The sequence below is a fragment of the Chiloscyllium plagiosum genome, unplaced genomic scaffold (genome assembly GCF_037043375.1).
Source record: "Chiloscyllium plagiosum isolate Xiang-an unplaced genomic scaffold, Cpla_swu_hap1 HiC_scaffold_26, whole genome shotgun sequence".
Classification (NCBI taxonomy): domain Eukaryota; kingdom Metazoa; phylum Chordata; class Chondrichthyes; order Orectolobiformes; family Hemiscylliidae; genus Chiloscyllium; species Chiloscyllium plagiosum.
In genome coordinates, this window is record NW_028270164.1 from 48,698,477 (window position 1) to 49,189,620 (window position 491,144).

The window sequence follows — 491,144 nt, forward strand, 5'->3', positions numbered from 1 at the left end:
CTGTATTGTAACCAGTACACCGCTGTACTCTTCACACTCTGTATTGTAATCAGTTCACCGCTGTATCCTTCACACTCTGTACTGTAACCAGTACACCGCTGTACCCTTCACACTCTGTACTGTAACCAGTACACCGCTGCACCCTTCACACTCTGTACTGTAACCAATACACCGCTGTACCCTTCACACTCTGTATTGTAACCAGTACACCGCTGTACTCTTCACACTCTGTATTGTAATCAGTTCACCGCTGTATCCTTCACACTCTGTACTGTAACCAGTACACCACTGTACCCTTCACACTCTGCACTATAACCAGTACACCATTGTACTCTTCACATTCTGTACTGTAACCAGTAGACCGCTGTACTCTTCACAGTCTGTACTGTAACCCGTACACCGCTGTACCCTTCACACTATGTACTGTAACCAGTACACCACTGTACTCTTCACACTCTGTACTGTTACCAGTACACCGCTGTACTCTTCACACTCTGTACTGTAACCAGTACACCGCTGTACCCTTCAAACTCTGTACTGTAACCAGTACACCGCTGCACCCTTCACACTCTGTACTGTAACCAATACACCGCTGTACCCTTCACACTCTGTATTGTAACCAGTACACCGCTGTACTCTTCACACTCTGTATTGTAATCAGTTCACCGCTGTATCCTTCACACTCTGTACTGTAACCAGTACACCACTGTACCCTTCACACTCTGCACTATAACCAGTACACCATTGTACTCTTCACATTCTGTACTGTAACCCGTACACCGCTGTACCCTTCAAACTCTGTACTGTAACCAGTAGACAGCTTTAGTGTTCACAATCTGTCATGTAACCAGTACACCGCTGTACTCTTCACACTTTGTATTGTAACCAGAACACCGCTGTACTCTTCACTCTCTGTATTGTAACCAGTACACCGCTGTACTCTTCACTCTCTGTATTGTAACCAGAACACCGCTGTACTCTTCACACTCTGTATTGTAACCAGTACACCGCTGTACTCTTCACTCTCTGTATTGTAACCAGTACACCGCTGTACTCTTCACTCTCTGTACTGTAACCAGAACACCGCTGTACTCTTCACACTCTGTACTGTAACCAGTACACCGCTGTACCCTTCACACTCTGTACTGTAACCAGTACACCGCTGTACCCTTCACACTCTGTACTGTAACTAGTACACCACTGTACTCTTCACACTCTGTACTGTAACCAGTACACCGCTGTACCCTTCACACTGTGTCCTGTTCCCAGTACACCTCTGTATCCTTCACACTCTGTAGTGTAATGAGTATGCCGCTGTACCCTTTACACTCTGTACTTAAACCAGTACACAGTACACTGCTGTACTCTTCACACTCTGTATTGTAACCAGAACACCGCTGTACTCTTCACTCTCTGTACTGTAACCAGTAGACAGCTTTAGTGTTCACAATCTGTCATGTAACCAGTACACCGCTGTACTCTTCACTCTCTGTACTGTAACCAGTACACCGCTGTACCCTTCACACTGTGTCCTGTTCCCAGTACACCTCTGTATCCTTCACACTCTGTAGTGTAATGAGTATGCCGCTGTATCCTTTACACTCTGTACTTAAACCAGTACACAGTACACTGCTGTACTCTTCACACTCTGTACTGTAACCAGTACACCTCTGTATCCTTCACACTCTGTAGTGTACTGTTTTACTTTTTAGTCTGTAATATCACCAGTACCTTGCTGAATGAGTCTTTCTGGTCATCATTTAATAAATGAAACACAACTTACGCAGAAAGGTCCAGACACAACCACCATCAAATATTTATTGCTTTGTTTTGTTATTTTGTTTTAAGGATCTGGGCACTGAAGGCACCAAGGTTAAGTTGATGGACATATGCAATGGATATATAATAAAACCCCCTCACAGTTCAGAAAAAATATTATACATAAAAACAATATCATCACACATTAACACATCTTTACTGTTTCAAATTACCTTTCCACCATGTGACAAAATATGGTTTAAGGAATAAAAACAAAAATGTACTGTACTTCATCAAGAATACACAATTTCGGGGTTGCCATTAAAGGGCACTGACCCTTGTTTTTGTAAGTACCTGCATGTTAAAGTCCTTCACGGTTACCATAACAATACAAATGTTTCTTAAAGCCTTTATTTTTACTCCTTCAGCTAAGTCTTACAACAGTGGGTCTCACTTTGTTGCTTATGCTGAACTCCTCTTAGTTTTCCCACCGGGATTGGGTTATTGGGATTGCTGTACAAAGGTGGCAGGGCTCAGCTTGGCTGGAAACGCCCCTTCGCTCAATTACAAAGGCACCTTGTTGAAAATCAGTTGTGGAAAAGCTATAGCGAATGGACAAGGTGTCATGGAAGACAATGTATTTGAAATGAGTAGCTCGACATTGTATATAATGATCCGATCTAATGAAGATTAGGTTGTAAAGACTGTGTAGGAGGTGAAAGGAAGGAATACTGAGGACAGAAGAACTCCATTTTTAAATGTTTAGTAAAGAAAAGGCACTGATTGGAGTGATCTAAGTTTTTTGTCCTTTATGGGTCAGATGGATGTTATTAGGAATCATACTTACCGGTTACGGCTATGCCCCCACACATAGCTCAAGCTGTTGATCCTAACACTGCTTGGCAGTTTAATTCACACTTGTTGAAAGGCTACAGTTTCCCAACCTCTGCCCACAGATTTCCAGCTAATTAAAGCTCTAGGTGCAAATAGGAGAAAGAGATGGCTTTGGGGTTCAAGGCAAGATGCCCAGGATTGCATGGGGCTCAGTTCAGATCCAGTTTGATGAGTCCAGGCCCCATCCCGATGAGGATGTGAGGAGGAGAGCAAAGACAATGTCTTCCATTATATTTAGAACTTGACAAGGAATAGCGAGGAATTCTAAGAAGTTGAAAGTGATGAGGATTGATCCGGTCCGCTCGTTTTCTTGCTAGTGTTGCAAAACATACAAAAATTCTGGTTTTTCTCAGGAGGAATTAACAAACTTAAATGCATGCAAATTCAACAAGTGCATGAAAACAGAATTGCTGCAATTTTGTGTGCTGTTATTCTGCAGCGAATTTGTAAAACTGGTTCCACAAATTTTGCAACGAATAATTTCTGGAGAAAGCAATTCACAGACAAGTGCGACCCACTGAGAAAGCTTACAATGACAAACTACATCCCCCACATCCCATGACACGGTGACCCCACTCTGCTTGTCCAGACTTGGTATGGACTCATGCCTTTGTGAACTCAAGCCCCGTGCTAGAATGTGGAGCACGATACTGGGAGTTAAAGATAGTCACGTTTTGCCTGTGCACCCTAATATCATGAGAGGAAATAATAATGAAAACAAACAGTCCATTGCTATTGGCCAAGGAGGTAATGTTCCTATACAATACAATGATCAAGAAGGACATTTTTTTTTTCCAAAACAGAGTGTCCTTTTTGTCAGCCTTCACAGGTAGTATTACAAAGATTCTTCAAAATATATATCTACAAAAAAAATCCTATTGACATATCCTGTTGTCCTGATTTTAAATATTAAAGAGAAGCACAGCACTTGCAGAAAACCAAGGGTTGAATAATTTCCAATCACCTGAAGCCAGAGAGAGAGAGAGAGACCCCATGGTAGAAATGTTTCAGGCCATTATGTGCAATGACATTTCAAATGTCATTGTATTTCCAGTGAAATTGCCAATCTCTCAATGTCACTACATACAGTGGCCAGATGAGTCCTTACCTCCATCCATCCTTTTCATATTAAATATTTTATAGGGTTGTTTTCAAAAGGAGTAGGGATTGAGCAACACATTTTGAGGAGGGAGCTATTCCCTGTTTCTTGATTTCACGGTATTGAACAGTTAACCTTGAGCACGGTGGACATTAAACAGAGATGCCAAGTTTCCAGAGGAACGGGCAGCATGGGAATCGATGAATCCGAGCTCTTGGATGGATTCTACTGTGTTGCTACTGAATCATGTACTCAGTCAGATTCTGGGTGCAATATCAACCTTGCACTTTCGACTGGGGCCTGTAGTTCCTAAACTGAAGAGGCTGAGAGTGTTCTCCAAAGGATTGGACTTTGACCAGGCTCCCCACTCTCTCTGTGATGGGAGTTTCCAATTGCCTGGACATCCTCTGACTGTCCTGAGTAATACGGCCAGGCAAACAAGCAGAAACTTAGTGCTCAGCAGAAACCAGAGAGGTCTCCCAAAAAAAAAAGGCTAACCAACTCTAGATTCTTTACAGCTGCCAATTCAGAAAGACTTTCACCCAGGCTTTGCATGTTGGGCTTGAGCCCCTCTTCCCGAGACATGGATCTGAAGTACTTTGAGATATAAATGTACCTATTTCCTTACAAAAACGCGAAACAAAAACTGGAGTATATTACAGGAAGGAACAGCATACTGACTGTCCAGGCTAACAAAAAGGCTTTAATAACTGGAGTAAATGTGAATGTGGTAGCACAACCACAATAAGAAATATTGTGTACATGATATTTACAGCAGAGTTAAGTGCTAGGTGATATCACTAACAAATTAGGTTTCGATACTCAAATGCAACAATGCCCTGAATATCGTCTCTGAGTGCCTTTTATATGTCATATATATAATATACATATAGAATATATATATATAGAAAAGAACCCACTACTTTTCTAAAATTCCTCCACTCCCACTATTTGTTACATCCTTAAAAATAAGAAAATGTTAATTCCGGTGTGAAAGAAATTAAATTACAAAGCAAGCCAATTCTCTGCCAGTACACAGACTCTCAACTGCTTCCGTCCCTTCTGCTGTCTGGGATGCTTTGTTCATGCTCATGTTTCCAGAGGTAGTCATTCACGGACGTTGCTTGTGTTCGGGGGTTGGGGGAGGCTTTGCCAAGTCTGAGAAGAATAGATGGATGCTCGTATGGGCCGAACCTCGGGCAGGGGAGAGCTACCGTTTCTTGGATTTGTTCTGAGTAGTGCCTGGGTGGGTAAAGTGACTTAAAAATACGGTTGACTTTACTTCCCCTTGTCTCCAATTTTTTTCCCCAGTTTCTGAAGGTACTGATTTTTTTTTCCCCCTGGAATACAGAGCGCCAACTCACATGACCCCGTGCCCATTTTCCTCACATGTGACCTGAGCCACTGAATGATGATAAACTATCACAGGCAACTGTGGTTCTATTCTCATTCTGCCTTTACCCACCAACACACTGTGATGGGATTTCAAACAGAAGCTCCCTAACCATGGCATCGTGGCAAGCTCACTATCCCTTTTGCTGAGGCTGGTTGGCACAACAGCACAGTGCAGTGACTGAAACTTGGGCCCACTAGTCATAATGTAACCATCAACTAAACTGCATGGGATCTTCAGGGAAGCTACTGAATGACACTGACAGAGTGACTCATCCAAAAATGGCGGCATTTATTGTTGATGTTACTACAGGTGAGAGGGGAGCAAACTCTATATTCCTTTAATATCTTCATGTCAGCTCCTAAAGTGACTCCTGAAAATCCTCACATGCTCAGTATCAGCTACTTTCTATACAAAAGGCCAGGCCATCATGATTGGCTGAACTCATGGCAGGGAAAGTTGGGGGGAGGGGTACAATGGAGTGCCAACTGAAAATGGTTGCTGCTAAAATCATCCCAAAAGAAAACAAAAGGGTAGTCTTGAGCATGACCCTAACTTCCATTTCTGAAACGAATGGGGAAGTAGAGGTTGTCACCACTAAATGGGAATAACTCTGGAGATGTCCTATATCTCTGACTTCAACAACATCTTTGATTGCACAGCTCCTATTTCACTCTGTTACAGTCATGGCCACTGCATTATATTGTATTAGTCGTAAAGGGGAAGAGGGGAAGTGACAAAAGTGGGCGGCTGGCGGTCTCTGTTATTCTGGGTTCAGACAAGGTGGGACTGGATGTGGTCAGCAACATGCATCTTAAAACCCAATCTCTATACTAAAGAACTCTTAAGAACATGCAGAAATACAATACTCCAATCTCCTACCACAATCCACCCCCAATCACAAAGGTGCACAAAGCAGCAGTTATGGTTAGTGAAGGGGCACAACGAAGGAAGAATTAGATCAAGTAGACACTGACAGTTGCTGAAAGTTGAGGGAAGGACTGGGCCCAGCTGGCGAAAACCGACTTTCAGAAGTCACTCTTGATGCAACGGTCTAATCAATCAGCTGTGTAACCCCTGAACACCGATCATGGGTCCTTTTGATTCAGATACCAGGAGTAAGCTGACTTAATCCCCCAGGTACTTTCTCCAATGGGATTTGAAAACGTGGGAAGGAAGTGGAGCAGGAAAGACACTTTCTCCTCAGCCAAAACATACCAGACAACACAGTGTTAACCGTTGCATTCAAACATGGCCTCTTTCCACCAATCAACAATCCCCACACACTATCCCATTGATTAGAATGAAGCCGTTGAGTCAGGACTGTAACCTCCTCCTCAGACTCTACTCATCTTCCTGCCTCCCTCCCTGTTAGGAACTGAGGCTGTTTGGAGATGAAGGTGGGAGACACGGCAGATAGTTCCTGAAATTCCTGTTTCCTTTCACTTGTCCCCATCTCCATTACCTACCCACGTTCCAGTGTAGTCTCCAGCCTTAAAGGTCAGTACATTACAAGCCCCTCTTACCATCTTTTCAAATACAACAATGTTCGAACCTGTTCCCCTGCAACAATACAAGGGGAAGACATTGGATAGAACAGATCCTTTATCACACTCCAACAACCCCTACAGTCAACTGGAATCTCTAGGGTGTAGTACAGCCATTTAGTGGCATTCAGAAGGCACCTCTTCAGTCTTTTGCAACTCAGCCCAAACACCAATCCACCATACCCACTGCCAACAGAGCCCCAATCAGCATGATCTGCCGACCTGCCAACTCAATAGATGATCTGCTCAGTATCACTTTGCTATTTATCAAATTTGCAGTGTGCACATCGGCTGCCACATTCAATACACTACAACAGGCACTGCACTTCAAAAGTACTTTAGTGCATTGGGATTCGAAAGCTATAAAAGACACTATATAAATGTAGGCCCTTTCTATCTTTCACTGGTTGAATCATCACAGTAAGTAATCCAGAAGAGAGTGTTTCGACTGTGTATCTTCTGACATGAAAAGTTTTTGAACTCCAGGGTAAGGGCAGGACCAGTCACAGTAGTTCAGAACAGTAGCCTCTTTTTAGCTACTACAGACAAACTCACTCAGCTGGAGGTGCCTTATCTCTGCTTTGAGAATACTGGCCAAAACTGAGGCAGGTAATATATACATCTTTCCTGCACTTCATTAGTTTGCTTTCATATACCCAAAGTCAGTACCTGCCATCATAAAGAGTCGAACTGCTTTGCGGAGAACTGATCATAATCTCTCAACTGGATTTGCAGTTCCACTATGGTTGAAACTGTGCCCATGTTCACACTGTAGAAGCACAAATGAACAATGATCATGTAATTCAGCTACAAGGGGGCAGCTATTGTCTATGGAACTGAGCCAGTGCCCTCAGAAGGGGAGTATCAGATGGGGAAAAGCTGTCCTACTTTTGCATTCTAACCTTACAAATACTGGAGGCGAGAACACACCTGGGGGGGAAAAGCAAGTCACTAGTTTCACGTGAAATTGAAACCTGAAGGGAAATGGGGCACCGGTGGAAACCTGCCCTTTATAATGCCAGCCTCCACTTTAACCAGCACATCTTTTAAACCCATTATGTCTACCTTCTATTATGTAATCAGGTCTGTCAGAAAGGAGAAGTGCAAACTGGGAAGGGAGCCTTCTAATTAACTCCCATTATCCTGGAACTTTGACACAAGTCACCTGCCCTCCCATCACCCATAAAGAATTGTTTTGAGAAATTGAAGGGGTGATGATATCAAACTTCCACCAAGCACCTTGACGGATGGCAATGACTACAAAGGCGCGGCCGTCATTTTGTGATCAGAAGCAAACAAAATGGAGGCGTTTTACTCTCTGTACCCCTCCCTCCAACAAACTATGGTAAGAAGGCAACGTTCCTACGTACAAGCCCCCATTAACAATTACTTTCTGAAAGTGATCCTTATCCAATGCTTACTATCCCTGAAGTGTAAATATTATTCTCTTTTTTAAAAAAAGGAAGAAAAACCGTACCATTACCTCTCACTGAGCTCGAGTTCTGGAGAGAGGAAATTAAAACACACACACACACATACATGACCCTCACAGAAGTAGTGCAGTATATTGTTCTTTTGACTTCACAACAGTTCTTTTTTTTTTGCATTTTTTTTTACATTTGTTCGAATGTAAAAATATCTGTATTTCTGTGAAAAATAGATTTTTTTTGCGTTTGGTAAAAATGAGCAGGCACCAAGGTGTGTAGATTAATGGCAGGCAGTAGCACCCACTGTGTAGGGGAGGTTTTGGGGGGGTGGGGGGTGAGCTCCTAGTCCTTCACCAGCCGGTAAACGTGATGTTGTGCACCATGTTCGCTTGTCGACACCTCAAATACAAACGCTATACACAGCAGGGTCTCCTGGGTGTCCCGGTTGGTCACAACCTGGCAAAAAAAAGAGAGAGGGGAGAGCTTGAACTGAAACGCAGTTGTGCAGCACAAAAGTCACCTCACAGCACCTTCCCAGCATCACCTTGGAGTCAGAGAATGGACCAGGAACAGGGGCAAAGGTGAAGGGTGGAACATCAAGGTCAAGTGCCAGAGGGAAACAGTCATCAACTGATTAGCCATGTTCAACAACAACTTACACCGACAGTCATACAGCACAGAAACAGACCCTTCAGTCCAACCAGTCCGTGCTGAACCATGTTCCCAAACTAAACTAATTCCATTGCCTGCATTTGGCCCATATCCCTCCAAACCTTCCCTATTCATGTACCTGTCCAAATATCTTTTAAATGTTATGATTGTACCTACATTCACCAATTCCTCTGCCGCACACGAACCACTCTCTGGGTGAAAAAGTTGCCCCTGATTACCTTTTTAAAACTTTCTTTCATCTTAAAAATATGCCCCCTTGTTTTGAACTCACCCACCTTCAGGAAAAGACCCTTGCTGTCTACCTTACCTATCCCTCCCTTATGATTTTATAAACCTCTATAACTTACATAAATCTTTAACATCCTGTCCCAAGATTTGACACTGATTATTCACACTCATTGCTGCTACACCAACTTCATTCATTTGACCTCAGTAGGACGCATCATTGAGATAATGGAATTACATGGAAACCCAGCCTTGGGCTAAAGGGTCAAATTCTGTTTGGCTTAAGCTGTGTGATAATGGCAAGTGCAGTCTGGTCATTATTTTGTGTTATCAAAACATTTCTCCTTCGGAGAGTTTGAAGAAGAGCACGTGAGAAAGTGACATTATATGTAAAAAATGGTTCAGGTCAGAAGGTTACCTCAGATTACAACGGGATCTTGATCAGATGGGCCAATGGGCTGAGGAGTGGCAGATGGAGTTAAATTCAGATAAATGCGAGATGCTGCATTTTGGGAAAGCAAATTTTAGCAGGACTTATACACTTCATGGTAACTTCCTAGGGAGTGTTGCTGAACAACTAGACCTTGGAGTGCAGGTTCATAGCTCCTTGAAAGTGGAGTCGCAGGTAGATAGGATAGTGAAGAAGGCGTTTGGTATGCTTTCCCTAGACAATATTACAGTCATTGCTCTGTATCCACAGGGTTCCATTTCTGAGGACTCCCATGAGTGATGAAATACATCCGTGCGGAGCTCATTTTAAAATAGATTAAAAATTGCAGATTTTGCCCACAAATGTTGAGTTTTGTCGTTACTTAAATTTTGGCAGGGATAGGCAAATTTGAGATTTGGCGAAAAAAGGGGATCTACTGGATGGTTTAAAGGACATCGAGGATCAACTCCAATCTGAATGTGACAGTCTCAGGTTGTTTATGGTAATGACCAGCAAAACAGAACCCAGCAAGTTATCAATGGCAGACGCGAATCTGAACTTTTCTGGTCCTGAACATTACCACCCAAGGTAGATATTTAAGCCCTTGAGGCAATTCAGGAAGAGCCGGAAGCCAGCGGCCTGAGGTAGCAGGGAGCATTAGAATAGGACAAAGGCCACTGTAGAAACTTCTAGAAATGACCTCTTTTTCCAGGCAAGTGAGGAGTATTCCATGACACTCCTGACTTGTGCCTAATAGACAGTGAACAGACTCTGGGGAGGCAAGAGGGGAGTTATTCACTGCTGTGTTCCCTAGTCTCTGACCCGCTTTTGTAGTCACTGTATTTATAAGGCCAAACCAGTTCAGTTTCTGTTCAATGGTAACACCTCTAGGATGTTGATAGTAATGAGGTGAAAAATCCCAGAAATAACATTTGAATACAAAATGCAATTGTAGATTCTTTCTGGTTGGATGAGTTAGTTTTGGGGCTGAATGGCCTCTTTCATGCAAAGGGTCAGCCATTGACCCACGAGAGAAATCAGCCATAATGAATAAGCCATAACATTGTGGTGCTTTGATTTAAAAGGGACAGGTCAGGTGGAAACCCCTGATCTCAGTAATGACTTTTTTTTTCAAAAAGGAGTGGTTTTACCAAGCAGATTCATGCAGTGTAATATTTTAATTCCTGAAATAATATTAGTGCGTGAGGGATAGGGGATGTGAGTTTATGTCTGGACACCATGTTGAATACACCATCGACGAGGTGTTCACAAGTTGGGACACATTAGTAAGTTTGAAGATGACACCAAAATTGGAGGTGTAGTGGACAGTGAAGAAGGTTACCTCAGATTACAACAGGATCTGGACTGATGGGCCAATGGGCTGAGGAGTGGCAGATGGAGTTTAATTTAGATAAATGCGAGATGCTGCATTTTGGGAAAGCAAATTTTAGCAGGACTTATACACTTAATGGTAAGGTCCTAGGGAGTGTTGCTGAACAACTAGACCTTGGAGTGCAAGTTCATAGCTCCTTGAAAGTGGAGTCGCAGGTAGATAGGATAGTGAAGAAGGCGTTTGGTATGCTTTCCTTTATTGGTCAGAGTATTGAGTACAGGAGTTGGGAGGTCATGTTGTGGCTGTACAGGACATTGGTTAGGCCACTGTTGGAATATTGTGTGCAATTCTGGTCTCCCTGCTATAGGAAGGATGTTGTGAAAGTTCAAAGGGTTCAGAAAACATTTACAAGGATGTTGCCAGGGTTGGAGGATTTGAGCTACAGGGAGAGGTTGAATAGTCTGGGGCTGTTTTTCCGGGAGCATTGGAGGCTGAGGGGGTGACCTTATAGAGGTTTATAAAATTATGAGGGGCATGGATAAGGTAAATAGACAAGGTATTTTCCCTGGGGTGGGGGAGTCCAGAACTAGAGGGCATAGGTTTAGGGTGAGAGGGGAAAGAAATAAAAGAGACCTAAGGGGCAACTTTTTCCACACAGAGGATAGTGTGTGAGGAATGGCCTGCCAGAGGAAGTGGTGGAGGCCAGTACAATTTCAAAATTTAAAAGACATCTGGATGGTTATGTGAATAGGAACGGTTTGGAGGGATGCTGACAAGTGGGACTAGATTAGGTTGGGATATCTGGTGGGCATGGACGAGTTGGACTGAAGGGTCTATTTCCGTGCTGTACAACTCTATGACTCTATGACTATTATTTGGGGAAGTGGGGGTAAGCTCATTCAGTCATAATGTTGCAGGCTTGACCACTGCAGTCTCCATCTCCTGCATTCACAGATCAGGTATTTGTTTGTGTGCATGTTAGTACCTGAAAGAGTTAATTGGCATCACAAGATAAGCTCTGACCCATTGGGAGAAAGAGGACCTTTCTAGGAGGAGTTAGATAGAGTTCCAGTATTCTATATACAGTAGTAAGTTCCATGTAGCTAAACAGTGATATGTACTTACTCTCGAGTTTAGCCGGTGGTCTTATAAGAGATTTTCATGTCACGCTGTTATAACTTGCTGTTTAGTATTAGATAATAAACCCACCCTGTTCAACAAGACTTGCATCTGTCAAAGACTTTGTGTGGGCGTTTTCCCTCATTGGTACCACTAAGTTATATTAATACTAATACGAAGGGTTGGTGGCAGTGAATGAGTGGTGTGGGTGCAGATGACCAGACTGGTGCATACCTGCAGGATAGTGAAGTTCTCTAGCACACTGTTCATCATGTACTTCTCTGGTAAATGCTTGAGTTTGTGGATGAAGTTGATCATGTATTCACACATTGGGGAGCGGTGGATCCGATACACAAACCTTCCATTCTCCAGCCTGGCATATTCTGTCTGTGGAGCAACAGGAAACAGAAGACACAAAGCATTATAGAACCGGTGATTCTATGAAGCTGAGATCTACCTGTAGTGTAAGAAACAGTAAATCACATCTGAAGGATGCAGGATCTGGTTTGGTCCCACAACAGGCCGCACGGTGGCACAGTGGTTAACACTGCTGCCTCACAGCGCTAGAGACCCGGGTTCAATTCCTGCCTCAGGCGACTGTCTGTGTGGAGTTTGCACATTCTCCCCGTGTCTGCGTGAGTTTCCTCCGGGTGCTCCGGTTTCCTCCCACAATTCAAAAATGTGCAGGTTAGGTGAATTGGCCATGCTAAATTGCCCGTAGTGTTAGGTGAAGGGGTAAATGTAGGGGAATGGGTCTGGGTGGGTTGCTGTTCGGCGGGTCGGTGTGGACTTGTTGGGCCAAAGGACCTGTTTCCACACTTTAAGTAATCTAACCTAATCTTGATGATTAATTAGCCTTTGTTGAAGCACTTGCACTGGAGGGGACTGAATTTTACACAGAAAGCTGCTGTTGATCTGCAGAGTGACACATCATCCCTGAAGAAACTGGCTCGATTATCAGACCAGTATCATCATCACCAAACAATGCTTCTGGTCGCACTTAAAGGGGTTTTGTTTAATTTCTTCCCTCTTTGTCCAGCCAGCCAACACCACAGAGTTACCCCTTACTGGGAACAATGGTAATCTCCCGAAGAGAGGGTCTGTCAATGGCTGTTATTGGAAATGGAGATGGTATATTGCTCCTGTACAATAGTGGGGTGGGGGGAGGCAGCAGCACCTTGGACAGAATAAGGTAAGGTTTGTAGTTCTCAATGAGGAGACAATGCTGTGTCTGACGGTCACTGGAGGACCCAGTGATCCAGACGTGTAAAACAAAGAAGTCCTGCTCCTCAACCTCACCATCCCCTCACGTCTCTAAGAACACACTGCTTCCCTTTAACTCATTTCTTGGGTGTTGTTTTTATGCTCGAATAGCCGCTCACCTCCACTTTCTCCACGACTTGTTTTCCAAAAGAGCAGACTTTAGTGGAGCAGGTGATGGTCATGTTCTCAGAGCTGGTGTACTGGCTGCTGACTCCGTAGAAAGCTCCTGGCCCATCCTGGATGTTGCTGTTAAGGTCCGCCTGAGGAGACAGAGGCACAGAATGAGGCACTGGATAACACCAACAACAACTCCCATTCAGACAGCACTTTCACTGCCCCAGCATCTTTCACAGGACCGTTTCCAAACAAAGTTTGACACCGAACCATGTGAGGAAGATATGATGAAAGGTGGTGAACACTTTTGATAAAAGAGATCAGTTTTAAGGAACAAACTGGTTGCATCCCACAGTTAGGGAAACAGGTTACAAATGCAAAAAAATTTTCATAGATTTGTCATACGCAATTTTCCTTCTATAAGTCAATGTCTATGCTGAATCCTTTACAGTTTTCCAAGTTCCCTGTTACTGTGTCCTCAATAGTGGATTATAATTCCTTTCTTACTACTGGCATCAGGTTGACTGGCCTGTAGTTTCAATTTTTCCTCTCTTCCTTCCTTCTTGAGCAGTGGAATTTGATCTTTGATAAGTCTTTAGAGAGGCTGAGATGAGGTTGCAACACATGAGCTCCTACAAAGTGGGACTAATCTGTTTATTTGCTATCGCCAGTGTTTCAGTCTGCAATCTTACACATGAGCGCCACCTGTTGATATACTGAACATAGTACAACAGACCATTCCACCTTGATCCTTACATTTATAGGAAAAGGTAGGACAACCCATGGATGTGGGTCCCCCAGAGATTCTGTTGGTTTTCGACCACTTTCAAATCCTTTTGCTCCATTTCCCAACTGGCAGCCAGAGATTGAGGGCCTGACTGATATAGGATTACAAAGTTGGAACTTCCGTTATTTCTTCACTTTTCTGCGTTTATGTTCTTCATTTTGGTCTTTCTTCTGTGTTTAAAGATGGGGCTGGAGACTGGTGACACTGTATAATATTTTTCACTGTATCTTGTAACAAGATACGTGCGACAATAAATAAATAAATCAAACGATTGCACCAGGCTCTATTCTGGGAGGAGGGAGGGAGAGATTGTGGGTCAGGGCGACGCCATATTGGTTGAGGAGTGGAAAGTGGTGGTGGGTTGGCGAGATGACAGGCTGTTCATAAAAAAAATTTCTGGGATTTGGTGGCAAAGTGGGTTATGATTTTCTGGATGGTCAGAGAGTAAGAGAGACAGACAGAGAGATTGATCAGAAGAAAGGCAGGTTAGCTTTGGGAACCTGCAAGATTATTGCTTCTCTAGGCCCAGAAGTATTGTTGGAAAGGGTGGTCTCTTTCACATGACTTTAGCTACCAGGTTCTTGTGCCCTGGCAAGTTCCAGCCCAGGCACTTGAATTAAATTTGAATATGAAAAATTTAATTTCAATATGAAAATATCAAACACACCTTGGGAATATAACTCAGTCCCTTGTTAAAGCCAAAAACTGAAGGAGGATTGGGTCAGATTTTCACTGCCACCGTCTGATATTCCTGTCAAGGTGGTCTTTGGCAGGAAGCAATGAGGTTTCCTCCATTGTCTCGGTCACTAACACTTCACCCGCAGATGCCAGACATTGTAACCTCATTGTTGCATTGCTGGGGGCTTGATTCACAATCTGAAAATGAGACTAGATCCATTGCTGACAGCAGGAAGAGAGTTACTCGGGAAGCAGGGTGGGAATTCAGTGCTAAGTTTGATGAATTACGCTTTAGTGGAGCTTCCTGCAATGTTGCACCATGTAAAAGGCACTAATTAAATACAAATTGTTGTTGCTAATTCATGCTGTTCCTTTGCCCAGTGATGTTTCATGTCAGCACGAACCCAACTGAAATCAGGCGGCTCAGTGGTTAGCACTGCTGCCTCACAGTGCCAGGGACACAGGTTTGATTCCGCCCTCTGGCGAATGTCTGTGTGGAATTTCCACATTCTCCCTGTGTCTACGTGGGTTTCCCCCAGGTGCTCTAGTTTCCTGCCACAGTCCAATGATGTGCAGGTCAGGTGAATTGGCCAAGCTAAATTGCCCATTGTGCCAACAGACGTGCAGGCTAGGTGGGTTAACCTTGGGAAATGCAGGGTTACAGGGATGGTGTGGGTCTGGGTACATGCTTTTCGGAGGGTCATTGTGGACTCAATGGGCCGAAAAGCGTTGTTCCACACTATAGGAATTCTACAGATGTTAAGAAAGGAGCCATAGACGATAAAGGCATCCCTCTGCAGAGTGATAAATAGTTATGTACAGCTTGAGGTGAGCCACTTCACAAACGTAGAGTAAAATGAGGAGGCAGGCCTTTCTAAACTACCACAGCTGGGATAGAGACTGAACCCACACTATGGCTTTATTTTTCACCACATGTGTCAGCTGTAGCCAACTGAGGTAACTGACACCACCCCCCACCCAACCAAAACTGATTAAAACAGGGTTGTTCAGGTCCACAACACCAACCAAGTCTCACTTTGAGTCCATAAGATCAACAGATCAGAAGGTAACAGCAACCATACAGTCCACACAAACAGAGACAGAGGGTGAGAAGGAAGGGAAGCCTTACCCAGAACTTTACTAAGAAGAAGGCGTTCTGTGGTCCTTTCTCAAACAACTCCTTCAACCCGCCCTTTTTCTCTGGGAATTTGTCGTAGATCTGACGGATATCCACGGCTTCCAGTAATGGGTCGCTGTAGGATGGGTTTGTCTGACCAATGTGAACGAAGAGGTGCTTGTTATACTGCAAACAAAGAAAGGAAGTGAGTTACTTCATCACTTCCTGCCAAAGACCACCTTGACCTCCATTCCGTTGTGGCTCATTCAGTGAACCCACATGCCTGAATTGGAGGCTCCTGGGCTCAGGGGCACTCCAGACACTTGCAGACATATTTGCGACTGACAGATTAAACCAAAGCCTCAAACTTTCCCCTCAGGTAAACATAAAAAGGTCCCAGAGTGGTACAAGCCATATTCATAAGTGCAACTCGGGATGAGCACTATATGTTGACGTAGCCAGTGATGTCCACATCCTGTGATTCTACTTAAAAAAGAAAGTGCTTTCCCAGATGTCTTGGCCAACATTTCAACCCCGGACCAGTACTTTAACCAGATTCCCTGGTCATTGATCTTACTGCTGTACAAATGGGTGCTGGTGTTACTGACTAGACCAAACCCGATCAAAACATATCAAAGAGATAGCCTGGACCCTAAATATTTCTTATTTAAAGGCAAGTGCATTCCAGATGCAATTTGATTGGTCAAACTACCAGTCTTGAAGCAAAACACACTGTACTCACACACTACAGTTAAAAGACAACAAAAGAAAGAATAAATTGGAATAACCTAACTCTATTGGGAAAGGTAACAGCATAATAGATTAGTTTACTCATACACAGTAACTGTTCCAACATTGTAACATCCCAGAAGCATAGCCTTGGCAAAAGGCAAATACAGTAAAATAGATTGTCTCACTTGTAATTCTAGCAGTGGGAACAGAACCCCAGCTTTTAACTGTAACAGAGAGAGGAAAAACAGCTTCCGAGCCCAGCAGCAACTGCCACTGAAAACTAAAAATAAAAATCCTGGTTATTTGGGAGTTTGACTCCACCCATTCAGGCTGCTTCTACTGTTGTGAATTTAGGACAAAAAACTGCAAGGCCTCACTGCTTTGGAGCAGACTGCTCGGCACCTCTTTCTCAACCATTTTTCATACAAAAAAAACAGGACAGAATACTGTATACTTCTTAAATCCACAAAATCATAATACTGCATCTTCCTGCGTGACTGCAATGATTACACTTTTGAAAAATGTCTTTCACAGCAAAGTGTTTTGGGGTGGTCAGAAGGTGCCACTTATGTGAAAGTCATTCTCTCTAATGCTCATTTGTCTTTTTACATTGTACAGGTACAAAATAGTCTCAAGAGTTTCTGCAACTCAAGAAATGGGAGGAAGAAACTGGAGATAAATGGTGGCAAAATCAAGGTTGGAAATACTAATTAAGGTTGGGTTTTGAGATAAAGCAGGGTGAAGTTCTGCTTGCACACAAACTGAAAGCAGGTACACAGACATGACACTGAGAAAGCACAGTCAGGTCGAGAGTAGTGGGTCATCCGAAGCATAGTGGGCCTTGGTGAATTTCACAGCTAATTCCCAGCAGAATTCAAAGGCAAATTCTTGTTTCAGGGAGAATTTTCAAAAGGATGTTCAGTATGTAACAAAAAATCAGGAGCATTCAGGAAAGTACATAAGCACTGTACAAGCATTTCAATTCAATCAAGTTGCGTGGGAAATCATGTCTTACTAACTTGATTTGAGTTTTTAAAAAAAGTAACAAAGGTGACTGATGAGGGCAGAGTGGTAGACATGATCTGTATGGACTTCAGCAAGGCATTCGACAAGTTCCTCATGGTGGACTGGTTAGCATGGTTAGACACATGGAATACAAGGAGAACATTTGGATACAGAACTGGCCTAAAAGGTAGAAGGTGGTGGGGGAGGGTTTTTCAGACTGGACGCCTGTGACCAGTGGAGTGCCACAAGGATTGGTGCTGGGTTCACTACTTTTTGTCATTTATATAAAGGATTTGGATGTACAGTAGTTAAGTTTGCAGGTGACTCTAAAATTGGAGGTGTAGTGGACAGCGAAGAAGGTTACCTCAGCGTACAATGAGATGTTGATCAGATGGGCCAATGGGCTGAGGAGTGACAGATGGAGTTTAATTTAGATAAATGTGAGGTGCTGCATTTTGGAAAGGCAAATCAGGGCAGGACTGATCCACTTAATGGTAAGGTCTTTGGGGGGGGTGTTGCTGAAAGAAGAGACCTTGGAGCGCAGGTTCATAGCTCCTTGAAAGTGGAGTCGCAGGTAGATAGAACAGTGAAGAAGGCGTTTGGTATGCTTTCCGTTATTAGTCAGAGCATTGAGTATAGGAGTTGGGAGGTCATGTTGCAGCTGTACAGGACATTGATTAGGCTACTTTTGGAATATTGTGTGCCATTCTGGTCCCCCTGCTATAGGAAGGATGTTGTGCAAGTTCAAAGGGTTCAGAAAAGATTTATAAGGATCTTTCCAGGGTTGGAGGGTTTCATCTATAGGGAGGGGCTGTTTTCCCTGGAATGTTAGAGGCTGAGGGGTGACCTTATAGAGGTCTAAAAAATCATGAGGGGCATGGATAAGTCTTTTCCCTGGGATGGGGGAGTCCAAAACTAGATGGCACAGTTTTAGAGTGAGAGGAGAAAGATTAAAAGGGACCTAAGGGGCAACATTTGCTCACAGAGGGTGGTGTGTGTATGGAATGAGGTGCCAGAGAAAGTGGGGGAGGCTGTACAATTACAACATTTAAAAGGCATCTGGATGTGTGTATGAATAGGAAGGGTTTAGAGGGATATGGGCCAAATGCTGACAAATGGGACTAGATTAATTTAGGATATCTGGTTGGCATGAACGAGTTGGACTGTAGGGTCTGTTTCCATGCTGTACATCTGTATTGCTCTACATCCCCCAACACAGTACTTGGGACAGGATAATAATTTGAGGCATTAGTTTGAGAGTGGGTGAGGACAGGGAGGATCTGGGTCAAGGCCATTGAGCTCAAGTCAGGGACAGTGTCGCTCTGTGTGTGTGTGTGTGTGTCGGGGCACTATTGCTGTGTGTGAGAGTGGGACAGAGTGAGTGAGTGAGTGTATGAGAGGCAGGATATTAAGATCGCAGTAATGGCTCAGTGAGCAACCCTCTCACCCCGAAGTGAGGAGGCTGAGACTGAACACAGCCTCAAGGCTGCCAGTCTAGTGAGGCAGTGACAGTGTCATGTTTCCAAGGCTCTGTCTGATCTCTCAGCTCACTGTAAAAGATCTCTGTGGATAAATGGCTGGGGACCTCTTCCCTTTGGGTCCCAGCCAATGTTCAATGCTCAACCCACATCAGTAAGAAACAGACAATCTGCTCACAGTCACACTGCGGTTTATGGATTCTTGTGTACATTCCGACTGTGCAACTTCCAAAGAACTCCATTGCCCGTTTGTGTTTGAGGAATCCAGAGGTTGGAAACAGTGCTATAGAAACACACTCTTTCTCTCAACCTGGGTAGAGGGAGTGCCTTTGACAAGGACCGGTGACCTCCTCCTTCCAGTGAGGGAACCAGAAAAAAGCTCTGCCTATCGACATACAGTAATCGAAGAATTTGGGGGGGATTGAGAGGCGGCTGCCTACCGTGTCTGGGTCTCGCTGCACCTCCACAAAAGCAGAGTACTCCAGCAATCTGAGTTTAGTGGAGGCGATGGTTCGGTCCTGCCACACTGGGATAGTCGCAGGTGGTGAGAGAGGGCCCAACGGTTCATAACCTGCTGAAGAAACAAAACAATGAAGTTAAGCCCCACATTGTTTCAGTGTTAACTTTCAGTTGAGCAGAACTTTCTTTTCTTGCCACGTTCCAAATGACCTTAGAAATCTTCAACATTCACTCTGCCCATCACCAATGCAGAAAGGCAGCAGTGTGTACCATCTACTTGATACACAGCAGCAGTGCACCAAGGCTCCTTAGACAACACCTTCCAAAACGCATGACCACTTCCACCTAGAAGGACAAGGGCAGCAGACACATGGGAACATCACCCTCTGCAAGTTCCCCTCCAAGCCACACACCATCCTGACTTTAATAGAAGTATATAGGATCCCTAAAGTGTAGAAACAGGCCCTTTGGCCCAACATGTCCACACCGACCCTCCGAAGAGTAACCCACCCAGACCCGTTCCCTGACCCTATATTTACCTCTGACTAATGCATCTAACCTACACATCCCTGAACACTATGGGCAACTTAGCATGGACAGTTGCACATCTTTGGATTGTGGGAGGAAACCAGAGCACCCAGGGGAAACCCACGCAAACACAGGAGAACATGCAAACTTCGCACAGTCACCCAAGGCTGGAATCGAACCTGGGAACTTGGCGCTGTGAGGCAGCAGTGCTAACCATTGATACAGTGCCAGCCCCAAAGTCTCTTCTCCAAACTCACAGCTGATCTTGGAAATACATTGCTGTTCCGTCAGTGTCACTGAGTCATAATCCTAGAATTTCCTCTCTAAGGGCATTGTGGGTCAACCTACAGCACATGGACTGCAGTGGTTTGCGAAGATAGCTCACCACCCCCTTCTCAAGGGCGATAAGTGCTGGCCCAGCCAGCGACACCCCTATCCTGTGAATGAATTATTTAGTTAGAAAACATATTTGGAAGGCCCAACAGCAAAGTGTGACTGCAGCAATTTTCTTGTTGTCCATGATCGGTTCATCTATTCCCATGTCTTTGAGAATGCAACAGTGCTGGTGCTTTGAAATAGGTGGTGCTGTAACACCGTTAGAGGTAAGCTCTCTCACTGTCACCTCCAAAAGGACTGGATCGCAGGACATCCTGGAGGGCTGGTCAATACCAAAACCTTGTGGTGTTTTCTGGTTCCCTAGAGATTGGAAACTAAGGCTGAGGGGATAAATACAGCACATATTGGCTCCTGCTGGTGGTCAGTATCAGAATAGTGTTTCTGACACTATCAAGGAAGAATCACCAGACCAAAACGTTAACTCTGGCTTCTCTTCACAGATGCTGCCAGACCTGCTGAGCTTTTCCAGCAATTTCTGTCTTTTTTCCTGACATTGGCTGTTCAGGCTGACATGGTCTCACAGCCTGGGAAATCTTGACCCTCCAAGGTAGACAGGCAATTAATGTCGCTAAGAGCCTTGTTAAGGGTAAAGTTAGGAAACTGACTGTGATGGGAGGAGTGCCAAGACCCAAGAAACTGCCCTTCATGTTGGTTTGGGAAGAGGTAAAGCCTAAAGTCAGCAGCTAGGGGGGGGGTCCCAGAACTCAGGCCCAACCCGAGGGAGTTAGCTGGCTGTTCTCTCTCTACTTCTTATCAGAGTTTGTGAAAGGGGTCTTCATCTTCTTGGGGCAGTGTCTGTGTTGTTTACCTTGTCCTGCTGCTATCGGGACCTGCAAGGTTCATGGGCCCTCTAGCTTCAAAACCCCACTATTCCTGTGCACAGGAACCTTCTCCATGCCCATTATGGGCTCAAACACACTCAAATCATTTGTTTAATCAATTCCCCACTGGAAGCAGATGCAAGACCCAAATAAACACCCAGGTCCCATTTTGCATCTTCTTGCAAACATTAAGCCTTTTTTTTGTGACAGTCAAATGGATCATGGCTGATCTATATCTTGACCACATTTACCCACCTTCGACTTGTAATTCTCATCACAATGAAACATCTTCTTTTTGACACTTATAATTGACCCAGCTTAGTTAGTCTGGTAACATTGTGGTTAATCTACATTCCATCCCTTCCAAGGTGTCACACCATGGATCATGAACCTGGGTCACCTACAGACATATTAAACATTTAACTTCCAACATTTTGTTGAGGTGCAGCCAAAATGACAGTGTATGTAAATCTGTGGCTGTCTGGAGAGGAATGTTGGAAAGTCACAACAGTTGATATGACAAAAGCAGAAACTGAACTGTAATTTCCTGTAAGCATCTAATAAGGGGGAAAAAATGACCACAGTCTGTGTGAGAGAATATTTGCATTTTCCCCTTTCAAGAATAGACAGGCAGAGGCTGAAGAGCGAGCTTTAACCCTGGGCTGGGCAGTTTTGTAGCTTGGTGCCCAAATGTGGGGGCTAGTGTGGTGTGAAGGTTACAGCTTTGAGTACTACCATCAAACACCTCTGCACTGTAGGTAAGGAAAGGTGCAGAAACTCTCTCATTATGAGAGGTTCCATCCAAACAATGTCGAAAGGAACCAGGACAAAGGACTTCAAACAATCTGTAAAATCAAATCTCAAAAGCAACCACACAAAGTTCACCAAAACCCAAGACCTTTTGAATCTTATCGGTCCTTGGGCTGACTTCTCATTACTAGTCTATGTGTTTGCATGTTGCATTATTATTTCTTCTTCAAATAAACTCACTTTTAAAACTCACAAAAGCCTGGTTACATCGGCTCTTTTGAAAAGATAAATTCATTTGGTCTGGGACAAAGGCCCCCACAAGGGACAGAATCCTTCATAAAGCAACCTGGTGACCAACAGAAGGGTTGGGTGATTGAAGAAGGGGAGACAGTTGATCCCCCCTCAGCCAGGTGCCTGATAATGTGGGGGTTTCTCATTTGAATCACTCATAACTGGGGAACGTCGCCTTGGGTCTGTCATACCAATGCCCAACATACCTCCTTGAAGGGCAGCTTCCAGATCTCAATAGAGTCATAGAGTAACAGAGATATACAGCACGAAAATAGACCCCTTGGATCCAACTCATCCACGCCGACCAAATATTCTAAACTAATCTAGTCCCATTTGCCAGCACTTGGTCCATTCCTCTAAAGCCTTCCTATTCATGTATCCATCCAGATGCCTTGTAAATGTTGTCTTTGTACCAGCCTCCACCACCTTCTCTCTCTCTTTCTCTGGCAGTTCATTCCATACACGCACCACCCTCTGTGTGAAAAGGTTGCCCCTTAGGTCCCAATTATTCTTTCCCCTCTCGCCCAAAACCTATGCCCCTCTAGTTTTGGACTCCCCTATCCCTACCTTGGCCATTTACCCTATCCATGCCCCTTCATGATTTTATAAACCCCTATCAGGTGACCCCTTCAGCCTCTGACAGGAGAGAGAAAATAGCCCCAGTGTATTCAGCCTTTCCCTAAAACTCAAACTCTCCAACCCTGGCAATATCCTGGTGAATCTTTTCTGAACCCAACTAGCAATCTAGTCTCTAGCTGAAGTTGCACATAATATAATTTCTTCCCCCTTTGTATTCCAACCCAATGACATTTGTTCAACATCCAAATGGTTTAAATTTATCCCACATTTGTATTCTGCACCCAACCCATTCCAAAATGTATAGACCAATAGATTCAGAGTACAGGATGAGAAAGAGATTGAACTCTTCAGAAAACTGTGCACACAAGGAACATGGATGAAATCTTCCGAACCTGCTTGCTGGGACAAATCTGGCTTCAAGACTCTGCACCTTAACACATATGGCTCATGGTGTACTCACTTGCGATGGATGGTGGTACTGCTGGCTGAATGGGGTATGATGGTTGGGCGAATGGCTTCACACTGCAAAAGGAATGAAACGAGACAAGTGGGTTAGTGCCTGCAAACAGTCCTGGTGGTGGTGGTGGTGAGGAACAGCACAGTTCAACAACAGAATAGCCCAATGCTCCAGACATTCTCCATGGCCCAATCCAAGAGGACTCAGGCATCTTGGGTCAGTTTCTGATCTCAGCTGTAAGGCAGACCTCCTGACCTTCGACCTTTGGACATCCTTACCTACCATTGAGAGGCTTCAGTCTGCTACAATTTTGAATGAATAATGAATTGAGGTGTTTGATGGGATTGGAGAAATTATAGCTTGAGATGATTGGCCTTTAATCCTTGAAAGACTGGTAGAGTGACTGGAACCAGAACCAAGTGGATCTCTTTGACTATGAGATCCCTGATTGGGGTTGTTAACAAGGGAGCCCTGGCTGACAGATATAAACAGGAGATTGAGAGAGTCTCCTCAGTGTAGGGACTGATCGGAGCCCATGTACAGTGCACATGTAAATAACGGGTGACTTAGTGACGGGATACCAGCCTCAGTGTAGTTATTTAAACTGGAATCAGCTTTTAGGTAAAATAAATGAGACAGTAAGTTTTTTAGGCCAAAGGTCGCAAAGGTCAGGTTTTACATGACTCTGTACTTTCACATGGAATCAAATCCCAGACCTGGGGAGCAAGGAGAATGGCAAATAGAATTAAGGAGAATCCAAAGGGTTTTTACAAATACATTAAGGACAAAAGGGTAACTAGGGAGAGAATAGGGCCCCTCAAAGATCAGCAAGGCGGCCTTTGTGTGGAGCCACTGAAATGGGGGAGATACTAAATGAGTATTTTGCATCAGGATTTACTGTGGAAAAGGATATGGAAGATATAGACTGTAGGGAAATAGATGGTCACATCTTGCAAAATGTCAAGATTACAGAGGAGGAAGTGCTAGATGTCTTGAAACGGTTAAAGGTGGATAAATCCCCAGGACCTAATCAGGTGTACCCGAGAACTCTGTGGGAAGCTAGGGAAGTGATTGCTGGGCCTCTTGCTGAGATATTTGTATCATAGATAGTCACAGGTAAGGTGCCGGAAGACTGGAGGTTGGATAACACGGTGCCACTGTTTAAGAAGGGTGGTAAGGACAAGCCAGGAACTATAGACCGTTGAGCCTGACCTCAGTGGTGGGCAAGTTGTTGAAGGGAATCCTGAGGGACAGGAAGTAAATGTATTTGGAAAGGCAAGGACTGATTAGGGATAGTCAACATGATTTTGTGCTTGGGAAATCATGTCTCACAAACTTGATTGAGTTTTTTGAAGAAGTAACAAAGAAGATTGATGAGGGCAAAGCGGTAGATGTGATCTATATGGACTTCAGTAAGGCATTCGACAAGGTTCCCCATGGGAGACTGATTAGCAAGGTTAGATCTCATGGAATAAAGAGAGAACTAGCCATTTGGATACAGAACTGGCTTAAAGGTAGAAGACAGAGGGTGCTGGTGGAGGGTTGTTTTTCAGACTGGAGGCCTGTGACCAGTGGAGTGCCACAAGGATCGGTGCTGGGCCCTCTACTTTTTGTCAATTACATAAATGATTTGGATGCGAGCATAAGAGGTACAGTTAGTAGGTTTGCAGATGACACCAAACTTGGAGGTGTAGTGGACAACGAAGAGGGTTACCTCCAGATTACAACAGGATCTTGACCAGATGGGCCAATAGGCTGAGAAGTGGCAGATGGAGTTTAATTCAGATAAATGCGAGGTGCTGCATTTTGGGAAAGCAAATCTTAGCAGGACTTATACACTTAATGGTAAGGTCCTAGGGAGTGTTGCTGAACAACTAGACCTTGGAGTGCAGGTTCATAGCTCCTTGAAAGTGGAGTCGCAGGTAGATAGGATAGTGAAAAAGGCGTTTGGTATGCTTTCCTTTATTGGTCAGAGTTTTGAGTACAGGAGTTGGGAGGTCATGTTGCGGCTGTACAGGACATTAGTTAGACCATTGTTGGAATATTGTGTGCAATTCTGGTCTCCTTCCTATCAGAAAGATGTTGTGAAACTTGAAAGGGTTCAGAAAAGATTTGCAAGGATGTTGCCAGGGTTGGAGGAACTGAGCAATGGGAGATGCTGAACAGGCTGGGGCTGTTTTCCCTGGAGCGTCAGAGACTGAGGGGTGACCTTATAGAGTCTTTTCCCTGGTGTTGGGGAGTCCAGAACTAGAGGGCATAGGTTTAGGGTGAGAGGGGAAAGATATAAAAGAGACCTAAGGGGCAACGTTTTCACGCAGATGGTGGTACGTGTATGGAATGAACTGCCAGAGGCTGGTACATTTGCAACATTTAAGAGGCATTTGGATGGGTATATGAATAGGAAGGGTTTGGAGGGATATGGGCCGGGTGCTGGCAGGTGGGACTAGATTGGGTTGGGATATCTGGTTGGCATGGACGGGTTGGACCGAAGGGTCTGTTTCCATGCTGTACATCTCTATGACTCTGTAAGTGATCCCGAATTAGAGAAAGATTTATTGATAAATGCATCAAGGTTTTTGCTCTTGCCAATTCAATGCTATTTACCAGCGATCTTTAATGTGAGTGTAAGTGTTTGGAGTGAATGAGTGTCAGCAATAGAGCTGCAGTCTAGCAAAATCAGCACTACAATTTTCGGATAAATTGTAAGGGAAAGATAAGAAAAGTAGGGGGATGGAGAAATTAAAAGGAACCCCAAGCTGAATCACGACACAACAGAAAACAATCCAACAAAGACAGTACAGAAGATTTTGTGTAAATATTCGATCTTTCAGTCCAGACTTTCACTTTGAAACAATTCACAAATGCCTCCAGCCACACTGGGAAGCTGTCAAACATCAGCAGTCTCTCAGTTACATTAAACCGTGGAGCTCAACAGGTTAAACAGTTATCCATCACTTGCTCAGTGAGGACAGCCCTCACACAACTTAAAATGTAGGCCCTACATCGAACATCGCTCAGCACTTTCCTTTCTAAAGGAAAGAAAGTGCAAATACAAGTGATGACTGGCCTTTTATGCTGCTGTGAGAGATTCTCCACCTGTCCCCACCCACTTCATGTTGATGCCAGTCTCCACGTTGCTATTACTTAATCCACCAGTTAATCTGCATTCTCTCTCCAGCCTTCTGTTAACCCTTACTGACCACGCTCTCACCTATAGCAAAGGAACAGGAGAATTTAAGAGCTCTCAAAAGACCCATTCGAAGTTGGGAGTGACAGACAAATAATAATCAGTCAATGTTTTGAAGTTGCACTAACAATGGGAAGCAGTTTTTAAAGAGGACATGCAGGAAATACAGAGAGTGCAGGATTTGTAAGAAAATTGAAAAGTGGTAATGTCACTGGACGAGTAATCCAGAAGCCCAGCTAATGCTGTGAGGGTAGCATGGTGGCTCAGTGGTTAGCACTGCTGCCTCACAGCACCAGGGACCCCGGTTCAATTCCAGCCTCGGGAGACTGTCTGTATGGTATTTGCACATTCTCCCCGTATCTGCATGGGTTTCTACCAGGTGCTCTGCTTTCCTGCCACAGTCCAAAGATGTGCCGGTTAAGTGGATTAGTCATGGGAAATGCAGGGTTACAGTGATAGAATGGCAGTAGGGGGTGAGTCTGAGTGCGACGCTCTTTGGAGGGTCGGTGTGGACTTGATGGGCCAAATATTCCACACTGTAGGGATTCTATGCCTCTATAAATATAGATTTGAATCTCCTATTAAAATAATAGAACACAGCGCAGTACAGGCCCTTCAGCCCTCGATGAAATAAAATCTGGAATTGAAAGCTAGTTTCAGTGATGAAACTATCATTGCATAAACCTAGCTGGGTCCTTCAGGGAAGGAAATCTGCCATCCTTACTTGATCTAGCTGACATACATCTTCACTGCCTCAGTTCACCAGCAGTTTAGGATGGGCAGAAAATATTGTCCTCACCAGTGATACCCACATCAACATGAAAGAATTAAAATAACACTTCAGCCTGCAGAGCTAACTATTGGAGTGGACACTGGCTTCCAACCAATGGTTAACCATGGATTGTCACCTCACACAGTGAATACTCAGCCCTACCAATCAACAACAAACAAGGAAAGATGAACATTGCACCCAGCCCTAGAAAAGGCTGCTCCTGGAAACTGGCCAACACATCTGTTCCCCTTTACGATAGTTGAATTTGCACAGCACGTTATTCTCCAGAGCCTTCACTTCAGAACATTTTCTCGTTCATTTTTGGGAGCGTTCCAGTGGAAAATCAAACGCTAGGTGTTTAGACAGTTTTAAAAGAAAATCAGATGTTGCTATGAGCTCACCCGACAGTCAGGATCCAAGCTCATGGCAAATGGGGTAGGGTCAGCTCTAAACATGAATGCAGTGCTAAACTCACATAAACTGAAAAGAAGGAAGATGAAACATATTCACCCATACCCACTCCACCCACCTCACCCATACCCTCCTCACCCACACCCACCTCACCCACACCCAACTCACCCACACCCACACCCACCCACCTTACCCACACCCTCCTCACACATACCCACCTCACCCACACCCTCCTCACCCACACCCACACCCGCCTCACCCACACCCACATCCACCCACCTCACCCACACCCACCTCACCCATACCCACTCCACCCACCTCACCCACACCCTCCTCACCCACACCCACACCCTCCTCACCCACACCCACCTCACCCACACCCACATCCACCCACCTCACCCACACCCACCTCACCCATACCCACTCCACCCACCTCACTCACACCCTCCTCACCCACACCCACCTCACCCACACCCACCTCACCCACACCCACCCACCTCACCCACACCCTCCTCACACATACCCACCTCACCCACACCCTCCTCACCCACACCCACCTCACCCACACCCTCCTCACCCACACCCACCTCACCCACACCCACCTCACCCACACCCACACCCTCCTCACCCACACCAACTTCACCCTCACCCACACCCTCCTCACCCTCACCCACCTCACCCACACCCACCTCACCCACACCCACACCCTCCTCACCCACTCACCTCACCCATACCTACCTCACCCATACCCATACCCACCTCACCCACAGCCACCCCAACACCCACCTCACCCACACCCATTTCACCCACACCCACCTCGACGATAAACATTACATATGCACAAGATTAGGAGCAGGAGTAGCCATTCAGGCCGTTAAAATTGATGAGCCATTTAAAAATTCACAGAATCATTGAGTCATACAGCACTGAAACTGACCCTTCGTTCCAACCAGACAGTGCTGACCATAATCCCAAACTAAACCCGTCCTGCCCACCTGCCTGCTCCTGACCCATATTCCTCCAAACCTTTTCTATTCATGTATTTATCCAATTGTCTTTTAGATGTCGTAACTGTACCTGCATTGAGCACTTTCTCTTGCAGTTCATTCCACAACCGAACCACCCTCTCCTGCCCCTCAGGTCCCTTTTAAGTCTTTCCCCTCTCACCTTAAAAATATGCCTCCTTGTTCTGAACTCCACAAGCCTGGGGAAAAGACCTTTGCTGTTTACCTTATCAATACACCTCATGATTTTATAAACCACAAAAAGATCACCTCTCAACCTCCTATACTCCAGTGAAAAAAGTCCCAGTCTCAAACTCTCCATTCCTGGCAACACCCTGGTGAAGTTTTTTGGAACCCTCTCCAGCTTACCGCATACTTTCCATAACAGATCAATTGACTCTCCTTATCAATCAATCATGAAATCTATTCAAAGAAGAGTGAACACCAGTATGTCAATAGATAACAACCAGAATGTTTTTGCTCCAAGAGGTCCATTCATTTAGCCCCAAGTACAGATGCAATGCACTCAAATGTTATCCAATATCACATGCTCAGCCTTCTACACCCAAATAAATTTCAATCTGTATCTTTGTTAATTGGTGGCCACTTTAGCATGAGATGAGGTGAAATTAAGGGCTGGGTCAGTCAGGCTGTGGTACAGAGTGGGACTGGGATACAGAGTGGGACTGGGATACAGAGTGGGACTGGGATACGGAGCGGGACTGGGATATGGAGTGGGACTGGGATAGGGAGCGGGACTGTGGTACGGAGTGGGACTGGGATACGGAGCGGGACTGGGATACGAAGTGGGACTTTGGTACAGAGTGGGCCTGGGATACGGAGTGGGACTGGGATACGAAATGGGACTGGGATACGGAGCGGGGCTGGGGTATGGAGCGGGACTGGGGTATGGAGTGGGCCTGGGATACGAAGTGGGACTGGGATATGAAGTGGGACTGGGACACGGAGCGAGACTGGGATATGGAGCGGGACTGGGACACGGAGTGGGACTGGGACACGGAGCGGGACTGGGACACGGAGCGAGACTGGGATATGGAGTGGGACTGGGACAAGGAGTGGGACTGGGATACGGAGTGGGACTGGGATACGGAGTGGGACTGGGACAAGGAGTGGGACTGGGATACGGAGTGGGACTGGGATACGGAGTGGGATTGGGGTACGGAGCGGGACTGGGGTACGGAGTGGGATTGGGGTACGGAGCAGGACTGGGGTATGGAGTGGGACTGGGACACGGAGTGGGACTGGGATACGGAGCGGGACTGGGATACGGAGTGGAACTGGGATACGGAGCGGGACTGGGATATGGAGTGGGACTGGGGAATGGAGTAGGACTGGGATATGGAGTGGGACTGGGATACGGAGCGGGACTGGGATACGGTGTGGGACTGGGACACGGAGTGGGATTGGAGTACGGAGCGGGACTGGGGTACGGAGCGGGATTGGGATACGGAGTGGGACTGGGACATGGAGTGGGACTGGGATACGGAGTGGGACTGGGGTACGGAGTGGGACTGGGGTATGGAGTGGGATTGGGATACGGAGTGGGACTGGGGTACGGAGTGGGACTGGGGTACGGAGTGGGACTGAGATACGGAATGGGACTAGGGTACGGAGCGGGACTGGGATACGGAGTGGGACTGAGATACGGAGTGGGACTGAGATACGGAGTGGGACTGGGATACGGAGTGGGACTGGGGTACGGAGCGGGACTGGGATACGGAGTGGGACTGGGGTACGGAGTGGGACTGGGACATGGAGTGGGATTGGGATACGGAGTGGGACTGGGGTACGGAGTGGGACTGGGGTACGGAGTGGGACTGAGATACGGAATGGGACTAGGGTACGGAGCGGGACTGGGATACGGAGTGGGACTGAGATACGGAGTGGGACTGAGATACGGAGTGGGACTGGGATACGGAGTGGGACTGGGGTACGGAGTGGGACTGGGGTACGGAGTGGGACTGGGGTACGGAGCGGGACTGGGATACGGAGTGGGACTGAGATACGGAGTGGGACTGGGGTACGGAGTGGGACTGGGGTACGGAGTGGGACTGGGGTACGGAGCGGGATTGGGATACGGAGTGGGACTGGGGTACGGAGTGGGACTGGGGTACGGAGTGGGACTGAGATACGGAATGGGACTAGGGTACGGAGCGGGACTGGGATACGGAGTGGGACTGAGATACGGAGTGGGACTGGGATACGGAGTGGGACTGGGGTACGGAGTGGGACTGGGATACGGAGTGGGACTGGGGTACGGAGCGGGACTGGGATACGGAGTGGGACTGGGGTACGGAGTGGGACTGGGACATGGAGTGGGACTGGGGTACGGAGCGGGACTGGGATACGGAGTGGGACTGGGGTACGGAGCGTGACTGGGGTACGGAGCGGGATTGGGATACGGAGTGGGACTGGGATACGGAGTGGGACTGAGATACGAAGTGGGACTGGAATATGGAGTGGGACTGGACGAGGTGCTGCCCCCTTTCAGGGCCCGGTGGCGATTGTGGACGGGGGCAGTGGGCCTTGCCCTTCCTGTGGATCGCCTCGGCTGCGGGGCCTGTCGTCCTTCCACAGCAGGCAGGTGGTCTCGCCTGGGGCCCAGCAGCTGACCTCAAACTGGGGACCTGGGAACCCCAACTGTTTAATTAAAACAAAGCATCACGAAGTCCACAGGCTGTAGGCTCGTTGTGGATCCCTGTGAATTGTGTAACTCAGTGACCCGTGAGGCCGAGTCACTGAATATGTTTAAGAAAGAAACAGATTTCTAGAAGCTCAAGATGTTACGAGGACTCGGGAGAAAATGGGAGGTTGGTGTTGAGATTGTGGATCAGCCATGATTATTTTGAATGGGCAAGCAGTCTTGATGGGTTGAACAGCCTTCTCCTGCACCTACTTCCTATCTGTCTATGCTTCAGCTAGCCTCAACCCTGCTGAGGCTGTAGGTGCTATGGGATATGGAGAGGAACAAGTTCTGGGCCTAAATTAGAACCGTTTTTGACAACAGACAAAGTTCAACACCACAGAATATTCGACATTGGAACTAAATCAATTGAAATATTTGTCACTGTGATGTGAAAACACCACAGGGAAATGTGAATTTAAAGGATTTCTCAGCAGATGTCTCGGCCAGAGTTATTTACAATCATGCTGCTTTTCCCTGTGTTCCGTTCAGTGGCTCTCATGAGTCTATAGTTAGTTTGGGGTTTGGGAGTACAGCTGCAAAACTCCATAGCAACTAAACCCACCTGTGTCAGGAGTGGGATAATGCCCACAAATTGATTTTTTTTTTGTACATGAAACAAGAATGCATTTTTGAAACGTTATTGTGCAAATTCAGAAGTTAACTGTGATTTCAATATTTTCGGCACTAATTTTAATGGCTGTGGCTGTGTTAGAGTGTGTGAAATGCTTGGGAGGCTTAGTGCTGTTCTGCGAGTAGTATCCCCCGTGATCCTTTATTAAAAGGTACAGTAAAATAAGTTTGCTATAATTATAAAGACAAATTTCTACATACTTATAAAGCCCAGGAATCTATTGGTTTCACAACCTGCCTTGCCACCACTTAATCAACTATCTTTACATGTAGAAATCGCATAGAATTGTACACATTACTTTTATATTCCCTCTTTCTAACAAAATGTTAGAAAGGTTAAGGTCCCAGTCTCCATCTTGCTGAGTCCCCTTGCAGCATGACATGCTGAGGGAAGTGTATCTATGATGCATACAAATTGTTTAGCTTCAGCCCAGCCATGCAAGTGCCTGTAACTGCAGTGTTCCTAGGTAAATGCTGAAATAAAGGTTTAATTGGATTCCATAGAAACACGTGATCCACGTCTCATTCATTTGTTATGGGTGCTTACATAAATATCACATCACAATAGTTGAAGATTACCAGCAACATCCTCACTTCACAGTTCTCAGCATCCACTTTCACCTGCCTCACCACCTTCTCTTTCAACTCCTTCACTGTTGCTACATTATCAAACTGCTTATCTGAGGTACAGTAGTGGATGAACAGAAGTTTTCTCCAACTGAACACTGAGAAGACTGAAATCATTGCTCTTGTTCCAAATTCCATTCCCTAGTTACCACTCCATCCCTATCCCAACAACAGTCTGTGATTAAATCCGTCCTTTGGTGTCATAATGGGACCCAAGGTAATCTTACATCTCAAAACCATGCTGTCTTTAAGACTATGTCTTAAGTTGCAGCAAGACCCGTTCTCCCATCTCCCCTGTGCTCACAGGCTGATGGTCAAACAACACCTTGATTTTAAAATTTGCATCCTTGTTTCCAACTCCTTCTTAGCCTTTCCCTACTTTTCTTTGTAATTCCTGCCAGCCTTGCAACGCTCTTCATTGTCTGCACCCCTCCCATTCTGGCCTCTTCCCTATTATAATTCTTCCACCATCAGAGGCAGTGGATTCAGATGCCTGGGCCCCAACGCCTCACTACATCTCCATGCCTCACCTTCCTCCTTTAATACACTTCTTAAAGCCTCCATCTTTGACCTAATATCACATTATGTGGCATTGTACCACATGTTGTTTTATAATCTTGCTGTGAAACACCTTGGGATGTTTCATTGTATTAAAGGCTCTATACTAGTTATGTTAAAGGCCCCGTCCATCCAGTCCTACATTCCCTTTAAATTTTATTTAACACAGATTGCTCAAATTCGATAGAGCCTTCCCACAGATAATCATCATAAAGTTGTCTGATGGCTTCCTTTTGTGATGCCATTATTGCTGGACCTGCATTTCAACTGAATGCCACCTACTTTCAGCAAGTTCATTATACAATGATATTTTGAGCCACACCTAAAACCATACCTGAGTGTCCCTGGTGGTCATTTCCCCCAATTTCCTGTCACCTGCTACAATTGACAGAGGTGTCTCTATCCCTATCCTCACTCCTTTTAGTTACAATTCCCCTTTTGTATTGGCACCGTGTCAGCAATCTGGGAACAGGGGAATTAATATTTCCCCAGGAATCTTTTCAAGTTTCTAACATCTGTTCCAAAAGCATTTTGTTCTGAAAATGTCAGTCCAGTTAATACTAACAGACTACCTTGTTTGACATCTTAGTGCAGTTCAACAGTTCAAAGGCAAGTACGGAGTTAGGAATCTTCAAGTATAATATAGTCCACCAAGTTTCATTAGATATTTTTTCCATAGAATATCCATCTTGCTACCAATGTCCGATCATGCCTCATATGCTTTTAATATGTCATCCTCCGTACAATTCCTCCATAAATTTTAATACCGTTTCCAAGCCATCTTCAATGTCCAAGTGTTGAGCCTCTAGATCTGAGAATATTTATCACCAGACCTTGGTATGAGCAATACGTGACAATGCTAAGGCCATACCTTCTCTTCTCGTGGCAAAGACATAACCTGTGCTTATTTATTCACTTCATTTTCCATTTATTGTGATGTGGAACTTCATATTGGTTTCACCTGTTCTTCAAAGTAACTCTGGTTACAATCCTCTATCTGAAAAGAATGCTTAGTTTCCAATCTTCACCTTTAGGCAACTAATCACAAGCTACTCCCCATGACAACCTGGACCCAAGCCGGTTATGAACCAGGAACCAAGACCCTTTTCTTTGTGGATAGTTTATTAACTACTCGGTCTTACAGCTCCTTTTACACATCAGTCCCACCAGTTCTCATCTGTTTTTAAACCACCACCAAAATCACCAATTAAAACAACTACACAGTGAACAGTTTACAAATAGCTCACCAGAGGCAGTACAATGACAAAAACACAAAAACGTGGGGTCAGCAAGGGAGGGGCTAAATCAAAATCAACTGGAAGAGGAAATAATGCACCCCAGCCCCCACAGTGCCCAGCCCTGTCAAATAGCCTTGAGAGTGTGGGTGAACACTAACTGGTCCCTTTCCAAGGATACTCGGCCATAAACATAGCTGCTTTGGCCAGGCCCACAAGGAGGTTCTCAAACTTAACTGTCCCTTCTGCATTGAGTGCCCAAAGATCAGAAGTACAAACCCATGCCCTTCTTATATCTACCCAATCAATTAATCAAATCAACATCAGGGAGCTCTGGAGAGTGTTGCTGCATCACCGCACTGAAGCCATCGGAGTAGGTCACTTGTCCACTGAAGACTTGTAGGTAAGGGTCTCTGTAACATGACGAGCAGGTAGAATAAAGGCAGTGGAGAGTGCCCTCTGCCAACCTGGAGCTAGGTTTCTTCTTGCTTCTGGGCGTGACAGGTTCCAATACATCCAGTCTCTTACTGTTACACACCCGTGATCTCCATGAACACTCTCCTGTGTGTGATCCCCATTGAAGTCTTTGAGGAAATTCTCCACAGCAGAACCCACCTGCGCCCTTGCCTTTTGATGAACTGGCTAAGAGGCAATCTTCCACTTGCTTCGTCTCCTACAACTTGATATCCAACTCTGGACAAGCACCCAGAGTCCCTTCCTGTTTCCTGGGCTGAGCAGCTTTTGTGTCAGAAATTGGAAACAGATAAAGTTCATGTGGGGAAATGGGATGTGGATGGAAAGCTAGAGGTCCATGGGAACACCATTATAGCAAAAAGTAGGATATGGGTGAACTGGAAGCTGAGAAGTACCATAAGGCAGGAATATAGTATCATCTTGAATGTTCTCTGTAATGCTGGGTGCTGTGGGCCCTATCTCATGATACAGAGAGCTATCTCCTTCAAAGAGCCCAGGAGTTGCAGAAGTCTCAGGTCCTCATTGGTTTTCATCTGCTTCTTGCTAATGTGTACTAAGAGGGAAGACAGAATGGAGCATTGCTTCAGGCTGGAGGGATGTGGAACCAGTGCAGAATGGCTGAGAAAGCAGTCGCGTGTGTAGGCATGTGAGGCTGAGGTGGGCTATCTGGAAGTTAAGGTGCATGGCCTCTGTGCCAGGCTGTGTGCTGGGAAGGTGTTGGGGATATGGTGCATTGAGAGGTGTAAGGGGAGGGGTATGCGGCAGTGGTGTAAAAATGCCAGTTGCAGATACATTCACTGGCCACGACCACCAGTATATGGTCACATATCAACACAGAGGGCAGTTAGTTCTGGTCATCGAGTCCAGACAACTGCAGTTTCTGACCATCTCCTCCCCCGTCCTTCCACTGACACCCCCTGTGGAACCATGGTGTCTCACTTCCTGCCCATCTACTCCACGACTGCCAACATCATCCTGCAATTCCCCGTCTTCCGTTACAGGTCTTTTAAATTCCGGTGATACCATTCATACCATTTCCCTTGAAGGAGGACAGGTCACCTTTAAGAATGATGCAGCGTGCTGTTCTGCCCCCTGCTGGGTGAAGAGCCAGCCAACAGTGCAGTGGGCACAGCCAACAGTGTGGAAACCACTTGCCATCTTGCTGTCACTGTGCAAATGTCGGTGTGCCAAGTTTCAGAAGCAGGGTGCACATGTTTTGCACGGATTGCGACCCCTGCGCCCAAGAAAACATGGTAGGTGAATATTTAGCCAGATCTACTCTGTTTAGAACAAAACGCGGGCAGAGTTTCTGCTTACTATTAGGAAGAACAAGCTGCAGATGTTGTGAGCTATTATATCCATTGTGCCAGGAACAATGCAATGTTCCAGACAGCCTGTGTGATTACTGATCAGTGTGACTGAATTGGAGAAAGGTAGGTTCAGGGTCTATGGCTGTTAATGACTTTTTCTCTGTCCTTCCTCCTGTCACTTTTTTTCAATCCTTCCTCTCTCTTCATGGTGCCAACCTTGTTTTCCGTCTGAGACACAAATACCACCCCCAGGATCCTGTATGTGATCCTGGGAGTGTTAGCTTCCTGTGGAACCCCAGCTTTACTTTCCTTTGTCAAATATTCCCTTCTGCCTTGGCTGGGCCATAGGCCCACTAGCTCAGTCATAGGCCCACTGGCTCAGTCATAGGCCCACTGGCTCAGCCATAGGCCCACTGGCTCAGTCATAGGCCCACTGGCTCAGCCATAGGCCCACTGGCTCAGTCATAGGCCCACTGGCTCAGCCATAGGCCCACTGGCTCAGTCATAGGCCCACTGGCTCAGCCATAGGCCCACTAGCTCAGTCATAGGCCCACTAGCTCAGTCATAGGCCCACTGGCTCAGTCATAGGCCCACTGGCTCAGCCATAGGCCCACTGGCTCCTTGTCCAGTGATCAATCCTCGTGTCCTTCTCTTGACTTTTTGATTGCTGAGGGAACCGCAGGCAAACCCACTCCGCCCTCATTCTGCCCCATTAGGCTCACTGGTGGGGACTGAGATTGGGGCACTTTGGCATATCCTCGCTCTCTAACCCAGGTCAAAGCTCGCAGATGAAACTGGCTTATCCCTGCGCACTGTGTGTCAAATCATCATATACACCTTACAGTGTGGAAGCAGGCCATTCAGCCCATTGAGTTCACACTGACCCAATGAAGAGCATCCCAACCAGATCCACCCTCCTTCCCTGTAGCCCTGCATTTCCCAAGGCTATTCCACCTAATCTGCACATCCCTGTACACTACGGGCATTTTCCCATAGCCAATCCACCCCATCTGCCCATCCTTGGACCATGGGAGAAAACCAGAGCACCCAGAGGAAACCTACACAGATACGGGGAGAACGTGCAAACTCCGCACAGACAGTTGCCCGAGGGTGTGAATCAAATCCGGGTCTCTGGCGCTGCGAGGCAGCGGTGCTAACCACTGGACCACTGTGCCACCCACAATGTGTTTGGTTCAACCACTGACTGGGTAAACAGACTGAATCATGGGCTGAGGGGATTAGTTGAGCGAATTAAGTTAATGTGGTTGACAAGGTTGGATTGAGAGCTGCTGATTTAACTCCAGAGTCTGCCATTGCCACTGCCAGAAGAGAATGAATTAGTCTCCAGGGATGAACAATGTTAACAACGGTATGGAATTGTAGATTTGCAAGCATTTTCCAAAGAACAGAACTTCATCTTCAGTAAGAGATATGGCACAGGCTTTTTTTATTTAAATCAAATACACTAAGACAGTGAGTCTGTAAATGGGGAATCCTCTCCGAAACCTACCCATAGTATCAGTGGATGTAAGTGAACAAGATGCTGATATAATGTTGACATAATGTCGATGGGAATTTCCCTCAGTATTGTTGACTGGCAATGCAAATTACTAACTTTAATTGATAGATATTTTAGTCACAAATAGAAAAATACACACTATACTGAGAGTGTGTTGAATCCAACCTGATTATCATCTACCAAAGACAAAGTAAGTATGAAATGTCACACTGCTAACAGTGTGCACCTTCCTCACTACAGTACCATCAGTGCCCAGCTTGGGATGGTACAGAGAGGGAGGGGGTATCAGAGATGGAAGCGGGGGAAAAGCACAGCACAGGGTGACAGACACAGGAACAATATATGCCAGAGGCATTGCCAATGCAGCACAGGGCCAGTTACAGCTCATGTCATCCTCACCTGGGGCCCTCAGGGGGTGTGCTGCTCCATTTGTCTCGGGACCTCCATACACAGCCTGCCAGCTCTGGGATGTTGCTGGCGCCAGATATATATAGAAAAAAAATATAGAGCGAGAAAAAGACATTGGCCCAAAATAATATGATTTTGATAACATCAGTTAAACCAGGCTTCTCCCCCCAAATCCCCTTCCTCATCCCGAGTCAATAAATTCAGAAAGGGACATGGATAGGGTGAATAGGCAAGGTCTTTTCCCTGGCGTGGGGGATTCCAAAACAAGAGGGCATACATTTGAGGTGAGAGGGGAATGATTTAAAAGGGACCTGAGGGTTAACTTTTTCATGCAGAGGGCAGTGCATGTATAGAATGAGCTGTCAGAGGAAGTAGTAGAGGCTGGTACAATTACAACATTTAAAAGGCATCAGGATGGGGACATGAATAGGAAGGGGTTAGAGGGGTATGGGCCAAAGGCTGGCAAATGGGACTTGATTAATTTCGGATATCTGGCTGGCATGGATGAGTTGGACCAAAGGATCTGTGTCCGTGCTGTACAGCCCTATGACTCTAAGCTCTGCAACATGACCAGATAATGGAGACATGGGCATCTCAATGAAGCTGCTCCTTTTTTAAAAGAAACACTCAACCTTTGATTTCACTTGGAACAAAATAATGCCTTTTTTACAAAAAGACAGGGTTTTAAACAAGACATCAGGTTTTAACAAGCGCTTAAAGTAAAACAGATCCCTCACTCATTGGCAAACCCACCAATCAGAAACTTCGGGGCCCATCAAGGTTTCCCACCAGGATCAAATCAACAAGCAGAAGGGGTTAACCCTACAGACGTTAAACATGTGTGACAGGACAAAGACTGTCCTTTGTGAATGGCCAAGTTCATAAAATCAGTGTTTGGATTATGTCAAAGAATTTCTGATCACAGTTTACAACTAGCGAAACTGATGTTGGAAAAATTCACTCATCCTTCCTCACAATCAGGTGGACATTCACCACAAATTCAGATCAACTGCACAACTGGATCGAAGCCAGCTGAACAATGTTATTGACAACAGAGGTTGAAGTTGCTAGGACAACACACAGATACTTACTCTTGAGAGGACCCAGGCTGTCCAGGAAGGGAACCAGGCCAAAACTGCAAAAGATAACAAAGATTCCACAATTAATAAATTTCCATGCTTGATTTATTAAGCATTAGATTCCTTCCAGTTTCATGTGAGATTCATTTCAGACAATTACATTTTGAGATATAGCACGTGAGTAATTTAAAATGTGAACTCCAGTAAATGTAGTGTGTTTGGAGGTGGAAAAGGTGACATTGGACAAAACTCTTCAACCATTTGAGGTTTTATTGATCAGCATAGTCTAAGTGATGGAATTTGATTGTCCGGATTACAAACAACTCCTGTAACAGGTGATTCCTAAAATGGCAGGAAACAATGTCATTGAGCTATTCTTTCCTATTGTAATTCCGACATTCCAATGAAAACATTTGAACTTGTCAGTCTGGAACTCCAGCTGAATTCTTTCAGTTAGAAACTTTCAGTTCACCAATTTAGCACCTGCCTTGCTGTTAAATTCACAATACTTTGCTCGCTCTGCTAGGTTCCATAATAATTCTACGTCATGGTCTGTGACTTTTCTGAAAGAGTAAGTAGAAATGTAGATAAAGGGGAACAAGTAGATGTAAAATACTTGGATTTTCAAAAAAAAAATATTCAATACATTGCTGCACAAACAGTTAATACACAAGATAAGGAAACATGGAAATGTTGGTAATGCATTACCTTGAATGGAGGATTTTTTAATGTACAGAAAGTGGACAGGAGGGATAAATGAGGTATATTCAAGTTGGCAGGCTGTGTCCATTGTTATAAGGCTTAGTACTAGGGCTTCAGCTATTTACAATCTCCAGTATATCAAGGACTGAGACAGAGTGACAGAGAGGAATGTATCTAAATGTGCTTATGATATAAAGCTTCATAAGAATGCAAACTGTGAAGATGTCACAAGAGGCTGCAAAGAGACATCAGGTTATTCACTTTGGTAACAAAATATTTGTGAAACATACATTAAATATAAATTATCAAGGGACTTGGATGGAACAGAAACAAAGCAAGCGTTCAGCAAACAAATAGGCCGTTATTGCAAGGGAATTGGGGTAAATGATTAATGAGGTCTCATTCCAACTGCCCTACTGTCCTTTTTGTTCCAGTGATGTACCTGTGACATTGCATTTTGCCGGCAATGCCCAAACTGAATAAAAGAAAAATTTCCACTGGATTGGCACGGCTACAGCTTGATCCCAGTAGCTTTGGCTCGGAAAGCAGGGCAGATAAAAATTAACTAGAGTTTCTACTCCTTGCACTAGTCCAGAATCAGGTCAACAGATACCAAGGCTTTGGATTCGATGGCCTATGTTGGAACACCATGCCAAAATAGACATTTGTACACATACGGAAAGGGTGCCTATACCTCAGCAAGTATCACCCACATCAGGAGCAAAAGGGAAACTAAAAATCAAAAATATAAGGTCTTGGGCATAATACAAGTTTTTTCTGCTGCGTTCTGAACTCCTGCTCTGAAGAATTCACATTGCAGTAACTTTGAATGCTGTCTGTATTATTTACCGATCAATCCATAACTGCTTCCCCAGGCATATGAAATCAGACCTTCTGTGCAAACTTCCCTATAACAATGAATAATAAATACCCTAATTGGCACACTCATCCCATACCCTCAGCCATTCATCATCACTGTTGAATATCACAGAACCGCAATGAAGGAGCACTGGCTAAATCACAGTGACATGAGAATGGGAAATTCTCTTCAAGTCTTCAACTGGTGACAAGTCTTTCATTCAAACTGATTACTGGCAGAAGGAGTACAGATGCACTCTGATCCATGGCATGCAAGTCCATTAAGAAAGTAGTGGGGCATGGGAGATGAGTTGGGTCTTGATTCCTGCTTCACTCCATTCAGAATAAAGTCAGCAAATGGCACGGGGTAGTGGAATAAGTATCCAAAGGCAGAAGAGCAACATATGTTCTGAAGAGTGTGATGTTAACACTTCATTTGTAAAACCATGTAACACTGATCCAAACAGAGTACCACAAATCATGAGATGACATTTTCATCTTGATGAGATTCATATAATCCCTCCTGTGTGGAAACAGACCATTTGATCCATCGAGTCCACATTAAACCTTTGAATAGCCATCCCATCCTGACCCAACCTCACTATCCTATCCCTGTAACCCTGCATTTCCTATAGCTAATCCATGTAGTTTGCACGTCCCTGGACACTGTGGGAAATTTAGCATGGCCAATCCACCTAACCTGCACGTATTTGGACTGTGGAAGGAAACCGGAGCACCTAGAGGAAACCCACACAGACATAGGGCAATGTGCAAACTGCACACAGACAGTCACTGAGGGTTGAATCAAACCTGGGACCCTGGCACCATGTGGCAGCAGTGCTAACCACTGAGCCATTGTACCGTCCCAGATTGACGTTGGGTTGCTGACATACCCAGAGTACATAGTTCTGGAGACGAAACTGCACACACCTCTGAAGAAAAGCCATGGGATCAATATAAACATCAATTGTAAATAAACAAAATCTGCAAAATGAACGAAAAAAACCATTTTAGCTTTGTTTTTACTGCACAATTTTGTTGATAAATTTAAAAAATATTGCGTGTGGGGAAAAGACTATTTGATCATCAGTCAATAATCATTCAAACAATAATGAAAGACCACAATCCTCTCACACTGCCATCTGAAGACACTGACAATGGAGGGTCTTGTGACTAGTGAAGAGATGAAAGCTCAGAGTTGACATCTCTATGGTGGCTGCTTTCGGGATGTCATATTTGTACATCTGGTTTTTTTAACAAATAAAATCAAGACAGTGAGCAGCTTCAGTCTTTGTCTCATGTCTTGTGACTGGGAATGGGAATGGGAATTCTAGAGATCCTTTACCCCTTTGCTGCCCCAGAACACCAGTGCACACCTTAGCTTTTTTTGCTACAGAATTACCCATTAGCTGTGAGCTCACAGTACAGCCCAGAAACTTGAACCTTCCCTAATCTGTTTCACTTTGCTTTTTGTCATTTTGGGCACCTGGGCTGAAGGGAGCCCAATGACCAACTTACAACGATGCAGTTTCAGACTATGTTGACTTGATGCCTTTTGTGGTGGAATCTGGCAAGAACCTCTTCATAGAAGGAAAGACTTATTTCTTGCCTCAGAGGGCTGTTGATGGTGCACTGTCTAATACATTTAAGCTGCAGTACGCACGTTTCTCAGGAAATCAAAGGATATGGCAGGGTGATAGGAACACTCAGCCATGATTGTACCGAATGTTAAGTTAGCTTGACAATCCACTTCCACTCTTAGTGCTAATGTTCATGATACTCCTGTACAGCGGACAAAGTGACCTTTTCAAGTGTAATCACTACCTCAGAATAGGAAATAGGAAATGAGGCTGGGTTCTCAGCTTCATTTGGCCTCTTGGGATAAGCATCATTTCTCAACCTTACTTTCAATAGTTTAATTTTTGGGTCACCATTTCAGCCACTTCACACCGGTCTGGGAAGCTCATGACATTACAAGGGGCAGCGCTATCTCTCTGTGTCATTCACAAACACTTGCCACTATCTGTCTAGAACCATCATTCTAATAGTCACAAACCATTGACCATCTTTAGATCTGATGCCTAGCTGCTGTACAATACAGAATTATCGGCTGACATCTGTCTGGTAACCATTTTACAGACCAGCTTTGTGTCTTTCTTGATAAACGTTGGTGTGTGAAGTTTTTTTTGTGTCTTGTGGTTACAGCACACGGTTCCCTACACTGGTCATACTATCTTTTCTTTTAAGTGGTGTCCTCCACAGTATTTATATCCCACCCTTGATCTTTCTGCGGACTCTTCTGTAAATGTTTCTTCCTCGCTTTCCAATATGTTACATGCAAGCATATGAATGAGGAGGAGAAGTAGGCCCCACTGTCTGTAAAGCCTGCTCACCATTCAATGGGATCATGGCTGATCTGATGATCCCACATTATTCCCACCTACCTTTGAGAACCATTCACCCCACAGCAAAAACATTCAAAGACCCTGCTTTACCGCTTTTCAAGGAAACAAATTCTAAAGACTCAACCCCCTCTCTGGGGAAGAAAATTGTCCTCAGTTCTATATTAAGTGGTCAACCCTTTCTTTTTAAACAGTAATTTCCAGCTCGAGGTTCTCCCACTAAAGAAAACATTCTTTCACATCCAGCCAAGGTTAAGACTCCCTCAGAATCTTAGGTTTCAGTCAAGTCACCTCCTTGCTGTCTAAATTCCAGGAGAGACAGGCTTACCCTGCGCAACCTTTCTGCATAAGACAATCCACCCATTTCGAGCTTTAGGCTGGTAAACCTTCTCTGAACTGCTTCCAGTGCATTTACATCCTTCCTAGATAAGGAGACCAAAAGTGTGTGACACAATATTTTAGATGTGGTCAGATCAATGTCCTGTTTAACTGAAACACAACCTCCTTAATTTTGTATTCCATTCCTATGACAATGAGCATTCTATTTGCTTTCCTAATTACTTGAATACTTACACTTTGTGGCTCATGCTCTTGACATTCAGAACCTCTGTCTCCAAAGCTCTGTAACCTTTCACCATTTAGATAATATTCTTCTTTTTCATCCTCCATAAGAAAAAGGACAATTTCACATTTTCCCCCATTAGCCAGAATTACATTTACTCACGTAATTCTATCTAGATTTCTTTGTAACCTCCATATTCCTCTTCACAACTTACTGATCTACGTAGCATTGTGTGTCACCAACAAATTTAGTAACCAAAGTTTTGGTCCCTACATCCACGTCACTTCTGTGTAAATTGTAAACATTAGGGGTCCCAGCACTGATCCCTGAGGCACACCACTCCTTCCATTTTGGAAACCAGGAAATGACCCATTGATGCTGACTCTCAATTCCTTGTTCGTCTTTCAATTTCTCACTCTTTGCAATATGTTACCCCCTAAAACAAGAGCTTCCATTTTCTGAAATACCATTTCATTTCCTTTGGGAAATCCAGGTATAGTCATGTCCACTGGCTCCCCTTTATTCACAGCACATTACTTCCTGAAAGAACTCCAAGAGATTGGTTAAAAATGATTTCCCATTCAAAAAACCATGTTGACTTTGTCTGAATACCGGATTTTTTTTTCCAAGTTTCCTGCTTTTCCAGCTTTAATCATAGCTTCTAACATCTTCCCTTTGACAGATGATAAGTGGCCTGTAGTTTCCTGCTTTCTATCTCCCTCCTTTTTTGAATAAAGGAGTTACATTCATTAATTTCCAACTGATTGGAATCTTCTCTGAATCTGGTGAATTTTTCAAAATAAAACCAACTCTTCCACTATCTCACTAGCCCCTTCCTTTAAGGCTCTATGATAAAGCTAATTAGGACCCAAAGATTTCTCAGTCTGACATTCCAATAAATTATTCTTGTTTGGCCTGGAGGGTCTCTCAACTGTTTTCCCATTAATACACTCTCACTAATGACTGGTATCCTCAGAGTTTCTAGGGATGTTGACATGTTTCTTGAGAATCAGATTCTCCACCCTCAGCAGATGTGCTTTCATGTCAGGGTCTCTAATGCCTAGGTCAGTCTTATCTCTGATGATATCATCTTTTGATTGTTCCAACTCAGGTATTAGCTGGATGGATTAATGTGGTCGCAGACTGATCAATAGTCACCCTTTCCTCCTGCATTCAATACTGTTCATAATTAAAGAAATAGAGTGTTCAAAGTAAATTTTCAAAGCCTTCAAATTTTTTCCTGTATGAATTATCTGCTCTTCGGTAATGTTTAGTCTATAATGTAGCTTGTAGCAATCTTCCCCAGAGTGGATTACATGGCAACATAAAATATAGGAGCAGGAATAGGCCATTCAGCCCGCATCCCCACTCCAGCATTCAACACCATCATGGCTGATCATCCCAGCCTGGTCCTGCTTTTTGAAAACATTCAATATTTTGGCCTCAATCATTTTCTGTGGCAGAGAATTCTCCAGGCTCACCACTAGCTGGGTGAAAACATTTCTCCTCATCTCAGTCCTAAGTGGTCTACCCCATATCCACAGACTGTGACCCTTGGTTCTGGACTCCATGGTCATTGGAAACAGTTGTCTAAACTCCCATGAATATAGCCCTAACTGATCCAGTCTCCTTCCATTTGTCAGACCTGCCACCCCAGGAATCAGAATGGGGTCAATCTTTGTTACATTCCGTCCACAGGTTGAACATCCTTCCTCAGATAAAGAGTCCAAAACTGCACACAAATCTCCAGGTGTGGTCACACCAAGACCCTGTATAATTGCAGCAAGACATCCCTGCTCCTGGATTCGAATCCCCACTATGAAGCCAACATACCATTTGTCTTCTTCACCACCTGCTGCACCTGCAATGTTTACTTTCAGTGACTGGTGTACAAGGGCATCATTGCACCTCCCCATTTCCTAATCTATCACTATTCAGATAATGATATGCCTTTCAGTTTTTGCTCACACACATCCACATTTGTTCTTTATCGTCATGCATTCTGTCCAAATCACATTGAAGCATCTCTGCACCCTCCTTATAGTCGTTCGCCCTTTGTGTCATCTGCAAACTTGGGGATATTACATTTTGTTCCCTCATCTAAAATCATTAATATATATCGCGAATAGCTGGGCTCCAAGCAATGGTCACTACGGTACGCACAATTCACTGGGTGCCACTGAGAAAATGACCCATTTATGCCTACTCTTTGTTTCCGGTCTGCCAGTCCATTCTCTATCCACGTTAGTACAATACCCCCAATCCCTAGCACCATAACTTTGCATGCTAATCTATGTGGGCCCTCCTGAACACCTTTCACAAGTCCAAATAAATCACATCTGCTTGTTATTCCGATAACTACTAATTATGTCCCAAAAAATTCCAAAGGATTTTTCAAGCATGATTTTCCTTTTGTAAATCCATGTTAGCCCTGTCCTACCCTGTCACTCTTTCCAATGCTCTGCTGTGAAATCATTTATAACAGACTCTAACACTTTTCTGACCACCGATATTAGGCTAACCAGTAATAGGGAAAAATAAAGTTGCTACACTTCAGTTTTTTTATTCAGTTCTGTAGTTGATTCATTGTTTTCTCAGAGAAATGCTCTTTGACATTTCCTTTCAATCACAGGAAGTGGGAAATTCACAGCCACTCTGCCTCCCCTAGTGTTTCAAAGTTGCTGACTGCCAATTTAAAACTTCCTTGGTGTTTTTTCTTTAAAATGTGGCTGGCTCATTTATAGCTCTGGAAATTCCATCAATCACAGCTTCATTTTTCTGACATTGTGCTCCAAGTAATGGAGTTAATGACTGCCCAAAACTAAGGTGGAAGCAAGTCACAGCAGAGGAAGCAGTGATATGATTACAGCAAGCTAGCCAGTACATCACATCCAATGGACTTTCTCTGAACAGATAGTGTAGCACTCACCCAGTACCACCATACTGTCAGCCTGGACTCAATGCTTAAATCTTTTAACCTGTACGTGAACCTAAAACCTTTTGACTAACTACCCACCTCGGGGAGGTAACAGCCTTGTAGCATTATGACTGACATTTAATCCAGAGAGTAGGGCAATGTTCTGGGAGCCTGGGGACAGAACCCACCACACGAAATGGTGGAATTTAAATTCAACAAAAAATCTGGAATTAAGAGTCTAATGATGACCATGAATCCATTGTCTATTGACAGAAAAATCCATCTGGTTCACTCTTGTCCTTTAGTGAAGAAAATCTGCCACCCTGACCCGGTCTGGCCTACATGTGACTCCAGACTCATAGCAATGTGGTCAGCTCTCAACTGCTCTCTAAGCAATTAGAAATAGGAAATAAATGTTGGCCTAGTCAGCGGTGCCCTCATCTCAAGAAAGGACATTAAAAAAAAAGCTATACCTGACACCTAAGATCCCACTATAGTCAGCAGGAGCTAGGGAGAAAGATTTACATTTCTGGCTTGGCACATGTTAACACAGAGCATTAAGTGATTCAATGACACTTACCCTGGCCGCTGCTGGATAGGGAGCTTGAGGGATGGGCGTTATCCCCAATTTGTTCTGCATTGCGGTTGCTGAAACGATCTGTGCTGAAGACATGGCGGCCATATTCTGCAGGGCCTTGTCTTTCGAGGCCTGATCCTTTGAAAATAGAGAAAGAGGGATGAGCAAAGCCAGGTGGAAGGACAGACAGAAAAAAAGAAGAGCATGGGCAGTGAATCTGAAGAGAAGCAAAGGTGTCAGAAAACAGACAGTGGGAGTGATTGGTTAAAGCAGCCAGGTTATCTTGCATGAAGCGTAGTTAGTGGCCGTGCACATTTCACCCACCTGATGGTATCGTGGCACATCACCCTTGACCCAAGAAAATCAATCCCTCTCAAGCAGTCAGGAAATGGTTTCTCCCAGTCTGCTGTTTGAAAAAGAAGGCTCACTTTTCAGATGATTAACACTCGGGGCAGCACAGTGAGAAAGACCCCAGTGTGTTTTCTGTCAATAGAGCAGATTAGGGGCTTCTGTTTGATTCACAATTCTAACAGTGTCATAGTGAGCCAGAAAGGGAGGGGAAACCACTATCTCAGGATTTTCCTGAAGATTTTTCTCGTGACCAGTGAATTCCAGCAGTGCATCAGTGAGATAGCGACTCTTCAGTCTGCCCCATTGCAGGTAAAGAAAAGGTATGGTGCAGGAGACTTTGGAAAGCTATTAAAATCGGCAAAATATCATTTCTATCTTAAACTTCACAGCCCCTCTAGCAGCTTATTTTATAATGGATTGTCCATGCTGTGACTGCTCAGTGCTCAAGACTGGTTTTGAAATGATCCTGAAAGTGACAGCAGCAATGATTGGTCAGGGTTCATTTCCTTCCTTCACTTTCCCCATGGACATGTTAAACTGCTTCCAGGAACCCTGACTTAGGCCAATCAGAATTCTCAAGTGTCAAGTGGTCTCAGTTCACACACAGATCAAAAACACCGATACAAGTCACATCATGGAACACAGAGCAACGAGGGAGATAGTGGCAGTACAGCAGGCAATGAAGAGACATGTTAGTTATTGCATGAATTTGAAAGCCCTCAGGCCATGGGAGTTAAGGCCTTGTTGTAGGCTTTGATATTTAGATGGCAGGATCATGTGCAAAAACACTTGATGACATAGGCTATTTCACGGAGATACCAGAGTTGAGAACAGAAGCCATAGTAAATTATGATATGTTCAATTATTGCTCACCATGTCATATATTCAGAATGAGTAACTGATATTGTTTATATCTTATGAATGATATTGGCTACATCTCACAAGTGAACTAACCAGGTTCAAGGTATTTCATGGTTAATCTCCTATTTGCTAATTTTTACAAATGTCGTTGCCTTTACCCAACATTACTGGCAATTGAGGTATTGAGGTACTTATCCCAAGGCTCCTGATTTTTATCAAGGCCCACTTAGAAGTGATTGGCCCTCCCCCGAGTTGGACCAGTCCAGCTCAGTCTGACAGGATGGGAGTCTGCCAACCCACTTTGTAAATTGCAAAGTGCTTTCTACGAAATGAGTTTGGAACATTCTTAATTCAGTCGCACTAGAGCAGATTGCTGCCCGTCTCTTTCAGAGAGATAACAAAGGGTAATTGGCACAGAAAGGTAAGTGTCACACTGGTGCATTCAGCTGGCTGGCCTTCCCATGTCTGGATATGCTGTATTGGAGCATCTGGAAGTTATGGTTTTGCAGAAACGTCTTTCACATGACTGGAGAGTGCTGCTACCTGAGCTCTGAAGATGTCAAAGTGCTCCCTTTACCTCAACTGAATACCTATACCTCAAAGAGTAAAACAAGAAAAGGTAACTTTAAAAACCTGTGCAAAGAAAGTGAGTTAGGCTACTGCACAAGGCAAGTTATTACACAAGTTAAAGTAAAGAACGATTTTCACTTTGGCACATAGAAGAGAAGAGAAGGTGGAAGGAAATCTCCAATGTAATCAATGCTATGCAGGAATTGTGCTCATAGCCTCTGCATTACCAGTGGTCACCACATGGAGAGGAAGATGCTGAACAGCACCAGTAGTTTTTTCATCCATATCACTATTCGTTTATAAACTGTGAAATTTCTAAATCCTTCAAGTTCTAACGAAAAGGTCATGAAATTGAAAGATTAACTCAGTTCCTTTCTTTCATTCCTCTTGCCCACACATGTTGCCTGACCTCCTGATTGCTTCGAGTATTTTCTGTTATTTTACCATCAGAACTTGAATTCCTGCTCTCAGCCTTCCTCCTGCACAGGGGGCTGCCGAAACAAGCTGGGAATGAGAGCGTTACCTTCTGAAAGGCAGTCAAAGTCTGGGGGCAGTCCTACCATACAACAAGAAGAGAAAAGACTGCAGACTATCAGGATTCAGGGGGAAAAAAAAAGTTGACTCATGGCTCACCATATCTCAGTGAACTCTTCAAATTTAATTTCAGTTAAATGCTAACCGAAGACCAAGAATGTTTCAGAACTTACATAACCTTGGGATATTGTGAACACTCTTAAAGCACACAGGCTTCAACAGATAACTCTCTCCTGAATATTCTAGATACTTTCTAATCAGAAGTGCTGTTACTGCACCTCTAAAGCAAATGGGATTTAAACCCATCCCCCCCAGGTCAGAGGTAGGGACACTACCACTGCCGAAAACCCTAGAGACCCACTACTCTAGGTTCAATTCTTGCTTTCCAGACCTCAGCTTCAGTTATTACTTAAGCCTGTTACCTCTGAACTACACACCACTGACAGGGACTTTGCAGCGAGAACATTGAGTGTAAAATGTAGCAAAATTCAATCGCTGCTAGCACTGTCGGGAAAAATACATTTAAAACATAACTAACGTCTCAAAGATGGGAGGATTTGCACAATAAAGAACTTGCTCGATGAATCAACCAGGATGGTTTTGGGCTCAATTTCTAGGTTGCGCTCAATTAATTCCCAACTCATGGGTTTGCTAAATACCTAGGCCCCCTAGTGGCAATAGGAGAACACTGCCTTCTGTACCAGTGTGATCCTGCCAGCCACCCTACTGCTGCTGTTGAACAGTATTGTTAGCTTAGGGTCAATTTAGGAATAACTCCACACTCTTCCAAACGACTACTTTCAAGAGCAAATTCTGAAGCAGTTCAGTTAGGTCTGCATGAAAAGGGAAATCCGAAAGAAATGGCATTATTCTATTTGTTAACTTTAATAGTGTAAGGATTATCTGTTTGCAGTTAGAACCAGTGCTACATTATGCTCACACTCTAGTGAGTGGTGGTGCATTTTTTAGTTCAGTCTGATGGAACAATACTCCATTTTAAGCAGAAAATATAAGATGCAGATTTGATTCTGATAAAAAGAAACTTGCTGATTATCAACTTCCTAAGTTGAGGAGGATGTCTTATTACTCAGCATTTCTATAGGATTAGTTCCTCATCAAATGGTAATTCATTAGCACTAATAGGTAGAATCTTAGGGGGCAGTCATGGATTAGCAAGCGATCTATACATTTAAAAGGTTGTTGAATCGACTCCCTTTAATTCAAACTGGATCAGTAAAGGCACTGTTCAGGATAGTTATCCATAATCAGGTGATGAAATTATTGCCACAAGGATATTAAGAAGATGGGATTGTGAAAGGGAAGACTGGGTGTGAAAAGTGGTGATCAGTTGAAAAATACCCTGACTTCTCTTAGCATTTGTGTAAGCATTATTGTTTTTCTTTTATAATTTTTTTTTAATGGGGAGGTGTAGGCAAGGTTCCTTTTAAAGATAAGGAAAAACCTCTCACCAAAACTTTACGTATTCCCAACCAAATATTGCAGAACCCAGCTGGCTATTGGATTTAAATTGTAAGGTAGCCTATTGTCCATGAACCACTACTCTGAAGTGATTGTCTGCATTTAATAACTTAATGCAGATTGTAGTTCCCTTCCCAAGCTTGTCATCAATTGCAACAATTCATAGAATCCCTACAGTGTGGAAACAGGCCGACCCTTCGAAGAGTAACCCACCTAGACCCATTCCCGTACCCTATCACTTTACATTTAACCCTGACTAATGCACCTAGTTGACCCATCCCTGAACACTGTAGACAATTTAGCATAGCCAATCACCTAACCTCCACATCTTTTGGATTGTGGGAAGAAACCCACGCAGACACAGGGAGAATGTGCAAACTCCACACAGACAGTCACCCGAGGCTGGAATTGAACCTGGGTCACTGGTGCTGTAAGCCTCCGTACTGTATCCTTTCAGCTATTAAATTTAGGTCAAGTTCTCATTAGATTATAATTATTCAAACAGTACTAAGGGTTTCACCTAAACTACCTGACTTTGTTTACAATCATTCTAACTCTGTTAAACTAGTTGTTTCTGTCTTGTGATGCCTTTTATATATGTCTTTTTTTGTTCAACCATCATGGTTTTAAGTAAACTGTTCTATCTTTATCTTCTCTGCACCTGTAATGTTGTGTTTCCCATTGCTTTTATCCTCTTCCTTCGCAAATACTGGCTGGTGCACCCCTGGAGAATTGGTTATAATCACCCATTATTGTCATCAGTTTTAGATCGTGTGGCACATCATTCACCAGTCCAACTACTGTTGCTCTCTAATCTGGTTTGAGACTAATCCTATTCAACTACTTCCATTTTTTTTATTTGTCTACTTTCAGCCATAGGGTAAAGAGCCAAGACCAAAGAAATGACCTCTTCCAGCCCAGGTTAAATTGATGATTTTTTTTTGTTGGGACTTGCTGACTGCTCAATAATATTTTGTTCCTTTTAAGGCAAATTGAGAATAATTGCTTTTTCAATCCTATCAGGAATGACTGGGGAGGAAGATTTGAGTTTTCCACCCACCTTGAAGAAATTGGGACTATTTGACTCTGGTAGTACTTTGCAACTAAAAAGTAATTGTTCCAATTGAGTTAAAATTAAACGCTGGGAATAGAGTCAAATCCCAGTATATCTATTAAATGGGAATACATTTGAGAAAGTAACTCCCAGGCTGGAGTTAGGAGCCAGTTACACAGGTCAGTGAAGTTGTCCATGACACTTTGCAAATGGCTTGGTCTTGAAAGCAATCTTGGAAGCAGCCTGGGCAGGAAAGGGTTAAAAAGAACCATGCACAAGCATGCACACAGAAATGGACAATATAATTCATTAGATACTTACCACATTCATTGCCTGGATTCAAGAAAAGCACATCATTAATGGGATTGAACACAGTTTTCATTCAGTTAATCACAACAGTGAAACCTGCCCAGGTCACCTTGTTTCAACAACCTTGCTTTGCCAAGTCAGTTGTTCAAATGAGCCCAAGCCCTAGTTGTGGAAATTGACTCAAAGTGAGCCTGTACCTTGATGGAGGAGAGACCTGCAAACACAGCCATGAGATCTGGTCATAGCCCCTGTTTAAGAATAAAGAATGCTTGCGTTCGGGTCACACTGAAGTTTGAATTAGTTTAGTGCTTTAATTGATGCTACCAACCCATGTTTGCTTGGATTTAACTTTATGAAAAGTTTGCCTTGTATATCATTCAGTGACCGCTCCTATTCATTCATCCTTATTCCATGTTTAGACAATGGGTTGTCAAAAATCATGGGAATTCCTGGTAATAAGTGATGCTATGCTCCATAAAGGACAAGCTACCACAGTACAGTGAGAGAACAAATAATCCAATCATGGTTTTTCATATTGCCTTTTAAAGATTTAAAGGCTTATTTATACTTTTTAATCCTCACTGTTCTGATGTATGTACTGTTTTAAAATATGGAATAAAGCAGATTTTGTTAGCCTGTAGCAGATTTAGAGTAGAAATGACTTTGCTATCAAGTCTTCTTCACAATGTAAATTAACCTGTTTTTTCCTTCTATTGAATAATATTGTATTGTGGTGTTTTTGAATGGGATGTTAATGATTAATGGTGGAAGGCCATTGGAAAGATGAAGTGGTCTGCTGATTGAAATGGTCCATGACACAGTATGATATAGGAGCAGAATTAGACCATTTGGCCCATCTAGTCTGGCCCACCATTCAATCATGGCTGATATGTTTCTCAACCCCATTCTCCTGCCTTCTCCCTGTCGCCTTTTATCCCCTTACCAATCAAAACCTCTCAGGGCTCAGTGGCTTGAGTTGTTGATGGAAACTTGTTAAGGAACAGCTGTGTGTTTGGAGGTGAATATTTCTAAGCAGGTTTCACTAGAGACAAGCAAAACAAAATGCAATCAACGGTGAGAGAACTTTTGATTGACATGCACTATATATTATCTTTGGGCGTCCCATTAATTCAGTTCAAATACTTCTTTTGAAAACTGGCCAGAGTTGAGTGGAAAATTAAAAAGCAGGGAGCTGGCATAAACTAGACCAAAATGAGGACTGACCGACTCTGAAGCACAACTTTTCCAAACTCACTCAAGTTTCTCGAAAACGATTATGTGTACATTATACTGTTCAGATCATTCATGATGCTCAAAGCAGCTCAAAACAGTCAGCCCATGTGCATCCTGGTCACTAGCCTTTGGATGAAAAGCAGATTCTGCTATTCATTCACTACCTCAACAAGACACTGCAGCACTGGTGATGCAGCACTGGTGATGACTGCATTGTTAAATGGAATAGATGCAGAACAGACTGAGCTGCTCAAACATGGTGTTCTAGGAGCCATCAGCTGCAGCAGCAGCATCATAGCTGTCCCCAGTCAGTGACCTCACTGACTGGCAAAATCCCCCCAACCCTGCCATTGGCATCAATCCAGGGACCAATTTTTGTTTAATGAAAAGTGAGGGAGGATATGCCAGAAGCAACACCAGGAATACCTAAAAGTGACATGCCCACCTGGTGAAGGTACCATGCATGCCAAACACCAAAATCCAATAGACAGGGCAATGCCATCCCACAACCAACTGATCAGATCAAATCTTTGTAGTCCTTCCACACCCTGTTGTGAATGGGGGTGGGCAATTAAACAACAAATTGGGGGAAAGAAGCTTCCAAAATATCGTTAATGACAAGGCAGCCTAGTCTAAGTAAAAGATCAGACTGAAGCATTTGCAACTATCTTCAGCCAGAAGTTCCAAGTGGATGATCCATTTCAGCCTCTTCCAGCGGTCCCCAGCATTACAGCTACCAATCTTCAGCCAATTTAATTCATTCTTGTCAAGTCAAGAAAACATTGAAGGCATTGGATACTGCAAAGGCTAACATCCCTGATAGTTTTCTGGCAACAGCACTGAAGACTTTTTCCAGACCTTGCCAGACCCCTAAACAAGCTGTTGCGTTACCACTATAATGTGGAAAATTGTCTAGATATTTCCCATACACAAAAAGCAGGACAAATCCAACCTGGCTAATTCCTGCCCCATCAGTCTACTCTCCATCATCAGTGAAGTGATGGAAGGTGTCATCAACAGAGCTAACCTACTCAGCAATAACCTGCTCAGTGACATCCAGTTTGGTTTCCACCAGGGCCATTGAGCTCCTGATCTCATTACAGCCTTGGTTCACACATGGTCAAATGAGCTGAATTCCAGAGGGGGGGGGTGGGGCTACAGTTAAGCCAATGTGGCATCAAGGAGCCTTTGCAAAACTGGAGTCATTGGGAATCAGGACAAACCCTCCGCTGGTTGGAGTCAAACCTGGCGCATAGGAAGATGTTCGTGGTTGTTTGAAGTCAGTCATCTCAGCTGCAGGACATCTCTGCAGGAGTTCCTCAGGGTAGTGTCCAGTAAGGAGGTCTGAAATGGGGACCCTCCTTGAGAGGTTCTGAACAGTGTATATTCATAACTCCTCAGATATCAAAGCAGCCTGCACCAATGCGCAGCAAGGACAGTATTTTCACCTGGGCTGATAAGTGCCAAGAATTTGGATAAAAGAAGATGGAGGCATAACATTAATGTCATTGGTCTAGTTATCCACAACTCAGGAGAGCAAGGCAGCTCATGGGATTTGAATTCAATTAATTAATCAGTGATTGAGACTGTGACAAGTGTCATTGCTGTAAAAGCCCATTTTAGTAGTTTTATCCAGTCTGGGCTACATGTGACTTCAGCCTCAGAGTAATGTGACTGACTCTTAACGGCTTTCTGTAATAGCTGAGACAACCACTCAGTTCAAGGGAAACAGGGGGATTGGAAACAAATGCTGGCTTTGCCAATGATGTCCACATCCCCCTGACAGAAGGAAACAAAACTGAGGAAATCACCCTCGTGCTAGCAGCTGGCTTAAAAGCAGAATAGTATCCAGATTCACAGAAGGTGTTACTCCTGCTACCTCTGTTCTCACTGTCCAAGGTGAAGCTGGGACTGGCATGTACTGGTCCAATGATTCACTCCTCCACACTGGAGATACCAAATACAGATTGAGTGACTGCTCTGTGGAACCTCCATTCAGCCCACCTTCCAGTGTTGGAATTCTCCACCTTCCTCTCACACTGACACTTCACTCTTTGGACCCCTTTCAGTTTCACTTTTCGTGCAGTTCACAGCACACCCACTCCAGGCATATTCTTTACTTCTTTCCTTGGCCCATCACTATTCTCATTAGCTCAGGAGGACTTGTTTTTCTGTCACTCGACCTCTCCTGTATTCCATAGAGCTTCTTTTTAGATATGTCCCACCTATCTCTTGCTTAAAATCCCTTACATCTCAAACTTTTCTCTTTGGCATTAACTTTAAATGTTAACTCTTGTTTCTCTCCACGGATGCTGTCTGATGTCCTGAGCATTTGCAGCACTTCTTTTTATTTTTGCTTTCCAGCATTCGCCGTGTGCTGCTTATCAACTAATGCAGAGATGCAAATTGTTGAATTTACTTCCGAAAATGGTTTCATTTTGTACTGATCAGTGCAAGCACATCAATTGGACTAACTCTAAAACTGATGTGAAACAGCACAAACTCCAGGGAGTGTAAATCCTGCTGTGGAGTCTGCTTGATGGGAAGGCATTTGCTTGGCTCAACAATGAAAGAACTTGCATTTATATAGCAGCCATCTAAGAAAATGGAGCAACTTTTTTTTGTGTTAGTTCAGTCACTTGTGTTGGTGAACATGGCAACTTTTTTTAATGTACAGCAAGATCCCACAAACAAATCAATAACCAACACCGAGCAAAGAATGATTGATCTCTAGGACTGGTCTTCAAATCCCAGCGCTGTAGATGGTGGAATTTGATTTTTTTTAAAATCTGGAATTAAAAAATCTAACAATGACCATGAAACCATTGTTGATTGTTGGAAAAACCCATCTGGGTTCACTGTAGTCCTTTAGGGAAGGAAACTGCCATCCTTACCTGCAAACCAGAAATCAATTGTTTTGCCTTTACCGTTAACATCTCATCTGAAGGATGGTTCACCCAGTGATGCAGGGTCCCATTGAAGTGGAGGATCAGCCTAAATTATGTGGTCAGCTGGTGGGGGGTGGGAGTGTTTGAACTCATCAGCATGGTGTCATGGTTACTCCCAAGGTTAAGCTCTTAACATAGCTATTTTGTGGGATACGACAAACAGAGCTGGAGGGTTTTATACAGGATTCACTGTCTGCATAATGGAGAGACAGTGGCTGACTGGTATTGTTGCTGGACCCTATTAATCCAGATAATATTCCGAGGACCTGGGTTCAAATCCCAGTGCCAGAGATGGTGGCATTTGATTCAAATTTTCTTTTTAAATCTGGAATTAAAAATCTAACAATGACCGTGAAACCACTGTTGATTGTTGGAAAAGTCCCATCTGGTTCACTAACGTCCTTTTAGGGAAGAAAACTGCCATACTTACCTGGTCTGGCCCGCATGTGACTCCAGACCCACAGCAATGGGGTTGACTCTTCACTGCCCTCTGATAATTAGGGATGGGCAATAAATGCTGCCGAGCCAGCAATGCTTTCATCCCGTGAACAAATAAAGAAAAAAAAATTCACATCTTCAAATATTAACATTGATGGTCACTACAGACAAGGATGAATGATGATTTTTCTTCAGGGTTCAGAAACTGACTTCATTGCTATCTCCACGAGATAGCTCATTCTACCAAGAATGCTCACGAAAGCGATAGCATTTGATCCTGCACAAGGCTTCTGAAAGCATCGCTGGCCTTTTCCACACTTATGTGATGCATTGCTTGGCGATGGACCCATTACCACAGGGGTTATAAATAAATAAATGCCACTTGCCCTGTTGTGCTCCAGTGGGCACCCATGCAGTGTTCTCAATTGGATGGGAATGTCAGGACAAATCAAAGGTGTTGTCGGGGGTTGGATTGGGGCGGGGGAGGGGAGAGGTGAAGTGGTGAAGAAATGAACTTGTGGTGATGGTCATGGCTCATATCTGACCCAGTTCCCTGTTCCCACTTTCTTCCCATACCCTTTGATCCCTTAGAACTATATCCAACAACTTCTTGAAAACAAAGGGGAAAAACAAATGAAATTTGTAATCAATCTGTTCACAGAATCCCTACAGAGCAGAAAGAGGCCATTTGGCCCATCCAGTCTGCATCGACCCTCTGAACAGCATTCCACCCACACCAAACCCCTCCACCAAATCTCCCGGATGCTGCAGTGAATGAAGTTGTGATTGCAGAACTTTGACTCTTATTACCCTATGCAGCCAGTCACATGCTGAAACCCTGATCACCAGCATAGGTGATCCAGTATTCTTGCAAGATGCTCATCATACCAATTGAAAAGGGGGTGATGGGTTTTTTTGACTTTAGATATGTAGGTTCACACTATATAAAATTTATCTGCATATGTGTATTTCAAAATACTGAGAGTTACAATCCAATTTCAATTTCACAAAGTGGCCAGCATGTTCATATAGTGGCTCCAGTTAAACTGCTGATTCTTGTCCCTCCAGGATGTTGATGGCTGGACAGTGACCTTGCCTACGGGCATGGGTTAAGCAGTGAAGAGGGTACTCCAGCTTCTCTCGAAGAATAGCAGAGATGCATGTAAAGGGAACCTAGGTAACTATATTTCTATTCATTCATGTGAAGTAGGGATAACTGGCAAGGCCAGTGTTGATTGTTGCTCAGCCCTGAGTGTCCACTGAATGGCTTCCTAGGGTCATTTAGAGGGTAGCTAGGAGTCAACCACATTTCTGTGGGTCTGGAGTCACATGTATGCCAGAGCAGATAAGGATGGCAGTTTCCATCCATAACGACCATGAGTGAACCACGATGACTTTTCATATTAAGTGATTCAGGGTCACTTTCAATTCTTCATTTTATTGATTGAATTTTAAATGCCACTAGATGCTATGGTGAGTTTGGAACCCATGTTGCCAGAGCATTAACCTGGGCCCAGTGATAGTGACAGTGTGGTACTCTGTCATATGAGGAAGGTAGGAACAGAGAGAAATATACTGATAAAATGGGAGGAGACTGATGCAGAGCATCCGTTTGTCAAAGGATTTGGTTCAGAAATTTCCAGGGAAGGCTGAGACGGGTAATCTAATGGCACCCTCGTCCACACACAGCCTGCCTTGAGGCCTTTCAGTAAAGGCAGTGCAGCTGTCAGGGCTGGTGCTGTGCTGTTGTTGAAAGTTTCCCACTACTTCAGAGACACCAGCTGTGCTATTCCTGTGACAGCTGGTATCGGCCCAGTGAGATAGTGCCTTGTAAGGCAAATATTGCCCATTCAACACACTGCAGTGTATTTATTGAAACAAGTGTAGTTTTTGTTTATACAAGATAAAGTTACAGGCCAAATAAATCACAGACAACTGTGTTTGGTTTGCAAAAATAACTCCAACGTAGTGCTTTGAATTGGATAATGCATTAACCCTTAGTGTGCCTTTTCGAATGATGTCACGTTTGGTGCAGTTAGTTTTTTTTTCAAATGGAAACGGAGGGTGGGATTAACTGTGATGGGTAAGAATATCCAAACTCCTAATCCATGGGTTATCTATAGACCTTGATCTTTGGGAATTTAGTTGCTGTTTCTGCTTTGCACTTCTTTTCAAGTTTTGGTGACTTGGAGATTTGAGACAGAGCAGGTCAAAGCTGCTGAGTGCTAGGTGATAACAGTGCCACACAAGGCTTGGTGGGACTTTAATGTCTTAATTAATATGTTGGATGTCTGGCTCTAAACCTAGGAAGCCATGGAATGGAACTGGGATTTCAGGTTGCTCCTGGGCACAAGCCTTGGCACTGGAGTGGGCAGTGGGTAAGTGGACAGGTGGTCTGAGAGCAGAGTGATGTGCAGACAAGGTCCCAAACAGAATGGCAGGACAGCCCAAGTATATCCTTGGACAGAGAAAGCTTGAGGTTCACTTGTAACTTTCAGAAGCTGTTTGAACCTACATGGAAACCATGTTAAAAACGTTTGTACTTGCTCACCAACCCGGGCTGTGTGGCTGTCCCATCTGCACCACCTGATGGAGTCCATCAGAAGTCATGGTGTCATCAAGACTGTTATCAAATTGCGAGGTTCTCTCAGGTCCACTGCTAAAACGCTAGCACATGAGAACAGGACGAGTGAGTGCCTGCTGTTTTAACCTGTTGGTCAGGCAAGATTAAAGTTGGAGCTGAAGATTCCTACCCACCCTCCTCTTCCAGTAGGTTTCTAGCCTCCTCTACCAATGCAGGATCACTCAAATCAACCTCCAACATTGCAGGCAAGGCCCCAGACAGAGGTGGGGGTAGATGCTGTAGCACCTGGACATTTAATTACAATTTCAGGAGCCCATGCAGGTGAACTGGAGACTAAATATAGCAGGTAGGTCTTGAACCTGGATGGTTCAGTCTCGCCAACCAATTTTCTGATAGTCATTGCTCTTGTACAATTTGAAAAATTCAAATTAAGAATGCAGTGATTTATAGATTACACAAGGTTAATAAACCCACTGCCTACTCTTCTTTCTCTCACTTAAAGCCATTTTACTGTTTCTGTGGAAATGTCCAAATTTGAAAGGAATATAAGACTTTTTATTTGAAGACAAGTTAAATTTAAATGTTAAAATCTATTTCTCATTTAGAGTGCAGTTCTAAACCATTTTTTAAAAAAAAAACAGCAACAGATTATAGCTTGAATGCTGAGTGAATCCTTGAAGATTTATTACTTATTTGAACCTGGGGCTGACCTTTCAGTCTTCATGCTTTTCCACAGAATTAAATTATGCCGTAAAGTTCAAGTAAGAAGCCCCTTCATTATCTTGTTAATAACCCTCGGTTTTTAACCTGCGCTTTGGAGTCTTTCTTCAAGCTGACATCCACACAGGATAAATGACTCTGACCTCAACCATGATGGGTTTATAAAATATAATGATATTTTTGTGTGTAAACATGCCATGGCGCTAACCAGCTGTCTCTGTCCAATCCGCTACTGTAGAAATCAGTTGGACACTGGGTAGGAAGTAGAAATGTAAATTTGCAATCAATCTGTTCCATGTTAATGTGTCTCTCAGGAGAACTAAGTTATACAAATAAATTCAAGAAAAGATGAATCTGGGAGATTGTAGTGAACTCCACATAATGACTTTGCCTTTGAATGATTACTCAGTGATAATCTATAAATGTGTAAAGGCTATCAGATTTATTCATCTTTCTGTGCCTACACTTCTCTGTAACTATATCTGTTAGGCAGAGGCATTTAGAATGGGAGCTTTGGACTTTGAAAGGATTTGTTTCTTATCCCTCAGAGTCCGTATTTGCAAGTATCTTTTCTTCCCACTCCATGTGGAAAAGCTGCAGATCCACTAGTGGAACACAACTTGGGAACACATTATGAAACTGAACTCTACAGATACTTTAGACATGCTGATGTGGGACTTTGAAAAACTTAATACACATGTACATGATCCAATTTCTATTTCACAGAAGACCCATCCAGAAATATTCTACAATCTCAATGTCTTTCATCTATACTGCCTGGATTGCAATCCAGTGTTTCATTACTTGTAAGATAGTAGGCAGAATTTTATTTTCTTGTTTTGAAGCAGTAGTAGGGTACCTTCTTTGTTTAGTATTGAATTTAACCTCCATCAATGATTCTCAATCCTTTCCCAGCCATCCTCTTTTGCGTATGGGATTGATATTGTTCTCTGCATTTCATTTAGGACCTTCATCACATCTTTGTGATATCATGTCCATAATTAATGCAGCATTCCTACTATGAACTACAGTCTATTGTAGAGGCTTGTTTATATGTTTTTTTTAAATCAAGTCATTAGGGCCTCCTTTAATAGGCTTTACCAGGACAATTCTATTCATGGTCTACTTGGCTACATCTTCAAAGCAGCGTACTGTAACACTTATCCATGGTAAATGGTTTATGTCAGACCAACACATTTCCAATCAAAGTTCTTCAAGCTTCTATTTCAGTGTCATCCACAAATTTATATAAGTTTATATTTGTTTCTCAGGTCATTAATTCATCATGAAGGGTCAGTCCTAATCTCCACTTAACAACTGGCTCTTTGAGTCTGTAACACGATGCCTTGTTTCTTATTTAACAACTTTAATTCATTTCCCTGTTCTACTCTGGATACTTACAGGCTGCAGTTCAATTAGAAACCGGTCATGTGGAACTTTGGAAAAACATTGAGGGAGCAGTTGGTGCAAAAACTCACCGTAAGAGCTGCAACTTTCGACTTAATTTAAAACTTGTCAAAGAACTTAAACATTATTCCTTCTTTCAGAATGGTACTTCCCACTGCATATATTCCGCATAGTTTCTAAGTTATCTTTTTAAATATGCCCCATCCAAGATCGCCCATTCTACACACTGCTCAAAATTATTTACTTCCCCATGTTTAGTGGTTGTGGCTCACGTGGAGCAGCTGTTGCACCAGGACACAAAGTTCTTAGTTCAAGTCTCAGTTCGTAAATTCCAATCTGATGCCACACATTGGTGCTGCTTTACAGGAGATGCCATCTTTACAGTCAGACATTAAAGATCAGATGGATGTAAGAGGGCCTTTCACAATCTTCAAAGATGTAAGTTTGAAAATAAGTTATCTGGCTGCTGTTTGTTCTTCAACCACCATTAAACAAAACTCTGATCATTGATGCCTTGTGGAGTGTGGGGTTTTGACTTACACAATATAGCTGCTATGTTTTCTACACTTAGTTTTGAAAACTAACTCATTGCCCGATGACCTAAGGGAACGAAAGACACTATAGAATTGTAAACTCATTCATTCTTCCTATCTATTAACTAGTTTTCTTTCTTCTCATTCTGCATCTCCTCTAACATTGAGCAAAGATTCCTTCGTTCCAATGGCTAATGCCCTAACATTTAACTCTCCACCATGAAAGTAGGGTTGGGATCAGGGACTTGTTTAGGGTATCATCACACTCTCCAAGTGCTGGAAAAATTGCCCTAGAGCGATTAGCCATGAGATGGGGCAGCAACTACTCCACTGACTATTTGGCGTGGAATTCAGAAGAATGATGACTTTTTAAAATTCCACATAAATTCTGCAATAAAGTTGCAAAATCAGCTCGGAGTCAGGTTTTATGTGACATGCCACACTGCAGCAGTGACTACACAAAATCAAATGGAATACAGGCTGAGCTAGCCCTTCGGATACAAAGTTGGCTTGAAGGTAGAAGACAGAAGGTGCTGGTGGTGGAGGCCTGTGACCAGCAGCGTGCCACAAGGATCAGTGCTGGGTCCACTGCTTTTTGCCATTTATTTAAAATGATTTAGATGTGAATCGAGGAGGTATGGTTGGTACGTTTGCAGATAACACAAAAATTGGTGGTGTAGTTCACAGCAAAGGAGACTATCTCAGAGTACAACTAGACCTTGACCAGATGGGCAAGTGCACTGAGGAGTGGCAGATGGAGTTTAATTTAGATAAATGTGAGGAGCTGCATTTTGGAAAGGCAAATCAGGGCAGGACTTATACACTTCATGGTTTTATCCTGGTAGTGTTGCTGAACAAAGAGACCTTGGAGTGCAGGTTCATTGTTCCTTGAAAATGGAGTCGCAGGTAGTTAGGATAGTGAAGAAGATGTTTGATTTCCTTTATTGGTCAGTGCATTGAGTATTGGAGTTGGGAGGTCATGTTGAGGCTGTACAGGACATTGGTTAAGCCATTTTTGGTTAAGCTATAGGAAGGATGTTGTGAAACTTGAAAGGGTTCAGAAAAGATTTACAAGGATGTTGCCAGGATTGGATACTTTGAGCTATAGGGAGAGGTTGAATAGGCTGGGACTGTTTTCACTGGATGGAAAGCTGAGATCTTAGAGGCTTATAAAATCATGAGGGGCATGGATAGGATGAATTGTCAAGGTCTTTTCCCAGGGTCAGGAAGTCCAAAACTAGAGGGCATAGCTTTAAGGCGAGAGGGGAAAGATTTACAAAGGTACCTAAGGGGCAACTTTTTCATGCAGAGGGTGGTGCGTGTATGGAGTGAGCTGCCAGAGGAAGTGGTGGAGGCTGGTACAATTACAGCATTTAAAAGGCAGCTGGATGGATATATGAATAGGAAGGGATGAGAGGAATGTGGGCCAAATGCTGGCAAATGGGACTAGATTAATTTAGGATATCTGGTCAGCACGGAGACGAGCTGGACCAAAGGAGGGGTCTATTTTTGTGCTGTACATCTCTATGACTCTACTTTGCTAGCTGTAATGTGCTCTGTAGGTTCTCGGTTTTGCTTGACAGGGATGTTACTTACACTCCTCCTTTTGCAACTTGCTAGTATAATGCAGCAATACATAACTCCCCCCAATGAATTGAGGTGTTACGATGTTGGAAGTGTTTTTAAAAATAACTCCTCTGCTGGTACCACATAATGTAATGCTTTACAAAAAAAACACTACTGGGAAGAATCTATGTAGCAATCCACACTGGAATTTAACAGAAAATAGTGATTTTGTACATCTCAGTACGACAGGTTATGTTTGTGATTAATGGCATTTACAGCAATTGTTAGTGTAAAGTAATTTAGATAAAAATTAATCTGTCTTTCTCCCTAGTGTCTTCCCCAATATTTAACCCTCAATCAATAGATAACTAACAAATTATCTGGCAGTCATCATCTGTAGAGTCCTGTGTCCAAACTGATAATCAAATTTTCTATGTAACAACAGTTTATACTTCACAAAGTTCTGTTTTTACTATAAATCGCTATTGGACATGGTGAAATGTGCTATATAAATGCAAGTCTGTATTTTCAGATTTCATTAGCGTTGTGTTCTGGGTTTCCACAAGAATTACATGGGGAAGAATTAACTCTGGCGTACAGAGTCCACAAGAAAACAGCTTGTTTTCCAACCTCCTCCATCTTTTCTCAGTGTCCCCCACCTTTTTTTTAAAAAAGTGAATTGTATTCCCTTTCACTGCTCTAACTGCCTAAGCTACTTCTAAGCCTTACAGCTACTGCTGTTTCTTTATGAGCTACTATAATGGGAAATTCAGGAAGGCATTATGCAGGAAAGGTACAAACGACAGCATTTTACATAGCACTTAAAGTGAGTGGCTCAAGAACTTCCTCTCCCTATTCCTGAGAGCTAGTTATCCCTATGTAATACAACAGTTTGATGGATCAGTATGGGAAGCTAATAAGCAATGTGGTGCATAACCAAGACTATGAGTCCTCTTAAAACACCAGCAAACATCAATTTCGAACAATCAAAATGAACTCTTTCACTCACAAAGTCAACTTGTGCTACCACTGGTCAGTCAATTAGAAAGCTGCTTGAAATTAGGGAACTTGGCTCCATAGAATCATCTTCATCTAGAGGTGGGCATATTTATTTGGGAAAGAGGAAATGACCAAAAGCGATCAAAACCTCACTTATTTAATTCCTTCTGCTTTGCTGAACACCTTCATTACATCAGCAATTGTAACTTGGAATGTCCTTGGGCAATTTTACATTTTGGCAAATGAAAATTCCACTAGACGTAGAGGCAGAAGGAGGTCATTCAGCTCATCAAGAGGCTTCTTTGTTCAATGAAATCATGGCTGATGTGTTCATCCTCTAATTCAGGTCAAAGGGCAAACAATTTCTCCAAGAGTTCAGAATCTGCTGTAATAGCGCATTTTATTTCACCACTAGTGCATTGCACCTCAATTCTAGGAAGCTTGGCAAAACACTGGACCCTTGGCAGCAATTTGAACACCAAATTGCAAGCTGGACAGTGAAGCACCTTAACCTGGCTTATTCATATTGCCAGAAGATTGCTTAAATGGAAAAACTAAACTTACTCTGGAAAATGACACACCTGGAGAGGAAAGACCTTTTATTTTGAAATGGCATCTCAGGTTTAAGTGTATAAATAGAACTGTCAGTGACCTTGAAGTGGGTCTTGGTGGTTAATTTCATAGACAGGACACTGATTAATTAGAATACAGAGTCCAATTGGTATCAACACGCTTCAAATTATACTGAGATCCACTGAATGCAGATAATTCATTATTAGGGTACCCCAAAAGATTTGTTCACTTTTTAAAAAATCTCCTTTCTGTTTATTTCTCCATCATCTGCTGTCCTCAATTCCAAGGTTTAACACACAATCAGCCTCAGTTATTGTTACTGGAGAATATTTTAGAAGATGGACAAGCCCGGAAAATGAAAACAGGCCAAAAGTTCAGAAGCAGCCTTTTAGTCATGCAACATGCTGGATGTGTTTGGGGAGCAAATGAAGCAGTAGGAGGGAGGGATTAACAGCACAAACATGCTTACAGCAGCACAGCAAAGAGAGAGGTCACCTGCAAAGTGAGTATACACCCCAACCCAAAGTCAGTATTGTTGACTCTTCCTGGACAAGGAAGAAGTCACATGAATTTGAATTCAAACATGAGAATTGTTAAATTCACTGACTGGTTAGTTGTTGAAGTGTGTGGTTCCAGTGCAGATGCAGGGACATTAGGAGTAACAGAAAACGCAGGGGTTGCTTCATGTCAAGAAAGGTTTATCACGACTTATGGACTGTAATAATGAGATGTACACTCCAGTGAGCAAACACCAACAGGCTTCAGACCAGAACTGCATGGCGTGAAGACCAGAAAGCCCATCAGCCATCTAGCTGGGAGATGAGATGCCAAATGCATCCTTGAGTCTACAATCACTTTGTAGGAAAAAAAAACCCCATGGCCCTTAGAAACTGCAACAAAGATGCTTGTTTATAAGTGATGGGAGGGAGGTCACTGGGGTTTGCTGGGGATGTCAATAAGGTTGTCAGGAATGAAGTAGAATCCATAGGCACCATTGTCACTGATCCCTCCTGGTCTTAGAAGTCTATTACAATAGTTTGAATGATAGTTCCAACTCTTAAAACGCTAATCACATACTGGATTACAAATAAAGGTTGGTTTAAGAAGTGGCGCCATTTGACTGTTTATCTCCTGACTGGTTGCCAACTAAAAGAGGCCTAGCTACTCCATTCAGATGGACATGTTCAGCTAGGAGTTCATTCAAACATCGGTTCCATTGTGTTTTCTCAGCATTATTTTTCGTGTTTCTTTCAACTATGAATTCTCTGTTTCTCACGTTTGCATGATGACCATCAGTTAGGAGCAACTAATGTCAATGGAAGTCATGGCCTTCGATTCTGTGGATAGAGGCCTAAATGAGGAGCTTAGTAATAGGGGCTCAGTTGAGGAAATCAGATTGCAAAAAATAGTATGCAACAGAGCTTTCAGTTCAGTCTGAACACAAACTCATATCATTGTGGGTTCAAATGAAAGGGAAGCCCTATGATCCAAAGTAAGGCAATGTCAACACCCTAGTTGGCTCAAGATAAGTCTTGAAACTTCTTCTAGCTACACAAGGGAAAATATGGTAAAATAGTTAACCTGGTCATTTCTTAATAACCAGCCACTTGGATCTTTGGTATAAATATTGAAGCGTTTCACTTCATTGAGGCAAGGAGGAGTGAGAGAGGCTGGAAGCAACTACTGTGGTGGACCCATGGTAAAGTAATCCCAAACGGCAGCTTCAGACATCACACAGCTCCTGCTCGAGACTGGAGTTAATGGGCCGATTCATGGCAATATAGGAGAAGCAAAATATCTTCTTGGAGATGAGAGCCAAGCCTGAATAGGATCTTATTTCCAATGATGGTGGGGAGGGATGACTGTGTCTCTCTACATTATTTTATGGCCTCTCCTGACTGAAAGAGGGAGAGAGAATACTGTGGAGTGTTTTGATGGAGTCATGCTTTCACAGTCAAACTATTGTTCTAAGATTTAGCTTCTCCAAGATCACTATTGTCTAAGAGCTGTGGGTGTAATGGAGAGTGGCCACACTCGTGTTGTATACCCAGAAACCTTGCCCGGGTGAGTCCGGACAGTGCTCCCCTAAGCCCCGGACATACTCCAATACTGGGCAGTTATTCCATTCTCTTCATGTGGTAATGACTTGATCAAGGCAGGTATCCTATGAGCATTGTACCTATGTCAGCTGCTCACACTGTCTCCTTGCTCCACCAGTGGTATTATAAGCACTTTGATTGGATCAGCAGCTTAAAGTAGCCTCTCCCCCCCCCATGTCTTGCATTGAGCTGTGTTTACCTCAGTTGCTTAGTGGACTAGGCAGTGCAAAGCTAAGTGACACCAACTAGGAAAGTCATCAGCCAGTGCTCCAAGTTTTTCCCCAATGTGGACCCCGTTTGGAGTCTTGAAGACCATAATGGCCACCCAATGAGTGGCGGGTGAGGAGCAGCAGACTGGAACTGAACTCTGACCTTGAGAGAGGCAGAGGTAAAGCAGTCTGGAACTGGAGGTAGTGTGTGAATGGACACTGGAGAAGCACAACACTGGGCTCAGTACTGATGTACCTCATGGGCCTGTTCTCACAAATTACGCCTGATAAACTGCTGCTTCAGGACATACAGAGGCTATTAATGTTCTTAGAATGGTTAAAAGAAACAGGAAGCACTCTATACAAGGAGCTGAGTGGAACGAGCCAGTTAAATGAGAGGGGTGGGGAAGGATCTAGAGATTGCACAAGCTTCCCCACTAACTAAATCATTCTACATTGAGGAAAAAAGGACCAACTTTTACTTGAGTAGACTCTGGTTGCACATGGTAATGATTATTCCTGGAGCCTGGAGTCTACACAAACTGCCTGGTGTGGAATTTGAACAAAAGGTCTGTGTTTCCAAACTATTTAATTTTGTTTAAACATAAATTGGATTCTGTTGCTTATTTCTAGCCTTCCACCACAACTAAGGAATCCTTAAAAGTCTTTGGTGGGATGCACACAATGATTTTTAACTTTTCTCGTTGCTTTCCCTCCTGCCAATAAGGGCCACCAGTCAGAAATCTCCAGGATGAATGTGTCACATCTGTGCTATGAGACTGGAAGAGGAGATTGTGATAGTACCTAATTTGATGGGAGGGTTCCACATTTCACTTTCCCTGCCCCTGATCTGTGCTGATCTCAGCTGAGCTGAGCTGTTGGCATGAGGAATGAGAGTTACCTCAGAGGAGAAGTTGACTGACAAATTCCAGAAGTAGTCGTGAGGCAGGATATGAAATTCTGCTGACTAAACCAAGGAGAGGTTTCTCACCCGCGTGTGTCCTAAAGTACAGACGCATTGTATCCTTTTCTAAGGATAGAGGAGCAGTAGGCCAATCAGTCCATCAATGGTTATGGTGGAGCTCAGAAACTCAGGTGCCCCCCAGCACTGACCACACTCATTTAGCTCAGGAATGCGTTATAATAAAGGAGGCTGTGTTCGCCAAAGAGGAACACGCATCATTTTCTTTGTCTTTGTTTATTCTTTCATGGGATGTGGGCTAGGCTGGGGTGGGCTGAATGCCCATCCCTAATCGCTCTTCAGGAGGTGCTCATGAGCTGTCTCCTTGAACTGTTGCAGTCCATGTGGTGTAGATAGACACTGAGTGCTGTGTCCCCTTCAAGGACTACCCCATTCTCAAACTATTGGCGGTTTGATCAGAAAAATACAGGGTACAATTTCTGAACTAATATAACAGAGGCAGACTATTCATCAACAGAGCCAATGGCAAGACCTCCTTAAAGTGATCTACTTAGATTAGATTAGATTTACTTAGATTACTTACAGTGTGGAAACAGGCTCTTCGCCCCATCAAGTCCACACTGACCCGCCGAAGCGCAACCCACCCAGACCCATTCTCCTACATTTACCCCTTCACCTAACACTACGGGCAATTTAGCATGGCCAATTCACCTAACCTGCACATTTTTTTTTGGATTGTGGGAGGAAACCCACGCAGACATGGGGAGAATGTGCAAACTCCACACAGAGAGTTGCCTGAGGCGGGAATTGAACCTGGGTCTCTGGCGCTGTGAGGCAGCAGTGCTAACCACTGTGCCACTGTGCCGCCCAGAAAGTGTATCCTTCTCCCACACTCACCCTCACGCCACCACTCAAGCAATTCTCTCTCTCTCTCCCCCCATTTTGAGCACCCCAAGGTCATTCTGCATTCATTATCTGGTGCAATACATTCCTGTTCTCGCACCTTGCTGAATGTTGTCCCACATTTTCATTGAGTGGGCTTTTTTTTGAATGCCAAGGTCGTACACTTCCTGCCCACCTAGTCTGACCTCGCTGTGCCAGTTTGTATTTGTTGCTACCTTTAGTAGCTCACCCACCACGTCAGAAGCAAAAGCACCACTCACTGTTTCGAGAGACGGAAGTAATTCACTTGTCTATGGAATAACATCACATAACATGCGTCCCCTGTACATCAGCAACAATAATAGGGAGGAAATCAGGTTTAAACACAGCCGGGATTCAATGAAGGGAAGACCTACTCTGATGGAAGGAATTGAAGAAATAAAGAGGATGTAAGGAAGCCTCTGGAAATGGATGTTGCAAAGCGAAGGGGTGGCAGGGGCGGGGGGTGGGGAGTGGGGCAAGTGTTCAGTTAGTAAAGCACAGGAAGTGGATTAGCTTGCAATTTCACTGCACACTGCCATACAGCCAAAATAAAAAAAATAGTCACCCCATAATTAGCCAGAGAGAAGCTGAGGCCTGAACCTCGAGTATAGCACAGTTCTGATAACACCGTGGGAAGTTCAATGAAAAGGTGACATGCAAATTCAGCCCTGCCTGGGCTAGTATTCTTGCTGCTGTCTTTCAGTTAGACACGCAGGTTCTTCAAAGTGAATGTGTGTGTCACCGGTTCATAGAATGAGATCACAAAGTTTCCTTTGCACCTCTTAGCGAGCGGAGAGTATAGGTTCAGCAGCTTAGTGCTTAGCTTCAGTGTCAATGCATTTTTCCAAATGCCCTGAACGTTCATCTTCCTGAGAGCCAGTGGGTTCCTCGCCAATGCTGACGTGTATTTATTTAGAACACTGAGTCACAGCAACATTTAATTTGTGACTATAACATACCACTCAAATGTTTGTACACACTCCTGATCTCTCTTCGAAATAACATCTGGCATGCCCTCAATGCAGATTAATCTTGATCGAGACCGGCCTGTTGGTCATTGCTGTTGGGCTGGGAACGAGCTTGCTTTGTACATTATATAGAGTTGAAGGACAGAAATAGGCCATTCAGCCCAAGTGGTTTATATTTTGTAGTATTATCCTTCTGTAGTATTATTCCAGATAACCATAGCTGGCACCTTGTGCAAGTTGGCACCTTCTCCAGTTGGTGATACTGGACCAGGGTTGTTTAAAGATAGCTCACTGCCATCAATTCCCCTTTCATCGTTGCTTTGGCATGGGCTTATCTGTTGATTAGTGGTAGAGGACACACCAGTGTAGAATATCGACAGAAGAGGCACTGTTCTGGCATAACCTGAAGGTTTATAATACGAACAGAAATGAGCACACCTACATTTGATCAGGTATAATGACTAGGGCCTTAAGGACTGTCACTGATCCATTTGATTCCTCTAAACGGTGGAGTGGAACTCCCTGCTTCACCCAGTGTGCATGACATTGAGTGGGTGGAGCCAATCCAACATTAACCCTTTCAGAACCATTACCTAATGACTGATCTCACTTTCTTATTCCTACCTCAGTCACCTGCTTATCGAGCTTTCCCTTAAATCTATTTTTGCTGTTGAACACAATTCCTCCACCCAGCAGGGAGTTTGGAACCATTCTCCTTTGTGTTATATTTGTGAGGTCTCAGTTTCAGTATCAGGAAGTGGGGGGGGTGGCGAGAGATGGCTTCTCTACATCCACCTTAGCAAACCTCAAGACCTTTCACAATCGTTTTTAGGACAACCCTCAACCTCTCCTTTTCAAAGAGAAGGGTTGCAACGTGGGATCAATCCCACCTAGAATCATTCTCTTCTCCCTTCCTCTCCTCAGGGACTGAAGAGGGTAAAGGGGATGTCGTTAATCTCAAACCCAACGGTAAATTGTGGCGAGTACTCACTCGCACCGTGTTTTTGCATTAACCGAGGAGCAAGACTGTGCGTCGAGCAGACTTTGACAAATTAGCCTTGCACTTTGTGAAAAGGATGGCTTTTTTTCACCAAGGTATTATCAGCCATGAACCTGTAACCTGGTTCAACCATGAAATGGAACCAAGGATGGGAATTGGATGACGGAGGATCGTTCAGGCTGCATTTGGAACATTACCAGGTTTTCACACTGCAGGTCATGTCTGCTTAAAGTGACAATGGTTTGGCTGCCATCCACATTTCAGTCTGAACCCCAACGGTGAGGGAAGCTCCCACTGCAAAGCTGTGATGGCTTGGAGGGGTGAGCAAGCTGGCATTACACATTCTCCTCATGATAAACCAGAGGCATGTCCAGTGAGGCACTCCTCTTCATCAGCCGACTTACTCAAAGGGCTCTGACACGTGTGGCAGACTTGCTAGGTTTGGTTTACTCCTGTGTGTTAAAAGTCCCTGATTGTAACAAGTAATGCATGGTTTACATAAGATCAGGATCGTTAAGAGAAGATTTTCTGACACTATTGGCAGTGGGATACCCCAGATTAAAGCAGATTTGCTGAACTCCCTACTTTGTCCACAAAATCCCTGCACTGTGGAAGCAGGCCATTCGGCCCATCAAGTCCTACGCCAAACCTCCAAAGAGCATCCCACTCAAACCCACTACCCTATTCCTGTAACCCTGCATTTCCCCATGGTTAATCCACCTAACCTACACATCCCTGCATACTATGTACAATTTACCATGGCCAATTCACCTGACCTGCACAGCTTTGGACTGTCGGAGGAAACCGGAGCACCCGGAGGAAACCCCCATGGGGAGAACGTACAAAATCCACACAGTCGCCCAAGGCTGGAATTGAACCTGGGACCCTGGCACTGTGAGGCAGCAGTGCTAACCAATGAGTCACTGTGCTGCCATTAGCAGTCACCAATGGTCATGTTGGAGTTATTGTAACACATGAGGAGATCACTGGCTCATCAAGCCCATGTTGGTGCTCTTTCGAGCACTCCAGCCAGTCCCCTTCCCACAATGCATTGATTTCCTGTCTTGTGCATATCCAATTTGCTTTTGAAATAATTGATTATTTCTGTAATAGATGGTGAGTTCCAGGACCCTACTGAACATTGTTTAAAATTCTTGGTTACTCCTGTATCAGTTCGGCCTACAGCTTGTGCCCTTCAGTAGTTTGGAAGGTTTTATTTTTCAGGCTGGTTGCTGCAGGAACTGACGTGGGCCGGAGAAATTTTAACGCTCAGAGAGCTCAGTGCTGGACCCGGTATCAGTTCCACGATGACTCCTTTCTAACGGACGTGAGTGAGGTGGGGTGGGGTGGGATTCGGTGTTATCAGAACTCTGTATGACTGCTGTTCAGTCTCGACCAGCAGCCAAGCACAAGGCTAAAGCAGAGAAGCGCATACCTTCAGCTTGGACTGAATCTCACGAGCTTTCCTTCGGGCAAGAACCTGCATATGACTAGACACCTGCAGGAAAGAGCAAAGGGGAAGAAAAAAGAAGAGCCTGTAACCATGGAGATGAATGTCCCCCGGATTCATGGCGGCTGCACGTACCTTGATGCTTGCTTGGTATTCTCGCACTTTCTTCCTGGCTAACACCTGTATGTGACTAGACACCTAGGTCGATAAGATAATTTGAAGACAAAAAAACACAAATGAAAGACAATGCTTCTGTCACAACTGTACACAGTGCTTACACTATTAATGAGTTAGTTGGTTAGTTCAGGCATGCAGAGAGCCAGGCTTCCCATCACCATCATCAACCACTTTCCCCTCCCTTTCCCCCAAGCCACAGCTGCTAACAGCCATGCAACCGACACTGCTTTATGGCAGGCCATACTCTTCAGCCTCTGCCTTCCCTCACCAGTTCCTGCCAACATCCATTGCCAATGGTGAGCAGTGATGAGCATTCTGAGTTAACAGTGGCCTCAATGAGAAACAACCAAATCCTCTTTCTTGTCAGCTCAAGCTGCAGAAGCCAAACATTCACTCTAGCCCTCTGGAATGTCTGCGATTTTAATTCGGTTGTAAATAATTAGGCGATGATGGTTTCAGTCCAGCGGACAGTGGGATCTGGCCTGACCTAAACGAGTCTGGTGTTTTGTCACAGTAACTCAGCAACTGGAGGCCATTCCAGTACATCCATCGTAACTCTACCGAGCCCTTTCTGAACCACTGCTGCACATGCACTGCCAGTTCTCTCATACTCAAGCAACATTTTGCAAAGTGCTCTTTTATCAAGAACACTGCTACCCCCAATGCTGCCCATGCTAGATTTTTCGGAAGTAGTCCCAATTAGTCCCCTTTAACTTTCTCTCCACAGCCTTGGGGTGTAGGTGCTGTAAATGTTTACCTTCCCTCTCCCTCCAGTCCATTATGCAGAAGGTTTGTGAGCGATTTGAATTTATTAGGGAATTGGTTAAGTCGGGAGCAGATCCAATTGGGAATTTAACCTCTCCAATGATGGCTTTATACTGGAACACATCTATTTGAAGGTCATAATCCAATTATGGTAGCCATAAACACAATTTTGAACTTTCAATACTGGAGCTGGATTGTTTTCCACAGTAGTTGAGGTTGGACACTTTTTTTTTTAAGAAGAATTGCTGCCATCATTGCAGGTTTGACATAATGATTACAGAATGGATTCCTCAATTCATGGCTGAGGAGATCTGAGGTCTATAACTCTAAATGGCTACAATAAGAGTAGAACACTGCAGTTGCTGGAAATTGGAAATGGAAACAAAGCAGATTCGGAATACAGTTCCAAAGAAGAGTCATGCTGAACTTGAAACGTTATCTCAGCTTCTCTCTCCACTGACATTGACAGACCGGCTGAGTTTCTCCTGTGTTTTGTCGTTATTTCACGAAGTGACTATCCATTTTCATGCATCTCCATCAGGAGTGTTCAATCAAATGGGACATCAACGATTGTAACCTTGATCCCTAAAAACTTCCCCTTGGGAAAGCAGCACAGACTGGGCATCACGCACATGGCTAGACTGTTGGAACATCCATTGTCTAATCTAAAGGGTTATTGGAATGGTCAGTGTTAAGGTACAGTTGGACTAGTCTATGGATCTCAGCCCCATTAAAAAATATTTACTTGTTATATATTTTAAAAATTCAACATAGGAGGGGCAGCCAAAACTCATCCAATCAGATAATGAAGTCTACTTGCTTTCCAATCAGCGTGGGAGGGTGAAGATGGATGTACCAGGTGACCAATGGTAAGCGTACAGAGGGGTGGCACAATCAGAGGTTACAGCATGTCACTGTCAAGAACAGGTCTAACCAGAGTTGACAACTTTAAGTTTCAGGACTTTCCCAGCAGTCGAACAGTTAGCCTGGTGTGTAAAACCCATTGCTTTCTCCTGCAAAGTCTCAAGCCTGGCTCATACAACCAACTCAACAGGTATTCTACTGTATAACATAATAAACAAACAGAGGTGAGGCAGAGGTGATTAAGTATTCTCTTTAACTTCACACTGCAGCAGGGCCAGCTTTGTTGCTCAATTCCATTTAACCTGACTGCACTTGGAGTTCCTGTCCTCTGTTAGCAGATGGTTCAGTAAGATCCACAGGCTGGGAGTAAGATAGGAGACTTTCAAATCACAGTCTTAATCAGAATACCACTTTCAGGTAAGTGATCAGTAAATCCTCTTTTGATTGTCTGTATTGGAATTTCTTGAGCAGCATAGCTCAGAATCAAGGTATTTTGATACAGAAAGGTATCAGAAAGTTCAGAGTTTGGACCAGCTTTCCCAGTGATGGAGAGTATTAAGTGCCATGGCATTGATGTTTTGTACATTAGCAAATGAGAAAGGGCTGTCTTGAAGTAAATGTTTAAGGTGATGGATGGTGCCAATTAAGTGGGCTGCTTTGTTCTGAATGGCATCAAGCTTGAGTGTTTTTGGAGCTGCACCCATCCAGACAAATGAGGAATATCCCATCACACTCCTGGCTTGTGTCCTGGAGATAGTGGACAGACTTGGAGAGTTAGGTGGTGAGTTACTCGCCGCAGTATTCCTAGCTATTGACCTGTTCTTGTAGCCACTGTATTTATATATGGTGAGTCCAGCTGGGTTTCTGGTCAATGGTAACCCCTGGGACATTGATGGGGGTGGGGGGGGGGGGGGGGGCTTCAGTGATGGCAACACCATTGAATATTAAAAGAAGCAGACTAAATTCTCTCGTTAGGAGATGGTCATTATCTGACATTCTGTGACACAAATGTTACTTATCACTCATCAGTCCAAGTCTGAATGTTGTCCAGATCTTGTTGCATTTGAACATGGACTGCTTCAGTATCTGTGGAACCAGAAACAGTGCTGAACATGGCGTAATCATCAGTGAACATCCCCACTTCTGACCTTATAATGGAGGAAAGGTCATTGACAAAGCAGCCGAAGCTGGTTGGGTTTAAGGACACTACCCTGAAGAACTCCCGAGAAATGTCCTGGTGCAGAGATGACTGATCGCCAACTACCATGGCCATGCCAGATATGACGCCAACCAGTTTCTCATCGATTCCCATTGACTTCAGTTTTGCAATAGTTCCTTGATGCCACACTCAAACAAATGATGTGAAAGGCAGTTACTGTTCACATCCCCTCTTTTCAGCGCTTTTGCTCATGTTTGAACTATGGCTGTAATCGGATCAGGAGCTGTATAGTCTCTAGCAGGAATCGAACTGCGCGCAAGTGAGCAGATCATTGTTGAGCAAGTGCTGCTTGATAGCACTGTCAATAATTCCTTCCAACACTTCGCAGCTGAGTGAGAAGACACTGATGGGGTGGCAAATGGCTGGGCGAGATTTCTCCTGCTTTTTGGGTGCAGACAAACCTGGGCAATCTTACACATTGGCATCTACTCGACAATGATGCTGAGGCCTGTTGATCACGGCAGAAATGGATGATCCACTTGGAAGATTGCTGCCAACAATTCAGCTTTATCTTTTGCACTGATGAGCTGGCTTCCCTGTCATTGAGGATGGGGATAACCATGGACCCTCCTCCTCCAGCACTCTTGCTTTAATTGTCCACCACCATTCATACCTGCTTATGGCAGGACCGTAGGGCTTAGTTCTGTTCTGTTGGTTATCACTGTCCATCACTTGCTGAGTTTGCCGTTTGGCATTCATATAGTTCTGTTTTGCAGCTTCACCAGGTTGACCCCTTATCCTTAGATACATCTGGTGCTGCACCCTCCTATACTCTGCACGGTTAATCGACTGGCTTGATGGTGATGGCAGAGCGGGGGGGATATGGTGGGCTCCGGTGATCAAATACAATCCTGTTGATGGTCCACAGCCCTTTTGTGGATCCCCAGCCAAGCTGCTGGATCTGTTCAGAATCTATCCTAGTTATCACCGTGTTAATGTCACACCATGTAATCAAGGGTATCCTCAACATGAAAACAGGAATTTCATCAGCACAAGCACTGTGCAGTGGTCACTTCAATCAATAGTGTCATGGAATGATGAACCGGCGACATATTGGTGAGGACAGGATTTTCTTCCTTGTTGGTTCAGACCCAGTCTAGCATCTACGTCCCTGAGGATTAATCAGTAATGATGCTGTCCAACTACACTATACAGATACTGTACTCCAAGGGAGTACTTCTTTCTGAATCTTAGATAGAGTCAGTGCTTCTTACAACATGGAAGAGTACTGATTCATCAGCTAAAATGCAGGGCTGGAGGTGATCAGGAGTTTGAATTGTTGCCATGACATTCAACAGGGTGCAGAGTACATGTTTTTGAGTACTCCCATGGCCAGTCTCCCTCAACTCTATACTACCTCTGGTTGCCCGGTGCTGCTTGTCAGACAGTTAGTGCTGAGGAATAATGATGGAGTCAGACATTGGCTGTAAGATAGTCATGTTTGCAGAATTGTGTCAGGCTGCTATTTGACTAACCTGTGTAACAGCTCTCCCAAGTCTGGTAAAAGCCTCAATGCTTTGTCCTCCTAAACTCAAGTTGAGTTCTCCTGCTTTCACATGGGCGACGATGCTGCGAGGTTAGCCTAGCCTCCTCAAGGGGCTTGGTTTTGACAATTCAAAAGATGTCAAAGCCTGACCTCAGTGACAAGGCCAATCTATACAGGACTGGAACTCACCAGAATTGCACTGGGAGCCTTTCAGCTGAGGCAAATGTGTTTACATCCGAGCCTTCGGCTAATAGCTGTTGCTTTTCAAAGAGCAGGCTTTGCGCTACAATGAAAGCACCAAATGACAGCAGGAGATTGTTATCTAATGCACTGATCCTCCTGCTTTCCCCCTTCCTTGCCAGGTGTGGTCTTTGTAGCGACTGAGCTCAATCCCCAGCACAAAAGCTTCACTCATTGTCTCCCAAACAGATTGAAAATGGCATAAGTGAGACAAAATGTTTGACCCCACTGCCTCTCTGCTCATGTATTTGAATTAGAAAATTACAGCTGTAGGTAGCAGGTCATCCATCACAGCCTCCCCCTTCAGCAGAGGGGGGGGATTAACGGGGCAGTTTGAAAAGAAAACTGGACGGCACAACTGAACTCTGAATGACAAGGTTTTAGAATAATATCTACATGAGAGCTATTTGTGGGACAACAGAGTAAGAGCAGCTTTGTTGTGATTGAGCAGCTTTCAAAGTTAAAATACCTTCACTGGAATAAAGCTAAGTAACAGGAGGAGGCCATTCAGTCTTTGAACCTGCTCCAGTCAATCAATCCATGCATTAAGTCCACCTATCCACCTTGGTTCTGTAATTCATCTTACCTTTTCCTTAACAAAGGTCTCGCAATCCCAAATGTGAAATATTTAACTGAGCCCAGCTCAGCAGCTTTAACAGGCAGTGTTCCTGATTTTGTTTGTGTCTGTGTGTCTGCGAAAGGATGCACTTCCTAATAGTCCGCCTGAATAGCTTCACTCTAATTTTAATATCTTTATATCTCCTTGCTCTAGATTCCCCCTGTCTGAACAAATTATTTCTCTCTCTCTCAAATTAAATTCATGAATTAACAAGGATTTAGTGATTTGAGAGGACATACTATTGGGAATGATTAGCAGTTGTAGTGTGACTGAAGTCCTTTGGCCTTACCAATTGCAAGGAAGGAGCCTGCCCTTCGTGGTAGTGTCGCTACCCCTGCACTGAGAGGCCTGTGTTCAAGTCCAGAGGTGTGTAATAACATCTCTGAACAAGCTCATTAGGGAAAATAGGTTACTATTAAGAAAAAGCTCATCCTAAATATAAAATTAACCTTGGACTGCTAACCTCTGTCTTTGAATTTTGTAAACCTCCCAACCATTTCACTTTTAACTTGTTGTTTTGTCACGGTTTCTTTTTTTGGCCTGGTGAAAGGATTAACCATTGGAATCATTTTAGCCTGATAGCTGATAAGCTTCTCGATATCAACAGCAAAGGCCCTGGATGAATCAAACATCAGGGCAATCCAAAGCTTCTCACTGACATTGGAGCCATCATACAGCCACCACCTTGCACTTTGGCACCAACTGGCAAGGCCAGTCAGTCAGGTTGAAGGTCTGTCAATATGGAAACTGCAAGGGGCTCACCAGTAGATGTCAGTGTTTTGGAGTGGGGTTAGAGGGAGCTCTCGAATATCTGGACTGAGCCATACCTTACCCCGCCTGGGTTATCCTGATGCTGACACTATATCCGGAATGGAAAAGTATTTCTCATCTCATTAAGTAACACCCCCCTCCCCAGCCATTTCCAATAAAACCTAAATTCTATCCTCTCTGCAGATCTCTGACCAAGTGACTTGCAGGAAATAGTATTTCTGCAGTAAGTTCAATGCAGTTCACACCTGAAAACCTTTCCTGACCGAACAGGTTCTCAAAACAACAAGTTATACCAAGAGCTGAAGATTTGGCCAATCTCTCCTATACCACCTGACCAACCTTGGAATACTGAACTATTCAAGGATGACATGTCAGTGTTGGGTCCTCAGATCCGCAGGAGGTGCCCCCTGCCTCTCATTATCCATCATGCTGCCCCATTACCCATTCACCATGCCAGCCTTAAAAGCAGCAGCAACAGCCAGACTTCAGCACAAGCCACCTCTTTTTGCCCCAAAGCGTAGCTTCCCGGCCAGCTTTACCTGCTTCCTTGTCCGTGTTTTGCCAGTCCGTAGCTTGATATATCTCGCTATCAACTCATTACGGCCTGTGGGAACGGAAACGTTTAATTAAACCAAATCCTTAAACATCCATCTTCATGAAATCCAAATATAACAAGCAGCAGAAACAAGATGCAACCTATTAAACCCATATCCCACATATAAAGACCACGGGGAGAACACCATAAAGATCTTTAGAGTAGAGCCCTGAAGGAAAGTAATGCTTGCTAATGGCAGGAACCTGCATGTAGAGACTTCAAACACGTAGAGATTGATGCATCTTATGGTTGTGGCTGACCAGGAAATTCTCCCACCATCTGCCCCAGGCATATGAAAAGGATTGACAGATTGGTCAACCGTACAGTTTGGTTGTGTTACGACACATCTTCCATAGCCATCAAGACCCAGAGCGAATACTTCAGCCTCTTGACCAGAGTGGGGGGCTGCTGTGACTGCATTTTTGAGACCACCCCACTCTGGGCTCCAGGAGGAGATTGGGGGGGGGGAGATGTGGGGGTGATAAATCAGTTGGTGTTTCCAGTCCTGCTGACTATCCCAATGATTCATGTCAGGATGGTTGTTATGGGCCAGACCCCCTCCTCAAAATATTGCAAGATGGTAGTCTAGACTGTAAGGATTTCTTATTTTAAAGTGAAGTGGGTGTTCCAGGTTTGAGGCAGCTGGTCAAACTGCTCAGCTTTAAGAAAAACAGAAATTTATTTAAACATTACAGTTGAAACACGAACAAAAGAAAGCAGAATTTGGAATAACTTAATTGTCAGAAAATTTAACCAACCCCATACAGTAACTATTACTGATCAACTGTTCCAATACAGTAACATCCCAAAAACAGACTCCTTGGCAAAAAAGGTCAATTCAAACAGATTCTTATGTACAGGAGGGAACAACTTCCGGAGAGAGATTTCAGAAGAGTCAGAAGAATTCTTTAACAAAGCTTGCAACTCCTCCTGGACTCTCATATCTTGTGTCTGCTACAGCTAAAACCAAACTAGAAAAAAACTAAACTGGGAGAATTGGCCACTCCTCTTCCATTGTTAAACTAGACTCTTCTTCACCTCTGCCTTTATGACCTCTCTCCAAAAAAAAAAGCACAAGGACAAAATAACCTTTTTTATAGTGACAGCATCGTCACATGGTGTACAGGTTGGGAGAGGACAGCAACATGCTTGGCAGTGATGAGGACTTCCATTGGCCAAAAACACACTACCTCGATAACATGAATCAGACAGATTTCATTGGCAAAGCTCTCCAGAGTTGACATGTTACCACCTTTCTCCCCCTTGCTCTGGAAGGTGGGTGCCTGAACAGATGGAATTAGCCGAAATCCCAAAGATTTCCAATTCATCCTCAAACTGGATCATTCAAATGTGACAGAGGTTCCACATCGCCATCTGTACATATTCTCCCAAAATGAAAACTAAACATTGGCCTCCTACAGACATCCTGAACATTGGTCCATCAGAGAAGACTGAAGCTCTATTAACAATGGCCCCAGAGCTGAATTCCCAACTTCCACTCGCAAAACTGCAAGAGTAAAAGGATAAATTAAAATGTACCTAAGAACAGTCAGCCAAAGTTCTATGAATACAAACGGGGGAAGATGTGGGAAAAAAATGAATGGGGTGGAAGCCAGAAACAAATTTATCAAATGGTGATATTAATTGGCGGAACCTTTTAATCAAAAACAGTTTCACTCGCACTGTACCATAATCAGGTCAGGTTTAGAGATTTGGATTTAGATACATTTTTATAAGGACTTGTGTTATTGTTGGAACTTACTGATCACATGATCCATCAATCTTGGAGGCAGAGTGATATATTTAGGAATGATTTAGGTTAACAATTCAGAGCTTGCAATCTCGCGGGTACTAAAGCTTCCATGCCAAGGGGTTTCAGTGAGGAAGAGGGCAGTGTGAGCATCTAAACCTGTTCCTGGCTGGCTTTGGGAGACCCTGTTACAGCAAGTCTGTGTGGACCAGGGCTTTCATATGGTCTGAATTTGAAGTAGATCCCAGAAGCTCCTCCCAACCAAATAGTTTGGAGCTGAGTCAATTGGACTCCCAGGGATTCTGCGGTAGCTGCATTATTCGCAGTTCCAGAAGACTCATCTTCAAATGTTGTTATTCTCAGCAACTTTATCCACCTGGTATGTGGTGTTTGCTGAACAATGCTCTTGATTCTGAGACATGTGTATGCAATCATGTACATGGACAGTATATAACAGTGAGCATTCAACACAGAGCAAAGCCAGCTAGTGACAGAACAGTCAGGCAGTTTGAATCGGTGGCTTTGTGACAGTAGCCAAGAGTCTCAACATTGTGCCCTATACCATCAACCAAGGCTGAGCTCAGCTATTCCAAATTGCTTTGCTCTCCATTTAAAACACTTGCTAAAAGATGCCAGCCGTGGCTCAATTGCTAGTAGTTTTACCTCGCATTCAGAAGGTTGTAGGTTCAAGTCCCACTTCAGGACTTCAGTACATGAGTTGGACCGACTCCCCCAGTTCAACGCTGAGGTGTTCTGCACTGCCAAAAGATGCTGTCTTTCAAACATGGCATTCATCCAACAGCCCCTTCATGAATCCCACAGCAGTAGTTTGGAAGAGAATAGGACGTTCCCCTCAGTCTCCTGACCAACACCTAACCCTCAATCAATATCTGCTAAATCACCCACCGCACACTTTTAAAAATACTCTCAATTGGGATGATGGTTCAACTGCATTGACAAGAGCCACTTTGCTGGGTGGCCCTGAGGTTATGGAAGGCACTATGAAAATGCAAGTTATCACAGAAAGACTGCAAAGAGCCTGAAAACACGTGAGTGACGATGCCAAAAAGCAGTGCCAATCTTTCTGATTTACTGCATTCCTCGAATCCCTCCAAATTTAGATCCAGCAGCATCACACTATAAATCTGCCATAAATAGCCTTCAGCAACATCACTTCAAAAGCAGCAAGATATTTGAACCCTTTCTGTCACTAACTAATGAGCTGGTTAAGTTTGACTTTTCTTTTCTTATCACTGGAAAATCCTTCTCCAACCTCCTGAGCCTCACTGGAGGCTGTCCTTATGTAAAATACATGGGCCTGGGATTACTGCAAGATTACACTCACCTCTCTGTCCAGATTCAATATTTCTCTGAACATACAATCCCACTCCAGTCTCAGAACAATAGCTGCAGTTCAGCAAATAACATTCCCCACACTTCTATTGTTGATTGAAAAGAGCAGATCTCCAAATATAAAACCCTCCTCAGTGGGTCAATTTGCCGGTTTCTGTTGGACCTTCACCCCCTGCCCTTTTGCGAGATTGGATTTCAGACCTCTACAATTACTGATCCTACACCTCCTTCAAAAGAAAGCATATCTGTCTCAGCATTCAATTGGCATTCCATTAGATGATTCTGGGACCTCATTCTCCTCTGCAAACTATTGCATTTCTCTAGGAACACATTGGACATAACTCCCAGCAGCTCTTATATTCTACTATCTCATCAGACACCCTTACCTTCAAGGTGACAATGAGGAGGAGCTCTTTGCCATGAATACTGACCCCACATGTTCAGTTGCCTAATCTTCACACCTTTCCATGATTTTCCTTATTAAGTCATGGAATGTTAGCGTCTATGGTTGGCCCAGCATTTATTGTCCATCCCCAGAGGACAGTTAAGAGTTAACCCCATTTCTGTGTATCTGGAGTCACATGTAGACCAAGGAAGGATGGCAGTTTCTTCGCGTCATAGAGATGCACAGCACGGAAACAGACCCTTCAGTCCAACTCGTCCATGCCGACCAGATATCCTAATCTAATCCAAAATTGCTTACATGACCATTTGCCCTTCCCTAGATGTTTACCACCCCTGACAACTGACCACAGTTTCATGGTCAACATTAATTCTTACACTTAATTCCACATTTGTTATTGAATTCAAAATCCAACATCCGCTATGGCAGGATCAGAACCAGAGTCCCCAGACTGCTACTTGGGTCTCTGGATCCTCTGGAAGGATGATACCACCAGGCCATCGCAACTCCCAGTGCCTCCATAACCACTTTCTCAGATCTTCCTCCTAATATTGAAGGCAGTTACTTTTCTCTAGTTCTCTGTTATTGCTTCTCCCAGCTCAATCCTTCCATGAGGAAGCCCTCCAGTTGCTCTTCTCCCCATTCCCACTGACCAGCCAACTTCCCTCACTATCTCCCCCTTGCTGGAATGATTCTACAAATGTCTTAATGTCCTCAAACACCTCCCCCAATGGCTTTGCGAACTTTTGTCATCTATCGCCCGAGTGAGAATGATCCTTTAACCTCACCGACTTTGTAAACTAATGCCACATTTCTAGTCACCCCTGCCGCTCAAGTCTGGAATATATCGTTACTTCCTATCTTTCCTCCTACTCCATATGGAACTTTCCCAACTCCTCCCAACCTGTTTCCCCTATCATGGTGCTGAAATGGCTGAACCAACGCCACAGATGATATGTTCAGTGGCTATGATAGTGGTCGCTTTCACCACACCCTGTCTTTTTACACACAGTCACCCTTCTCCAACACCTTTCCTTTATTGACTGGCTGATTGAGACAGTCCTGTTTCCATATCTACCTACTCCGTTGTAGCTACACCTCTCTCCCCAACCCCTATTCTGTTCACTTGGGAGCCTCTAAAACGATTCCATTCACTCCTCCTCTACTTCCTTGATGAAATAATTGGTAGATGTGAGCTCACAGAAAATAGCAGGACTCTTTCATGTCTTGAAATCTCCAATCTTTCAATATTGTCAGGGAACATGTCTAATGGTCAATCAAGGAGGCACCACAACCTCCTGCAGTTAAATCTTGGAAAGATTGAACTCTCTGCCTTTTAACTCGATATCCTCACCACCAACCTGCCCTGAGGTTGATCCAAATGCATTGCATTTTATTTGAAGCCAAGCTGAACCTTCAGTATGCATACCCTCCCTTTCCCCAATGTACCTCTCTTAACCTCCACATCACCAGTCTCTGCTTTGTTTCAGCTCACCAATGGCTGAAACTCTCTTCGACGTCTTTGTCACCACCAGAGTCGTCCGTTCCAGTGCAACGCTGGCCAACCTCTTTCCCTTCAGGTCAGCCAGAAATGTGCTTTTCAGTTCTCAAAATTCCAAAACATTCTGCTCTTCAACACTATCCTTCTTACCATCAAACCTACATTATATCTTGGTCCTCCAAAACATCCATTTCGTACAATCTGAAATCTCTCCTTAACTTCACCTCTCTCAACCTTTGCATCCTCCTACAAACTACAGCCCCCAACCTTTCTATTGGCCTTTGTTGCATCTTGCTATAATTACTAACTACTTTGTCCTCACAAATACATTTGTTGACAATTGGTACCTGCACATTTTACTATCTGCTCCCCACATTACAAAAACCCCTTCCTAAATTACCCCAACCTCTCTCGCTCCCTTCCTTCAAGACCATCCTTAAAATCTATTTCTTTAAACAAGCTTTCAGTCACACCCCAATGAAATCTCCTCCCTTTCTTCAATATGCATTTAAACTGTTGTCAATACAAAAGTATTTATTTTTTTGAATGCGTCATCTCCACCTTTTAATGCCTTGTTCCTTCAAAGGAACTAGTGAAGTGATTGTTGATCGAGTCTATCAATTACATACCGAATGCCCAGGAAGTTTTACTGGGTCTCCTCTGATCTTCACTCAGGAGGTGAAAATTGGAGGATGGGATCTTTAGGAAACGAGGTCAGATTAGCAAACAGTGACTTTAGCTGAAAAATGTGTTGCTGTAAAAGCGCAGGTCAGGCAGCAGCAAAGGAACAGGAGAATCGACGTTTCGGGCATAAGCCCTTCTTCAGGAATGAGGAGGGTGTGCCAAGCAGGCCAAGATAAAAGGTAGGGAGGAGGGACTTGGGGGAGGGGTGTTGGGAATGCGATAGGTGGAAGGAGGTCAAGGTGAGGGTGATAGGTCACAGAGGGGGTGGGGGCGGAGAGGTCAGGAAGAAGATTGCAGGTCAAGAAGGCGGTGCTGAGTCCCAGGGTTGGGACTGAGATAAGGTGGGGGGAGGGGAAATGAGAAAGCTGGAGAAATCTGCATTCATCCCGTGTGGTTGGAGGGTTCCTAGGCGGAAGATGAGGCGCTCTTCCTCCAGGCGTCGTGCTGCCATGGTCTGGCAATGGAGGAGGCCAACGACCTGCATGTCCTTGGCGGGGTGGGAGGGGGAATTAAAGTGTTCAGCCACAGGGCGGTTGGGTTGGTTTGTGCGGGTGTCCCAGAGGTGTTCTCTGAAACGTTCTGCAAGTAAGCGGCCTGTCTCCCCAATGTAGAGGAGGCCACATCGGGTGCAGCGGATGCAGTAAATGATGTGTGTGGAGGTGCAGGTGAATTTGTGATGGATATGGAAGGATTCCTTGGGGCCTTGGAGGGAAGTGAGGTGGGAGGTGTGGGCGCAAGTTTTGCATTTCTTGCGGTTGCAGGGGAAGGTGCCGGGAGTGGAGGTGGGGTCATGGTCAAGGGGGCAGTAGAAGGAGGTGTCCACCAGCTCACGAACACCTCCTCCTACTGCCCCCTTGACCATGACCCCACCTCCCACCACCAAACCATCATCTCCAAGACCATCCATAACCTCATCACCTCAGGGGACCTCCCATCCACCGCCTCCAACCTCATAGTCCCACAACCCCGCACCGCCCGTTTCTACCTCCTGCCCAAAATCCACAAACCTGACTGCCCCGGCCGACCCATTGTCTCAGCCTGCTCCTGCCCCACCGAACTCATCTCTGCATACCTCAACACGGTCCTGTCCCCCTTAGTCCAAGAACTCCCCAACTACGTTCGGGACACCACCCACGCCCTCCACCTCCTCCATGATTTTCGCTTCTCCGGCCCCCAACACCTTATCTTCACCATGGACATCCAGACCCTGTACACCTCCATCCCCCATCACGAAAGCCTCAAAGCCCTCCGCTTCTTCCTTTCCCGCCGAACCAACCAGTACCCTTCCACTGACACCCTCCTTTAACTGACTGAACTGGTCCTCACTCTGAACAACTTCTCCTTCCAATCCTTCCACTTCCTCCAAACCAAAGGAGTAGCCATGGGCACCGGCATGGGCCCCAGCTATGCCTGCCTCTTCGTCGGATATGTGGAACAGTCCATCTTCCGCAGCTACACTGGCACCACCCCCCACCTTTTCCTCCGTTACATCGATGACTATATCGGCGTTACCCCGTGCTCCCACGAGGAGGTTGGACAGTTCATCCACTTTACTAACACCTTCCACCCCGACCTCAAATTTACCTGGACTGTCTCAGACTCCTCCCTCCCCCTCCGAGACCTCTCCATTTCTATCTCGGATGACCGACTCAACACGGACGTTTCCTATAAACTGACCGACTCCCACAGCTACCTAGATTACACCACCTCCCACCCTGCCCCCTGTAAAAACGCCATCCCATATTCCCAATTCCTTCGCCTCCGTTGCATCTGCTCCCAGGAGGACCAATTCCAATACCGAACAATCCAGATGGCCTCCTTCTTCAAAGACCGCAATTTCCCCTCAGATGTGGTTGACGATGCTCACCACTGCATCTCCTCCACTTACCGCTCCTCTGCCCTTGAACCCCGACCCTCCAACCGCCACCAGGACAGAACCCCACTGGTCCTCACCTACCACCCCACCAACCTCCAGATACATCATATCATCCTTCGTCATTTCTGCCACCTCCAAACAGACCCCACCACCAAGGATATATTTTCCTCCCTTCCCCTATCAGCGTTCCGGAAAGACCACTCCCTCCGTGACTCCCTCGTCAGGTCCACACCCCCCACCAACCCAACCTCCACTCCCGGCACCTTCCCCTAACTGCAAGGGATGCAAAACGTGCATCCACACCTCCCCCCTCACTTCCCTCCAAGGCCCCAAGGGATCCTTCCATATCTGTCACAAATTCACCTGCACCTCCACACACATCATTTACTGCATCCGCTGCACCCGATGTGGCCTCCTCTACATTGGGGAGACAGGCCGCCTACTTGCGGGACGTTTCAGAGAACACCTCTGGGACACCCGCACAAACCAACCCAACCGCCCTGTGGCTGAACATTTTAACTCCCCCTCCCACTCTGCCAAGGACATGCAGGTCCTTGGACTCCTCCATCGCCAGACCATGGCAACACGATGCCTGGAGGAAGAGTGCCTCATCTTCCGCCTAGGAACCCTCCAACCACACGGGATGAATGTAGATTTCTCCAGCTTTCTCATTTCCCCTCCCCCCCACCTTATCTCAGTCCCAACCCTGGGACTCAGCACCGCCTTCTTGACCTGCAATCTTCTTCCTGATCTCTCCGCCCCACCCCCTCTCCGGCCTATCACCCTCACCTGAACCTCCTTCCATCTATCGCATTCCCAACACCCCTCCCCCAAGTCCCTCCTCCATACCTTTTATCTTAGCCTGCTTGGCACACCCTCATTCCTGAAGAAGGGCTTATGCCCAAAACGTCGATTCTCCTGCTCCTTTGATGCCGCCTGACCTGCTGCGCTTTTCCAGCAACACATTTTTCAGATCTCCAGAATCTGCAGTCCTCACTTTCTCCTAAACAGTGACTTTACGAAAGGCGCGAGAGCCTTTGTGAACATGCAGTTGAGATTTCGAACATTAATTTCATGAGACGTCTTGCCGAAGTTAGTCAGCTCAAGACCCGCAACCCTGAACAGGAAAAGTTATTCATGAGCATTTCCTTGAGACCAAGGAGAAATTTTCCAGAATGGTTCCAGTGATAAGGAAATTGAACTACAAAGAGAAGTTGGAAATGTTCCCCTTGGAACAAAAGAAGATTTGAGAGAAAAACAGATTGGATAGAGACACAAAACTATGACAGGTTTAGATAAGATAAATCCTTTAGCTGATGGTACAACAACTAGTGGACACAGATGTGAAGTTTAGGCCAAGCAATACAGGGGTAACAAAGAACTTTAAACAACAGTAGGACCCTGGAACTCACCAACTACTGCAGACATAATTAATGATTTCAAAAGCAAGTTGGATCTGCATTAGACAAATCTACTCATTGTGGAATGGGACTGACTAGAGTGGTCTGTAGGAAGCCATGATGGTCCAGTGGCCTCCTCATGTTTGAGTTACTGTAATACATGACCATTGGTACCTGCCAACGATGGCTCAGTGGTTCGCACTGCTGCCTCACAACACCAGCGACCCAGGTTCAATTCCAGCCTCCGGCAATTATCTATGTGGAGTTTACACATTCTCCCAGTGTCTCGTGGGTTTCCTCCAACAGTCCAAAGATGTGCACATCAGGTGGAGTGGCCCATGGGAAATTGTTCGTGGTATCCAGGATATGCAGCCTAGGTGAGTTAGCCATGAGAAACGCAGGCTTACAGGGATAGGGTGGGTTGCTCTTTGTAGGGTCATTGTAGACTCGAATGGGCCAAGTGGCCTGCTTCCACACTGTAGGGATTGATTGGCTAATGTGTGTTTTTGGAGATAGCTTTAGCACTGCACTGTTGCGATTCAGTCTTTGTGATTTGCTTACGTGGGCCACGTAAGCAGAATATAACTTCTTTGTGCAGTTACAAATGTTAAAACAACGGTCACAGTCTTTAAAAATCCAGTGTAGGGTATGTCTGGAGGGGCTGATAGACAGGATCCCAGGGACTTTCTGATCATTCCCTCTGTTTGTTAATTGTGGGATCTTGCTGTGTCCAAATTGGTGGCCATATTTACCTTATGCAAGAGTACATGGAAGAAAAAATACACAAGAGTGTTGTAAGTTTTGGAATGGTGTTTGAAGCCACTGATCTCTGGCACTGAGGTGACTGGCTGCCCGACGTGCAGGCTCAAGACATCAAACCGTAATCGTTAACACGTGAGCCCCGCTCTGCGTTGCAGCAGATTGAGGAGGAATGGGGCAATGTAGCTTTCAAACCTGCTGCTGGAGCATGGTACACATGCCTGGTTTACAGTTGGCTTTGTAGCTTGTGCATTTGGAAGGCACCAGCCCAATTTATTTATTTATTTTGAAAAATCTCATCCTTATTTACCTTGAGGCAGTTTAGGCAACAAAGTGGGTGTGATGTGAACCACAGGCTCCTGCGGTTACAGCCTCACACGCATGGTTTGACTGATCCCTCCAAAAACAAACAGGCACAAGAAACATTATATTCCCGAACGTGTTCAGCTGGTGGACACAGAGGCCAAAACCAGATTGGTCCATCTTGAGGAAAACCAAGGGGTTTGAAGTGTAAATAATGGTGGTGCAGCAAGGATTGGCTCAGCACAACGTTGAGGGCAAGTGGTTTGTTATCATCAGGTTACTAGCGGCATGGGAAATGAAAGACTTGCTTTAATACAGCACTTTTAACAAATCCCCTCAAAAACACTGAAAAATGCTTACCACACCATCAACTTTGAAGTGAAAGGATTGTGAACATTCAAGTATGGCAGCCATTTTACAAATGGTAAGACCCCATAAACCATGCAGTGAGGGGGAAGATCAATGTCGTGTGAGGGAAAACTTTATCAGCACAGGATACATTGGAACGGGAATGGTGAAATTTTATTTGGACTTCTGGTGCACTTTTCACACACTCATTAGCTCTTTACATCTAATAAAATACTGCGGTAAATTCAGTGTTGCAATGTATAGGAGTGAAATAGACCAAACAGCAAATTACGAAAACAAGACAAAGATAAATAAATAGATCATCTGTTTTATGTTTAGTTGATGGATGGATATGTGCAAAGTTCTGGTCTGGACAACGCTTTCCATCTTCAAACTGACCTCACGGCAGAGGGGCTCTCAGTTTAACATACCATCGGAACAGTGATGAAACATCAGCCTAGATTTTTGCGCTCAGGTTCCAGGAATGGGACTTGGAACCACAAACTTTCTGACTCAGAGATGAGTGTGCAGCCACTGAACTATTATTCAAACATAATGTTAAGGAATCATCGAGAGCAAGAAACAAAGTCAACCCTGTCACTTGTCTACAGGGTGAAATGGTCTGTAAATGTGCCTGTTGGCAAAGAACAGCAATAAAAGTAGGCCAAAAAAGTTCAGAGTTTAAGCTTCGGTCTGCTCTGAGTCAGAAGATCTGACTAGGGACAGATTGTAATGATTACTGGAAATGATCTGTCTTGCCAAGGTTCTTATGACCCATTTCCTCATCAACATGGCTATGATCACCCCCTCTCCGTAGGGGGCTGTCTGACAATCAGAATGGGATTTACGGTGTACGGTGAAGCTTCAGTCAGATCCACCACCCACTACCAGCACATGGACAAACTCAGTAAGGCTGGACAGTGAATCTTGTCAACGCAGGGTTATAGTTTATGGAATGTGTGCACTTGTGATTGCTCATCAAATTCCACATTCACACACAACCATTTTCAAATTCCTCCTGAGTTGAAAAATAAGCCCACAATTAACCCCAACCTGACAATCTGTGTCAGGAGGCACATTCTTGTCATCTCTCATACATCGCTGCTAATTAAAAACAGACTCAGATGGTCCTAATACTCTCCAATCTTAACACCCAGCTCTCTGTCCTCTCAAATTAATCAATCTTCCCTTGGGGTTGTGAAAGGATAACTCAGCTGGCTGGTGTTAGTCTGTCTTATCTAGTTAGGTTTTATGTCTAACTTACTGTTCCCCAATATCCTGCGTTTAAATTTAGACATGTCGTACCCTACAGTCTCAAAACCATTGTGTCTTCCAATAAAGGGACAAGAAAAACTGTTGCAGAACTAAAGTCGTCCATCCTGGCAGTTTATGATATATGGAGAAGGAAAGTATTGATTAATTTCAGTAATCAAATTATTAATTCATTCATAAAGGACACATGAGGTGAAGGAAATCCCGGAGCACAGGGTTTTCTGAACAATTAGTTCCAAATTCAGCTCTTCCTTCAAAACATGTTACACTTGACGTTACTCAAATCATGTACCCAAACATAACGTTCTAAGGGAAATTGTATTTGAATGAATGAATACTGTCTGCTCCCACCACCTCCTGAGGTGGACTGACAACTTGATGAAGATTTCCACTAGATTGTGTTACACTGTGTAATGGGCAGAATAAAATTAACTCCTTCAGGGTGGCACGGTGGTTAGCACTGCTGCCTCACAGTGCCAGGGGACCCGGCTTTGATTTCAGCCTCTGGTGACTCCGTGTGGAGTTTGCACACTCTCTCTCTCTCTCTCTCTTCCTCCCCCTACCCCCCCCCCCCCCCCCAACCACCACCATGTGCTCCAGTTTCCTCCCACAGTCCAAAGATGTGCAGGTTAAGTGGATTGGCCATGTTCAATTGCCCACAGTGTCCAGGGATATGTAGGCTAGGTGGATTAGCCAATGCAGGGTTATAAGGACAGGGTGATAGGATTGGTTCTGGGTGAGGTGCTCTTTGGAAGGATTGGTCTGGATTTGATGGGCTGAACAGCCTGCTTCCACATTGTAGAAATTCTATAATTCTAGAACCCTAAATATCAACGTTGGTTTTCAATCTGTGTCTTCCGAGTGGGAAATTCACCCATTTTATAAAACTACCTTCTAATTCACCATTCCCAGCCTTTGATTATTCAGGTTCTGTCCCAATGACTGGAATTTGTTTTTAAAATGTACAGAAATTGCTGGAAACATTCAGTAGGTCTGGACACATCTACGGAGAGGAACAGAGTAATGTCTTTTCTTCAGTTCTAAATAGCTGTCGTCTTGGATTCGACACACTAACTCTGTTTCTCTCTCCACAGATACTTTCAGACTTGTTGAGTTTCTCCAGCATTCTCGGATTTCATTTCCGGTTTCCAGTATCTGTGGTATTTTGATTTTGATATATGCTATGGATCTCGGTAACCACAATTGTATACAGTAGTATGAATGATTTCGAAAGTGACACGATTAGCTCACTATTTCAGCTCTGTTTGGGCCATTGTGTTTTGAGATTCCTGGCTGTTGGTTATCTATTAAACAAAGACAGCACAAGAGGAATTCCCAGCAGATCCCCTAGGCCCCAACGTCTGTCACTCCTGATGCCAATCCTGTGCCACCGATGGCAGAGTGGGTGGAGAGTTTACGTGTTCGGCCTCCAGGTGGTGGGGTTGTTCAGTGCACATGTCCCAGAGTTGTTCGCTGAAACAATCCCCAAGTTGGTGTACTGTCTACCCAACGTAAAGGAGACCACTTTGGAAGCAATAGACACAGTAGATGACGTGTGTGGAAGTACAGGTAAATCTCAGCTGGTTGTGGAAGGATCCTTTAGGGTCTTGGACGGAGGTGAGGGGGGAGGTGAGAGTACAGGTTTTGCATTTTCTACAGTGGCAGAGGAAGGTGCTGGGAGTGGAGGGAGGCTTTGTGGGGGGTCATGGGCCTAACAAGGGAGTCACAGTGGGACTGACTGTATCGGCACCACCTCGTGCTCTCACGAGGAGGTTGAACAGTTCATCAACTTCATGAACACCTTCCACCCCGACCTCATGTTCACCTGGACCACCATCTCAGACACCTCCCTCCCCTTCCTGGACCTTTCCATCTACATTTTCGGCGACCAACTCAACACGGACATCTACTACAAACCCACCGACCGATCCCACAACCACCTGGACTACTCCTCCTCCCATCCTACCTCCAGTAAAAATGCCATCCCTTATTCCCAATTCCTCCACCTCCGCTGCATCTGTTCCTAAGAGGACCAATTCCACCACAGAACACCCCAGATGGCTTCCTACTTCAAAGATCGCAATTTCCCCTCCCATGTAGTCGACCACGCCCTCCAGCACATCTCCTCCACCTCCCGTACCTCCACCCCTCCAATCGCAACAAGGACATAATGCCCCTGGTCCTCACCTTCCACCCCACCAACCTCTGGATTACATCGCATCATCCTCTGCCATTTCCGCCACCTACAAACAGACCAGGGATATATTTCCCTCTCCACCTGTGTTCTGGAGAGACCATTCCCTCAGCGACTCCCTTGTCAGACTCATGCGCCTGACCAACCCACCCTCCCCTCCCAGCACCTTCCCCTGCCACCGCAGAAAATGCAAAACCTGTGTCCACACCTCCCCACCCCCCCCTTACCTCCGTCCAAGACCCCAAAGCATCCTTCCACATCCAACAGAAAGTTACCTGTACTTCCACACACATCACCTACTGTGTCTATTGCACCCAATGTGGTCTCCTCTACATTGAGGAGGCAGGATGCCAACTTGCAGAACGTTTCAGAGAACATCTCTGCGACACATGCACTAAACACCCCCACTGCCCTGTCGCTGAACACTAACCCCCCCCTCCCACTCTGCCAAGATCACACAAATGTCTCCTGCATCGCTAAACTCTAGCTACTCGGTGCCTGGAGAAAGAACGTCTCATCTTCCGCCTTTGGACCTTCCAACCAAACAGGATCAACATGGCTTTCATCAGTTCCCTCATTTCTCCCCCCACATCCTTTCCCAGTTTCATGTTTCCAACTCAGCAACACCCTCATGACCTACCTGTCCATCTTCTTTCCCAACTATCCATTCCACCCATCGCCATCACCACCCTTCATTTACCTAACGCATTCACAGTTATCCCCCCTCCCATTTATCTCTGAGCCCCTTGGGCCACCCCTTCATTCCTGATGAAGGGCTTTTCTCGAAACGTCAACTCTCCTCTCCTCGGATGCTGCCTGACTGGCTGTGCTTTTCCAGCAACACACTCTCGACTCTGATCTCCAGCATCTGCAGACCTCACTTTCTCCAAGAGAAATATCTTCCAAGGTCCTACTGAATCTGAGTGGGTGTCACAATCTGCCTTAGCCAGATCAAGCTTCTCTGGGACATCCAATAAAAACAGATTGGTATCATCTCCCCTTCACAATTTCATGATTTTCTTGTCACGCACATGTTATGTGATTTTATCGTTAGTAAATTTTAACCCACAATATTGTCAAATCCACTAATCTGGCATTTGTTAGGTCATATTGGTTATCTATATACCATTCTTTCTGTAAATCAATAGTCTTAAAAACCTCCACTTCATAATTACACTAATCTCTCTCCTACATCTAGTCCTTCCCCATTGGTTTCCCAATTATTATAGGGCTTCATATAAATAAAAAAAAACAGTTCAAGATGTATGTTAAATTGGCAAGACCTGCACTTATTCTCAATCCTAGTTTGTGTTTGGTGACGGTGGACTCACTTCCTGAATCATTCATACTGTTTAAAAAAGTTGTATTATCTGGGGGTCCCAAATACAAGGAACAAACTTCAATGAACGTCTGACTCAGGACGATGTGGAACCCAACAGCTATCATGGACGCATGTCACCATTCCTTCATCGTCACTCAGTCAACATCCCAGAATTCCCTGGCATCACTGTGGGAGCGCTATCACCGCACAAGGTTCAGTTAGAAGGTACACCAACTCCTACTCAGGAGCAACCAATCAACTGCCTCATCCACGACTCCTAACATCCCAAGGAGGAAGTTTTAAAATAGCATTGCCGATTCCATCCTCTTTAACATCCTTGTGGTGAAGATGACCACACTCATCCTCTGCGGTGTTTGTTGGGCTCCGGTGAGTACATAGGTGACTGATGACCGACACCTCCCAACGCAAATAAAACTGGCATTCCATAGACGATGAGTTGCTGCCTCAGGATTTCCTTTGAGGTTCTTTCTCTGCTTGTGGCAAGTACTTGTTTTCAGCAGAGGGGAGGTCTCTTTTATTGTTCATGGTTACGTGCACTGAGTGTGGACAAGCCTCTCAGTGTGTCCTTGTTGCATTTTCGCTGACTGCCCCATGAGAGCACAATGGAGCACCAGAGCAATTTGCTTGAGTGAGAGAGAGTGAGAGAGAGTGAGAGAGAGTGAGAGAGAGTGAGAGAGAGTGAGAGAGAGTGAGAGAGAGTGAGAGAGAGTGAGAGAGAGTGAGAGAGAGTGAAGAGAGAGAGCCTGGCATTCTGGGTACATGACCTGGTCCACAGTAGGAAGTGAGAGAGGCATTATTCAAGTCTCTCTGATGAACTGCTCCCATCAATAAATTGCAGCCGGTGCTGGTGAATGTTGTCAGCAAAAGCCAGTCATTGAGGTGCCACGTGAGGAATCCATGTGCAAGATTGTATTAAGAGAGAACCAAAGCACGCCTCAGATAGATATCCAAATGGAAGAAAGTAAGGAGGAAGCAGATAATACGGTCACTTGTACCAAGTCTTTAATGGTTAGGGAGAGGAGAAGCATTGTTCATTCAAAGGTCTGAAAATGTAGCTTTTGCAATGCAAGTAATAGTCACAGATATCCTTGAGAAAGTGCTCTTATGAAAATGTATGGACATTCATTCGTTATCCATTCATAAACCACACACTGGATATTGAATGGTTCAGCTGGTTTACACATCAACCTGACCCCCTTCAGCTTTAGAATTCAATTCTCATTTTTCTGACAGCTGCATGATTCAATAATGTCAAAAATGATAGGCAGTGAGTTCTATTTCCCCAGACAAGAGTCGCTGGAATGAATTGCTACGAGGTTTTAAGTTTGGTACGTGAAAACTAAGTTGACCCAATCTTAGTGTCTCACACACACACACACAGACAATCGTGCCTCATTGTGCTCTTTGCCATTATGATTTGGCACCAATGGTTTCTGGCATTTTTGTGGGCAATGGTGCTTTCCTATTGTACTCATTCATCATAATATTTCAGATGCTGAACTTTTCAGGAAGGTCTCAGTGTGAGATATAAAATTTTTTTAAAAACGTTTTTAAAAAAAACCTTAACATCGAACTCCTTGTTCCGGACTCTCAAACCTGAGAAATGTTTTCTTATCTCCCCCCCTCTAAAAATCCTTCCAAATCCTAAGTTAGCTGGAATCAGGCAATTGAGCAGTTTCTGCTGGGTCAGACGTTCCTAGGATTGGTACGGAGCAGCAGAAGGCTGTTTGTACTAGCTGTGCAAATGAACAATAGACCTAATGTCATTCTATTGCTGGAACAGCACAGCAGGTCAGGCAGCATCCAGGGAACAGGAGATTCGACGTTTCGGGCACAGGCCCTTCTTCAGGAATCCTGAAGAAGGGCCTGTGCCCGAAACGTCGAATCTCCTGTTCCCTGGATGCTGCCTGACCTGCTGTGCTGTTCCAGCAATAAAATTTCAACTTTGTGATCCAACATCTGCAGACCTCACTTTCTCCACCTAATGTCATTCCCCCTGGCATCTTCTCATGACCCTGCAAATTCCTCCTTTTCAGATAATAGTCCAGTCCAATCTTGAAGGCCTCAATTGAACCTGCCTCCACCTGGACTCTGGCAATACATTCCAGACCTTACCCCTTGGAAAAGATGAAAAAGGTAGACCTGTACTAAATCACCTCAACATTTGTTCCTCCAAGGATAACAGTCCCAACTTTCCGTACATAACTAAATGCCCTAGCCCTGGAACCAGTCTTGTGGATCGAGTTAATACTCCTCCTGCTGGCCTGCTCTAGATGATTGTTTTGAGAACTTAGTTGGAAATAAATCATAGCAACTTCTCCTGAAGGTAAGATTGGGCCCCTGCTAGAAAGTGCCACATAGTTGAATAGTCTAGAGACATTCTTTGGTGAAACCAGATCACATAAGGCTTAGTTACTCATGCATAATAACATCTTTGACTGATTCACAGTTATTTGATCTCCAAATCAGATCATTTAAGTCCAGAGGCATTATTCCAGATGACACTGCATTGAGTACTGAGGGGTAATGTTTAATTTACAACTGTCCCTCGAGCAAACACCAGCAGGAAGAGTTCGCATGGGCACAACATGCTGAATTCTGCAAGGGTGTCTGCTCTATTAAATTCCACCAAATAGATGAGAACGTACAGGGACAATGGTTAGGAAAGAAGCATTACAAACTCTACAATTATTCACTCGAGCACGCAGCCATGAGATCTCTGTTCAGTGCTCTGATAATGGACCACTTGTACCACTGCTTTCAGACTCCAGGACCGAGTTACAGCTCTATCCAGCAGTACCATTGGAAGGTCACTTACTAATGGAGTACACCACACTCTCTTAGCACACACACAGCTCACTTTTGGGAGGAGAATTGGACTCAGCTCACTCTCTGAATATTAACCACATTGCTGTGGGTCTGGAGTTGCATGCAGGCCAGGCACGGTAAGGATGGCAAATTTCCTTCCTGAAAGGACATTAGTGAACCGGATGGGTTTTTCCTGACTACTGACAACAGTAGTCATCATTAGACTCTTAATTCCAGATTATTTTTATTTGATTCAAATTCCACCATGTGCTGTAGCAGGATTTGAACCCAGGTCCCCAGAACATGACCGGCGTCTCTATAATACCACTAGGCTGTCACCTCACCAAGCAAACTTTTTTTTTTTTTACAGATATCCCTGCTATCCGAAAGTAGAGCGTTCCCAGGAAACCTTTCGCAAGCTGAAATTGGCGTAAAGTGAAGGTGCATGATCTATAGTATCACAGTTTTTTTATAAAAGCGAAAATCCTCATCAGATTCACAAAAACAGGTACTCGTGTAGGTCTTTAGTAAAAGTGAAATTGGGCAAAGCAAACAGTGGAAAAGTGGAGGATACCTGTATACTCTTGTTCCTTTTTTTTGTTAAGAAAGTTCAATTGTGGGATGTTGGCATCGCTGTCTGAACCAATAGAAAATAATATAATAAATCTCATAATAGTGTAAATGCAGATGTCCCCACGCTGCCCTTGTCCCCAGCCAGTGACTGTTGTCTCCGTAGATTTCTGCCAGCTGAAATGCTTACTAAAAGCCTCCTTGCCAAAGTTACTGATTTGCACCAAATCTACAAGCACACTTGGACTCTGTGCCAACCAAGAGCGAACTTGCAGGCAATTAATGCATTGCTTCCTGAGGCAGGCTGAGAAACATGCTAATAATCGTGTTTCAGTTCAGCAGCAAGACGAGGGGGAAATAGCAAACCTCAAATCCATTCCAGGTTTCCATTTCACCACGGATAAAAAACAAAATCAGTGCACCAATGTAACAAAGCCCAGCTTTATTCAAACCACATGGGTTTGTGATCAAGCCGTACATTGGCTCTTGTTCCCATGGCTGCACTCGCAAACGCAGCATCGCCATCCGAATTGAACATATACAGCTGATCGGGAATGCTCTGAGCTTCCTCCGTGGGGACATGGCTGCATTCCAAAAAAAAAATCACTGTCAGTTTGGGATAAGATTGGGACGGGGAGGTGATGGAGATCGTGTATCTGCAGATTCTCACCATGAACGTGAGCAACAGCTTTAAAGCTGGATAAGTCTCCCAGTGCCCAAATCAGGAGGAAAGCTAATAGTGTCCCTAGGCTCATCAGCTGGAGACTGAGCCGTGTTCCCTATTAAAGGCTGACTGCCATGTTGGTCGTGAGGATTTCTCTTTGATCGTGCCCACACTGTGGAGTTTGCAGAACAAAATGACTCTGAACTGGGATGTTACTGACGGTGGCTTCCACACAATCAGAACAGCACCATTCCCAGAAAGGAATCTCTTATCAACTCAACCACACAAAGCAGAGACAGTTGAGTCACATTAGTAGCATCTGTGCCTGTTCTATCACTGAAATGTGAAGAAAAACAAACATTACAATTGTGAAAGGATGATGAAGGAAGAGGAAAAAACAGAAGAGGGAATATGATGCAAAAGTATCGAATCTCAGAGAGGGTGGGACAGTTCAGAGGTTCTGTATCAATCCAAGAATGAATGTCCAAGCTCCGCACATGCACCATTTTAAAATTCACATCCTTCTTCTCGAAGCTCTTCCCCTCCATCGTGGCCACACCACTCACCTCCTCCACCTCGCTAACTTTGGATCCTCTGCCCAAATGTCTACCTCTGCAGCTCCATGTCAAATTCTGTTCTATGCACCACCTTCTTGTTCGATAATTGAATCATAGAATTGTGGAATCCCTGCAGAATGGAAGCAGGCCATTCAGCCCACAGAGTCCACACCAATCCTCCAAAAGAGCATGCCACCCAGACCCCACCATATCTCTAGAACACTGCGTTGCCCTTGGCCAACTCACCTAACCTGCATATCTTCGGACTGTGGGAGGAATCCAGAGCACCCAGGGGAAACCCAAGCAGACCCTCACGTGGAGAATGTGCAAATTCCACAAAACGTGGAATCAAACCCAGGTCCCTGGTGCTGTGAGGCAGCAGTGCTAAACACTGAGCCACCTTGCTACTATACTGAAATCAGGATGTATCACTTCACAAAAGATAAAGAAAATTGTGAAATTTTCCCTCCTCCCAGTGGCAGACAATGGAGGATTGCTGGAATTTTTTTGGATGAGACTGAATTCCTGTTGGTTACAGATCAGGGTAACGGTGAGGAAGTTCCAATCAGCCATGACTCGATTAAATGATAGCACACACTCAGGGGACTGAATGGCCTCCTCCAGTTCCTGTTAAATACGGTGGGTCGGTTTCCCTGATGGTTTAATGGGAGTAACTCAGTCTTGCTGATGTTAAAATGAGGCCAGGCCTCAGGTGGACCAGTAACGTCCTAGGATAGCTGAAAAGGGGTGGGGTGGGGCGAGGAGGGGGAAGCTGCATGCTTCCTCAGCCCCAACGAAACAGGAGGCTTCCTCATCATCTCTCTGGTGTTGAGGGAAGTTGACCATCTGCAAATTGGCAGCCGCAGTACAACAGTCTGCAGCATGGTGCAGAAGGCCATTCAAGAGGGGGGAGCAAAAAGACAAGTAGTTGTTATAGGGGATTCTATAATTAGGGGGACAGATAGTATCCTTTGCAAGCCGGATCGGGAGTCTCGCATGGTGTGTTGCCTACCCGGTGCCAGGGTTCGGGACATCTCTGACCGGCTTGAAAGGATATTGGAGCGGGAGGGGGAGGATCCAGTTGTTGTGGTCCATGTTGGGACTAACAACATAGGCAAGGCTAGGGTGGAGGACCTGTTTGGGGATTATCAAGCACTAGGAAGGAAATTGAAGTACAGGCCCTCAAGGGTCATAATCTCCGGATTACTGCCCGAGCCACGTGCCAATTGGCATAGGGACAAGAAAATTAGGCAAGTAAACACGTGGCTAAGAGGGATTCCACTTCATGGGGCATTGGCATCAGTTTTGGAACTGGGGGATCTGTACCGTTGGGACAGTCTCCACCTGAACTGATCAGGTACCAATGTTCTAGTGAAGAGGATAAATAGGGTGGTCAGTAGGACTTTAAACTTCTGAGTTGGGGGGAAGGGAAAGTGAAAGCGACAGGGAATATGGAGTTAAATGGAAAGATAAGCGGCAGGATAGCATGTGTGCAGGCAGAGTTAAACTTGAGACAGACTGGGAATGCAGCAAAAAGGAAGGATAACTTAGGACATCTTATGACTTCCAATATCTCTAATGATAAGAAAGTTAGCATTAAGGCACTTTACCTGAATGCTCGTAGCATTCGTAACAAAGCAGACAAACTAATGACACAGATCATCGTGAATGATTATGATGTGGTAGGTATCACAGAGATGTGGTTACAGGGGGGTCAGGGCTGGCAGTTAAACATCCAAGGGTTTTCAACTTATCGAAAAGACAGGGAGGTGGGCAGAGGGGGTGGGGTTGCCTTGTTAGTTAAGAACAAAATTAAATCTATGGCACTGAATGACATAGCGTTGGATGATGTGGAGTCTGTGTGGGTGGAATTGAGGAACCACAAAGGCAAAAAAACCATAATGGGAGTTATGTACAGACCTCCTAACAGTGGTCAGGACCAGGGGCGCAACATGTACCGGGAAATAGAGAAGGCATGTCAGAAAGGCAGGGTCACGGTGATCATGGAAAACTTCAATATGCAGGTGGATTGGGTAAATAATGTTGCCAGTGGATCCAAAGAAAGGGAATTCATGGATTGCTTACAGGATGGCTTTTTGGAACAGCTTGTCATGGAGCCCACAAGGGAGCAGGCTATTCTGGACCTAGTGTTATGTAATGAACCAGACTTTATAAAAAATCTTAAAGTAAGGGAACACTTAGGAAGCAGCGATCATAATATGGTAGAGTTCAGTCTGCAGTTTGAAAGAGAGAAGGCAAAATTGGATGTAATGGTGTTACAGTTAAATAAAGGTAATTATGAGGGCATGAGAGAGGAACTGACGAAAATAGACTGGAAGCAGAGCCTAGCAGGGAAGACAGTAGAACAAAATGGCAGGAGTTTGTGGGTAAAATTGATCATTATATATTAATGATCTGGATGAAGGGACTGGGGGCATTCTAACGAAGTTTGCCGATGATACAAAGTTAGGTGGACAGGCAGGTAGTACTGAGGAAGTGGGGAGGCTGCAGAAGGATCTAGACAGTTTGGAAGAGTGGTCCAGGAAATGGCTGATGGAATTCAATGTGAGCAAATGCGAGGTCTTGCACTTTGGAAAAAAGAATACAAGCATGGACTACTTTCTAAACGGTGAGAAAAAGCCAAAGTACAGAGGGATCTGGGAGTGCTAGTTGAGGATTCTCTAAAGGTAAACATGCAGGTAGAGTCCGTGATTAAGAAAGCGAATGCAATGTTGTCAATTATCTCAAGAGGGTTGGAACATAAAAGCACCGTTCTGCTACTGAGACTTTATAAAGCTCTGGTTAGGCCCCATTTGGAGTACTGTGTCCAGTTTTGGTCCCCACACCTCAGGAAGGACATACTGGCACTGGAGTGTGTCCAGCGGAGATTCACATGGATGATCCCTGGAATGGTAGGTCTAACATATGAGGAACGGCTGAGGATCCTGGGATTGTATTCATTGGAGTTTAGAAGATTAAGGGAAGATCTAATAGAAACTTACAAGATAATACATGGCTTGGAGAGGGTGGATGCTAGGAAATTGTTTCCGTTAGGCGAGGAGACTAGGACCCGTGGACACAGCCTTAGAATTAGAGGGGGTAAATTCAGAACAGAAATGCGGAGACATTTCTTCAGCCAGAGAGTGGTGGGCTTGTGGAATTCAATGCCACAGAGTGCAGTGGAGGCCGGGACGCTAAATGTCTTCAAGGCAGAAATTGATAAATTCTTGATGTCACAAGGAATTAAGGGCTACGGGGAGAATGCGGGTAAGTGGAGTTGAAATGCCCATCAGCCATGATTGAATGGCGGAGTGGACTTGATGGGCCGAATGGCCTTACTTCCACTCCTATGTCTTATGGTCTTATAGTCACTAGGCTTTATTAGTGCTTCATAATCTTTGCTGCAATTTGGGATGTGTGGAGGTTGTGAAAGATGCTCCATTTATGAAAAGCAGACACTCGGTGTGAGGGCTGACAGCATACGTCACCATTTCCATGATTTGGAAGATGCTTTGTCTAAACTCTAACCCTATTTGAATGACTCATGTGCTGTTGTGGAGATAGAAATGAGACCAGCCTACAGGGGGTTTAAATCAGTAATCAGTGTGGTTTATCATTTCTCCAAAAGCCCCTAACATCAGCACAACGACAATGTAATAAACTGGGTGCAGGCAAGCTGTTGGAGTGACTTGGAGCACAGTGGGGTTCGGTGGTGTGGCGGGGGGGGTGTGTGTGTGTGTGGCATTGTGGGCCAGATCCCAAACAAATCATCTACCCCACCCAAAAATAATACACCAGACAACCAAATAACCCACAACATCAGAACACAATGCCAGGTACTCAAAGTGTCATCCGCCTCTAACACTCAATCTTTCACCCACTCCCAGAGTTGAGATGTCTGCTACTAGATATCATGTATTTCGGGTAAGAGGGGGAAAAGTTCAAACAGAGAAGTGAGGGGCAAGTTTTCTTTTTAAAAACAGAAGTCTGGAACACGCTGCCAGAGTTAGAGGTGGAGGCAGAGATCATAGGGACGTTTAAGGGGTTTTTAGATAAGCACATAAACAATTTAAGAGGCATTTGGATGGGTATTTGAATAGGAAGGGTTTGGAGGGATATGGGCCAGGTGCTGGCAGGTGGGACTAGATTGGGTTGGGATATCTGGTCGGCATGGACAGGTTGGACTGAAGGTCTGTTTCCATGCTGTACATCTCTAAGACTCTATAACAAGGAATGGTGGGACATACACCAAGGATGGGCAGAAAGGATCAGTTTAATTTGGCGTCGTCATGCTTAGCACAACACCGTGGGCCGAAGGACCCATTCCTGTGCTGTACTGTTTTATGTTCTATGATTTGTGATTGCAGGGAATGGGCCTTCTCCACTCTGGGAGCCTGCTTTGCAGAGCTTAGTAAGCTTTCCTCCCACAGCAAGGGAGTGCTGCTGGAGTTACCAACAATGCCTTGCTCCCAAACACCCTGCGCAAAACAGGAAGAGCCATTCGAGTATGGGTAATGCAGTTGTTATTAGATTACTGACCCGGACATCTGGATGAGTAAATCAGAGAACTTCAAATCCCAGTTTGGGAATCAAAATTCAGTTTATACCGGCAGGTTCTGATCCAGACTCTTGAGATACCAAGAGCAGGTCAGAGGCTAGGAATATTGCAGGAGTAACTCCCGTCCTGTGTCCCCAAAGCCTGCCCATTGTCTACAAGGCATAAGTCAGGAGTGTGCTGGAATACTCCCCACTTGTCTGGATGGGTGCAGCTCCAACACTCAAGCAGCTTGACATCATCCTGAACAAAGCAGCCCGCTTAATTAGCATCACATCCAGAATCATCCATTCCCTTCACCACTGATGCACAGTACACACTGCTGCTGCTACAATCTACAAGATGCACTGCAGAAATTCACCAAAGATCCTCAGACAGTACCTTCCAAATCCACAACCACTTCCATCTAGAAGGGTAAGGGCAGCAGATACATGGGAACACCAACACTGCAAGATCCCTCCAAGCCACTCACCATCCTGACTTGAAAATATAAACTGTTCCTTCACCGTCGCTGGGTAAAAATCCTTGAATTCCCTCCCTAAGGGCATTGTGGGTCAACCCAGAGCAGGTGGACTGCAGCGGTTCAAGACAGCAGCTCACCATGACCTTCTCAAGGGCAACTCGGGATGGGCAATAAATACTGGCCCCAGCCAGCAATGCCCATGTCCCACATGTGAATAAAACACTTCCTTCATTACCAGTGAGCTCAAAGCTAAAGAGTTAAATGTTTCTTGAGAAGGGAGACCCGAAAATGGTTGACACGTGCCATCTGAATTATCACAGTATGCCACTTAGCTGTATCACAATATTAACCTGCCCATGAGGGATGTTCCTTATCACCAGCACGTTCTCTAAGTCAAACAGGGCTCAGGCCATAAATGCCAACCTTGCCAACAACACCCACCACCGAGTGGAACAAAGCACACCAGTTTGCCAAATGCTCACCCTAGTGATAAAAAAACAAATAGATTGAAAAGACATCAGAGATGAGATTTGGTTGGAAATGCTGCAAAGTGCTCAGCCTGGCCAGCAGATGGCAGCATCTCCCATTTAACATAAAGCCAATTCTTTCCACTCATTAAAGAATCAAAAGGTGATCAAAGATTCTTGCTTAAAAAAACAAGTGGGAGTACTCTACTTTTAATTGATAAAATGTGATTATCCATTTTCTTCGGATTGTAGGGGGTGAAGCAAAACACAAGGGTTTTATTGTGAGGATTGCTTTATAAGGACATGGGCCTAACTTCAAAGCTAATCTGCAGCATGGCACTGTTCCACAGCTCTGTACAGGAATTTAGTGTCTCTGACAATCTCCCTTGCTCTCTCTCTCTCTCTCTCCCCAAACCTTGCTCAGTAGACTAGAAGGAAGCAGCCCAGTTAAACCCAGTTGCTACATCTGAGGGTGGTGGATGAACATGAAACAAGAATCTTTCTGAATGGGATCTGTGGGCAAGGAGAAATTCTGGGGGATGGTGTGGCTGCTGCCAGTCTATTAGCTGGCTGCTCAGCTACATGAGCAGCGCACAATCAACGCACTCTGACCTAAACTACCATCCTTCCCTGGCCATCTTCTCACAGGAGAACCTCTGGCACACTACCCAAGTTTTGGCACCAGGTATGCAGCTGGTGATGCTGACGACAAGGGGACATCCCTCGGTGGCATCCAATCCCATGCTTACTCCCAATGATCATTGGAGCAGGAAGACTGTCTCTCCATACCCTTGCGGCATGGAGACAAACTGTAATGTCTGTCACCCTGCTCAACAAATGAGGGCAGGTTAGGGACAAAACTGGGCATTTTCCTGATCTGTGTACTTTAGCCCTTCACCTTTACAATGGCTACGACATCATGTGCTTCACATACAAAAGGAATGAACAACACAGCAGACAAAAGCAGTGTTCCAGTTGCCCAGGCAGAGATGACCTCCATCTGGATAGTTTCTGGTCACATTTCCCAGGAGGATGTATCCAAAGGAGGGAGTACAATGACAACCATGGCAGTCAAGCAATGGCTCACCACACCAATTCCTATGGGCCTTTCGTTGGGTGCCCTGAGTTAATTGTTTCTTTATTTGGTGGCGTTGCCGTGGCTCTAACAGGGATGTTAAGTCTCACATCTGCTGTACAGGAGAACATTACCCAGTGGTTAACAGTTATGAGTAATCTCCTTAACCAGATCAATGGTATTGAGAGGGCGCAACCCTCTCATCTGAGTAACGAGCCATATCCTTAGGGCAAAGACTCCATGGTGTGAGGAGTTGCCAAGGTGTTGCCGAGGCTTCTGGGACAATGTTCAGCCATTAATCATAATCCATCCATTAACTCTGTGCACGATAACAGCAGCACACATAGTGAGCTAATTGCGTATATGTTGACAAACAGAGCCATCCACACGAGAGAAGGTGCGGGAAGGTATATTAAGGTCAGTCTGGCCTTCACCAGATGCCAGATTATGCAAATCTTGCCGCCGCACATTTTTATGCTAAAAGTACAGTTGGCAGAGCAGGACCTCTGCTGCTGTAGAAGCGCTTAGCAACAACAAAAGAAAATTAAATCAAGTAAAAAAAACCCAAAAAATGTAATACGGCTACAGCTTCACTGAGGAACAGGAATTTTTTAAACAATAAATCCTTCCATCTCGATTCCATTAATGGCTGCACGGACCGTAATTGCCTTAGCTCCAGCCTCGGGCTGATTTTGTTGGTTACTACTGAAGCTTGGCACAAAGCCTGGAAGCAGGCCGAGAAAGGAAATGTTAAACCGGTCCAGCCGCATTCTCGCCAAGTTAACTCTGAAAGAAGTGGAAAAACAAAGAAAGCCAGATAACTGTAATTAAGCTATTATAAATCGATTATCTGACTTTTCACCAGTGAGACACTGCCTGAGCTTGGTTAGAAAAAAATCCAGATAGGGCTGCTGCAGGTACTTCCTCCATCAGGCCCTGCTCCAAGGCCTGTATTAAAAATAAATTAATTAATTCCCAAATGACATCAGTGGATCGGATCGCAGCCTGTGAGAGAGGGGGAACTGCAGTTGTGCATGGGAGACAAATGATTGAACATGTGCCAACTGCACTAACATATTAACCCCTCAGGTCCTGGTTCCACACTTGGCCTTTGATCTCTACTCTCACTCAGCACAGGCTCCAAACCCTCTTGCCAACGGTAACTAACATCTTCCCTTCTCATACTCTCTAAATGTCCTGTATTTAGAGTTTAGATGCATGGAGATGGTCTTATCAAACCTTGCTAAATTCTTAAAAGGAAAGTCAGGAAGATTACTAAGCCCTCACATGGGGTCAGACTCTGTATAAGAGGCAGGCCACCTAGTCATAGAGTTACACAGCACAGAAGCAGACCCTTCAGCCCAACTCATTTCTGCTGAGATGATATCCTGAACCAATCTAGTTCCTTTTACCAGTACTTGGCCTATATCCCTCTAAACCTTTCCTATTCATGTACCCATCCAGATGACTTTTAAATGTTGTAATTGTATCACTTCCTCTGGCAGCTCATTCCATACATGCTTGAAAAGGTTACCCCTCAGGTCACTTTTAAACCTTCTTCCTCTCACCTTAAACCTATGCCCTCTAGTTCTGGACTTTTTTACCTTGGGGAAAAGACCTTAGCCAGTCTTAGGGTGAGGGCGAGGGCGAGGGCGAGGGCGAGGGCGAGGGCGAGGAAGAATTTCTTTAGCCAGAGGATGATAAATCTTTGGAATTCTCAACCCCAGAGGGATGGGGAGATTCGTTCACCGAGCATGTTCAAGTCATGGATCAATGCATTTCCATTCAAGAGAGATATCCAGGAATATAGGGGTGAGTGCAGAAACATGGAGAGGAACTGGACCATCAGCCATGATCTTGTTGAATGGCAGAACAGGTTCAAGGGGCTGAATGGCCATCTTCTGCTCCCAGCATTCCCTCATTTTTTTAATCCAACATATAGGCTTATGAGGCCTATGCAAGGCAGAAACTTTCGGAAACAGAAGGCAATGCCGTGATCAGTGTGCCAGGACAGATCGGAGTGTGGACCATTGCAGCGGCTGTATGTACGTGTACCCGCCCAGCCTAGAGGGAATGCTGCTCCCCTCTTACTTCCCATGTTCTCCAAAAAAGAGTCCACTTCATCCCGAGGTCCAACTCTCGCGGAGCGAGTGACCTATGTTGCTCGCCTCCTCTCAAGGGGCTAAGATGTCAATGTCAACGAGCCAATCAGTGGCCAGATCTCAGCCACAACCACACATGCAGGGGGTGGCATTATCATTTCGATGTTTGATGGCTATTGGTTTACAACTTCCACAGATCATCCCACTCCAACTCCCACAAACCTCAAGGCCCTGAAGATAGCATCATGGCCGACACGGTGGCACAGTGGTTAGCACTGCTGCCTCACAGCGCCAGAGACCTGGGTTCAATTCCCGCCTCAGGCGACTGACTGTGTGGAGTTTGCACGTTCTCCCCGTGTCTGCGTGGGTTTCCTCCGGGTGCTCTGGTTTCCTCCCACAGTCCAAAAATGTGCAGGTCAGGTGAATTGGCCATGCTAAATTGCCCATAGAGTTAGGTAAGGGGTATGGGTGGGTTGCGCTTCTGCAGGGCGGTGTGGACTTGTTGGGCCAAAGGGCCTCTTTCCACACTGTAAGTAATCTAATATAAAAACCTGTTGTAGTCTCAACTTTGCCATCTGACCTTTGATCTCACCCCACTGATCAATCCATCTAATCCACCCTTTCACTGAGCCAGCCTCCACTGAGAAAGAGAATTCCCAGTTAAACAACATTTACAGAAAATAATTCTCAGTCTTAAATAGTAGCCACTACTTTTTAAACCACATCCCCTAGGTAATAGCACCCCCACCTACAAAAGGGAAATATTCTCTCAGCACCCAGATTCATATAATTATAGAATTCTTGCAATGTGGAAGCAGGCGATTTGGCTCATTGAGTCCATGCTGACCCTTCAAAGAGCATCCCACCCAGACTCAGCACCCCCCCCCTCCAACCCTGCATTTCCCATGGCTAATCCACCTGGCCTGCACATCCCCAGACACCATGGGCAATTTAGCATGGTCAGCTTAATCTGCGCGTCTCTGGACTGTGAGAGGAAACCCAGGCAAAACCTGCAAACCCCACACAGACAGTCGCCCGAGGGTGGAATTGAAGCCAGGTCCCTGGCGCTAGTGAGGCTGCAGTGCTAACCACTGAGCCACCATGCCACCCGGATCTCAACATGATGTCATTCATGTTGCTAAACTGCAACAGACTGAGGTGACCTGCTCAACTCTTCCTCATGAGACAGCCCCTAAGTGATCCCAGGAACCATTGGAGTGAGTCTTCTCGGAACCTTTTCCCAAGTAAGGTGGCTAAATCCACAGAATGTTGGCAATCTTCCTGGGTTGTGTGGTGGCCCCATTGCCAACATGACTGATTCTTGGATACCTGTTCCGCAAGAACTTTGTAACCCGGCCCTGGCACACCCTCCTGGGTCAGGTGATCAACTACCTGAGGCCCATAGAGAGCTGCCAAGTGTTGCTAGCACTCCAACGTCACTCCAGAAATTGAAGATTAATTTGGAGGATGCTACTGCAATCAATCTAAAGGGAAGGCCACAGAGAAATCAAGCAAAGAAAAGGTTTTCAAAGAATTTGCTCCAAAAATATTGGAGATGGTGTAGGGAGAAAGGATTGTTTCGCTAATGGCCAGAAATTATCCAATCGGAAGAGTCCCATCAGCCAGTGGAAAGGTTGAATGCTGGGAAGCTGAACCTGATCAACCAATGGTAGTTGGGTATTGGGATGGTGGTTCATGGTCATGTGATGAAATCTTCAGGAATCCATTCGGCCAGAGTTAGCAAACGTGGAACTCACTCCTTAGAACAGTGTCCTTCTGAGAAAACCACATTCTGTAGCTGTGTTTGTGGCACCAAGAAGCGTGCCTCTCAGCTGCCCCGAAAACCACCAGAGCCGAGGGGTGTTTACTCTGTGCACACAGTGGAGTAAAAACCGCTCTCTCTCTCTCTCTCTCTCTCTCTCTCTCTCTCTCTCTCTCTCTCTCTCTCTCTCTCTCTCTCTCTCACTCACTCGCCCCCTCATGTTTGCTCAGATCTGGCCTGCACACTCACTGGAACAGCGCCCACATTTAACCATTTCCACGGCAACATTTACTGAGAGAAAAGGGAAAGAACTGCTACAAATCCACGTGGAATTATAGAAGCTTTACCACCCATTGTCGCTGTGGGGCTGGGATAGGATCCTCAGGTGCTCAGTGACCCAATACCATACAGACTGGGAGCCCTGTGGGTTCCAGCACCTCAAACGCACACCGTCTTAAATCAGTAAGGGAGTCTTTTCTACACGCCTTCAGCACGTGATATCCTGACCCCACCCTCACAGTAAAAAAATAAAGTCCCAACTTTCCTCTAATGCTTCCACCAAATTACTTTTAAATCCATACTTCAGGTTAATGACCTTTCTGGTAAAGGAACCAGTTTGTTCCTATTTATTCATAACTTTGTACATCTCTCCTCAGCCTCCTCTTTTCCAAGGAAAACAACTGCAGCTCATTCAGTCTTCCACCGATGTTAAAATGTTTCTTTAAAACCAACAACATCCTCATAAATCCCATTTGTGTCTTTGCTTATCTGATCATATTGTCCCTGTGAGGCAGTGCCTCACACACTCCGCAGTGCTGGGGCTAGGGTCTAACGTTTGGTTTACACAGTTCTAACATAACTTGCCTATTCTCACCCACAAGGGCATGGCTGAGACAGGAAAGCGTGCCAAAAAATGCTTGTACCAGCTTATCTACATGCCCTGTGATTTCATGGGATCTATGGATCAAGTAATCCCCAAGCTCTCCTGATACTGTCCATTTTAGGCCACCCCCAAAACCTGGTCCCACTATCGTACCATTTTTGAGTGAGAACGATAGGGATAAGGTCGTGAGTATTGGGCTGAGTGGCCTGTGAGGGTGGGGAGTGGATGATGGTGGACAGGGCCTGGCATGTCCTGGCTTTACAATGGGAGCAAAGCTGCCACAAGTCGGTCACGCTTCCAAGGCGGCCATTGTGATCTCAAAATTTCAGCTCATGACCCCTTCTGGGGAAACCCCAGTCTATTCCTTTGTCACGTTTGACCTCCCAATATGCATGACAGTCAGGCCTGATATAACACCATAGTTCCGTTCCTATGCTTTAAGAAGATCGCATAACAGCAGCGCCATTTAAATCAATGGGACCGGGATCACGTTATAGTCAACAGGTAAGGAAGGTTAGTGTTCGATAAATTATAGTCTAAAGCCTTTAATCGTGTTATAGCCAATTCACGTTGAAGAAACATACATAATTGCAGAACCAACTGTACTTCAAACTTCTGATTTGAATGCCACTCGCTATGTTTCCAGTCAAACAGGAAAAGCTTGATATGGGGCAGGAGCAGGCAGCTGGGATGAGATCAGTTTGGGATTCTGGTTGGCATGGAATGGTTGGATAGAAGGGTCTGATTCCACGTTGTTTGACTGCTTTCCTCATGACTGACTAACTAATTTTTTTGTATCAACCGCAAAAATCATGGAGTTAAGGAGAAGCCACTGACATAAGTCACAGAAAGCGATGGATCTCGTACTAACCTGTGTTCTATGTGGAGACTTTAATGGCTGTTGTTCAGATGCCTCAAAACAGGAAGCAGCTACATTAAGGGTCATATGGCTATGGCAAGACATTAGGACAAATGGGTTGCTCTAAAAATCCCCATTTTCTTTAAAACAAATAATACACTATTGTTTGCAGTTGAAAGTCACCCAATCCACACGGTCTCTGAAGAAATGAGCACTCAGGAACAAAACAGTTTGGTCATTCTAGTCTGTCCCTGAACACACAGCACATCCATAAATTGTTCTCTAAAATTGTTCAGTTTTTCTAATACAGCCCGAGACATTGCTGCGTTAGAGCTGTCAGCCAATCAGAATGCCTCGTAGCTCTAAGGAAGGATGTCCCCTCAAGTGAAGTCAAAGTGTGCCGTCTCTAACCTTGCCATCCAAAAAAATCCTGCCTCCTCAGGGAGACAGAACTCAATGTATACTATACATATACACATATCAGCTTGGCAATTATAAATAATGGGGTAAGACGGTGGCCAAGACTGGGTAGTTTGGTACAGAGGAAATGTCCTGTGTCTACTTATAGGATGCACTGCAGGTAAAGTGTAAAAATTACAGAATCAGCATTAGACCATTCAGGTGGCACAGTGGCTCAGTGGTTAGCACTGCTACTTCACAGCACCAGGGACTCGGGTTCAATTCCAGCCTCGGGCGACTGTCTGTGTGGAGTTTTCACATTCTCCCCATGTCTGCGTGGGATTCCTCTGGTGCTCCGGTTTCCTCCTACAGCCCAAAGATGTACAGTTTAGGTGAATTGGCCATGCTAAATTGCCCATAGTGTTCACGGATGTGTGGGTTAGGTGCATTAGTCAGCGATAAATGCAGAGTAATAGGGTAGGGGAATGGGTTGAGGTTGGCCACTCTTTGGAGGGTTAGTGTGGACTTGTTGGGCCGAAGGGCCTGTTTCCACACTGCAGGGATTCTATGATTCAGCCCATTGAGTCTGCTTCGCAATTTGATGACTGATAAGTTTCTGAACTGCATTCTCCTGTCTTCTCGCCATAACCTTTGATCCCTTACTAATCAAGAATCTCTCTGTCTTAGACACTCAATGATCTGGCCTGCACAGCCCTCTGCAACAATAAATCCCACAGATTAATTACCGTCTGGCTGAAGAAATTTCTCCTCATCTCTATTATAAAGATCATTCCTTCACTCTGAGGCTGTGCCTGGGTTTCTAGTGGTGGAAATATCACCTCCATGTCCAATCTATCCAGACTTCCGTATTCGGCAAGTTTCAATCTGATCCCCTCTCATCCTTCTTAAATCTATTCAGTATAGACCCAACATCCTCAACTGCTCCTCATATGACAAGCCCTTCCTCCCCAGGATCATTCCGGGTGACTCCTATGCCAGCACATCAGTCTTTTGATACGGGACCCAAAGTTGCTCACAATATTCCAAATGCTGTGACCAGAGCCTAATACAGCTGCAGCAGTACATCTCTGCTCTTGTATTCTCGCCCTCTCAAAAGGAATGCCCATATTAAATCATACAGTATAACAACACAGAAGCAGACTCTTCAGTCCGACTCATCCACACCCAACAGGTTTCCCAAACTAAACTAGTCCCATTTGCCTGCTTTTGGCCCATGTCCCGCTCAACCCTTCCTATACACATACCTGTCCAAATGTGTTTTCCATGCTCTAACTATACCCACCTCTACCACTTCCTCTGGCAGTTCATTTCATTTACACCATGAAAAGGTTGCCCCAAGGTCCCTTTTAAATCTTTCCCCTCTCACCTTAAACTTAAACCCTCTAGTTTTGGATTTGTCTACCCTAGGCAAAAGACCTTGGCTATTCACCTTATCCATGCCCTTTATAAACATCTCTAAGGTCACTTCCAGGAAAAGCAGCTTCAGCCTCTCCTTAAAACTCAAACCTACTAGCCCTGGTAACATCCTTGTAAATCCAGTTTAATAGCATTGTTCATATAGCAGAGAGACCAGAATTGTAAGAGGTAAAAACAATGACTGCAGATGCTGGAAACCAGGTTCTGGATTAGTGGTGCTGGAAGAGCACAGCAGTTCAGGCAGCATCCAAGGAGCTTCGAAATCGAAGGGCTTTTGCCCGAAACGTCGATTTCAAAGCTCCTTGGATGCTGCCTGAATTGCTGTGCTCTCCCAGCACCACTGATCCAGAGACCAGAATTGTACACAGTTTTCCAAAAGTAGCCTTACTGACATCCTGTATAGCTGCAACATGATGTTCCAACTCCTATCCTCCATGCTCTGACCAACGAAGACAAGTGTGCCAAATGCTTTCTTCACCACCCTGTCTACCTGTGACTCCACTTTCAAGGAACTATGAAGCTGCGCCCCCTACGTCTGTTTGACAACACTTCCCAGGGCGCTACCGTTAATTGTGGAAGTCCAGCCCTTGTTTCGCTTACCATTTGCCTTCCTAACTGCCAACTGAACCTGCACGTGAACTTTAACAGAATCCTAAACTAGGACACCCAAGTCCTTTTCTGCTTCAGACTTCCAAAGTCTTTCCCCCTCTAGAAAATAGTCAATGTCTCTACTCTTCCAACCAAAGTGCATAACCTCTCTCTTTCCCACATTGTATTGCCATCTGCCACCACTTTGCCTACTATCCTAGCCTGTCCAAGTCTTTCTGCAATCTCTCTGCTTCCTCAACATGACCTGCCCCTCTACCTGTTTTTGGTCATCTGTAAACTTAGCAATAATGCCTTCAGTTCCTTCATCCAGATCATTAATGTCTAATGTTTTTGTCTCAACATTGATCCATGTGGAATTCCACTAGTCACCAGCTGCCATCCTGAAAGCACTCCTTTATCCCCACTCTCTGCCTTCTGCCAGTCAGCTAATTTTCTATCCATGCAAATTCCATGTCCCTAACACCATGGGCTCATCTTATTTAGCAGCCTCCTGTGCAGCATCTTGTCCAGAAATCCAAATAAATCATGTCTACTGGCTCCCCTTGGTCTATCTTGCTCGTTACCTCCTCGAAGACTCTTAACAGATTTGTCAAGTAACACTCAGGAAGAGTGACTCTTCTGCTGACTCAGCCCTATTTTACCACGCACTTCCAAGTACTCCACCAATCTCATCCTTAATAATGGACTCGAAAATCTTACCAATGACTGAAGTCAGGCTAAACGGTCTATAGTTTCCTGTCTTCACCTCCCTCCCTCCTTAAACAGGGCTGTTACATTGGCCTACCCTCTGGGACCCTCCCTGACTCCAGTGATTCCTAAAGGATCACCCACCAATGCCTCCACTATCTCCTTCAGAACTTTGGGGTGTAATCCACCTGGTCTGGGTGACTTACCCCACCTTCAGACCTTTCAGATTCCCCAGCACCTTCTCCTTAGTGATGGCCACTACACTCACCTCTACCCCCTGACTCTTGAAGTTCTGGTATGCTACTGGTATCTTCCACTGTGAATGCTGATGCAGACTACCTCTTCAGTTCCTCCACAACTTCTTTATTCTCCTTTACTACTTATAGTTTCCAGTGATCCAATGTCCACTCGTGCCTCCTCTTACCTTTTAGATATCAAAAAAAACTCTGGCAATCCTCTTTTATAATACCAACTAGATTACTCTCATATTTCATCTTCACTGCTTGACTCCCCCAAAACCCTCGATTTAGCTTTTTTAAAAAAAAAGTTATCCTTGTTGGTTTTTAAAGGCTTCCCATTAATTTTCACCACAATATAGGCTTTGCTTTTTTGCATTTCTGCTGTCCCTGCCTTCCCCTGTCAGCCATAGTTGCCTTTCCTCTCCTTCTTCCTTGGGATGAACTCTTCCTGTGCCTCCAAATTACCCCCACAAACTCCTGCCTTTGTTGCCACTGTCTTCCCTGCTGGGCTCCCCTTCCAATCAACTCTGGCCAGCTCTTCTGTCATGTCTTTACAGTTATCTTTTCTCAACTGTAATTCTGTTATATCCGATTCTGCAATTCTGCATGCAATTCTGGTCTCCTTCCTATCGGAAAGATGTTGTGAAACTTGAAAGGGTTCAGAAAAGATTTACAAGGATGTTATTAGGGTTGGAGGATCTGAGCTATAGGGAGAGGCTGAACAGGCTGGGGCTGTTTTCCCTGGAGCGTCAGAGGCTGAGGGGTGACCTTATAAAGGTTTACAAAATCATGAGGGGCATGGATAGGATAAATAGACAAAGTTTTTTTCTCTGGGATCGGGGAGTCCAGAACTAGGGGGGCATAGGTTTAGGGTGAGAGAGAAAGATATAAAAGAGACCTAAGGGGCAACTTTTCATGCAGAGGGTGGTGCGCATATGGAATGAGCTGCCAGAGGAAGTGGTGGAGGCTGGTACAATTGCAACATTTAAAAGGCATCTGGATGGCTATATGAATAGGAAGGGCTTGGAGGGATATGGGCCAGGTGGGACTAGATTGGGTTGGGATATCTGGTCGGCATGGACGGGTTGGACTGAAGGGTCTGTTTCTGTGCTGTACATCTCTATGACTCTATGACTCCAGCTTCTCCCTCTCAAACTACAGGGTGAATTTGATCATATTATGGTCACTAACCCCTGGGCTTCCTTCACCTTAGTTCCCGAATACACATCATTAAATCCAGTATTGTCTCCCACAGCTGGCTTGCCCCTACTCCGAGAAAGTGGCAAACATGTGGAGTATTTCTGAAAAGGCCTGGCACTCAGGTAGTTAATCAGTGAATTTACACAAGAGGCTGCTGATCTTCAGCTGTTCCTGTCGCAGGAGGAGGAGGGGGAGTCAGATTATAGCAGCTGCTTCTGGGTAACTCTGAAATAGAACACAGTCTCCTCTCTGGAGACACTGACCTTGCCTATACCACCAGTCATCCTGGCCTGCTGAAGGCTTGCACACACTTTACATCACCACCATCATTTTGTTCGTCAACGTGGCCACAGAACTATCTACCAAAATGGCAAAAGGAATGTTTACCCTCTCCAAAGAGGGCCTTACCCTGCCAGACACTGTCGAATCTGCATAGCAGCACTAGGGCGTACTCAGTCAGTCCACATCTGCATTCCTCTGCTCTCTCCTCGCTACGCTACAACTCTGGTGCCCACCGCTCTCCCCTGTTCTCTCCACCGATAACTTTCTGTACACTGGGTTGAGAGCACAATCTGGTGTCATACCCACTAGCATATCCGAGACAAATATCGACTGTGCCTGGAGCTCAACTTAGTGAAAGGCACCCTTTAGTCTGTCTGAAACTTGTTGGCCTCCCAGAGCAAGGAGTTGACCTCGACTGAGCTGTGCAGGCTGGCACATTCCAAGGTTCAGGACTGTGCGCTGAGGGACACACTAAACTCTGTCCCTCAGCACATAGTCCTGTAGCTGCCGCCAAGGTACAGTGGGGAAAGACCACCATCTAAGGCCTTTCTACCAAGTTAAATGGGGGTCTGTGCAGTTATCAGACCGTCCTTGTGCCTCCAATGTATATTAATGTAGTCTTGAACAAGAAAGAAAGGCCTTCAGTTTGCTTGTTCCCCATATGTAAAGACTGCAGAGAATTGAACTGCTCTCATGACTGTGTGTGTATATAAAGATTTTTTTGATAATAAAGTAAATTTTTGAAAATATAATTCAATGTTCTCCCTTGTGGTCTTGTAGAACCTTTCCCCAAATAGCTCCCTCTGCTGGTGGCAGACATGACCAAACTCTGTTCTGGATTAGTGGTGCTGGAAGAGCACAGCAGTTCAGGCAGCATCCGAGGAGCAGCGAAATCGACGTTTCGGGCAAAAGCCCTTCATCAGGAATAAAGGCAGAGAGCCTGAAGCGTGGAGAGATAAGCTAGAGGAGGGTGGGGGTGGGGATAAAGTAGCATAGAGTACAATAGGTGAGTGGGGGAGGGGATGAAGGTGATAGGTCAGGGAGGAGAGGGTGGAGTGGATAGGTGGAAAAGGAGATAGGCAGGTAGGACAAGTCCGGACAAGTCATGGGGACAGTGCTGAGCTGGAAGTTTGGAACTAGGGTGAGGTGGGGGAAGGGGAAATGAGGAAACTGTTGAAGTCCACATTGATGCCCTGGGGTTGAAGTGTTCTGAGGCGGAAGATGAGGCATTCTTCCTCCAGGCGTCATGTGGTGAGGGAGCGGCGAAGGAGGCCCAGGACCTCCATGTCCTCAGCAGAGTGGGAGGGGGAGTTGAAATGTTGGGCCACGGGGCGGTGTGGTTGATTGGTGCGGGTGTCTCGGAGATGTTCCCTAAAGCGCTCTGCTAGGAGGCGCCCACTCTCCCCCAATGTAGAGGAGACCGCGGGCCTCCTTCACTGCTGCTCCCTCACCACCAGACGCCTGGAGGAAGAATGCCTCACCAGAATCTGGTTTCCAGCATCTGCAGTCATTGTTTTTACCTCGATGACCAAACTCCAGTCAGCACTCCTGAGAATGGGACAGTCATTCAGGTGGCTCACTCAGAGCAATGCCACTTTCTACAACATCAGGGAAAGGTGTTGAGGTGCCATCTCACTTTATTAATGCAACACTGGATTCGCTGTGTTTTTTAAATAGAGAATGATGGCTCTTTTTCTCCTGATCCATCCCATTTTGACAGTAACTTGTGCTTACAGAGAAGCAAGTCAAGAATGCAAGAGGGGAATGGTAGGCTGGAAAAGAGGAGCCAGAAACTGACCACTGAATTCCTGATCCCAGCCTTCCCAGTGCATGTGTGGATACCACTTGAAAGGGTAGGCCGTTAGCGCTGGTGCGAAGGATTGGTTGGAAGTGGTTACAAATTAGCAACTTGAATGGATCTGCTAAGATGCCAGGATATTAAAGGAAGTAGCTACAGAGAGTATGAATGCACTGGTAGTAATCCTTTAAAGAGTCCCTGAATTCTGGAAAAGTACCAAAGCACTGAAAAACTGCCAAGGTAACATCCTTACTCAAACAGGGTGGGAGACAAATAAAACACAGGTAACTATTGGCCAGGGAAGGGAACCGCCTTCCTTAACTGGTCTGGCCTACAGGTGACTCCAGACCCACAGCAATGTGGTTGACACTTAACTGTCCTCTGGGCAATAAATCCCATAAATGAATAAAGAGGAAAAAAAAGCTTGCTTAACACCACAAACAAGGGCAGGACTTATGCAGTTAATGGTAGGGGCCTAGGTAGTGTTTTAGAACAGAGAATCCTAAGGGTTCAGGTACATAGTTCTTTGAAGTTTGCATCACACAGACAGGGTGGTAAAGAAGACATTTAACACAAATGTCTTAATTGCTTAGTCCTTGGAGTTTAGTATGTAGAATGTCGTGTTGAGGTTATACAGGACATTGGTGAAGCCTCTTCTGGCGTACTGTGTGCAGTTTTGGTCGCCCTTCAATAGGAAGGATATTATTAACATGGGGGAGGGTTCAGAAAAGATTCAGCAGAATGTTGCCAGGAATGGAGGGTTGGAGTTATAAAGACAGGCTGGGACCTTTCTCACTGGAGCAGAGGTGGTGCAGGGGGGACCTTATAGAGGTTTATAAAATCTTGGAGGACATAGATAAGGTGAATGTCAAGGGTTTTTTCCCTTGGGTGGTGGGAGCTCAAAACAAAGGGGCATATTTTTAAAGTGAGAGGAGAAAGATTTGAAAGGGATAAGAGGGCAATTTCCGCCCCCCCCCCCCCCCCCCCCATCCCCCAAATAGAGTGGTTCATATGTGGAATGAACTGCCAGAGAAAGTGGTGAATGCAGATACAGTTACAGCATTTAAAAGAGATTTGGACAAGGACATGAATAGGAGGGGTTTGGAAGGACATGGACCAAAACACAAACATGTGGGACTAGTTTAGTTTGAGAACCTGGTCGACACGGACTGGTTGTACTGTTTCTATGCTGCATGACTATGACCTGTAATTGGGAAGTTGTTACAAAGGGAATGCTCCTAATTTATATGACACAAGTCAGAACACAGCTGAAATACTGTAAACAGTCTTATGCCCTTTAGTAGCATTGGACATAGTCCAGAGAAGGTTCACTTAGCTGATCCCAGGTATGGAGGGACTTATAAGGAGAGGAGAGAATGAGGACTGCAGTTGCTGGAGATCAGAGTCAAAGAGTGTGGTGTTGGAAAAGCACAGCTGGTAAGGCAGCATCGAGGAGCAGGAGAATCGACGTTTCAGGCATAAGTCCTTCATCAGGAATGATAAGCCTAATGAAGGGCTTATGCCTGAAAAGTCAATTGTCCTGCTCCTCGGATGCTGCCTGACCAGCTGCGCTTTTCCAGCACCACACTCTTTGACTCATGTTTGATGAGGAGAGTTGACTAGATTGGGCCTGTGCTCACTGGAATATGAAAGTCTTGAGAGGTGACCTTATTGAAACATACTAGATTCTTAGGGGACTTGACATGGTCAACGCAGAAAGCTTATTTCCCCTTCTGGGGTGAGAGGGCACAATCTCAGAAGGGGTCACACAATTTAAGGCAGAGATGAGGAGGAATTTCTTCTCAGAAGGTAGTGAATCTGTGAAATTCTTTACCAAGGAGGGCTTGAGGGGCTGGAACATTAAGTAGATACAAAGTCGAGATAGACAGATTTATAATCAGGAAGGGAATTGAGGGTTATGGGGAATGAGGCAGGAGAGTGGAATGAGGGTTATTAGTTGAGGTATGATCTCATTCAACAGCAGAGCAGACTGAATGGCCCATTTCTACTCCTTTGTCTTATGATCTCAATACATTAGTGGGCCAGGTAACAGAGAGTGAATTAATTTCAAAAGCAAAAAGATCTGGGAAGAAGCTGGGTATCAGACTGTCTGCTAGTTCGGGTTCAAAGTTCAATTCAAGGTCAAGACCTTTGGACTGTGAATAATAAAGGATTCAGATGAATGAGACTGTGAATGATTGAGTGAACCGAGTGGGAAGTGATTCTTCCGAGAGTCCGGTGAGATATCCAAAGCCCTTTAATCTGACCATTAGGAAAATATACACACCTCTATTTATGTGTGTGCTGTAATTGGCCTGTTGTTTCGCTTTCCACATCTGATTACTTGTTTTGCTCATACAGCAAATGTTAGTTTTGCAAACCACAAACTGCTCAGCAACTCTGCTCCCTTACAATGCTGGTGTCATTTTCAATCTCTCTGACCTATCATTGAATTGCTTCACAATCTCAGCTTGTGCACTCATGTATCTGACTAATCCTTCTTCCGAAACTTCAGGATCGACTGGTTTTGAGGCGGTTGCATTTGGTTTAACTCAAAAGCCCTGTGGCACAAATACCTTGCAACTAAAATTTAGCAGAAGGTTACATTCTTAAGGGAGCTAATAAGTACCTAGGCAGACTACGTTACACAGTTTCAATTCTAATGCAAAAGCCTTAGCAGATTTCAATCATGGTTTTGAATAAACTGTGAAGATTGCCTTGAAATTGCAAGCACAGTCCAACGTATCCTACTTGGCTGGTTTGAGAGTTTTCCTCCTCTCTCTACAAGAATCTCAGGAAGTCCCTCTCCCACTGCAACTCTACTTTCTCCCCACCCCCACCCTCCTCTAGCTTATCTCTCCATGCTTCAGGCTCTCTGCCTTTATTCATGATGAAGGGTTTTTGCCCGAAACGTCGATTTTGCTGCTCGTCGGATGCTGCCTGGTTTGAGAGATTGTACACCACAGAACTTTTGGCAGGGTCTATAATGTGGGCCTCTCCCAGGACAACCACAAGCTGGAGATGGTGAGGACTGCAGATGCAATTGAACAACATGGTAGCCCAGACAAGAAAACCCTTACGCTTCAATCATTGCAGCGACCTTAGGAACAGGAGGACATTAGCTCTTGCCTACAATCATGACTGATCGATACATAATTCAATGCATCCTCCTACAGCCTTAAATCCCTTGATACCTTTGATTAACTAAAACATACCACTATCAGATTTAAAATGAACAATTTCTTTGAACACTGATTAGCAGTTGTGGAAGAGACCTCCAGAAATCCATGTGTGTGGAGATGTACTTCCCAATTTCAATCCTGCAATCTGCCTATAATGTTTAAACTATTGTCCAATGATGACAAATAGTTTCTCTCGCTGCTTAGAAGTTAGATCATAGAATCCCTAGTGTTTGAAAACAGGCCCTTTGGCCCAACAAATCCACACCAACCCTCCAAAGAGTAACCCACCCAGACCCATTCCCCTACCCTATTGTCCTATATTTACCCCTGATTAATGCACCTAACCTATACACCCCTGGACACTATGGGCAATTTAGCTAAACTGCACATCTTTGGACTGTGGGAGAAAACCAGAGCACCTGGAGGAAACCCACGCAGACACAGGGAGACTGTCTGTGTGGAGTTTGCACAGTCTCCCAAGGCTGGAATCGAACCCAGGTCCCTGGCGCTGAGAGGCAGCAGTGCTAACCACTGAGCCACTTGTTCCTCTTAATTGATAGCATTGTTTAATTTGACCTTAACTGTCTATATTCCAGGAAATATAATCGTAAATTGTTTAATCGCTATTCATGACTGAAGTCTGTGTGCCATTTTCCTGATGCTGCTCTGTGCAACCCCCCCCCCCAGGAGGATGTATTCCTCTAAAGACACTGAGCTCAGAGCCGTTCAGAGTACTCTAGGTGTGCCCCGATCAGGTTTTTGCATCGCCGTAGGGGGTGATTAATGTGAACAAATATCCCCAACCAAACGAGTACCCCAAAAGTGAAGGGCAGAACCCTTACCTACTTAAAACTCAGCCCCTGATCTGTGCATGCACATAAGAACTCCCAAGCAGGGTCACAGAGTGGTGACCAGGAGTAGGAACCTGGGTCAGTCTCACACCTCCCTTATCCAGAGATCTTAAACAAGCTATCAGAACTGAAGGATTAGAAACATTAACTCTGCTTTCTCTCGTTAGGGACTGAGTTGAGGAGGAGGAGAAAGTGAGGTCTGCAGATGCTGGAGATCAAAGTTGAAACTTTATTGCTGGAACAGCACAGCAGGTCAGGCAGCATCCAGGGAACAGGAGATTCGACGTTTCGGGCACAGGCCCTTCCTCAGGAATCTTTCCTGAGGAAGGGCCTGTGCCCGAAACGTCGAATCTCCTGAGTTGAGGAGGAACCTCTCCAAGCAGAGGGTTATGAATCTGTGGAATTCCCTATCAGTGAAGAGTTGAGGTTTCCGTTTTGAAAGTTTTCAAAGCAAAGATAGGTAGATTTTTGAACAGTAAAGGAATTAAGGGATAAGGTGAGAGGGCAGGTAAGTGGAGCTAATTCCATGAAAAGATCACCACGATCTTATTGAATGGCGGAGTGGGCTCAATGGGCCAGATGGCTTACTCCTGCTCCAGTTTCTACGTTCTCCGCAGATGCTAGCAGACCTACCGAGGTTCTCAAGGAATTTCTGCTTTTGCTTCTGCTTTTCAGTATCTGTGGTACTTTTTTGTTTTTGCTCAGCTTCTAAAAATCAGATATTCGGTCATTATCTCAATGTTTGTTGCACACGGTTGGTTGCCAAAGTACATCAGTAATTTATGTTACTTATGCGCTTCATTAGTTGGGAATCACTTTGGGATATCTTTGCTAATAGGTCTTAAATAAATGCAAGTTCTTTCATTTCTCAGTAATCAGGTTCAGGAGATCTGACCTTACACATAAGCTGGCACAGATTCTATGCGGGTTTCTCATTGCAAATGTGTCTCCGACAGCTGTTTCACAATAAGGAGAGCCTGTAGTCACTTAGCAACATGCTCCCACACACAGCTCTGTACAACTGAGACCTCTTTGTTGAGTGACTTCACACACACAAGGGATCCCTAAATGGAGGTCCAAAAGACACTGGCTATCCAGGACGACTGGCATACCTGTTGCGACATGCCCAGTTCCAAATTGTTCAGACTTACCAACTCCGAAATGCTGTTTCTCATGCCAGGTATATAAATAGAGAAATCAGTAAAGGTGCCTGGCATCTTAAATCAGTGACAGAAATCGAGAGGCTACTAATGAATGTTCCTACAAAAAGGTCTTGTGCCGTGGTGAGTAATGCCCCTGTCTCTCAGCCAGTTATACAGTCATTGACACGTACAGCACAGAAACAGACCCTTCAGTCCAACTCGTCCAGACTGATCAGATATCCTACATTCATCTACTCCCATTTGCCATCATTTGGCCCATAACCCTCTAAAACCTTCCAATTCATACACCTATCCAGACGCCTTTTAAATGCGGCATTTGTACCAGCCTCTACCATTTCGTCTGGCAACTCATTCCATACACGCACAATCATTTCCATGAACAAGTTGCCCCTTAGGTCCCTTTTATATCTTTCCCCCTCATTTTTACAAAAAACACAATCAAGTTTGCGAGACAAGATTTCCCACGCACAAAGCTATGTTGACTATCCCTAACCAGCCCTTGCCTTTACAAATACATGTAAATTCAGTCCCTCAGGATTTTGTCCAACTTGCCCACCACTGAGGTCAGACTCACTGGTCTATAGTTCCCTGGCTTATCTTTACCACCCTTCTTAAACAGTGGCACCACATTAGCCAACCTCCAGTCTTCCAGCACTTCACCTGTGACTATCAATAATACAAATATCTCAGCAAGAGCCCCAGCAATCACTTCCCTAGCTTCTCAGAGGGTACACTTGAACAGGTCCCAGGGTTTTATCTACTTTTATGCGTTTTAAGGTATCCAGCACATCCTCCTCTGTAATATAGACATTTTTCAAGAGGCTGCTATTATTTCCCCACATTCTCGATCTTCCACGTCCTTCTCTCAGTAAACACTGATGCAAAGTACTTGTTTAGCATCTCCCCCATCTCCTGTGGTTCCATACATAAGTGGCTTTGCTGATCTTTGAGGGGTCCTATTCTCTCCCTAGTTACCCTTTTGTCCTTAATATATCTGTAGAATCCCTTTGGATTCTCCTTAACCCTATTTACCAAAGCTATCGCATGTCCCTTTTTGCCTTCCTGATTTCCCTGTTAAGTATACTCCTACTGCCTTTTTACTCTTTGAGGGAATTACTCTACTTCTTCTGTCTATACCTAATATATGCTTCCTTCATATTCTTAACTCAAACCTCAATTTCCCTAGTCATCCAATATTCCCTATACCTACCAGCCTTGCCTTTCATCCTAACAGGAATATACTGAGTCTGGACTCTCGCTATTTCATTTCTGAAGGCTTCCCATTTTGCAGCCATCCCTTTACCTGCAAACATCCACCCCAATCAACTTTTGAAAGTTCTTGCCTAATACCATCAAAATTAGCCTTCCAATTTTGAACTTCAGCTTTTAGATCTGGTCTATCCTTTTCCATCACTATTTTAAAACAAATAGAATTATGGTCGCTGGTCCCAAACTGCTTCCCCACTAACACCTCAGTCACCTGGCCCGCCTTATTACCCAAGAGTAGGTCAAGTTTTACATCTTCGCTGGTAGGTACATCCACAACTGAATCAGAAAATTTTCTTGTACACACTTAACAAATTTCTCTCCATCCAAGCCCTTAACATGGTGGCCGTCCCAGTCTATGTTTGGAAAGTTAAAATCCCTTACCATAACCACCCTATTATTCTTACAGGTAACCAAGATCTCCTGACAAACTTGTTTCTCAATTTCTCACTGTCTAATTGGGGAGTGGGGGGTGGGGGGTGTCTATAATACAATTACAATCCCGATAAGGTGATCATCCTTTTCTTATTTCTCAGTTCCACTAAATAACTTTCCTGGACATATTCCCAGGAATATCCTCTCTAAATACAGCCGTAACGTTATCCCTAATCAAAAATGCCATAACCCTCCTCTCTTGCCCCCCCCACCCCCACTTTCTATCCTTCCTATAGCATTTGTATCCTGGAACAACAAGCTGCCAGTCCTGCCCATCCCTGAGCCACGTCTCTGCAATTGCTACGATAGCCTAGTCCCTGATCCTAACCGTGCTTGGAGTTCATCTGCCTCCCCTGCTAGGCCTCTTGCATTGAAATAAATGCAGTTTATCAGTCATGCCTTGCTCTCTACTTTGTTCCTGCCTAACCCATCTGTTTGATTGACTCCTTTTATCAACGGTACCAGTCTCAGACTGATCCTGTTCCTCACCAACTCTGGGCTGCCGCACGCCACCTACCCCTTTCCCCCTCCCCTTCTTGTTTAAATCTTCCTTAGCAGTTCTAGCAAATCTCCCAGTCAGTATATTAGTCCTGTTCCAATTCAGGAGCAATCCATCCTTCTTATACAGGTCACTTCTACCCCAGAAGAGATTCCACTGATCCAAAAATGTGAATCCTTCTCCCAGCACCAGCTCCTCAGACATTTGTCTGCTTTATCTTTCTATTCCTACTCCCCCTAGCTCGTAGCGCCAGGAGTTCCTCCAGATTGGAGTCCCATTCCAGGATGTTTTGGCCATAGAAGGGGCATTTATATAAATACAAAAGTAGGTAAGAAGTCATAGCATCAAACAGCACAGAAACAAACCTTTTGACCCAACCAATCCATACTGATCATAATCTCAAACTAAATTCGTCCCACCTGCCTGTGCTTAGCCCTTATCCCTCTAAAATATTTCTTATTCCTGTACTTATCCAAATCCCTGTTAAACATTGTAATTGTATCTGCACCCACTTCCTCTGGAAGTTCATTCCACACACAACCCACTCTTGATGTAAAAGAATTGCCTCTCACCTCGTTTTAAAGTCTTTCTTCTCTCGCCTTAAAAATACGTCCCCTCGTCTTGAAATCCCCTAGCCGAGGGAAAAGACACCTGCCATTAGGCTTATCTATACCCCTCATGATTTTATAAACCTCTCGAAGGTCGCTCCTTAACCTCCTGAGCTCGAGTGAAAAAAGTCCCAGCCCATCCAGCCTCCCGCTAGAGCGCAAACCCTTCATTCCCAGCAAACATCCTGATAAATCTTTTCTGAACCAGTGTTCCAGAAAGGTTCATCGCAGCTTCCTCGCTATATCCTATGTCCCTATTTATGACAGGCAGGACCCAGTGTGCTTTTCTCAACTTGGTCAACCCTCCTTCAATTTGTTTACATACATCTCCAGATCCCTCTGCTCCTGCTCAGAATCATAACTGAAACATACATTTCCCACTTGTATTCAAATCAGCAATTTTCCATTGTCCAAATACCAAAACTTAACCGAAAACAATCAAATGGCTTTTTCAATTGGAATTTGAAATTCTGATGTTCTGTCGTTTATACTCAAGTAGACTCCCAACTTCAAAACTCCCAGCGCAAAAATTCAACGCCGAGTGTTCTAACGATGATTATCAGAGAAGATTGTGACATTTATCATTCTTATACCAGACAGTCCACATCTTTCAATTCATCTGACGTGGATTCCACCCCTGAGCTAGTGTGCCCCTATGTCAAACAGGAACACTATAATCTTTACAGTGAACCAATATTGACCATCAGCCCCTAAAATGTGATATGTCTGTGTGGATTCTGGGCAGAACTGAAAATGTGTTGCTGGAAAAGCGCAGGTCAGGCAGCATCCAAGGAGCAGGAGAATCGACACTTTGGGCATGAGCCCTTCTTCAGGAATGAGGAAAGTGTGTCCAGCAGGCTAAGATAAAAGGTAGGGAGGAGGGACTTGGGGGAGGGGCGTCGGAAATGCGACAGGTGGAAGGAGGTCAAGGTGAGGGTGACAGGCCGGAGTGGGGGTGGGGGCAGAGAAGTCAGGAAGAAGATTGCATGTTAGGAAGGTAGTGCTGAGTTCGAGGGATTTGACTGAGACAAGGTGGGGGGAGGGGAAATGAGGAAACGAGGAAACTGGAGAAATCTGAGTTCATCCCTTGTGGTTGGAGGGTTCCCAGGCAGAAGATGAGGCACTCCTCCTCCAACCTCCTCCTCCTTGCTATGCTCTGGCGATGGAGGAGTCCAAGGAGAGTTGAAGTGTTGAGCCACGCGGTGGTTGGGTTGGTCGGTCCGGGTGTCCCAGAGGTGTTCTCTGAAACGCTCCGCAAGTAGGCGGCCTGTCTCCCCAATATAGAGGAGGCCACATCAGGTGCAGCGGATGCAATAAATGATGTGTGTGGAGGTGCAGGTGAATTTGTGGTGGATGTGGAAGTGTCCCTTGGGGCCTTGGAGGGAAGTGAGGGGGGGGAGGTGTGGGCCCAAGTTTTGCATTTCTTGCGGTTGCAGGGGAAGGTGCCGGGAGTGGAGGTTGGGTTGGTGGGGGGTGTGGACCTGACGAGGGAGTCACGCAGAGTCTTTTCAGAACGCTGATAGGGGAGGGGAGGGAAATATATCCCTGGTGGTTGGGTCCATTTGGAGGTGGCGGAAATGACGACGGATGATACGCTGTATATGGAGATTGGTGGGGTGGTAGGCGAGGACCAGTGGGGTTCTGTCCTGGTGGCGATTGGAGGGGCGGGGCTGAATGGCGGAGGAGCGGGAAGTGGAGGAGATGCGGTGGAGGGCATCGTCGATCACGTCACGGGGGAAATTGCGGTCTTTGAAGAAGGAGGCAGAGCAAGTTAACGCAAACCTTTAACTAATGTGGTTGGAGTGATTAGATTCCCTACAGTAGGGAAACAGGCCCTTCGGGCCAACAAGTCCACACCGACCCTCAGAAGAGCAACCCACCCCAACCCTATATTTACCCCTGACTAATGCACCTAACACTACGGGCAATTTAGCATGGCCAGTTCATCTAACCTGAATATCTTTGGACTGTGGGAGGAAACTGGAGCACCCGGAGGAAACCCACGCAGACACGGGGAGAATGTGCAAACTCCACACAGACAGTCGCCCGACGCGGGAATCGAACCCAGGTACCTGGTGCTGTGAGGCAGCAGTGCTAACCACTGAGCTGTCATTGCACCCTGAGTGAGAGTATGGTGAGAAAGGGCAATACAGGACAGCAACAGTGTGAATGCAAACTAAGGCATGCTGGTGCGTCAGAGGCTGAGGGGTGACCATATAGAGGTTTATAACGTCATGATGAGTGTGGATAGGGTGAATAGTCAAGATCTTTTCCCACCTCCACCCCCGTCCCAAAATAGGGGAATCTAAAACTAGAGGGCATAGGTTTAAGGTGAAGGGGGAAAAATTTAAAAAGGAACCTAAGGGGCAACTTTTCCACACAGAGGCTGGTGCGTGTGTAGAATGAGCTGCAAGAGAAAGTGGTGGAGCCAGGTACATTTAAAAAGCATCTGGATGGGTACATGAGTAGGAAGGGTTTAGAGGGATAGGAGTCAAAATCTGGCAAATGGGAGACTAGATTAATTTACGATATCTGGTTGGCATGGATGGGTTGGACTGAAGGGTCTGTTTTCATGCTGTACATTGAAGGTTGATAAGTCTCCGGGGCCTGATGGTCTGCATCCCAGGGTACTGAAGGAGGTGGCTCGGGAAATCGTGGATGCGTTGGTGATTATTTTCCAGAGTTCAATTATACCACTCTGATTGAGACGTACAAGATTATGAAAGGATTGGACACTCTGGCAGTAGGAAACATATTTCCACTGATGGGTGAGTGCCGAACCAGAGGACACAGCTTAAAAATACGGGGTAGACCATTTAGGACAGAGATGGGGAGAAACTTCTTCACCCAGAGAGTGGTGGCTGTGTGGAATGCTCTGCCCCAGAGGGCAGTGGAGGCCCACTCTCTAGATTCATTTAAGAAGGAGTTGGATAGAGCTCTCAAAGATAGTGGAATCAAGGGTTATGGAGATAAGGCAGGAACAGGATACTGATTAGGAATGATCAGCCATGATTATATTGAATGGCGGTGCAGGCTCGAAGGGCTGAATGGCCTACTCCTGCACCTATTGTCTATTGTCTATTATCTATGACTCTATAGTGCTTTCAGTGAACATTAGCCGTACTGCAGCACTCAGTATGTCATTGGGTAACACTCACCAGTGCACATGCAGTGTGATATGCAAGGACTGACTATAGTAACATGCATAAAATGTGCAAACTTTAGTCGATAAGCATGTGACATAACCCACTGTACATGTAAAATACAATTGCAAAATATTTAATGGGCACTGACTGTAATTCAACATATGATGCAAACTAGCACTATTCCAGTTTAATATGCAGAGTAGGAGGCCATGATAAATTCCTTGGTATCATTTTAGTATTGTTCTCCGCATCCAGCAAAGGCCTTAATTATTCATCAAGTATCAACGTAGGACGTATGCAGGCCGAACAAAAGCAGGATAAACAAGCTGTAAAACTGCGTAACAGTTTGATTTTCTTTCCTGGCAGCTCACTACAGACATCAAATATGGTCAAAACGTTCCCACTTGCAGACAAATGACATCTTTCTATAAACACATGGAAGTGATGGTGACGGCAACGAGAGAAGTTTCCTCGAGAATAATAGTTTCATGCCCTCCTCACCCAAACTACTCAACTCACTTCTCTTCAGAATATTTTCTGCTATTCATTCAGGCATAATCACAGAGTTGCACAGCACAGACACAGACCCTTCAGTCCAACTCATCCCTGTTGACCAGATATCCTAAATTAATCTTGTCCCACCTGCCAGCATTTGACCCATATCCCTCTAAATCCTTCCTATTCACATACCCATCTAAATGCCTTTTAAATGTTGTAATTGTGCCAGCCTCCACCACTTCCTCTTGTTATTTGTTCCAAACAGGCACTACCCTCTGTGAAAAAATTGCCCCTCAGGTTCCTTTTAAATCTTTCCCCTCTCACCTTAAACCTATGCCCTATTGTTTTGGACGTTCCTACCGCAGGAAAAAGACCTTGGCTTTTGACACCATCCATGCCCCTCATGATTTCATAAACTTTTATAAAGTCACTCCTCAGCCTCCGACGCTCCAGGGAAAACAGCCCCAGCCTATTCAGCCTCCCCCATAGCTCAAACCCTCCAACCCCGGTGACATCTTTAGATTAGATTAGATTAGATTAGATTACTTACAGTGTGGAAACAGGCCCTTCGGCCCAACAAGTCCACACCGACCCGCCGAAGCGTAACCCACCCATACCCCTACATTTACCCCTTTACCTAATACTACGGGCAATTTAGCATGGCCAATTCACCTGACTTGCACATCTTTTGGACTGTGGGAGGAAACCGGAGCACCCGGAGGAAACCCACGCAGACACGGGGAGAACGTGCAAACTCCACACAGTCAGTCGCCTGAGTCGGGAATTGAACCCGGGTCTCTGGCGCTGCGAGGCAGCAGTGCTAACCACTGTGCCACCGTGCCGCCCACATCTTTGTAAATCTTACCTGCACCCTTCCAAGTTTAACTTCTTTCCAATAGGAGGGAGACCAGAATTGAACACCGTATTCTAAAAAAGGCCCGACTGCTGTCCTGTACAGCCACACGACATCCTAACTCCTATACTTCAATGCACTGACCAATAATGGCTAGTGTACCAAATGTTACCTTCAGTTGGGCGGCATGGTAGCTCAGTGGCTAGCACTGCTGCCTCATAGTACCAGGGTCCCAGGTTCGATTCCAGCCTCGGGTGACTGGGTGCGGAATTTGCACATTCTCCCTGTGTCTGCGTGGGTTTGGTCTGGTTTCCTCCCACAATCCAAAGATGTGCAGGTCAGGTCATGCTAAATTGCCCATAGTATTAGGTGCATTAGTCAGAGGGAAATGGGACTGGGTGGGTTAATCTTCGGAGGGTCGGTGTGGACTTGATGGGCCTACTTCCATAGCGTAGGGAATCTAATCTACTCTGTCTACATGCGAGTACAGTTTCAAGGAACTATGAATGTTTTTGATTCTTAATGGTGGGTTCTGGGGAGAGTTAAGTGTATAAGTCCTGCACTGATTTGCCTTACCATTGCTTTTTCTCTCTGTTCTTGTCTACTCTGTCTACATGCGAGTACAGTTTCAAGGAACTATGAATGTTTTTGATTCTTAATGGTGGGTTCTGGGGAGAGTTAAGTGTATAAGTCCTGCACTGATTTGCCTTACCATTGCTTTTTCTCTCTGTTCTTGTGTGGGGTATGGGCATCATTGGCATCTTTCGATGCTGATCCCTGGCTGCTCTTTCAGAGTGGCTCCCTTGGTCATTTCAGAGGAAACAAGAAGTCACATGACACCAGGTTATAGTCCAACAGACTTATTTGAAATCACAAGCTTTCGGAGCACTGCTCCTTCGTCACGTCACTGAAAGCTTTTGAGATTTCAGATAAATCTGTGGGACTATAACCTGGTGTCATGTGACTTCTGACACTGTCCACCCCAATCCAACTTGGGCATCTCCATAATCATTTCAGAGGGAGGTTAAGAATCAATCACGTTGTTGTGGAATTTCATATCAGCTAAAACAGATTTCCTTTTCTAGAGGACAGCAGTTTTTTTTAAAAAAATAACAAATCCTAGTTTTAAATTCCAATTTTATTGAATTCAAATTTCACCATCTGCCCTGGTGAGATTCAAATTCACATGCCCAGAATGTTAACTCGGGCTTCTAGTATTACAGGAGAAAGTGAGGTCTGCAGATGCTGGAGATCAGAGCTGAAAATGTGTTGCTGGAAAAGCGCAGCAGGTCAGGCAGCATCCAGGGAACAGGAGAATCGACGTTTCGGGCATAAGCCCTTCTTCAGGAATCTGAAGAATTCTTCAGGATTCCTGAAGAAGGGCTTATGCCCGAAAAGTCGATTCTCCTGTTCCCTGGATGCTGCCTGACCTGCTGCGCTTTTCCAGCAACACATTTTCAGCTTCTAGTACTACAGTGCCACTGTCTCCTTTTACAACCTGGCATTACCAGATTGCTACAGCCTGTAACTAACTCCTTACTATCATATCTTCTCAACAGAAACTCTCAAACATAATCGTGATTCATTTCCAAGCCTTAACCTCGGCCTCTCTGCTGGGCTAAGTATATGTCCTTAAACTGTTGAAACAGAGGGCAGGAATTGACAGAGGCCCCCATCAGCTGCTCGAGTGAGTGTAGAGGAACTGACAACTCCTTGAGAAAAGAACGGGTGAGTTCTGGCTGGTGTCCCAGTCAACATTCCAACCCTTCAGCCACGGCACCCAAATCACATGAACTGCCATCAATGGGATCTTACTCTGCACAGATTGCATGCAGCGTTAGCCTAGATCAGCGACTTTATTTCGAAAGCTGCCTGCTAACTAGAAGGGTCTTAAGCCACCTGGTTAGAAATGCCAGTCCTCGTGGTGCTTTCAAACTGTGGGCAGACTTGGCTTGTTAAGAACAGTGCTGAAAATTCCTGCATGCGGCAGTGGTTAGCACTGCTGCCTCACAGTGCCAGGGACCCGGGTTCAATTCCAGCCTTGGGCAATTATTTGTGTGGAGTTTGCACATTCTCCCAGTGTCTGTGTGGGTTTCCTCCCACAGTCCAAAGATGTGCAGGTCAGGTGGGTTGGACACGCTAAATTGCCCATCGTGCTTCAGTATGTGTAGGTTAGGTGCATTAGTCAGGGGTAAACGTAGAGTAATAGGGTAGGGGAATGGATGTGGGTGGGTTACTCTTTGGAGAGTCGGTGTGGACTTGTTGGGCTGAAGGGCCTGTTTCCATACCACACTGTAGGGATTCCACGTATGTGAGCTACCGGGGTAGAAGGGGCTTGTATAAAAGCGAGATGGTAATGGCAGGACCTGAATGCCTCAGAGAGGCTGACTGCCTTTTATTTTGTCTTTTCAGGGGCTCTCAGCTCAACAACATACACCTGCACCCTCTCTCCTTTCCCAGCTCTTGAATTGGCTAGGGGGGATATGCACCACTTGTTGCTTCGTCTGCCTGAATACAGACACAGGAGTGGTAAGCTGACACTGTCTGAACCCATCTCCCTGCAGTAAAACTTCAGCAAGACAGGAAAGTGGGTTTGTGTACAATACCGTCCACCACAGCCAGTTAACACCTTTGCAAACAGACTGTCTGTCTCAAATACTCCTCGCTCAAAAGCTTTACGGGGGATTTTTCTGGTCAGGATGTTATTTGGCTGCAACAAATTTTGCCAAAGGGAGGCAAAAAAATCTCAGGGAAGGCTAAAACCTGGCCTTGTCCAAGCATCTGCGATAATTTCCTCCTACTTTTGTTTTGTTCAAAGCAATACTGGACAGGATCTGCCAGGCAGATGGATACTCCACGCTGATTTTTAAATAACATTCAATTCTTTTCCTTTAGCTGATGGGGAAGTGCACAGGGCGACTCCATACAAGTGTATAATTTGTTCCCATACCAAAGGCTGCTAATTTATCATTTCTTCACGTAAGCATTTTAACCAATTGTTGAGCTGTATTTACATTAGACCATGGTGATACTGCTTCGGACCAATGGGGAATGAGTTTTCCAGGGACAAGACAACATTCACAAATTCCTCCGACTTGTGAGGAATGTCCAAACCCATCTGACCCACTGATGGATACAGCCCCTCATTGGTGGAACTGGAGAAAGCAGAATCCCGATGGATACAGCCAGCCATTGGTGGAATTGGAAAAAGCAGGATCCTATTTTAGGAACTCCAAATATTATCTTTTAATGGGGGAAATGGCCAACCTCTTGTCTCCCCCAAGTAACAGACATGGAACACTGGGGATTTTTTTTATTAACAGCAGACAAGGAGACCACAGGCTTCTCTTGCTGCCCTGATTTATGGCCACCACCATTAGGCCATAGTTGATATGAAGCAGATACATTATCACTGCACTAATCACTCTTGTTACTTATAAAACCAGAATCAACCTTCAAGTCCAGGATTTCACTGGAATGAGTGTGATTCTGTGTGTTTTGAGTCCAACAATGGATCAAACTGGGATCAGACTGCACAGTGAGTCAGTCTGGGCCCAGGATCAAACAGCACCGACAGAACAAGGATGTGAACAATATGGGCACAGGGTCCAAGAATTGGTGTTCCAGTCTCCATGGAGACATTTAAACAGTGAGACAATTCCTTCATTTTTAATGAGCCTGCCGACAATTCTTCAATCCAAGATATTAACTGTCGTAAATTACAAATATACACTGTTCCAATGTTTGTATCCGTGCCTCCCACAGTTGGGAAATTTTGGGCCTTGAAAACAGAGAGGATCACGTCATTGTTACACGCCATAAGACAAAAGTCATTTTCCTAATATAGTTCAGCAGCAGCTGGAAGGTAGCTAAATGGCCTGGGCTTTCAAAGGTGACTATGGGAGGGGGTGGAAGTAGGCCCATTTTGAGAAGGTTTCTGAAGGTGATGGATGAGGTAGAAAAGCTTAACTTTACAGTTGTAAATAGCTATCTTTTTCCCTCTTCGGACCCTAAAGCAGATGCAGAATTTTTTGAAAACAATTCTCAATAACAGGCAAACTGCCTTTCTGGTTCTACACAAATGCAGAATCAAGACCAGCGATGTTTATTGTCACTGTTGGAGAAAGGATAGGGCTGGGATGGTGGACATGTTATGAAGCACTTTCGTGTAGGTAGGACTTGAACGCAGATTTTCTGCATGAAAGTTAGGAACACTATCAATGTACTGTGAGAGCCTTGATGGGGTACGGCAGAGTTAGAACCATTCAATACAGAAGAGGCCCCTTAGTACATACCAGCAAAAAAACATAATCTATACTGGTCTCACACTAGGCCCAGAGCCTGTTAGGACACTGCAAGTGCTCATCCAAATCCTTTTTAAAAGGTTGTGAAGTTTCCTGCCTCGACCACCCTCCCAGGCAGTGCATTCCAGACCCCCGCCATCCTCTCGATGAAAAGAAACCTTTCCTCAAATCCCCAGACAACCTGCTGCCTTTCACCTGGTTATCGATCCTGCAACTAAGAGGAACAGCTGCTTTCTATCCACCTTGTCCATGCCCTTCATTATCTTTTGCATCTCAAGGTGATCTTCCCCACTCAATTCTTTCTGCTCCAAAGAAAATAACCCGAATCGATCCAGCCTCTCTTCATAGAGAAACTGCTCCACCCCAGGCACCATCCTGGTGAATTTCCTCTCCAGTGGAATCACATCTTTCCTATAATGCAGTAACCTGAACTGCACAGTATTCCAGCTGTGGCCTAACCAAAATTGTGTTTTGCTCTTTACTCTATGCGACATATGATCAAGGCAGGTGTCCCAAATACCTTCTTAACAACTCCCCCATTAACCTGTCTGGCCACCCCTTCAGGGATCTGTGGCCAAGCACCTCTGTGCTTCCCAGTGTCCTGCCATTCTTTAGGTACTCCCTTGACTCGTTACTTCTTCCAAAGTGCATCACCTCATATGCATTATGGTTAAACCTCATCTGGTACTGATCTGCCTATGTGACCAACTGGTTTATATCCTCCTGAAACCCAAAACCTTCCTCCTCACTGTCAACCATCAGGCAAATCTTTGTGCCATCCGTGAACTTACCATCTCCCTGCATTCTCAATACTATTTATATAAATCATCAACAATAAGGGACCCAGTACAGATCCTTATGGGACACCATTGGACACCAGTCTCCAGTCTGAAGAAAGTAACACACAAGGAAAATATCATCACCTGGTCCAATTCAGACTCTTCCCTTCCTTCCCACAAGTTCTCCATCTCCATTTTGGAAAACAGCCTGTTAACTAATATTTACTACAAGCCCACTGACTCCCATAGCCACCTCCCATAGTTATCTCAACTATGCTTCCTCACACATTGTAACTGTGAAACCATTCTCCTGATTTCTCCTTCACAAATGTTCACATGCTGGATTTGCTGCTCACAATGTGGTATCTGCTACATGGGAGGAGACTAAAAGGCAGGCAACAGCTTTGTGGAACACCTCCACTCAGTCCACACGCACGATCGGTCACTTGTCAATTTTAATTTTCCACCTCGGGCCTGCTATGCCCTCAGTCTGATTGAGCTTTATTGGAAAACCAACACAAACCCGTGCACCTCCGTCCAGGTGAAAACAAGGACTGCAGATGCTGGAAACCAGATTCTAGATGAGAGTGGTGCTGGAAAAGCACAGCAGTTCAGGCAGCATCCAAGGAGCAGGAAAGTTGACGTTTCGGGCAAAAGCCTGCTCTCCATTGCAGGTTAGAGACTGACAGAGATATTGATGGTACAGAAGGATCCTTTCACAAATTTCTTGTTTTGCAATGCAATTCAACTGACCGCATTAAAAAGACATCCTTTTGAAAAAACTGCCGCGTTTGTGAAAGTAACAGCCCACAGTGGCTCAAGACCACTTGCATATTGGTCAGCTCACAATTTTATCAGCCTCTGGGCCTTACTGCTGATTACATGTTTCTGGCTAGCTAAGTCGAAATTCCTGGTGCCTTTTTTCCAGAAACACATGCAATGTTTTGCTGGGAAGAACGGGGTGGAGGATGAGAAAAGATGTTGGTGTTCAGAAAGGCGCCAAAAATAAAAAACAAACTCACTTCTGTCCACCACTTTACCACTTCACAGCTTCCTAGACTATGCCTCCAGTTCGGAGCAGATGCAGAGGAGATATATTGGAGTGGACCCAAAGTCGATGGAATTTTAGCCACAGAATTAGGTTGGTGGAATGGAGAAAGACTGCAGAAAGCTAAACAGTCCTTGTGAATGAATCACAGAAAAAACAATTAGTATCAAAGTTCAGTGGGTATTAGGGAAGGCAAATGAAAATGTGTTTTTTTATTTCAAAGGGAATGGAGTATAGAAGTCGGGAAATCTTGCTAAAACTTACAAAAGGCACTAGTTAGACCACAGCTGGAATACAGTGGGCCTCTTGTCTAAGAAAAGATATGCTGACGTTGGAGGGAGTTCTACAGAAAGGTCACTTTCTGGAGGGATTTCCCCACGAGGACAGGTTGAGTAGGCACTCAATGGAGTCAAAATGAACAAGGGACACATACAAAGGTATTCTTAGGAGGTTTGACAGGGTAAGTAGAGAAATGTTGGTTCCCATTATGGGAGAGTCTCGGACCAGAGGGCATAACCCCAGAGTAATGCGGTTAGAACAGTGCAGGAATTTCTTCTCTCAGGTGGTAGTGAATCCGTGGAATTTGACAGCCAGCTTTGACCATTTTCCCCACACCACTGCCCCCAAGGGAACAAGACTCAAGTGGCAGCAATGGCACCATTTTCCAAGATGGTGGCAATGGCCTCTGCGGTACTCCTAGCAGACTGATGGGAGTGGTGGTAGTGTGGTAGGCCCAGTGTGATGCTCCTGGAATGGACTGTGATGCGGGGGCATTGGTGGGCACAGAGCCCATTGTGGAGACCCTCCCCACCCTCAACGTTGAGTGCAGCATGAAGTGAGGAAGAACTCTTTCGAGTTATACCTTAACGTTTTTCGTAACTCAAAATAACGCTGGAGTGTGGCAACATATTACACTTTTCACTATATTTATTTGTTGAATAATTTTTTTTTAAAAAGTCAAAGTGAAATAAATTAAAACAGACATTTAGTCACTCAGTAGTCATACAGACCAGAACCATAGGACAAGGCAGCTTCCCTCTCACCTCCTCAATGGTACTTAACAACAGCTTATATTTACCTAGCATCTTGAACATTATAAAACAGTCCAAGGTGCTCATAGGATTGTTATACATCAGTAACGTTAGTGAGCTAGATAGAGATATTCGGTCTGATGACCAAAAGATGTGGCAATGATGTAGATTGGAGAGTTTGAAAGAAGGAACAAGAGATTTAGAGAGATGGAGATGTCTGTAGAGGGAATTACAGAGCTTTGGAACTCTACTGTCGATAGTGAAGTTATTATAATTAGAAATACAGAAGAGGCCAGAATTGGAGAAGCATAGATATCCCAGGGGTTTGTGTGATTGGGATAGAGCGAGAGAGCGAGAGCGAGAGCGATAGAGAGATAGAGAGCGAGAGAGAGAGAGAGATAGAGAGAGAGTGTGAGTAAAGACTCTGGAGGGAATTGAAAACAAGGATTTTAAAATCAAGCGGCAACTTTTTTTAAAAAAAATCAGTGGTGCATATGTGCAATGAACTGGTAGGATGCAGGTATGGTTACAACATTTAAAAGACATTTGGATAAGTACATGAATAGGAAAGGTTTGGAGAGACATAGATCAAATACAGGCAAGTGAGACCAGTTTAGTTTGGGAACATGGTTGGCGTGGACTAGTTTGACTGAAGGATCTGTTGAAAATGTGTTGCTGGAAAAGCACAGCAGGTCAGGCAGCATCCAAGGAGCAGGAGAATCGACGTTTCGAGCATGAGCCCTTCTTCAGGCTTATGCCCGAAACTCCTGCTCCTTGGATGCTGCCTGACCTGCTGCGCTTTTCCAGCAACACATTTTCAGCTCTGATCTCCAGCATCTGCAGTCCTCACTTTCTCCCTGAAGGATCTGTTTCCATGCTGTATGACTCTATAAGGCAAAGTTTGACTGGGAGCCCAAGTAGATCAGCAAGCACAGGGGATAAACCAGGGAAATGGGGCCTTGTGCAAGACAAGACACAGGCACGAGGGGTTGGGATGACTGTGAGTTTCAAGAAGGGTAGAACATGGGAGGCCAAATTAAAAGTGTGGAGTAGTCTTGTTGATGAGGTGACAAAGGAGCAAAGAAAGGATGTGGGTAACATGAGCTGAGATTGGTTGGGGTGATGGGGTACTGAGGTGAAGATAGGTGGTGTTGGCAATGGCACAAGTTCGACACGGAAAGCTCATCTCAGGGTGAGAGCTCAAGAAGGTCAAGCAAATCTGGAACTGTATGCATCTGCACTACCCTCCACTGCTGGATAACTTAATATCACCTTCTGACATATGAAATACTAGCCACGTGACAAGGGCTGGGGTTATCCCTCATGCCTTTGGATTAACAAATGATATACAGAGAGGGAGCAAGTTAGCAAGAGAACTAATCCCTGCAGATGACAAAAATGACAAGTCTGATGACAATCGACAAAAGCATGCCATATCTCAGGATTGCAGGAACAACTGTTTGCTTGTGTACAGCACAGACTACACCCTCCTGTGGGGGGCTTGTGGAGCAGTGAGAGTGGTTCTACTCTGGGTGCAAAAGGTCTAGGTTCAGGTCCTCCCTGCCCCATAGGTGAGTCATAACAACTTTGAACTGGTCAATTGAAATCACGATGCCCTCCATGACATTTTACTGGGACTGTGATAGGGAACATGGGGAAGGCTATTCAGTCCCTTGAGTCTGATCAGTCAAAGCTGTACAGCACAGAAACAGACCAACTCATCCATATTGACCAGATTAACCTAGACCCATTTGCCAGCACCTGGCCCATATTTCCCTAAACCCTTCCTATTCATATACCCATCCAAATGCCTTTTAAATGCTGTAATTCTATCTGCTTCCATTATTTTCTCTGACAGGTCATTCCTTACACACACCAGCCAATGTGTGAAAAAGTCACTCCTTAGGTCCCTTTTTTAAGTATTTCCCCTCTCACCTTAAGCCTATGCCCTTTAGTGCCGGACTCCCCCACCCCAGGGGATGACGGACAGAAATTCCTGAGTACCCAAAATGTTGACCTGCCACGGGTCCATATGCCTTGCCAGCCATCTCTCAATCTCACTGCTAACACCCAGTAATCCAGCACAAAGCTAACTCTCATTCTCTATGTCCTAGCATGACAGGGGCTGGTTGGTCGGTCAAGGGACTCCATCGCAAACTGAAACAAGTAGTAGTTGGTTACGTACCAATAGAAGCCACATCCCTGCAACTCACAGGCAACTTCTCCAGCCCTGGGCAAGTCAAATCTGGAGTGTAGCCCCCTGACCTTCTCTCAATACGTTACCCTGCAACCCGTGATGCCACAAGCTGCTTTCAAGAGAACTGCCTAGGTGCTGAACATGTGCAACTCTTCCCAACTCCTGTTTTTTTGTCTCTTAAAAAAGCAGTTCATCATTTGGTACGACAGACTCCCACGTCTGCTTTCTTCAAGTTCCAATGAAATGACCTTACACAGTAGTTAGGCCACTATTGGAATACTGTGCAATTCTGGTCTCCCTGCTATGGGAAAAACGTTGTTAAACTTGAAAGGGTTCAGAAACTATTTACAAGGATGTTGCCAGGACTGGAGGGTATGAGCTACAGGGAGATGCTGAATAGGCTGGGGCTGTTTTCTCTGGAGCACCAGAGGCTGAGGGGTGACGTTTTAGAGGTTTATAAAATCATGAGGGGCATGGATAGAGAAAAATAGCCAAGGTCTTTTTTCCAGGACAAGGGGGTCTAAAACTAGAGGGCATAAGTTTAAGGTGAGAGGGGGATGATTTAAAAGGGACCTAAATGGCAACTTTTTCACACACAGAGTGGAATGAGCTACCAGAGGAACTGGTGGAGTCCAATACAATTACAACACTTATCTGGATGGGTATATGAATAGAAAGGGTTTAAGAGGGATATGGGCCAAGAGCTGGGACTAAACTAATTTAGAATATCTGGTCAGTATAGTCAAGTTGGACCAAAGGATCTGTTTCCACATTGTAAAACTCTATGACTCCCTCCACTATGCATTCATACATAGCGAATTTAACATGTTTGACACCAAACCCATGCTTCTTTCCTATGGCCTCCAACTGAGTGGACACTGAGGGAACCATCAGAATGTCAGACAGTCCCCTGCCAATCTCCCACACCGTCCCTCTCTCTCTCGCAGGATGCAACCCCTTTAGGATTAAGGGACTGAGCTGCAAATGGGGGCCAGGCTCAGAAAACAAAAAGGGTCAAAATAGTTACCGGCCGAGGGCTCAAGAGTCACTGTGGGAATCATATGCACTTACTGGGAATCGTACTGATAAACAAGTGCAATATTTCAAGAAGTACTGAAATAAAAATGAACACAAGGGTATCTAATAGAAGGGAGATTGATTATCGGATTAATAATCACCCCAACCTCCTAACACTTCCCTCTGTCTTGCTTTCTCCATTAAATTGTACAATCTTCACAGTCTGACTTGACAGATTTTTTTTCTCATTTGAAGTCTTGCTGATTTCAATTCTGGAAGGGTTCTCACTTTTCACCCACGTTTTTAAAATTAAAATACACAACACAACACGATGGCGAAAGCCCCAGGGAGGACCATGGGGAAGGGTGAATTGGTGGCCCTCGGTCTGGGCTGTACGACACAGGGCCGACATTAAGCGTAATGACCCCACCCAAAATGAGGAGGCAGTCACGGCTCAGTGGGTACTACTCAGAGTCAGAAGGTTCAGACCCTTCCCCAAAAACAAAATCTATGGGCGGCACGGTGGTTAGCACTGCTGCTTCACAGCGCCAGAGACCCGGGTTCAATTCCCGACTCAGGCGACTGACTGTGTGGAGTTTGCACATTCTCCCCGTGTCTGTGTGGGTTTCCTCCGGGTGCTCCGGTTTCCTCCCACAGTCCAAAGATGTGCAGGTTAGGTGAATTGGCCATGCTAAATTGCCTGTAGTGTTAGGTAAAGGGGTAAATGTACGGGAATGGGTGGGTTACGCTTCGACGGGGCGGTGTGGACTTGTTGGGCCGAAGGGCCTGTTTCCACACTGTAAGTAATCTAAACACTCCAGGGCAGTGATGGGGGGGAATACTGCAGTGTTAGATTCTGTCTTTCAGATAAAACATTAACTTCAATTGTATCTGCCCTCTCAGTCAGGTCCCAACACTCAAAGAAGAGCAGGGCAGCTTCTCCTGTGTGTCCTGGCCAATACTTACAGCTAAACTCTACTTTAAAAGTGAAGAATATCGGTCAACTGTTTCAGTGACGTGTGTGGGAACTTGCTTTGTGCAAAGTGACAGTCACAATTCCCTAAAGAACAGCTGTGATAATTGTTCAAAAAACAGCAAAACTCCCAAGATCCTGAGATTTGGTAGATCAGTGCTCGCCTTTAAATGACTTGAGGATTTGTGGAGTGAACAAATTTGCAATTTGCATCCCATTCAGTGAAACCATGCTTTGTAAGTGAACGTATATCGGGGCAGAGGTTTCCCTGATTTTAGCACAGCAGTGGTAGCAGCAAGCTTCCCTCTCTCTCTGGCTTATTCTCACTCCTTCCTTCTTCAGAGTTTGTATTTAAGCTAAGATGGGGTTCCCCACACCCCCAGGACTCACATCCAATTGATATACCAGCAAGCTAGTTCTCAACTGCAAGGTCACACCACTCGGGATATTTTGAGTTAGTGCACAGGTTTGGTTGTTATGCAAAGCTCACATTCAGGCTATTTTAAAAATGAGCTCATTTATCATTGGTGTACAACAAATTGCCACCACAACAAGGTTGTTCCAATCTGGATTGGCTGCTTCAGATCAGTATTCTGTACACCGATTGGCCATTTTAGCCCAGTACTGTGCACATTGATTGGTTGATTCAGTCCAGTATTGTACACAGCGTGTTGTAATTTCATTGACCCTGTATCCCTAGCCTGTACAAATGAAGCGTTCTGGTAATGGACACATAATTCCTTCCAGGGTTTTATTTTATCTCTTTTTGTTTTGTTGTTCCTTCACAAACAAAGCAGTCCAAGGCTCTGACTGCACAGTTCTCAATTTCTCCAGTTGTCCTGTACCCTCAACCCATGCTGTTCTCTGACTGTCTAGAGTGACCTTGACAGGGAAATGCTCAGCACACGCACATAAATATAGCTCAAACAGCCACTTTAATTTGGCTGCTTGTCCTTGAAACAGAGTTTGGAAATATGAGATGTCTGGTTAACTGAAAGACCCTGGAGATGACAGAGGAATGTTATCTTATAAGCTTCATATCTTAGCTTGCCATCAACATGATACTAGCCCCCACACCATCCCCTTCACCCTTCCCTGAAACCCATGAGTAAACCAGGCCCAAATCATATCACTCTGTGACTCAAAGCTCTCTATAATGGGCCATGGGTAAATATTACACTGGAATAATTAACTGCTTCAGGCACACATCTTAACTGTTCCTTCCCCATAAAGACAGTCACAGTTCAGGTAAAGTATAATCATTTTAATCAAACTGACAATGTGTGACACAGCTCCGGGGGGTGTTCTTCGGTTTCAAAAGGTAGATACACTACCACTGGGTTTCAGTTTCGCTCAGTTGGCTAAACGGGTGCTTTGCGAAGCAGTGAGATGCCAACAGCCAATTGATGGGTTCAACTCCCAACACCACTGAGGTTCGGACTCTCCTTCTCTCCCCCTTGCCTGAGGAATGGTGGCCTTCAGGTTAAATCACCGCCAGTCATCTCTCTCTAATGAGAGAGCAGCCCTGTGGCCTGCAAAGAGGCTGTGGCAACTTAGACACTGCCACTGCATCACAAAGGCCCAGCGGCAAGTAACAAAGGCAGTGTTCTCAACTGAACTTATCCCCCGCTGGTCAGTCAGCTAATGTATGCTTTACTGATCTGTTGATCATGCAAATAAAAGCAAAATACGGAAAATCTGAAATAAAAACAACGTGCTGGGGAAACTCAGGTCTGGCAAAATCCGTGGAGAGAAACGTGTCAAGTCTGATAGGTTTCTCCAACACTTAAATGTTAATCACTGGCCTTATGGACCAAGACCCCATCTCCTTCTTTGGGTAAAGAGATCATGGCATTTATTAAAACAATAGGAAGTGTTCCTGATGTGCTGGCCAGTATCAGCCCATACTCCCCACACTCACTTCATTCTATATGCGGGACCTTATTGTACACAAAACATTGCCCTCTGCCTAAACCACTAATGGTTCGACTATAAAATGCAATTGCGTCTAACAGAAGGTATTAGGGTTAGTTTTGAAGGGTACAATGAAGGGTTAATCATACCCTGTAAATCGATCGTTCCTGATCTTGAAAGTTAGCTCCTGCTGGTGTTCATGGATTGAAACCTCAAAAGCAGAGGCCTGAACACGTTCTCCTGGCTCACAGCTCAGCACAGTCTGAAGGAGCACTGTATTGGGATAAGGAAAATACCTTGTGGCACTGTGCTCCTCCCCAATACCCTGGTCAATATTTCACTCCTAGTCAGTATCACTCAAAGAAGATAACTGCTTACTGCTCCTTTTGCTGAGCATGAATAGGGTGCCTTGTTTCGACACCGCAATTGTGACAAACCTTGCTGTAGTATTAGAGCTCCCAGATGAATCTCTTTCATGCTTAAAATTTGAAGCTGAAAGTGCCATTTCTCCTGCCCCCATCATATTCTTGTGAACAATTAGATCTCTGTTCTCAAGTGCGTCACATCACCTCAAATGGCGCGCGTTTGTGGTTTCTGCAAACTCCCCTCAACACAAGCAATGGCTACGGTCTATTAGAGAATCTGCACATGCTCTGGGACAAGTCAACTCAGAAATCACAGGAAAAATCCTCAGCATGAACAGAGGCATTATCCTCGCAGATTACATCTGACGCACAATAGGACTAACATCACGGCAAGCAACGTTCAAGTCAAATTTATTTCAAGCCAGCTTGTGTCACGCACATCTTTGTGGTACTTGATCCATTCCCCCACCTCCAACTCCTCATGCAACAAACAATGCACAGCCAGCCCACAGACTGAACAGAGTCATTTAATCCCATTAAATGCTCCGGGGATCAGAAAATAGTACTTTTGAAATAGCTCCATCAGCGAGGGTAATGTGGCTTTATTGAGCAGAAGATTAAATTCAAGTTCTATGTCCAGATGACTGTCTGGCTCGAGGGGGAGGGGGACCGAGGGAGCACGTATCAATAATGGAATACGCCTTGTTACAATCACAAGAATCTACCAAACACCCACCTTCCCTTCCTGAGAATAAAAGGATGTGAATATTCCTGCTGGAGCCTGGGTAAGAAGAGTTAGTGACCAATCTGTTGGGAGCAGTCCTGCCTCTAGAATCCAATGGACAATTCTAAGCCCTGAACACAGTCCAGGCTTGGGGGCCTTGGGGAAGTGATGCACAGTCAGATGTGCTACCCAGAGAAGTCAGACAGCCCAGAATGCAAAGGAGTTCCCTTTCAGCATACACAAAACAAACTAGGTGGTGATCACTGCATAGTCAGGGCTTTTCCAACAACACACTCGTGACTACTTCATCGACTGAAGTCATAGAGATGTACAGCATGGAAACAGACCCTTTGGTCCAACCCGTCCATGCCGACCAGATATCCCAACCCAATCTAGTCCCACCTGCCAGCAACCGGCCCATATCCCTCCAAACCCTTCCTATTCATATACCCATCCAAATGCCTCTTAAATGTTACAATTGTACCAGCCTCCTCCACTTCCTCTGGCAGCTCATTCCATACACGTACTACCCTCTGTGTGAAAATGTTGCCCCTCAGGTCTCTTTTATATCTTTCCCCTCTCACCCTAAACGTATGCCCTCTAGTTCTGGACTCCCCTCCTCCCCCCTCATCTATGCCCCTCATGATTTTATATACCTCTATAAGGTCACCCCTCAGCCTCCGACGCTCCAGGGAAAACAGCCTTAGCCTATTCAATCTCTCCCTATAGCTCAAATCCTCCAACCCTGGCAACATCCTTGTAAAGCTTTTTCAAACCCTCTCAAGTTTCACAACAGCCTTCAGATAGGAAGGAGACCAGAATTGCACGCATGGACGGGTTGGATTAAAGGGTCTGTTTCTGTGCTGTACATCTCTAATACTCTATATGTTTCTTTCTTTATCTTAACCAAGCCCTCAATTTCTCTCATCATCCAGCATTCCCTATACCCTAGCAGCCTTTCCTTTCACCCTAGCAGGAATATACTGTCTCTGCACTCTCATAATCTTATTTCTGAAGGCTTTCCATTTTTCAACAGTCCTACAGTATCCAAAACAAATATTATCTTCCCAGACACAATCAATCTAATCTACTGAATGAATCAATCCTCTCAGCTTCCACATAATAACCCTTCAGGAATGTGTTTCTGCAGATTAAATCAGGAATATAATGCTCAAGTGCAAGCCATCAGTCAGTCTCAGTTGACAGATCCATTGAAGGATGTCATTGCACCTTTAGAGGAGAGAATTAAAGTTCATGAGCTTGCAGTGTTCTCTAAACAGTGAGCCCAGGGATGTCTCTCTGTACAAGGAAGGGTAGAGAGGTCAAGGCTCAACTCCAATACCTTCTGCAGTCACTATGTCTAGACAGGAAGACTTGTCACCATAGAGTTGCTGAATGACTGTACATGGGTCTCTACATCGAGTAGACACAGCAGCATGAAGAAAGGCCCAGAGAAACTTAGGACACGGAAAGGTGGAAGTCTTGCAAATAAAGAAGAAAAATCCCCATTTTCCATGGAAAGATTTGATGTCTTTAAGGGTCTGCAATTCCAGACTCTGGATGCAAAATTCATTGATGGATGGGGAGGTATTTTGGAAGAGTTTTCAATGTAGCAACAGCAACTTAACTAAAACCTCACGAAAGCCACTAAATAAAACCTTGGAATTCCCCAGCAAGTAGATGGAAAGCCAGAAAGTCTCAGGGACACACAGACATTCTCAGATCCTCACTTGTACGATGTTTGCCCAACATTCTGGGCGACTGCTCACTTAAATATATCCTTTTTAGTCCAATGTCAAACTAAGACTGGTCAGGGGAAAGACAGGCGGGGGAAGGGAAAAACAAAGCTTCTCTCTGAAACACAAGTTGTTCCCATGGGTTTTGCTCCGAGAAGCTCTTTATAGTCAAGCTTTGCAAGACAACTCCTCAAAAGGACAAAAAGCGAAGGGACAGGCAGCCTCCTGAACAATGTCCATTTTTGTCATGACACTTAATGCCTTTCCTGTCACTTCCCCATTTGCTGCAAAGGCCCCAGCACCTCTGGAATGTCTCTCAAAACCCTGAACAAAGAATGTCAGGAATGTGGGCCTGGCTCCAAGCACATTCCACAGAATCACAGGGGTTGGCAACCCATCTGGGAGCCTCCATTTCAGGCCTTTCAGGCACCAGCTTCAGTTGCAGCTTTTATTTTTAAAAACAATAAGAGGAAGATTTCATTACAACCCACCCAGTCACCCTTTCCAGTGCCAGTGACCAGGGAGAAAGGCTTGGGACCAGGGAGTAGGCCCAAGGATCTAGCAATACATTGTTTCTGGCATTCACACATCACAGGCACAGTTACCTTACATCTAGTCATACAAGGCTGACTGCCCAAGTGGAAATGAAAACTTTAAAAACATCGCTTGCAAATAATTCCGAGAGGGAAAAATAGCAAAGATGTAAAGGGGACTGAACCTAAAGAAAGCCAGTCAATCGTTGAGTCCCAGCAGCTTGAAGATCTTACAATAGTCAGACAGACATTCCTGAAATTTTAAGGAGCTCCCCATCTCCTTCAAATCACAGTTCTTTCGAGTAAACAATCAGCTCCAACAGCAGGTGGTGAAAACCCTGGATTACCTGTTTGATATTCCACAAACACTCTGTGGTACAGGCAAGTGCCAGCACCTGGGATTGCTGCTGCTGCTTTTCTTAAAAAAAGGCTGAGAGTGGCAAGATCCAGAGATCAAATCGCTCCTTTTTCAAACAATTCTTGCTCCCCATGTTCTGGCTGGTACTTGACAATTTCAACCTCAAGGACTTGATTTGATTAGATTTATTTATTGTCACACGTATTTTGTTACAAAATACGGTGAAAACTGTTGCAGAGTGTTGCCATGCACCAGCGCCACCTTAAAACACAAAAATAAGCGAAAACATAGAATACAAAAGCAGGAAAATGAAGAACTAAAGAAACAAAATAAAAGCGTTCAACTTTACCGTCCTTATTGTTAAGTGCTCAGTCACTGGCCTGGTGGCCAGGCACAAGTCCACATTGCCGCCGCTGGAAGAAAGGTCACCAATTTTCGACACCATCTTACCTACACTGACACCCTTGCCGGACCTTGCCAATGTAAAACGCCACCAATATTGCTGGGTACCACATGGCCCAAACTCACCACTTTGGGCCCACCTCGCAAATGCAGCCATTGCTGATGTTGCCAGGTCCCATACTGGGCCCAAACTCACCTCTGCCACAGTGGCCAGGAACCCACAATGCTGCGCCCACCAGAGGGCTCGCTGGGCCCACTAGCCACTGTGACAGTTCTTCAAAGAGGGATAAATACTTCTTTTTTTTTAAAAGGAAGAAAAGAAAATGAAACCAAAAAAAAACAGAGTGGATGAGCTCTGGGGCCCAGAAGCCCTACTCCACCACCATCTTACTGGGAAGACTTGGCTTCAAGTCCTTGTTTTCCCAATTTTTCTATAATGTTAATCATGCACAGGAATCAACCAAAACATTTGCTTGTGAAGGGTGGGGGAGGGAAAAACAGAGGGAAGTGCTCATAATGGGTCAGGCCAGCTCTGATCCCAACCAGCACCAACCAGCACCCACCACCCGGGAGTTGTTTCCCAACTTAGAACCAGCTACGTCACTCAGACTGCAAATGGTGTCATGCCACCATATATTCTGGAATTCAAGCCAATTTTTTTATTTTTTGAATAAGAGGCTGAAAAAGAATATGGCCAGCCAAGGATCACTTCATGACTTGTTTCAGGAGGGGACAAAAGGAACTGATGTGGTGTCAATGTGCTTTCCTGAAACTAATTCAAAAGTTTATCAATTTAATGGGGTCTGCCAGCTACAAAAGCAATCACTGTCTCAAGATGTATAATCCACAACAAATTGGTATCAATTGACCTAATCTCATAGCCTTTTTAGAAAAGGACTTTTGATGATGGGACAACCATGGGTCCTGCAGAAAGCAAATGTGACCTGATGTAAATTATCGAAGCTGTCAGAATAATAAACCTTAATAATGGGAGGAAAACTTTAATCAACCTCTTCCAACTTCCCACAATCCAAATACTTGCAGCTTAGACTAAATTTCCCATAGTGTCCGGAGTGTGTAAGTAAGTGGGTTAACCATGCAAAATGTAAAGTTTCAGAGATGGGGTGGGTCTGGGTGAGATGCTCTTCGGAGAGTTGGTGTGGAACTGATGGGCCACAGAGTCATAGAGATGTACAACATGGAAACAGACCCTTCGGTCCAACCCATCCATGCTGATCAGATATCCCAACCCAATCTAGTCCCACCTGCCAGCACCTGGCCCATATCCCTCCAAACCCTTCCTATTCATATACCCATTCAAATACCCATCTTAAAATGTTGCATCTGTACCAGCCTCCACCACTTCCTCTAGCAGCTCATTCGATACACATACCACACTCTGCGTGAAAAAGTTGTCCCTTAGGTCTCTTTTATATCTTTCCCCTCTCACCCTAAACCTATGCCCTCTAGTTCTGGAGTCCCCCACCCCAGGGAAAAGACTTTGCCTATTTACCCTATTCATGCCCCTCATAATTTTGTAAACCTCTATAAGGTCACCCCTCAGCCTCCGACGCTCCAGGGAAAACAGCCCCAACTTGTTTAGCCTCTCCCTATAGATCAAATCCTCCAACCCTGGCAACATCCTTGTAAATCATTTCTGAACCCTTTCACGTTTCACAACATCCTTCCAATAAGAAGGAGATCAGAATTGCACGCAATATTCCAACAATGGCCTAACCAATGTCCTGTACAGCCGCAACATGACCTCCCAACTCCTGTACTCAATACTCTGACCAATAAAGAAAAGCATACCAAACACCTTCTTCACTATCCTATCTACCTGCGACTCCACTTTCAAGGAGCTATGAACCTGCACTCCAAGGTCTTTGTTCAGCAACACTCCCTAGGACCTTACCATTAAGTGTATAAGTCCTGCTAAGATTTGCTTTCCCAAAATGCAGCACCTCGCATTTAATCGGAATTAAACTCCATCTGTCACTTCTCAGCCCACTGGCCCATCTGGTCCAGATCCTGTTGTAATCTGAGGTAACCCTCTTCGCTGTCCACTACACCTCCAATTTTGGTGTCATCTGCAAACTTACTAACCATACTTCTTATGCTTGCATCCAAATCATTTATGTAAATGACAAAAAGTAGAGGACCCAGCACCACATGGCCTGCTTACACATTTTAGGGATTCTATGATTCTTCCAACTATCTCCCTGGATATTCAACTACAAGAAGCCGACTGAAAACTCATTGCATGACAAAACCTTAATTTCAGCTGAGGCATCAACTCATCAAGAGATTCCAGGACTAATGCACAAGAGACTGATAGACAGGTTGTAATTGTATTGCTTTACTTTCCTCTGGATCTAATCTTCATGTGAGCAGTAGTGCATGGGAGACAAGTGCAATTCTAATATCCAGATAAGGTGATAATATATAACCTTCCTTATTTTTAAACTCAAAAAGGCTTCCAGCTCAAATTGTTTAAACAGGAAAATCAGTCTGAGGGTAAGAGGTGAAGCACTAGAGTCATTGAGATGTCCAGCTTGGAAACAGACTTTTCAGTCCAACTCACCCATACCAACCAGGCATTCTGAATTAATCTCATTCCATTTGCCAACCTTTGGCCCATATCTCTCTAAACCCTTCCTATTCATATACCTATCCAGATGCCTTTTAAATACTCTAATTGTACCAGCCTCCACCATTTCCTCTGGCAGCTCATTCCATATACACACCACCGTCTGTGTGAAATAGTTGCCCTATAGGTCCCTTTTACATCTTTCCTCGCTCACACTAAACCTATGCCCTCTTGTTTTGGACTCCCTCACCTTGGGGAACATACCTGGTCTATTCACCCTATCCACACCCCTCATGATTTTATAAACCTCTATCAGGTCACCCCTCAGTGCCCATTGCTCCAGGGAAAACAGCCCCAGCCTGTTCACCCTCTCCTATACCTCAAACCTCCAACCCTGGCAACATCCTTGTAAATCTTTTCTGAACCCTCTCAAGTTTCACAACATTTTTCCTTTAGGAGGGAGACCAGAATTGCACAAAGCATTCAAAAGCTGGCTTAACCGATGTTGTACAGCTGCAACGTGATCTTCCAAGTCCGATACTTAATGCACTGACCAATAAAGGCAAGCATATCAAAGGCCTTCACTATCCTCTACCTGCGAAACCACTTTCAAGGAACTATGAATCTGAACTTCAAAGTCTTTGTTTAGGAACACTCCCCAGAATCTTACCACTAAGTCTTGCCCTGATTTGCCTTTCCAAAATGTAGCACCTCAAATTTATCTAAAGAACATATTCTAACATTATCTGATTTCTATCCATGACAATTATAACAAGGTGTTTACAGCCAGGACAGCACCAAATTCCAAACCCAACTTGATATTTCTACCTGATGCACTGTCAGTCTATAGGCTAGCAAACAGCAATACAAAACAGTCAACACCTAGATCAGAAAAGCAAGTAAGGCACATTTTACACCTTGTCCCTAAGTACTAAGTGAGCAGATAGTCCATTTTTGTGATAAAAGTAAAATCAAAGTTCTGGAGAAACTCTGACAGCATCTGTGGGGAGAGAAAGTTAACACTTCGAGTTCCATTCCAAAGGAGAGAGTCACGAGACTGGAGAGTTTGTTTCACTCTCCACAGATGCTGCCAGACATACTGACTTTCACCAGCACTTTGTTTCCATTTCAGATCTCCAGCATCTACAGTATTCTGCTTTCAGGAATATATTCCTCCCAAATTTTCTTTTAAATAGAGCTAGGAGATCTATCACATCCATCTGAGAAGGCAGATGGGGACATTGGTTTTACTGCACTTGAAAGACTTCCATCTCTGACAGTGCAGCAGTTCTCCACTGAGCTGTCAGCTTCAATCCTTTATACTCAAGTCTCTGATTGCTTCAAGATCTGAATTTGACCCTCCAATTCTAACAGCACAAGAACTACCCCCAGGGCCATGGCTGATGATGAGGTCAAATTGGCATCACTTTCCAAAAATGTAGCAAAGGATAAAAATAGATTCCAAACTTGTGCATTTCATTGAATCACTTAAACAAGATCCTAATGACTAATTCCACTCCTTAATTAGGCAAGAAAATGTTGGACGAATTCCTTTACAGAAAGTGACAATTTTCTAACATTTGGTCATGGGAATGATGCCCCAATCTCATGGAGCCACTTTGATGCAGGAAATAATCTCAGGCCCATGAAAGCAATCACATTTAGACTAAAACACATCCATCCGTCACAAGAGCACGTACAAGGACCAGTGTTTAATTCCACCATCGGACGACTGCCTGCACGGAGTTTGCACATTTGCCCAATGTCTGTGTGGGTTTCCTTCAGGTGCTCCAGTTTCCTCCCCTCATCCAGAGATGAGCAGGTTAGGTGGATTGGCCATGCTAAAGTTGCCCATAGTATCCAAGTGTGAAAAGACTAGGCGGGCTCGCCATGGGAAGTGCAGGGCTAACAGGGATTGGGGAGGGTGGGTTGGATCTGGGTGGGGCAGTCTTCAGAGGGTCAGCATGACCCAATGGGCTGAATGGCCTGCTTCCACACTGTAGGGGTTCCATATACAAATTCCAGTCAAAATACACTTTTAAAAGAATGAGAGATCAGGTTACATTTTTATTCATCCTTACTATCATGTTAACACATTAGACCACATTGAGATCCCATCATATCCAAAGCACCCCATTAACCACATCCCTTCCGTGGATATACCAGAAATACACCGAATATCCTCCACTTCCTGCAAACCTCTCTAACAGGCAAAAGATCAAATTATTGATAGATCAGTAACTCAGGTAAAAATTATTAGTTTGTATTTATTGTAGAGTATAAAACTACAAAAATAAAAATAGCCAGTGATATCATAAATGAGGAGGTCCAAATAACAATATATTAGACAGTCTCCAATTAAACAGTGATTTTCTGAGCATTATACTAAGGGTGTGCATCCAATATTTATGGAGCTCTGCCTCATGCATGTCCTGACTGAATTAAAGATGAATGGTAATCTATCTGAAGGTCTTTATACCAAAAGAAACCTTTCACAGCATTAGGTGTTAATTTGAAACATCTGCTTTCCAAGTAGGATATTCCCTGACAGATACGTCAGCTGTAAAGGTTTCCTATCTGATTATGATGTGCTGGTAAACCTTCTTCAAAGACACCAACCTGTTCTCATGTTAGGGATCTTTCTGTTGTATTCTTCCTTTCAGAAAGTGTAGCCAACTACCTCAGAACTGTACCTGACTGCATCTGCTCCCAAACAAAGAAAGGACAGAGGAAAATGGATCAGTAACAGCCCAGTGTCCCATTCAGAACATCGCAGGGACCTGGGTTCACTCCTATTTCACACGCAGAGGCAGGGAAAGAGCCCAGCCCATTCCAGTCACCGAGTAGCTGCTCTTGAGTTTTTCTCAGGACAAACAAAAGGCACGGGTTTAAATTGAAAGAAGGAACTTGTATCTATATAGGATTCCTATATATCATTAGACTCTTAATCCCAAATTTTTACTGAACTCCTGTACTGGACACTGGATGACTAATGTTGGAATATAGGTCTCCTTCCTATCAGGAAGATGTTGTGAAACTTGAAAGGGTTCAGGGTTGGAGGATTTGAGCTATAGGGAGAGGCTGAATAGGCTGGGGCTGTTTTCCCTGGAGCGTTGGAGGCTGAGGGGTGACCTTATAGACGTTTATAAAAGGGGCATGGATAGCATACTTAGACAAAGTCTTTTCCCTGGGTGAGGGAGTCCAGAACTAGAAGGCATAGGTTTAGGGTGAGTGGGGAAAGATGTAAAAGAGACCCAAGCGGCAACTTTTTCACGTAGAGGGTGGTACGTGTATGGAATGAGCTGCCAGACGAAGTGGTAGAGGCGAGTACAATTGCAACATTTAAAAGGCATCTGGATGGGTATATGAATAGGAAGGGTTCGGAGGGATATGGGCCGGGTGCTGGCAGGTGGGATTAGATTGGCTTGGGATATCTGGTCAGCATGGACAGTTTGGACCGAAGGGTTTATTTCCATGCTGTACATCTCTATGACTCAATATAGCACCATTCATAAACACAGGGCATTCTAAAATGCTTGACAATTGGAGTCATGATTTAGGAAATGATTTAATCAAGTTGCACAAAGCAAAATCTTACAATCAACAATGTGCTAGAGGCCAGGTAATCCATTTTGGTGACATCAGCTGAGCAAAAGAGATCCCACTGTTCTTCAAATAGTGCCTCATCCACATGAGGTGTCAGGGACTCGGGTTAATATTTAACTCCAATGGCAGTACCAGTGACAGTGCAGCATTGCCTCAGTACTGTACTAGTGTGTCAGCCTGGATCATGCTGTCACGGAGCTTGAACATTCTGATTCAAGTGGTGATAGTGTCAGTAATGAACAGCAGCCGGCAACAAAATCAAGACCCTTTATGAAGAGAGTATAGAAGGTTAGACGGAAGTGAAAGGTATCACTCCACGATGGTTTGCAGGTTCAATACACCCATCTGTAGAGTCTCATGCAGAGTTGGGAAGTCCAGCCTGCTGATACAAATGATGGGGAGAAAGTGAGGTCTGCAGATGCTGGAGATCAGAGCTGAAAATGTGTTGCTGGAAAAGCGCAGCAGGTCAGGCAGCATCCAGGGAACAGGAGAATCGACGTTTCGGGCATAAGCCCTTCTTCAGGAAATGAAGGGTCAAATGGTCTCATCCTGTGCTGCCACTGAAGCGGGGGAAAGGGGTAGGAGAAGAAGGAGTATTTTGATTTGATTTATTGTTGTCACATGTACCTAGGTACAGTAAAAACTTTTGTTTTGCATGTAATAATGGCAGAACACAACATATAAATTGCATTAGGATGATAGAACAGGGTGAGGAATATAATGTTATAACTGCAGAGAAGGTGCACAAAGAGCGAGCTCAACATTAAATTTGAAATTTGAGGAGTCCATCCAGAAGTCTCATAACAGCAGGGAACAAGCAGTTCTTGAACCTGTTGGCCCGTAACTTCTGCCTGACGGAAGAGGGTGGAAGAGTGTATAACCGGGGTGGGAGGGGGCTGCTTTCCCAAGGCAGCAGGAAGTGTAGATGGAGTCAGTGGATGAGAAGCTGGTTTGCGTGATGGACTGGACTGTGTTCACAATACCCTGTAGTTTCTTACAGTCCTGGGCAGAGCAGTTGCCGTGCCAAGCCGTGATGCACCTGGAAATAATGCTCTCCGAGGCGGGCATCAATAAAAATGGGTCCGAATCTTTAAGGACATGCCGAATTGCCGAAGCCTCCCAAGGAAGTGGTTATCAGGACACATGCACCCAAACACTTGGCCAAAGGAGCTACTTTCAGGGGATATTTTAAACCAAGGCAGAGGAAGAAGGGATTTGGGAGGGAATTTCAGTGCTTAGGGCCTTTGGAGAGTCTTGTTATATGGCAAGATTCTCAGTCGACTCTAAAAGGCAGACTGCAATGAATACTTCACACTTCTAATGATGAAATCTCAACCCACATCGGTGCCCTTTCATCCCATCGAGTATTCAGACTGCCTGCCACATGTCTTAGTATTCGGACTATTTATAGTATTCCAGCTATGTCCTTGACAGTCACGAGCCTGCATCATCCTGCTTGATGAAGTACTCCAGTTATATTCTGGTTACCTAAATGAGTACCAAAAGCAGAAAGCACAGAAACCATCCAAAGTTCAGCCTCAGGTTCATTGGATGCATGTCGTCCAGGGTGTAATGCAACATAGGCTTTCAAAACAAGTCAAAAACTCTTGGATTCCCCTCTTAGGCCCACTCCGTTTGCTCACTGAAAGGATAAGACACACATCCCCACACCCACACACCACTCGGGTCCTGCACAGTCAGCTGATCCCGACTCCGTCAGCACCCACAAGCGTGGTTTAGGAAAACTGAGCCAAGATGTTGGAAGGTTTGCATGTACACACCCTACATACAGTAAGCTAGAGATTTTTCTGTTGGACTAATGTTGACCAGAGGTCACAAGTTCAATTCTCTGACCTTTGCAGAAGTGTGTGTCATAAATTTGATTGCTGAACAAAATTACTTGGATAAAGGTCTTGAAAACTGCAATAACAACTTGCCAAAAAAGGGAATTAGACAAGTAAGTAGATGAAGCTGCTGTCAACAAGATTCACGTGGAGCTCACTGACTCTTATCCTTATCAATCTTTGATGTCATACTTTGACCAGGACAATGTCACCCTCAATTTCTCACATTTCTTCATAGATCTATTTGTATCAGGCTATTTGTAGGACTATGGGACCAAGTGGATAGATCTTTCAATGTGCCAGTGGATTGAGCCAAATTCCTCCCTTCAGTAGCTTGTCAGTCTAGAGTCCAACTCCACTCATTCTGGTCCTTCAGCGAGCTGGACCTGATTTCGATAGCTGGTCTAGTCCACATGACTCCACTTTGTGCCTCATCTCCAAGGGATGAGTTCCAATTTAATGGCTTCAGATGGAAAGAATCAGGTCAAGCCTTCCCTATTGAATGGTCTTAACTGTGTTATGGAGTGCCGAGAGGAAGTGGGTTGGGGGGGGGGGGGGGTGCATAGAGAAGGGGGCAAGGAGTTGTGTGGTTGGGGTGCAGGGGGAGGATGTGAAAGAGAGGGAGAGTGAGAAAAAAAAAGAGAGAGGGCAGAGCGCCAGACAGAGAGACGGACAGAGGGGGGTGGGGGCAACAGAGAGCGAGCCAGAGCACGAGGGACAGAAAATGGAGGGACTTAGGGAAAAAGAGACAAACCATTCCCTCTGGAGTGGAGGTGCCAGGGTTGGACTGGGCTGGACAAGGTCAAAATTCACACACCAGGTGATAGTCCAAAAGGTGACCTCACCTTCGAAAGCTTGCGATTTCAAATAAACGTGTCGGGCGATAACCTGGTGTCATGTGACTTTTGACCTATTCCCTTTGGAAGGCAAGTCCAGAAGAAAGCAAGGCCTAAATCAAGCCATTCCAAGCTGATAGCCAAGACCCACTTCCTCACAACCATGTGGGGAACAGACAGTGGGAAGTCTCCCCATAAAAATCTTCCTGAGGCCAGCTTACAAACTGAAAATGTGAAATTGGAGCTGGGGACAAATTGTTGTCAGAAAATTGAGCATGTTGGATTAGAGCTGGACACGCAGATCAGACTTGAACTAACCAGACAGAACGGGCTCAAGAGGCAAAGCGGCCTTTCCATTGAAAAAATATCCTGTAATATCAATTCAGACTTAGCATTACAGACAAAATGGGGCGTGTGGCAATTGGCAATTGTTAAGTGTGTGTACAGCAGCAGGCCCATATGGGGACGTGGGTGAGATTTCAATCAGTGTGGGAGATAAAGTGTTGTTGCAGAGTTCTCAGCCCCACCCATTCTCTCCCCCCCCGCCCCCCCCCGAAACAGCCTGTGGGCTGCTTTGTGATCTTGTCTCTATTGTCCTCACTCCCATTTATCACTAACTGATGTGTTTTGTCAACAGAGAAACAGGTTTAACAAGGGCCAGCCAAGCTCTCATTACAGTTTCGAAAGGCCAAGCTGTAAACACAGCCCTGGGGACACAGAGAGAGAAATTAAATGCCTCCCATTTATTTGGTCTTCATTTCCTCTTTCCCTTATTCAGGGCAAACTGGATTCAAACATCCCAGCAACAAAAAAAAACTACACAAGCTCAAGAAAACAGAAACAGAAAAAAAGCATTATGCCATCTCTGCAAAAATACACTCCAATTTACCATGCCCTCCGCCTATTTAATGTCCAGAGGGATAAACGCTGACTACAGGAGTTGGGATGTCATGTGTGTGTGGTTGTACAGGACAATGGGGTCAGACAACTTTTGGAATATTGTATTCAATTCTGGACTCCATGCTGTAGGAAAGACGTTGTGAAACTTGAAAGGGTTCAGAAAAGATTTACAAGGATGTTGTCAGGGTAGGAGGATTTGAGCTACAGGGAGAGGCTGAATAGGCTGGGGCTATTTTCCCTGGAGCATCCGAGGCTGAAGGTGACCTTAGAGGTTTATAAAATCATGAGGGGCATGGATAGGGTAAATAGACAAGGTATTTTTCCCAGCATGGGGGCGTGGGGAGTCCAAAACTACAGGGCATAGGTTTAGTGTGAGAGGAGAAAGATATAAAAGGGACCTAAGGGGTAAGTTTTTCATGCAGAGGGTGGTGCATGTATGGAATGAGCTGCCAGAGGAAGTGGGGGAGGCTGGTACAATTGCAACATTTAAGAGGCATCTGGATGGGTAAATGAATAGGAAGGGTTTGGAGGGAAATGCTGGCAAATGGAACTAGATTAATTTAGGATATCTGGTCGGCATGGACAAGTTGGACCGAAGGGTCTGTTTCCGTGCTGTACATCTCTATGACTCCATGATTCTATGTGGGCCTTGCTGGCCAGTCACAGCATTTACTGCTCATCCCTAATCACACATTATTTGTTACAACTTGTTTTCATGAAATATCAAGCACTAATATTATGCCAAGTCAGCTTCCTCCAGCATTCTGTTCCCATCATTAAGAAAAGGACTACTCCAAGTGCCTTGGGCCAATATACCATTCCTATACCAATACCTGTACTGACCCTTGGTTAGACCACATGTGGAATGTTGCGTGTAGTTCTAGTCACCATTTTGTAAGCAAGAGAGCTGGGGTGATCTCAAGGAGCTAGACAAGGTAGAGGAAATTTGCAAAGATGTTAGAAATGCATGAGGTAGGAAAGGATCAATAGACCGGGTCGCATTTCTCTTGAATGCCAAGGGGTGACCTAAGAGAGATCTTGGCGATTATTGAGGCGTTTTGATGGATTGGATATGGAGCAAATATTCCCTCTTGTGTGAAGAAGCATAACTAGAGGTTGTCGATGTAAGACAGTCACCAATAATTCCTATCTGGAATTCAGAAAGAGAAGTTAATGTGGAATTAGTTATTTCTGGAAGTGCCTGAAGTAAATATTGTCCATCACGAAGTGCCCTTGAGAAGGTGGTGGTGAGCTGCCTTCTTGAACCTCTGCACTGCTTGGGGTGTAGGCATTCCCCCTAAAGCTGTTAGGGAGGGAATTATAGGATTTTGATCCAGCGACAGCGAAGGAACAGTGATGTATTTCCAAGTCAGGATGATGAGTGGCTTGGAGGGGAACTTGCAGCTGGTTTCCCACTTATCCACTGCTCATCCTCCTTGTCGGCAGAAGTCGAGGATTTGGAAGGTGCTGCCGATGGAGCGGAGTTGCTGCAGTGCATCTTGATGGTACATTCTGCTGCTGCTGCTGAGTGTTGGTGATAGAGAGAGTGGATGGCGAAGGCAGTGGATGGGGTGTTAACCAAACAGATTGCCTGACAGTATCAAGTTTCTTGACTTTTGTTGGACAGCACCGATGCATTTAAGCAGAAACTAGGCGAATGCATTTGCTAGAGGGATGGATATTAAAAATAGAAAGGTTATGCTGCCTCTGCATAGGGTGCTGGTGAGGGCACACCTGGAGTTGTGTGTACAGATTTGTTCTCCTTACTTGAGAAAGGATGTATTGGTACGAGAGGAGATTCACTAGGTTGGTTCCACAATTAAGAGGTTTGGCTTAGAAGAGATTGAGTAGACAGGGACTGTACTCATTGGAATGAGGGGGGAACCTTTGAAATGGTAAAGGAATTAAAGTTTATTGTGAGAGGGCAGGTCAATGGAGCTGAATTCACAAAAAGATCAGCCATGATTGTACTGAACAATGGAGAAGGCCCAAGGGGCCAGATGGCCTACTCCTGCTCTTGTTTCATATATTGTGACGTAAAAAGAAGTGAACAGAGGGTTATGATAATAGATAGAAACAAGGAAAGACATAAGGAGCTTTAACTGAAGCAAAAATACCAGCATGGACTGTTTAGGATGATGCTGCATTGTAATGTTACTAACTCCTCAAAAGTTCAGATTAACTGTGTGGAGCTAGACTGTGCTTGCCCATTGCCCATGGACTGTGTCTCAGTGATTGACCTTCTGGGGTAGGGGGAACTGTGGAGTTGTGGCGACCCACGATATAATGAACTGGGGAGCAAGCTCTAAACCTGGTCCTAATCCATATGTATATAATGTTTCCCTCAGCTAACAAGTTGCTATACAAGTGCAGGCTTCTCCATTCATTGCTCTTGGAGGTCTGCGATGACCAGAAACAGCTCTTCTTTCAATGAGGGAGACCATCACTGATTCAGAGATTCCCGAGAAGCTGCACTGAGCCTCCAGCTCTCTCTGACGTCTGTCTTCAGTGTGCACAGCTCCTCACAGAATGTCGTTCTTTAACGACTGAGCCACCATGCCATAGTCTTCCAAAATTTGGTACCAGCTACAGATTTGACAAGTTTGCATGGATCTTTGGAATCCAATTTTTAAAAATTCATTGACAGAGTGAGGGCGTCACTGGCAAGGCTAGTATTTTATTGTCCACCTTTAATTGGCCAGATGGCAATTAAGGGTCAACCATGTTGCTGTGGGTGTGGATTAACATGTGGACCAGACCAGGTGAGGACGGGAGCTTCCTTCCCTAAAGGATCCGAGTGAACCAGTTGGGTTCTTCTGACAATTGACAAATGGTTTCATTGACATCATAGGAGTCTAGACCAAAATCCAGGTTTTTAAAAAAATTGAATTCAAATTCCATGGTACCCAGAACACCAGCTGAGTTTCTGGATTAACAGTCCAGTGATAATACCACTAGGCCATTGTCCCTCTTTGTGTCAAGCAGGAGAGCATTAGGGCATTCCCACTTCAGACAGTCCTCCTTTAGGGTACTCCAAACACAGCCAAGAGTTACCTGCTCAGCATCATCAACCACATTACAACAGGGACCACTGGAGAGCTCCAGCCAGGACAGTGGGCTGCAGCCACAACATGTCACTCACCAACACTTCTGCTGAGTGCTTGGGTCCCGATCTAGCCAGTAAGAATGAAGGAGAGTGGAGGGACATGCTGAAGGCTGAGGAGGAGAGATCAGGAGGCTAACCACCCTCAGAAGCAAATAGGCACTGGATGAGGCTCAAGCTGCTCAATCCCTGGAAAGGAGATGACGTTTACAGTTGGATTGAAACAGTCACCAGGTAAAACACATTGATACTAACTTACAAAGTGATCTTACCTAACAAGATAGATGATTAACTCCTTTTATAACACTGAATGTGTGCATTTCCATAATCTCTCTACAGCTCTGACAATTGGTGGAAAAACGCACTACAGGCAACAAACACGATTGAGTCTTTTGTTCTGGTCTGGTTAGCAACGAGATATCAATGGTATAACTGGGGAGAGGGGTGGGGGAGAAATCAAAAGATTTTGTCTTAAAAAGGCCAGGGACCCATTCCTTCAGCAGAGAGCTCAGCAAACTGGAGCACAAGGAATCCCTTGCTAAAACTGGATCTTAAATCCAATCAGGTAACTGGTCTCAGAGTTTCATTTCTTAGAGAGACAAACACATCTAAACAATTTCAGAAACACTGGACTTTACAGTCCATCTCAGAGCAGTACAATTACCAGCCAAGATTCCAGAATCAAATCAATGAGATTGTCTCAGTGGAGAGAAGGATGGAGATGCGCTGAAACAAGGAAGGATAAAGACTCACTCCTTCAGACCTAAGGAGGCCAAACCCACTCCCAGCAATATCTATTTCAAAGTCTCGACTCTATATTCCAAGACTGAGAAGAGAAATCAGGGGTCTCAATGTCAAAAGAAAACTCAAACGTCAGGGAGCAATGATTCTTACAGTCATGCAGTCAGCACTCACCAGGACAGAATCCCCCAGTTTCAGAACACACACACAGCACTAATACAGCTTCACATCACTGACTGAAAGAACTCCTCTAGCAGGTCATGTCTCCTGACCAGTTTCCAAACCATCGTCTGCAAAAAGCAGACAACTCACATTGATCTGAATAAAACACTGTTTAATATCCTGAACTTCACACTACGACAACGGCGACGAAAACGATGACAACAACAACGGCTAGTTTCACCCACCTTTGTGTTCCTCTTGATCATCTCTCTCTAAAGTAGATCACGGAGACAGACAGCATGAGAAGTACAAGCACATTCTTAAAGTTGAGACTTATAAACCACTTGCGATCTCATTTCTGGATTTAAATTCTCCGTGACAGAACGCTGTGAAACCCAGACTGAAAGCCAAGGGGGTAATTCCTGTCGCTCTTGCTTTGAGAATGAGGAGGTAAATATCTAATGAACAGGGAATCACTGTGGACAAACACAAACAGCATAATCTCACGGCTTCTCTGAAGGTGGGTCCTGTCAAAGGCAGTGCAATATTGCTCCTCCAAAAGGAGACCCTCACATGTACATAGTGTGGACATTACTTGCACTTTGCAATTGCAGTTAGTGATTTTGACAGCTTTCAGGCACACACTTAATTTCTGCAGTCTGCTATTCCTGATGAAGGGCTTATGCCCAAAACATGGACCCTCCTGCTCCTTGACCTGCTGTGAATTTCTAGCACCACACTTTGACTCTGTTCTACATGTATGTCAAATACAAGAGAGTGCAGTCACTACTTGATAAAGGGGACACTCCCTCAATTTCTAACTGCACTACTATCCATGCTCTCCATCTCTGGTCAGTTAGTGTAGAGCAGGGTGAATATGTCTCATTGTGTCTAGAGTGTTGGGCCTGGCTATGGAGGCCTTCCAGAGGATGGACACAGCCTGGGCTGTGTATACTCTGGGAGATTGACCCTCTAATCCAGGTGAACCCAGAGAGGAAGTGGGCTGTTTCTGCCCAGCAAGCTACAGGCTTCCCTAACCATTAGACGCCGTAGCAATTGGAACACACCAGGATTAATTTGATATCACTTCCATTGATCATTTTCTAGTATAGACTCAATACACCAGGAGGAGACTGTCACAGGCACCTACCGTACATCTTGCCCTCATCAGACAGGATAATCTTCCGTCGCCCACAGGGTGGATATATAGCCAATGCTTCCTGAAAGCTCTGCTCAATGTCAGGACTCCATACACCCTCGGCATCATTGTCCAACGATTTTTCCAAGCCGTCTCCCCCATCCTGCCTGCCCTCTCCAGGGCTCCCACTCCCATTCCAATCGTTGGACGCAATTGTGGCAGTTGGTGGGGCTCCAACGAGAGCCGGTGGTCACTGAAGAGAAACCTGCAAAGACAGCGGGGACACAGCACAGTGTTTAAGAGGTCAGCAACCATGCCACACACCCTGGCTGGCACCAATGAACTTCCAGCCTCAGCCACACTACAAACTGGCATGTGCCGAGGGTCATAGACACTACGCACACAAAAGGACTTCCTTTAGGTCAAGTATTTCATCAGAGTTGAATCTTCACTCTGAAGGGGTGCTACATGGTCAGAAGTGCCATTGCTCAGAGGATGCGGCACAGTGGCTCAGTGGTTAGCACTATTCTCTCACACAGAGCTAGGAACCCAGGTTCAATTCCACCCTTGGGCAACTATATGTGGAGCTTTCATATTCTCACAGCGTGGGTTTCCTCCCACAGTCCAAGATGAGCAGGTAGATTGGCCATGTTAAATTGTCCATCGTGCCCAGGGATGTGCAGGCTAGGGGGCCTGGCCATAGGAAATGCAGGGATAGTGAGAGGGTCGCGGGGGGGGGGCTCTGGGCAGGATGCTCTTTGGAGGGTCGGCATGGACTGGATAGACAGAATGACCTGCTTCCACACTAATGGATTTTATGATTCTATGAGTCATAACTTGAAGTCTTGTCCAGGTCAAGGGTTAAAATCCTGCAGTCATTTAAAAAAAAGTGTTTTGTACATTGCTAAGTGTCCATAAACAGATTATCTGCTCATTGTCACAGTGTTGTCTATGGGATCTCCTGCAGCACATGAGCTGCCATGTTTCTCATGTGTCTCGAGTGGGATACTATTCAACAACTATTTCATTGGCTGGAAAACACTTTCGGATGCTAAAAGGTCAAGGAAGGCACTATATAAATGGAGTCCATTCTTTCTTGAAGAACAAGTAAAAACACAAATGCACTTGACATCGTGCCTGAGCTAAGAGGGGATGTGTGATGAATGGAGGACCGGAGAACCAAAACAAAATAAAATGTGATTGGTTTAAGCCTGGTAGGACAAACGGGAATTTTCATGCTGAAAGTGTTAAGCGTGCTTTCTTTGTTTAAAACTACAAACAAATTTGCCTCTGATTATTTGGCATATGATGCTTATAAATTTTGTCTATTTCCGTACTTTTAAAGAACTACATCAGATGTAAAGTACAGCAGAAAGTGGAACGGTCAATACCATTGCAATACTGATCCTTCTGAAGTTGGTACAGGATACAGTACTGTCCAGCGTTAAAGTATTAGGCCCACACTCCTGAAATCTAATGGGATTAGTCTTCAAGCACTGGTTTTGAGTAACAGCTGTGAGGAGTCAACAAGTTGAGAGTTCAAGTTCCAATCCAAAGACTGGAGCACAAAATCTAGGCTGACTCCCATGAGTGTTTTGTCCAAGGCACCTTTTCCAGATTAGACCAAAACCAATCTCCCCAGTGAAATGTTAAAGATTCCTTTCCAAAGAGTGGTTCCCACATGGCAACACTATTGCACATAGGCTGTGCAGAGAGCATGAAAGTTGATGAAGAAATGCACAATTGAGAGTTTTCTATCAATGCTGGATAAAGTGTGCTTGATTGTACCCACATCAAACTCTACTGGGATTAGAAAGCACCTGCCTCCATGCTGGTTGGGATCCACATAATCTTCTGTTTCACAATGGCTGACAGCACAGATAATACAATCCTGCCACCTGTCACCCCTACTCCCCACCGAATGAACACTGTGGAAGCAGCAAAACAATTGCTTCATCAAACTACAATGAGCAATTCACCATGGCATCACCCTGCCTAGAAGGTCAAAGGTCCGGTTTACTCAGACTGGATAGATCAGCTCAGTTGACACCCCCTACCAATGCTTGACCAACATAAATTACTTAGCCACTTTTCTCATTTGATGTCCATGGGATCTTGCTGTGCTCAAACTGCCTCTTGCTGTGCTCTTCCAGCCTCCTGTCTATGACTAATATACAATACTGACCAGACAGATGTTCTGTCTACTCCAGATCAAAGATTGACGGAGAAAACAACATCAAGAGTTTTGAGACACAATAACTGGGTCTCAATACTCCTTCAGATAAGAGGGGGAAGAGAAAAAATAAGCAGGCGTTCCCACTTCGGAGATTCATCTGGACGAGCAAACCCCTTCTCAAGCTTGACAGAAAAATCTGGGTCTTAGCAGCCTCCCTACAGTGTTGCTTCTGCAAAGCTGGGTAGGAAATGTGCATTCACATAGCACCGAGAACATAGTAACGTGACCTATAGCATTACAGTACTATCAGAAACAAAAACTGGGCACTGCATCAAATCAGCACACTATGGGACAGGAGATTAAGTACTTGACTGGGGAAAGGAAAAGTATTGATGAGGATCAGGGTGAAAGGCCTGGAAAAATTAGGGCCCAGACTGAAGGCAAGATGGATCCAATAAAGGATATGGTAGCGGCTAGAGTGGGAGGAATGTGGCATTTTCAGAGCGTTGAGACAGCACACAGAGATGAAGAGGTTATATGGACAAGGCAACAGAGATACTATCTTAGCCAGAGGGTCAGGAACAAAGTGGGGTTTAATCACCCCCTATATTCAAGTGTTACAACAAACAGAATATCAGATATTGCCCAGTAATCCTCCCCAATTATGTGATATCATAGTTAATATGCTCCATATTCATCGTGATAGCTGTGTTACAGCATTAGCAGCAATGACCATTGCGATTACTGTCACACCAGGCAAGAACTTTTCATGGGTCACTCAACATATTGTACAAGTCTTCCATTTTTTCACTGACAGAATTGTATGATGTAAAATATAACAAAATCGAGTGCAGTTAGATACTGCAACGTCAGAGAGGGGTACTGAACAACGTCCTTTCACTGTCCGAGACGAGTAACAAAGTCAACCAGCACCACGGGAAAGATTCTCTGGCTCCAGACTATTTGGATAGTCTCAACTGGATGCTCTCCAGAACAACAAAGCTGCTCTGAACTGACAGGCAGCTAATCTGCCTGCGAGGGACCAGGGACAGCACAAGAGGGAGGGTGGGTGAGGAGAAAGAGCGAGTGAGAGGGGGAGAGAAAAGGGCAGCAAGAGGAGGTCGGAGGGAAGAGAGGGGACAGAGTGGGAGGAGGTGGTGGAGGAGAGGTAAGATAGAGAGGAGAGAGAAACAAAAAAAAAAAGAGGGCAAAAGAGGTGCAACTCAGAAGAATCTTGCAACAGATCATTTTACGATCCTCTGGAGGTTGTTGCTAAGATGTAGATAATTATACAACTGGCCTGACATTGCTCTGAAAATGTAATATTGGCAACACGTTCAACTCCTCTTGATAAGAGCAATAATGTGAAATTTGCTTAGCTATCAAACTAAACTCATTTGTACAAAAGTCTACCTGACTCACTGGCATTTGTATATCAGCCAACAGCCTGTAGACAAGCAGTCCAAATCCACCTCTTCCAACTGGGCAATCTCCAATCTAAAGTTAGGCAGGCTAAGATGGAATGAGGTAGCAAGGTGTTACAAAGCCAATAAACCATTGCCATATCATAAAACTAATCTTTGCAAACGACTCACGTCAACATGAGCGAACTGCAGTGCAACCCAACACTGCCAGCTCTGATAGGAGCATTCCCTGGGAACGACAACTCCACTGCCCTTTGTTTAGGTGCAGTCTCGTATAGATCCACCAGGAATTGTTTACAGCACAAGACATTTTGAGGACTCCAGTCGACATGCATCATGACCCTTTTTTTTTCCCCCAAAAGAGCCCAAGTATTCACACACGTATCAAAGTTACATTGCAATCCATGCATCACGCTCATGTGCAGATCACACCTTTGCAGAGCTGAACAATCCCATCGGCGGGAGCTTCTCTCGGGATCAATGGCTCCTGACGGGAAGGTCCTCCCCCAGTGCCCCAGGACTGTGAGGTGTTCGCTGAATCATTCAGCAGAATAGAGGCAGAACCAAAAAGAGAGGAGCATCCAACACCAAACAGGTCAAGATTTTCCAACGGGCCAGCTTTGAAAGCAGAAACATTGAAAAACAGCAGGAAGCCAAAGGATTGGGAGATTGCGGTATTGTTGCAAACCTATTTGAAGTTAACGTTGGAGGAAAAACTAACCAGGGAGCGATTAATCTGCCTCCTTGTTTCACCCCCTTGGATCCGGAGAACATGGAATCTTCCAAGGGGTCACCAGTTGCAGTGTTGGGGTCAAGCTCCACGCGTTCATTGGGAATGTTGCGTGTGTATATTTGACTGCCAGAATAGACATTCAGTTATAAAATGTCAGCTTGTGAACTTAAAGGCTGCTCTACATTGGTTGGGGGTGACCTAATGGTTTATAAATATAATCTCTCTTTCCTCCAGTTCCCTGCCCCCATACCACCTACCCAAACAAAATATTGTAATCCATCTCAGTTTCTCTAAATAGATAACAAACAGCGGTCTAACAGGAGATCTGTATGGCCTTGGCATTCTCCTCACATAGCTGCTGTATTCTTTCACAGGTCATAGTGCTCATTTTCCACAGCTCCTTCAGGTCTCTCCTAAAGTCCACCATCACCTAGATCACTCCTTCTTTGGTCAGCGGACCCCCCCATGTACTGAAGCCTCACATTCCACTCCATGGGCTGGAGCCCAGAGGTCAGGTGTACTGACACTCCCAGCACACAGCTGGAGGACTGCTGCTCTGCCAGAGGTGCTCAAACAACTTCCTTAGGAGGATAAGGAAATACAGCATTCACAGCATTGACTTTTACCAACTTTTATAGATGCACCATAGAAAGCAACCCATCCAGATGCATCGCAGCCCTGTCAGTCATAAAAACCAAACCTTCCTTTCACTGACCAGCGATATTTCCCACTGCTTCAGGAAAGAAGCCAAAATAATCAAAGATCCTTCGTAGCCCATTATACTCTCTCCCATCAGGCAGAAGATACAGAAGTTTGAAAACATATACCAATGGATTCAGGATTAGCTTCTTTGCAGCTATTAGCAGACTTTAGATTAGATTACATTACAGTGTGGAAACAGGCCCTTCGGCCCAACAAGTCCACACCGACCCGCCGAAGCGCAACCCACCCATTCCCCTACATTTACCCCTTTACCTAACACTACGGGCAATTTAGCATAGCCAATTCACCTGACCTGCACATCTTTGGACTGTGGAAGGAAACTGGAGCACCCGGAGGAAACCACGCAGACACGGGGAGAATGTGCAAACTCCACACAGTTAGTCGCCTGAGTCGGGAACTTATGAACTGACCTCTCATATTAGACTTGATCTTTCTCTGCACCTTCTCCGTAGCTGTAAAACTATATTCTGCACTTTGTTCTATTACCCTATTGTATTTGTGTAAGGTGCGATTTGGCTGGATAGCCTGCAAAACAATACTTTTCAACATATCTCGGTTCACATGACAATAATAAATTAAATCAAAGATCAGGAGCATCCTCCCAATTGTCCTGGCCAATATTTATCTCTCCATCAAAAACACAACTTTCCCGTTTATTATCTCATTGCTATTTGTGGGAGTTTACTTTGCACAAATTTGACTCTTCCATTTCCTAGTCTACACTTCAAAAAGTGTTTCATTGGCTGTAGTGCACTTCGAGATGTCTGATGTTTGGAAAGGTGCTAAGTGCAAGTCTTTGTTTCTAATGGAGTTCAAACCTCAAATCTACATGGATCACAACAGTGCCACATGATTGGCCATGGCAGGTTTACTGGGAAAAGCAAAGGATGCTATAAAATTAGAAAATCTCACGCTTTAAATACAAGATTCATATCAGATACCAAGTGGTGTCTCGCTGCGACACACAGACCAAGAAAATCCCAGTGCAACTCTAGGTCAGTCAAAAATAATCCCAACCAGAGGACCTGTAGTGTTACACGTGGCTTAAAGTTACGGAAGAAAGTTGGGTATATTATACTGTCCCTCATGCATTGTACAAGAGTGTGTGATTGTGCATGCACATGCAGTGAGAAAGCTCCACAGAGGAAATGTACACATCCATTTCTGGAGTTCAGCAGTATAAACATTTCACATTCAGAAGGATTCCCATACAGCCCAATGGCTAATTATACAATCACATTCACCTGGGAAGTAGCAATAGCATCCTCTGTCAACTGGAATAGATACCTACACCACTTACATCTGTGCTGCTTGAATCTCTTTGGAGGTAGACTGATCTATTCTATAAAGGTAATGGTTCTGACAGAGTTCATGCCAAATTTGCATCAAGCTCTGCCTAATCTGAGGACGTTACGCAGCCTCTGGGTAAAGAGTCAGACCACTTTGCACAAGATCCTGACAAGGTCACAAATACCTATCTCTGGCTTCTGTAGCCTTAAATGATTACGCGCAAATAAGCATTTGCATCGATTGCCATCATCCAATAAACTCCCGCTTGTTGCGCAAGACAAATGCCTCAGCTTACCAAGACTCATCAAAGGTGTATCCTCTATCCCTGATAATTACATCGGCTCAGATTGGGAAGAGGGTTTTTCAGGCACTTGTGACAATGGTAGTGACCCTGCCTCTGATCAAGGAGGCCCCAGGTTCAAGTCCCACTTGCTCCAGAGCTGTGTCATATTGTATCTGAACATATTGATTAAAAACAGTTACAATGTATGGGATCTGGTGAGCACATGCTGGTGAGGATGCCTGCCTGAAAAACAGGGTTGTGGTGGTGCATAGGTAGTGTTCCTGACTCTGAGCCAGGAAGCCTGGGTTCAAGTCTCACCCGTTCCAAGTGGTGTGAGATAATAGCATTGACCTGTGGCATGGTGGCTCAGTGGTTAACACTACTGCCGCATAGCGCCAGGGACCTGGCTCGATTCCAGCCTCGGAATGACTGTCTGTGACTGTCTGTGAGGAGTTTGCACATTCTCCCTGTGTCTGCGTGGGTTTCTTTTGGGTGCTCCAGTTTCTTCCCACAATCCAAAGATGTGCAGGTCAGGTGAATTGACCATGTTAAATTGTGCTCAAAGATGTGTAGGTTTGGTGCATTAGTTGGGGATAAATGTAGAGTAATAGGGTAGGAGAATGGGTCTGGGTGGGTTACTCTTCGGAGAGTCAGTGTGGGCTTGTTGGGCCAAATGGCCTGTTTCTACACAGTAGGGATTCTATGCTCAGAGAGACTTTTTGAAATCAAGAAAAGTGGATTGTAAAATGACCTCTTGAGTTTTGTTAGTGTTCCACAGGGGCTGTTTCAAATTTATTTGAAAAAGAAGAGAAAGGAGAATTGGTAGCAGCACCATTTCTCAACTACCTACAGCACAGTACAACATAAACAAGCATTTGACCAGATGAAGCCAGCACAGATAAGATTAGATAAGATTCCTCATTTCAGGAAAATTATGTAGTTTCTTAATGAAGTACAACCAAATAGCAGATAGAGTCAGACTCAGTTACCACAACCAGTGCAAATTACACAAATTAATAAACAGACTATGTTTCCTACATTAGCATCTCATCTCACTTGATTTAAATCGTAACCATTTTCCTGCATTTTAGGCTGGACACACACTTTAGCACTCATTGACCCAGTTTTGCTGTTCTGATCATTAAACCTCGATTGGGATGAGGTAGAGATCAGACTATTTGTGAATGTTAAGATAGGTGAGTTTTGTCTATCACCTTAAGAGCAAGCAATGGTTTTAGGAAATGCCAGACTTTCTGAATGACATTTTGAGACCTCTTGCGGTGGATTGATTCCATTAAAACCTGCCTAAATTTCACACCACAGCATGGGCTTTTAAACCTGTAATCAGAAGGGAGCTCAGGAATGCCATCACAATGGATGAGAGATGTTTAAAATTGTGCCCCGACCCTGGGAGAAAAAGTGAAAAGAGCATTTTTGATTTGAGGAGGAAGTAAATCACACAAAAACGGAGAGAGATATCACAAAAGGTCAAGTTGGCCTCTCTCAGAAAAACTCTCCAAAAACTGTAAAGCTTCTGTGCACACAGTGAGGACTGACATTATTGACAATCTGCTTTGTATCATGACATCGGCATATTTCCCTCCAAAGCGGGAACAGATTCCTCACTGAAAAATAGCTTCTGCATTCAGTATTTTCCTAATCTCCGCCTTGTGATAGATACTTTCGTTTGGCAGAGAAAACTTTTGTTGTTCATTCCCTTGTATCAAGCACTGAGAAGCATGGCTCACACATGCCAGAAGCTAAAGGCTCACCAATGTAATAAGCTTCAACAGCACATTATCTACAACAACTCACCAAGCTTCCTAGACAGTAGCTTCCAAATCTGTGACCTTCACATGGGCAGCCTATACATGGCAACAGCACCACACGCAAGTTCCTCTCCAAGCCGGTCACCATCCTGACTTGGAAATAGATCGCTCTTCCCCCACTGACACGGAGTCAAAAATCATAGTGTCAGAGACGTACAGCATGGAAACAGACTCTTCCATCCAGCTCATTTATGCCAACCAGATATCAGAAACTAATCGCATCCCATTTGCCAGCATTTGGCCCCTATCCCTTGAAACCCTTCCTACTTATGTACCCATCTGATTCCTTTTAAATGTTGTAATTGTACCAGCCTCCACCACTTGCTCTGGCATCACATTCCATACATGCACCACCTTCTACATGAAAAAGTTGCCTTTAGGTCCCTTTTAAATCTTTCCCCTCTCACCCTAAACCTATGCCATCATGTTTTGGACTCCCTCACCCCAGGGAAAAGACCTTGTCTATTTACTCTATCCATACCCCTCATGATTTTAAAAATCTCTATAAAGCTCACTCAGCCCCCAACACTGCAGGGATAACAGTCCCAACCTAATCAGCATCTCCCTATAGCTCAAACCCACCAACCCTGTAAATCTCATCTGCGCCCTTCCCTGGAATTCCCTGAAAGTATTGTGGGCGTATAACTGCGGTACAAGTAGATGACTCACTACCGCCTTCTGGAAGGCATATAAGGGTGGACAATAAGTGTTGGCCAAGTTCCACCAGCGATGCCCAAGTCCCATAGATTAAAGTTGAAGATGAAATCTGACTAGCAATGGGGATTCCCAACAGCATCCTCCCTTGAAATTCGACAGCTTATTGTTTAGGAATTGGGCTGTACCCCAAAACCAGGCTGGCAGAATATCATGACAAACTGGGCCATTTACTGCCAGATGAATCATAGAACCCCGACAGTCCGGAAACGGGTCCTTCAGCCCAACAAGTCCAATCCGAACCTCTGAAGAGCATCCCACCCAAACCCATTCCCCTATCCTATAACTTTACATTTACCTCTGAATAATGCACCTAATCTACACATCCCTGTATACTACGGGCAATTTAGCATGGCCAATTCACCAGACCTGCACATCTTTGGACTGTGGGAGGAAACCAGAGCACCCGGAGGAAACCCACGCCAGGGCGACAGTCACTGAGCCAGAGACTGCTCACCAAACATGGGCCAGCGAGATCGAACTGGTGAGGATGTAGGTCCTCTCACGTTCTGCCCTGAACTTTCACAAAAGGAGACAACACACCTTTCCAAAATGTAGAAAAGCTTTCACTTCAAGGCTTCCCAAATGACACAAATCCAAAACCGGAACGGGAGTAGGCCATTTGCCTTCTTGAACCTGCTCAGTCATCCATTGGACCACAGCTTATCTTCTACCTCACCTTCCAATTCCACATTCAAATATTGACCAACCTCTTACTCGAAAAGGCTCAAAGACTGAGCAGCCATAGCTCTTTGGGGTAGAGACCTTTTCACAATGCCTTGATACAGCTATGATGAGATCCCCTTACTGTTGTATTCCAACATATCAGTAATGAAGGCCAATATGCCATTTACCCACCTAAGTGCTCATTATACCTGCATGCTAATTGAGAGGCTTTTCTACAAGAACAACTATGCCCCTCTGAACGTCAAATGTTCTCGCCTGTCACCATTTTGACAGATGCTTTTCAATTTCCCCAAACAAAGTGGATAACCTCTAATTTCTCCCTTTAGCCAGCAGTCTATCACCTGGTAAACATAAGTAAAAAAACAGGGCGGCAAGGTAGCTCAGTGGTTAGCACTGCTGCCTCACAGCACCAGGGTCCAAAGTTTGATTCCAGCCTCAGGTGACTGTGTGGAGTTTGTACATTCTCCTGGTGTCTGCGTGGGTTTTCTCCAGGTGCTCTGGTTTCCTCTGGTTTAGGTGAATCAGCCATGTTAAATTGCTCATCGTGTTAGGTATATTGGTCAGAAGGAAATGGGTCTGGGTGGGTTACTCTTCGGAGGGTCAGTGTGGACTCGTTGGGCCGAAGGGCCTGTTTCCACACTGTAGGGAATCTAATCTTAAAAAAAAACTAAACTTACTGACACTTACAGCATTTCCCGTCTGGCTTGACACGCGATCACATCGACCAACACGACCAGCACAGGCAGTGGGTAGAGAGAAATCTGCCCATGTTTCCACGCTTCTCTGAAAATAAATCATTTGACGCTTACAGAATGCCACCTTCAATTCCCATTGAGTTGTCCATCTGACTAGACAGAGCTCACAAGTAGAGAGTGGTAGACTGCTATTACCTGTAGGTCACAGCACAAACCAATGTCTTCAGATGAGGAACAAATCCAGAAGTCATCACACTTTTAACAGGCTGACTTAGCAACTGACTTTTGCAAATAGCAATGGATGTCTAGACAGGCAAAAGTTTTCTCAAAACTATTTATGTCAACAGTAGGTGACTTTTGAACAAGAAAAAGCAAACACTGGAGGCTAAATTCTGGTACGTTGTTTGGAGCTGTGGGCTCGAATAACTGAAGCCTTTCAGCTGTTGCAGTTTCACCTCAACCCCCATCTACTTATCCAAAAGCAAAACATTGCGGGTGCTGGAAATCTGAAACAGAAAACACTGAAATATTCAGCAGGGCAAGCAGCCTCTGGAAAGGGGAACAAAGCGAGCAGTTCAGGCAGGTGACCTCATGCAGGTTGGTGTACATCAGAGCACTGTGGAGTATTTCGAGCAGCTTCTGCTTTTTAGCTTGTGCAATGTTTTCCTGAATAGATGTTCCCCTCTCTCCCCCACAGGGGCAAGGGGGGGTTCAGCTTAGACATCACCCCAGCTGCCTCCAAGCCCACCATTAGCAAAAGCAGAAGATGTTTATTTAGTATCATGGCGACACAAGAAGTGGGAGCATAATCTCAAGCATTTCATTATGATTGAGTGGCTTCACATCCCACTCAGTCCCAAAATCCTGAGAGACCAAAAAAATGTACCCCCACCTTAAATCTTTTTAACAATTCTCTGGTGTAGGGAATGGCAAAAAAAGATGCAAACCCCCTCTGAGTGATGGATACTTCTCCCCAGTTCTGTCCGTAATGATTGCCATCTTATCGTGTGAATGTGCGTCTTTGTTCTTGAGGGGAATCAATCTTTTAGCATCCACCCTATCAAGTCTTTGACAAGATCACATGGAAACATAGAATCCCTACAGTGAGGGAGCAGGCCATTCAGTCCATCGAACCCACAGTGACCCTCCAACCATCCAGATCCTCACTCTATCCCCCTAACCCAGCATTTCCCATGGCTAAACCACCTAGCCTGCACACCCCTGAACACTTTGGGCAATTTAACATGGCCACTCCACCTAACCTGCACACCTTTGGTGGGAGGAAACCGGAGCACCCGGAGAAAACCCATGCAGACACTGGGACAACGTGCAAACCCCACACAGACCGACAGTCACCCGAGGTGGGACTTGAACCCGGGTCCCTGACACTGTGAGGCAGCAGTGCTAACCACTGAACAAACGTGCTGTCCTCTCATTCTCAAGCAATAGAGAATACAGACCTAATATCCCCCTCCGTAGGGTAAGCTTTTCAAGCCAGGAAGCAAGTGAGCAAACCTTCACATCACTGCTTCCAAAAGAAAGACTACTGAGAAAGGACAAGAAATTTTGGCCTCGCCAACGCTGGTTAATACTCACTCAGAGCAGATGGGGACTCAAGTTGGGCAGGGAAGGAAAAGGATGAACAGTTAAGCTTGGCTAAGGTATCTCTGTGAGAATCGCTGTCTAAGATTAAATGTGCTGAACAATCCTGGAAGGCTCAATATTGAGGTGTGGTGGTGTCAATGGAAATATGCCACAGCACAAGTCAATATCTCCTGGAGGGGAGTTTGAAAGCTTTGAAAAAATAACCAGTGTGAATAGAGCAGACCAGTGTGCATGGCTGCAGCTGGGGTTATTCTTGGCTCATTTTAACTGGAGCTTATATTTATACAACTTCTTTTTCAGAAAAAAGAAAATCAGACTTCCAAGTTTTTAACCTTTTCCCCGGTTGCCAAGTCAAACTCGGCTCTCCAAACGGAGCCATCCTTAGGCAAGAAACTTGTAATCATTTCCCCTCTCGCTGCCCAACTTATCAGGGAAAAAAAAACCTTTTACATTTTCACTAAATTCTGCACAGGCTCCGATTACGGAATGAAAACCAAACTAACAGGTGAGTGGTAGTGGCTAGGCTGTGTCACGGAGCAGTCTGAGGGAGTACTACACAGAGGAGGGTAGGGACCTCCCCAATGAGCTGTTAAGCCAAAGCTTCGGGCGGGTGTGAAAGATCACCTGGCATCATTTGAGGCAGACCAGGTGGTTGCCAACCTTTCTTCATCAATCATTAACTGGAGTCAGGCATTTAACACCCACCTATAATTTGCATCAAAAAAGATGATAATGAGCCACTGTGATCCACACGGTGTAGTCACATTACAGTGTTATCAGGAAGGGAGTATCTGCACTTTGACTCAAGGATGACGACTATATGGCTGTACAATTCCAAGAGTGGATGATGTGCAACTTGAACGTCAACTTGTCAGTAGGGAGGCATCTGTGCATCTGATGCCTCAACCCAGCTTTGAAGGGTTGGTCTTGTCAAGAGGGAGGTGATGAGTGGCTGCAGTGCATCTTGAAGATGGCAGGCACTGGTGACAGAGAGAGTGAATGTCTAGTTTAGTGGACCAGACACCAATGGATTGGGCTGTTTTGTCCTGGATGATGTTAAATGTCTCAAGGATTGTTGGAGCTAAACTCATCCATTACACTCCTTACTTGTGCCTTGCAGAAGATGAATTTTGGAATTCAGAAGGGGAGTTATTCACCTCAGGTCTGCTCTTGCAGCCAATAGCTGCTGGCCTAGTTAAATCTCTAGTCACAGATGATAGTAAGGAAAGTGAAGCCCATTAGAGACGTGAAAGGGGATTTACATAGTAAAACAGGAGGCCTGGGCTGAGGTTTTAAATGAGTACTTTGCATCTGTTCTCACAAAGGAAGAAGAAACTTGCAAAGTCTTAGGGAAAAGCAAGGTAATGGATATACTGGATAGGGAGACTGGCTGTACACAGAGTTGAAGAGAAAATGAGGTCTGCAGATGCTGGAGATCAGAGATGGAAATGTGTTGCTGGAGAAGCGCAGCAGGTCAGGCAGCATCTAGGGAACAGGAGAATCGACGTTTCGGGCATTAGCCCTTCTTCAGGAATCTCATTCCTGAAGAAGGGCTAATGCCCGAAACGTCGATTCTCCTGTTCCCTAGATGCTGCCTGACCTGCTGCGCTTCTCCAGCAACACATTTCCATCTCTGTACACAGAGTTGATTAGCCACCAGGCCAGGACTGGATTGATGCATCCAAGGATACAGAGGGAAATAAAGGTGGAAATTGCAGAGGCAATAGCCATAAATTTTCCAATCTTCTGTTGAAATGGGCAGTGCCAGAAGACTGGAGAATAGCAAATGTTACACCTTCATACAAAAAAAAAGGTGTAAAGGTAAACCTAGCAACTACAGGTGAGTCAGTTTAACTTCAGTGGTTGGCAAGCTTTTAAACATGACAATGTGGGTCAAGTCATGTAATCTCTTCAACCAGAGTGGATTAATTGCAGAAAGCAAACATAGGATATGCTAAAGGCAATTAAGTTTGAAATGAGTTTCTTGATGACATAACAGAAAGGGTTGGTGAGGGTAATTGCAGTGTACAAAAGGCTTTTTTAAAAAAAAATGCCACATAACAGGCTTACCAGCAAAATTAAAACACTAGGAATAGAAGGGCTGACAACAGCATGAACAGGAAATTGGTAGTTTGACAGGAATGACTGCTTACTCGTCACACTGGAGGGAAGGAATACAAGTGAGGTCCCATAAACAGGCGCTAGGGAATGCACATTGCTTAACGACTATATATGAATGATCTGAATTGTTCCAATGCATCCAGTTCTGGACACCATTCTTTCGAAAGGACAGGAGACACTGGAGGAGTAATGTGACCAGAGATAGTGCAGGCCCCTCCAGTTTCAATTGGAACATTAAAGAAAAAGGCAAAGAGGAGACTTGATTGAGGTTTTCAAAGTTGTGAAGAGCTAGTGGTAGTACAGTCAGATACATTTAGGGACTCTGGGACAGGCACCTGGAAGATAGTACAATGAAGGGTATGTAGGTTAGTCAGATCTTAGAATAGGATAAAAGGTCGGCACAACATTGAAGGCCGAAGGGCCTGTACTGTGCTACATTCTACACAGGGAGAATCATTTCCTCTTGGAGTCGGCAAATTCAAAGTGGTTCACAAAAGCAGCAAAGGGAGAGGAACATTTTCAGGTAGGGAGTGGTTAGAATCTGAAATAAACTGCCTGTGAATGAGGTGGAGACAGGCCCAATTCTCCTTTCAAAGCCATGATTATATCTTCATTGCTCAAGGAGAAATTTGTAGTGCCACCGAATAACAGAGGGCCAGTGGTACTTGTCAGGTCCAGGATAGACACATAGGCGTAATAGCTCCTTCCGTACTATGACCAACCTACGATTCTATTAATTCTGAACAAAACAAAAAAAAAAGTGTGTTGATTTCAGAAAAGTCTTTTCCTTATACAATGCATGGTTTGGTATATTTGATAGAGAAGGGAAGAGTCTGATTAATGCAATTTATTTTTTAGAAAAATATGCACTGTTGGCATATAATTAACACCAACAGGTGGATGATGGTGTGGAATTGTTGAAATCTTACATCTGTAGACTAACAATCTGCAGTCTGTCAGAGAGGAGTTTGTTTACTTTCCTGTGGAGGATGAACTTTAGATGAATTATTTTCCAAGAACCAGATATTTGTCACTATTGATGAAGTGCTCTTCTACAAACTGCTTGACTGCATGAAATCTGGAACTCTTGTGAATAATACCACTGTAGATCTGTCAGTAATACACTCGACACTTTCTGTACATCACATTGACATTGTGGCTAATGGGCAGTATTTAAGCTCCTGCTCCACTCCAGGATTTGAACACCATAATCCGGCTGACATGTTCATGGGCCTCTTGTCGCCCAGCCTAAACGACATTCACAATAGTGGCAGTAAACAGCTGTTTCCAATCCAGCGCAGTTCTTTTATTAAGCCATTTCAGAAAGCAGCTGAATGCCATATTACTGTGGCTCCAGCCACATCTACAGGCCAAACCCATTAAAAATGGCTGACTTCATTCTTTCATGGACATGATGGGCCAAATAGCATCTTCCTGTGCTACAATTGTTGTGAATGACTGTGGTGAACCAGGTGGGTATTTTTTTTTTACAACAATACCTGTACTTCCACGGTCATTTATTTTAAAATGTGTTCACAAGATGGAGGTGACTTTGGCAAGGCTAACTCTTAGTGACCATTCTCAGTAGTTACCTTCTTGAAGCATTTCAGTTTATGCAAGCATACACGCGTAGAAGACCAGATATAGTTGCAGAAGTAGGCCGTTCCACCTATTAAGCCTGCTCTGCCATTTGATCATGCCTGATATATTTCTGAACTGAAAATGTGTTGCTGGAAAAACGCAGTAGGTCAGGCAGCATCCAAGGAACAGGAGAATCGACGTTTCGGGCATAAGCCCTTCTTATTCCTGAAGAAGGGCTTATGCCCGAAACGGCGATTCTCCTGTTCCTTGGATGCTGCCTGACCTACTGCGCTTTTCCAGCAACACATTTTCAACTCTGATCTACAGCATCTGCAGCCCTCACTTTCTCCTCCCTGACATATTTCTGAACCCTATTCTCCTGCCTTTGATATGTGGAGCTTGTTCAAGGAGCAACTATTGAGTGTCCTTGATAAGTATGTACCTGTCAGGCAGGGAGGAAAGGATCATGTGAGGGAGCCGTGGTTTAATAAGGAATGGAATCCCTTGTTAAAGGGAAGAGGGCGGCCTATGTAAAGATGAGGCGTGAAGGTTCAATTGGAGCGATTGAGAGTTATAAGGTAGCCAGGAAGGATCTGAAGAGAGAGCTAAGAGCAGCAAGGAGGGGACATGAAAAGTCCGTAGTTGGTAGAATTAGGAAAAACCCAAAGGCTTTCTATAGGTATGTCAGGAATAAAAGAATGACTAGGGTAGGAATAGGTCCAGTCAAGGATAGTAGTGGGAGGTTACGTGTGGAGGCTGAAGAGATTGGGGAGACACTGAATGAATACTTTTCGTCAGTATTCACTCAGGAACAGGACATTATTGCCGATGTGAATACTGAGTCACAATTAATTAGAACGGACGGCTTTGAGGTATGTAGGGAAGAGGTGTTGGAAATTCTGGAAAGGGTGAAAATAGATATGTCCCCTGGGCCTGATGGCATTTATCCTAGGATTCTCTGGGAAGCAAGGGAGGAGATTGCTGAGCCATTTGCCTTGATTTTTATGTCCTCGTTGTCTACAGGAATAGTGCCAGAAGACTGGAGGATAGATTAGATTACATTACAATGTGGAAACAGGCCCTTCGGCCCAACAAGTCCACACCGACCCGCCGAAGCACAACCCACCCATACTCCCTACATTTACCCCTTACCTAACACTACGGGCAATTTAGCATGGCCAATTCACCTGACCTGCACATCTTTTTGGACTGTGGGAGGAAACCGGAGCACCCGGAGGAAACCCACGCAGACACTGAGAGAACGTGCAAACTCCACACAGTCGGTCGCCTGAGGCGGGAATTGAACCCGGGTCTCTGGCGCTGTGAGGCAGCAGTGCTAACCACTGTGCCACCGTGCTGCCCATAGCAAATGTGGTTCCCTTGTTCAAGAAGGGGAGTAGGGATAACCCTAGTAACTATAGGCCGGTGAGTCTCACTTCTGTTGTGGGCAAAGTCTTAGAGAGAATTGTAAGGGATAGGATTTATGAACATCTGGATAGGAATAATGTGATCAAGGATAGTCAGCATGGTTTTGTGAAGGGCAGGTCGTGCCTCACAAACCTAATTGAATTCTTTGAGAAGGTGACTAAGGAGGTGGACAAGGGGAAAGCGGTAGATGTGGTGTATATGGATTTTAGTAAGGCGTTTGATAAGGTTCCCCATGGTAGGCTACTGCAAAAAATACAGAGGTATGGCATTGAGGGTGAGTTGGAGATTTGGATTAGGAATTGGCTGGCTGGAAGAAGACAGTGGGTAGTAGTTGATGGTAAAGGTTCATCTTGGAGTGCAGTTACTAGCGGTGTTCCGCAAAGATCTGTTTTGGGACCATTGCTGTTTGTCATTTTTATAAATGACATGGAGGAGGGGCTAGAAGGTTGGGTGAGCAAGTTTGCAGATGATACGAAAGTCGGTGGAGTTGTTGACAGTAAGGAAGGATGTGTCAGGTTACAGCGGGATATAGATAAGCTGCAGAGCTGGGCAGAAAGGTGGCAAATGGAGTTCAATGTAGCTAAGTGTGAGGTGATTCACTTTGGTAAGAGTAACAAAAAGACGGGGTACTGGGCTTATGGTCGGATACTTGGTAGTGTGGATAAGCAGAGGGATCTTGGTGTCCATGTACACAGATCTCTGAAAGTTGCCACCCAGGTAAATAGTGCGGTGAAGAAGGCATATGGCGTACTGGCTTTTATTGGTAGAGGAATTGAGTTCCGGAGTCCTGAGGTCATGTTGCAGTTGTATAAGACTCTGGTGGGGCCACATCTGGAGTATTGTGTGCAGTTTTGGTCGCCATACTATAGGAAGGATGTGGAGGCACTGGAACGGGTGCAGAGGAGGTTCACCAGGATGTTGCCTGGTTTGGTAGGAAGATCGTATGAGGAAAGGCTGAGGCACTTGGGGCTGTTTTCATTGGAGAAAAGAAGGTTTAGGGGTGACTTGATAGAGGTGTACAAGATGATTAGGGGTTTAGATAGGGTGGACCATGAGAACTTTTTTCCACGTATGGAGTCAGCTATTACGAGGGGGCATAGCTTTAAATTAAGGGGTGGTAGGTATAGGATAGATGTTAGGGGTAGATTCTTTATTCAGTGAGTCGTGAGTTCATGGAATGCCCTGCCAGTAGCAGTGGTGGACTCTCCCTCTTTATGGGCATTTAAACGGGCATTGGATAGGCATATGGAAGATAGTGAGGAGAAAGTGAGGACTGCAGATGCTGGGCAGAGCTGAAAATGTGTTACTGGAAAAGCGCAGCAGGTCAGGCAGCATCAAAGGAGCAGGAGAATCGACGTTTCGGGCATAAGTCCTTCTTCAGGAATGAGGAAAGTGTGTCCAGCAGGCTAAGATAAAAGGTAGGGAGGAGGGACTTGGGGGAGGGGCGTTGGAATTGCGATAGGTGGAGGGAGGTCAAGGTGAGGGTGATAGGCCGGAGTGGGGTGGGGGCGGAGAGGTCAGGAAGAAGATTGCAGATTAGGAAGGCGGTGCTGAGTTCGAGGGATTTGACTGAGACAAGGTGGGGGGAGGGGAAGTGAGGAAACTGGAGAAATCTGAGTTCATCCCTTGTGGTTGGAGGGTTCCCAGGCAGAAGATGAGGCGCTCTTCCTCCAACTGTCGTGTTGCCATGGTCTGGCGATGGAGGAGTCCAAGGACCTGCATGTCCTTGGTGGAGTGGGAGGGGGAGTTAAAGTGTTGGGCTACAGGGTGTTTGGGTTGGTTGGTTCGGGTGTTCCTGAGGTGTTCTCTGAAACGTTCCGCAAGTAGGCAGCCCGTCTCCCCAATATAGAGGAGGCCACAACAGGTGCAGCGGATGCAATAGATGATGTGTGTGGAGGTGCAGGTGAATTTGTAGCAGATATGGAAGTGTCCCTTGGGGCCTTGGAGGGAAGTAAGGTGGGAGGGGGGGGGAGGAGTTGTGGGCACAAGTTTTGCATTTCTTGCAGTTGCAGGGCAAGGTGCCGGGAGTGGAGGTTGGGTTGGTGGGGGGTGTGGACCTGACGAGGGAGTCACGGAGGGAGTGGTCTTTTCGGAACGCTGATAGGGGAGGGGAGGGAAATATATCCTTGGTGGTGGGGTCCGTTTGGAGGCGGCGGAAATGACGGCGGATGATACGTGTACATGGAGGTTGGTGGGGTGGTAGATAGTGGGCTAGTGTAGGTTAGGTGGGTTTGGATCGGCGCAACATCGGAGGGCCAGAGGGTCTGTACTGCACTGTATTTTTCTATGTTCTATGTTCTATGCCTTATCACTGCTCCCTTTTATCCCCTGACTAATCAAGAACTTGGTCTTAAATACACTCAATGACTTGGCTTCCACAACCTTCTGCAGCAATGAGTTCCACTAATTCACTATTGTCTGGATGAAGAAATTCCTCCTCATCTCAGTTCTAAAGGGTTGTCCCTTCACTCTGAGGCTGTGCCCTGGGTCCTAGTCTCTCCCATTGGGAGGAGAGGTTTCCACATGTCCACTCTATCCAGGGCAAGTTTCAATCAGATCACTGTCCCCCTATCCTTCTAAACTCCATCGAACACAGACCCAGAATCCTTAACCATATGACAAGCCTTTCATCCCTGGAATCATTCTTGTAAACTTCTTCAGACACCTTCCAAAGCCAGCCTGAGAAGCAGCACATTTCTGCTCTTGTATTCTAGCCTCCTTGAAATGAATGCTTACATTACATTTGCCTTCCTACCTGCCGACTGAACCTGCATGTTAACGTGAACAGAATCCTGAACTAGGACTCCTAAGCCCCTTTGTGTTTCAGATTTCTGAAGCCTTTCCCCATTTAGAAAATAATTCATGCCTCTATTCTTCCTACCGAAGCTTACACCTTCCCACATTGTATTCCCATCTGCCACTTCTTTGCCCATTCTCCTAGCTTGTCCAAATCCTATCTGCAAGCTCTCCACACTACCTGATCCGCCACATATCTTCATGTCATGGTAAACTTAGCAACAATGTCCTCCATTTCTTTGTCCAGATCATTAATGTGTAATGTGAATAGTTGTGGTCCCAACACTATGTATATATTGGGGGAGTGTGGGGATAAGATATACCTGTTAGGAAGAAAACTTCAGGATTTTCATCCAGTTTTCTTGATACCACACTCTGCTTTTAAATTTCAGATCAATTTATTTAACTGAATTTAAATTCTCCAATTGCTGTACAGAAATTTGAATTCTCACCTCCAGATCACTGTCAAATATGAAATGTGTTATTGTATCACACAATCCATGTGGTGAACTGACCTCAATATTCATGTTTACATAAACTTTCACCCCAGCACCCTTGCATTGGTACAGCAGGAAATCAAAATGTGGAGCAAGAGAGTACATTCAATTGTCGAGTTATTAACTTCCTTGGTCACCGATTGGTGGTAAATATTTGCTAAGTAAGTATACGTAATGCCCATGCACGTTACACATTAATGTGAGCAATCATTTCAAGGAGGCTAAATACAAGAGCAGAGATGTGCTGCTGGTCAGGCTGGCTTTGGAGGGTGTCTGGAAGAGGTTTACAAGAGCGATCCTGAGGGTGAAGGGCTTTTCATAGGAGGATGGTTGAGGATTCTGGGTCCTTACGTGAGTTTAGAAGGATAGGGGGGGGGGGGGGGGGGGGGGGAAGAGAAAAGAAGAGGGCGATCTGATTGAAACTTCCCCCACCTCCATCTATCCCACTCTCAGCTACCTCCCCCCCCCCCCCCCCCCCCCCCGACCACCTCCATCCATTTATCTCTCCAACCCCTCAGCTCACAGCCTCATTCTTGAATTTTGCTTTTGCCGAAACGTCGACCCCTTCTGCTCCTCGGATGCTGCCTGACCTGCTGTGCTTTTCCAATCCCACACTCTCAACTCTGACATCCAGCACCTGCGGTCCTCACTTTTCCCCTAGTAAAGACCATTTACCAGAGTCACGCCATGGAAGTGTTTTCCAAATCAGTATTGGTTGAGGTCAAAATAGTGGCCTCGTTACCAGGTCAGGGATGTCTTTCGGATTCCACCGACACGCCAACACAGCACTGTGTAACTACTGCCTTTTGGATAAAATATTAAACTGTAGCCTCAGCTACCTTTGTAGCTGGATGTAAATAATTGTTCAAAAGATTGTTCCCGCGTGCCATGGACATTTATATCGGAAACACAACAAAAAGACTGACCACTTATTTAACTAACTTTCCATTGGTGGAATCCAACTGCGTGCAAGTTTCCTTCAAACATAAATGACAATATTTTAGGATTTCTTTTAATTAGCTCATGGCATTTAGGCATTGCTGGCTGGGCCCTGGACCACTGCAGTTCATGCCATGTGGGTACACCCACAATGCTGTTAGGGAGGAGAGTTCCCAGGATTTGGATCCATTGACAGTGAAGCAACGGTGATATATTCCGAAGTCAGGATCATGTATGGCTTGGAGGGAAATCTGCAAGTCATGGTGTTCCTATTTATTATCTGTCTTTGTCCCCTGGGTGCTGGGTTTGGAAGGTACCTTGGCAAGTTGTTGCCATGCACCTTATAGACAGTGCACATTGTCAGAAGTTGATGAGGTGCTAATTAAATGGTGATGGTTAGATACTCTGTTATTGTAGTTAGTCATTGCCTGAGATGTGAGGCACAAATGCAGCAAAACCTGGACAGCATCCAACCTTGGGGCTGACCTGGACACTGACCTCTTCAGTAGGAGAAATCTTGAATGTTGCAGAAGACTGAACAATCTGAGAACATTCCTACTTCTGAGCTTGTCGTGGAAGGTAGGCCATCGATGAAGCAGTTAAAGATGTTTGGCAAAGTACACGACTCTGAGGAGCTCCCGCAGAGATGTCCTGAAGTCGGGATAACCAAACTGTGACAACCCCAACCATCTTCCTATCTGCTGTGTATGACTCGAACCAGGGGAGACTTTCCCTCATTCCCATTGAATCCTGCTTTACAAGTGCCCTTTGATACCACAATTAGTTAAGTGCTACCTTGATGTCAAGGGCAGTCATCTATCATTGTGTCATCTGCAAAGCCCCCATTAGCCCCACACTCATGACGTTTAGTACAGCCATATTTGTAGCTTCACCAATTAACACTTCATTTTTAGATACACCCAATGCTGCTCTTGGCATGCTATCCTGGACTCTTCAATGACCTGGTTAATCCCCTGGCTTGATGGTAAAGATGGAGTTACAATAGGCAAATGCAGGATTCCAAGGTTACAATTTAGAGTTTTCAGTTGAATGTAATCATGATGACCCACAGCCCCTGGATGTCATGGGCTTGAGTTGCTGAATCTATTCAAAATTATCCCAATCCACAAGGGGCTACTGCCACCCAACAGAATGGACAGTATCCTCAACATGAAGACAGAAATTTGTCTCCATGGACCTGTAGAGTAGTCACTCCTACCAACACCAGTGATAGACTGCTGCTCCTGACAGCCAGGTTGGTGGGAACAAGGTAAAGGGGCTGTTCCCTCTTCTTGGTTCCCTTACCATGCACTGCATACCCAGTCCAGCAGGTACATCCTTCAGAAATTAACCAACTCCGTCAGTATCCGATGTTCATTCTGCCTTTGTCACTCACCGGGTTTCTTTCAATTGGCGTTTAATATGAGTGCTAATTCAACCACTGAGGGAGACAAATGGAACAACAGCACCAAGTTTCCTTGCTCATGTTCGAGCTGGAGCCATGAGACTTTGTGGGATCCAGAATCAAGATTGAGGACTTCCAGAGCAAATCCATGGCTGGTTGGTGATGATGGTGCCTGGGATATTGGCTGAAAGGTAGCACTCTGACAGTGTGATTATGTCAAGCTGTTGCTCACCGAGTATTTGGCACAGTTCCCCTAATTTTAGCACAGCACCCTGATATTACTAAGGACAACCTTTGGAAGGGTTGACAGGACTGATTCTCATTGCCATTAGGTTGACACAGACTGACGGTCCAGTTTCATGCCTCGTTTTACATGTTGTAGCAGTTTGATACAGTCAAGTGGTTTGCTGGGCCAAGTCGGAGGGTATTTCAGAGCTGCCCACTTTGCTGTGGATCTGCTGTCAGCCCTTACTCATTGAGACAGAGGGAGGAAAGAGGCACTGACAAGAGAAACGAGGCCAAACCCATTCGGAAGCTTCATTCATTCATTCCTTTTTTCTCAGCCTTCATGCGAGGAGTAAGTTGTGGAGATTCAGTTGAAAGCCCCTGTTCCTCAAACAAGAGAGTGATCAAAGTTGGTTTGCTTTAGCTGAAGAAGGTGGCGTATGGGGGGGGGGGGATGGGAGGGTGGGGGGGAAGAGCCTACACTATGTTTTTTGACAAAATAAAAACATCCAGAGCTTCAGAAGCACAAATAACCCTCAGAGTGGGACCTGAGTAGACTGTACAATCAGAATCTCTTACGTAGCCAAGTTCCACATAAGCCAGACCCGATAAGGATGGCAGATTTCCTTCCTCAAAACATATGGTTTTTAAGCCATCAAAATGGTTTAATTGTCTCCAGCATTAAAATAAAATTAGGAACTAAAAGCTATCCATTAATGAAATTTAAATTCTAGCCTAGGCCTTCAAGTTACTCACCCAGTGAAATTACCACTATGCCACCATCACCAGAAGCCAATCCTTAGAATAGTTCACTGTTATTGACCACATTAATCATAAAATGTATTCTAGCTTATTGATCTGATGGCCTCTCTGAACATATGGTCTCTCAGCAGCCTTTACAGATTTCACTCTATCTTACAACTTCCATGAGCAATGCCACAGAAAGTCAACAAACCATTGCTGTGTGTCCACAGCTCAGCAGAAACAATGCCAATGCAGGCAATGGCTCACTTCAACAACTCAACAGCAAATAGTCAAAGCCAGGGAATTGAGAATACAGCTATTGCACAGCAAATGATGGTGCCCCAAACACACTGCAATATGTATAAATTAGAAATTTAGTTTCAGAGGAGATGTACAGATTAACGTGAGTGAAATTGAGGCACAAAGTTATAAAGTTAAAGCTTCGTGTTAATGGCCTGTGCTATTTCATGCAGGCAATCATTTGCAACATAAAAGGACATCACCCTTCTGCACACCAAACAGTATTTTACAAGCACACAGACATACCTTCAGGCATTAGATCTCTAACCCAAAAGGGTGCCCCCTTGTCCTAACACAATGACTATTGGGGAAGGGGTGAAAATGCAAGTGTCATGAGGGAAAGTCCAGGTAAGAAACAGCCACTAACACATCATTAATGTATTGGCAAACATGGCTCAAAACAGACTTAGCTACTAGTAGTAGTTATTGGAGGCTAGTATATGGTTGGACCTGTTTGGCTTGTAATAAACGTTACCAAGAGGTGGGGCAGGGTTCAGTTATATCTCGCAATTAACCTTTCCCTACACGCACAAGTCATTTCTCATTCCACTCTTAAGACAGTCACTGAAAGGTATGAATAAGACCAATCTCTTCAGTGACCACTTTGTGGGGAATTGAAAGGTCTGGAGGAGTGGAAGGAGCAGCAAACATGGGACTCCTAAATGAGACAATAGAATAAAGTCAAATTTAGTCTTTGATTCGTGTTAGGTGGACTGGGAGTTCATGATTTGGGAGCTGTGTAACGAGGCAGTACATCATTGACGGGCCAGGCCAAGGATAATTGAAGCATAGATAATGGAGTCGTTAAGGAAGTACGTCCTTCCATCAGTTCCAGTTGCGCAGTAGCACCTCCTCAGACAAAAGACGCAAGTGATTTTTGTAAACTAAAAATCCTGAGCTCATCTTCAATCTGTTGGATGTATTCCCTTCATGTGTCAGCCCTTACTCATTGAGAGAGAGAAGGGGAAGAGGCACTGACAAGAGAAACTAAGCCAAACCATTTGGAAACTTCAATCATTCCTTTTCTCTCATCTTTCATGCGTTCATGCAGGAGTAAGTTGTGGAGATTCAATTGGAAAGCCCCTGTTCCTCAAGCAAAAAGAGTGATCAAAAAGTTTGTTTGTTTTAGCTGAAGGTGGAACATTGGACAGAGGGGGGGTGGGGCAGCCTACTCTACGTTTTTTGACAAAAAAACTCAAGAGATTCACAAGCACAAATAATCCCCACAGAGTGGGGACCCAAGCAGATTGTAAACCAGAAACTCTCTTGCAGCCAAGCCCAGCTGTTATTTTAATGACATACAAAGTCTGCTGGACAGGATCATGTGTTTGCTTTATACAGTGATGATTCTGCTGGCTCCCAGCTTTTAGTCAGATGTGTTCCCTTTCAGTAAGAGAACATGACAGCAGCAAGACTCGCATAGATATAGCGCCCTATCACCTCCCAAAAAACTCGTCACACACAGCTCCTGATGAACTGCAGGAGCTCCGCAACGCTCAACTACATTGACATAGCACCTTTAATATGCAAAAACGTTCAAGTAGGGACTCAACAGGTTTGTCAGCAACTGTGGGGATTTCTGTTTTTGTTCATAGCTCCAGCACTGCAGTGCTTTGTTTTATGTTATTGAGTAGGATATGACTCTAACACAGACGAGGGGATAGTGCAAGAGGGTATGAATACCATCTAAAAAGAGCAGAAGATATCACTCTGAGAAGGAAATTCCATGGCTCCTGCAGCCAAAGCAACAGAAGACCCAAACTATCCAATGGTGGAGTGCTGAAAGCTAGGGATGAACAAGGGGCCAGAATTGAAGTGAAAGATTTGGGGAAGTACAGAGATCTGAGAGGCTTGGAGAATGTTGCAAACCAGGGGCGGCTTTGAAAATATTTCTATCCTGTAAAACAAGATCCCAAAAACAAAGCAAAAACGCGGTCTGGTCATCAACTGGTGTTTCCCTCTCCACAGGCTCTGACTGAGCTACTGACCATTTACAACATTCACAACAGCTTACTTTCGTAAAGATCAGTTTGTCTTTCCCAGGGGGAGAAGCCTTAAGCCTGGCATTACTTTCACAAATTGTGCCGAGGGACCGAATCCCTGGGACATAGAATAACACTGCCCCCACTGTAGCACTCCCCTCACTACTACTACTCAATTATAGCTCCACGTGTTCGAAGGCACAACCAGAGACCAGGTACAACATCTTGGTTGGCAAGGTGTGCTGCACTGTCAAGAGAGGCCACCTCGCTGGTGTTTAACCAGCGAGGTTAATAAATGGACATAAATGATCCCACAACACGATTTGAAGAGAAACAGGGAACCTCTTTCCAACGCCCTAGCCATCATTTGTCCCTGAAGCAACTTCACTAAAAACAGATTCTCTCACTGCTGTGAGAAAATTCTCCAGCTGTTTTGAAATAGTTATATCAAAATCGTGATGGGTGCAGCACCCTGGCAGCATTACACCAGGACTGTCTCTTCGATCTAAACTCCCATCGATAACTCTCAGCACTGAAACCTCCACATACCCAAATCATAAAATAAATAAGCGTGTGCGAGAGATACCTTCGATCACACGTCCATCAGGAAGTAGTCAGTACATAGAAACCTTGACACCTGCTGTGAAAGGAGGAAGGTGGATCCTATCGGATTGTTCCCTGAGCAGACCGTCATTTGGCAGAATACCTCATCACCAGAACTTTCCAACAAGCACCAAATGTTTCACTTGCTTGGTGGCGAGAAGGGCACTTGCCCGTCAGATCCTTCGTGTACGCTTGGACAGTGTGCTTCTGCACGCTTCCCTCAAAGTGGCTGCAGTGGGGTGGGGGGTGAGGTGAGACTGCCACCACATCGCCGGTTGGAATGTCCCTTTGCAAAAGGAAGGCAGTCCGGAGAAAGATGCAGTGGTTTTTGTTGTGGTTCTTCCCGAACAACTCCATGACGTGGAACTTTGGGATATACAGGCTGTTCTCTGGGACACACACCTGGAGGACCATCTTCTTGGTGAAAGATGCTCTTCCGTCTGCCCGAATCTTGTTGGTCTCCCAGAGCAAAGAGATGACCCTGACTGAGTGTTGCGGGCCTGGCACATCCCAAGGTCCAGGACTATGTGCTGAGGGACGCACTAAAGCTTGAGGCAGCTGCTGCCAAGGCACAGTGGGAAAAGACCACTGTCTGAGGTCTTTCTGAAGTTAAATAGGGGTCTGTTGAGTTATTGGACCCTCCCAGTGCCTCAAAAGTATGTAAATATGGTCAAGAAAGAAATGCCTTGGGTTGATTTGCTGAACAGAGTCAAACCAGTGTTTATTTCTTCATATGCTATTGTACAGAACAGAACTGCTTTAGGGACTGTATGTAAATAACAGATAATTTCAAAAATATACTTTATTCATAAAGCTAAGTAGCGTGTGTACAGACACCGTGCTAAAGTGTAAGTTGAGACTCTAAAGGCAAGAGTTAAGATCCAGGTCAACCACAAATCTAATAGGAATGCTGGAACCAGCTGGACAGGTTATGCTATACAATTGTGTGTGCAGCTTTGCGTTCAACTAATTAACACAGCCTTACACATGCACAGACAGACTTCCAGCAGAGGTCAGGTGAGTGAACCATGACTGACCATCTCTTCCTCTATTCTGGGTGGCTGACATAGGACAACACAGCGGGAATTGAAGCAGTTACCTTCCTGATGGGTGTGTATCACCCACTCCTGTACCACAACAGTGCCAACATTTGCAGAGCCACGCAGACCCTGAGCACTGTTTGCTCGTGAATTATAAACATTTATATCGAAGTGTTAAATGTAATGGAATGCTCCCACGTGCTCAACAGGACTATCCTAAAACACAATGAGACGCTGAACCACCCAAGGAGAGACGAGGTAAGTAGGTTTTAAGAAGGGTCTTAAAAGGAGAAGGGGGAGGAGGGAAGACTTCAGGATGAAATTTCAAAGCAAAGGGATCAGTTGGCTGAAATCATCGCCACAAAAGGTCGAGAACTCAGAACGGCTCGTGGGCTGAAAGTAGAGGAGTGTACGTACCTGGAGAAGAGATTACAGAGAGAGGGAGGGCGGGTCAGGGTCACGGAAAGATTTCAAAACAAAGATGAGAATTTGAAAATCAAAGCATTATTTAGCAGGGTGCCAAAGTAGGTCAATGAGCAGTGTTGTTGGGTTAAAAACCTAGGGACAGGAGTAGGCCATTCAGTCAGACTCAATGAGATCATAGTTAAGCAGTGGTCTAACTCCCACCTACCCACCTTTGGCCCACATGCCTTAACATATTCGCTCAATTTTTGAAAAATCGCAGATTTAAAATTAACTTAAAATTAGCATCCACGGTTGTTTGTGGAAGAGTGTTCTAAACCGGTGTGTGTAGAAACGCTTCCTAACATCTCCCTTGAACAGTCTGATCCTAATTCGCAAATTATGTCCCCCAATTCTTGAATCCCCACTGAAAATAGTTTAACTTGATTTCCCGCCTTTTCCTGTTAATATCTTGAAGTCTTCAATCAGATCACTTGTTTAGACTTCGGAATTTGAGAGAAAACAGGTCTAATTTGTATAATCTTTCCTTACAACTTAACCCCTGAAAGTCCAGGTATCAGTCTTGTAAGTTTATGTTGTACTGCCTCCAGGGCCAATATATCCTTCTTAACAGCTGGTGCAAATTAGAACACTCTGGATGACCCCAGGTTTACCCAGGGAGACCAGCTAGGAATCCACAAGGGTAATCAGAAAGTAACAAAACGGTATGAACCAGGTGTTAGCAGCAGACAGTGACACATGGATGGAGGTAGACAACATTATGGAACAGGATAGTTCATTCCTGGTCATGGCATGGATATGTCGTTGAAAGCCCATGTTGGGATCCACTATGATAATGGAGTTGTGAACAGCGTGATTCAGCTTCAGAGGTTCGTTAGGGAAAGGACTGGAATTGATAGCAAATGTGCAATTTATTGAGCCTTTTCACAGGCTCAAGAACCTCACAGTCAACTGCATATTTGTGAAGTGTAGCCACCATTGTCTTGTTGAACTACAGCAGCCAATTCACTCATAGCAAGCTCCCCAACACAACAATTGGATAAGTTAATCTTTTGAGACTAATAACAAGTCAGGATACCAGGGAATGCTCTACTTTCAAAATAGTTCCACAGTGAATTTCCTTTTGCGTTAACCCGACGACAGAATTTGTCTTGGTTTACTGTCTCATCCGAAGGACTACATCTCTGATAGTGCAGTGCTCCCTCAGGATTAGATTTTATGCAAAAGTCTTGTCAGCGGGCAATGACCTCATCAATTTCTGACACAGTGCTACCATTGACCGAAGGCTAATATCACTGTGACAGTTCCAAAATGGCCCATAACTGAGGCTGCCTGGTGGCAAAAGGCTTTACGCATTTAAAGCTTTAAATTACACTACAATAGTAAGAGAAAGTTAAAAATCACACAACACCAGGTTATAGTCCAACAGGTTTAATTGGAAGCAGACTAGCTTTCGGAACGACGCTCCTTCATCACCTGATGAAGGAACGTCGCTCCGAAAGCTAGTCTGCTTCCAATTAAACCTGTTGGACTATAACCTGGTGTTGTGTGATTTTTAACTTTGTACACCCCAGTCCAACACCGGCATCTCCAAATCATAGTAAGAGAAAATCAACATAGCACCAAGGACAATGCGGCTGCTTTCTTAACAGACACACACACACGCGGACACACACACACGCACACGCAGACAGAACTAACGATTGGTTTAACACCTCAGCAGAGAGGGGGGCAAGTTTGAGAAAGAGGAATCTTCACGGTAACCTCAGCTGGTGCAAGAATTGAACCCATGTTGCTGGCAATCACAAACCAGCCATCCAGCTAACCCAAGCTAACCGAGACCCACAAAGCACGCTATCATCATGATGATGTGGTAAAAGCAGAGTGTTACAGTCAAAAACGTTATGGTCAAAATTTACAATGAGACAACAGCAGCTGGAGGCCTTAAACAGAAGGCCGATTGAGCCAGTCACAGCTGAACAAGGCCCAAAGGCCTAAATCTCTCTTCCCCCCCCCCCCATGACAGCATCACTAATATGTACTCTGTCACTGGAAAACTTTGTTGGCATTATTGATCAGCTTCCTTACAGAGAAGGATTCAATAACTGGGCTGAGGGAGTGGAAGAGAACAGAGTGAATCAAACATATGATTACGAAAACAGTGACATTTTTGACAGGAGACAATGCTATTCTGGGGGTGTTGTACGTGTAGGTGCAGGGTCCAACAAAAGAATAACAAGTCACCATGGAGACCAGTTTGCAATGTGCATTGAAAACACAAAGACACAAAGCTCAGCAAAATGACTCTGTGATGGAGGCTGTGAACATGTCATGTACAGGCCAATTTGCTTCTCCAACAGTGGGACCAGAACTGCTTCCATTTGGCATGGTGGGCATGGTGACCAAACAACTACATTCAAACAGACTTTTTGTTCTTTTACTGGACTTGAACAAGGCAAACATACATTTCCAAAACCCCTGAGAGCACCTCAAACTGCAGTCAACAGGTAATGTGAGAAACATTGCAAGCCAAGTGCACACCGAAAGATCCCACAAACATGATCAGCCTCGGGAACGGATTTGGTCTTTTATTTTTTGGGGGGGGGGAAAAAGAGAGGGGGGTGAGGACACAGTGATGGATCCATGCAACAGAATTTGCAGGGAAAAATCAAAAATGTAAAAATTTAGAACAATTTCCTTGCTGTCTCTGTAGCAGAGGACAGTATGATGATGTATCTCTCTCCATAATGAATATAAACTCCCTTGAAATCCTGGAGAACATGGACATCAATTCACCTACAGGAATGGGTACACCTAGCCCTTAAAGCAAAATTATTCAACATCTCTTTACACAGTCATCGTTCCTGCTTCCAGCTGCGCCCCAAATTTGCAGCATTAATGCGCCTCTAATTCGCTAAGAGAACAAAAAAAAACATTCAGATCAAAATTTTCAGCAACTGCAATTTACCAAAATTCACCGATCATAGATTTCAGCCAGAATCCTCCCTACTAATCCACAGCTATACGTTGGTACCCTGTTCACTTCTGGTCGGGTATTTGTGTAAAAACTACATCTTTGTAGAACTGACCACACTCTCAGGTTTCAGTATTTTTGCTAGCATTGAACCAACTGGTGGATAGCAACATTCTAATCACACATGCATGTGAACGGGGAAGAACAATTGGGAGACAGCAAATCCTTGTCCTAGAGGAAGTACGTTCAGAGTTAGAGGCAACAGCTGCAAAGTTAGTCACTGTTTGGCTGATTCTGCAAACTCAAAATTAAAGCATTTCACACGGAACTGTGAATGGCATGTTGAAGCAATGCTAACATTACCCGTGCACTGGGGAGTAACAATTCCAGTTACATAACATTTGTATAATTTAGGATATTACTGATTTCAGAATCTCTGCCCTGCCCTCATTTACAGGGAAATGGAACTCAAGTCAACTTCTTAAATGAGACTTGTCCTCTTACTTAATCTGGCTGTGAGTAAACAATATTCAGTTACAACAACAGATCTCCTTTACCAGCTCCATTCCAATGACCAGCGTGATATTTTGCAGTATTACACAGTGATTCTAAAGCAGGTTGACCAAAGCTGGAGTAGGTCGGCACAGTCCATTGTGTCTGCCTTATCATTTCATATTGATTTCAACCTCAACTCCGTTTTCCTAACCACTCCCCATATCCCCACTCCCCATGGGCAGCACGGTGGCTGAGTAGTTAGCACTGCTGCCTTACAGCGCCAGGGACCCGGGTTCCATTCCAGCCTTGGGTGACTGCCTATGTGGAGTTTGCACATTCTCCCAGTGTCTGTGTGGGTTTCCTCTGGGTGCTCTGGTTTCCTCCCACAGTCCAAAAGGTGTGCAAGGTCAGGTGAATTGGCCATGCTAAATTGCCCATAGCGTTAGGTGCATTAGTCAGAGGGAAATGGGTCGGGGTGGGTTACTCTTTGGAGGGTCGGTGTGGACTTGTTGGGCCAAAGGGAATCTAATCTTCCACACTGTAGGGAATCTAATCCCTCAATTACCTGAGAAACCCAAAGTCTGAACCCAAAGTCTGCCTGTTCAGACTTAAATACATTCAACAAATTGAACATCTACATTCCTTTAGTGTAGAGAATTCCAAAAGCTCTCACCACCACATAGCCTCTGAACTGAAAAGCCATTCAATTGTGTTCAGGAGAAACACATACACCTCATGAAGCAAAGCCAAACCCAGATCAAACGTGCCGTCATGTCGCACCAGTCATAAGCTTATCCCAAAACGCTTTATAGCGAAAGCCACAGCTTTGAAATGGTACAATGTGGATTAACTACAACCTCAAAAGGTTCCTGGGCCTTGCATCATACACAGAATGGGACTTTTCCTTTGTCATGCGGGCTCAAGTCTCATTCTATTGAAGAACGGTCAGCAGTCCACCGTGTAAGAGCAAAGTATGAAAAGCAATGAAGAGGAGAGGAAGCAAGGCCAGGCACACAGATTCTAACATTTGACATGGAGGCAAAAGGCCAGGAGTGATGAAATAAGGTGGTGAAGATGCTGGAGTCGTGCGTTGTGGAGAATGATTGAACCAAAAGAGGAGACACTTACAGATCTTGCAATGAAGTGGAATGGGCATACAGAGGGGTAAAAGAACATTTGTCAGTCCAGAAAAAGGTATATGGGATACAAAGCCAAGTCTTGAATTCAAAAGCAAGTGTCCAGGTAGTCCAGTCCTGGAAACAGGAAGAGAATACTATCACAAAGAAAAACAACTTGTCCAGAAAACCTCAAGTTAAAAACAAAGTGCAGGTAATACTCAGCCAGTCAGGATAGATCCAGACACAGAAAATCTCGTTGAAGAGTCAGATGTGAAAAATTAACTCTGCTTCTATCAGCAAAAGTATTCAAGGATTCCCCATTTGTATTTTGACAAATCCTTCAACAACACAAAGTACTATGGGTGGCAAAATAGTGATGATAATTGAGAGAGATTTGCAGGAGAATTGTAATAAGTCAGAGAGTGGGCAGATAGGTGGTAAATGCAGTTAAATAGGAGGGAATAACATTCTGGAAGATTGAAAGAGAAAAAATAATATGATGGGACTTAAAATAAATTGGAGAAACAGAGGGACATTTATGTATAGGTGTGCAAGTGATTAAAAAGCTAATATCAAGAATAGATAAAGGCATAAACATACAACCCTACAGGTCACGTTGGTGGGTCCAGTACAGACATGACTGTGCATGCAAAAATGTTCAGGTTTTGTTCAGAAAGAGCAGAGCCAGATGCTGAAGGGATCCTAAGCACTAAATCCCCTTTCCAAACCTCTCTCCTTATCTCTCCTCCTCTGGAGACTTTCCTCAAAACTTTAACCAAGCATTTTTTTTTTGCCCTGTGCTAATGTTTTGACTTTGTGGTAAAGGATGCAAAAACAACAGGCAGAAATGCCAAATTTAAACAAGACCTTGGTTACATCAGAAAGATGTTGGGGGTTTAGAAAAGATTTACAAGGATGTTGCCAGGGTTGGAGGATTTGAGCTACAAGGGAGAGGTTGAGTAGGATGGGGCTGTTTTCCCTGGAGTGTCAGAGGCTGAGGGGTGACCTTCCAGAGGTTTACAAACCTATGAGGGGCATGGATAGGGTAAAATAGGCAATGTCTTTTCCCTGGGGTCAGGGAGTCCAGAACTAGAGGGTATAGGTTTTGGGTGAGAGGGGAAAGATATAAAAGAGACTCAAGGGACAACTTTTTCACACAGAGGTTGGTACGTATATGGAATGAGCTGCCAGAGGAAGTGGAGGAGGCTGGTACAATTTCAACATTTAAGAGGCATTTGGATGGATATATGAATAGGAAGAGTTTGGAGAGATATGGGCCGGGTGCTGGCAGGTGGGACTAGATTGGGTTGGGATATCTGGTCGGCACGGATGGGTTGGACGGAAGGGTCTGCTTCCATGCTGTACATCTTTATGACTCTAAGTGCTTCAGTCAATGAAGTAGTCACGAGTGTGTTGTTGGAAAAGCCCTGACTATGCAGTGATCACCACCTAATTTGTTTTGTGTATGCTGAAAGGGAACTCCTTTGCATTCTGGGCTGTCTGAATTCTCTGGGTAGCACATCTGACCGTGCATCACTTCCCCAAGGCCCCCAAGCCTGGACTGTGTTCAGGGCTTAGGATTGTTCATTGGATCCCAGAGGCAGGACTGCTCCCAACAGTCACTAACTCTTCTTACCCAGGCTGCAGCAGGAATATTCACATCCTTTTATGACGCTATGACTCTACGTGCACAGAATTGCAGAGGATATGGCACAGAAATAGTCCGTTCAGTCCAACCAGCCAATATTAGCACTCAAGCATCTGCTCGTGATTTTCTTATCTAAACCTACCGCTGTAAGCATCTATTCATTACCACTCTCACTCCTGATGAAAGGCTTATGCCTGAAACATTGACTCTCCAGCTCCTTGGATGCTGCCTGACCGGCTGTGCTTTTTCCATTGCCACACTTGGTGGCTCGGACTCTCCAGCATCTGCAGTCCTCACTTTTTCCGACTCATATGTTTGTCTAGTTTCCCCTTAAAAGCATATTTGCTACTCATTTCACCCATTCTCTGTGGTACAGTGTTTACTAGTTATAGCCACAGTTGAAGTTTTGTATTCTATTCTGGATGCTATGAGAAGGGGAAGGCAGCTATGACCCTGTGGATTCTTGCAGGACAGTGGTAGTGTCCCTATCCCTGAGCCAGGAAACCTGAGTTTAAGTCCCACCTGCTCCCGAGGTGTGTAATAACATCTCTGAACAGATTGATTAGGAAATATTGGCAAGGGGCATGAATAAGGAGCAGTGTTAATTCAGTGGGCTGAAAGATGGGATGCAGAATTCAGACCAAAAAAATTCATTGAGTTAAGAGGTTAAAGAGACATGAGAAAAATGCCTTTGCTCAAAAAGTAAACAAAATATTATTTCGCCAAACTGGCCAGGTTAGATACTTAGTTGGTGCTGTGTTAATTACCAGAGAGGAATCCAGTGGAAAATGGTCACAATCAATTAAATTTTGAGTGTCTGATCTTGTACACATTGTGAAGCGTGGCACAATGACTCAGTGGTGTCTCCCAGTGTCTGTAGGGGTTTCCTTTGGGTGCTCTGGTTTCCTACCCTCAGTCCAAAGGTGTGCAGGTTAGGTGGATTGGCAGTGCTAAATTGCCCATAGTGTCCAGGGATGTGCAGGCTAGGTGGGTTAGCCATGGGAAATGCAAGGTTACAGGGATAGGGTAACGGGATGCTCTTCAGGAGGGTGGTTATGGCCTCAAATAGGCCAAGAGGCCTGCTTCCACACTGTAGGGATTCTATGACTCTTGGATCTGATGTTCTCCATAATCTATGGATCTGCCCACATGCACCGTCTAGGTTCTCATGTGCCTGGATAAGGTAATCAGGGATGACTTAAGGAACTCTATGAACTTACCTTTAGGAAAAGGAGGGAAGATGGCGTACAGTAGATGTTACGATGACCAGCAAAGATGGCCACTGCTTACCCAGTCATCTCCGGGAAAGCCATTAGTCTCAGCAACACGGAACAAACTGGAGTCACAATTTACATAAAGGAAATGGAAGTTGGAAACATTTTGGATTTGAATCACACCTGTGTGAGATTTCTATGCAAATTCTCAGCTCAGCGGTTCAAATTTGATTCAGAAACTGGAGTTTCCAATCTGAGAAGTTTAAAATATCAACAAACTGTAAATGAAGTATTTCACTGGTGCTGTATCCAAAGCAGGAGAGCTGAAAATGTTTTGCTGGAAAAGCGCAGCAGGTCAGGCAGCATCCAAGGAGCAGGAGAATCGACGTTTCGGGCATGAGCCCTTCTTCAGGAATGAGGATCTGCAGCCCTCTGCATCAGCAGTCCTCACTTTCTCCAAAGCAGGAGAGCCATTCATGAAAAATCTGACAGTGATTTTTGTGGTGTTAGAAATAGCAATTATACAAGATTCACCTGACCACTCTGCACAAACCTACAGGTGACTTTTAAACAATTCACAGACAAAACCCTTTTTGTAAAAATCTGCATTTATAGAGTATTTTTCAATAATATAAAATACACTCCATAGGAGCTTAAGTCTGACAAGAATTGACATCTGAAATAGACAGGCAGGAAGCTGGAAGAACACAGCAGGCCAGGCAATGGAGGAGGCCAAGGATGGTCATGTTGGAAAGGGACATGACCATTCTTGGCCTCCTCCATTGACAAAATGAACCACAGTGCAAATTGGAGGAACAACACCTCAACTTCTGCCTGGGCAACCTACAGCCCGGAGGACTCCACATTGAGTTCTCCACTTTCAAATAACCCACCTCCCCATCCCCCGACTCCCTTTCCAGCCCCCCCCACCTCCTCCATTTCACCAACTGGATTCATTCCTCCCATTGACCAGTCAGGACTTGCCCTCTACCTGTCTTCGCCTATCCCCACTTCATCACCCTGCCCCCACCACCCCCTTTATCTGCAGCTCCTCCCACACCCAGCCCCAGTTCAGAAGAAGGGTTACACCTGAAACTTCAACTTCTGCACCTCCTGATGCTGCCTGGACTGCTGTGTTCCTCCAGACTCCTGCCTGCCTATTTTGTCTCTAACCAAGAGCTGACATCAGACCAGGAGAGGAGACAACATTAGAGAAGTTGGGCAATAAGAGCTTGGTCAAAGTGATGGTTTGTTAAACAAAAAGCCCAACAGTAGATGTTTAGGAGGAAAATTCCACAAAGTTTAAGGCTCAGGTAGCAAAGGAATTTTCTTTCCCCACCCCCCAGCTTATGGTGCAGAGAGAACAACCTTGCTCTCAATAACAACAAAACCAAGGAACTCATTATTGACTTTCGTCGGGATGTTACTCATGCCCCCCCCCTAAACACTAACAGCACAGAGGTGGAACAACTGGAGAGTGTCAAGCTCCTGGGAGTGGTCATCCACAACAAGCTTTCTTGGACTCTTCATGTGGACGCACTGGTTACAAAGGCCCAACAACATCTCTTCTTCCTCAGGTAGCTGAGAAAATTTGGCATGACGGCGAATACCCTTGCCAACTTTTATAGGTGCGCCATCGAGAGCATTCTGTCTGGGTGTATCACTACCTGGTATGGCAACTGTACCATTCAAGATCAGAGACGGTTACAGAGAGTGGTGAACTCGGCCCGGACAATCACAAAGGCCAACCTCCCATCTATAGACTCCACCTACTAGGCCCGCTGTTAAGGAAAGGCCGCCAGCATTCTAAAAGATCCATCCCACCCTGGCAATGCTTTTCTACAACCTCTACCATCGAGGAGAAGGTACAGAAGCCTAAACACACGCACCAGCTGGTTTCGCAACAGTTCCTACACTACTGTTGTTCGAGTACTGAATGGAATCACAAACTCTTAGCATTTGCCTGTACCTGTGTTTTGTTTTTGCCGCTGTTTACCTATTACTTACTATCTATGCTACTTAATTCCATGATCTGCCTCTATTGCTCACAAGACAAAGCTTTTCACTGTGCCTTGGTACACATGACAGTAAGTTCAATTCAATTTGGATCCACCTGGAGCCATTTTGTCTGTACCTGTTGACTCCATATTGGATAAATCATTTATCAAGGCAACCTTTAGGGAGTTTGGCTTAATTTTTGAACTGACAGATGCCCCTTTTTCAGCCTTCAGTGCTGGAAATACAAAACCCACAATACATCCGGGAAGACAGAAAAAAAACAAACTGCTCAGATGGAGTACTGTTGGAGGAATGCTTGGAAGCACAGCTTAACTCATACACTCCTGGCAATAAGACATAGAGGAGAGGTTCAATTCCCTTTTGCAGTCATTTCTGGGGAAGAGGTGGAAACTTTATCATTGTTTTCAAAAGGGGAGTAGAGGGGTATGTGCAGACAGGGCACCTGCCAACATCCCCCCAACCTCGCCCCTACAAAGGCCTTCAGAATGAGCATGTATACAAAGTAGCCACTCCTGTCAGCTAAATCAGTGCAGGGAGGAGAGGTTATTCTCTCATCCCAACTATCACCCAGTCTCAATTTAAAAAAAAACAAGAGGTGGGCAGGAGGAAGAAAGATGGTCTTGGATGGAGCTTTCTACCCATGAATACAATAGGCAGTTAGGATTACATGTCAGACATGTCTGTTGTGTTTGATCACACTGACTATTATAATTCCAGCTTTGTGTATGTAGGCTCCACAAGGTGCCCTAATTATGATTTACGATAGAGCAGGGAACAAACACTCAGTCTTCTGAAGCCTTACAGATGCGTAAACTCCATGTTCTTTGAACACTCAAAAAAAACTGTAGATGGAGGTATTAAATCACAAGACTGGAGAACAAAGCTCAGATTCCCCACACAAGACAGACATTGCCATTTTAAGAAACTGGAACACTGATTTTTTTTTCTCTCTCTCAGCCTTGATCTCACCCAGCCGCCTCTTTTCTGGTGAAACCACTCAGTCCAAATAAGGAGAACAGCTGTACAGTCTGATCTCTGTCTCTGTGTGTGTCTCTCTCTCTCTCTCTGTGTGTCTTTCTGTGTGTCTCTGTGTGTGTGTCTCTGTGTGTGCGCGTGTCTCTGTCTGTGTCTGTGTGTGTGTGCCTCTCTGTCTGTGTCTCTCTCTCTCTCTGTGTCTGTGTGTGTGTGTGTGTCTGTCTGTGTGCGCATCTCTCTCTCTCTCTGTGTCTGTGTGTGTCTCTGTCTGTGTGCGCATCTCTCGGTCTATGTGGTGGGGGGGAGAACGGGTGTGGGTTGGGAGCTGGAGGGAGGGGATTGAAGGCAAGAGGGAGGGAGGGTAGGAGGGAGGGAGGGTAGGAGGGAGAGAGGGGGATGGGTCTAGGCTACAGCTTGTTTGTACCAACTGCAACACCAGTGAACAACTAGGCTTGGCAACGCCCTCGGTCTGATTTTATTCTGTGAATGGCATTGAAGCAGGACTACCGGTAAATAAAAATGAATAAAATGTTTGATTCAAGCGACCCAGCACATCTGGGCTTTCAGGGAGTTCAGCCACAACGGAAAGATCCAACAAAATAAAACTCTTTTCAAGATGCAGCCGAAGCTTATTTAGATTGAGAACTGCTCACAAAATAAAAGTTTCCACCTACACCAACCACCTCTGGTCCCTGCGGCAGAGGGCAAACCTGCCAGGGACAAAAACAAAACTCCGTCCTCACATTCGTACTCGTCTGTTCTCAGGATCAGGGGTTACCACATCCCATATCCCTCACGTTTAAATACATGTGGATTAAGCAGAAAATGTCAAGCGAAAAACATCATTGTTCTCCCACTAAGTGGGAAGGGGGGGGGGGGGGGGGAGAGGAAGAGAGCAGGGCAACCTTGAACAATTCAGTTATTACAATGCACAAGAGAAGGGAGACACCACAGAGAAAGAGAGGCAGAGACACAGGCAGAGGCACAGGCAGACTCCATTGAGAGGATCAAGAGGCAGCAACTACACCCAGTCTGGGAGTATGAAACCTCGGGTAGATTTGTAAAATAGCATTGGTTAGAAAATGCCAGGGCTTCTAGGAAATCTCCACTGAAAACTTTCTATTATTCATCTAATGCCAGCATCTTACAACAGCACAATGCCAGGACCAATCTCAGGTTAACTTCAGCAAAACCCAATATATTGTGGCTTTTCATGAATCTCACAGACAACACAACTTTATCTGGGGAGGGGGTAATTTGCATCCATTATGAATTCAGCTCTTTCAAAAAAGAAATTGGTATAAAGCTAGAAATAACTTGAGTTTTTCACTATAATTGCATATGGTTTGTGCAGTTTGAGAGAGTGCCCTTGTATTCAATCATAAACACATGGGTGTCACACAAATTGTTCATGTTTCTTCATCCTCAATCCCAGCCCACAAGACATGGGGAGTCCTTAATTTCATCATAATGTGTCACAGATAATTACTGAAAAGACATCCAGAAATGGTTAGTTACACTTCAATAACTCTGCACTGTAATTGTCTTTATTTTGTAAGCGAAGAAAATTTTTAGCTATCTTTACTGGGACAGTTTATTAATACATCCTGCAGTGTCAACATGACTTGAACTAATCAGTACACTAAATGAGAAAAGACCATTCGTCCCATCAATCCCAATCCTTGCACAGATCCTGTGCTGTATATTAATTCCTGAACAAAGTGGGATTCCAGAATCTTCAGCCATTCTCTGACCACAGAATCTCACATAATAAAAGGAAGCCTTTGGATCAGGGATTGTGCCAATTCTTTAATACAGCTTCCTTCATCTTCACTCTTTTCCCCATAACCCTGCAAATTCTTCTCGTTTCTTCCCTGTTCATAGTTAACATTGAATCATCCACTGTCAATCACTATCAGGCAGTGCATTCCAAACCATAAAACATTTCCATGTAAAAGAATTACTCATCACCCTGTGGGGCTTAGCTTGTGAGCTCTCTATCAAATCTCCTCTTAACCTTCGCTACTCAAAAGGAAAGAAATCTCAGCTTCTTCAGTCTTTCCACATAACTAAAATCCCTCACCCCACAATCTCACCAGACGTGTAATCCTTCTGTCCGGCAGTGGGCCATCTTGCAAGGAACTACCTTTGGAGAAACAACTGAGATCTACAAAAGTCAGTGGGCTCATTATCTGTAAAATGGAATCTCTAAAAATATTCAAAACCCCTCCTCTTTCCCACAATTAGCAATCCCTTTTGCTCTGGGCACCATCTGTTCCACTCACTCCTCCTCACCATAAAAGCCATAATTTTTCAGTCCCCTCCAGTTCTGAAGCAGATTCGTACTGGATTTAGGCAAAAGTGAGGACTGCAGATGCTGGAGATTAGAGTCAACAGTGTGGTGCTGGAAGGGCAAAGCAGGTCAGGCAACATCTGAGGAGCAAACTGGATTTAACACAGGTTTCTCTTTGTACAGACACTGCCAGACTTGCTGAGTTTCTTCAGCAATTTGCTTTTTGTGTTTCAGAGTTCCAACACCCACAGTCTCTTGCTGCTATCAGCTTCTGTATGGTGCCTTTATATAGGTCAATTCCTGCACTAGCTGAGTTTGTCATGAAGGACTCTCCGTCTTAACCTGTCCCCTCACCTGAGGGATGGTGACCCTCAGGTTAAACGTCTTCCAGTCGTCTCTCCCTAATGAGAAAGCGACCCTATGGTCCTCTGGGACGATGGCAACTTTACTTTTTCATGCCCTAAGTTACTGTACAGTCAACATAAGTACTTCAGAGGCATATTCATTGCTGTATCCAGGAAAGCAAAGGTAAGGCAAACAATGGAATAATGATCAGGTTTAATTTTATTTGAAAGGTTGGAAAGATGTTGCGAAACATGAAAGGGTACAGAAAAGATTTACAAGGATGTTGAGGGGTTGAAAGGTTTCAGCTATAGGGAGAGGCTGAATAGGCTGGGGCTGTTTTCCCTGGAGCAAAGGGTGAGGCGTGACCTGACAGAGGTTTGTAAAATCATGAGGGGCGTGGATGGGGGTAAGTAAACAAAGTCTTTTTTCTGGGGTGGAGAATTCTGAAACTACAGGGCGTAAGTTTAGGGTGAGGGAGGAAAAGATTTAAAGTGACCTAAAAGAACAACCTTTTCACGCAGAGGGTGGTACGTGTAGGGAATGAGCTGCCAGAGGAAGTAATGGAGTTGGTACAATTATAACATTTGAAAGGCATCTGGATGGGTATATGAATAGGAAGGGTTTAGAGGGATATGGGCCAAATGCTGGCAAATGGGACTGGATAAATGTATGATATCTGGTTAGTCTGGATGGGTTGGACTGAAGGGTCTGTTTCTGTGCTGTACATGTCTGACTCTATAAATGGCTGAGAGACAGGAGTGTTATCCACGGCGACACAAGACCTCTTTGTAGGAATATTCATTAGTATTTAAAATATCTGGTTGGCATAGATGAACTGGACCAAAGGGTCTATATCCATGCTGTACATCTCTATGGCTCTATACCAGGGATAACAGCTAAGGGATCAAAGGACCCACACAGTGATGGTTTACAGGGATTCTTCCTCAATGCATCCTCATCAACTGATGCCTACGAGTGTGAGATTCCCAGTTTTGGAGCAGAAAATAATGGACTGAACACTGTGTTGGGTATAGGAAACAGGATGCACAATCTAAGTCATACAGCCCAGAAACAGACCCCTTGGTCCAACCAGTCCATGCGGACCATAGTCCCAGACTAAACTAGTCCCACCTGCCTGCTCCTGGCCCATATCCCTCCAAACATTTCCTATTCATGTACTTATCCAAATATGCTTTATAAAAATCTCAACATTAGTGAAATATCAGGTTATACGTTTACTCGCTGAGTTGGAAGGTTTGTTTTCAGAAGTTTCGTCACCATACTAGGTAACATCATATTACTTAGCATGGTGACGAAATGTCTGAAAACAAACCTTCCAGCTCAGCGAGCAAACGTACAACCTGAACCTCAACCTGAGCTATAGATCTTTTTAAAAATTGCATCAGTGAAATATAATAAAACCATTGCTGAGATGCCTGAACCAAAGTGTCATTCATATCCCTCTAAAGGTCTGGGAGATAGAGAGATCAATCACCTCAATCCAACATGCTCTGGATATTTTGCAGCAATAAGACCTTACCACCTTGAGTGGCATATAGAGAGCAAAGAAATAGAGTTTACCAGCACTCACTGGGACCACCAATCATTCCCAACCCAAACACAAACACAAAATTAGCCACTATAAGTGGAAAGGTACATCCGAGACACACAAATGCCAGGCAATGACCATCTCTGATAAAAGGCAAATCAACCCTTGATATTCACTGGTGTTACCATCACTGAATTGTCCACTAACATCATCCTGCAGCAACTAATGACCAAAAACTCAACTGAACACACCATATAAGCATTTCTCATACTTTAAAGCATTGTAGAAGACTCCAGAATCATATTTAGAAGTTAGTATCACCTTCATATTGCTGTGAGGCAAATCAAAATGTACACAGTGAGCAGTACGAAATTATTCCAACTCATCAATGAGAACCAAGGGCCTAAGCCCTCATCCCAAAATTGTGATGATGTTGCTCCTTTAACAAGGTTATGTTGATTAGATTAGATTAGATTGCTTACAGTATGGAAACAGGCCCTTCGGCCCAACAAGTCCACACCGCCCCGCCGAAGCGCAACCCACCCAGACCCATTCCCCTACATTTACCCCCTTACCTAACACTACGGGCAATTTAGCATGGCCAATTGACCTGACCTGCACATCTTTTGGACTGTGGGAGGAAACCGGAGCACCCGGAGGAAACCCACGCAGACACGGGGAGAACGTGCAAACTCCACACAGTCAGTCGCCTGAGGCGGGAATTGAACCCGGGTCTCTGGCGCTGTGAGGCAGCAGTGCTAACCACTGTGCCACCGTGCCGCCCACTCAATGTTATCCTTGGTTTCTCTTTTTCAGAGGTTATAAAGACACAGGTTCCAGAAAATCTTGGTTGATCTACTTGAGGAAGCTTAAGCTTTTAAAAAAATGCAAGAGGAGTGATCAGTTCTCCCAGTTCGGCTTTAGTTGGTTTGGCTTGGCTTGGTTTAGTTTAGGAGAAAGTGAGGACTGCAGATGCTGGAGATCAGAGCTGAAAATGTGTTGCTGGAAAAGTGCAGCAGGTCAGGCAGCATCCAGGGAACAGGAGAATCGACGTTTTGGGAATGAGCCCTTCTTCAGGGATCAATATGGTTTGGTTTAGTTTGGTTTTAGCAGTCTGGCTGATCAGAGTAAGCAGTCAGACAGTTTTGAGCCTGCTGGTCAAAGGAACAGCTACATGGAAGAAGGTGTTTCATGCTGAATCTCTCTTCTCTCTCTCCTGTAAGACCTTATGTTTGATTTTACCTTTTTTGCCAAGAGGTGTTTATGGGGATTGTTGCAGGAATTTGGAACAGCATCATTAAGTTGGGATAATGTGTTGGGTTTTCGATAGGTTAAGTTATTCTATATTCTGTTCTCTTTTGTGTTTCATTCAGTAATCTTGCAAATAAATTCTGTTTTGTTTAAAACTGAGTGGTTGGGCCAGCTGCATTACTTCTAGTATATCCACTATACACCTGCTTAAAACAACTAGCAAAGTTAGGGTCTGGTCAACTGTCTTGAAATGTTTTGAGAAGGTCTGGCCTAGTCCATAACAATATCTCGTAACAGCCACATGGTCAGGAAAGCGAACTCCAGGTGGCTTCCCAGCTTCCTCACTCCAGAGATATGGATACCAACAGAGATGTAACACCCTCATCCGTGCTTCTCTGGCTGTGATCAATTAAACAGGGATCCAGACTGGGAGCTTCCTGATCAAAACAATCAGACAGATAATAATTCTGAGAACTGTAATTTCTTAAATACGCTCAGAACTCTAAAATCAATTAAAGTTCACAGTCACACACAACCTGTTCATCACAGGAGCCAAACACTTAGGCTCAAAACAGGATGATATAAGATGTTCTTTTTAAAAGAAAAAGCACAGTGGAATACCAAATCCAGTTTGGACTCCTCAGGATTTCTCCTCCTGTTATAGTGTACTAATCTAAAACCGTGTCCAGGGAAAGGTCACAGGGTGGCTAGTCTCTCTCACCCTCACACAGACAGACAGTCTCTCACACATCCCCTGAACCTATGGTATTTCAGAACACAATACCTGTACAAAATTACAAATAACTGGCTGCATAAGAGTCAAATGCTTGATACAATAAAATAGTCTTTAAAATTTCATGGCTCATTTGAAAATTTCAATTAAGGTACATTTGGCTTCGTCTAAGCTGAAACACAAATGGCTGTACAAGTGTGGAATGAGCAATGTAGTTTTAAAACCCAAAAAAAGGTCCATTCCTGCAAACAACACCAGAACTCCAACTGGAGAACTGGCCCTTCGGTGGAGGGCAGATGTTTCTCAGAGTCACTGAGACAGTCTCCTGTGGGTAAGGTCAATTCTGCTATTGAGGCAGCTATGGGCTATCGCTGTTCAGTTTATGACAAAATAAGGACAGAATTAACTCACCATAAAAAAAAACTGCAAGTCACCAGCTGTCACTGACCTAATAAAACAAAATTCATTGATATCCTTTGCTTTTCTCTAACAGGACTCAATTTTCTGTTCCCTTTCTATTCCAGGCTGCATCTAATGGATGTTAGTCTTCCCTGCAATAAAAAACCTTCACTGACATTGTCCATCTTCAGTGCCAATTTGAAAGTCCCAGTTAACATACAGGAGTTTAAAAGGGTTACATTTCGTTTGTATTGTTTTGAGTACAGCATAGACAATTAAAGTGAAGCAAAGTAATGTGATTACAATGACCAAACTATTTGATAGGATTAAAATGAAGATTCATTCCACTAGAAGGGAACAATCTAGAACAAGGTGTCCAAACCCAAAACTTAGAACTGTTCAGGTATGATATCAAAGTTATCCTTCTTCACACGAAAAGCAGTGAATTGCAAATTTTCACTCCCGGGACATATTCAAACTGGAAATAGAAACAGATTTTTAGTGTTAATGATTAAATTATATGGGGTATAGATCGGTGAAATAGCCAAGGTCCTATCCCCAGGACAGCAGAGTCCAAAAGTAGAGGGCACAGGTTTAAGGTGAGGGGGTGGGGGAAGATTTTAAAGGGATTTAAGGGACAACTTTTATGTGCAGAGCGTGGTACATGCATGAAACGAGCTGCCAGAGGAAGTGGTGGAGGCTGGTACAATTACAACATTTAAAAAGGCATCCGGATGGGTATATGAATAGAAGCGTTTAGAGGGATATAGGCCAAATGCTGGCAAAGGGGACTGGAATATCTGTTTGGCATGGACGAGTTGGATGGAAAAGTCTGTTTCTGTGCTTTACAGCTCTATGACTCTAAAACAGGTAAATAGAGTTAATACACAGATCAACCAAGTTTCAACTGAATGGCAGAACAGGCTCAAGGGGATGAATGGACTCTTGTTATTCAATTCCCAACTATGAGGTAGACATCAGCTAAGCTCAGGATTGATTGTTAGGGTGCAGTCGATATGACTGAACTCAGTGTCAAACATACCAGCACCATCATGCTCATACTCTGATCGAAGGTTGTTTGTTTTCTGATGATGGGACTGGGTAGAGGCACAGTATGACTTCTGACAGACTTTAGACAAGAAAAATGGATGAAAAGCATTGAAGCTGAACCCACCTTGACTGTGCAGTGGTCCACTCTCACTAAGTCCAGGGGAAATTACCAAAGACAGACCAGGTTTCTAACAGACCAGGGCAGCTGCAGATTAAACAGGTTCAACAGGTTCTAGTTTGTTTCTCTCCTCTCACAAAGTGCGGGTCTAACCCAGCAATCAAAGGCTTCTTGCTTTCCTCGAGGAGGAGGACGAGGAAGCGGGGGGGGGGGGTGAGACAGAGGAAAATGGACAAGTTTTGCTGAAGCTCATGGCTGATTAACATAATCACTCCCCCTCCCAATTCCCACCTTATCTCATCACCTACTCTCTGCCCATCAAGTGCAAACTCCAGATTCCAATGCAGGTGAGGGCCAGCCTGATCTCAGTCACTCCCAATTTCAATTCTCCTTCCCACTCCCTCTCTGACATGTCCATCCTCGGCCTCCTCCATTTCCACAGCATATCAGACCACAAATTTGAGGAAAGTGCCTTATCTTCCACCTGGGCAGCTGACAGCCCAGAGGACTCACCGTTGAGTTCTCCAATTTCAAATAACCTTCCCACCCACCCCCTTCCCCCTCCCTTCCATTCCACCAACCGGCCCTTCCTTCCATCTAACAACCAGACCCATCCCTCCCATCAATCAACCACATCGTAGCCATCACCACCTCACCATTCTGCCCAGTCTCCAACTCAACCCCCCCACCCTCACCCCCAGTCCTGAAGAAGAGTTGTACCCAGAACATTGACTTCTCCACCTCTTGATGCTGCCTGGCTTGCTGTGTTCTTCCAGCCACTTGCTCGCTTACCTTGGATTCCAAAATCTGCAGTTTTTGTTTCTCCAATGCGCGTTTGGCAAGAATGGCAGAAATTATAATGGAGGAACTTGCTGCTGCACTTTATCGCTCAATATAATAGGCAGATGCCATTCAACCTTTTAAGCCCATTCTACCTTTCAATGATAAAGTTTACAAAACAAATCACTCAATGCCAGGTTATAGTCCAACAGTTGTGTGACTTTTAAACTTTGTCCACCTCCAGTCCAACACCAGCACCTTCACATCCTCACCTCTCAATGAGGTCACGGCTGATCTGTATTTCAACTCCACTTACCTGCTCATTACTGATTCCATATGCTTTCTATCTTCATCTAATAAAAATCCATCAATTTACTTAGAAACTTTCAACTGACCTCCTTTTGTGGGGGAGAACTCCCGTAAGAAATGTTGCCCCACATTAACTGTGATCTTGATTAGAATTCTCCCACCAGATGAAATAGGGGAGGAAAAGAATCAAGCTAGCACCTCTTTAAACATCTTAAACACCTCCATAGGTTCAGTCCTTCATGTCCCCAAGAGAATACAAGTCGTTGTTTATGTCACCTGTCTGCTTAATTAAATGTTTCAACCAATGCCCCCTCTCAGCTGCAAGGCTGTGCAATGGTCCTCATGCCTCACACAGGTACCAACTGGTGTATGAACGCATTGACATTAGGTTGTGGAAGCTGCTGTACATGAAGATCTGTTCATCAGCAGGGAAAAAAAAATGCACCACGGCCTTCAGCCCTGGTATCATTGTGCACATCACAAAATGGAGTTCATAAATGGCCAGCTTGTGTGATTCTCAAGGCAGGCAGGAATGGAGAGTGCGTGTCAGGAATTCTCAGAATCTGTAGTTCCCCAAATCTTAACCGTTTCTGCTACCTGACACCTCAGAGGCTGCTGTTCAGTTGAAACAAGAACGCAAAGTGCCAATAAGCCTCAGTGAGTCAGGCAACACCTGTGCAGAGAGCAGTCAATGTTCCAGGTACGAGGTTTTTGTTCAAAGGAATGCCCTTAGCAAGGGTCAGACCCAAGTCATTAACTCATTGCATCTCTGCACATGTGCTGTCGGAACTGCTGAAAGCTTACAGCACTCCCAACCTTTGCCTTCGGATGGTTCATTTACAAGAGAGATGGCTGAACAACCAATTGTCATCACCTCCATTATAAACCTCTGCTTCCGTAATCCCCTCTACCACATACAAACATGCAGTGGGCCAGCAGTTTAAACACCTGCATTCCCATCTCAGGCATAGCACCTGTTAGATTTAGAATAAACTTGCCTATTTCCTACGCCAAGTCCTTCACCCCAGTTTCAGAAGAGAGCCGTGCTTAAACAGGAGTTATTTCCATTCCCCATGATTGAAATGTTTTTGTCACCATCCAAAATGCATTCTATTCTATATCGCCATTCCCTTGCTATTGCTGGGGTAACATCCCAGAATTTCCTCGCTATCATCATTGTGGGTGTCCCTATACTTAAAGGACTACAATGCTAGAAGATCAGCACCTAATCACACAGGCAATTCAAGATGCGAAATACAAAGGCTGGCCTGTTCTCAGCTCAGCAGGGAGGATGCCTATACCCAGAGTACAGATATTAAGACATTTGTCAGTTTGGTATTAACTAAATAAAAACTGCTCCTTTACAACTTTCTCCATCCTTCTCCCTGGTAACAGTCAGAGCCTGGTCAAGGCTATTCACAAGCTTAGTGCAGTATCTGATCTCACCCCCACATCCCCAAGAAGAGATTCCAATCACATACTTGCATTAGAACCAAGACCTGCTATTACCAGCTCTATCACACAACCAAAAGTCTCAACTCATCTGTTGTTGAAACCCTCACCCACACCCGGGTTCCCTATAGATTTGATGGCTCCACCACCATTTCGACAAGTGTTTCACACTGCCACACCACCACCCTCATCGTTATGGATGAAGAGGTTCCTCAAATCCCCTTGATCCTTCTGCCAGATGCCTCCTGGTTATTGAACACTTTGGGTACAGATATGGGCCCTTCCTAAATGAATCACTGATGAATTGAAGAAATCTGTCATCCTTGCCTGGTCTACACGTGACTCAAGATCCACAGTAATGTGATCGATTCTCTGGAGTGGTCTGACAAGCCGCTAAGCTCAAGGGTAATCAGGGATGGGCTACAAGAACTGGCCCTGCTGGTGATCCACGTATCCCACAAAAGAATAAACTAAAGCCTCTACCCTCTTAAGTACTAACTTAGTATCCCCTGTATAGTAATCACCCCAACCGCTCCAAATAGCAAGTGCCAAATTCCAGCCTGCTGTTTGATAACCCATGACAATTTCACCTACTTTGCACTGAGTTTGAATCAGAACCATCAGTGAATCAGAAACAGTCATGATTCCAGCACTGAACTCTCTCCCTCACACGGCTCAGTACATTCCCTGCCACCTAGACAGGATTTGTTTTAACAAATAACTATTTTCCTCTAACCCTTCAGTCAATCTGTGAAGCATTTCCCAAAGATTAGCCTGCGTCATCAGTTCTCATGTGGAGCTTTTACATAATCCCTTTAGAAACCATTCCACAGGACAGTACGGCTGTGATTTAATCAAATAATGAAGGTTAATGATGAGTTAGGTAGGAACACCTAGATTTATACCTCAGAGTTTATAAGGGAGAGAAAGAGATGGCAAATGGCACTCAATGGATAGCTCAGTCAGAAAATTGTGGACAGAATAGCCACATACAGAAAGATAGCACCACATTTATAAAAAATGTAGTGAAAACATCCTTTTAGGAAATAAGTCTCATTAGTAAAAGGCTACTTAAGGAACAGAAACTTTAGGAAACAATGTCAGTGGAACACACATTGCTGTTTCTCTTCACTTATGGCTTAGGCTCCTTAAAGTTCCACTTTTTATGATGCCCTGCCATTCAGTGATGGCACCCTCCAGGCTACCTACAGGATGCTCGAAAGACCTTCCTTCATCATAGATCTGTTGATGGGTCTCAATTTCCTGACCTGTCCTGACACACTCATCCTGGTCAGAAAGAGGGAGGCATTCAACACAAGAGTACTTTGTTTTGGTGGAGTTAAATTTCTGTTGATACAAGGACAGGTCAGGAATCTTGAACTGTTAATTCGGAAACCCCGAACACAATATTTCTTGAACAGGGATAGTAGAGGGCACCAGCAAAAGGTTGATACAAAGCTGAGTACCAACTGATGACTATGGATGCCAACTTAGTTTTCAAATTCCTTGCACATGAAGTTGGCTTACATTCGGTTTATTTTATCAGCAAAACTGCACCCTTATGGAAGGCAAGCTCCCAGGTTTCCCACATTACTCCAAAGGCAGCAATGGTCTGGCAAGGAGACAACATGGTTCTCACATAGAGCTACTCACAGCGCCATGACGGAGCACAAAGCTCAGCACTGCAGGGTAAGTGAAACTCTTTGCAACTCATGGATTTGACAAGCAGGGCCATTTCAGCTCTCTGCTCTGAGCAACACCCGACAGGCGGTGAGGGTCCTGAACAAAGGCTGAATGCTAATCATCTTGTGGTTGATGGCTCAATGAATGTACAGCCATCTGGTCAGGGAATGAAGCTGCGCTCGGCAGAATGTACTGGATACAACAGAACAAAGTACGCCTGCCTGCGCAGAATACCCATCCATCCATCCTAGAACGAAAGGGACTCGAATTACAAAAACGGTATAATGTAACCCCATAGAAATAGAACCATATGTTTTACATTGTCAAATGGTCCACAATATTATCCCTGTAAATCAGTCACAGAATCATCCGGAAACTGAATGTTTGTCTTCTCTTGGCAACTGTAAAACTTGTAATAAATCAGGGAAGGGCAAACACAGGTCAAGTCAATGGCAGGGGAGGAGGAAGGCGCAAGGTCTGTACAACAAGGGACCATACAACCTGCATACCAGGGGACAGAGCGAGAGTTAATTTATAATTATGCATCATCAGGATAAGACCCACACCAACACCAAGATAGGGGGTGCTGGCATTTACACCTACTTGGCATCATCTCAGCTGTGCCACACATGCCATCTTCCAAAACAAAGAGGGCTGCAGTAAACCATTGCTTAATATAAACCTGCCTCCAGAGGGACACAGTACATAACTGGATGCCTTGGCTGTAAAAAGGGTTTTACTAACACCTGAGCGAGCCAAAACAGCCAAGTTTCCGATCGGTTCAGCTCCAGTGACCCTAGGCTCAGTTTGAATCTGTACTTTGGAGAGACAATCACTTAGAATAAGCCAAACGTCCAAAGTGTACACACCTGCAGAAATGGGATCTGAACATGTCAAAGGCAGCCAATGACAGAGTGTAGCGGCATGGCACATTCCAAAGTCCAAGGCTACTTACTGAGGGACTCACGGAGGCAGAGGCGCAGTGGTCCTACTCTCTCCACCAACTACACTGAAAGGCTGAAGCTCACCAGGCTCTATCCAGAGAAAGTGAGACATGAAATGTATACTATACAAAGAAAGTTAATTGAGAGTGTAATTAGGCATCTCAAGAGAACGTAGTGTACTGTCTTGAAAGAAATTGACCATATTGCACTTTTGTAATGGCAACTCGGAACCCTCTTATAAAGCCCTTTTAAAAATTGTAACGCATATTTTATCAAAAGTTACATCACACAAAATATATTCCCCACAGTATACCTTTATCGAAAAAGTAGCTATCCTTCCTATAGCTAACAAGGCAAGAAATTATCCCCACTACCTCCTCCCCCAACATGACTTCACACAAAAAGGCAACAGCTGGTGTGTGAGAAAATGGCAGCATGTTTAAGCCAGTAAACACTATGTTCTACACTTTCCCAGAATATAAACATATAGATATTGGGGCTAGAATCGCAACAGAAGATATCAAAATACAAATCCCTTCAGGCTAAATTGGTCAATGTAAGACTGAAGCAGAAACCCAAAATACTTGTAAAAACAACAAGCACTCAAATGTCACTGGGGAATAGCCAGAGTGTTGACACCTTTTAACACCAACATTTTCAAGCAGCTTCAATAAGGGTTGAGGGTCAAAGGCCAAACTGGCTCCCAGTGCCAAACAAAATGTTTTTAAGTAATTTCTCCAAAGTTCAAAGACAGCCAATCTAAAGTGGACAAGAAAGAGACACTTTTTTGGTTTTGAAAGATCAACATTGCATCCGTTACAAAAACAGTCAACTGCTCAGTCACTCTTCATTCCAAAATGGCCATTATTCACATTTGTAATTTTTTCTCAAATATTAAAACACTCAAAGTACATAATTCAAGTTACAGTTAAATGTCACTATTTGACTATAGTCCACATTTTTACCCAAGCCTACAAAGAGAAAGCCACTTAACTCCTTGTTCCTGCACCAAGTCTCAGAAAGAGTTATCCCCACAGCCCTATTCCTCAGCTCTCTCACTATACCCTTTTTACAATTACTCTTCCACTATCCCTTATTAATTACTTTCACCACTGTTTCAGATTGGACACTCCATAGTTTAACAGCCCCTGTTTATGTTAAACAAATCTCCTTACACATTCTTTCAGGTGTCAGTCACTAATTTGAGTTTGCCGGTTCCTCTTCAATGGCAGTTTTTACTTCCTCTGAAACTTTCAATTTTGATCATGTCATTGGTGTTTCCCATTAACTGGCTCAGAGTGGACTCAGAGACATGCTTGTCTCTCCGTTACAAAAGTCACCCACTGCAATTGCCTTAAAGAAGCCGGTGTCCAACATCCTTCTGAAATTAAGTGGTCAAAAAAATTGTTCACAAAATCCCAGAAAGTTTCTCTGTTTTTGTTCCTTTATTATCTCTATAGGATAAGTTTTACACATTTCAGACAAAAAAGAACTGCATTACAAACTTCCATCGAACAGTTCAGCATTTATCAACTCTACGTCAAATAGCATTCACGACTCTGTATTACGACTTTTGCCTCAGGTCAGAAGATCTTGGATCCATGACCCACTCCAGCACGTAACTGAGGCAGGCCGACACTCCAGGGCAGTACTGGGAACACTACCAAAAGATTTTGCCTTCCATATGAGACAGCAAATTGAAAGCTAGCCTTATCTGTCCAGTAGACAATAGATCTCATGACACTATCCAAAGAACAACAAGGAATGGAAACTTGGAGACCTGCAAACATCACTGAGAGAAGACTATCTGGGCATTAACTCATCACGGTTTGTGGGGGCGTGCTGTGTATAAATGGGCTGGCATGTTTCATAAGCTGCATACAAGTCACTACACATCAAGAGTTACTTCATTGGCTGGGAAGTGCTTGAAAACGTCCTGAGGTTAAGCGAAGGGTGCTAAGCAAATGGAAGTCCTCTTCAACTTTCTAATATTTTAACACTAAGTGGTCAAAGGAATAAAAGTAAACATCGTCCTTATTCCAATAGGTTACATCTATCAGCCCTATAATTCTATTATCAGTTATAGCAACATGAGCCTTTTTACAGGAAGCCACTCTCCTGATTTCCCACCTTGCTGTTTCCTAGTTATCCCACCTCCTCATTCTGATTACCTCATGCACCAAATGTCAAGCCCAATTACTCATCATTGCTCTTTTATTCAGTCACTGTCCATTAGAAACCCGAGACTTGGATTGCACATGGACCTCCCGCCATTGTATCCTCACTACAGTTGCCAATGTGATTCCAGCAGAGTCACAACAGCCTCATGTTGAGGGTGTGTCAAATCTGGGCTCTTCCTTCACTCATGCCTAATTGAGTGAGTGGAATGTGGAGGATAAATTGGAAAGAAAGGTGAGACCAAACGTCTTCAATGTTTCTCTTTAACCGCTCTCCTGGTCTGTCTCTCTTCTCTTTATGCTTGTCTCTTGTACATTACTTAATTTCTTATCGTAATGGCCCTACGTTTGGTAAATTCCTCCTCCGTCCTCATTCTATTCACTTTTGTTTTCTCTATTAATCAAAAGTACCTAGTTTTTGCTACATCCGTTAAAAATTTAGACAAACAGCTATCCAATCTAGACTCTAACCCCCTTCTATTGATCACAGGTCATCATTTGAGCTGATTTGTCTCCAGGCTAATTGCATCACAGTTCTTTTTGCTCCTGCACTAATATAATATTTTGTTGTCTCCCTCTTTAAATCAAACATCTTTCCTATTTGCTTTTTAACATCGAAACTAAAATAGTTACGTCAAGCTGTTCTTTCCCAGATGGTCCTCAAACCTCGTAGAATCTATATCAATTGCTCGATCTCCATCCAGCACACTGTCCTGTTCTCACTGGATGACAGACTTTTCCAGATACACTGTAAAGTCACTCCCATTCCTTGCTGCTTGATTCAGTCCTATTATTAGATAACGACCCAATTGTTGCTTGATTTTTTTCCTCCAGCTGATTGGCATGATCTTTCCATTGCTTCCTTTCCATCATTTAGCAGTCTATAATGGATGGACAGCTTCACTTTATTCGTCAATCCTCTGAGCTGAATTCAGCCTTCACACCAATCCCTAGGTTATGTTTCAGGGCAGCAATAAAATCAACATTTCTTGCTGGCCCTCCCTTTTGCTAACTCAGTCCTCTTGGACAGTTGTAGCAGGAGTATTCAGAGAGACCTATCTACACCTTTGTTAACACCCTCCTTCTGCCATTGTGTTTCCTGTATTCTCCTTTACAATCAGGCGTTTGTAACTCGGGATTTTCTCAGCTCTCAGTCCAGCCCACTGGCAGATGTGGGTCCCAACCATTTCAAAATAGCAACAGCTCAGAAGAGGTTCCTGGTCTGTATCCCACCAACTGAATATTGTTAAAGAAAGCCACACCACATTCAGACAGACACAAGAGAGCCCAGCTCTAAAATGGTCACAACAATCTACATTACAGGAAGGAAGAGTGCTGACTGGTCAGATGAGTCTGATTGGAGAAACTATGGAGAACTATGCAAGCTCAGAAATAATTCAAAGGAAAGACACAATGGTTGAGCATATCGTTTTTGTTTGCAGAGAGCAGATCCTTGTATATGAAGGCATTATTTCTTGCAGTGATAAATGAGCCACATTTCCATTTTTAAACCATTTCTTCGTGGAGTTTCGTTGGTTGGGTTTGCACTTATTACCCTTACCAAATTTCCCAGTTGACAGTTTAGAGTCAACCTGAGAGTTTAGAGTCAAGCATAGGTCAGACAATACAAAGAAGGCAGATTTCCTCCCCAAAAAGGAGAACAGTGAACCAGATGGGTTTATGACATTGACAATAGTTGCATGAATACCTGTAGACCAGTTTTCTTTTGTCAGTTTCAAATTTCACCATCTACCACGATGGGACTCGAACCCATGGTGCCAGAAACATTAGGCTGGCATTCTGCATTACTGGACCAGTGACATTACAATTATGTCATTGCCTCCCCGATCAGTTTAAATGGGCAGTTGGTGTAGCTTTTATTGCACTCTGGATTATTCAGTAAGTGTTGGCCATCAATAGAGTCAGACCCTACAGCAGACAATTTAAAACTTCTTCTCCCACTACCTGATCGGACTCTTTTCCTTTCCCCATGTTTTGCACTATCTTTCCTATTCCCTCTTTCCCCTTTCTTCTTCCCTACCTTCTACACAAATTAAAGGCCTCACCCACAGCCATCGTTATTGCCCTATAGATTGTTCCCAGTTTTACGCAGGTAAAGCCTGTTCATTCAGCAAACAATCATTCTTACCTTAGAGTTAATCACAATGTGCCACAAATTGATCCCTTCCATCTTAACCCAAACTCACCAGTTAAACATTTAACCTCTAAACCTTACCAATCCTGCAATGACTAAAAGAGGATGCCAAAAGCAACTCCTGGGGTTACCAACCCCACTCAACTGTTGGTTAATCTATACACGTCACCAGCCATGTAAATCAGAGACAAAAAAAAACAGAAATCGCAGGAAAAGCTCAGCAGGACTGGCAGCATCTGTGGAGAGAAAGCAGAGTTAATGTTGCACGTCGTGTGACCCTTCCTCAGAATTAAACCATGGCTTAGCGGGCAGTACTCTTCCGTGAAGGTCATAGATTCAAATCCTATTTTAGGGACTTCACCTTAGTAGTACCTTCACCAGAATAATAATGAGGGAGTGCTGTGCAGTTAGAATTGCCATCTTTCAGAGATTAGACACTAAATTAAGGTTCCAACCATCAGCTTGAGTATAAACCATTGACAAAACTATGTTTAAAAAAAGACCTGACAGTGACCTGGCTAATATGTACCCTTTAGGCAAAATCATTAAAATTATCTTCAGGTTAGCTTTTTGTTGTGTGAGAGAGTTAGTTGCATGCAAATGAACTGTCACATTTCCGATATTACAAGAGGAACTACATAGATAAAAGCAAAATTCAGATATTGGACATCTGAAATAACAGCAGGCAATGCTAGAGAAACTCAGCAGGTCTGGAGGTCTCTACAGAGGGTTAATGTTTCAAGTCCAGAATGATTTTTTTCTGAATGATGATTATAACTATCCTTTGGACATCCTAAGGATGGAAAAGGTGCTACAAAATGCAAATCCTTCTGAAAGTGCATTGGAGTTCTCAGCTTCCAACGTAGAATCGTGTTTAGGCTGAGTCTGTGCCTCAAGGTCACAAAATCCAGCTCAGACTGACAGGCCTACCCACCATGGTTTCTAACTCAGAGGCAAGGATATTGGCCCCAGTTAAACCACAGATAAATGGCACTGTCTAATAAGATAAGACAGCCTGCCTAAATGTCATGACAATATTATGAAGAGGATCAAGTCGTTCTTTAGTTACCCTAGCAAATAACTTGATCAGATCGATTATCAGAAGAGGAGGAATGCGCAGGGTTACAGAGAGAAAATGGGAGAAATGTCACTAGGTGATTGCTCATTCAGAGAGCTAGCACAGATAAGGGACTGAGCGGCTTCTTTCTGTGCTGTAACAATTCTGGGATATTTACCCTTCAACCATTGGCCAATATGGTCCAGACTGAACACACCGGGTCGACCACAAAGAATGAATAACTGAATGGCAGTAGAAGTGTGCTGTGTGCAAGCTGATGACCTTGTTTTCAGAGCAGTACCAGATTATTTAATTGGACACAAAGCACCTCGAGAAATTTTGACGATCTTTCTTTAAGATTCTGTCAGGATGTTTCCCGCACCTGGTTGGAGATGACCATAGAACCTGGAAGTGGGAGGGAAATGGGGGTGTGTGGTGGTGACAGGAAGACACACGATGGTCAATGGTGCTTTCACCGCTGCATGGTGTGACAATCCATTCAGTAAAACTCTCCAATTGTTTAAACACATTCAGATTGAAGGAAGCCACCAAGACATCATTAAGCGAGAGGCTTCATCAATTCAAACATATCAATACATGACTATTTTGCAGCCACAAAACAACAGCTAAGGTTTCAAAACGGATCTCCTCCCTGGCTTTTGTCGTAAAGGTCCACTGGCCAGAACAGGAACAGATTGTAACAACTTGCGAATACGATTTGTGAATAAATTAGATGCAAATCTAAGATCACAATCTCTCCTCAGGCTGTGCCACTAAATTTTCAAAGCCTGCACCATGCTCAGTTGAGTTCTGCGTTCTGATTTATATGTTTTACTTTGCGAGCACTGAGCACACAATTGGAGGTGAGAGGTCACAGTGTTGGTAGCAATCAGATAACAGAGTATTATTAAAAGTTTGGCTGCCACTAACCAGTGCTCATCTTTATAATTCTCTTTCCCCCAATAGGCTGGGTACAAAACAAAAGTGATCAAAAACGTTAATCCAATATTAGCCTTTATATATTCTAACCTTTGGATAGAAAGAGGAGCAAGCTTTGCTACAGTTTAGGAAGGCCTTGATTAGACTATTTCTGTAGATCTTTGGATATCACACATAGAAAAGGATACGTTTGCCTTTAGGAATGGTAGAAAAAATTCACCAGAAATGTTTTCAGGCTTCCTTATGAGGAGACGGGTAATACGAAAGATTCCCTAGAAGAGCAAGGGCGGATAACATTGTGATATTTCATTGAGAGGTTCAATTCCCGCCTCAGGCAACCGTCTGTGTGGAGTTTGCACATTCTCCCTGTGTCTGCGTGGGTTTCCTCCCACAGTCCAAAAATGTGCAGGTTAGGTGAATTGGCCATGCTAAATTGCCCGTAGTGTTAGGTGAAGGGGTAAAGGTAGGGGTTGCTCTTCGGAGGGTCGGTGTAGACTTGTTGGGCCGAAGGGCCTGTTTCCACACTGTAAGTAATCTAATCTAATCTTCGTAGGTCGACAGTTTTTCAGTCAGGACGGGGTGAGGGGGTGATGCTAGTAGTGGCATAAACCATACATTGCAATGTAAATGTTGACTCTGTGTATTTGACAACCCTATTTGTCAGTCCCAAACAATCATTTTCTTGGACCCTATTATTCCAACAACCAGAATCATAAGAGCATCATAGACTGGAGCGTCAGACCCCCGCAGTGTCCCATCCAGCCAGCTCGGTGGGAATTGAATTTCCCAATGGGCAGTTCTTCTGCATCTGGAACCACCCAAGAGAGTCCATTAAAGTCACACAATTCTTGACTTGTAAACTCAATCGCAACCCAGGAAAAGTTAAAGGATTAAGGACCTACTCTAACTCCAGGTTACAAAGAAATTGACCCCCACATCTCCACCCAAGTGTGATCATGTGAGGCTTCAATAGTCTACTTAAAGGCCCCAACTCTGACCAATAAAGGAAAGCATACCAAACGCCTTCTTCACTATCCTATCTACCCACAACTTCACTTTCAAGGAGCTATGAACCTGCACTCCAAGGTCTCTTTGTTCAGCAATCTTCTTTATGGGGACATGATCAGCCATGATCTCAATTAACAGCAGAACAGGGTCAAAGGGTTGAATGGGCTACTCCTGCTCCTAGGCTTCCCATCTTCCCCCATTCTGAGAGATCTCAGTGTACCAGTTAGGATGGAGTGACCATGGGCAGATGGGTAATCTCATTCTTCTATTTCAATCTCCAATTCATTCCTGTGATAAATGGTCACTTCTCAGTTGGTGATTGGACCTTGAAAACTGAGCAAGAACATTAACTAAATCTCAAACCTTTGCCACTCTCAGGATGTCCCAGATTGCTGTGAAGCCAATTATGTTTGAAAGTTAGTTACTGCTTATAGATGGGAAACATGGAGGTGATCTGCCACTAGGGCAGCACGGTGGCCAATACTGCTACCTCTCAACACGAGGGGTCCAGGTTCGATTCCAGCTTTGCATGACCATGTGGACATTCACCTCGTGTCTGCATGGGTTTCTTCCAGGTGCTCTGGTTTCCTCCCATGGTCCAAAGATGTGGAGGTTAGGTGGAGTGGCCATGCTAACTTTCCCCGTAACGTCCAGGGACATTCACAGGTTAGGTGGGTTAGCCATGGAAAGTGCAGGGTTACAGGGATAGTGTTGGGAAGTGGATCTGGAAAAGAAACCCTAAAAGACCACGAGACCTTTAGCAGAGGAGCTGACAGCAATGGAGGAGAAAAAGGAGAATGCAAAGAGAGAACAATTTCAATGCGTACACAATTTCCAAAATAAGGCAGGATCAGGACAGAGGGTTTTGAGAAACAAGAAACACAGACCATAGAGAGTCACAGAACTACAGCCTTAGGTCCAACTCGTCCGTGCCGACCAGATATCCCAACCCAATCTAATCCTACCTGCCAGCACTTGGCCCACATCCCTCCAAACCCTTCCTATTCATATACCCATCCAGATGCCTTTTAAATGTTGCAATTGTACCAGCCTCCACCACTTCCTCTGGCAGCTCATTCCACACACGCACCACCCTCTCCATGAAAATGTTGCCCCTTAGGTGTTTTTTAGATCTTTCTCCTCTCACCCTAAACCTAAGCCCTCTGGTTCTGGACTCCCCCACCCCATGGTTATCTTATCTATGCCCCACGTGATTTTATAAACCTCTAAGATCACCCCTTAGCCTTCGACACTCCAGGGAAAACAGACCCAGCCTATTCTACCTCTCCCTAAAGCTCAAATCCTCCAATCCTGGCAACATCCATGTTTTCTGAACCCTTTCAATTTCCCAACTTGGGGCAGCACAATGGCTCAGTGGTTAGCACTGCTGCCTCACTGCACCAGGGACCCAGGTTCAATTCTAACTTGAGCGACTATCTGTGTGGAGTTTGCACATTCTCCCTATGTCTGCGTGGGTTTTCTCCAGGTGCTCCGGTTTCCTCCCACAATCCAAAGATTTGCAGGTTTGGTGAATTGACTGTGCTAAATTGCCCATTGTGGTCAGGGATGTAGAGGTTAGGTGCATTAGTCAGGGGTAACTATAGGGTAGGGAATGGGGCTGGGTGGGTACTCTTTGGAGGGTCAGTGTGGATTTGTTGGGCCGAAGGGCCTGCTTCCACTAAGGATTTCATGAATGTCTATTCTATGAACATCCTTCCGATCGGAAGGAGACCAGAATTCCAAACAATATTCCAAATGTGGCCTAACCAATGTCCTGTACAGCCGCGCCATGACCTCCCAACCCCTGTACTCAATACTCTGACCAATAATGGAAAGCATACCAAACGCCGCCTTCACTATCCTATCTACCCACAACTCCACTTTCAAGGTCTCTTTGTTCAGCAACATTCCCTAGGACCTTACCATTAAGTGTATAAGTCCTGCTAAGATTTGCTTTCCCAAAATGCAGCACCTCACATTTATCTGAATTAAACTTCAACTGCCACATGCATACCACCCTCTGTATAAAAAAAAATTCCTGGCATGTCTTTTTTAAAATCTCTCTCCTCTCACCTTAAAAGTGTGCTCCCTAGTCTTAAAATCCCCCATCCTAAGGGAAAGACAACTACCATCAACTCTATCTGCATCTCTCATTATTTTATAAACTTCTATCAGGTCATCTCTCAACCTCCTACACTCCACTGAAAGAAGTGCCAGCCTATCCAGCCTTTCTTTATAACTCAAACCTTCTGTACACCTTCCAACCTGCCATCCTGGTCAATCGCTTCTGAAACCCTCTCCAACTTTATAATGCCCTTTCTATAACTGGATGACCAGAATTGGACATAGTATTCCAGAAGAGGCCTCAGCGACATCCTGTATAACCCCCAACATAACATCCCAACTCCTATTCTCAAAGGACTGAGTAATGAAGGCAAGTATGGCAAATGTCTTTTTAACTGTCCTATCTACTAAGAGGCCCCAAACTTTAAAGATTACGTACTGTACCTCCACCCCTGGTTCCCTCTGTTCTACAACATTACCCAAGGTCTTATCACTAATTGTATAAGCCCTACCCTCGTTTGTTGTACCAAAATGCAATACCTCCCACTTATCCAAATTGAACTCCATCTGCTATTTTTCAGCCCATTGACCCATTTGATCAAGATCCCTTTGTAATCTTAGAAAACCTTCTTCACTGTCTACTACGCCAGCAATTTCGATGTCATTTGCAAACTTATTAACCACACCTTCTATATTCTCATCCAAACCATTTATTTAAATGGCAAAGGAGGACCCAGAACCAATCCTTATGGAACACCGCTGGTCACATGCCTATTTGACACTATTTCTCGGTGTGGATGCTGGATGACCTGCTGAGCATTTCTAGTACTTACTTCAGACTTTCTGTACCCAAACCCCTTTTTTTCTTACTTTGTTTCAGTGCCAGTTCTGATGAAAGATCAAGACGAGGTCCTCTTCTTGCCTTCTTTTTTTGCTTGCTCTGCACCAATCTTGCTCTGCACTTCCAGCACCCGCCAAAGTTCTTTTGAAGAGTAGCCACCATTGTAATGTAGAAAATGCAGCAGCCAAATTTTACACAGCAAGATCACACAACAGCCACGTTATAATAAGCAAGATGATGTTTTAATGATGAGTGAGGGGCAAATATTTGTCGAGTCATATAGCATGGAAACAGACTCTTCAGTCCAACTAGTCCACGCCGATCATAATCTCAAATTAAATTCATCCCACTTGCCTGGCCCATAAACTGCCAATTACTTCTTATTCATGTACCTATCCAAATGTCTTTTACAATGTTGCAACTGCACCCACATCCACACTTTCTCTGGAAGCTCATTCCACACACAAACCACTGCGTAAAACTGTTGCCCTTCGTGTCCTTTTTAAAATCTTTCTCATCTCACCTTAAAAATATGGCCCCAAGTCTTGAAATCCTCTACCCTAGGGAAAAGGCACCTTCCTTCACTTTAACTATGCCCCTCACAATTCTGTAAACCTTAATCGTCACCCCTCAACCTCCTGAGCTCCAGTAAAGAAAGTCCCAGTCTATCCAAGTCACCGACAAGACTTTATCTTCTATTCTTTCAGACATAGCCATGGCAGCTCTCAAATCCACTTGGGAAGTCAAGCAGGAGCTGTTCCTCTGATAGTGCGGCTCTCAGTACTGGCACCAGAGACGGTTAAGTATCAGGAGCAGGTCTTGCTGAACCTGTGGAAATCTACTTGGGGTGACCCTCCTGCTCTCTGTCAGTGAGTTGAACACAGCCCTTACCCAACGAACCATGTCACACCATTATATCTGTTCTAGAAGTTTAAAAACCCATTGCACAGCGTAGGTCCCATTGTACGGATTTGTTAAACAACCTTTCTCAGATGGTTGATTTCCAACACACACAAATAAAAACACAAACACACTTAAAGAAGGACTTTTCAAAATACTGCTCCAGAATGCAAGCAATTCCAAATAGTAAATATTTTTTTGTTTTCTGTCCATTTTTCCTGCTAAAAACATTTCTGTTCACTCACATCAGGGCACAGAGGAAACTTTGTATATAATCAAGCTTTCACACCACAGCCTGGGCGAACCCCATCAGGAAATAAAACCAAGGAGAAATAAAACAGCCAGGACTTTCCCTGGATTTGATCAAACCAACCGATCCTCAACCACTACCCAAACTTATACAAGCTGCATTGCTATAGCATCTACGTAATGAACTGCCCCAAGGTGTAGCTCTGGAATGTTTTCAAGATTCGACAGGCATTGAGAGCACAGCTGCCAATAGCAGAGAGCTTAAAATGCAGGGTCAGTTAAGAGTCATATAAGAGATGTGCAGCATGGAAACAGACCCTTCAGTCTTGGGCCAGAATACAGCAGTGTCCTGATATTGGAGGGTTGTAGGGCTGAAAGAGGTCAGAGAGATAGAAAAGGGGTGAAGCCATGAAGATATTTAAAAAGATAACAAACTTTGACCAAGTGATATTATCACTGGACTATTGATCCAGAGGTCATATTCTGGGATTCCGGGTTCAATCCTGCCACGGCAGACATGGAATTTGAATTCAATAAAAATCTGGAATCCATTGTTGATCGTCATAAAAACCCATCTGGTTCACTAATGTCCTTCAGGGAACTGTCATCCTTACCTGGTCTGGCCTACGTGGGACTCCAGACCTACAGCAATGTGGTCGACTCATAACTGCCCTCTGAGAAATTAAGGATGAGCAATAAATACTGGCCCAGCCAGAAACACCGCATGCCATGAATGAATGTGAAAAAAAATCTTAAGGCTGCCTGATCGTGAATAACATTGGTCAGGATACAGAGGTTTCACATCATTTCGTGACAAATTATTTCTATTCACGCTGGCACAATCTCGTTTTTTTTTTAAATTGAAGCTTTCAGCTTTTGAACTGAGCCGTTTTCAATGTCAGGTTCAGTCTTTGATTTGTCCGATCCCTGTTCACAGCCAGGGAAGGCACAGACTGGCTTTATATCCCCAGAGCATGTGAATACTAGCTGGGATCGCCCTTGGCCAGTGATACGGGGTGGGGGTGGTGGGGGTGAACATGAAGACACTGACAAGGACGACAACAAGGAAGTGGATGAAACAGAATGACAGAGCTTAGCATTTGAGAACCAATAGACCAGGTTGACACTGCTGTGTGTTCTAATGTCGGGTCACTGACATAAAATGCGAACTCTATTGCTCTGCCATTTTCTGAGGTACTGACTATTTCCAGTATCTTAGATATTGGGTTAACTTGTTTTGGAAATTAGTGTCATAAACTGCATTGGCAAAGGGAATAGACAGAATGAAATAGCATTGGTTTAAAATCTCTCATGGTAGAAAATTTCCACTAATGGTATCACTGGTAATAATTGCAAGGTGTTGCCCCATACTTTCACCTTCAAACAATAACCCTCTTGCTCCAATTTTAGCAGATAGCTGTTTTCACAAACACCTCCCTCAGGACTGCAGGTAGACAGTGGTGTAGTGGTAATGTTGCTGCACTAGTAACAGAAAGCCTGGCTAAAGTCCTGTTCACAAGTTCAAATCCCCCCACAGATCTTGGTAGAATTTGAATTCAATGAATAAAATCTCAAACAAAGAGCTAATCAGTCATGGTGACTACAAAACTACTATCAATTATTATTATACCCCATCTGGTTCCCTATTGTTCTTGAAGAGAAGGAAATCTGTCATCCTTCTTGACCAGTCTGGCCTATACGTAACTCCAGATCCACAGAATTGGCAAAATAGAAGTCTAGTGAATGGAGGCAGGGGCATGAACAAAAATGGCCTAAAGAAGACAGGGCTATTGTTAATGATGTGTTAACTATGCTGTGACAGTCAATGTATATACAATTGAAGGAGGTTGATTAAGTGTCTTGAGAACATGAAGATTGAGGCTATGACCTTCTGAAACCAGTAAGCCTGACAGCGGCTAGACTGCACAGAGTCACCAGCCTAGACAATTTAATCTAAAAGTTTAGGCTTCAGTTTGGTTTTTGTTACAGTGCCCCTCAAGGGCTAGCAAAAGGTCATTTGATTATGGTTTACATACAAAAACACAAGAGTATAAAGATAGATGATGAGGACAGAGTTGGTGGGTAGGAGGCAAAGATATTCAATACTGATTCTGTAAATAAACTGACAATAGAAAAAGAATCATATTTCACCACCTGGGCCTGGGATCCATTTAATAGAGCCAGCACTCATCTGGGTCTAAAACCTAGCTAAACGCATCTCACTCAGGTAAGAAGCCTCTTTCTTACCAGCCAGATTGAATTCAAACTATGATTTTAGGGCTGAGGAGAGATTGCGCACACACATAGACCTAAGCTCTGGTGCCTTGTGTATGTTGCAAACAGGTATTACGACATTCCATTTGAATCCAACACGGATTGCAACATTCAGGTATTCCCCATTCCATCTTTTACAAATTCAGTGATGCTTTCTACATATTCAGCTGGTCCCATTGGAGAGTTATTGTTGATTCAGCTAGAATCTGACCATGCGAAACCTTGACCTCATTGATCCCACAACTCAACCTCAAACTCCATATTCTATCCCAACTCAAAAATATCTGCTTCCTGGTCACTAAACCTTGGTCCGGGTTCTTTCCACCTTTACATTAATCCACCAATCACCCTTCCTTCTGCCCCTCCAAAGACTTCAATGTTCTCAAAAACAATACTCACCTCGCAAAAGGTTCGTTTGCCCATTCCCTAAGAACTCATCCCTAGGTCATCTCGCCATACTCCCAAAACTGATGACTCACTGTTAAACCTTTCCAATGCCAGGCTTCACTGTCCTCAGTAGACAGCTCTAGACTTTCATTCTGGATTAGAGGTGCTGGAAAAGCACAGCAGTTCAGACAGCATCCGAGGAGCAATAAAATTGACATTTCAGGCAAAAGCCCTTCATCAGAAATACAGGCAGAGTGCCTGAAGGGTGGAGAGATAAATGAGAGGAGGGTGGGGGTGGGGAGAAAGTAGCATAGAGTACAATAGGTGAGTGGGGGAGGGGATGAAGGTGATAGGTTGGGGGGCGGGTTGGAAGGGTGGAGTGGATAGGTGGAAAAGAAGATAGGCAGGTAGGACAAGTCCGGACAAGTCATGGGGGCAGAGCTGAGCTGGAAGTTTGGAACTAGGGGGAGGTGGGGGAAGGGGAAATGAGGAAACTGTTGAAGTCCACATTGATGCCCTGGGGTTGAAGTGTTCTGAGGCGGAAGATGAGGCGTTCTTCCTCCAGGCGTCAGGTGGTGAGGGAGCGACGGTGAAGGAGGCCCAGGACCTCCATGTCCTCGGCAGAGTGGGAGGGAGAGTTGAAATGTTGGGCCACAGGGCGATGGGGTTGATTGGTGTGGGTGTCCCAGAGATGTTCCCTGAAGCACTCTGCTAGGAGGTATCCAGTTTCCCCAATGTAGAGGAGACTGCATTGGAAGCAACGGAAAGAATAAATGATATTGGTGGATGTGCAGGTAAAACTTTGATGGATGTGGAAGACTCCTTTAGGGCCTTGGATGGAGGTGAGGGAGGAGGTGTGGGCGCAGGTTTTGCAATTCCTGTGGTGGCAGGGGAAGGTGCCAGGATGGGAGGGTGGGTTGTAGGGGGCGTGGACCTGACCAGGTAGTCACGGAGGGAACGGTCTTTGTGGAAGGCAGAAAGGGGTGGGGAGGGAAATATATCCCTGGTAGTGGGGTCCGTTTGGAGGTGGCGGAAATGTCGGCCGATGATTTGGTTTATGTGAAGGTTGGTAGGGTGGAAGGTGAGCACCAGGGGCGTTCTGTCCTTGTTACGGTTGGAGGGGTGGCGTCTGAGGGCGGAGGTGCGGAATATGGATGAGATGCGTTGGAGGGCATCTAGACTTTCATGACTAGCTCTGTTCTCTCCCCGCAGCTCAGTCACTAATCCTTGAAACTCTAGTTAAACCCATTTGACCCCTTTCTGCATCTTTAAAATTTGTCATTTCAACAGCAACTTTGAAATATCAGGGTGAAATATTCCAAGACGCTTCACATTATTGGACAAAATTTGAACCAGAGCCATCTGAACAGATGGCCAAAAGTTTAATAAAAAGAGGATGTTTGTAAGACATGTCTTTGAGGAGGAAGAGGGTTTAAGAGATGAAATTCAAGAGTTTAGCGTCTTGGCTTCGAAATGCATGTTCATCAACTGCAGGAGAATTGCAGTTAGAAATTAGCCCAGAATTGGAAGAGTACAGTTTAGGGCTGAGCTCGTTACAGAGACAGGAAAATGGGGAGTCTATTGAGGGATTGCAAACAAGAGCTGAAAATTTAAATCCGATCTCTGGACAGCACAGAATACAGATCAGCAGCTATTTCTTGGTCAATCGCCCCCACCCATCATAACACATTGATTAAATCTTATCCTCTGTTGCCCACTTTGTTGTCTATCCATTTTCACATGAAAAAGGTGCTGTGTAGATGCTTCATCATTTAAGCCCTCCTAGAAAACTCTTTACCTCTGGGACTTTCCAGAGAAAACAATGATACTCAGGCAGTGACTTTTGTGGAATGCACCCAACTCTCTCACCCAAAAACAGTTTCTGCTAAAATTCTGTGTTTTCTGGATTGTGTACAACCCACACAAAAATGAAGAAGAATATATACATGTCTCAGGTTTGAAACCACATGAGGTAAAGAAGCCAGACTACACAAGCTGATGTCCAAAATAAACCACGAGAGCCAGAATGTGTCAGAATTCAAAATGACAGCCAAGGAACACACGCCTTGAAGCTCCTTTGGCCCTGCTTTCGGTCACTTGTCCTAAATTTCATGGTGATTGTGGTGACTGTTGCTACAACATGGTTAAGGCAGCTTCCCAACCAAGTGGCAGTAGTCCCATCTAAATGGACGCATTTGAAAGGGCAAATCAGTGGAGATGGGTGGCCCGAACCTTGAACATCAGCTGCTTAAGACGTATCCAAAATGTACCCTGCCCCTGCTCCATGTGGCAAAATACATTGAAGATGCTTGGTTAAGTCCTGCAATCCCCCAGCAGTCAGAGGCACCTTGGCACCAGGTTAAATTGGAACACAGTAAATGGGAGACTGCTCCACCATTCCACAAGACCATGGCTGAGCTTCTCTCTCACACTATTCTCATATTCTTTATGAGCTAGAAATCTATTGCTGTTTGTTGTGAATAAATATCATGACTACTGCACAGCTCTCTGGGTCGTGAATTATGATGATATCCAGTCATCTTGTTCCTTCTTCAAAATTTCATACCCCCAACTCCCAAACCCACCCACAACTTGCTGGGTCAGAGATAATCTACAACCTTCAATCCTTGCTTGGAAGCCCTTAATTGTCCTATTTAGCAAAAAGCTATCAATCTCAGTTTGGACATTTCCAGTTTGGGATGTAGAGTGCGAGTTCGAGATTCTCACTGCCCTTTTGTACAAATTAGTGCTTCCTAACATCACCTGAAACAGCTCAGCTCCCGTTCAAAGGCTACATCCCTTGTTCTGAGCTCTTTTCTGGAAGAATTGGTCTGACTCCACTAATGCTATTTTAGCCCCAAAGGGGAAAGAGTGGAGACAACTGACAGGGGTTCATTGCCAAGCAGGGGTCACTCCCAAAATTAATCTCCAGGCTCCGGCAGCTTAGAGACCCACCCAAGGGATAGGAAAGGCTTCCCAACAAAATAAAACACGGTGAGAGTAAGGGAATCAGTGACAAGAATAGCTCTCTTTGTTCCACAGTGGATATGACACAGAGGGAAAGGACATTCGTAAGCTCCTTGGTTCAAACTTAGAGACAAAAACTAATTAAGGATGCTGGTTCTAAGCCTGACTCCCCTGATCTCAGCTGTGTAGCCAGAGGAATTCTCATGTATAATCCCTGTCCAAATTCTTGCCCCAAACAGGCGAACACACATGGACGTTGAGTTGAATAACTGAAGAAGGGTTACACCAGAAACGTCGAATTCTCCACCTCCAATTGCTACCTGGCTTGCTGTGTTCTTCCAGCCTCCTGCCTGTCTACTGAATTGAATAACTCAGCAACCCTCAGTGTTCTGCTTGCAGAGAGCCATTCTGGCAGAGTGGGCAAGCAATATGGAACTTTCAGACTGGAAAGGAGAGCAGTGCGTACTGGGGTGGTTAGCCAGCTACACCTCCGCAACCACCATTAACTAAAGTAACAGAGCCGGACAGCATTCTGCAACAACTACACACACTGAAGCTGTAAGTGGTGCACAGGCACAAGGTACCCCTACCATCAAGTCAGAAATTTCTGAAGAAATTTCACAAAATTGGGAAGAATTCTGTGCTCAGAACTGCACTACTGCCAAAGGTGGGTGAGATGCTAAACTTGCCTTCACCTGAGCAGCAACTGAGGCAAGTAAAAATAGGAGCGAGGTAATTCTTTCCAGTTATTCTGAACCACTTTAACATTCCCTGATTATGGTCACATTGCTGAGCCCGGGAGCTAGCTGTGTGTAAACTAATGGCCATGTGTCCCTCAATACACAAAGGTCAGAAATCAAAACTGCTTCATTTTTACAGCATCAGATCAGAACTGAACATGTCATTTCAATGTCAGTATGAGAGACAGCATTGTAATTAAAGGGACACTGCTGCACTGAGGAAAGAGCAGTTATTCTTCTGATCCAGGCTTGGTATAAACAGGATTGGAGCCAATATCCTGGTGAATCATTTAACTGGGCTTTGCAAATCTTAAGGTTGAGGGGTTATGGGTCAGAGAAATCATTGAATCATAGAATCCTTATAGTGTGGAAGCAGGCTAGTCAGCCCATTGAGTCCCCCCTGAAGAGCACTCCACCCTATTCCTGTAACCCTGCATTTCCCATGGCTAACCCATCTAGCCTACACATCCCTCGATACTATGGGTCCATTTAACATGGCCAATCCACCTAATCTGCACTTCTTTGGACTGGGGGAGGAAACCCACGCAATCACAGAGAGAATGTGCAAACTCCACACAGTCGCCAAAGGGTGGATTCGAATCTGGGTCTCTGGTGCTGTGAGGCGGTAGTGCTCAGCACTGAGTCACCGTGTTGCCCAAAGGATTTGTTTGAGTAAGGGAAAGTTTAGAAGACTAAAGAGGAAGACAAGGTCTCAGGATTTTGGCAAAGGTAATGAGAACATGACAAAGGAAAGAACAGAGTTAGACAGCAATACTGCATTTCTGAATAAGGACAAGTCAAGGAAAGGGGGGGGGGGGGGGGGGGGAAGGTTCAAATGAAAGGCTGTTGGTTAGAAATGCTTCCTGCATTCTTATAAAAGAGATAAGTAATGGTACAAATCAATGAGTTTGATCCAATAGCCATAATAAACACATCATGACCAAACTTTGGAACTGAATAATCCATGCTACCTAAAAATTCAAAAATGGACAAAGAATTGGGAAAATCCTGAGAATAATTAATGTGACAACTGTAGCGAAAATGAGAAAACAGCATTGCTATGTTCGAAATTAGGAACAACAAAATGGCAGAAAACATTGGTGCGAGTAATTTATAGATGATTGTAGTTGTATCATTAGACAGTGTTGACCAAGAAATAAGGGGAGCTTGTAACAAAAATAATGCAACTACCATGGGGACTTTAATCTTTATATTGACTGGATGGTGATTATAATTTGGAGGACTAGTTCACAAAATGCATGAGAGACAGTTTCTAATGGATAAATGGAACGAAGGAAAAGGCCACCTCAGATTTTGTTTGTGTAATGAGAAAGAGTTAATTAGTAAGCACATAGTGAGGAACCCTTTGAGGAACAACGTACATATGACAGAATTCCACAAAAAGTACAATGGGCAAGATAATTAAGTCTGGAATAAGAAACAAATCTAAAATAAATCAAGTTTGAGAACAAGATTGGGAAATCAGTTTAAAAGACATTTCAGCAGGCAAACTGCAAATATTTAAAGAAATAAATATAATTTTCAAAGAATTTCCATCAAGAAATTAATTCTCCATCAGAAAAGTGGTCTATGTGAAATAAGAGTCGAGAGTGTGGTGCTGGAATTCTTGGAATGAAGGACTTTTGCCCGAAACGTTGATTCTCCTGCTCCTCGGATGCTGCCTCACCTGCTGTGCTTTTCCAGCGCCACACTCTCGTCTCTAATCTCCAGCATCTGCAGTCCTCACTTTCCGCTATGCAAAATAAGTGTCATACAGCATGGAAATAAATCTTTTGGTCCAACCCGTCTATGCTGACCAAGTTTCCCACACCAAACTAGTCCCACTTGCCTGCATTTGGCACATATCCCTCTAAATCTTTTCTATTCACGTACCTGTCCAAATGGCTTTTAAATGTTGTAATTGTATCTGCTTCTGTCACTTCCTCTAGCAGTTCATTCCACTTGAACCACCTGTGTGTGAAAATGTTGCCCCTCAGGTCCCTTTCAAATCTTTCCCTTCTCACCTTAAAGTTACTCCCCCTTGTTCTTATCTATGCCCCTCATGAATTTATCACCCCTCAAACCCTACACTCCAGTAAAAAAAAAGGTCCAAGCCTATCCAGCCTCTTATAACCCGAACCCTCCATTCCTAGTAACATCCTGGTAAATCTTTTCTGAACCCTCACCAATTTAATTATCTCCTTCCTATAACAGGGTGACCAGAACTGTACACAGTACTCCAAAAGTCTTAGATTAGAAAAAAGCAGCTCATCGATGTTATCAAGAGAAGAGTGAATCTGAGAATTGGGAGAGTTTTAAAAAAAGCCAACAAAAGATCACCAAAAATGGATGAATAGAAATGAAATGAGTCAGTCAGCAAGAAGGCTAAACAAAAAGACATTTTTAAGAAGAAGACACAAAGTGTGTGTAAAGAGGTATGGACAGGTAAGTGAGTGGACAAGAATGTGGCACATTGAACACGAGACATAACAAGAAGTTATTCACTTTGGTAAGATGAACTAGAAACAATGTTTCTTTTCAAATGGTGAGTAATTGTTAAATATTCAAAGACATTTGGATGTTCATATACAAAGGGACTCTGATTTACAAACTTCAGATCTAAAAACACAGTCCCACACAGAGACATCGAGGGGTGTAATTTTAAAAATCTCACATAAGACCATTTCCTGTACCTACTCCCGGCTTTTCATACTGTCCTGCACTGTATTCTGGCCTGCAAATGGTCTAAAGAATGGAGAAAGTGAGGTCTGCAGATGCTGGAGATCAGAGCTGAAATTGTGTTGCTGGAAAAGCGCAGCAGGTCAGGCAGCATCCAAGGAGCAGGAGAATCGACGTTTCGGGCATGAGCCCTTCTTCAGAAGGCGTTTGGTAAGGTAGATGCCAAAAGGTCGGTTTTCCCGGTTAGAGCCTCATTCCTGAAGAAGGGCTCATGCCCGAAATGTCGATTCTCCTGCTCCTTGGATGCTGCCTGACCTGCTGCGCTTTTCCAGCAACACATTTTCAGGTCTAAAGAATGGAACGTGTTTGTGCCCCAGGGACTGCCTGCACACAACATAAATTAACACAAAGTCACAGCAATCAGGAAGACATTCACTACAGGGGGCTTGAAGGACTTGGAAGCCTTCTTACAACTGCATTGGGACTTGCTGAGGCTACATGCGAAGATGCAAGCAAAATCTTGATCTCTGTTCTTATGGAAGGATAGACATGCTTCAGAATGGGTGTGTTGAAGGTTTGATTGGTGGTATGAGAGGCTTGCACTATGAGGAAATATCGAGTAGATCATCCTGTGCTCTCTAGAATGACAGATTATCTCATCGCAGCAGAAGATTCAGAAGGTGTTTGGTAAGGTAGATGCCAAAAGGTTGCTTTTCCTGGTTCGAGCTAAGGATTTTGGAAGCAGAAGAGGACAGGCATTTAAAACTGGGATGAGGAGAAATTTCTTCAACCTGAGAATTGTAAACGTTTGGAATTTTATACCTTAATCGTGTAAGGAGATTCAGTCAACGAATATTCAAGGTTGAGATCAAACAATTTTTGGATTTTACATGGGAACTGAAGAACGGAGTTCAGGCAGGAAAGGTGAACTTAGCTCAAACAAAATGCCATGATGACACCATCTAAATGGCAGAGTAGACAGGAGAAACCAGAGAGGACATTTTCCCACTGCCATTGAACGGGTGTCTGTACAACACGTCTGTGTAGCTCTGACTGAACTCAAATATTCTCAGCTGTAGAAGCCTTTAGGACAATAAGGCACCTGGAGCACAAACTTGACACAGTGAAGCTACCTTGAGCAAAAGCTTGTGGTTAGTCACCACCTGCTGAATCATTCCTCCTCTGCACACCCACTTGGTCACCTTCCTCCTTCCCCCTCAGTGCAGCTGCACATGCACTGGTTTTCCCGAATGACCACAAACTGAAGCCCAGTGGGAGGTGGGGGCAGCCTGAGGGGATGGAACTGAGCCATGAAGACCAAGCAGCAGCCATCCTCACTCCCTCAGCTGTCTGGAGGTCAGCAGCTGCTGCCAGTGACCATTCACAGCATTAGGAGGAGAATTGTTATCAACCCTCAATATCCCCGGGTGAGGGGGCAACCACCTGCTCCAGAAGGGGAGGGGAAAATGATAGATCTGCACAGACACACCTACAACGTGAACATCCTGCACACCCCTACACAGACAGAGCCCCCCACCCAGACAGAGAGTCATAAAGGGACCAACAAGTCCACGCCGACTATGTTCCCAAAACAAACAAGTCCCACTTGCCTGCATTTGGCTTATATCTCTCCAAATGTTTCCTTTTCATGTACTAACCCAAATGTCTTTTAAATATAGTGACTGTACCTGCATCCACCACTTCCTATGGCAGTTCATTCCACATACAAACTACCCTCTCTGTGAAAATGCTGCCCTTCAGGTCTTTTTAAATCTTGCTCCCCTCACCTTAAAAATATTGCCCCTACTCAGAGAGCTATACAGCATGGAAACAGATCCTTCAGTCCACCTCGTCCATGCCAAGCAGATATACTAATCTAATCTAGTCCCATTTGCCAGCATTTGACCCATATCCCTCTCAACCCTTTTTATTCATATACCCATCCAGATGCCTTTTAAATGTTGTAATTGTACCAACCTTCACCACTTCCTCTGGCAGCTCATTCCATACACGTACCATCCTCTGTGAAAAAGTTGCTCCTTAGGTCCCTTTTACATCTTTCCCTTCTCACACTAAACCTATGGCCTCTCATTCTGGACTCCCCCACCCCAGCGAAAAGACCTTGTCTATTTATTCTATCCATGTTTTGAACTCTCCCACCCTAGGGAAAAAGACCTCTGCTATTCACCATATCTACATCCCTCATGGTTTTATAAACTTCTATAAGGTCAACCTACTACACTCCAGTGAAAAAGATCCCAGCCTATCCAACCTCTCCTTATAACTCACACCTGGAGACAGGGGCTGAAGCAAATAGAAAACATTTTATTCTGCAGCAAACGACTCTACCAGAAAGGGACAATAATTAGCTGAATGACTAAGGGATGTGGGTACTGATGGGTAGATTCAACAGGCATCTGGTGCTCACAGGAACACAAATTTCCCCAGTGGGGTGGCACAACAATGCAGCAAGGTCACATTACTAAGTGCTGTGTGTGAAAAGGTTCAGGATAGGAGCCACCCAAGTATCTGGAATGCAAAAATGTGTCCTTCAACCCTGACTTTTAAGGGGAGTCCCCATTTTAGTTTTCCTTCCTGTGCTAACATCCTCCCTCTGCCTCATTTAAGCTGGTGTCTGCTCCACCCAATCAAAAGGCCCACCTCCTCCCGACAGTGGTGGCTGGGTCATTCATATTTCCAGGTCCATCGCCCAGTGGGTCCAAACCTTGGGAAGCGGTGGCCAGAATAATACACACAGGACTGGCTTGCAGCCCTGAGCACTTTCTAGTCACTACTGAACAGCAGCAGCCCTGCTGGGCAAACTGACAGAGAAAGTGAGGCAGTTTACATCCCAACCTCCCTCAGACTCTCTGGAAGCTGCTGCAACCAGGTCATGGTTCCCCTGCCAAGCTTTCGGCCTGCTTAGAAAATAAAAGGCTAATCTTGGACACAGTAAGAGAAGTGGGAGATGGAAAACTGGAAGCAACCCAGTGGATAGAATTATAGAATCCGTACAGTGTGGAAGCAGACCATTCAGTCCATCGAGCCCACAACAACCCTCCAAACAGCATCCCAACCAGACTCATCCCTCTACCCTATCCCTGCAATCCTGCAGCTAATCCATCTAGCCTGCACATCCCTGGACACCACGGGTGATTTAGCATGGCCAATCCACCTGACCTGCACATCTTTGGACAGTGGGAGGAAATCAGAGCACCCAGAGGAAACTCACACAGACACAGGAAGAATGTGCAAACTCCAGACAGTTGCCAGAGGCTAGAATCGAACCCAGGTCCCTGGTGCTGAGAGGCAGTAGTGCTAACCACTGAGCCACTGTGCTGTCCCTAAGGAGTGCTATGCCAGGAGAGGTGGGATGTCCACAGACATCTGGGAGATGTAAAAAGGCCCGAGAACCTAAAATAAGGTGCACATCCTGCAACAGCTCTGAGGAACAATACTAGGATGACATTTTTCGTTATATCCTCAAGGCACAAGCATAGCAATTAAATACGTTAAAGGGAATTCCAGAAAAAAAAAAACAAACATTGGGAATGACACTCCAAAACTGCATGGACATTACAAACCAGTGGCCTTGATTTGTGTCAATGGAGACACACAGTGAAGCACTAACACATCGTGCTCAGCTTCGTTACATGTATATATAAAAACAAACGGAAAACAAGGTCCAAGGTCTTTGTTTAACAACACTCCATTAAGTTTATATGTCCTGCCCTGATTTGCCATTCCAAGATGGAGCACCTCACATTTATCTAAATTAAACTCCATCTGCCACTCCTCAGCCCATTTGCCCACCTGATCAAAATCCCATTGTAATCTGAGGTAACCTTCATCGCTGTCCACTACACCTCCAATTTTGGTGTCATCTGCAAACTTATTAACTGTACCTCTTAAGCTCACATCCAAATCATTTATATAGATGATGAAAAACAGTGGACCCAGCACCGATCCTTATGGCACACCACTGGTGACAGGCCTCCAGTCTGAAAGGCAACCCTCCACCACCACCCTTTGTCTTCTACCTTCAAGAAAGTTCTGTATCCAAATGGCTAATTCTCCCTCTATTCCATGTCATCTTACCTTGCTAACCAATCTACAATGTGGAACCTTGTTGAATGCCTTACTGAAGTCCATATAGATCACGTCCACAGCTCTGCCCTCATCAATCCTCATTGAGTTTTTTTGAAGTAACAATCATGCTAGTGAGGCACAATTTCCCCAAACACAGTTTCATATTGACCACCACTAATCAGTTCTTGCCTTTCCAAATACATGTAAATCCTGTCCCTCAGGATTCCCTCCAACAAGTGGGCGGCATGGTGGTACAGTGGTTAGCACTGCTGCCTCACAGCGCCGGAGACCCGGGTTCAATTCCCGACTCAGGCGACTGACTGTGTGGAGTTTGCACGTTCTCCCCGTGTCTGCGTGAGTTTCCTCCGGGTGCTCCGGTTTCCTCCCACAGTCTAAAGATGTGCAGGTCAGGTGAATTGGCCATGCTAAATTGCCCATAGTGTTAAGTAAGGGGTAAATGTAGGGGTATGGGTGGGTTGCGCTTCGGTGGGTCGGTGTGGACTTGTTGGGTCGAAGGGCCTGTTTCCACACTGTAATGTAATCTAATCTAAAACTTGCCCACCACTCTTATCAGGCTCACTGCTCTATGGTTCCCTGACTTTTCCTTACCACCTTTCTTGAATAACGACACCACATTAGTCAACTTCCAGGCTTCCAGCACCTCACCTGCGACTATCAATTGTACAAATATCTCAGCAAAGGACCCAGCAATCACTTCCCTGGCTTCCCACAGTTTGAGGTTATGTCTGATCAGGTCCCTGGGATTTATCCTCCTTTGTTTGTTTTAAAATATTCTGCACTTCCTTCTCTATAATACAGACATTTTTCAAGGTGTCGCTATTTATTTCCCCAGGTTCTCTATCTTCCATATTCTTCTCCACATTCAACACTGATACAAGCTACTAATTTATCATTTCACCCTATTTCTTGCAGTTCTACACAAAGGTGGCTTTGCTGAATAGGAAAGTGTGTGTTGCTGGAAAAGCACAGCAATGCAGGCAGCATCCGAGGGGCAGCAGAATCAACGTTTCGGGCACGAGCCCTTCATCAGGAATGAGGCTGTGAGTCAAGGGGAGGATAGATAAATGGGAGGGGGTGGGGCTGGAGGGATTGCGGAAGGTAGCTGAGTGTGCAAGAGGTAGATGGAGGTGGGGGTAGTGGTGATAGGTTGGAGAGGAGGGTGGAGCGGATAGATGGGAAGGAAGCTGGACAGGGAGGACAGTGCCAAGTTGGAAGGTTGGAAGTGGGGTAAGGTGGGGGGAGGGGAAATGAGGAAACTTGTGAAGTCCACATTGATGTCATGGGGCTGAAGGGCCCCAATGCGGAAGATGAGGTGCTCTTCCTCCAGGCGTCGGGTGGTGAGGGAGTGGCAATGGAGGAGGCCCAGGGCCTGCATATCCTCAGCAGAGTGGGAGGGGGTGTTGAAATGTTCAGCAACCGGGCAGTGGTGTTGGTTGATATGAGTGTCCCAGAGATGTTCTCTGAAGTGCTCTGCGAGTAGGCATCCTGTTTCCCCAACGTAGGGGATACCGCATTGGGAGCAACAGATACAGTAAATGACATGTGTGGCAGTGCAAGTAAAACTCTGAGGGATGTGGAAGGCTCCTTTGGGGCCTTGAATGGAGGTGAGGGGGGAGGTGTGGGCACAGGTTTTGAAATTCCTGCGGTGGCAGGGGAAAGTGCTGGGAGGGGAGGGTGTGTGGGGGGCACAGACCTGACAAGGGAGTCATGGAGGTAACAGTCTTTATGGAAAGCAGATAGGGGTAGGTAGGGAAATACATCTCTCCTGGTAGGGTCAGTTTGTAGGTGGCGGAGGATGATGCAATGTATACAGGGTTGGTGGGGTGGAAGATGAGGGCCAGAGGGGGGCGCGGGGGGCTGGTTCTGTCCTTGTTGCGGTTTGAGGGTGGAGGTGTGGAGGTGGATGAGATGCGCTGGAGGGCACCATCAACCATGTGGGAATGGAAATCTCGGTCTTTGAAGGAGGCGGCCATCTGGTGTGTTCTGTGGTGGAACTGGGCCTCCTGGAAGCAGATGCAGTGGAAGCGAAGGAATTGGGAATATGGGATAGCATTTTTACAGAAGGACAGGTGGGAGGATGTGTTGTCCAGGTAGCTGTGTGTGTCAATGGGTTTGTAGAAGATGTTAGTGTTGAGTCGCTCACCGAGATGATGGAGATGGAGAATGGGAGGGGTGTGTCTGAAACGGTCCAACTGAACTTAAAGTTGAGGTGGAATGTGTTGGTGAAGTCGATGAACTGTTCAACCTCCTCATGGGAGCATAAGATGGCGCTGATACAGTGATCAACGTCATGGAGGAAAAGATGGGGAATGGTGCCGCTGTAGCTGCGGAAGATAGACTGTTCTATGTAATCAAACAGACAGGTATAGCTGGGGCTCATGTGGGTGTCAAGGTGACCCCTTTGATCTGGACGAAGTGGGAGGAGTCAAAGGAGAAATTGTTGAGGGCGAGGACCAGTTCAGCCAAACAAATGAGAGTGTCAGTGGAAGGGTCCTGATGGAGACGCCAGGAGAGGAAGAAACGGAGAGCTTGGAAGCCCTGGTCATGGCGGATGGAGGTGTAGAGGGTCTGGATGTTCATGGTGAAGATGAGGCATTGGAGCCCAGGGAAACAAAAGTCTTGGAGGTGGTGGAGGCCGTAGGTGGTGTCCTGAATGTACGTGGGGAGTTCCTGGACCGGGGGGGGGCTAGGACAGTATTGAGGTATGTGGAGATGAGTTCAGTGAGGCAGGAGCAGGCAGAGATGATGGGTCAGCCGGAACAGTCAGTGAATCTTGGGTAAGAGGTAGAACTGGGCGGTGACCTTTAACAGGCCCTATTCTCTCCCAAGTTACCCGTTTGCCCTTAATGTATTTGTAGAATCCCTTTGGATTCTCCTCAACCCTATTTGTCAAAACTATTTTTCCATCGTGAAATCCTGCTTAAGTATACTCCTACGCCTTTATACTCTTCCAGGGAACCATTCGATCTCTGCTGTCTATACCGGACATATACTTCCTTCTTTTTCTTGACTGCAGCTCATTTTCAATAGTCATTCGGCATTCTCTACACCCAATAGCCTTGCGTTTCACTCAAACAGGAACATACCGTCTCTGGACTCTCATTTCTCAAGGCTTCCCATTTTCCAGCCGTCCATTTTCCGGTGAACATCTTCCCCACCTCCCCCCAATCAACTTTGAAATACGCTGTCAACATTAAAGATCAGACCACACCAGGTTATAGTCCAACAGGTTTATTTGAAAGCACTTGCTTTTGGAGTGCTGCTCCTTCATCAGGTGGTTCCAAATTAACCTGTTGGACTATAACCTGGTGTTGACTGATTTTTAACTTTGTACCCCCCAGTCCAACATTGGCTCCTCCACATCACAGTCAAATTGACCTTCCTCCAATTTAGAACTTCAACTTGTAGATCTTAGATTTAGATTTAGATTACTTACAATGTGGAAACAGGCCCTTCGGCCCAACAAGTCCACACCGCCCCGCCGAAGCGCAACCCACCCATACCCCTACATTACCTAACACTACGGGCAATTTAGCATGGCCAATTCACCTGACCTGCACATCTTTGGACTGGTCTATCCTTTTCCATCACTATTTTAAGAGTAATAGAATTATGGGAACTGGCCCCAAAGTGCTCCCCCACTGACACCTCAGTTGACTGCTCTGCCTTATTACCCAACAATAGGTTACACACCTTCTCTAGTAGGTACATCCACATACTGCACAGCAAAAGAGTTAAGGCTCATAGTTCCTTGAAAAGGAGAGTTACAGTTAGAAAGGGTAGTGAAAGTGATGTTTGATACGTTTGTCTTTATTGGTCAGTGCATTGAGTACAGGAGTTGGGAGGTCATGTTAGAGCTGTACAGGACATTGGTTAGACCACTTTTGGAATATTGCATGCAATTCTTGTTCTCCTGCTGTTAGAAGGATGTTGTGAAACTTGAAAGGGTTTAGAAAAGATTTACAAGCATGTTGCCAGGATTGGAGAATTTGAGCTATAGGGAGAGGTTGAATACGCTGGGGCTGTTTTCCCTGGGGTAAAGACTAAGGAATGACCTTACAGGAGGTTAATAAAATCATGAGGGGCACGAATAGGGTAGAGAGACAAGGTCTTTTCCACATGGAGGGAAATCCAAAACAAGGAGGTATAGGTTTAAGTTGAGGGAAAAGACTGAAAAGGGACTTAAGGGGTAACTTTTTCATACAGAGTAGTACATGTATGGAATGAGCTGCCAGAGGGAGTGGTGGAGGCCAGTACAATTGCAACATTTAAAAGGCATCTGGATGGGTATATGAATAGGAAGGGTTTAGAGGGATATGGGCTGGGTGCTGGCAGGTGAGGCGAGATGTATTTAGAATGTCCACTTGGCATGGATAAGTTGGACCAAAGGGTCTGTTTCCGTGCTGTACATCTCTATGGCTCTAAGGCACGCCAAAGCCGTCATTGGGAAGACAGCGACCCATTAAGAGAAGGGAAAGTTAAATGACAGTATTACAAAGAACTTGGACACAAAGCCAACAGCCAGACATTTAACAAGTTCTTTCAACTTCAAATAACACTCTTGAGGAAAGGTTGAAGAATAGGGTTCGACGAGCCAGAGCAGCCTTGGGGGCAGGGACTGTGCAGAGCAGTTGTGCATCTGGTGCCTTTAGTTCAACCTTTTCCTTTGGATGTATAAATGAGAGCCAATCTTGTTCTGAAGCCACAGTCTCAGCCAGAGAATGTGCTGAACTCTGAGTAACCACTCTATCACTTCCTACAGCTTCCGTACTTGGACGTATTCAGGAAACAATTGAAAGCCCAAGCACCCAGATTCAAACTGCAGATTAGCTGAGATTTCTCCTGTCAACTAGTTCCTCAAATTAATATTCATATGTAGACACATTATTGAAAATTTCACCAGATGCTTATCAAAAATTTCCTTCCAGGCCAAATGCTGAATTATTATTTAGCTTAAAGCAGAGGCTTGAGAGCCAGACAAACACTTTCCTGTTTCTCCTCAGGCCTGTGACCAGCTTCCCCCTGTCTTGTATGATTTATAGTCCCACTTTTTCCCCATTCTCCTCCAGCCTGCTGGTTTATAACATTCACTCCATCGCTCTTCATACAGCTTTGAAGGGGGCAAACAGTCCGAACAGTGAGGGGCAAATGCTTAACCAGACTGAACCCTGGGATAGCAGGATTGACGTATACACAGAGACTTGATTGGTTAGGATCATAATCAGTGGAGTTTAGAAGAATTTGGGGGAAAGCACTGAAAGGAGTGGAATCACCTATAAAGTTCTAACAGGACAGAGCATTAGTGTAGGAAGGATGGTCTTAATGAACAGTGAGTCCAGAACTGGGGGTCACAGTCTATAGATACAGGTCGGCCTTTTAGGATTGATATCATCGTTGCTTCCTTAAAGTGTGGAAGCAGGCCATTCAGCCCATCAAATCCACACCAACCCTCTGAAGAGCATCCCATCCAGACCCATCCCGTTGCCCTATCCCTGTAACCCCACATTTCCCATGGCTAATCCTCCTAGCCTGCACATCCCTGGACACTATGGGCAATTTAGCATGGCCAATCCAACCAATCTGCACATCTTTGGACTGGGGGTGGAAACTGGAGCACCCGGAGGAAACCCATGCACTCACGGGGAGAATGTGCAAACTCCACACAGTCGCCTGAGGCTGGAATTGAACCCAGGTCCCTCGCACTGTGAGGCAGCAGTGCTAACCACTGCACCACCGTGCCGCCATGGGGAGAAATTTCATCACCTCGAGAGTGGTGAATAAATGGAATTGTTTGCTACAGAAAGCAGTTGAAGCCATAACATTGAATGCTTTCATGTGGCTTCAGAGGCGAAAGGGATCAAAAGGTATGGTGCAAAAAGCAGGAACAAAAGCAAGGTGGATGATTAGCCACAATCATATTGAACGATAGAACAGGTTCAAAAGGCTGAATGGCCTTCTCCTGTTCCCATTTTCTGTGAATGGACACAAACACAGCACTTTCAGAACATTACCATCGTTAAAAGATTTAGAAACGGATGTTTGAACTGGGTTTTGAAGACTGTAGCTCCCGAGGGTGAAGATTCTTTCACTACTGATGGGTGATATCATTTTACAAACAGCTTTAATGGTAATTTGAAAACTTCAAATAGTACAATTGTTAATTAATATGTCCAAAGGAAATTAAAAATTGCATGAAAGGAATTAAAGTGAGTTATCGTGTAATTAGGGTTTTAACTTCATTCCTGAACACATCATTACTGGTGGCGGTTTAAAAGAGAGCAAAGACTTTTGTTTGGTCTCTCAAATACCTGTTGGTAGGGTTAGCAGCAACAGGGTGAGGATGGGGAGGATACACTGGGTCAGACAGTCAGCTTTGCTGCTCCTTCTTTACTCTCATCAGTCAGCCTCTTCAGATGCATGACAGCTGAGGAAATACCACACTTACATTCACTCAGCCCCTTTCTGAACCTCAGCAAGTCTCAAAGCACCTTACTAACACAGGAGCACGACAAAGAAGAACAGCCAATTTGTACACAGCAAGCTTTCAAGATGGCAATCCAATAATATTCAGGAAATCTATTTTGGTGAGGTTGACACAGAACAATACTAGCGTATGGTTGGGGGAGGGGGGGGTTGGAAAGAGGTGGCGGTGGTGGTGTTATGGAAATATATCTCACGCCTCACACAACATACAACCCTCCCTCCAATTGCACCCCTCTCTTTGAACAATATCATGAGATTTTTATGGGGCAACAAGATTTTTGGCTCGATTAGATTCCCTACAGTGTGGAAACAGGCCCTTCGGCCCAACCAGTCAACACCGACCCTCTGAAGAGTACCCACCCAGACCCATTTCCCTCTGATTAATGCACCTAATACTATGGGCAATTTAGCATGGCCAATTTAGCATGGCCTTCACATCTTTGTGACTGTAGGATGAAACCGTAGCGCCCGGAGGAAGCCCACACAGACACGGGGAGAACGGTCTGTGTGGAGTCTGCACAGTCACCAGAGGCTGGGATTGAACCTGGGACCCTGGTGCTGTGAGGCAGCAGTGCTAACCACTGAGCCACCGTGCCGCCCCATCCAAAATTGGAGCACTCCCCTCAATTATAGCAAATGGGAATCAAAGAGGTGTTGGTGGGAGATGAGGAAAGCAATATTTTAAGAGTCACGTAATCCATTTCTATTTCAAGACATTAACCCTGGGCTTGGGATGTAACCAACCATTCACAGGCAATGAAGATAGTCAGAGATACCTGTGACATTTAAGCCCCAGCACACAGACCGCTCAAAAGGATGGTCAGAACTGAATCCCAATAGTGCTAATTCCTTCCTTTCCCAAGATGGTCTGTGAACTTGGATCTCCAAGGGTAGGCAAACCCAGTAGGGTGCATGCTCACCATTCATTATTAAGCATACATTTAGCTATCGGCAATGTCCATTGGCCATCACATCTCCGAGGGCAGGATAGAAAACGGACAACACTAAGAGTAGTGCAAATAGTGGCTTGGAAACAGTTTCCTGTTCTCTACTGACTGGCTTACAGATTGTAATCCCAGTGTGGACATGGGTCACAGGATCCAGGACGATTCCAGGTCTCTGCTCGGTTAGTGACTGTCAAATGGAGCAGCAGGCCAGGTACAACTTGTAAGAGTGCCCTCCTCAGCACCATGGTAGGCCCTTGACCACACAGACTGCGGCAACTCAACATGGCAGCTCCCCATCTTCTTGTAAAGGGTAACTCAGGATGGGAAATAAATGCTGGCTTATGCAGCAATGCTCACACCCCGAGCACAAATTGTAAAAGAAGAAAAAAAAAGCAGAGGTGCACAAAATTACAAAGGCCTTGGATAGAATGGACAAGGAAGATTTGCTTCCCCTAGCAGGGAGGCCAATTATTAAGGGGCTCCACTTCATGGCAATAGATAGAAGGAATAGCAGGCGCATGAAGAAAACGTTTCTCACCCACAAGGGTGACGATGTCTGCAATTCACTGTCCAGTTTGGTGGTGGAGGGAGAAATTCTCAGCTCATTTCAAAGTAACGTGGATCTGGCGCTGAGGTGCAAGGTCATGGACCCAGTGCTGGAAGGTGGGATTAGAATGGCTGGCTAGTTTTATTTTCAGCTGCACAGACATAACGGTCTCTTTCTGTGCTGTTGCTTTTCCATCGCTATTAAGTGAGGATTACAATTCACTGACACGCAGACATCAGGCAGGGTAATGAATGGATGTGATGTCTCTAGCTCGGTCTTTTCCCCCCAGCGTACACTCTGCGAGGTTGAATACAGACTTACCCTGGATGGCAAATGTCAAAGCATGCTCTACTGACCACAACGCTCACGGCACCAAACCTCAACTTCAGAAGCGATGGGAGTATATGGTATGGATTTGGAGAGGGGCCGATAGCTAGAAATCTCACCTCAAAGGCAATTGGTTGCAGCCAATTTGAAGAATTCACAAAGGAAAACATTCCGCCTTCAGTTCCATGTAAAATAAAGCAAGTGATCCAACCTGCTTTTTGATTTATTTACAAACTGAACTTGCACACACATTTCGATTTAGGGGAACTTTACTAAATAAAGAATTTCCTTATAGGAGAACCTTATGGAAACAAAGAGCTTCCTCATAGGTATAATCATCCTTTCATTTCCCAGTAAATTTCCAACAGAAAACACCCTTCATTAAATAATTACACTTAAATAATTAATCACTCCCTTTCAGACTTGATAATTCATACTCCCCCTTCCTCTTTCCATCCCCTTTGTACAGAGACAGCTGGCTTATCACAACATGGAACATAGGCCACCTTTCAGCCTCTCACCCAAGTGGGCACTGTCTCTATTGGAGACAAGTCAGAATGTGCCAGCAAGTTGGCAGATCGGAGGTCAGATACAGATGAAAAAGTGCTCCAGCCCAATTCCTATCGAGGTACTGAACCAAAAGGACTGGAACCAAAACACCTCTGAAATCCAACAGACAATTGTTCGGTGCAAAAGTCAAGATTCTGAACCCGTTAATCAAGTCTGCAAAATACTGAGCAAGCTGCAACTTCAGAAGATTGCCACACTATGTGGAATGTGCAAACGAAATGCATCTGCAAATGGTGTTTTTGATCATCGATAAATCATTGGTCTGGTGTGGAACTGTGGCTGATGGACCAGAATATTGCAGACTTGGCCCCACCCTTTGACAACATTAGAGTGAAAAAAAGTGTAGTGCTGGAAAAGAACAGCAGGTCAGGCAGCATCTGAAGAGCAAGAGAGTCGACATTTCGGGCATAACCCATTCATCAGGAATGTTGTGGGGAGTGGGGTTTGAAGTAGGTGTCCACATCGAGAGCAACGGACACAGTAGATGAGGTGTTTGGATGTGCAGGAAAATCTCTGCCAGATGTGGAAGAATCCTTTAGGGCCTTGGACGGATGGGAGGGGGAAGGGGTTTATACCTCTTGTGGTGGCAAGGGAAGGTGGAGAGTGGGTTGGTGGGGTGCGTGGACCCAACGAGGGTGTTGCAAAGGGAATGGTCTCTGCAGAACACAGAGGTGGGGAGGAAAATATATCTCTGGTGGTGGGGTCCATTTGTAGCTGGTGGAAATGGCGGAGGACGGTGCGCTGTATCCGGAGATTAGTGGGAGAGAAGGTGAGGGCCATGGCTATCTATCCTTGCTGTGGTTGGAGGGATGTGGTTCGAGGGAGGAACTGCGGAAAGTGGAGATGTGATGGAGGGCATTGTTAACCATGTGGAAGGGGAAATTACAGTCCATGAAATAGGAGGCCACCTGGGATGTTCTGGAATGGAATTGCTCCTTCAGAGAGCAGATAATGCAGAGACAGAGGAATTGGGAGGAAGGGATAGTGTTTTTACAGGAGGCAGGGTGGGAGGAGGTGTAGTCCAGGTAGCTGTGGGAGTTGGTGGTTTGAAGTAGATGTCCGTGTTGAGTTGGTCACCTGAGATGGAGAGGTTCAGGAAGGGGAGGAAGGTGCCAGAGATGGTGCAGGTCAACTTGAGGTCAGGGTGGAAGGTGTTGATGAAATTGATGAACTGCTCAACCTCCCTGTGGGAGCACAAGGGGTGCCAATACAGAGGTAAAGGTGGGGTATGGTGCCACTGTAACTGTGAAAGACTGACTGTTCCACATAACTAACAAAGAGGCAGGCATTGCTGGGGCCCATACGGGTGCCCATGGCTACCCCTTTGGTAAGAAAGAAGTGGGAGGATTTGAAGGAGAAGAAGTTGTTGATGGCGAGGACCAGTTCAGCCAATTGAATGAGTGCGTCAGTGGAGGGGTACTGCAGAGATCGGTGGGAGAGGAAGAAACAGAGGGCTTGGAGGCCTTCGCCATGGCGGGTGTACGTGTAGAGGGACTGGATGTTCGTGGTGAAGATGCAGTGGGGGCCAAGGAAGCAAAGGTCATGGAGGAGGTGGAGGGTGTGGGTGGTGTCCCGAAGTATTCGGAGAGCTCTGGACCAAGGAGGACAGGACAGCGTCAAGATCTGAGGAGATAAGCATTGGGTAGCTCCAACGGACCTCAATAGCCCTGCTAAGTCAATAACCCCACAGTCCAAGGCCATTTTCCATTTGGTGACTTCTAGTGAGATTCGCTTTTTTTTTTTTTAAGGTCAAGCATCTCATCGCCTTATCACTATTCTTGGGTTTATTTCATCTTCTCTCCTGTTCTGATCAGCATTTAGTTCAGGATGGGGGGGGTGAATTGAGACGGTTAAGGATAATCATCAAAGGAGCCAGTTCCTTTGGAGGCCTTTGGTTAACCCTGATACGTCCGGCAGGTTGTAACCATCTTGAGCGCACCCCCTGGATGTGTTGGGTGAATAAAAGTCAACAGTAATTTCTGAGAGGGAATTGGAGTAACTCAAAGCGGAAATGCATGCAGGGCTCTCAAGAAAAATGATGGCAGTGGATCCAACCAAACACCCTTTGAAAAACCAGCAGCAGACATGATGGACCCAGTGGCCTCCTGTGCTCAATACATGACACATCATCAAGATGCCAGCTTACACTCAGACTTAATGCCATCCTGAGCATCTACCATTTGGTCACTCATGAGAAACAGGCAGTCGGATTTCCTAATCTCCAAGTACTAATGCTTACCACATCCTCCAATGGGAATTGGTTTGGTCATCTGGTTTAATACTCATTGTAAAATGTTGGGCAGGTCATGTTGCATACAGTAATCCTTCAACTTCCAATTCATTACGGTACTCTATTTCCCTATTCAAAATAATTATTTTTGCAGTATCAAAGTAATCAATGGTGCCAAAGGATGAATTACAAGACAAACTTGGGAATTAAAGTGCTGTTTCTTTACAAAAAGTCTTTCAATTCCTGCCAAACAGCCATAAGTAATGATTAACTTCCAACAGGTTAACCTAGACACTAATGCAACTATCATTTTTTAACCATCAGTATGAAAATAAACAACCTCCAAGCTCAGTCTCTCTCTCTCAACATTTCCAACAATCAAAGTATTGCCATTGAGCTTTTCTCTCCTGCTACTGCACAGTTCCCTATGTGTCATTTTCCCCAGCTTCTCCCCATCTCCTTACTGTTCATATCAGCATAAATTATCAGGCTCCCCAAGCACAATATATGGAGCTCATCTTCACCTGCAATCTTCTAATCCTCTTACAATCTGTTGGCTTCTCAATCTCAAAACTTCCCATCACTGAAACATTACTTGCCTTGACTCCTCCTTACGTGATTGGAAGCAGGTCACTTGGCCAACCCACTCTGTTCCACCATTCCATTCAACTGCAGCTGATCTGTACTCAATTCCATTCGATTGATAAATCTGGAAGTTCACACTGACCATGAAACCATCTTCAATGGTTGGAAAAACCCATCTGGTTTTACCAAAGTCATTGGCGGGGCTTACACGTGACTCCAAACTGAGAGTGATGTCATTGACTCTCGACTGTCTTCTGAAACACCCGAGCAAGCTGCTCAGTTTGAGGATGGTTAGAGATAAATGTCAGAAACACTCACATCTCAAAAGAAAAAAGAAAAACTAGTCCCACAATTGCTGCATATTTCAGGGTCCCATACCTGACAGAATTCTACCAATCCTAGTCTAGAATATACCATTTAATTTCTAACGTGACGTCTTACCCTGAGCACAGAATGTCAGACTTCCATTATTCTAGGTGTGAGAAACAGGATTTGCAGATTTCACTCATCTTAATGTTGCCTTGCATTGTGGAGATTTTTCCTATTTCTTCATGGGTTGTGGACATCAGTGGCTAAAGGTAAAGGCATCAGCATCTTATCAGACCATAGGGCTGCTCTCTCATGGTGATTTAACCGGAGGATCACCACAACTAAGGAGAGGGGAAGAGTTTGAGAAGGAGACCCCTTCATTGAAACCTCAGCTGGTGTGAGAATTGTACCCATGCTGTTGGCATCATTCTGCATTGCAAACCAGTCATCCAGCCAACTGAGCTAACCAAACCCCTCCCAACAGTCCACGCTGTATAGGTCCATGTATAATGTTGTTCTAGGAGAGTCCCACAGTGTCAAACCCACAGCAGGAAAGGAACATGGTATTTGTTGGTACCTTTAAAAAGAATAAGGCAATGTTTGGATGACAGTTGATAAAATTAATTTTGAGTGAACGCCTTATGTTACCTCCCTCACTGTCAGGGTCTACCAGGGTCAAAAAGTGTGGTGCTGGAAAAGCACAGCCAGCCAGGCAGCATCCGAGGAGCAGGAGAGGTTTGAGTCAGGCATGTCCTTCGAGCTTATGCGCGAAACGTGCTCCTCGGATGCTACTTGACCTGCTGTGCTTTTCCAGCACCACACTTTTTGACCCTTGCTCCAGCATCTGCAGTCCTCCCTTTCTCCCAGGGCCTACCAGCCCTTGCATTATGAAGACGTCACACTGTGACAAAAAGGAGAGACTCACAGTCACACTCAGATCCTGCCCAGGAGTTTTGAAGCGGGTGAAGCGCTTCCCAACATACAGGAGAGGGCAAGATTCGAATCCAGAATGGTCTTGAACCTTATTCAGTTGGTGAGGGAAGATGTAGCTTTGTCATACCTTATATTGGCGTGGGGAGGGATGTTTACTTTAAATCCAACACTGTCAGCCTTGATTCAACAGAACATTGCAACAATAATTTTAAAGAGGTTGGGGGAACAGTCAGTCATTCCTGGAATATTAACACTCTCCATCGCACCTCTCATAGCAGAGATTTCCTGTGGGTCATTGATACAATCAGCTCAGGAAATTGATACAAGCAAAATCTACACGGAATTCGCACATCATTAACTGTACTACCAAGTTACAACTCACGAGATGTAGCCTTGTCACATTGTCCCGAGAGTGGATTCCCGTTTTGAAATCGCTGCTGATCAGTTGTACGGGGTCCAACCGTTTGCTGTTAGAACTGAATTTGGGGTCCACCTTCGGGCAACGTGCAGGTGCTATATCAACGCAGCCCCTTTCCCCAATATCTCCTCTGTACCGCCGACTGACCGGGAGGTTGGGGGTGGAGGGGTGTCAGAAAATAACTTCAAGAGTGGATTAACACAACGAAGATGTTTTCCACCGCCATCAGCTGACAACCCCAACACCCCGCCATGAAAAATCCAAGTACTGGGGCACCAAGGGGTGGGGAGAGAATCAAATAGGAAAGTGGAATACTGTGGCGTTTTCGGATTCCTTAGAACTGAGTAGCCGTTCTCACATTATCGCCTGCCCTTCCCGCAGTTGTCACGCCGATGGACTCAAAACAAACAAACTTGTCACTTTATATAAAAATAACTCAAAAGTTGTTCAAGTACAAATCACTGAAGTGGTCTGTGGGTAACAAATGTAAGGGAACGCCGGGGGTTCACTTAAAAGTAAAATACAATCAGAGACAATAAGGCTCCGTGTAATTTTCACTTACCCTGATAAAGCCTTCCCCCTTCCCAAAATTAAACCTTGGGATATCCTCCAGTTAACCTCCGGATCAACACAACGCTGGGGTGGGCTGGTATATTTTGGTTCCTTTCCGCAGGTACAAAAAAAAACCAATCGTCAGCTTCGCAACAGCACCGCCAACAAAAATGTTTCTGAAGGGCAGGAACAAACGTTGAAAAACTTTCCGCCGCTCTCTCTCTGTGTGTGAGAGAGAGAGAAACACGACATTGTAACTCATCAAAACTCAAGTCCAACGCAAAAAAAACTGACAAAAAAAAATCCCCCAAACAAACAAGCCAACAAACACATCTACACATGAATCATTTTTTTCCCCCTTTCTTCAACACCCCCCTCGTTTTTTTTTCTTTCCTGCGGAAGTTCGTCTTTTAAAAAAATGTAAAATATGACAAAGATTTATTCAGACCTCTCTCTCTCTCACACACACACACACACTCCCTGTACCGGAGTGAACAGCACAGATTCCGCGGTGAAATTGACCCAAATGAAATTGACAAAAGACTCACCTCTTAGAAAGTGTCCGTGTTACATAAACGGAGTTGGTTTGGGGGGGGGGGGGGAGATATAGAGCTGAAAAGTTTTCCCCCACTTCTTAAAAATCGCTTCGTTTGTTTTCTTTAAAATCAACCAAAAACTCGTCTCGAGGTGATTTTTTTTTAAACAAATATTTCCCGAAGTTGACAGCGGAGGTGGAATTTCAACAATGAGATTTGGTATGAAATCGATCTCGCTCCAGAAGAACACAAGAGGAGGAGCTTACGCCACTTTTGTGCCGAGGTGGAGGGAGGGAGGGGGTAGAGGATCGTTCGGGATCCAGTAAAGTTCGCCTGCTCTCCGGGCAAGTTCCAAATGTTCGTCTCCTTCCTGTCACTTACTCTGTGTTTTGTGTTTGTTGGGAATTCTGATCAGTGCCTTGTGTTAGGGAAGGAGGTGGTTTGAGGAACAGGACCAGAAGCAACAGTCATGCCCCTAACTCCTGCTCTACTTTCTCTACAGGTCCTCCATTTGTAGGCGATCCCTGAACTTGGGAAAAGATTGGTCCTGACCACTCCCACATCTTAAAGTGGCACTACCATTAGCTCCTGACGTCAGCTTTTTTGGAAAGTTTTCTCTCAGCTCCATGGGATTGGTGGGAAGAGCTTTGCGTAAAACCCAGGAGACACACACAGCCTCCTGAAAAAGGCGCCATCTAAGGAGCGGGAGACCCTGACAACTATTAGCAATTCAATTGCTGCTGTGCTGAAGCCAAGGACGGTGCCTCGTAGAGGGAACCACATTCTTATTTCCTCTCAGAGTCATTGATCAGGCATTTTTTTTAAATGTAGGGCTTTGTTTTGCTTTAAGAATAATTCGATCCTTCCCACCCCACGCACTTCTATCCAAATTACTGCCTGCAAAATTCTTAGTTTTATAAAATATGACTGCAATTAAAATGTCTTTCATGTAAGTGGATGGGCTCAAGGTGATTGATAAAAGTGTAATCCGGGAAAAGGCCAACTGATTAGCAGCCTAGTCAAAACAGAGACGTTTAATGTGCCTTGTTTTGTGGGATATGGATGTTGATAGAGCCACTATTTGCTGACCCATTGTTCCACTGTTTACAAATCATTTCCAAGTGGGACTGTAGGTTGGTGATGTTTCTGGAGGGAATTCATAAACCGGAGGGCTTTTTGCACCAACCAGTGAGTTTCATGGTCATCATTATTCCATGATTTGGAGATGCCGGTGTTGGACTGGGGTGTACAAAGTTAAAAATCACACAACACCAGGTTATAGTCCAACAGGTTTAATTGGAAGCACTGGCTGTCAGCAGGTGGTTGTCTGATGAAGGAGCAGTTCTCCGAAAGCTAGTGCTTCCAATTAAACCTGTTGGGCTATAACCTGGTCATAGAGTCATAGAGATGTACAGCATGGAAACAGACACTTCGGTCCAACCTGTCCCACCTGCCAGCACCTGGCCCATATCCCTCTAAACCCTTCCTATTCATATACCCATCCAAATGCCTCTTAAATGTTGCAATTGTACCAGCCTCCACCACATCCTCTGGCAGCTCATTCCATACACGTACTACCCTCTGTGTGAAAACGTTGCCCCTTAGGTCTCCTTTATATCTTTCCCCTCTCACCCGAAACCTATGCCCTCTAGTTCTGGACTCCCCGACCCCAGGGAAAAGACGTTGCCTATTTACCCTATCCATGCCCCCCATAATTTTGTAAACATCTATGAGGTCATTGTGTGATTTTTAACATCATTATTCCAAAGCAACTCACCTTATTGATTGAATTTAAATGTCATCACTTATCATTGGGACCCACAGACATTACCTGGGTATGAGCCTAGCTCTCCAGATTACTGGTCCAGAAGCGTCACCACTTCCCCCCACTCCCTCATCCCCTCAGGGTTTTTTTTAGGAGGGAATCCCTTTTCACTTAGGGGTAAAAAAGAGAACAGTTTTATTTCTATCGTAGATTTGCAATCTCAGAATGTTCCCGAAGTACTAAGAAACAAGCAAATATCAAAACAGAAAATGCTGGAGAAAATTAGCAGGTCAGGCAGCATCAATTGTGAGAGAGAGAAAGAAACAAACACAGTTAATGTCGCAAGTCATAAATTCCCTACAGTGTGAAAAAGAGGCTATTTGGTCCATCAAGTCTGCACTGACCCTCTGAAAAAGATCTCATCCAAACCCTGTCCCCTACCCTTTCCCCACATTGCCTGACATCCCTAGACATTTTTAGCACTGCCAATCCATCTACCTTGCACATCTTTGGACTGTGGCAGAGAATTGGAGCACCCCGAGGAGCCACACAGACACAGGGAGCATGTGCAAACTCCACACATGGGCTGGAATCCAACCTGGGTCCCTGGCGTTATGAGGGAGTAGTGCTAACCACTGAGCTACTGTGCCACTCCAAGTCCAGGTTGACTTATTTGGAACTGAAGCAATGCTGCATGTTAAGCACTGTCTGGGATGACATATGAGTGGTTACAGATGAGCGACAGTGGAAATGTGGGGATGGTGCGTGACTGACCATGGTATGGGTAGCATACCATGTCAGCAGGTCTCCAGGTAGCAATATATTGGAGCAGCAGCAGGTGGAGCTCAGGACCCCCGCTTTGGCTTGGTCCCACTTGCTGCCCAGGAAGATGGTGGCCTGAGGAAGTGCACAATCTGCTAACCCCTGATTTCACGGGACCCTCTTCTTGGCCAGCTCACTGCCTCCAATGTCCTTCCAAACAATCAATCTCCAAGAGCTCATGTCTGTCAATGGCTGTCTCACAGCTCTTACTGTCTATGGCTGGCCGCACATAGGGGTGTCCAAAACTAGATGGCATAGGTTTCCGGTGTGAGGGCAAAGGGACCCGAGGGACAATGTTTTCACACAGAGGCTAGTGCGTGTATGGACAAGCTGCAAGTGGAAGTGGTAGGAGCAGGTACAATTACAGCATTTAAAAGACATTTGGGTGGGTACATGAATAGGAAGGGTTTAGAGGGAATTGGGCCAAAAGCAGGCAAATGAAACTAGTTCAGTTAAGGGATCCTGGTTGGCATGGACAGTTGGACCAAAGAGCCTGCTTCCATGCTGTATCACTCTATAACTCCTCGTATCTTATTTGTATAACACTATTATGCTATCTCTTTATAATAGAGGTATATACACCCAGAAAGTCATGACACAGTCGCTAGTTCACTGTACAGAGGTCTTTGGATATCAGTCAATCACCTGTCTGATGACTGTTATCAATCCAACACAGACATCACTGTCTTAGTAATGAGTGGATGTTGATAGAATTTGCCAACTCTGGAAGCATTCAGTTGGCACAGTGGTTAGTACTGCTGCCTCACAGCAGTAGGGCCTTGGGTTTGATGCCACCCTTGGGTGATTGTCCATGTGGAGTTTGTATGTTCTCCCTGTGCCTGCGTGGGTTTCTGTTGGATGGTCCAGTTTCCTCCCACAGTCCAAAGATGTGTAGTGTAGGTGTGTTAGCTATGGTTAATGCAGGGATAGGATGGGTTTGAGTGAGCTGCCTTCGGAGGGTCAGTACGGACTTGATGGGCTAAATAGCCTCTTTTTGCACTGTTGGGATTCTATTGTTGAAAGGTGTCCAATGAGTACACAGGATGATCCCAGAAAGTGTTGTGTGACAATGGCCAATACTCAGAGGGGTGGAGAATGGAGGGTGCTGCGGGGCCAGGATAACCAAGACCATAAGGGACTTTGAGCCTGAGGATGAGAATTTTCAAAGGAGCGTTGTGAGCCACTGAAGGTCAGTGAGGTGAGGGGTGAATGGGACTTGATGCGTGTTAGGATTTGTGCATAGGAATCTGCAGTACAGTGCCTTAGCTGGCCCAGTCGCTCAAACCTTTTTGCCCGTCTGCCATTTTTCAGCAGTAAGCCAAGGACCTATTGTGTTGGCAGACTTTTGGTAATGAGGGCTATCAGAATCAAAGCCATTCTTGTCCTTCACTGACACACAAAAGGTTTCAACACGAATCCTCACACAGGTCAGGTACTAGAATATCAGATAACCTGATACATGATAGCAATTGTACCACAGCAATTGAGGTCAGTTAACATCAATAGATCTCAGGGGGAAATATGGGTTGTTGTAGCCTGTCTGAGATAGTGCTAGACTAGACAGAGCCTTTACTACCTTCAAAGAACCAGCTTCCTCAGTTACAAACACTCAGAATAGAAAACCCAGAATCCCAAGAAAAGAATCAGAATTCTTTTCAAGCTGAAAGAACCTGCATTTATATCGCAGCTTTCACAACTTAGCAATATTCAATGGATTTAACAGGCAATGAAGTTGTGTTGTAATGTGGAAAAGTGGTCACATGTTTGCACATACAAATAGCAACAGCAACAACACACACTAATATAGCTCCCTTAAAGGAATAAAACATCTCAAGGTGCTTCTTAGGAGCACAAATAGCCTCGCACTTGATTGAGGAAGAATACTTGCGAGGACACTAAGCAAACTCCCCTGTCCTTTGAGTAGTGTTGTGGTACATTTTAAATGCAGCTGGGTGAATGGACAGAATCTTGGTTTAAATCCATATCCAAGAAAAAGGACGTCTGACAGTGCTGCACTCCTTTTGAACTACACTCAACTGTAAACTTAGATTGCACCTCAAATCACCAGGCAATGCAATTGAACAGCCAATGTACAGCCAAGCTTAAAGCATACAGTGTGAAGGATTCCAACTGGACTTTCTTGTAGCAATACTTGCTAAATATGTACAACAAGTCTGCCAACTGAGCCATCCTATAATTAATCTTCAAATCAATAGAATCCAAGTCCTGCCTCCCAGTCCTGGTGTGAATTTGTTAAGCTGGTCTAAGAAAATACAGAACCACAACTATAGACAAAGACCATTTAGCCCAACTAATGTCAATGGTTCCCCACCATGAGCGTAAAATGTATCCAAACCAGATCAGATGGGGTGGAAGGGCCTTTTTCTTTTATTCACTCACAGGATGTGGGCATTGCTAGCTGGGCCAGCATTTATTGCCCGTCCTTAGTTGCCCTTAAGACAGTGCTGGTGAATTTCCATTCTGACCTGCCGCAGTCCATCTGCTGCAGGTAGACCCACTACACCATTAGGGAGAGAATTCCAGGATTTTGTCCCAGCAATACCAAAAGAATGGTGATGTATTTCCGAGTCAGGATGCTAAGTGTTTTGGAGGGGAACTTGCAGGTTGTCCAACTAGATGTAGTGCTACAAAATTAAAAGCTATCATTACCCCAGTGGCAAGACAAGAGCATACGTCCATACCTGGATGAACACAGTGAGAGCCCATTGCTTTAATGATTTTGGCATCTTGTCACAACTAGTGAAAGTGTCCCATATGAGTGTGTTTTTTTTTCGCAACCCACATAGTGGAAGCCTAAAAAATGTATAAACAAACAGACATATGAACATAAGAAAGAGGAATAGAAGAAGCCATTTGGCCCCTCCAGGTAGCTCTGCCAGTTAGGAAGCTCTTGGCCGATCTGTTGGTATTTTGCATTCCACGTTCCTATCCCTGCCCCTCACCCCCACCTCCCCTCCCAGGGTAACTCTGGATTCCCTGCCTAACGAGAATCTATCCATCTCTGTCTTAAAAGTATTCAATGGCCCCACCACCACCTTCTGAAGCAGACAGTTCCAAAGTCACACAACCTTCTGAGCGAGAAAATTCCTCCTAATCTCTGTCCCGAAAAGCCATTCCCTAACTTTAAAACTGTGCTGCCTAGTTTCTGGACCGACCCTGCAAGAGGAAACATGCTTTCACATCCACCTCACCATTCAAGGCCTTATACACTCCAGTCATGTTCACCCCTCACTTTCATAAACTCCAGTGCAAACAAACCCAATCTGTCCAAACGCTCTTCAAAAAGTAAACTGCTCGAGTAAATCTTTGCTGTACCACCTCCAATGAATTCACAGTCTAAGTGTTAATTAGTAAACTAGTAAATTGAACTGGGGAGAGGGAGGAAGGAGCACTATTCTTAATCCTAAATTAATTGCTTAACCTTTATGATTTTGTCCCTGAGAAATACTTCAATATACCTTGGCACCAGATTGCCAACTTACTCAAAATGGCAGGCAGAGAGTGAGGCTGTGAGAATCCCCCTTCAACTAAGGCTCCTGCCCATGAAAGCAACTTTGTCCAGGAGCTTTATCTGATAGTATAGAGAGGCAGGTAGAGTTATTGATTGGCTAAAGTCTTTACTGATTGACAGTGAAGCAGTCAGAGCAGATTTCTTCACCCAGAGAGTGGAAATCTCCACTAAAGAAAGCGGTTGAGACCAAGACATTGAAAGTTTTCAAGAAGTTGTTGGTTCTTATGGCTAAAGGGGTCAAAGGCTATGGGGCAAAAACGGATACAGGGTACTGAGCTGGACGGTCAGACATGATTATATTGAATACTGGAGCAATCACGATGGGCTGAATGGCTACTTCTGTTTTCTATATTGCTAAACTGTTCCCACATACCTGTCAGGCAGGGAGGAAAGGGCCGTGTGAGCTGTGGTTTAATAAGGAATTGGAATCCCTTGTTAAATGGAAGAGGGCGGCCTATGTAAAGATGAGGCGTGAAGGTTCAATTGGGGCGATTGAGAGTTATAAGGTAACCAGGAAGGATCTGAAGAGAGACCTAAGAGCAGCAAGGAGGGGACATGAAAAGTCCTTAGTTGGTAGGATTAGGGAAAACCCTAAGGCTTTCTATAGGTATGTCAGGAATAAAAGAATGACTAGGGTAGGAATAGGTCCAGTCAAGGATAGTAGTGGGGAGTTGTGTGTGGAGGCTGAGGAGATTGGGGAGACACTGAATGAATACTTTTCATCAGTATTCACTGATGAAACAGGACATTGTTGCCGATGTGAATACTGAGTCACAATTAATTAGAACGGACGGCTTTGAGGTATGTAGGGAAGAGGTGTTGGAAATTCTGGAAAGGGTGAAAATAGATAAGTCCCCTGGGCCTGATGGCATTTATCCTAGGATTCTTTGGGAAGCAAGAGAGGAGATTGCAGAGCCATTGGACTTGATTTTTATGTCCTCGTTGTCTACAGGAATAGTGCCAGAAGACTGGAGGCTAGCAAATGTGGTTCCCTTGTTCAAGAAGGGGAGTAGGGATAACCCTAGTAACTATAGGCCGGTGAGTCTCACTTCTGTTGTGGGCAAAGTCTTAGAGAGAATTGTAAGGGATAGGATTTATGAACATCTGGATAGGAATAATGTGATCAAGGATAGTCAGCATGGTTTTGTGAAGGGCAGGTCGTGCCTCACAAACCTTATTGAATTCTTTGTGAAGGTGACTAAGGAGGTAGACAAGGGTAAAGCGGTAGATGTGGTGTATTTGGATTTTAGTAAGGCGTTTGATAAGGTTCCCCATGGTAGGCTACTGCAAAAAATACGGAGGTATGGCATTGAGGGTGAGTTGGAGGTTTGGATTAGGAATTGGCTGGCTGGAAGAAGACAGAGGGTAGTAGTTGATGGTAAAGGTTCATCTTGGAGTGCAGTTACTAGCGGTGTTCCGCAAGGATCTGTTTTGGGACCATTGCTGTTTGTCATTTTTATAAATGACCTGGAGGAGGGGCTAGAAGGTTGGGTGAGCAAGTTTACGGATGATACGAAAGTCGGTGGAGTTGTTGACAGTGAGGAAGGATGTGTCAGGTTACAACGGGATATAGATAAGCTGCAGAGCTGGGCAGAAAGGTGGCAAATGGAGTTCAATGTAGGTAAGTGTGAGGTGATTCACTTTGGTAAGAGTAACAAAAAGACGGGGTACTGGGCTAATGGTCGGATACTTGGTAGTGTGGATGAGCAGAGGGATCTTGGTGTCCATGTACACAGATCTCTGAAAGTTGCCACCCAGGTAAATAGTGCTGTGAAGAAGGCATATGGCGTACTGGCTTTTATTGGTAGAGGAATTGAGTTCCGGAGCCCTGAGGTCATGTTGCAGTTGTATAAGACTCTGGTGTGGCCGCATCTGGAGTATTGTGTGCAGTTTTGGTCGCCATACTATAGGAAGGATGTGGAGGCACTGGAACGGGTGCAGAGGAGGTTTACCAGGATGTTGCCTGGTATGGTAGGAAGATCGTATGAGGAAAGGCTGAGGCACTTGTGGCTGTTTTCATTGGAGAAAAGAAGGTTTAGGGGTGACTTGATAGAGGTGTACAAGATGATTAGGGGTTTAGGTAGGGTTGACCATGAGAACCTTTTTCCACGTATGGAGTCAGCTATTACGAGGGGGCATAGCTTTAAATTAAGTGGGGGTAGGTATAGGATAGATGTTAGGCGTAGATTCTTTACTCAGCGAGTCTTGAGTTCATGGAATGCCCTGCCAGTAGCAGTGGTGGACTCTCCCTCTTTATGGGCATTTAAACGGGCATTGGATAGGCATATGGAGGATAGTGGGCTAGTGTAGATTAGGTGGGCTTGGATCGGCGCAACATCGAGGGCCAAAGGGCCTGTACTGCGCTGTATCTTTCTATGTTCTATGTTCTATGTTCTAAAAGAAGAAAATGAATCAGAGGTCACAGTTTTAAAATGAAGTGAAAAGGAAGCAAGAGTGATTGTGAGAAAAATAATAATCTTTCTTATTGAATGCACTGTCTAGAAATGTAGTGGAGGTGGGTTCAGTTGAGACATTTAAGAGGCTGTTGGGTGCTTAATGGGATAGAAATGGTTTGCAGAGATATGGGAACAGGCAGGAGATTGGTGCTGGGCGTTACAACTAATATAGGAACAATAGGTCAAAAGGTTCCCTTCTGCATTGTAACCATTCTCGTACTCTGTATTCAGTTAGGTGGTTGTCAATAATTTAGCAATTATAGCACTCAGAGAGCTGACAAAGTCTGAGGAAGTTTTTAAACCATTAATACACAGGAGGTTAGATTATTTTGAGGTGGTTATAAGTACAGCGGCTATTTATAAAGTTCCCACCAGCTATATACGAAATATGTAGAGAAACAAATCTGCAAGGAAATTACAGAGAGGTGCAAGAATTTTAGGCTTCTTATAATGAGTGACTTCAATTATCCAAATATAGATTGGGTTTGAGGTTGTGCAGAGGACAGAGAGAGAGGCCAGAATTTCTAGAGTGTGTTCAGGAAATTGAGTTACGTCAGTATGTTTCCAGTAAAATGAGTAAGGAAGCACTGTAAGACCTGAATCTCGGGAATAAGACGAGCCAAGTGGATCAAGTGCCAGTAGGATAACATTTCTGGGACATGGGCTTAGTATCATTAGGTTTAGGTTGGCTATGAAAAAGAGCAAAAAAAATCAAGAGTAAGAATGCTTAACTGCGGTAAAGGGCAAATTGAATGGGGTGATAACGAATGTGACCAGATAATATGGAGTCAAAGGCTAGCGAGTGAAACTGTAATTGAAAGTGGGCTATCAGTTGCATGACACTGTGATCTTTATAAATCCTGCTCCACAGCTACCTGATGAAGGAGCAGTGCTCTGAAAGCTAGTACTTCCAAGTAAACCTGTTGGACTTTAACCTGGCATCATGTGATTTTTAACGTTCTATTTAAAGAAAACAGAAGTGGGGCACAGTCAGCTTATACTCCCACAAGGTGGAAATGTAGCACAAACAAATCCAGAGCTCTCCATAAGGCAAACGAGGTAGAGGTTAAGCTGATCAGATTAGGTCAGATTCCCTACAGTGTGGAAACAGGCCCTTCAGCCCAACCAATCCACACCGACCCTCCGAAGAGTAACCCACCCAGACCCTTTTCCCTCTGACTAATGCACCTAACACTACGGGCAATTTAGCATGGCCAATTCACCTGGCCTGCACATCTTTGGACTGTGGGAAGAAAGCAAAGCACCCGGAGGAAACCCACGCAGACACAGGGAGAATGTGCAAACTCCATGCAGCTGAGAAAGAGGAAGCTGAGGAAGAAGAAGTGTCAGGTAGATAGTACATTTGACAGCTGGGCTGAATAACAATGGTTCAGAGGGGAAGTGCAAAAATATTGTCAGAGAACCAAAGAATGGGTATGAAAAGAGAGTGGCAGTAAACATAAAAGGAGATTCCAATGTCTTCCACATACACACATAACTGTTAATAAATAGTAAAACAATGGTTAAAGGAGGAGTGGGGCTAAATAGGACATCTATGCATGAAGGCAAAGAGCATGGTGTAGATACTTTGCATCTGTCTTTATCAAGGAAGAAGATGCTGCACAGGGAATGCTAAACCAGAATGTAGTTCAGACATTGGAGGAGTTTAATTTTGCTAAGAAGGAGGTATTGGATAGATTGTGAGTACTTGGATAATTCTCTAGGACTGAATGAAATGTGCTTTGTGATACAAAGGGACGTGAACTGAAGTTGTGGAGGCACTACCCATAATTTCACTGTCTTCCCTCGGCTCAGGAGCACTGCCAGAGGGCGAGAATTCCAAATGTTACACTGTGTTTAAGAAAGAGAGTAAAGATCAGCCCGAGCAAATACAGCTAGCAGTGTAACCTCAGTGGTGGAGAAGCTTCTAGATCAAAACAAGTCACTTGAGCAACTGTGGGTTAACTCAGACGAACTATCTGAAATTAGTTATAGAAAATGATGTTTAACCACCTTGCTGAAGACATTTGATAAAGTAGTGGAACAATGATGAGGGCAATACTGTTGATGTGGAATAAATTGACCTCCAGAAGGCAGAATTACTGCTCATTGAAATATAAAGAGCAAGAGCAATATGGGTACAGAATTTGCTGAGTGTCAGGAAACTGAATCCGTGGTTAATAGTTGTTCTTCAGAGGGAGCTATGCTGGATTTCCCTAGGGGTCAGTGTTCAGACCCATGAGCTTTCTGATATGATTTAAACCTTAAGTTAAAGGGCACGATTTCAAAAAAAATTCCGGGTTGTGTGAAACTTGGAAAAATTGTGAACTTCAAAAGGACGTAAGTGGAATGGGTAGACAAATGGCAGGTGAAGTTTGATTTTGAGAGGTATGAAGCAATTCATTTTGTTTGAAAGAACATAGACAGCCAACATAAAATAAAGCGGACAATTCTAAAGAGGGTGCACGATCGCTGGGAGATGAGGGCAGGGTTTATATGTCAATAAGATTTCAAAGTAACAGGACAGGTTGAGATTGCTGTTAATAAAGCATACAGGCTTTATTAGCACAGACATTCAGTCCCAAAAGTGGAGGTCTCGTGACTCAATGGTAGCATCCCTGCCTATGAATCAGAGGTTCCCAGTACAACTGCCATCCCTGGATTTGATGATGAGTTCAAAATGCAGTCAAACAGATTGAGTTATCAACTTGTAAGCTCCTTCTAACACCACAAATAACAGGCAGTAAGAGCAGGAAAGAATCCTGGTCAGCCATACGATGGGAAGGTATTGGAGTCTGTACCATCACTGTCCATAACTCCTGTCTGCAACATTCATATGTTGACACAGCAACTTTAATCATTGGCAGTTTGCTCAGTTAGCTGGACTGTGGCATTGATCACAATGATGCCACAGAGTGGTCCCACAAATGAAAAGTTTAAGTTATGAGGAACGTTTGAGGACTCTGGGTCTATATTTAAAGGAGTTTAGAAGGATAAGGGGGAATCTAATTGAAACTTACAGAATACTGAATAGCCAGGACCAAGTAGATGCTGGGAAGATGTTTCCATCGGTAGGAGACACTAGGAGCTCAGGGCACAGCCTTAGAGTAAAGGGAAGACCTTTTAGAACAGAGATAAAGGAGAAAGTTCCTCAGCCACAGAGTGGTGAATCCATGGAATTCATTGCCACAGAAGGCTTTGGAGGCCAGGTCATTGAGTATATTTAAGATGGAGATAGATAGGTTCTTGATTGTCAAAGGAATTAAGGGTTACAGGGAGAAAGAGGGAGAATGGGGTTGAGAAATGTATCAGCCATGATTGAATGGTGGAGCAAACTCGATGGGCTGAACAGCCTAATTTCTGCTCCTATGTCTTATGGTCTTATGGTTTGGTCCCTGTTGTGGCTGAGGTGCATTTCTGTGTTAGAAACCATATCACAATAAGTCATATCTGCTTTTCAGTGGAGGAAATTGAAGAAGAAGAATACAAAAGCAAGGACGTTACGTTAAACTTGGGTAAGAGATTAATTTGGACTCACCTGGAAGATGGGAAGATGCAAAGGCATAAGAGAGGGTGCAGAAAAGATTCACAAGCAAGGTGCAATGGATGAGGAGCATCAGTTATGAAGATAGATTGGAGAGGTTAAGACTGCTTTCTTCAGAAGAGAGAAGAGGATATTTGAGCAATATATTTAAAATCACAAGGAATATGGACAGACTACATTTGGGAAAAGAAAAACTGTCTCTAATGGTTGCTGAAGAAAGAGACCTTGGAGTGCAAGTTCCTAGTTCCTTGAAAGTGGAGTCGCAGGTAGATAGGATAGTGCAGAAGGTGTTTGGTAGCTTTCCCTTATTGGTCAGAGTGTTGAGTACAGGAGTTGGGAGGTCATGTTGCGGCTGTATAGGACATCGGTAAGGGCACTTTTGGAATATTGCATGCAATTTTGGTCTCCCTCCTATAGGAAGGATATTGTGAAACTTGAAAGGGTTCAGAAAAAATTTACAAGGATGTTGCTAGGGTTTGAGGATTTGAGCTATTGGGAGAGAATGAATAGGCTGGGGCTGCTTTCCCTGGAGTGTCGGATTCTGAAGCGTGACCTTGTGGAGGTTTATAAAATCATAGTGGGCATGGATAGGTTAAATAGGTCTTTTCCCTTGGAGAAAGTGAGGACTGCAGATGCTGGAGATTAGAGTCGAAGAGTGTGGTGTGAGAAAAGCATAGCCGGTCAGGCAGCATCTGAGGAGCAGGAGAGACAACGTTTCAAGCATAAGCTCTCCTTCAGGAATGAGGGAGTGTCCCAAGGAAGCTGAGAGATAAATGGGAGGGGTGGGTGCGGCTGGGGGAAGGTAGCTGGGAATGCAATAGGTAGAGGTGATAGGTTGGAGAGGATAGAGCAGATAGGTGGGAAGGAAGATACGCATATAGGACAGTTCAACAGGGTGGTGCTGAGTTGAAGGTTGGATTTGGGATAAGGTGGGGTGAAGGGAAATGACAAAACTGGTGAATACAACATTGATGCCATGTGGTTGGAGTATCCCAAGGTGGAAGATGAGGTATTTTTCCTCCAGGCGGCAGGTGGCTAGAGTTTGGTGGTGAAGGAGACTTAGGATTTGCAAATCCTTGGCGGAGTGGGAGGGGGTGTTAAAGAGTTTGGCCACAGGGTGTGTCCTAGAGATGTTCTCTGAAGCATTCCAAAAGTTGGTTTCCTGTCTCCCCAATGTAGAGGAGACCACATCAAGAGGAACGGACACAGTAGCTGATGTGTGTGGAAGTAGATCTCCGTCAGATGTGGAAAGATCCTCTGGGGCCTTGGATGGAGGTAAGGGGGAGGTATGGACGCAGGTTTTGCATATTTTTCGGTGGCAGAGGGAGGTGCCGGGAGTGGAGGGTGGGTTGGTGGGGGAATGTGGACTTAACAAGGGAGTTGTGGAGGGAATTGTCTCTGCAGAATGCAGGTAGGGGTGGGGATGGACATATATCCCTTGGTGGTGCTGTCTGTTAGTAGGTGATGGAAATGGCGGAGGATGCTACATCCAGAGGTTGGAAGGATGGAAGGTGAGGACCAGAGGGGGCGTTCTGTCCTTGTTGTGATTGGAGGGGTGGCGAACAAGGACCGAGGTGAGGGAAGTAGAGGAGATGTGGTCCTCACGTTTCAGAGAACATCTCTAGGACATGCACACTGAATAACCCCACTGCCCTGTGGCTGAATGCTTCAACTTCCCCTCCCATTCCACCAAGGACAGGCAAGTCCTGGGTCTCCTCTATCGCCAAACCCTTACCTCCCTCCCACCTGGAGGAAAAATGCCTCATCTTCCGCCTTGCGACCTTCCAACCACACGGGATCAATGTCGATTTCACCAGTTTCCTTATTTCCTCTCCCCACACCTTATCCCAAATCCAACCTTGAACTCTTGATTTGCCCTACCCTTCCCACCTATCTGCTCCATCCTCTTTTCTGACCTATCACCATCACCCCCCACCTACCTATCACATTCCCAGCTACCTTCCCCTCAGCCCCACCCACCGTCCATTTATCTCTGAGCCCCCTTGGGCCACCCCCTCATTCCTGATGAAGGGCATACACTCGAAACGTTAACTCTCCTGCTCCTCAGATGCTGTCTGACTGGACGGTCTTTTCCCTGAGGTGGGCAAGTCCAGAACTAGAGGGCACAGGTTTAGGGTGAGAAGGGTAAGATTAAAGAAGGGATTTTAGGGGCAACGTTTGCATGCAGAGCATCGTGCTTGTATGGAATGTGCTGCCAGAGGAAGTGGTGGAGGCTGGTACATTACAGCATTTAAAAAGCATCTGGATGGGTATATGAACAGGAAGGGTTTAGAGGGATATGGGCTGGGTGCTGGCAAATGGGAGTAGATTAATTTGGGATATCTGGTCAGCAGGGAATGGTTGGACCGAAGAGTCTCTTTCCATTCTGCACATCTCTATGACTCTATGGTCGAGGTTGTGAGGACGCAGGTTTAAAGTAATTGGTAAAAGAAGCAGTGGCAGGATTAGGAAACACTTGCCCTGCAGCAAGTTATTAAGATTCACAACATGCTCTGTGCGAGTGTGGTGGAGACAGGTTTAATTGAGGCAGTCAAGAGGAACGAGACTATTATCAGAAAAGGAAGGATGTGCAGGGTTATGGCAGAATGTCCACCAGGTGAATTATTCCTTCAGAAGGCCAGTAACGATATGACGAGCTGACCAACCTCATTCCATATTGTGGTTCTGAGTAAGTCGCATATTGTTTATTTATGTATTTTTAATGACTGTTACATTTTTGTACTTTTTAATCTATCTTTATTAAAAACAAGTAATTTTGTCCTTATTCTGTGCAATGTTTAGATAATAGCATTCATTTCATTTGCCATTTAAAGTTTATAGCAGTGCGGTTTCCGGTAGTTAATACACGGAATGAGAATTCTTTGTCATGATCCCATCACTTGCTATAATTTCCCTTGACAATATGCTGGGAAAAGACATCATCTAGAGGACCACTTCTGAGAGTGGTTGATGAAGGTGAAAACAGGAAAATGCGTACTTTATCCTTGCAAGTGTGTAACAGTCAGCCTTCATGAATCAGACTAAAACCAATTATACTGTGAGAATATAATTCATCAGCCATAAAATGATCAGCACTCTTCCACTTAGACTATCCCAAAACAAATGCATCTTTTTTGTAAGAGGGTAGTGGTGACCTGTGTATCTGAATGTGAGTATTTTGAACTGAATGAAGTAACAGCTATGGATAGAATATTTTCCATTCTTTAGGATACACATATATCTGATGACTGCAGTATCAGCTCTGAGTCACCAGGATGTAGGTTCAAAACCACACCTCAGAATTTAAATTTAATTATAAATTCAGGTGGCACTCTCATGTTGTATTGTGAGAGACTGTTGGATTCCAGAACAGTCACCCTTCAACTCAGGGATTAGCATCCTATCCATCCAATAGTTAATTTTTAAAGATCCCAGTTCATCCCTCAAATAAATAAGAACAAAAATGTATCCTAGCCAGTTTTGTGGTTCTGAAGATATCCGTCTGAAATATTAACTCTGTTTCTCTCTCCACAGATGCTGCCAAACCTGCTGAGTTTTTCCAGATTTTTAGCTCAGATTTTCAGCAGCTGCAGTATATTCTTTTTATTCAAGCTGTCTCAGCCAGTATTCCTCCCAAAGCAAAACCAGTTTAACTGGTTGATCATCTCAGTGACGTGGTTGGTATCCGCTTCCATGACGACCAGTTGCATGGTAACCTGGTACACGGTGCATGTTGTGTTTTGAGCTGTTTCTGAGATGCGCGTAAATACTATCATTCTTTTTACATTTCCAAAAGCACAAAAGAGCAATACATTCTCTTGCAATGTGTCATTGCCATTATCTCCATCAGGGATCTTTGGGCCCTCACTAAATGAGTTTGCCAATTAGTGTCTAATTACAGGCAGTTTTGTTCTGTGAACCAGAAACTGGGTTGATACTGAGTCATGACCACGCAATGTCATTCAGTATCTTTACGACAATTAAACACCAACAAAGCTTTCACCTCATCAGATCCAAGTGTTAGAAAAAGCGTCGTCGCAAGTGACATTGTGGTGTTTTTTTTAAAAAGTTTTTATTTATTAAAGTTAAAAATCACACAACACCAGGTTATAGTCCAACAGGTTTAATTGGAAGTACACTAGCTTTCGGAGCGACGCTCCTTCATCAGGTGGTTGTGGAGGACACTATTGTAAGGCACAGAATTTATAGCAAAAGTTTACAGTGTGATGTAACTGAAATTATACATTGAAAAATACCTTGATTGTCTGTTGAGTCTTTCATCTGTTCGAATACCATGACAGTTTCACTTCTTTTATGTGTAAATCACAAAATCCTTTTTAAAAAAAAGTTGCATTCTCAGGTTAGCTGTAACAGTTGGTGTAAGCTCGACAATATGTTGAAGGTGTTAGCCCCGTGTTCTCTGTCTATGCCATGATGTTTAGATTAATTCTAATCTAAAAAGTGAGATAACAGAGTTTTACATGAATTCATGCAGTTTTGAGCTAAGTACAATGTAACTCTGCAAGTACAAATTCACCCCACAAAAGTATATGTATATGTGTGTACATGTGGGTCTGTGTGTGTGTGTGTGTGTAGTGTGTGTGTGTATAGTGCAATGGTGGTCACCTGTAATGTGACATGAACCCAAGGTCCCAGTTGAGGCCCTCCCTATGGGTATGGAATTTAGCTATCAGCCTCTGCTCGAACACTCTCAGTTCCAGCTGAGATATCCAAAACCAATAGCACTGGAGAAAGCAGGTGAGGAAAGGACATGATACCATGTGTATACAAGGTGCCACAGTCAGGTACTGCATTAAATGTCTCAAGGGTTTCAGTGAGAGTGAGTGGATCCTGACGATCGGGGAGCAGTGGGAATGGGTCCAGTGAGGTAACTGGTGGGAAGAAGTAGATTAGATTCCCAGCAGTGTGGAAACAGGCCATTTGGCCCGACAAGCACTTGAGTGGGATTATGGTGGACTAGTCACATGGTCAGGATCGGTGATGGGGGTCAGGTAATGGGGGTCAGGTCGGGTTAGGGGGGCCTCAGGTCAGGTACTGAGGGGGGGAGAGTCAGATCGGGTAATGGGGGTCAGGTGAGCTAATGGGGCGGGGGTCAGGTGGGGTTATGGGGGGTCCGGTCGTGCATTGGGGGTCAGGTTGGGTTGGAGAGGGGGTCAGGTTGGGTATTGGGGGATCAGTGTGTTGCTGGAAAAGCACAGCAGGTCAGGCAGCATCAGAGAAGCAGGAGAATTGGGCCGGAGCCCTTCATCAGGAATGAGCTCAGGAATGCAGGCGTGGGGTGGGGTTCAGGGTGTTGGGGTCGGATTGGGGGTGTTGGGGGTGTGTGGCTGGGGGAGTAACGTAGGGTTTTGGGGATGTGAGGTCTGGTTGGGGGTGAGGTCGGGTTGTGGGGGTGTGATTAGGTTCAGGCGTGTTCGGGTTGGAGATGAGGGAGGTCAGGTAAACAGGTGGGGTTGAATTGGGAGGGTGAGGTCAGGGGTCAGGTTGGGTGGATGAGGTCGGGTTCGGGGGGTATTGGGGTTGGGTTAGGGGGGTGAGGTCAGGTTTGGGAGGTGTTGGGGTTGGGTTGGGTGGATGAGGTTGGGTTTGGGGGGTGTTGGGGTTGGGTTAGGGGGGTGAGGTCAGGTTTGGGAGGTGTTGGGGTTGGGTTGGGTGGATGAGGTTGGGTTTGGGGGGTGTTGGGGTTGGGTTGGGTGGATGAGGTCGGGTTTGGGGTGTGGGGTCGGGTTAGGGGTCTGAGGTCGGGTTTGGGGTTGTTGGGGTTGTGTTGGGGGGGTGAAGTTGGGTTCGGGTGTGTTGGGGTCGGGTTGGGTGGATGAGGTCGGGTTTTGGGGTGTTGGGGTCGGGTTGAGTGGATGAGGTCGGGTTTGGGGGGTGTTGGGGTTGGGTTGGGTGGCTGAGGTCGGATTCGGGGGTGTTGGGGTCAGGTTGGGTGGATGAGGTTGGGTTTGGGGGGTGTTGGGGTCGGGCTGGGGGGTGAGGTCAGATTCGGGGATGTTTGAGTTGGGTTAGGTGGATGAGGTCGGGTTCGGGGGTGTTGGGGTTGGGTTGGGTGGATGAGGTCGGGTTTGGGTGGTGTTGGGGTCAGGTTGGGTGGATGAGGTCGGGTTTGGGTGGTGTTGGGGTCAGGTTGGGTGGATGAGGTCGGGTTCGGGGGTGTTGGGGTTGGGTTGGGTGGATGAGGTCGGGTTCGGGGGTGTTGGGATGGGTTGGGTGGATGATGTCGGGTTTGGGGGTGTTGGGGTTGGGTTGGGTGGATGAGGTCGGGTTTGGGTGGTGTTGGGGTCAGGTTGGGTGGATGAGGTCGGGTTTGGGGGTATTGGGGTTAGGTTGGGTGGATGAGGTCGGGTTTGGGAGGTGTTGGGGTTGGGTTGGGTGGATGAGGTCGGGTTTGGGGGGTGTTGGGGTTGGGTTGGGTGGATGAGATCAGGTTTGGGGGTGTTGGGGTCGGGTTCAGGGGTGGATGAGGTCGGGTTCGGGGGTGTTGGCGTCGGGTTGGGTGGATATGGTTGGGTTTGGGGGGTGTTGGGGTCGGGTTGGGTAGATGAGGTCGGGTTCGGGGGTGTTGGGGTCGGGTTGGATGGATGAGGTCGGGTTTGGGGGGAGTTGGGGTCGGGTTGGGTGAATGAGGTCGGGTTCGGGGGTGTTGGGGTTGGATTGGGTGGATGAGGTCGGGTTTGGGGGTGTTGGTGTCAGGTTGGGGATGTTGGGAGTTGGTTTGGTGTGTGTCGTTGAGGTTTGGGGGTTGAGATCTGGTTGGGGGAGTTGGGGTCATGTTGGGTGGATGTGATCAGGTTTGGGGGGTGTGGGGTGGGGTTCGGGGGTGTGTGCTCGAGTTCAGGGGTGTGGGGTCGGGTTCAGGGGTGTGGGATCAGGTTTAGGGGTGTTGGTGTCAGGTTCAGGGTGTTGGGGTCAGGTGCAGGGGTGTGAGATTGGGTTGGGCATGCGGGGTTAGGTTTGGGGGTGTTGGGGATGGGTTGGGGTTGTCGGGGTCAAGTTTGGGGGTGCAGGGGTCAGGTTCAGGGATGTGTGGTCAGGTTGGGAGTGTAAGGTCAGGCTGGGGGTGTGAGGTTGGTTTGGGGGTGTGGGGTCAGGGTCAGGGGTATTGGGGTTGAGATTGGGGGGTGTTAGGATTTGTTTTGAGGGGTGAGGTGGGTTTGGGGGTGTTGCAGGCATGGGGATGGGTGGATGAGGTCGGGTTGTGGGTGAGGGGTCGGGTTGGGAGGTATGGGGTTGAGTTTGGGGGTTTTGGGGATGGGGTGGGGTTGTTGGGGTCAGGTTTGGGGGTGGGAGTCAGGTTCGGGGATGTGAGGGCAGTTTTGGAGTGTGGGGTCAGGCTGGGGTGTGGGGTCAGTTTTGGGGTGTGGGGTCAGGGTCAGGAGTATTGGGGTTGGGTTCAGGGGTGTTGGGGTTTGTTTGGGGGTGAGGTAGGTTTGGGGGTGTTGTAGGTATGGGGATGGGTGGATGAGGTTGGGTTGTGGGTGTGGGGTCAGGTTTCGGTGTGTTGGGGTCGGGTTCGTGGATTTGGGGTTGGGTTGGGGGTGTGGGTTAGGGGGCGTTGGAGGTGTGAGGTTTGGGGTGAGGTCGGGTTAGTGGATGTGGGGTTGAGTTGGGTGGATGGGATCAGTTTCGGAGTGGATGAGGTCAGGTTTGGGGTGGGTGAGGTTGGGTTGGGGGGGTGGGGTTGGATTAGGTGGATGAGGTCGGGTTTGGGGTGGGTGAGGTTGGGTTGGGGGTGAGGGGTGGGGTTCAGGGTTTTGGGGTCCGGTGAGGGTGTGGGGTCAGGTTGGGAGTGTTGAAGTTGGGTTGGGGATGTTGAGGTTGGGTTGGGGGTATTGAGATAGGGTTGGGGGTGTTGAGGTAGGGTTGAGGGTATGGGGTTGGGTTGGGGGTGTTGAGGTAGGATTGAGGGTGTGGGGTCAGGTTTGGGGTTTTAGAGTCGGGTTGGGGGTGTTGAGGTAGGGTTGGGGGCATGGGGTTGGGTTTTGGGGAGGTGAGGTCTGGTTCGGGGGGCGTTCGAGGTTGGAGAGTGAGTTGAGTCAGTTTGGGTCAGAGAATCTATGACTTGGATGGAGGTCAGTGATTGGACTGAATTCAGTTAAACCGGTTATTCACTGAATTATACAAGAGATTATCCAGTCCGCCAATTGCCAGGATCGGTATTCAGGTCAGTCACACAGATCCGGCCCTTTGGAATTCATAGAACCATCGAGTCATATCGCACGGGAACAGACCCCTTTGGTCCAACCTGTCCATGCCTAACATATTCCCAAACTAAACTAGTCCCACCTGCCTGCTCCTGGCCCATATCCCTCCAAACCTTTTATTCTTGACTAGAACCTCAATATCTTTTTTGATCCATTGTTCCTTAATGTTACCAGATTTACCCTTCACCCTAACAGGAACAAAATGCTTCTGAACTCTCATCATCACACTCTTGCACACCTCCCACTGGTCAGACACCATTTTACCTGCAAACAGTCTACTCCAGTCAACTTTTAAAAGTTCTTGGCGAAAGTGGGTACTACAGATGCTGGAGATCAGAGTCAAGATTAGAGAGGTGCTGGAAAAGCACAGCAGGCCAGGCAGCATCCGAGGAGCAGGAAAATCAACATTTCAGGCAAAAGCCCTTCAGGTCTCATACCATTAAAAATTGCCTTACTTCAATTAAAAACTTTAACTGTTATGGAAGGCTTATCCATTTCCATTACCATTTTGAAACTGATAGAATAATGATCTCTAGACCCAAAGTGTTCCCCCACTTTTACTTCAGTCACCTGCCCTGCCTTATTACCCAAAATAAAGTCTTATTTTTCTCCTTCTCTGTAGAAGCACCCATATATTGATAAAGAACATTTTCATAAACACATATGACAAATGTTTCACCATCCAAACCTTTAACACAGTGGTAGTCCCAGTCAATGTTGGGGAAATTAAAATCCCCTATTATTACCACCTTGTTATGCCTACATATATCTGAGGTCTCTCTATGTATTTGTTTCTCAATTTCCCTCTTACTGTTGGGGGGCCCATAGTACAATTCCATCAAAGTGACCTTTCCTTGCTCATAATATCTACCCATGTATTTTCACTGGATGATTTTTCAGAAATATCTTCCTGTTGTAACTGTATCCACATTCACTACTTCTTTTGGAAGTTGATTCCACACATTATGTGAAAAAAAATTGCCCCGATGTATTTTTTAAATCTTTCTCTTCTCACCTTAAAAAATATGCCCTCTAGTCTTGAGAAACAAATCCTGAGCAATGACAGTGTGTGTGCACGTGTCTGGGCCACAGATTAAAACCGAATGTTCAGCACTATCTGTGTCTTGGAAAGCTTGGGCTATAGGTGAGATGGCTTAATGTCTGGTTGGAGAGGCTGGTATCTGGGAGCATTTTAAAAAGGAACGCAGCCTCGAGACATTGTGAGGTGGCTGGAGGGAATTCTTGAGTTACAACCTCAGCAACTGAATGGTGGGATTATTCCAATCTACTGAGATATTCAAGGTCGCAGGATTAGAGGAGCACAGAGATCTCAGAAATTTGAGGGATTTGAGGAGATTATAGAGGTAGGGAGAGGGCAATGCTGTGGGGAGATTTGAAAACAAAGATGAACATTTTAAAATTAAGACCATGCTTCACCCAGAGCCATTGGAAGTCAGAGAGAATGGGGCTGCTGTGTGAATATGGATTAGGATCTATCAAACAAAAAGAGACTTGTTGAGTAAATAACATGAAGTTTACTGCATTACTGCAACATTTAGAGATCACATGAATAAGACCTACATTTCTACAGAGACACTCGCCTCAGACCTGTCTCCTATTAACGCCTTTACTTTGAGCAAGTCACCATGACATCATCTGAGTAGATGTGAATACTTCATACTATCAAATATTAACCCTTTCAGACTCAAATACAACTTCAGGGGCTTTGTGCAAGTTAAGGAATAGGCAGCAGAGTTTTGGATGGCTTCAAGTTTGTCAAGGGTAAAAAGTGGTCAGAAAGCCAGGGAGGCTTTGGAATACTTGTGGCTAGAGGGGGCAAAGACATCGATGGGGATGAACCAGGTGAGGATGCAGAGGTGGGAATGGGTGCTGGAATGTGAAGTCGAAGCTTCATCTCAGAATAAAATGTGACAACAAGTTGTGAACAGGCTTAATCTCAGACAGAAGGAATGCTGGAATATGATAGCTTGGAAATGGAGTTTGGAGCCTGGGCAAAAAGCAGTTATTTCACTGGAAGGAATATCTGCTCATTCCTTACTGGATGTCAGAAACATTGGAGGAGTCAAGAGAGGTGGCGGTGAGGTGGAGGCAGGTGTCATTGACATGCATCTGAAAATTAATGCTGCTCCCTTGGATGATGTTAAGATTAGAGTGGTGCTGGAAAAGTACAGCAGGTCAGGCAGCATCTGAGGAGCAGGAGAATCGATGTTTCAGGCAAAAGCCCTTCATCAGGAATGAGGCTTTTGCCCGAAATGTTGATTTTTCCTGTTCCTCGGATGCTGCCCAACCTGCTGTGCTTTTCCAGCACCCACACTCTTGACTCTAATCTCCAGCGTCTGCAGTATCCACTTTCGCCTTCGGATGATTGTTGCCAGGGTTTGCAGATGAGAATTAGGAGGGGGCCAAGGACAGGTCCAGAGGTAACAGTTTGTGAGGAGAAACCATTGCAAGTGATTCCGTGATGAGCAAGGTAAGAATGGAACCAGGTAGGAGCAGTCGTATCCAGTGGATGACAGTGGAGACGTGTAGGAGGAGGATGGTGTGGTCACCAATGTCGAAGGCTGAAGCTAGATCAAAGGATATGAGGGAAAGTTTATCTTAATCACAGCAACAGGCTCAGTCCTGTGGTATAGGTAGAAATCTGATTGGATAGGTTTAAACACAGAGCTCTTAGAGAGATGGTAACAGAGAGATTCAGGAAGTGACTATGTGCTCAAGAACTGGGGAACTGAAGGGAAGATTTACGATGCAATGGTAGCTTGATGGATGGCGGAGTCAGGGGGGTTTCTCTTCTTGAAGCAAATTTAAAGCGGAAAAGGACAAAACCTGAAGAGAGAAAGACATTAACAATGTCAGCTAATGGGGACCAGGAGAGGAAGTCGGGGTGGTCAGCATTTCACAGAGTGGAGGAATCAGGAGGTGGGTCTCAGAGATGGCATGAGGAGAGATTGGTGATGACCTCGTGATAATGTCACTAGATGAGCAATCTGGAACCCCAGGTCAACGTTCTGGAATCCCACCATGGCTAATTGTTAAACCTGGCCTATTGGTGACCATTTAACCATTGCCATAAAGGTCATCTAGTTCATGAAAGCCCCTTAGAGGAAGAAATCTTTTCCCAACTGTACTGTGATTGGCTGCCTCTTAACTGAAGAAGGGCTTATGCCCGAAACGTCGATTCTCCTGTTCCCTGGATGCTGCCTGACCTGCTGCGCTTTTCCAGCAACACATTTTCAGCTCTGCCTCTTAACTGCTGTCTGTACAATTAGGGGTGAGCAATAAACGCTGGCCTAACCAGTGATGCTCAAATCCTATGAATATTTAATAAGATCAGGCTCAAAACATAGATGTTCTGTGTTCATGTGGAGTCGCTTAACCAAATTCAACATCCCAAAGTGCCTCATGTTGAGAAACAAACTGATTCTGAGTCACATGAAACGATATTAATTCCGATGGCCAAAAGCTTGGTCAGAGAGATAGACTTGAAGTTGTTGCCTAATGAAGGTGGGAGAGGGAGAAGATGTTTGGAAGATGATATTCAGGTTTGAGGCCTTATTGGGAACTGAATGTATGGCCAACAATGACAGAGCTCTGAAAATGTGAGATGCCTCAAATGGCCTTGAACTGGATGAACACAGATATCTTGGAAGATTGTGGGACTGGATGGGCCAACAGACATGGGGAGTGCTATGGAGGAATAAGGATAGGAGAATTTAATGAGTAACCTGAGATTAATGGTAAGGTTTTCTTCTTAACTGCTAACTAAGTGTGTCCTTTTAAACCACTATTTAAGTGCTTTGTGTGAGGCAATTGCCTGATTAAGAAAACAAATTCTGGCTGTTCCTAAACTCCTGGGAGCCATCAGAGAACAATTGCAATTGCTGGTAAATTATTGACTGCAAGCTTGTAAAATGACTGGATTTCATTTTCCCTTTAAAGATTGTGTTGCAATGCAATAAAGTAAGGAAAGTTGATGTTCAACAGTGAAATGAGTCAGTGGTGGGGGGGGAGCGCCACAATGAGTGTGAGATGAGGATCAGCAGAACATATGGGCAAAGCAAGGGATGTCACCCTGTACACCAAAGAATACAACATAAGAAGTTACAGAAGTGAATTCAAAGCACAAATTTATCTTACAGTTTCTAATTAAAGAGGATTGGCTCCAGTCAAAGGGTGATTACAAATTAAGTATTCTCAGCTCAGATCTCCCGGAAAACAGAGACATTACAGAAGGAGGAAAAGCAGCAACAATGATTAAAAATCTAATGCTACAGTAATTGGAGGAGGTCCCAGTGAATTAAAGAAAGTCCCGAGGCCCTAAGAAATCAATTAGGGAAACAAAGAGGTGGTGAGTAGGATGACGGAAATTCCCACAATAATCTGTAAAAATATTAAGGGGAAGAGGATAACCAGGAAAAGAGTAGGGCCCATTAGGGAACAAGTGGCAATCTCCGAACGGACTTGGAGGACATTAGCAGGGTGTTAAATGAATGCTTTATATTTATCTTCACTTGGGAGAATTTGGGAAGAGGGGCTGTGAGGTTCTTGAGCAGTTTGACCGAGGGAGTAAGGAGGTTTTGGCTGGCTTAGAAGTGGACAGATCCTCAGGTCTAGATGGGTTGTATCCCAGATTGGGAGAAGAAAGAGGAAATTACAGGGGCTCTGACCCAAATCTTTAACTTCCCACTGGTTGCAGTGGAGATGCCAGGGGACTTGAGGACAGCTAATGTGGTTAACTCTTTAAGAAGCATGATAGAGATAAACCAAGGAATTACAGATCAATGAGTGTCTCATCAGTGATAGGGGAAATGGTCAGAGAAAATACTGAAGGAGAGAATTAATCTGCACTTGGAGAGGTAAGGTTTCATTAGGACAACCAGCAAGGTTTTGTCATGAGGTCACCCCTTAAGAAAGTTGATTGAATTTTTCGAGGAGGTAACTAGGCGTGTAGATGAGGGGGAGTGCAGGTGATGTAGTTTATATAGATTTCAGCAACATCCCAAGTGGGGGTTTGATAAAGAAGGTAAAAGCAAATGAGATCTAGGGTAACTTTTAGCAAGTTGAATCCCTCTCTGGATAGTGATAGTAGACAGAGGATGATGATAGAAGATTGTTTATGAGATTGGAAGCCAGCATCAAATGATGTACCATATAGATCAGTGTTGGGCCCCGTACTGTTGATGAGGTATATATTGATAGAGAGGAAAATGTGGAGGGATGGTAAATTTGCAGATAGCTTGAAGATTTGCCAGGTGGCTGACAGCGAGGAGGAAGGTTTTAGGTTATAGGAGGATATTGATGGATTGGTCAGATGGGCAGATCAGTGGCAGATGGAATTTAATCCTAATATATGTGCATTTTGGAAAATATAACAAGACAAGTGAGTACTCAGTGAATGGCAGGACACTAGGAAACGCAGAGGACCAGAGGGATTTTGGGGCGCTTGTCCACAGATCCCTGAAGGTGGCAGAGCAGGTTAGTAGGGAATTAAGAAGACATAAGGGACACTTGCTTTTACCAAATGTGGTGTAGAGTATAACAGCAGAGAGATTATGTTGGAGCAGTACCAAACTTTGATGAGGCCACAGCTGGAGTAATGTGTGCAGTTCTGATGTCCGCACTATAGAAAGGATACGATTGCACTACAAGGAGTGCAGAGAAGATTCAACTGGACGGTGCCTGGAATGGACCATTTCAGCTAAGAAGAGAGGTTGGATACCTTCATGTTAAAGAGTCACAGAGTCAGAGGATCATACAGCATGGAAACAGACCCTTCAGTCCAACTAGTCCACACCAACCATATTCCTAAACTAAACATGTCCCAATTGCCTGCATTTAGCCCATTTCCCTCCAAACCTTTCCTTATTCAAATGTCTTTTAAATGTTGTAACTGTATCTTTATCCATCACTTCCTCTGGCAGTTCATTCCACACACTAACACACTGTGTAAAAAAGTTGCCCCTCTGTCTTTTTCAAATCTGTCTCCTCTTACCTTAAATATTTGCCCCCTATTTTTTAACTCTCCCTCCTTATTCTGCTATTCACCTTACTTATGCCCCTCATGATTTTATAAACTTCTATAAGATCATTCCCCTACCTCCTATGCCCCAGTGAAAAAGGTTCCAGCTTATTTTTATAACTCAATCCTCCATTCCCGGTAACAACCTGGTAAATCTTTCTGAACTCTTTCCAGTTTAATAATATCCTTCCTATAACAAGGTGACCAGAACTACACACACTACACCAGAAGAGGCCTCACCAACATCCTATACAACCTCAACATGACGTCCCAACTTTTATACTCAAGGATCTGAGCAATGAAGGCAACTGCCAAACACCTTCTTAACCACCTCATCTACATGTGATGCAAATTCCAAAGAATTACGTAACTGAACCTCCAGTTCTCTCTGTTCTACAACACTCCCCGGGGCCTTAACTTTAATTGTATAACTCTTTTTTTTTGTTTTACAAAAATACAATTCCTCACATTTATCCAAATTAAACTCCATCTGTCAGTCCTCAGCCCATTGACCCAATTGATTAAGATCCCTTTGTAATGTTAGATAACCTTCTTCACGTCCATATAATCAATTTTGGCATAACCTACAAACTTACGAACCATGTCTTTTATATTCTCATCCAAATAATTTATATAAATGATGAACAAAAGTGGACTCAGCACTGATCTCTGTTGAACACTGCTGGTCACAGGCCTCCAGTTTGAAAAGAATCTTCCACCCACCACCACTGTCTCTCTCCTACCGTTAAGCCAATTATGTAGCCAATTGGCAAGCTCACCCTGAATTCCATGTGATCTAACTTTACTAATCAGTCTCCCATGAAGAACCTTATCAAAGGCTTTCCGAAAGAGTTGTTTTCTTTAGAGCAGGGAAGGCTAAGGGGGTCCAGATAGAGGTGTATAAGATTATGAGTGACATGCACTGGTGGATAGGAAACAGTTGTTCCCCTCATTGAAGGGTCAGTGATGAGAGGGTGAGGGTAATTTTAACGTGAAAGGCAGGAGGTATTTAAGGAAAGGTTTTCCACCCAGAGAGAGTTGGCGATCTGGATTGCACTACCTGTGAGGGTAGTTGTGGCGGGAAAGTTCCCAACCTTTAACAAGTACTTGGATGAGCACTTGTAATATCGTAATGTTCAAGGTTGTGTGCCAAGAGCTGGAAAATGGGACTAGATCAAGAGTAGTTTGTGTTGGTGCAGCCAGATGGATCGATGGGTCTATTCAATAACAGTATGATTTTATGATTCTAGTAACAAGAAAGGGTTGCATGAAGAGATAATGGGAGTAGCTGGAATCTGCCCCTTTTTTTGGCTAACTTCAAATTGTGTTTAGGTTTTTGGAGGAATTTCTGCCACACGACATAGTGAATTCTTTCATTGTATCTTATCAAATTTGTCTCAGCTACTTACCTAGCCCCTCACATACAATTCAGTTTTCTGTACAATGCAAACCCCAACTTAACGCACCTCATTCCTGGCACTACACTTCACTCAACAAGAGTGACCCACTTTAAGAGTCCATTATTAACCCAAACAAGCCCTGTCAGATTGGAGACGCCCTGTCGAATGTGGAAGGATCCTTTGGGGTCTTGGACAAAAGACATGCAAAACCTACGCCCACACCTCCCCCTTACCTCCGTCCAAGGCCCCAAAGGATCCTTCCACATCTGACAGAGATTTATCTGTAATTCCACACACGTCATCTACTGTATCCGTTGCACTCGATGTGGTCTCCTCTACTTTGGGAGACAGAACGTCAACTTGCGGATCATTTCAGAGAACATCTCTGGGACACCCACACCAAATAATCCTACCGCCCCGGGGCTGAATGCTTCAACTCCCCCTCCCACTCCACCAGATTTAAAAAATATTATTTACATTTTGGAAAACTTGCAATGGAATTTGATTTCCTGATCTAACTGGATTAATAGTTATGGTCATTGGATTAGCGGTCTAGAACAAGAGGTCCACATTATCCTAGAGCATCTCACATTATTCTCATCTACCATTCAATGGTCACGAACAACAACACTGAGCCAGATCAAATAATGTATTGCTTTCCAATTCAGACATTATGTGGAACTGTACAGGATGATATCAGCGCAGAACCCAAAAACACCAAAATAAACACCATGAGGTATTTGGACAAATTAGGTAGGGAGAAGCTCAGGAGAAGAACAAGAAGGCACAAATTGAATCATTGGCAAAATGAGTTGTTTAAGAGAGAAAAACCTTTTTCCTGGACTGTGTGATTAAGATCTGGCATACGCTGTCTGACAATAAAGTGGAGGAACATTCAATTGAAGCATTAAGAACGCTGCTATTTGAAAAGGAACACCTTGCAGGGTGACATGGTTAAAGCAGGACAATGGTTCAAAGCAAATTGCTCATTCAGAGAACGAACATGATGGACCAAATTGCCTCCTTTGATGCTGGAACAACTCAGTAATTCAATGGTTCTAGAGAAATCAAACCTCCATTGAAGCAGAACAGTGTCAATTACTCTGCAGCAAAAGCAAAGATAGTGAAGGTTGAATCAGTAGGATATCTCTATATAAAGCTGAAAATGTGTTGCTGGAAAAGCGCAGCAGGTCAGGCAGCATCCAGGGAACAGGACAATCGACGTTTCGGGCATAAGCCCTTCTTCAGGAAGAAGGGCTTATGCCCGAAACGTCGATTGTCCTGTTCCCTGGAAGCTGCCTGACCTGCTGCGCTTTTCCAGCAACACATTTTCAGCTCTGATCTCCAGCATCTGCAGACCTCACTTTCTCCTATCTCTATATAAACCATTGAAAGTGTGCAATATCTTTGCAACGCCCCAGCTTACATCATTGAGCAACAAAAAGGGGCCCAGTTATTTCAAATGTGTGGGCTCATACATGTCAAGGAAATGAAGATGAAAAAATCAACAGCTCGCCCTAGGAGTGATGGCTTGGTATTGTCTGGAGAATTAGATAGACAAATATTGGAAAGTATCATATAAGTATATGAAAGTAATGTTTGTTATTGGTTACTGATACATGACATTGAAGGATGATTTTGTATCATCACAGAACCTTAGAAAGTTACAAAACTTGGTCTTTCGGCTTATTGTGTCTGCACTAGTTGAATAAACTAGCTAGCTCTTCCCATCCAATGTACCAACTCTTGATCTGTAGTGTTACAGGTTACAGGGTTTCGGGTGCAGATCCAGGTTCCCTTTAGATGAGTTGAGAATTTCTGTCTCAATCATCAAACTGGGCAGCAAATGTCAGACGCCCACCACCGTCCACGTGGAATCTTTTTCCTCATGTGCCCTCTAATCCTTACACTTAGCACCTGAAGGAAATGCATTTGGCAATTGACCTCTCTCCTCGTTTTTTTGTTCACCCCAATTCAATCCCCCCTCAGCCTCCTCTGTTCTAAGGAACACAACCCTAATATATCTTTCCTCACAGGCAACATCCTTGAACCTCTCCCCTATACTCTCTCTGGAGTAATTACAGCCTCCTGTAGTGTGGCAGCCAGAACCATACACAAAACTCCAGCTGTTTGTGGAAATTGTAGTCGACTTCAATGTGGGAGGTGTGATTGGGAAATTTCTAAATGACACAAAATGTGGCTGTCTATTGCAAGCTGGTGTCAATAGTTGCATGGGCAGAATGTGGCAGATGGAATTGAATCCAAAGAAGGGTCACGTGATGCATTTGGGGAGAGCAAGCGAGGGAGTACACAATAAACGGGAAGGTATTGAGGATGTGAAAGACCCGTGAGTGAATATTCACAGGTCCTGAAGGTGACAGGACAGGTAGATTTAAGTTGTAAGTATTAATTTCCTTCATTGGGTGAGGTTTTGAATGCAAGAGAAGGATGTAGTGCTGGAATGATATAGCACTTGCATTTACCACCCAATCTACTGTCCTGTTACCCTCAGGACCTGTGGATATTCACCTACAGGTCTTTCACATCCTCAATACCTTCCCGTTTATTGTGTACTCCCTCTATTGCTCTCCCCAAATGCATCACTTGACCCTTCTATGGATTCCATTCCATCTGCCACATTCTGCCCATGCAACCATTGACACCAGCTTGCAATAGACAGCCACGTTTTGCCTGCCACATTGAAGTCTAAATCATAATTACAATTTCCACAAACAGCAAGGAATCCAAACCTGACCCCTGTGGGACACCATTGAAAACCTCTTTCTATTCCCAAAAACAACAAAAGCCCTTGTTTTCCTGTCACTCAGCCAGCTGTGGATCTAACTTGCTGTATTCCTGTTTCCTGTGGGACTTAACCCTTCTTAACAGTACGCTATTTGGGACCATGTCAAATCCCCTACCAAAATCCATACAGGCAACATCCACTCCATTATCTTCATCAATCTTTCTTGTTAGTTCCTCAAGAAATTCAACTAACTTAGTGAGACACAACTTACCCCAACAAACCACGCAGACCAGCCCTGATAATTCTGTGCCTCCCTAAGTCACATTAATCCTATCTTTCGATATGGATTCCAGTAATGTGACCAACACTGAAGTCATATTGAGTGCCCTGTAATTATTTGGCCTTCCCCTTGTATGCTTTTTGAATAATAGTACAATGTTCACAGGCTTCCAACCATTCAGTACATCACCTCTATCGAATGAAGATTGAAATATAGTCTTCAGAGCATCTGCTTTTTCCTCTCTGTCTTCCTTTAATACACAGCCTGGGATACAATTCATCCAGCTCCTTTATCCACTTTCAGGTCATTCTGCTATTTATCTTTTCATTATACTGATGAGTGTGTATCTAATATTTCACATTACTCCTTTTTCTCCACAATATCTGAAACAACCCTCTCCTTTCTGATGACAGAGACAAAATGCTCATTTAGAATCCTCCCACATCTTCTACATATCTGGAAAAGTTATAAGTACATCTCTGATAGGCCCAACCCTTTCCTTAGTCATCCTCTTGCTATTAATATACCGATGAAGCAACTTTGAGTTTTCTTCATTTTTACTGCTACCACCTTCGCATATCATCGCTTTACTTTCCTGATTTGCTTCTGCACTTCATATCTGTACCTTCTATACTTCTCCAAGCTTCCTAAGATGTCACATGTTTTTGAGATTGTCATAAACTATATTTCTGTTTTATCTTACCCCAGGTACTTAAGAATAAACAAGGACTCTGGATTTGGCAGCACCATCCATTTTTTTGTGAGGACATATTTGCGAGAAGGGGAAAATGGTGCCAACCTTTATGTTCCCTGATTAAATACCCTCCACATCACCACACCCACTCCGACAGTGGGCATTACATTCTGCTCTGCATGCAGTGGGGGCATCCAATATATTTCCTTTGTTGTCCTTGGGGAGGGGGGGTGGAGGGAAGGTTGCGGGGGTGTGGTAAGATGTTGTGAAATTTGAAAGGGTTCAGAAAAGATTTACAAGGATGTTGCAGGGTTGAAGGATTTGAGCTACAGGTAGAGACTGAATAGGCTGGGCTGTTTTCCCTGGAGCAACAGAGGCTGAGCGGTGACCTTATAGAGGTTTATAAAATCATGATGGGCATGGATAGGATAAATAGACAAAGTCTTTTCCCTGGGGTCGGGGAGTCCAGAACTGGAGGGCATAGGTTTAGGGTGAGAGGGGAAAGATATAAATGGGACCTAAGGGGCAACTTATTCATACAGAGGGTGGTGCGTGTATGGAATGAGCTGCCAGAGGAAGTGGTGGAGGCTGGTACAATTATAGCATGTGAAAGGCAACTGGATGGGTATATGAATAAGAAGAGTTTAGAGGGATATGGGTCAAGTGCTCGCAAATGGGACTAGATTACTTTACCTGGTAGGCATGGACGAGTTGGACCGAAGAGTCTGATTCCATGCAGTACACTCTGTGACTCTATGAATCTAAATGTTGATAATGAAAACACAGTGTGAGTATTCAGTCCCTATGGAATCTATCAACTTCCTCTGAAAGAACCAACAGCTTAATCATATTAAAACTGGAGGATACCAGGTACAACCATATGTTCATCTCTCTCACTCTCTTTGCCCTTGAATCTGTCAAATTGTACAATGACAAGAAGGACATGGTAACACTGTGATTATGTCAATGGACTTGTAATCCAGAGGTCAGGGCTAATCCTCTGGGGATTTGCATTTAAATCCCACTTTGGCAGCTGGTGGATTTTAATTTTGATTAATAACTCTGGAATTGAAAGTTAATTTTAGCAGTAGTGACCATGAAACTAACATTGGTTGTTGTAAACGTCAATGTTTAGTAGTTGAATGATTATTGCAAAAATTTATTACATTTACTAATAACTTTGAGGTGAGGAGATCTGTCACCCTGAACCCCTGTCGTCCATCTGAATCTCGACTACAGCAATGGGGGGTCTGTACTGTCCTAGCCACCTAGATCTCGAGAAAGAAATAATAACTGAAAGAAGTGTGGATGCTGTAAATCCGAACCAAAAACAGAAGTTGCTGGAAAAGCTCAGCAGATCTGGCAGCATCTGTGGAAAGAAATCAAAGTTAATGTTTTGGGTTCAAAGCTGTTCTGAGGAAGGGGCACCGGACCTGAAATGTCAACTTTGATTTCTCTGCACAGATGCTGCCAGACCTGTTGAGCTTTTCCAGCAACTTCAGTTTTTGTTTCGAGAGAAAGAAATGTTGACCTCACCCCTGACATCCTAATGAAATAATAAAAAAGAAGGACTATATTTTCAGTCACAAGCCTATGTATGAAGTTAGGTTGTGTTTTGTGACATGTCAATCATTCTAAACTAACTATTGTGGCTTTAGCATTGTTATATCCCCAAGTAGAGCTACCAAATGTACATTTGCTTAACAGGAAATCAGAAATGGTCTGCTACTTCCTCATCTGTCACTGAAAATCTCTTTGGACCTTCCTTTCGCCACTGTTCAAGTCTGCCGATTCAGTTTTATTTTCTTTTGCAGGATGTGGGCATCACTGGCTGGGCCAACATTTACTGTCTAACCCTGGTTGTCCTTAGATTCGATTACTTTACAGTGTGGAAACAGGCCCTTTGGCCCAACAAGTCCACACCGACCCGCCGAAGCGCAACCCACCCATACCCCTACCCCTACATTTACCCCTTACCTAACACTACGGACAATTTAGCATGGCCAATTCACCTGACCTGCACATCTTTGGACTGTGGGAGGAAACCGGAGCACCCGGAGGAAACCCACACAGACACGGGGAGAATGTGCAAACTCCACACAGTCAGTCGCCTGAGGCGGGAATTGAACCCGGGTCTCTGGCGCTGTGAGGCAGCAGTGCTAACCACTGTGCCACTGTGGCGCCCATAAGGCACCTTGATGAGGTGCTGGTAAGCTGCCTTCTTGAAGCACTGCAGCCTATTTGGTGGAGGTTGTCCCACAATGCTAATAGACAGCCAGGCCCAATTGCTGACTTCTCTGGGGGGCAGATCCTGAACCAAGATCACAAAAACATGATTTGCATTATCTGAAACAGTGAAAGTTAAGGATTTGATGTTATTGAGATTTTTAAGGCTTTGAAAAGGATTGATAGGATCGGTACATTTGTTTTTCATTGGCGAGGGTGTTTAAGACAACAGGACATGACAAAATCAAAGCCAGATCATTCAGGAGGGAAAGCAGGAATCATTTCTTCAAGCAAAATCTAGATTTCACAAAAAACACTCAATGTTAGTTCATTTTTCATTTCTAGAGCAGGAATTGACAGATTTTTGCATCCATGAATATTAAAGACAATGGAATCATATGTGTGGATGGCATTAAGGTACACAGCAGATGTGACTATAGGAACTAACTGGAGAAGCTGAATCACTCTATATCTTATGTTTCTTCAAATTGGATGCTTATACTTTTGACTAATTTTCTCTTCTAACATTAGTTGTATTGAAGTGGTAACCACACCAGGCCTAAAATTCCACAAGCCACTTTTGCCGATTATTTTGTAACATTAAGTTGTGGCTGTACTAGAACTTACCTCAACCAGTAAAATCACTATAATGAAATGTCCATTGGTGACGTAACAGCATGAACACCGGGTAAACCCTCAGTGATGGAAGGTGTCATCAATTGTGTTCTCAGGTGGCTCTTAGAGTCACAGAGTTATAGTCATGGAGAGGTTCAGCTCGGAAGCAGACCTCTCAGTCCAACTCATCCACACTGACCAGAGAGTCATCGAGTCATAGAGATGTACAGCACGGAAACAGACCTTTCGGTCCAACCTGTCCATGCCGACCAGATATGCCAACCCAATCTAGTCCCACCTGCCAGCACCCAACCCATATCCCTCCAAACCCTTCCTATTCATATACCCATCCAAATGCCTCTTAAATGTTGCAATTGTACCAGCCTCCACCATATCCTCTGGCAGCTCATTCCATACACGTACTTACCTCTGTGTGAAAAAGTTGCCCCTTAGGTCTCTTTTATATCTTTCCCCTCTCACCCTAAACCTATGCCCTCTAGTTCTGGACTCCCGACCCCAGAGAAAAGACTTTGCCTATTTACCCTATTCATGCCCCTCATAATTTTGTAAACCTCTATAAGGTCATCTCTCAGCCTCCGATGCTCCAGGGAAAACAGCCCCAGCCTGTTCAACCTCTCCCTATAGCTCAAATCCTCCAACTCTGGCAACATCCTTGTAAATCTTTTCTGAACCCTTTCAAGTTTCACAACATCTTTCCGATAGGAAGGAGACCAGAATTGCACGCAATATTCTAACAGTGGCCTAACCAATGTCCTGTACAGCTGCAACATGACTTCCCAACTCCTGTACTCAATACTCTGACCAATAAAGCATACCAAATGCCATCTTCACTATCCTATCTACCTGTGACTCCACTTTCAAGGAGCTATGAACCTGCACTTCAAGATCTCTTTGTTCAGCAACACTCCACATTTATCTGAATTAAACTCCATCTGCCACTTCTCAGCCCATTGGCCCATCTGGTCAAGATCCTGTTGTAATCTGAGGTAACCTTCTTCGTTGCCCACTACACTTCCAATTTTGGTGTCATCTGCAAACTTACTAACTATATTTCTTATGCTTGCATCCAAATCATTTATGTAAATGACAAAAAGCATTGGAACCAGCACCGATCCTTGTGGCACTCCACTGGTCACAGGCCTCCAGTCTGAAAAACAACCCTCCACCACCACCCTCTGTCTTCTACCTTTGAGCCAGTTCTGTATCCAAATGGCTAGTTCTCCCTGTATTCCATGAGATCTAACCTTGCTAATCAGTCTCCCATGGGGAACCTTGTCGACGCCTTACTGAAGTCCATATAGATCACATCTACCGCTCTGCCCGCATCAATCCTCTTTGTAACTTCCTCAAAACACTCAATCAAGTTTGTGAGACATGATTTCCCGTGCACAAAGCCATGTTGACTATCCCTATCAGTCCTTGCCTTACCAAATACATGTACATCCTGTCCCTCAGGATTCCCTCCAACATCTTGCCCACCACCGAGGTCAGGCTCACTGGTCTATAGTTCCCTGGATTGTCATGAAAATATTGCCCCTTAGGTCCCTTTATTTCTTTCCCCTTTCACTTGACCTATGCATCTTAGTTTTGGACATCCCTACCCCAGAGAAAAGATGTTGCCTATTTAACCTATCCATGCCCCTCATGAATTTATAAACCTCTATAAGGTTTATTAATCTCGGTCTCCAACGATCCAAGGAAAACAGCCACAGCCTGTTCAGCCTCTCCCTATAGCTCAAACCCTCCAACCCTGGTGACATTCTTTTAAATCTTTTCTGAGCCCTTTCAAGTTTCACAAGATTCTTCCGATAGGAGCGAGACCAGAATTGCACAAATACTCCAGAAGTGGCCGAACCAATGTCCTGTACAGCCGCAACATGACCTCCCAACTCCTGTACTCAATACTCTGACCAATAAAGGAAAGCATATCAAACACCTTCTTCACTATCCTATCTACCTGCAACTCTACTTTCATGGAACTATGAACCTGGTCTTTGTGTTCAGCAGCACTCCCCAGGACCTTACCATTAAAGCGTATAAAGAGGAGAAAGTGAGGACTGAAGATGCTGGAAATCAGAGTCGGGAATGTGGTGCTGGAAAAGCACAGCAGGTCAGGCAGCATCTGAGGAGCAGGAGCATCGATGTTTCCTGATGGGGATTCCTGATGAAGGGCTATGCCTGAAACATCAATTCTCCTGGTCCTCAGATGCTGCCTGAGTGGCTGTGCTTTTCCTGTACCACACTCTCAACATTAAAGTCCTCCCTGATCTGCCTTTCCAAAATGTAGCATCTCACATTTATCGAAATTAAACTGCAACTGCCATTCCTCAGCCCATTGGCCCATCTGGTCAAGAGCCCACTGTACTCTGAGGTCACCTTCTTTGCTGTCTACTACACCTCCAATTTTAGAGTCATCTGCAAACTTACTAAGTATACCCCCTCTGTTCACACCCAAATCATTTATATAAATGACAAAAAGCAGCACTGATCCTTGTGGCACATCGCATAGAAATTTGGTCCAACCAGTCCACACTGATCATAATCCCAAACTAAACTAATCTCTGTACTTGGGCCTAATCCCTCCAGACATTTTTTATTCATGTCTTTATTCAAATGCCTTTTAAATGTAACTGTACCCGCATCCACCACTTCCTCTGGAAGTTAATTCCATACACAAACAATTCTCTATGTGAAAAGGTTGCCCCTCAAGATTTTTTTTTAAATCTTTCACCTCTCATCTTGAAAATATGCCCCCTAACATTAAAATCCCCTACCATAGGTAAAAGACACGCACCATTCATGTTATTTATAGCCCTCAAAATTTTAATATAGCTGTATAAGATCACCCCTCAACCTCCTACTCTCCAGTGAAAAAAGTCCCAGCCTATCCAGCCTCTCCCTATAACTCATACCTTCCATTCCCAGCAACATCCTGGTAAGTCTTTTCTGAACCCTCTCTAGCGTAATAATATCCTTCCTGTAACATAGTGACCAGAACTGGACACAGTACTCCAGATGAGGCCTCACCAACATCCTATACAACCTCAGCATAACTTCCTGTTTACAAATCATTTACTCGCCAATATTTTGGGTTCCAGCTATATTCAGCTCCAGAATACATGACAGCTTTGGTTAAAACATCGACAAACGAGATAAATTTTAGAGGTATGGTTACCTTTCAAGGCAACAATTGACAGAAAGTGGCATCAATTAATTACTCCAATGTTGATATCAATCAAGTGGTAACCAATCCACTGGTTGGACTCATACCTTCCTAACCCACAAAGGCAAACACTCTCCAATGCTCCTCTCTCTACTATCCCTGAACTCATGTCTCTGTTTTCTTCCTATCTTCCCCTCATACTTCCTCCTGAGGACAACCTGTCCATGAGTGCTGTCTACTCCTTTGACCTTATTCGTACCTAACTGTTCACCACCCGGCCTTTCTTCCTGGCTGTGGTGGCTGACATCGCACAGTGTGAAAAAGAAAGCATTCATGCATTGAACTGAGAGTCAAGTGTTGAATTAGTCAGACTGTCACTGAAGAGGGCAAGCTGTATCCTAATTCCCTTACACAAGTTTAGACTGTATGAAACATAATGCACTGCTATATCACAAAACAAAGATATGGTAATCACACATTGAAGGACTGATGACTGGTGAAAATAAAGCTATCAGACTGAAACAAACATTTCAGAACTAACCGCTGACCATTCAGCATAACTGAGTAACCTGACTACCCTAATGGGTAGTTTTGATTTTAATTCCTGTGTCCAACTGGGAGAGATAAAGAAAGAGAGGGAGAGAGAGAGAGAGAGAGAGAGAGAGAGAAAGAGAGAGAGAAGGGGAGATATTTCTTATATGATTGTAATTCAGAGAAAAGATTTGGATTGAAGATGGGAAATGAAGTAGGTTGGAAGTTTCCCTAGCGTTTTCTAACATCCCTCTATACCTCTGGCTAATGCCAGAAAACTCAATAACTTGCCATATTTTCAAATAGAAATCATGTTAACCCATCGTTTTTTGCCCCCCTGGTATGTTTTTCATACCCCGATTATTTGGATGTGTTCCACTCATTTTCATGGTCACCATTCGAAGGGAAGAGGGCTTTTGCATGAGTATTGCACATTGACAAAACAGTCCTGATAAACTGTTAACAAAATCGTGAATGTTAGCAATACGAAATAGCCCACAGAATGAAGCAGAGACTCATTAACTGAGCCACATAAAAAAGCTCAAGATCGGCGACTCAGCAGAAGTCTGGAATGCTAAGACAAAGATGGAGCTGTCTGAGCTCCCATGGTGAACATAATTTCCAACAGCTTGTTTCTGATCTCTTAAAAGAACCTGAATCCCATTAACTGTCACCCAGCTTCCTGGCATCACTCCTGTATCCAAAGGAACAAGAGAAAAAACAGGGAAGATGAGATCTGGCAGTAAGTAAAGGTGAGCTAGAGTCTCAAACATGCAGCTCACAGGGTGTCAACTAAATTCTCGACCTCAGCACCAATTTCCATCATCACCACCCTCCTAATCCTAACCCAATAACCAATAGTGCTCGGCCAATATCTGTTGAACAGAAAGGTCCTGTTGGGAGCAGAGAATGTGTGAATGGAAGTGCACTGAATAAAAGGGAAGGAGGTAAAGCAGGAAAGATTAAACTATAAAAGTGGATAATAGAGCAAGGAAATTGTGCGTGGCATTTGGGACACGTAATGATTTAAAAAATATGGCTTGAAGAATCTGGAAAATGGAAAACAGGTATCATCCAAATGACTGGGGTGAGTGGTTATAATCTGATGTTGCTGAACTTTTTTCCATTTTTTTTCATGGAGTGTGGGCATCACTCGCTGGCCCAGCATTTATTGCTCATCCCTAATTCCCCTTGAAATAAGTGACTTGCGAGGCCCTTTCAGAGGGTAGTTGAAAGTCAACTACATTGCTGTGGGCCTGGATTCACATGGAGGTCAGACCAGGTTAAAAATGGTGGAGTTTCCTTCCCTCGAGCTCCAGATGTGTTCTTATAAAAATTGATAACAATTTCACGGCACTGTTCCTGGGACTAGCTTTATCTTTCAGATTTATTTAAGTACCACCCAGCTGCCATTTCAGGATTTGAAGCTGAGATTTTGCTTGATAATAAGTAGATGCTGGAGATTGGAAATATAAACAGAGTTGAAAGAACTCAACATGTTGGGGCATTTTCTGTGGGGAGAGAGAAACAGAGTTAACATATTCAGTCTGATATGACTCTTCTTTGAAGTTACTACTAATGCGATGTTACTACTATGCTACCACCGCCCGAGAAAGCTGTGAGGTGTCTCATTTAAAGACAGGATGCCTTTCCGCAATTGAGCTTCATCAGAAGGAAGACCACTGGTGACATCAATGAGCAGCTCCTGTTGTGTTGGGATTCCCTCCCAAGCTTTCATTGATGAATTGAGGAAATGATACAGAAGTAAGTTTCCCAACTTCAGCATCAAGAGGCCGATATATTCAGGAATTGCAGTGCATATGAAGCCGAAAGCAGATGGCAAATAAGTGAAAGTTTTACTGGTCTCTGTAAACAGCATTTCACAAGTGTCTGCGATACATCACAGAGATACCGAGTATCTTACTCATGGAGTGGCTGTGTACATTGTTACCTCCACTGCTGTGATAGGAATGACTGGCACTTTAAAACAACACTGGCTCATATTTAACAGCTTCAAACTCGAGAAGAAAGTGTTAATGAATCACTCTGTTTATGATTCAGGTCAGTCCTTTTCACTGTGATTGAAAAATTGGAACTAGTTCTTGATTATATTTGTCTAACGAACGGGGAAGGCTCCTAAATACGATGGGCCGAGGAGTGACAGATGGAGTTAAAATAACTGTGAGGTGTTGCATTTTGGAAAGGCAAATCAGGGCAGGATTTATACACTTAATGGTAAGGTCCTGGGGAGTGTTGCTGAACAAAGAGACCTTGGAGTGCAGGTTCATAGTTCCTTGAAAGTGGAGTTGCAGGTCAACAAGGTGGTAAAGAAGGTATTTGATACACTTGCCTGTTTTGGTCAGTGTATTGAACATAGGAATTGGGATGTCATGTTACGGCTACACAAGACATTGTTTAGCCACTTTTGGACGACTGCGTTCAATTTTGCTCTCCCTGCCATACGAAAGATGTTGTTAAACTTGAAAGGGTTCAGAAAAGATTTACAATGATGTTGCCAGGATTGAGCTGTAAGGAGAGGCTGAATAGGCCGGGGCTATTTTCCTGGAGCATCGGGGGCTGAGGGTTATCGAGGTTTGTAAAATCATGAGGGGCATGGCTAGGGTGAATAGCCAAGGTCTTTTTCCCGGAGTAGGGGAGTCTAAAACTAGAGAATGTATAACTAAGGTGAGAGGGGAAAGATATAAAAGGGACCTAAGGGGCAATCTTTTCAAGCAGACAGTGGTGCGTGTATGGAATGAGCTGCCAGAGGAAGTGGTGGAGGCTGGTACAGTTACATTTGAAAGGCATCTGGGTGAATACGTTAGATTTAGAGGGATACGGGCCAAACGCTGGCAAATGTGACTAGGTTAATTTAGGATTTCTGGTTGAGTTGAACTGAAGGGTATGTTTCCATGCTGTGCATCTCTATGCCTCTATAAATGGCTAGATCCACTGGCCAAACCTTAGGTAATCAGTCTTCTCCTGAACTCAAGCGACTTTTTGTCCATTCCTCAACTGAGCTTTATTGAAATGTATCAGTGGGCCATCGCTGAACCAATCTCAATTTAGGGACTGCTTTGCGACCACTTTGAATTCATTGTCTGTAATGAAGACAGAAGGGATCTCCATTGCATTAAACTGGATTGGATTTGATTGCAGGTTCAGAGGTGTCAGTCCAGACTTCAATCCACTATGTATCTCATCCTCAAATAAGTGGATTCTTTTTGGTGTGACAGTGGGAGGTCTCCAAATCTGCCTTAGATTTTCTTGTCATCTATTGCATCCCACAAAAGAATTTGCAGCAATTGGCAGTTAGAATCCTTCTAATGCATTCCACAACTCAGTGATTAATATAATTGCTACTTTAGCCAACGCATGGTTTTCATTCCATCTGGGTCTGATTGAATTGTACAAGGAGGTACAATAATTGCTTGAAACATTGCATTGCTTCCAGTGGGAACATCCCAGAATTTGCAGGAATGTTGAGAACAAAGCCCATCCATGCCCTTAATGAATTTGGTCACCCAAACATTCAATTCACTTCTGCCCAAATGCCACAGTGGAATTGAGAAGATTCAGCACTGCTGAGTGTTAAGTTATCAATAAATGGGCATTGTTTACCCCATCAATCGTGTTTCCTGGGAGTTCAGCTCCACAGGTATCAGCTGTCCTCAAGTCCAGTGTTTTCTCTAAATTCTGTTTGCTCAGAGCCACCAATTTGGTGTTCCACATGTCCCATTGAAGATTGATATCCAGAACAGTCCCTTAAAGGGACCACAGCCTTTGTGCAGCCTATTCTGCCACTCACTGCACACCTATACACCCACTCAATGCTAGAGGAACATTGCCCAGTGCTCCAATCAGGTGTGAACTGAGATGTTGGATGGGTAATATTTCAAGCGTGTGTTGCCTTGTGCATCAACCACCAATTTAGGGACATACAGATGGTCTTCCGCGTTTTCCAGTACAACTAGCAGGCGGGTAATGTCCCTTTTCAGGGGCATGCACTTAAAAGGGGCACCATGGCATCTTTAGCTCCCCCTGGGGGAGAGGTGAAGTTAGTTCTAACATAGGCAGCCTGAATGAAATTAGCCAATGCAGCACAGGTAATGGAGGATAGAACCAGCTGCTTTGCTTGAGTACAGTGTTGCCCAACAGTAATTACGGATTAGCCACAGATATAGTTGCACCAACACATCCTTAGCCTTCTGCACTGTGCTTAGAAAATGCCTTCCTCACAAACAGGTAAATGTACTTAACGTGCATGTAACTTATTTCCCAGGCAACTGTGTTCAGTTGGCAATCAAGAAAGGAAATCAGTCACAAAGATGATGAAACATATGCACTCTGCTCTTCTCTTCTCCGTGATCAATAAACAGGTGAACATAAATATGCTGTGTGAATGGATCGGTTAGTTCAGTTGGCTGGATGGCTGATTTTTCAGGCAGAGTGATGCCAACAGTGTGGGTTCAGTTTCTGAGGTTCAAGGTCTCTCCTCAGCTGAGGTGTGCTGACCCTGAGGTGAAACCAGACCCAGTCTTCGCTCTAACTCTCTAATGAGAAAACAGCCCTCTGGGACTGTGGCAACTTTGCCCTCACCTTTGAATGGGAACATTGAGATTATAGGCAGCGCCTGTTCCCCATTTTCCTTTCCTAACTAGAATGAAATTAGCCACATCTCTGTCTGTTCTTATTTCTGAGGGTGAGACTATGGACTTCCATTGGATTGATCCAAGCTTGCAGCAGGCTGACTGACCAGGAACCTCACCTATATGTGCTGCCTGCTATCATAGAGGCAGTGATGGTCAATAGGTCCTTGGATAGGGCTCGAACCAGGAGTGCCTGACCCAGAAGTAGCCACGTTGCCCACTGCATCGCAAGAGTTCCACTCGGCTCATGTGATCATTGTTTACATCAGGATAGACACTCACTTAGCGATTCATCAGGCAGTGCTCTGTTCAAAACAGAGAAAAAAATAAACAGCTGGAAAAACACAGCAGGTCTGGCAGCACCTATAGAGAGAAAAACAGATTTAACATTTTGAGTCCAGTGACCCATCATCGGAACTAAAACTGGTTGGGAAAAGGTGTTACTTATCCTGATAATAGGGCGGAAGAGATGGGGGTGTTTGACAGTGAGTAGAGTACATGAAGATGTTGCCCAGAGAGAGAGGGAGAAAGGGATAGGCAAATAAAGGGAATGCTGATGATAAGCTGAGAGAAAGATAAATGTTAATTAAGTTGCTAAAGAGAAATGTAAATGGTAGAAAATGGGTTGGCTGTACTGGGAGCAACCCTCACAAACCAGTGGCTAGGGGTGTAGGGGAGAGTAATGTGTTAAACTCAATGTTGAGTCCTGTCAGCTGTAAGGTACCTAGGCGATAAAGAAGGTAATGTTCCTTTAACTTGCATTGAGCCTCGCTGGAGCAGGCCTGAGATAGAGATGTTGGCTTGGCAACATGATGGTGTGTTGGCAACTGGAAGTTTAGGGTCAATTTTGTGGACAGAATATTGGTGCTCTGTGAAGTGGGCATCCAGTCTGCGTTTCGTCTCCCTATGTACAGGAGACTACATTGTGAGCAGCGAATGCAATGGACAAGATTGAGTGAAACGCAAGTAAATCCCTGCTTCACTTGGAAGGTGTGTCTGGGGCCTTGGAAAGTAAGGAAGGTGGAAGTAAATGGGCAGGTATTCCACCTTCTGCTGTTGCATGGGAAGGTGCCATGGGGATGTGGGGGTGTGTTAGCGGTGGAGGAAAAATGGCCCAAGGTGTCCCAGAGGGAACGGTCCCTGACAAGGGAGAGGAGGGGAATATGTGTCTCATGGTGGCATTCGGATGAAGGTGGTGGAAATGGCTGTTTGTCATCCTTTGGATATGGAGGCTGGTGGGGAGGAAAGTGAGGTCCAGGAGGGCCATGTCACTATTGTGGGAGGGAAGGGAAGAGCTGAGAGCAGATGTGTGAGAAAATAACCAGTAAAACATAGAAAATAGGAGCAGGAGTAGGCCATTTGGCCCTTCAAGCCTGCTGTGCCATTCGTTATGATCATGGCTGATCTTCCTACTCAGCGCCCTGTTCACATTCTCCCCCTTTAGCTCTAAGAACTACATCTAACTCCTTCTTGAAGACATTACATGCTTTTTCCTCAAACACTTTCTATGGCAGAGAATTTCACAGGCTCACTACTCTCTGGGTGAAGAGTTTTCTCCTAATCCCAGGCCGAAATAGCCTACACCATATCCTTGGAGTATGACCCCCTGGTTCTGGACTCGCTGGTCATTGGGAGCATCCTTCCTGCGTTTATCCACTCTACTCCTGTTAGAACTTCCTAAGTAACAAGTGATTGTGGCTATTTGGTTTAAGGTGGGAAGGCTTGACACTAACTTCCCTCACTCTCCACAAACTGAAGTCACTCATTCTTGATAATATTTTAGCGAATCTACAATTAGCTAATCTCCCAGGCACCCTCTCCAAGGCCTTCACCTCTTTCCTCAAGTCTGGTCTCCTGAGTATTATGGACCGTAGCCCTGGTCTCACCTGTAAGTGGGGGCATTTTGTTTTTTTCTGTGTCTGCCCTAGTAGCGCCTTTTATAAGTTTGAAGACAGGCTCACCCACCCCAGCTGTCTTTTCTTGAGTAAAGACCCCCAAACTGATCAATATTTCTTGACAGATTGTTAACATCAACGGAATTGGCAGCACATTCCATAATCCCCCAAAACAAGCCCCCACCCCAGGATTGACTCAGGTGGAGCCCAGGAATGTTCTGAATCCATCACAATGTATCACCTTCAATATGATCCAACTCCTAGCTCCTCCACATTGTATCTGTGAAATGGCCCCTTCGATGCCCTCGTTGAGGTTTCACTATCTGGTCAACCACAAATTTTCAATGGGAGATGGTGACATAATCCAAAGGCCCAGACTAATGCTCGAGGCTCATGGGTTCGAATCCTACTGTGGTAACTGGTGGATTTTAAAAGTTCAAATAATAAACTCGTAATATAAAGCCAATCTCAGTAATGGTAACCCTGACAATCATTGTCATGTTTAAAAACCCATGAGTCACTCAACCTGAAACATTAACTCTGATTTCTCTCCACAGATGCTGCCAGACCTGCTGAGCTTTTCCAGCGATTCCTGTTTTGCTTCTGATTTACAGCATCCGCAGTTCTTTAGGTTTTTACTTATTTTGATTTTATGCGTCTTCAAGGCCAAGCTTTCCTTTGAGCTTTGCACTAGTTGCAAACAGAGATATTGTCAGGTCTAATGTAACAGCTGAGATCTAACCATAGGTATGTAAAGGTTTAGTGTCACATCCATACAATATATATGCAGTCTATGGAACAACATAGCCAATTAGATAGAGAATATTGACCATTTGAATATCTCCTCATGCTGAATCCATCAGGGAATGACTGTACCAAGCATACAAGGGGATCAAAAATGTTAATGAGGTCAAATTTACTACGACGCACTCCAAGTTGTTTTTGCCTGTGTTTCCTGGGAGGCCTGTACTCATTTTTCTAACCTACACTCGTGGTTTTTTTTTATATTATTGTTTGCATCATCTGACAAAGAATTCATTCAAACGTTTTCCACAAACACACACTCAGTCCTGTCATAATGCATTGATGTAATGCTTAAATCCATGAAACTACGGGGGGGGGGAAAGTGTTTCAAACCGAAGTATGTTCATAGTTTTTTCTTCATTTTTGTCAAAGATCATCCACAAGGAAAGATGCAGGTCGGAGGATGCTATTCCAACACTTTGGATGCAGATCTGTGGACTACTGCTGGTCCTTCACATTATGAAACTCAGGGGGTTTGGTGAACACGGGAGATTACATCATTTGAATGTTGATCTCTTTATAAAATTTAGAGAAGATTTGCATTAGCACAATTTTAAGCTTCATTTGTAATTTCTTTAAATTGTTAATCAATAGTAAACAAGGTGCCTGTCAGTTGAGTAGTTAATTAGATGACTGGTTATAGTAAGTGATTCCTGTCAATAGAGAATGACTCATGCCTTTGGAATTTTTCCTGGTATGAAGACTGGAGGCTTTGATGATGCATACAGTAAAAGGTCTAGTTCTACTGAGCCCTGCTTCTACAGATTATTATTATTGTAATATTCAGAGGAAATGAGTGAAGAGGTGCTGTCTTGATTTTTTTCTTAAAAGCAGTGATCTGAAAAATGGAACAGGAGTCAGTAAGATTTGATTACTGAAGTTTAAAACCGTTAATTAAAATTGCTTAAATAAGGTGCTGACTGATTTCTTAAAGACAAAACTGAGATTTGTTTTAAGGTCATGGCATCTAAGTTCAATAATGTTTAACTTCCTATTTGTCAAGAATCAATCTAATTCAATGTTAACATTAGTCATAGAAACCCTACAGTGTGGAAACAGGCTATTCAATGCATTGAGTCCACACTGACCCTCCAAATAGCATCCCTCATAGACACCCTCCCCCCCCCACCCCACCTATCATTTTCATGGCTAACCCACTTGTCCTGTACATCCATGAACACTATGGGCAATTTAGCATGGCCTGTCATCTAACCTGCACATCTTTGGACTCTAGGAGGAGACCAGAGCACCTGGAGGGGACCCACAGACAGGAGGTGAGCATATGGTCACCACACAGGCAGTCACCCGAGGCTGGAATTGAACCCAGGTCCCTGACATTATGAGACAGCAGTGCTAATCAATGACCCACTGTGCCACCCCATTATCAATGACCCAACCTCTACTGCACTCTGGGAAAGACAAATCCATACACTAACAAGCCTCTGAGAGAGAAAACAAATTGTCCTCAGCTCTACTTTGAATGGGAAAACTTTTACTCTAGTCATTCTCTCCCGTGAGGGGAAACATCCATTTGGCATCCACCTTGTCAAGCTCCCATTGAAGCTGGTATGTTTGAGTAAGATCACCTCTCATTGTTCTAATCTTAAATAGTTATAAGCCCAGTCTCGCCAACCTTCTCATGAGACAACTCCTTCATCCCGGGAATCGGTTGAGCAAACCTATTCTGAATTGCTTCTAATACAATTTTAGATATTCTCTAAGCAGTCTGTACAGAGATGTTATCAGACACCTCTGCAGTGGGTGAAATACAAACTCCTGGCTCAGAGATAGGGACACTAATCATAGGAAGGAGAGGCAAGGCCAGGTGAATGATCACAGTAAGGTTGGTGGTCTGACGTATTCATTTTAATGCAAGGGGTGTAACAGGTGAAGAAGAAAGTAAGGACTACAGATGCTGCAGATCAAAGTCGAGAGTGTGGCACTGGAAAAACACAGCAGGTCAGGCAGCATCCGAGGAGCAGGAGAGTTGATGTTTTGGGCATAAGCCCTTCATCAAGAAAGTGGGCAGGGGGAAAGGGGGCTGAGAGATAAATAGGAGGGTGGGAATGGGGCTGGGGGAAAGGTAGCTGGGAAGGAGATAGGTAGATGGAGGTGGGGGGTGATGGTGATAGGTCGCAGGGGAGGGTAGAGCAGATAGATGGCAAGGAAGATGGACAGGTCAGACAATTCAAGAGGGTGGGGCCAAGTTGGAGGATTGGATCTGGGATGAGGTGGGGGGGGAGATGAGGAAACTGGTGGAATCGACGTTGATGTCGTGTGTTTGGAAGGTGGAAGGTCTTCAAGGCGGAAGATGAGGCGTTCTTCCTCCAGGCATCGGGTGGCTTAGATTTGGTGGTGGAGGAAGCCCGGGACTTGCATGTCCTTGGCAGAATGGGAGGGGGAGTTGACGTGGTCGGCCACAGAACAGTGGGGTTGGTTGCATGTGTCACAGAGATGTTCCACAAGTTGGCATCCTCACTTCCCAATGTAGAGGAGAACACATCAAGTACAATGGAAACAGTAGATGAGGTGGGTGGATGTGAAGGAAAATCTCTGACAGATGTGGAAGGATCCTTTAGGATCTTGAATGGAGGTGAGGGGGGAGGTATGGGCACAAGTTTTACACCTTGTGCAGTGGCAAGGGAAGGTGCCGGGTGTGGAGGGTGGGTTGGTGGGGCGTATGGACCTAACAAGGGAGTTTCAGAGGGATTGGTCTCTGTGGACGCTGGTAGGGATGTGGGGGTGGGTGGGGGGAATATCTCTGGTGGTAGGGTCTGTCTGTAGGTGGCGGAAATGGCAAAGGATAATGCATTGTATCCAGAGATTAGGGGGGGTAGAAGATGAAATCCAGGGAATTTTATCCCTGTTGCAATTGGAGGGGTGGTGTTCAAGGGCAGGGGTGCGGGAAGTGGAGAAGATGAGCTGGAGGGCATTGCTGACCACGTGGGAGGGGAAATTGCAGTCCTTGAAATAGGAGGCCTTCTGGGATGTCCTGGAGTGGAATTGGTCCTCCTAGGAACAGATGCAGTGGAGATGAAGGACTTGGGAGTAAGGGATAGCATTTTATAGGTGGGGGGGTGTGAGAGGAGGTGTAGTTCAGATAGCTGTGGGAGTCAGTGGGTTTGTAGTTGATATCTGTGTTGAGTTGGTCACCGGGGATGGAGATGGAGAGGTGCAGGAAGGTCAGGAAGGTGTCTGAGATGGCCCAGGTGAACTTGAGGTCGGGTGGAAGGTGTTGGTGAAGTTGATGAAGTGTTAAACCTCCTCACGGGAGCATGAGGTGGCGCCGATACAGTCATCAATGTAGCGGAGGAAAAGGTGGGGAATGGTGCCTGTGTAACTGCGGAAGATGGACTGTTCCACGTTGCCAACGAAAAGGCAGGCAGAGCTGAGGCCCATATGGGTGCCCATGGCTACCCCTTTGGTCTGAAGGAAGTGGGAGGATTTGAAGGAGAAGCTTGGAGTCTGGATCAATACGTTGAAGTATGACATTGTAGCCATTACAGAAACTTGGATGAGAGAAGTGCAGGAATGACAACATGATGTTTCATACTTTAGATGTTTCAGGCGAGATAGAGAGGATGTAAAAGGGGTGGAGAAACTGCATTACAGAATAAGGAGATTGTCACCAGAACACTAGGAGAGGACATTTAGGGGTAAGAAAGGTACATTCACTAGGATGGGGTTATACTATAGCCCTCCTGATATTCAGTAGTAGTTAGGTGAACAGATATGTAGGCAGCTCTTGGAAATTTGTAAAAATATTGGGTGATTTCCCCAATATTGAATGGGACTCACTTTGTGCCAGGGGCTTGAATGGGGCAGAATTTAAGTGCATCCAGGAGGGTTGTTTTGAAACAGTATGTAGATTGTCCAACTGGGAAAGGGCTGTACCAGACCTGTATTCTGGAATTAGTAGCCAATCCGATGGTATGCCAATCGGAGTGTGTGGAACCTCTCAGTTGCCACATAGTTCAGAGGGAACGTTGATCCAAGGAAGGGGGACTTAGGTACAAAGTGAGGTTAGAGAAGGTGGGACTGTTCTCCATGTTGCAATTGACAGACGATTTGACCAAGGTGTACAAAACTACGACAGGTTTAGATCAGGCAGGCAAAGGAATGATGTTCTCCTTAGCTGACTAGCATTGCAAGGACGAGAGAGAGATAGGTTTTCAGTGTTGGGAAAGATACACAGGAAGGATTTGCGGTAGGCCTTTTTTTCCATGACCTGGAACTCACTGCCAATGAAAGTGGTGGAAGTGGAGATGCTCCATGACTCAAAGGGAAATTTGATGGGCACGCGAGAGATATAAAATGCCAGGACATTGGAGATTGAATATGAGACTGGGTTCGACTGGATTGCCTTACAGATGGGCTGAATGGACTCTTTCAGAGCTATAAGGACGCCATGATTATCCGGCTCTGTATTTCACATATTTGATTATAATTTGAGATTGTGGTTTGGCTGAAAACATTTGTTTCAGTCAGAATCTGCACTTATTGGACTTACCGACTCTGAAAATGTTGAGCTTATTTCAATTCAATTTTATTTTCTGCCAAATTATCTTGACGGTGCCTTCTCACTGTAAAGTTTGTTTCTGTCAGATACCTCGCTTGGATTATTTAAGAGTTGAGTGTGCACTGACTCATTGAAAATGACCAATCTCCTTTAGAGAGACTTGCAGGGTCAGCTGCAGCTGTCACGAGGACCCCAGGGCAGGCTGTATGATGGCAGGCACTCACAGCCTGAGGATAGACCGTCTCACAGACTGCTCCAAAAACATCTGCATTCAATGAAACAGACAATCTCTGACTCAAATGTCTCATAGCTGAGCCCAACTGAAACACACAACCGTCGAAAGGTGCTGCTGAAAGATTGGATGCCTGATCAAAGTGCTAGAAACACTCCTTTCAATGGCCTTTCTTCACCCCACCCTGGGAAAGCGATCGCAAAATGCTTTTGACACATTCCTGTTCCACTCTGGGTGCAATTTAAATTGCCTCCAGGGTGGAGGCAAACGACAAACTGGAAGATCAGGAATTGCAGTTCTTGACATTTTGTGTTTTAGCAAAGGGGAACTGTCAACAACACCAATCCCATTTCAGTCTCGTGCAGCTGTGCTTGCTTCTGGACCAGTGAGGTTTGAACATTGCTGTCTCCTGCGAATATCTGAGGGTGGGGGAGTACCTCACATGTTTTAAGGAGCAGGAGGATGGGACTGGTATCTGTCTGATGGGCGTTTTGAAATCACAGAGTTGTGCAATATTGAACACACCTTCTTAGGCCCTGTTCTGGCTTACAGGTTGTGTAACGCTTGCAGGTCAATAGCTGCTTTTGCTGAGGTCCCAGGGACTGCACCACGAGGGTACATGCAGTGGCATAGAATCCCAGACTGCTGCAGCTTCATGTGATGCTGCTACAAAGCTCTGGTTACAGACCACTGCATTCAGCTCTCAGCCAGCAATGTAGAGACCCTCACCAGTTTTCCTTTTATTCTCATTTTGTTGGTGGACCTACGAGGGAAGTTAGGATTAGTGGAACATCGAACAGCAGTGTGTTTTAAAACAGGGAGGAAAATGAGCTGAGTTTTTTGCTGTTGGTGACTAGTCTGGAAGATAATGCAACATTGTGGTCGATTAGTCATTGTGTGTTGTCATGCCCAGGGCTGGCAGCTGATTGGATGTTTGAGTTGATAAATCAATGCAGAACCGATGTTAACCTGCCAACCACAGAGAATATAGATTTAAAAAACAGCCGGGATTAAACCTGTTTTGACTGCTTTTGGCAAGTGCAGAGTGATTTTTGAAAGTTCTATTCTTTTGCTTTCCAGTTTTCTGTCCAGTTAAAGAATTGTTGAATATCCTGAGAAAAGAGTCCCAGTGTGTATGAAATAAATAAACATGTCTGGAAGGTTGACACTGTTCTCACTCTCCAGTGATTTTGAAATGAGATATATAATTACAGTACATGCTTTTGAATAAATCATTCTCCAAGGATTGGATAAAGCTTGGTGTCCATCATTTGAAACTTTTTAATTGAACTGGCAAATTACAATCCTTTTATTTCTTCTTTCAATCTTTATCTGGGTGTATCAATCAGTCTTGGTGAGTGTAGTTATGATCAAAGAAGATTGGATTTAAGTTATAAATAATAATTAGATTACCTTTTTGTTTATCTTTGTCCTACTAAAGTTACCGCATTTATAATAAACTGTTAATTTTTGTTTAAGTTTTAAAACTTGGTGTCCAAGTTATTTGTAGAGTCTTTTTAGGGACAACTGGTCAAATTTTGAGGGTCATTGAATATTTTATTTTCACTGTGTTGAGAGTTCCAGTGATAGCGAGGCTGAATTGGTTCGGTTTACTTTTCCTGGTCGTGACAACACATACTGAAGAGGGATGCAGTAAAGGTTCTCTCAGGTGATACAGAGGTTAAATTAGAAACACAGGTCAAATAGAATTTTTAAACTATTTCTTTCATAGGATTTGAGTATCACTGGCAAGGACAGTTGAGAATGTGGTGCTGGGAAAGCACAGCAGGTCAAGCAGCATCCAAGGAGCAGGAGAGTCGATGTTTTGGGCACAAGCCCTTCATGAGGGCTCTCGACTCTGATCTCCAGCATCTGCAGACTTCACTTTGGCCCGGCAAGACTAGTTGCCCATGAGGGAAGGTGGTAGTGAATTGCATTAAGAGACAGATGCTCTAATTAATTAGATTAGACTAGATTCCCTACAGTGTGGAAACAGGCCCTTCGGCCCAACCAGTCCACACCGACCCTCCGAAGAGTAACCCACTCAGACCCATTTCCCTGTGACTAATGCACCTAACACTACGGGCAATTTAGCATGGCCAATTCACCTAACCTGCACATTTTTGGATTGTGGGAGGAAACTGGAGCACCCGGAGACACAGGGAAAATGTGCAAACTCCACACAGACATCGAACCTAGGACCCTGGTGCTATGAGGCAGCAGTGCTAACCACTGAGCCACCGTGCCACCCCTAAATTACAATTATAATAGTGGTATTAGAATAGTGAGGTGGGTTGTTTTTGACCAGTGCAGATCCAATGGGCCAAAGGGCCTTTTTCAGTAAACCTCTAGGACACTATGAATAATTAAACAGGTTCAAGGAGCTGGCATAGTCTTTGCTTCTGTATCTTTGCTTAAAATGATGTGGAGATGTCAGTATTGGACTGGGATGGGCAATGTCAGAACTCACACGACACAAGGTTATAGTCCAACAAGTTCATTTGGAATCACAAGCTTTCAGAACACTGCTCCTTCGTCAGGTGAGGGGGAAGGAAGTACCAAAGAACAGAATTTTGATGCAGAGCGATAATGGTAAGACAATTCCAAGTAATTAAGGGTGTCAAAAGATGAACACAATTGGTGTCAACAGCTGAATAGCAAGTGAAGGGGTGGCCCTATGATTGGATTAATAATGACAAAAAAAATCTAAGGTAGGGTGGTGCTAGAGCCAAACCAAATGGTATAGGAGTTGGGATAAGAGTTGCGGTTCGTCCTTCGACTTTGTCTTGGTGTTACATTTCTTTCGCTTCATATGTTTGTATGAAGCACCCAAGAGCATTTAACTAATAAAAGGCATTTCCTAAATGCAAGCTGTTGCTCCTGTAACTGAGGTTTGTCTCAGATCTGTGACTCCTCCCTAGACTAGAATATATTCTTTACACTCACTCTGACTCCAGCAACATTGAGAGCCCAGAACCTCCTCACAAAATGGGCATAGTACACACAGGTCTGTTACACTCTCCAAGTCACAAAATGGAAATTACTTTTCTGGAGCTTTGCATGTTTCTTGTATGATCATTATTCTTTCTCACGGTCAGATGTCTCTGTCTCGAACACCTTCCAACTGTTACCTTGTCATATATTAAGCTATATCTGCATGAGCAATATTAATCCTTTCATTTTGCAAAGGAAACCTAATCTGCAAGATATTCTTTTTGTGAATAATCTGGGTTTGCTCAGTTGATCACAGAATCCCTAGAGTGCGGATAGAGGTTATTCACCCATCAAGTCTGCCCTGATCCTCTGAAGACCATCCCATACTATCCCCATAACCCTACTTTTCCCATGGCTAACCCACCTAGCCGCACACTATGGGCAATTTAGTATCTAAACTGCATACCTTTGGACTGTGGGAGGAAACCGGAGTACCCAGAGGAAACCCACACAGACACGGGGAGAACATGCAAACTCCACACAGATAGTTGCCCGAGGCTGGAATCGAACCCAGGTCCCTGGCGCTGTGAGGCAGCGGTGCTAACCACTGACCCACTGTGCCACCCACATCTTGCCTGTAGGTTGTGGGTTCTGTTTTACCACAGTGTTGAGGGTGTGCAACACTGTCAAAAAGATATCATCCATAAGATGAAATATTAAAGAGAGAGGTTTGTCTATACATTCAGATGGATTTAAAAGGTGCCATGGGGTGATCTTGAAGAAACGTGCAGTAGATGTTCCTGGTGCCCTGATCAATGCCTACCCTTTAATCAACATCCTGAAAACAGATGACTTGGTCGTTGTTATAAGATTAGATTACCTACAGGATGGAAAAAGGCCCTTCAGCCCAGCAAGTCCATACCGACCCTCCGAAGAGTAACCCATCCAGACCCATTTCCCAACCCTATATATACCCCTGACTAATGCACCTACACTATGGGCAATTTAGCATGGCCAAATCACCTGACCTGCACATCTTTGGACTGTGGGAGGAAACCGGAGCACCCGGAGGAAACCCACGCAGACACGGGGAGAATGTGCAAACTCCATACAGGCAGTTGCCTGAGGTAGGAATTAAACCTGGGTCCCTGGCGCTATGAGGCAGCAGTGCTAACCGCTGAGCCACCATGTCACCCTGTGTTGTTGTGTATGGGAGCTTACTGTGCCCAGATTGGTTGCTGCATTTTTTATGTTAAAACAATGACTGCCAGCTTTAGCTGTAAAATGGCTCGGCCAACTTAAGGGGCTATATGAATGCAAGTTATTTCTTGTTGTACAAACCGTACAAACCATACAAACTTAGCGTAATTTCAAGTTCCCTGCGAAAGAAAAGACACACTCCAATAGGTAGCCTCTGGGGTCTCACTAAGTCAACCAAGGCAGATTACTTCACTGCACTCCCCACACAACTCTGCTCAGATCAGGAAAGTGCTGGTCGTTAAGAGACAGATTGAGGAGTCAGAGTGACAGTGAAATTTCCAATAATATTGCACTCTGTAAGAGCCTGGAACGTGTACTTGGTGATTAACAAATGACTCCACGTCAGAAAATGCATTTCAATCTGAAAATAAAACCCACACTTTAGTTGCCCAGTTCGCATTCCTGCAATTTCCGACAGCCTGTATTCAAACAAAGCAGAACCCTTGGACAAGTGCTGACTTGAATCAGCAATTCATGCAAAGAATTTAGAAGGAATTTCTCTTCTTGAGAGTGGAGAGGGTGTGAATCAAGTCCACGCATTTAAAGGGAAACCCTGGTACATGTGCAGGGGAGAAGGGAGTGGATTATTAAGGGAGTGGGGGGTAGGGTTTGCTCTTGGTTAGGATGGTCTGAGTGGGAGAGGTGATTGGGGTGGGAGGAGATTCTTGGTAATAATATTGCCAGTGCAGATCATTGAACTGAACAATGTGTTTTCCCTGCTCTAGGTGCTCGTACATAAATACTACATCTGGGTGAACATCACTGACAGCAAAACGAGGAAAAGCTTTTTTGCACAGAGAAGGGCTAGCACCTGGAATTTGCAGACAGTGTGGTGGCGGCAGGTTCAGATGTGACTTTCAAAAAGAAGCATCTGAAGAGAAAAGAAAGCAAATTGCAACATTACAGGAAAAGGAAGTTGGTCATTGGGATGGACGTGATGGGCTGAATGGTCACCTTCTTTGCAGTAAATGGTCTACGATAATGCGGTCATTGTACCAGGTACGGTACGAAAGAGTGAAACGAGAAAACTAAGCACAAGGAAGTCTTGAGTTGTCTTAATGAGATTCTTCTACCTGCTTTTCAGGTTTGGTGTCACTGTCAACACCTGAGACAGGTGAATGGAGCGCCATCTGCTGAAACAGTTTGAATATTGCAGCACATTCCGTCTTGATCAATGAATTGCCTCCTTATATCGACGGGCAGCAAAAGAGCTTTACCCATAGTAAAGAAAATAATTTATGTGCACTAAAGACCACTGTAACTCAAAGTTTGTGAGAAGATTTGTAGCTCGGGTGCTCGTTGTTGTGGTTCTGTTCGCCGAACTGGGAATTTGTGTTGCAGACGTTTCGTCCCCTGTCTAGGTGACATCCTCAGTGCTTGGGAGCCTCCTGTGAAGCGCTTCTGTGATCTTTCCTCCGGCATTTGTAGTGGTTTGAATCTGCCGCTTCCGGTTGTCAGTTCCAGCTGTCCGCTGCAGTGGCCGGTATATTGGGTCCAGATCGATGTGCTTATTGATTGAATCTGTGGATGAGTGCCATGCCTCTAGGAATTCCCTGGCTGTTCTCTGTTTGGCTTGTCCTATAATAGTAGTGTTGTCCCAGTCAAATTCATATTTCTTGTCATCTGTGTCTGTGGCTACTAAGGATAGCTGATCGTGTCATTTCGTGGCTAGTTGGTGTTCATGGATGTGGATTGTTACCTGTCTTCCTGTTTGTCCTATGTAGTGTTTTGTACAGTCCTTGCATGGGATTTTGTACACTACATTGGTTTTGCTCATGTTGGGTATCGGGTCCTTCGTCCTGGTGAGTTGTTGTCTGAGAGTGGCTGTTGGTTTGTGTGCTGTTATGAGTCCTAGTGGTTGCAGTAGTCTGGCTACGAAAGCAACCACCCCAACACACACAAAAGAATTTGCATCAAGACACTATTCAAAAGAGCCACATCACACTGCAGTACACCAGAACTGCAAAAAGAGGAAGAAGAACACCTATACAATATAGTCGCCAAAAACGGATAGCCCCGCAATTTCATCAACAGATGCCTAAGGGAAAGACAACGGAATGAGGACATGCCGCAACCCAAAGGACTAGCCACACTACCATACATCAAGAGCATTTCCGAACTGACAGCTAGACTACTGCGACCACTAGGACTCATAACAGCACAAAAACCAACAGCCACTCTCAGACAACAACTCACCAGAACGAAGGACCCAATACCCAACATGAGCAAAACCAATGTAGTGTACAAAATCCCATGCAAGGACTGTACAAAACACTACATAGGACAAACAGGAAGACAGCTAACGATCCACATCCATGAACACCAATTAGCCACGAAATGACACGATCAGCTATCCTTAGTAGCCACAGACACAGATGACAAGCAATATGAATTTGACTGGGACAACACTACTATTATAGGACAAGCCAAACAGAGAACAGCCAGGGAATTCGTAGAGGCATGGCACTCATCCACAGATTCAATCAATAAGCACATGGACCTGGACCCAATATACCGGCCACTGCAACGGACAGCTGGAACTGACAACCGGAAGCGGCAGATTCAAACCACTACAAATGCCGGAGGAAAGATCACAGAAGCACTTCACAGGAGGCTCCCAAGCACTGAGGATGTCACCTAGACAGGGGGCGAAACGTCTGCAACACAAATTCCCAGTTCGGCGAACAGAACCACAACAACCACTGTAACTACTTAGCTTCACTGACATTCAGCTTTCCCACTGAGGAATCCATCATATAGTTCAAAATGACTTCTTGCACATCAATCATACAAATTGAACTGGGTTGGTGATAACCTGGTGTGAACAATTGTTCCCAGCTCCCTGTTTACAAAGTAAGGAACTGGACAGTGAGCTCTGTTTGGAAGCTTTCCCCTCTCCAGCTTAGCACACATTTAATAAGTTGATATGTGAGGCATGCATGCATATGGCTGAGGATAACTCTACAATTAAGTCAGTTTTGGTTTTGCACTTCATAGCCAAGGATAAACTCACAGGGTGTGATCAAAGATGGAAAGAGTCATGTTGGTTTTTAAAGAGCTTGTGGAATAGTGGTGCAGTGGTAATATCACTGGGCTAGTAATTCAGAGACGTGGGCTAATCCAATTAACAAAGTGTAGAGTTTGAGGTTAATCTTAGTGATGGCAACCATGAAAATATCAAAGTCAGAAATCACACGACACCAGGTTATGGTCCAACAGGTTTATTTGAAATCACAATCACTTGATGAAGGGAACGCACTCGAAAGCTTGTGATTTTAACTAAACCTGTTGGACTACAACCTGGTATTGTGTGACCTCTGACTTTGTCCATCCCAGTCCAACACTGGCAACTCCACATCATTAAAACATCAACTTTTGGAAAAACCCATCTGGATCATTAATGCTCTTTAGGGAAGGAAATCAGCTGTCCTGAATTAAAAAGCCAAAAGAACTGAGGAAGCTGTAAATCAGAAACAAAAATAGAAATTGCTGGAAAAGCTCAGCATTTCTGGCAACATCTGGGGAGAGAGATCAGAGTTAATGTTTCGGATTGCGTGATGTGAGGAAGAGGTTCTGAGGAGGAGTCACTCAACGTGAAATGTTAACTCTGACCTCTCTCCACAGATGTTGCTAGAAATTCTGAGCTGTTCCAGTGATTTCTGCTTTTGAATCTGTTGTCCTGTCCTATATGTGACTCCAGGCCCACGGTATTGTGGTTTACTCTTAGCTATTCTCTGAAATGGTCCTGCCAGCCACTGAGTTCGAGGGCAATTAAAGGAAAGCAAATGCTGGCCTTGCCAGTTCAAGCCACAAAGGATTAAATAAATGAGAGCTATACAGTTCGGAGGGTCTGAAAGTCTTTTTGAACAGATGGTGCATTGAGCTGGAAGAATGCATAAGATATAACATCAAAGGAACAAAGAGAGAAGAGTGCAGAGAAACTTTATAGAATAAAGAGACAAATTAAAAACTGAGATAGAGAAAAAGTAGAAAGGGGAGCAAATTACCTGCAGAGGCCCAAGCTGCTCTGTTTTATGTTCATGAGCACGAGACGGTTGGAAGTTCAGGCGTGGAGTTCACTGATTTTGGAGCAGCACTGAAATTTTTGCTGATCAGAGGATATCAGTAAATGTCAGAGTAGGTTATCTGTCGGTCCAGAGACTCTCATGTACTGGCTCCTTCCAGCTGCCAATCAGACTTGGATCCCTGAGCAGTTCTTCAGGCGCTATTATAAACCCCGGTAACTGTGTCCATCTCTGCAGCCACCGAAAATAACTTCACTGGACTTAAAGAATATGGTGATGCTAGGAATAAACACTCAACAGTCGGTGTGGTAATAATTTGGTGTTTTTATTTCATGTGCTGAAATGTATCCATTCACACAAGGAAATCCTGGGGTGCTATCATGTGTGAGGGCACCCTCTGGTGTTTAACTAACAATATACAAAGTAGAAAATATCAATGATCAGCACTTAGGTTGTATATGGGACTGGGGTTCCTCTGATCATCTCAATGAAAAAGGAAGCGTTAAATCCCACCTTCCAGAGCTGTAGGTATGTATCACTGTCCACTTTTCTGGCACAATCCAACCAGTTACACTGATATACATCCAATCATTACAACTTATTGTTTCCTCAGATACAGACTGGTATTTTTTCCCCAGTATTTTCTGCAGTTATCTCAGATTTTCCACTATCTGCCATTTTCCTCGATAATTACTACCACTTTAATGACTTTTACTTGAGAATTTTCTCTGTCTGTGGGCCCCTCACTGTGAAAGTGGTGCCTTTTCTAATCAGATTGTTCCCTCGGTTTCTGCCTGGAGGAAGCACTGATGTTAAATCAATGTCTTGCTTTGTGAAGCCTGTGGTTTTGATTCTCCCTGTCCCGGGATTTGTTCCAATCTCGCTGATGGGAAGATACAGAGCCCAAGGGGTTCCTTTTATTTAAAGGGGCAGGAGGTGGTCTGTAACGTGGTGTCTTCAGTTCTCAAGGAGCCACCAACCACACCAGAACATGCGGCGACAGTAGCGGGTGGTGCACTTACTGATGCACTTCTGCACAATAGAGTGGTGTGCTATTTTTAATAGCAAATGAATGGACTCTTTACAATGGACAGCTCAGTCAGAGAGCACATAACAAAGTTGGACACTCCTTCCTGATCATATTCCCACTTTAATTAATCAGGAAATGGTTTCCACTGCACAAAGCCTCAACATTGACAACTATTCCTATTTCATTCCGCTACTGAACTGAGAGGAAAGTTGGGAGTAGGCATTAAAAAAAAATGACTAAAAACATCACCTCCAACACTAGCCAAGAAACAAACTACAAATAAAAACCCCTAGAAAGTGGCTTCTTCATTTTGAAAGCCTTTTTCATCCATTTTGGACATTTGCTCTCTAGTTTGATTACACAAACTAGTAATTCGTTGTTTTTTTGCACCCTTTCCAATTGCCCTGGTTGACCCTGAGAAGATGATGCAGATGTGTTTGCCATCTATATTGCCTCTTTATTCTAAGACTAGTCTTAAGTAAAGCGCACTTCAGTACACATGATGCTGTGGGGAGGGAGGGGGGTTTGGGGGACTTGTGGTCAGCCACGCCAATCATTCACACGCCAGTTTCCCGTCAAAGCTGGAGAGGGCAATAGCGAATGCCTGCACGGCGCACATCGGGTAGCTGTAATCCATAGTGAATGCATCATCTGCCACACGCCCAAACTGCATCACAATGTAGTCAACTGTGAGGGAGCAAACATACAGCTGAGAGCTGGCTGCACATTGATAGATAATGCATTCAAACCCTAAAGGAACAGTTCTACAGTTGGCTTCGTGTGTCAGTACTCAAGAAATAATCATTCTCTGTTCCCTTCCCCAGCCTCCAGTTGCCAAGCTTCCCGGATTGTCCCCAAGATTCCAGCACCATCTCCTGGATGTCACAAATATTCCTCCAGGAGGACCTGGGAAAAGTCATTACAGATGTTTGCCACATGTTAATCGAACAAATGTTGGGAAATGGATTAAAAGGCTCCTTCAGCGAGTGAGGAAGTGTCTAAGTGGCTAACTGTTTGGTAGGGAAGGTGGCGCACTGAAGGGAAATATTTTGGGGAGCCAACAGCAGGAGCTTGGGGGCAGAGCACTTGGAGGTGGGATGTCACGTGATGAGACCTTCAGGAAATTGTCTGGTTTTGTGGGCTTTGTCCCCCATCGCAACCTAACCACACCAACCCCAATACACCACGGCCTCAACCACTGGTACCACTAACCTCATTACACTACTACCTCAACCACTGGTACCACCAGCCCCACTACACCGACTACCTCAACCACTGGTACCATGAACCCCACTACACCCACTACCTCAATCACTGGTACCACCAACGCCATTACACCCACTACCTCAACCACTGGTGCCATGAACCCCATTACATCCATCACCTCAACCACTGGAACCGCGAAACCCACAACACCCACCACCAACCTCATTACACCCATTACCTCAACCACTGGTACCATCAACCCCACTACATCCACTACCTCAACCACTGGTGCCACCAACCCCACTACACCCACTACCTCAACCACTGATACCAACAACCCCACGACACCCACCACCTCAACCACTGGCACCACCAACCCCATTACACACATCACCTCAACAACTGGTACCACCAACCCCACTACACTCACCATCACAACCACTGGCAACACTAACCCCATTACACCCATCACCTCAACTACTGGTACCACCAACCAAACAACCCCAATACATCCACCACCTCAACCACTGCTACCACCAACCCCATTACACCCATCACCTCAACTACTGGTACCACCAACACCACTACACCCATCACCTCAACCACTGGTACCACCAACCACACTATAGCCACCATCTGAACCACTGTTACCACCAATCCCACTACATCCACCACCTTAACCAGTGGTACCACCAACCTCACTACAACCACCATCTCAACCACTGGTAACACCAACTCCACTACAGCCACCACCTCAACCACCTGGTACCACCAACCTTACTACAGTCACCACCTCAACAACTTGGTACCACCAACCCCATTACACCCATCACCTAAACAACTGGTACCACCAATCCCACTACACCCATCAACTCAACTACTGGTACCACCAATCCCACTACACCCACCACCACAACCACTGGCACCACCAACCTCATTACACGCATCACGTCAACTACTGGTACCACCAACCCCACTACACCCACCACCACAACCACTGGCACCACCAACCCCATTACACCCATCACCTCAACCACTGGCATCACCAACCCCACGACACTCACCACCTCAACCACAGGTACCACCAACCCCATTACACCCATCACCTCAACAGCTGGTACCACCAACCCCACTACACCCACCACCTCAATCACTGGCACCACAACCCCATTACACCCATCACCTCAACCACTGGTACCACCAACCCCATTACACCCATCACCTCAACCACTGGTACCACCAACCCATTACACCCATCACCTCAACTGCTGTTACCACCAACCCCACTACAGCCACCACCTCATACACTGGCACCACCAACCACACGACACTCATCACCTCAACCACAGGTACCACCAACCCCATTATACCTGTCACCTCAACAACTGGTACCACCAACCCCATTACACCCATCACCTCAACCACTGGTACCACCAACCCCACTACAGCCACGACCTCAACCACTTGGTACCACCAACCTCACTACAGTCACTACCTCAACCACTTGGTACTACCAACTCCACTACAGCCACCACCTCAACCACTGTTACCACCAATCTCACTACACCCACCACCTCAACCACTGGTACCACTAACCCCACTATAGCTTCCATCACAACCACTGGTACCACCAACCCCATTACATACACCAACTCAACCACTGGCACCACCAACCCCATTACATCCACCACCTCAACCACTGGCACCACCAACCACACTACATTCACCACCTCAACCACTGGCACCACCAACCCCACTACACCCACCACCTCAACTACTGGTACCACCAACCCCACTACAGCCACCACCTCAACCACTTGGTACCACCAACCCCACTACATCCACCACCTCAACCATTGGTACCACCAACCCCACTACACACACTACCTCAACCACTGGTACCACCAACCCCACTACACCCCCTATCCCAACCAGTGGAACCACCAACCCCATTACACCCATCACCTCAACAATGGGTACCACCAACCCCACTACACCCACCACCACAACCACTGGCACCACCAACCCCATTACACCCATCACCTCAACAACTGGTACCACCAACCCCATTACACCCATCACCTAAACAACTGGTACCACCAACCCCACTACACTCACTACCTCAACCACTGGTACCACCAATCCCACTACACCCATTACCTCAACCACTGCTACCAACAACCCCATTGCACCCACCACCTCAACCACTGGTACCACCAACCCGACTATAGCCACCATCACAACCACTGGTACCACCAATCCCATTACATCCACCACCTCAACCACTGGTACCACCAAGCCGACTATAGCCACCATCACAACCACTGGTACCACCAACCCCATTACATCCACCACCTCAACCACTGGTACCACCAACCCCATTACATCCACCACCTCAACCACTTGGTACCACCAACCTCACTACAGTCACCACCTCAACCATTTGGTACCACCATCCCCACTACATTCACCACCTCAACCACTGGCACCGCCAACCCCACTACACCCACTACCTCAACCACTGGTACCACCAACCCCACTACATCCACCACCACAACATTGGCACCACCAACCCCATTACACCCATCACCTTAACCACTGGCACCACCAATCTCATTACACCCATCACCTCAACTACTGTTACCACCAACCCCACTACACCCACCACCTTAACCACTGGTACCACCAATCCAACTACACCCATTACCTCAACCACTGCTACCAACAACCACATTGCACCCATCACCTCAACTATTGATACCACGAACCCCACAACACCCACCACCTCAACCACTGGTACTACCAACCCCACTACAGCCACCACCTCAACTGTTGGCACCACCAACCCCACGACACCCATCACCTCAACCACTGGTACCACAAACCCCATTACACCTATCACCTCAACCACTTGGTACCACCAACCTCACTACAGTCACCACCACAACCACTTGGTACCACCAACCCCACTACACCCACTACCTCAACCACTGGTACCACCAACCCCACTACACCCATCACCCCCACCACTGGTACCACCAACCCCATTACACTCATCACCTCAACAACTGGTACCACCAATCCCACTACAGCCACCACCTCAACCACTGGTACCACCAACCCCACTACAGCCACCACCTCAACCACTTGGTACCACCAACCTCACTGCAGTAACCACATCAACCACTTGGTAGCACCAACCACACTACATCCACCACCTCAACCACTGGTACCACCAACCCCACTACACCCACCACCTCAACCACTGGCACCACCAACCCCATTACACCCATCACCTCAACCACTGGTACACCAACCCCATTACACCCATCACCTCAATAACTGGTACCACCAACCCCATTACACCCATCACCTAAACAACTGGTACCACCAACCCCACTACACCCACTACCTCAACCACTGGTACCACCAATCCCACTACACCCGCTACCTCAACCAGTGGTACCACCAACCCCACGACACTCATCACCTCAACCACTTGGTACCACCAACCCCATTGCACCCATCACCTCAACAATTTGTACCACCAACCCCAGTACACCCATTACCTCAACCACTGGCACCACCAACCTCATTGCACCCATCACCTCAACAACTGGTACCACCAACCCCATTAGACCCATCACCTCAACTACTGATACCACCAACCCCATTACACCCATCACCTCGACCACTGGTACCACCAACCCCACTACACCCATCACCTCAACCACTGGCACCAACAACCCCATTACACCCATCACCTCAACCACTAGTACCACCAACCCCATTACACCCATCACCTCAACCACTGGTACCACCAACCCCATTACACCCATCACCTCAACAACTGGTACCACCAACCCATTAGACCCATCACCTCAACTACTGGTACCACCAACCCAACTACACCCACTACCTCAAACACTGGTACACCAACCCTACTACACCCATCACCTCAACCACTGGTACCACCAACCCCATTGCACCTATCACCTCAACAACTGGTACCACCAACCCCATTACACCCATCACCTCAACTACTGATACCACCAACCACATTACACCCATCGCCTCAACCACCGGTACCACCAACCCCACTACACCCACCACCTCAACCACTGGTACCAGCAACCCCACTACAGCCACCACCTAAATCACTTGGTACCACCAACCTCACTATGGTCACCACTCAACCACTTGGTACCACTAACCCCACTACATCCACCACCTCAACCACTGGTACCACCAACCCCACTACATCCACCACCTCAACCACTGGTACCACCAACCCGACTACACCCACCACCTCAACCACTGGTACCACCAACCCCATTACACCCACCACCTCAACTACTGGTATCACACACCCCATTACAATCCCCACCTTAACCACCAGTACCATAATACCTGGCACCTCATAACCTATATCACCATCTTTTCCTTGCCCAATCACATTCTCAGTCATACCCACGCCTTTAATTGAATTGCCTGGCATTTTGTTCTCCATGACTTCAGACTAAACATTGGAAGTCTTGTTGATGTGGCTATTATTTAGATGTGAGGTCTGACTGTGAGCGGCAGTCAACTGTCTGACCATGAGGGAGGAGCCTGATGATGTGTTTCCCTGTAGTGATGTGCTGCTAATGTTTCAGTGGAAATCAGGTGTTAACCACCTTCCCCTCTCCATCTGAGAGCAATTGTTTGGTTCCAACACTCATTCCAGCTCAGACCAGCCAAGCAACTGGCACCATCCTCCTTCTACCAGCTGGAAGCTGAGCTGGTACAAACAGAGGCTGAGTCCCAGTGTCAGGATCTAGCGGAGGACTGGTTGGGGGGTGGGCTGTGGAGTTGTTGAGTCTGATATTGTCCCATAATCAGATTGCCCATAAAGTACTGTGTGGATTCTGGAGATCTGAAGCAAACGAAGAGAGTGCTGGAGAAACTCTGTGGGTCTGACAGCATTTGTGGGGGGAGAAACAGTGAACGTTTCTGAGCTCGAGATATATCAGACTCAAAACTTTAACTCTGCTTCTTTCTCCACCGATGCTGCAGGAACTACTGAGTTCTCCAGCAAGTTGTGTTTTTATAGTGGAGACATCAATTGGAAAGCCAGATATTTCCCAAAGAAAGAGAAGAGAGAGAAGACTTGTCTGACGCTGGGTCAATATCTGAGCATTGCATTTGAGGTCTGAGAGCAATTCTGGACACCTCACTGGGGGTGATGAAGACAGTAGAAGGAGAGAAATTAAATTAGAATGGGGAAAAACTCTAAAACCTGAGAAGAACAGCTGCCACATTCACACAATAAAAATACTTAAAGTGTTCAGCACTCAGTGTAAACATGACAGATTGCAAATATAACTTACCAGCATTCTCATGGACTATTTGGAAATTCTTCACTGAAGCATGTGTCACTCTCCCGTGGAAGTTCAACACGTACGACTGAGTGTCATCATTCCACACTGGGGCCTTATTGTGCAGCTCAATTAGGTTCTCCATGTTTTTACGTTGGTATCTTGAGAGCAGACTGTCTTTGTCCTAAAGGGTTGATCACATTTCCCCATTGCTTAATACATGAGCTCCAGACCTTGCTGCATCCCTAACTGAGTTATTCCAGTGCAGCTCCAACACTGGCGTCTACCCGACAGTGTGAAAAATTGCCAAGAAATGTCCTGTGCACCAAATCCAACTTGGCCAATTATAGCTCTATCAGTCTACCCTCATTCACCATCAAAATGATGGAAGGGATCATTGACAATGCTATTTGCATAACACTTCCAAAGGAATAACCTGCTTACTAATTTGGGTTTGATCAGAGCCACTTAACACCTGAGCTCATTACAACCTTGGTCCAAACATGAATAAAGCAGTCAAACTCTGAAGGTAAGATGAGAGTCACTGCCATTGACATCAAGGCTGTGTTTAACTGGGTGTGGTATTGAGGGTCCCTAGTAAAACTTGAGTCAATGGAATCAAGAGAAAAACTCCCTGTTGGTTTGAGCTTAGCCAGCACCAACTAAAATGGTTGTGATTGCTGCAGGTCAGTCATCTCAGTTCCAGGGTATCTCTGCAGGGGTTCCTCAGGGAACTGTCTTATGCCCAACCCATCTTTAGTTGTTTCATTGTTCCTTAACATTCACCAGTGTTGCCATCACTGAAACTCAACTGGACTCACCATATAAGCACTGTGGCTACAAGAGTAGATCACAGGTTAGGAATCTTACAGTAAGTAGCTCACCACTTGATTCCCCAAAGCCTGCCCAACATCTACAAGGCACACGTCAGGAGTGTGGCGGAATACTTCCCACTTGTCTGAATGGGTGTAGCTTCAATGACACTCAAGAAGCTTGACACCATCCAGGACAAAGCAGCTGCTTGATTGGCACCACATCCACAAGCATCCACTCCCTCCACCACTGATGCTTAGTAGCGCCATCCATAAGGTGCACTGTCTAAGAAGTTGCAAGGGCAGCAGATACAAGGGAACACCTTCAGTTGCAAGTTCCTCTCCAAGCCACTCAACCACCCTGACTTGGAAATATATCACCACTCCTTCAGTGTCACTGGGCCAAAATCCTGGAGCTCTCTTTCTACCAGCGTTGTGAGTGTCTCCACATCAAATCGACTGCTGTGGTTCACGAAGGCAGCTGTCAACCATCTTGGCAAGGGCAATTAAAAATGGGCAATAAATTCTGGTCCAACTAGCAAAGAGCACATCTCAATAACAAATTTAAACCTTGCTCCATATGTACACAGCCGATATCACTCAAAATCTCAGAGTCTCATAGCCCATAACCATAACTGGATTATCTTAGCGGTAGTTGGAGTGGGAGGCCGGACAGGAAGGTAAATGTAAAATATATTAAAAACGTACCTCGTGTATAGACAGAGCACAGGCTGTGCAGGAGTGGACATGAGACTGCTGGGTAGGTGAGGCTTTATATATGGACGGTTACATTACCCGAAACACTACACGGGTAGTGCCTCCCATCCATCCTCCTGCTCTAATCAAAATAAAAGGTTCTGTGCACCGGATTGGTAAGGTGACTAGTTTGTTTTAGTTTCTCAGTTGTCTCATTGGGCATTTAGAACAATGAGAATGGAGGTTAGGGCAGTTGAATATTCCTCCTGCAATATGTGGGAGGTAAGGGGCACCACTAGTGTCCCTGCTGACTGCATCTTTTTGGGAAGTGCACCCAACTCCAGCTCCTCAAAAATCACGTTAGGGAACTGGAGCTGGAGCTGGTTGAACTTTGGATCATTCAGGAGGCAGAGGGGGTTATCGAGAGGAGTTCCAGGAACGTAGTCACACCTCAGCTACAAGAAAAAGGCAGATGGGTTAGAGTCAGAGGACAGAAAGGGAACCAGCAGACAGTGCAGGGATCCCCTGTGGCCGTTCCCTTCAATAACAAGTATACCGTTTTGGATACTTTTGGGGTATGACTTATCAGGGGTAAGCCTGGGGTACAGGTCTCTGGCGCAGACTCTGTTTCTGTTGCTCAGAAGGGAAGGGGGGAGTGGAGCAGAGCATTAGTGATTGGGGACTCCATAGTTAGGGGGACAGATAGGAGGTTCTGTGGGAATGAGACAGATACACGGTTGGTGAGTTGCCTCCCAGGAGCCAGGGTTCGTGATGTCTCAAATTGTATTTTCGGGATCCTTAAGGGGGAGGTGGAGCAGCCCCAAGTCGTGGTCACATGGGTCACCAACAACATAGGTAGGAAGAATCTAAGGCAGAAATTCAGGGAGCTAGGATGGAACTTAGAGCTGGAATGGACAGAGTTGTTGTTTCTGGTTTGTTATCCATGGCATGTGCTAGTGAGGTGAGGAATAGGGAGAGAGAGGAGCTGAACACGTGGCGACAGGGAGGGTGCAGGAGGGAGGGTTTTGGATGCCTGGATAATTGGGTCTCTTACGGGGGAAGGTGGGACCTCTACAAGCAGGATGGGCTTCACCTGAACCAGAGGGGTACCAATATCCTGGGGGGAATTTACTAATGCTCTTTGGGTGGTTAAACTAAAGCAGCTGGGGGATGGAAACCTCAATTGTAATCCCAGTATACATGAGTTTGAGTGTAGTGAGGTCGGAAATAAGGTTTCAAGGTCGCAAGAAGGCACTGGCAAGGAAGAAGTTGGTTTGAAGTATGTCTACTTCAACACCAGGAGCATGCAGAATAAAGTGGGTGAACTTGCAGCATGGATTGGTACCTGGGGTTTCGATATCGTGGCTATTTCAGAGACATGGGTAGAGCAGGGACAGAAATAGTTTTTGTAGGTTCCGGGATTTAAATGTTTCAGTAAGAACAGAGAAAATGGAGGGGTGGGGGGTGGCGGTGAGGTGTCGCATTGTTAGTCAAGGACAGTATTACCCTGGCATAAAGTATGTTTGAAGATTTATCTACTGAGGTAGTATGGGCTGAGGTTAGAAACAGGAAAGGAGAGGTCACCCTGTTGGGAGTTTTCCATAGGGCTCTGAATAGTTCCAGAGATGTAGAGGAAAGGATACCAAAGATGATTCTAGACAGGAGCGAGTGTGTCAGGGTAGTTGTTATGGGGACTTTAACTTTCCAAATATTGACTGTGAATACAATAAAAATCACACAACACCAGGTTATAGTCCAACAGATTTAATTGGAAGCACATTAGCTTTCGGAGCGACGCTCCTTCATCAGGTGATAGTGTCACTCCGAAAGCTAGTGTGCTTCCAATTAAATCTGTTGGACTATAACCTGGTGTTGTGTGATTTTTAACTTTGTACACCCTAGTCCAACACCGGCATCTCCAAATCGGGAATACTATAGTTCAAGTACTTTAGATGGGTTAGTTTTGCCCAATGTATGCAGGAGGCATGTAGATAGGCCAACAAGGGGCAAGGCCACGTTAGATTTGGAACTGGGTAATGAACCCGGCCAGGTGTTAAATTTGGAGATAGGTGAGCACTTTGGTGATAGTGACCACAATTCGCTTATGTTTACTTTAGTGATGGAAAGGGATAGGTATATGCCGCAGGGCAAGAGTTATAGATGGGGGAAAGGCAATTATGATGAGATTAGGCAAGATGTAGGAATCATAGGACGGGAAAGAAAGCTGCATGGGATGGGCACAATTGAAATGTGGAGCATATTCAAGGAACAGCTATTGCGGATCCTTCATAAGTCTGTTCCTGTCAGGCAGAGAGGAAGCTGTAGAGCGCGGGAACCATGGTTTACAAAGGAAGTTAAATCTTTTGTCAAGAGGAAGAAGAAGGCTCCTTCTGATGTGATGGCTCAGTTAGGGCATTTGAGAGTTACAAGTTAGCCAGGAAAGACTTAAAGAGAGAGCTAAGAAGAGCCAGGAGCAGATATGAGAAGTCGTTGGCTGACAGGATCAAGGAAATCCCTAAGACTTCCTATAGGTACATCAGGAATAAAAGAATGACTAGAGCAAGATTAAGGCCAATCAAGGATAGTAGTGGGAAGTTGTGTATGGAGTCAGAGGAGATAGAGGAAACACTAAATAAATATTTTTCATCAGTATTCACACTGGAAAAAGACAATGTTGTTAAGGAAAATACTGAGGTACAGGCTACTAGACTAGATGGGAATGAGGTTCACAAGGAGGAGGTGTTAGTAATTCCGGAAAGTGTGGCCCCCTGGGCCAGATAGGAGTTATCCTAGAATTCTCTGGGAAGCTAAGAAGGAGATTGCCGAGCCTTTGGCTTTGATCTTTATGTCGTCATTGTCTACAGGAATAGTGCCAGAAAACTGGAGGATAGCAAATATTGTCCCCTTGTTCAAGAAGAGGAGTAGAGAGAATCGTGGTAATTATAGACCAGTGAGCCTTACTTCGGTTGTGGGTAAAGTGTTGGAAAGGATTATAAGAGATAGGATTTATAATCATCTAGAAAGGAATAAGTTGATTAGGGATAGTCAACACGATTTTGTGAAGGGTAGTTCGTGCCTCACAAACCTTTTTGAGTTCTTTGAGAAGGTGACCAAACAGCTGGATGAGGGTAAAGCGGTTGATGTGGTGTATGTGGATTTCAGTAAGGTGTTTGATAAGGTTTCTCACAGTAGGCTATTGCACAAAATATGGAGGAATGGGATAGAGGGTGATTTAGCAGTTTGGATCAGAAATTGGCTAGCTGAAAGCAGATGGAGAATGGTGGTTGATGGGAAATATTCATCTTGGATATCAGTTACTAGTGGTGTACCGCAAGGATCTCTTTTGGGTCCACTGCTGTTTGTCATTTTTATAAATGACCTGGATGAGGGTGTAGATGGATGGTTTAGTAAATTTGCGGATGATACTAAGGTTGGTAGAGTTGTGGATAGTGAAGAAAGATGTTGCAGGTTACAGAGGGACATAGATAAGCTGCAGAGCAGAGCTGAGAGGTGGCAAATGGAGTTGAATGTGGAAAAGTGTGAGGTGATTCACTTTGGAAGGAGTAACAGGAATGCAAAGTACTGGGCTAATGGTAAGAGTCTTGGTAGTGTAGATGAGCAGAGAGATCTCGGTGTCCATGTACATAGATCCCTGAAAGTTGCCACCAGGTTGATAGGGTTGTTAAGAAGGCATATGATGTGTTAGCTTTTATTAGTGGAGGGATTGAGTTTTGGAGCCATGAGATCATGCTGTAGCTGTACAAAACTCTGGTGCGGCCGCACTTGAGCATTGGGTACAGTTCTGGTTACCGCATTATCGGAAGGATGTGGAAGCTTTGGAAAGGGTTCAGAGGAGATTTACTAGGATGTTGCCTGGTATGGAGGGAAGATCTTATGAGGAAAGGCTGAGGGACTTGAGGCTGTTTTCAATGGAGAGAAGGTTGAGAGGTGACTTAATTGAGACATACAAGATAATCAGAGGGAACAGTGAGAGTCTTTTGCTTGGATGGTGAGGGCTAGCAAGAGGGGACATAGTTTTAAATTGAGGGATGATAGATATTGGACAGATATAGGTCAGAGGTAGTTTCTTTACTCAGAGAGTAGTCGGGGCATGGAACGCACTGCCTGCAACAGTAGTTGACTCACCAACTTTAAGGGCATTTAAATGGTCATTGGATGAACATATGGATGAGAATGGAATAGTGTAGGTTAGATGGGCTTCAGATTAGTTTCACAGGTTGACACAACATCGAGGGCCGGAAGTCCTGCACTGTGCTGTAACATTCTATGTTCTATGTTCTAACCGTCAGCTCAGTGCCTCAGGCAGAATCTGTTGACAAATGTGTTTGAGTTTCAGGGCAGATTCGGCCATGAAACATTTTGACTTATTGTAAAGCTTTAATTTAGATTGACACAAAATATAACCCCAAGAAAATATCTACAATTCAGAGAATCTGGGTCATTGACTAGAAATGGGGTTGGACTGCAGGAGGAGGAAGTGATTTACCCATTATTCCAGAAGTAAGGGAGTGGTTTATCCCATTACTTCCGGAGGGGGAGTGGTTTATCCCATTACTTCCAGAGGGGGAGTGGTTTATCCTATTACTTCTGGAGGGAAGTAATGGCTGAAGAAAAGTGAAAATATTAACTCTGCTTTCTCTCCACAGATGCTGCCGGACTTGTTGAGTTTCTCCAGCAGTTTCTATTTTTGCTTTACTCCAGGAGGGCAAATGAAGTATTCCATTAGTGCAAGAGGGGGCAATAGTTGACCCCATTACTCGGGGTGGGTTGGGGGTGGTGAGAGTAGGCAGAGATCATGAAGGGGTAAAGGTATACTCTATCACTCTCGGAGGGATAATGGTTTATTCCATTATTTCAGGAGGGGGACTGGTTTATCCCATACTTCAGGAATGGGTGTGGTTTATCACATTACTTCAGGAAGTAGAGTGGTTTATCCCATTACCCAAGCAGAGGGAGTAAATTTTATTACATTACTCCATGAGGGTGGAGTGGTTTAGTTCAATACCTCAGTAGGGATGGACAATGATGGGGACAACTTTCTCCAGACAGTGGGTTATGTGTTTTGCTCAACTGGCAGCTAGATTTGCACAAGATTTGCTCCTGATATCTCACAGCAAAGCCTGATTGAAAGATAACACATTCTGTTGCTTGGTCAATTGTCACAATGATCAATGGTAACAATGTTTTTGTCAAACTCACATTGCGTGGTTGGAAGGGAATGCGTTCCTGGTCTTCATCCATTGCTGGGATAATCACTGTCATCTTCCTGGGACCTTTGAATCCAAGGACGTTCGTTTCCTGTGAATAATACAACCGTGTTAAACTGCACAAAAATATAAGAGCGACATATTGATCAGAAGGCAGTTATATTTAGCTAGGTTCCAGGTTTATCTGTGATTGGTAACTAGCTCACTGTCACTAATCCTGATCTTAAACCTTGCCTCGCATCATCAGGTGACCACAGAGGACAGAGATTCAAAGTGGAGCCTCACATCTCCCTTAGAAGCTGTGACTAGCAATGGAATTGATGCATTCCCAATTCACAGGATGTCTTCAAACAAGCATCACCTTGAGAGAGGCTTCATGACAGCCATTATTAGATATCAGAGAGCAATTTTCACTGACCTAGCAATCTGAGCTGGCTAATGTTGGTGACATGGATTCGAATCCCACTATGGTAGCTGTGAAAATTGAATTCAATCAAAATTTGGAATTAAAAATCGTTAGTGTAATAGTAATCATCTAAACATTGCTGTTTGCTGTAAAAAAACTGATTTGGTTCAGAAATATACTTGAAGGAAGGAAACCTGCAGTCCTTTTCCTGGCTTTACCTCTATGTGACTCCAGACCGACAGCAATGTGGGCTATGAGGGGTGGGTAAGAAATGCTGGCCCAGCCAGTTACGCCCACATCCTGTGAATGAATAAAGAATAAAACGCTTTAATTCTCTGTAGTGACCTGTTTCTAAAATAAGCTTGTTGTTTCCAGGAAATGACACAGCCTTGGGCAGCATCTGTGTCATGAGGTCAAAGTTTGTGGGACAGACTGAATGGGTGAGGAAATCTTTCCTTTGCATCACTGAACTCGATGGGTTTTTAATGATGGTAGCTTCATAGTTGGCATTGTTGTAAAAGGTAATGGTTCTGAAAGGGTTAATGTTAATGACTGCTTTAAGCTCCATCCAATCTGACAAAATTATATTGGCTTGAGTGAGGATAAGGCAGAACATCTTCAGATCTCGTGGACTGCAGACCAAACTCCAAATGCCTCCTCATAGTCTTAGTCACAATGTCTAATGTAACTTGTATCCAATTGCTTCCCTGTAATAAACTGCAGCTTGTTCAAGCAAAAAGGCTCCTTTTTGCTAAGCCACATTAAAGGTTGATCCTTTATCACTGTAAACCATTTAGGCTTTTACAGTCATGTGAAGAAGAGGATTAATGACATTTCTTGCTAGAAATACGACATGATATCAGAGTGAACATCATCGCTTCAAGGCACCACAAGGTTACATTGGACCCAGGAGAGCAATTGCCAGAAGACCAATTGAGGTTTCAGCTTTAGGTTTGATCATTTTAAAACAACTCACACAGTTAGCAGCTGCAAGAGTTGAACAAACGACCAGTCAAGAAGAACTCATAGAAAGGCCAGCCTGTCAGAAACAGCATTGCTGGGTAAAACCTTTATTTCAGGACTGGCAAGAAGCAGGGTTGAGCAAGAAAGAGATGTATTGAAACCTGGCAGTTACAAATTCTACTGGGCAGCGAGCATCTATTGCAGCATTGGCTGTTCAAGGTTTGACAAGGAAGTGAAGGTGTTGCAGCTCTGTGAGTAAACTTCGCATCATTGCAAGCAGACACCCTGAGGTACCACAATCTTAGGGAAATCCATAACCATAAACACTCTTCAGGCAGAGGTCAGAGGCCTGGAAATACTGCAAAACAGATTTAAGGTGAGAAGGGGATCATTTAACAGTTAAAACAAAGAGTCCAACAGAAGTGCCTCCTTTTGTATCCCCTAGCATCATACGTGCTAGCTTTCAGCCAAGTCAATTTACTCCACTTGATAGCAAAAAATGTTTGGAGACACTGGATATTGCAAAGGCAATAGGCCCTGACAACATTCCGGTAATAGTACTGAAGACTTGGCTTCAGTACTTGCCACTCCCCTAACCAAGCTGTTCCAGTACAGTTATAACACTGGCATCTACCTCACAATGTGAATAATCACCCAGGTATGTCCTGTACATAAAAAACCAGGACAAATCCAAATCAGCCAATTACTATCCTATCAGTCTATTCTTGATCATCATTAAAATGACGGAAGATGTCATCAACAGTGCTATCAAGCAGTACCTGCTCAGCAATAATCTGCTCAAGTCACACCAAGTTTGGGTTCTGCCAGGGTCACTCAGCTCCTGACCTCATTACAGCCTTGGCTCAAACATGGACAAAAGAACTGAATTCCAGAGGGGAGGTGGGAGTGTCAGCCCTTGACATCAAGGCTGCATTCAACCAGGTGTGACATCAAGAAGCCCTAGTAAAATTGGAATCAGCAGGTATCAGGGGGCAAACTCTTTGGTGGTTGGATTTGTAACTGGCATGTAAGAAGAAGATTGTGGTTGCTGGAGGTCAGATGTCTCAGCTCCAGGACATCTCTGCAGGAGTTCCTCAGAATAATGTCCTGTGCTCAACCATCTTCAGCTGCTTCATCAATGACCTTCCCTCCATCCTAAGGTCGGATGTGGGGATGTTTACTGAGGACCACACAATTTTCAGCATCATTCGTAACTCCACAGATACTGAAGCAGACCATGTGCAAATGCAGTAGGATCGGGACAATAGCCAGGTTTGGGCTGACAAGTAGGAGAAAGTGAGGACTGCAGATGCTGGAGAGTCAGAATCGAAAAGTGTGGAATGTCCTGATGAAGACCGTATGCCCAAAACGTTGACTCTCCTCCTCAGATGCTGCATGACCGGCTGTGTCTTTCCAGTGCCACACTTTTTGACTTGGGGCTGTCAAGTGACAAGAAACATTTATGCAACACAAAGGTCAGTCAAAGACCATCTCCAATAACACACAATCTAACTACCACCCCTTGACATCCAATAGCATTACCATTACTGAATCCCCCCACTATTAACACCCTGCTCAGGTTGGGGGGATGTTGCCATTGACCAGAAACCCAACTGGACTCTCCATATAAATACAGTGGCTACAAGAGCAGGTCAGAGGTGAGAAATATTGTGGCAAGGACCTCACCTCCTGGCTCCCCAGAGTCTGTCTATCTACAATACACAAGTCAGGAGTTTGACGATATACCCTCTATTTGCCTGGATGGGCGCAGCTCCAACAACACTCAAGAAGCTTGACACCATCCAGGACAAAGCAGCCCATTTGTTTGATAACTCACAAATACTTCTGAGGAAGTTCAATAAGCTTTTCACAATTACTTCCATCTGAGAATAAATAAATTCTCGAAAGAGCAAAATGTAATGTCCAGGGAATCTGTAGACAATTTCATCAATGAACCCTCCAGATGAGTGTAAAACTGATCGTCTGGAGCTATGAAATCAGACAGAAAAACTATTGCTATTACAGTGAGCCTTTGTCAAATTTATTGTTGCCGAAGAAGATCGGACTCTGAGGAAAGCTATTCATATTGTGCTGGAACTAAAGAGACAGAAGAGTCACGGACAAATCCTGAGACCAGAAGCATAGCCTTTTTAAAAGAGAGGAACAGATCAATCCACATAAACCCTCTAAAGAGAAAGGTCAAACCATCAAAGAATCAGTGTACATGCTGTGCAACAACAACAAAAAAATCCAACAGGCTCAAGTTTGAGAGAATTGCTTTATGTCACTGTGGATCCAATTAATTTTGGTTTCAGAGGCAAATGCCACTGTTTTATCAAATTGAACACCATGGCTGATGAAGCAGCAGTTACAGCTGACGGAAATAACGCGACATAGTCCAGGCGGTATCATCAGTTTCACCTTGAAGGTATGCTGCAAGTAACTCTGCGACAGAGTTTTATGGAATTTATGGCTGATTTACATTTCACACTTTTGAGCCTGAATCTTTGTCTTGATCTTGACACCCTTGAGGTGTGGCCGATGTTCAACCGGACCCAAGACACAACAAACAGATCAAGAAAACCCAAACACTATTTGAAGAATAACAGCTCCAAGAACAAACACTTGTCATCCAACTGCTCACAGGGCAATAAGCTGAAGAGTTTAGTGGGTTTCTTAGACTCACAGTTGAATCCAGGAAGGACTATTTAGGTTCCCTGCATAGGCAAAACAGAATTGTTTCATACTGTTGGCAGGAAGAAAATCTATGGTCTGTACAGGAGTATTGGAGATATTTTCCATTCCCATCTTCACTGCAAAAGCCCAACAAATTTTGTGGGCAGAATCAACAACCGACAATGAGTCAGCCACAATCCACTTGAGCTCATTGTTGAACCTTCATCTGAGGCCCAGCACAGCATGTTGAACAAATAGTAATGACAGATTCAAGTCTGATACTAGGTCCTGAGAAGGCACAAGTTCAAGCAGAAGTTTTCATTCCTATATTCTCCTCAGAGGAATCCTCAGTCTGAGTAAGAAAGATCATGCCATGCAAATAATGTGGCTGAGGTCGTTTCACTAATAATACAATCACAAAGATGAGTTAAAGTGTCCAAGTTAAGTAACAAGTCGACGTAGTTTAACATATATTTAGCAGTTGGTTGATCATAAGAATTTGTTCGCACAAAGGAAAAGGTGGCGCAGACAACTCCATTGAAGGCACCTCTGAGTTAGGATCACTATTGTCCACTAATTCAGGACACTGCAAAAAATAATGTTCTTGTTTCTATAAAGCGACTACTTTTATGATGGAAATGAATAAAATTAAAGACTACATAGGTGGCATAATTAGACAACTTGTAGTTAATGGGGTCGATTTCCTCACAAAGAAAATTCAGAGATTAGGATCATGCAGAAAAGGTAATGGACTGGCTGCTAAGGTTAGCAGGAACAACACAGCACATCCAAGAGATAAGACGTCCTCCAGCAGAGAGACAGTTTACAGACCAGGCAAGCTCAAGATCAGAAGCAAGGAATCCAGTCTTCAAGCCAAAAACCTATCCATCTTCCAACAATGAAAAGAACACATCCTGAAAGAATTGAGAAACTTCAGGACAGGTTGAGTTAATGAAGTCAGGTACATGGTGGAAATGAGGTAATGGGAAATGTAAATATATTCAATGAAGTAGAGATGTTAACCATAGGGGGAAAAACATGATGGGGGTGTGTGGATGTTGTACATGGTAATGGCTCTGAAAGGCTTGATGTTGGTAATTGTCTTAGGTAGGTGGGACTTGAAATTAAACTTTCTGGTGCAGAGGTAGGGACACTACCACTACACCACTAGATCCTTAGACCCAGCAAATGAGAGAGTATCGATGACAGAATCTGTTGACCAACAAATATCAGTGTGGCTCGGTTTCAATTGCAGAGTTATGAATTGAAAGAAAATTCCACCAGCTGTCATGGTGTGATTTGAAGATAATTCTCCCAATTATTAACCTGGGCCTCCCAATTACCAGCCGTTCCCACTACACCACCACATCCCCCATATTTTCAGTTGTGTCTATTCCAATGTTGACTCCTGAGGAACCTGTAAAAACATGACTGGTTGCCAGGGCATGTTACAGAAGAAAAATACTTCAAAGTCATGCCACGTCTGCCTGAACCAACCAACCTCGCTCTTGAGTGAAGTAAAATATGGAGAAAGCATGTAGGCAGTGGACAGGACATACTAGATTGTAGACAGGGGTAGCCAACCAGCAAGGATACCTCAGAGGCTCTGGTAGACATTGTGGGGCCAGCTCCTGACCAAAGATAGGAGAACTCAGATCCATGTTACTTTAAAGAGGTCACTATTATATTTAGTTATGCTATTGAAATGGTAGTTAACCTGTAGGGAGAATACGCACAGCAAATTTTACTATGTGTTTCCATTAGTCAATAACTATGAAGTGGGCATAACTGATGAGAACATATACTGCTTCAGATGACTGCTTGTTTGATTTGCCACCTCGTTTACTGTTCAGGTCGGTACCAGTGCCTGGGACCCTGCCAATTTGTCACTGAAACTTCACTATTACTTTGACTTTCGCACATATTTCTGCTTCTGATTCTGATTTCTTAAACTCCAAAGAATGTTTAATTGATTTTAAAATGTTTGCAATATCCTGAGGTTATGAAAGCTGTTGTAGAAATTGCAAATAAGCAAAAGAATGATCCAAGTCTGAAGCTGATGATGATCTAAAAGAAAATGAAAGGCTGGAAATAATATTGTTTAAGATAATTAGTACCTGAAAGAGTTATTAGACACCATGCAATAAATTCTGCTCTTCAGGAAGGAAAGGACTGTTCTCTGGGAGGAGCTAACTAGTGTGCTGTTCCAGTTCTGTGCTTGTTACCTGTTCAATGTGAGAATGATTCAGCAGTATTAATGTGGAGTTCTGCTTAGGTTGAGCCTCAGGTCTCATAAAGAGACACCCAAGTATCCTCAGGCACAATATAACTAGTCATTTATTAATATGTAATAAACAATTCCAATTGACAAGATCAAGCCTTCTTCTGCCTAAGAGTTTAATTTAGATAAATGGGAGGTGCTGCATTTTGGAAAGGCAAATCCAAGCAGGACATATACACTTAATGGTAAGGTCCTGGGGAGTGTTGCTGAACAAAGAGACCTTGGAGTGCAGGTTCATAGTTCTTTGAATGTAGAGTTGCAGGTAGACAAGGCGGTGAAGAAAGCATTTGGTACACTTGCCTTTATTGGTCAGTGCATTGAGTATAGGGAGTTGGGAGGTCATGTTGTGGCTAGAGAGGATATTGGTTAAGCCACTTCTGGAATATTGCATTCAGTTCTGGTCTCCCTACTATAGGAAGGATTTGGTTAAAATTGAAAGGGTTCAAAAAAGATTTACAAGGATGTTGCCAGGATTGGAGGGCTTGAGCTATGGGAAGAGGCTGAATAGGCTGGGGCTGTTTTCCTTGGAACGTTGGAGGCTGAGGGGTGACTTTATAGAGGTTTATGAAATCATAAGGGACATGGATAGGGTAAATAGTCGAGGTCCTTTCCCCAGGGTAGAGGAATCCAAAACTAGAGGGTGTAGTTTTAAGGTGAGAGAAGAAAGATTTAAAAGGGACCCAAGGGGCAACTTTTTCACGCAGAGGGTGGTGCATATATGGAATGAGCTGCCTGAGGAAATGGTAGAAGTTGGTACAGTTACGACATTTAAAAAGCATCTGGATGGGTATCTGTATAAGAAGGATTTAGAGAGATATGGACCAAATGTTGGCATATTAATTTAAGATATCTGGTCAGCATGGACGAATTGGACCAAAAGGTTGGAATCCATGCTGTACATCTCTATGACTCTATGACATTAGGTATCAATAATGTAGATTGATACCAGGGAGGATTGGTCACAGTGAATCGTCCCATGGTGTCCCACATACTATCAACATTTATAATGATACTCAGCAGGTCCATCACCTCTATGGACAGAAACAGAGTTTATGTATCACGATGTTCCTTTATCTTCCGGTTGTGAGGAAAGTTGATTGAGTTTTATTTCCTTCCACAGATACTGTCTGCCCTGTTGAATTTCTCCAGCTCTTTTTGATCTTATTTCAAATACCCAGTATCCCCACCAGCTGCCAATAATGGTTTTCTGAGGCAGATCCGCCCCCTGCAGGTACTCACGTAAGTGATGGCAGCAAGTTCCTGACGTATGTTTGAATGACCGTGCTTTCCTCTCTCAGGGTTGACTCCATTATCATATACTGTAAACTTAGTCCCCATCAGGTTAGACCTTTGGGAGTTCAAACAGACCAAAATGAAGCTGGCGCACATCAACAGGCAAATGTTTATCCACATGGTCACAAAGAGGGCAAGAGAAAGACTTTGCACAGTGACTATATTAACAATGAGAGACAAGATAAAGATTCTCTGTCTCACCTTGTTCAGCACAATTTGTAATATCTCATGCGTCATAATACATAGGACAGGATCTCGTTCCTGGAACAATTTGCGATTCACTGAAACACTGGCATCCCATGAACCTGTGCCATCTTTAAAAGGGCACTGTGCATTCAGACAGGCACTGACATTCCAACGTTGCCCTGCTCCATTGAAGGACAAAGATGGATCATGGCAGTGGAGAAGGGGAAGATAGCTAGAGGTGCTTCAATGAAGAGATATTCTCTTCCTGGATGACTGGCAGAGGAAGCCATGCCAGTAGACCTTGCCAGTCTGGTCTGGGGTTGGAACCTGGATCAGTACCATCTCCAGGGAGTGGAGAAATGGCTATAAATACAGGAAGGTTAATAACCTTCCCTGCTGTGCCATACTCTGTTCTCTACCATCTCACACTCAAACTAGTTCTGTTTCTATACACATGTTCCACAAGGCTCATGTACTTCCACTCTCCCTCTCGCCTGCAGCCCCTTCCCTCACTTGCACTCATTGACTGTTCCCTGTATGCCCTCTGTACTGCCTCCTTAGTCCCTCAGTACACTGTCTCATTTCTACCCCACCTGCACCAGCACTAACAGGGACGACACGGTGGCTCAGTGCAGGCAGTAGCACGGTAGCTCAGTGGTTAGCACCGCTGCCTCATAGCTCCAGGGATGGGGGTTTGATTCCAGCCTCGGGCGACTGTCTGTGTGGGGTTTTCACAATCTCTCTGTATCTGCATGGGTTTGCTCTTGGTGCTCCGGTTTCCTCCCACAGTCCAAAGATGTGCAGGCTAGGTGGATTGGCCATGGGAAATTGCCCGTAGTGTTCAGCGATGTGCAGATTAGGTGGATTAGCCATGGAAAATGCAGCGTATTGGGGATAGTGAAAAGGGGGTGGTCCGGGGTGGTCCTGGGTGGGATGCTCTTCAGAGGGTCAGTGTGGACTTGATGGGCTGAATGGCCTGCTTCCACACTGTAGGGATTCTATGATTCTTTAAAAGCCATGTTGCCCATTGTTGATCTCACTCATTGGCTTCTATTGCTCATTGCAAGAGAAGACAGCCTGTAAAGAGGCAGTGATAGCCTGGAGGGGTAGGGGCAATCCGTATCCTCACCCTCTATGAGGAGAAACCCCTGGCCCTCGCAATAGAGACATCCATATTCCATCAATCAGGTAAGTCCCACACTTCATTCCATTGTAACGTGCACATTAACCCCCCTTTCACTTTCAATCATTGCACACCACTTGTAACCACTGATCATGAAGCCTTATCTCTCTTTCATCTTGCATGTTCCACTTGCCAGTCTTAGATATCTACAGAAAGCACTCAGCTCCCTCAAATGCTATCTCCTCAAACTCTGGGGATGAGGGTATTGAGGCCTCAGAGGAAGCATTGCCATGGCTTCCTTCTCCACCGGCTCACATACTGACACCTCAGTGGGAACCATACATTTAGAAAGTGTGGCAACACAATCTGGTGAGTCCTTCACTACCACATCTCTACAGCTGGCCAAGGTAGAAATGACCCTGGGTAGCTGGCACTGCCAGAGACTGGGCACCTGTACAGTTCCAGGCAGGAGAGGACCTGGTGGTGTCAGTAATCAGGGACAGGAACAGCAGACAGGCATGTGGGGCAGAATGGCCCTCATAGCCCAGAGGCTGCAGCATGTTGGGTGACTGTCTGTCTCCATGGACAGGTTGGCAGCTGCCCTGGAGAGCCAGGCTCAGTAATCTTATGGTCTGCTGGAGAGGGGCACCCATCTGTCCTCCATCGCCCCAACCACTGGTCCTCAGAACTGAAGGCAGGGCAACGTGGGCAGGCGGTCAACCCAGTCTAGGTGCCCCTTCCTCACAAGGACATAGAGTGGTGCCAGGGGGCACCCAGGTGAAGGAGGAGCCACAAACAAGCCCTTCAGCACTTTCCATGCAGGACAGTCTGCCTGACCCCCCTCCAACCCTTGGAAGTTCAAGCTAAATAGAATCAGTTTGCCTGTGGCAAGGAGCCCCTCGGCATGTCTGCCTTATCTATGATGTGGAGGTGCTCGTGTTGGACTGGGGAGGACAAAGTTAAAAATCACACAACAAGCAACAGACGAAGGAGCAGCCCTCCAAAAATTAGTGCTTCCAAATAAACCTGTTGGACTATAGCCTGGTGTTGTATGATTTCTAACTCTGTCTTATCTAGAAAGGATATGGAGTTGCCGGTGTAGGACTGGGGTGTACAAAGTTAAAAATCACACAACACCAGGTTATAGTCCAAAGGTTTAATTGGAAGCACTAGCTTCCTGAGTGCTGCTCCTTCATCAGTTGGTTGTGGAGTACAGATTGTAAGACACAGTGACGATGGAGCACCGCTCTGAAATCTAGTGCTTCCAAATAAACCTGTTGGACTATAATCTGGTGTTGTGTGAGGTTTAACTTCGTACAGTCCCAACAAGCAGTTTTGAAACCCAGAGCCATTGAAGCCGCACAGAGGATCTGAATCAGGAAGACAAACCAAAAGCATCATCTCAATAAAGGACATCCGAGAGAGTAGGAGGCCAACCAAGCGCTATCTGAACAAGAGCTTCCAGTCACAGGCCTAGTCCAAGCTGAGAGAACCGACGGCAGGAACCTCAGCAACTGGACGCACCGTAAACCTGTGTTTTCTCCAGTGATGAGATGAAACTCCCGAGACCCCAAAGTTTCCAACCTAGATAACGGGGAGGGAAGGCGGGTGGTGACGGTGCACGGACCTCAAGGGCAGGAAGCCTGTAGAAAGTGTCTGTGATTGAAACTGCTGTTTAGCGTCGAATAGTACTTTAACCTCTATTTAATTTGATAGTGTATACCATCCTCTGTATAATTGTGTTAACCACTTTTTTTTTTTGCATTTGCCTTTATTTCTTGTATTATACTTACCTTTCTGGAGTTAATTAAATGCAGAGATTCTTTTGCCCTGAAACTTCTATCTACTCCCTTCTTCATTTCACCTTCCCTGAATAAGTCCAGTGTCAGAACCAGGGATCTGAAGGTGATTCAAACCATCTAAAAATCAGCAAATTACTGATTGCAAACCAGAAACCCTGTCCAGAGGACCCTCGATTATCCAAAAGACACGGGTGGGGAGTATTTTGTTCGGATAATCGAATGTTCGGATAACACAATTTAGCCAAGCATCGGGACCTTGTGATCTTGCTCAGATAATCCGAAATTCGGATAATCGGTGTTTGGATAATCGAGGTTCCACTGTAGTACGCAAAGATATAATGGGAGAGAGAGGAAGAAGAAAACTTACTGAGGGCAGTTAGGAACATGGAAAATATGAACAGGAGTAGTCCATTCAGAGCTTCAAGCCTGCTCCACCAGTCAATATAATCATGCCTGATCTTGTAACTCAGAACCCCATGCCCAGTTTTGCCCCATACACTCTCACCCCTAAGAGCTGAGTATTCAATGATTTGGCCTCAATGGCTTTCTATCACAGAGAATTCCACAGGCTCAACAGCCTCTGGGTGAAGACATTTTGCCTCATCTCAGTTTGGTGATATGGGTGAGAAATGCTTGAGCGTTACACTCAGTTCCTGGTGTTAACCTTCACTGCTTGTCAGAGTCTCTGTGAAGGCATTAAATGAATGTTCATGCTATCCAGCAATACCTCATGATCCCAGAGGGCGCAGGGATGTGCAGAGGGCAGGCGGAGCAATGTCTACACAAGGCACTGGCTCTTGGCGACACCTTTATCCCTCTGTCGTTCAGCATCTCTAATGTTTGGCTCCTTCTGTGCGCAAAGGTGGAGCTGTCAGAGAATTGGCCAGCAGTGGCAGTATCCAAGAGGTGAAACGCACAGAAAGACTCAATGGTGTAGCATGGCCAGGGATTGGTCAGCCTGGGGCCTGTGTCTTGTACAATACATGGGCCTGGGGCCAATGTTCGTTCCCTTTAAAAATCCTGTGGTCAGTGTGTTTTCTGCAGCCCCCCCCACCTCACAGGCTGTGTCATGTCCACCCCCTCCCCCCAAGTGAGCTCATAGCCATTTCCTTCCCCATTGAGCATGTGCACTATCCAGCACGATGGCTGGTGACAGTGAATGCTCCTCAGGGAGGTGGTTCCAGCCTCAGCCTGAATGTACCACTGAGTCCCCGAGCATCCACATCCCCTTCCTAAAAGCTTGTCCCACAATCACCACAGTGTTCACACCTCCCCAATACACCATCCAACCCTAGTCTATATGAGGCTGCTCCTGCTCATTCTTCCCAGCCCCTGGCATATAAGGTGACCATGCGAGCTGTTACTGTACACTGCCTCTCCACCCCCCTGCTATTTACAAATCAGGGTTCTCCTCCTGAATTACCTTTACCCAGCCATTCTTTGCCGTATACCCCCTTTGCGAACCCTATTGTCTCCCTTCACAACTGCATTGTGCCCTTGCCTGAAGCATGCTGCCTCCCACCAGCAAGCCAAAACGCCTGGTTGTGTGACTTCACTAATTGGCATGACATGACAAAAATGCTATAAGCTAACGGGCAGCCGCTGACTGAATGAGCTCTATGACAGTAAACGAGCAGTCTGGTCCACTCTGTGAATTGTGTGCCTTTGTCTATGCACGAAATGCTCTCACTGCAGCTTTTCAAAGATATTGGCTTGTGTGCCCTGCAATGTGAGTCTGCACTTCTAGAGTGCGCTGCCAATGATTTGCAGAAGTGTTAAGATGGTGATGATGGGTTCCCAGCTGCCACATGTCGATGTCTTTGGAGGAAGAGCACATGTGGCTGGTGCCCATTGGTTGTGCTCTTTTTATAGTTTTGTTGTAGGCATCATGGAGGCAATTTGGACCTAGCGGTGGGCTAAATTAATCAGTTACCTGCTCTGCTTTCTATTTCGGGTTTCCCTAAGGTTGATGTTGCTTGGCAGATTTAGTCGGCTGGGAGACTGAATATTAATATCGCGGCAGCAGCGAGGTGTTTACTCGAGTGTTAACCCACATCAATTGGCATCTCACCACCGCCTACGGAGAATCTCACCACGCCACTCATGAGAAGCAGAAAAGATGATGATCTTGTCATTGAGATGGGCCTTGCTGGACTTTGTATCTGATTCTGCCACAAATCTCCCATAGCCCACGTTGCTCAGACACCTATAAGATTCTCCCCATGGATTCCACAGCCTATCAGAAATCATGTGACCAAGGTGAAAAATTAGGTACAATGTGATACTAATTAGGCAATAAACAATTTGAGAAGCTCCTTTCCTACTCTCCTTTATTTTCTGTAAAGCAATCCAGTCAGTCACACCCCCTTTGTCCACCCCTAGACCTCTATAAGTCCAATTCTGTCAAGTGTCCATCCAATTTCCCTTTGGAATTATTGACCATCTCTGCTTCCTCCATCCTTAGAGGCAGCAGTTCCAGCTCTTTACCATCTCTTATCTGAAAAAAGATTCTTCCTCAAATTCCCCTTGCATTTGTTGTGGCCCCAGATCTTGCATAATCAGCTCATGGGACACGTTTCTCTTTATCCAACTTACCTAATCCTGCCTCTTCTACACTGCTATCACATCTCAGACCAGATCTTCCATCCCTTTTACACTTCCATCTATATTTTAAAACATTCATTTATGGGATATGAGCATCGCTGGCTGGGCCAGCATTTTTGCTCATCCCTAGTTGCCTTTGAGAAGTTGGTGGTGAATTTCTACTGTCCATTGTGTGGGCAGGCCCATACTGCTGTTAGCAAGGGAGGTCCAGAATTGTCAAGGGAACGTGTAGGTATATCTGCTGCACTTATCTTAGATGGAAGTAGACTTTGGAAGGTTCTTTGTCAAAAGCCGCTTGGTGAATTTTTGCAGTGCATCTTGTAGGTAGTAGACACTGCTGGGACTGTGTGTTGGTGATGGAGGGAGTGGATGTGGTGCCAATCAAGCAGGCTGCTTTGTCCTGGGTGATGTCAAGCTTCTTTAGTGTTGTTGGAACTGCACTCATCCAGGCAAGTGGGGAGTATCTTACTCCTGACTTGTGCCTTGTAGATGGTTGACAGACTTTGAGGACACAGGAGGTGAGTTACTTGTAATTTCGGATTCTTAGTCTCTGAGCTATTTTTATAGCCACTGTACTTACATGGCTAGTCTAGTTCAGCTTCTGGTCAATGGTAACACCTGTTGATAGTGCATGTTCCAGTGCTAGTAACACCACTGAATATTAGGAAGTAATGGTGAGCTGCCCATTGGTAGAGATGGTCATTACCTTGCACTTTTTTCAATAAAAATGATAGTTGTAGTTGTCAACCCAAACCTGGAGATTGTCCAGGTCTTGCTGCATTGGAACTATTTCAGATATGAGAGATATCATAAATGATGCTGAACGTTGTGCAACCAATAGCAAACATGCCACTTCAGACCTTAAGATGGAGGGAAGATGAAGGAGTATCGAAACATTCTTTTTATTTGTTTTTAGATTCCCTACAGTGTGGAAACAGGCCCTTTGGCCCAACCAGTCCACACTGACCATCCGAAGAGTAACCCACCCAGACCCATTTCCCGCTGACTAATGCACCCAAACACTATGGGCAATTTAACATGGCCAATCCACCTGACCTGCACATCTTTGGACTGTGGGAGGAAACAAGAGCCCCTGGAGGAAACCCATGCAGACACAGGGAGAATGTGCAACTCCACACAGACGGTCACCCAAGGCTGGAATCAAACCTGGGACCTTGGTGCTGTGAGGCAGTAGTGCTAACCACTGAGCCACCGTGCCGCCCAATTCCATTTTGTTTTAAATTCATAACGTTTGTGGCCTTTTCATTTCTCTTATTTAAACTTTAAGTTTGCACATATGTTTAAGTTTGTCCTTATATTTATATTTACTCAGTGAAGTCATTGACCTCGATACTTTAGAAGCATCCCGCTTTCCTACCAGGTGATGTGCTTTCCAGCACCAGGGACAGCTCCACCTGAGGGAGATGTGGATGCTGCTGCCACTCTCTTAGGTTCTCATTTTTTTCTCTCTATATTCTTTTTTTTCCATATCAATCTGTTCAGAGATGTCACCACACGCATCTAGGGTTACCGAGGAGAGCTGAGGCATTGGTTCCTGATAATTATTTCCCTGGCTTTATGTTCGGGTGGTATTTCCCACGGAAGAGAGAATATCCCCTTGAAATCCAAGAGACAATAAGTCTCCTGTGAATTTCTCAATAGTTTCCTTTGAGACTCCTGATGATGGCAATGGGTTTCCATATATATCCGTCACCCCAAGTGACCAAAGTACATTCCTGGCATAAAAAGACTTATAGATTAATAAGTATTCCTTTGGACTCAATGATAAGGACTCAATGTCCTATCACCACTGGCAAGGAAGAAAATAAAGATGATAATTGGACTATTGGAAATAAGTGTTCCAAAATATAGTGACAATACTCTGTTCAAGATCTGAGATTCAGTGCATGGTTTACTCCTGTTCTTATATTTCAATCTTTATGGTTATAGCTCTGTTTTAACTGTTTCTTGAGCTATTGCCAATGACTACGATGATTGGTGTTTGGCACTGATGAGCTATAATAGAGAAAATAAGTCAAAATGTATAATCTCGAATGTCAACAAGCCAGCATATTCTGAGACGTGATGCCCTGCAGAGCTGCTGAACAGAACGGTCGAAGGAATCTCTTCAGACTGCCTCATGCAACATATAGAAGCTGGCTGAGGGTGGATTTAAGGTGTGGAATATGTCATATACTTTCCTATTCACTTGATACAAGAGGCTGCAGCCCAGAGAGGAGACTGAACAGATGGGAAGTGGGTCTTTCAGCCAGTGGGCATCTTCACAATATACACCAGGAAAGGCCTGGGGTTCCAGGTTCAAACTGAGCTGAGAGTACCACCCCTCACCACCCCCCATCCCCAAATCAGCAAGACAGGATCATTTGGGTTTGTAATTAGCTTTGGGCTGGAGAATTTTAGTCAATGCTCCCACAGAGAAAGACTTCAATACATTGAGTTTACTAGGATTTGGAAACCACATGCTTTAGTTAAAAATCAGCAGGTGTAGAAATTATTCTTGGGAGGAAGTGCAATGTAGACAGTATTGATCAAAAACTCTCCAAACTCCATCAATCATCAGTTTTATCAACTCTTGTGTATAACAGGCAATTGATCACTACCTGCAGGGCTTGATGATCACATCGCAAATATTGTGGTCAGTTTTGGTCTTCTTATCTAAGGGAGAATGTAAATTCAGTGGAAATGGTTTGGGGGAGGGTTACAAATTAATTCCTGGGTTTAATGAGTTCCTCAGTATTTGAGGATAGCTTGGACAGTTTGGACTTGTTTCCAAATTAGTTTAGAAGTGTGAGGGGTGTACAATATCCTGAATGGCCTTGGCAAGGTGGACATGGCAATGATTTTTCCTCTTGTGGGTGAGGAGATAGTGTTTTAAATCAGGAATTAGTCTTTTCAGACTGAGATGAGGAAAACACCTTTTTATCTTTCAGAGGGTTGTGTGGCTTTCGAAGTATTTCCCTCAGAAGGCAATGGAGGCAGGTTCATTTTTTAAGGCAGTGAAAGATTTTTGTTGGTCAGGGGAATCAAAGCTTACTGGGCCCAGATGGAAACATTGAATTGGAAACACAAATGGATCAGCTGTGATTTGTGAGAATGGTGGATCAGGCTCAAGGGGCAGAATGGTCAACACAAAACCCGATCTACATTCTGCAATCCAGAGGCAATGCTGCACGAGTAGGTAGGCTGCAGAATACAACCACATGATGGTATCACATCAGATGGGGGTTGTGAATAGGGAGTAACAGTAGGGATGAGCAAATGGGAGTCAGCACAACCTGAGCTTTCCAATGAAGTTTTCTCCCCCTCGGGACAGGTCTGTTGGATCAATTGAAATGAGGTAGTTGGATGTCTTGCTCCTTTTCCGTTTCCTCCCAGCCAACAAGAAAACCTGGGACAAGAGAGACAGACGTATTTAGACAGCAGTTAATACCCAGAGGAGATAATTGTGTAGCGTCTGCATTGACATTCCAAACAGACATCAGGTCAATCCAGACTGGCCTATACTACAGCACAGGGAACAGCATGTTTCCAATTGTGGACAGATATAAAATAAGCTCGAGGGTTGTATACTGTGATCAAATGAATAATCTCCGTTGTCATTATGTGTCTGTGTGTTAATGTCTTTTTATATATGAATGTGTTTGTGGCTATCCTGATAACCCGACTGACAGAGCTCCTAACTCCAGGGTGCAATTCCTACAGTTACTGACACTCCCTATTCTCTGATAACTTTAAAAAGTAACTCAGTGAAATAAAGGAACTTTCTACAACTTTGTTTCTGCTGGGGTTTGAATGATAATAAACAGCGCCCACATTGCAATTCCGTGCCACACTAATATTGCTGGGTGAAGAGAAATCCATTGATGTACATTGAATATTATCTGATAAATCACACACAGTACTCCACTGTTCTCACAGAAGATATCTACATGTACCCTTCCCCCATCCCTTTGGGGGAATAACTAAGGATGGACTGACAACATGTGGAGCTCTGTGCTGACGCTGACAGTGTGTGGAGCTCCGTGCTGAGACCGACACTGTGTGGAGCTCTATGCTGAGATGCCAGCATGTGGAGCTCCATGCTCAGACCAAAAGTGTGTGGAGCTCCATGCTGAAACTGACACTGTGTGGAGCTCTATGCTGAGACAACAGCATATGGAGCTCCATGCTCAGACCAACAGTGTGTGGAGCTCAATGCTGAGACTGACAGCATGTGGAGCTCTGCATTCAGACTGACAGTGTGTGGAGCTCTGTGCTCAGACCGACAGTGTGTGGAGCTCCGTGCTCAGACCGACAGCATGTGGAGCTCCTTGCTCAGACCGACAGTGTGTGGAGCTCCGCACTGAGACTGACAGCATGTGGAGCTCCACGCTGAGACTGACAGCATGTGGAGCTCCACGCTGAGACTGACTGCATGTGGAGCTGTATGCTGAATAGAGTGAGTAGGAGGTGAACAGATAGGGTTAGTGGGAGGTATCCTTTTTCTAGGATGTGGGATTTCCAGATTGGGGGCATGTTTTTAAGGTGAGAGGAGAGAGATTTAAAAAGACAGTAGCAAATGTCTTACACAGAGGGTAGTTCACATGTAGAATGAACTTCCAAAGGAAATAATGGATGTGGGCATGGTTACAACATTTAAAAAACATTTAGATAAGTACTTGAATAAGAAATGTGTGGAAGGATATGGACCAGGAGCAAGCAGGTGGAACTAGTTTTGATAGGGATTACAGTTGGCATGGACTGGTTGTACTGAAGAGTCCGTTCCTGTGCTGTATGACTCTATGACTCTAAGAGGGAGTCCATAAATATTGTGTATTGGAACTTTCAAGAGGTATTTAATAAGTTTAATGGGATGCTATCTTTTATTGTGAGAGGAATTGAACATTAAAGTAAGGATGTTATGAATCAGATATAGATGGTGCCTCAAATATTGTGTCTAATTTTGGTCTCCTTATTTAGAAGATAGAATCCCTACAGAGTGAAAACAGGCCCTTCGGCCCAACAAGTCCACGCTGACTCTCTGAAGAGTAACCCACCCAGACCCATTCCTCTATATTTACCCTTGACTAATGCCCTTAACCTGCACATCCCTGAACACTGTGGGCAATTCAGCATGGGCAATTCACCTAACCCGCACATCATTGGACTGTGGGAAGAAACCCACACAGACACAGGGACAATGTGCAAACTCCATCCAGACAGTGGCCCGAGGCTGAGATTGAACCTGGGTACCTGGTGCTGTGAGGCAACAGTGTTAACCACTGAGTTACTGTGCCACCCCATTTACAGAGAGATGTAAATGGAGGCATTTTGGAGGGAATTTTCCAGATTGCCTCCTTGATTGAGTGAATTGTCTCTGGGGGACAGGAGCACAGGCTGGGCTTATCTCCACTGGGGGTTAGAAGAATGAGAGTTGGTTGATTGAAGCGCATAAGGTTCTGAATGGTGTTGACCAAGTGACAGGGATGAGAAGTCTTTTCTCTCTCAGTGAGATGTGTGATTTTGAAACATCAGAAATCGGCAGAGGTAGGGTCTTTGAACTTCTTTCAAACTGAGGTGGATGTGGGAAATGTTAGGTAGTGGAAACAAATGTTACTGGGTTAAGTAGGAGCTTGGGATTCATTAAAATAAAACAATTAGTCATGATCTTGCGGAATGGTGGATCAGACTTGTGGGGCTGAATGGCCTAATTCCAGTTCTATTTCAGGAGATTGTGAAGAAGGTTACTGTGGAAAATCTTAACATGGATTAAGGGTTGGAGAAAGGATCGAAAAGATAGAGCCGGGATAAGTGGGTCAGTTTTGGCTTGGCACGACTGCTGCATGGATCTTCCCCTGCCACCACAGGAACTACAAAACCTGCACCCACACCTCCCTACCCACCTCCATCCAAGGCCCTAAAGGAGCCTTCCACATCTATCAAAGTTTCACCTGCACATCCACCAATATCATTATTGTATCCGTTGCTCCCAATGTGGTCTCCTCAACATTGGAGAGACTGGACGCCTCCTAGCAGAGCGCTTCAGGGAACATCTCTGGGACACCCGCACCAATCAACCCCACCGCCCCGTGGCCCAACATTTCAACTCCCTCTCTCACTTTGCCGAGGACATGGAGGTCCTGGGCCTCCTTCACCGCCGCTCCCTCACCACCAGACTCCTGGAGGAAGAACGCCTCATCTTCCGCCTCGGAACACTTCAACCCCAGGGCATCAATATGGACTTCAACAGTTTCCTCATTTGCCCTTCCCCCACCTCACCCTAGTTCCAAACTTCCAGCTCAGCACTGTCCCCTTGACTTGTCCTACCTGCCTATCTTCTTTTCCACCTATCCACTCCACCCTCCTCCCTGACCTATCACCTTCATCCCCTCCCCCACTCACCTATTGTACTCTATGCTACTTTCTCCCCACCCCCATCCTCCTCTAGCATATCTCTCCACGCTTCAGGGTCTCTGCCTGTGTTCCTGATGAAGGGCTTTTGCCCGAAACGTCAATTTTACTGCTCCTCGGATGCTGCCTGAACTGCTGTGCTCTTCCAACACCACTAATCCAGATGCTGCATGGATCTCAGCAGCAGAGCTGACATCAATTTGTCAACGAAGAGAGAATAGAACATTTCTGTGACTATACTAAGCTAGGTTAGAAAGTAAACTGTGAGCAGGACAGAATGACACTTCTAAGGGTTGTAGACAGAATAAATGAGTGATCCAGAACACGGCAGTTTGAGTACAATGTGGGGAAATGTGAGATTTTGGATGGAGAGAAAGGAAGATAGATTATTTTGAAATGGTGAGAGACTGGGATATGATGGTATGGAGCTTGGATGTCATTGTATATGAATGACAGGAATGTAACATGCAACTACGTAAGTGGGTTAGGGAAGCAAATGGCATGTTAGTCTTTATTACAAAGGAATGGGAATAAAGAAGTGACAAAGTCTTACTGCAATTGTACAGGACAGTGGTGAAATTAGTAACCCAGTAGGGAAAAGCAGCAAGACTTGCAAATTGCACATACTGGTCTGACTAGTGTTGCCAACTTCAAAATTGTGCTCCAGTGTAACCTATCGGTTCATTTCCATTGTTACCACATTCTTGTGGTTTATCTCCCCTCCAGGAGTAAGTTACTGTGTACAGTCTGATCGCCCAATCAAGCAATGAACATAGTCAAAAATGAGGACTGCAGATGCTGGAAATCAGAGTCTAGATTAGAATGGTGCTGGAAAAGCACAGCAGGTTAGGCAGCATCCGTGGAGCAGGAAAACCGACGTTTCGGGCAGGAGCCCTTCATCAAGGATGAACATACTTAACTTGGAAGAAGTGTAAGGAAGACTCATCAAAATGATTCCTGGGAGAAGGGGATTATCCTATAAGGAGTGTTTGAGTAAACAAGAATGGCATTTCCTACAGAATCAGAAGAGCTCTAATTGAAATGTATAAAATTCCCAAGGATCGTGATAACTCAAATCCTGTCAGAATATTTTCCTGGTGAAGGGACCTAGAACTGTGATGTCCAATACACTAATTACCTGTCACATGCGGCAAAATGCCTAGAGATGTGGTAAATCAATGCTGTTCACTGTTAACATTGTGTTATAGTTGCAATCATAGATGTAGTTATGGATATCCCATGCTGGACAGTTAATACTCATCTGTCCCTAAAGGAGCAAGGGTAAGGCAAACGCATCAATATTAGACAGAATTTACAGATTGATCAGGCCACATCTGTGTTTATCAGTTGTTCAGTTGTTAGCTGGTTTTCAGTTGTTAGCTTCCTTGTTAATTGAATACATGTTCAATGAAACAAGAAAACTAATTGGAAGACAAGTTGGGGGGTGGGGGTGGTGGTCACAATCAGATCAGAACCAGAAATGTTCCTCACACTTCATAAAAGGACAGGCAGAGCTAAGATCCAGACTGCTGCCCACTGCAACACCTTTGATTTGGAGCAAGTGAGATGTGTTGAAGAGGAAGTTGTTTAGTAGGAGAATGGAGGAGCGTGGGGCTGAATAGAAACCAATTGGGTCTCTATTCAAGAGAAAGGTTATGAACCCTGAAACTGTCCCGGTGGGAGGATGGAGGTATTGGATATCTGTGATAAGGGGAGATGGATAAGACCAAGAAATTGGAAACTGCTAAAATGAGAGATGACATCAGAAGAGTCGTGGATATAGGAGGGCAGAGACTGAATAAAAGGACAAAAGTAGAGGCAAGATAGGAAGGAACCAGTTCAATCAATCTGAAACGAAAAGTCCCCAGAGGATATTGTGGACTTTGTAAATGAGATAGAAGTGAGGGTCTTTATAATTGGCTGACAATGAAGAAGGAAGCAAATTAAAATGTTAATGCTGTTTCTCTTCACTCAGATGCTGCTTGACTTGTGGAGTATTTCCAGCATTTTCTGTTTTTATTTCAGATCTTCAACATCTGCAGAATTCTGTTTTTGGAATTAATCATCATTGCAACCTTCTCCATCCCTGTTCTCTCCCTGGGATGCACTCAGATCTGGAAAGGCATACTGTGAAGTGGTTTGACAGCAGGGCCCGCATTTGGAAGGAGAGTGGCCCATTTCATCTTGCAATGTTCCTGTAGTATTGTGGGATGGGATGTTAACTGAAGAATAGAGTTTTGTTTACCTGAAATTGGCAACTTTGTCAAACATTTATGTTGAGTAAGTTGCATACAGCACCACAGGACTGCCAGTAAAGGTTCAAATACACAATTTTCCTAAGATTGTATAGCAATATCCAAATGCAAATAGCCTTCATCTCAATAGTTCTGTTGAAACAAGCAATTGAAATGATATCTTTTTAAAAATCATGAGCTGTGGGTATCATTAGCAAAGGCAGTATTAGTTGCTCATCTCTAATTGCCCTCAAACTAAGTGGCTTTGTAGGTCTTTTGTGCGGAAGTTAGGAATGAATGACACGAGAATGGGCCTGGAGTTACTTGTAGGTCAGACCCGGTAAAGATAGCAGATTCTTCCTCAAAGGATCTTGGTGAACCAGATGGGGTTTTACAATGACTGATCATTGTTTCATGCTTGATACCAAGATTAACTTTATATTCCAGATATGTCATTTGGATCCAAGGTTGCTTGAAGCTACTAAAGCATTAACCTAGGTTTCTCGTATAGTTACATTATCACTGCACCACTGTCTCACCCCATAGCTACAAATAGGGTTAAAGGAACAATCTGCATTAGGCTGAGAAGAAGCTAAAGGTCAATAGAATGTTCAGATGCTGGGTTCAGAAATGTCTCGTAATACAATATAAAAGGCATGAGTCAAAGCACTGAAGGCAAAACGTAAAGATTTTTCAATTCTTTCCCTCCAAAGTTTCCTAATATATCAATTCTGATAAAATACAAAGTTAACTCTTGAACAAATTTGAATTTCTTAAAAAATAAATTGAAGCATATTGTCAGAAGGGAACACTTCAATTAACAGATTGTCACCACCCGATGACAGTATGTGGAGCAGACTTGCCTTGTGGAGTAGTTAGGTTATGAAACCTTTTTGAAGTTGTTCACCTGGCTGTTTCATTGAGTTTGTTGGTCTTGAGTGCATAGGATTTCAATTTAATAACCTAGTTCCAAAAGCTTGTGCTGTTGATTTATTGACATCGCAGGCATTTTGTGCCATGAGCCAACATTGGGACCACATTGACATCTGGCAAATATCAAAATCCTGTTGATCAGGACCAATGTAGAATCAGACTAAACGCTTGGCTGTTGAGGACTGTGATAAAGAGACATTTCTTCATTTGGATTGCTGTGAATCTTTGGAATTGTCTATCCCAGTGGATTGTGGACTCTTAGTCGTTGAATATATTAAAGACAGATAGATGGATCTTTGCTTATGAAGAAAATTCAGAAATATGGAGTTAAAAATCACACAACACCAGGTTATAGCCCAACAGGTTTAATTGGAAGCACTAGCTTTCGGAGCGCTGCTGCTTCATCAGGTGGTTGTGGCAGATACGATTGTAAGGCACAGAATTTATAGCAAACATTTACAGTGTGATGTAACTGAAATTATACATTGAAAAATACCTTGATTGTTTGTTGAGTCTTTCATCTGTTCGAATACCATGACAGTTTCACTTCTTTCATGTGTAAATCACAAAACTTTTTTTTAAAAGTTGCATTCTCAGATTAACTGTAACAGTTGGTGTTGGTTAGACAATATGTTGAAGGTGTTAGCCTCCTGTGTTCTCTGTCTATGCCATGATGTTTAGATTGATTCTAATCTAGAAAGTGAGATAACAGAGATTTGCATGAATTCATGCAGGTTTTGAGCTAAGTACAACGTAACTCTGAAAGTACAAATTCACCCCACAAAAGTATATGTATATGTGTGCATGTGTGTGTGTGTGTCGTTCTGTCTGTCTGGGTTGGGGGGTTGTGAGACTCAGCAGACAATCAAGGTATTTTTCAATGTATAATTTCAGTTACATCACACTGTAAACTTTTGCTATAAATTCTCTGTCTTACATTTGCGCCCTCCACAACCACCTGATGAAGGAGCAGCGCTCCGAAAGCTAGTGCTTCCAATTAAACCTGTTGGACTATAACCTGGCGTGATTTTTAACTTTGTACACCCAAGTCCAACACCGGCATCTCCAAATCAGAAATATGGAGATTGTACTGGAAAGTCGAGTTAAGGTGGATGATCAGCTATGACCTCATAAATGGTGGAGCAGATTCAAAGGGTCAATTAGTGTACTGTGTTCCAATTTCTTATGTTCCTAAGAGGCTTAGTGTGTCGAGCTCCTGTGCTGAGGTCCCAAATGGGATTCTGTGCTGAAGCTTTGGCTGCAACTTTGTGAGTCTGCACAGAGCGCTGTGCTGAAGCTTTGTACAGGAACTCTGTGCTGGAGCTCTGTGGTGAGGCTCTGTGCTGGAGCTCTGTGCTGGAGCTCTGTGGTGAGACTCTGCGCTGGAGCTCATTTGGAGCTCCATGATGGAGCTCATTTGGAGCTCCATGATGGAGCTCTGTGCTGGAGCATTGTGCTGAGGTTCATTTGGAGCTCTGTGCTGAGGCCGTATAATGAGGTTCATTGGGAACTCTGTGCTGGGGCCGTGTAATGAGGTTCATTGGGAACTCTGTGCTGGGGCCGTGTAATGAGGTTCATTGGGAACTCTGTGCTGGGGCCGTGTAATGAGGTTCATTGGGAACTCGCCGTGTAATGAGGTTCATTGGGAACTCTGTGCTGAGGCTCTCTGCTGACTGTATGGACTGTATTAATGTTCATGGTTGCTCCATTTGTAATTGATATTTTGAAAGCTGATCTTTTGTAGACAATTGGAACAATGACTAGTTCCTTTGGCCAGTTTCACTGCCAACAAGTGGAAAACAACATCATTGCTGTTTAAAACCTTGTCTGACTGTAAACTGTTCCTCACTTGCCTAGTATCGTTCCCTTTCAAGCATCTTCTGTTTTAACTATGAAGGTGGACATCAATCTTGCTAAGGATAGTGATAGTTCATTCAGAAAAATTCCTGAGGTCAACTCTGAGGTAAAAGCTGAGCCCCAGTCCTATACAAACCAAACCTGAGGGTTCACCTCGAACAGCAGCAGCTAAAGGAACTTAGCTATTTTCTCAGTCGACTTGCTCTACCTTTTTACTCTCATCTGTGTCCAGGTGTAGGTAATAGGTTGGATAAAGGCCTCGGTCCATGCCTTTCTTGTCTCTTGTGACTCTGCATTTTATTGTCACGCCTTGCGCTGCAGGTGTCAAGACAAACTTCTCCAGGTCATTAATCTCTATGATGGGTGACTCTGCCCGAGATATGACACTGTCCTAGGAACAAACAGAAAATGGGGAATTATCTGCTGCATGCTGGATCTTGATTCAACCCTCTCTCTATCCTGCTGTGGGAGACACATCCTTCTTCCATTTTCAGTTGAGCTATCACTGGATGCTCCAGTACACCTTACCCTCGATCCGAATGGGAGTATTAACATCACAGTTCATGAACAACACTAATGACGTTTTTTTTGTGTAATCTCTTAATATTATTGGCTAGTCAGGATTGATGGTGGGAATGTTAACTTATAGTTGGATTTTGCAGTAACCAATCTCATTTGAAGCAGCAGCCATTATAAATGACAAGTCTCATTAACAAGCCATGGCTGACTTTGAGAACAGGGGGATGATACGAAACAATGTACAGTCAAACAGTCTGGAGGCCTTTTGCTTGGTGCTAGGTAGGAGTGGAGTAAGGGCTTCTGGAATAATCGGTGGTTTAGGAATGAGTCTATCGAGTTAGAGAAGCCTACAGGTTCCTCATTGTGCACAGAGGAACACTGTGAGACATGCTTAAACCCAGGAGGACAAGGGTTTAAATTTACCCTTTGGGGTTTTGACCAGATGCTTGCTGCTGGGGTGGCCACACTGCTGACTGGCCGGTTAGGATGTCTTTGGGATCCTAAGATTCTGCTTCACATTAATCTACAAGATGATTCAGGATACCTACATTTCTAAAAGTAAACAGAAATCTTGAAAACGCAATGGTTTGGGAACTCTAACTTTGTATCCTTCTTTCCCAATTCTGACTGGGTGTGAGGATCTAAAATTTCTCAACAAGATGATTGCAACTGACACATTGGTATTATCCACCAGTCTACTTCCATTTTCTTAGGGATGAGGTGTGTTGGGTTCCCAAGTTGATGGATGATGTTGGAGGTATACATTTAACAGACAATGCAACCAGCATATGGCTAGGGCCAAAATCCTCATGGTCATCTCAATCCCTGTCCTATCTCAATGCCTATCTCCTTATTGATGACTTGTGAGACTTGCAGAGACCAATCATTTCTATCACTTCTGGTGGATAAAGCCTTAAGAGGAAGTCATGTGTCAAAAAAAAATCTTATTACATTCATTGTCATCAAAACTTGTTCAAAGCAAGATTGTTAATGGCCTCTTCTGTGGTCATTCCCAGTCTTAGACTGTCACACTTACTCCATTACTCTGGAATTAACGAGAGGCAGTGGTAATGTCTGCAGACTGGTGTTCCATAGGCTCAGGCTAATGCTTTACTCACACAGGTTCAAATCCTGTTCCTACAACTGGTAGAATTTAAACACAATTAATAAACCTGGAATTAAAAGCTGGTCTCAGTAATGGTGACTATGAAGCTACCATTGTTTGTTGTAGAAACCCATCTGTTTCACCAATGGAAGGAAACGTGTCACGTTTAGTTGGCCCAGACCTGAGTCCAGACCCATTTAACTGCCCTCTGAAATGGTTTAGCAAGGTCAAGGGTAATTAGGGATGGGCAACAGGTAATGCCCGCATGCCGGCCAATAATTTTAAAAACTGCACCTTCTATCCATTGGTCGGTCTCAGTTTCCCCGACTATTAATGAACCTGTAGTTTTCCAGTTGGTAGGAGGTTAACTGAACAAGGGATGGTTCAACAGGATCATGAAATATTTCACCAAGGAGTAAACTTACATTGTTCGACCTTTTCTTTGAAGCTTTGCCCTTTTTGTTGCTGTTCCTTTGTGTGCTCGACTCATCCTCATCGTTGGATCCTATGAAATTGAGAGAGACATGGTCACAGGCTGACAATCTATCACAAACCAATGTTGTGGTGGGTATCAGGGACTCCGTACTTTATACCAAAGTGAAATACTGCGGTTGCTGGAAGTCTGAAGTAAAAGGACAATTCCATTTTTGCTAAGCTTTCCTTATCCCTTAGGCAAGGAATTCTCAATATAGCAATGTAGGCCTTCTACTGAAAAGAGTCATGATTTTAAAAGCTAAAGTAATGCAAATAAAAATTAATTCATAGCATGCAAAGTAATGCTACAACCATCAGTCCCAAAGACTGCTCAGTATACCTCAGATAACCCAGGAAGGGTAAGGCATCTCAAGAAGTTTGATTAACAGGTAAAGATCACCATTTTATGCTGTGACTATGTAGCAATAATAGGAGTGGTGTTAGACACTAACATGATCTCCCTTGTCATCATGTCAAAAAGATCTTGTTTTTCACTAACTCCAGGTTATTATTCCAGCAAGATAACTCATTGTTTTGGATACGTAGTAACCACTTGAATTGATATTCAATATTTTGCCTGTGGTTCTGATTGTCAGCAACTGGCCTAGACTTCTTTGAAAGCCAAAATCAGTGAACCAACTGGAAGTGCGGCAGCAGAAAAGGAGGAAAGCCAACAGCTTCAAGTTGATAAAGATTGTGGTGCTGGAGAGAGCATGCCAGGTCAGGCAGCATCCCAAGAGCAGGAGGGTCAACATTTCAGGCTGAACCTTTCAAGTTCTCGTCCAACTCATACGCCAAGTCACTCCTACTACGTTGGATGAACAGCTAAAGTTGCAACACTGTTCCTTTGGACAATATCTCGTCAGCAGCATTATGGGTGAACTTGTAGAATGTGGATTGCGGTGACACAAGAAGGAAACCCATTTAGAATCTTCTCAAGTGAAATTAGGGATGGGCAATAAATGCTGACCTATCCAGTAATGCATACCAGGGAATGCATCAAAAAGAAAATATTCTGAAGGATATTGGGCATTGCATTATCAGGTGCACTGTATCAGAATAAGTGTGATGGCATTCTTATCATCCTTCAGTCTTGATATAGAAATGTTCCCATTGTTGTAGCCACTAATGAGATGGTAATACCTCCTCCTGGGATAGCCCATAACTATATTCATACACTGCTGGAATTCAAGCAATGATTCAACTTAGGTCCATCATTCAACTCAGGGTCTCTGCACTAAATGTGAAAGGAGAGCCACCATAGTGCCAGACCACCACATGGTTTCCCCCTCACTAGAGAGAGAGATGACTGGTGCTAGTTTAACCTGAGGGTCACCATGCCTCAGGCAAGGAGAATGGTGGAGAAGGCAGGACTTTCCTGGTGATCTCAGCACTAATTGGAGACAGAATAACATTGCAGGGACCAGGACAAAACAAAATGTCAGGGGCATGAAACGGTGATTCACATCCTGTGCAATCTCAGAGAGCCTGCAGCTTCTCACATGCTGACCTGGCAATGGAATGGACAGCAACTGTGAAATGTGTGGTGATAGTATTTCCAAGGCAGGGACACATCTATCTGACCTTTGATGAAGGAGAGCAGGAACTTTGCAGAAACGATGCAAAGCAACATTTTCTCAGGATTTGTTCTTGGATCTTATCTTGGGAGATGTGCGAATCTTGGTGAAGATCCTCCTGGACAATGGTTTTCACTCTCTTACACATGATTGCCAATGGGATGTCACTTTATGTCAGCTCCAATCCTGTTAACCATCTTTCCCATGTGAGTGCAGCTCCCTGACCACTGATCAATTACTTCTCCGCTTAAGACATCAAAAGTAAATTGAATTATACCCTGACCGGACCACACAAAATCTGATGATTCATCCAGCGCTGGGTGCAGGAACCTTGGATTTAGCAAAAGTAGCAGCATCAGCACTGAGAGCAATTAACTCTGTTTGAACATCATTCAAATCTGGGGACTGTTGTGTATCGAGAATGTCATTGTGCATTTTATCCACTTGAGGCTACCATGTGTACATGTACCAGCAGAAGGAGTCTGCTAGGAAAAGGTCATAAGAGATCCATGATTAACAGCTTGTGCTTTTTTGATTCTAAATAGAGTCATAGAGATGTACAGCATGGAAACAGACACTTTGGTCCAACCCGTCCATGCTGACCAGATATCCCAACCCAATCTAGTCCCACCTGCCAGCACCTGGCCCATATCCCTCCAAACCCTTCCTATTCACTTACCCATCCAAATGCCTCTTAAATATTGCAATTGTACCAGCCTCCACCACTTCCTTTGGCAGCTCACTCCATACACGTACCACCCTCTGTGTGAAAAAGTTGCCCCTCAGGTCTCTTTTATATCTTTCTCCTCTCACCCTAAACCTATGCCCTCTAGTTCCCTGACCCCAGGGAAAAGACTTTGCCTATTTATCCTATCCATGCTCCTCATAATTTTGTAAACCTCTATAAGGTCACCCCTCAGCCTCTGACGCTCCAGGGAAAACAGCTCCAGCCTGTTCAGCCTCTCCCTTAGCTCAAATCCTCCAACCCTGGCAACATCCTTGTAAATCTTTTCTGAACCCTTTCAAGTTTCACAACATCTTTCCAATAGGAAGGAGACCAGAATTGCACACAATATTTGGCTAAATACTTAATTGTGTCTGTTCAAAGAAAACCTTACAGGTATGGATATAAACTATCAGCATAGTGCCAGCTAATCAAATCAATGACACCAAACAGATATTCTCACACTCACCACCATCTTAAGGTATGAGAGAATATCAATGACATTTGTTTCTTCATTAAGTTTCTTGGAAAGACTTAAGCGTTTGTGATTTTCTTTTTCTCTATAAGCAATACTGAAAGCTATGGCTGAAAGGTTCAATTCCACATTACAGGATCGCTTAAAGGTTAAAAAGAAAGCAAAGGAGAAGGTGATTTATACCAGAAAAAAAGGAATTACACCAAAGTTTGTTCATATAAAAGCCTCGAGATTTCAGGAGGTGGAGGTGATGTTGTGAGCGAGGTGATTCACAGCTGTAATGTCCTACGTTGGGCAGAGTAGATAGCCTGATGGCTTGGAGGAGGTTGGCAGTGGTAAACCCTTGGAGACAGTGATGTCTGCAGATACTGGGGATCAGAGCTGATAGTGTGTTGCTGGAAAAGCACAGCAGGTCAGGCAGCATCAGAGGAGCAGGAGAATTGATGTTTTGGGCTGGAGCCCTTCATCAGGAATGAACGGTAACCCCTTGGAAAGGGTTCTCGTTTCTCCTCATGCTGGAGCACTATGAAAGGGGAAAACAGAATGGGTGAAATGATTGATCAATTTGATAATACTGAAGCTACACCATTAGGCAAACGAATAATGCATCTTGTAGTCAGCAGGTGGGAACCATACCTATCACCATCACCCAGGAACCCCATCCAGGAGAAAGATATAAATAGAAAGCAGGAGACAACAGCTTCGCTTCACTGGGATGTCGCCACTGATGATGTTACCTAGCCAGGTAATGAAACGTCTGGATATTAAACCTACAGCTCAGCGAGCAAACCTACACCCTAAACCTATCACCATAGTCCAAATGAGTAAGCTGTTTGTTCAGGTTCTGCTAAAGAAAATGATCACATCTTAGGGATAGCCTTATTCATTGTGGGGGATGAATGGGCTAAGAGTGGTGTGGAAGGCTGAGGGATTCTCGGTGAAGTAATAAACTACAGTGACTGAAACAGTCGTAACCTTTCTTTTTGCTCTTGCTGTCCTTTTTGGCTGAACCAGCCTGGAACATGTCAGCCGTGTTCTTCATCTTTGTCTTCTTCGCTTTGGTGGGTTTTAGATTGGGCTCTGAATCTTCATTCTCATCCCGTATTGAATGGCCTCCTGGGTGACGGAGACAGGAAGTATGGAAGGAAAGAACAGAAAGGTTTACAGAGTAATTCAAAAGGCAGAGGGAATCAGGTGATTCAGAATCAGAGCAAAATTAAACTACTTTAGAGACTTTGAGCAATAGTCTTAAAAGATGCGATTCAACTACCAGTTACCTACTCTTCCTGGTATTCATTCCCATTGAAGTCTATCACCCACTTAGATAATCATCCAAAGTTCTAACAACTCTTGTTGCGATCAAAAGATTGACATTGATTCTGCTTGACCAATCACTGATATACGTTGGTATCCCTGATTGACTCCAATAGTTACAGAAGATAACATCATGGGATATGGGGATAACATGGGAATGTCAATGGTTGATAATCAGCAATGAACCTAGAGTCATAGAGTCATAGAGATGTACAGCATGGAAACAAACTGTTTGGTCCAACTCGTCCATGCCGACCAGATATCCTAACCTGATCTAGTCCCATTTGCCAGCACTTGGCCCATATCCCTGTAAACCCTTCCTATTCATATATCCATCCCGATATTTTTTAAATGCTGTAATTGTACCAGCCTCCACCACTTCCTCTGGCAGCACATTCCATAGACGCACCACCCTCTGTGTGAAAAGGTTGTCCTTTAGGTCCCTTTTATATCCCTCTCACCCTAAACCTATGCCCTCTAGTTCTGGACTCCCCCACCTCAGGGAATGAGAGAACTGAACGCCTACTCCAGGACCGATGTTTCCTAAGCTGGTGGATCAGTGAATTTGAACACACCCCCAGTTTCCTTTATCCCTAAGATAATCTCAGACCAAATTTAACACAAAACTAGAATGAAAAATTCTTCCGGTCCAAGACTCTCCTAACCTGAAGTAATCTTATTCCCATGGCAGAAAACTACTTGTTTTCTGACTTTGTGCTTCCAAGATAGAGGCATGAATGTAAAACAGAAAGTTACGCTTTATAAAGCTTTAGGAATGTATCAATAAGGGACAAAAATGGCCATTTGATCCCTCAAGTCTGCTCTCTCATTCAATAAAGTTATGGCTGATCTGTCCATCTTTCAAATTTCACATTCCCACATATCCCTGATAAAGAACAAAGAACAATACAGCACAGGAACAGACCCTTCAATCCTCCAAGGCTGCATGACACATTTTAGATTAGATTACTTACAGAGTGGAGACAGGCCCTTCAGCCCAACAAGTCCACACCGCCCCGCCGAAGCGCAACCCACCCATACCCTTACATTTACCCCTTACCTAACACTACGGGCAATTTAGCATGGCCAATTCACCTAACCTGCACATTTTTGGACTGTGGGAGGAAACCGGAGCAAACCCACACAGACACAGGGAGAACGTGCAAACTCCACACAGTCAGTCGCCTGAAGCGCGAATTGAACCCGGGTCTCTGGCACTGTGAGGCAGCAGTGCTAACCACTGTGCCACCGTGCCGCCCACTTGTTCTTCCATACTAAAACTGTCTTCACTTACTGAATCCGTGTCCCTCTATTCCCTTCATGCATTCATCCAGGTGCATCTTGAATGCAAGAATAAACTTTGATTTCCCTGTTTAACAAGAATCTATCTACCTCTGCCTTAAAAATATTCAATGACCGCCACCTTCTGAGACTTTTTACTTCTGCTAAAGTGAACAACTTCCCATTTTCCTACGTCATACTCCATCTGCTAGATGTTTGCCCATCAGCTCAGACTATCTATGTCTGTCTGCCACGACCTTGTACCCACTTCACAGTAATGTATATAGTCCTACTCACTTTTGTGTCACCTTAGTGCCAAATCTAGCCACTATGTCTTTGCTCTCCTCATTGGTGTACATTGCAAAAAGTTGAAGCCCAGTACACATCACTATGGAAGCCCACTCTTCTTATCCTGAAAATCAGCAAAAGACCCATTTATACACAGTCTCATTTGCAAATACAGTACCTGCTACACCATGCCTACATTGTGCAATAACCTTTTATGCTGCACCCTGTCATAGAGTCATACAGCATGGAAACAGACCCTTCAGTCCAATCACTCCACACCGATCATATTCCTAAATTAAACTAATCCCATCTGCCTGTGCTTGGCTCATAGCCCTCCAAACCTTTACCATTCATGTACTTATCCAAATGTCTTTTAAACATTGTAACTGTACCTGCATCTCCACCACTTCCTCTGGCAGTTCATTCCAGACACTGACCACTGTCTGGGTAAAAAGCATTGCCCCTCACACCGTCTTTAAATCCTTCTCCTCTCATCTTAAAAACATGCCCCCAGTTCTGAACTCCCCCACCCAAGGGAAAAGACACCTGCCAAGTACCTTATCTTCTGAAAATTCAGGTACAATACGGGGTACAATTTTTGGGAAGGTCAAAAGTAAAGTATCACGTCCAGCGCTGGTGACCACTTTCAGAAGGGTGTGAGGGCCCCTGAGAGGCTGCAGAGGAGATTTACCAGAATAGTTCCAGAGATGAGGGAGATTACCGACAAAGTCAATCTGAAATTGGGCGGCACGGTGGCACAGTGGTTAGCACTGCTGCCTCACAGCTCCAGAGACCCGGGTTCAATTCCCGCCTCAGGCGACTGACTGTGTGGAGTTTGCACCTTCTCCCCGTGTCTGCGTGGGTTTCCTCCGGGTGCTCTGGTTTCCTCCCACAGTCCAAAGATGTGCAGGTCAGGTGGATTGGCCGTGTTAAATTGCCCGTAGTGTTAGGTAAGGGGTAGATGTAGGGGTGTGGGTGGGTTGCGCTTCGGCGGGGTGGTGTGGACTTGTTGGGGCGAAGGGCCTGTTTCCACACTGTAAGTAATCTAATCTAAAAAAAATGTAAGTCATCTAATCTGAAGTGTTGTACTGAGAGCAAGGATGCTTATGAGGAGATCTGATGGAAATACAGGATTCTGAGAGATTGGGATAGATTAAATAAAAAAGATCTGCTTCTTTGAGTTGACGATACGAGGACTAGGGAACATAGGTTTAAAGTTTTGGTCGAGAGATATCAGGGGAATGTAAGGATGAAATTTTCAGCATTATGTAAGTTGAAAGAACTTTTATTATCTATGAGGGTGGTAGGGGTTGAGATATTTCAATGATTTTGAAAGGAAATTTAATTGATTCTGTCAAGTATCTTCAAGCTGTGTTCTCTTGTTACCAACAGTTGAGCCAATTTCCCTTTATTTATTTTATCATAATTTTCACCAACACCTTCAGTGGAACGATAGGTAGATCTGCTATGGAACCTCAGAAAGTAGAATAAAATTGCTTCGAGATTAAACGAAAGAAGAATTGAAGAGAAAGTAAATCTGACCTTTTTTACTGCCTTTGGCTTTTTTCTCAGCCCCAGCCTGAAACACTAGCGTCGGATCCTTTTTTGGAGTTTTTCCAGTCTTCCCTTTGGCCTTAGATTCACATTTATCTTGCTCTGAGTGTCAGCCAGAGAGCAAAGAAGGAAAGCCAGTGATGACAGAGAAACAAGAAATAAACAAAGAGTGAACAGGGATCCCTGAGACAGCGTCCTCACAGGAGGGATTTAGCAACATCTCAAAACCTTGCAATTGAATTACCAATTTAATCAAGTTTTCATAATTGTTCCAATGCACACCAATCACAGTGAATGACGAGAGAAAGGGAGACATGTATGGGCATATAACATTATTCCTCTTCAAAAAAGCACTTGGATTTATAGAACACCTTTCACATTCTTGGAATGTTTCAAAGCATTTTGTAACCAATTAAATACTAACAGAGCTACTGGATGCTAAATGAAACAAAACAAGATCCTGCAAACAGCAACAAGAGAATAACTAATGCCTTGATTTTGTTGTGTTGACTAAAATGTAATATTGGCCAGGACTGTCACTAGAGATAAGCTCCTAATCTTCTTCAAAATAGTGTCAATGAACCTTTGACACTCTACTAAAAGGACACATAGGAATTCCATGTAACACCTCATTTGAAATGTGGCACCTCTAACAAAGCAGCTCTGGAATGCCGGCCTAGAGTTTGAGCTCAAATCTCTCTCTTTCTCTCTTGAGAAAGTATTCCTCGTTCAAGCCTTTCAGACGGAATGGTTCAGATTTAAAATTATATCAAATCAACAAATGTACAGGAAATGAGAATACAGACTTAGTTATCAAAGAAATTACGAGATCTGAAAATGTATCCCAAGATCAGTTCTTCAGTGCGGAAAGGGCAAAAGCCTAAAAATCCACCACACAACTGGCATATGACTCCTGTTAAAGGCCTGGCTGACATTTAGTGATTCAAGGTTTGCCATAGGCCAGCTAACTGGGGAGGTTTTAGTGCAGACAGTCCAAGCCCCTGTCATAATCAATCAGGTAATATCTACACTGCATTTTGTGATGTGTGTGTGCATGTGTCTGTGTCTGTGTTTGTGTGTCTCTCTCTGTGTTGATCCATTATAGCTTGTGGACACTTCTAAATAAATAGATTTAATTCTCTAATAAATAGCAAAGATGTTAAGATCTCATGCATTTCAATACTGCCGTTCTCAGTCACTAACAATTCACAGCAATGATTAAACCATTGACATAGTTCCACAGTTCTGGTAGGTATATTGCAGTGAATTTTATTTTCGATTTGCATCTTTTCATTATTATATCTGAGATGGGTTTGCATAACTATCTACAGCAGCCTCTTTTGAAGGTGGCTGTCAACATGAATGAATCAGTCAAAATTGCCTGTGAGTCAAGATCAGCTGACCTAATGAGCAAGAATACAGACTTAGTGATCAGGAAAATTGTGAGATCTGAAAATGAATCCAACAATCAGTGTGGGAATGAGGACACAACAGATACCTGCAACAAAATTGTCATTATACAGCTTCTAGGAACAGGCACTCCTCGCCTAGTTACATTCCATATGAGCTTCTGCAAACAGGGTCCACAAATATATCGACAAATGTGCACCAATGCACTACCAGGTCTTATTCTGCGTACATAACACCTACCTCTACACATTGTCAGTCTCTATGCTACACAAAACATATGGACTGACACGTTTGCCTATGCAATCCCATTCAGTCAGACAGAATGGTGTATGTACACATTCACACACACACAGACATAGACACACACACACAAACAGACACAGACACAAGCACACAGACAAGCACATTCACACACACATGCACACATACACACGCACACACACATGCACACGCATACACACATGCACACGCATACACACGCACACATGCACGCACACACACACAGATGCACGCACACATGTGCGCGCGCACACACACACATGCATGCATACACACACACGTGCACACATACACATGCGCCGCGCACACACACACACACACACACAGACACAGACACAAACACACACACACATGCATACACACACGTACACATACACATGCGCCGCGCACACACACACACACACACAGACACGCACACGCACACACGCACGCACGCATACACACATACACATCTTCATGTGAGTCCAATTGTCCACCTGACCTGTCTGTTTTGGCTTTTTCTCCTTTAGGACCTTCTTTTTAGTTTGTTTTGAAGAAGCTGGCTCTAAGACCTCTTCTTTGTTCTCATTATCATCCTCTTCAGACTCTTCTGTGATGAGGTTTTCATGGATAAAAAGACACAAAGAACTCCTTAGCACAAACAAGAGCAGCACCAATGGATGCTGTGCCGTGTCATTGTTATATTGAGCAGCTGAATGCACACCTTCTATTCTCCTGTCTCAAAAACAGCTCACATTATTCTGAATCATCCAAGATCCTGAAGGGTCCTGCAAGGATAGATGGGTGAAGGGTATTTCCTCTCATGTGAGAATCTGAATTAGCGTTTACATTTTTAGAAGGTTGAAAGATTTAAAGAGAGATTTAAGCAGAAAAGAGGAAAATTTCATTCCTTTCTCAGGATCATCAATGTTGAAACTTTATTGCTGGAACAGCACAGCAGGTCAGGCAGCATCCAGGGAACAGGAGATTCGACGTTTCGGGCACAGGCCCTTCCTGAAGAAGGGCCTGTGCCCGAAACGTCGAATCTCCTGTTCCCTGGATGCTGCCTGACCTGCTGTGCTGTTCCAGCAATAAAGTTTCAACTTTGATCTCCAGCATCTGCAGACCTCACTTTCTCCTCAGGATCATCAATCTTTGTACTGTCTCCCTGAAAAGGTGCGCAAAGGAATCAATGAAAAGGAGGGAGAGTCTTCAAATAGTTTTTAGGGAATAATCCTAACTATACTGTCTTCAGAGTTTCTTGATAATTAAGAGCATGAAAAGATATGATGGGTCAGTGGGAATGTAGATTTGAAGTTAAACTCAAATGTGCCAAGATCTTAGAGTCTTAGAGTCATACACCATGGAAACAGACCCATCAGTCCAACATGTCCGTGCTGACCAAGTTTTTAAAATTAAACTAGTCCTACTTGTCTGCATTCGGCCCATATCCCTCTAAGCCTTTCCTACTCATGTACACGTCCAAATGTCTTTCAAATATTGTAACTGTACCAGAATCTACCACTTCCTCTGGCACTTCATTCCACATATGAACCACCCTCAGGTCCCTTTTAAATTTTTCTCCTCTCGTCTTAAAATTATGCCCTCTACTTTTGAACTCCCCTAGCCTGGGGAAAAAAAAACCTTTTGCTATTCACCTTGTCCATGCCCCTCACAATATTCTAAACCTCGATAAGGTCACCCCTCAACCTTCGACGTTGGCAAAAGTGCCAGCCTATCCAGCCTCACCTTGTAACTCAAACCCTTCAGTCCCAGCAACATCCTGCAGAATCAAGGGGCTGAATGGACTCTTCTGCTCCTGTTTGCATGGTTATTGGTATTCTGATGTAATGAACAATGGTTCTATGAACAGTTTCTGCAGACAGGTATGGATCAATGCTTTAGAATATTTATTCTTAGATATGAAAGTTTCTGGGTTTTCATGCTGATGATTTACACTGATTTGCACTTCCATAAATGTAACTCATATTCTCAATCACTGGGACTTGTATCCTTTCCTACTCTACATAAAAACAGCATCATCCAGGATAAATAATTGGGTACAGTTACAAAGTTCAAAAGACATTTAAATAAGCACATGAATAAGAAAGTTTGGGGGGATATGGGCCAAATGCAGGTAGGTGGGACTAGTTTAGTTTGGATTATGGCCAGTGTGGACTGAAGGGGCGGTTTCCATCCTGTGACTCAATGACTTTAACTCTGCGGACCTCTACAAATAGTGGGAAGGGTCCAAATGTGGAAGTCCCACTTCTCTTTCCAACAGCACCAATTTTAACCGGCATGGAAAAGGGTGAGCAATGGTCATGTAAAAGGGAAACATGAACTCAGCTGGGCCATTTCAGTTTGGAGTTGAGTTTGAACAAATACCATCTCTGGATGTTCCAAGGGCCTTAAGTCACATTGTGGGAGGCATGAATTGGTGGAACTAATGCAAGCATTCTTGGAGGGGGAATAACATCTTTTTAAGTATCATGATTTGAAATGTTTTAAATCTCTTGCTCTTTAAACACGAAGAACAACAAGCTCAAGCTGTCAGTGCACATTAAAAAATACTTTTTTTTGCTTGATGGACAGTCCACCTTGCATAGATTAGAAACAAAATGATCACCCAAAGACATACTGTTTGTTTATGATGTTACAATGGATGTCTTTGTTGATACTTCCCTTCAGCAATAAATATTTCATTATAAATGTTTAACCCAGTTTCAAAAGCTACAGTGATATGATGGAGGTTTAAGTTCACAGTTTGATTGACAGTTTATTTACAGGATTAAGGTTATTCAAGGTTAACTGTCATTGACGCGGGGTCTGAAAAACAGCTAGGTTTTTAATATAAGAGATTACTCATTTTGAGAGTTTTAAAATTTTGTATGGGTTTCATGAAAAGGAGCTTTTTCACTATCAAATGTATGAGTGGGAGTTGTAACAAAAGATTAAATATTTGCTTGTCTTCCTCTCGACATTGATCTTAAGATCAGCATATTGTGGGTACTGGGTGAGTCGCAATTGAAATAGAATGGGTATAAAGGTGTGAGTTTAGATGGAAGTGAATTTTATAGTGATGAAGGGCTATGCATGTCAGGGTATGTGGTGTGGAGGTACCTTGGCAGTGGGCGTAGGCTGAGGGATTCTGACAAAGTGAGAGCATGAAAGTCTAAAAGTGTATAAAACACTGGGAACCTGGGAAGGCTGTCTGACCAGCTTGCATTAGTATTCCCAATCCTTTTGGAGTCTTTGGGGTTTGTGGGTCCAACTCCATCCTGTCCTTGCCTTTCAGGAGTGAAAATTGGATCCAAACGGGCTCTTTAAACTGAGATGTCTGTCATGTTGGGAAACCTCCCACCTTGATGCAGAGAATTCAGTCCACAGTATTTGATACAACACATGGTCTTATATTCTTGAGGTAATTTAGGCAGCTTGAGTCAGACATTGACTATTCTCTGGGAAATGAGCCAAGGCCTGATATCAACCTGGATTGGATTTGTTGCAACCGAAACTCATTATCCCCAACCAGTTTAGTTTGAACATTCTGTCAATTGGAATAAAGCTTACATCCATCATTATCTAATACACCTCATTTCTATTGGATTCAATCTATGCTTCACAAGATCGATGAATTGTTCCAGTGCAGAAGCAAGGCTATTTGGCCCATCATGTCTGCACTGACTTTATGAATGAGCAGTTTACCCGGTGCCATTCACTTGCCTTTTCCTCTGTAATGATTGGAACGAGGTGGATCTCATTGACTATGAGATCCTAGATTGGGGTTTTTAAACTAGGCCAATCAGTGAGCAATGGCTGACAGATTAAACAGAAGATTCCCCTCCAACTCTATTTTGATTTAATCCCTGCCCTCCCCTTCACTGTTTGATCACACAGCATTGCCTTTTGTGTAGGGCACTGCTTGTCACTGGCCACTTGGGTGTTTTCCTATCTTCCTAGTGGTGGAAGTTGAACAAAGATTCGTACACCTTGTGTCTCTCACTGTGTCTCACATCTGCACACACACACCATGGGTGCTGGGGAAAAAAATAAGCACTACCGCCTAACTGCGGTAGTGTGGGGAAAAAAAAATAAAAATAAACAGGAGATCCCTTAAAAACAAGAAATAAACAGAAGATTCAGAGTCTCCTGACTTCAGGCACTGACTCTGAGCTGGCTGGTCACAGCCAGTGTACTGTGCAAATTAAAGGTGACTTGGTGACGGAACACTAGCCTCTGAGCAGTCATTTCAGCTTCATAACACTTTTTCTTTCTAAGGTAACAATTTATTTCCTTTCAGAATGCCTTGATTGAACCTGCCTCTGCTACACTGTTAAACAAAGACCTTAACTACACTCTGCATGAAAGTCTTTCCACATTGCTTTAGCTTCTTCGGATGATTACTTAAATCTGCGCCTCCTCATTCTCAATCCTTTCATGAGAAGTACCAGGCTTTCCCTATTTACTGTGTCCAGATTTTTCATGATATTGACCATCTCAATCTCCCTCCCAGCCTTCTCCTGCCTAAGGAAAACAGTCTTGACTTCTACAACAATCACAGAAATTGCTGAAGGAACTCAGCAGGTCTGGCACTATCTGTGAGAAGGAAAAAACAGAGTTAAAGTTTCAAGTCTGATATGACACTTCTACCAAATTGAAAGGGGTTGGGAAATGGTGATTTTTATGCTTTTGACAGAGACAAAGGGAAGATATGGTGTGAAGACATGGTGTAAAAGATAAAGGGGTTGCTAATGGTGCTGACAGAGAAATAGAGCTGTAGCGTGAGTGGAAATTGAAGTGGGGCAGGGTGATAATGGGTCACCTCAGCGGAGAGCAAAGTGAACATGACACAAATTAGAAAAGTCCGTGGAGGTAAGGTGAGGGGAGAGGAGAGATGACTGTAAGAAAAATGGAGGACAGATGTCGGGGCTCAGGCTCTGAATTGTGGAGGTCAGTATTGAGGCATCAACATTGTAAAATGCCTAAGCGGAAGATAAAGTGCTGACCTTTCGCTCCTGTGTGCTTCACTGGACCATTTCTGCAAGCCTAGGACAGAATGTCAATATGGGAGCTAGATGGTTTATTGAAATGGTGAGCAACTGGTAGGTCAGGATCATTCCTACAGATAGCGTGGAGGATTTCTCCAGTCTCTCATTCCCAAACATTTTAGTTTATCTTAAAAACTAAGATGTTTTACATTGCGAGTTAATCTAATGTCATCCCTCTGCATCTTTTCTAATGTCTCAGTCTCACACTGGAATGTTACATTCTCAATTATCCTATTAATCCCCCCATAGTATCGTCTTTGATCTAGTTATTTTTTTATGCACTAATGTCCAAATCCTTCTTTCTCCATCTTCTTCAATGCATTTTCCTGAAGGTGATGTGAATTTTGCATTTTCACCTTGATCACATGCATAATACTGCACGTATTCACATTATACATCATGGCTAGTTATACAAACAATATTCCAACATATTAAACCCCTACTGAAGTCGAACAGGGTCAGTTGCAGATCGATGAGTCACATAGTGAAGTTAATTGATCATACCTCCAGATTTTGGCGGGAGAGTGTCTAGAGAATGTTGGGATCACCTGGTCATTCAGTGATGAAGCTGGAAAGTACTGCTTCACAGAGAAAGGGTAATGGGAGTTTGGAACTCAAACCAAACAAAATTGAGTTCTTGTTCATTAGCTGAAATAACCATGTGACTTTTAATCTCCAAAATTGGAAGGTCAAGAAATTTAGGATTAGCCATGGGAATGGCACCTATGGGAGGATGGTTCAATGTGGGAAGGTTTCTGTCCTCCATTTATAGGAAATAGTTACCTTCTTGATTTGCAGACAATTCCTTACAACTGATTTCCACAAGTGTAAAGTGTGGTGGCAATGCTAATGACTTCTTTAAAATTCTTTTGTGGGATGGAGGCGTTGCTGGCTGGCCAGCATTCATTACCCATCCCGAGACTATTTCCCAGAAATATCAGTCTGTGGAGATTAAGGCACCTCACGCTGGATATATATGTGCTTTTTGGTTAACAAAGCAGGTGCTACACAGTCACATGGTCAGCCCTACACCTCTGGTATCAACGTCAGGATCATATCTAATGATGCCCTCCAATGCTAAACTGCAGCTATTTACGGAACTATGGTTAAACACTGCACTGACATGTGAAAGGTGCAGTTTTGTGGTCAAAGTAGATGGGAATCTGAACTGATTAGCAACTCCACTAGTTATCCACCAGATGCTGCTTTCAAACCAGCTGATGTTGTTGTGATAATGAGAATGGTTGGGTCTTTGAAAATAATGCTAAGCTACTGTGTGAGCACGGGATGTTTGTATTTAATTCCACAATACTCTGTTAATGCAGTGTGATTATAATATCTAAATCAACACTCAAAACATTCCATCCAGGGTGTACTTGCTGTGTTGCATTGTGGACCTTCAGTTTTCCTTCATATAAGAAGCATAGTTTTAAAGTCAAAATCTTAACTTTAACAGGCATGGATCGTGGGCCAGGAGAAAGTGAGGACTGTAGGTGCTGGAGATCAGAGTCGAAGAGAGTGGTACTGGAAAAGCACAGTAGGTCAGGCAGCATCCAGGGAGTAGGAGAGTCGACGTTTCGGGCATCAGGAATGTTCCTGATGAAGAGCTTATACCCAAAAAGTCGATTCTCCAGCTCCTCGGATGCTGCCTGGCCGACTGTGGCTTTCCAGCGCCACACTTTCTGACATGGATTGTGTGCCATCTGAAGGTGGGTGTTGGTGGGGTGGGAGTGGGGGGGGGGGGTGCATTGCACTTTACTATGGAGTGAACCTACTGTGTGTGGTATGCGGGTACAGATGTTATTAACATTGGACATGCGGAGGAGAGTTTCAGCTGAGGTGAGTCAAATGTCGAAGAAACAATGGGATTCAAATTCCTCCAGCATCCACATGGCAGGAAATGGCTAAAATACCATGGGAATTGGGAATGATGCAGTTGTGCCATTTCTGGGAATTCTCGAGCTATTTTGCCTGTGGGACAGCTTTCTAGTGAGATATGGAACCCTATTTGCACAGAAGATGACACTATTTAAGGAACAGCAGAAGACAATGTTTTCAATGCCCTGAGTATATTTATCTCTCAGCCAACATTAATGCAGATTATCTGGTCATGTCTCATAGTGCTACTTTGCGACAATGTGTAAATTGACCACTGCATTTATATCACTCGACTCCACGTCACTGGTCACAAAAAACATTGAGCTGGCCTGAGGTCATAAAAGGTATTAAATGAAAGCAGATTTTTTTTAAAATTCCTTGTGGGCCATCTTGGGGTATCAATAATACACATGCTGGGTTTAATTTCCTCAACAATTATGTACAGTGTCAGGTCTAGCCCTACGTGTGGATGATGTACCTTGCTGTTGTTTTTTGGATGCCTTTTCAACAGTGAAATAGGAAGCAGGATTCTCCTTCTTCTTCTTGGGGTCTTTGATGAACTTGGCGTAAGGGTCTTTCCCTGGTTCCAGATCTACCAGCTCAGCCTTCGGTTTCTTCTTCCTTATTCTCTTTTCAGTGACATCTTCTAGTGTCACGCGCCGGGATGGGAGAAAGCAAGCAATGCCATAGATGAGAGACATCCCAGAACCACACAAAGAGGAATCTGCTGAGCAAGATTGTGCCAAGGAGGTGGAGAGCTATGGAGGATCTGTGCCCGTGGGTTGAGGGGTCAGGAATGCTGGCAGCCAACAGACTAGCTTGATAAGCAATATATGCCAAGACTGAGGATGTAGCACAAAGCACAATGTCAGAGTCATTTGGGATAGATCAAACATATTGTTATATAAATGGAATAAACATGCTGTTTATCACTGCAAGCTCTAAGTAAAAAATAAGTGCATAAATCCCACATTACAGTCATTGACCTTTGGAGGAAGAAGTAGTGCTGAGAGGAAGTGACGTTCTCCCTAATTGAATAGATTACAAGACATTCAATTCAGGGTCTGGAGTATTTACTTTCCTCCATTGCATATCTCTCCAGATCTCAATGAAATACATGTTCACCTTTCAGTTCTGGGTCAGAGTTGAGAGGTTAACCTGTCCACTGTCTCCACAAGCATGGGTTCAACAGCCACCTGTATACACTGTATTTGTTCCTTAATTTCAGAATTCCAGCCTTCACAGCTTTTACTTTGGCCTCTTTTCTAGGCTTGCTCCCCAGTTTGATTCATTCCCAGCACGAAACATGAGAAGCAGAGTGCTGTAAGGATATTTCTAACGTAATAAATACGGGATTGGGGTGGAGAGGATACAAATTCCTGCGGTTACAGAGGGAAAATACATCATCCATTAGAGTGCAAAGATTTTCTCCTGTCAGCATATCAAACCCATATGCTGCTCATTCACCTACATAACAAGTCATTGTGTATAGAATTTCGAATTTTACAGACCAAAAGGAGTTTGTTCAGTCCATCGTGCCTAGACCAACTCATTCTATCAAAAATGCCTTCCTGCGTTTCCACTTCCCCATTATTTTTCCTAATGCTTCAAATATTCCCTTTGGAAGGTCACTCTTGAATCCATTTCCTTACAGATCAAATCAATTCACTGTCTTCCAAAAACAGGAAAAAAACACCTCTCCCTGGTTTCTCAATTCCTCTTTGAGACTTGGATTCATGGTCACTTTGAAAAGATTGACAAAGGTCGTTCAGAATTCTGAAAGCCCATCTCCCCCTGTATATTGCTCATCCCATAGTCTGTTAGAATGCTGGGAGCTCCCCCAGTTTTTCACATGCAACATTGAATATCAGTAGCCTAGTAAATCCTAGTTCTGATGAGGGGTGTCGAAAGTGTGTTGCTGGAAAAGCACTGCAGGTCAGGCAGCATCCAAGGAGGAGGAGGAGAATTGACGTTTCAGGCATAAACCCTTCATCAGGAATGAGGCATGGGAACTGAGGTGGCTAAGAGATAACTGGGGTGGGGGCAAGGTAGCTGAGAATGTGTTAGGTAGATAAAGGTGGGGAAGAAGGTGATAGGTAAGAGAGGAGGGTGGAGAGGATGAATGAGAAAGACGATGGACAGGTCAAGAGGACAGTGGTGAATTGGAGGTTTGGGACTGGATAAGGTTGGGGGAGGGGAAATGAGGAAACTGGTGAAATCCACATTAATCCAGTGTGGTTGCAGGGTCCCAAGGCAGAAGATGAGACGTTCTTCCTCCAGGTGTCAGGTGCTCAGGGTTTGGCGATAGAGGAGGCCCAGGACCTGCATGTCCTTGGTGGAGGGGGAGTTAAAGTGTTTCAAAAAGTAAAAAAAAAGTCTGTGGTTAGTCAGTTGCCAGAGATGGAGATGGAGAGGCCTAGGAAGGGGAGGGAGGTGTCAGAAATGGTCCAGGTGAATTTGAGATGGGGATGAAAGGTGGTTGTGAAGTTAATGAACTGTTCAACCTCCTCGTGGGAGCATGAGGTAGTGCTGATACAGTTATCAATGTAATGGAGGAGAAGGTGGGGGATGGTGCTGGTGTAGCTGCAGAAGATGGACTGTTAAAAGAAAAAAAAGTCTGTGGTTCGTCAGTCGCTAGAGATGGAGATAGAGAGGTTCAGGAAGGGCAGAGAGGTATGATGAGGGGGGGCCTTACAGAGGGAAAATCAGAATGAAGACCTTGCCTCTGTATGTTGACATTTTCTGTGAATTTTGCAATGGGTTGTACAAGTTACTGATGTTGAAGATGTCTTGTCGAGGTCTGACATGGCATTCAACATGAGTTCAGCTTCATTTATATGCAGGAGGTAAGATGAATGAAAAATTAATCTTTTTTATATTGTCTGCCAAGAGACACCTTCTCCAGCTGGAAAATGCCTAGCCTACTCCTATCAGGAACTTAGGGGTAGATCTTTACTATGTGTAAAATAAATGGTAAAGTCCGCGTCACTTTATTTTTGTGTTTTGAAAACTATCAACTAAAATGAGAAAAAGCTAAGTAAAAAAAGTGTTTGAAAGGTTGCCTGTATGTTTTGAAAGGAAATACTTAGCACCCATTGCAGGCATTAAATGAACAATGACTTGAACAGGCAGTAATTGAAGTTTGAGATGAACACAATTGGAGGCCAAAGTAATGAAGAGATGCAACTTTTATTGGCAACAGGAAGTTGATTGGTCTATGGACTAGTGACTAGTTAACGATGACAGAGATCATGTTACCTTCCAACAACTGTGTGATTGGTTCTCAGGAATTGAACAGCTTGGAGCTAGGAACAAGTTACAGAGACTGTTCAGTTCTTCCCCAGCTTAGGGTCAGTCACTCTGTTTTCTGCAGTCAACTATCACTATAAATCTGAAGAAAATTAGGTAGCTGGAGTCTAACAAATATTGATTCCTGTTCAGTACAGAAACCCGGGTCTGAAGATCAGGTAAATTGGAGAAATTTGCATCCTTAAACAAGTCTCACTATTTCTGGAGATGTTATGAAATGTAGAGACTTGTTTTCCAGCCGGAGTGGCTCACTATTGAATGATAACAAATTGGCAACTTTACATCTGACCTAATTTTTATTAAAGTTAACAAAAACCATAGTTAGGAAATATATAAAATGGGCTGTTTACTCATGGACACCATGTTATATTGTATTGCAAATCAAAGCCAAGATCTAACTTGTTGGTTTTATTCCAGGGAGTGAGCTTCAGATTAGTCAGCTCACTGTTATCTGAATGTCATGCTAATGAAATGCCAAAGACTCTTTCCTTAGCTTCTCTCTGCTCCGGTGCTTTGATTGGCCAATGTGTTGCCATGGAGAAGTCAATATAGAACTCCAGACTCTGAGTTCCAAGTTCCATGGCAATCCCTCAGCTAGTCATAGTTGACTTGGCAACAAAACAGCACCTTTTTCCCCTGTAATGTAAATTTCTGTGATTAGTGGGATTTTAGCATTCTTGTGTTTGATCTGATGAGCAGAAGATGAAAAACTTTGGCTATATGTCACTCTTTCAATAAAATCACATTTTGTACTTCCAAAGGGACTATTCTTGAAGTGTGAGTCCAGACCACAAATGTCTGTAAACATTTCAGCCAAGAATGACACCAAAACTGAACCTGATGCTTACGTTACCTCAACACCATAACAGCATAAGAGATAGGAGCAGAGTAGGACGTGCAGCCCATTGAGCCTGCTCCGCCATTCAATCAGATCATGGCTGGTCTTTTTGTAGACTCAGCTCCACTTACCTATCTGCTCACCATAACCTTTCATTGCTTTCTTGTTCAACAACCTAGTTATCTTTACATTAAAAATATTCCACAAGGTAGCCTCAACTGCTTCACTGGGCAGGGAACTCCACAAATTCACAACCCTCTGGGTGAAGAAATGTCTCCTCAACTCAGTCTAAAATCTGCTCCCCCTTATTTTGACGCTATGCCCTTTAGTTCTCATTTCACCCACCAGTGGAAATAACCTCGCTGCTTCTATTTTATCTGTTCTCATCATAATTTTATACATTTCTATAAGATACCTCTCCCCCATTCTTCTAAACTCCAATGAGTATAGTCACAGTCTACTCAATCTCTTCTCCTAAGCCAATCCTCTCAACTCCTCATAAAGCAATCCTCACGAACCATATAACTTTGCTTTCCAGCTAGTGCTTATGGATTTCCTCCTTTGGCTTAAAAGACACCATCACAATGCACTGGCTCATCTGCTTTGCTATTTCCAATGTTGGAACAATGATGCTGAATAACCAAATGTTACATTTGGATGTTTAGAAGTAAAATTTACCTATCAACAAATAGCCTGGAAATGCCTCTCAGGCATTCTGCCAATGAGGTTGGCATGTCCTCACGCATACAGCCAATGATACAACCAACATGTCTTACTTTGGTTCACAGCCTTTGCTTCAACAAATGGGGCCTGTTCACTGAGGCGTCTAGTTCTGGTCTTCTTCAGCTTCTTGTCCTCAGTGTTAGATTGAACCATCAGAGGCTCCTGGCGTTTCTTCTTCTGTTTCTGCTGCAGCAGCGCATGCTGTGTGGATAGGGAAGACAGATTTTAGCAGGTATTGATTTAGTAATTGAGAACGTGAACAATACAGGATCATGAGGACAGAGGAAGGAGAAGGGAATCGTCAATGTCAAGTATACACTGTGGAAAGTGTAAATCAGAACCAAATTACTTGAAGAACTGTAAAGTCTCCAAAAAGTTCCTTCACTAATGTCTCCTTCCGTCCCTTTGTCTCGCTTCCTCATTGTCCAAGGGTTGCTAAACGCAGCTTAATAATGCCATGATATCACAATGGAACAAGGTATACCTCATCCAGTATGGAGATTAAATTTATGGAATCGCTGTTACCTCTAATGTCAGCTCAAAGTACTTCCCTGTACGCATACCTATAACAGCAAGTTTCTGACTCAGAAAAATATATATCAAACAAACCTTCTAACTCAACGGTCCATCAGTCCCAGATGGACCTCTGGCAAAATGGTTAAATCTATGCAAATGTTATCCTTCCTGTCCGAAGATTGTGCACTGAACTCTAATTTAGCACCAATCTGTGCTGCAGTGTTTATCACTTCAGATTGAGCAAAGATCTAGATAATAGCAGGCACAACATCTTCAATAAACAAATCCTACCGACTCCAGAGGGATTTCACTAAGTGTAAAAACTTGCTTTAAATGACAGTATTAGAAGATTAGGACCATCTGGGCCAGAGATTACCCAGCAAGGTTTGACTGTAGCTAATTAATGAGTTTGGCTAATCAGTAAATGAAATGGTTCCTCGACCTTTAATTTAACATCAACACACTGACCTTCACAGGAAAAATATAACAGTAAGAAGCAAACAATACAATATTTTATAACATCTGTCTGTGTAGTGTTACAATGAGAATAATTATTTGTACTGAGGGCCAAATCAGAGTAACATTCCCTGCACAGCGTTGGCTATTATGTCCTTCAGAAATAATAGGGTTCGTGGCACAAGTTTGCAATGAAATGTCCTCTTTCAAAAACTGTTCAAGGCTTTCTTCTCAGCAACAATCTGGGTACTGGAGACTTTTTCTGTCGATTAGAGAAAAAAAATGTAAGTGCTTGCATGATCCTTTCACCATGCAGGCCACCAGGAAGTGAATCTGAAAAGATTCGTGAAGCTAAATGTTATATAAGAATTAAATGGGAACTTCATTCTATCTGCAACGGCTGGAGTGCAAATCCATTGCTTTCACCACGCTATTGGGAAAACAGATTAGGTTGTCACACAACTTTTCATGTGCAATCCAGAAAGATATCCCTCCACAGAGCTCATCACGTACCATCCCAGATCATAGAATCACTACAGTGTGGAACCAGGCCATTTGGCCCAACAAGTCCACACTGACTCTCCAAAGAGTACCCCACCCGGACCCAACCCCCAATCCTATTACTCTACATTTACCCCTGACTAATGCACCTAACCTACACATCCCTGAACATTATGCGCAACTTAGCTTGGCCGATTCACCTGACCTGCACATCTTTGTGACTGTGGGAGGAAACCGGAGCAGCCGGAGGAAACCCACGCAGACATGAGGAGATTGCGCAAACTCTACACAGCCAGTCACCCAAGGCCAGAATCAAAGCTGGGTCCCTGGTGCTATGAGGCAGCAATGCTAACCATTGAGTCACAATGCTGCTCTGAATAGCTTTGTTCAGAATTCCTCACCTATCATCCCAGATAGATGCATTTCAACAAAGCTTGTCCCACTGTTGAGACTCATAGAGGTTAAGCATGCATTTCACCCATCAGAAGGGAGAGTGAATCCACAATTCTACTAAAGGATGAATAATATGAGATCAATGATGATCACCGGTGGGCTGAACTTGAAAGAAGCTTTCAGAAACCAAAGGTGCTCCTTATTCTTCCAACATGAGAGCAGTTTGTCTGATCATACAAACGTCACTTCCAGTCATTTCAATGTGAGTGAGTTGGATTTGAGAGTGGATATGCATTTTATTGTGCTGCGTTCACCACTCAAGTAATGAAGGTGAAAATTACCCTAAATGAGGAATTGAGAAAAGGAATGAAATTTGTTTTGAGCAGGAATGCAAAGGAGCTGGGGGGCATGGCATTGCATTATCCATCTGTTATACATGTCCTCAGGTTCGGTCCCATTAACCTGAATGGAGGAACCTAGAGCAGGAACCAGCAGCAGGTGTTCAATATTCCCATGTAAGGCCAATTAACCCCCAAGAAGACATGAAAAAAATCGATCAAATGGTGATTCAGAGACAGTGAGAAGTCGTGCTGATGAATCATTAATAGGAGCCGGGTCCTCCCTGGGCTTGAGAAGTCCAAGATGATATCAGATGATTAAGGAAGAGCAGATTTACGTGCATAACAAAGACGACTAAAACCATGAGTGACAGCATCGTGACAGCCAGAACTTGATAAACTGAAAGTTGATAAATTGAAAGTAAATGTGTTGGTTTGCAGTTAATTCTAAGTGAATTGCCAGTTGTGGGTAAGTATTTAATACTGTACCAATAACTCTCTAAGAATGAATGATTATGTATGCTTAAATAACATGAACAAAGGAATCTTATTTCCATCCCATAATACATCTATCACCCTGTCAATTAAATATGGATTTTAGTCAATATCCACTAAGAACAGTATTCCCAACAAAGCATTTCCTAGCAAAATAGGTTCCCCTATTTTAACAAAAGGAAAATATAGTGATACCATGGACCACAAAGCATGAAATGTTACAAATATTGGCTTATCATCACTGTTAAAACTGAAGCATTAATAAATTAACAAATCTAGAATTCACCAATGTAGAGGAGGAAGGATACTTAGACCAATGCATTGAACATTCATTCATGGGATTACACAGGATAGACATTAAAAAAAACAAGCTAACTGCCTAACCCAATCCATGTTAGTATTTATATTCCAGTTAAGGCCCGTCCCATCTCTTGTTATATCCCTCGATTCCTTTCTCCCTCATTTACTTGATTCAGTTGTCCTTAAATGCAGCTGCACTTTTCATTTTGATCCCTCTCTGTGGTATTCAGTTCCACATTCCCACCATTCTTTGAGCACAGACGTTTCTTTTGAATTCTAGATTAGACTTATTCATAGATGTTTATAGCATACAGAGAGGGAATTTGGCCCATCGTGACTGTGCCCATCAACAAAACTGTTTCCACATTAATCCCATGTTCCAGCTTTTGGTCCATCAATCATGGAGGCTATGACAACACAAGTGAATATTTAAATACTGCTTAAATATCTCGTGAATTTCTGACTCAACCAGCCTTCATGGTTTCTCAATGGACTTTGTGATGACTGTTTTATTTTGATGCCCTCTAGTTACCCTTTTACCCACAAGAGAAAACATTCTCTCTGTAAATATGTCACAATGTTGTTTAATATGCCCTCATATTATCAAAGTAATCCTCTCCTCATCCACCCCACCCTTCTGCCCTTGATGACAATGCACACGACCACTCCCTGTAACTGAAGTTTCTGCCAACTCATCAAGCAATAACTGATGCAAAGCTAAGCAATAGAAGTTTAAAGGGGATGAGAGGCTCTTCATTCACAGCAGGGGTTCAGTTCAACCCCTGCTGGTGTATTCTCTCGGGTTTTCCAATCCTGTAGCACACTGTCAGCTTTGTTTCAAACTCTGAGCAACCACTGCCATGTATTTTTAATCTTATTAGAACATTCGACATATGGATTCACTGAAGGCTGTAATGCAGGCAAGCTGCAGCTAACTCCATACGATTTTTCGATATCACCATTGGAGAATTCAGGAGAGCTTCATTTACTCACACTTTACCTGGGGAGCATTCAGTTCCCCTCAAGCACTGTGTTCCACACAGGGGTTGAGTTGTTCATGGTTTTGAGTGAAAGTCCTGTCTCTTTTAGCTTGATGACCCACTCAAACTCAGCAGTCCCAAATTTCCTGAAGCTAGAGTTCACTATGGCTCGCCATTACTTTTCCTCAGTCCATAATCCCATGTATTAATATCTCCGGGCGCCAGCTATGGCTCACTCCTAGGCATCCTACCTCTCAATCAGACGGTCATAATTCAAGTCTCATTCCTAAGTTTAGAGTTCAGAATTACAGCTGACATTCCAGTGTAGTACTGAAGGAGTGCCTGGCTTTTGGAGGAAGCATTAAACCCTTGCCCCGCTCATGTAACCCTGAAATATTCTATGTCACTATCTAAACAAAAGTAGTTGGCAGCCAATATTCTTCAGGCAAAAGTGAGGACTGCAGATGCTAGAGATCAGAGTCAAGATTAGAGTGCTGCTGGAAAAGCACAGCAGGTCAAGCAGCATCCGAGGGGCAGGAAAATCGACGTTTCAGGCAAAAGCCCTACATCAGGAATGAGCCAATATTCTTCAGCCAACATCATCACAACAGATTATCTGTTTTCTGTTCTAACATTACTCTTTGTGAGAGCTTGATGCATAGAAATTGGACGTCCTGTTTCCTACATTTCAATGATGACTCCACTACAAAAGTAAAGCCCTTCAGGATATCCTATGGCTGTGAACAGGGTGCTATATAAATGTAAGTTCTTACTAGGTAGCATTTACCAGAGGTCAGCTCAGCACTTCAGATTGCTGTACTGATACAACAATCACAAATGCTCCAGAACAAGAATGGGATCATCGTCACATTTAGAAGAACATAGGATGCACTGATAGACCACCAAACTATAAGACATAAAAACAGAAGTAGGCCATTCAGTCCATTGAGAAGAAAGTGAGGATTGTAGATGCTGGAGATCCGAGTCAAAACGTGTGGTGCTGGAAAAGTACAGCAGGTCAGGCAGCATCCGAGGAGCAAGAGAGTTGATGTTTCAAGCATAAGCCTTTCATCAGGAATGTTGGGGGAGGCCCAAGGGGCTGAGAGATAAATGGGAGTAAGATAGCTGGGAATGCGATAGATAGATGAAGGTGGGGGATGATAGTGATAGGTCAGAGCGGAGAGTGCAGTGGGATGCAGGTCTGGGATAGTGCGGCCCTGAGCTGGGGAAGAGCTGGGTGGAGGGAGAGTAGGTGGCGGCGCATGGCTGCGAGTGTGGAGGGGAGGATCCGGAATAAGAACCATTTCTGTAGACTTTGGATTTGCTGTAAGTGCTGGTTGTCCTGGTCTGTGTGGAGTTTGCACATTCTCCCTGTGTCTGTGTGGGTTTCCTCCAGGTGCTCTGGTTTCCTCCCACAGTCCAGAGATGTGTAGGTTAGGTTGATTGGCCAAGCTAAATTGCCCGTAGTGATCAGGGATGTGTGGGTTAGGTGCACAAGTCAGGGGAAATGTAGAGTAATAGGGTTGGGGAATGGATCTGGATGAGATACTCTTTGGAGGGTCAGTTTGGACTTTTTGAACCAAATGGCCTGTTTCCACACTGTAGGGATTCTATGAGAAAGAAGCCAATCTGCCCCTTAAGCCAGTGTAAATTCTTTGAAACTGCTATTTATTTATTCCCACTGCTCTGTTCTTTCTCACCAGCTCTGCAAATTTCTGGTTTGCGTTAGAAGTCCAAGCTCCTTTTGAAAAGTACTACTGAACCTGCTTTCAGCACTTTGTAAGGAGGTGCTTTCCAGATCGTAACTTTCTGTGTAAAATGAAATCTCCTCAGCTCCTCCACCCAGCTCTTTTGGTAATTACCTTAAATCGGAGTTCTCTGATTACAGAAACAGCCACCAATGGAAACAGATTCTCCTTATTTACTGTCAAAGAGCCTCACAATTCTGATTTTCTCAAAATAGTCTCCTTTTATACTTCTCTGCTCGAAAGAGAACAATCCTGATGTCTCAGAGTGCTTCTACACACTGATCTCTCTCATTCCCTCTGCAAGGTTCTGCCGATCTGTTGAAAATCTGGGGTCCGGAACTAGATACAATTTAAAGCACCCCTTCCGGTGTCAATTAGTGCCATGGTTTTGATGACTGGAATAGAACATGAACTATAATTTGCTTTTGTGATCTAGTAGATTTGGGAAACACACTGTCCACTTTAAAGTGACCATTAATTCTCTCTTCACTCTGGTGATGAGGAGCTTTGTCTACCAGGAGCTATAGGAATAATTCTCAGGGTAATTCTGACAACGGATTGATATATTTTACTCTGAAAGTTTGAGGGCTGGTTTGTTAGAGGTTTGTGTGCTACGTAGACACTGAGAAATGATTTCTTCTGGATCAATGGAAGATAAATGAGAGCCAGGCCATTCAGGAGAGAAATTAGGAAGAACTCCCTCACCTGAATCTGGAACTCACTCCCACAGGAGTTTGTGGATGTTGTTGGGACAATGGCACTCTTCAAGACTTAGATCTATAGACTTTTGTTCCTCAGGTAATCAAGGGTTATGAAGCAAAGCCAGGTATTGGAAGTTGAGGTGAACATGAGCCATGATCTAATCATGGGGGGTACAGGCTTAATATTTTTATTTACGTATTCATTTTCTGGGTTGTGGGTGTCATTTGCTTGGCCAGCATTTATTGCCTCTCCCTAGTTTACCTTGAGTAGGTGGTGGTGAGCTGCCTTATTGAACCGCTGCTGCCCATGTATTGTGGGCTGACCCACAATACCGTTAGTGAGGGAATTCGGATTTTGACCCAGCCACAGTGATGGAACAGTAATAATATTTCCAAGTCAGGATGGTGAGTAACTTGGAATGGAACTTGAAAAAGAAAGTGTTCCCATATACCTAATGCCCTTGTCCTTCGAGATGGAAGTGCTTGAGGGTTGGAAGGTGCTGTCTGAGGATCTTTGGTGAATTTCTTTGGTGAATATGGCAGGAGTCATTAGGATTTTTGACAAGGGTTTCAGGTATGAAAGGGTCTCACCTGGGAACACACCACTTGAGAATTAGCCGTCAGATAGCAAATGCTCCTAGGGCAATATTTGGCTGTATGATCCTGTACTGGAAATGTGTTGCTGGAAAAGCGCAGCAGGAGAACAGGAGAATCGACGTTTCGGGCATAAGCCCTTCTTCAGGAATGTATGATCCTGTAGCCTAGTTTCAAATTTAATCCCCAATTGACGTGCGATGATCAGTTATGGTACAGTTCGGTAAAGTATATCCAGATAAACAGTGAAAGGATGTTTCCAATTATCAAGGAGTCCAGACCATGGGTTCACAATCTCAGGGCATGGGGAATGCCATTTAGGACTGAGATGAGGAGAAACTTCTTCACCCAGAGTTTGGTAAGCCTGTGGAATTCTCAGAAAGTGGTCAAGGCCAAAACATTGAATTTTACCAAGAAGGAGTTAGATATAGTTCTAAGGGCTGAAGGGATCAAAAGGTGTGGAGAGAAAGTGGAAACAATGTATTGAGTTGGATGATCAGTCATGATGGTATTGAATGGCCGTGGGCTGAATGGCCTATTCCTGTTCTTATTATCTACTTGTCAGTGTTTATACCTTCTGCACTGATCTTAACAGGAATGGTAGAAGAGATTCTCCTACTGCACCAAGCTTACCTTGTTTCCCTGCTAATGTTCCAGGGAAAATATGTGAGATGTTTTCCTATAGTAAATGTGCTATGTAAAGGCACACCTTTATTGTTGTTTACAGCCAACCTGCGTTCTCCCTGAGTGAAAATGCCAATTAAAGCAAATTTTATCGCTCACTAGGTGCTGAATTAAGATGACCAAAGCCACTCTATGCGAAATCCATTGCTGACACTTATCCCAATCGTCTACATTGGGCTGGGCTGGAGACCAGTCCCCAGAAGAGAGGCTGTTTTATGATCTGTATACAGCTCAGTAAAACGACAATGAACATAAGAGAGGTCACTTACCCGTCAGGGAACAGTGAAATGAGTGCAAGTAAGGAAAACAGAGAGGGGTTTGTTATTACAAACTGGAAAAATAATAAAGCAGAACTTTAAGAATCATAAGTAATAAAATCAAAGGGGCAAATGGTTACAGATTATCAGCATGGACTCGAGTGAGGAATTACGCCAATACTGCTGCCCGAACCCACTGGAGTGTCACAGAAAAGCAGTGTTTGTTGGTGCTAATTATTCCTCACCTCTCCCCTTGCCTGATGAGGTTAGCTTTGATAAGGTTGCGTAATACATACAATTGTTCCTCTGAGATTTATGTACCAAAGGTCATGGAGAATTGGGCCTGACTCGATGAAAAGTTTGGGAAGGGAGGTGGGGGGTGGGGGGTGGGGAAGAGGGCATATGTCTTTCCTAACAATGGAGCCACTTACGTCGGGTGTGTAAGCACTGGGTTCACTATCTGCACTTATTCCATATCAGGAAAATTGGGTCTCTGGGAAAGCTGGAATTGGGTCACGCCTGCTCTGAAATAGTTCCAACTCTGCATTGATTTGTCAATGTAATACTATACTATATATTATACTATAGGCTGTCTGGTTACTTCCATAATGGTGTCTATAAGTATCTCTACCTGGATACATACGATTCATGTTGCCATGAGAAGAACTTTAGGAAGCAAAATGTCTACAGAAAACCTTTGGATTAGCAAGTTGCAGATTTCCTAAGATATCACTCAAGCTCAAAGATTAATGTTAGTCCACAAGCATTGGAGAGTGAGAGAAAAGAAGAGAGAGAAGCAGCCTGTCCTGCTCCTGAAGCAGAGAAAATGTTGGTCACTACTTGGAATGTGGGTGGGTGTGTGCTCTGATTAAAATGCTGAGTCTGCATTTTACTCGGGCCACTCAAATCCTGTCATCATTACAGCCTGGGTTCCAGCATTAAGTAAAGAGCCGAACTCCAGCAGGGGATGTTTGCTGATAATTGCACAGTGTTCAGCAGCATTTTTGACCCCTGACATACTGAAGCAGTATATGTCCAAAGACATCAGGACCCTGGAAAAATGCAGATTTGGGCAAACAAATGGCAAGTTAGTTTTGGGTATTTTAAGTTACTCAGCTGGTAAAGAAATAAGGAAGCAAGCCATCTGGAACTGAGAATAACTTCAGGACTAGCTCCTGGAGAATGAAGTGTTTATTTGAGAGGCAGCATGGAGCAGAATTGTAGTGTGGGATTTTTGATCAGGTTAATGGTTAAGTATGAAATTTCTTTACTACAGTTTAGAGTGTAAGTTGCCAGCTGAATAGTGCTGAGAAAATGTTGCTCTTAATTTGCTTGATACATTATAAGATGTAATCTTATCACGTAATCCTTTCAGTCAGTCACTGGAAATTCAATGATCTTTTTAGAACTTAACAGTCTCCATGGGGGAAGGTAACAAATGATACACATTAAACAAGCAGGGCTAAATTTGTGGCACTCCCAAATTTGGGTATACAGGGTAAGGGAGACTGCTGAAAATACTGGCACAGGGTGGCATGGCAATTTCAAAACACCATTCCGGCAAACATTCCAGGGGCCGGGTGGAACAGGAATCTGACTCTTCTCCCATTGTACCAATCAATTAGTGCAAAACTCATTCATGGTTTGCCAGTGGTTGTGCTTTCAGTTTTATTGCTCTCAATTATAAACAAATTCCTCTGAAGGGTTGGAAGCCATGTTATCCTGGCCCGCTAAGTAATTCAGTGGGGAAAAGGGTTTCGGCATTTGTAAAGGTTGCATTCTTGGCACTGCCCAGCTGGTATGGAGAGTGGACACTCGGTGCTCCAGTGAATTGACATTACGAGGGGTGGAGGGGAACAGAAGAGCAAAGAGAGTTTGGGGGAGAGGCTCTCAGAGACAGATGCAAGGGAACCCAAGGCAAAAGAGGCCTGAAAATCTTCCTTTCACCTGCTGCTCCTGATTGCACAAGAAATGTTAAAGAGCTTTCCTTCAATAACACCAAGTCCTGGATTCTTTTCGCACCATCTTCCCACCTGGCAGGAGCAACACAGCCCTTGTGACATGATCAGACCCTGAGCTGCCCAATTAGAAAAGGGAAGACCACCGCCTTTCAGCATGGTGTCCTTCATGGACAGGATGAAGAGAAGATCCAGTGAGGATACTCCTGAGTAATCCACATGAAGCCAGGTTCACTGCCCACATGCCAAATCCCACCACTAGATACAACTGAAATTCTCCCCCGTAATGGCAGAAATATCACAATACAGAGGCATACAAATATCAATCTCTATGATGAAGAAAATCAAACAAAAACTGTGTCTGCTCTGAAAACATGGGATTGAAACTAATAGGAAGGTTACAGTTTATTTGATGTATGTTAGTCTCATTTGAGACAAATGTGTTAATCAGCCAGCTACACTCACGCTTCCTCTTCACAATCTACCTTGTAAACTGCCGAGTATGTATAGTATAATAGTTCTTATACTATTAAGAACAGAATTAAAGGGGAACTCGTACACCTGGATTTCCGAAAGGCATTTGATAATGTGCCACACAAAAGGTGAAAGGGCAAGATCCGAGCTCATGGATTTGGGAGTAATACATTAGAAAGGATAGAGGGTTGGTTAATGGAAGTAGTGGCATTAGCATGGCATTTTCCTGTTGGTAGGCAGTGGGCAAGAGAAAGTCATAAGAGTCAATGTTAGGGGCTCAACTGTTTTATAATCTACATAACATATACACTCGAGCAATAGTCGATCTCACATTAAAGTTGGCCCCTATTTTTGGCCAAATAACCTGGTATTTTCCATATATCTCGTGTAAAAGTCAATCTTAGTTCTTCACGATAACAGATCAACATTTATGAGTCAGTGTGCCAGCTGTCACATTCCGCTCTAGCGACATAGTCCGTTGGTTTTTCTGCTCCGCTCCCAGTCTTCCAGTACACTGACTGTTGTGTTCCGCTCCAGGTTTTCAGAATTACCATAATTCATTGTTTAAGTTTACTTTATTCATTTAGACATTAACTAGGCTTCCACTAATGAGACGATATGAATTTTGATAAGCATGAATTTCAGTCCCTCAAAAATAGTATCCATGCAATAGTCGACCCCATAAATTTAACCATAAAAAGTAGTCAAAAAAATTTGTCTATTACTTGAGTATATACGGTAAATGACTTGGATGAACAGACAGTGTATAATATATCTAAGGTTGCTGATGACACAAAGCCAGGTGGCATGGAAGGCTGTTGTTAGGGAGACACAAAGAGATAAAACAAGGTTAAGTGGGTCAACATCAAGATGGTAGATAGATTATAATGCAGGGAGGTTATTCACTTTGGTCATAGATAAAGAAAGTAGAACATTTCTGATGTTCAGAGAGACTTAGGCATGCTTGTTGGAAGTGCAGGGAAAACTAGCATGCAGGTAGAGCAAACAACCAATGGCAGGTTGAGTCACAGGAATAAAGAAGTCTTGTTACAGTTAGGCAGGATTTCATTGAGAGCATATATGTGGAGGACTGTGTGCAGTTTTGCTCTCCACATTTCAGGGAATAAAAACTTATATCAGACACAGTACAGTGAAAGTTGGCTGAATTAGTGCCTGGAATGAATTGATTGACCTTTGTTGAAAAGCAACATTGAACATTCAAGATAGGGGCTTGATAGATTAGACAAAGAGAGATTGTCTCTGTTGGTTAATGAATCTAAAACATTGGGGCACAGTCTCAGGATAAGGGGCCAATCATTTTGGACTATGTTATAGTCCCACCTGGGCCATAAGGGGAGGCCTTCTCCAGCATTAGACACCTTAGTCTTCAAATAATCGATTCAAATAATGTGATATCAAGAAATGGTTGGAGACATTGGTTACTGCAAAGGCTATGGGCCCTGACAACTTTCCAGCAATAGGACTGATGACTTGTGCTCCAGAACTTGCTGTTCCCATAGCCAAGGTGTTCCAGTACAATTACAACACTGGCATTTACCCGACAATGTGGAAAATTGTGCAGATGTGTCCTGTACATTAAAAGCAGGACAAATCCAACCCAGCCTATTACCACCCAATCAGTATACTCTCGATCATTAGTAAAGTGATGGAAGGTGTCTTAAACAGTGCTATTAAGCAGCACTTGTTCAGCAATAACCTGCTCAGTGATGCCCAGTTTAGGTTCCATTAATATCACTCTGCGCCTGGCCTCATTACCACCTTGGTTCAAACATGGACAAATGAGATGAACTCCAGAGATGAAATAAGAGCAACAGCCCTTGATATCAATGCCGCATTTGACCGCATGTGGCATCAAGCAGCTCTAACAAAACTGGAATCAATGTGTATCGGGGCCAAACTATCCACTGGCTAGAGAAATACCTGGCACATAGGAAGATGGTTGTAGTTGTTGAAGGTCAGTCATCTCCTGCTCTAGGCCATTGCTGTAGGAGTTCTTCAGGGTAGTACCCTAGGCCCAATTATCTTCAGCTGCTTCATAAACAACCTTCCCTGCATCATAAGGTTAGAAATGGCGATGTTCACTGAAGATTGTACAATATTCAGCACCCTTCACGATTCCTCAGATACTGAAGCAGTCCGTGTTCAAATGTAGCAAGATCTGGACAATATCCAGGCTTGGGCTGACAAGTGGCAAGTAATATTTACACTATACAAATGCCAGGCTATGACCATCACCAATACGAATCAATCTAAACACCACTTCTTGACATTCAATGTGTTACCATCACCAAATCACACACTATCAACATCTTGGGGGTTACCATAGATCAGAAACTGAATCAGACCAGCATTATTTATACAGCGACTAAAGAAGCAGGTCAGAGGCAAAGAACTCTGTGGTGGGCAACTCATTTCCTGTTCTGCCAAGGCCTGTCCACCATCTACAATATTCCCTCCTTGCCTGGATGTGTGCAACTTCAACAACAGTTAAGAAGCTTGACACAATCCAGGACAAACCAGCCCGCTTGGTTGATACCTTTTCCACAAGCATCCATTGCTTCCACTACTGACAGTCAGTAGCAGCAGTGTGTACTATCTACAAGATGCGCTGCAGAAATTCACAAAAGATCATTAGACAGCACCTTTCAAACCCATGACACCTCCATCTAGAAGGACACGGGCAGCAGATACATGGAACACCACCACCTTCAAGTTCCCCTCTAAACCACTCACCATCCTGACTTGGAAATATATCGCTGTTCCTTCAATGTCGCTGAGTCAAAATCCTGGAAATCCCTCCCTGAGGACATTCTGAGTCAGCCCACAGCACATGGACTGCAGCTCACCACCACCTTCTAGGGGCAACTAGAGATGGACAATAAATGCTGGCCAGCCAGAGATGCCCACATCACACAAATGAATAAGAAAAGGAGAAAACTTATCTGGTTAGGGAGCAATAGCGTTTATTTTTAATAATTAGCAAAGTGTGTGACACAGGGATTCACTAAGAGAATAAAGTCCCAAAATTCCACTGTCTTGAAAAACAACAATAGTCTTTGCTGTATAACGCAAGGTTTGCGAAGTTTTGTAGCTCAGGTTGAGGTTTAGGGTGTAGGTTTGCTCGCTGAGCTGTAGGTTTGATATCCAGACGTTTCATTACCTGGCTAGGTAACATCAGTGGCGACCTCCAAGTGAAGCGAAGCTGTTGTCTCCTGCTTTCTATTTATATCTTTCTCCTGGATGGGGTTCCTGGGGTTTGTGGTGATGTCATTTCCTGTTTGTTTTCTGAGGGGTTGATAGATGGCATCTAGATCTATGTGCTTGTTTATGGTGTTGTGGTTGGAGTGCCAGGTCTCTAGGAATTCTCTGGCATGTCTTTGCTTAGCCTATCCCAGGATAGATGTGTTGACCCAGTCGAAATGGTGGTTTTTTTCATCCGTGTGTAGGGCTATGAGGGAGAGGGGATCGTGTCTTCTTGTGGCTAGCTGGTGTTCATGTATCCTGGTGGCTAACTTTCTTCCTGTTTGTCCTACGTAGTGTCTGTGGCAGTCCTTGCATGGAATTTTATAGATGACGTTGGTTTTGTCCATGGGTTGAACTGGGTCTGCCATCTATCAATCCCTCAGAAAATGAACAGGAAATGACATCACCACAAACCTCAGGAACCCCATCCAGGAGAAAGATATAAATAGAAAGCAGGAGACAACAGCTTCGCTTCACTTGGAGGTCGCCGCTGATGATGTTACCGAGCCAGGTAATGAAATGTCTGGATATCAAACCTACAGCTCAGCGAGCAAACCTACACACTAAACCCCTTTGCTGTATAACATTAGAACACTCTAAAATGCATGTAGAAACTTATTTCTAACAATCAGAATTAACTTGTGGTAAACATGGGTGATCAAACATTCCACTGCGCACATTCAAATAACAAATGTCATGAAGATAGTCTCATGGATTTCTCAACAACTCCCTCCAAGATGTTTAGAACATGATGAGTCATCAAATCTCATTAAAATTCATAAGAGATTACAATACTTCACTTTTGTTGATCTGGGTAGAAACTGTCTTTCAAAAATTGTTCTGTCATGGATTGCCTCAACAGTTGCTTCTGTTCTAGTTAGCCACCCTTCTTTCTTTGCTCTACTCTGCCCTGGATACTTATTTTATTTGTTTGTTAGAGTGGGCAAGAATTTAGTGTTTATCCTTAATTGCCCTGGAGATGGTGATGGGGAGTTTGCCTTCTTGAATGATTACCGTCTGTTTGGTGTAGGTACACCCACAGTGCTGTGAGGGAGGGAGTTGCCAGATTTTAACTCACTCTGAACCTACAGGCACAACTCTAATTTTTCTCTGACAATGAGCTTTACCAAGCTAGCACTACTCCTCAGTTCTTTTTTCTTCAACTCCAATTGTGCTCTCTTGCAAATACTTCTGTGGGTCTTTCATCCTTTGTCCTGGCTGTACTGAGTTTTGTTTGTGCATAGGTTTCTTTCAGGCCGTTCATAGCTCCTGGGACTTTCTTGAGGCATCATTATGCAGAAATACTTAACTGCAGTTGAACTTCCCCCAGTCTTCAGGACACAAAATCTGCCTTTAGCAGCATAATGAACAGCGTCCTGTCGAACAAACAGGATCTGCCTCCTTCCATATGACTAACCTCATCTCCCTATCTCTAATTTATTCAACTTGTTGCTCTGCAATCCTCAAACTGTCCTGATGGGCTTATTGAAACAAGCCTCTCTCTCATTGCTAGGCCAAATTGAATGTTGCCACTTAGCAAGGTTTGGAACTGAGGACACTCTGAACAGTACATTTCACAGAGAATGCCAGGCTGCTCAGTTTCAAAAAAGTTAGTGTGACTAGAGCATTTCATTACAACAGAGATAACGTGAAACACTGTGACTCAGAGGATTGAGAATCTTCGGAAGTCTCTATCCCAGAGGATTGTGGAGTTGAGATTATTGAATAGACAAATGTTTAGTCTCTCAGGGAATCATGGGATATGGAAAGAAGCCAGAACCATGGAGTTAAAGACTAAGAACATTGGTTAGGTCACTATTGGACGATTGTGTGCAAATCTGGTCTCCCTGCTGTAGGAAAAATGTTGTGAAACTTGAAACGGTTCAGAAAAGATTTACAAGGATGTTGCCAGGGTTGGAGGGTTTGAGCTATAGGGAGAGGCTGAATAGGCCGGGGCTATTTTCCCTGGAGCATCAGAAGCTGAGAGGTGACCTTATAGAGGTTTAGAAAACCATGAGAGGAATGGATAGGACGAATAGTCAAGGTTTTTTTCACAGGGTAGTGGAGTCCAAAACTAGACGCCATAGGTTTAAGGTGAGAAGGGAAAGATTTAAAAGGGGTCTAAGGGGCAACTTTTTCATGCTGAGGGTGATGAGTATATGGAATGAGCTGCTAGAGGAGGTGGTAGAGGCTGGTACAATTGCAACATCTGAAAGGCATCTGGATGGGTATATGAACAGGAAGGGTTTAGAGGGATATGGCCAAGTGCTGGCAAATGGGACTAGATTAATTAAGATTATCTGGTTGGCATGGCTGTTTCCATGCTGTACAGCTCCAAGATTCTATGAATCTAACAGCTGTGCTTGAATTAAATAGAGCCCATTCTGCTATTTAATTCAAGCACAGCTGTTAGATTCATAGAATCTTGGAGCTGTACAGCATGGAAACAGCCATGCCAACCAGATAATCTTAATTAATCTAGTCCCATTTGCCAGCACTTGGCCATATCCCTCTAAACCCTTCCTGTTCATATACCCATCCAGATGCCTTTCAGATGTTGCAATTGTACCAGCCTCTACCACCTCCTCTAGCAGCTCATTCCATATACTCATCACCCTCAGCGTGAGCCGATTGGCCTACTCTTGTGCCTATTTCTTGTGTCCTTCTGTACCTAGTACACAAAGCAGCTTGGAAGTAAAGGAAAGAACATACATTAATGTAGGACATAACATGGTAGCCCACTGTCCTTTCCAGCCAGTGAAACATTTTTCAGGTGCAGTCACTATGGAACAATAACAAATGGAGCAGTGAATTTACACACTGCAATTTCTCACTGGATTGAATACTGGATAATTCCCCTGCTTTCATTTAAAGACAGGCTGAACTGCTGACTCTGCTGCCACACAGAGACATTCCTAAAAATTACTACAAAAACTTACATTGAAATAACATTTCACAATGCAGCACAAGATTATTCGTCAGACAAATATTGAAAACTGAGACGCAATAAGACAGGTTTTCGTGATTGCTTTAAAGGAGCAGAGATGGAGGTGGTGAGGTTGAGTAAAGGAATTCCTGGAGTCGGATGTTAGCAAGCTGAAAGCACAGGTGAATGGTAAGTGTAGAGGATGGACAAGAATCGCACAAACACTGAGTTGTTTAGGGTTGTAGGAGTTTGTGGAGTGACAGAGGGACAAAGTCACAGAGGCACCTGAATTCTGATATTTTAATATTGATGCTCTGTCTGTAAGTACGGGTGTGGTTGGTGAACAGAGCTTGGTGCATGCTTAGATATAGGCTGCAGATATTTTCAAGAGGTCATGTTCATGAGGACGGGGGTGGGGGAGTGGGGTGGTGGGTGATTTTCGCTAACAGTATTAGAGGTAATGGAGAGATTAGTGTACCAGAGTCAAAAGAAAATCCAGCCTTCAGCCTTCAGAGAGATCAATGTTCAAGGGTAAACAGGAAAACCAGCCTCTAGCACCCACATTGTGGATGATTGATTCGGAGTTATCAGCGTCCCAGGGTAGACAGGAAAACCGGGCTTCCGCACTCCTGATCAATCCCCCAAGAGCTTGGATGCAGGTTTCAGCAGTAGATGTGCTAGGATAGGGATAAAGAAATTGATGACACTATGATTTAGAGTCTTACCAATTACTAGCTGAACTTTTAAACAGCATTTAGTGGGTATTGATCTGTAGGAGTGCTGACACCTTGTTTTTGGATTGATTACAGTTAAAATCGGGCTCCTACTCCACCTCTTTAAGATATGGAAATGATCTCAGGGGATATTAATGTGCACATGCCCTGGAAAAATCAAATAGGTCCTCTCAGAGGAGGAGTTCATAGAATGCTAATGAGATACAGTAGTTTCTTAGAACAGCATGATTTAGAGACAGGCTGGTATTGTGCATTGACAAAGGATTAATTTATTGACCTTGTAGTGAAGGCATTTCTAAATAACAATAAGCATTATATAATTAAATATTATATTCAGATTGAATTTGAGAAGAGTGAGTCAAAACTAGTATTTTCAACTTAAATAAGGAAAATGCATGAAAGCAAAGCTGACTTAAGAGAACTGGCAAATTAGACTAAGGGGTAGGACAATAGAGATACAATGGTGGTTATTTAAGGTAATATTTCAGAATACACAGAATGAATACATTCTAGTGAGAAAGATAATTCTAAGGGGAAGCCCAACCATCAATGGCTCACTAAGTAAGTTAAATGTGGTATAAACTTATGAAAAAAAGCATAGAGTTATGCAAAGATATGTGGTAGGTCAAAATTTTGGAGATAATATACAAACAGTAAAGAAGGTCTAAACAATTAATAAGGAATGAAAAATTGGAATACATGAGAAAGCTTGATAAAAATATAGGAAAGGTTACTATAGATATTTATTTTAAAAATGTTAAAGTAAGCATTGATCCCATAGAAAATAAGTCTGGGAAATAAAAAGTGGAAAATATGAGCTGGCAGGTGAATTGAACAGCTATTTTGTATTTGTCTTCATATTAGACAATATAAGTACCATCTCAGAAGTAGATATGAACCAGGAAATGGAAGAGAGGGAGGGACTCAAGAAACCAGGGAACTGGGCCTGAGAAAACTGTTAGAACTGTGAGCTGACAAGTCCTCAGGTCTTGATGGACTTCATCTTCGGGTCTTAAAGTGAATGGCTATGAGATCATTGTTGTCCTGGTTTTAAATATCTAATAGTCTAAAAGATTCAGGAAAGGTTCTGTTAGACTGCAAAGTAGCAGCTTTAATTCCTTTATTCAAAATGTGAGGGTGACAAACAGCTGAAAACTACAGTCCAATTAGGTTAACATGTGTTCTTGGGAACAAGTTAGATAGGAAGACTATTCCTTCTGATAGATAAATCATTAATTGAGGGAATATAATCTCAAAATTGGATCTGAGTTGTTCAGGAGTGAGATTAGGAAGCACTTCTTTTTACACAAGAACAGTGAATCTGGAATTCTCTTCTTCAAATCCTATGTCTGTGCTAGTAAAATCGGAGCTCTTTGGTTTGAGGTTGTCTAAACTCTTAGCGAGTTTTGAGAAGATTTGTAGCTCAGGTTGAGATTCTGGAAATAGGTTTGCTCGCTGAGCTGGAAGGTTTGTTTTCAGACATTTCGCCACCATACTGGGTAAAGTCATCAGTGAGCCTCTGGATGAAGCACTGGTGGCAAGGCCCACTGAGTACTCAGATCTCTTGGCATCATGGTAGCCCACAAACCCACCAACACACTAAAACAGCAGCTAATGAACTTGAAAGACCCTATACAGACAAGCAAAACTAATGTCATTTACAAAATACCATGCAAGAACTGTAACAAACACTACATTGGACAAACAGGCAGAAAACTAACCACCAGGATACATGAACATCAGCTAGCCACAAAACAACATGACCCTCTCTCACTAGTATCCTTACATACAGATGAGGAAGGACACCACTTTGACTGGGACAACATCCACCCTAGGACAATCCAAACAGAGACACACACAAGAATTCTTAGAAGCTTGGCATTTCAACCAGAACTCCATCAACAAGCACATTGACTTGGATCACATGCTGCCTGGATGTCAGGCAGCTGCAGGACCTGCTGCGCTTTTCCAGCAACACATTATCAGCTTGGATCATATTTACCACCCCCTGAGAAAAAAAAAACAGGAAATGACATCACCACAGGCAATGATGTTACCACAGGAAATCACATCACCAACCCAAGGAAACCTAAACATATAAATAGAAAGCGAGCCATGTCACCAGTGCTTCATCCAGAGGCTCACTGATGATGTTACCTATTATGGTGACGAAACGTTGGAAAATGAAACTTCCTTGTCTAAACTCTGCTAGATAGGACATGGAACAGAGAGGCATCTGACTGGGTTTTAATACCCAATGTAGCTTTGTGTTATACGTTCTGTGAATCCTTATTTGATACAATGCACTAAGCACACAGTGTGGTCACTCATTATAATTAAAATCCTGATGCATCATTCTAGTGAATCAATGGCACTAAGCTCTGAAGAAAGGACAATCATTAGGAGAGGCCCACCTCAGAGCTCTGGTGTTGAGTTGACCTAGCGTGAGCATTACAAAAGGAGAAGAGTAGAATTGTTGCCACAGATGGCGTCAAGCAACCGCATCCCAGAATATTGTCATCTCAGAATGACAGATGGAATAAATAAGGGTTTGTTTGATTCCAATTTTGTTCTCCTTTATCTCCTGAAGCCACTGTTGGAATGCATATTACCATGTGTTCCAATTATCCTTTAATGTCTTAACAAATATTTTACAGACTGCCACACAAGAGGCCATTCCATCCATTATGCCTGTTAGCCACCCCGTTCTATTCCCCTGCCCTTAGCAATAACCTTCTAATTTTTAATTTCCAAATAGTTACTGGGTTTCCTTTTATAAACTGCTGTTGTAATTTTCCCTCCTAACATCAGCAACTATCAGCTATGAACCCTGCGTAAAACATCTCTGAACCTCTTCTTTATTCTTTGATGATCCTGAATTAATAGTTAGCGAACAGTAAAAATAGTCATTTTCTGATTTGCTGATAAAAAGCTCTCCCATCTAACATGCTACATTTCCACTCTGGGTTTTTTTCTAGTGCCTTAGTTGTGGGTACTCCAAACATTTCATAGCAAGAAAGTGAATACAACATCAGCTAAGTGCAATTCTTTACAAGAAATAAAGTCTGACATTACAATTCAGTGCTGAGGGAGTGCTAACTGTTAGTGATGCCATCTTCTGATGAAATGTTAAACCAAGGTCCATCAATTCAGGTGAATGGGTAATATCCTATGACAGTATTTGAAGAGGAGCAGAGAGTTACTCACAGTGTCCAGGCGAAAAGAGCTTTTTCTTATTTGTTTATGGGATGAGTGTATCACTGACAATGATATAATAATATATTAATGATATAGAAGATGGTATTAGTAATAACATGAGCAAATTTGCTGATCATACTAAGCTGGGTGGCAGGGTGAAATGTGAGGAGGATGTTAGGAGATTACAGGGTGACCTAGACAGGTTTAGGTGAGTGGTCAGATGCATGGCAGATGCAGTTTAATGTGGATAAATGTATGGTTATCCACTTTGGTGGCAAGAACAGGAAGGCAGATTACTACCTAAATTGATTCAATTTAGGTAAAGGGGCAATACAAAGAGATCTGGGTGTTCTTGTACACCAGTCAATGAAGGTAAGCATGCAGGTACAGCAGGTAGTGAAGAAGGCTAATAGCATGCTGGCCTTCATAACAAGAGGGATCGAGTATAGAAGCAAAGAGGTTCTTCTGCAGCTGTACAGGGCCCTAGTGACACCACACCTGGAGTATTGTGTGCAGTTCTGGTCTCCAAATTTGAGGAAAGACATTCTGGCTATTGAGGGAATGCAGCGTAGGTTCATGAGGTCAATTCCTGGAATGGCGGGACTACCTTGCACTGAAAGACTGGACTGACTGGGCTTGTATACCCTTGAGTTTAGAAGACTGAGAGGGGATCTGATTGAGACATATAAGATTATTAAAGGATTGGACACTCTGGGGGCAGGAAACATGTTTCCTCTGATGGGTGAGTGCCGAACCAGAGGACACAGCTTAAAAATATGGGTAGACCATTTAGGACAGAGATGGGGAGAAACTTCTTCACCCAGAGAGTGGTGGCTGTGTGGAATGCTCTGCCCCAGAGGGCAGTGGAGGCCCAGTCTCTGGATTCATTTAAGAAAGAGTTGGATAGAGCTCTCAAAGATAGTGGAATCAAGGGTTATGGAGATAAGGCAGGAACAGGATACTGATTAACGATGATCAGCCATGATCATATTGAATGGTGGTGCAGGTTCGAAGGGTAGAATGGCCTACTCCTACACCTATTGTCTATTGTCTATTGACAAGGCCAGCATTGATTACCCATTCTTAGTTGACCTTGAGAATGTGCACTGAGCTGCCCTTTTGATCCATTGCTGTTCATTTAGTGTAGCATCCCTTACAGCATTGCTGGCAATCATAGAGTCATAGAACAGCATGGAAACAGACTCTTAAAGCCAACTCATCCATGCCCACCAGATATTTACAATTAATCTAGTCCTGTTTGCCAACATTCGGCCCATATCCTTCTAAACCTATTTTATTCATATACCCATCCCATGTAGTAATTGTATCAACCTCCACCACTTCTGCCAGCTTGTTCCAAACACACACCATCCTCTATGTGAAAACGTTGCACCTTAGGTCCCTTTTATAACCTTTCCCCTCTCACCACGAACCTATGCCCTCTAGTTTTGAACTCCCCTACCCTGGGAAAAAAAAACCTTGGCTATTCACCCTATCCATCCCCCTCATGATTATACAAACCTTTCTAAAGTCACCCCTCAGTCTCCAATGCTCCAAAGAAAACAGCCCCAGACTTTTCAGTCTCTCCCTATAGCTCAAACCCTCCAACCCTGGTAACATTCTTGTAAATCTTTTCTGAACACTTTCAAGTATATTAACATCTTTCTGATAGCAGGGAGACCTGAACTGATTCTATGACTCTATAATGGCTGAACAAGTATTAGTTGATAGCACTGTCAACGATACCTTGCATCACTTTGCTGATGATCACAAATGGATAGTGTGATCATTTACCTGAATGGATTTGACCTTAATGCTTGCTCATAAACTTTGCAGTGTCCATTGTCATCACTCATTTCTTGATAACAGAACATAGGACAGGATCATTAACAGATCAGGAAGAGGCCCTTCAGCTCACATGAAGTGCCTGAACATGATGTCAAGTTAAACTAATCCTTTCTGCCTGTGCTTGGTCCATATCCTACCATTCCTTCCATATTCATGAGCTTATCTAAAAGTCCTTCAAAACCTCTATCGTATCTGCCTGTACCATCACTCCCAGCAGCGCATTGCAGATTCCTAGCACTCTGTGTAAAATACCTGCCTCTCACATCTCCTTTAAACTTTCCCCATCACAGCTTAAATGCTGATTTTAGACATTTTAACTCTGGGAAAAAGATTCTGACCATCAACTCTAGCTATACATCTCATGACTTTATAGACTTCTATCAAGCCTCCCCTCAGCCTCTGCCACTTCAGAGAAAATAACCTGAGTTTTTCTAGCCTCTTCTTATAGCTCATACCTTCTAATTCACGCAGCTTCCTAGTAAACATTTTCTGCACCCTCTCCAAAGTCTCCACATCCTCCCTGTAAAATGGTGACCAGAATTGAATACAATACTCTAAGTGTAGCCTAACAAAAGTTTGATAAAGCAGGCAATGTGACATCCTGACTCTTGTACTCAATTCTCCGACTAATAAAGGTAAGTATGCCACATGCTTTCTTTATCATCCTAACTACTCGTGTAGTCACTTTTAGGGAGCTATAGACTTGAACCTTAAGATCCCTCTGAACATCAATGCTGTTCAGGATCCTGACATTAACTGTACATTTTTCTCTACTGTTTGATCTCCCAAAGTGCAGCACTTCACACATACCGGGATTAATCTCCATCTGCCATTTCTCTGCCTATCTCCGTAACTGGTCTATATCCCCGCTGTATCCTTTGACAGCCTTCTACACAATCTACAACTCCACTGGTCTTGGTGTCTTCTGCAAACTTACTAACCCACCCATCCACATTTTCATCCATGTCATTTATATATACCACAAACATCAGAGGTCCCAGTACAGATCCCTATGGAACACCACTAATCACGGATATCCAGCCAGAAAAACACCCTTCCACCACTAACCTCTACCTTCTACTGGCAAGCCAATTCTGAACCCACGTGGCCAGGTCACCATGGATACATGCATCTTAATTTTTAAGGTGAGGTTCCCATGAGGGGCCTTGTCAAAAGCCTTGCTAAACCCCATGTAAACAACATCCACTGCTCTACCCTCATCAATCACCTTTGTCACCTCCCTGAAAAATTCAATCAAATGAGTTGTTAGTTATTTTGTTAGCTAACAGAGCTTTTGTTAGTTATTTAATTGTCCACCAACTTTCATGATCAGATGTGGCAGCACTGTAGACCCTAGCTATGGTCCTTTAGTTGAGTAACCATTAGCTCTGTCTACCACTTGCTGCTTATACTATGGTGTTTGTAAGTAGCCCTGTTTTGTACCTTTACCAGTTTGAGATTTCATTTTTTAGCAAGCTCCTGGCAACTTCTGGCAACTTCTCTTATACTTCTCCTTGAACCCAGTTTGATCCATGTCCATGATAGGCTTGTTCAGAAGGTCAGGAGGAATGGGATACAGGGGAATTTAGCTGTCTGGATACAGAATTAGCTGGTCAACAGAAGATAGCGAATGGTAGTGGAAGGAAAGTATTCTGCCTGGAAGTCAGTGGTGAGTGGTGTTCCATAGGGCTCTGTTCTATTAATGACTTGGATGAAGAGATTGAAGGATGGGTTAGCAAGTTTACAGACGACACAAAGGTTGGAGGTGTCGTTGACAGTATAGAGGGCTGTTGTAGGCTGCAGCGTGACATTGACAGGATGCAGAGATGGCAGATGAAGTTCAACCTGGATAAATGTGAAGTGATGCATTTTGAAAGGTCAAACTTGAAAGTTGAGTACAAGATTAAAGACAGGATTCTTGGCAATGTGAAGGAACAGAGGAATCTTGGTGTGCAGGTACATAGATCCCTTAAAATTGCCACCCAAGTGGACAGGGTTGTTAAGAAAGCATATGGTGTTTTGGCTTTCATTAACAGGGGGATTGAGTTTAAGAGCCATGAGATCTTGTTGCAGCTCTATAAAACTTTGGTTAGACCGCACTTGGAATACTGTGTCCAGTTCTGGTCACCCTATTATAGGAAAGATGTGGATGCTTTGGAGAGGGTGCAGAGGAGGTTTACCAGGATGCTGCCTGGAATGGAGGGCTTATCTTACGAAGAGAGGTTGACTGAGCTCGGACTTTTTTCATTGGAAAAAAGAAGGGAGAGAGGGGACCTAATTGAGGTGTACAAGATAATGAAGTCAGTCAGATAGAGTTGATAGCCAGAGACGTTTTCCTAGGGCAGAAATTGTTAACATGAGGGGTCATAGTTTTAAGCTGTTTGGCGGAAAATATAGAGGGGATGTCAGAGGCAGGTTCTTTACGCAGAGAGTTGTGAGAGCATGGAATGCGTTGCCAGCAGCAGTTGTGGAAGCGAGGTCATTGGGGATATTTAAGAGACTGCTGGACATGCATATGGTCACAGAAATTTGAGGGTTCGTACATTAGTTTACCTTACATGAGGATCAATGGTTGGGCACAACATCGTGGGCTGAAGGGCCTGTTCTGTGCTGTATTGTTCTATGTTCTACATTCTATGTAAGAATCACGTTAACTCTGCTTTCTCTCCACAAAATGCTGCTCAACTTGCTGAGTTTCTCTAGCCCTCTCTGTTATTGTTTTGATCCATGGTTTGCTGATGATGGTTAGAGTGGGGAATATGCCAGACCACGCCATTGCATTTGGTGTTTAGATACAATTTTGCAGCTGCTTATGACCCACAGCACCCCTTGGATGCCCAGTTTTGACTGGCTAGGTCTGTTCAGAATCTATCCTATTTAGCTCAGTGATAGGGTCACATAACACATTGGAGGATATCCATAATATGAAGATGTTTCTTTGTTGCCACAAAGACTGGGTGTTGATCACTCCTGGCAATACTAACAAACGTATCTGCATCAGGTAGATTGGTGAGAACGAGATCAAGCATGATCTTCCCTCTTGTCTGTTCCTTGTGATCTGTTTTCAGACTTAGTTGAGCAATTAGGTCATTTTAGACTCAAACAGCCTGATCTATAGTGGTGCAACTGAGCCGCTCTTGGTGATGGATATTGAGGGCTCCCAGCCAGAGTATATTGTGTGGCTTTATAACCCTCAGTCTTTCTTCCAAATGGTATTCAACATGGAGGTGTACTGATTTATAAGCCGGGGTGGGGGTGAGGAGGTGATAGGTGGTAATCTGTGGGAGGTATCCTTGCCTATGTTTGACCTGATGCCATGAGACTTCATGGGGTCTAGGGTCAGCACTGAGGACTCCCAGGGCAACTCCCTCCCAACTGTATACCACCGTGCCACAATCTCTGGAGTGCCTGACTTGCTGGTCGGGCAGGACTTACCCAGGAATGGTGTTGGTGGTGTCTGCGACATTGATTGTAATAAGGTATGACCAGTCTGTGGGAGAGCTGTCCCAATTTTGGTATGAGGCCATAGACGTTAGTTAGTATGGACGACTTGGCACGGTTGTCAGGGCTGGGTTTACTACTGTTTACCCAGCGTCCGCCAAGGTTCTTTCCTTTTCTTAGGCATTGTAGTGGCTAGATATAACTGAGCCTCTTATTTGGCCATTTCAGAGAGTGGTTAAAAGTCAATCACATTGCCGTGGGCCACATGTAGGCTAGACCAACAGGGCCAGATCCTCACTTAAAGGGCATTAGTGAATCAGGTGAGTTTTGACAACAATTAGCAATAGTTCAGACAACTAGCTTCTAATTCCCGATCTGTTACTAAATTGAACCCACATCCCCAAGCACTGTCCTGTGCCTCTGGCTTATTGGTCTGGTGACATTACCACCATCCCACTGCCTCCCGTCTCAATGAGAAACAGATGATCTGGCCATTATCATATTGTTTTTATTTGTGGGGTGGGTATATAATTCACCTGCTGCATTTCACACATTGCGATAGTGACTACATTTCAAAAGTATGAATTGTCAAAGGTGTCTGGCAGTTGTGAAAGGCCTGTCATCAGTGTGTGTGACTTTGACTTTCTTTCCCTCTTTTTTTGGCACCTCAGAGTTTTGTTAAAACTGGCCATGGCAGGGAGAATATTTCTTGCCACTCAAATCAAACTTGCACCCGTTCATTAATTGGCAATGCCACTTGCAGTTTGATTCCATTTTTGTGAAGCAACAATGTTATATCAACCGGAGTTGTTGTTAGACAGTTCTGGTGGACTGATGATTATTGCCTGGACAGGCTGAGTTCAAAGCTGAGATTAATGTAGTGTTGGAAAAGCACAGTAAAGCATTTGAGGAGCAGGAAAATTGACATTTCGGGCGAAAGCCTTTCATCCTTTTTTCTGCTCCTTGGATGCTGCCGACTGGCTGTGCTTTTCCAGCATCACTCTCTCGACTTTAATTTCAATTGATTTTCCAGTTCTCTGCTTAAAGGTATGCCTGCCCCTCAACTCTATGTCTTCCACCATAACTCGGGCAAGGATTCAGCTCCTGAATCCATGCCAGCTGGAAAGGGGATTGAGCCCCCTGCTTTTGCTACCAACCTGTTCGACACCAGCCAACTGAGTTCCGCCACAGAGTCTGTGTCACCGTGCCAATATACAATGTTATAGTTAGCGATGACGAACAATCATGACAGAGGCTCCAATTTCTTCCGAATTACAACAAGATTCCAAAAATGCTGGGATGGGAAGTCGAGGATGATTTCATCTCCTTGTGTGGGTTAACCTCTGTCCTTCCTGTAATGTGCATCTTATTGCAGGGAGAAACACCGTCAGCATATAAATCACTTAAACATTGGAGCAAAACCTCCTAATGGAGGCATTGATGAAAACTGTCCCCAGTTCTCAGAAAACTTCTCTTCTCAACTATCACTTTCTCTGATAATTAAAGCAAGATGTTTGAGTTTATAAATGGCAATGTTTTGCTTGCAAGGCAGATTTTGTTGGCTGCGCTTCTTTTGATGAGTGGTAGTTCCCAATTTTTTTCTCTGGGTGCTCTGTCAGTTCCCACTGACAGCACTGACTCCATAGGCCGCCTTGTTGTGGTCCCTACAATTTTTTCTCCCCTTTGATCGTTCCGATACTTTGGTCTGAGCTGCTGCTGATTGGGGATCTGCTGTCACAGTCAAAAAAGATCATACACTGTGCTTGTAGAGAAGTTTCAGCAGAATCCAAAAGGTAGAATCGGTTTAAATCTTCTTAAAGTTGAACCTAACACAGAACCATACGCGATGGTAGGGGATTCACCATTGTTCCCAGATTCAGGTCTTTTGGTGCAGTGGGTCATGTCCTGACTATAAGCCAGAAACTCTGATTCAAGTCAGACCAAAGGAATTGATGGTTGAAGGAATGAGAGTATATTTTATGGCCAAGCAGCTGAGCATCAATCTGCAAACCACCTAATGCAGACCATTAGGGGGCAGTATGGTGGCTCAATGGTTAGCACTGCTGCCTCACAGTGCCAGGGAGCTCGGTTCAATTCCAGCTATGGATGACTGTCTGTTTGGAGTTTGCATTTTCTCCTCTTGTCTGTGTGGGTTTCCTCCCAGTGTTCTGGCTTTCTCCCACAGTCTAAAGATGTACAAGTTAGGTGGATTATCCAAGCTAAATTGCCCAGAGTGTCCAGGGATATGCAAGCTGTGTGGGCTAACCATGGGAAATGCAGAGTGACAGGGATAGGTCTGGGATGATACTGCTCGGAGGGTCAGTGTGGCCATAGCGTCATAGAAATGTGAAAAAACAGAAACAGATCATTCAGTCCAACTTGTCCATTCTGACCACATATCCAAAACTAATCTAGTTCCATTTGCCAGCACTTGGCCTTCCAAACCCTACCTATTCATATACCTATCCAGGTGGCTTTCAACTGTTGTAATTGCACCAGCCTCCATGACTTTGTCAGGCACCTCGTTCCATTCATGCACTACCCTCTGTCTGAAAAAGGTGCCTTAAGTCCCTTTAAAATCTTTCTCCTCTCACCTTAAACCTATGCCCTTTGGTTCTAGACTTCCCCATCCCAGCGAAAAGACCTTGTCTATTTATCCTATCCAAACCCCTCATAGTTTAATAAACCTCCATAAGGTCACCCCTCAGCCTCCGATACTCCGGGGAAAATAGCCCCAGGCTATTTAGCCTCTCCCTATAGCACAATCCCTCCAACCCTGGTAACATTCTTGTTAATCTTTTCTCAACCCTTTCAAGTTTCACAGTATCCTTCCTATAGTAGGGAGACAAAAACTGCATGCAGTATTCCAATAGTGACCTAACTAATGTCCTATACAGCTGCAACACAATCTCCCAATTCCTATATTCAACGTATTGATCAATAAAGGAAAGCATACCAAACGCCTTCTTCACTATCCTATCTACCTGTGACTCCACTTTCAAGGAATTATGAGCCTGCACTCCAAGGTCTCTTTGTTCAGCAACACACCACTGGACTTTACCACTAAGCATATATATTCTGCCCTGATCAGCTTTTCCAAAATGCAGCTCCTCATATTTATCTAAATTAAACTCCACCTGCCACTTCTTGACCCATTGGTCCATTTAATCAAGATTCAGTTGTACTCTGAGGTAACCTTCCTTGCTGTTCACAACACCTCCAATTTTAGAGTCATCTGCAAATTTACTAACTATACCTCCTGTGTTCACATACAAATTATTTATATAAATGACAAAAAGCAATGGACCCAGCACTGATCCTTGTGGCACTCCACTGGTCACAGGCCTTCAGTCTGAAAAGCAACCCTCCACCACCACCCTCTGTCTTCTACCTTTGAGCCAGTTCTGTACCCAAATGGCTAGTTCTTCCTCTGTTCTGTGTGATCTAACCTTGCTAACCATGGTTCCACGAGGAACCTTGTCAAACGTATTGCTGAAGTCCACATAGATCACATAATATTCTATTCCCTCTTTGCTTTCGAAATCCTCTCATCCTTCTCCTGAATTGGGTTGATATCTTCTGCAGCATATTCTGCTGTGTATGAATTGAATTCTGATATTTGCATCCTAGTCCTTGCTTCAAGCTGACCATGAAGTTCTTCTGCTCTTCAAAGTTAGTTCGGGTTCTGCACTCAGCTTCGGCAGAGTTTCCACAATGGAGCTCTTTTCAGAATACTTAACACATTTTGTTTTGTGAGGAGGAGGGGAGGAAGGGATTTTAAATTCCTTAAAAAAGATTAGAGAATGGAAAAAGAAATCCCCAGTTGCAATAAATTAACTTTTACAAGAATTGCTGAAGAGTAAGATCAGAGTTTCCTCACCCAAAACAGTGGTGAAGTATTCCCCAATTTGAAACTGCTGCTGTCAAGGACTAGAGTGTTTTAAGCATTTCCCGTAGTTGGAATGAGACTACCATTAAACAATATAAAGTTTTGTATACCACCACTAGGAGACTGATTAAATCCACTTCAAAACAGCCTTTACAGCTGGAAGATCAAGGACACTCATCTCATTAGTCCAGGCTTGTATTAAGAAACCTTTACAGACCAGTTTGAAAACTAAGCAAATTCATTCTTGCAATAACGCATTGGGAAAATGTCCACATAAACATCAGCCTGAGTTTCACTTCCAAAGCCATCCTATATTCTTTATTTATCACAAAATAAGATATAAAAACAAATCAGTAAATCACGGAAGGTTAAGTGATAACTCACCTGTCTCCAAACTGTCAGCAATGCATGTACCGTACAGATTAAAGTAATCAGAGCCAGATAGAACAAATTGATTATGGTCTCATGGGGTCAAATGACCTGTTTCCACACTATAGGGATTCTCTGATTAGCAGGTTGGGGCAAAAGGTTCCTGGTCAGCCACTAAAATGAAAGGACTGCAGCCTCTAACTCCACTCTTGAATGGTATCTCCTCAATAATAAAGTAATCAAACTCAATTTCCATTTCATAAAACTGTGCTGACTCCACTTGTTGGGATTCTAACTTATTAGCATCATATTGCTCATTTCTTCTTAATAGATTTCTACTCTCAATTAGAAGATGCAAGAGATTGAAATGAGCCAGGAATTGCTGACTCAGAGAAGGTTGTATCAGTATGAAAGGTTATCATTTAAAGTCTCACAGAGTTAGCGGGTTTTGAGAAGATTTGTAGCTCAGGTTGAGGTTCTGATTAGAACATAGAACAATACAGCACAGAGCAGGTCCCTCGGCCCTCAATGTTGCGCCGACCTGTGAACTATTCTCAGCTCGTCCCCCTACATTATCCCATCATCATCCATGTGCTTATCTAAGGATTGTTTAAATTTCCCTAATGTGGCTGAGTTGACTACATTAGCAGGTAGGGCATTCCACGCCCTTATCACTCTCTGCGTAAGTTTGCTCACTGAGCTGGAAGGTTCATTTTCAGATGTCTGAAAATGAACTTTCTAGCTCAGCGAGTAAACTTACATCCAGTCTCACAGAGTTCCAGAAGCATCACAGACGAGGTGTTTAGAGAGCGATGTTTCTTTTGCGATGACAATCGAATGAACTGCAACTGAGGCAGTACGCAAAATGTAAGGTGGAAGAAAGTCCTATATTATTCTCAGGAGTAAGGCATCAAGCCAGAATGTCACAAAGTGGTAACATGCTTGGGTCATCAAAGAAATGGGGAAGGTACTAACCTAATTCAGGGGAAGGATGAGAGAATTTTGAAACTAAAGAGGGAATAAAGAAGAAATTGGAAACTTCATAGGATTGTTCAAAGTTCATCCCATATGTAGTTAATACGTTTACTTGAATAATATCTGCTCAATGATGGAATAGGTTAGGATTGGTCTGTGGTGTAACAGTGAATATATGAAGAAATGAAGAAAGTACAAACTGGTGATGCTGTTTTGATCCAATGTCACCACAACAAACGATTATGTTTTGCAAGTGAAGCCTCACCATAGGAGTTCGGTAAGGTGTTAGCTCACACACTGGAGGATGATGTGGAGAATACTTTAACAAAGTCAGAGCAAACTTGTTCACAAATTGTGAAAGAGGCTTTTGCAATTATCTATGGTGTTACTTAAGTTCCACAAAATTCTGGACAGTAGGAAGTTGAGTTTGTTAACTGACCACAAAGCCTTTACAATCATATTTGGTTCAGAGGAGGGAGACCATCTCCAGTGTAACGTGGCATTAGAGATGGGTATTAATTGTAATATCCATCAGTCTGGTATTCAATATTCTACATCAGCAGATCATGCAAAAGGAAGCACTCTTTTGAGATTGACCTTGACAACTGATTGATTCCTGGCCACTGAGTTACTTGTAAATTATTTTACACACATAAATGACATGCCAGTAGTGAAGATGCTTGGAATGATGGGCTTCTCAGGGAACTGTTCCATTATGCCATGAATAGTTGAGTAAAGAGCGAATGATGAGAAATTGCAGCAGTATTTCGCACTCAATGGCGTGTCGATCAAGGCTGCCTGCTATAGGGTGTAAGAAACATTACTACATTCATGTTTACAGGGAGTTTGTTGGAGGAACAAGACCATTACAGGGATGATCATTATTAAAGCTGCTACCAAAACTACTTTTGCTATCCAAAGTTAGATAGAGAGATTGAAGAGTTGGTGAAACATTGAGAAGTGTTGAATGAGAATCAATCAAACAAGAGTTCTGCCATTTCCTGGTCAAATGCAAGAGAACCATGGGAATAAGTGTGTACTGATTTCTTGGCTTGGCTGATGGCTATAACAAATGGATAAATGTTAATTCTATACCCAGTTCCATAAGGGCCAAAACTATTCAGGTATTGGGAGGTTGATTTGCAATTTATGTGTTGCCAGAGCGGTTGGAGTCAGATATTGATCCATAGTTTACCTCAGAAGAGCTTAGAATTAGATTTAGATTTATTGTCATGTGTATGTAAAAAATACAGAGACTTCGACAGAAGAAAAGTGTTTTTTCACGTGTAATACACAAAGAGTCACCTTGCTCTGGTGCCATCCTGAAACACGGAGGATAATGCAAGATTTTACTGCAACAGAGTTCACCTTTCTCTCTTCTTCTTGTTCCTCCTCTAGTGCTTCTCCAGTCGCTGCTTGACATTAGCCAGAGTCTGTGAAACAGGCTCCAGGGTCTCGTGTAATGGGCTCCGGAGTCTTGATTCTGGGCCTCCACCGCTGCCAGAATCATGGCTGCCGCGTTTGAACTGAAGTCATGGGCCTAGGGTTGCACAGGTTCCTTCCCTCCTGTTCCCCATCCAAAGTTCCTCCAGGCCACCGGTCATCAGGGTCCGTGGCCGTCCCTATTACCGGTGCTACAGCTTCTTCAGGTGCCTGGGCCTAGCCAGGGACTTGGAGCCTCAGCTCAGCCTGCAATTCTGGGCCAGGGAAAATATTTCTGAGTTAGGAGGGAGTCAAATTCAATCTATTCCTATCACCAAGTGTTGAATGGTGTTACATTAAGAGGTGTACAGGTCGGGAAGAAGTCTCTGTAGAAGTTTCCGTGCAATGACTTCTTTGGCAGTAATTTCCACGTTCCTCTTCAATGCAGGCTGGATGATTTCTATTTTCTTGCAGAATACTCCACTCTAGGTTTCACAGCTAATGTTTAAACCAGGTTTAGTTGCTCAAAGCTGACATCAATTGCAAAGTAAAAGCAATGGCAAAAGCAAAGATGGATTATGATCGGATAAAGAGAAGTCTGTGATTGGAGTCATTTTAAAGAGTCGAGGGGCATTCACATGTCTCATGATGGCTGTGGAAATCTCCATCAGAGTCACATAAATCATTTGGTTGAATGAAGAAATATTACAAAGGCAGAGCATAGGAAACCTTCTCTAATCCAAATTCCTCCTATAGCTCAAATTGAAAACTGCAGATACATTGAAATGATGATAATTTGGTTAATATTTACTGGTGTTAAGGACATTTTTTGTCATGTAAATTACTGGGGTAATTTTGGTCATATGTACAATTTGGTTGTGCATAAAACTATAATTATGCAACACAACTTGTTAATTTTGAAGCTGGTTTAGTATTCTGGGAACTTACACAGCATTTCCCTTTTTAATGTTTAAGTAATAGTTTTAAGAGGAGAGTGTGTAGACGATACACCAACTCCTCATTGATTGTGGGAGATAGGGACATAGACTCCCAGCCAATGAAGAAAAATCTAAATCCACAACGAGAGAATCAATGGGTAACAAAGAGTGAGGTTTTTTTATTCATTCATGTGATGATGGTGTTGCTGGCTAGACCAGCATTTATTGCCCATCCCTAATTGCCCAGAGGGCAGTTAAGAGTCAACCACATTGCGGTGGAGCCACAAGTAGGCCAGATCAGGCAAGGATGGCAGTTTCCTTCTCTAAAGGGCATTAACGAAGTGGATTACAGTCACTGCTCATTTTGTTACAAAGTCTTCTCTTGCTGTCCTCTGTATTTGGAAGGTTTAGGTAATCTTAGTTCAATAATGCAGCTGAGTCCTTAATAGTCTCACTCAGTGTAACACACACCAGAACTCACAGTGCAATGTTAGGATGACTATTGCAGGCGATAACTAATTAAGTATTTTTCTCCATGATCATTGTTCCATTTGGCAATCAGAAGGTGGGAACTGGATGCTCCAGGCTCCATATAAAGGTGTCGGACAGCCATCGATGTGGTTGTAGCTGGATCACTCAGAGTGCCTTGATGTGCCTTAACATACAGACTGACTCTAGTGTTCAGAGAAGCCTGTCTCAATGTCGTGTTAGAACAGATGGCACAAGATGAGCATTATGTTACATGTGGAAAGATGCAGTGCAGTGGGCAATCCCCATCAAAGGACAGAGGACAGCTCTAGCCACATGTACCTGGCTGGAGATGTTTCGCTCAGGGGCCATCTATAAAGCAGGAGCTGGGGGTGCACCTCCAATCATAGGTGTGTGCTCATCCAGCAGAGTATCTGAAGCAGTGGGGACTCTTGGACAGAGAATGGAGGAGTCCATTCCTGACCGTGAGCACAGCGCTGTCTCAGACGAATATGTGCATCTGGTCCTCCTCTGAAACAATGACCAACCTCTGATGGAAAACGTTTTGCAGCAGGTCCCAGTGAATTGCTGCAGATGGCATGAATGATACATCTTGCAGCATTGACCCATCCCAAACCGACAGTTAGTCAAACCTTTTCTTGCTCCAGGTCACTGCAGACTCACAAATGAATCATGAAAGGGCTGAGGCAGGAAGAGATGACGTTGATGAGGCCATTATTTAAGAGCCTCCCATCCTCTGGTGCTGACCCTTTGTTCTTGTACACATGGTATGTTCTAAAACCCACTATGACAATAGGCTGACACTCCATGGAGGGACACCATGAGCAATTCAACCACTTAAGCAGCCTCCAGCCATAGGGGAGCTCTATGTTGGAGGACTTGCAAGAAGGTAACAAAGGGATGGTCACATGATGTTGGGTTTGACATCAAAGTAGATGATAAATCTTCTGTCTAATCTACACAGTTTCATGGGAATGAAATGATTTGTCTTTAATCATTTATTAGATCATATTCTTTTTCTAAAGTGGTCCCCTGATCATAACTAAACAGCATCAATCTGCAAGCTGCTTAAGAAGTATATTTGTCATTGGCTTTCCATCAGTGCTAAAAATTCAGAAACAGCTGGGTTAAGAAGAACTATTTATACGTTAAAATATTAAATGGTACATGTAAAAGCTCCAGGAATACAAAACCAACATCAAAATTTACAAATTGGGTCACACATTTTTTATTACTATAATCAGAAATCAAACACACATGAATAAAATTATCGGTGTAATTTAAATGCAAAGAAAATCCTCAACACCAGTAAGTATTTAATAAAAATATCATTTGGCAAGAAGTAATGCAACGAGCAACTGTTTTTTACTTTTCCTTGCTGTGTAATTTCAGTGAATCCATCCAACTACTTTGCTTTGCTGTCTGAATTCTTTCTAATTCCAACAGATTCTCTCCATCACATGTTGGGAGTCCTAATCACAGAACCTGGCTCACTTTTCTCCAGCAGAGGAGTCTGTAATACCAGAATACATTTCTGCTCCAATATGACTTTGACCCTGTGCTATGCTTTGGCCCTGGCTCCGTGTCACTCTGCTCAATGTGTTGCCCTCTTACTTTGTGAACCTTGCAGCAAAGACTGGTTCTCCTCATCAGTGTCCCCCTCCTCTGACAGCACAGATCACTGCTCCACATGGTCCTCTACTTCCAGCTATCTCTGCAGGGCCACTTGGTGTGGAGAGCAGCAGGCACCATGTACTTGACAGCTTGGACAAGTCATACTAGAGGGAGGCCCATTGACCACTCCCTAAATGGTGTCCTCAGTGGTGGCCCTGGTGCTGTGGTGGCAGTATTTAATTGCCACTGTGCCTCTGCTGTGGAGTTTTCTACAGGGGTCAGAAGCTGTTTCCAGAGTAATTCTTGTCAGCTAGAAACCACCTATGGAGGCTGTCGGCTAGCTGAGGAACTGTACAACCTGTGGCTACCTCAGACGAAACAAATTGTATTGTAAAAGGAAAGAAAAAACACTTTCCGTGAGCTATTGGAACATCACAAAGCACTTTCCAGTCAACAAAGTACTTCTGGAACCTGGTCACTGTTGTAGTGCAGCAGCGAAGTTGTGTTCAGCAAGTCCCCACAGACAGCAATGATTGCCATCAATCACACAAACAGTCATAGAGGTCTACAACGTGGAAACAGACCCTTCAGGCCAATGTGCCCATGCCGCCCAGTTTTTGCAATTTAAACTTATTCCGTTTGCCTGCATATCCCTCCATACCTATCCTAACCATGTTCCTGTCTGAATGGTTCTTATGCCTCACACACAAGGGAACTCTGCCATTGAGATATACCTTCCACCAATATTTATCTGGCCCTGAAGGGCTGCCTCTGTGGACAATGCAATGAAGGCCAATGTCTTGTCCAAAGTGGCATCTCAGCTGCCACCTGACAGCTGCTGATGTGGGCAGCCAATTGTGGGGTCCCGTGCACACCCACTTCCAATCCCTGAAACAAACCCAATGCTAGAAAACTGAAGGCAACTATCACCCTGAAAACTCATGACGGAGGTGTCCATTGCCCTCTGAGGTTGAAGGTTCTCCTACAGGACAACACACAGATTAGGCACTAGCTGAACTCAAGAGGTGCAATTGTTGCTCATAAAGCACTTCTGCTATGGAGAGCACCTTCATGCCCCTTGCCCAGTAACTGCTCATCCCTCATACCCATTCCTTCTCCTCACTGCTCCAGGACACTTCTCAGTAGGTGGATCCCATGACTGGCATGCCATCATTCACAAGCACCTCTGCTGGACAATTAGCTGACAGCTCATTGTGATCACTCCTATAACTGACCACTAACTCCAGGTACTTCCTTCTTCCCTGGCTCCCCTCAAACCTTTCTTAAATTGAGCTCAGCTACCTCGAGGGAGACTCTCAGAATATCCAAGAGCTTCTCTGTGCAGTTTCCTGCTTTTTAAGAAACAAGGGCATAGCTACCACTTAACTCAACAGCAATCTGCTGTCCAGCATCTCATCTGTTTTTACAAGGTTCTGACGCAGTTTATGTGTCAGACAAGATAAAATAGTTCAGGCAAAAACACTCCTCAAAAACACACCTAGCAGCCTAACTTGATTGGCCACCTCTTCCCAAATGGCAGCCATCATCCTTAAGGTATCTCCTCTGGGAAAATCACACACTTCAAATTATTGCATTCACTTGCCTCTGACCTTGTCTCCCCTATTGTTCAGTATAATGCAAAACATTCTAATATGTTTAGGGGAGGCTATGGACAGAAACTGGACACTTGGCCCAACCTGTGCCAGCTTTTAACCTCCCCTCATCTTTCCTCATCTAAATCTATCACAGTAACCCTCCATACCCTTTCTCCTCTCATCTAGCTATCCCTCAAACACATCTCTGAGATTGAAAGAAGCAGTTCCAGGAAGGTTCTCTCAACCCGTTCCTGGGATGAAGAGAAGTTGAACAGGTTGGACCCTTACTCTTTGGGGAGAAAGTGAGGACTGCAGATGCTGGAGATCAGAGCTGAAAATGTGTTGCTGGAAAAGCGCAGCATGTCAGGCAACATTCAAGGAAGAAGGGTTCATGCCCGAAACGTCGATTCTCCTGCTCCTTGGATGCTGCCTGACCATCTGCGCTTTTCCAGCAACACATTTTCAGCCCTTACTCTTTGGGGTTGAGAAGAATGGGAGTCGATTGTATCAAAATATGAAAGCTCTTGAGTTGACAAGGTGGATGTAAAAAGGATGTTTCCTGTTTTGGGAGAGACTGGAACAAATGGATATGGTGGACCTACCCTTTCCTTAATTACGCTCTTGCTCCTAATATACATATAAAATGCTTTGGGATTCTCCTTAATCCTACTTACCAAAGACATTTCATCAGCCTTTCAGCCAGCTGAATTCCTCTTCAAGTTCTTTTCTACTTCCTTTCAGGGTTTTATCTGATTTTAATTTCCTAATCCTTACATATTTTTCTTTATTTTTTAGACTAAACTTTCAATATCTCTTGTCATCCAGTATTCCAAATCTTACTATCCTTATGGTGACATAGAGATGTACAGCATGGAAACAGACCCTTTGGTCCAACCCGTCCATGCTGACCAGATATCCCAACCCAATCTAGTCCCACCTGCCAGCACGCGGCCCATATCCCTCCAAACCCTTCCTATTCACACACCCATCCAGATGCCTTTAAAATGTTGCAATTGTACCAGACTCCATCACTTCCTCTGGCAGCTCATTCCATACACGTACCACCCTCTGCATGAAAATGTTGCCCCTTAGGTCTTTTCTTTATCTTTCCCCTCTCACCCTAAACCTATGCCCTCTAGTTCTGGATTCCCCAACCCCAGGGAAAATACTTTGCCTATTTACCCTATCCATGCCCCTCATGATTTTGTAAACATCTATAAGGTCACCCCATTAGCCTCCGATGCTCCAGGGAAAATAGCCCTAGTCTATTCAACCTCTCCCTATAGCTCAAATCCTCCAACCCTGGCAACATCCTTGTAAATCTACTCTGAACCCTTTCAAGTTTCACAACATCTTTCCAATAGGAAGGAGACCAGAATTGCAGCAATATTCCAACAGTGGCCTAACCAATGTCCTGTACAGCTGCAGCATGACCTCCCAACTCCTGTACTCAATACTCTGACCAATAAAGGAAAGCATACCAAATGCCTTCTTCACTATCCTATCTATCTGCGATTCCACTTTCAAGGAGCTATGAACCTGCACTCCAAGGTCTCTTTGTTCAGCAACACTCCCTCGGACCTTACCATTAAATATATAAGTCCTGGTAAGATTTGCTTTACCAAAATGCAGCACCTCACATTTATCCGAATTAAACATCATCTGCCACTTATCGGCCCATTGACCCATCTGGTCAAGATCTTGTAATTCTTCGCTGTCCACTATACCTCCAATTTTGGTGTCATCTGCAAACTTACTAACTGTACCTCTTATGCTCATATCCAAATCATTTATATAAATGATGAAAAGTAGTGGACCCAGCACCGATCCTTGTGGCACTCCACTGGTCACAGGCCTCCAGTTTGAAAAACAACCCTCCACCACCACCTTCTGTCTTCTACCTTTGAGCCAGTTCTGTATCCAAATGGCTAGTTCTCCCTGTATTCCATGAGCTCTAACCTTGCTAACCTGTCTCCCATGGGGAACCTTGTTGAACGCCTTACTGAAGTCCATATAGATCACACCTACCACTCTGCCCTCATCAATCCTCTTTGTTACTTCTTCAAAAAATTCAATCAAGTTTGTGCGACATGAGCCATGTTGACTATCCCGAATCAGTCCTTGCCTTTCCAAATACATGTACATCCTGTCCCTCAGGATTCCCTCCAACAACTTTCCCACCACCAACGTCAAGCTCACTGGTCTATAGTTCCCTGGCTTGTCCTTACCACCTTTCTTAAACAGTGGCAACACGTTAGCAAACCTCCAGTCTTCTGGCACCTCACCTGTGACAATCGATGATACAAATAACTCAGTAAGAGGCCCAATAATCTCTTCTCTAGCTTCCCACAGAATTCAAGGGTATATCTGATCAGGGGTCCTGGGGATTTATCAACTTTTATGCGTTTCAAGACATCCAGCACTTCTTCCTCTGTAATATGGACATTTTACAAGATGTCACCATCCATTTCCCTACAGTCTATATCTTCCATGTCTTTTTCCACAGTAAATACTGATGCAAAATATTCATTTAGTATCTCCCCCATCTCCTGCAGCTCCACACAAAAGCCACCTTGCTGATCTTTGAGGGGCCCTATTCTCTCCCCAGTTATCCTTTTGTCCTTAATGTATTTGTAAAAACCCTTTGGATTCTTCTTAATTCTCTTTGCCAAAGCTATCTCATGTCCCCTTTTTGCCCTCCTGATTTCCCTCTTAAGTATACTCCTACTGCCTTTATACTCATCCAAGGATTCATTCGATCTATCTTGTCTATACCTGACATATGCTTCCTCCTTTTTCGTCACCAAACCCTCAACTTCTGTTGTCATCCAGCTTTCCCTATACCTAACAGCCTTGCCTCGCACCCTGACAGGAATATACTTTCTCTGGACTCTCATTATCTCATTTTTGAAGCTTCCCATTTTCCAGCCGCCCCTTTACCTGCGAACATCTGCCTCAATCAACTTTTGAAAGTTCTTGTCTAATACTTCCAAAATTGGCCTTTCTCCAATTTAGGACTTCAACTTTTAGATCTGGTCTATCCTTTTCCATCGCTAATTTACAACTAATGGAATTATGGTTGCTAGCCCCAAAGTGCTCCCCCACTGACACCTCAGTCACCTGCCCTGCCTTATTTCCCAAGAGTAGGTCAAGTTTTGCATCTTCTCTAGTAGGTACATCCACATACTGAATCAGAAACTTTTCTTGTACACACTTAACAAATTCCTCTCCATCTAAACCCTTAACGCTATGGTAGTCCCAGTCTATGTTTGCAAAGTTAAAATCCCCGACCATAACCACCCTATTATTCAGTAAGGTTTGCCAACAGAGTTAAAGTTATACAAATTCTTCTTTCTTTTGTTTGTATTTTAGCTGGATGTAAGAATAAAATGGGTTTTGCTTAAAGCGAAGTCATGTGACCAACTGAATTACTTTTGGAACACAGCACCCTTATACTTTAAATAAGATAAAGGTTAGTGTCTAGACTATCTCCTTGATATATTTGAAGAGTGTTTGGTTTGGTCCATAACATTATTTCAGTGAAGAGTCCTTTCTTATTAGACTATCTAGAGGTAGACCAAATGAGCCCTTTAGATTCCTAGCCTGAAGCAAATCTACCTTGTAATGAGCAATATTAAGAGGTTGGACAATATGATGAACAGTGATACAAACTGCTTGTGCAGGATTGGCAACTTGTTGCAAAAATATGTTCTCCTTGTATATCTTTGCCAATTACATTAGATAAATGCCTGTTTTTTTTTTATTCATTCCTATGATATGGGTGTCATTGACAAGGCTAGCACTGACATTCTAGCTCTAATTACCGTTGAGAAAGTGGCAGTGAGTAACTCGCCTGGCCTTTCTAAACGAGTAAATTGTTTTGCTGTCGGTCTGGAGTCACATATAGTCCAGACTGGGTATGGATGGCAGTCTCCTTGCCTGAAGGACATAAGTGAAAATAATGGGTGTTTACTGTAACAACATATTCTCCTCTCCCTTTCATGCTCATTTAATTTCCCCTTAAATGTTACCCCACTTTAAACTACAGGTGATTCAAACCTCTGCCATCTATATCCTAGTGTGCTCTGAGTCTTGTTCACCTATCTCCCTGTGTTTGCTGATTAATATTGTCCCTTGCACTGGCAAGGTCAGTTTTACAAAACCTCATGCATGGTTTTCAAGTACTGACGTAATATATCAATCAGTGTCATGCACTCACAGAGATTTCAGAAAAGTTAGGTTTTTCCAAAGCCCCATGCTAATTTCAAAAATTAAATTTAAAATTAATTAGAATTTTACAATAAAGCAAGTAGTGAGCAGGGGAACTGAATGTGGCTGGGACAAGGTCATTGAGTAGTGTAAGGGTTAACCATTACAACAAATTGAATCTCAATCTGCTTAGACACCAAGGTAACACTAAATCCTTCAGGCCCAACACAAAGCAACATTACGTTCTGTCTGAAAGCTTGCAGCACTGCTCATGCCAATGAAAATCAGGTTTCCATTTCCAAAACAAATATATAATTTCATTCCAAAACCCATTTTCATTCCTATGAGCTAACCACCCTCCGTCCCCCATCGACTTGCTCACCTTCTCCTCAGACATCCTCGTCAGCGGCCCACACTAGCCCCCTCCACCCTGCCGCCAGGTGCAGCTGGTTCAGCCTCTGTCAGTCCCTCAGACCCTGGCTCACAGCGAACAGTGAGGAATAAAACAGGAAAGACGTCGAACACATTCGAGTTGCCCCTCAGCAGGTGGTGAGCTAACCTGAACTTGAGTAAGCAAAGGAATCCTGGGAGAGAAGTTTGACCTCACTCACAGCATGAGCCCAGGGCCATTACTGGGGTCCTGCCAAATCACACAGTCTGTTGAAGTAAAGCTCCTCACACCCAGGGAGTGATGTGGCTGATTAACCTGACTAATCTCTATACTAATCACATCTAGGAATAGACGCATCCACTCCCCCTGCCTTCACTGTCCATTACTGTGTCTACATCGATATATCTTTAGCATCCTTACAATTCACAGCAGAATGATCTGACAGAGGCCTGTTGCTGACTTGGAAAGTAATGAATGCTGCTTAATGATAACTGTTTAGAATATTGGACTTAGGAGCAGTAATGTTTGCCTTCATCGGACGGGGTATTGAGTATAGATGCTGGCAGGTCATGTTAAAACTGTACAAGACATTGTTTCGGCCACATTTAGAATACTGTGTATAGTTCTGGTCACCAAAAGGATGTGGACGCTTTGGAGAGGGTACAAAGAAGTTTTATGAGGATGTTGCCTGGTATGGAAGAAGCTAGCCATGAAGAGAGGTTGAGTAGGTTAGGATTGTTTTCATTAGAAAAAAGGAGATTGAGGAGGGACCTGATTGAGGTCTATAAAATCATGAAGGGTACACACAGGGTAGATAGAGATAAGCATTTTCCCAGGGTGAAGGATTCAATAACGAGAGGTCATGCGTTCAAGGTGAGAGGTAAAATTTTTTAAGGGGAATACACGTGGCAAGTATTTTACACAGAGGTTGGTGGGTGTCTGGAACGCGTTGCCAGCAGGCACGGTAGATTCATTTAAGATGTGTCTGGACAGATGCACGAGTAGGTGGGGAGCAGATGCTTAGGAATTGGGCAACAGGTTTAGACAGTGGATTTGGATCGGCTCAGGCTTGGAGGGCCGAAGGACCTGTTCCTGGGCTGTAAATTTTCTTTGTTCCTTGTTCTCTAATAGATGATTTGGCCTAGCAGGGCTGGTCTATGATTCAATAAAGTCAGGGCCAATCTGGTTACAATCTCAGCTCCACTTTCCTGTTGGCACCTCCCATAATCTTCGATATCCTGTTGATCGAGAATCTGTCTGACTGCGCTTTGACTAAATTCAAACATGGTGATTTGGCAATCACCAATAAAGCTGTACAGAGTAAACTAATAGAACTGCGGGTTCCCATGTCTCTGGGTTCAGATGCACATCATCCTAGGGTCTTAAAACAGGTTGACAGTGAGTTAATAGATTTGTCAGTGTTAATTTTCCAAACACTTCTTGATTCAGGAAAGATTAATTTGAACTGGAAAGTAGAAAACACAAGCTTTTTATTCAAGATGGTAGAGAGGTAGAAATCAGAAATCTGTAGGCTAGTTAGTAGTTGTGGGAAATGTATCAGAACTGTTCGTTAAGCAGTGTACTTTTGAAAACTCAAGATAACCAGAACGAGTGAACATGGTTTGTGAAAGGGAAATCATGTTTAACTAATCTATTGGAGTTCTTTGATGGAGTAACATGTTCTGTGAGTAAAGGGGAGCCTGTAGATTTACTTGGATTTCTGGAAGATATTTGATAAAGTGTCACATCAATGGTTATTGAGCAAAATGAAAGCTCATGGTCTAGAGGTAAAATATTCACGCGGATAGGAGATTGACTGATAGAAAACAGTGAGTATGTATAAATGGATCTTTGCCTAATTGATAGGAAATGGTGAGTGGTGTCTGCAGGGGCTAGTACTGAGCCTCAATGTTTTACAATTTAAATCAGTCATTTAGATGAAGGCACATGCTAATGTCCGTACCCCCTGAACCGAGACGCCCAAGTTCATAATCCCACCTCTTCCAGAAGTGTGTAATAACAAAGATTAGAAAAATGGGTGAGGTAAATACATAGTAACAAAATTCACAGATGACACTGAGACAGATGGGAAAGTATGTTGTCTAGAAATCATAGAGCCATAAAGCACAGAAACAGACCCTCCAGTCTAACCAGTCCATGCTGAACGTCATCCCAAACTAAACTATTCCCACCTGCCTGCTCCTGACCCATATCCCACAGAACCCTTCCTATTCATGTACATATCCAAATGTCATATCACTAACAGATATCGATAGATAGATTGATTGAGTGGCAAAAATCAGGCAGATTGAGTATAATGTGGGAAAATGTGAAGTCATTAACTTTGGCAGGAAGGATGCAAAAAAAGGGCCTTACTTAAATGGAGGACGACTGCAGAACTCTAAGGTGCAGAGGTTTCAGGTGTTCTAGTGCATGAACCACAAACGTTTGTCGACAGGTACTGCATTTAATCAAGGAGGTTAATGAAATTCGGTTATTTATTATGAGAGGAATCACACATAAAAGTGAAAATGTTGTGCTTTCGTTGCACCTAGCATTGGTGAAACCGCATCTAAAACAGTGTTTGCAGTTTTGGTGTTCTTATTTGAAGAAGGATGTGAATGTATTGAAGAAAATGCAGAGATGGCTTACGAGATTGATACCTGGAATGAATGGATTACTTTGCGAGGAAACGTTGGACAGACTGAACTTGTGTCCACTGGAGATGAGAAGAGTTTGATGTGGCTTGATGGAAATATGTACAACCCTGGTCTTGATAAGGTGGATGTGAAAAGGCTGTTTCCTCTTGTGGGCCAATCCAGACCGCAGGGCCACTGTTTTAAAATCTGACCATTTAGGTCAGAAATGAGACGAACTTGAAAGGGTTCAGAAAAGATTTACAAGGATGTTGCCAGGGTTGGAGGATCTGAGCTACAGGGAGAGGCTGAACAGGCTGGGGCTGTTTTCCCTGGAGCGTCGGAGGTTTAGGGGTGACCTTATAGAGGTTTACAAAATTATGAGGGGCATGGAAAGGATAAATAGACAAAGTCTTTTCCCTGGGAGCAGGGAGTCCAGAACTAGAGGGCATAGGTTTAGGGTGAGAGGGGAAAGATATAAAAGAGACCTAAGGGGCAACTTTTTCATGCAGAGGGTGGTATGTGTATGGAATGAACTGCCAGAGGATGTGGTGGAGGCTGGTACAATTTCAACATTTAAGAGGCATTTGGATGGGTATATGAATAGGAAGGGTTTGGAGAGATATGGGCCAGGTGCGGGCAGGTGGGACTAGATTGGGTTGGGATATCTGGTCGGCATGGACGGGTTGGACCGAAGGGTCTGTTTCCATGCTGTACATCTCTATGACTCTAATTCCTTCCTCTCTGAAACTTGTGTAACTTTAAAACTGTCTCTCTCAAAAAGGCGATAGGTGAGGGACACAAATTATTTTTAAGGCAGATGTTGATAGATTCATGTAAGGCAGTGGGAGTCAACAATTATTGGGGTGAGATGGGAATATGGAATTTGAAATACAAACAGATCAGCCCATGATTTTGGACAATGGTGGAACTGGGATGAGGGGCCAAATGATCTATTTCTGCTCCTATTTCATATGCTGGGATGTTCATTTTATGTTATATCTTTGAAGTGGCTCCTTATCAAAAGCCTTTTGGAAATTGAAGTACACCTTATCCACAACTTCTCCTTTATTCACCTGATTTGTTACTGCTCATATCATGACCGGAAAGTATTTTTAACCGATCTGTTTGTAGCCAATGCCAACCCTGTGGAGCACTGTGTGTGCATGTGCACAGTCAATGTGTTGCTGCTCAACTCACACCCACTGGGGTCAGAGAAATAGATATACATCTGGGAGGAATAGTGCTTGGAAGAAAATTCAGAGAGCAATTACTACAACAATTGAACGTTTGATTTGAAAACATACCTGAGTCCAGGAAAATAGCTGTGTAACAGATGCAAGGGTATGCTGGGGTATAGTCTCTGAAAGCACCATCCTGCAGAATGGAATATGTGAAGGCTGGTTTCTGAGTGAGGGTTTGCTCCCCACACCCTTACCTTGGGGCCATACGTATCTCACATGGATCCCAGTATCTGGTCCCACGTGCCCTTTTAAAATCCGCCCACCTCTGTTCCGGCACAGTTGGAAATATGAAAATCAGAGCAAAGACCTCTTTGTAAACCACTTTCTTGATATATCCTGCCACCTTCAAAGATCAATGCACTTGCACCCCTGAGCCCCTCAGTTTCTGCCCATCTTTAGAAAACAGCGTCACAAAGTCCAGCATTACCACTCCTTAACCCTGCTGCCCCAAAACATCACATCACATTTCTCTTTATTCAAATCAATCTGCTATTTGTCCACCCATTCTGCTGCACCAGCTAAATCACATTGCAAGCAATTTGTCTCATCTATATTGTTGGTATTGTCAGCAAATGTTAAAATTCCACAATCTAAATTATTTCTAGATTGTACTGAAAAGCCATGTCCCTGACCTTGACCCTTGGGGAACACCCACGTAGCACCAACCTTCAGTCCAAAAAGCAAGCCATCTACAGTGGCTCACTGTTTTCCATCCTTAAACCAATTTTTGAAATCTAATTAGAGACTGACCTTCCTATTTCACGAACCTCAATTTTGCCATACAGTCTTTTACGTGGTAGTCAATCAAATATTTTCTTGAAATCCAAATAAACAGAATCTACCACATTTCCCACATCAATCTTTTCTGTTGCATAAAAAACATCAATAGATGAATTAAAGACAATTACAAATCCACCTTGACTCTTCCTTGACTAACTCAAATCTGTCCAAGTTCTTTCTGTTGATACTTCTCCCCTGATTATTGGTTCTCAAATGTTACACATTATTGCTCTTTGACTGTGAGTTCATTAACAGACTGTTTTAGTATGACTTATAAATGACAAACAACAGGGAACAATGTGGATTTGAAAGCAATGCTTCCTGAAAGACTGATTTAGTTAGTGAAAACTATTCTTCACCGTTGCCAAGCCACTAACTTGTATATAAGGCAAAATAAATACATAGTGAAACCAGCCTTGGAATATTGTGATAGATCACTCTGTTAAAACTGAGGTCACCCTGATTCATCCTCATTTTTCATGTGAACGTACTTGACAATTTCCCGAAGGAATAGGTTGAACGGATGGCAAAACTACTGTCATATCATGGGATTTCACATAAAGAGAAAAACAAAATAATTATGTCACTAGAAACATCTTTAGCTCATAGGTTGAAATGTATCCAACTTGTTACATTTTCATTGCTATGATTCCAGCTGTTGGCAACACTGGACAAGTCAGATTGCAGAGCAGGACTAGGTTAGATTGTTTGTTTAATTGTTCTTTTTGCTTACTGTGGATGTTAGTCACGAAAAGAGGCTGTCTATGTACATTTTTCCAAGCGAACATGAGTTTATTAAACAAAGGGGAAACTATATATGATGTACTAGACAAAACTACCAGAATAATCCCATCTCAAACATCAGAAAGAAAATATATATCCCTTTCCTCCCAACAATATATTTAGATATTCAAGCCACAGTGAATAGTCACCCCTATCTTCAAGCTAAAGCCTCTTGCTCATAGGGCTCAATTGTAATCACTTTCCTCATGGCAAATATCCACTCAATGCTATTTTCATCAGTTAATACTTCCCCCTGAGACCCCTAAACATACTGCAACTCAGCTCACTATTAACATGGGCTCCCTAACTCATGTCTTCAACAGCCTTGTGGGATTTGTTCCTCAGACATGCCCACAGCCATCTGTGCCTGGTACGTTCTCCCATTGACTTCGATGTATCTCAGGACTTCTCCCCCACCCTGACTGCTGGGGCAACAGCACTTCAGCTCTTCTCTGCTTGATTCTAGTTCTGCTTCCTTCTCCCTCTCTCTGTGAGTCACAAAACGCCAGTCAACACTGCCAATGATCCTTCCAGGTAACATGCTGGTTATGTAACTAAATTTGCTGTTTAAAATAATATCCTGACACTTTGATAATAAAAAGCTTGACTTTCACAGAACTGAATATTAGATTAGATTTTTTTTTGATTAGATTACATTACAGTGTGGAAACAGGCCCTTCGGCCCAACAAGTCCACACCGACCCAGTCGGGGCGCAACCCACCCATACCCCTACATTTACCCCATACCTAACACTACGGGCAATTTAGCATGGCCAATTCACCTGGCCTGCACATCTTTGGACTGTGGGAGGAAACCCACGCAGACACAGGGAGAACGTGCAAACTCCACACAGTTGCCTGAGGCGGGAATTGAACCCGGGTCTCTGGCGCTGTGAGGCAACAGTGCTAACCACTGTGCCACCGTGCCGCCCACAAGATTCAGTTTTCCTCCACTTTACAACTCAAGTTAACTAATAACGCTAATTTTATAAATCTTCATCACGTTATATATAGTTATAAAAATATAACTGTACAAACTAGGCCAATAAACATTTCTTAACTAGAATGTTCACCCTTCTGTATTGAGACTTCTAAATTTAATTTTGCTCTTTAAAAATAATATTTTGTCCTGGAGTTTTCCTCCTGCAAAAGACAATTTTAAATTATTGCAAAATGTGAATTGTTTTTGAACACGAATCAAAAGCCTGCACTGTTTCACAGAAAAGCTGACCTAAACTGGACAAGCATCAAAGGTTTCAGTGGCAGAGTCACTTACTCAGACAGTCTGGTTTGAAGAATGTCTTAAGAGAGGAGTCAGATGGAGTGAGAAATGGGCATAGGCCAGAAATCCTGCAACTTGTGGTACGGACAGCTAAACACAGACAGAAAGAGCGAGGGTGATGCGAGTTGGAGATATACAAGTAATTGACCTTGCTTGAACAAGTAGGACCTTAAGGAAGGGATTGGGAGCCGTGGGGCCATGAGCGAACATGAAGATGAGAATTATAAACTAGAGACTTGGATGGGGTTGGCCCTGAAAACTTACCTCACCAGCTGGCACATTGGTTTGCTGTTTTCCAGGATCAACAGCTAAAGGGTCATCTACCCAGAGGGAGACAGTGCCCCGGTAGCAGCCTGGGGCTGGGAGGGAGTTTGAGAGGATATGTGCTCGAGGTCAGCTTAAAGGTCCACCCTAGGAGCCAGGCTGGTGAGGGTATAGCTAATTTAAAATGGAGAGAGTAGATACCAGGGCTCACCCGCATTCTCTCAGTGCAGACTGTTGCTCAGTTGGAGTCACAGGGCCTTGTATTGGCTCTCCAGCTTTAAGAGCTTCCTCACAGCATCAGGCACCTGGGTTCGATTCCAGCCTCGGGTGACTATCTGTGTGGAGTTTGCACATTCTCCCCATGTCGGCATGGGTTTCCGCCCGCAGTGCAGGTTAGGTGGATTGGCCATGCTAAATGTGGGGTTACAGCGATGGGGTGGGGTGCCTTTTGGAGGGTGAGTGCAGATTTGATGGGCCGAATAGTCTCTGTCTGGACTATACAGATTCCATGATTCTATGAGATCAGATAGTAACTGGGGAGCTGGGGCGGAGTTGTTGACAAAGTGAAGAAGAAGTTTGTTACACATGTGAAGACCATGGTTTCAATCTCACAATGCTCAGCTCGACCAAGGCTGGATGTTAGAAAGGTGGCCTGTAAACACCAAGGCAAGGGGGGCGGGGGGGGGGGGTTCCTCTGAGATAGAATCCCTACAGTGTGGAAACAGACCATTTGGCCCAACAAATCCATCCTGACCCTCTGAACAGTATCCCACCTGACCCTACTGTTTGCCTACTACTCTACCTGATTAAAGCACCTAGCCTACACATCCCGGAAAATTATGGACAATTTAGATTAGATTAGATTAGATTACTTACAGTGTGGAAACAGGCCCTTCGGCCCAACAACTCCACACCGACCCGCTGAAGTGCAACCCACCCAGACTCATTCTCCTACATTTACCCCTTCGCCTAACACAACAGGCAATTTAGCATGGCTAATCCACTTGACCTGCTCATCCTTGGATTGTGGGAGGAAAGCAGAGCACCCAGAGGAAACCCAAGCAGACATGGGGAGAATGTGCAAACTCCACACAGACAGTCACCTGAGGCTGGAATTGAACCCAGGTCCCTGGTACTGTGAGACAGCAGTGCTAACCACTGAGCCACCGTGCTGTCCTACACTCAGCCACCATGTTGCCCTGCAGTGAGCCACCGTACCGATGTGGAAGTAATTGATCTTGAGTCCGTAAATGCTATGGCTATTCAGTGATTCATAGATTCATACAGTGCAGAAAAGGCCCTTTGGCCCATCAAGTCTGCACTGACAATAACAACCACTAAATGTGCGCTAATCCCAATTTCCTGCACTTGTCCTTGAATGTTATGATATCTGAAGCACTCACCCAAATATTTTTTAAAGGTTGTAAGATTTCCAGACTCCACTACCTTCATGGGCAGTGAATTCCAGATTCCCACCATCCTCTGAGTGAAAATGTTTTTTATCTCAAATTCCCTCTGAATCTCCTGCCCCTTACCCTAAAACTATGCGCTCTTGTGATTAACCCCTTAACCAAAGGGAAAAGCTGCTCTCTGTTCACTCCATCCATCCTCCTCACAATCTTATAATCAGTCTAGCTCTGTTGGCTGGATTGTCGGTTTACAGAGCAGCATGAAACCAACAGCGTGGGTTCAATTCTTGTCACCGGTTTGTGGTTACCATGAAGGACTCTCCTTCTCAACCTCTCCCCTCTTTTGAGGTTTGGTGGCCCTCAGGTTAAATCACCACCAGTCACCTCGCTCTAATGAGAGCAGCCCCTATGGTCTGGTAACGCTATGGTGACACAACTCCTCACAATCTTATACAGCTCAATAACGTCACCACTTGGTCTTCTCTGTTCTAAAGAAAACAATTCAAGCCTATCTAGCCTCTCCGTATACCTTAATTTCTCCATCCCAGGTGACATTGGAGTCAACTTCCTCTGTACCCCCTTCCAGTGCTACTTCCTGTAGGAAGGTGACTGAAACTGCCCACAGTACTCCAGCTGTTGGCCTGACTGATGATGTGTACAACTCCAACATTACCACCTTGTCCTTAAACTCCATGTTACGACTGATGAAAGTAAGTGCCCCACATGCCTGCTTAACTATCCGATTCATGTGCTCTACTGTCAATAATTACCTTAAGATCCCTCTATTCCTCTGAGCTACCCAGTGCCCTCCCATTCATTAAATATTCCTTCATCTTGTTTTTTTCTTCCAAAGTGCATCACCTCATACATATCAGGGTTAAAAACCATCTTCCACTGGTCTGCCCGTCTGACCAACCCACGTAAATCTTCCTGTAAACCTACAAACATTCATCTCAATGGGATGAAGGGTTTCTAAACCCCAGTCCCAAACAATTAATCTATCAAATACATTCCATTTGAAGAACCATAACTTTATTTCGGGGAAGCGATGGCGTAATGATATTATCATGACATTACTAATCCAAAATGTCAGTCATGTTCTGGGAACAGGGTTTGAATCTTGCCTTTAAAGATGGAGGAATTTGAATTTAATGGAAGTCTAGAATTAAGAGCCTAATGATGATTATAAAATGACAGTTGATTGTTGGAAACACCTATCTGGGTCATTGATGCCTTTAGGGAAGGAAACCTGACCTGGACTGGTCTACATGTGACCCCAGACTCACAGCAATGCCCTCTGGGTAATAACACATGGACAGTAAATGCTGGCCCAGCCAGTAATGTCCAAAAATAAAAACAAAAAAGGAGAGCAGTTTAAAGTTGGGTTTTAGATCATGGGAAACCTCTCAGAATCTAGAATTTCAGATAAAGTAGCTCAGTACTTTAAACTCCATTCGTCTATTAGGGTGAAGCATGGGTTGGTTGGAGTCAAACTGTGGTTTCATAATTTAAAATTCTGGTGAAGTTGGCAGCAGAGTAAGCTGTCCCAGCTGGAGCACCAACACTCGCCAGCAACTCTTCCTCTTCCTGCAGTTTTTCTTCACCCACCCCCCCAACTTTCAACTTCTTAAAGTACCCTGCCTGGAGGGGATGGAGAACACAGTCTAGAACCAGCCTGCTGCAGGATGTGAGTCGTGACTGGAGCCTGGAGCGGGAGCAGAGTGAGCACAGGCCGGAGCCCGGAGCGGGAGCAGAGCGAGCACAGGCTGGAGCTCGGAGCGGGAGCAGAGCGAGCACAGGCCGGAGCTCGGAGCGGGAGCAGAGTGAGCACAGGCCGGAGCCCGGAGCGGGAGCAGAGCGAGCACAGGCCGGAGCCCGGAGCGGGAGCAGAGCGAGCACAGGCCGGAGCCCGGAGCGGGAGCAGAGCGAGCATAGGCCGGAGCCCGGAGCGGGAGCAGAGCGAGCATAGGCCGGAGCCCGGAGCGGGAGCAGAGCGAGCACAGGCCGGAGCCCGGAGCGGGAGCAGAGTGAGCACAGGCTGGAGTAGAAGCAGAGAAAGCAAAAGCTGGTGCCCAGAGCAGGAGCAGAGAAAGCACAGGCCGGAGCCTGGAGCTGGAGCAGAGTGAGCACAGGCCGGAGCCCGGAGTGGGAGCAGAGTGAGCACAAGCTGGAGCCTGGAGGTGAAGCAGAGTGAACACAGGCCGGTGCCTGGAGTGGGAGCTGAGTGAGCACAGGCCGGAGCCTGGAGCTGGAGCAGAGTGAACACAGGCTGGAGCCCAGAGAGGGAGCAGAGAGAGCACAGGCTGGAGCCCGGAGAGGGTGCAGAGCGAGCCCAAGCCAGAGCCTGGAGCTGGAGTAGAATGAGCACAGAAAGGAAAAGCTGGTGTCCAGAGCAGGAGCAGAGAAAGCACAGGCCGGAGCCTGGAGCTGGAGCAGAGTGAACACAGTCCGGAGCCTGGAGTGGGAGCAGAGCGAACACAGGCTGGAGCCCGGAGTGGGAGCAGAGTGAACACAGGCCGGAGCCCGGAGTGGGAGCAGAGTGAGCACAGGCCGGAGCCCGGAGTGGGAGCAGAGTGAGCACAGGCTGGAGCCCGGAGTGGGAGCAGAGTGAGCACAGGCCAGAGCCTGGAGTAGGAGCAGAGCGAGCACAGTCTTAAGCCTGGAATGTGAAGATAGTGAGCACAGGCCAAAGCCCGGAGCAGGGGCAGTGCAAGCACAGCCTGGAGCAGAAGCAGAGCGAGCACAGGCCGGAGCCTGGAGTGGGAGCAGAATTAGTACAGGCCGGAGCCTCGAGTGGGAGCAGAACGAGTACGGGCTAGCCAGGGGGACAAATCCTGGAGGTGAGTATGGGACTGAGGCAGCAAGGCCTCGTGTTCTGAAGCCCAGCAGGACAGACTCAGTGGAAGAGTACTATCACTTGAGTTCTCTGAAGACACTTCTTATTCTCATTCTGGACTTTAAACCTCTGTATTCCCATGTTTGCCTATTTTTCATTTACGATTTCTATTCTGTAACAACACTTGTATCTGTACTGAGGTACCCTGTACCTAAGGTGGCACCGAGAGGCAATATTACAAACATTTCATTGCACCCATTCAAGTGCATGTCATAATAAAGACCATTCTATTTTATTCTGAAAGGCTCTTTCAAAAAGAACACTGATTAAATATATCGGATGTACGCAGACATGCTTTCAATGCAGTACTGACAGAGTGCTGTTTTGTCAGAGAGTCTGTCTCAATGAGGCATTAGACCAAGGCCCATATGAGATCCCATTGCATTATTTAAAGAAGTTCTCACCAATGGTTAGTCCATGAGCACTAATGGTGATGTGAAATTGTCTCAAACCATGGTAACCGTAACATTAAAACATTTTGAAATATAACGGGAGATTTTTCCCTTTTGAATCAAGGCCCATTAGCTCTGCCTCCACTTGCTTTCCAGTTGGACCCCTTCATCAAATGGGCACACGAGAAGCAATCCTCCGGACCCTGGTATACAACTAATTTCTTTAATCTTTACCCAGAGTCTCCACTGGGCTCCATATAACCAGAGTTACTTGGTTCCTGCTTTGAGCTCAACTCCCAACTGCCCTCTGAAGTGGCATTCTCTCTGATTGTGTCAAAAACAGCAGCAGCAGAAGATCGACCATCACAAGTTGTTGGAGTGGGCAGCTCAAGATGGGCAACAAATGCCCGCTCCAATCAACATGAGAATATTGCAAACAGAGATAATATTGAAGGAACGGAAATCGGAAATGGTCGGCCTTTGACCATCAGTGTTTTTGCGACTGAGAATTACACTCTGTACAGTAAGAAACACAGAAAGGGTGGCTCAATGGTTAGCACTGCTGCCTCACAGTGTCAGGGACCTGGGTTCGATTCCAGCCTCAGGTGACTGTCTGGCGTTTAGACATTGTCTGCGTGGGTTTGCTCCAACACATGGGTTCGGTGAATGGGCCATGCTAAATTGCTCATTGTGTTCAGGGATGTGTAGGCTAGATGCATTAGTCAGGAGAAATGTGGAGCAAAAGGGAATGGGTCTGGGTGGGATACTCTTCAGAGGGTCAGTGTTGGGCCTGTTTCTACATTGTATGGATTCTAATGGTAGAGTAAGTAATCAGAAATATTGATTAAAATGGTGTTTATTACAGGGTACTATTGAGTAAAGAGGGTTTGCTATAGTTTACAGGACTTTAATGACCCCTTGGTTGGAACTGTGTTAAATTTTGGTTTCCCTACCTAATGATAAGTATATGTGTCCTAGAGAGAGTTTAAGAAGGTTTGTTAGATGGATTGCTGGGATGACAGGGCTGTCTATGAGGACAGATGGAATCTCTGCAGTTTCAAAGACTGGAAGGTAATCTCATTGAAAGGGGTTTGTCAGCTTTACACTGATGGATTGTTTTCTCTGGCCTGGAGAGTCTAGAAGTAAGGACATAGCCTCAGAATAAGACTATCTCAGACTGTGATGAAAAAGTAGCTGGAGAAATGTGAATCATTTAGAATTCTCCTCCAAGGTGGGTTGAGAATGTTCAGTCACTGAGTTTATTTAAGGTCAAGAGAGACAGATTTTTGGATGCTAAGGAAATCAAGGAACCTAGGGATTGGGTGGAAAAGTGAAGTTGATTTTGAAGATCAGATATTCAATGACAAAGTGAAGTGATCCCTCCAGCTTCCATGGCTTAGGTTCTTACATTAGATTGTGAGGTCATTTTCAGTCGACCTCATTTTCTAGTGAGCAGTTCACATCAGCACAGAGGGACTGCAAAGCTGAGGGTTTTATACTTCTCTGAGAGTTTCACGTGAATTGCCAAATCCAAAAGTACAGGAGCCCACCAGCTGAGTCGCTGCATGCCACAAGTCATGCACAATGGCCCTGGGCCATTCCCAATTTAAAACCTTGTGTGATTCTTCCCTGGCCCCTCCAGTGAAATCCCAGGACATCAATCAGAATCCCATGACTCAGCCCAGCTCATTTACAGCAATCTGTGTGCCAGACCAGTACAGGGCCCACCATGTTCCAGAGAATGGCTTACAGACATGTGTGATCCAGATTTCCATTGAGATTGGGCCTGTGCACACAGCTTGGCCACAAACCAACACAGACACAGAGGCACAGGATCAGGGAATGGATACAGCACAAATGGAGGCCATTCGTCCCATACATTTACCAGGATGAACACATTTGCAACACTAAGCCATTGAACATTTGTAACATTGAAAAGGACCATTCAACCATTATCTGCATGACAGCTTCCTGCTCAAACGTTTTAGATAAGACCACTCTCACTAGTTCTTTCCTTTTAGTCCTGAAATTGTTTCTCTTCAAGTGCTTATCCATTTCCATTTTGACAGTCGTGGCTGAATCTACAACGCTCTTTCAGGTAGTATATTCCAGACTGGAGGGACTTCCGACATAGAACTGAATTTTTGTTATGGTCTCATTTTCCCTCATGCTAACCAGTTTATATTCTGTGTCCTTGATTATTGAGCCAATGGAATCTGTTTCTACCTGGTAATTCTAACAAGCCCCATCATGATTTTGAAGAGTGAGGAAATCTCCCCTCAACCTTCTGTTCTCTGAGGAAAGGACCCTCACCTTCTCCAATCTATCCTTGGGATGGAGGTCCCTTATCCATGCAACCATCCTCAGGAACTTTATCTGCATCTTTTCTATTGCCTTCCTAAAGTGTGGTGACCCGTCCTGGGCACAATATGTAGAATTCTCTCACAGGCTTCTGTACGTTATCAGTGAGACCCAATACACTTACCAGGAGTCAGACTGGCAGATTTATTTCCGCAGTGGTGCCCTCCTAACTGGCTGTCTCCAAGCTCACTGACCAATAAACTTCTGAGAATCGATGGCTTAAAAGCCTTTGGGAAGTGTTGGTATTACTGAGCCAGGTCAGGGACAGAGTGGGTATCCTCAGGCAGACTTAAGATTGTATTTCAGAGGAGCCAAGACAGTTAGCTCATTGAAGAAATGGGCACAGACCTCTCTTTAATCTTTTCATTCCACGGCATGAGGTGAATTGTCAGTGGGCCCTTTAAGCTGCCTCTAAGTGGAGCCTTAAATTTTCACTTTGGCTGCACCCCACTGTCACACTGCTCTGCTTCTCTTCCAACCCATGCCCCCGTCAATGCTGAACCAACGCTTTATAAGGGCTCAGCCAGACTCCCTTGTTTTTGTGGACTCTGCCCCTGATTATTCAGCCCAGGCTCCCATATGACTTTTTAACCAAGACCTCAGCCCACCCTTTCACCTTCAATGATCTGGGAGCCTATCATTTGGTACAATATGTTAAATGACCTTTGGAAGTTTGTATATACATCAAGCATAATACCTACATCGACCCTCATTTTTCACTTCATGGACAAATAAATTGGATAGCATGATCTATCTTTAAGAAAATTACACTGGCTTTCCTTAAGTAATCCACATTTGTCCCAATGATTGTGCACACAAATACAAATACTCACACACACACATGCACACACAAACCCCAACCCTATCATGCACACTCACACACATTCATCCATATATATGCACACACAGACACAAGCACTCACACACACGTGCACACATGCTTACACGCATATGCACAATGTTCTCACATGCACAAACACTCACACTTGTACACACAAACTTTCAATCTCACATAAACACAATTTCATACACACATGCAAACACAAACTCATACACACACACAAAAACTCACAAAGCACACATAAATGATTTCTCACACGCAAACACTCTCTCACATTCACATACATGCACTCACAAATTCTCACATACTTCCAAAGAGAAAAACACGCACACAAACACTCTCACACACGTGTTCACACAAACACACAAACAATCTCTCTCACACACAAACACACACAGGCACACACACAGGCACATGGATACACAAACATGATTTCACACGTATGTGTACACACATCACACATATCCCCACATATAAACACTCCCTCACATACAGGTGCACACACAAAAACATAGACATACAAAAATGTTCTCTCACATATGCTTGCATGTACATATGCACACTTACACAAGCACACTCAGCAAACCACTTATGTGCTCACTTGCATATACAAGGTATCACCCAAAAATGCATGCTTGCTCATGTACACATTAACATTTGAATACACTGGCATTTGGGAGGAGTGGTGGAGACCCCAGAAAGGAGTAAAATTCTCGCAGGAGCGAAGTTGCTGGGCCTGAGGGCAGGGTTCAAATGTTCCACGAGGTAAACTGCTTCTTTGACAAAGCTTTTGGATTTCTGTTCTAAAATATCTCCGCTCATCAGTGTCAAATTTAGTTTGACAATACCTCTCGCTTATTAACATTCAAGATGCTATATGAATGCAAGTTCAAACAATCTGCCAAATGGATTGCATAATAAGGATGAGTAGTTAATGGTTCTCCAGATTTTGGGTTTGCGGTGTTATGTGCTGAAGCGACAGTCTGCCTCAGGATTGCTGACTCAGGAACTGCAGTGTTGTGCCATTGGCTGCTGCCCCTGATTGCCCCCTGGTGGTTCTGCTGGGAATTGCATGTGAGAGCCAAGAGCTGCTGAGAATTGGATGAGGGTCAGGCTTGGGTCTGAGTGATGGCTTGCCAGCAACCATCATCTCAGCTCCCATATTTAAAATGGCCAGTTAGATTAGCAACCAGTCTGGAAATGTACGGCAGAAATTTCATAAATGGAACAATTCAGAATGGAGGCCGGAGGCCTGAGAGAGTTACCTGCCTGTAGAGGGAGCAAAGATCAAATGAGAGGTTGATAAGTTATTAGATCATAAGACTATAACAGGTAGGAGCAGAGTTAGGCCAGTTGGCCCATCAAATCTGCTTTGCCATTCGATCAGCGCCTTCTCCCCTTTGATTTCTTTACTAATCAATCTCTTTCTCAAATATACTCAGTGATTTGGCCTCCACAGCCTTTTACAACAATAAGTTCCACAGTGCGGCGCAGTGTCTCAGTGGTTAGCATTGCTGTCTCACAGCACCAGGGAACTAGGCGTCTACGTGGATTCCTCTAGGTGCTCTGGTTTCTTCCCACAGTCCAACGATGTGCAGGTTAGGTAGATTGACCATCTTAAATTGCCCATTGTCCAGGGACATGCAGGCTCGATAGATTGGTAATGGGAAAATGCAAGGTTACAGGGATAGGGTAGGGGGGTGAGTCTGAGTGGAATGGTCTTGTGGAGGGTCAGTGTGGATTCGAAGGGCCAAATGGCCTGCTTCCACATTGTGGGGATTCTATGATTCACAAATTCCCCACCAGGTGTCTGAAGAAATTCCTCTTCATCTCAGTTCTAAAAGTTGTCCCTTCATTCTGAGGCTGTGCCTTGGGTCCTGGTCTCTCCTAATGCTGGAAACATCTTCTCCACATCCACACTATCCAGGCCTCTTAATATTCTGTAGGTTTCAATCAGATTCCCCCTGCACTCCATCCTTCTAAAGTGTATCAAGTACAACCTAGAATCCTCAACCACTCCACATATGACAAGCCCTTCACCCCTGGTTCCATTCACCAGCGGAGAGTTAGATTAGATTACTTACAGTGTGGAAACAGGCCCTTCGGCCCAACAAGTCCACACCAACCCGCCGAAGCGCAACCCACCCACTCCCCTACATTTACCTAATACTGCGGGCAATTTAGCACGGCCAATTCACCTGGCCTGCACACCTTTGGACTGTGGGAGGAAACCGGAGCACCCGGAGGAAACCCACGCAGACACGGGGAGAATGTGCAAACTCCACACAGTCAATCGCCTGAGTCGGGAATTGAACCCGGGTCTCTGGCGCTGTGAGGCAACAGTGCTAAACACTGTGCCACTGTGCCGTCCATTATAGTGTGGATTTGTTGGGCCAAATGGCCTGTTTCCACTCTGTAGGGATGCTGTGATTCTTGTAAGCCTCCTCTGGACCCCCTCCAACATCAGCACATCCTTTCTTAGATGTGGGACCTAAAACTGCTCACAAAATTCCAAATACTGTCTGACCAGAGCCTTATACAGCCTCAGCAGTACCTCCCTGCTCTTGTATTCCAGCCCTCTTGAAATGAAAGCTAACGTTTCACTTGCCTCCCCAACTGCCAACTGAACGTGTAAGTTAACCTTCGGAGAATCCTGAAATAGGACTCCCTTGTCCCTTTGTGGACAGATTTCTGAGGCATTTCCCTATTTAGAAAATAGTCTGTGCCCCTATTCTTCCTACTAAAGTGCGTAACCTTACACTTTCCCACATTGTATTCCCTCTGCCTACTCTCCTAACCTGTCAGGTGCTTCTGCAGCCTCCCTGCTACCTCAACACTACCTGGCCCTCCAGCTATCTTTGTGTCATCTGCAACCTTAGCAACAAAGCCCTGTATAATGTGAATAGATTTGGTCGCCATATTGGCTCCTGCGGAACTCCACTACAGCACCAACTACCATCCTGAAAAAGATCACTTTATCCCTTTTCTCCACCTTTTGCCAGTCAGCCGATTCTCCAACCATCCTCATCTGTCCTTGCCTTGTCCAGGCACCTAATCTAAGAGGTGTAACTGAAATACACTGACTTGTCAAGGACGTATTGAAAACCTTTTATACCCAGCCTCAATTTATATAGATTGTCCTAGATATTTCAGTGTGGCGAGCAGGGAGTGAGGGGCTGTGGGTATTGTTTTTGCCTCTGAGCCAGAAGCTCAGGGTTTGGGTCCCATACTAGGGCTTGATGGACAAGATGTTGCAGTCATTAAGCAGTCCAACAGGTAGGGGATGAAATTGTAAATCCTTCCAACACACGCCAAAGTTAGAGAGGGAGAGATTCCTGATCAGCCAAATGACGAGGGAAAAAAATTAGAATCTCTCCAACCCTAATTATAAGAGTCAAAGAGTGTGGTGTTGGAAAAGCACAGCCAGTCAGGCAGCATCCAAAGGAGCAGGGAATCAACATTTCGAGCATAAGCTCTTCATCAGGAATGTGGCTATGAAGAGCTTATGCTCGAAGCTTTGACTCTCCTGCTCCTCGGATGCTGCCTGACTGTCTGTGTTTTTTTAGCCATCACACTTTTTGACTCTGAACTCCAGCATCTGCAGTCCTCACTTTCTCCTAGCTCTAGCTGTAACCCCAGACAATAACATGCAAATAGATGTGAAGGTTCCCATGGCAGCTTAGAGTCTTTGAGTGAACTGGAAGATATCAGCATCACTGAGGGAGTGCTGCACTGTCAGAGGAGCTGTCTTTTGAGTGGATATCAAATCAAGGCCCATTTCAACTTGGTGTAAAAAATCCCACAGCACTATCTGAAGACGACCAGGGGAAGGTGCTGTCTGTTAAGATAAAATATTAGAGCATAAAAGGTCAAGGGGCAAGTTAGTGAGGGTGTTCAAAATTAAGAGAGGTTTTTGCAGAGTATATCAGGAGGAATCATTTCCCTTGACAAGGAACATTAATTTAAAACTATTTAGTGCAGAAATGCGCACAATTTCTTTTAATGCTGTAACTCTTTTTAATGGTTGACCATTCATATAGTTATGGACCAGACCAAACCTCCTCAAAATAGTCAGAAGATAGTGTAGACTTTAACTTTACTCATTTTAAAGATAATATGAGGTATTACATTCCAGATGCAATTTAAAGCAAAATACTCGTTATTCATCTGCTTTGTTAAAATACAACAAAAGAAAGAAGGAATTGGAATGATCTAACCCTATTGGAAAGCTAACAAAATAATAGATACAGTAACTATTACTAATGAACTGCTTCACTATAGTAACATCCCATAACCACACCCTTACAAAAGGCAAATTCAGAAAACAGAAAATCTCATATACAACTTCATTTACCCAAGAGGAAAAATATCAAAAGTACTCTGAGAGAGTGTCACAGATGGGAGAGATTTACTGCAGCTTCCAACCCTCCAGCAACAACTGCTGAAAGCTAAAACTAAAACTCCTTGTCCTGTGGGAGCTTGACCCCACCCATTCAGGCTGCTTCTATTGTTCCAACTTTTAAAAAATCCAAGGCCTCACACACTATTTATCTAGTGGCTCTGGTAGACAGTTCAGAACCTCTGCCTTAAAACCACTCTTCAAAAAAAAAACCAGATCAAAATAAACTCTTAAAGCCACAGCATCATCACAATATGTAGCAGTTGAAGAAAACACTGAAGGTACCTGTTGCTCCAATCGCCTCTGAGGGGTCTCGGCTTCATTGACCAGGATTCTGAAAGGGAATACAGACATTGTTAGATACCAGAGCTGGAACACAGCCAGAATATCCAGGAGGAGGCGATGAGGAAACTTTGACATTAAGCAAGAATCTTCACTACACAGTCACCACTGAAAAAGGGGTGATCACCAAAAAGCAACCAGAGTAGCCATTTCAACAATAGTCCAAATTGAACACATTACCCACCCCTTGCAAGAGGTTTGGAAAATATATTCAGTTGAAAAGGCAGACTTCCTTTCTTCCATTCATATTAAGTTTCTAAAGGCTGTATTCACTGGAGCAAAGACTTGGATTGAGTTACTCCTCCATTTAAACACCAATGGAGATAAACTGCCCAGACTTTTGACTTGGAAAATTGTCAACACTTCTTCCTCACGATGGAGGGAGGAGTTGACTATCCATCTTCACTAGATATCAGTTTGGTGGGCAGCTTCGCTGAGTGGAGGAAAGGGTTTTAAGCCCAGCCCAGCGGCGGCTCTAACCATCCAGCTCTGGATCTGTTTGGAGATGGTTTTCCTGTTACCTTCAGCCAGCCATCACTCGAGTGGCTGGGAAGAGACAATGCCTTAAAGCCTCACAACCAGTAATGAAACTGACTTTCCAAATGTTAAAGAAACTCACGGGGAGTATCCGTATTGTACATTCCTTGACATCCTGGTCAATATTTATCCCTCAGCCACAAAAATAGATTAGATGGTCATACAATCTTAACAATGTGGAAAAAGCCATTTGGCCCATCGATACTTCAAATAGCAACCCACCCTGCCCCATCTCCCTACCCTACCCCAATGACCCCTGCATTTCCCATGGTTAACCAACCCAGCCTGCACATCTTTGGACTATGAGAGGAAATCAGAGCAGCACCCATGCAAACTCCTAATGGATATTCACCCAAGGGTGGAATCAAACCCTGGCACTGAGGTAGCAGTGCTAACCACTGAGCCATTGTGACACCCCAGTACTGTTCGCAGGGGTTACTGTGTGCAGGTTGGTTGCCATGTTTCCTATATTGAAAAGTACTTTTTTTAAAGATTAGATTACTTACAGTGTGGAAACAGGTCCTTCAGCCCAACAAGTCCACATCAACCCTCCGAAGAGCAACCCACCCAGACCCATTCCCCTACATTTACCCCTTCACCTAACACTACAGGCAATTTACCATGGCCAATTCACCTAACCTGCACATTTTTGGACTGTGGGAGGAAACCGGAGCATCCGGAGGAAACCCACGCAGACACGGGGAGAATGTGCAAACTCCACACAGACAGTTGCCTGAGGTGGGAATTGAACCCAGGTCTCTGGCGCTGTGAGGCAGCAGTGCTAACCACTGTGCCACCATGCTGCCAAATGCCTTCATGTCACAAAGCATGGTATCATATCACAAAATCATGAAAAGCCATATGCAAATGCAAATCTCCATTTCAGTCCTGATTCTTTAATGAGCTATAATTCTGCCTTTTGCTTTCGCCTACAGCATCTAAATAAATTGACATCCGCTAACTGATCGTCAGACCAATTATAGTTTTGGTTTGTCCTGTGTGAGTGAAAAGGACCAGAATGTCCAGGAGGAGGCGGTGCAGTGTGGTCTCATTAGCCTGTTTCTTTCTGACCTACCATTTCTCGCGTTTTGTAATTTTACATCAGAGTCAATCCTGACACTCTGCTGTCAGTCCCAGAGCTGATGAGGTTTCTTCCTGCAGTTACACTGTTTAGATTAGATGGCGAGAAAGAGCAATACAGGAAAGCAACAGTGTGAATGCAAACAAAGGCATGCTGGTTGTATATTCTCTGCTCACAGTTGTGTTATTTTGACATGTGCTAGGGTTGGAATGCAGTCCCACAGATGGAACGTCTGGAAACATTCCCATCCAATGACCATTGTTTCATGTGTGTGTAGCTATACAGTGAGTGTCAAAATACCGGAGCACTCAGTGCCTAAAGCACTCCATTGTGGAGTAAAGGCCAACTATACCTTTCTTCTAAGAGTAACTACTGAGCATGTACATAAGTATCTAAGCCCTCTTTTACTATCTCTTGTGTCGAGTTATGTTCAATAAAGCCTGTGAATGTTCACCCTTGCAACATGGTGACAGCGTTGATGAGACCCACAGATTCTGAGGCAAGTGGCAAGAAGTGCCTGAAACCTAATGGGTTGCTGTGGGAGAAGGATATGTTCCAACCGCCCCCCATCTGAGCACCGAAGTGGGGGTTAAAAACCCAAAAAACAGCTCTGTGGCATCATGTGGTGGGTGAAGGAATGCTGAGCCTTTTCTGAAAGCAAACCCATTGATTCGAACAACTCATCAATACACATAAAGTAGGACAAATCCAACTCAGAGAATTACTGTCCTATCCCTGCCTACTCTCAATCTTCAAGTTTGGAAAAGGGTCATCAACAGTGCTACCAAAAAGCAATTGCAAAATAATAATCTGCTTAATGACACTCAGTTTTAGTTCCACTAGCACAACTCAGCTCCTGACCTCATTACAGTCTTGGTCCAATCAAGGACAATGAGAACGGAGATGAGGGAAATTGCGTTTGGCATCAAGGCTGCATTTGACCAAAGGAGCCCGAACAAACCTGGTGTCAGGGGGTATCAGGGGAATGCGCTCCACTAGTTGGAGTCATATCCGGCACATAGGAAGCAGGTTGTAATTGTTGGAGGTCAGTCATGTCAGCTCCAGGATATCTCTGCAGGAATCCCTCAGGGTCATGTCCCTGGCCCAGGCATCTTCAGCTGCTTCATCAATGGCCTTCCCTGTATCATAAGCTCCATTTGCGGCAGCTGGAATGGTGAGAGCAAGGACCGGGGGCTGCCGGGAAGGTAAATTCCCCTCTTACAGATTTACCATGTGAATAGGTAGAGTGAAGGCTCAAAAGGGGTGGACATGGACGCAGACACAGGGATTGCTGGGCACGTGAACTGATATATTCGGGCAGTGGCTGAACCCGAAACACTACACGTGTAGTGTCTCCATCCCGTCCTCCTCTAACCAAAAAAGAAAGACTGTGTGGGGAGGGTTAGTAAGGTAAGGATTTTCTTAATCTCTTTTGGTAATTTTGAGCAGAGAGGGTGGAGGCGAGGGCAGTTGCAGGCTCCTCCTGCAGGATGTGGGAGATAAGGGTCACCACTACTGTCCCTGCTGAGCTCACCTGCGAGAAGGGCACCCAACTCCAGCTCCTCACAGACCGCGGTAGGGAACTGGAGCTGGAGCTGGATGAACTTCGAATCATTCGGGAGGAGGAGGGCGTAATAGAGAGGAGTTATAGGGTGGTAGTCACACCTCAGGTACAGGATAAAGTTAGCTGAGTGACCATCAGGAGAGGGAAAGCGAATAGGCAGACAGTGCAGGGATCCCCTGTGGCCGTTCCCCTCAAAAATAAGTATATTTCTTTGGATACTATTGGGGGGATGATCTACCAGAGGAAAGCCATAGTGGCAGGTCTCTGGTACTGAGCCTAACTCTGTGGCTCAGAAGGGAAGGGGTGAAGAATAGGAGAGTGACAGTGATAGGAGATTCAATGGTTAGAGGAACAGACAGGAGGTTCTGTGGTCGTGAATGAGACTTCCGGATGGTATGTTCTGTCCCGGGGGGCCAGTGTCCGGGATGTCTCAGATTGAGTCTACAGGATTCTTAAGGGGGAGGGAGAGCAGCCAGAAGGCATGGTACACATCGGTACCAATTACATAGCTAGGGAAAGGGATGCGGAACTAAAAAGTGAATATAGGGAGTTAGGTTGGAAGCTAGAAGGCAGGATGAGCGGAGCAGTAATCTCAGGATTGCTACCGGTGCCATGAGCTAGTGAGGCTAGGAACGGAGAGCGAGTGCAGATGGACACATGGCTGCAGAGCTGGTGTCGGAGGGAGGGCTTCAGATATGTGGATCATTGGGATACCTTCTGGGGAAGGTAGGACCTGTACAAAGAGGATGGGTTACATCCGAACCAGGGGGCACCAATATCCTGGGTGGGAGGTTTGCTAGAGCTCTTTGGGACGTTATAAACTAGTTTGGCAGAGGGATAGGAACTGGAGCTATGGATCAGAGGATGGGGTCACTGGTGAACAGGCAGATACAGTGTGCAGAGAGTCTGTGAGGAAGGACAGACAGTTGACAGTGCAGAGTTGCAGACAATGTGATGCGTTGAAATGTGTCTATTTTAATGCAAGAAGTGTCAGAAGGGTGACAAACTCCGAGCATGGATCAGTACTTGGAACAATGATGCAATGGCCATTACAGAGACCTGGATGTCTCAGGGGCAGGAATGGTTGTTGGATGTTCCAGAGTTTAGCTGTTTCAAAAGGAACAGGGAGGGAGGTAAAAGAGGTGGGGGAGTGACATTGCTAACAGGGACAGTATCAAAGCTACAGAAAGGAAGGTCGTCGAAGAGGGTTTGTCTACAGAGTCAGTATGGATGAAAATCAGAAACAGGAAAGGAACAGTCACTTTATTGGGAGCTTTCTATAGACCCCCCAATAGCAACAGAGGGGGAGCAGATTGGGAGGCAGATTTTGGAAAGGTGCAGAAGTAACAGGGTTGTTGTCATGGGTGACTTCAACTTGGCTAACACTGATTGGAGTCTCCCTGGTGCAAATAGTTTGGATGGAGCAGATTTTGCCAGGTGTGTCCAGGAAGGATTCCAGACTATTTATGTAGATAGGCCAACTAGAGGGGAGGCCATATTGGATTTTTTTTTTAGATTAGATTACTTACAGTGTGGAAACAGGCCCTTCGGCCCAACAAGTCCACACCGACCCGCCGAAGCGCACCCACCCAGACCCATTCCCCTACATTTACCCCTGCACCTAACACTACAGGCAATTTAGCGTGGCCAATTCACCTAACCTGCACATTTTTTTGGAGTGTGGGAGGAAACCGGAGCACCCGGAGGAAACCCACGCAGACACGGGGAGAATGTGCAAACTCCACACAGTCGGTCGCCTGAGGCGGGAATTGAACCCGGGTCTCTGGCGCTGTGAGGCAGCAGTGCTAACCACTGTGCCACCGTGCCGCCCAATGAGCCAGGCCAGATCTCAAATCTCTGAGCGGGACAGCATTTCGCGACAGTGACCTCAACTCCCTGACCTTTACTATAGTCATGGAAAGGAATAGGAGCACACAGTATGGGAAAGTATTTCATTGGAGGAAGGGGAGTTACAATGCTATTAGGCAGAAATAATGGAGCATAAATTGGGAACAGATGTTCTCAGGGAAATGCACAATAGGAATGTGGAGGTTGTTTAGGGAGCACTTGCTGATAGTATTGGATAAGTTTGTCCCACTGATGCAAGGAAGGGATGGTAAGGTGAAAGAACCTTGGGTGACAAGAGATGTGGAACATCTAGTCAAGAAGAAGAAGGAAGATTACTTAAGGTTGAGAAAACAAGAATCACAAAGGGTTCTAGAGGGTTACAAGGTAGCCAGGAGGGCTCTGAAGAATGGACTTAGGAGAGCTAGAAGGGAACATATAAAAGCATTGGCGGGCAGGATTAAGGAAAACCCCAAGGTATTCTATACTTATGTGAGGAACAAGAGGATGGCCAGAGTGAGGGTAGAGTCAATCAGGGATAGTGGAGGGAACTTATGCCTGGAGTCGAAGGTGGAAGGGGAGGTCCTTAATGAATACTCTGCCTCAGTATTCACTACTGAGAGGGACCTTGATGTTTCTGAGGACAATGGAATGTTAAAAAGGAGGATGTGCTGAAAAATTTGAAAATCAAAAGGATAGATAAATCCTCTGGGCCAGATGGGATATAGTCAAGGTTACTACAGGAAGTGAGGGGAGAGATTGCTGCACCTTTGACGATGATCTTTCCACTGGAGCAGTGCCAGATGATTGCAGAGTGGCAAAAGTTATTCCCTTGTTCAAGAAAGGGACTAGAGATAATCATGGGAATTACAGACCAGTCAGTCTCATGTCAGTGGTGAGTAACGTATTGGAGAGAATTCAGAGACGCAGGATTTATGATTACTTGGAAAACCATAGTTTGATTAGAAAGCGTCAGCATGGCTTTGTGAGGAGCAGGTCAAAACACATTGATGAAGGTTTAGGAGTGGATGTGGTGTACATGGATTTTAGCAAAGCACTTGATAAGATTCCCCATGGTAGGTTCATTCAGAAAGTAAGGCGACATGGGATACAGGGAAATCTGGATACAGAATTGGCTAGCCCATCAAAGACAGACGGTGGTGGTAGATGGAAAGTATTCAGCCTGGAGCTTGGGGACCAGTGGTGTTCCGCAGGGATCGGTTTGGGACCTCTGCTCTTTGTGATTTTTATAAATGACTTGGATGCGGAAGTGGAAGGGTGGGTCAGTCAGTGTGCTGATGACACAAAGATTGGTGACATGATGGATAGTGTGGAGGGCTGTTGTAGGCTGCAATGGGACATTGACAAGATGCAGAACTGGGCTGATAAGTGGCACATGGAGTTCAACTTGAAAAAGTGTGGAGTGATTCATTTTGGAAGGTCAAATTTGAATGCAGAATACAGGATTCTTGGCAGCGTGGAGGAACAGAGGGATCTTGCTGTCCATGTCCATAGACCCCTCAAAGGTGCCACCCAAGTTGATAGGGTTGTTAAGAAGGTGTATGATGTGTTGGCTTTCATTAGCAGCGGGATTGATTTAAGAGCCATGAGGTTATGTTGCAGCTCTATAGAATCTGGTCAGATGATACTTTGAATATTGTGTTCAGTTCTGGTCACCAAATTATAGGACGAATTTGGAAGCATTCGAGATTTACCAGGATGTTGCTTAGACTGGAGGGCATGTCTTATGAAGAAAGGTTGAGGGAGCTAGGGTTTTTCTTATTGGAGTGGAGGATGAGAGGTGACTTGATAGAGGTGTACAAGATGATAAGAGGCATCGAGTGGATGGCCAGAGACTTTTTCCAAGGGCGGAAATGGCTATCACGAGAGGATGTAATTTAAGGTGATTTGGAGGAAGATTTAGGGGAATTGTCAGAGGTAGATTCTTTACACACAGAGTGGTGGGTGTGTGGAATGCACTGCCAGCGGTGGTGGTAGAGTCAGATACATTAGGGACATTTACGTGAGTCTTGAATATACGCATGGATGATGGTATAATGAAGGATGTGCAGGTTAATTTGAGCTTAGAGTAGGATAAAAGGTTGGCACAACATCGAGGGCCGAAGAGCCTGGACTGTACTATGTTCTATGTTCTAAATGCAGCAAATCTTATACAAATCCAGGCTTGGGCTGGTAAGTGGCAAGTCATATTTATGCCACACAAATGCTAAGCAATGGCTATCTCTCACAAGAATGAATCTGATCGTTGCCTTCACATTTGATGGCATTACCATCATTGAACACTCCACCATCAACACCCATTAGCATTGACTAGAAACTGAACTGGACTCACATATAAACAAACAGTGACTATAAGAGAGGGTGAGAAGCTAGCAATTCAGCAGGGAGTAACTCATCTCCCGACTCTCCAAAGCCAGTCCACCATCTACAAGGCACAAGTCAGGAGTGCGCTGGAGTAATCCCCACATACCTGGATGGGGGCAGCTCCAACAACACTCAGAATAAAGCAGCCCACTTGACTGGCATTTCATCCACTACCTTCTCAAGGGAAATTAGGGATGGGGCAATAAATACTGAAAGGAATTTTTAAAAAAGACAATTCTCTAATGGAGGTCTTCATAGCTAATGCCAAATATGTCCTCAAATTGTGTCCTCACAAGCAAATTATAGCCACAGAGTATTTTCAGCACCAGGGCGCTGATGGTTTTGTTTGTTGCCTTCAGCGATTAGTGCTTTATTATTTCCTGCACTCCTGCTTATACTCACAACAGAAATCAGTACATAGCAACAAATGGTCACTGAGTGGCTGATTTAGGTTATTTCCCACAAGCAGCACTGTGATAAATGATCTGACAATAACATTTTTTTAATCTCTCTGAGAGAGCAGGCGTCAGCTCATTTTAAAATCTCAGCTGAAAAGCTAACATAGAGCACTAATTAGCCACCAATCAGGCCAACACTTCATATAAGCAATCCATCGGTACCCAGTCATTAACTAACACTGTATATAGATCACCTTTCTGTGATGATTGCTGTCTCTTACCCCCTGTTATTGATGAGAATGCCCCTCCTGGTACAATACGGTTCCTCCAAGGCGTGAATGGCTGACTTGGGATTCTCCACAAACTTAGACCAGAAGAGGGTGTATTCAGCGAGAGCACCAGCCATGGCAGTGCCAAGGACTGCCTGTGCCACGCATCAGCACTTCCTTCCACTAAGAGTGCTGACAGGGTGGCCTGGGGATGTCACAGCTCCACCTGATCCCATGGTCATTCAGCGTAATATGACGCCCTTCAGTTTCAAGCAGGTTCATGTTCCTGGAGAAGTCTTACTTCATGTTTGTACATTTGATAGGCAGGTCCTTAACCCTTTCAGCAAACCTGCTGACCCACCGAATACAACTTCCTTGCTGTAAGATAATGATGACCGCTCACAGTCACTGGTGCCATTCTGGGCAAATAGTCATTCCTCACGAGGGGTCACACCTGTTTATCTCATAACTTTCTCAACATCCTGAAACAGTTTACAGAGAAGAAATGACTTTTACTGAAGCATTGGCTCTGTCTTAATAAAGGAAATTAATGCAAACTTCCATCAGCAGTAATCTAATAACGACCTGTTTTCTATGTTAATCGAGGGACACTCCACTCTGGTTTGATGTGGTTTCATGTGGACTTTTGCAACCACCTGCTGGGCTAGCACAACCCTCTGATTCTGAAGCTGAAAATATAATTGAACCGCAGGGAAAATCTTAATTCTAACCTTCACCCATAACATTCTGCTGTAGAGGAGAATTGAATAAGTGATATCAGGCAGGTACATGACTGACTCTGACCTTCAAGAGTTCAGTGGGTTCTGACAACAGGAACCCTACCCACCCAGAGGTGGGAACAACCAATGAGCTGAGATCACCATGGAAATGGAGCGTGTGACCCAGAGCTGAGTGGGAGTGCTGCATTAATGGTGAAACCCCCTTCCAGCCTTGAAAGATTGTTCTGCCTTTGTAACCTGACAGGAACATCACAGAGAGAAAATTACTTTCCTTTTTGAAATATTAATGGGCCATCTGTGGTCACGGTGTTAATTAAAGCTGGTTGAAGTGCCTGTTAGCAAGGCAGCATGAAGTGACGTACTCAGGCCTGTGTACTGACATTAGGTTGTGGCTGTTTGGTTAGCAGCACTCTCCCCTCAGTTCGGAGCAAGAGGATTCCGGGTATGAACCCCATCTGAGCAATTGCTTTGGCTGCTATTCCCTGTAATGTACAGTGGGAGGTGCTGCAACCTCACTTCAGAAATGAGACGTTAAACGTAGTGTCCATCTGCTCTCTCAGATGGAAACAATCTCATGACACTGTTCAGAAATGGGCAGGAGTGTCCTGGTAAATGGACTTGGTCAATCAACACACTGAAGCCAATTTTCTGGACATTATCTCGTTCCTGTTGTGTGCGCCCTTACTACCCACAAATCATGTTGTCTTTCCTTTCCTGCAACAGTCACCACAAATAATGTTTAATTGGCTATTGGGATGCCTTGAGGTTGTGAATGGTGCTGTAAAAAGTGGAAATCCCTCATTTTCTTTATGTTCAGTTCCTTGGGATCTTTCCAAGAAAGACCCAAAGCTAAGGCATACATTTCTGCTTTAGTTGAGCATCACTTAGCTACACAATGGAACAATGCTGTTGATGCTGCCACCATTCACACACGGCTGTACACTTCTGTGAAGATAACACTTCTTTGGAAGAGAATTAAAATATCTGTTTCAGGTCAATGCTACCCAATGGCTACACAACCTGAAGGGGTGAAACGATGTGACAATGGCATGTGTACAGCGCCATTACAAAGAAACCTCTTCAATAATATGAGCAAACATGCTAGAAGTATATGTAGGCCATTCAGCTCATTGATTCATTCAATAAGATTATGGCTAATCTGTTTAGTTTCTGAATTTCACCATCCCCTCTCCTCCCAATAGCCTTTGATCACCCTGCATGACTGAAATCGATCTACGTCTGCCTTAAAAATATTCAATGACCCAGAGTTCAAAAATTATACACCTGCCTGAGAGAAAAGATTTCTCATCATCTATGTCTTAAAACTGTAGCCTCTAACTTTAAAACAACATCTCCTTGTTCTGGACTCACCCAGAAGAAGAGGGCATCCTTTCCACATCTGTCTTGTCAAGACCAGTTTAAATTAAGGGTCATAGCATCCTTACAGTTAGGAAACAGGCCATTCAGCCCATCAAGTCCACACCAAACTTCCAAAGGACATCCCACCCAGGCCCATCACCTTATCCTATCCCTGCCTTTCCCATGGCTAACCAACCTAGCCTGTACAATTTAGTACAGCTAATCCCACAAACCTACAGACCTTTGGACTGTGGGAGGAAATTCACAACAGACATGGGGAGAATGTGCACATTCCACATGTAGTCATCCAAGGCTCGAATTGAACACAAGTCCCTGAAGCTGTGAGGCAGAAGTGCTAACCACTGATCCACTGTGTCATCAGTTTGGTGGACCTGAAATGTTAACTCTGCTTTCTCTCTGCAGATGCTACCAGACCTGATGAGTTTTTCCAGCAATTTTTGTTTTCCAATCAGAATCCTATACTCTTCAATCATGACTCCTCTCACTCGTCTAAACTCCAGTCAATACAATCTTTCTCAGAAAACAATCCACTCATTCCAGGTATTAATCTAGTAAACCTTCTCTGAGTCACCTCCAACAGATTTACATTCTTTCGCAAAATTAAAAAGCTAAATTTGCACAAATCTCACAAATGCCCCATATAAACTGGGGCATAATAACCTCACTGTCAATTCCTCTTGTGATAAAGGATAACAATCTATTGGCCTTCATAATTAATCACTGCACCTGCATGCGAGTGGCAAAAAATGGCGCCGGAGGATTGATGTCTTTGTCATTGGTTGGGTCCAGTGTAGATGGCGGTGAAGCAGTGGGGGAAGGGCATCATGGCAACGTCAATGAGGTGGTCCCAGCAGCCAGAGAAGTGACTCTGATGTTGGTTGGTCCAGTGCAGGTGGTGGCTAGGTGGTAGCGGAGGAATATCGGCCCAGTGCCACAGATAGCGTCTGAGAATCGGCGACTTCGATGTTGGTTGGGTTTGGTGGTGAAGCAGTGGTGGAGGGATGGCGATACAGACATCATTGACGGTGACGAGCTTGCTCAGGACTGATGGACTCTCTTCAAGCTGTATCCTTCCTTATTCTTATTCTCCTTATTCTTAAATTATTCAAAATGGCACCGTATCATGGCGACAACTGAAAGCTTTTCATTGTAATTTTCTGTATTCTTACGGGTAAATATGTGTGGCAATCATATCAAATCAAACTCTCGAACATCTTGGTCCTCCCCCATCATGGAATTCTGCAGTCATTCCCTTCAGTAAAATCATTCTCAGTTTTTTTATTTTTCCTGGCAAAATGAACAGCTTCACATTTTCCTAAGTTGCATTCCATCTGCCAGATGTTTGCCCACTCACTCAACCTATCTGAGGTTGATAGGTTCTTGATTGTCAAGAGGATCGAGGGTTATATGGTGAAAGCGGGAGAATGGGGTTGAGAAACCGATCAGCCATGATTGAATGGCAGAGCAGAGTCCATTGGCTGAATGGCCTAGTTTCTGCTCTTATGTCTTATGGTCTTATGGTCTATCTCTCTTGGTCTGCAAACTCCTTATGTCCTCTTTACAACATACTTTCTGATGTATCTCAGTATCAACTGTAAACTTAGTAAACATGCCTTAACTCCCCTTATTGAGGTCATTGATATAAATTGCAAAAAGAAGAGAGCCCAGCACAGACCCCTGTAGGACTCCACTTACCACATCCTGTCATTGTCTGTTTTCTGCCATTGACTCAATCCAGGCTAGCATGTTACCTTGGAAATAACCAGCTCTTACTTTATGTAGCAAATTGTCAAATGTCTTTGGGACATCCAAGTACAGCACATCCACAGTGGGGTTTCCAGTAATGGGGATTGGGATGCCAAATAGTGTGGTGAGCTCTTAGGCTGCTGTGGATCTCTGACCAAGTGAGGCCCTCACCATCACTGTGGTCAGTTAGGGCTCACAAAGGCTTTCAACTCTCAAGATGGGCTCACATGGAAAAGGTTTGGGAAGCACCAGTTTCTAGGTTCCCCTTTATCCCCAGTGAACAGTAGACCTTCATGATTTCCCTTTGATGAAACCATCCTCAGTTCTTTTGATGACCTTGAGCTTTTCTAAGTGCGCAGCTATAACCTCTTCAATTACTGATACCAATGTCTTCCCCTAAGATAGATGTCAAGCTAACGGGCTGATAATTCCTGCTTTCTGCCTTTTCTCCTTCTTGACTCGAGGAGTTATAGTTGGTACTTCCAGTCTGATGGAACTTTTCTGGAATCTAGAAAATTTTGGAAAATTAGCCACCAGAATGTCATTATCCACCACTTTGGGATACTAGGATGAAGTTTATCAGGACCCAGAGAGTTGACAGCCTGAAGGTCCATCAGTTTGCTGAGTACCATTTCCCCCAACAGGAAATTCACAAAGTTTCTCTCTCCCTACCACCTCCTGACTTATAGCTATGCCTGCAGCATTTTTGTATCATCAATAGAGTAGTCAGAAGGAAAACAGAATTCCAATGTAAGAGTAATTGGACTCAAAACGTTAACTTTGTTTCTGTCCCTCTATAGATGCTGTCAGACTTTCTGAGTTTCTCCAGTGTTTTCTGTTTACGTTTCAGATCTCCAGCATTGCAATTTTTTTTCTTTTATCACCTTATTAACTATTATTCACTCTCAATTCGTACATTTAGAAGTCCAACACTTAATTAGACAATAGACAATAGACAATAGGTGCAGGAGTAGGCCATTCTGCCCTTCGAGCCTGCACCACCATTCAATATGATCATGGCTGATCATTCTTAATCAGTATCCTGTTCCTGCCTTATCTCCATAATTCTTGATTCCACTATCCTTGAGAGTTCTATCCAACTCTTTCTTAAATGAATCCAGAGATGGGCCTCCACTCCCCTGTGGGGCAGAGCATTCCACACAGCCACCACTCTCTGGGTGAAGAAGTTTCTCCTCATCTGTCTCCTAAATGGTCTACCCCGTATTTTTAAGCTGTGTCGTCTGGTTCGGCACTCACCCATCAGCGGAAACATGTTTCCTGCCTCCAGAGTGTCCAATCCTTTAATAATCTTATATGTCTCAATCAGATCCCCTCTCAGTCTTTTAAACTCAAGGGTATACAAGCTCATTCCAGTCTTTCAGTGTAAGGTAATCCCGCCATTCCAGGAATTGACCTTGTGAACCTACGCCTGTACTCCCTCAATAGCCAGAAAGTCTTTCCTCAAATTTGGAGACTAGAACTGCACACAATACTCCAGGTGTGGTCTCACCAGCTACCTTTTTCAAACCAAGAAGAATCTCTTGCTCACAAACAAAAACAGAAATTGCTGGAAAAGCTTAGCAGGTCTGGCAGCATCTGTGGAGAGAAATCAGAGTTAATGTTTCGGATCCAGTGATCCTTCCTCAGGAAAGGTTCTGTGGAAGACTTTTCGTGTTGCCCATGGACTCTTCTCTAAAGCTGCTCTGTGAAAATGCCAACTCACCAGCTCTAAAAAAGGCTTATTTGATTTTTGTAGAAACCCATCTGGTTCACTAATGCCCTTTAGGAAAGAAGATCACCCATCCTTACCTGTCCTGGGCCTGTTGATTCCAAATCAGACAGGCCTGTGTCTTTAAGACAGTCACATGACATCATGACATGCTGTCTGGGTACCTGACTCCCCTTCAGTCGGACTCTATGAGTCAGGGAGTTAGAGTACTACATTCAGTCAAAGTTAAAAATCACACAACACCAGGTTATAATCCAACAGCTTTATTTGGAAGCAGCAAACTGCCCGGCTTTCAGGACAGCACTACACAACGTTGTCACGGTAGACAGTGCAAGGTGTGTCAGAGTGTCAACACGGATACCACCATTACATATGGGGACACCACCCATCATGTACGTGGCAGGTACTCATGTGACTCGGCCAACGTTGTCTATCTCATACGCTGCAGACAAGGATGCCCTGAGGCACAGCACATTGATGAGACCGAGCAGTGGTTACGACAACGGATGAATGGACACTGCACAAGAATCAACACACAAGAGTGTTCCCTCCCAGTCGGAGAACAGTTCAGTGGTCAGGGACATATGACCTCGGACCTTCGGGTGACCATTCTCCAGGGCGGACTTCGGGACAAGCAACCACGCAAAGTGGTCGAGCAGAGGCTGATAGCCAAGTTCGGTATCCGTGGGGATGGCCTCAATCGGGACCTTGGGTTCATGTCACACTACAGGTGACCCCATTGCACTACACACACACACACACAGACACACACATACACACACACACACACACACACACACACACACACACACACACACACACACACACACACACACACACACACACACACACACACACACACACACACACACACACACACACACACTCTCTCATATGCTGGCACATACACAGCCCCCACATTCACACCCACATACACACCCTCTCACAGATTTCTACCCCTCTACTCACACTCACATTCAACACATACACACACTCTCTCACAGACACTCATACACCATCGCGCGCGCACACACACACACGTACACATATAAGTTTGTGGGATGATTGCAGAATTACATTTTATTTTGTTCAAAAACGGCATGAATCCATGTAAGATTCTGTAAATCCCTTTTTAGAAATAGAATCAGTCTGAACATTGGGGCACAGACAGCCTCACACAGGGCACCTCACACCTTCAATGCAACATCTGGGGCAACATGGCATCTATTGTTAAAGTTCACTTGAGAATGTAACTTTAAGAAAGTTCTGGGACTTACATATGAATGAACTGAAACCAACATGGTCATTCTAAAATATGAGAGACTTGACAAACAATCCAGATCTTTTCAATGTATAATTTCAGTTACATCGCACTGTAAACTTTTGCTAAAAATTCTGTGCCTTATGATCTTATGCTTCACAACCACCTGATGAAGGAGCAGTGCTCCGAAAGCTAGTGCTTCCAAATAAACCTGTTGGATTGTACTTGGTGTTGTGTGATTTTTAACTTTGTACACTCCAGTCCAAACATGTAGATAAAGACGAAAAAAATCTGCAGATGCTGGAATCCAAGGCAGACTAGCAGGAGGCAGGAAGAACACAGCAAAACAGGCAGCATCAGGAGGTGGAGAAGTCAATGTTTCAGGTGTAACCCTTCTTCAGGACTGGGGATGTAGTTAAAGTGCAGTAAATCAGTAAGCACAGGACCGAGGCCATGTGTGTGAGTGTGTGGTACTGGAATCTTGTAAAATGGTTGCTGTTGTAAATAAACTTCATGATATCTGACTCAAAAAGAACTTGATTGCCTTTAGTGTTTGCTGTATAGACTAATATGTAGAAAACTAATGGTAAATTAATGGAGAAAGTGAAGTCAAATGGTGTGCAGGGTGTTCTAGCTAGGTGGATAAAGAACTGGTTGAGCAACAGGAGACAGAGAGTAGTAGTTGAAGGGAGTTTCTCGAAATGGAGTAAGGTGACCAGTGGTGTTCCACAGGGGTCAGTACTGGGGCCACTGTTGTTTGTGATATACATAAATGATCTGGAAGAGGGCACTGTTGGTATGATCAGCAAGTTTGCAGATGACATGAAGATTGGTGGAATAGCAGAAAGCATAGGGGACTATCAAAGAATACAGGATAGACTGGAGAGTTGTGAATGCTTTGGAGAGGGTGCAGAGAAGGTTTACAAGGATGTTGCCTGGTATGGAAGGTGCTAGCTATGAAGAGAGGTTGAGTAGGTTAGGTTTATTTTCATTAGAAAAAAGGAGATTGAGGGGGGACTTGATTGAGGTTTACAAAATCATGAAGAGTATAGACAGGGTGGATAGAGATAAGCTTTTTCCCAGGATGAAGGATTCAATAACGAGAGGTCACACTTTCAAGATGAGAGGTGAACAGTTTAAGGGGGATACACACAGCAAGTACTTCACACAGAGGGTGGTGGGTGTCTGGAATGCGTTGCCAGCAGAGGTGGTAGAGGCAGGCACGGTAGATTCATTTAAGATGTGTCTGGACAGATACATGAGTAGGTGGGGAGCAGAGGGATACAGATCCTTCGGAACTGGGTGACAGGTTTAGATGGTACATTTGGATCGGCTCAGGCTTGGTGGGCCGTAGGACCTGTTCCTGGGCTGTAAATTTTCTTTGTTCTTTGTTCTAAACTATATTTGGCATCATGGCCTAAATGTGACTCCACATCCAGATTAGCAGTCGCTCACTTGGGCAGCACGGTGGCACAGTGGTTAGCACTGCTGCCTCACAGTGCCAGAGACCCGGGTTCAACTCCCACCTCAGGTGACTGACTGTGTGGAGTTTGCACATTCTCCCCGTGTCTGTGTGAGTGTGCTCCGGTTTCCTCCTACAGTCCAAAAATGTGCAGGTGAATTGGTCATGCTAAATTGCCTGTAGTGTTAGATGAAGGGGTAAATGTAGGGGAATGGGTCTGGGTGGGTTGCGCTTCGGTGGGTCGGTGTGGACTTGTTGGGCTGAAGGGCCTGTTTCCACACTGTAAGTAATCTAATCTAAACTTCGAGGGCAGTTAGGGACGGGTAACAAAGATCACGTATCCCGTGAGGGAATACGTTTTTAAAAAGCAAGGTTTCTGCAATCTGGTCTCATAATTTAATAATTTCTTAGTCTGGGCTGTGACAATTCCAGAACTGTTTCTAAATTACAGTCCCGGAACTGAGTGCAATATTGTAAATGGGATTTAATCAGAGTTGTGAGCAATTAAAGCATCATCCTTGAAATGTAGGTCAACAATCTATGAACCTTATTAATTGTATTTTGTACCTGTCCACTTGTTTAACTGTTCAAACACCCAACTCTCTTCAACAATCCCTCATTTCTCACCATGGAGAAAATACTCAGATTTATTTTGGGGCAAATCGAAAACAGTTGAGTTGAATGAAACCTCAGCTGCTATGGTTTCACTCACTGACTGAAAGGTTTTCAAAATGTGGACTCACGTTTCTGAGGTGCAGATCTCATGCAAGGCATCTGACTGCAGAGGCATTCTTCAGTAGCAGTGCCTTCGTCTACCCAGGGCCAGCAGGTAGCTGGAGAGATCTGATTAGCAGAGCGACTCATCGCCATTAAGAAGATTTCATTAGCAAAATGCAAGTGTGCTGACAAAAGCTTGCAACCTTTCCATCTGTTCTGAGTGATTGCACATTGACTTTATAAATAGGAATGGAGGTACTGTGTTTTCCATTTTCATGCACTGTTCTACACGCAACACAAGAATCAGAAAAGACAAAAACGTGTCAAGATGACAGATATATTCTCCTATCTCCATCTCCACAATTTCCCGGGCTACAACCTTTAAATTAGAATTTAGAAATTTTTATAAAATTGAAAAGGTTTTTGTTAGAAAGGACAGGAGGGGCAGTTTTTTTACACAGAGAGCAGTTTGTGTGTGGAATGAACTTCCAGAGGAAGCGGTAGATGTGGATACTGTTACAATCTTTAAAAGACATTTGGATAAGTACATGAATATGAAATGTTTGGAAGGATATGGGCCAAGAGCAGGGAGTGGAAATAGGTTAGTTTGAGATTCTGGTCAGCATGGACTGGATGGGCTGAAGGGTCCCTTTCTGTGCTGTCTGACTCTCTGACTCGATACCTCAGGATAACTGGGCAGATCCTATCCAAGGGATGACTCCTCCTAGCTACCTTCTCTCCAGGAAGAAGGCTGTGAGGGTGGAATTTTAACTTGGCAATCCACCAGTGGAGAGCAGGGGCCAAAATAGATGTTCCATGCAGTTCTCAACCAGTCAGTACGAAGTTCAACTTTCCTCCTCCCTACCTGGTATTGTGTTTCTGGACTGAAGGCTGATTGCAGACTGGTGAGGGTAACATGAGTAGACATGGTTTGATAACAGGGGAATAACAGGGAAGATGTTGGACTGTTTGTGTTAGGTGTCACAGAATGGATATGGGCTAATCAGCTGATCGTGAGTGCACTGGCTCAGAATGTTTTGATTTAGTGCCAATCTCTTGCCTTTTCCCTGCACATTGTTCCAGTTTAAATAATCATCCAATGCCCTCTTGAATGCCTCTACTATACTTCCAGGCAGTGCATTCCAGTGTCCGACCACCCTCTGTGTGAGAAAGCAAGATGTCATCTTACATTTGCCTCTTTTGCAAAACATGTTAAATCTGTGCTCTCCACACCCCCCACCCCCCACCCCAGTTCTCCATTGTCTTCTGACTGAGAACAGTTTCTCCCTATCTACTCAGTCCGTACCCTCACGATTTTGAAATCCTTTATCTGACATTTGAAAAAACACAGATCCCAATACTGACCTCTGGGGAACTCCACTACAAACCTCCCACCAGCTTAAAAAATACCTATTAACCATATAACTGTTCTCACAAGTCTGTAGTGTGACTCTGTATCGAACAAGTTTTGGAAATTCTTGTATACTATCACCACGTCAATGCAGTATTGTGCTAAAAATCAATAGCCACTCTACCTGAGTCATTACAATGTTAGAGACAGTTAAGGATAGTTTAGAAGACAGGATGATTACAGAAGAATTGGGGGTACCTGGATCCATATGTTACATAAACTTTTTGTTATACAGCTGAACATTTCCATATTGAGACAGAGGTCTCGATTATTCTCTGCTGTTGGAAGGAGAGTGTCAGATAAGCTGAACTGATCCCTCACATTGGCCGATGGTGATGGGGAAATGATGCAGATCAAACTGCTCTGGTTAAAATCAACTGGGGTATGCATCTGCTGTCATTCAGTACGTGGACAGAAAGGTCTTGTGGTCCATTGGTACTGTCCGTAACTCAAGGCTCAAGCTCCATTTGCCCCAGGCATATGTCATAATATACTTGAACAAGTTTATTAAAATAGCGAACTACCTGGAGCTGTAATTACCTAGATATTTCAGTAGAGGACACTAGAGACCAAGGAACTGTTAGCAATGGCTGGCCACTTTGTAAAGAGAGTAGGCCCCTCACACTCATCCCATTCCACAGTATTCCACAGTCAATTCCTGCATTTAGTCTTTTTTCAGACAAATTGGTCAGTCATTTTGTACATACTAGGGTCCTATAAATAACAAAGGACCACATTATCCAAAGTCTTACTTTAGATTACATGCTGTAACAGACAGGGTGATGTGTAAATGTCTTTCCAGGTTTTGGTCAATTATATCTTTTAAGCAGGCTAACCTGTGTGCTACCATGCTAACTTACTCTTGGCCAGAACTTTGTCTCATGGGTTTGCTTTTACATTTCCATATGTTCACATGCAACTCTCCATAACCGTTTCCTTTTTATCCCTCAGGATTATGTCCATCAGACTGTGAATAAAGAGATGCAGCATGCACTCTGTAAAACCCTCTTCTCAATACCTTCCGTCAAGCCAGGGATCATTCCTTTGATGCAAACAGGCTCACGTGGGTCCACTTAAAGAAGAAGACAAATCAGAGAATTGCAGGCTTATCGGCCTGGTATCTACTATTGAGAAGGTGGTAAGATGGATCATAAGAGGTATCCTTTTATGATCAATGAGAAAAGACGAGGCCATTAGAAATTGGCAAAACAAATATCGACCAAATATCTTGTCGCTCATAGATTTGATGGGTTCCTTTGAGGAGGTCACTCAGGTTGTGAATGGAAGGAATCTTGGGAGATAACATTTCCCTAAACGTTCGAAAGCCCTTCAGTTTTAAATTACCTCAAAAGATGAAGCCTTGTGTTCGGTGCAAATTCAAAATGTGGGATTTCTAATTGACTCCGGTCCACCAGCCAAATCGTATAGACAGCAAACAAAGTTCAGTTAGGTTCAGTTAAGGGGCATTCAATCTTTGTTCATGTCTGGGCCAGCAGCATTAGCTGCACTTTAAGTTTGCAGATGACACACAGACGTATGCAAGTCTTAAGGCAGTAAAGGAGTGCAATTGAATCCGAAAACATGTTTCTATGTTTGGGTCCCCCATTGGCAATTGGGTTTTATTTACAGAGAACAATCCTAAATTAGGTTTAGAGCTTCGTGAAAGTTCAGGACTAATGTGTAATAATTTAGTTAAAGATAACATGGGCCGGAAATTTACATTTTTTTCACGATTGAGAGTTGCCTTAATCTTTTTGGAGGGATTTTCACCAAGAAGCCTGGTGGGATTTCTCACCATATCTTACCACCTCATTAACCACCCAGCCTGCCCCTTTGGTGTCCCTCAGATTTGATTCTGGTCTGATTTCCGTACATTCCGTGCATGATCCCGGTCTGATCCCGTTATCAGCCCAACTCATCAGTCAGCAGTTATCCACCTAAACACTGGCAACCCCTGTGCCCAAACCATCCTTGAAAGGTGGCTGTGCACCCAGCTAAATGTTGGGAATCCGGCTGTAGTCATAGAGTCATAGAGTTATGCACATGGAAACAGACCCTTAGGTCCAACTCATCTGTGCCAGCATCCTAAACCATTCTCATCCCATTTGCCAACATTTGGCCCATATCCCTCTAAACCCTTCCTATTCATGTACCCATCCAGATGCCTTTTAAATGTTGTAATTGTACCAGCCTCCACCACCTCCTCTGACAGCTCAGTGTATACACGCACGACCCTCTGCATGAAAATGTGGCCCCTTAATTCCCTTTCAAATCTTTCCCCTCTCACCTTAAACCTATGCCCTCTAGTTTTGAACTCACCTACCCTGGGGAAAAGATCTTGACTATTTACCCTATCCATGCCCCTCATGATTTTACAAACCTCTACAAGCCCCAGGGAAAATAGCCCCAGCCTATTCAACCTCTCCCTATAGCTCAAACCCTCCAAGCACAGCAACATCCTTGTAAATCTTTTCTGAAATCTTTTCAGTTTAACAACATCTTTCCTATGGCAGGGAGACCAGAACTAAACACAGTATTCCAAAAGTGACCTAACCAATGTCCTGTATAGCCACAATATGACCTCCCAACTCCTATATTCAATGCACTGACCAATAACAGCAAGTATACCAAATATCATCATCCTGGAGGAGAAAGTGAGGTCTGCAGATGCTGGAGATCAGAGCTGAAAATGTGTTGCTGGAAAAGCGCAGCAGGTCAGGCAGCATCCAGGGAACAGGAGAATCGACGTTTCCTGAAGAAGGGCTTATGCCCAAAATGTCGATTCTCCTGTTCCCTGGATGCTGCCTGATCTGCTGCGCTTTTCCAGCAACACATTTTCAGCCACCATCATCACTATCCTGTCCAGCTGTGAGTCAAACTTCAAGAGCTATGCACCTGTACCCCAAGGTCTCTTTGTTCAGCAATGCATCCCAGGACCCTGTCATCAAATATATAGGTCCTGCCCTAGTTTCCCTTACCAAATTGCACTGCCCCTCATCAGATAGAATTCTCAGTGGATGGTTCCTTCTAAGGGACAACACAGGAGTGAGGGATCAAATGGTCTTATTCTGTGCTGTGAGGTGTAGGATTCATCTATAGATTGGAAGTTGAAAATGAATTGCCAAACCTGTGGTTTAGTGTCCTGAGATTTCTTTCATGTAAAGTCAATGTTTGACGTATATATAGAACCACAGATGGTGACGGTTTTCGGCATTGATATAGATACATTTCTCACAGAGTGAACTGTGTTCCTGACCATACAGGTTTCAGATTCCAATTTTTATATAAATATTACAACATCTGTCCAACCGCATAGGCTAATATTTCAAATAAGCTTTCAACATTCCTTACCCCAGTACCTATATTATAATAACGCACCCTGCTGTAGAGAGGCTGAGTGATGTGATTTTGATTCTGAAAGTTTGGGGCACCAGAGAAGATACTGGGTTGAATTTTACCAGAAATCAGCTAAGTATCAGTTTCAGTGAGTTTTCAGAGGTTTCTCATGCTGTAACTCGCCTCATTAGCTATACACCACACCTCTACAATACCTCATTCATGCTATTATCACTCTCACCAGCAGCAGAAATACTCACCACTACCAGAACCTTAGAATCCTTACGGTGCGGAATAAGGCCATTGGAGTCTGCACTGACTTTCCAAATAGTATCCCACCCAAACCCTTACCCTATCCCCCAAAACCTGCATTTCACCATGGCCAGTCAGCTAGCCTGCACAGTACAGGACTACTTAGTGTGGTCAATCCACCTAACCTGCATATCTTTGGACTGTAGTGGAAAACCCACACAGCTATGGGGAGAATGTGCAAACTCCACACCGACAGTCATCTGAGAATGGAATTGAAGCCAGGTTCCCAGTGCTGTGAGGTAGCAGTGCTAACCGCTGAGCCACCATGCTGCCTTGGGGTTCTCAGTATTGGTGTCATTGTTAAACCCAGCTGTACACCAGGTCTAGCCCTGCTAGTCTAAAGCTGCCCTTCCCTGTTGGAGGGGATCTGAAAAACATTTCTCAAGGTACGTTGGTGGCACAGCGGAAGCTCCATTGCCAATACATTGTGTACGTTTATTAAAATATTGCTGTATAAGCTACACAGATGCTCCACTCATCCCATCCTAGAATCCTGTAAAATGGGATGCTACACTTTTGCCAATGCCCAATGTCATTGTTGAATGTGGGGCAGTCACCTACTATAAAGTCTTCAAATGGGTAAAAACTTTTCTTGAATGAAGTTCTGTTTAGCTTGTTATGCCTGATACTGCACCACTCTGCCATGCAGAAAGTGATGTTCCTCCTGCACAATGTCCTCATCCTCCTCAGAAGAAGACTGCTCCAGCTTTCTCAGCTCTTCAGTGTCCATCTCCTCCTTGCCTGTTACAGTTATGTTGAGTGCATCATGCTGCAATTAATGAGGCAGACTCTGTCTGGGATATGTTGCAACGTCCCTGAGTCTGGCAAACCAATCTCACCATCGGAACCTCATTCTCAGGAGGCCTCTTACCTGCTCCATTTTAGTCTTGGTGGAGAAATAGACAGAATTATATTTACACTTGGCCCTAGCAATGGTTGCAGTGTATTCGAGTTGTAGAGTCATACAGAGTCTTTGGTCCAATTTATCCATGCCAAACAAGTTTCCCAAACTAAACTAGACCCTTTTGCCTGCATTTGTCTCCTGTCCCGCTAAAGCTTTCCTATTCATGTACCAAGGCTGAAAATGTGTTGCTGGAAAAGCGCAGCAGGTCAGGCAGCATCCAGGGAACAGGAGAATCAACGTTTCGGGCATAAGCCCTTCTTCAGGAATGAGGAAAGTTTGTCCAGCAGGCTAAGATAAAAGGTGGGGCGGAGGGACTTGGGGGAGGGGCGTCGGAAATATGATAGGTGGAAAGAGGTCAAGGTGAGGGTGATAGGTCAGACTGGGGTGGGGGCGGAGAGGTCAGGAAGAAGATTGCAGATTAGGAAGGCGGTGCTGAATTCGATGGATTTGACTGAGACAAGGTGGGGGGAGGGGAAATGAGGAAACTGGTGAAATCCGAGTTCATCCCTTGTGGTTGGAGGGTTCCTAGGCGGAAGATGAGGCGCTCTTCCTCCAACCATCATGTACCAATCCAAATGTCTTACATGTAACTGCACCTGCCACTTCCTTTGGCAGTTCGTTCTACACCCTCTGTGTGAAAAAGTTGCCCCTCAGGTCCTAGTTCTATAGCTCCTAGTTTTGAATTCTCCTACCCGAGGGAAAAGACCTTTTGCTATTCCCCTTATCTATGTCCCTCATGATTTTATAAACCTCTATAAGGTATCCTCAACTTCCTATGCTCCAGTGAAAAAGTCTCAGCCTATCCTTATACTCAAACCCTGGCAACATTCTGGTAAATCTTTTCCGAAACCTCTCCACTTTAATAATATCCTTCCTATAGCAGGGTGACCAGAACTGTACACTGTACTCAAAAGTGGCCTCACCAATATCCTGGACAACCTCAACACAAAGTTCCAACTCCTATACTGAACGTTCTGAGCAATGAAGTCAAGCATGCTAATCATCCTTGGAAGGCACCCAAGTCTTGATGGTTTCACATAGGCTTCCATTCAGTGAGACAGAGACAGAGCCTCTACATGAAAAGGTGTTTGTTTAATAAGACAAGAGGTGTTGGGGATATTAGCATGGATTGAGGATTGGCTGACTAGTAAGAGAGAGAGTTGAGGTAAGGGGGCATAGAGTCTGAAAAGAACAAGGAAGGTTTAACTTTGGAGAAAGCCATTGAAACACAGCTGGAAGCAAAAGCCACAAATAGTCATAGGAAGATCTTAGATGAGAAGGACAGTCAAACGAAAAACAATAAGAGACTGTTCAGCTTTTAAGGTATAGACACTCTGATGAGGCAGTGGACAAGCCAACACACGGAATAAACCAAGCAGCATATACTAATACTCAGTAGCAATGCTTTGGAACAACAAAACTTCATACACATGGGTGGTCAAGAGAGGAGAACGCTACATCAGTAAGGTTAGGTCACTTCCAGATGATGCGCTGACGTTAGGCACAATATCAGAACAACAAAGAGCTTCCCTTTCCAAAGAGGCTAATGCAGTTGACTATTTTAATTAGGAAAAGTAACCACATTAGAAACTATACCTCAATAGCAAAGATACTTGTCCATACCTTGGGGTAATTACTGCTTTAAATGAAATAGGGCAGCACAGTGGCTCAGGGGTTAGCACTGCTGCCAGGGACCCGGATTTGATTCCACCCTCAGGTGACTGTCTGTGTGGAGTTTACACCTTCTCCCCAAGTTTGCTTGCGCTTCCTCCCACAGTCCACAGATGTGCAGGTTAGGTGGATGGGCCATGGGGAAATGCAGGCTTACAGGAGCAGGGTGTCGTGAACTCAAAGGGGCGAGTGGCCTGCTTCCGCATAGTAGTGATTTTAAGGTGAATCAACCAAATCACAGTTCACAAAACAGCAGTGAACATTCTTATCAGCTTGAAGCTTGATACAAGAATGAAACGTACTGTCCTCTGAGCATGCAGAGGTTACAGTGAACAGAGCTGAAACTCTATGGTCTGAGGGGAACATATCCCAGATGACAGTGCCACAAGTAACATTATTGTACAAAGAACATAAAAGAGTTGAAAATGTATATGTAATTCACAATCTGTATTTCTTCTATTTGAGTCCTTGCCCATTGCCCCCACTCAGTATCCCATGTGATAGCAGAAGAACTTTGACTACTCCCAAGAGAACCATTAGCTCAGAAACAAACTGCTCTCTTCCAAATGACCAAGGCACAACTAGAGAAAATGACTTTGGACTTCGTAGGGTCCTAGTGAAAAGAAGAAATCTATTGAGATAGCCAACGTTGGCAGAAGAAAGTTCTGATGAAGGGCTTTTGCCCGAAACATTGATTTTTCTGCTCCTCGGATGCTGCCTGACTGGCTGCACTTTTCCAGCACCACTCTGATCTAGACTCGGGTTTCCAGCATCTGCAGTCCTCACTTTTGCCGAGAAGAAGGTTTTTCCAGACTACCAACAAGGAGGGAGTTACAGATTTTACAGCATTGGGAGAAATGTGTTCAATTCCTGTCATCCCTAAAGAACATTTCAATCTTGATTTTCTAAGATGGATTCTCAGTCACAGTGACAAATTCAGTGATGGATTCTCAGTTACAGTGACAAATTCAGTGATGGATTCTCAGTCACAGTGACAAATTCAGTGCTTAGTGCAGAGCAATCCTTCAGTAACAAAACTGAGGCTGGGGAAATATTTAATTCACCAGAATGACAAAGAGAAAACATCCAACTGGTTGCGATAGAGAGCTTATATATTTCAGTTCAGATGTATCGGCAGATTGAGAATGATTTTCCTTATCAAAATGAAGGTGATCTTCAAACAGCGCCATTGAAGTCAGACCACAAAGCACAGATTCAGGACACAGTCAAAAAGACGAAATATCCAGTTCCAGATAATACAAGGAAGAAAGTGTTCACCTTCAGTGACGGCAATTCAGGGAGATTAAAGATACCCTGAATGATATTATGGTGAACCACCTGAGTTTGAAGCAGTGTTGCCTCTCGTTTTTTTTTTCTGGCTGTGTGGGTCTCTGAGGACCATGTGTGGCAGCCTGTTCTGGAAATGCAGCTGCCTAGCATAGAAGAAATGATGGTTAGGAGTTCACTTACCATAGACATCTGGGAGATTAAATGTCCTCTACAAAAGACACTGGACAAACTGCTCTGTATAACAGGAGCAAGATCCTCTGGGAAGGACACCTAAGAGCTACCAGATCTTCCAGCAGAGAAATGCTCTATAGAAGATCAGAATCAAGGTCAATGATCCTTAAGTCAAAGGCCTACCAATCTTCCAAGTCATAAAATATTTCGTCCTGGAACAGATATAGAGTCATACAGTACGGAAACAGACCCTTTGGTCCAACCAGTCCATATTGATCATAATCCCAAACCAAACTGCCCTCAGCCCATATCCTTCCAAACCTTTCCTATTCATGTACTTATCTAAATGTCTTTTAAATGTTGTAACTGTCCCCATATCCACCACTTCTTCTGGGAGTTCATTCCACACATGAACCATTCCGTGTAGATCTTTCTCATCTCACCTAAAAAATATACTCCCTTGTTTTGAAATCCCCCACCCTCGGGAAAATACATTTGCCATTTACCTTATCTATACCCCTCGTGATTTTATTAACCTCTGGAAGGTCACCCCTCATTCCCCAAGTTCCAGTGAAAAATGTCCCAGTCTATCTAGTCCCTCCTTATAACTCAAACCCTCTATTCCTGGCAACATCCTGGTAAATCTTGATAAAATCTTTTCTGTAACAGCGTGACCAGAACTAGACACAATATTCCAGAAAAGGTTTCACCATCGTCCTGTACAACATCAATATAATGTCAATACGTGCAAGCTCCAGATGAGCAGCATTATGAAGTTAGACACTTGTGAGGAGAAGGATAGTGGCACATGTAAAAGTAGTTGTAGACAGGAATATGTAACTGCTAACTATGGGAGAAAGCTTGGGGAGGGGTGAGGGTTTGTAGAATAGAGTAGTGGTTCTGAAAGAGTTAGTGTTGAAGTTGTATTAGCTCCAGCTACCCTGATGACATCACTGTTTTTGGCTGGGGAACTCGTTACTCTGGCATGAGGTCCTGAGGGAGTCAGATGTGATGTACTTGGTTAAAATTATGGTTAAAAATTGTTATGTAAGCCATGGGCCTTGTCTTGTTTAGACTCACTATGAGTCTACCCTGTGGCACTAATAATTAGACAGGCTCTCAGACGCAACATAAAAAGGTGGATTGGTGACAGTGAACTAGCCTATGCACATACTGCCAGTGGTTGGTACCAAGAGGCCAGTATAACAAAGATATCCATGAGGACCCTAGTTTATAATGTGGTCTCTAATCCAGTCAGGAATGGACCTGTTCCTGCTGGAGCCATCACCCATCACACCACATTAATGAATAGACTCAACATTCTCTGGAAAAAGAAGAGGCGCTTCATATTTATTCCTATTCCTGTTCTTACATGGTTTAAATTCATGATCCTGGTCCCCCTCATAAGTCTGTTAAACCTGATATAAATGCTCAGCCTGGATACTATCCACACCTTTATTTTGTGGGCCTCAATCAGGTCACCTCTCCTGTTTGTTGTCCTTTAACTGAGAATGATCAATCACTGCTTTTCTGGTCTCATCTCTAATGGTGCTGTTTTTCTCTGTCCTTTAACCAACCTTGTGAAGTCATTAAATTTTATCCTGCACCAAAAGTCCATATTTAATGTAGAGCTTGCCATTACTGAGGCATTCTACCAAGCCAAGTACAATGATCTTTGCAGATGCCCTGGGATCAAATATCCCTGCAAAACTACTGCATGGTGAGCAAAAGGGCAGTCAGGCCCACACAGCAAGATGAAAGTTGTTCGGACAATGGGTTTGGAGGATGGAGGTGAAGTTTGACTGAGGGAAGACCAGTTTTAAAACGAGGAGGGAGAAATTTTGATGCTTAACCAGAGCTTCACCTGGACAGTTTTGTGATGTTTTCCAAAACCCAATTTCCCTTCTCCTTGCGAGTCATCTCTCCTGAGACTTTCAGCCCCTTGTTGAATTCTATCCCAGTGTATGTGTGATCTGGCAGTGTGAACTAGTGTTGGATTTAAACTCTTCCCACCTGTGAGGGAACATTGGACTCTATGGATGGACACCAAATTGTTGTGGACGAGAGCAGACTCCCTCAAAAGATTTTAAGAAGGTAGCCTAGACCCTAATGTTTTCTTATTTTAAAGGTAGATGTGATGTGCTGTGTTCCAGATACAATGTGACTGATCATACTGCCCAACGTTAAGCAAAATTGAAGGTATTTGAACACTGTAGTTAAAATGCAACATAAGAAAGAAGGAATTGGAACAACTTAACTCTACTGGAAAACTTAACAGAACAATACATACACTTACTAATATGAATGAACTGTACCAATATAGTAACATCCCATAAACACGCCCCTTGGCAAAAAGGCAAATTCAGAAAAGTAGATTTGTCCCACAGGTAACCCAGTAGCAGAGAGAAACCCCAGCCTCTAGCTGTAACCAAGAGAGGGAAAAGAAAGCTTCTAATTCTTCAAACATCCAGCAGCTTCTGCCCTGGTGAGACTCCAACGGCAACTGCTTCAAGCTAACAATAAAAAGTGAAAAGAAACTAGAAATCCTGGTTTGTGAGAGCTGGTCACACCCTGTCAGGCTGCTTTTACTTCAAGAAAAACACAAGGCCTCACAAGCCGCTTACGTTACTGGCTTTCCAAGTAGACAGCTTGGTGCCGCTGTCTTAAAACCTCTCTTTAAAAAAAAGGGCAAAATGATCTCCTAGAGCCACGACGTTGTCACAAAATGAAGGCACAATGCCATGAGGCCCCAGTTGGTATGAAAATTGAGGTTGGGAGTTTGCTCGCTGAGCTGGTAGATTTGTTTTTCAGATGTTTCATCACCATACTATGTAACATCATGAACCTTTGCTGAAGCGTTGGTGTTCTGTCCCTCTTGCTATTTATCTGTTTCGGTTTGTTGTGTTGCGTGATATAATTTCTGGTTCTTTTTCTGAGGTTGGTAAATGGGGTCCAAATCTATATGTTTGAGAATGAAATTCCAGTTTGAATGCCAGACCTCTAGGTATTCCCGTGTGTGTCTTTGTTTAGCCTGTCCCAGGATGGATGTATTGTCCCAGTCGAACTGGTGTCCCTCTTCATCTGTGTGTATGGATACCAGTGATTGTTGGTCATGTCTTTTGGTGGTTAGTTGGTGCTCATGTATCCTAATGGCTAGTTTTCTGCTTGTTTGTCCAATGTAATGTTTGTTACAGTCCTTGCAGGGTATTTTGTATATGATGTTTATTCTTCTGACTGTTGGTATGGGATCCTTTAGAGTCTCAGGAGATGTTTCAGTGTGGTGGTTGGTTTGTGAGCTACCATGATGTCTAGGGGCCGATTAGTCTGGATGTCATCTCTGAGATGTCTTTGATGTCATGATAGTGACAAGGTGCCTGGGTACAAGCTGCTGTTGGCTTGTGGTTGGGGTAAATAACTGCATCACTTCTCCTTCCTCTGCCTATCTAAGGAGCTGTCCTGTCATCTGCGGTGGAGAGCAGACTGTGAATAAGTCTCATCAGAAAATGCTCCTCTCCTTATCACAGTAACTACAAATTGGTTACAGGAGTACTTGGGTGTATTAACTATGACTAACAAGAGGTGGAGAACTGGCCTGCACTCTGCCTAGTGGCTACAGACATATCAGACTGGGTGGAGAACAGGCATATATTAACTCTTTCATGGCCATTCCCTTATACAACCTCAAGCTCCCCATGTCAATGTGAACCCTGATTCCTCGCCCTGTAATCTCTTTCTGATGAAACACTTCCCCAGGTGACTATGTTAATGAACTGTGTTCAGTGAAGCATTCAAAATTAATAAGAGGTCAAGACTGTGCTGACGGCAGCTTTCAGTGGAGAGCAAATTGATTGCAAACAGGCCTCAAGTCAATAAATGGCAGGTATTTAATGACATGTACTTTATTATTACAACCAGCAGGGGGAGAAGTTCACACGTAGAATTCTGATATTGCTGCAGTGGCGATGATTCAACAGCATTGCGCTGGCTTTAGGTGGTGACAGCTGACTTTAAAACACAATCCGCAGTGTTCTGCTTACTGCCAATCCCTTTCCAGTTATTCACCAGGAGCATTCTGTAGATTTTACACGGGAAGCTGCAGGGGGCAGACTCCCAGTTACACAGCAGGATAGGGAATAACAAAAAATTGGATGCCACTCACTGCAACTGGCCCCAGCCAGGGACAGCAGGGAGGGCGACTTTATCATTTGTCAGAAATTGCAGAGAATTACTAAACTGGAAGCTTGCAAACGCAAATTCACAGGTCCCCTGTATGTAAGACCTGTCAGCATTAACATGATATTCACATTAAAATGAAGAGTTCTTCCTGAGTCCAGTCCCTTTGTGACTGTAAAGTGGGAACATCACAAGGGAAAGCTCCACTTTCCACTCTGGCTATTCTTGAAGGAAAACAGATTGAATGAGAGTTCAGAGCTGACCTATAGTGCTGATATTTCTCAGGGCCCGCAGAAGGGCTGAAGTGGCTTGATCATCCATTTCTTTTCATGTTCCTCAGTCTCTGTTTTTGCAGGGCACATACAAACATAACAAGCACTCATCGACACATGAACACACACACATAGGTACTTGTGTGCAGATAGGGAAACTCATGTTCATGCATGGATAGGCGATTGGAGCGACAGTTAGAGGCAAAGAGGAATTTACAAGAGCAAGGGGGTGTGATGGATGGCAGTTATAGGAAGGGAGAAAAGCCCCACAGATACAGTCACACAAGTGGGTTAACTCCAGGAAAGGTAGAAGGGGTAGGCAGGTACTGCAGGAGTCTTCTGTGGCTATCCCCATTTCAAAACAGTATGCTGTTTTGGAAAATGTAGGGGGTGATGGATTCTTAGGGGAATGGAGCACGAACAGCCATGTTTCCGGTGTTGAGACTGGCCCGAATGCAATGCAGGGGTATGTCGGGTTCCAAGCAATCGATCGTGTTAGGAGACTCTCTAGTCAGAGGTACAGACAGACGTTTCTGTGGCCAGTAGCGAAAATTCAGAATAGTGTGTTGCCTCCCTGGTGCCAGGATCAAGGATGTCCCTGAGAGGGTGCAGAATGTTCTCAAGGGGGAGAGGGGCCAGCAAGAGGTCATTGTCCACATTGGAACCAACGATATAGGAAGGAAAAAGGTTGAGATTCTGAAGGGAGATTACAGAGAGTTAGGCAGAAATTTAAAAAGGTCCTCAAGAGTAGTAATATCTGGATTACTCCCAGTGCTACGAGCTAGTGAGGGGAGGAATAGGAGAATACAACAGATGAATGCATGGCTGAGGAGCTGGTGTATGGGAGAAGGATTCACATCTTTGGATCATTGGAATTTCTTTTGTACAAGAAGGACAGATTGCACTAAATTGGAAGGGGACTAATATACTAGCAGGGAGATTTGCTTGAGCTGCTTGGGAGTATTTAAACTAGTAAGGTGGGAGGGGTGGGATCCAGTGAGATAGTGAGGAAAGAGACAATCTGAGACTGGTACAGTTGAGAAAAGAAGAGTCAAACTGTCATGGCTGGTAGGGACAAAGCAGAGAACAAGGTAGGACTGATAAATTAAACTGCATTTACTTCAATGCAAGAGGCCTAACAGGGAAAGCAAATGAACTCAGTACATGGTTCGGAACATGGGACTGGGATATCATAGCAACTACAGAAACATGGCTCAGGTATGGACAGGACTGGCAGTTTAATGTTCCAGGATAAAAATGCTATAGAAAGGATAGAAAGGGAGGCAAGAAAGGAGGGGGAGTGGCATTTTTGATAAGGGATAGCATTACAGCTGTACTGAGGGAGGATAATCCTGGGAATACATCCAGAGAGGTTATTTGGGTGGAACTGAGAAATAAGAAAGGGATGATCACCTTATTGAGATTGTATTATAGACCACTGAATAGTAAGAGGGAAATTGAGAAACAAATTTGTAAGGAGATTTCAGTTATTTGTCAGAATAATAGGGTGGTTATGGTACGGGATTTTAACTTTCCAAACATAGACTGGAACTGCCACAATGTTCAGGGTTTTGATGGAGAGGAATTTGTTAAGTGCGTACAAGAACATTTTCTGATTCAGTATGTGGATGTACCTATTAGAGAAGGTGCAAAACCTGACCTACTCTTGTGAGATAAGGCAGGGCAGGTGACTGAGGTGTCAGTGGAGGAGCACTTTGGGGCTAGCGACCATAATTCTATTTTAAAATAGTGATGGAAAAAGATAGACCAGATCTAAAAGCTGAAGTTCTAAATTGGAGAAAGGCCAGTTTTGACTGTATTAGGCAAGAACTTTCAAAAGCTGTTTGGGGGCAGATGTTCGCAGGTAAAGGGACAGCTGAAAACTGGGAAGCCTTCAGGAATGAGATTACGTGAATCCAGAGAAAGTATATTCCTGTCAGGGCGAAAGGGAAGGCTGGTAGGTATAGGGAATGCTGGATGATGAAAGAAATTGAGGGTTTGGTGAAGAAAAAGAAGGAAGCATATGTCAGGTATAGACAGGATAGATCGAGTGAATCCTTAGAAGAGTTAAAAGGCAGTAGGAGTATACTGAAGAGGGAAATCAGGATGGCAAAAAGGGGACATGAGATAGCTTTGGCAAATAGAGTTAAGGAGAATCCAAAGGGTTTTTACAAATACATTAAGGACAAAAGGGTAACTCAGGAGAGAATAGGGCCCCTCAAAGATCAGCAAGGCGGCCTTTGTGTGGAGCTGCAGGAGATGGGCAAGATACTAAATGAATATTTTGCATCAGTATTTACTGTGGAAAAGGATATGGAAGATATAGAATGTAGGGAAATAGATGGTGATACCTTGAAAAATTTCCATATTACAGGGCAGGAAGTGCTGGATGTCTTGAAACGCATAAAAGTGGATAAATCCCCAGGACCTAATCAGGTGCACCCTAGAACTCTGTGGGTAGCTAGGGAAGTGATTGCTGGGCCTCTTACTGAGATATTTGTATCATTGATAGTCACGGAAGACTGGAGGTTGGCTAACTATTTAAGAAAGGTGGTAAGGACAAACCAGGGAACTATAGACCAGTGAGCCTGATGTCAGTGGTGGGAAAATTGTTGGAGGGAATCCTGAGGGACAGGATGTACGTGTATCTGGAAAGGCAAGACAGGATAGTCAACATGGTTTTGTGCTTCGGAAATCATGTCTCACAAACTTGATTGAGTTTTTTGAAGAAGTAACAAAGAGGATTGATGAGCCAGAGGGGTAGATGCGATCTATATGGACTTCAGTAAGGCATTCGACAAGATTCCCCATGGGAGACTGGTTGGCAAGGATGGATCTCATGGAACACACAGAGAACTCGCCATTTGGATACAGAATCGGCTCAAAGGTAGAAGACAGAGGGTGGTGGTGGAGCGTTGTTTTTCAGACAAGGATTAGTGCTGGGTCCACTACTTTTTGTCATTTATATAAATGATTTGGATGTGAGCTTAAGAGGCATAGTTAGTAAGTTTGCAGATGACACCAAAATTGGAGGTGTAGTGGACAGTGAAGAGGGTTACCTCAGATTACAATGGGTCTTGATCAGATGGTCCAATGGGCTGAGGAGTAGCAGATGGTGTTTAATTTAGATAAATGTGAGGTACTGCATTTTGGGAAAGCAAATCTTAGCAGGACTTATACACTTAATGATAAGGTCCTGGGGAGTGTTTCTGAACAAAGACACCTTGGAGTGCAGGTTCATAGCTCCTTGAAAGTGGAATCGCAGGTAGATAGGGTAGTGAAGAAGAATTTGGTATGCTTTCCCTTTATTGGTCAGAGTATTGAGTACAGGAGTTGGGAGGTTGTGTTGCGGCTGTGCAGGACATTGGTTAGGCACTTTTGGAAAATTGAATGTAATTCTGGTCTCCTTCCTATCGGAAAGATGTTGTGAAACTTGAAAGGGGTCAGAAAAGATTTACAAGGATGTTGCCAGGGTTGGAGGATTTGAGCTATAGGGAGAGGCTGAATAGTCTGCGGCTGTTTTCCTTGGAGCATTGGAGGCTGAGGGATGATCTTATAGAGGTTTACAAAATTATGAGGGGCATGGATAGGGTAAATAGACAAAGTCTTTTCTCTGGGGTGAGTGAGTCCAAAACTAGAGGGCATAGCTTTAGGGTGAGAGGGGAAAGATATAAAAGAGACCTAAGGGGCAACTTTTTCATGCAGAGGGTGGTACGTGTATAGAATGAGCTGCCAGAGGAAGTGTGGAGGCTAGTAAACAATTTAAAAGGCATTTGGATGAGTATATGACTAGAAAGGGTTTGTAGGAATATGGGCCGGGTGCTGGCAGGTGGGACTAGGTTGGGTTGGGATATATGGTCGGCATGTACGGGTTAAACTGAAGGTCTGTTTCCGTGCTGTCCATCTCTATGACTCTCTGACACTATGTACACAATCACACACACCCACGCACACAGAGATAGGCAGACATTCACAAACACATACACACACGTATGCACACAGACACACACACACACACACAACTAGGCAGACATTCACAACTACATACATGCAAATAGGCAGATATTTACAAATATACACACACACCTCTCACATATACTGTACAAACATAAATGTTTACTCTCCTTCGTAAACGCATACATGTACACATATTCCTGCACACAGTTACGTCTGCACACTTCTGCATATACAGGTATGATGCTATAAAATACATATTATCAATCTTTAAAATCACATTGACTAACTTTGAAGCCTTGGATTTTGGGTTGAGAGGAAAAAAGATCAAGATAAACTCGAACCCTTTAAATTGCCTGCTAACCCAGCTCGCCCAAAAGTAGTCAAATCAACAGAAATATACAGAGGAATGTCTAACAGCTAGCAATGATGGAAAAAGCTGTTTAAAGGGTAAATACTAGGGCAAAATTCATCCAATGCAAAACAACAAGGCCTTGGCTAATCTGGCAATGAGTTTCAAACTACAGATGGTACAGTAATAAAAACTTAATTATTTTTAATTCATTCACAGCATGTGGATGTCACTGGCTGGGCCAACATTTAGTGCCCATCCCTATTTGCAGTTAAGAGTCATAGAATCATAGAGTCATAGAGTCATAGAGATGTACAGCATGGAAACAGACCCTTCGGTCCAATCTGTCCATGCCGACCAGATATCCCAACCCAATCTAGTCACACCTGCCAGCACCCAGCCCATATCCCTCCAAACCCTTCCTATTCATATACCCATCCAAATGCCTTTTAAATGTTGCAACTGTACTAGCCTCCACCACTTCCTCTGGCAGCTCATTCCATACACCCTCTGCGTGAAAATGTTGCCCTGTAGGTCTCTTTAATATCTTTCCCCTCTCACCCTAAACCTATGCCCTCTAGTTCTGGACTCCCCCACCCCAGGGAAAAGACTTTGTCTATTTATCGTATCCATGCCCCACATGATTTTATAAACCTCTATAAGGTCACCCCTCAGCCTCCGACACTCCAGCTTTAGAACTTGTAAATTTTTTTCTAATTTGCTTTTCTCTTGGATATAGCCCATTCAATGCCTATCAGTGTCAGCGTGTTAGACATTGGACCATCCTCCTCTGGTCAAATTAGCACCAATCAGTCAAATTAATTGAATGAAAATTTCTTAGACCTATGGGGTCTTACAGCAAATGAGGTTAGGATGCTTCAATCCAACTTCGGGGGATGGGGGTACAGGAGGCGGTAGAATTGAATGCCACAGAGCAAAAATCGTGAACACTGGAAAAGGGATGGCTGAAGAGGAAACATTAGCATAAGTAAAACTGGGTGGCCTTCAGATGGTGGGCTGAGCTCATTTTTTGAAGCAAACCAGGTAGAATGATACTCTACATTGATTCTACTATACATCTGGCTTCATTCTGAATGGTATAAATGTGCTGACCACTGTGCTATAAATTAACTGAGGAATTAGCTCTTACAAGTGGCTTACAGAATGCTTGCATTATTGTGGGTCTGGAGTCACATGTAGGCCAGACCAGGTAAGGATGGCAGATTTGCTTCCCTAAGCAATATCATTGAACCAGATGGAGTTTTCCTGACAATTGTGCATGGTTTCATGGTCATCCATTAGATCCTTAATTCCAGATCATTTTTTATTGAATTCAAATGCCTTAGTGGATTTTAACCCACGTTCCCAGAACATTAGCTGAGTTTCAGGACTAATAGTCTAGTGATAATACCACTAGACTATCATCTCCCCAATTCAAAGCTCATCATATGAAGCTGAGGGTAGAAACCCAAGCCCCTCTCTATAAAAACCAGGGACAATAGGAGAGTTCCGATGAGCTACTATCAAACCTCTTTATAAAAATGGATTGCCCTCAAGGTGAGCCAACAGCCAGGTTTACAAACATTGAACCCCACCTCCTGTGAGGAGTCACGATATAAGCTGGAGTTTGTGCTCCAGACAAGAGAGACATCCAGAAATGTGGAATAATAGCCAGGAATTTGCAGTAACACTATGAATGAGGATTCTCCACCTCTATCTGTGCAAGTGGTGCCTGGGTTCGGCAAAAGTTAATCAGCTTTGAGAGAAAACTGACTGCACACCAGATTCTTTTCAACATGTGGGTATCTGAGGTTCAACTGCTTCCTGCAGATTTACCCATTCAATATCTCATTCTTTCACTGTAAATATTTTTTCAATTTCATCTCCCCTTACTCAGTACATTATTCTGTTTGCTTGCATACGTTAGTACAGATGTTTGCATTTTAGGCAAGTTTGATCATTCACTTTAGTGGGTTTTCTGTAAACTGTCCCCAACTCTTGATGAACTCACAGAGATGCAGAATAAACACATCTTGAACTCATAGAATCACTACAATGTGAAAGCAGGCCATTCAGCCCATACTGACCCTCCAAAGAGCATCCCACTCAGACCCACCCTTCTACTTTATCCTTGTATTTCCCATGGCTAATCCACTTTAACCTGCACATCTTTGGACATCAGAGCACCCAAAGGAAACCCATGCAGGCAAACTCCACACGAACGGTTGGTCAAGCTGGAATCAAACTTAGATCCCTGGTGCTGTGAGGCAACAGTACTAACCACTGAGCCACCTGCTTATAGATGTGCATATTCCCACACTTTCACATATATTTGCATAGTCCTATGCATACAAACACACACACACATTCTAGTATCTAAATTCATGAAATATTACATTTGCCATAATGGAATTTCAAAAGATGTTTTATATTCCCAGGAAAATAGCTCCAGTTGCCATTTCTGGTGCTATTCGGGGTGCTATGAGGTGACATTGGAATGATCATAAGAGCCCATAACAGCCACAGACAGTCTGCCTCATTAGCATCAGTTTTGCTGACAGCATCCCTTGGGTGAAGATTGTGGGATTGCACATCACACCTGGAGTTTGAGCTCATAGCCTCGGCTGACGTCCCAGAGTGGTTCTGAAGGCAGACTTTGTTGGAGCTGCAGGAAGATGTTTATTCCAAGCTGTTTGGGTGGTTCGGATGCATATCAAAGGTCCCAAGGCACTGTTCAAGGGAGAACAGTGAGTCCTCCTCATATCCTCGCCAACATTCCTGTAACTAAACCACAAACGGATTATCTCATCTCATTGCAGTCACTGGGATCTTATGTCAAAATTATTTTCTTTACTTTTTTTCGTTCTTGGGATCCAGACGTTGCTGGTAAGCCTGGCATCTATTGGCCATTCCCACTCCCTTTTGGAAGATGAGAATGTATCTTCATCTGTTGACATTGATAAAACTGAATGGCTTGCAAGAACACTTCAGAGGGCAGCTCAGAGTCAACCAGATGAGAGTCATACTTAGACCAGGCAGGATAAGAACAGTAGGGTTTGTTTCCTAATCACAACTTAAGGGGAAGTGGTGATGGAGTAGCAACTCAAAGAGAACCCGAAGAGAACGCTTTGGAGCCATGGGCTTGAATCCACCATGACAAATGGCGATATTTGAATTCAGTTAAAAGCTAGTCTAATGGCAACTATTGTTCATTGCTTTAAGATAAAAATTTGGTTCACTCATGTCCTTTAGGGAAGGCAATTTGCCATCCTTACCTGGCCTGGCCCTATGTGTGATTCTAGACCCACAACAATGTGGTTCTCTGTTAACTGCCCTCTGAAATGACCTAGCAAGCCACTCAGTTGTAACAAAACCACTGGGAATTCTCGAACAAGAAATGAAACTATTTAGGGACATTGATTGAGGCACTGGAATTGAGGTAACCCAGGTCCCGTTGATGCTGCTAAGTTCTCCTCACTAGCATCTGGGGCCTAGTGTCATATTAGGAGAGCTGTCTCACAGACTGGTCAAGCAACTGTCTGATAAAGTCACACATGGAATCATAGCTGACAGGCAATGTCCCAGACACCACAACCTCATTCCTGGATATGACTTCTCCCACTGAAAGGACAGATTCACTAGAAGTAGCAACACAGTGGGGTACAGTTGGGAGGGAGTTGTCCTGGAAGTTCTCAACATTGACCCCAAATACCATGAAGAAAACTCATAAGCTCGGGTCAAACTTTGATGAGGAAATCGCCTGCTGATTGCCACCAACCATCCCCCTCAGTTCCTGAATCAGTGCTGCTCCATGTTGAACACCACTTGAAGGAAGCACTGAGGTTGATAAGAGTACAGAACAGAGAATGTACTCAGTGTGAATAGTTGGCTAAGTCCTAAAGGATACAGCTGCTAGACTGGTATTTAACCAGCAATGTGGAAAATTGCAATGAGGAATGTCACGTCCTCAGAAAGCTAGAATAAATCCAACCTGGCCAATCATGATCTTATCAGTTCACTCCCTTAATCATCACCAGACTGATAGGAGGAATCATCAACAGTGCTATCAAGCAGCACCTACTCAGCAATAACCTGCTCTGTGACACCCAGTTTGGGTTCCACCAGGGACACTCAGCTCCTGATTACAGTGTAGGTACAAACCTGGACAAAAACACTGAACCTGAGGTGAGAGAGACTGCCCTTGATATTGCTTTCAACTGAGTGTGGCATCAAGGAACCCTAGTAAAACCAAAATCAATGGGTATCAGAGGCCAAACTCTCTGTTGGTTGCATTTATACCTGGCACATAGGAAGATGGTTATGGCTATTGGAGGACAAATCATTTCAGCTCCAGGACATCTCTGCAGGCGTTCCTAGGCCCAAATATTTTCAGCTGCTTCATCAAAGACCTTCCCTGCATCATAAGGTCAGAAGTGAGGACATTCACTGATGATTTTACAATGTCCAGCACTATTCATGACTCCTCAGATACTGAACCAGCATGTGATCATATGTAATAAAACGTGGATAACATCCAGGCTTGGGTTGAAGAATGGCAAGTAATATGTGTACTTAACCCCAACCCGATCAGACACAAGCGCCAGTTAAATGACCATCTCAAAAAAAAGGACCTAATAATTGTCTTTTGATGGTTTATAGCATTACTATTAATGAATCCTTCACTATCACCCTCCTTCCAGTTACTATTGAGCAGAAACTGGAGCTGCCATATCAATACTATAGCACGTAGAGCAGCAGCTAGGATTTCTGCAACAAGGAACTCTCCTCCTGACTCTCTATTGCATGCATGGCCACCATATAAAAAGTACAAGTCAGGAGTCTGCTGGAAGAATCTCCATCTGCCTGGATAGCTGCGGCTCCAAATATAAGTGGAGAAAATTTTGGCTCATCGAGGATAGAATAGGACAAGCTGTCTAACAATTCAGGCCAAGCAGAGGCTGATAGCCAAGTTTGGTAACCACGAGGGTGGCCTCAACCGGGACTTGGGTTCCTATCACACTACAGGTGACCCCACTACACTATACACTCTCACACACACACACTCACATGCAAACACATATACTCTTACATATTCACACACTCAGGCAGACCCTCCCTCATATACATTTTCTCTCTCAGACACACAATCACACCCATGTGCACAACCTCTCACAGGCATATACTCCATCATACTCATGCACACATGCACACGCACAAACACACACATCCTCTCTCTCTCTCTCTCTCTCTCTCTCTCCCCCAACCCTCTCACATGCCCCCACCCACACATATAAGTCTATGGGGTGAATTTGCATTTGCAGAATTGAATTTGCGGAAATGTTCTATTTTGTTCAAAAAGCACACAATCTGCAGGCAGTCAATCCATGTGGCATTTTATAAATTCCTACTTTCAAAATAGGACCAGTTTGACTCAAGATTGGAATATAGACAGACTCTAACCTCACACCTTTAATGCATTATCTGAGCTGAGATGTCACATTTATCTCAGGAATTTGACTTGAAAGGAGTCCTGGGATTTACACGTTAATGAATCGAAACCTGCAACCCATTCTAGAAGATGAAAGACTTAACAGCAATCTAGGTTTGTTCAATATACTGTATCAGTTGTATGACACTATGATCTTTAGCTATAAATTCTGTGTCCTATGATTCTGCTCCATTAGTTACATGACGAAGGAACAGTGCTCTGAAAGCTTGTACTACCAAATAAACCTGTTGTACTATAACCTGGTGTAGTGCGATTTTTAACTTTGTACACCCCAGTCCAACACCGGCTCCTCCACATCACGACAATTCAGAGACATTGAAGTGTCTATGGAGGTGGTGACAAGACTGAGCTTGGTGTGCTGAGCTGTACAGGTGGAAACTAACTGTTTTTTTAGCCTTTTTTTTGGTCAGGGCCATCGTAAAGATGGCAAATGGGAGAGGGCTGGGAGTATAGACTTGGAGAACTGCAGAAGTAACAAAGCAGATTTGGGAAGAAGAGTCATTGTTAGTTAACCTAAAGCTCTAGATGAGAAGCTTTGAATTTTAAGTGCCATTGGGCAGATAATTACCAGGTCAGAGGGTAAACTATACAGTTCTTCATTCATTGCCAGCATGTACTGTATCAGCCATGATGCCCCAGTTAGCCAAGTTCTTTTACCATGTGGCAATAAACCTTATTCTAATCAGAATTCTAACTCTAATGTCCACTTCTCCAGAGTAATAAATAGACCCATCAGTGCTAATTGTAGGGAAAAGGAGTTTTTTCCCAATGTTGTGGCCAATATTTACTTTCCATGAAAGCAGACTAAATTGTCACTAAGCTCAATTGTTTAGTTGCAGAACTTTGCCACAAGGAACTTAGTTGTTACATTTATCAACGTAACGGCGATCAAAGTTCGAAGGAATTCCTTGACTGTGGGGCCTCTACGATTCCCGAGCGCAGAAAAACTGCTACAGCTATGCAAATACTTCACTTTTCTGTCTCTCTTGGAACTTACCCCAAATCTTCCCAGTTTCTGGAAACTTAACTCGGCAATGTCGAAAGAAGATGGATGGATGAATGATCAATCTTCCTTGGCACGTAACTGGAGCTAAAGCAAGTACCCGTTGTACTGTAAGTCACTGTCAGTATAATGTCTCGTCTTTCCTCAGAATTACTCTCTAAAAAAGTCATTGTTAAACAAACATTGGTATTTCAATAACAGGGGAGGATTATCCCTACAGGAGTATAGGTTTGTCTGTAGGCTTTGTGGAACATCAAGTGAGCCTAGTAAAGCTAAGTAATTAATTGAAAAGTTTCAGCGCACTCAATTCTTTCCTCATGTCTGAACCAGAAATAGGATACAAAATCTTCTCATCAGTTCTGTGATATTAGATCTTCTCAGGAACAGACTGCAGTCACATTTTCCAGATTAATCTTCTGTATAAAAATAGCTGTGATGGTGGCAGCAGCGACTTGTACTTATATAGCACCGCTGACACAATGAAACATCTCAAGGCGCTTTACAGCAGTATTCTTAAAACATAGCTTGACATCAAGCCACATATAATGAAACATGGCTCAAGTGACTAAACGCTTGGTCACACAAGTAGGTTTTAAGAAGTGCCTCAAAGGAGGAAAATGAAATAGACAGCTGGCAAGGCAGACGAAGGGAACTTGGGAGCTTAGAGCTGAGGTAACCGAAGCAACAGCCACCACTGGTGAAATAGCTAGAAGTGAAGATGTTCAAGATGCCAGACTTGTAGAGCACAGATATGCCAGAGGACTTTTGGCTTGGAGGATACTAGCAAGATTGGGAGGGCAGAGGTCATCGAGAGAACTGAAAACATGTATGAGAATGTTAAAATCAAGGTGGTGTTTGCTATTGGTGTACAAACACTATGGTGGTAGGGGAATAGGATCAGATGTTAGAACTGGAGGGCATAATTGTCAAGTGGTGGAGAAATATTGGATGTTGGATAAGCTTCTAATAATTCATCAATAGTGAAGAAATTGTGACAGGAGGTGGTGAGGTTGTCATTGATGTATATTTGAACAATTGTGCTGTCCAGTTTCACCATTAGGCAAGGTCAATCATCATTGTTCCAGTCAGGTTATGCGACATGGTAAAGCTCTCAGCTGAGGAGGGATGATCCAGCTCCCCTTTAATCACCCACATCCTCAGTAGGATGCATCAAGGCTAATGAAGAAAGAATCCTTCACTTGTGGAAGCTTTCTCCCAAAACAAATTAATTTATGTTTTGAAAGGAGCCGACCTAACTAGGTTTTCTTGAATGAAAGAGAGAGTGAGTTTATTAGCTGCTAAACGAGAGATACATTAATAAATTAATGCACAGATTAGAAATAAGCAGTGAGATTGAAAGCAGATAAACATTAAAAAAGATACATGGATTAGACTCTATGCTCCATGAAGAGTAAACAATGGAACATTGCAGCGTTATGTTGGGTGATATCAGTAGCACTGATGTTGAGTGGTGAGCAGTTCATTTCAAGATACTTAGCTTTGCAGGTCACCTGAAATTCTTTTGTTTTTAATTGACAGTGTTTTTAATTTGCACTCAGAGCAAAGTATTACATTTTCATTTTTACCAGAAACGCAGGGATGTTTAATCCCTGTCCCCAGTGTTTGATCTTCAAAGCAGTCTACTACATAAATATACCAGGAGTTGCAGTTGGTTTTTAAATCTTGCTTCGTATGCTCCAGAATGGTAAAATTGAAACTTTTTTTTGACACATGTCCACAGTCTAGAATATAACCCGCAGGGCATGTTTTCCTTGCTGAGAAAGCGCAATTAAAATGTCTTGCACCTCTACCTTTTGTAGTCTTTTGAAGCTTCCTTAGCACTCTGCAAGTTGCACCATTCCAGGGGTTCACACAGGGTCTCTTTCAGCAGTCAGGGTATTCTGTGTTTGAAGTTACATTACCACCCAGGCTTGATTTGCAATCTTTGTTTAAAATCAATTTCTTGTCCAAAATTTTATTATGTTTATAAGTAATTGCTGGTGTGGTCATCTGTTGTCATGGCATACATGATATTTCTGAAGTGTAGCAAGCAAGGAGTCCCAGAAGAAATGGGAATAGATTCAGGAGGTTCTGGGAATATGGACAGGCAAGGAAGATTGGCAATGTGATGATAGTTAGCCAGGAAGGTGGGGCTAGTAGTTTATTTTGAAGGGGAAGGATGATAAGAGCTGATTTAAAGAGAACAGCAAGAACTCCCAAAGATAAAGAACCTTGACAATATTGGCTCAAACAGGGATCAGAAAGGGAAGTTGGCTGATTCTTGGCAATAGGTTTGAGTTTACGGGTCTCATGTAAATCACACTTATTGGAGATTAGAGTGGAAGAACAAGGAAAAATGAATTTAAGAATGATTTCAAGCTTTAAAAGTGCAAAAGAGTCTGCAAGCTAAATAAAATACCTAATTGAAAGAGACTGCTTAGTACTGACAGTTAACTGTCAATCAGCTGAACGTGGTTGCCTGAGTTGGTACATTACTGTAGCTGGAAGGTAACTTAGCAGTTGTAACTTGGCTGTGGGTCATTCATTCGCGATCGAAGTAGACAGTGTTTGCTATCACACAAAATGATCCAGCAGCTGAGTACTTTGTGAAGTGAAGGTGAAGTCAGACATCTGGTCCAACTGAAATTTGTTTACTGAGAAAAATGTGCAGCATTTTATTTTTTCTTAACTTCTTGTCTCAGTTGTTTACTGTTGAAACTCTGATCCATACCACACACAAAATCAGCGCTGGGTGACTGCTCCTGTAGAGTGTGGGATCAGAACTTGTAAAGTGGCTACTTGCATTAGGTATTGGAGCCTGCCTGGATATGAAGAGCTGAACTTCAGGAGCAGTTAGCAGCTCCCTGGGTAAAGGAAGATCCTTCACATTATCCAAATGTTCCGGTGGAAGTAATGTTACCAAACCCTCCAGTAACTCACAGGAAATGAACCTTGACTTCCTGGATACTGTTCCAGGGAACTGAGGTGAAAAAGTGATGGGGTATTTATGTACATTTAAAAAAAATTTGAATACTTCTGTTTTTTAGTTATTGAACTATTGAAAAGGGGAAGGAAAGCTTTTCAATGTTGCAGGACTATTGCAGGTAAACAATAAGTGCAATTCGACTTGAAATGTCACATGAAGGTGATATTTCACCCATCAGAACACAGCTCCTTGGCTTCTCAATGGATTATTAAGCAAAAATGCTAACACTGCTTGTTGTACTGCCTCTAAGTTCACAGGATGTAAGAGCAGAATTAGGCCATTCAGCCCATCGAGTCTGCTCCACCATTCAATTAGACCATGACTGGTTTGATATTCCCAACTCCACTTTCCTCCATTCTTCCATTACTGGTTAAAAATTGGTCTATCTCAGCCTGAAAATACTGAATGACCCAGCCTCTGCAGCTCTCTGCTGTAAAGAATTCGACAGATTCACTATGTTCTGAGTGAAGAAATTCCTCATTTTTGTCTTGAATCCCTTACTGTGAGACTATGTCCTGTACACACTTCCACATCTTACACACTTCCACAACCTTTCCACATCTACCCTATGAGGACCCCTAAGAATCTTGTATGTTTCAATAAGGTAATTCTTCTAAATTCTAATGAGTATAGGTGGTCCTCTCCTCTACTCAATTTCTCCTCATAAGGCAGTCCTACCATACCCAGGATCAACTTAATGAACCTTCTCTGAACCACCTCCAATACCAGTGTATCTTTCCTTAGGTAAGGCAACTCATACCGTTCACAGTATTCCAGCTGTGGTCTGACCAGTGCCATAGATAGTTTTAGTAACACCTCCCTTTTTTGATACTCCATTCCCTTTGAAATAAAGACCAACAATCCATTTGCCTTCCCTGCTGTACTGAATCCAGTGTTTTGTGATTCATGGATGAGGATTCCCGAATCTCTCTGTGCTGTCGCTTTCTACAGTCTTTCTCCAATTAAATAATATCCAGCTTTTCTGTTCTTCCAACCAAAGCGTATGCCCTCACATTTCCCCACAGTATATTTCATCAGCCATGTTTTGCCCACTCACTTCACCTGTCTATATCCGTCTGCAGTCTCTTTGTGTTATCCTCACAACTTGCTAAGCATTAAGATGGAGAAAGTGAGCCCACATCCCTGATGAAGAGCTCATGCTCAAAATATCGACTCTCCTGCTCCTCAGATGCTGCCTGACCAGCTCCATACTTTTTTCCAGCACCATACCTTTTAACTCTTCCTAAGCATGGAAGATTACCTGTCTGTGGAAGAATGGGAGAGGGTCAAGTGATTGGCCGAATTAACCATTTTTTAAAAGTGTATTGATTTATCTTAAGATGTGGGTATCACTGGGTATGGTTGCCATTTATTGCTGATCCCTAATTACTCTTGAATTGAGGGACTTGGAGGGCCATTTCCAAGGGCATTTAAGAGTCAGCTGTAATGTTGTGGATTTGGATTCACATATGAGTCAGACCGAGTAAGGACAGCAGATTTCCTTCCCTAAAGAATAATAGTGAACCACATGGGGTTCTTACCAAAATCAGTTTGAGCTTAAATGGCTACCTTCTCTGAGTCCAGTTTTATAAATCAAATTGAAGTTCCATCAGCGGCCACAGTGAGATTTGAATCCGTATCCTTAGAAATTTCAGCCTGGATAATATCGAGTGACTATTACAAATTCATCATGATTTAGGCGCTCTCATCTCTGAGAGAAATCATGCTTCCAAGTGAGATTTAGTCATTCCTGGACCTTGGAATAATGTTGCTGTGCTAGTAAAAGGCCTTTCTGACTTCACAGGATTGGTGAAAATTCGCTGATATTCTGGATTTTGGTGAATTATTTGTTTTGCTTTATGTCCTTATGTTTTATATACTTACTATACTTACGAAATGTAGAGTCATAGAATGATAGAGATGTACAGATCTTTCAGTCCAACTCGTCTACCTAAGCTAATCTAGTCCCGTTTGCCAGCATTTAGCCCATATCCATCTAACCCGACTTATTCATATACCTATCCAGATGCCTTTTAAATGTTGCAATTGTACCAGCTTCCATTGCTTCATCTGGCAGCTCACTCCCTACACACGCCAACTCTGTGTGAAAAAATTGCCTCTTAGGTCCCTCTTAAATTTTTCCCCTCTCACCCTAAACCTTTGCCCTCAAGTTCTGGACTCCCTCACCCTAGGGAAAAGACTTTGTTTAATCATCCTCTCCATGCCCCTCATGATTTTATAAACCTCTACAAGGTCACCTCTCAACCTCCAATGCTCCAGGGAAAACAACCCAAGCCTATTCAGCCTCTCCCTTTAGCTCAAATCCTCCAACCCTGGCAACATCCTTGTAAATCTTTTCTGAACCCTTTCAAGTTTCACAACATCCTTCTGATAGGAGGGAGACCAGAATTGCACATACGTACTTTAGTTTTATTCATTCTTGAGATACCCAACATCACCAACAAGACCAGCTCTTGACTAGACGAGCTTAATTGAAGTCCATATGTTGAACATTCATTCACCAGCAGTAAGGCAAGGAGTTCCAGGGTTTAGACTCAGCAAAGTCAAAGGAATGGACAATTGATATCAAAGTCTGGATGCTGTATGACTTTGAGGGAAACCTGAAGGTGACACTGTGTCCGTACACTTACTGCCCTCATTCTTTTAGGAGGTAAAACTTGGGTATTTGAAAGCCTCTGTACTGCCAAGAGCAGGAGTCTGTAAAAAAAACATTGTGTTTGGCAGAGCAGATTTGAACAATGAATTCTAGAAGTTGATAGTACTGGAATAAGGGGATGAGTGGAAGTGGGTGGCTGTGGACTCTCTGGTCAATCTGCCATCTCAAAAATCATTTGATTATTGTTGATCAGTCTGACGGAGGACGAACTTGGCATTTCATGCAGAAATCCTATTGGCCAAGAACCAAATGATTATCAACATGATTATTTTCTCTCACTATGGAGCTTGGACCATGTCTGATGAGTACGATATGATTAGGATGGGAATGTGTACAAATAAGAAGGCATAAAATGCTCATTTGCTCAGTGTCAGCATAAATGATATAAAAAAGGAGGGGGTGTTGAGTATCTTGAAAAGTGCTAAGGTGGATAAAACCCTAAGGCCTGATGGGCTCTATCCCAGGATGCTGAGGGAGGCAAGGGAGGAGATTACTGGGACCTTGACAAGAATTGAGCAATTCCTGAAAGGGAGGCGGGGACATGGAAGAAGCAGGGGATTAATTGGGAGCTCTTTTAAGCAACTTGCACATGCATAATATTCCTAATAAGCTCCTTATACATTTAATGAGCTTATGTTTTAAAAGAACATTTATCCTTTGATCAAGGTGTAATCAACTAACAGCTTTTACAAAAACACTTGTCCCTTCTCTGACTTGGAATGAAAGCTTTTGATCCTTATCAGGAATTTTCACCAGACGCTAAGTATCTATATTGTACAATATATAGGTTGGAAGTGGTGGGCCACCATAGTGCTGTCCCACAGGGTTGGATTTAGTCAACTTGATGGGGAGCACACCCACTGGTTGGACAACCTGAGGGAAACTCCATCATCCTACAGTGCATGGACAGCAGCAGTTCAAGACGGTGCCTCACCACTACCTTCTCAAGCGCAGCTCAGGATGGACAATAAATGCTGGTCCAGCCAGTGACATCCACATCCCATGAGTGAATTAAAAAAATGTTCTTGACAGCCACCATTGAGCTTTCCCCAGGAAACCAGCATTAAATCACAGACAGGCAGCTCTCTATTGCTCATCAGCACCACTGGGAGTATAAGCTGATTTTGGCAATGAACCCATGACCATCTTCCCCAGGGCAGTTAGAGATGGGCAATAAGAGATGGCCCAGCTAGTGCCACCTACACCCAGTGAATGAATTAGCAGCATAAGGGCAGAGGAAACGTCCAGGATTTCAGGCATGTGACTTTTGGACGTTCAAGATAGTCAGGGAGCAGAACTGATTGTAGTGGCCATCACTAAGGAGAAGTTACTGGGGTAGGTGAAAGGTCTGTAAGTGGATAAATCACCTGGACCAGAGGGACGACAATGCCAGTAATCTGGAGGAGATAGCTGAGGAGATTGTGGAGGCATTGGTGGTGATCTTTCATGGAGCCAGGAAGGATCCTGGAAGATTGGAAAATGACTAATGTAACATCCCTTTTTAAGAAGGGACGAGGTAGAAGACAGGAAGCAATAGGCTAACTGAGCCTGTCTTTGGTCATTGATAAGATTTTCCAGTCCATTATTCAGGGTGAGATTGAAGAGTACTTGGAAGTGCACGGTAAAATAGGGCTGAGTCAGTACAGCTTGGTAAAGGGGAGGTCACGCCTGACAAATCTGTTAAAATTCTTTGAGGAGGTAATGAACAAGTCAGATAAAGGAGAGGCAGTGGATATGATTTATTTTGTTTTCCAGAATGCCTTTGACAAGATGTTGCAGAAGAGGCTGCTAAATAAGATAAGAATTCATGGTGTCAAAGGCAAGGTACTGGGATGGATAGAGGAATGGCTGACTGGTAGAAGGCAGAGAGTGGAGATAAAGGATGGCAGCCAGTGACCTTTGGAGTTGCACAGGGGTCAATGTTGGGACCACAACTATTCGCATTCTACATTGATGAAGGATTTGAGGGCATTTTTGCTAATTTTGCAAATGATGCAAAGGTAGGTGGAGGGACAGGTAATGTTGCAGAAGTGGGGGTCTGCAGAAAGGCTTGGACAGGCTGGGAGGGTGGACAAAGAAGTAGCAGATAGAATACAATGTGGGAAGGTATGAGGTTATGCACTTTGGTCGGAAAATTAGAGACATAGACTATTTTCTAAACAGAAACGCTACAGAAATCTGAAATACAAAGAGACTAGGGAGACCTAGTTCAAGATTCTTTTAAGGTTAACATGCAGGTTTAGTTGCCAGTTAGGAAGAGAAGTGCAATGTTAGCATTTATTTTGAGAGGCTAAAATACAAGAGCAGACAGGCACTGCTGAGGCCGTATAAGGCTCAGGTCAGACTGCATTTGGAATATTGAGAACTGTGGTGATTGTAACAGTCAGCCAGCTCATAGAATATGAGTTACCTGATTGGGGTTGTTAACATGGTCCAATCAGGAAGCCCTGCCTGTTAGATAAGAACAGGAGCGTAAATTGAATAAAGATTCGTGCACTTTGTGTCTTTCACTGTGTCTCACACCTGCACACACACACCATGGGTGCTGGGGGAAAAAATAAGCACTACCGCACTTAGGTGGTAGTGTGGGGGTTTAAGAAAAAAGAAAAAAAAAATAAACAGTCGTGTTCCCTCCAAAAAAAAAGAACAGGAGCGTCAGACATCCTGTTCACTCTGAGAGCTGGCTCTGAGGGAGCTGGATCAGTGTCAAGGACTTTCTATGTGTAAATAAAGGGTGACTTGGTGACAGGATACTGGCCTCTGTGGAGATATTTCAAGAACAAGCTTGCGCTATGTATTTAAGGAAGGATGTGCTGGCATTGGAGCAGATCTAGAGGAGGTTTACAAGAATAATCCTGGGGTGAAGGGTTTGTCTTACAGCAGAGGTTGAAGACTTTGGGTCTGTATTCAGTGGTGTTTAGAAGATTGAGGAGGGAATGTTATTGAAACGTACAGAATGCCGAGAGGCTTGGATAGAGTGGATGTGGAGGAGATGATCGGAGACGCTGGGACACAGCCTCAGAATGAAGGGATGATGCTTTAGAACTGAGATGAGGAAGAGTTTTTTCAGTCAGTGGGAGGCTAATCTGTGGAACTCTGTGCTGCAAAAGGTTGTGGAGGCCAAGTCATGGAGAGCATTTCAGACAGAAACAGATGTTCTCGATTGTTGAAGGGATCAAAGGTTACAGGGAGAAGGCGGGAGAATGCGGTTGAGAAGCATTTCAGCCATTATCGAATGGTGGAGCAGACTTTATAGAATGAATGGCCTTATTTTGCATCTATACCTTATGCATGTGTTGAGATGTGTGTGAAGGTGGGATGGGGGTTGTGGTGTTTCTGTGGGAGGGGATAGGATTAAGGGGTTGGTTGGAGGCAAGGGCAGGGAAATGGCTTTCAGACTCTCCTTGATGTTGGGTTCCTCAATCAGGTTAGGAGTGCCTCCCAAGAGGATCCTCACTACACGCCACCGGGAAACCTGTCAGGGCTTGGTCAGGAGCTTTTGTGAGGAAGCTGGATGGCTCCCATTTAATTCTGGAGCCCAGCATGGGTTCAGGAATAAAGAGTTTCCATTGGCTCATGAGTGAAGCTTATACTAACTCTTTACAGCCTCCGCAGGAGGGAGATTTGTCGCTGCTAGGAGACATACTCAGACCCCTCCTGCGGTTAAACCAACCCCAGCTGCTCTGGTTGCAGCTGGAAACAGGCGTACTAAATCCAGCCCTCAATCCCGACGGTAAGTTGAAGAAGTGGGCCATTATATTTTGCAAGAAGTCATACTCACTGTTTCTCCTGAGGTGACAGAAACGAACAAGAATGAGTCTGTTGAAGATTGGCCCTGACTCAGCAGCGTAGGAAATGTCTGGAAACCCCAACGGTAAAATGTTTCAGACGCTGAGCAGAATGTGTGTTTTGTAAGGAACTGAGGTAGCAGTACACTCCCTTGGTGAAGTGGTGGGTTTAAATCTAGACAGGACTGAGGATAAAAGTCTTCACTCCCTCTCTCTCTCTCTCTCTCTCTCTCTCTCTCTAGTTAATGTGAGGGTCCAGCAGGACCTGACTTTGATCAGTTTCCAGCCATTCTCCTCTGCCAAACTATCTCTGCTTTCACACAAGACTGACAAGTGAAAAGGATTGCTCCATTTCCATTGGTAAACCAGAATTTGGACTTCACAATCTCATCTGAAGTAAAATTGGGCAGATCAAGAACAAGCTTTAAGAAAGAGCTAGTGACCCTGCAGTTTCTAAAAGGAGATGGGGGAAGTGTAATGCGTTCTAAAGGAAGATGTTGCAATTTCACCCCGGTTTATCCAGCAGAATGACTGAGAGTTTCCAATGTGAACAAACTGCATACTGCAATTCAGGACTGACTCTACTTCTGTTTCCAATTAAACATGTATAGGAATTCCAGTGTACAGCTTAACAACAGCTTGGGTGTATAAAACACATTTACACAGTCAAACATCCCAAAGTGTTTCACAGGTGTTTCATTAAACAGAAGTTGACAGCCAGCCAACGTGTGAGATATTAAGAAGGGGCGAAAGATTTAGTCAAACAGGAAGTGTATTAAAGCAGAGGGACATAGGCAGTCATAGAGCCATACAGCATCGAAACAGACCCTTTGGTCCAACCAGCCCACGTCAACCATAATCCCAAACTCAACCAGTCTCACTTTCCTGCACTTGGCCCATATCCCTCCAAACATTTCTTATTCATGTTCTTACCTAAATGTCTTTTTAACATTGTAACTGTACCCACACCCAACATTTCTTCAGGAAGTTCATTCCACACACAAACCCTCCTCTGTGTTAAAGAAAATGCCCCTTATGTCTTTTTAAAATCTTTCTTCTCTCACCTTAAAAATATAACGCCGGTTTTGAAATCCCCCACCCTTAGGAAAAGATAACTGACATTCACCTTATCTATGCCCCTCATGATTTTATAAACCCTATAAAGTTACCCCTCAACCTCCGTGAAAAAAGTCCCAGCCTATCCAGCCTCTCCTTATAACTCAAGTCCTCCATTCCTGGCAACATTCAGGTAAATATTTTCTGAAACCTCTCCAGCTCAATAAGATGGAGATCAGAACTGGACACAATTCTCCAGAAGGGGTCTCACCAACATCCCGTAAAACCTCAACATAACGTCCCAATTCCTTTACTCACAGGCTGTGCAGTGAAGGCATGTGTGCTAAATGCCTTCTTAACCACCCTATCTATATATGATGCAACCTTCAAAGTATTATGTACCTGAACCTCTGGGTCTCTCTGTTCTACAGCACTACCCAAGTTAGAAAAAATTCAGGAGGGCATTATCAAATCAAAGGTACCCCACCAATGAATGATAAGGTTTGGAGTAACACAGAGTTCTTGCAGGGTTGTGTGTGATTGGAGGAATAAGGAATGGTGAAGCCTTGAAGGAATTTGAACATGAGGAGAAGAATTGTATGATTGGCAGACCCAAAGCTTTGATTTGGAGATGCCGGTGTTGGACTGGGGTGTACAAAGTTAAAAATCACACAACACCAGGTTATAGTCCAACAGGTTTAATTGGAAGCACTAGCTTTCGGAGCGATGCTCCTTCATCTATTCCACAACCACCTGATGAAGGAGCAGCGCTCCGAAAGCTAGTGCTTCCAATTAAACCTGTTGGGCTATAACCTGGTGTTGTGTGATTTTTACCAAAGTTTTGAGTGCATTAATTTCCCAATGTTTACCTGCACCATCCAACAGCTTACTCCATTCAACCCATTACGCTCATGGATAGTACAAACTCAGGAAGATCTGATTGTTTGTGGAGTTACAGCTGTGCCCACTAATGAATTCGTCAAAACTTTGGAACACAGAGGCAGGAATAAACCATTCAGTCATGTGAGCCTGCTCCATCATTCTAGATGGTGGTTGATCATCCACCATAATATCATATTCCCATGCTACTCCCATATCCATGGATGCCATTATAATTAGAAATTTACCAATCCCAGTCTTGAACTTAATACCTGGCCTTCCACAGCCTTCAGTGGGAGAGAATTCCAAAGATTCACTTCTCTCTCACTGCATGGACTGTAATGTTTCAAAAGCCAGTTCATCACAACCTTCTCCAGAGCAATTAGGGATGGCCAGGCAGCGACACCTCTACCCTGTGCATGGACGAAAACAGAAGGAAAGGTGTATCTTAGAGAAAGTGTCAAGAATTTCAAGCAGGTGATGAATGGATGCGTTGAGGTGATGATAACAAACAGATATGAGAATAGTTAGTCATGTGCAGCTTCAGCCCTGCCTTAAGTCCAGGTTTAAACATTTTCTCCAAAGGTTTCATTTCCCTGAAAGTAGGAAGAGATCTCAGAAGCTACAAGAGTAGCCAATGTAGAAGGAAGCCATTTGGCCCAAGTGCCTGTACTGAGTCTTTGAAGGAGTTATCCAGTTAGTCTCGAAACCCCGCAAGTATTTTCTTTTCAAGTGTATAACCATGAAGAGTCCTGTAGTGCATAGCCAGAAGGTTTAGATCAAGTTCAAGTCCCAGTTGCCTTGGAGTGCCTCCCAGCATGTCAGAACAAGATGATTAAAATAACTATAATTTGTCCTTGTGAAAGTTTAGTATTGGATCTACTTCCACCATCTTTTCAGCCTCGATAATGATGCATAAAAATATGAATCTCGCATCTGGTTCTTTTGATCAAAAATTCACAACAGTGTAAAAAGGAAGTGTACCGCAGCTACGTTTGAAAGTTCCCAACAGCGATACAATGTGTGCCCTGTACACACATCAATCACTCAAACATTCAAAGACCAAGATGTCAGGACACAATGTTCCAGATGTTTCTTGCGAAATGATAAATGGCAAACACAAGAGCAGTGCTTTTAGCATTCAGTTGGAGCTGTGGCTGAACTTCCCGTTATAAATTAATCTCTCCGCTCGAAGATCTATTGATTACATGTCTTTAAGAACACGCTCAACACAATCCCATACTTGTGCCAAGTGATACCGTTTCAAAATACCATTCGAAATGTTGTGAGTTTAGAGCAACAATCAGTCTTCTTAGAAGTGAGCCTCAAAGAAACACAAGGGTTGGCAACACATGGAGATACATTCAATATTCTTCTGCTGCACAAATATATGGTGCTTTAGCTTTTTATATCAGTACTGGGCTCTTTTATGCTCACTAGATACTTTATTACTTCACACACAGGTCAATAAACTCCCCTGTGCATTTCACACAAGATGAAAAGAAGGCTTAACTTTTAAAGTTAAAAATCACACAACACCAGGTTATAGTCCAACAGGTTTAATTGGAAGCACACTAGCTTTCGGAGCCACGCTCCTTCATCAGGTGGTTGTGGAGGGCTCGATCGTAACACAGAATTTATAGCAAAAATTTGCAGTGTGATGTAACTGAAATTATACATTGAGAAATTGATTGTCTGTTAAGCCTTTCATCTGTTACAATACAGTGATAAGTTTCACTTCTTTAATGTGTAAATCACAAAACCCTTTTTTTTAAAAGTTGCATTCTCAGGTTAGCTCCACAATCACCTGATGAAAGAGCGTCGCTCCGAAAGCTAGTGTGCTTCCAATTAAACCTGTTGGACTATAACCTGGTGTTGTGTGATTTTTAACTTTGTTCACCCCAGTCCAACACCGGCATCTCCGAATCATAATTTTTAAAGGCTTTATTTAAAATGAGCATTAATCATTTAAAAATAAAACAAAAAACCAAAAAAAATCAAGAATTGTAATTTTGTGCTTTTATTCTATAATGGCATATTTATTGTGACATGGAGGAGCCGGTGTTGGACTGGGGTGGACAAAGATAAAAATCACACAACACCAGGTTATAGTCCAACAGGTTTAATTGGAAGCACTAGCTTTCTGAGCGCTGCTCCTTCATCAGGGGGTTGTGAAGCAGAACTATAAGGCGCAGAATTTATAGCAAAAGATTACAATGCCATGCAAGTAAAATTATATATTTAATATACCTAGATTGTTGTCGAGAGTGTGTTGCTGGAAAAGCACAGCAGGTCAGGCAGCATCCAAGGAGTAGGAAAACTGACATTTCAGGCATAAGGCCTTCATCAGGAATGACTGTCTTTCATCTTTTAGAATGGGTTACAGGTTTTGGTTCATTAATATGTAAATCCCAGAACTTCTTTTATGTCGCATGCTCAACATAACTTAAAGTTTCATAGAAAAAGGTGACATGTCAGCTCAGATGTTGCATTAAAGGTATGAGGTCAGAGTCTGTCTGTATCCCAATCTTGAATCAGACTAATTTATTTCCAAAGTGGAATTTACAAAATATGATATGGATTTACTGTCTGCATTGCAGATACATTCTATTTTGCTCAAAAAATGCACAACCTGTAGGCAGTCAATGCTGACAGTCAATCCAGTTTTGTAAATTCCACTTTGGTAATAAAACCAGTTTAACTCAACATTGGGATACAGACAGACTCTGACCTCACACCTTTAATGCAATGTCTGAGCTGAGGTGTCACCTTTTTTTAAATAAAGCCTTAATTATCTTGACAATGTGACTTAAAAGAAGTTCTGGGATTTACATATTAATGAACTGAAACCTGCAACCCGTTCCAAAAGATGAAAGACTTAACAACAATTTAGGTCTGTTAAATATATCATTTTACTTGCGCGATACTGTAATCTTTTGCTATAAATTCTGTGTCTTATAGTTCTG

At 44.3% G+C, this 491,144-nt stretch overlaps 2 protein-coding genes across 20 annotated transcripts; both read right to left on the reverse strand.

Moving 5' to 3' along the window:
* Positions 1-1,792: 1,792 nt before the first annotated feature.
* On the reverse strand, positions 1,793-254,216 carry LOC122563303 (transcriptional enhancer factor TEF-5-like). 11 transcript variants are annotated; one of them, XM_087973691.1, is made up of 15 exons: positions 253,750-254,216; positions 253,212-253,423; positions 163,174-163,426; positions 79,703-79,767; positions 73,158-73,220; positions 73,008-73,070; positions 47,295-47,429; positions 39,286-39,329; positions 38,186-38,260; positions 23,356-23,417; positions 19,512-19,642; positions 15,869-16,042; positions 13,280-13,420; positions 12,132-12,284; positions 1,793-8,574 (listed from the first exon to the last, which is right to left on the reverse strand). In XM_087973691.1, exons 3-15 carry the CDS (start codon positions 163,178-163,180, stop codon positions 8,461-8,463), a joined length of 1,227 nt encoding a protein of 408 aa, XP_087829817.1. In that variant the 5' UTR covers positions 163,181-163,426; positions 253,212-253,423; positions 253,750-254,216; the 3' UTR covers positions 1,793-8,460. The 11 variants fall into 11 exon arrangements, with proteins under 11 accessions (XP_087829817.1, XP_087829814.1, XP_087829813.1 ...); XM_087973688.1 differs by having other exon boundaries at positions 19,512-19,645; positions 253,212-253,312; positions 253,750-254,215; XM_087973687.1 differs by having other exon boundaries at positions 19,512-19,645; positions 253,750-254,215.
* Positions 254,217-312,424: 58,208 nt separating this feature from the next.
* Positions 312,425-443,555, reverse strand: LOC122562946 (tubby protein homolog). 9 transcript variants are annotated; one of them, XM_087973699.1, is made up of 14 exons: positions 443,412-443,555; positions 435,264-435,312; positions 374,048-374,180; positions 369,603-369,770; positions 362,698-362,805; positions 360,516-360,629; positions 357,066-357,206; positions 353,266-353,345; positions 351,425-351,607; positions 343,078-343,190; positions 334,013-334,121; positions 326,440-326,538; positions 319,724-319,895; positions 312,425-313,835 (listed from the first exon to the last, which is right to left on the reverse strand). In XM_087973699.1, exons 1-14 carry the CDS (start codon positions 443,534-443,536, stop codon positions 313,702-313,704), a joined length of 1,728 nt encoding a protein of 575 aa, XP_087829825.1. In that variant the 5' UTR covers positions 443,537-443,555; the 3' UTR covers positions 312,425-313,701. The 9 variants fall into 9 exon arrangements, with proteins under 9 accessions (XP_087829825.1, XP_087829823.1, XP_087829824.1 ...); XM_087973697.1 differs by having other exon boundaries at positions 369,603-369,767; positions 374,048-374,195; XM_087973698.1 differs by having other exon boundaries at positions 362,698-362,802; positions 374,048-374,195.
* Positions 443,556-491,144: the final 47,589 nt, after the last annotated feature.

Bases quoted from the DNA above. Each gene is read 5' to 3' on its own strand.
- LOC122562946 (XM_043716247.2), bottom strand. From the start codon at position 443,536: ATGGCTGGTGCTCTCGCTGAATACACCCTCTTCTGGTCTAAGTTTGTG. The intron at 369,771-374,047 runs GTAAGACATGTT...GCGTGACACTAG, and splicing joins AGCAAAGGCTGTGAACCAAA to AAGATGTCACTGAAAAGAGA. The intron at 357,207-360,515 runs GTCAGATTTACT...TCCGTCACCCAG, and splicing joins AGCCAAAGGCAGTAAAAAAG to GAGGCCATTCAATACGGGAT.
- LOC122563303 (XM_087973689.1), bottom strand. The intron at 73,071-73,157 runs GTACGTGCAGCC...TCTTTCCTGCAG, and splicing joins AATACCAAGCAAGCATCAAG to GTGTCTAGTCATATGCAGGT. The intron at 8,575-12,131 runs GTATGCACCAGT...TTTTTTTGCCAG, and splicing joins AGAACTTCACTATCCTGCAG to GTTGTGACCAACCGGGACAC.